The sequence below is a fragment of the Mobula birostris genome, chromosome 2 (genome assembly GCF_030028105.1).
Source record: "Mobula birostris isolate sMobBir1 chromosome 2, sMobBir1.hap1, whole genome shotgun sequence".
Classification (NCBI taxonomy): Eukaryota; Metazoa; Chordata; class Chondrichthyes; order Myliobatiformes; family Myliobatidae; genus Mobula; species Mobula birostris.
The window spans coordinates 131,465,328-131,976,921 of NC_092371.1; the positions used below are offsets into that span (position 1 = coordinate 131,465,328).

At 42.7% G+C, this 511,594-nt stretch overlaps 2 protein-coding genes and 1 non-coding gene across 15 annotated transcripts; 2 read left to right on the forward strand and 1 right to left on the reverse strand.

The window, feature by feature from the left end:
* Nucleotides 1–1,494: 1,494 nt before the first annotated feature.
* Nucleotides 1,495–30,907, forward strand: tlr5b (toll-like receptor 5b). 3 transcript variants are annotated; one of them, XM_072248332.1, is made up of 2 exons: nt 1,495–1,643; nt 26,821–30,907. In XM_072248332.1, exons 1-2 carry the CDS (start codon nt 1,632–1,634, stop codon nt 29,440–29,442), a joined length of 2,634 nt encoding a protein of 877 aa, XP_072104433.1. In that variant the 5' UTR covers nt 1,495–1,631; the 3' UTR covers nt 29,443–30,907. The 3 variants fall into 3 exon arrangements, with proteins under 3 accessions (XP_072104433.1, XP_072104441.1, XP_072104446.1); XM_072248340.1 differs by lacking the exon at nt 1,495–1,643 and adding an exon at nt 11,805–11,984; XM_072248345.1 differs by lacking the exon at nt 1,495–1,643 and adding an exon at nt 11,805–11,977.
* Nucleotides 30,908–58,132: 27,225 nt separating this feature from the next.
* On the reverse strand, nt 58,133–477,258 carry disp1 (dispatched homolog 1 (Drosophila)). Of its 11 annotated transcripts, XM_072248252.1 has the most exons (11): nt 477,060–477,258; nt 431,232–431,462; nt 430,986–431,111; nt 375,713–375,821; nt 169,533–170,100; nt 91,466–91,495; nt 80,820–80,943; nt 76,003–76,130; nt 72,972–73,069; nt 66,040–66,137; nt 58,133–62,955 (listed from the first exon to the last, which is right to left on the reverse strand). In XM_072248252.1, the coding sequence occupies exons 5-11, from the start codon at nt 170,060–170,062 to the stop codon at nt 60,274–60,276; spliced, it is 3,690 nt and encodes a 1,229-aa protein (XP_072104353.1). In that variant the 5' UTR covers nt 170,063–170,100; nt 375,713–375,821; nt 430,986–431,111; nt 431,232–431,462; nt 477,060–477,258; the 3' UTR covers nt 58,133–60,273. The 11 variants fall into 11 exon arrangements, with proteins under 11 accessions (XP_072104353.1, XP_072104357.1, XP_072104365.1 ...); XM_072248256.1 differs by lacking the exons at nt 430,986–431,111; nt 431,232–431,462 and adding an exon at nt 342,776–342,979; XM_072248264.1 differs by lacking the exon at nt 430,986–431,111.
* An 811-nt stretch (nt 477,259–478,069) lies between these two features.
* trnas-gcu (transfer RNA serine (anticodon GCU)) lies at nt 478,070–478,151 on the forward strand. Its single transcript has one exon. It is a non-coding gene; the product is annotated as a tRNA-Ser (tRNA).
* Nucleotides 478,152–511,594: the final 33,443 nt, after the last annotated feature.

Sequence of the window (511,594 nt, forward strand, 5' to 3'; positions counted from 1 at the left end):
GAGAGTACCTGCCTCCACCACTCTCTTAGACTTTTTAGTTTCCAACCATCCTCTGGGTGAAATGATTGTTCAACATTGACAGACAAGGTGCAAATCAGCAACCATTTAATGCATTGTAAAGTCTGGAGGGCCCATTCCTCTCCCAGTGACCCAGGCGCTGGTCATGGAATCACTGGGCTCCCTGTCATCTCTATCTCTTCCAGCTAGGCATGGAGTGGCTGGCTTGGAGGTGAAGCCTCTTTGAGATGAACAGCCAACTAACTCCCTACCCCCAGTTGTGGCCGAAGTGGGGTCACACCTGCACACCAGCCATCCCTGTTGTCCCTGGGGTGGAGGACAGACAAAGATGGTCCCCTCCCTTGAACACACCAGCAGAGGCCCAGCCCAGACATGTAACCTCAGCCACTGACTGAGGGAGGGATGTTGAAAGACTTACTTGGGTGGTGTAAGGACAACGGCCACCAGTTATCTGCAGGAAGTTGATGCAAGTACATTTCCTGCCCTTGTGTTGGTCAAGAGCTGCCTGTGCCGATCCTCAGCTCTCCTGGAAAAATACCCAGGAACAGAGGCATACAAAAGGGAAACAGGCCATTCAGCCCCATATATACATGCTGACCAGTGGGCACCCATCTGTATTAATCCTATGGTCTCGCACTTGACCCACAGCTGTTCATGTCCAGGTGATTCAAATGCTCATCCAGACACCTTTCATTCCAGCAGGGTGCTTGAGGCACCCCACCCATAGGTAGAGAGGTCCACATCAGATCTGCTTGAAATTTCTCACGCCTCACCCTAGATCTACATCCTCACTCCTGAAGTGAGATGGGTTATGTTGGAATTTAGAACATCACTGGAACCCCACTGGGATCCCCAGTCTTGCCAACTCTCGTACCATACTGGTCCAACCCCATCCCTCCAACCACTGTATGGCAAACCCAAGAAAAAGTCCGAGTTCATCACAGGTGCAGCCCTTACAGCATCTTCAGGAGGCACTGCCTCCGTAAGGCAACATTTATCAATAAGGATCCTCACCATCTGGGTCCTGCCCTCTTCTCACTGCTACCGTCAGGCAGGAAATACAGAAACCTGAAGTCCCACACCACCCAAAAGGTTCTGGGGCAGTGACTTTCCTATAACCATCAGATATTTGAACTGCCCTGAACAACACTAACCCTACCTCAGTAATGGAAAACTATAGACCTCTTCTTGCACTAGCAAGGACTGGTCTCCGTATTTCTTTCTTTTGCAATGTTGTTGTTTACAGTCTTTTTTTCTTTATTGTCATATAATTTATATTCCGTGCATTATCTGTGTTCTGTGATGCTGCTGCAAGCAAGTTTTTTATTGTACCTGTACCTCACTGAACTTTTGCAGTTGGCAATAAACCAGACTGGAGTCTCTGTCCCGTTTCTCTCTGTCTGAATCCTCCCCGGAAGCTCTGCTCCTCCCACTGACTCACAGCTCACAGACATTCATTTTTTTTCGACAACTGCACTCTCCAGTTTGCTGGATTACGCCTCCAGCAATGTTGGCAGAGAAGTGAAACTCCAGAGTTGGTTTAATCCTGAACTGATCGCTTGTGATTCTTACTGAGAGTAGCTGCCTTCTGTTCCCTCCGCGTGGGTCCTGAAATGACTGATGTGGTAAGTGTGGACTACAGGTGAGAAGGCAAGTGGCTGACAGGTAGCTTGAGACACAACAGAGGACAGCTGTTGCAATCTGGAGCAAGAAACAAACTGCTGGGGGAAGTCAGTGGTTCATGCAATATCTGTGGAAGGACATTTCCGGCAGAGACTGCCAAGACAGAGTGGAGGGGTGGAGAAAGAGATAAATGGTATAAACCATTGACAGCGAGGGGTGGGGCAGGGGCTGGTAGCTGATATGTGGAATCAGATGAGGAGTGGGCTGATTGGCAGATGGAGCCTGAAAGTGGAGGAGGAAACAGAGACCAGTGTAATGTTGAGTTATTGCCCATTCTCTCTGCTATTTAATTTTGGCCACTCTGTTCTTCTGTCCCAGAGGCTGAGGTCCTCAATACTGCTGCTTTGTGTTCAGCAGTCCCAGGCCAGGAATTGTCACAGGTCGTTGAGGATATGACACTGCTCAAGGAAGCTTTAGAATTACTTCCTTTGTCCTTCTGTAACACATCATCCGAGGGAACTAGTAGCAGTACTCACCTCAGCACTCTCGTGCCTGCCTTGTAATTGAGTTGATCTACTCGAGAAGGAGGAAATGTCCCGGCTTCAGCTTCAAGTTTCAAAGTGTCCTGATCCATTCATGTGACCACCGATGTCTCCACGTCCACAGAAGGCTAAGGAAATTTGGCATGTTTGAGTGTACATACCACCACGTTCAAGGATAGTTTCCATCTCACTGCTATCATGACTCTTGAACTGTTGAATTTTTGATATCTCAGTCTACCTCATGGTGGCCCTAGCACCTTATCATCTACCTGCACTGCACTTTTTCTGCAACACTTTATTCTGCGTTCTGTTATTGCTTTTCACTTGTATCACCTTGGTGTACTTATGTATGGAATGATGGTATGTAAACAAGTTTTTCCACTATATCAAGTCATCACTTTTTATTGTCATTTCGACCATAACTGCTGGTACAGTACACAGTAAAAATGAGACATTTTTCAGGACCATGGTGCTACATGAACAATACAAAAACTACACTGAACTATGTAAAACAACACAAAACTACACTAGACTACAGACCTACGCAGGACTACATAAAGTACACAGAATAGTGCAGGCATTACAATAAATGATAAACAAGACAATAGGCACAGCGCAGGGCAGTAGGGTGGTAGTCCGATGGCTTGAGGGAAAAACTGTTACATAAATAAACAGCTGTACTCCGGCCGAGTATTTCGTTGGAGTCGGATGTAGTCCAATTTAATGTCCATTGGAGAGCAGAATGGACAGTAGATATGACAATAATAATCTAGTTCCAGTCTAATCCTGTCACTGGTTTGAAGAATCTGACAGAAGCAATGTTGGTAATAGTTGATGTTTAGCAGTCCCCTCTGTAAATTTCTCAACGCAGACGGGGTAAGGAACACTGCGCCCTGAGGATCATCAGCTGAGACCCTGATCTTCAGACACTCTTCCCACCAGTCACTGGAAGGTTGTCCTGTGGATGGATGATGTCTGCCCTCAGTGAGAGGAGTCTCCTGGCATAGAAGTGATCCTTGTTGTCCTGATAAAAAGTCTTGGCCTGAAATGTCATATGTTTTCTTCCATTCCCATAGATGCTGCCTGACCTGCTGAGGTCCTCCAGTAGTTTGTGTGTGGCTCCCAATTCACTGTCTGCAGTCTCATGTCTGTTGTCATGGGTCTCAGTGATGGGTAGTGTTGTGCAGGGGGAGGGCAGGTTGATGAATGACCTTTGCCTTCCAGATGTTTAGTGAAGGTCCTTCATCTCACTGCCTTAGCTGGAGGAGTAAGCCGTGGCACTTCCCCCCGTGTGCTAAGCTCAATGACCCACCTTGGTTCCACGGCAGGGTAGGGGCATTTGGTGGTGAAGGTGAAACAACAGTTCAGAATTGAACTCAATGTGAAGCAGTAGTTCTACCAGCTGAGCCACCATGCCTCCCCAAAGTGGCAAGGTGCCAGACAGCAGGAGAGGGTGCTCAGACACAACATCTGGGAAAATCTACAGCACAGAAACAGGCTACTTCAACCCATCTTGTCCTTCTACATTAGTCCTATTTGCCTACAAAGTACCCCTATCGCTCTTCACTTTTCCTATCCAAGTACCTGTTCAAAACCTTTTAAGCATAATTGTATCCATCTCCCCCACTTCCCCACTCAGCTTGTTTCAGATATCCATCATCCTAAGTGTGAAAAATGTGCCTCTCAGATCTTCTTTAAGTTTCTCCCTTCTCACCTTTAACCTGCAACATCAAGTTCGACTCCCCTGCTTAGAAAAAGATTCAGACTATCTATGCAACCTGTTCCCCTTATGATTTATATAAACCTCAATCAGGGAAGGGAACAATTTAAATCACCCATCAGAACTGTTCCTGGTGGTCCGTGCTCACTGGTACAACGGTGACGGAACTGCCCCCTTCCTCTTGATCGAGTGTCATTAATCCCATCTCCACAGCAGCGGCTGACCGACTGAGTCTCTCCTCCATTAGCATCTTCCATTATTTTACTTTCCCTGCTGTATCTGAAGTGAGTTCCAAGGGAAGGTGTGTACAGGTAATGGTGCGGCCCAGAACTTACTACCTGTGTAATAATGAGAGGTGAAACAAGCTGTCCACCTCAATAGGACATGCCACATTCACACCCCTCCCCGATCCTGCTGAGATCTCACATCCCTGTGTAAATCACCGATTAGTTAATGATTAATCATAAATTACCAATTGGCCAATAGTTGGTCAATAATTAATCTCACCACAAACAGTGAAGACTGGTAGTTAACAGTGTAAAAACTGAGAGTAGAGCGACAACTGTTCCCTTATTTTCTCTCTCCAGCCCAGGGAACAAACATTTCAAGCAGCAAACAATCTGGTGGGAGGAACTTGAGGGGTTGAGCAGCGTCTGTGAAAAGAAGTCCCTCTCATGCCAGATTTTGATCTGACACATTGGTAATTCCTTCTCCCCCCCTCCCCTCTCCACCCCACCCCACCCCACATGCTGCTCAACTCATTGAGATTCTCCAGCAGATTATTTATCATTGGCAGATTAGATCTTAAATCACTTCAATATTTCCTTAATTTTCCATTTTGTCATTATTTTCTCTCTTCCATAAGCTAACCTTCTTTCTCTTCCGAATGTTGAGGTTTCCAGCTGTTGAGTTGGAGAGTAGGTTGAGATAGCCTAGACAATCTACAAACACTACCATTCACCCACTCCAAATTTCCCACTGTTCCTGCTCAGTGGCCTCTTCCAAACACCAGACACCTCACAAGGCAGCAGAGAAGACCCTGGGGAAGAGAAGAACGCCTGGAGTTCAGAGAAGGGACCCACTGTGAACAGCTTGCGTGTGGTTGTCGACCTGAGCAAAAAGATCACAGTCATTCTCCCTCTGCTGTTCGTTTCTTTTTCTTCACTATCTCCTGGATAATTTGGGCCAGTTCCTCTGAGGGGGGACACATCCCTCTTTCACCCCTTCCCCACCAGCCATGAAAATTTGCTTTTAGCAGCAGTACGATATATTACAAGACAAAGACAAGCAGGTTAACATATATACTAAAATTAACAAACTTATGCATAATTTACATAAATGCTGAAATAAGAATAACAAGACCGGTGTGAGATTGAGAGAGAAGTAATGTTGTCTGAGGTAGTGTTGGGTGGGCGGCGGGGTGGGGGTGGGGGGTCAGGTTCTTGTATCAACTTGATGGCTGTGGGGAAGAAACTTGCTGAATTTTGTTCCTAGATCTTCTGCTTAATGGCATCATTGAGAGGAGGGTGTAGACTGTATGGTCAGAGACCCTGATCATGGGCATTGCTTCCTTTAGATGTCCGTGATAATGTGAAGAGCTGGACCCAGGATGGTATTGGCTGGTCCCACCGCTCTCTGCAGTCTCATGCGTTTCTGTGCATTGCAGTTCTGTATTAGGTCATGATATGACCGCTTAAAACATTTTCCACCATAGTCTGTACAATACACTCATTGACGCAGAACAAGTGCTGGTAAATGGGATGAGTATAAATGGGTATTACGGTCATCAGACATAGGAGCAGAGTTAGGCTGTTCAGCACCTTGAGTCAACGTGGATACAGTGGGTGAAAGGGCTTGTTCCTGTACTGTGTGACTCTACACAAAACAGTGTGAGGGAGGATGGTTAGGGGGATGTGATCACTTCGTACCCCAGCTCCTGGTGCAGTGACTCCAAAGCCAGGAGAGATGGAAGGGTTCCTGACACAGTCCCCTGCCTCTGAGTGTCTCACTCTCTGCAGCCCCTATACTCTACAGGGATTACTCTATCTGAAAGTGACAGGAAGACGAAATATGTCAACCTGTGCTTGCAGAAGGAACTGTTGTCCAACACCAGCAATGAGACAATCTGTTCCTCTGAATTACTCAACACTCCTGTCTTGAGTTTCCTCTATCTAAATATAAACATTAGCTTTATTTGTCACGTGTACATTGAAATATCAAAGAACAGTGACATGTATCATTTGTGCTGTATCAGCAACCAACACTGAACGAGGAAATGCTGGGGACAGTCGACAAGTGTCGCTACACTTCCAGCACCAACACAGCAGCTCACAACTTAATAACCATGTCTTTGGAATGTGGGAGGAAACCAGAACCCCCGGAAGAAATCCCTACAATCACGGGGAGAATGCACAGTACAAACTCCTTACAGACATGTCAGGAATCAAATTCCGGTTGCTGGTTCTGTAAAGTGTTACACTAGCAACTACTCTGCTATGTCACTGTTCTGTTGGGCTAAGTGACTAGTAGATCATCCCTTCATGGTGTGGTCACCCAGAGACAGTCACCTGCTTGTACTGACTACAGTTTGGTGCTGGTGGAAGAGACTTGACAATTGAGGGGTTATTGACGACATCCATTGTTCCAGCGGCACTAGGAGAGGAGATACAGCCAGTGCTTGCCCTGCAAGTGCTGAATCCTCAATGCTGGCCTCCCACACAATGAGAAAGCAGGTGGAGATAGAGGAGGGCGGGGGGACTGTTGAGAGATGGGAAGGTGTTTGTGTCCAGAGGGGAACATGGAAATTCATCTCCAGCTACAGCTGTAGTTGGGTATTTTACTTGTCTTTGTTGCAAGTGGAATTGAGTGCAGCAGAAAAGTCTGTTGGCTCCAGATACGTACTTCTTTGTAAGCGGTTCCTCGGGATCAAGGATTGTACAGGGTTCTGATGAGACTGTGCCTGGAATAGTGTCAGGATTCCCTATCCAAGGATGGAGATAACTGACCTATAAGTAGACAAGGAGCTGCTGTATCTGCATTAGTGTATAATTGTCAAATGTCCCAAGATAGAGTGAAAAGCTTTAGTCTGCATACCATTCATTCAGATAATTTGATACATTTCAAGGTACTGTAGTTAAGGGAAAACAGAATACAGAAGATCATGTTATAGTTACAGAGAAAGTACAGTGCAAGCAGACAAAAATGTGTGAGACAAAAATGCTGAAGGAACTCAGCAGGCTGGGCAGCATCTATGGAAAAGAGTACAGTCGACATTTTGGGCTGAGACCCTTCATCAGGACTGAGAAAAATAAGAAGTCAGAGCAAGAAGGTGCGGGAAAGAAAAGGAAGAGTTCAAGGGGGGAGGGGTATAGTAAAGAGCTGGGAAGTTAAGGTGAAAGAGATAAAGGGCTGGAGAAGGGAGAATTTGATAGTAGAGGACTGAAGATCACAGAGGAAAGGGAAAGGGGAGGAGCACCAAAGGGAGTCGATGGGCAGGTAAGGAGATATGGCGAGAGAGGGAAATGGGAATGGTGAAGGGGGGCAAATACCAGAAGTTCGAGGAATCAATGTTCATGCCATCAGGCTGGAGGCTACCCAGATGGAATATAAAGTGTTGCTCCTCCAACCTGAGTGTGGGCTCATCTTTACAGTAGAGGAGGCCGTGGATAGACATGTCAGAATGAATGGGTAGTAGAATTGAAATGGGTGGCTGCCAGGAGATCTCGCTTTTTCCGGCAGATGGAGCGTAGCTGCTTGGCAAAGCAGTCTCCCAATCTACATCAGGTCTCACCGATATGCAGAAGGCTAGACTGGGAGCACCAGGAACAGTAGATGACCCCAACAGACTCACAGGTGAAGTGTCGCCTCACCTAGAAGGACTGTTCGGGGCCCTGAGTGGTAGGAAGGGAAGAGGTGTAGGGGCAGATGTGGTACTTATTCCACTTGCAAAGATAAGTACCAGGAGGGAGATCAGTGGGGAGGGATGAATGGACAAGAGAATGACTCCCTGCGGGAAGTGGAAAGTTGGGGGTGGGGTGGGGGACGGAAAGATGTACTTGGTGGGATCCCGTTGGAGATGGCAGAAGTTACAGTGAATTATGTGCTGGATGTAGAGGCTAGTGGGGTGGTAGGTGAGGACAAGAGGAACCCCATACCTGGTGGGAGGATGGGGTGAGGGTAGACGTGCGTGAAATGAAAAAGATGCAGGTGAAGGCTGATGGTGGAGGAAGGAAAGCTCCTTTCTTTGAAGGAAGAGGACATCTCATTAGTTCTGGAATGAAAAGCCTCATCCTAAGAGTAGATGTGGCTGAGACGGAGGAACTGAGAGAAAGTGATGGTACTTTTACAAGTGACTGGGTGGGAAGAGGTACAGTCCAGGTAGCTGTGGGAATCTGATCAATACATGGAGACTATTATATTCTTGCAATTAATTAGAGCTGATTGAGAAAGAACAGGACCGGGAACTCAGCAAGACAAGGCATAAAAGTTTCGGGCGTGATGTGATAGAGGAGGGGGCTTTGGAATATTGAACAAGGAGACCATCACTGCAGCAAAGAAAAAGGTATAAGAAAAATAGGGTTGTGATAGAAAGGAATTCTAATTTCCCCAGTATAGACTGGGATTACTTTACTGTGAGAGCATTACTTGGGGTCGAATGAAAATGTGTCCAAGAGAACTTTTTGTGTCAGAATGGAGATGGGGCACTGCTGGGCCTCTCCTAGGGGAATGGAAGTCTTTTAAATGTGACATAGCGGCGTTCAAGGCCAATATCTTCCCATGAGGATGAAGGCTATGGATAGCAATTCCAAAGATGCTGAATCTCAAGGGATATTGTAGATCTGATGAAGGGAGGAACAGTATATTATACACATGGGCAAAACAGACCAGGCCCATCCCTATCTATATTATGGGAGTACTTAAAAAATTACCAGGGACACAAAATATCACGAGCAAGTAAGAGTAAGGAAAAATCCAAAGAAATTTATATACCCAGTGTCCTAACCCGTTAAGGCAAGTGAGCTGTAAACCTACTTTTCACCCCCGTGGTCACTTTAGTGAACTATGGACTTGTATGCCAAGATCTCCCTGTACCTTGGTGCTTTTGAAGATTCTGCCATTAACTGGTTACTTTCCCTTATATTTGACCTCCCCAAGTGCGACATGTTATACTTGCCCAGATTAAACTGCTCTTCCATTTCTCTACCCACAACTGCAGCAGATTTATATCCTATTGTATCCTTTAACAACCTACGTCACTAATCTTTGAGTCATCTGCAAACCTACCAATCAGTGTATTTGCATGATTATGCAGAATGTTTATATCTTAACAATCACATGTGTGGTTGGGAGAACTATGATTGCCTGTGACATATTAACGTGATAAGACCTTCCTTTGTCTACCCCTCCTCACGCTCTTCTCTCTCCACTTTTCCTCCACTAGTCTATCCCCCCACTATGTCTCTGACTTCTGCTCTCTCCCTCACCTCTCTTCCCACTCTCCCCATCCCTACTCTTCCTCCTTCGTACTCTCTTCCCTTTCCTTTCTCCTTCTCGTCTCCCACCCTTTCCTGCATTGCTCTCTAATTCAGATCCTTTTCCACTTTCTAACCACCATTTTCCGAAGTTACCTTCCCGTAACCCTTCCAAAATCTTCTCTCTCTACTAACTCGCTCTGCTTCCTCTGCCGGAGGCTGAACTCCCTATTTCACGCCCGGAAATCCCTCAACAATTTAATGCAGTATACGATATTCCGCCCCTGTCTCTTGCTTCAAACACACAGCAATCTAAATTATTGGCTTACACATCCTGCAAGCTGAAAAAGTCAACAACTATCTCAGCACCTGGCGTTCTTTCAGTCACCCTCGCGTTTTGCTCCTCCATCTTGCAGCTAATTACAGCTAATAATGGCTGTAACTGGCATTAAAATCTGGCTAATAACGTTAACAATCTTTACAGTACTGTTCCACTTGTTACCTACCCCGTAACTGGGTTGCCAAACCAGCAGAAATGGATCACTCAGTTGGAGTCTGGATTACTAGAACTAAGAAAGTTTCATTAAAGAAACAAGCAACACAGTAAACGAAAAGATTAATGAATGCAACAGTTCAGCAATGATAAACACAAATGTGCACAGAATTAAGATAACAGGATCAATCAAGCTCTATCGTTGTCTAGGGGTAAATGACCAATTTCAAAGTGACGCAAAGTTCAGTCCAATTTAGTTCAGTTCGCAGTAATCGTTGCCATGGCGATGGACAATGTTGGGGGAAGGAGAGAGAGAACGAGAATAAATGATCATTCAAAACGGCTTCCACACACAGACCTGCGATATTGCTCATAAGCAGCTTTTGGGCGAGTCCTTTGTGATGTCACCTGAGGTCACCGACTGTGACCCCTCCTCCAGATGCGGTCGATCCTCTGCAGTGAACCCGGCACCCAAGCGAGGGCGGACACACACCGGGTTCCCGCTGATCGTACCTTTCCTCCCCGTGCGTTTATGGCCCGGCACTTCCCACCGACTTGTGAGAGGCGCACCGCTTCCAGGGTCTCGTTACCTCGGGTGTCGTGTGTGCTGCCTTAGCGAACCTGTCCCTTTTTATCCCCCTGCTAGGGTATCGCCTGTCCATTACTTCAAACCGTTCAGAGTTCAAAGGGGGAGCCGCTCTAGACAGCTCTCTCTCCCGTCCCTTCATTACACATCTCCAGATCGCCTGTCCATCACTTCAAACAGTTCAGGGTTCAAAGGGGGAGCCGATCTTGACAATACCCAGACTGATGGCTCCTTCATTAACACCTCCAAATGCTGCTTCATTGTTCCTTATCTCTCCTTCCCCTGAGGACAGGTAGCAGACCAACTGCTGATCACACAGGACAGCTAACATCTATGTGTATTCTTGTCACACACTTTAGCAACAAAATCAAAACACTAAGACGTGTCACTTTAAAATGAATTTAAATATTTTAAACATTTCAAACAAGAGAAAATCTGCAGATGCTGGAAATCCAAAGCAACACACACACAAAATGCTGAGTTCCTCCAGCATTGTGTGTGCGTGTTTTAAGCATTTAATTATTTGGTTAAACTCTCGTCAATCTCTGGCGCGAGGGCGGTGAACTTTTACGTCAACCTCTCTCTATCCACCAACTATGTTTACCCATAAACTTTGCACTGTCATTCTCTTTGGTTGTGACTCAGTGCTGCAACCAATCCGGATTTAATTATTCCAATCCAGGGATAAAATCCAAACTTTACCTCTGCGCTAGTATTCTGTAGCTTTAGTCCCTGCAATTTCCTTTTCCCTATTTTGAGTCTTTGTGCTTGACTGTGCAAAGCTCGTCCGATCCCCATTGTCACATACTTCTTCATTAGAACCAGTGGTAATTATTTACAGTTTCCCGACGGGGATTTGGTCAATGCAGGATCAAACTGTCATTTCCTGAAGATTTCAAGCGCAGAAGAGGTCACGGGGACCTCTTTCGCAACTGGGAGCTGGAAAGTTATTGAATGATTTATTGTATATAATTAATTTTTGAATAAAGTATATTTTGAAATTTTAAAAAATTTCCAACCCCAAGCTGATCTGTAGCAGGTGGAAACTCTCCTCCGTCGGTCATCCCAATCCTAAACCCCCATTTCTTTTCAAATATATGAAAATATGTCGATGGTGGAGATCAGAAATATATATTTAAAAGACCATTAGGAACACCCAGTGTGTTAGACCGCTTCTATCTACGGTGAGAGAAACAATTAATATTTAAGGTGTGAGACCCTTCGTCAAGACCGTCTCCAGCATGAAAAGCTGACAGTTCCTCTCCACAGAATCTCTCTCTCTCTCCCCCCCACACCCCAGTAATGTGACCTCTTTCATAACCTGCAGTTGTCAAATAACTGCACGTCTGACACATCGTCTCGCCGTCTATGTCCACGAGCGTCGCACCAACTGAAATCGATCACAAATCCCAGACCCTCTCCGAGAGTCAGGGTAGCCTGCCTTAGCGTGGAGCAATATCCGGACAGAACCGGGATACAAGACGTGGATCAGTACCCGGAGTGCAGACAGAACCGTAGTCCGGGGTCAGTGGTAAGGACAGAACGGGCTCCAGTGTGTAGATCAGTGTGGGGAATGTTGGCGGAACCGCGGTCCGGGGCAGGACCGGAATTCAGGGTATGGACAGTACAGTATTGGGGTCTGGAATGTGGAGTGAGGATCGGGTTTGAGGACAGGGTTCCTTTTTCATGAGCTGTCACCTACCTACGAGTTTTCACGCCCGAGAATAGTTATTGGCAGCGGAATTAATAGTATTTGTGTGTCTCGTTATCACTGGAATGTCCATGGAATAACTAGAACAAAGTAAGATCTTACCATAAAATCGACCTTTGTGGTTCCTTTCTTCAGCATCTCATTCTAAATCTATCAGCGCATTGTTGTCCCGCCGGGTTCCTTCTGTTACAGTCCTCTTAGAAGCCGGACTGAACGTACATTTTGTCACAGAAAATAGTATTCAGACACTACTAAATTCGAACTTCTGGCTGGCTAAGTTGCCACAGAACTGTCTGCGGGCAAGTGAACAATGATTAAAGTAATTGGGAACCGCTGGACCTCATCTTCCAACATTTACCTCCAGCTGTTTAGAAAGGGACAGAATCCATTGTGGTTTAATTTAAGAGCCTGGGGTGAATCTGCCCCTTTCAGAGGAATAGTAATATCCAGGGAAATTATTCGACATATTCTGAGATACAAGATTAATGTGCATGAGGATCATGTATAGTCCTACAGAACAATTGACAAATATTAATTTCCTCCTAACAGATTTAACAAACACCTCCAATTTCTTTTCATTTTCTCAGTCTCCCTCTCATTCTGTTTTTTTTCCTCTTTCCATGTCACTCACTCTCTCTCTCTGGTGGAACTCAAAAACCTTATATAATACTTTAAAACTTTCAATGTATTTAAATTGGTTCAGGAAAAAGATGGCTTAGGTTCAAACAGATAAACTGCTTGGATTTCAAGACAGTTAAACTGCAAGGATTGAATAACAGGCCAATTGCAACAGGAGAGTGTTGATGGGAATGTGTTGAATAAAATGGGTGAGGGTGGGGGCGAATAGACAGATTGTCATATACATCTGTCTGTCTGTGTCCTGTTTTGCGGCGGTTGGCACCCAGCTTTATGGTGTATTACCGCCACCTTCTGCTCCTAACCTATACTTTATCCTCCCATCTTTGGCCATCCTAGTACCCTATTCCTGTTTATCCGTCATATCCTATATAAAACCCCTGTACCCCTTAAGAAAGCTAAGAATACCCTAACCTGTGCTCTCTCACCCATGCCCAGCAACCCTTTTAATGTGAATTCCTGCACCCCCAACTCCCTTGGATTAATTCTCATCATCTCTCTCTGTATCCCATACTTCCTGCAACTCAGAACTACATGTTCTACTGACTCCTCTTCCTGACATTCCTCACACAATCCTGTCTGGTGTTTCCCTATCATTTTCAATGTTTTGTTTAATGCACAATGCCCCAGCCTTAACCTGGTCCACACAGTCTCCTCTCTTCTGTATCCACTACCTACCCTAGTACCTGCAACACTTCTATATTTGATATAAATGCCTCCCTTCCCCCTCCCTGTCCCATCTTTCTCGCCACATTTGGTTGATCTTTTCTTTTACACACTTAACCTCTGCTTTACTGATACTAATGTGCATTTCTATGTTTCCTTTCCTAAATGCCCTCTTTGCCAACTCATCCACCCTCTCATTCCCCTTCACTCCTACATGTGCTGGAACCCATAGAAATTTTACCTGACCTCCCTGATTTGCAATTCTTGCAACTAACTGAAGGACTTCATAAAGTACATCTTGCCGACTGTTTGTGTGAAAAGACCCTAAACTCGCTAGAACTGAGGATGAATTTGAGCATATCAACACTTTGATTTGTCTAGCTTTCTCCACCCATCGCAACGCAACCAACACTGCCAGCATCTCCACTGTATACACCCCTAACTTAGATGTTCTTCTGCTGATTCCAATTTCTTTTGCTGGTATAACCACCCCAAACTCTATCACTCCTGTTTCAGGTTCCTTAGCACCATCTGTATAAATCTGAGTCTAATCACGATATTTTTCCATCATATGACAGTTAAATGCATTTACCAAATCAGTCTTATATCTTCCTTTCCTTTTCACCTCTAACAAATGCCAGTCTATGTCAGGCCATACAAGCTTCCATGGAGCTACAACCGGATAAACTACTGAAGGACTTATCTTTAGATCAAACACTCCACATTCTTTAGCAATATCATTCCCTACCCGACTAAAGTTACCCCTCTGAAACCTCCCATTTTCCCAGCACTCCTGCAACACTCCTTTAGCAGGGTGAGAATCATTGTGCCCCTGCAAATTAGCCCAGTAGTTTGCCATCAATTGCATCCTTCTTAGTTTCAAAGGCATTACTCCCATTTCTACCTGTAGGGCTGACACTGGTGATGTTTTAAAAGCCCCACTGCACACTCTCAAGGCCTGAGCCTGAATCACATCCAGTTTCCTTATAAGAGACCTAGCTGCTGATCCATATGCTATATTTCCATAGTCCAACACAGATCTCACTAAAGCCACATACATTCTCTTCAACGCTGAACAACTTGCTCCCCATTCCCTACCAGTCAAACATCTCATCACATTTATTACTTTTTTACATTTCTCCTCAACTTTCCTGATGTGGTCTGCCCATGTTAATCGTGAATCAAATATAACTCCCAGATATTTAAACGATCCAACCCTTTCTAATTCAATCCCATACATCCTTAACTTCTTCCCTACCTCAATTCCTTTCCTGGTAAAAAATACAGTTGAGTTTTTTCTACTGAAAATATACATCCCCAATCTTAACCCTACTCCACCACTGCATCAATTGCTTCTTGTAGTTTCCTGATTATATGGTCCATGTTCTGCCTCTTTTCCACAAGGCCCTATCGTCCACAAACAGTGACCTACCTATATCCACTGGTACCTTTCTGAAGACATTATTGATCATAATGATGGAAAATAACGGGCTAATCACACTACCTTGAGGTTTGCCATTTCCCACTATGTACTGTTTTGATAATTCTGATCCAATCCAAACTTGAATTTTTCTACCAAACAAAAAATCTTTAATCCAATTAAAAACTCTCCCACCAACCCCCATCTTGTGCAGTTTAATTAATAATCCTTCCTTCCACATCACATCATAGGCTTTTTCAACGTCAAAAAACACTGCAACTACCGATTCTTTATTTGCCTGGGCCTTCCTTATTTTAGTCTCTAACCTTAGCAATGAGTCCATGGAATTTCTTCCCTTTCTAAAACCACTCTGATAACTTGCCAACATTCCTCTCTTCTCAAGCTCATAGGACAACCTTTCTGTTATCATCCTTTCCATTATCTTACATATATTTGACGTTAACGCTATTGGTCTGTAGCTAGTGGGTTTTGACGGATTCTTGCCAGGTTTCCTTATTGGAATTACTACTGCTTCTTTCCATGCACTTGGTAATCTTCCCTCCTCCCACACTCTTGTTATAAAAATGCAGCAATTTCAAGAGTGCTCCTTCTCCTAGAATTTGTTTTAGCATCACAGAGCACATCAGACCTTTCCCTGGGGAGGTTGGTCTCCATCTCTTTATTGCTCTCACCATTTCTGCTAACGTAAATGGATCATCAATTATCTCATCTGTTCCTTCCCTCCTGTTTAACACACCTGGGTGTTGACTCATTGTTCTTTCCCTTCTCCTTCTTTCTTCTTCAGACAAATTTTCTGAACTGTGTATCTGTACAAATGACTTGGCCATGATCTCAGCCTTATCCCTGTCATGTACATCAGGGTGCAGTGTCTGTCACGGTCCGGTCCTTAACTACTCATTTCAGTTAATTTCCTTTTCCATGTGTTCCACCGGGCTCCTTGATTCGGGCACCTGATTTTCATCCGAACCGGCAGGATAAAAACCCCGGCTTACAGCTACTCGGGGCTGGTCCGTCACCGTAGCCAGGGCGGGGGTGAATGTTCCGAGCCGCCAAGAATAAAGGGCCGTCTTCATGAGCTTCTCCGTCTCAAGGTTCATATTGTCTGTTGTTGCTTGTTTTTGTTGTCTCATATCCAGCTGAGTGTTGCTGGCTGTTTTACCGCCGCTCCAAACCGGGATACGAGTGGTCTGTCGTTGTTTTGTTTTGAAGGCTTCCAGTCCAGTCAAGTGATTGCCGGCCGTTTGCTGCTTTATGAGCTTCTCCGTGTCAAGATACATATTGTCTATTATTGTTTGGCTTAAGCCTGGTTTATACTTCTGCGTTAACTAGATGCCGTAATCTATGCAAGTGGCCTATGCGCTGTGTGAGCATTTATACTTGTGCGTTGGTATGTCTGTGTCGCTCGGCAATTCGCGCACGTCACGCATGCACACACACCTGCCCGCGCAAGGCTTCATGGTCATGGTAGTCTTTCTCGGGGTAAACAAGACGTAAGCGTTTTTTTTCGTGCGAAATGTGTCCTCCATAATTTCGGAGGTCTGTAAAGCTTTATGGAAAGCATTGCAGCCAGAGTTCCTTCCCTGCCCTTCAGTCGCCCAATGGGAAGCAATTGCAGCGTAGGATGACATGCGATGCTCCCAAGTGGACCAATTACAGTTGTTCGTTCTGCGTGGCCATGACGTGCGGTTATATGTTGGGAGAGGTGAGCATCGCAGCAACGCAGGCTCTCGCATAGGGACCCGCGTCGGCTTTGCATATGGTTTGCGGCGACGCAGACCTTACGGCGTTGTGTTGATGCAGAAGTATAGATCAGCCTTAAAGGTCGTCTCCTTTCCAGCTGAGTAGATCCGGCTGTTTGCCGCTACTCCGAGTTGGGAATTCTGTCTCTTCGTGTCCCGGTCAAGTCCAAGTCCGTCTCCGTGCCTGTGTCCTGCACTTGGGTCCGCTTCCTCCAGCCGCCCCTTGCAGCAATGTCAGCACGGACTGGATGCCTTAAAGGGCCTGTTTCCCTTGCTACATCTCTATGTGACTACAAGTACAAAGGCCTGTTTAGTTACCTATCGTCCACACAGTTACATATTTCAATAACCACACATTATCACAAAAGGTGCTGCTCGACACCCCTGAGTTCCTCTAGCAGGTTGTATCTCTTCCCAGGACAGAGCTGTGGGTGACAGAGCCTATTTGTCCATGGCCTTGGGCTGTGCGGACAGTCTGACTGCATGCTACTGAGGGCTGAAATGGGGACATTATTTCTACATGTGTGTGGGCTCCCAGACCTCAACCTTTATTAAACACCTATGCACAGTACCTTTTAGGAGGCTGGTCTGTGAAATTTGTAGCAAAATCTAGCAGAAGCAACTTTATTCTCCTCTATAGAGGAATCTCACTGCAGTTTTTTTAAAAAAAAGCTGTTGGGGGATATTTTGGGTTGTTGTAGAACCTGGTGCAGCTGGGTTTTGTTCCAGGTCCTGTTCTCCCCTGGTGTGGGGGTAGGCTGTTCTAGGGCCTGGTCTCACTGGCTGTATCAGGAGCTGGGCCAGGCTGTTGTTGACCTATTTTGTGGAGGAAGTTTTAATTTTATATGGGCTGCTGTCTCAGAACAGCCTGAAACCATCTGGTGGAGAAAGCAGTCAGGACTCTCAGAGCAGCTCCCCCAAGAACACTCCAAATGTTGGTCAATATTTTAAAGAACCACCTCAAAAGGTAATATAATACAGTGACATATGTTTCAAATTAGTAAAATTACTCAAGCCACCTACACTCTAGCTCCCAGAATCCTCTGTGATGTATGTATAAAACACACATACAAAACCACACGGACAAGTGGTGACCCTTCCCTGCACTTATATCTCTGAATGTTATTTATCTTTTATCATGAGGTGAACTTACACAGAACTCATCACAGTGACGACTCAAGCTGTTCTGTTTCTCTTTGTAAATTGCCCCCTTCTCTCTGTCCCATTCTACTGTAATCCACATCCCCATTTGTGACCTGCCTAGGTACCCTAGGTAGCACAGGAGTATAGTTCTTATTGACTTATTTAGAGATGCTTCACAATTTCAGGCCCTTCTGGCCCAACAAGCCTGCGTCTCCCAGTTACATGTGACCAATTAAATTACTAACCTGTACATCTTTGGAATGTGGGAGGAACCCAGACTGTCCACACACCAATGATCAGCGATTGGGGGAGGGGGTTTCAATTCCTGCCACTCTGTAGGGAGTTCGTACATTCTACTAATTACTGCATGGCTTTCCTTCCACGTTCCAGAGATTTACCTGTAAAATCTCCTTTGCACACTTTCAACTATAATGGCATCCATTCCGCAGCAGGGTAACCAAAACTGAACACAATATTTCAAATGAGGCCTCACTAACGACCTGTACAACTGCAACATAAAATCTCACCTTCAATACTGAGCACCCTGACTAATAAAACCAATGTGCCCAAACCCTTCTTCATCACCCCGCCTTCCTGCGTCTGTTGGGGTTTGTTCCAGCGGTGGTGTAGCCCAGATCTGGATTGCACTGAGTGTGGATAATTCTTGAGATATGAGATCACTCTCAGTTTTCCATAATCCAGTGAATGAAGTCCCAAACTGTTCAACCTCTCCCCATGAATGGTTGGCCACGGGGATTTGGGGGATGGTGGGGGGGAGGGTGACTTTGTTGCTTGATTGATATTTGGCAATCTTGGGCTCTGCAGTCAGTGTGACCACTGTTTAAATCTCTCAAAGTCACAGTGATAGCAATGTTGTGGTTGTGAACTAGTTTGGAACTTTGGCTCTTTTTGTGAAGGCACAGAAGAGGAAGCACAGCTACCTCCCTTTAACAGCACAGCGCAGTATAGACCCTTCAGCCTATGAAGTTGTCATGTCCTATGTAAACCTTCTCCACCATCAGTCTAACCCCTATGTCTTAAACAGCCCATAATCACCCATTTTTCTTTCATCCATGTGTCTATCTAAGAGTCTCTTTGATATCCCTGGTGTAACACCCCTAACAGTACATTCCAGTCACTCTATGTGTAAAACCTACCTGAAATATCTCCTTTACACTTTCCTCCATTCCCCATAAAAGGGTGCTGCCTCTGGTATGAGCCATGGCCACCCTGGGGAAAAGGCCCTGGCCCTGGCCCTCCACTCTATGCCTCTTATAAGCTAAGTATCAAGTTGCTTCTCATCCTCCTTCACTCCAAAGAAAAAAGTCCTCGCTCATTCTCTAATCACGAGGCGACCAGAAATGAACATAGTGTTTCAGGAATAGTCTAACCACAGTTTTATAGTACTGCAAAATTTCCTTGTAGCTCGTGACTGCTGAAGGCTGACACACCATCACACCAGATGCCTCCTTATCTGTTTCCTGGAGAGCATTCCAACTGGTTGTATCACCCACTGGTACGGGGTGGGGTGGGGTGGGGTGCTACTGCACAGGACCAAAGTAAGCTGCCGAGAGTTGTAACTTAGTCAGCTCCTTCTGGGGCACTAGCCTCCATAATATCCAGGATATATTCAAGGAGCGATGCCTCAAAAAAGGTGGCATTCATCGGTAAGGACCCCCATCACCCAGGACACGCCCTCTTCTCATTGCTACCATCAGGCAGGAGGTACAGGAGCCTGAAGGCACACACTCAGTGTTTCAGGAACAGCTTCTTCCCCTCTGCCATCCGATTTCTGAATGGACATCGAACCCTTGAACACTACCTCACTACTTCCTTATTTTTTGTGTACTACTTAATTTAACTGCTTACTGTAATTCCCAGTTTTTTCTCCATTATTATGTATTGCATTGTACTGCTGCTGCAAAGTTACTAAATTCCACAATATATGCCAGTGATATTAGACTTAATTCTGATTTGGATTCAACCTGGTGACAACTTTCAGGAATGTATGTACTTGGACCTCAAGATCCCTTTGTTTTTCCACACTGCTAAGAATTTGACCTTCCAACTGTATCCGTTCACACTTTTCCAGATTGAACTTCATCTGCCACTTATGCTGACCTCACATTCATCAAGGTCCCTCTTAGAGCTGAACACCAAAGCCAGGTATTCATTAAAGACTTTCCTACCTCGTCTGACTTCAGGAACATATTTCTCCCTTTATTCCTTTGGGGGTGAACGGCTGGTCTGTGATCAGCACAGCATTGTCAGTGAGAATGCCTGTCACCCTGGCCATTTCCTTATCTGTCTTCTGGCAGAAGACAGAGGAGCCTGAAAGCCGGGAGCACCAGACTCATTAACAGCTTCTTCACCATTGCTATCGGTCATAGAGTCTGGCAGCACAGAATCAGCCCCTTCAGCCCTACTGATCCATGTACACCATGATGCCCTATCGAATTTAGTTCCATTTCCCATATGTTCTAAATCTTCCCAATCCATGTGCTGTACTTGTCTAACGGTCTTTTAAAAGTTGTTATTATATCTGTCTCAACCACTTTCCCTGGCAGTTGATTCCACATAGATAATCCTTTGTGTAAAAAAAAGCTGCCCTTTGTTCCTATTGAATCTTTCTCCTCACCTTAAACTTATGCCTTTTAGTTCTTGATTCCCCAACTCAGGGAAAGACACTGTGTGCACTCACATATCTATGCAGCTCATGATTTTATAAAAGATCACCTCTCAGTCTCCTAAACTCCAAGAAATAAAGTTCTAACATGCCTGACTTCTTCCTATAACTCAGTCCCGGCAACATGTTTGCAAATCTCTTCTGTACGCTGGAGAGTTTAATAACACCTTTCCTATAGGAGGGTGACCAGAACTGAACACAAAACTTCAACTCCTGAACTACGTTTTTCGCACCCATTTCCTGCTGGTGCAGTCACACCCTTGAATCCCTAATTCCAGCTTCCCACTGTTGTTACTTCAGCATTTCTTTCCCACAAGTTTAGTTTGCACAGCAATCACTACAGTACCCTGCTGCTGCATTTAGTATCATCATGTTACTGGTTATTCAAGTCAGGTTGAGTTTATTGGCATGTGCTCTAGTATGATGAGATACAGGAACAATGAAGAACTTGATTGCAGCATCGTCACAAGCACGTAGCTACAGGAAACACACAGAACATGTTATACGGACTGGAAGAGAGAGCAAAGATTGCAAATCAAGACATTTGTGCAAAAAACACAGTCAGAGACAAGTTCATGGTAGTGCAAGAGGTAGTCTGTAGTGTCCATTGCAGTGGTAGGATTAAGGTTATGTAGGTTGACTCAGGAACCTGATGGTTGGAGGGAAACAACTGTTCCTGAACTTGGTGGTTTGGGACTTCAGGCTTCTGTACCTCCTGCCTGCAATAACAGTGAGAAAAGGGCATGGATCCTTGATAATAGATGCCATCTTTCTGGGGCAGAGCCTTTTGCAGATGTTGTCAATGTTGGGGAGGGCAGTGCCAATGATGGACTCTGCAGCCTTATGCATTCCTGTGCATTTCCATTGCTGTACTAGGTCACAACGTGACTGGCCAGGATACTTTCTGTGGAGCATTTGTGGAAGCTCCAGTAGTTGGTGGCATGCCAAATCTCATTAAGCTGCTAATCTCTGCAAGTAAGAAATTACACTGCACTCTGGTGTACATGACAAAAAAGAAAATATGACAAAAATTATATTGGATTTGTACAGGACATTGGTGAGGCCACTTTGGGAATATTGTGTTTGGCTTTGGTCATCCAGCTACAGAAAGAGTGCAAAGGAGACTTACAACAATGTTGTGGAGATTTGAGGAACTGCATTACGGACAGAGATTGTGCAGCATAGGAGAATGAAGGGTGATCTGATATATGTTCAGAATCATGTGTCATGGTCCGGTCCGTAAAGTCCGTGGACTCCGAACTCCGGGTCTTCTGGCTGTCCCTTGTTTCATTTGGGCTTAATCATAGGCACCTGATGCTCGTCTTGGGGCTGGGTATATAAGTGGCCCTGGGTTCGAGTGTGGTGGCTGGTTTGTCTTGTCAGTATCCTGTCCTTGCCTCCGTGGGCTAAATCAGGCCTTCTTTGCAGTTACCCTGTGGTTGGATCTGTCCCTTCCTGCCCTTGCCTCCGTTAGGTAAGCCAGGCTGTCTTTGCCGTTACCCTGAGGCTGGACTGTTCCCTTCCCCTTTGTTCTGAAGCCCTGCCTGCAACCTGTGTCTGGAGCCTTGCCCGCAACCTTGTCAAGTTCAATGACCAGAGCGAGACCGGAGCCTTGCTGTGTCAAGATAAGGAACTGTCTATCGTTGAGTTGGAACTGTCTCTGTGTCCATGCCTTCGCTAGGTAGGTCTGGCCATTTGCCGCTACCTAGTGTTGAGAACCATCTCGTCGTGTTCAGCAATCTGTGTATGAGTCCCAGCCCTACGTCCTGTTCCCAAGGAGGGGACCCAGCTCTGTGTTCCATCTTCCTGTCTCTTAAGTCCAAGTCTCCGAGATTCCTGTCTCCCAAGACCACATCATGTCTTCGCCTAGTTCCGGAGTCCGAGCCCAAGTCAAGACCCAGGTTTTGGGTCCTTGTCCAGTCTCTGGCTTGGAGTCCGAACCCAAGCCTCGTCATGTCCTCGCCTCGAAGAACCCAAGCCTCGTCATGTCCTCGCCTCAAAGAACCCAAGCCATGTCCAGTCCTGTAGCCACGTCATGTCCATGTTCTGGGGTCCGAGCCCGAGTCAAGACCCAGGTTCTGGGTCCTTGTCCAGTCTCCGGCTTGGAGTCCAAGCCCAGGATCCTAGTTCCCATTTCCTTGTCCTGGTCCACTTGCCTAGCCAATGAAATGAGGTACGAAGGTAAACTAGCCAAGAATATAAAGGAGGATAGTAAAAGCTTCTTTAGGTATGTGAAAAGGAAAAAAATAGTTAAGACCAAAATTGGGCCCTTGAAGACAGAAGTGGGTGAATTTATTATGGGGAACAAGGAAATGGCAGACGAGTTGAACAGGTACTTTGGATCTGTCTTCACTAGGGAAGACACAAACAATCTGCCAGATGTAATAGTGGCCAAAGGGCCCAGGGTAATGGATGAATTGAAGGAAATTTATATTAGGCAGGAAATGGTGTTGGATAGGCTGTTGGGTCTGAAGGCTGATAAGTCCCCGGGACCTGATGGTCTGCATCCCAGGGTACTAAAGGAGGTGGCCTTAGAAATCGTGGACGCATTGGTAATCATTTTCCAATGTTCTATAGATTCAGGATCAGTTCCTGTGGATTGGAGGGTGGCTAATGTTGTCCCTCTCTTCAAGAAGGGAGGAAGAGAGAAAACAGGGAATTATAGACCAGTTAACCTGACGTCGGTGGTGGGAAAGATGCTGGAATCAATTATAAAAGATGAAATTACGACACATCTGCATAGTAGTAACTGCCCTCCCGAATTTTAGATTTTATTATTGAGCAATTAATATTCCATACTTAAAATTTTGGTTACAAGATTTGGATGTATCTTTAAATCCACATTGGGTAAATCTTGAATGTAATTCATTACAAGGGTCTTCTTTGGGTTCAGTTTTAGGAACTTCGCTTCCTTTTACTTCTATATTGTATAAACAAATGAATAATCCAATAGTTAAGCATACTTTACGTATATGGTTTCAATTTCGAAGATTTTTTGGGTTCAATCAATTTATTTTAGCAAGTCCTATTATATCTAGTTTCCTTTTTCAACCTTCCATTATGGATCAAGTTTACTTTGATTGGAAGACCAAGGGTATAGTACGTTTTCGTGATTTATTTTTGGATAATTGTTTCATGTCTTTTGATCAACTTTCTAATAAATATAATTTACCCAGGTCTCACTTTTTTAGATACCTACAGATTAGAAACTTTTTAATTACTGTTTCTCCTAATTTTCCACACTCATATCCAATGGATACTTTGGAAAAAATTTTAGATCTAAATCTCTCTCAGAAAAATATTGTAGCAATTATTTATAACATAATTATGAATTTATGTCCTAATGTTTCCCATAAAATTAAAACTGATTGGGAAAGAGAACTTAAGATTATTATACCGATTGAAAAATGGGAAAGAATTCTTCAATTGTTTAATTCATCCTCTGTATGTGCTAAACATGTGTTGATACAGTTTAAAGTAGTGCACAGGGCTCATATGTCCAAAGATAAACTATCTCATTATTATTCTTGTATCAATCCTATATGTGATAGATGTCATTCTGAGATAGCCTCTTTAACTCACATGTTTTGGTCATGTCCTTTGTTGGAAAAATATTGGAAAGATATTTTTGATATATATTTCAACGGTTTTGAATACAGACTTACAACCTCACCCAATTACTGCTATTTTTAGATTACCAATGATTGACCCAAATCATTTAACCCCTTCAGCATGCCAGATGATTGCATTTCTTACCTTAATGGCTAGAAGATCCATTTTGCTGAATTGGAAAGAGATTAACCCTCCTACTGTACTTCACTGGTTTTCACAAACTATGTTGTGTTTGAATTTGGAAAAAATTTGAAGTGTGGTTTATGACCCTTCCATTAAATTTGAAAAAACTTGGAGGCCATTTATTCAGCATTTTCATATGATGTAATTTGACCATTTCCAAACTTATTTTATTTCTCTGTACTGTTGGTTGAGAGGAATGGAGTCGTCGACACTAAGGTTTTCTTCTTTTCCATTTTTACGTTGTTAGAATTGCCCAAGTCATTTAGTTTAGTTGACTAATACTGTTTAGTTTAGTTTTTTTGGGGGGTGGGGTTTGTTTTTTTTCTATTTTTTTTCTTTTTCATGATTTTTCTCCAGTTTTTTTTTTGTCCTGTATTATTCATTGTTTGGGAGTTCTGTCAATTTATACTATTTGGTTTTATAATTACTCATTTTAAGTATAACAATGTATTTCCAACAATTTTGTATTATTGCTATGTTATGTTTATATTTTATGAAACTAATAAAAAGATTGAAAAAGAAATAAAGTAGTAACAGGATTGGTCCGAGTCAGCATGGATTTACGAAGGGGAAATCATGCTTGACTAATCTTCTGGAATTTTTTGAGGATGTAACTATGAAAATGGACAAGGGAGAACCAGTGGATGTAGTGTACCTGGACTTTCAGAAAGCCTTTGATAAAGTCCCACATGGGAGATTAGTGGGCAAAATTAGGGCACATGGTATTGGGGGCAGAGTACTGACATGGATTGAAAATTGGCTGGCTGACAGAAAACAAAGAGTAGCGATTAACGGGTCCTTTTCGGAATAGCAGCGGTGACCAGTGCTAGGACCGCAGCTGTTTACAATATATATTAATGATTTAGGTGAGGGAATTAAAAGTAACATTAGCAAATTTGCCAATGACACAAAGCTGGGTGGCAGTGTGAAATGTGAGGAGGATGTTATGAAAATGCAGGGTGACTTGGACAGGCTGGGTGTGTGGGCAGATGCATGGCAGATGCAGTTTAATGTGGATAAATGTGAGGTTATCCATTTTGGTGGTAAGAACGGGAAGGCAGATTATTATCTAAATGGAGTCAAGTTAGGAAAAGGGGAAGCACAATGAGATCTGGTTGTTCTTGTACATCAGTCATTGAAAGCAAGCATGCAAGTACAGCAGGCAGTGAAGAAAGCTAATGGCATGCTGGTCTTCATAACAAGGGGAATTGAGATTAAGAGCAAAGAGGTCCTTCTGCAGCTGTACAGGGCCCTGGTGAGACCACACCTGGAGTACTGTGTGCAGTTTTGGTCTCCAAATTTGAGGAAGGACATTCTTGCTATTGAGGGAGTGCAGCGTAGGTTCACGAGGTTAATTCCCGGGATGGTGGGACTCTCATATGTTGAAAGATTGGTGCGACTGGGCTTATATACTCTGGAATTTAGAAGGCTGAGAGGGGATCTTATTGAAACATATAAGATTATTAAGGGATTGGACACGCTGCAGGCAGGAGGCATGTTCCCGCTGATGGGTGAGTCCAGAACCAGAAGCCACAGTTTAAGAATTAGGGGTAGGCCATTTAGAATGTTGAGGAAAAACTTTTTCACCCAGAGAGTGGTGGATATATGGAATGCTCTGCCCCAGAAGGCTGTGGAGGCCAAGTCTCTTGATGCTTTCAAAAAAGAGATGGATAGAGCTCTTAAAGATAGCGGAATCAAAGGTTATGGGGATAAGGCAGGAACTGTATACTGATAGTGGATAATCAGCCATGATCACAGTGAATGGCAGTGCTGGCTCGAAGGGCTGAATGGCCTACTCCTGTGTCTATTGTCTATTGTCCTAGCCCAAGTTTGTGTTCTTGTCCCAGCTCTCTAGTCAAGTCCTGTTCCTAGTACTTCAGCGTCTGTGTCTTGCATTTGGGTCCGCCATCAGCACCCCCGTTATAACATCATGAGGGTCATAGACAGGGAAATGCCCAGAGCCATTTTTCAAGGTTGAGAAATCAAGGATTAAAGAGAATAGATTTAAGGTGAGAGGAAAAAGATTTAATAATAACCTGAGGGACAGATTCACCCAGACTGTGGTCAGTATTTGGAACCGACAGCCAGAAGAAGTAGTTGAAGCACGTTCAATAACAACACTTAGAAGTTGTTTGGATAGTATATGGTGAGGAATAATTTAGAGCGGTTTGGGCCAAATGCATGCAAATAGAACTAGCTTGGTTGGGCACCTTGGGCAGCACGGACAAGAAGGGCCAAAGGGTCTGTTTCTGTGCTGTATGGATCTATGACTAACAAACTAGGCTGATCTAATCTAAAGGGGGCAATGGCCAAGGGAAAGGGTGCAGGGTCTCAGGGTCTCAGGGACCTTGTTAACACAGGGCTGGCAGGAAATCACCTGCCCTGAGGGTCAGGTGAGGCAGCCTCTGGGGCAGAAGGTGGTGAGGGTGGGGAGGTTGTGTCTGAGTTGCTCTGTTTCTCTGCAGGTTGGGTGGATGCTGGGTGAATCCTGGCTGGTGGAGAGAGAATCCACTAATAATACAGTCCTCTTGCCTTCTGTCCCCCTGCCAGGCTAGGACCATGCTACTCTCCACTTTCTGTCTGCTGGTGACAGCCTTCAGGTGTGCCCAGTCCCTCTGTTCCCGGTATGGAATTTACCTATCCTGCGAGAAACAGAACCTGAGCCGGCCACCAGTGGTGCCAGCAGGTGTGGAGTACCTCAGCCTCAACTGGAACAACATCAGCCACATCGAGAGGAGCTCCTTCTCCTGGACGGACGAGCTTCGCATCCTGGCAATCGGGATACAGGACAGCAGGTGGATGTACGTGGGGCCCAGTGCCTTTGGGAATCTGCCTAATCTGACATCCCTGGATTTAGGGGGCAACATTCAACTGCGGTTGGACCTGGAGGCGTTTGTTGGCCTGGGACAACTGCAGACTTTGCAGCTGGACTATAATGGCCTGACGGACTCGGTCTTACAAAACGGCTATTTCAGACACTTAACTTCATTGCACACTTTGGTTCTGGAAGGCAACCAGTTACAACACATCAGACCAGATCCAACCTTCTCCAACCTCCCGGCACTGCAGAATGTTGACTTCAGTTTCAATCAGATCCAGCAGATTTGCAAGGGAGACCTGGCTAATGTTCAACACAGGTTACTCAGGACGTTTAACATCTCCCGGAATCGCCCTTTGTACGCAAGTAAATCCTTCAGCTGGGAGAGGTGTGGTAACCCCTTCTCCAACATCTTCCTATACACTCTGGACATATCTGGCATTACTCTGAGCATTCAACAGCTGGAGAAGATGTTTCTGGCAATGAGGGGAACCCTCATCATCGAGTTGATGATGGGAAATTTGCCCATCGGGGCATCATTCGGTTACAACAACTTCCCCGATCCCAACAACCAAACATTTGCAGGGCTCGCCGAGAGTTCTGTCATGGTCTTGGATCTCCACCACACATTCCTCTTCTCCTTGCAGTCCCATGTCTTCTCACACTTCCCTATCCTAAAGATCCTCTCCTTAACTCACAACCGCATCAACCCCATACAGAAAAATGCCTTCTTCGGCCTGGAGGAACTACTGAGGCTGAACCTTTCCTACAACTTGTTGAGTGAGATCTACTCATGGACGTTCGAGGGTCTGTGGAATGTTTCCTACATTGACCTACGACACAACCACATTGGGGCCATCCAGTTTGGTTCCTTCAATGGGCTCACTCAGCTGGTCACTTTAGACCTTCGGGAGAACTCTCTTTCCTCTCTCCCTGCCTCCCACCCATTGCCTGGCTTGCAATACCTCCTCTTAGGATATAACCGACTAGAAACGGTATATGGTCTGGGGAATGTGGACAGCAGCACCTTCCTCGATCTTTCCAACAATGCGTTTGTGAACTTGCAGGTGTTTTATGAGATTATGGAGCACCCTACAGTGACTCACCTTCTGCTGAGGAACAACCGCATATCCAGGTGCACCATCGCACCTACCAACACCATCCCCAAAAGCAACCACCTCCGTCACCTGGACCTTTCTGGTAACTTCCTCCAACTAATGTGGGCAGCTGGCGAGTGCTGGAATGTGTTCCACAACCTCTCCAACCTGACTGAGTTACTTCTCCAGGGGAACTATCTTGCCGAGCTGCCCCAGGGTGTGTTCAGTGGCTTAGTCTCCTTGAAGAGGCTTAACCTGTCCCTGAACTCACTGACCCAGCTCAGCCATGACCTCTTCCCGAGCAACCTCGAGATCTTGGACCTGTCCAGCAATCGCCTCATTTCACCCGACCCAGCCACCTTTAGCTTTGTCAGGCATCTGGACCTGAGGAACAACCAGTACATTTGTGATTGCAGCCTCAACCGCTTCATCCTCTGGCTGAAACGGACTGAGGTGGACTTGGTGGAACCCCTGACCCAAATGGTTTGCGCCTTCCCAAGAGGGCTCAAGGACGTTCCCCTTCACTCTCTCTCACCAGGCTGTGGGATGGAGGAGATGCAGTTTGCCCTGGTGGTCACCATGACCACATTGCTGGTGACTTTCGTCACCTCTGTTCTCCTCTACACTCACTGTTGGTCCTCGATCCTCCTGCGCTACAGGGCACTGGCCAGGACTGTCCTGGAAGGAGGCAAGGCAGAGACGGGCAGGTTGGGCTACAGGTTTGATGCCTACCTTTGCTTCAGCAGCCAGGACCTGGAATGGGTGAAAGACAGTCTGCTCGTAAATCTAGAGGAGAACCAGTTACAACTGTGCATCGAGGAGCGGGACTTCACTCCCGGTGAAGATCATATTACCAACATACAGGAGGCCATATGGGGCAGCAGGAAGACAGTGTGTGTGGTCACCAGGCGCTTCTTGAAGGATGGCTGGTGCCTGGAGGCATTCAACATTGCCCAGAGCCGCCTCTACCACGAGTTGAAGGACGTTGTGGTCCTGTTAGTGGTGGGTTCCCTGAGGGACTACCAGCTCCGGAAGTACAAGCCCCTACGGTCCTATCTGCAGAGCAGAGGGTACCTGCGCTGGCCAGCCAAGCCCTGCGACCAATACTGGCTCCTGCAGAGGCTGGCTGACAAGATCTGTCAGGACCCCAAGCAGAGAACGGTCAGAGCCAGGAGGAAAACATTTCTGGGTCTCCTCCCCTGGAGGAAGGAAACGGGAGGGATCAGGTTGCAGAGGGTGGCCACCATCTCTGGCTGACTGGTATGCTAACTTGTGTCCTTGCTGGATCCTGGGGAGCACAGAGACAAAAGTCACTGAGTCAGATTGTGTGATAGAAATGGGGAGGGGAAGGAGGAAGAGGGAGATAACATTGGAGATGAAGAGTAAATGGAAGGTGGGTTACAGAGGGAAAGAGCAGGAAATGGAGACAGGTGGTCAGCCCATTCACTGTCCCACCCAGACTCATTACATCAACACACTGACAAATCACTGACACACTTAGTGAGCAGTTGGACCCCAACACTGATCTCTGGGGTTTCCCAGCAGACACCACCTGCCACCATTTATCCATTTATTCCCATCCACATTTACTTTCTGTGAACCAATTCCCAGTAAATACCAGTTCATCCTGCACAACTCCCTGTTCACCAACCCAGTGCGGACCTTTTTAACAGCCCCAAAGCACCATGTTACTAGTCAGATGCTCAAACCCTCAACAGCGCAGTCACACTCGATATCCCCTTTACAAATTCACACTGACTTTGCTCAATTATTGTTTTCAAGACATTTTAATATTTATATCTGCTTCCAACATTTTCCCAACTACTGATGTCCGGCGAACAGACATGAATTCCCTGTTTTCTCCCTCCCTACAGGAATGTTGGGGTTACATTTCCACCCTCTAATCTACAGGAATATTTCCAGAATGTGTAGAACTTTTGGATGTCGCCTGTGTCCTCAGTATCAACAGCAAGTGCTACTGGGATGTAGAACATCAGGTCCTTAGGGATTTCAGCTAGTGGGCTTTATTTCCTTATTAATATTTCCTCACTTATTCTTTGTCCTGTTTTATCTTCTGTAGACAGATACAAGTCATTGTTTACCTGAGATTGCTAGAGGGTCAGACGGTAGTTATGGAGGGGAGAGGAATTGATGTCAGTTCCTTATCCCCCACAGATGCTGCTTGACCTGCTGAGTTTCTCCAGCAGTTTAATTCCTGCCTACAATAGTTGGAATGGAAATAGTTTGCTTTTGCTAGAAGGAGGAATGGATTCCTGTTGTGGATGGCTACATCTGATTCTGTCAAAAAGGCAGAAAGAGCAGAGGGAACAACCAGTGTGGGATAACAGCAGGGATTGAGTGTGTCGACCTGCAGAGAGCTCAGCGTTTAAGATCAGAGGGATACAAAGGGGCAGGGAGCAGCAGACACTTTAAAGGCAAAATAGGGACAATGTAGACAGCTGCTGGATAAATGTAAAATAAACCTTTTGGATTAGGATTAGGATGTAAAGTTTCAGGTAAAAGTATGAAACCACAGAGAAAGTAAAGTTAGAAGGTAGAGGAGAGAAAGATGCAGAGACCAAAACCTGACCAGTGATTTATCAGAAATTTAAATTATACTATGGCATCATTCCCCTGTGGTTTCTTGTACTGTATTGCTGTTTGCAGTGCTTTATGCTCCTTGTTTTGTTACTTGTTTTTAAATAAACTTTTCAAAGGAAAACCGAGCTGTGTTCACAGCATAACAACGGGCCCTTTGGCTCACTGTTTGCCAACCACTGTGCCTATCTATACTAATCTCACTGACCTGCATTACTTCCATATCCCTCTGTGCTCTCTTCAATCAGGTATCTCTTAAATATTTTTACTGTTTCTGCCTCCACTACCTCCTCTGGAAGCCCTTCCAGAGAACAACAACTCTGTGTGAAAGATTTACACCTCGCAGCCGAGAGATTTTGCAGATGCTGGAAGTCCAGAGTAACACACACAACATGCTGGAGGAACTCTGCAGATCAGGCAGCTTCTACAGAAAGGAATAAAGAGACGACGTTTCAGGCCGAGACTCTTCATCCGGACTGGAAGAGGTCAGAATAAAAAAGTGGGCTAGGGGAAGGAACACAAGCGAGAAGTAATAGGTGAAGCCATGTCTTCTTAAGTCTCTTCCCTCTCACCTTAAAGTTATGCAGGATAGTTTTAAGCATTCTATCGTGGGAAACTAACTCTATCTTCCCTAACTATTTCCTTGATATTTTATCTGCTTTCGGGTTTCTCAGCCTCTCTACTCCCAGCCTTTCAAAACTCTCCAGTCCCAAACACATCCTTTCTGCACCCTCTCTAGCTTAATCACATCTTTGGAGAGCAGAACTACACACAACAGACCAAGTGTCACACATGATTGCTGTGAATATTGGTAGCTTTACTGCTTCAGAATAGACACGCCATAGGATAACAGCTCACACTATCCAGAAATAAACTTGGCTGATCAGCTGCTTTTCTCCTGCTACTGGTAATCTCTAACATGAGTTCTAACTGCTTCATGCTCCATTACAAGCTAACGGGGGAACCCCAAAATCAACACCAAAAGGTGCATCCTGACATTTATCTATGATGAACCAAATCCTCAAGTTCTACTGTATTTATCTATACTTAAGAGTCAGGGCCTCACTGGTAAGTCCAGCGTTTACTGGGGGTAAACTTCCCTCTCAAACCACTGCATTCCCGGTGAAGGTGCTTCCATGGTACTTTTGGGAAGGGAGTTTCTGGATTTGGACCCAGTGATAATGAAGGAATGGTGATTTATTTCCAAGTCAGAATGGTGTGTGACTTGGAGGGGAACCTGTGGGTGGTGGCCTTCCCCTGCATTTCCTGCATGTGTGTTTGGTGGTGGTTTGGGATCTGCCCCCAGAGTGGCTGCTGTGCATCTTGTAGATGGTTCACACTGCAGTCGCTGTGGGCCGGTGGTGAAGGGAGTGAATGTGTAGGGTGACAAATGAGGAAGGTCAATTACAATCACCAGCAGTATCAATGTCCTGGAGAAGGCCCTGAACTCTCTCCTCACCCTTCACAATTCATTGACTCAAGCTGCATATGCAGCTCCCACTGTGCCCTTCCTCAACCAGCTTCCCCTCTCTACTCACCATGCCTCCTAGAGGGTACAGCAGAGCCTCACAGCCTCTAATACTGAGCTGGGGGGGGTCCATCAGCCGGAGCATAGTAAATCTATGGAATCAGAGGACTGTAGAGACCAAATCACTGGGTATATTTAAGGCAGAGAGTGGTAGGTTCTTAATTAGTAAGGAGGGTTATGGGGTTTAAGATGGAAGAATGGGATTGAAAAAAAATCAGACATGACTAAATGGCCTAATTCTGCTTCTATATCTTATGGTCTGTCTCCATCCCAAACTTAAGTCAACATTTAATTTGCTGAGGGTTTGTGAATTCCCCCCGAAACTCACGTGGGTCCCAACTCTACCCTACCACTTGGGATCCCAGAGACTCTGGTTGCTTGCAGAGTCACAGTGTACAGGGAGAACCTTTCAGATGAACCATCAAACACCATTTTATTCTCCCCAACTCTACTCAGATTTTACCCCTCACCAGGTACATTTTACCACAGGCAGTTACCCTACCGACCTGCACGTCTCGGGGGTGGAGGAGGCACCCAGAGAAAACCACGTGGTTACAGAGAGAACCTACACACTCCCAACAGTCAGCAACTGAGGCCAGAATTGAGCTCAGGCCTCTGGATCCGAGACAGCTTCTCTAACCCCTTCACCTCTTGTGCTGGCCAAGCAATAAACAATGCCCCTTTAGCTCAGACACTCGTTTGGTAGGTTAGACAGATTTCTGCTGCCCTCCCACCCCCAATCCCTTTCACTCCCACAGTCAGTGGCAAAGGGCCTTCCCAACACCACAAGCCCTAATTGGACTCAGATTGTACAAGGGTTGGGAGAGGGCAGGGGAAGGAGATTTCTTTAACAGGTCATATCCTCGGTACTGAATATTGCCCCACTGTTGCATACGATGCCTCAGTGGTGGAGCAGCTCCTGGTGCTGTTGGCAGACTGAAGCTCTCAGCTAGCTTGAGGAGATGTGGCATCACACTCTTCTTGAAGCACCAAACCTGGAAGTGCCACCCCCTGCCTTTACCTGGGACCACTGTTCGACTGCAGCAATTGCTCTAGTGAACCTCCTGCAGATACTCTCTAGTGTGGTCCCATCCTTCCTGTAGTGTGGTGAGCAGAACTCTACAGTACTCCACGTATGGCTACCCAAAATCATACCATGTAATGACAGAATGCTACCCGGACTGGAGAGCCTGAGTTGTAGGGTGAGGTCAGACAGATTGGGATTTTATTCCTTATAAAGGTGCTTAAAATTATGAAGGGCAGAGATGGGGTGAATGCACAGTCTTTTTCATCGGGATGGGATATCAAGGACTAGAGAGCATAGGGTTTAAGGTCAGAGGGGAAAGATTTGAAGTGAACGTGAGGGGCAATTTCTTCATCCAGAGGGTGGTCAGTATATGGAACAAGCTGTTAGAGGAAGTGGTAGGGTGTGGGTACAATTACAGGGAAATGGGCCAAATGCTTCATTCTCATGACTGTGAGATGAAGTATGGCGCCAACAACACATTTAAGTTTGCTGATGACACCCGCTGTTGTTGGCTGAATCAGAGGTGGAGATGAATCAGTGTGTAGAAGAAAGATTGAAAATCAGGCTGAATGTTCTCACGGGCGGTGGCAATTCCACATTAAAATCAAGTAAAATCAGGAGACATCAGTGACAACAGGACTTCACTTCCAGATGAGCTCAATGGCTTCTATGCTCATTTTGACCATCAAAACATGGAGGAACTATCACAAATCCCCACAGCCCCTGATGATCCTGTGATTTCAGGCTTTGAGGCCAACGTATGAACAGCCTTCAGGAGGGTGAACCCACGAAAAGCATCTGGTCCAGATGAGGTAGCTATCTAAAGACCTGTGCTGATCAACTGGCTGGAACATTCACTGAGATCTTCAACCTCCCAGTTTGGCAGTCTGAGGTACCCAGCTGATTCAGTTACACTGGTTCCTAAGGAGAACATGGTAACTTGTCTCAATGATTATCATCCAGTAGTACTTACACCCACAGTGATGAAGTCTTTAGAGAGGTTGGTGATGGAACATATCAACTCCTGCCTGAGAAGCCACTTGGATCCACTCCAGTTTGCCCACTGGAGAAACAAGTCCACAGCGGATGCCATCTGATTGGCTCTTCGCTCAATCCTGGAACATCTAGACAGCAAAGGTGCATAAATCAGGATGCTCTTGATAGACTACTGCCTGGCATTCAATACTATCAGCCCCTCAAAGCTAATCAATAAGCTGCAAGACCTTGGGTTCAAATCCTTCCTGTGCAATTAGATCCTTGATTTCTTCACTTGCAGACCCCAGTCAGTTTGGATTGGCAACAAACATCTCCTCCACAATATCCATCAGTACAAGTGCACCACAGGGCTGTCTGCCTAGCCACCTACTCCACTCACTTTACACTTATGACTGTGTGGGTAAGCACTGCTCCAATGTCATATTCAAGTTTGCTGATGAAGCTTACCATCAAAGGTGGTAACTGTTGTGTATTTAATATTTAAAAAATTTTTGAGTGCTCGTGTGTATAGAGAAGACCATAAGATATAGGAGCAGAATCACGCCATTTGGCCCATCGAGTCTGCTCCGCCATTCAATCATGACTGATTGAATCATCCCAGTGGTCACACATTTTAATTCCACGTCCCATTCCCATTCTGACATGTCTATCCACCGCCTCCTCTACTGTAAAGATGAAGCCACGCTCAGGTTGGAGGAACAACACCTTATATTCCGTCTAGGTAGCCTCCAATCTGATGGCATGAACATTGACTTCTCTAACTTCCGGTAATCCCCCTCCTCCCTCTCATACCCCATCGGTTATTTATTTTTATACACACATTCTTTTTCTCTCTCTCCTTTTTCTCCCTCTGTCCCTCTCACTATACCCCTTGTCCATCCTCTGGGCTTCCCCCTTCCCCCTTTTCTTTCTCCCTAGGCCTCCTGTCGCATGATCCTCTCATATCCCTTTTGCCAATCAACTGTCCAGCTCCATCCCTCCCCCTCCTGTCTTCTATCATTTTGGATCTTCCCCTCCCCCTCCCCCTTTCAAATCTTTTACTAGCTCTTCTTTCAGTTAGTCCTGACGAAGCGTCTCGGCCCGAAACGTCGACTGTACCTCTTCCTAGAGATGCTGCCTGGCCTGCTGCGTTCACCAGCAACTTTGATGTGTGTTGCTTGAAATTCCAGCATCTGCAGAATTCCACGTGTTTGCAATCATGACTGATCCTACTATCCTCTCAGCCCCAGTCTCCTGCTTTCTCCCCGTATCCCTTCATGCTCTGACTGATCAAGAATCTATCAATCTCTACCTTAAATGTACATAAAGACTTGGCCTCTACAGCTGCCTGTGCCAAAGAATTCCACAGATTCGCCACTCTCTGGTTAAAGAATTTTTTCCTCATCTCCGTTCTAAAAGGATGTCCCTCTATTCTGAAGCTGTGTCCTCAGGTCTTAGGCTCTCTCACCACAGGAAACATCTTCTCCACATCCAGTCTATCAAGGCCTTTCCCCATTTGATAGGTTTTAATGAGGTCATCCCTCAATCTTGTGAATTCCAGTGAATACAGGCACAGAGCCATCAACCACTCTTCATATGACAAGCCATTCAATCCTGGAATCATTTTCATGAATCTCCTTTGAACACTCTCCAGTTTCAGCACATCCTTTCTAAGATAAGGACCCAAAACTGCTCACTATACTCCAAGTGAGGCCTCACCGGTGCTTTATAAAGTCTCAACATTACATCCTTGCTTTTATATTCTAGTCCTCTTGAAATGAATGCAACAGCGCATTTACCTTGCTTACCATAGACTCAACCTGCAAATTAACCTTCTGGGAATCCTGCACAAGGATTCCCAAGTCCCTTTGTGCCTCAGATTTTTGTATTTTCTCTCCAGTTAGAAAATAGCCCACTCTTTCATTTCTTCTACCAAAGTGCATGACCATACACTTCCCGAGACCATATTCCATCTGATATTTCTTTGCCCATTCTCCTAATCTGTCTAAGCTCTTCCGTAGCCTCTCTACTTCCTGAAAACTCCATGCCCTGCCACCTATATTTATACTATCTGCAAACTTTGCAACAAAGCCATCAATTCCATCATCCAAATCATTGACACATAATGTAAAGAGAATTGGTCCCAATACAGACCCCTGTGGAACACCACTAGTCACTGGCAGCCAACTGGAAAAGGTTCCCTTTATTCTCACTCTTTGCCTCCCACCAATCAGCCCCTGTTATATCCATGCTAGAATCCTTCCTGTAATACCATGGGCTTGTAGCTTGTTAAGAGGCCTCATGTGTGGCACATTGTCAAAGGCCGTTTGAAAAGCCAAGTACACAACCGATTCTCCTTTGTCTATCCTGTTTGTTATTTCTTCAAAGAATTCCAGCAGATTTATCAGGCAAGAATTTCCCTTGAGGAAACCATGCTGACCACAGCCTATTTTATTAAGTGCCTCCAAGTACCCTGAAAACACATCCTTAACAATTGACTCCAACATCGTCCCAATCACTGAGGTTAGACTATCATTTCCTTTTTTCTGCCTCTCTCCCTTCTTGAAGAGTGGAGTGACAGTCTTCCAGAACCATTTCAGAATCTAGCAATTCTTGAAAGATCATTACTAATATCTCCACAATCTCTTCAGTCACCTCTTTCAGAACTCTGGGGTGTACACCATCTGGTCCAGGTGACTTATCTACCTTCAGGTCTTCCAGTTTCCCAAGAACTTTCTCTCTAGTTATGGTAACATCACACACTTCATGACCCCTGACACTGGGAACTTCCATCATACCGGTAGTGTCTTCCATGATGCAAAATACTTATTCAGTTCATCTGCCATTTCCTTGTCCCCCATTACCACCTTTCCAGCATTGTTTTCTAGCAGTCCTACACCACTCTTGCCTCTCTTTTACATTAATGTATCTGAAGAAACTTTAGTATCCTCTTTAATACTATTGACTAGTTTACTTTTGTATTCCATCTTTACCTTCCTAATGATTTTTTTTTGTTGCCTTTTGTTGATATTTGAAAGCTTCCCAATACTCTAACTTCTGACTAATTTTTGCTCTATTATATGCCCTCTCTTTGGCTTTCATGTTGGCTTTGACTACCCTTGTAGCCACAGTTCTGTCATCTTGCCTTTAGAATACTTCTTCCTCTTTGGGATTTATATATCCTACGCCTTCCAAATTGCTTCCAGAAATTGCAGCCATTGCTGCTCTGCCATCATCCCTGCCAGTGTTCTTTTCCAATCAACTCTGGCCTCTGTACTTTACTTCACTGTAACACTGATACATCTGACTTTAGCTTCTCCTCAAATTTCAGGGTGATTTTGACCACTTTATTTTAAGCTCTCTAAATTCAGGTTCATTGCACAACACCGAGTCCAGAATAGCTGATCCCCTAGTGGGCTTAACCATGAGCTGCTCTAAAAAGGCAAAACTTGCAGAAAACGCAACAAAGTTCAATGTAAATTTTGTTTCAGAGTACATATATGTCACCACACACAACCCTGAGATTCAATTTCCTGCGGGCATACTCAGCAGATCTGTAGAATAGTAACCATAAGAGGATCAAAGAAAGATCGATCAGAGTGCAGAAGACAACAAACTGTGTAAATACAAATGTAAATAAATAGCAATAAATAATGAGAACATGAAATAACAAGTAATCCTTAAAGTGAGATCATTGGTTGTGGGAACATTTTGATGAATGGGCAAGTGAGGTCACATACAAAAATCATATCAGGCAGTCAGAAATAAATGGACTGAACAGAGCAGAAAAAATTAAAAAGTTGCAATTTCAAAATGAGCACTTATTTGCATGCTGTTAATGAAAAATCTGATAATAATGCAAGTGACACAGGACTGTGTAGCCTTAAGATTTAAACTGTGAAAATTAACAATTCACAAGCACTATGGCTAACACCAGAAGTGAATGACAAATTAATTAAAATGGAATCGGACACTGGTTTACCTGTTTCAGTCATTTCCTAAAAAAAAGGTTTTAGAGGTATTTTAAAGATACTGGACTGAAGCCTGCAGATATCCAACTAAGAATGTATACTGGAGCAAAGATAACTCCTGACATTCATAACTGTGAAATACAACAATCAACAAGCCACAATGGATATGTATACAGTCATAACATAAGGACTAGTATTGTGGGGCATGACTGGCTACAACTACAACTTGATTGGAGATCCATCCACAATTTGCACGCCACATCCCTACAATGAAACCATTTGAAAGCAAATTAAGAAAGGTACTCAATGATGCCACATCAGTGTTGAAGAATTCAGCATTGGAAAATTCAAACATATCAAGAGCAAAATAGAGTTAAATGAAAATGCTGCACCCAAGTTTTGCAAAGCCTGTGCAGTTCCTTATACCATTTCTGATAAAGTAGCTAGTGAGCTAGATCGCATGGAAGCTGAAGGAATTCTTTCCAAGGTTGAGTGGAGCTGGTGGGGAATGCCAGTGGTCCTAGTAGCCAAGAAGGATGGGTCTGTCAGGATTTGTGGTGAATTTGAGGTCACCATCAACCCAGTACTTAATGTAGATCAATACCCTCTGCGCAGGATAGAGGATATCTTTGCAAACCTTTCCGGAGGAAAACATCAGCGAAGTGGACTTAGCTGAGGTCTACTTACAGATGGAGATGGAAGAAGAGTGTGATGTGTTTCTCAACATAAACACTCACAAAGGGCTTTATCACTATAGTAGCCTTAGTTTGAAGTGTCATCTGCACCTGCACTTTGGCAGAAAGCTATAGACCAGGTGTTGCAAGGCTGCCCAGGCACTCAATGTTATCTGGATAACATCATTGCTACCAGTGAGGATGACTAGAAACATCTCAAAAATCTCAAGATTGTGTCCAAAAGATTAGCAGATTATGGGCTCAGAGCACGATGCAATTAGTGTGAATGCTTTAAAACAAGCATCATTTACTGTGGTCACATAATTGACGCACAATAATTACATAAGTATGCTGAGTGGATGCCCCAAGGCCAAAGGACGTGTCACAGTTGTGGTCTTTTTAGGATTGTCAACTACTATAACAGTAGTTATAACCTGGCTACTGAGCTCCACCCCTTGAACTCATTGCTACAGATCGGGAAGAAATGGCAATGGACAAAGCAGTGTGAGGTGGCTTTCAAAAAGGTAAAGGAAATGGTGACATCAGAGACTGTACTGACACATTATTGCCCACATTGTCCAGTGAAGCTTGCCTGTGATGCCTCAATTTATGGAATAGGTGCAGTCACGTCACATGGAAATGAACACCTCATCGCCTTTGTATCATGTTCCCTTACTGCTGCAGTGAAAAATTATGCATAGATTGATAGAGAAGCTTTGAGTTTGGTTTGGGGTGTAAAACGTTTTAAACAGTACTTGTATGGGAGAGAGTTTACCTTTGCACTGTTCATCATCCACTGGTGCCTATTTTCAATCTACAGAAGGGTGTTCCACCAACAGCAGCAGTATGAATGCGGAGATGGGCTCTGTATCTTGGAGGACACAATTACAAGATTGAATTCAAGAGGATGACTAATCATAGCAATGCTGATGGATTGTCCAGTTCACCTTTGGAAAAGGAAATACTGGGAAAATTTACCAAAAAAGATATTCCTCTTGATGTATTCTCCCTAACACAAATCAAAAGTCTCCCTGTTACATGAGAGGGGATCCAAAGGGAAACCAGAAAAGACTCCACACTGTCTCAGGTCCATGTGACCATCCAAAATGGCTGTAATGTGCAACAGAAGCCCCAGTTTCCCCATTTTTTCCAGCGCTGAGATGAACCTGCCCTTGAGTAAAGTTGCCTTATGTGGGAATTGAGACTTGTTGTACCATCTAAGCTGAGAGCTAAAACGTTAGAGGAGCTTTACACCAGTCATCTAAGCGTAGTTAAAATGAAAACATTGGCTCAAAGTTTTATCTGGTGGTCTGGGAAAGATCAACAGATTGAACTGCTTGCCATGCACTATACGGGATGTTGATATGTCCAGAAGATGCAGCACCTCTTTGTCCCTGGGGACAGCCTGCATTGCCCTGGCAGACGATTTATATAGATTTTGCTGGACCATTTATGGGCACAAATTTCTTGGTAATTGTGGAGCAGCTACAAAGTGGCCAGAAGTGTTCCCAATAGCCTCCACTACAGCCTCACACACTGTGGATGTCCTTGCAAGGACTGGTGTTTCAGAATACTTAGTCAGTGACAATGGGCCAGAGTTTGTGGGAAAAACTGTTTCAATCATTCCTAAAAATGAATTGAATAAGACATATTACATCTGCACCATACCACCCAGCTACAAATGGTTTGACTGAAAGGTTTGCCCAGAGTCTAAAGAATGCACTGTGAGTAATGTCAGCAGAACACATTACACTAACACTGGACCAGTATTTTGCCGATTTTCTCCTTGCATATCGTAATGCAGCACACTCCACAACTAACAATTCACCCACTATACTGCTCCTGGGTCGTCCCTTGTATTCCCACTTGAATCTCCTCAAATCCAATCTCAGGAGAAGGATGCATGATAAAAGCTGAGACAAACTGAAGGCTTCTCAAACAAGGAGGCTCGATGCTTCATTCCTAGACAAGCAGTCCTGGTGAGGTACTACTCAGGAAGATTAAGGATAGAAATGGACCACTCTCTGACACAGTGGAGGTGCATCTGCTATCAGAACCATTTCCTGCTGACCCAGAGTCAACTTCTACAACCACCACAGAGGAGGTCCTAGAACCTGAGATTGTTTCACGTCTACGTCTCAGCTGCTAAGCAGAGTGATCCCCCTTGTCAGGAAAGAAGTTATCCCACAAGAGTAAGAAATCTTCCACAGTGATTAAATCTTTACACTTGAATGGAACAATTTAAAAAATTACTATGTACTGTGTATAGTTAGCTCTATATAGTTGAAATGCATTCTCTATTGAGTTAGAGTTTACAGCTAAGCAGGGGGGAGTGTTGTGTATTTAATACTTTAGTACTATTTGAGTAATCTCGTATACATACATATATTGATTGATTTAGCGATCTTTTAAATAATTAGTCTAAATAATTCAATATGGGTTATATATATAAATAACTGAATTGCACATGTCAAAGTGCCACTGAGCGATACATCCATCCCGCTTACAATAAATAAAATTAGACCTGCCTTTCAGGCTCACGTGTCTTCCTTTGAATTAGTTCACTGTTTTGAAGATGCAAATCTGAAATTGAGATTGAAAATCTGGCTGAGTGGTGCCACAACAACAACCTCTCACTGAACATCAGCAAGACCAAGGTGCTGATCATTAGATCATCAGACGATCAGCAACTTTAAATTCCTTGGTGTTACCATTTTGGAGGACCTGTCCTGGACCCAGCATGTAGGTGGAATTATGAAGACAGCTCAACAGTACCTCTACTTCCTTAGGAGTTTGCGAAGATGCGGCATAACATCTAAAAGTTTGATAAGCCTCCACAGATGTGTGATGGGAGAGTATATTGACTGGCTGCGTCAGAGCTTGGTATGGAAACACGAATGCCCTTAAGTGGAAAATCCTACAGAATGTAGCGGATATGGCCCAGTCATCACAGGTAAAGCCCTCCCCACTATTGAGCACATCTACACTGAATGATGTCACAAGAAAGCAACACCCATCATCAAGTAACCTCACCCACCTAGGTCATGATCTCTTTTCACTGCTGCCATCAGGAAGATGGTACAGGAGCCTCAGGACTTACACCACCAGATTGAGGAACAGTTATGACTCCTCAACCATTAGGCTCTTGAACTGACGGAGATAGTGCTCCTCAACCTCACTTGCCCCACCACAGAAATGTTCCCACAATGTATGGACTCACTTTTAAGGACTCTTCATCTGAGATTCTCAATTTACTGCTTATTTCTTTCTTTCTTTTTGTATTTATGGAGTTTGTCATCTTTTGCACATTGGTTGAATGCCAAATTGGTGTGGTCTTTCATTGATTCTATTATGGTTAATATATTACGGATTTATTGAGTATGCCTGCAAGAAAATGAATTTCAGGGTTGTATATGGTGACCTATATAGTATCTTACAGTTAAAGTCTGTCCCGAGCCTTGTGGCCCATCAGGCCGGTGCTTATGCCAGTCTCTGTGGCGTGAAGCCACTGAGAGTATGAGACTCCCCCCCCGCCCCCCCCCCCCGGATAGGACTCCAGTCTATAGTGAGGTTAACCCCCAGCATTTTGCCGGTACCCATTTTCAGCTGGGTGGACTGGAGCAGTGTGTGGTTAAGTGCCTTGCTCAAAGACACAGCACTTTGCCTTGGCCGAGACTCAAACCCATGACCTTCAGATCGTGAGACCAACGCCCCAACCACTTGGTATGTACTTTGATAATAATTTACTTTGATCTTTGATTTCCTGACCCAGCTAATGAAGACAAGCATCCTGTGTCAATACTCCCAAAATGCTGGAGGAACTCAGTAGGTCGGGCAGCATCCATGGAAATGAATAAACAGTCAATGTTTCAGGCTGAGACCCTTCTTCAGGACTGAAAAGGAAGATGCCAAAATAAAAAAGGTGGGGAAGGGGAAAGAAGACGGGTAGAAGATGATGAGTGAGGCCAGGTGGGCAGGAAACGTAAAGAGCTAAGGAGGAAGGAATCTGATAGGGGATGAGAGTGAACCATAGAAAAGGAAGGAGGAGGAGCACCAGGGGGAGGTGATAGGCAGGTGAGAAGAAGTAAGAGGCCAGAGTGAGGAACGGAAGAAGAGGGAAAATGGAAGGCTTTTTTTAACAGGAAGGAGAAATTGATATCTATACATCAGGTTGGAGGCTACCCAGGCAGAATATGAGGTGTTGCTCTTCCACCCAGAGGGTAACATTGTGGAACAAGAGGAAGCCATGGATCCACATGTCAATGGGAGTCCTTGATTGGAGTATGGTGCAGACACATTAGAAGCATTCCCACACAAGTCCAGTGAAAAGCTTTAAAACCCAGTCTCCATAAAAGAGGGGTACCATCTAGTGGAGCAGTCATTGTGGGAGCGGTCATTGTCAGAGTGGTCTGAGTCAGCGTGGCAAGGCTTTGGCTCAACAGGACTTTGGCGAGAACAATCAAAGGCAAGGTAAGTAGGTAGGTTCATTTCTTATTTCTTATTTAACTCTTGAGAGAATAGGGGGTAAGACTACAGGACCAGTGTTCTGTTCTGGGTGTCAGATGTGGGATTTCCAGGAGTCTCCCAGCCTCCCCAATGGCCATGTCTGCACCAGGTGCATCGAGATGCAGCTCCATAGAGACCCTGTTAAGGAACTGGAGCTGCAGCTTGACAACCCTCGGCTTGTTAGGGAAAGTGAAGCAGTGACAGACAGGAGCTACAGGGAGGTAGTCACCCCAAGGCTACAGCAGGCAAATAAATGGGTGACTGTCAGGCGAAGGAAAGGAGAACATCAGGTAGTGGAGAGCACCCCTGTGGCCACCCCCTCAACAATAAATACTCCATTTTGAGTGCTGCTGGGGGGACGACCTACCTGGGGCAGCAACAGCCACTGTGCCTCGAGTACTGAGTCTGACCCTGTGGCTCAGAAGGATAGGGAACTGAAGGGAATGGCAGCAGTAATAGTGGACTCCATACTCAGGGAGACAAATAGGTGATTCTGTGGATGTGAAAAGGAAACAGGAATGGTAGCTTGCCTCCCAGGTCCCAGGGTCTGTGATGTTTCTGAACGCATCCACAATCTCCTGAAAAGGGAAGGCCAGTATCCAGAAGTTGTGGTACATGTTGGTTATCATTTACTTGGATTTTCAGAAGGCATTTGATAAGGTGCCACACATGAGGCTGCTTAACAAGATAAGATCCTATGCTGCTACAGGAAAAATACTGGCATGGATAGAGGAATGGTTGACAAGCAGGAGGCAGTGAGTGGGAATAAAGGGGGCCTTTTCTTGTTGGCTGCCAGTGAGTAGCGGTGTTCCTCAGGGGTCAGTATTGGGACTGCTACTTTTCACATTGTTCGTCAATGATTTAGATAGTAGAATTGATGGCTTTGTGGCAATGATTGCAAATGGTACAAAGATAGGAGGAGGGGCAGGTAGTGCTGAGGAAGCAATGTGATTGCAGCAGAACAACAAAAATTGTAAGAATGGGCAAAAATGTGGCAGATGGAATGAATACAGTGTTGGGAAATGTATGATAATGCATTCTGGTAAAAGGAATAACAATGTGGACTATTATCTGCATGGGGAGAAAGTTCAAACATCAGAGGTGCAGAGGGAATAGAAGACTTTATGAAAGACTCTCAGAAGTTAATTTACAGGTTGAGTCTGTGGGAAAGAAGGCAAATGCAATGTTGGCATTTATTTCAAGGGGAATAGAATATAAAAGCAAGGAGATAATGTTGAGGCTTTATAAGACACTGGTCAGGCTGCACTTGGAGTATTGTCAACAGTTCTGGGCCCCATTTCTCAAAAAGGATGCGTTGGCATTGAAGAGAGTCCAGAGGAGGTTCATGAGGATGATTCCAGGAACGAAGGGGTTAACATGAAGAGAGTTTGGCAGCTTTGGGCCTATACACACTGGAATTTAGAAGAATGCAGGGGGTTGGGGGGGGTGATCTCATTGAAACCTACTGTCTGTTGAAAGGACTAGAAAAGGTGGATGTGGAGGGGATGTTTCCAATGGTGGGGTTATCTGGAACTAGAGGGCACAGCCTCAAAGTTGAGGGTGACCTTTTAGAACAGAGGTAAGGAGCAATTTCTTTAGCCAGAGAGTAGTGAATGCTCTGCCACAGACTGGGGTGGAGGCCTAGTTCATGGGTATATTAAGAGTAGAAATTGATAGTTTCCTGATTGGTCAGGACATCAAAGGATATGGCGAGAAAGCAGGTGTATGGGGTTGAGTGGGATCTGGGATCTGGGATCTGCCACGATGGAATGGCGGAGAACTTGATGGGCTGAATGGCCTAATTCTGCTCCATAGTCTTATGGTCTTATGTCAGAATGGGAATGTTTGGCCCAATTTTGGCAGATGGAGTGGAGGCGCTTGATGAAGTGGTCCCCCAATTTACAAGGGGTCTCACCAATATCAAGGAGGCTGCATCAGGAGCACTGGACATGATAGATGACCCCAGCAGATTTACAGGTGAAGTGGTGCCTCACCTGGAAGGACTGTTTGGGGCTCTGAATGGAAGAAGGGGGAGTGACTTTGACCGCTTGCAGGAATGAGAGAGGGGGAGGGGGGGAGAGGGAGAGGGATGGATAGATGTATACCTTCTTCACCAGTGCACATGTGCTGCCAACTTCAGGGATCTTTGTATGTACACCCAGTACATCTGTTCCTTACCACGGCCAACATGCATCACGCCACACATCAGTTATAGGATGGTTAGACTAATGACCCTGGAACTGGCATGTCTTGAACAAGCAGCAGTTTGTATATGCAAAGCTGATACAATCCAGCCCCCTTCACTGCTGGCTTTCTCAGGCCAGCATCACAACATCCTGCAGCAAATAGACATTTCCTCCAGTTATTTGGAACACTGGAGTTATTGTCAAAAAGTCCAATGTCCTCCCGCCCTCCAGACAGATTGAAGGAACCAGACCTTGGGGTTGCTGGGTTTCCTCTCCAATCTCAGCTCACTCCAGTCCTGGGTGCTACATCTCCAGCCCAGTTGCTGCTGACGGACATTAATTCTCCACATGCAGGATAGGCAAAGCAGAGTTGGTGGTTGTCATATATTTGGATTTTCAGAAGTCCTTTGACAATGTGCCACACATGAGGCTGCTTAACAGGAGCCCGTGGTATTACAAGAAAGATATTAGCATGGATAGAAGATTGGCTGACTGGCAGGAGGCAAAGAGTGGGAATAAAGGAGGCCTTTTTTGGTTGGCTGCCAGTTACTAGTGGTTGGTGTTGAGACTGGATCTTCTCATGTTATATGTCAATGATTTAGACGATGGAGTTGATGGTTTTGGAGCCATGTTTATGGATGATACAAAAATAGGAGGGAGAGGTAGTGTTGAGGAAGCAGGGGTCTGCAGAAGGACTGAGACAGATTGGGAGAATGAGGAAAGAAGAGGCAGATGGAGTGCAGTGTAGTGAAGTGTATGGTCATGCACATTTTCTAAATAAATGGGGAGAAAATTCAAAGATCAGAGATGCAAAGGGAGTCCTCCAGCAAGATTCCCTAAAGGTTAACTTGCAGGTTGAGTTGGTGATAATGAAGTCAAATGCAATGTTAACACTCATTTCTAAAGGACTAGAATATAAAAGCAAGGATGTAACACTGAGACTTTATAATGCATTGGTCAGACCACATTTTGAGTATTGTGAGCAGTTTTGGGCCCCTTAACTAAGAAGCGATATGCTAGCATTGGAGAGCCCAGAGGAAGTTCATGAGAATGATTCCGGGAGTGCAAGGGTAACACACAAGTAGATAGCTCTGGGTCTGTACTGGCTGCAGTTTAGAAGAATGAGGGGTGATCTCATTGAAACTTACCAAATATTGAAAAGTCTAGATAGAGTGGATGTGGCGAGGATGTTTCCTTTTCTTTTCAAATCTTTTTATTGAATATATAGGAAAAATAACATGAGTACATTGAAGTAACAACACTTACAATGCCTCAAAAAAAAACATCATCTTAAAGATTGAAAACAAAATTTTGTGATAACAAAAAAAACCTACTGAGCAGAAAAGTGAGAAAAAAAAGAGAACCCATTAGGTGTACAACCCTGGAGCCATGCATCATACAGAAAGGTTCTGAAAATAAACATCAAACCGCCAGCAAGAAAAGAAAATATGCTAAAAGAATTTACAATTAGATCGTGGAAAAATTATATCAATTAACTCAAATGATAATAACAAGCAAATGAGCCCATCTTTTCTCAAAATCAAATAAAAGTTCAAAGGTTCGACTTCTAATTTTCTCCAAACTAAGGCATAGCATCACTTGAGAGAACCATTGTGACAAAGTGGGAGCTGATGTATCCTTCCACTTCAACAAAATGGCCCTCCTAGCTATCAATGTAACAAATGCAATAACATGTTGGTCAGACACGGAAATACCATGAATATTTTGAGGAACTATTCCAAAAAGCACAGATGTTTCCTCTCGTGGGCAAGTCTAGGACTAGAGGGCACAGCCTCAGAATAGAGGAACTTGCATTACAAACAGAGATGACAAGGAATTTCTTTCACTAGAACACAGTAAATCTGTGGGATTCACTGCCACAGACAGCTGTGGGGGCGAAGTCACTGGGTATATTTAAAGTGGAGCTTGATGGGTTATTGATGAAGCAGGGAGAAGGCAGGAGAATGGGGTTGAAAGGGATAATGAATCAACCATGATGGAATGGTGGAGTAGTCTCGATGAGCTGAATGGCCTAATTCTGCTCGTATGTCTTATGGTCTTTCCTACCTCTAGGTTCCCCAATTCTGATTCACAGCTCTCCATTCTCAGCTCTTGCTCTCTGTGAAACTTGTACAGACACTGACCTCAGTCTCACTCGTAGTTCCTGCATCTCCTGATTACTCACAAGTCTCCACCGTTTCCTCATGCTCATGTCCATGACCTGAATCCCAACCCAATGATCCTCTGTGCAAAGTGTCTAGCTCCATATCCCTGCTCCTCCACAGAGCAGGCGTGCCTTCTAATCAAGTTTATTGCCACCTGACTATACATACTGCATATACAACCAATTGAAACAACCACAGTGCACCCACAAAACATATCACACACAACACATAAAACAAAATATTACCACAAATAAGTTAATAAAATATAATTCAAAGTGCATGTAGTGCGCAGCACAAGTAAACAGTAAACAACTCGCTGTACTAGTGACAAGATCTTGGTGGTGACAGGATATTCATTAGTCTCACAGCCTGAAGGTAGAAGCTGTTATCCAGTCTTTCGGCTCGATGCTTCTGTCCCTCCTTCCTGATGGCAATAGGTCAAAAAATTGTGGGATGTGTGGTAGGGATCCTCAACAATGCATCGGGCTCTTCATATACAATTCTCCCTTTAAATGTCACAAATAGAGTGGAGGGAAACCAATGTGATCCTCTTGGCGGCTTTTACTCTGTAGGGTCTTGTGGTCAGATGCCTTGCAATTTCTGTAACACACAATGATGTAGCCAGACAGGATACTCTCAATTGTTCTCCTGTAGGAATTTGTTAGACTGGGTGTGGGAAGCCGTACATGCCTCAGTTTCCTCAGAAAGTGGAGTCACTGACCTGTAACTTCTTGACTTGTGCAGTGTTTTGGGTCCAAGTTAGATCATCCCTTATGTGCACACAAAGGAGCTTTGTGCTCTTCACTGTCTCCACAGCAGAGCCATTGATGTGCAAGGGAAAATGGTCAATCTACACCTTCCTGAAGTCCACAATCATCTCTTTTGTCTTGTCCAGGTTGAGACTCAGGTTGTAATTCTCACACCTTTCGTCAATCCTCTCTGCCTTATTCTGTATGCCGACTCATCACTGTTGCTGATCCGGCCAAACACTGTTCTATTATGATCAGAGATTAAGGGAGCTAGGGCTTTACTCTTTGGAGAGAAGGAGGATGAGAGGAGACATGATAGAGGTGTACAAGATAATAAGAGGAATAGATAGAGTGGATAGCCAGCACCTCTTCCCCAGGGCACCACTGCTCAATACAAGAGGACATGGCTTTAAGGTAAGGGGTGGGAAGTTCAAGGGGGATATTAGAGGAAGGTTTTTTACTCAGAGAGTGGTTGGTGCGTGGAATGCACTGCCTGAGTCAGTGGTGGAGGCAGATACACTAGTGAAGTTTAAGAGACTACTAGACAGGTATATGGAGGAATTTAAGGTGGGGGCTTATATGGGAGGCAGGGTTTGAGGGTCGGCACAACATTGTGGGCCAAAGGGCCTGTACTGTGCTGTACTATTCTATGTGTTCTATGTTCTATTAGTAAACTTGATGCGGGTTGAGCCTGATCTGGCAGTGTAGTCGTGAGTTAACTGTGGTCTTTGCAATGAAGGTACTGTAACTCCCATTAGATAGAAGATACAAATGCTTGACTATCACAGTCACATACTCTGTTGTGGAGTTCGGCCATCTTCGCAGGCGGGCAGCTGAACAATGTCAGCAACCATGCTCATAGGTATGCACGTTCCAGCCAATTAGAGCTTCATTGTGGTTGCATTTGTCCCTTCTTTTCGTTTCAGCCTTGACCAAAGCACGGTAACAGCTATGCTCCCTGCTTACCTTAGTCCTCGTTCCAGGAAAGAAGACTTCATCTTAGATTGATGCTGTAAAGGAGTGGAATTAATTGAGTATTAAATTACTGCTTTAGAGGCACAGTGTTGGTATTAGCCTGAGTTTGAGTTTTAGTTAATAGCCCTGCTGACCTAGTGTTTACTATTTTTCCTTATTAAAATTCAATCCACTTTAGTTTCTCTCCTTCTGTGCATGACCATTACCACCCATTCTTGTCTCTTGACAACGTGTACCAACAAGGATAGTTTTTAATCCCACTATTATCAGGCTCTCAAATGAATCTCTTATATACTTTACTTTATACTTTATCGTCGCCAAACAATTGGTACTAGAATGTACAATCATCACAACGATATTTGATTCTGCGTTTCCCGCTCCCTGGATTACAAATATTAAATATTAACAATATTAAAAATAGTTAAAATTAGTAAATATTAACAAATTAAATTATAAATCATAAATAGAAAAATGCGAAGTAAGGTAGTGCAAAAAAACCGAGAGGCAGGTCCGGATATTTGGAGGGTACAGCCCAGATCCAGGTCAGGATCTGTTCAGCAGTCTTATCACAGTTGGAAAGAAGCTGTACCCAAATCTGGCCATACGAGTCTTCAAGCTCCTGAGCCTTCTCCTGGAGGGAAGAGGGATGAAAAGTGTGTTGGCTGGGTGGGTCATGTCCTTGATTATCCTGACAGCACTGCTCTGACAGCGTGCGGTGTAAAGTGGGTCCACGGACAGAAGATTGGTTTGTGTGATGTGCTGCGCCGTGTTCACGATCTTCTGCAGCTTCTTTCGGTCTTGGACAGGACAACTTCCATACCAGGTTGTGATGCACCCTAGAAGAATGCTTTCTACGGTGCATCTATAAAAATTAGTGAGGGTTTTAGGGGACAGGCCAAATTTCTTCAGTTTTCTCAGGAAGTAAAGGTGCTGGTGGGCCTTCTTGGCAGTGAACTCTGCTTGGTTGGACCGAGTCAGGTCATTTGTGATATTGACCCCGAGGAACTTAAAAGCTTTTGACCTGTTCCACTTGCGCACCACCGATAAAAATTGGGTCATGCGGTCCGCTATTCCTTCTGAAGTCAACAATTCCTTCGTCTTGCTGATGTTGAGGGATAGGTTATTGTCTTCGCACCATGCCACCAGGTTCTTAATTTCCTCTCTATACTCAAGCTCATCATTATCCGAGATACGGCCTACAATGGTTGTGTCATCAGCAAACTTATATATTGAGTCTGATGGAAACTTGGCTTACACAATCATGGGTGTACAGCGAATACAGCAGGGGGCTGAGTACACAGCCTTGTGGGGCACCGGTGCTCAGAGTGATTGTAGAGGAGAGCTTGTCCCCTATTTTTTACAGCCTGTGTGAGGAAGTTGAATATCCAGCTGCAGATCTGAGTGCTAAGGCCCAGGTTCCGGAGCTTAGGAATCAGTTTATTTGGAATGATGGTATTAAAGACAGAGCTGTAGTCAATGAAAAGGAGCCTAAAGTATGCGTCTTTATCCTCCAGGTGTTCTAAGGAGGAATGTGATGAACTCTTTGACCTCCCAATAAGACCATGAGATATAGGAGCAGAATTAGGCCATTGTCTTCTCGGCCCCAATCTCCTGCCTTCTCCCTGTATCCTTTCATGCCCTGACCAATCACAAATTTATCAACCTCTGTATTAAATATACATAAAGACTTGGTCTCCATAGCTGCCTGTGCCAAAGAATTCCACAGTCCACCAATCTCTGGCTAAAGAAACTCCTCCTCATCTCTGTTCTAAAAGGATGTCCCTCTATTCTGAGGCTGTGTCCTCAGGTCTTAGACTCGTTCACCATAGGAAACAACCTCTCCGCATCCACTCTATCAAGATCTTTCAACATTCAATAGGTTTCAATGGTCACCCCTCTTTCTTCTGAATTCCAGTGAATACAGGCCCAGAGCCATTAAACGCTCTTCACATGACAAATCATTCAATCCTGGGATCATTTTTGTGAACCTCCTTTGAACCCTCTCCATTTTCAGCATATCCTTTCTAAGATAAGGGACCCCAAAACTGCTCACAATATTCCAAGTGGGCCTCACCAGTGCTTTATAAAGACTTAACATTACATACTTGCTTTTATATTCTAGTCCAATCTATCTCCTGTGGTCCTTGCACTTTCTCTGTAACTGTAACACCATATTCTACACTGTTTCCTTTTTACTACCTTGATGTACTTACGTGTGGAATGATCTGTTTGGATGGACATAAGCAAATGTTTTTCATTTCATTTCAGTACTTGTGACAATAATAAACCAATTATTATTGGTTACTATTCAGATAGACAAATGACTATGAAGTGAGTGTCAGGATATGGATGATACACAGGATATTTAAGATGTTTCCGTCAAAAATGAGCTGTTCAGTACCGTACTGATATATGTTCTATGTTAAATTATCAATAGTGTTCAAGGTGAGACAGATGACAAGACTCCACCAACCCACTGATGGAACACAGCTGGGCACCAAATAGGAGATTAGCATTGGAGAAGAGATGCCACAGGACAGATACCAACCTTGCTCCAGTTCTGCCAGTCTGACTCCTGTCCCTCCTCACTTCAACACCCCTCTTCTGAAGCTCTCAACAACTCCCCCCCCCCCACACCCCCTTGAGGCGATCTCTCAGCTCCTGGCACATGTGAGACAGAAAAATGGAGGGCTGTGTGACAGGGGTAGATTAATCTTCCATTAGGTTTAAAGGTCAGCACAACATTGTGGGCTGAAGTACCGAAACTGTGCTATAATGTTCTATATCCTAACATAAAAGGAAGGAAGCTTAAATTCTATAAATAAATGGAAGTGAATCACTAATTGCAGAACTGTAGGATGTGATTACAAAGCACTTGTTTTCTAAAGTACAGGAGAGAAAATCCATGCTGGATCCCTCATCAAACTCCAGACCTACCAGAACTGCCCTCTGATCAAGCTCCTGGGAGGCATGCAGTTTTGGGGGGGGGGGGGGGTGTCATTAGGGACATGTAATAAATGCTGGTCTTGCTCTCTCATCACTCACATCTTCATTTCCTGGTCAGACTGTTGCCTTTCCTCAGTCCTTCTTGTCCAGATCCCAGTTCCATTTCCCCTTAAGGACTATTATAAATTACCTCCTAATTCCCAGATATTCACATAATCTCGTGGATCTCCTCCAGTGCCCTGCAGCTCCTTTCCATTTTACACAACATTGCTCCAAGTCATTAAAAAAAACAATGGATCTTTAAAATGGGCAGAGTCAAGGATTGCAGACCACCCAGGGAAAGACAGCTGAACGTACAACATAAGTCTTCATTGTCTCAGTTGGGCTGCAGGTGAAACTGAAACACAAGCCCCTAAGGTCCCCAGCCCCCTCTCGGCAATGTAGTCTTTAGAAAATGAAATTGAAAACCTCAGAGCAAGGTTGCAGTACCAAATGAATGCTGGGGACTGCTGTGTACTCTACTTCACAGAGACATACTGTAGCTCATCCCCAGCAGTATGGCCTGTGGTCTTCACCTTCCACCGCAAGGACCAGACACAGGTGTCAGGTAAAGGTAGAGTTGTGCATAAATGTGGCAGTTCTATCTCAATCTTGCTCCCCCGACCTAGAACATCTGACAGTCAAATGTCGTCTGATGTGCCAAGGGAGTTTATCGCCAACATCCATTCCATCCTTGCCAAACATCAAGATGGTATTGGAAAACCTTGAAAACTGCAATCAACAGAAGTGAGACAGTGCACCTCATTGCTTTCCCGATCTTTGCAAGTGACTTAAACAGGGCCAGCTTGAGGTAATCTCTGACAAACTACCACCATCACGTCTCCAATGGAATACGAGGAGCCAACACACTCGATCACTGCTGCACCACAATCAAGAACACCTACTATGCCATCCCATGCCCACCCTATGCCAAGTCTGATCTTCTGGCTGTACCTTCACTCCCAGCAGATAGGCAGAAACTGAGGACTGTAGCAGCTGGGGTGAGGATCGTGCCCAAGAAGGGAAGGGCGAGCTGTCTCATCAACCATCACACAGTAGCACTCACATATGTGATGAGGTGCTTTCAGATTGGTCATAGCTAGAATTAACTCTTACCTAAGCAAGGATATGTATCTGCTGCAACCTGCCTATTATTACAATAGGTCTACAGTGGATGCAATCTGATTGGCACTCCACCTGGTCTTGGGCTACCTGGGCACCAGCAATAACTACCTCAGGATGCTGTTCATCGATTACAACTTGATGTTCTACACCATCATCCCCTCAGTACTAATTAACAAGCTTCCAAACCTGGCCTCTGTACCTGAATCCTTGATTTCCTCATCAGGATACCACTGTCAGGAGGGATCATAAATAACATCTCATTCTCACTGATAGTCAACACACATACATCCCAAGGATGAGTGCGTAGCCTCCTGCTCTGCTCTCTACACCCCTAACCGTGCAGCTAGTCATATCTCAAAAGACACCTATAAATTCATCCATGACACCACTGTCATTGGCAGAATCACAGATGGTGAAGAGACGTTACAGGGGTGAGATGGATCGGCTGATTAAGTGGTGTTGTAACAACCCTGCATTCAACATTGTATATACTTACCATATAGTTACTTCCTCTTACGTTGCTGGTGTTTAAGGCAGCAGACTACTATCCAAATGCATATACTAATATATATGGAACACATATATATACAAATTTTATTTAGTATTGATCCAAAGCGTTTTATTCCTTGGTGACTGAAATGTTTGTCTAGATACCTGTCAGTTTCATATGTGAGTGAGCCTGCCTCCACCAGCCCCTCAGCATTTCCAAATTTCAACAACCCTTGGTGGAGAAATCATTCCTCAAATACCATCTAAGCCTTTTAACCCCTTACCCAAACTTTTGCCTTTTAGTTTTAGTCACTATGCTCTGCTATGGAGGAATGTTTCCTGCTATCTTCCCGATTTATTCCATTTAGATAAGTACATGGAAGGAGACTATGGACTCATTGGATAAATCCATCGATGAGCCAAATGATCTAAGGTCTGACTGGTTGGTGCCAAAGGAGCTGGTATGATCTAAAGCCAGGCACCATCCATAGAGAGGAGTAAACAGTCTAAGTTTGAGGCTGAGAATATTCATCTGATCTTATGAAAAACAAAAATGGATAGAGGGGCTTTAGTTTGTGTGACTTTGAAAGTGGCAGTGTGCAGCAGTTCAACAGCCCAGAACTACTTTTCAATTGGTCTGTATTAAACTCGCAATCTTCATTTCTTTAGCAAGACACAGCTCAAAACATCATAACATCATGGAAACCAGCCTCCCCTCCATGGACTGTCTACACTTCTTGCTGTCTCAGTAAAGCAGCCAGCATAATCAAAGAACCCATTCATTCCAGACTTATTCTCTTCTCCCCTCCACCCCCCCTCCCCACCCGATCAGGCAGATGATATAAAACCTAAAAGCAAGTACCACATGCCTAAGGACAGTTTTTTCTTACTGTTATAAGTGTATTGAATGCTCCCCTAGTAGGTTAACACCCCACAATCTACCTTGCACTTTATTGTCTCCCTCCTCTGCACTTTCTCTGTAGCTGTAACACTGTTTCCGCGTTCTGTTTTCCCTTGTACTACCTCAATACATTGAAGTGTCTGTACTGATGGCATGTAGAAATTTTTCACTGTACCTCGGTACATGTGACAATAATAACAACCCAATTTAATAAGCTGCTCGAAAACAACTTCCATATCGGTCACTCCCATCAACAGAAAATGATAATGAACCTCAGCAGAGAGGAAGCCCTTCCACCAGTGAAATTTGCTTAAACATAAGAACATAATAGCCAGCTGGTGGTGTAGTGGCATCAGCGCCGGATTTCGGAGCGAAGGCTCCCGAGTTCGAATCCAGCCGGCTCCCTTGCATGCTTTCATCCGTGCTGGGTTGAGTGTCGAGCTAGCAACTTGGCCTTGTAAAAATAAGGAAGCCTACTAAAAAAACACCGTCATGATGGCGTCCCGATGACTCCACTCGGAGAAATAGGAGCAGGAGTAGGCCATCCATCCCATCGTGTCTGCCCCACAATTCAATAAGATCATGGCTGATCTGTCCGTAAACTCAGCTCCATCTACCTGCCTTTTCCCCATAACCCTTAATTCCCTTACTATGTAAAAATCTATCTAACTGTTTCTTAAATAGTAAGCCTCAACTGCTTCCCTGGGCAGAGAATTCCACAGATTCACCACTCTCTGGGAAAAACAGTTTCTCCTCATCTCCGTCCTAAATCTTCTCCCCTGAATCTTGAGGCAATGTCCCCTAGTTCTAGTCTCACCTACCAATGGAAACTTTCCTACTATCTTGTCTATCCCTCTCAAAATTTTGTATGTTTCTATAAGATCCCCTCTCATTCTTCTGAACTCCAGAGAGTATAGTCCCAGGCAACTCAATCTCTCCTCATAGGTTAACCCCTTCATCCCTGGAATCCACCTGGTGAACCCCCTCTGCACTGCCTCCAAAGCCAGTATATCCTTCTTCAAGTATGGAGACCAGAACTGCACACAGTACTCCAGGTGCGGCCTCACCAGTACCCTGTATAGTTGCAGCATGACTTCCCTGCTCTTGAACTCAATCCCTCTAGCAATGAAGGCCAACATTCCGTTTGCCTTCTTAATAACCTGTTGTACCTGCAAGCCAACTTTCTGTGATTCATGAACAAGCAGTCCCAAGTCCCTCTGCACAACAACATGCTGCAATCTTTCACCACTTAAATAATAATCTGCTCTTCCATTATTCCTTCCGAAGTGGATGATCTTGCACTTACCAACTTGTATTCCATCTGCCAGACCTTGGCCCACTCACTTAACCTATCTATATCCCTCTGCAGACTCTCCACATCCTCTGTACAATTTGCTTTTCCACTCAGTTTAGTGTCATCAGCAAATTTTGCAACACTACACTCAGTCCCCTCTTCCAAATCATCAATGTAAACAGTAAACAGCTGCAGGCCCAGTATCGACCCCTGCTGCACCCCACTCACCACAGACTGCCAACCAGAGAAACACTCATTTATACCAACTCTCTACCTTCTATCGGTGAACCAATCCACTATCCATGCCAATACACTTCCTCCAACTCCATGCATCCGTATCTTATTTATTGGTCTCTTGTGCGGCACCTTATCGAATGCCTTCTGGAAATCCAAGTATAATGACATCCACCTGTTCCCCTCTATCCACTGCACTCATTACGTCCTCAAAGAACTCCAGTAAGTTTGTCAAACAAGACCTGCCCCTTCTGAATCCATGCTGCGTCTGTCTAATGGAACCACTCCTTTCTAAATATTTCACTGTTTCTTCCTTAATGACAGTTTCAAGCATTTTCCCAACTACGGATGTTAAGCTAAATGGTCTATAGTTGCCTGTCTTTTGCCTACATTCTTTTTTAAAAGGTGGCGTGACATTTGCTGTCATCCAGTCCACCGGGACCTGCCCAGAGTCTAGAGAGTTTTGGTAAATGATTACCAACACGTCTCCTATAACCTCCGCCAATTCCCTCAGCACCCTGGGATGCATCCCATCAGGACCAGGGGACTTATCTACCTTCACACCCTCTAGCTTGCTCATCACTATCTCTTTAGTGACAGTGATTTTATCAAGGACCTTACCTTCTATTTCGTCCATAACATCCATCTTTGGCATCTTAGACGTGTCCTCCACCGTGAAGACCGACACAAAATAGTTGTTCAATGTCTCAGCCACTTCCTTATCACCCAATATCAATTTCCCCTTCTCGTCTTCTAAGGGACCTACGTTGACTTGAGCAGCAGTGTGCCTCAGAACCAAGTCAACCCAGTAGTGCTGGTGCTGGGTTGAAGAGTATGCTTTGAGTCTTACTGATATCGTTCAACATGGAGAAGAGCTTCATCAGCTGAGGGAAGGCTGGAGGCTGATCACAGGGACATGATTGCACAATCGGGCCATTCAGACTTTTAAACTTGCCCTGCATTTCGATCTGATCATGGTTGATCTGCTCAGCCCTCAACTCCTCCTGTGCCAGTCCCCCTCAAGCGATCCAGCCATCACGCTGCTCTGACATACAGAATTCTAGAGATTGATGTCCCGCCCTCAGCCTCCCCTCCGAGAAAACTCTGTCTATAATTCTCACTGCCTCAGGTAAGACAGCCAGCATAATCAAGGACTTTTCCCACACTGGTCATTCTCCATTTTCCCTTCTCCCATTGGGTAGAAGATACAAAATCTGAAAGCACGTACCTCCAGGCTCCAGAACAGCTTCTGTTTTGTTGTTAGAAGACTATTGAGTGGTCTCCAGCTCTGAAATGGTGGACTCTTGACCTCCAGCATAATTCATTTTTACCTTTCACCTTATTGTCAGCCTGCTTTGCACTTCCTTGTTCTGCATTCTTTATTGTTTCCCCTGAACAATCTCAATGCACTGTTGTAAGGAAATGATCTGGACAGACCAGATCCAAGGCAGTTTTGCCACTGTACCACTATACATGTGACAATAATAAATCAATTTATCAAGAGTGAAATCCCAGCAGAATGTGTTTGAATAAATTCATTGCACTTTGCACAATGCATACTTGTCAAATAGGAATATTTTGTTTAATAGCTGTCATAACTTTTTTTTAAATAGCATAAAGCATACATTAAGAATGCAAGTATTAAATTATTCTCCCAATACTCAACTCAGGTCAAGAAGAATAAAATGAAAAGGGGAACAGGATGGCACACTGGTTCAGGGGTTTGATCATCAGGAGTTGATCCCAGTTTGTGTACAAAAGTCTATGTGTAAAAATGTGACACGGTCACAGTTAAATCTGATGCAAGTGACAGATGATGGTAGAGAGAGGGGGGGAAGATAGTGTTGATGCACTGAGAGGTTTGGTAGACTTGAGCTGTTTTATTTTATGGTTGGGGACTGAGAGAATGGTGCCATGATCAAAGACTTGATGTTAGGTAATAATAATCAGTTGGTCAAATGAATAAATTGGACTGAGTAGTGATGTGAGTGCCCAGATGTTGGACAGGATTGATCAATGCTTGAGGACACAGAACAGTTTGTCACGGTCAGCTGCAGAGTTCCTCCAACCCTCAGCTGCTCGACTGCAAGACAGGAGCCACTTGGAGCTCCAGCAGACAGGGTGGGGAGACTCACACTGATACCAGCTTTTACACTGCAAGAAGCCGGAAGAGGTGGAGGGAGGAAAGATGGACAGCGAAACCTTCACCTGCTCTATGAATGTCATTCTATAGACGATACCTCCACAAACAAGGCGTGAAACCTTCCTCTTAGCACCAGACTGCGCCTGGTCAAGGGAAGGCAGTGAATACGGACTGATTATCTGACGGGCAATGATGGATTACCTACGATCCACAGTCTGGTGGTGGAGATAAAGCAAAGGACAGGGAAACTGATAGTGAGAGTTCAGTCCTGTCTCTCACCCAGCCTCTTGCTCAGACTGGGTGGGGTTGGGGGGGGAGAGATGGGTGCAATGATTGAACAAATATAGTAGATGTGACACTTGGATCATCTCCAAGTGCTGGGGAAAACCAAGATGAGAAGCTCAGCTGGAATTCCTACTTCCAAGGTCCCCAAGGGGTTGGGAAGAGATAATCTGGCATTGCAGTGGAGAACCAGCTGTCGAGTGGTGGAGCAACACCATGGACAACCCTTGCTTCTGCCTCTCAGTGACGAAGCTGGTGTGCGGTAAATGACATCAGATCCCAGTCTCCTCACTAACAGAGGTAGGGTGAAAACAGCCTGATGTGGAAAAACTGCTAGTCTGCTGAAGGACACTGGGAGTAATGAATGATGAGGGTGGGGTTGTTGTTTAGAAAATGGGAGAAAATAAGTTGGGAAAAATGCAGAGAGATACCTTTATCATGGCACCATCTCTGACCCACATGTCCTTTAATAGCTGGGTTTTTTTTTTGCCTTGATACCATCCCACCCCACTCCTTGGATGTGCTTCTGCCTCGAGTTCAAGCTCCCCAGCATTGTCCTCTTTGTTCACAGGGAGCTCACGGGTTAGATGGGAATGTCTAACCCAGACAGTGGACATGGGGGCATGGGTTCTGTAAGCCTTTGGAAGAGTGATGTGGACACAATTGCACTTTGATATGGTGACGGAGGGAGGGAGGGACGGGGGAGATTAGTCACTGGGACACCTCCCCGCATCCTGAGGACTGACTGCCATTCGGTGGTGGTCCTCCACAGCCTGCTTCAGCTGGGTGGGCAACTGCAAGGGGCAGTCTGTTCACCAGGGCCCTGCCAACCACTGCAGGGTGAGACGCCTGGGTTTTGGTTCATGCTGTCCTGAGGAGTTGCCTTCACAAGGGGCTGGAAGTGGAGGGTGGAGCCAATAGGAAGTCCAGGAGGAGCTCTGTCAGTCAGCTTTAACATGCATACTTCTCCACGGCCCTGAGAGGGGCACAGAGGCTCCCAGGAATGGAGACAATCTGCAGGACTGCCTACACACTTCTCCACTGGCCACCGGGCTGGGAGAGGCTCCATTGGATCCAGTTACCCCTGGGCCAAGGGAAGGTCCACTGGATCCAGTTGTTCCTGAGTTGGGAGGGTCCACTGGCTCCTGAGGTGCCACTGGTTGGAGAGTGTGCACTGGCCCCAGTTGTCCCTGGGTTGGATCACTGGCCCCCAAGATCCCACTGGTTGTGTCCGTAGTTCCCCTGCAGGTCTTTAATGGGGGTTGATGTGTACCCGGGTGGTTATGCTCTCCGTCCTTCTCCTCCAAGTACCCGGGAGGGCTGCTCTGTCCCAGTGGCAGGAGGAGGGGTGGCAGGCTGGTAGGCAGGTGCCCGGCTTCCATTGAAGAGCCAGGGGTCAGACATTCCGACCCCCTTGGGTCCCCCAGCCAGCGGCTCCAGCTCAAAGCCCTCGGGCCGGGGCCCCCCACTGGGCGTGGTGCGGTGGGGGGTGGAGGGCGGTGGGGTCCGCCGGCGGGGCAGGGGTATCTGCCCGCAGGAGCCCTGTGGCCCCAGGCAGCGGCACAGGCACTGGAAGAAGAAGGTGGCAAAGCCCCAGCTGACACACATGATAAGCATCATGAAGGTGCCTAGCTGGGTGTAGGCCAGCACAGTGGAGGGCATCATCATGGCCCCTGCTACAAAGCTGGTCAGCGCAGCCATGGCGATCGCTGAACCCATACGGCTGAGGGAAAAGACCACCTTGCCCTCACGATCGGCCTCAGGGGCCAGACGGTAGGCCACCCCATAGTGTACGGCAAAGTCAACGGCCAGACCCACAGCCACCGAGATGGTAACTGACTCCAGCACGTTGAGCTCCCACCCCAGCAGCACCAGCGAGCCAACGGTTACGAAGATGGTGCCGGCAATGGAGGCGATGGCGTAGAGGCTGATCACCAGGTTGCGTGTGGTGAGCAGCATGACACCAAAGGCCACAGCCACCGACAGCCCCATGGCTACCAGTGTGCCGTCCGACAGGCTGTCCTGCAGGTCAAAAAACTCCAGGCCGCTGACAAACCAGCCCTGGCTGAGTCCAGCGGGGGCTCCCTTCAGCTCCTCTGACACCCAGGCGTCCACCTCGGCATAGAAGCGGCTCATCTTCTCATAGGCCAGGGTGAAGAGGTAGGTACTCTGGAACTCCAGCACCACAGCCCGGATGGTGTCATTGATGTCGAAGCGGGGGCCAGGGGTCTTGCTGTCCAGGTGGTAGCCCGTGCTGCGCTCAAGCTCCATTATGGCCCGCTTGATGCACAGCTCAAAGACCTCCTGCTTGTAGGGGAAGGTGGACTGGCTGCAGCAGGGGTAGAGGCTGGGCTCCTCACAGTCCTGGTTCTCCATCCACTGCCGGAAGGTCTCCACAAAGCAGCTGGTGAAGTCCTGCTCCTCGCTCTGCCGGTAGAAAGTTTGGTTCCTCAGCCGCTGGCAGAAGTGCAGCAGCCACAGCTGGGAGGCCGGGCTGGCCACGTTGAAGGTGGTGTCCAGCACCAGCCGGCCCTTGTTGTGGGGGTTGAGGGGGTCGCCGGTGTCCACTGGCAAGACGCCCCACACCAGGGTGATAGGCATGTGCAGCTCCTCGCCGTGGTGGACCCGCTCGAAGACGAAGAGGCGGCGGAACTCAGCGTCGTAGCGCTCGAAGGGGTGGGACGACCGGAAGACTTGGAACTCAGAGAGCTCCAGTGAGGGCAGCTTCATCTTGGGGTCAACGCAGACGATGTAGGCGCCGCCCACGGTGAGTGCCAGGAACCAGCAGAGCCAGATGTAGCGGAACTTGATGACGATGCATGGCAGCACCTTCTCAAAGAAGACGTGGGAGGTGTCGGAGGCTGCCTGCAGGAGACCGTGCAGCCGGCGGTGCAGCTGGGTGGGCCAGCCGCGGTGCTGTGCCCGCCGCCCCGGCCTGTCCCCACACTGGAACAGGTGCAGCAAGTAGCGCTCGTGCAGCACCACCACTGCCGGCAGCCAGGTCACCATCAGCACGTAGTTGACCAGGATGGCTGTGCCAGCATACACCCCAAAGCACCGGATGGCAGTGATGTTGCTGACGTAGTTGGCGTAGAAGGCAGCGGCGGTGGTAAAGCTGGTGACAAACATGGAGAGGGCAGCGTGGTTGAGGGTGATGCTCATGGTCTCCACCAGCTCTGCCTGGGGCTTGTCGAACTTAGTGTGGTTCCACACATCGCACAGGACAAAGGCATCGTCGGCCCCGATCCCCACTAGGATGATCAGGGCGGTGAGGTTCATGAAGGGAAAGAACTTGAAGCCAAAGACTATCCGGTAGAGGAAGTAGGAAACAATCAGGGAACTGATGATGGCGAACATGGTCATCAGGGTGATGAACATGGACCTGGTATAGATGCACATGATCAGGAGGACAATCACAATGGCTATGGCAGGATACACAGTATCCATCAGAAGGTAGTCCTGGAACAAGTTGTGCTTGATCCCAAACTCGATGCCCGCAATGGTGGTGACACCATCCGAACAATTCCAGTTCTCAAAGTTGTCCAAGTAAATGTCCATCATGCTCTTCCCCTTTTCGGTGGGGATGAACAGCATGCTGTACTTTAATGCTGGAATCACGTAGTCCAGTGTCTGGGGGCTGAGGAAGTCCTTGTCCACCAGGTAGTGGAGGATTTGGTAGACTGCATTGTACTTGGTGCACTTGCGGGGCACAGATGTGCACTTGAGCTGATCTTTGCGCCGGGTGGTCATGTCCCAGCAGTCGGGCCCCAACGTCCCGTTGTGGTAATACTTGACACAGGAGCGGAGCAGTTTCAGGGTGTGGGCCACATCTCGCTCGGTGATTTTCTGACATGAGGAACGATTGTTGAGGATGGCGATGTAGTTGCCCAGTGTCCAGCTGGGGCAGCAGGAGGCAGCTGATGTTCTCTGGCAGAGGTCCCCAAATTGAAAGTGTGATCGGATCTGCAATGGTATAACACATAGTCAGAGTCAGCTGTATACACTGGTCATAAACTGGGAGATTAACACATCACATTTGTCAATCAACAAATCTCCCAAAGCATTATTTCTATGAAGGCATAGGAAATTTGGCACATCTTTGATTATCTATTTTTTTTTTACAGATCCGCCATAGAAAGGATTATACCTGGATGTATCACAGCTTGGTATGACAACTGCTCAGCCTACAGCCACAAGAAACTGTAGAGAGTTGCAACTCCAAGGAAAACAAACACAGCCTATTCAGTCTCTCCTCATAACCTCAACACATCATGCAAACCAGCCTCCCCTCCGCTAACTCTGCCTATACTACTTCCGCTGCCTCAGGAAAGCAGGCAACATATCAAGGACCCCTCCTAGTCTGATCATTCTCTCTTCTCCCCTCTTCCATCATGCTGATTCACTGGTAGCTTTCAAAAGCGGATCCCTGAAAGCCCTCAGGACTACGGTGAAGGGGTGGGGGGGAGATTGTAGTTTGTGCTAAGTAGAACAACTCTTCCAGATCCTCAGCCTAAGCAGGAGTAGCCAAATGGCAACCTTCTGTGCAATGATACCAGCAGGTCTTGTTGATAGTGAAGAAGGTAATTGTAGGTTACAAAGGGATCTTGATTAGTTAGAGAAATGGGCTAAGGACTGGTAAATGGATTTCAATATAAATAAGTGTGAGGTGATGCATTTTAGAAAGTCAAACCAACATGGAACTTATACAATGAATGGCAGGGCACAAAGGAGTGTAATGAAACAGAAGGACCTAGGAGTATGAACATAGTTTGTTAAAAGAGGAGAAAGTAGTGAAAAAGACATTCAGAATGCTGGCCTTCATCAGTCACGCATTGGTTATTGGGAGAGGCTGGGCAGCTAGATCTTTATTTCTTGAAAGGTATGAAAATGATTAAAATTATGAGTCACATAGATAAGGTAGATGGCAACAGTCTTTTCCCTAGGGTGTGGAGACTAAAGCTAGGGGGCACAGATTTAGACTGAGAGGGAAAAGATTTAAAAGGGGCCTAAGGGACAATTTTATCAATACAAATGGTGGTGATATATGAAATGAGCTGCCAGAAGAGGACTGAGCTTGTACAGTAGCATCATTTAAGAAGAAATATTTTTTTTAAAATTTATTTTAAATCATGTATTGCATTGAACTGCTGCTGCTAAGTTAAAAATTCACCACACATGCCGGTAATAATAAACCTGATTCTGAATTCTGAAGCACTTTGATAGGTACGTGGAAGGGCGGGTCTTAGAGGGATATGGGCTGAAGGCAGTAAATTGGGACCAGCTGGTGGGCACTGTGGTCAGCATGGATTTGTTCGGCTGAAGGGCCTATATCTGTAGATTGATTTATGACTCTCTACCTCTAATAAAATGCAGCTTATCCAAGCAAAATCTTATGATTCTTCCTACAGCCAGGGGTCCATTACTATAGTCATACTTTATTGACCCCGAGGGAAATTGGTTTTCGTTACAGTTGCACCAACCAAGAATAGAGTATAAATATAGCAATATAAAACCATAAATAATTAAATAGTAATGTGTAAATTATGCTAGGAAATAAGTCCAGGACCAGCCTATTGGCTCAGGGTGTCTGACCCTCCAAGGGAGGAGTTGTAAAGTTTGATGGCCACAGGCAGGAATGACTTCCTATGACGCTTAGTGTTGCATCTCGGTGGAATGAGTCTCTGGCTGAATGTACTCCTGTGCCCAACCAGTACATTATGTAGTGGATGGGAGACATTGTCCAAGATGGCATGCAGCTTGGACAGCATCCTCTTTTCACACACCACCATCAGAGAGTCCAGTTCCATCCCCACAACATCACTGGCCTTATGAATGAGTTTGTTGATTCTGTTGGTGTCTGCTACCCTCAGCCTGCTGTCCCAGCACACAACTGCAAACATGATAGCACTGGCCACCACAGACTCGTAGAACATCCTCAGCATTGTCCGACAGATGTTAAAGGACCTCAGTCTCCTCAGGAAATAGAGATGGCTCTGACCCTTCTTGTAGACAGCCTCAGTGTTCTTTGACCAGTCCAGTTTATTGTCAATTCGTATCCCCAGGTATTTGTAATCCTCCACCATGTCCACACTGACCCCCTGGATGAAAACAGGGGTCACCAGTGCCTTAGTCCTCCTCAGGTCCACCACCAGCTCCTTAGTCTTTTTCACATTAAGCTGCAGATAATTCTGCTCACACCATGTGACAAAGTTTTCTACCGTAGTCCTGTACTCAGCCTCATCTCCCTTGCTGATGCATCCAACTATGGCAGAGTCATCAGAAAACTTCTGAAGATGACAAGACTCTGTGCAGTAGTTGAAGTCCAAGATGCAGATGGTGAAGAGAAAGGGAGACAAGACAGTCCCCTGTGGAGCCCCAGTGCTGCTGATCACTCTGTCTGACACACAGTGTTGCAAGCACACGTACTGTGGTCTGCCAGTCAGGTAATCAATAATCCATGACACCAGGAAAGCATCCACCTGCATCGCTATCAGCTTCTACTACATTTTTGACACACGGTGTCACCTTTGTAAGACCCAAACTCCACAGGCTTTACTACGCCCTTACCTACTCAAGATGCTGCTTTTCACAACTTGTGAACCAATCCTGCAGCCCTTACTGTTCACCCCATTACAGGAAGGATACAGGGGAATTGGGAAGGATCACCAGGATGATGTGATCAGCTTAATTCGCTCGGTGCAACATTGTGGTCCAAAGGGCCTGTTCTCGTGCTGTACTGTCTAGGTTCTATGGCTTCAAAGGATCATGATTTGAAAATGGAACTCTAAGCGGCAGGACTCAAACACCACTTGATACAAAAAATGATGTTCCAAGTGAGATCAAGTGTGTTTTTGGAGAACAAGGCAATAAGGCATGTAACAAAGTTCACATCAATCAAAACAAGGCAGAAAATCGTTAGGCTTACTGCCCTTTCCGTTCTCAAGGTAAGTATCTACCCTTGTGCCTTCCTATACCAGGCAATATATACTGTAAGAAGTTCAAAGGAGAAAATCAACACTTGTGATAGCAAGGCTGGCCTGTCCTTACCCTGGTGTTGTCAAGATTGCACATGGATTTTATTGATTGCATTCGCCACATGTTCTCCCCATCAGCCGAGGCAAACACCACCCGGGAATACCGGTCACCTGCAGGAGAGAGAAAGACGATAGCAAGTTAATGACTAGCTTCCGGCAGGAATAGGTTCATAGATGGAAGTGGACTCACACCTCAGAGTCATGATTAAAAACCAGAGGCTAACATTGACATTTGATTTAACTTCTTTGAACTTGGCTCCAAACCAGATTGTGGACAGAAATAACCTTCTGTTTTCTATCAAAGTAACCAGGGAGTTGCCACATTGTTGTATATTTTTAACAGTGCTTTGGGAAGGAAAATGCCTGCCCAGCCTTACAGGGAAATATCTCAGCATTCTCCCATCATCAGCAGGTCTAAATCTTGGAACTACTGAACAAAATCACTTAGCCCACATTCAGCAGCAATTGAAACTGGAGTTATAGGCGACCAGGATGGGCAATGAATGCAGCTCTTGGCTGAGGCATTCATTCACCATGAGTGAACAAAAGGAATGTCTTTATGTTTCAAATGTTTTTATTGTGAAGCAACATCAGCTTAACCACAACCAACAATGTCCTAAAGTACAATACTTATTTTTTCTTTTAAAAGGAATGTCTTTAAACTACTTGAAAAGTCCTCTGGTAGTTTTAGGGACGGTTTCACTGACCGCCTGGACAGCCACGCTTCATCTGGAGAATGATTTTTCAACAGTGCAATTTGCTTAGAAGTGGAACCTTCAAAGTTAATTTATTAACACAGGAGCGCCTACAGGACTGCTTTGAATCGGTGGACTGGACTGTATTCAGGGATTCATCTTTGAATCTGGATGAGTATACTGCAGTTGTTACCGACTTCATTAAAACCTGTGTGGATGAGTGTGTGCCCACATGACTTACTGTACATTCCCAAACAAAAGGCCATGGATAAACCAGGAGGTATGTTGTCTGCTGAAGGCTAGATCTATGGCATTTAAGCCTGGCAGCCCAGGCCTGTACCAGAAAACCAGGTATGATTTGCTGAGGACTATTTCAAGGGTGAAGGGACAATTCCAAACGAGGTTGGAGGCGATATCAGATGCACAGCAACTCTGGCAGGGACTGCAAGACATTACTTCCTACAAAGCAAAACCCAATAGTATGAATTGGGTTTCATACCAGTCATGCTTCACTACCAGATGAACTCAACGCCTTCTACGCACAATTTGAAAGGGAGAACACAACTACAGCTGTGAAGATTCCTGCTGCATCTGATGACCCTGTGATCTCTGTCTCAGAGGCCGATGTTGGACTGTCTTTAAAGAGAGTGAACCCTTGCAAGGCGGAAGGTCTCAATAGAGTATCTGGTAAGGCTCTGAAAATCTGTGCCAACCAACTAGCAGGAGTACTCGAGGACATTTTCAACCTCTCACTGCTACGGGCAGAAGTTCCCACTTGCTTCAAATAGGCAACAATTATATCAGTGCTTAAGAAGAATAATGTGGGCTGCCTTAATGACTATCGCCCGGTAGCACTCACATCGACACTGATGAAATGCTTTGAGAGGTCAGTCATGACTAGACTGAACTCCTGCCTCAGCAAGGACATGGACCCATTGCAATTTGCCTATCGCCACAATAGGTCAACGGCAGACGCAGTCTCAATGGTTCCCCACACGGCTTTAGACCACCTGGACAACACAAGCACCTACGTCAAGATGCTGTTCATCGACTGCAGCTCAGCATTTAATACCAACATTCCCACAATCCTGATTGAGAAGTTACAGAACCTGGGCCTCTGTACCTCCCTCTGAAACTGGATCCTCGACTTCCTACCCGGAAGACCACAGTCTGTGTGGATTGGTGATAACATATCCTCTTCGCTGACAATCGACACTGGTGCACCTCAGGGGTGTGTGCTTAGCCCACTGCTCTACTCTCTGTATACACATGTCTGTGTGGCTAGGCATAGCTCAAATACCATCTACAAATTTTCTGACGATACAACCATTGTTGGTAGAGTCTCAGGTGGTGATGAGATAGCATACAGGAGTGAGATATGCCAGCTAGTGGAGTGGTGTCACAGCAACAACCTGGCACTCAACGTCAGTAAAACAAAAGAACTGATTGTGGACTTCAGGAAGGGTAAGACAAAGAAACACATACCAATCTCTATAGAGGGATCAGAAGTGGAGAGAGTGAGCAGCTTCAAGTTCTGGGATGTCAAGATCTCTGAGGACCTAACCTGGTCCCAACATATTAATGTAGTTATCATGAAGGTAAGTCAGCAGCTATACTTTATAGGAACTTGAAAAGATTTGGCATGTCAACAAATACACACAAAAACTTCTATAGTTGTACCATGGAGAGCATTCTCACAGACTATATCACTGTCTGGTATGGAGGGGCTACTGCACAGGACCAAAAGAAACTGCAGAAGGTTGTAAATCTAGTCAGCTCCATCTTGGGCAAGGTACCCAGTAACTCGTCACCACCTTTGATCCGTCCACAACTGTGGTGTTGTTGACAAACTTAAACATGGCACTGGAGCTGTGTTTAGCCTTACAGTCAGAAGTGTAAACCAAGTAGAGCGGAGAGCGAAGCACACATCCTTGTGGTGCACCTGTGCTGATGTTGATTGTGAAGATGTTTTTCACAAACTGAACTAAATGGGGTCTGCAATTGAGGAAATTGATGATTCAATTGCACAAGGAGGTATTAAAGCCAAAGTGTTGAAACTTACTGATGAATTTTGAGGGGATGAAAGTATTGAATGCCGAGCTGTAGTCGATGAAAAACATCCTTATGTATGCATCTTCACTGTCCAGATGCCCCAGGTTTGAGTGAAGAGCCAATGAGCCCATGTTGTGTGGCTCTGTTGGTAACAGACGGAATTACATCTTTAGAAAGATGTGATATAGGGCCCGAGAATGTCGAATCTTTGTGGGTGGAATTAAGAAACAGCAAGGGTAAAAAAAAAATTATGGAAATCATATATAGGTCTCCAAATAGTAGCCAAGATATGGGGTTGAGAATGCAAAGGGAGCTGGAAAGACCATGTAATAAGGGTAATGTCACAATTGTAATGGGGGACTTCAATATGCAAGGGGAATGGGAAAATTAGGTTGGTGTCGGATTGTGAGAGAAGTAATTTGTTGAATGCCTAAGAGATGGATTTTTAGAGCAGCTTGTGCTTGAGCCTACTCTGGGAAAGGCCATCTAAGATTGGGGGTTGTGAAATAATCCAAATTTTATTAAGGAGTTAAGGTAAAGGAATCCTAAGGAGGTAGTGATCATAATATGATTGAATTCACACTGCAATTTGAGAGGGAGAAGCACAAGTCAGATGTATCAGTATCACAACGGAATAAAGGGAATTACAGAGGCATGAAAGAGGAGCTTGCCCAGGTGGATTGGAGGAGGATACTGGCGGGGATGACGGTAGAGCAGAGGTGGCTGAAGTTTCTGGGAATAGTTCACAAGGCGCAGGATGGATATGTTGCACAGAAGAAGTACTCAAACGGCAGGGCTAGGCCACCATGGCTGACAAAGGAAGTTAAGGACTGCATAAAAGCTAGGGAAAGGGCATATAGTGTAGCAAAAGTCAGTGGGAAGTTAGATAATTGGAAGGTTTTTAAAATACAACAAAAGGCAACTAAAAAAGCCATAAGAACGGAAAAGATTAAATATGAAGGCAAACTAGCCAATAATATAAAGCAGGATACTAAAAATTTTTGCAGTTATACAAAGAGTAAAAAGGTGAGAGTTGATATTGGACCACTGAAAAAGTACTTACTAAGTCCCCCATTACTACCTCACCACTGAAAAATGACGTTGGTGAGGTAGTAATGGGGGACTTAACTTATTAAGTCAGTCGTCACTGTGGAAGACACTAGCAGTGTGCCAGAAGCCTGTGAGTGTCAGGGAGCAGGAGTGAGTGCCATTGTTATTACAAAGGAAAAAATTTGTTAAGCAAACTCGAAGGTCTTAAGGTGGAAAAATCACATGGACCAGACAGACTACATCCCACAGTTCTGAAAGAGGATGCTAAAAAGATAGCAGATGCATTGGTTATGATCTGGCAGGTGTATGGGGTTGAGTGGGATCCTGGATCAGCCATGATGGAAGGGTGGAGCAGACTCAATGGGCTGAATGGCCTAATTCTGCTCCTGTCTTATGGTCTTATGGAAATAGCATCTGCTGTGAACCTGTTGTAACAGTGGGCAAATTGGACCAAATCCAAGTTGCTTCTCAGGAAGGAGTTGATATGTTTCATCACCCATCTCTCAAAACACGTCATCACTGTGGATGTAAGTGCTACTTGATAATTGCCATTGAGTCAGGCTACTATGCTCTTCTTAGGCACTGGTATAATTGAAGCAAGTGGGTACCTCAGACTGCTGAAGCCAGAGGTTTAAGATATCAGCGAACACTCCACCTATTTGATCAGTACTTGACCAGGTACACCATCTGGGTTGGATGCTTTCCATGGGTTCACACTCCTGAAGGATGCTCTCACGTCAGCATTAGAGACTGAAATACAGGATCGCCAGGGGCTGTGGGAGTTTGTGAAGGTTCCTCCATGTTTTGATAGTCAAAGTGAGCACAGAAGGCATTGGCCTCGTCTGGGAGTGAAGCCCTGTTGTCACCTCTGTCGCTTGGTTTCACTTTGTAAGAGGAACTAGCCCTCGAGCCCTGGCACTACAATCAACCATCCCTCAGTCATTCAAGTTTGGTCTAGAATTGGAGTAAGAGTTACCTTGGAGAAAGGTGAGGGGTTAAGAGTTTTAGAGAGAATCTGAGAGAAACTCACAGAACGGTAAGTACCTGGAGAGAGTGGTGGAAGCAGAGTCACAGGCAGCATTTAAGAAATGTTAAACATGAACAATTGAATCACCTAGGTTTAGAAGGTCACGGGCCAGAGCTGAACAATAGGAATAATGTGGGTGGACACCCAGTGGTCAGCGTGGATATGGTGGGTCCATCAGCCGGTTTCCTTGCTGAATGCCTCTATTAGTAGGAAGGTCTTTGTTGAACTGTTGTGACATGAACAAAGTCACCAAAGGGACACTGAAGCTAGTGGATATAGAAGTGTTTTTATTCAGCAAAAATGAGCAACAGGTATCATACTGAGACACTCTTTGAAGAGGAGAACTAGCTGACGCAATATTGCATGACATTTTTATACGCTAAAAATCAAAAGTAACAGCAGGACAATTCTACAGTTACAATGTATCTACAATGCTTCCTTTGAATTACGTAAAGTTTTCAAACACCTCCTTCTTCGCACACACACTCGAGACACCTAAAATGAATGTTAATTCCCAATGACTCTGAGCCACATTCATGTACATCCAGGCTTCTGCAGTCAAATGGAAGCCGATTGTTCAGAGCTGCATTTTAAATTCAATCTACAATCCACGTTCAGGTCTGAAGACTGGCTGCCTTTAAAATTACTACTTGGTATATACCATAACTCCAGAATATGCCTTAACAGACCATAATTCAAATAAATACTTACACAGCAAGAACTGTGTTCTAGCTCCTGCTGAAAAGGCCATATGTGGAGATGCTCTATCAGGCACTGTATGTACTTGTAGCAGTGTGAAACTCCCATAGTAAAGTAACCTGCGATACAGAGCAAGGGTATGCCACTTGTCTTCATGTGATGGAAATGTCACAGTCTAGGATACGCTTCTACATTTATGGTGACTGCACTTCATCAGCTGCAGAGCTCTGTGAGAGATCCTAACGGAAGGCAGTTTATAAATGCACATCCATTCTGTCTTGCCTTTACATGGCTGGTCAAGTGGAATAAAACTGGAAGGATGGAGAAATAGTTCCAGTTCAATACCGTCTACACTTCTTGCTGCCATGGAAAAGCAGACAGCATAATCAAAGACCCTTCCCACCCTGAATTTTCTCTCTTCTCCCTCCCCTCCTAATCAGGCAGAAGTTACAATGCCCTGAAAATATGCATCATCAGCTCAAGGACAGAGTCTACCTCACTGTTCTAAGTCTTTGGATGGACCTTTCGTACGTTAAAGATGAACTCCTGACCTCATAGTCTACCTCATCATGGTCCTTGCAGCTCATCTGTCTGTCTGAACTGTACTTTCTCTGTAAAGTGACACTCTATTTGCTTTTCTCGTCTTAATTCAAAACATTTGTTTTTGAAATTGTCTGTATGGATGGCTTGCAAAACTAAGGTTTTCACTGTACCTGTAACAATAATAAACCAATATTCATTACACACACTTGATAAATTGGTTCATTATTATCACATGTACTATGAACTTGTCTCACATATAGTTTGTTGAGATCAATTCATTACAACAGGCCGTTGAGGGAGTACAGGGTAAAACAGTAACAAATGAAGAATAAAATATTACAGGGAAAGTGGAGTGCAGGCAGACAATAAGATGCAAGTCATAATGAGGAGGATTGTGAGATGAAGAGCCCATTTTAACATATTAGTCTTATAGTAGTCATTTAATAATCCTACAGTAACGAGATAGAATTGTTCTTGAATCTGGCGGTACATGGTTTCATGCTTTTGAATCTTCTTTCCAATGGAAGGTGGAAGGAGGGAGTAAGGAGAATGTCTGGTGTGGGTGGGGTCTTTGACTATACTAGCTGCTTTACTAAGGCAGTGAGAAGTGTAGACAGCAGACTTTCTGCTGTGTATGTGCTTTCATTTCTACCACATAGAAACTTCTGCAATATTTGGCATCTATCTGTCTTCAAGACACAGACTTTCCTCATAGGATGCCTGCAAAGAAATTCTGAAAAGGGATTTGCCAGGTTTTTCACAGCTGCCAACTTTGGTTTCCAGTGACACTCGAGATCTGGACCAGCAATGAGCAATGCCACTGGATATCAACTAGCTACTTAAAGAAAGGCAAACTGAATACATGAAGATTGGACTTACTTGGAACATCGCAGAAGAAACTGTCCTTGTGGAAATTCCACTCTGCCTGTCGTTTGTCCCTCTCATATGCGTCGTCTGACCATCTGTCCTCTCGGTGACTTTTGTGTAATCAGAGAACAAATGTGAAACAACAACATTACAGGTGAGCTAGAGGCTGATGCACCTCTCACTATCCCTTTCACTTTAAAATCATACAAGATCTGTCAAAGCCAGCCAATAACCACTAACATTACAGCATGGTAGGTACCAGATTGCTATTGTTCTAGGTTTAAAAAAAACATGCTAGAAATGCTACGCAAAGAACTTCTTCGCACAACAACATAACTGTTATATTCTGCCTATGGCTTCAGACTGATGAGTAACTCAATGCTCTTTAAGGAAAGTTTACTAACACTTCAAATAGCAATTTCTAGTTTAACATTACATGTGAGAAAAATATTCAATAAGGATGATATCCATGAAAGAAAAGAGGTTTCAGGGCCACAAAATTTATCTCTAACATAGTCAAGATCTTCCATAAAGTTTGCCTTTGCAGATTATCTCTTTCCGAAAATGTTCATCCCTAACTCTTGCTGATATTTGAGGACTTGTTGCTGTAACACTGGAAGTTAATTCCCACAAATGCACTGAAAGAGCCAGGACATACAGAATAAACGATAGGGTGCCAAGGGATGTTTATGTTCAGAGACCTTAGGGTTCAAGACCATAGTTCCCTGAAAGTAGCAACATAGGCAAATAATGTGAAGAAGATGTACAGTATGCTAACCTTCATAGGTTGGGGCATGGAATATAAAAATTTGGATGTTATGAGACAACTTTATAGAATACTTGTAAAACTCCACAGAATATTGTGTGCAATTCTGGTCACCACACTATAGGAAGGATATGATTGCAGAAGATTCATCAGGATGTTGCCTGGACTGGATAATGAGAGATTGAATCAACTGGGCTTGTTTACTCTGGAACCAAAGGAAGATGAGGGGATGACCTGACAGAGGTATCATAAATAAGAGGCAAACACGAGGAATTCTGCAGATGCTGGAAATTCAAGCAACACACATCAAAGTTGCTGGTGAACGCAGCAGGCCAGGCAGCATCTCTAGGAAAAGGTACAGTTGACGTTTCAGGCCGAGATCCTTTGTCAGGACTAACTGAAGGAAGAGTTAGTAAGAGATTTGAGAGGGGGAGGGGGAGATCCAAAATGATAGGAGAAGACAGGAGGGGGAGGGATGGAGCCAAGAGCTGGACAGGTGATTAGCAAAGGGGATATGAGAGGATCATGGGACAGGAGGCCCAGGGAGAAGAAAAAGGGGGAGGGGGGGAAAACCCAGAGGATGGGCAAGGGGTATAGTCAGAGGGACAGAGGGAGAAAAAGGAGAGTGAGAGAAAGAATGTGTGTATAAAAATAAATAACAGATGGGGTACGAGGGGGAGGTGGGGCATTAGCAGAAGTTTGAGAAGTCAATGTTCATGCCATCAGGTTGGAGGCTACAACAGACGGAATATAAGGTGTTGTTCCTCCAACCTGAGTGTGGCTTCATCTTTACAGTAGAGGGGGCCGTGGATAGACATGTCAGAATGAGAATGGGATGTGGAATTAAAATGTGTGGCCACTGGGAGATCCTGCTTTCTCTGGTGGACAGAGCGTAGGTGTTCAGCAAAATGGTCTCCCAGTCTGCGTCGGGTCTCGCCAATGTATAGAAGGCCACATCAGGAGTACCGGACGCAGTATATCACCCCAGCCTACTCACAGGTGAAGTGTCGCCTCACCTGGAAGGACTGTCTGGGGCCCTGAATGGTGGTAAGGGAGGAAGTGTAAGGGCATGTGTAGCACTTGTCCGCTTACACGGATAAGTGCCGGGAGGGAGATCAGTGGGGAGGGATGGGGGGGACAAATGGACAAGGGAGTCGCATAGGGAGCGATCCCTGCGGAAAGTGGGGGGGGGGGGAGGGAAAGATGTGCTTAGTGGTGGGATCCCGTTGGAGGTGGCGGAAGTTACGGAGAATAATATGTTGAACCCGGAGGCTGGTGGGGTGGTAGGTGAGGACCAGGGGAACCCTATTCCTAGTGGGGTGGCGGGAGGATGGAGTGAGAGCAGATGTGCGTGAAATGGGGGAGATGCGTTTGAGAGCAGAGTTGATAGTGGAGGAAGGGAAACCCCTTTCTTTAAAAAATGAAGACATCTCCCTCGTCCTGGAATGAAAAGCCTCATCCTGAGAGCAGATGCGGCGGAGACGGAGGAATTGCGAGAAGGGGATGGCGTTTTTGCAAGAGACAGGGTGAGAAGAGGAATAGTCCAGATAGCTGTGAGAGTCAGTAGGCTTATAGCAGACATCAGTGGATAAGCTGTCTCCAGAGATAGAGAGAGAAAGATCTAGAAAGGGGAGGGAGGTGTCGGAAATGGATCAGGTAAACTTGAGGGCAGGGTGAAAGTTGGAGGCAAAGTTAATAAAGTCAACGAGCTCAGCATGCATGCAGGAAGCAGCGCCAATGCAGTCGTCAAATAAGAGGGCATGGATTTAAGCTAAGAGGACGAGTTTTAAGGGGACTTGAGGGGACGGTATTGTTTTAAACAGAGAATGGTTGATATCTGAGATGTGCTGGCAGAGAAGATGGTGGAATGAGATATAATCATTATTTTTAAGAGACATTTAGTCTGGCATTTGAATAGGCAAGGCATAGAAGGACATAGCCCTAATGTAGGCAAATGGGATTCGCATAAATGAGCAAACTGATTGACATGGATATGTTGGGCTAAAGGACCTGTTTCTCTGCTATATCACTCTATGCTATGTGCTTTGTTAAGAAGCTTCCAATGTTGTCCAGACCTCCATGAAAATTATCAACAAAGCACAAAAAAAAAACCATTTTGGTCAAAAAAAAAAATCAGATGGTTTTCCAGTCTGGGTGCAAAATGTGTGTTTCAGGATAAAACGGTCCATTGTTCCAAACTATACCTGTGATGCCAAAGAACTTTGATCTGAATCATCATTGCTTTACTCACAGTATTTACTGGGTTAGGCAGCTCACCTCTTGGCTTGTTCCTCTGCATATCTGAAAGGATAATTTGCAAGTGTCGCTTGATACCCTGTGTTTTTCACCATGTTATTCCAGGTGACCAACCTCTGGCCGATTGTTGTTCCTCTGGGTTCAAACCCCTGGAAATAATTCACAGCAAAGCATCACCTTACCTACAGGAACATCTCTCCAATTTTTCAGCATCCATGCACCACTGTCACACAGAAGGCAAGGTGTCAACAGGTTTGTTTTCAACTTTCACTCCTTCCCCGTGACTCCCTTAAGCCACTAGACATCGTCTGGAGTTCTGGCTGTTTCCGTAGCCAAGAGGTCAATTTGTGGAGGAGGTGAGTGGATGCCTAGTGGGGAGGTTATTGCTATCTGATCAGTTAGATGGGAGGTGCTCTCTGTTGCAGTATCCCTGAACCTCTGTGTGGAGAGACAGTGCACAAACCACATGTCTTAGTACCCGTATGAACTTCTCATCGAGGCTAATGCAGCTCCTTTCCCATCCCTGTACCCTAGGGTGCTTGAGTCAGACCCTGCTGCTGTGCTACTCAAAGCCAGAATAAACTGACAAGCATTGTCACTCACACTAGATATAGTTGCAGTAGCAGACCTTGTGTGTCTCTTTTCTCTTGCACCTTCACCTGCCTCCTGCAGGTGGTGCTCAATCACATGCACAGCAAAGGATATCTGCTCAGTCACCTCAGGGAAAAGCTGAGCAATGAACCTGAAACCCCTGCTCATTACTGGGAGGAGAAGGGGGCTCAGAGTAATTGTTCAGATGGAAACGTGCAATCACCCAGAGGAGAAATAGTGAGGGCAATAGGCAGAAAAGGAGACAAAGGCACACCAAGGAAATCCAAAGCTATCCTCATGCAAGTAAACTGGATAAAGTCAAAGTTTTAAATATTGGGGATGGGGTGGTCTGCAATGTTTTTGCCATCACTGAAGGATGGGCAAGGTAGCAACTCAATATTTTTGGGGACAGAATTTTCAGGCAAGACAGAGGGGGAAGCAAAAAGGGAGGAGCTATCATACTATTAGTCAAAGGCTGCACTCTGTCTGCACTTCTCACTTGGTCAGTAAAGCAGCCATCATAATCAAACAGGGTTATTGTACTGGGAGATTTCAACTTTCCAAATATTAACTGGGATTGTCTTAGCATTAAAAGCTCAGATGGGGTGGAATTTTTGAGGCATGTCCAGGAGAGCTTTTTGAGTGGAGTGGCTAAGAATAATCAGAGACAGCCAGCATGGCTTTGTCAAAGCAGATTTTGCCTGATCTGTTTGATCAAATTATTTGAAGAAGTAACAAAGTATATTGATGAGGGCAGGGTAGAAAATGTGATTTATGTGGACTGGAGTCTGGTTCAAAAGATTAGAGCCCACGGGATCCAGGGCAAGTTGGCAATATTGACTTGGCATCAGGAGACATAATGGGTGATGGCACTGCCAGAGAGAGTGTTAGAAGTGGAATCACTGACTGCATTTAAGAAGCGTTTAGATGAGCACTTAGATTACCTCATCACCACAGGATATGGGCCAAGTACTGAGAGATGAGATTGATAATATGGATGGGTGATAGCAAAAGGTTGCAGGCAACAGGTGGTGTCCCAGATGGATCAGATCTAGGACCCTTGCTGTTTGTAATCTACCAGAATGACTTGGAGGTCAATGTAGGAGGCACAAACAGCAAGTTCACGGATGACATGAGATTGGAGTTGCTGAAAACACAAAGGTTTACGGCAAAGAGATACCAATGTGTTGGTGAAATGGATTGCGAACTGGCAATTAATAGTTTAATCCAAACAAATCTGGTTGATGCATTTTGGGAGAACTGATGAAGCAAGAACATACACCATGAAAGGTATTGAAGAACACAGGGATCTTGAAAAACAAGTCCACAGATCATTGAAAGCAGCAACACAAGTTGATAACGTGGTTAAGACGACATATGGGATACTGGCCTTCATTAGTAAGAGCACTGAACACAAGAGCAGAGAAGTTATGCTCCAACTTTATAAATCATTGGTCAGATCTCAGCTCAAGTACTACACAGTTCAGGTCTCTGTTCTATAAGGAGGAATGTGATAGTTCTGGAGGGAGTGCAAAGGAGGTTCACCAGGATGTTCCCACCTGTTATGAGAAGAGACTGGAGAGCTGGGTCTGTCCTGTCTGAAGTGGAGAAAGTTAAAGTGGGCATGATTGAAGTATATAAAATTATAGACTGCAGAAAACCTATCTCAGATCAGAAGTATATAGAACTAGATTTAGGGGGAGGGGTGAGATATTTAGAGGGGATCTAAGAGGAACCTTTTTCACCAAGAGAGTGGTGAGTACCCGGAATGCACTGCCAGAGAGAGTGGTGGGAACAGAGTCACCGACCAGGTTGAGTCAGTAGTAAGGAAGGCACAAAGATAGGTAGAGGGGCAAGTGGTGTGGAGGAAGCAGGGAGTCCACAGAAGGACTTAGATTGGGACAATGAACAAAGAAGTGGAGAATGGAATATAATGTAAGGAAGTGGATTTTGAACAGTCTGTGAACCCTACCTCATTATTCCTCTTTCTCTGCACTATTTATGTATTTTTGTAGTTTATAGAAATTTTATGGCTTTGCACTGATTTGCTGTCATAAAACAAATTCCACATCATCAAGTAATTGATAATAAGTAAATCTGATTCTGATTCTGCATTCTGGCGTGTGAGCAGACACTCATGACGGCAGGTATGACCTCAGTATAATATAACAGCAGAGGGCAAGAGCATGAGCTTTGTGCAAAATATCCTTCTCTTGCTGAGAAAGAGTGAGATTTGACACTTATGTGAACAGCAGCAACTGGATTAACAAAACCCAATCCTCACTGTTTATCCAGCTGTGACCTGACAGGCCATTAGTGGCACCAGCTGCCACTAACTACACCATCATTTTACAGTCTAGCCAGTAAGCAGAAGTGACAGCTTTCTAATTATTCTACTTTCCATGCTGAGTGGCAGGTCACCTCACCAACACCCTGGGCACTCACAGCAGCCCCCAAGAATTCACAGCACATCTGCCTATTGTGCCCACCCTTGTTTAGGTTTCCAGTCTACCTCCACTGCACTTTCTCTCAGCACTCCTATGATACTATGAACCCTTTATAAGAAGGACTTTGCTACCATGTTGACTGAGATTGACCATTCAACGGCGAATGAGCTTGGGGAGCCTGCGCAGAATCACAGAGCATTGCCGGCTGTTCAACACACTGCCAATGTGTCAGCTCTTTGAATAAGCTATTTCGGTAATGCCATTCTTCTTCCTCTTTCCCCACAGAGTTAAAATGATTCCCATTCCTGTATTAATCCCATTCCCTTTTGAAAGTAAGAATGCTCCTTTCATTCTTCCAGATCAGAGCAGCTACATAAAACTAAAAAGAGAAAAGGCTATATTCTTTTAAGCACAAAACAATCAAATGATTAATGTAAATTTCATATAGGTACAAGATTTGGCATGTCACCAAATACTCTAACGAGCTTCTAGAGATGCACTGTAGAAAGTGTCCTGACTGATTGGATTATGGCCTGGTACTGCAACTCGAACACACAGGAAGGAGTGGCACACAGTAGTGGGCACAGCCTGGTTCATCACAAGCGTAGTTCTTCCCACTGCTGACAGCATCTATGGGGAGTTGCTTCCACAAGAGCATAGGATCCTTAAGGATCCCCACCATGGGTTATTCCCTCTTTTCACTGGTACCGTTGGGCAGGAGGTCCCATACCAAAAGGTTCAGGAACAACTACTTTCTTAAAGACATCTGGTTCTTGAACTGACCTGCACACCCTAATCCTACCTCAGCAACAGGACACTGCAGACCACCTCCTGCACTACTATTTTTGTACTAATGTCCTGTTTTGGACACCCTTAGTTTTCTTTATCGTCTTGTACAATTTATGTCTTTGTGTTGTCTGAACTACATGCTTGTGACACTAATTGCATGCATGTTTTTCATTGTATCTATACCTCACTATACTTGTGCATATAAGACCATAAGACATACGAGCAGAATTAGGCCATTCAGCCCATTGAGTCTGCTCTGCCATTCCATCATGGCTGATCCCGGATCACACTCAACCCCATAAACCTGTCATATATGACAATAAAGATGACTCAACTTGAATTATAGCAGCACATAAACAGGTTCTCCAGCCCAACTCATCGATGTCGACCAAGATACCAGTCTAAGCTAGTCCCATTTACCAGGCCCATTTGTTCTCATTCCTGATGACCCTGGCTCAGACTTCTCTTAAAACCTGTCCCACATTTCCATATTTTTGTAGCCAAACAGCAAATTAACATTTTTAAAAAATTAGGCAATAGATGCACAGTGAAAGAAGATAATTGAGATGCACGGAATTAGGGACAAGGCTACAAAACAAATTAAAAGAGAGCTGGAGGGTTCAAATAGAGAGTGAATTTTGAAAGAATGAGTTGGGAGTGGACTGTGATGTTCCCCTGGATTCTGGTTTGAGATCGGTTCTGTTCACCATCAGCATCAACACATGCATTTTAGAGTTAGAGAGCTTAGTGTTACATCTGTGGTAGTTTGGAGAAGTGTAGCTTAGAGGTCAAACATATTGGGAGGCACATGGATTTCAATGTTAGTAAATAAGAGGAGGTCAATAACTGAATACTGAATGGGAAGGAGGTATATTTGGAAGAAAAAAGGGATGCTGCAACCATATAATCTCATGGGGTACCTTGTTTTTATTCATTTAGTTTTCATGATGCAGGTGTTGTCATCAAGACCAAGGGCAATTGTCACCCTTCTGAGAAACAGGAAGTACTCACCAGCAATGGATCAGAGAAATCTGGAAGATCTGGCACCAGGATTCCAACCAACGCACATATAACTATCAGCACTGTGCAGAGTCCCAGTACCACCACTGGCCAGTCAGCAATCAGAGCTGCATAGCTACAAGGAGGAAACACCATCAACGTATTACATTACCTAAAACGTGAAGGTTCTGTGACATGCAATAAATCAAATCTAACTCCCCAGGCTGACCCTGAAATCACATGTTGTCACATTGAAATCCATGCACGTATTCATTGTGAGCATTGTATAATGAAAGTAGGAGCACCAGTTCCAAAGGCTGGCCAGCCATCATCTAGAACTCTGGTGAACTTCAACATAGATTCATAGAAAAGTACAGCACATTAACAGGCCCTTCGGCCCATCCAGTCCATGCCGAAATATTTGCACTGCTTACTCCCATCAACCTGCACCCGAACCATAGCCCTCCATACTCCTACCATCTGTATACCTATCCAGTCTTCTCTTAAACATTGAAATCGAGCTTGATTGCATCGCTTGTGCTGGCAACTCATTCCACACTCTCATGGCCCTCTGAATGAAGAAGTTTCCCCTCATGTTCCTCTTAAACTTTTCAAGTTCACCTTTAACCCATGGACTCTAGTTGTAGTCTCACCCAACCTCAGTAGAAAAAGCCTGCTTGCATTTACCCTATCCATGCCCCTCAGAATTTATTATACCTCTATCAAATCTCCCCTCAATCTTCTACATTGCAAGGAATAAAGTCCTAACCTATTCAATCTTTCCCTACAACTCAGGTTCTCGAGTCTCAACAACATTCTTATAACTGTAAGTTTTATCTGTACTTTTTCAACTTTATTTTAATCTTTCTTGCAGGTAGGTGATCAAAACTGCACACAACACTCCAAATTAGGGCTCACCAACATCTTATACAACTTCAACATAACATCCCATCTGCTGTACTCAGTTTCTTTGATTTATGAAGGTTCATGTGCCAAAAGTTTTCTTGAAGACTCTATCTACCTGTGGCTGCCTCTTTCAATGAATTATGGATCTGTATTCCCAGTTCCCTTTGTCCTACTGCACTCTTCAGTGCCCTACTGTTCACTGTGTAAGACCTACCCTGAATGGTCCTACCACAGTGCAACACCTCACACTTCTCAGCATTAAATTCCATCTGCCATTTTCCAGCCGGTCCAGATCCCGCTGCAAGCTTTGATAGTCTTCCATGCTGACCACTACACCCCCAATCTTGGTGTCATCTGCAAATTTGCTGATCCAGTTAACCACATTATTACCCAGATCATTGACTTAGGTGACAAACAACAATGGATCTAGCACTATTCCCTTGGCACTCCAATAGTCACAGGCGTCCAGCCTGAGAGCAACCATTTACTACCACTCTCTGGTTTCTCCCACAAAACCAATGTCTAATCCAATTTACTACCACATCTTGAATGCCAACTGACTGAACCTTCTTGACCAACCTCATAGAGTACCTTGTCAAATGCCTTACTGAAGTCCATGCAGACAACATCCACTGCCTTCCCTTCATTGTCTTTCCTGGTAACTTCCTTGAAAAACCTCAATAGGATTGGTTAGACATGCCCTACCACACACAACACCATGCTGATTATTCCTAACCAGTCCATGTCTATCCAAGTACTCATATATCCAGTCACTTAGAATACCTTCCAATAACTTTCCAACTATTGATGTCAGGCTCACAGGCCTATAAATTCCTGGTTATTTTTAGGGCCATTCTTAAACAGCGGAACAACATTAGCTATCCTCCAATCCTCTGGTACCTCACCTGTCGCTAAGGATGATTTACATATCTTTCCTAGGGCGCCTGCAATTTCGCACTTGCCTCCCACAGGATCCGAGAGAACACCTTGGTAGGCCCTGGGGATTTATCTACCCTAATTTGCCTCCAGACGTTATACCTCCTCCTCTGTAATCTGTATAGGATTCATGACCTCACTGCAGCTTTGCCTCACTTCTATTGACTCTGCGTCTGTCTCCTGAGTAAACACAGATGTAAAAAATCCATTTACAACCTCCCCCATCTCTTTTGACTCCACACATAGATTACCATTCTGATCTTCTAGAGGACCAATTTTGTCCCTTGCAATCCTTTTGTTCTTAACATATCTATTGAATCCTTTAGAATTCTCCTTCACATTGTCTCTCCGGGCAACCTTATGCCTTCTTTTAGCCCTCCTGATTTCTTTCTTAAGTGTTCTCTTGCATTTCTTAAACTCCATAAGCACCTCATTTGTTCCTACCTGCCTATACCTGCTATGTACTTCCTTTTCTTTCTTAACCAGGGCCTCAATATCTCTTGAAAACCAAGACTGCCTACACTTGTTATCTTTATCTTTTTCCCCACCAACAGGCACACATACAAGCTTTGAACTCTCAAAGTTTCACTTTGGTAGGCCTCCCACTTATCAAGCACATCCTTGCCAGAAAACGGCCTGACCCATTCCACACTTGTTAGATCCTTTCTGATACCATCAAAATTGGCCTTTCTCCAATTTAGAATCTGAAGCTGCAGATCAGACCTATCATTTTCCATATTTGCTTTGAAACTAATGGCATTATGATCACTAGACGCAAAGTGCTCCCCTACACAAACTTTTGTGACCTGCCCTGTCTCATTCCTTAATAGCAGATCAAGTGTATTGCACACTCTCTGATGGGACTTCTATGTACTGATTAAGGAAACTTTCCTGAATATATTTGACAAACTCTATCCCATCTAGTCCTTTTATAGTATGGAGTCCCAGTCAATATGTGGAAAGTTAAAATCACCTACTATAATACTCTTATGTTTCTTGCAAGAGACTGCAATCTCTCTGGATGCTTGACAAACTTCTATAGATGTGTAATGGGAAGTGTATTGACTGCTGCAATATGACCTGGTATGGGCACACCAATGCCTTTGAGAAGAAAATCCTACAAAAGGTAGTGGATCCGGCTCAGTACATCACAGATAACGCCCTCCCAACCATTCAGCACATCTACATGAAAGGTTATCGTAGGCAAGCAGCGCTCCTCATCAAAGATCCTCACCATCCAGGCCATGCTCTTTTCTCGGTGCTGCCATCAGCTTGAAGGTACAAGTGCCTCAGGACACACACCACCGGGTTCAAGAACAATTACTACCCCTCAACCATCAGGCTCTCAAAAGAGGACAACTACTCTCATCTAATGAGGCGTTTGCACAACCAGTGATCTCACTTTAAGGATTCTTTATCTTGTTATTTCATGCTCTTGTTATTTATTCATATTTGTATTTATAGTTTGTTGTCTTCTGTGCTTTTGCTCTTTCTTTGATCCTGTTTATAGTTACTATTTCATAGATTTGCTGAGTATGCCTGCAGGAAAAAGAATTACAGGGTTGAATGTGGTGACATGTATGTACTCTGATAATAAATTTTACCTTGAACTTTCCTCTAAATCCTGAAGACTGTTGGGTGGTCTATAATATCACTCCATTAACGTGGTCATACCTTTCTTATTCCTCAATTCCACCCATAAAGTCTCACTAGACAAGTTCTCCCGTCTGTCCTGACAGAACACTGCCGTGACATTTTCCCTGACTAGCGATGCCACCCCTCCCCCTCTAAACCCCCCAGTGTCGGGTCTAAAACAATGGAACCCCAGAATATTGAGTTGCCAGTCCTGTCCCTCCTGCAACCAAGACTCACTAATGGTTACAATATCATAATTCTGAGTGTTGATCCATGCCCTGAGCTCATCTACAATACCAGTCTGAAATGGGAAGAGGACAGGGATAGATAGAAATAAGCTCAAAAGACCCTTTTCACATCTTGCTCTGTTCTGAATTGCAAATTGTATTATTAAAGCTTTAGGTAAAGAGGTTCATAATCGTCTAACTCAAATATCAGTTTATCCTTTGAGCTTCCACTGTACTAAAACAGTGATCAAAGCAAAATGTTAACTGTGCAGCTGCTGATACTGCTCATTAACATTCTGAGCTACAGTGCACAGAGAACTCTCAGCGATGTTGATTCCCACCAACAACACCTACACCAGCCTCCTCAATCCCACTATTCCAGAATGCTGGATGGCAACAAGGATATGGGCAGAAAGTGAGCACACAAAATGAAATGCTTTTAACCTGACATCTAACCAGCACTGCTCTCCTCTACTGCCAGTCTCCCTAAGTTCAAAATTAGCTCCAAAAGTTTCTAGTAGTCCCACCGGTGTTCACCCTTGTGGTGTAAAGCCATGTCAGTTACCACTACCCAAGTGCCAAGTACTTGGTAATAGTGGCTGCTCCCCTATCTCTACCCCTTTCTGGTGCCCCATCAGTGTCCACCACTGACAATGCCAGTTCCTTGTTGGTGCCTGTTTCCCTGGTCTTTGCACCCTTCTGGTTTGCACTCCACATCTTCCTTATGATGTCCAAATCCTGTTATCTTATTGTCTAGCTTCTCTAATTTCTCCATCTGTAAATGCCCATCCCCTCTGTATCCATGCTCTTCACTCTACATCCCAGCCTGTATCCACCCCTCCAGATTCCTTACCTTCTGTTATAACCCATGTTATCCATGTTTCTCCAGTCTCTACCCCAGCCAGTGCCACCTCATTAGGTGTCCTGATCTTCACTCCCAAGGCATATAAGAAGTGTACCAATTGATGGGTTGATTGGCTGCTGTAAATTGTCCCTGCCATGTAGACAAGTGATAGAACCCAGGAGGAGTTGATCAGAAAGTGGGGAGATTAAAAGTGGATTTGTACAGGGTTAGTGTAAAGGGATGCCCAATGGTTGTTGTGGGCTAAAGAGCCTGTTTGCCTGGTTTATGACTCTTAGTGCCTGTGCCTCTTCCTATGAGTTTAAATCTCTGCACTAGATATCCCACTGAAGGCAGACCTTCATGGAGTCTTCAGTAAACCACTTTACCTATCTGCCAAATATCCCCTCTGCATTTGGGGTATTGGGGTACTTCTCCCCAAGTTTCGATGTGTAACCTTAGAAACTGTTTTCAAGGTTTGCATTAAGCCTGTCAGAGTAACAATAAGATCTGGTTCCTACCAAGGCAATAATTCCTTCTCCATGAGTTCTTTGCACCAGTTGGTCAAAACCCACCAATTAAATAATGTGCAACAATCTTTTCATCAGAGCACTTCTCCACTGCTTGAACCTCTGGCAACACATTAGCACTCACAGTAAAAACAAACAAGCATGCTCAATAAAACATGATGCCCTCAAAGGAGAAATGACCATGTAGAACCAGCTGGTTAATCTGTGGAAAGTGTGGGTCTTTAGCAGGGGATGGCAATTCCTTACTGTGTAGTTGAGCTCAATGGGTAAATACTTGATCCTATGAGAGATTGATTGATTAGGTTATGGTGACTTAATTGCGGTTGTTAAGAGTTTTGGGGTTAGCACGTGTAGCAAGTAACCTTAACTGACTTCTGCCACTAGCCTTCAGATTCAAATATGCATTGAAGATTAAATTTAAAATGCAGCTTGGAACAGTAAAATGCAGACTAGGCAGGCCAGGAAACAGGCACTTAACTAATTGCCTAAATATGCACAAACCCAATCAACATCCCATTGCATAGATACAACAATAATTGACACTTATTTTAGGTGTTATGGTGGGAAGATCCAGGCATTTGAAACTTTTACATGTAGTTCAAAGGAAGCATTATAAATATGGATTTGTTTGAATTGTCCTGAATTTTTCTTTGATTTTTATAATACAACATGTCGTGTAGCTTTGGGTGACACAGACCTCTTGCTCTGAATGGGTCTCTCTCTCTCTCTCTCTCTCTCTCTCTCTCGTGATTCCAAAGGCTGTCAGCTTATTTGTGATATTTTGTTGAATAAAGAAACTGCTTCATATCTACCAGGTCATCCAGTAGCCAGGAAAGAAATGCACATCAGAGTCAGTGAGATTTGGCACAGAAGCTGACCTTTTCAGCCGACTGAGTTTAAGCTGACTGTTAACCATCCATTTACACCAATCTTATATTAATCCAATTTTAAAATTTTTCTGCAAACACGAGGAATTCTGCAGATGCTGGAAGTCCAAGCAACCCACATCAAAGTTGCTGGTGAATGCAGCAGAAGGGTCTCGGCCCGAAACATCAACTATACCTCTTCCGAGAGATGCTGCCTGGCCTGCTGCGTTCACCTTTAAAACTTTTCTCTCCACATTCCCATCAGCTCCACCCTAGATTCTACCACTCAGTCACATGCTAGGGGAAATCTACAGTTGTCAAGTAACCTACTGACTGCATGTCTTTGAGATGTCAGATTTGAAACATCCTCCATTGCATTCGGTGGAGGGAGGGGGGAACCTACGTGGTCACAGGGAGAACATACAAACTCCAAACAGAGAGCACTTTGAGGTAGCAGCTCTAGCAGCTGCACCACTGTATCCACTTATGTGAATGTTAGAGCACTGAAATAGCAGATTAATCCCAAGCTATTGGTGAAACTACTGCCCGTCAGATTGTACGTGTGTTCGCCAGTGCACATTGGAGCTGCTACTCATAAGATTTCTGCAAAAAACTCTTGGATGCAACCACAAAGGATAAGGTAACACTATTTCTGGGTGCCTTTTGCATTCTTGCTAAATATGGGAAATACTGTAGATAATGGAGGATATGTGATACCTAAAAGAAGGAGATTGGCCACCTCAAACATATTCCATTGGCATTGTATCCTGAAAGCAAAATAATGCTGAAGGGAACACATTGCCTAGGTGAGTGTTGGAGGCAGGTATTCTCACAGCATTTAAGAGTATGGGCAAGCACTCGAATTGCCAATATATGGAGGGTGATGGAGCAAGTGTTGACAAATGGGATCAGTATTGATAGGTACTTGATAGTTGGGATGTACATGGGGCTTTTGGTTCTATATAGGATAGTGCCAAATGTCAAAGATTTTTGCAGATCCAGGTGACTTCTTCTAGTTTGTCTGTGAAACAGTTTCTTCTTCTTTTCTCATGTCTCCTTTTTCTTTTCAAGGTGGTCCTGTTGCAGTCTGTGATCTACAGCTGCAGCTCAAGCTACGGTTCTCCATGGCTCACTCCTTCTGAACGCTCTGCTCTCCACTCCCTCCGCACTAATCCTAACCTTACTATAAAACCTGCTGATAAGGGGAGGCGCTGTAGGAGTCTGGCGTACTGACCACTACCTTGCTGAGGCACAGCGACAACTCACTGATACTTCCTCTTATTTACCCCTCGATCATGACCCCACTAAGGAGCACTAGGCCATTGTCTCCCACACCATCACCAACCTTATCAGCTCTGAAGATCTCCCATCCACTGCCACCAACCTCATAGTTCCCACACCCTGCACATCCCGTTTCTACCTCCTACCCAAGATCCACAAACCTGCCTGTCCAGGTAGACCTATTGTCTCAGCTTGCTCCTGCCCCACCAAACTCATTTCTGCATAGTTTGACACTGTTTTATCCCCCCCCCCCGTTCAATCCCTTCCCCCCTATGTTCATGACACTTCTCACGCTCTGAATTTTTTCAATGATTTTAAGTTCCCTGGCCCCCACTGCTTTATTTTCACCATGGATGTCCAGTCCCTATATACCTCCATCCCCGACCAGAAAGGTCTCAAAGCTCTACGTTTCTTTTTGGATTCCAGACCTAACCAGTTCCCCTCTACCACCACTCTTCTCCGTCTAGCAGAATTAGTCCTTACTCTTAATAATTTCTCCTTTGGCTCCTCCCACTTCCTCCAAACTAAAGGTGTAGCCATGGGCACCCGTATGGGTCCCAGCTATACCTGCCTTTTTGTTGGCTTTGTGGAACAATCCATGTTCCAAGCCTATACTGGTATATGTCCCCCGCTTTTCCTTCGCTACATCGACAACTGCATTGGCGCTGCTTCCTGCATGCATGCTGAGCTCGTTGACTTCATTAACTTTGCCTCCAACTTTCACCCTGCCCTCAAATTTACCTGGTCCATTTCCGACACCTCCCTCCCCTTTCTAGATCTTTCTGTCTCTATCTCCAGAGACAGCTTATCTACTGATGTCTACTATAAGCCTACTGACTCTCACAGCTGCATGGACTATTCCTCTTCCCACCCTGTCTCTTGCAAAAATGTCATCCCCTTCTCGAAATTCCTCCGTCTCCGCTGCATCTGTTCTCAGGATGAGGCTCTTCATTCCAGGACGAAGGAGATGTCTTCCTTTTTTAAAGAAAGTGGCTTCCCTTCCTCCACCATCAACTGTGCTCTCAAACTCATCTCTCCCATTTCACGCATGTCCGCTTTCACCCCATCCTCCCGTCACCCCACTAGGAATAGGGTTCCCCTGGTCCTCACCTACCACCCCACTAGCCTCCAGGTCCAACATATAACTCTCCGTAACTTCCACCACCTCCAACGGGATCCCACCACCAAGCAGATCTTTCCCTGCCCCCCCCCGCTTTCCGCAGGGATCACTCCCTTGTTCATTCGTCCCCCCCATCCCTTCCCACTGATCTCCCTCCCGGTACTTATCCTTGTAAGCGGAACAAGTGCTACACATGCCCTTACACTTCCTCCCTTACCACCATTCAGGGCCCCAGGCAGTCCATCCAGGTGAGGCGACACTTCACCTGGGAGTCAGCTGGGGTGATATACTGTGTCCGGTGCTCCCGGTGCAGCCTTCTATATATTGGCGAGACCCGACGCAGACTGGGAGACCGTTTCGCTGAACACTTATGCTCTGTCCGCCAGATAAAACAGGATCTCCCAGTGGCCACACATTTTAATTCCACATCCCATTCCCATTCTGATATGTCTATCCATGGCCTCCTCTACTGTCAAGATGAAGCCACACTCAGGTTGGAGGAACAACACCTTATATTCCATCTGGGTAGCCTCCAACCTGATGGCATGAACATTGACTTCAACTTCCATTAATGCCCCTCCCCCGCTTCTTACCCCATCCCTTATTTAGTTATTTATTTATTATTCCCCCACCCTCACCTTTTTCTCTCTCATTTCTCTCTCTCTATCCCTCTCACAATAACTCCCTGCCTTCTCTCCATCTTCCTCTGGTGCTCCCCTCCATCTTTCTTTCTCCCTAGGCCTCCTGTCCCATGATCCTCTCCCTTCTCCAACTCTGTATCCCTTTTGCCAATCAGCTTTCCAGCACTTAGCTCCATCCCTCCCTCTCCTGTCTTCTCCTATCATTTCGGATCTCCCACTCCCCTTCCCACTTTCAAACTCTTATTATCTCTTCTCTCAGTTAGTCCTGACGAAGAGTCTTGGCCCAAAACGTCGACTGTACCTCTTCCTGGAGATGCTGCCTGGCCTGCTGCGTTCCACCAGCATTTTGTGTGTGTTGCTTGAATTTCCAGCATCTGCAGATCTCCTCGTGTTTGCATTCTCCATGGCTGTTGGGTTGTCATTCTTGGACTTGTTATGCGGCCTAGTGTTTTGATATCTACAGGTGTGCCTTCGGGGGTGGGGGGCGCAGCACTGTGGTGTCCCAGTTCCTCACTGATGTCACCGACTGAAATGTTGTGGCCGACTGAAACATCGAGACAGCAGGCAGTATGCGCTGCTATCAGAAGGCCCTTGCACTCAAGTGATCTCTCTCTCTCTCCCTCGATCTTGATGGTGAGTGAGAGTTGTTGGTCCTCAAGTCAGGCAACAAAGTTCAGCAACATCGAAACAGTGAGCTGCTGGTTTCCCATTCTCATTGTTGCAGGAGCAATAGCTCTTTCTCTTTCACTAGTGAGAGAGAGCCTGCCTGAGATGTTGAAGTGTTGGGATGGACAGTAGTTTTTTGATGGACTCTACATGGTCTCGTTGGGGGGCTTACATGGTGGGGGCAAGTGTGGTGAGGGGGAGGAGGGTGGCTTGATGCTTTTTCTGTTGCTTGTGAGTGGGAAGGGGGTGGGTTTGGAGTTCTAACATTTTCTGTTATTCATTCTTTGGGTTTTTCCCTGCTTTGTGGATGTCTGCAAGGAGTTGCATTCAGGTTGTATACTGTATACATTTTCTGATATTAAGTGGAATCACTGAACCACATGACTCTACAGCTCTATATCAAATGCTGAAACAGTAAGGCGGGCAGGGATCAGTGTGGATAGAGGAAGTAAGTTAACTCTTCACCAGAACCAGAAACAATTTATTCCTAGGGTTGGAGAATGAAAAGCTAAAGGTCATAGATTTAAGGTGAGAGGGGAAAGATTTAATGGGAACCTGAGGGACAACTTTTTCCAAACAGAGACTTCACAGAATGATCTGCATGAGGAAATGGCCGAGACGGGTACAATAACAACATTTGGACACGTACATGGATAGGAAAGATTTAGAGGGATATGTCAAATGCTGGGAAAATGCTTCTTTGCTGTGTTACTCTATGACTTCATTATCTTTTAATTCTGCTGTGTGATCCTATGAGCAGAAAGACACGAGGCCACTGACTTCAAATGCTAATGCTGCTTTCTCTGCACAGCTGCTGCTTGACTTTTGGGTGTTTCCAGCATTCTGTGAATTGTGTAGACTGATATACCCCTTGCTACTACTGTCAACTCAGAACATTCCCAGTTCCCATACATATCCAACACTGGCCTGCTCCTGGACCAGGTCCAACCTCCCATTACTTTCAAGCTCTGTAAAAGCATTGATCACGCTCTCAAATAAAGCCACTTACCTTCGAGGAAACCGGAACGGCCTTGGAGGTCTGTAAATAAAACACAAAAAGATATACAGTTAAATTGGTACAGAAAGAGCACTATACATTGTTCTGTTTCCTGGCTCTCTGCAACATTCACCCTGGGGAGGCAAGGCTAGACAATAACTTCCATTCCATCTATCAAAAGATACAGTTAGGGCATGACCACTGATGACTGCAGGGCAACACTCCCACATCCTTGTTCCGTGGTTTCATCCTGTGAGTATTACCATTTGTGACTATTGCTGGTGCTGGAAAACGCGGTGACACATCCAATGCTAATGCAGTACAACCTTGCATTTATTTGCTGTCTTTAACTTCATTAAGCATTACAGAATGAAATAAGGACAGGAAATATTGGAAATTCTCACCAGGTCAGGAATGAGGAAGTTAACGCTTCAAGTTTCAGAACAGTACAACACAGGAATAGGCGCTTTAGCCACTGATGTTATGCCAAACTAATTAAGCTAATGAATATGACTTTGACCTGAAATGTTAACTCTGTTTCTTCCTCCTCAGACGCTGCTTGACCTGCAGAGTGCTTCTAGCATTGTTACTCTTTTTATAACTTTCGAGGGTAGATAGGGTCATCAATTTACTGTCTTGTCTGAAGGACAGCGTCTCTAAGAGTGACTGCTGTAATGGATTGTGTGACTCAAGTTTCTGGGGTGGCACTTGAACATATAATGTTCAAGAGTGATGCTCATCATCACAAATAGGAAAAATGCTCAAAAATACTCCTAGTAAGGAGAGGAAGGAGAGGATATTGCTCCTGTTTCAATTGTCAGGCTTGTCACTGCTTCTCACCACCCCTCCACTGCACCAGTACACAATGAAGATACAGTGGAGGCAGGTTACCAGTGGGAAGTGAAATGGAGATGCTTAGGAAAAATTAAAGAGGCTATAGGGAAAAAGGTGGAGGTGGAAATGAGTGGATTGCTCTGGCAGAGAGCCAGTATGGACATAACGTGCCAAATGGCTTCGCGCTGTGCAGTAAACATACTATATGAGTCAATGAAACTGGCCACCCGAGTGAGCTGTTTCCTGGAGAGGAACATGGTGGAGGCTGGGAAAAAATAACTTTGGTGTTATTTTGGCCTCTTGCCACCTGTCCTGGACATCGTTATATTTGCATTATGGGAATAGTACAATTTACCATCTGCTATTACAAGCTGCAATAATTGTTAAATAAATTTCCCCAAGTCCTCTGGAGCGCAATATAATCCATGGTGTGGCTGAACAGGCCTGATGACAACCTTCATTTCAGCTGTACAAACAGAACAGAGAAAATCAACTGCTGATCAAACATCAGGGACCATGCCTCTCCCTCCCCTCTCAAATACTGCTACATATTTAACTCTCTGCCTCGCGCAGTCAAACCTGAACTGAATTCTATCTGCCTCCTAATAAAGAGGTGTAGGAGTCAAAATCTGTGCTCAGTTTCCACATGATTGCTTTCACCCTGGAGGGTGGAAAACAAGGGCAAGCTTCATTGCAAAGTAAAATGAAAACCACACTCAGTCTCAGTGGCAAGGAGAGCCAAACAGCCATTCCAGGTCTCCACAAGCTACCCCCTTTTTGGAAAGGTGCTGATTTAAGCCGCTTGGTCGCCTGTTCCCAAACATTAAAGTTCATGAGATCTAGTTGACTTGGTTATGGGAGGCAGAAGGTAGTGGCAAAGTTTTGATTTTCTGATTGGAAGTCTGTGATGGTGGTGTACCACAAGAATTGGTATCGGTGCAGAAGGCATTAGTTACAGAGAAGAACAATGGCTGTCAGCAGCATGATGCCAGGCCTGTTTGGGGTTGTTTGACTCTATGACTTTACACATAAGCACATTTTCCGGAAACTCCACCGTTGGTGGTTCCAAGTCCTGCTGCAAAAGGAGGAGGGTTGGGCATGAGGTGAACAACCCCATCCCATAAAAACCCAGAGCTACAGAAATGACAGCAGAAGCTCCAAAGACCTCATCATTGAGAGAGGAAGGATCTTCACCAAGAAGACACACGAAGCTGTGAGGCGGAAGCAGAAGGCACATGGTCGATCAACCTTTGGCAGAGGGCAGAGGACTCTGGCGAGAGGCCCTAACAATGGTGATACGCTTAAGAAGAATCATCAACATTTTCCGGAGGGGCTAACACTGCATTGGTCGGCATTCAACGCACACAAAATGCTGGAGAAACTCAGCAGGCCAGGTAGCATCTATTGAAAAGAGTACAGTCGACGTTTTGGGCTGAGACCCTTCAGCATGAATTCAGCTGTCGGGAAATCATGGTAAACATGAATGATTCTTGCCCTGCACCCATGACTGGAATCCTTGTAGAATCTCAGGTGCTACAGCCAATGGGGTACATTTACCAGGAGAAGAAAATTCAGAATAATTTACTGATGAAATGTCTCGGCTTGAAGCGTTGACTGTTTATTCTTCTCCATTGATACTGCCTGACATGCTGAGTTCCTCCAGCATTTCAGGTGGGTGTTACTCTGGATTACCAGCATCTGCAGAATCTTGAGTCCAAATAATTACTATTGGGTTTGGTTGATATACTTTCCCACTGGCCTTCCTCTACACTTTTCTACCCTGCCTCCTTCTCCCCAACTCTTCCCCCAAACCTACCCTGAGAGGAAGCTCCGCTCAGTTGAGAAATGAGTCTCTAAGCCATTCACTGAGATTGAAGCTGATTCCATCACAATTCTGCCGTGGCTCCATTCCAACTGGATAAAAGATGTCAACTGTGCTCAGGTTTAAGTCCAGGTAGTATCTACTGTCTCTGGGAAAGAGATCTCATCATGCGTATTTGTCTTTATTGCCTATCACATTTCCTGCCCAAGACTTCCCACTAGCTGCAAAACATTCTCCCATCAGTCCCTTAGACAGTTCTCTAAATCTTGACCAGGGAAAGAGATTAACTGCACCTGGAGCAGACTTGACTGGGCAGATGGTCTCTTTCAGTGCTGTATTAATTAATGCATCTGTGAATTCACCCCTTAATTTTCCATGTTGCAGAGTATAAATGGCTGAGCCTCTTATAAGCTAATGCTTGGAGCCTCGGTAAAAATGCTAGGGACAATAAGACACAGCTTTCAGAATTGAAAACAGTATTTTCAATATAGTTTCACTGGAGCTTAGTGTAGATGCAACAAAACCTACATTTTTCTAAATTCTATCCTGCTAGGCATTAAAACTAAAATTCCATTAGACCTTTTGATGAATATTTTGCACACAATGTAGCCTTAAAGCAAAATACTACAGACGTTGGAAACCTGAAATGGAACAGCTAATGCCGGAAATACCCAGGACAGGCAGCATCTGAAGGGAGACAGCCAGTTCAAATTGGCGTTGTTGCATCAGGTCACTGACCTGAAACATTGGTCCTGCTTCTCTCTCAAGAGTCATTGCCTGATATCCAGCATTTTATGTTTTATCGCAGAACATTTTTGTGACCTTTGTGCTTGGATCCCTGAACCCTTTTAAACACAAACTTACATTCGTACAACACCTTTCAGATCCTTTGCACAATGTTTACAGTCAACAGAAACATTTTTAAAGCATTGTTACGATTATAATGCATTAATCATTTTGTGCACAGCTCTCAGTAACAGGAAATAGATTTAATGATGATTGCTACTGCTCCAGAGCAGCAGATTACAGTTCCCAGGAGGGGAAGAGAGGGGTCTCTGAGAAGTAAATCTCTATGTTTTTCCAATCAGGAGGAACCTCCTGTAGCAATTTGTTGTATGAGAACAGCTCACTTAAGTGTCCATTTTAACGTGGGACCCCATACAGAATGTTTATCAGGAGAAAGCATAAGAGATGGCAGGTGCTGGAATCTGGTGTAATACAAAAATGACTTGCTGGAGGAACTTAGCAGGTCAGGCAGAAACTGTGGTGGGAAATGGACAGTTAATGTTTTGGACTGAGACTCTTCATCTGGGCTTCACAACAGAGCCCAAATGAAGGGTCTCAACCTTAAACATTGACTTCCTATTTCCATCCACAGATGCTGCCTGACCTGCTGAGTTCCTCCAACACTGTGAATTTTATCAAGAATGGTAGCGTGTGGATTGGTGGGGGGGAGGTGATATGGAGCATAACAAGTAACAGTAGTCCTCTTGGACATAATGCACTTTCATATTAGGAATTACTCGGTGATTGGGTAGCACAGTAGTTTAGTAATTAGCATGCCACTATTACAGCAATAGTGTCCTGAATTTAGTTCTGCTGCTGTCTGTAAGGAATTTGTACATTATCTCCCTGACTGCATGAGTTTCCTCCGAGACATTCCAAAGACGCACGTGTTGGTAGGTTAATTAGTCACATGGATGTAACTGGGTGGCTTGGGTTTGTTGGACCAAAGGGCCTATTACCGTGCTGCATCTCTAAATTTTAAAAAAATCAATCAGATAACCAATTATTCTCCAGGACAGCAGTGACAGCTCCTTTACCGTAGTGCCACAGACCCTCTTTTCCCACCAGATAGAGTACATGAAGGTTCGGTTTTACATCTTATCAAAAAGACAGCACTTCAATTAGTGCAATGTTCCTTCAATATTCAACTGAATATTGAAGCCTGTACATTTGTTCTCCAGTTTTGGGGGATGTCTTTGCCTCTGTTACCTTTGAGTCATCAGTTCCAATGGGAGTCGGGTACCCTACGCTTCGTCCTGTGGGAAACCAGGTCAAATGAAAGCAGTACTACGGCAGACTGCTCCTTAAAGAGATCCAGAGATACAAGTACATGGCTTCCTGAAAGTGTGATACAAGTATGCAAGGTGATGAAGGAAGAGTACAGCATGCTTGCAAACGGGGCACTGAGTACAAGAATTGGGATGTCATGTCACAGCTGTATAGAATGCTGATGAGGGATTGGAAATTGTGGACAATTTTGGTCTTCACACTATAGGAAGGGTGTAATTTATCTGAAGGTGGTGCAGAAAAGAGTCACAAGGACTTGGTCAGGATCAGAGTGATTCAGTTATAAGGACAAACTGCTTTCCCTGGAACAAAGGAGGCTGAAATATGTTCGTATAGAAATCTATAAGATCATGAGAGACACAGATAAGTGGATGGTCACACTCTTTTAATAAGGTAGGAGTGCCTAAAATTAGAGAGCATCGGTTTAAGATGAGTGGGAAAGATTTAAAGGGAACCAGAGGGTGAAAATCTTATTTAATAAACAAAATGGAAAGAGCTGCCAGATGAAGTAATAGAGGTGGGTGCAATTACAGCTCTAAGAGACATTTTGAAAGATTCATGAACAGGAAAGATGTAGAGAAGCCAAATGCAGGCAAATTACCTCAGGAAGACACTGGCCTACATGGAAGAATTGCACTGAAGACCTGGTTTCTGTGCAGTATAATTTTATGACTTTTCTGTGTCCTTCAACATGAAATTTGCTTTGTCAATAATTAATTGCAAATATTAGAGTCATATCAGTCAGTGCTGATTGAAGCAAGCCTTCCTTCACAGAGAAAGTATAAGAAATCTGAAACTTTCCTTTCCCATGAAACAGGGGCCAGGAATTAGTTGAAATTTCTAAACAGAGAATGACAAATTTTTTTTAAGTAGGGGCAGAAGCAAGGGAGAAAACAAGTTCAGGCAATCAGCTGCAAATTCATGGAACATTAGGACTGGGTTGAGCAGCTGAATGGCCTTCTCTGATACCACTGTTGGGCTGGAGTGAGTACCTTGTATAAAACCTAGGATGGTGCATGTCTTGTCACTAAGTTTTTGGTTACAGCAGTGTAGGTACAGAAGGTCAGATTGTGAATCTCATGAAAGCATAGTGGCTTCGTTACCCCCGGCTGCTTTACAGAACCCACACACACCGGCAGGAAGACCACCTCAGAGCAAGATCTGTAGTTACCATCAGCTATGGAGTTAAGGGCTAACGCAGGGAACCAGAAAAGAAAATACAAACTTCTTCAAAGACAAAGCCTGTACAAATGCAAACCACACAGAAATACAAGCTCCACAGAAGTCCAAGAAATGCTGTAATGGGTAACAGATGGCTCTGTGAATAACTGGGACCTCAGTGGAAAGAGCTCATTGTTCACTCATTAACTTAGCACCAAGATGACTTTTATTCAACTTACTCACATGACCTATAGGATATTGTTGTGTGCAACTTGGCTGCAGTATTTCTTTCACTGGTTTGGGAGGCCTTGGGATTGAGAATGGTTCCAGTTAAATGAAAGACCCTGTTAAGGTATTAAGCGAGGACCTGAGGTGAGTTATGGACAGAGACGATAGTGACAGGCAGCACAAAGCTCACCAGGTTGACCTTGACTTTGAGCTTGAAGATGAACTGCTGGCATAGACAGGGTAGACAATCAGAGTCTTTTTCTCGGGGTAGAAATGTCAAGTATTGGAGGACATGAATCTAGGATGAGAGCAGGAACTTAAGAAAATGTGCAGAATAAGTCTTTTTTTACAGAGCGGTAGGTGCTTGGAATGGGCTGCCAGGGATAGCAGTAAAAGCAGAAACTATAGTGGTGTTAAAAAGGCTGTTAGGCAGAGACATAAATATGCAGGAGATGGAACTATACAGGTCACTAACGGGCAGGAGAGATTTAGTTTATTTCAGAATTGTGTTTGGCACAGACGCTGTAGGCCAAAGGCTCTGTTCCTATGCTCTCAATGTCAACCACATGGCTAGTATTGTGTTCAGATGCATCACAGCTTGGTATGGCAATGCTCTACCCGAGACTACAAGAAATTGAAGAGTGCTGTCAATACAGCTCAGCACCTTACAGAAATCACCTTTCCATCTATCGCTTCCTGACTGTCTACACTTCTTGCTGCCTCACAAAAGCAGCCAGCACAACCAAAGACCCCACACATCCTGCACATTCTCTCTTCTCCCTCCTCTCATTCGGCACAAGACACAAAAGCCTGAAAGTATGTACCACCAGGCTCATAGACAGCTTCTATCCCACTGCTATAATCATGATCCTGCTTTTTGGCCCTGCACCTTGCTGTTTCCCTGCACTGCACTTCCTCTGTAACTATAACAGTTTATTCTGCATTCTGTTAACGCCTCCCCTTGTACTATCTCAATGCACTGTTATAACGAAATGAGCTGTCTGGATGGCATGCAAAACAAAAGGTTTTCACTGTATTTCAATATATGTGACAATAATAAATCAATTTACCAATCTTTGTACCATCTATAAAAGCCTCTACTATGGCTGTAGAGAACACCTATATAGCATATACAACACCAAAAAAGAGGGACTTAGTCCTGAACTCTGTGGAACTTTACTTGTTACAGCCTTCCATTCATAAAAACACCCATTAACTACTTGGGCTAATTTTGGATCTAACTTGCTATTTTCCTTTGGCTTTTACTACCTTGACCAGCTTGTCAGGAGGATGCTCAAAGTCTTGGTAAAAATCCATTCACTACTTTCTTGACACCATCTTGTTCTACCCTCTCGGCACCACTTTGTTATCTCCTCAAATAATTCAGTCAAATTGGTTAGAAAGTTAACAGGCATCATTATCGTAATTGGTCTGGCACAGCATTGTGGACCAAAGGCACAGAAGATTCTGCAGATGCTGGAAATCTTGAGCAACACACACAAAATGCTGGAGGACTGAGCAGGTCAGGCAGCATCTATAGATAGGGGATAAAACATTCACTGTTTATTCCCCTCTATAGATGCTGCTTGACCTTCTGAGTTAATCCAGCATTTTGATTGTGGGCCAAAGATCCTGTTCCTGTCCAGTCAGAAATTACTTTCTCTTAAGAACATGCTGACCGTCCCTAATTAATCCACACCTTTCAGAAAGTTGAAGTTTATAATATCGTTTTGAATGATTAGGCGGCTTGTAAATGTTTGGTTTATTCTTTCCTCTCTTATCAAACAATAATACAGGGTTAGCCTCCCTCCCAGTCTACTAGGCCATTTGGGCAGCCAGCGAGGATTAGGAAACTGGGCTCAGAACCTTCACAGTTTTGTTTTCCTTGTTTGCTTCTTCCCCTGGATGTATTTCATTTGGATCTGACAACAGTTGCAAATACAATGAAATTCTAATAATTATCCCCATCAACATTTCACTTCTGTCTGCCCTAACATTGGAATCATCACCCAGTTGCAAAGTATTAATCAGGAACTTTTCCTACATTTCTTCTCCACACACTGGTTATCACTTCTTGGCCTTTCTCCTTCCTGACTCCCTTTGGCTTAGATTTTGCTGGATTATACTTGCCAATATGTTTTGATACTCTCTATTGGCTTTCCCAATTGCCTTTTTAATCTCACTCCTACACTTTCCAAACCACGACAGAAAGCTTGCAAAAGTGTCCTGTGTTCAACAGGAAGACAGTTACTTTTGAGTGACTAACCCTCTTTGGGGCAGCCATGAGAAAGGAAGATCACTTGACTGTAGCATTTTATATATTTCAGAATCAGAATCAGGTTTAATATCACTGGCATATGTCATAAAATTTGTTAACTTTATGACAGCAGTACAATGAAATATATGAAAAATAAATAAACAGAAAAACAATTACAGTAAATATATATATCTCTTAATAGTTAAGTTAAAATGAATTGTGCAAAAAAAAGTCGTGAGGTAGTGTTCATGGATTCAATGTCCATTTAGGAATGGGATGGCAGAGGGGAAGAAGCTCTTGCTGAGTCGCTGAGTGTGTCCTTTCAGCTTTCTCTACCTCCTACCTGATGGTAACAATGACAAGAGGGCATGGTGAGGATTCTTACTGACGGATGCCACCAAGGCTCTTACCATGATGGAGATGACTAATCCTATAAGTTTCTGCAACTTACTTCACTCTTATGCCCTTCCCCCCAGATGCCCCATACCAGACGGTGATGCAGCCAGTCAGAATACGCTCCATGGTACATTTGCAGGAGTTTTCGAGTGTTGTATTTGACAAACCAAATCTCCTCAAACTCTTAATGTAATATAGCCTTTATAGCTGCATCAGTATGTTGTATCTAGGTTAGGTCCTCAGAGATATTGAGGACCAGGAACTTGAAATTGCTCAAGGTGTTCCAAATTGCTTTATGCCCAAAGTATTTGAGAAATGCATCCAATACAGTGGTGTTAGACACAGTAAGATCTCACTAAGAGTATTGTGAGGTGTAGCATACAACAGCATCAGAATCAAGGTCAGAAAAAGACCATGCCAAGGTAAACTAGTGGATTGCTTTGAAAACCGGGACGAGATGATATTGCTAGGTTTCCTAACCAATGGGACAGAACCAGGGGTGCTATGCTTACCTCAGCAACCTGTCTAAGCCAGGCTAGGTCCTGTCATCTATACTGATCTTTACAGTTACCCAAACATGGAAATTTCAGAAAAGCTTTCTTATCTTTAAAGTCAGAAGTATCCCATGTCCAATGCAATTAGTGGTCTGGAGAGAGAGGTGGGATAGACTATTAAATCTCCACAGACACCATCAACAGAAAACATAACATGAGCACCACAAAATATGGCTGTCACTTCAAAGTGGCTGCTTAATTAATGAAGATATCTGAGCTATGAACAAGTGAATTTCAGTGATTGATTGTTTTTGACAAGTGGGAAAATACCACCCAGTGGAGCAGGAACAGCTGCTACCTCAGTCATACAGCTGCTTCAACAATCATCTCTGAAGTAATGGCACAAGAACTTGATTCTCTTACTAGCTCTTCCTTCAGTTTGTCCTGACAAAGGGTCTCGCCCAAAACGTCGACTGTACCTCTTCCTAGAGATGCTGCCTGGCCTGCTGCGTTCACCAGCAACTTTGATGTGTGTTGCTTGAGATGGTGGGGATTACTTTTGTTTTATACAAGTCCCTTCATAAACAGGTAGTTCATGCAAAATGTTAGCACCCAGTTCATGGCAGGGTGAAAGGAACCAAAAACAGTAAATATTGGAATGAAATACAGTGGATTTTGGTTCATTGGGACACATAGGGACCAGTACATTTTGGCCCAATTAAGTGGCAGCCCCTATTAGCCCAAGTGTTATGGAAATAGTTAAAAGCTATAAAAAGAAAAAACTACTGTTTAACTAAGTAACAAACTACTGTATGTATTTAAATGAAATACAGAATAAATTAGAACACTACCAATACCTCTAAAGTACTATAAAACTGTGTATTAGTTCCTACTAGTTATCGATGGAGCATTTCATCTGCCGTGTTCTTTTAATTAACTATAAATGAACAAAATCTGTGCAGACACCTAGTGCAGATAATGGACTGCCTTCAAACAATGCTTTCTATGATTGCACCCTCCAAATCTTAAGTTTCATTGGAACATTCAAGATGATTGTTAATACCTTCGTAATTCCTAACTTGATGAAGCAATGAAATGGCTTCATTTTCACTCCTGGCTGTTTCTGGCATCTCCAAGTCTGAATGCTTGAAACCACGGTGAGCAAAACGGTTTGGAATTGTCTTGCTGCTTATTTCTCAGCAACTATCAGAGACAGAAATCAATACTTTTTGAACACAAATACATGCAATTGACACTATTTAAAAACTGATTTCTCTAAGAACGGTGTAGTGTCTAACAGTCATGGAAACGCACGTGACTGATGCTAGTTAGAAACTGTTAGGCAACAGTCTCCTTACCCAATTAAGCGGCATATTGTCCCAAATAAAAAAAGGGAATCCTAGCTATTTTCTCTATATAGCTTTTGTTCTTTAGGAGTTGTCCCAAATAAATGGTTGCCCCGATTAACCAGAATCCACTGTATAGACAAAAGGATTCAAGCATTTAATTTTACGTCCTGATGAAGGGTCTCAACACAAAATGTCACTTTCCTGAGTTCCTAAAGCATTTTGTGTGTTGCTTGACATTTATGTCAGAGGTTTTCAGTTTTCAGTGGAGACACAAGAGACTATTAGATGCTGAAGCAGCAGCCAATCTGCTGGAAAGACTTGATGGATCAAGCAGCACCTGTAGGGGGTAAGGATTGTTGATGCTTCAAATTGAAACTTTGAGCCAAAACTTCAACAATTCCTTTCTTCCACACAGGTGCTCTTTGACCCACTGAGTTCTTCCTGTAGATTGTTTGTTCCTCTGGTAACAGACCCTGAATTCAAGATCTTGAATCTTGAATCAAAGGTTTCAAAGGTACATTTAATGCCAGAGAAATGTATACAATATACAACCTGAAATTCTCTTTCAGGATGCATTATCCTGAACCATAATACATTCATGATGACCTCCAGCACATAATGACGTACCTTCACCGGGACTCCTGAAAATAATTACAACAAATTTAAGTGTGAACTCACAAAATAACTCATAGGGTTGAACAGCACAGAAACAGGCCCTTCAGCCCGATTGTCCGTGCCTTCCTATACTAAAACCATTTTCCTGCATATGGCCTATATCCTTCTATTCCTTTACTATCTATGTACGCATCTGTCCAAATCCTTCTTAAACACTGTGATTGTACTATCTGCCTCTACTCTGGCAACTTGTTCCGTATACCCTATTGCCCTCTGTGTTAAAATACCTGCCCCTCAGATCTTCAAGTATTTCCCCTCTCACTGCAAACTTACATCTGGTTTCAGACTCTGCGTTCTTGTAAAAAGACTGACCATCGACTCTATCCACAACCTTCATAATTTTATAAATCTTCAAGATCACCCTTCATGAGACAGGAATGAAAAAGTTTAGGAGTAGAATATCATCTATGAAACAGGGCAATGCTCCATGATTACAATGCAAAAAAAAGACACCGTAGTTAAAGTGAATAATTAACAATTTTGTTCTGTGTGGTCTCTTGGGGGGAAGACCTTAACAGAATTTGTCATTGAGATGAAGAGTAAGCTGGTTGAATCAGCAACCGGGGTGGTGAATTGAAATGAATAAAACCACAAAGGTATAGGATGCAACTTGGCTATAATAGAATGAGGAATTTTACTAAATAGGTTTACTAAATAGATAATATTTAAATAATGTATAGATGAATTATTCCACAAGATGCTGGAAACCTTGAGGAACACACATCAAGTGCTGAATGAACTCAGCAAATCAGGCAGCATCTACAAAGAAGAATAAATAATTGATGTTTTATCCCCCTCCCTCCCCCAACCACCTTATTCTGGTTTCTCCTCCATTCCTCTCCAGTCTTAATGAAGGGACTCGGCCAGAAACCTCGATTTGTTCATTCCTCTCCAAATGCTGCCTGACTTGCTAAGTTCCTCCAGCACTTTGAGTGTGTTCCTGATGAATTATAGCATTATGAATGGTGGCTTACAAAGGAAATTAGATTTAAAAAAAGTAGATAAAGTAACACTTCAAGAACAGCTGCTTCCTTTTAACAATTCAATTCAAACCAACCAACCAGTGTCAGCACTTCAGTTAGACCCCAGAGTCACAATGCAGCAATGAAAACTGGAGCTTTGAGAGTGGTAGAGTGATAGGGAAACTGGAGGTGGAACTGTAAAGGGAAGGATATCAGTGCTTTACACTATTTTAAGTGCCAAGGAGCCTCATTAAATAGGTGAACAAATGCCCGACATGCGCTCCAAATATTTGGAGTGGAAAAGGCATATTCTCAACTTGCCCTTAATTATCCAGGAGCATGGAGGTAATGGTTTGTTATGCCACACTTGAAGTATTTTGTGCGGTTTTGGCCACTGCACTACAGGAAGGAACCTTTAGGTTGTCACAGCCAGGGGGTTAATGGGAATAACTCCCACTACTGATATGCATTGCCTGCTATGGTGGGGTGCACTCTCACATAATTTACGATTCAAAGAATGTATGCAGTATACAACCCTGAGATTTGCCTTCCCACAGACAGCCACGAAACAAAGAAAACCATGGAACCCATTCAAAGAAAAACATGAACCACCAACACACAAAAAACTACAAATCACGCCAACAGCAAAATAAGCAAAAAACACAGAATATAAAACATCCACCCACAAAGTCATCACAAAAATGATCTAGTCAAGCATATGGATCACCAAGCCTTAGAAGACTATGGACCAATTGCTGGCAAATGAAATTAATATAGATTAGGTACATAGCAACACACAAAGCACTAAAGGAACCTATGGAGGGAAACAGACAGTCGACGTTTCAGGTTGAGGCCCTTCTTAGTATAAATGGGTATTTGTCCTGATGCAGGGTTTTGACTTGAAACCCACCTTGCTTTATCTATGTTCTTTTCTCTTTTCCATTCTCTTTCTCTGCCTCCATCTATCATTCACCTGCCACAGTTCCAACTTCATCCTTGCTCACATCCTCTACCTGGCACAACCTGCCTGTCAGCTTATACCTCTCGTCAGTCCATCAAATGCCTCGGAGTCCTGTCCCATCATCCAACCCCCTTCTCCTCTCTATACTGGCCATCTCACCTCTCCACTCTCAGCCCTGATGCAGAGTTTTGACCTCAAACATCGACAATTTCTTTCCTCCCACAGACGCTGCTTATCCTTTGCAGGTCATAGATGGATATCTGATGTTCAGCAAGGCTACAGTGGGCCAAAGGGCCTATTTATGTGATACTCTTTAAAAAATTATCAACAGGATCAAGGTGATTTATTGATTAATCAGAAACTGCTGAAGATCCACGCTGTATACATTGTACAGACAATAAAGGAGTCAATGTAACAGCGGACATTACAATGTGGTGACTCTGCCACTAGATGTCAGCATCAGACAGTAACGAAAGAGCCAGACTGCAGTTTCATAGTCAGTCATAGTCATATACTTATTGATCCAGGGGGAAATTGGTTTTCGTTACAGTTGCACCATAAATAATTAAATAGCAATAAAACCATAAATAATTAAATAGTAATATGTAAATTATGCCAGGAAATAAATCCAGGACCAGCCTATTGGCTCAGGGTGTCTGACCCTCCATGGGAGGAGTTGTAAAGTTGGTCCTACAAACTAATAAAGCTCTGACCTGGTTCCTTAACAGCATCAAGATCTGCTTTTGAAGGGGCCACAGCTTCACCTTAGTAGCTGAAGAAGATATTCTTTACAACTTATTACAGAAACATCTGGGATCTTTGGCATCGCAACAGTGATGAGAACAGTAAGGAAGATATGCTAAAATATTATACTTTTCAGCTGGAGTGCACCACACTTCAAGAAGAAAGTTAAGGCCTTGGGGAAAGCAAGGCATAGATTATTTATTAGATTGGCAGGTCAGGCAGCATCAATGGAGGGGAATAAAGAGCTGACATTTTTGGCTGAGATCCTTCTCTTTGAAGCTGATTGTTTAAGGGGAGATTTAATGTAGGTATTGCAAGTGATCACATCCTGATGAAAGTTGGTGGGCAGAAGCCAAAGGGGAAAATTGAGGAATTTTGTTTCAAGTCAGTTGCTGTTATTGGAAATGCATTGATTGCCTGGAAGATTGGTGGGAGGAGGAGCAGTCATAGAGGCATAGGAGACCGCAAATGCTGGAATTTAGAGCAATAAGCTGCTGGAAGATCTCAGCAGGCTGAGCAGCGTCTGTGGGAAGAAAGAAACTGCCAACGTTTGGGTTGAAATTGTTGCTTGATTGGCTGATTTCTTCCACCAGATTGTTGTTCCAGAAACAGTAAATTGGACAGCGAGGGGAAAAGTGCATGGTTGTGGGGGTGAAGAAGAGCAGAATAACTGAGCAAACGTGAGCACAGGTACAATGTACCAAATGATGTCCTTTCATCTTAGATTATTCTGTATTTTTTATTTATTCATTTATTTTGAGATGCAAGCAATTTTCCCCTTTGGCTTCTGCCCACCAACTTTCATCAGGACGTGATCACTTGCAATACCTAAATTAAATCTCCCCTTAAACAATCAGTCAAAGAGAAGGATCTCAGCCTAAAACATCAGCTCTTTATTCCCCTCCACTGATGCTGCCTGACCTGCTAATCTAATAAATGATCTATGCCTTGCTTTCCCCAAGGCCTTAACTTTCTTTTTGAAGTGTGGTGCACTCCAGCTGAAAAGTATAATATTTTAGCATAACTTCCTTACTGTACTTATCTCCGTTGCAATGCCAAAGATCCCAAAGCTAACAATGAGTCACTTTTGTAAGGCACTGTGGTCCAAGGGAGTTCCAGGTGATGAAAAAGGACCAGAGATATATCTTTAAGTCCAGAGGTTGTGAGACCCTGCAACTGGTGATAATGGTTCCAGGCATCATGGCTGGTCAAACGCTGCCCTGATGTCTGAGCAGTCACTCTCATTTCTGGAATTCAGCTCTTTGATCCAAACTGTATTGAGGTCTAGTGAAACTCAAACTGGGTGGTGGCAAGCAGACTGCTTGGTAATAACAACTTCCCTATAACTTGCACTATGTGATGTGACATTCCACTTTGGTAAGATTATGTCCTGCCGTGAATGTTGGAAAGAACCACTACTGGTGAATTATGAAGTGTACTGAGGTATTGCTCATAATGCACTGAAATCTCCATATGGTTAGTTTCAACCTGACTAGTGATGATTAGGTACAAGCTTCTGACTATGTGCCAACTATACAGCCTGGAACAGCTGGGACTGGGGCTGGGCGTCACAGCTAATTTCACAGATACTAAGCCTCTCCTCAGCATTCCACTGGCCTGAGCTAATGGACATCAGAAGGCTCCTTCATTGGACAAACACCGACCTCCAGCTTGCCTGCTTAATTTTGTCTCAACCTCATTTATCATTTCTCCCGAGGTTTTTGCCTTTTCTGACATCTTATTCTCTGGGCCTCAATCATTTTCATGGCAAAAGTCTGACAAGGCCGATAGATTGATTTCACATCTGGAGCCCGCTCAGAGGTTAGGGTGGCACTGTATTAATGTGGCTGCAACAGAGCTTACACCTGACCTCACTGGATGACAGCTCAAGCTCTGCTGTGAAATAAAGTCTGAGCTTTGATATAAAACCCGAGCTCACCTTTGCTTAAGATGATCAGCAATAATAATAGAACAAATATATCCAATTCAGTGATGCTAAAACATTTCCTAAGTGGGCACAGTTCTACAATTCAGTGGACAGGATCGCAAGAAGCTATAGAGGATTGTAGACACAGTCAGCTCCATCTTTGGTACACCTTTCCCACTATTGAGGACATCTTCAAGAGACAGTACTTCAGGAAGGTGGCATCCGTCAGTAATGGCCTCATCATCTGGGACATGCCCTCCTCTCACTACTGCCATTGGGGTGGGGGTATAGGAGCCTGAAAAGGTTCACGAACCGCTTCCTTCCCTCTGCCATCAAATTTCTCAATGGTCCATGAACCCAACCACATTTTTTTAAAAAATTTTTTTACACTATATATTTATTTTTGTAATTTATAGTAAATGTATGTCTTTGCAGTGTATTGCTGCTGTAAAACATTTTCTCAGGACTGCAAACTCCCCCAATAATATTCACGACCTCAAGTGCTAAACAAAATGGATGAAATGCCATTGTTCTTAAAGCCCAAATGATCCTTTTTAACGCCCATAGTTACTTGTGTGCTGAGAACTTGATTTCTATTTGCAAGAGTCTTCAGTTCAATTCTGACAAGAAGACTGTTAAAAGGTAAATCTTTGTCCAAATTCCAGCATTCCTTCATGGACCATGTTCCTTCCCTTCCACATTCATTTCTTGTCTTCTTCCCCCCTACTTTCCATTTCTGTTTATTCTCTTCTGAATTTCTCAGTTATTTCTGCTTCTGGAACACCTCCCTTCCCTTGCTCCTTCTGCAGTGCTGGATATGGAACCTGGGGAGGCAGCTCACTGCTGCTGAAATAAAGACCAAGCAAGTTGCAGTTGCCAGGAAGCATTTGACCAAGAATCCTGATCTCGAGCTTGTGCCACTTCTTTGCAAATTAACTTGACCACTGGCATCTACGTAGCACCGCTGACCAATAAACACATCCTGAGGCATTTCTCAGAGATGCTGTGTCAACTAATCAGAGGCAAGGCCCAGCAGATACTACAAGGAGTGAGTGACAAGAGGTCACAGTTAAGAAAACATTGTATCCAGTGGAAAAGCTTCTAGTTTGGAGAAGGTTAAAAGAGAGAATGGGTTCGAGGTGGGTGGAAATTGAGTATGAGCATTAATTAATCTTATCTCATCGTATAATGAGAAAATCTTTGTTGGTTGGTGGTGTTGTAGATAGTGTAGAGGATTGTCGAAAATTGAAGACAGACATTGATAGGATGCAGAAGTGGGCTGAGAAGTGGCAGATGGAGTTCAACCCGGAGAAGTGTGAAGTGGTACACTTTGGAAGGACAAACTCCAAGGCAGAGTACAAAGTAAATGGCAGGATACTTGGTAGTGTGGAGAAGCAGAGGGATCTGGGGGTACATGCCCACAGATCCCTGAAAGTTGCCTCACAGGTAGTTAAGAAAGCTTATGGAGTGTTAGCTTTCATAAGTCGAGGGATAGAGTTTAAGAGTCGCAATGTAATGATGCAGCTCTATAAAACTCTGGTTAGGCCACACTTGGAATACTGTGTCCAGTTCTGGTCGCCTCACAATAGGAAGGAAGTGGAAGCATTGGAAAGGGTACAGAGGAGATTTACCAGGTTGCTGCCTGGTTTAGAAAGTATGCATTATGATCAGAGATTAAGGGAGCTAGGGCTTTACTCTTTGGAGAGAAGGAGGATGAGAGGAGACATGATAGAGGTGTACAAGATAATAAGAGGAAAAGATAGAGTGGATAGCCAGCGCCTCTTCCCCGGGGCACCACTGCTCAATACAAGAGGACGTGGCTCTAAGGTAAGGGGTGGGAAGTTCAAGGGGGATATTAGAGGAAGGTTTTTTACTCAGAGAGTGGTTGGTGCGTGGAATGCACTGCCTGAGTCAGTGGTGGAGGCAGATACACAAGTGAAGTTTAAGAAACTACTAGACAGGTATATGGAGGAATTTAAGGTGGAGGGTTATATGGGAGGCAGGATTTGAGGGTCGGCATATCATTGTGGGCCAAAGGGCCAGTACTGTGCTGTACTATTCTGTGTTCTAAATCTGTTTCAGAAGCCGTCTGCAAATCAGTCAATTAATTTCCAATTAGTGTTATGAAGGAAAGTGCAGCAGAATGGACAGTCTACAGCAGGAGTTTGTGTGGCAACAATTCAACACTTAGCTCACAGAAAGACATTGGGGAAGATATACTTCAGATATGACCATCCAAGGGAATCTTCAGAAGGAATTGAACACAAGGATGAGAATTACAAACTGCAGGAAGGCTGATGAACCTGTATCCCAGTGAATAGAGATGCCAACCAAGAAATCCAAAGGTAAGAGGCTAAACAGGACTGGGACAGCAGAGCAGAATCAGGAAGATGTACAGAAGAAAGAAGATAGGAGGCAGACAGGAAAGCATTTTAAGATTCAAGTATGTGGGTGACAAATGTTTATTTGAGGGTTTCAAGTGGCGATTGATGGGAGTCAGATATTACAGAAGGAAAGAAACTATACCCATTCTCATTGTTGCTCCTTCAGTGTACCACTCTCCCTTACTCCTAGATCCAATAACCACTCCCGTCTGATCTGGTCTCACTCCCAGTCCCAATAATCACTTCCCTCTAATCTGCTTTAACTCCAAGTCCCAATGACTACTTCCTTCTGGTACTGTTTCACTCCCAGTACCGATAACCACTCCCATTCCAACTGACGCTTCCCTCCGATCCAGTTCTACTCCCACTCCCCTCTGATGTAGCTTCACTCCCATTACTCTCTTGGCTGGTTTCATTCTCAGTCCCAATAACCATTTCATGATCACGAGGGGCACACAGAAGGTAAGTGATCTTTTTCGCAAGGTTGAGAAATCGAAAACTAGAGGACATAGTTTTAAGGTTTGAGGTAAATGGTTTGGTCAGAACCTGAGGGGCAACTTTTGTTTTGAGGAGTTGGTGACCACCCAAGCCAGTTAAAAGCACCAAGATTCAAAGTCATGGATGTCTTGTTTCCATGCTAGATCTGTGATTTGTATTCTGAAGTTCGTGAAAAGTGTGGCGGGGACCCGTAGAATGACAAGGGGGCAGGTGGCATGTGACATGCTGGGTGATACTTATTTGTACGCTCCTGATGTAGTGAGTTACTCCTATTGTTCTGATGGAGGCTGCTTAATGTCTTCTGCTGCTGCTTCTCATTCTGAATGGGCCAGGAATCTGTATGAGTGACAAGGATGTTACACTTGGAGTTTCAGAACATACTTGGAGTTTTTTTCAGTCCTCCTGCTAATCTTTTGCTATGATTGAGTACTTGTTTCAGACATCTGGGAGCTGGCAAACAGTGTACATGGCCCATAACCTACCCTGATAAGACTATAATCTTAATGCTGGAGATATTGCTGTGAGCGAAGGCACCAGTTCACCCATATCACCAATGGATTTAGATAATATGAAAACAAATGGTGGTGCTTCTCCAGCACGCAAGAGGATCTATCTTACAGTAACCATACAGAAGATAAATGTCCTCTATTAATCAGCCCCTGTGGTTCATCAACAAACCCAATAATCAAATCCACAAGATGACCTTGGAAAACATGCATCACTTTCAATTTCCCTGGACAACAAAGATTTTGCTTCCTGAATACTTTTTGGTGCATCTTATGGAATTTGGGCTGCTGACCATGAAAATCACCATGAAATTTCCCTATCACGTACCATTAAAAATTGTCTATATTTGTTATTTCAATTCATAATTCAAGTTAATTAAAATGTTGCCCACAACATAAGTTGAAAAGTTTTCTTTCATGTCCAGGCAAGACAGATTTTACAAAGGCTATAAAAGCAATATGCATATACCGTTCTACGCGTTACGTTTACATGTATACCAGGTTGTCTTGTCTGATAACTCAATCCGCTCAGAGATTTGGATTTGTCAAAGACAAAAACAGAATTACTGGGTTCAAGACTACAAGGACAGAATATGTTGTCACCAGGCACAAATATTTCCATGGACGTTGATATTTGAGACAGATATTTCCCAGAATAACTGATGCTAAGGTTAAGGAAGGCATTTTTTGTGGTCCATAAATCAAACAGGTCACCAATGACAGGTAATTCAAAGTGGGTTTGAAGAAAATTGCAAGGAAAGTATTGTTGAAAAATTCCTTGACAACTATAGAGCACCAAAATATGTGTAACTGGTTGACCATATGCTTCAAGCATACAAAACCATGAAGTGCAACATGTTGCTAACAATTCATTTTCTGCATTCCCAGTTAGACTTCTTCCCTTCAAATCTTGGCGTTGTCAGTGACGAGCATGGTAAAAAGTTTCGCCAGGACATTGCAGTCTCGGAGGAATGGTTATCAGGGCAATTGGAATCCATCAATGCAGGCTAATTTTTGTTGGACCCTTAAGCGAGAAGTGTCAGACACGGAGTTCAAACGAAAATTATCAACAAAACACCTTCAACTTGGTTGAACTATTGCAAAGTGTCAGCACCATTATGCAATTAAACACATTATCTTCAATAAAAGTTTTTTTTTGTTTCTCCAAATTCCTATGTGATACAAGTAGGCTGAAATTATATTTGTGTTCAGCTTCAAGCAGTCCATCATAACCACAAAACGTTTCTGAGGAAGCAACACTTAAAAAAAAAATTGTTGACCTGTGTTTCCCAGGAGCCTTCTCTCAACAAAGGCAAACCAGTTTTGGCACCACTGCTGCCTTCAAGTTGTGAGAAACTAAAGAAACTTGTTCAAAGACCCAGCACCTGAAATCTGGCACACAGGTCTGTGGGCTATAGAGCAGCAGTGATCCCTACCCTTCTGTTTGCTTCAGAATATAAGCAACCTACAGTAAGTATTTCAAAGCAGAACAATCACCCATGGAGAAAGGGGAATTATCTATAAGTCTTCAGGTTTCAACTCAATGCTATCTTGTACAGAATAAAACTTTTTAACTACTTTAGCTGTATTAATAACTATGCTCATCCCATTGGATCATGGATGATGAAAGTTCAACAAAAGTGCAATGATGATAACGGAACAGATTTATTCTCATCAAAAAGTTTTGCCGATCTCTGTCTCCATCTCCCTCTATCCCTCTTACTGGACATCTGGCATTGCTACACTTGGAAGCACTTTAAAGTTATTTCAAGGCCGAATCAAAGATTTTGTAAACAAGGTTGATGTGGTAGAAGTAGGAAGGCTAGAAGGCCAGAGCATTTTCCTTTTACCTTTTAAAAGGAAATCTGTGGAATGCAGTAATTAGGGGCTGCTATAGGAGTCAGAGGCACAGATAACAAGCCACAGGTTGGAATGTTCCACCACAGGGATGCCGTTGGGAAGGCTGTTAAAGAGCTTTTTGGAAATGGCTAAAGGTGTGAGCACACAAACAGATGTAGGGTAAAGTAAAAAGGAACAGAGCTCAGGGCAAGCTTATTTCAAATACTGTCATTTTGTTTTAGTCCTTGATAGAAACCCTTTTCAAAATGTTACAGCTGATACCATTTAAAACACAATTTTCAGAGAACATATGTTCTGAAATTAATAGAAATATAGATGTTGATGTTTAAAGATCGGAACCAGTGAGATGCCCTATTGCCCAGGGTCATTCAACTGACCCAGTCAATCCTTACAATGCGAATGTATTGGAAGATACTGATATATTCCTAACAAAGTTGATGAACATAGAACAATACAGCACAGGTCAGACCTTTTGGCACACGATGCTGTGTTGAACTTGAAAAGAGATAGTTTCAAAACAGATTGAAAGTGGTGACCCACGTAGACAGGCTGGTGAAGAAGGCAATAACAAGCTTGCTTTTATCGGACAGTGAGCTGAGTACAAGACTTAGGATGTCATCTTACATTTGAACTAAATGTTGGTTAGGCTACAGTTTTGGTCGCCGTGCTACAGGAAAGATTAAACTAGACGGTGCAGAAATGATTCACAAGGATAATATTAAAATTGGAGTGTCTGAGTTATAAAAAGAGATTGGATAGGCTGGGTTTGTTTTCCCTGGAGCAAAGGAGGCTGGGCCATATATATGGTAAATATATATAAAATTATGACAGGCATAGATAGGTAGGCAGTCAGGGTCTGTTTTCCTTGGTAGCAGTGCCTAAAACTAGAGGACATAGGTTTAAGGCGAGAGGGAGGAGATCTATAAGGGATCTGAGGACCATGTTATTTTTAATTAAACACAGGAGTAGTTAGTATCTGAAATAAGCTGCCAGAAGAGATGGTGGAGGCAGCAACAGTAACAACTTATGCTAGGGGTTTTCAAGAGGCTTTTAGATAGCCACAGGAATATGTAGGGAATGGAGGGACATGGATCAGGAGCAGGCAGAAGGGATTAGTTTAATTTAGCATTGTGCTTGGCACAGACATCATGGGGTGAAGGGTCTGTTCCTGTGCTGTACCATGTTGTGTTAACATTTAAGAGACAGATACCTAAATGAGCACATTGAGAGATAAGGAATTCATGCAGGGAAGTGGCATGGTACTGAGAGGAATGTTGGTTGGATAAACACAGATGGCCTAATTATATGCTGTACAACTCTGACTCTAAATTATTTACAATATTTTCTGGAGTTGCAGACCTTACCAGGACTGTCACTGTAGAGGTACAACACTATGCCTGTAGCAAAACAATATTAATTACAATATCCCTGCTTCAGACTGGTGTCCAACTCCTGACAGAATAGATGCACATAGGCAGAACTAGCTGTGGGGGTTGAACAGGGAAATAACCCATTTCCATCCACTGACTGCGCTAATGACAGTATCCTTTTGGAAGATGTATCAGAGGAAGGTTGGTTTTTGGAAGAATACACAACTACCATTGGGGCCTTCAAATATAACATGATGCTGACAAGGACTCTAATGGGTCTACATCAGCATTTACATTCAACATCAGCTGTAGTTCTAACCATAGTCTCATATTCTGAATGACACCTTCCTGCAAATCTTTTTCTACTTCAACAATAATTTGTTCTCTGCTTCAATCAGATTCCATCAGTCTGTGTGAAAAGTTTGCTCCTGCTCACCGCCGTACATTTTCTACATTTAGTTTTACATACATATCCAATTGTTTTAGACTGTCAATTACTGAAGGCCATCTTTCAGTCTATTTTACTCATTTTAATTGCCATCCCCAAATTCTCTGTATTTGTTGTAAAGTTATAAAACAAAATCCAGCAGATAGAATCAAAGAATTAAACAGAATGGAAAAAGGCCTTCATCCCAAATGGTCCATGACAACCAAGATTTCAATCTAAGTTAGTTCCATTTGCCTGCATTTGACCCATATCTCTCTATACCAATCCAACCCATGTATGTCTTTTAAAATAGTGTTATTGTATCTGCCTCTACCACTTCCTTTGGCAGCTTGTTCCATTAATGTACCACCCTCTGTTATAAAAAGTTGCCTCTCAGGTTCCTATTAAATTTTTCCTCTCACACCTTAAACTTATCTCCTCTAGTTTGTAATTGTCCAACCCTGGGAAAAAAGCTACACATTCACCCTATCTATGCCCCTCATGACTTTATACACCTCTGTAAGATCACCCCTCATTCTCCTATGCTCCAAATGAATAAGGTCTTAGTTAATGTTCCCTCCAATTATCTTTTTTCTATACAGCTGCACAGACCAACCATTGGCCTGAGAAGGAAACTTTTACACAGCCTGAAAACTGTGCGGCACTTTAATAAAACATTATTTAAAAGAAAATTCCAGCTGCGTGGTAACAAAGGTTATGTGCGTAGGAACATTTCAATTCCTGCATGGACACACACCTGCACAGCTTAAAGGGAACAGTGGTCTTAGTCTGCCCTGCCTCTTCTTATAAATCAGTCCCTCAATTTCTGGCAACATCCCTGTGAATCTTTTTTCACTCTTTTCATTTTAATGGCATCTTTCCTACAGCAGGGTGACCAAATACTCCAAGTACAGGCCCATTAACCTTAATTTCCCAAGTTATGGTCTCTATCCTCGAAGTGTTTATTACTGGCACTCTGATATAACAACAAAAACTAACAGAAATATTCATTCTTGCAGATGGAAATGAGTTAAATGTTTACTTCAGCTAACCTGCACTGTAGCCTCTAATCATGAAGCCCATAGTTTTTCAATGTGGTCTTATCAAGGTCTTGACTCCCAGATATGATTACATTCTAATCTCTTGCCTTATCTACTTGAGATGGCATTTTTATATCTCATTGAGCCTGAGCCCATAAATCGCTTGGCTTATCCACAACTTCCAACCTCATTCCATTTATACGATTATCGTGAGAGGGGGAATAGTTATAGAGTTATAGAAAATTACAGCAGAGGAACAGGCCCTTCTCTTGAAGTAACCAAATTTGTCCTTTATGTAGTGGAGATGTACGTCACTTGCATCAACAACTTAACGTTTTTGCAACACACAAAATGTTGAAGGAACTCAGCAGGTTAGGCAGCATCTAAAGAGATCTGACCTGCTGAATTCTTCTAGTGTTTTGTATATTGCTGCAAATTCCACCATCTGCACTCCTTTGAATCTGCAGCTTAACTTGCTAGTTTAAAACAAACACACCCCACTATACTGCATTCTATCGGTTGCAATCAGCTTTGTGAAGAGACAAGCCTCAAAATTTATTCCATCCCAAAGATCCTTAAAAGGACATTGAAAATGGCACATTAATAAGCAACATACAGGTTAAAATCAGGACTACTTGCCGAAACCTGGGTGTGCTAACATTCAGATACTTGTCCATTTCTTTTCCTTATTTTTCATTCACCTCAGGGAAAATCAGAAGCAGGGGATATAAATAATGGAAAGTCATTAATAAACCCAGGGAATTCAAGATGAGTGTTTACCAACATGGTGGTGAGAATGTGGAACTTGCTGCTGTAGGAGTGTCCGAAGGAAAGAGCACGTTGAAGGGAAGGGTAGAAAGGAAAAGGATGCTGATGGGATTTGTAGAGGTAGGGTCTCTAGGCAGCACAATCACCAGCAAAGACCAATTTACCCTGCTCTGCATATTCTACCCAAGCATTGAGCACCAGACAAACAGATTGCTTGACACTGTCTGCTTCACTCCACCCAAGAAAATATCTGCATTGACAGGGCAAATTGTTAAATTGGTTTATTATTGTCACGTGTACTGAGAGAGGTGCATGCCGTTCATAGAAATCATTTCATTACATCAGTGCATCAAGGTTGCACTAGGGAAAAGCAGTAAGAGTGGGGTGTTCAGAAATTACTGAAATGTAAAAGTAGATCCAATAAAATACTAGAAACACCCAGTAAACTAGCAAATTTCTAGGATATGTTGGTTTGTTGCCTTCACTTCTGGACAGGAAAGCCTTCCCTACTAACTTATTAACTCTCAATCAACGACAGACAAGTATGGAGAGATAAAGAGGTGCTGAGAAGTCAGAGAATTTGAGTGTCTAGTTGCCAGGTATAAAATGGACCAGCAACAAATGGAGAATTCTGATAATATTAATTCTACTCTGCTCTTCACAGATGCTGCCTGACCTGCTGGGTATTTCTCTCAGAGAGCACCAATTCCAAGAGGAAAAAATGCCAGGCCTTATTTTGACCCTTTGGAGTGGGTATGTTGCAGTTGGATCAGTGCAGGGTGCAGAAACTTGGCTTCTTGTAATTACTGAGAGGTGACCTAATTAATTTGTTTAAGATGATAAGGAGGAATTTTAAGGTTAACTTGAATACTTTAAAAGTAAAATCAGAGATTCAGCATAAAAGTAGTGAAGGAAATCCTGGATTCACCTCACGTAGTGATTTAACCGTGGGAAAATGGAACTGGCTGGATGGAAGGAATATAATTAGATATGATGGCACTGGAGAGAAGTCACGAGATTGATGTTGCCAGGGATGAAATATTTCAGTTATGAGAAGAGACTGGAAAGGCTGTTTTCATTGGAAAGGAACAGGCTAAGGGGTACCCGATAGATGTGCACAAAATAATAAGGGACATAGGGAAGGTGGGTAAGAAACTTTTCCCCATAACAAATACATCTGAAATGAGAGGGCGGGGCTCCAGTGTGAGGAATAATGAGGTTAGAAGATCAGATGAAAGGTTTATTACCCAGAGGGTGGTTGCAATTTGGAACACAACACTGGGAAGATGGTGTAGAAAGGTGTTCTCACAACAGTAAAAAAATATCGGGATTGGCACTTGAAGTACCAAGCCACTGAAGGCTGTGGGCCAAGTGCTGGTAAATGGGATCAAAATGGATGGACACTTGATGGTCAGTATGGAAATGGTGGGCTGGAGGGCTGATGTCTGTACTGTATGACGACAGCTCTAACATCAATAGGAGAGTACTTCTGAAGCAGTGATCTTAATTAAGTTATTATAGTTACTGAAAAATGACAAAGATAAAATTGAAATGAATGTTCAAAACTGTACATGGCTAACTTAACTAGATGATTAGGGATACAGCAGAAGCAGCCTGGAACCAAATACATGAAGCTCTCAGAGAAATGGGCAGGAGTTGATTGGATTCAAGTAGTTCAGCATGAACATGTTCCTACAAAAAATAAAAATGAGACTGCCCACTCTTCAGACCCTCAATAATGAGACAAATAAGGCAGAAAGATCATCAAAAACAACGCAACAGAGGGCCTAGAAGGGAGCAGAGGGAAATTCACAAAGTGAAAAGACAGTAAGAAAGAAAATCCTGATAGACAAATTCATGGGCTATCCAAAGATGCTTAAAGTTACAGACTGAGCAAGGAAGTAAGTTTTGTCCCCTATTAGGTAACCTGTGTTTGATGACAGAGGATGTGGATGGATTTCTAAATAAATGAACAGTAAACGAGTGGAATGATGTCAATGTTACAGTTAAGACAAACAAATGGTAAACATTGGATGGGATCAACATAGCAAAAAAAAAAGGTGGCATTAAGGAGTTTACCTTCTTTGAAAATGGATAAACCAGCAGGTTCAGATGAATTCTTCCCAGATTGTTAAAAGAAGCTCGGAAGACAAAGATAAATGAGGTACTGTAAAGTCTGCTTCTCTCTTCACAGATGCTACCTGACCAATGAGAATTTCAAGTGTTTTCCGCTATTACTTCAGATTTCTAGCATCAGCAGAACTTCGCCATTTAATTATGGATAAGTTAGTCTAACCAACAGAGGGCATGTCATTTCAATCCATTGAAAGGAACAGTATAAACCTTCATTTAGTAAAGTACAGACGAATCAGTGATAGTCAAAACAGATTTATTAAGAGAAAGTTGTATCTAGACAAAGGGTGCAACAAGGAGAACGGATGAGAACCGTGTGTTTGATGTAGTCTACATGGATTTTAGCAAAGGAGTTGACATGACAGGCTGGTGAATGAAGTAAAAGCCCACGGGATCCAAAGGAAGTAAAATTTAATATAATGATTAGTGACAGGAAGCAAAGGTTCAATAGGTGCTGTTGTGACTGTAAAGCAGTTTCCAGTTGGGGTCAATGTTTGGCTTCCTGCTTTTCATAACTTACCTTGTGACATAAAACTAAATGTAGTGGGGTTATAATAAAGTAATCTGCAGATGATACAAGAATTGGCTGTGTGGTTGATAGCAAAAAGGGAAGCTTTAGGCTGTAGTAAAATTGGGCAGAAAATTGCAAAACAGAATCGAATTCAGAGAAGTGTGAATATACAAGGTGAGGGAATATACAATAAATAAATCCACCCTTGAGGGTCATCACCATCTTGGACACACCCTCTTCTTCTTGTATCATCGGGAGGAGGTACATGAGCCTGAAGACCCACACTTAAACAGCTTCTTCCCTTCCACCACTGGACTTCTGAATAGTCCATGAATTAATGAACATTACCACTGTTCCTTTGTTTTTGTACCATTTTATTATTTTTTGCAACTTATCATAATTTTATGTCATTACCCTGTGCTATTGCCACAAAACCGGAAATTTCATGTCAGCTTCGTCAGTGAAAATAAATCTGACTCTGAATATTGAGTAGTTTGGTGGAGTGGAGAGACATTACAGAGTTTGTCCACATACAGTATCTTTGAAGGAAATAGGGTAGGTTAATATGGTGATTATGAAGGCTATGGGATGCTTTATTACAAGGGCAGGGACGTTATGCTGGAACTGTATATGACACTGGTTAGCTGGCAGCTTGAATACTGTTTACAGCTCTGACCACCACATTACAGGAATGATGTAATTGTACTGGAGAGGGTGCTGAATACATACAAAGATATTGCCAAAGTTGTAAAAAATGTAGCTCCAATACAAGATTTTAGTTAGGAGGAAAGATTGGAAAAGCTAGGGTAGCTTCCTTGGGAATAGAAAAAAGCTAAGAAAAGACTTCATTGAATTGTATAGAACCCTGAGGTTTAGAGAGAGAAAACAGGAAGACATATTTCTCCAAGCAAAGGGATCAAAAATCAATTACTGCCGGCAACCATGGTAGAGGCAAAGGCAAAGGCAAAGGCATTGGATGTATACTTGAAGAGCAATGACCTATGGAACTACAGACCTAATGCTAGGAGAGGACGAGCAGATGCAATGGGCCAAATGGCCTCCTCATGCATAGCAAACTTTCTATTATTCCAATGCCAGCTAAGAAGGCTACTTTTTTTTACTGGCCTAATATGTACTCTGCCCAGTCAAGTTCATGTATCATTGGAGGGAACCAGGCATTGCAAACCGGTGACTTGATGTGTGATCAATACAATTTGAAGTTGAATGTTTCTACCTTCCAAGCTGGAACTCTAGGCCACCTTACCTGTCAATTCACTGCCTGAGTGCTGACGGACATGATGAATTAACAAATTTTTGTTCTAATCTCAAGATTATGAGCATTTGAGGGTTTTGCTTTTTTCTTTTGAAATGCAAAATACCAATTCAAAGTGTTCATTTCTTTGAAATGTACATTTAGAGTTATTAACATTTCAGTTAATCTATCACTATCTCTAAATATAATGGCTGGGTAATACTTGCGCTTTGTGTGCGCATTGCTGAGGCTGGATTTTACCTTGTAGGGAACGTGTGAGAGATCAACAAAAGAACAGGTTTCTGATAACAATCATCAACCTAACAGATAATTAATCCCATACATCACCCACCATTGCAGAAACATGTATCATTTCCCACGATTGACAAAGAATATTTGAGGGAAGAGGACCATGACACCAGATTCATACTGCCCATTACACTTGCTTCCTCTGAAAACAGACGGCAAAAATACTTAAGTAGAGAAGCCTTCAATAATTATTCTTTCTTCCCTGTCCACTTTCCTGAAAGACCAAGGGATGACCACAGATATCAGCACACATTTTTTACTGGATTACATTTAATTTGATATGTTAAAGCCCAATCTAGTAAATCAGACCATATCCTCTGAAGACCACTTAGAGTCTTTCTCACAGTTAACCATACTTCTATGTCACCTGAAAGTTCTCATTCAAAAGAATAACTCTTTTTGAGATCAGGAGTTTTTCCAACAATAACTCCAGGGGACACCACTTTTTAATCCTAAACACATACTAATTACAGTTCTCTGTTTCCCATGTTTTAACTTCCTGTCCATCTGTTCACATAAATTGAGTCATACAGCACAGAAACAAGCCCTTTGGCCCAACTGGTCAATGACAACCAAAATTCCCACCTAAGCTACTCCCAAATACTTGTGTTTGGCCTATATTCCTCTGAAACTTTCCTATCCATGGACTTGTCCAAATACTTTCTACATTTCTGTTCAAAACCACATAACTTTCTTAAATTCACACATTCCAAAGTAAAGAACTTGGGATTTATCAACCTTAAAACATCTCATATGAGCCACTGCATTGTCACAATGTTAATCTGGGAAAAACGGCAGCTAATTTAAACAGGGTAAGATGCTACAAGCTACAATGTTATAATGACCAGAAGATTTGCCAAGTGAGGTAATAATGTTGACCAGGACACAGTGGAGAACCCAAATCTTATACATCCACCCGAGAAAGCAAACCTAGAAATTCTGTTATTTTGACAATCTAGACCTAAAGCATTACAACCTTTATCAACTCTCTCAATTTTCTCAAAAGAATTAATATAAAAATGAGGAGACAGAAAAGATCATGTAAATGGTGGAATCTGGAGCAACAAACAATCGCTACTGGAGGAAATCGGCTTCTGATAGTTAACATTTTGGGTTGAGACCATTCACCTGGAAAGCAGAATTCAAGAAATGTGACAACAGGTTTTACCTCATTTGCTATAAAATCATCCAGGCAGATCATGGGAACAGAATGTCAGTTCCAGTCCCCATGGAAGGTCTCAACCCAAAATGTCGACTGTCCATTTCCCTCCTGCCTGTTCTGTTGAGTTCCTCCAACACCTTGTTCTTTGCTTAATATATAAAAAAGTGACTTCAGGTTAGAGTAGTATTACAATCCCCTGAAGCTGGGTCGTCACCAAAGCAGAGGTAACTAACCTAAAGTAAAGTAGCTGACATCTTTCTGGCTTATTAACCAAAAACATCACACTGACAACCCACCTGTGCCTTAACAAACTCTGTAGTCAGTCTCTGCTATTTTCTTTCTTGCTTCTTCCACAATCTAAGATAAATGCCTCAAGGACCTGTGCCTTTCTCAACTTCCACCAGCGCCCTTTTGTTTTACGATAGATCATAACTACTTAATTTACTCCCTACACTTATCTGTGAACGTCAAATCATTGATAAGAGAGAAAAAGAATGGAAGCGAATGTGAAACCCATAGAAACAAACAGGAAAACTCAATATAACATGTCTTAAGGAACATGTTTTGGAATAAACATTAATCTTGTCCTGGGCAAAACTGTAGAATTATGACCCAATGGGGAACATGACGTGGCTTGGGGTGGGGGGTGAGGAGCGGTGGGACCTTGATCAGACCTTTGACTTTTACAGACCCATCTGATGTTAGCTGAGATGGCACTGGGTATATGACGATCTACGTGCCAGAGATGGTAATGAGTTTGAATCACATAGCTGCGTAGCCCTTTGATATTCTCCACATATGGCGGTACTTTTGGGTGTCATGGTTAGTACAGCCACTGCTTCACAGTACAAAAACCTGGGTTCAGTCCTCACCTCACATGCTGTCTCTGTGGAATTTGCACATTTTCCCATGCGGGTATCCCCCAGCTTCTCCCAAAAAAAGGCTGAGGTTGGTGGGTTAATTGGCTGTTGTAAATTGCTTTGGTGTGTAGAATATGGAGGGGGTGGTTAATATATATGTGGGAAGAATAAAAAATAGTACTAATGTAGGATTGGTGTGAAATGGGAGATTGAGTCGGTGCATACTCAATGGGCTGTAACCCCTGCTTCTATGCCACGACTCCGACACTATGACGATGACATGGAGAATTACTGATTTCAGCTTCCCTCCAGCACTTCTTGCTGTCTCAGTAAAGTGGCCAATATAATCAAAGGCTCCTCCCACCTCATACAATCTCTCTTCTTCCCCTTCCCAATAGGCACAATATACAAAAGACTAAAACCATGTACCATCAGGCTGAAGGATAGCTTCTATCCCACTGTTATGAGACTACTGAATCAAAATCAGATTTAATATCACCTGCATATGTCCTGATATTTCTTAACTTTACGATAGCAGTACAATGAAATACATTATAAATAAATATAGAGGAAAAAACTGAGTTACATTAAGTATATATGTCTATTAAATAGTTAAGTTAAAATAAGTAGAGCGAAATAACAGAAATGAAAAACAGTCATGAGGTAGTGTTCATAGGTTCAATGTCCATTTAGAAATTGGACAGCAGAGGGGAGGAAGTTGTTCCTGAATCGCTGAGTACAGCTAGGTGGACTCTAGATCTCACAGTCTATCTCGTCATGACCCTTGCATCTTTACTGCCTGCCTGTACTGCACTTTCTCTGTAACTGTACCATTATATTCTGCTTTAAGTTATTGTTTTTCCCTTGTATTACCTCAATGCACTGATGTGATGAAATGAACTGGAGAAATAGCATACAAAACAAATTTTTCACAGTACCTCAGCACACATTACAATAATAAAGCAATTTACCAATCTTACATGGGAAATGAAGGGGTTCTGTGAATGGGCGGACACCTTCAAACAAACAAGTGATGACAGCTTTCGTCTCATTGCTATATAATACAAATGAGTAGAACAGAACAGAGTGTCAGAACTTGGGAACCCATTTTACTTTGATTTCTGTTTATTCCCCAGCAAAAAAATGAATGTCAAAAATGTCATATCATCTTTGTGAATGAAAACAAAAGGGAAAGTATAGCTGAGGCTGCTGTTTTACTTTTCGTATAAAAACTATTATACGGACAATTTTTTAATATATATGGAACACAGGCATCATAAATTAATATGACTGCAGCAGCGAACACTGCTACTGACAGTACAGATGACGCTACAGCAAGTGCTAACTCGACAAAGCCACACTTTCTGTGATTACTGCAGTAACCTTCTTTGGTGCTGTGTTATTACCCATATAGAACAATTCAGAATTACATGTGTGCTCAGCAAATGGGATGAAGGAAATCTTTTCTCTCCCCAGTGTTAAGAGAAAGTATTCCTAGGAACTGTGTGTAAAGATTAAAAAAAAACAAATGCTGGAAGAGCTCAGCCAGTCAGGCAGCATCTGTGGAAAGAGAAACGAGTAATATTAAGCTCCTTCGACTGCAACTCAATCTGGGGTTGCAAGAAGGTTCCTTTGGGTCAGAGTGCAAAAATAAGTAGCATGTTCCCTGTTCTGCTGCACTCTGAAGCATGGTCTGTTCAAGGGCGACACAGAGATTCAGCGGGTAGAGCCCATACCTCACAGCGTCAGAGACTCAAGTTTCATCCTGACCTTGGATGCTGTCTGTGCAGAGTTTGCATGTTCTTGCTGTGACTATGTGGGTTTCCCTTGGGTGCTCCGTTTCCTCCCTCATCCCAAAGATATGCGGATCAGTAGGTTAAATAGCCACTGTAAATCTACCTAATTATCTATTTATTTATTTATTGAGATATAGTGTGGAACAGGCCCTTCCGGTCTTTTGAGCTGCACCTTCCAGCAACTGCCAATTTAATCCTAGCCTAATCACAGGGCAATTTACAATGACCAATTAATCTACCAACCAGTACATCTTTCGACTATGGGATGAAACCGGAGCACCCAGAGGAGACCCACCCATTCCACGGGGAGGACATACAAACTCCTTACAGAGAATGCTAGGATTGAATCTGAGACTCTGGTACTGTAAAGTGTTGTGCTAACCACTACACTACAATGCCGTCCCTAAGAGTAGGGGGTACTGCTGTAGAAAATTTTTTAAAAAGAGCTTAATGTGGTCAGTATGGACAATGGGGCGAAGGGCCTGATTCTGTACTGCACCTCTCTACGAATGATGGCATTTCCAATTGTCCATCTTTCAGGTTTTAACTTCCTCAGGTGAACTGGGGAAAACATGGTCAGAGCACTGATATACTTGATGGAGAGAACTGCATGCTCAACTCACCTCAATATGGAAAACCAAAAAGGCTGCAGGTGCTAACAATCTAAATGTATGACCCCCTTCCATAAGAGGGAGGGCTGGTGAATGATTATCAACCTGGTTTTGTTCTGATGAAAGGGCATTGACCTGAAACATCAAGTCTGTGCATCTCTCCTCAGATTCTGCCTGACCTGCGGAGTGTTTCCAACAATTTTATTTGGCCTATAAAAGATATGCTTTCCTTTATTAGCTGAGGCAAAGAACATGAAGGCAGGGAGTTAAGTTAAACTGCCATATGTCCAACCTAATTAGGCTTGAGTACTGTGTGCGATTCTCAGACATCCCACCCTGCAAAAACTCATTTCAGGGAGGTAGCACCATCAATTTGCGGGGGACTCCCAGAACTTCTGGGAGAGGTGGGATGTCTGCAATAGAGTAGCTCCTTAGCAGCTAACCAGCTAGTTTAAATAACATTAGCTATGCTAATGAATGAATGACACCTGTTAAACTCACCTCAACATGTCTTTTACATTTTAACCCACCATGGGCAATAGAAAAGTCACTGTTGCAAACAGTGCAGCGAGCAACACTGTCATTATTTTGACCCCTATTTGGCAGGGGTACACTTTAGTGTAGTCTGGAGTGACGTATGTTTTACATTTTCTTTTTTTGGAACACTCTGCCACTCTGACTTTTTTTGGAACTCTCTTGCTCTTGCTCTCGCACTCTCTCACTCGTGGTCGCTCTCACTCATGCTTGCTGTCTTGCTCTTGCTCTCTCGCTCTTTCTTGCGCGCTCTCTCACGCTCGCTCTTAAAAAACTCAATTTCCGGGACATTGTATATAATTTGCGGGCATCAGGGAGCCACTATTAATATGCGGGAGACTCCTGGTACTTCCGGGTGAGGTGGGATGTCTGAGTTCTAGACATCACAGTACAGGAAGATGCAACTGCACTGGAAAGGGTGCACAGGAGATTTACAAGGATATTTCCAGAAAGTTGCAGCTCGATTGTTTGGAAAAAGCAGATAAACTAGTGTTGGAAATCTTGGAAAAAGTAGATAAACCGGGGTTGTTTCCTTTGCAATTCTCTGGGGAGACTTCACTAAGGTCAAATAATTGGGGGGGGGGGTAGATAAATTGTAAATTGGTTTATTGCTGTCATGTGTACCAAGGCACAGTAGAAAAACTTTGTTTCACTAGGATCATTTCATTACATCAGTACATCCAGGTAGTGTAAGGGAAAAGCAAGAACAGAAGCAGAATAAAATGTTAATGAAAATATGCAGTGCAGGTTAAACTATCTGGGTGGGACATGAAGTGCCATTCTTCTAGTTTGAATTTGACCTCACCCTGGCAATGGAGGAGGCCAAGGACAGACAGGTTGGCTGGTTACGGGAACTCCAGATAGTCATGGTGGACAGAATGGAGGTGCTTGATAAAGCTGTTGCCTATTCTGTGCTTGATTTTACTTACGTACACAGGAAGCTGACTGACAGGTGGGATTAGTGCGTAAAGATTTCAAGCAGTCCTTCCCCCTGGGTATTACTGACTGCATTCTCCATTAGGCTATTATCTTACCGGTCATAAACCTGTCTAGCTGAAGCAAGGATGAAAGTCTTTGTGAACAGACTCAGAATGAACAACTTCCTCCAATGAATCCTTCATGAGTCTCATCAGAAGCTAAAAGGCTTGTGCAAATGTGAATTTATATGATAACTTGCATTAAGTTGTTTTTAAATAAATGAATCCTCAAGGAAGTTAGATTTATGAATGAAAATGGCACAGCATATTTTTGGCAATGACTTACTTACAACTATCACTTTGACAGACTGTCAGATTGCCTTATGCCCACTTACTATTTTATGTTCAATTGTTGGTATATTTCCTTTCTGTCCTAAACATTTCACTGCTCCTCTCCTTAAGGGGAGGTTAGGTATGCGTAATACAAGGAAGTTATTTACCAGTTACCAAAATTTCACCCTTAGTCAACATTACTAAAATAGATTGTGTGGCCATGGGTTGAGGAGGAGGAAACGTAAATACAATTGATGCATTGTAACAGAATGCACTGATTTGACGGTACAATGAATGTAGAAAAAGATGTGTATTGATTGACTTTCTTGTACAACCCCTCCCCCCCCAGTAGAGAGCAGATTCCGCTTCTGATCTGAGGCTGATTTTGTCCATAAATCGGAAAGCATTACTGCGGTCATTAGCATACTGCAGTTTGTGAGAACTTATTGTGTGTCACAAACAATCTGCTGGAAGAACTTATTTGTGGGAGAAAAGGAATTGTCAACGTTTCAAGTCAAAACCCGCATCAGGACTGATCAGTTGTTCTGTTTCCTCCATTAAAGAGGTCACAATTCTGTGAAGGTACTTTTCTGAACTATATGGAGTATCACCACATGATACATAAAGCTATTAGGAAAGAGAATCATTCTTTTTCTTTTTATAGCTCTCCCCACCTTACTCAGAACCTTATCCAATCCTTGCAATAATTCCCTTATCCCTAATGCTCAACTTACCTGGGAAGCAAATCAACTTTTAAATGTCAATCAAACATTTCCTGCCCCAACAAGGAATTAAAAACACAATTATTTTCTCATCCGTGTGTGTTTTTTCCCTCCTCTTGACTGCTTGCAGTACCCTGGTGATCAGTATTTATTTCCTGGAGACTCAGGACCAGTTGATTTGACTGTGTAAATACACCAGACCACTGCTCCTCACCAGGTTGATACACTTCATCAATCGGATCACAAATTCAAGTCAATTTATTCTTCAATGGAAACTTACATGAACAATGAGAACTTTTGGACAAATGAAAAAGTTCCCAGCTGTCTAGTACCATCACTCTCCACAACAAATTCAGACGGTCAGGAAATAAGTAGTTTCTGTGTTACTGGGAAGGAGATGTAACAGTTTAGATCCTCCGAACCCCGAAGGGGCTACAGGTCCCACCTGCCAACATTAAATTCTTTTGCTTTGAAATGAAAAAGGCAGCGATTCTGTAGGAAGATGAACACTGAAGTGATAGATCCCTGCTGAGACTGCTCTAATCATGAGCAGCCACTCAGTGATCAGCTGAGAAATATTCGAAGTATGCAGCTTTCATTCCCGTTAACCTGCTGGTCAGTGCCTGGAAATACTGCAGAATGAGCACAAGATAAATTGTGGAGGATTTAAGTATAGAATAATGGACATCAGGGAATGACTTTTAACTAAAATCTAACTGAGGCGATCAGACACAGTTTATGTGCGGTATGATAAACACTGAGCTATACTTTAGTTGGGAAAAATATGGTTGGTTTGCATAAAGAGTAGCTCATAACTGGGAGTAATAACATTGCTAGAGTTTGAAAAACAGCTTCAGATGTTTTCTGGCCATTGGATAACTAACATCATGAAGTACAACCTACTGGAGATTTTGATGTCAAAAAGCCATAGATATGAAGTTCAAGCGTTCTCTGATGTAAAATTTAATACACTTTTCAAAATGCATTTATAGTTATGCGCTTTTCCCTCTACACTTTGTAAACCTTCATGCAAAGAATTCATTATCTGGTATTCAGTTTAATTCCATTGACCAAACTCACTGCGTATCACCGGTTGGCTAACATTAAATGGCCATGTCTTTGTTGTATCCATTCTTTCTTCACTCGTTCAGAGATTGACACACATATCCACATACATCTGGCTGTGGTATGCTCCATCCAAAGGATTCCAGCTCTTTCCCTTCCTCTGCTTGGACAAATTAAACTCATATCTCCTACTAGTCTGGGATACTTCAATGCAGTCTTTGGTTAAAGCCACAGTTCAGGACTACTGGTCTATGGTTTCTGTATCAATCAGATGTACTTTGATTTAATTCAAAAACATAAAACTAATTTAAAGGAAAAAACAGAGAGTCCGAACTGGGAACCTAACAGTTTTTACTTTATGGAAGGCTCATTTATATGACATGGCAGCATGATGATGTATGGAATCCATGTACTCTTACATATACAAAGCATTAGGTGAACAACAAAGAATGATTAATCAAGAAATATATTTATAATATTACTGAAATACTAAATATACAACATACCTTCCTCTTAGTTATAAACTTCAAATCAATATAGAATGCAACTTGAATACTTATGAGGGGCTACGGTCAAGTCACCTGTAGATGTGGGGTGATTGATGAGTTTGTGGCCTAAGGTAGAAGGAGTCAATTTTAGAAAACCTAGCACATTTATTTCGCAGCATAGTCCCCTCCTACATTTACACACTTAGTCCAGCGGTCATGGCCTAAGGTAGAAGGAGATGAATTATTAACTTCAAACTTTCTGCATAATCACTCAAAGAGTTGAACTGCATGTGCATGTAACGAGAGCTGTATAACTCATCTCCTTCTACCTTAGGCCACAAACTTATCAATCACCCCTGCTGACGACCACTTTTGGAGGTCCAAGACGTCGACTTCTGCAGAGAAGGGATCCATATGCTCCACGATTGCTGGACTAGGTGTGTGCAGGAGGGGACTATGTTGAAAAATAAATGTGCTAGGTTTTCTAAAATTGACTCCTTCTACCTTAGGCCACAAACTTATCAATCACCCCTTGTCTACAGTACTATATATACAATATAAAACAACTGGTATACAGACAACCATAACATATTAAATTTTAAATTATCCTAAATCAGGCCTAAAGATTTAATTCCCACGGAGGATTTCTTATTCTTGTGGGATAATGTCTTTCATGACGGGACAAGATGGGGGTGGGGGAGGTGGAGGGTGGTCACTGCTTGGCAGGAGAGACTTGTGGCTGTGAAACAATCTCAGGTTCTGGGGCCTCCTCTGTGGTGGTTGTACGAGTTGACTCTGGGTCTGCAGGAAGTAGTTCTGAGAGTTCTGGACACCTTTGTTTTCTAACAATTGACTCTGTTCTCCACAACTGATCAATGTGTGATCTCCAGATGATATCGGATGCAGTCTCCATTGTATGGGACAGCGGTCTAGTTCTGTCCTTAATCTTTCCGAGTACCCACTTTTGATCACCTCTATAGTCCCTCGCCAGGACTGCTTGTCCAGGAGCAAAACTTCCTTGTTTGAGGAGCCTTCAATTTGTCTCAGCTGTTTGTCCTGCATTCTCCTTCTGAGACTGGGTTTGAGGAGATCCAAGCGTGAATGCAGGGAACGACCCAGGAACAGCATAGCTGGTGAGCTGTTGGCTGTGGAGTGTGCCGCATTGCGATATGCAAGGAGGAAATTGGCGAGCTTCTGATTCAGTGAGAGTGTGGTGTGTTCTGCTGACATTGTTCGTAGTGTATTCTTTAGACTCTAGACAAGCCATTTGTAGCTGGGTGGTACGGTGCAGATGTGATGTGTCTTATTCCATTCATTTTCAGGGATGACAGAAACTGTTCTGCAGCAAACTATGATCCATTGTCACTGACTAAATGCTTTAGAAAACCAGACCTTGAGAAGAGGCTTTTCAACACATCAACAATGTGTGAAGCTGTAGTGAAGGCAATTAGGAACACTTCTGTCCACTTTGTAGCTGCATCCACTACTACCAAGAAATTTGTGCCCGTGAATTGGCATGAATGCTCTGCCAGGGCAATGCAGGGCATTCCTAGGGATGGACAGGCATTGCTCTTGGCATCTTCTGGATGTACTGGCATACCAAACGGTGATTGGCAGGCTGACCAATCTGCTGAAATATCCCAGGACACCACACAAAAATCCAAGCCAATGCTTTCATTTTAACCACACCTAGGTGACTTGACTGTAGCTCCTCTGACACTTTAGCTGTGAGAGTACAACAGCTCTCAATCCCCACATAAGGCAAACCGTTAAAGATAAGTTCATCCCAGCGCTGGTAAAAATGAGGGACCTGGAGTTTCTGCTGCACATTCCAACCATTCTGGGTGCTAACGTGGACCTGAGACAGTGTGGGGCCATTTCTAGTTTCCTTTTGGATTATCTGTGCCATAATAGGGAGACTTTCAATTTGTGTTAGGGTAAATCCAGTTTAATAAGGCGCTACTAAAGGCGAGCAACAGCTTATTAATAGTTCGAAAGGCAAGAAATTCGACTAAAAACATTATCAATAACACCTTTTCTGAAGTAAATTGTGGTAAACCATCACCGCAAACAATGAAGAGGTGAGCAAAGGTGATGTGAATTTGAGGGATGAGCCTTGCTGGTGTGTTGCAAAATCAACACAGATGGAGTTGAAGTGAGCAATTTGGAGAGAAGTCGTCAAGGCAGAGGAATTTCGATGCCTGTTCAACTAACCTAGGTGTAAAGTTGGATCACTCTGAGCATCGAGTTGATCTGGAGAGGTCAAGAAAGGCTTTGAGTGAGGCAACATGGTCTAAGCCCAGAGCGAATCGTTGGGCAGTGTGGTCTACGCTGGGAGTGGTTTGCTATGGCAGGGTCCAGGTCCAGGTCCTAATATAAGACACGATATGGTGTTTGGACATTTTAGATGCCGCCCCAGATAGACTGAAAGGGTAGGATGTCACAAGCGGAGGGAAAGTCAGGCTGATTTCGCTCGCTGTTCTACAAAGTTCACTGCTCTCTCTGTGCTGCTGAGGCTGTGAGACTGCCCTGGCTGCTGTGCTTTGTGTCTGCAAGCTTCACGACAATTTGCCCTGCTAATATGATCACCTGAAAATGAGGTTTGGGTCTACTCTGGGTATTCAGATCTGGGAACTCAATCTGTTTCGGATGCTATTGCTTGCTTCTGTTGTTTTGCACGATTTCTGTTTTTTTTTCTCTTTCTCTCCGCATTTAGTGTTCGTCAATTTTTTAAAAATTGGTTTCTTTTGGGTTTCTTGCTTTGTGGCTACCTGTAAGCAGACAAATCTCAAGGTTGTATAATTTATACATTCGTTGATAATAAATGTACTTTGAATCTTTGAATTGTGAGGCGTGTCCTCTTTTGTAATTTTTTCAGTATTTCCTTTCCAGGGATAAACAGTATAATCCATCAGCATTTCCATGATTAGCCATCCTCTTGAATTCAATCTTGTAATTGTGTCCTCCAAGACACAGAGCCCATCTCTGTATTTGTGCTGTCACTATTAATAGAATACCCTTCTGTGAATTGAAAATGGACACTAGTGGTTGATGATCAGTAACAAGGTAACTCTCTCCCATTCAAGTACTGGTTAAAATATTTTACACCCTAAATCAAACTAAAGGCCACTCTGTCAATCAGTGTGTAACTTTTCTCTGAGGCAATAAGGGAATGTAATGCAAAGGCTATGGGGCATTCACTTCCGTCACTTATAACATCCGACATCACTACACCTGCACCATAATGTGAGGCATCTCAGGCAAGCTTCACTGGATGATGTGGATCATAATGTGTGAGTACAGTGTCTGACATCACCATGTCATTTACCTTCATGAAAGCCACCTCACACTGCTTTGTCCATTGCCATTTTTTCCTGATCTGCAATATTGAGTTCAAGTGGTGGCGCTCAGTAGCCAGGTTTGGCGGGAACCTGTCATAAGTAATTGACAAATCCTAAAAAGGACCACAACTGTGACACGTCCTTTGGCCTTGGGGCATCCACCACCACAAGAATTTTCTCAGCACACTTGCAAAATCCTTGTGCATCAATGGTGTGACCACAGTAAGTGATACTTGGTTTAAAGAATTCACAATGTTGCATCATGCTCTGAGCCCATAATCTTCTAATCTTTTTAACACCATCTTATTTTAGAAATGTTTTAGAAAGATTTTAGAAATGTTTGTTGTTCCTTACTGGTAACAATGATGTCAGCCAGGTAACACCGAGTGCCAGGACAGCCTTGCAGAGCCTGATTCATAGCTTTCTGCCAGAGTGCAGGTGCAGATGCTACTCCAAAAATAAGCCTATTGTAACAATAAAACCTTTTGTGAGTGTTTATGGTAAGAAGCACTTTGGACTCATTCCATTTGCATCTGCAAGTAGGCTTCTGCTCAGTCCACTTTGATGAAGTGTTTTCCCCCAGAAATGTTTGCAAAAATATCCTCTATCCTGGACAGAAGGTATTGATCTATTTTCAGTACTGGGTTGATGATGACTGTAAAATCACCACAGATCCTGAAAGACTCATTCTTCTTGGAAAAAAATCCTTCAGCCTCCATACGATCAAGCTCACTGGCTACTTTGACACGGTGGTATTAAGAACTGAGCAGGCTGTGCAAAACTTGGGTGTGGCATTTTCATTTTGCACTATTTGTTGGTTACTGTATTTTACTGTTACAAATGTTGATAACCCCATGAGTTATCTTTTTTTGTAATTTATTTTTTATTGAATTTCATCATCAAACAAACATTTCCATAAGATGTATTTCAGATACTGTACATATATATCATATAATCATATTTGTCACAAATCTCCACATAATATTTATCTGAGGTATACACTTATAGAAAGGAGAGGAAAGAAAGATCGAAAGAAGAAAACTATGTACAGAGTAGGGAGTGATCTTTTTTCTTACAACATATTAATCGACTTGTGAGAATAAAATCAGGCCAATGAGGTGTTATATAGTTAAGCCATTTTTTACGAGTTATCTTTTCTCCAGAATCAGAATCAAATGTAATATCACTTGCACATGTCGAGAAATTTATTAACTTAGCAGCAGCAGTAAAATGCAATAGTTAAATAAATTACAGTACATATATACATGTATATTCAATAGTTAAATTAAAAATAGTGCAAAAAATTGAAATAATAAAAGTGAAGTAGTGTTCATGGGTTCAATGTTCATTTAGGAATCGGATGGCAGAGGGGAAGAAACTTTTCCTGAATCACTGAGTGTGTGCCTTCAGGCTTCTGTACCTCCTTTCTGATGGTAATAATGAAAAGAAGGCATGTCCTGGGTGATGGGGGTCCTTAATAATGGACGTCACCTTTCTGAGGCTCTGCTCCTTGAAGATGTCTTGGATACAATGGAGGCTAGTAACCAAGATGGAGCTGACTAACTTTACAACTTTCTGTAGCCTCTGTGTAGTAGCCACCAGCCACCCCCACCCCCATACTAGTTGGTGATGCAGCCTGTCAGAATGCTCTCCACAGTACATTTGTATAAGTTTCCCAGTGTCTTAGGTGACAAACCAAATCTCCAGTATAAGTTTTTAGTTGGATATCTGCAGGCTTCAGTCCAATACCTTTGAAATGCCATTCAAACTCATTTTGTGGAATGACTGAAACAGCAGAGCCAGAGTCTAATTCCATTTTAATTAACTTACCATTTATTTCTGGTATAAGCCATACAGCTTGTCTATTGTTAGGTTTCACATTGTAAATCTCAAGGCCACCCAGCCCTCTGCTACTCTCATCATTATCAGATTTTTCATCAACAGCATGAAGATTAGTGATCTTCTTGAAGATTAGTGCAACTTGACTTTTATCTTTTCTCTTTGCTGTGCAGTCCATTTACTTTTGTCTGCCCGACTTGCTGTTTGTATGTGTCCTACTTTGCTGCATTTTCTGCAAGTTTCACCTTTAAACCTGCATTGGTTTGGTGTATGTGTGCCTCTGCCAGAATGGTAACACAATTTTGTTCGGCCAGGCAGGTATATGTTGCAATTTTGTTCATGCTCACTTTCAATTCTGACTGAAACTCAATTGCGTCCCTGTCTGATGTTTTCATTGACATAGATATTTCAACTGCTCTTTTTAATGTAAGTTGTATTTCATTTTGGGGCCATTCTTAAATGGTTTCTTATAACATTTCACAAAGTGAACGATCTCTCAGTGCAACATTAATTCCATCATTGAACTGACAATGCTCAATTTCCTCAATTCAGCTACATAAGCTGAAATGGACTTCCTTTCCTTTTCATTCTGCTTACGAAACCTAAAGCGATCTGCAATTAACAATGTTTTCAGTTCTAAATGTTCCTGCATTATTCTCACGATATTAGCAAAGCTAATTTCAGCTGGTTTGGTTTGAGCAGTCAAACTCCTAAGCAAACTGTTTGCCTTTAAATCCAAAGCACTCAGCAAAACTAGCACTTGGTTTTCATTTGCTTTAAAATACTGCTCAATCCATTCTGTATATTTATTCCAGTTATCTCTTGTGTAGTCAAATGTGTCAATCTTTCTGAAGTTGCCAGCCATTTCTGCTCTATTTTAAAATGATTATTATAAGACCATAAGACATAGGAGCAGAATTAAGCTAATTGGCCCATTGAGTCTGCTCAGCCATTCAATCATGGCTAATCATTTTTTCCCCCTCCTCAGCTCCATTCTTTGGCCTTCCTCCCATACCATTTGATGCCATGGCCAATCAAGAACCTATCAAGAGGACATACAAGAAACTGAATGGGAAATGGCTTAAAAGCCCCAAAACAATCAATTAACATGAGAATGAAACTATCACAATACAAATGGTTAATGAGAACTTATATTGTTTTCAGCGGGAGGAGAAGATGGCGGCGCAATGCAGCTCGCAGCGGCCACTCCGGTGGTGATGTCTGTTATTTGTCAAGTAGGGTGCCGTGCACAATCCTGATTTGATGGAGACAGATGTGAGAGCACGGAGGAACATCTGATGAAACTTCTGAAATGCCTGCTTTGTGGTGCTGCTACTGTGTGGTCCAGAATCTCCGGAGGAGAAGGCCCCGAGTCCTCGGCTTTGCTTGTTGCTCGGTGGCTGAGGCGGGATCGAAGCGCTCGGCAGAGGATGGTGCTCGGAGAGACTGTGTTGGAGGGGCTGGTCGGAGGCTGGAAGTTTTCGGACGGACTCAGAGTCCGCTGCGGTCGGGTGCTTCCAATGGTGCTGCATCAGCAAGTTGGCGGCGCTTGGAGGTTCATGGCGGGGAGAGTTCCTCCCTTCTGCCGCCTGCCTGAGATGATGAGTCGATCGGGACTTTGAGACTTTTTTTTTTTACTGTGCCCATGGTCTGCTCTTTATCAAATTATGGTATTGCTTTGCACTGTTGTAACTATATGTTATAATTATGTGATTTTGTCAGTTTTAGTCTTGGTTTGTCCTCTGTTTTCTTGTGATATCATTCTGGAGGAACATTGTATCATTTTTCAATGCATGCATTTCTAAGTGACAATAAACAAGGACTGCGTGTCCTCATAATCCTAATCCTATCCTATTACCCCGGTCAAACTGAACTGTTGGTCCCCTGACATCCCGGACACTTGTGTTAAATGCTTAGAAGAAAAAGGTACTCTGTTTCACTGTGTATGGGACTGTCCAAAATTTAAAAAATACTGGAGAACAGTTGTTCAGATTATATCTGAGATTGTTGGAGTAAAGGTGCCTCACCAAGCAAAAATGTGTGTACTAGGTATATATCCAAAGAACTTTACTGTTAGTTCAAAACAGTCAGAAGACGCTGGTGGGAGTTGTGTACAGGCCACCTAACAGTAGTAGTGAGGTCGGAGATGGTATTAAACAGGAAATTAGAAATGTGTGCAATAAAGGAACAGCAGTTATAATGGGTGACTTCAATCTACATGTAGATTGGGTGAACCAAATTGGTAAAGGTGCTGAGGAAGAGGATTTCTTGGAATGTATGCAGGATGGTTTTTTGAACCAACAAGTAGAGGAACCAACTAGAGAGCAGGCTATTCTGGACTGGGTTTTGAGCAATGAGGAAGGGTTAATTAGCAATCTTGTCGTGAGAGGCCCCTTGGGTAAGAGTGACCATAATATGGTGGAATTCTTCATTAAGATGGAGAGTGACATAGTTAATTCAGAAACAAAGGTTCTGAACTTAAAGAGGGGTAACTTTGAAGGTATGAGACGTGAATTAGCTAAGATAGACTGGCAAATGACACTTAAAGGATTGACGGTGGATATGCAATGGCAAGCATTTAAAGGTTGCATGGATGAACTACAACAATTGTTCATCCCAGTTTGGCAAAAGAATAAATCAAGGAAGGTAGTGCACCCATGGCTGACAAGAGAAATTAGGGATAGTATCAATTCCAAAGAAGCAGCATACAAATTAGCCAGAGAAAGTGGATCACCTGAGGACTGGGAGAAATTCAGAGTTCAGCAGAGGAGGACAAAGGGCTTAATTAGGAAGGGGAAAAAAGATTATGAGAGAAAACTGGCAGGGAACATAAAAACTGACTGTAAAAGCTTTTATAGGTATGTAAAAAGGAAAAGACTGGTAAAGACAAATGTAGGTCCCCTACAGACAGAAACAGGTGAATTGATTATGGGGAGCAAGGACATGGCAGACCAATTGAATAATTACTTTGGTTCTGTCTTCACTAAGGAGGACATAAATAATCTTCCAGAAATAGTAGGGGACAGAGGGTCCAGTGAGATGGAGGAACTGAGCGAAATACTTGTTAGTAGGGAAGTGGTGTTAGGTAAATTGAAGGGATCGAAGGCAGATAAATCCCCAGGGCCAGATGGTCTGCATCCTAGAGTGCTTAAGGAAGTAGCCCAAGAAATAGTGGATGCATTAGTGATAATTTTTCAAAACTCGTTAGATTCTGGACTAGTTCCTGAGGATTGGAGGGTGGTTAATGTAACCCCACTTTTTAAAAAAGGAGGGAGAGAGAAACCGGGGAGTTATAGACCGGTTAGCCTAACGTAGGTGGTGGGGAAACTGCTGGAGTCAGTTATCAAAGATGTGATAACAGCACATTTGGAAAGCGGTGAAATCATCGGACAAAGTCAGCATGGATTTGTGAAGGGAAAATCATGTCTGACGAATCTCATTGAATTTTTTGAGGATGTAACTAGTAGAGTGGATAGGGGAGAACCAGTAGATGTGGTATATTTGGATTTTCAAAAGGCTTTTGACAAGGTCCCACACAGGAGATTAGTGTGCAAACTTAAAGCACATGGTATTGGAGGTAAGGTATTGATGTGGATGGAGAATTGGTTAGCAGACAGGAAGCAAAGAGTGGGAATAAACGGGACCCTTTCAGAATGGCAGGCGGTGACTAGTGGGGTACCGCAAGGCTCAGTGCTGGGACCCCAGTTGTTTACAATATATATTAATGACTTGAATGAGGGAATTAAATGCAGCATCTCCAAGTTTTCGGATGACACGAAGCTGGGTGGCAGTGTTAGCTGTGAGGAGGATGCTAAGAGGATGCAGAGTGACTTGGATAGGTTGGGTGAGTGGGCAAATTCATGGCAGATGCAATTTAATGTGGATAAATGTGAAGTTATCCACTTTGGTAGCAAAAATAGGAAAACAGATTATTATCTGAATGGTGGCCGATTAGGAAAAGGGGAGGTGCAACGAGACCTGGGTGTCATTATACACCAGTCATTGAAAGTGGGCATGCAGGTACAGCAGGCGGTGAAAAAGGCGAATGGTATGCTGGCATTTATAGCGAGAGGATTTGAGTACAGGAGCAGGGAGGTACTACTCCAGTTGTACAAGGCCTTGGTGAGACCACACCTGGAGTATTGTGTGCTGTTTTGGTCCCCTAATCTGAGGAAAGACATCCTTGCCCTTGAGGGAGTACAAAAAAGGTTCACCAGATTGATTCCTGGGATGGCAGGACTTTCATATGAAGAAAGACTGGATCGACTAGGCTTATACTCGCTGGAATTTAGAAGATTGAGGGGGGATCTTATTGAAGCGTATAAAATTCTAAAGGGATTGGACAGGCTAGATGCAGAAAGATTGTTCCCGATGTTGAGGAAGTCCAGAACGAGGGGTCACAGTTTAAGGATAAAGGTGAAGCCTTTTAGGACCGAGATGAGGAAAAACTTCTTCACACAGAGAGTGGTGAATCTGTGGAATTCTCTGCCACAGGAAACAGTTGAGGCCAGTTCATTGGCTATATTTAAGAGGGAGTTAGATATGGCCCTTGTGGCTACGGGGATCAGGGGGTATGGAGGGAAGGCTGGGGCGGGGTTCTGAGTTGGATGATCAGCCATGATCATAATAAATGGCGGTGCAGGCTCGAAGGGCCGAATGGCCTACTCCTGCACCTATTTTCTATGTTTCTATGTTTCTATGTCAATTTTAATTGACTTTGGACTCCTGCAGGCTAGGAGGATGATAACTTTATCTTGGAGAAGAATGGATATACCTTCAATACATGTATGGGTGAAGGAGACAGTATCTTGTATTGTATTGGAGAGACTGACTTACATAACCAGGGGAAGGGCAGGAGAATTTGAACATGTGTGGAAACCTCTACTGCAGTTTCTTGGATGTCAAGGTACACAGTCATTTTGAAATAGCTGTGTGATGTTGAGTGCTTCTACGGATTGTTTTTGATGTGTTTTTATTTTATTTCTTTGTTAAATATGTTAAGTATGTGAAATGTCATTTTTTTTCCTTTGATGATTGTGAAAAACATGAGGCCATGTTTCACTATTTAGTTTAATTATTATTATTGTTTATTTGTATCTGTGAAATATATGTAAGATTCAATAAAAACATTGTTTAAAAAGAACCTATCAATCTCTGCCTTAAATACACCCAACAACCTGGCCTCCACTGCTGCCTGTGGTAACAAATTCCACAAATTCATCACCCTCTGGCTAAAGAACTTTCTCCACATCTCTGTTTTAAATGGACACCCTTCTATCCTGCAGCTGTCCCCTTTTGTCTTAGACTCCCCCCACCATGGGAAACATCCTTCCCACATCCAATCTGTCTAGGCCTCTCAACATTTGAAAAGTTCATCCTTCTAAATCCCAGCAATTACAGACCCAGAGCCATCAAACGTTCCTCAGAGGATAATCCTTTCATTCCCAGAATCATCCTTGTGAACCTCCTCTGAACCTTCTCCAATGCTAGCACATTTTTTTCTCAGATGAAGAGCCCAAAACTGTTCACAATACTCAAGGCGAGGCCTCATCAGTGCCTTATAAAGCCTTAGCGTCACATCCCTGATCTTGTATTCTAGACCTCTTGAAATGAATGCCAACATTGCATTTGCCTTCCTCACCACCAACTCTACCTGCAAGTTAACTTTTAAGGTGTTCTGCACAAGGACTTTCAAGTCTCTTTGCATCTCAGATTTTTGGATTTTCTCCCCATTTAGAAAATAGTCTGTACATTTATTTCTACTACCAAAATGTATGACCATGCATTTTCCAACGTTGTATTTCATTTGCCACTTTCTTGCCCATTCTCCTAATCTGCCTAAGTCCTTCCGCAGCCTTCCTGTTTCCTCAATACTACCTGCCCCCCACCAATCTTCGTATTATCTGCAAACTTGGCAGCAAAGCCATCTATTTCATCTTCTAAATCATTGAATACAGCACAAAAAGTGGTCCCAACACTTAGCTCTGCAGAACACCACTAGTCACTGGCAGCCAACCAAAGAAGGATCTTCTTATTCCCACTCACTGCCTCCTACCAATCAGCCAATGCTCTAACCATGCCAGTAACTTTCCTATAATACTATGGGCTCTTAACTTGGTAAGCAGCCTCATGTGTGGCACTTTGTCAAAGGCCTTCTTAAAAGTCTAAATATACAACATCCACTACATTCCCTTTATCTACCCTATTTGTAATCTCCTCAAAGAATTCGAACAGGTTCATCAGGCAAGATTTTTCCTTAAGGAAACCATGCTGACTTTGTCCCATCTTATCCTGTGTCACTGAGTACTCCATAACCTCATGCTTACACTGACTCCAACTTCTTTCCAACCACTGAGATCAGGCTAACTGGTCTGTAATTTCCTTTCTGCTGCCTCCCTCCTTTCTTAAAGAGTGGACTGATATTTGCAATTTTCCAGTCTTCCAGAACCATGCTAGGGTCCAATGATTCTTGAAAGATCATTTACTAATGCCTCCTCAATCTCTACCGCTACCTCTTTCAGAACCCTAAGGTGCAGTTCATCTGGTCTGGGTGACTCTTCTTATCGTGTCCACCGACAGTCTATATATGACCCAACCAGAACTGGACACATTTTTGCGCCTTGTTGTTGAATTCGGCAAGATCTGCAACAGTACAGGGTTCCTCTAGCGATGGGCATTGCAGGAGATGTTGCATAGTTTGTGGCTCAGTTCCACATTCACAAGTTGTCGGGCCAAGGTAGAAGCGTTCACACCACAGGCCGGTTTCAACCAGTTCCAGACATCCCACCTTGCAAAAACTCATTTCAGGGAGGTAGCACAATCAATTTGCAGGAGACTCCCGGAACTTCCGGGAGAGGTGGGATGTCTGCATTAGAGTAGCTCCTTAGCAGCCAGCCAGCTAGTTTAAATAATGTTAGCTATGCTAATGAATGAATGACACCTGTTAAACTCACTTCAACATGTCTTTTACAGTCATTTGGGCAATAGAAAAGTCACTGTTGCAAACAGTGCAGCGAGCAACACTGTCATTATTTTTGACCCCTATTAGGCAGGGGTACACTTTAGCGTAGTCTGGGGTGACATACGTTTTATATTTTCTGTTTTTGGAACACTCTGCCATGGCACACTCTCTCTCTCTCTCTCTCTCTCTCTCTCTCTCTCGCGCTCGCTCACTTGCTCGTGGTCACTCTCACGATCGCTCCCTCACTTGCTTTCTCTCTCTCTCTGTCGCTCTCTCTTTCTCTCTCATGGTCTCTCTCTCTCTCACACTCGCTCCTTTGCTCGCTCGCTCTCTCTCTCTTTCTCTCTCTCTCTCTCTTGGTCTCTCTCTCTCTCTCTCCCCCTCGCGATCGCTCCCTCGCTCTCTCTTTCTCGTGGTCGCTCTCACGCATGCTCTCTCTCTCTCTTGCAATCGCTCACTCGTTCTCTCTCTCGTGGTCGCTCTCGCACTCTCTCTCTCGCTCTCTCTCTCTCTCTCTCTCTCGCTTGTTCTCAAAAAAATTGATTTCCGGGATATTGTAAATAATTTGCGGGCATCAGGGAGCCACTATTAATATGCGGGAGACTCCCGGAGCTTCCAGGAGAGGTGGGATGTCTGCAATTCTACCACCACCATGTGCAGCAAGGCTGGGTGACTTATCACCTGCTACTCACTGTTTATGAACCCATAAATCTTCCCGTTTTGTGTCTGTGTTTTTAACGATCATCTTTCCTTTTATGTAGAAAACGTGCTGCTACAAAGAAAAAATGTGCTTTTTATTTTAAAAGCTCGCCTGTATCTCACTATGCTTTTTAAAAATTCAAACAACTCACTGAGCTTCAACAGGTAAGTAGTTGTCTCGGGTTCGGCTAAAATTTCTTCGTCACCATTGTTACGCTTTGTAACTCCAAAACATAAATTGAAGTTGCCAATAAATTGAAAGGAAAAGGTGGAGAGCCTGAAATGCAAGTCTATCTTAATTTTTACTTTAAGTGAGGCATGCGCATATGACATGGTGGAACGATGACGTATGCAATTCATGTACCATTTTATATAACCCGCAATGCACCGTGTAAACAACAAAGAATGTTTAATCAAACAATATTACTCAAATATTATTGAAAAATTAAATGCACAAGTTACTTCCCTGGTAGCTAAATTCATGTGGTTTACTACATCATGGTCATAGGCCAACTATACCATTGAAATTGAAGATGGCAACAATCCAGCAGCTAACAGCAGTGCTCATGAACGTTCAATATCCAAAGGAGTTGGCAACTTTTGCAAGAACTGTCTCCAGAGGTAATCTATTGCTTAAAGTGTCCCTGCAAATGTATACCACCCACAACTCCAACTACACGTAGCATGAATCAGGAAGAAGGAACACCTGGGGAAATTCACACAGTTCATTGTTATTTTTTGCATTAGAAAACATAATATTAATTGGCAAATTCAAATATTTGAGGGCACAGATGGAAGGTGGGTGGTGGTTGGGATCATGGTCAATACTAGCATGGAATCCAGTGTTCAATAGAACATTCCTGCTGAGGAAATGTTAAGAGTGTCCCTTATGGTACACATCAAACACCCAATGACCCTAAATTCTCCTGGTGTGACCTCTTGTATATCGGTGAGACCTGACATTGACTGGGATACCACTTCACCAAGCATCTACGCTCCATCCACCAGAACAAGTGAGATCTCCCAGTGGCCACCCATTTTAATTCCATTTCCCATTCTGATATGTCCATCCATAGCCTCCTCCACTGCCAGGATAAGGCCACACTTAGGCTGGAGGAACAACATGTTATATTCTGTTTGGGTAGCCTTCAATCTGATGGCATGAACGTCAATATCTCAAACTTACAGTAATGCCTCCACCCTCCCCCCTTCACTACTTCCCATCTCCTTGTCCCTCTCTCATGTTATCTCCTTGCCTGCCCATCACCTCCCTCTGGTGTTCCTCCTCCCCCCCTTCTTTCTTCCATGGCCTTCTGCCTCTTTCGGCAATCAACTTACCAGCTCTTTGCCTCATCCCCTCCAAGTTTCACCCAAAGCCCCCCCCCCACCTTTCAAATCTACTCCTCGGCTTTTTTTCTCCAGTACTGCCGAAGGGTTGCAGCCTGAGACATCGACTGTACCTTTCTCCATAGATGCTGCCTGGCCTGCTGAGTTCCTCCATCATTTTGTGTGTGAGCCTAAATTTAATATCATCAAACTGCGAATGCCCTTCAGACACCAAGGTAGCTTCTGTCCCAGATATCAGTAGGTAGTAGGGCAAGGTGAAAGACTCATATCAGTGATATTTTCAGTTGAAAAAAATGGGGAGCACTGATCAAACATGGATGTGCACTATCAATATAGTACTGTGCCCATTTAATATAAAATGTTTTAAATTGTAAGAACAAATTATGGAGCATTTTCAGCAAGCTTCCTGAACACATAATAATTCCTGAATAGATGGGCACTACTTCCCCTTGACCGCAATGTGTAGTTCAGTGGTAGAATTTCATGGGGGGCAGAGCAGATGAGAATACGGAGAGAATACAAAATGGTATTAGTGTAAATGAGTGCTGGATGATTGTGGTAGGCGAGGATGAGGAGGCCAGCTCTGAAGTTCATAGTCTGCTTATATACACGTAAGTATTCTGACATCCTTCACCATGACATCCAGCACTGGCCTTCATCCACTGCTGTCAGGCTACCATTTAATAAGTGTCAGGTGTTTCAATGGGCACATCTGTGCCAGAATTCCAGTTCCATTAATCTCCTTTTCAGATAATCCTGGTTTTCCCTTCCAACATACTGTAATCAGCATTAATACCTTGACAAAAATACTGCACTACTTTAAACTTTGAAATATCAAATGGAAACACCTATCTTCAAAAATGAGAAGCTTCTTGGCATGCCAGATGAATTAAATTATTCCAGAGTTATTCTCTGTTCGGAATGCAGTGCTCAGAACAAAACCATAAAATCTGTAAAACACTCAGGTGAAATGGGGCTGATGGGCAGAACAGGTAAGTTAATGGTTCATAATGGTAGGATCTGAACTCAAAACACGAGCATCTGATCATCTTCTGAAAGACTGCCTCATCTGCTGCGTGTCCCTAAAGCTGGATCTTATTTTAGGATTTTTGAGGTACAGTATTTTCACTTTACCAGTCCAGACTGTTCATTCATTCACAGATGTTTCTACTAACACTCATACAACTCAGCAATAAGTAACGATTTTGTTGGGGAAGGAAGAGCCTTAAACTCATGTATCAAAGACCACAAAAGGAACAGACAAACCCCGGCATGGTGATTGTTTTGTTCAAAAGAAGCTGTTCTATATACGGTCAGTAAAGGGGAAGGACTGAGAGAATGGGGTGGGAGGGGATCAAAAATGAAAAGAGGCTTTAAAGTGGGAAAGGATTGGGGTAAGTGATTAGTAATTTGCAGTGTTAGGTACCATTCATATTAATAATTAATTGAAACTGCAAGGATTAAGGAAGGTAGTGACAGAAAGAATGTAACATTTGAAACCTGTGCACAGCAAATATAAAAGCAGATAATGCTGGAAGTGCTCTGCATCTCTCACTGCAGAAGCTGCTTGAATTGCTGAATATTTCCAGCATTCTCTGGTTTTGTTTCCAGTTTTCAGCATTGCCAGTATTTTGTTTTACAATTACTCTTAGCAGCTTGAATTTTTCAAAGAGGTTATTTCAGACAGTGTTGGCCAATCTCCTCTCTCAAGCTACAGGAATCACTATACTGACTTCAGGGAAGCTGCTTCAGTCTTTTCATGTACCTTTCTGTGGAGAAGGCAGTAACTTCCAGTTGTATGAAACTGAAGAATCTAGTATACAGTACTTGTATAATAACCATGCAGAATTCCTTTTGCATAATAAAACTGCGCAATCACCAGCCATAACCATGATTAAAATTTGTATAGAGATCAACATTTTCTTTAGAAGTAGAAAGTACCTAAGACTAAGTACATATTGACTGGGTTAATTCAACATTAGTGCTTTCAGAAAGTAATCTAAACTATAAGTAATAAAATGAATGAGCACAACTGGTCACTTTTTTCACAAATAAAACAAACTAACTGCAAATAACTATGGTGGTGAATTGCAAACTAAACATAAAAGCATACTAATCAACTCAAATATTTATTTCATTCTCACAGTACACATACTCAAAAATATAATAACTAGCATCAAAAATTAGAACTGGCCATTGATTTCCTTCAAACCACAGTTTGCAACCCCCTTAATGTTTATAATATTTAAATACTATATATATTATATAAATATAGTACTGTGTATTTAGAAGCAGCATTTTCCTAATCTCAGCATACAAAAATGACTTGCAGAAGATACTGAAAAACACTAGAAAATGGAATATGGCTTCTGAAGAAAGTAATTATGGAAAACACAATTCTGCTGGTTTTATCTACACCTACAATAAGTGTCAATTCAAGTAGCTATGAAAGATTAAATCATAAAATTAACCATGTGATTTTACCAATGCATATACAAACACACCATGCATAATTAAGTCACAAATATAAGAGTTTATACTTCTCCACTGGCAAGCGGTTATCAGCATTTTAAACAAATGCTGAAATATAATTTGATTGCTCATGATGTACTTGCACTGCCAGTATCTGAGGAAGGCAAATTACTATGTCACAGTAAACAGAAACAAAATAATCCAAGGTGCATTTCAAAAACAGTCCTCATGCCACCTTCTATGTGATGCCCTTACAGGGCATTCTCCTCAACTTACAGATTCCTGAAGGAATTGTTCCTTCTGTTCACTCTCCCAACTCCACCAATGCTCCCTCTCATTGTATCTTCCCATGGAACTGCAGGCCATGCAATGCCTGCACATTTACCTCTTCTTTCCTAATATTCAGGGATCCAAATACTCCTTATGAGTGAGGCAACGATTCACTTCTAGATCTTCTAAATTTTACAATTATTTCTTGACCCACAATAAATATATGAGGATAAGACAATGTGGACAAACAGAATTTTTATCCCAATGTCAGCAAGACCAAGGAGCTGATTATTGACTTCAGGAGGAGGAAACCAGAGGTCCATGAGCCAGTCCTCATCGGAGGTTCAGCAGATTTAAAGAGCTCAGTGTTATTATTTCAGAGGACTTGTGCTGGGTCCAGCACCTAAGTGCAATTATGAAAAAAAATCACAGCAGCACCTCTAATTCCTTAGAAGTTTGTGAAGTTTTGGCATGTCATCTTAAACTTTGACAAACCTCTATGGATGTACAGTGGAGAGTATATTAACTAGTTGCATCAATGCATGGTATGAAAACACCATTCTGCCCACCCACTTGGCATCACCTATCGCCTTCTAGCTTGTACTCCTTCCCTCCTCCCACCTTCTTATTTTGGCTTCTTCTCCCGTCCCGAAGAAGAGACTCAGCCCGAACATCAACTGTTTATTCATTTTCAAAGATGCTGCCTGACCTACTGAGTTCCTCCAGAATTTTGTGTGTCAGGAGGAAACTGAGCTGTACCATCTCTACAATACTGACAAATACTTTGATATTAGCTGAGTTCAATACAGTATGCAGTTGAGAAAGAAGCAGAGACAGGATTTGAATGCTTTGGGGGGAGAATAGCGCTGAGGGAGAAATTATGGTATGGGGGTCCAAACAGGCAAAGCACATCCCACGGAACTGTGTGAAGAAAATGCACAAGGTTCAGATGGTGTAAACGTGTCAAACACTGTAATTAATTGGTTAATTATTGCCACACTACCAAGATGCAGTGAAAAACTCAAGCTTTCATGCCAATCACAAATAAGTACATTAAGGAAGGACAACAAAAAGAATGCAGAATGCAGTACAACAGCTACAGAGAAAGTGTGGTGTAGGTAGACAACAAGGTTCAAGGCTACGACAAGGTAGATAAGACGTGTAAAAGAGGTTTGTTCAAGAGTTAGTATGGAAACTGACCTTGAATCGGGGGGGGGGGGGTCATGAATAGCAATATTCCAAGTCAGAAATAAAGCTGATAATGAATTTCTCCGATTACAGCTGGACTGAAGGAATTTGACCTAGACGTTACAAGGCTGGTGGTTACATGTGCAGAGAACTGTTGGAAATCAAGTGGTAACTCGCTCGGGTGGAAGGCTGGGACATATTTTTAGTTTCTGTTTCAGGTAAGCAGAACATGCCTCAGGTAGCATAACCATACACAACATTATATAGCAACTAGAAAGAGAGTGCAGCAAGATTCAATACCTTCAGTGCAGGAGAAAACTAGAAAGTTCAAAATTCAAAGTACATTTATAATCAAAGTATGTATACATTATACAATCTTGAGATTCATCTCTTTACAGGCAGCCACAAAACAAAGAAACCCAAAAGAACCCACAAAAAAAAGACCGTCAAATGCTAGTGTAGGGAGAAAAAACAAATTGTGCAAACAATATACATAAACAAACAGATTTCAGAACAAAAGTGAGTCTACTGACACAAAGCCTGGAGCAGGCCACAGCCTGAGTCTCAGTTCAGCACAGCAGTGAGTAAATGTCGCAGAGCCGTCAGGCACGGAGCCTGGAGCAGTGAGAACATGCCGCAGCCTCAGTCCAGCAAGAGTGGAATTAAACAGAAATCCTACTCACTATTAAAGGCAGCAAAGCCTGGGTGCTTGTCTGCTTAAAAAAAAATTCCTATTACTTGGTAATGACAAATCAAAATTTAGTTTCACCTTGTCACACCATACAAGGCAGGGCTGATGATCTCAGAATGGTTCAAACAAAATTTTTTACATATAGCATCATGACAGAGTCATTGTGTCTTCCAACACTACAGCACAGAAATAGGCCCTTCAACCCATCTAATTTGTGCCAAAACATTAATGTACCTAGCCCCAGCGACCTGCACCGGACCATAGCCCTCCATACCCCTTTCATCCATAAACCTATCTAAGTATCTCTTAAGTGTTGAAATTGGCCCTGTATCCACCTCTTCACTGGCAGCTCTTTGCACACTCTCGCCAACCTCTGGGTGAAGAGGTTTCTCCTTAAGTTCCCTTTAAACATTTCACCTTAATCCATGACCTCTCGTTGTAGACTCACCCAACCTCAGTGGGAAAAGCTTGCTTGCATTTACTTTAATTATGATGAAGAATGGTCAAATTTAAACCCTTGATGGCAGTGTGTAATCATTATCTAGATTGCTTATGCGTTCTCAATCCACAAGATTTATTGACTGCCACAATTACCTTTCAATTTTATAGCCTGGGTTTATCACTCTTGGGACAGAGCAAGCAATAATCTTTTTGCCAGCTCTATAGGGATGTGAAACTGTACCACTCAAGAAAGGCTAGCTGTTTCATCAACTGTCAAAACCATACAATTAATGTTACATTCACATAACAAGTGTGAGCAGGTTGTCAGTCTTTATTGCACCTAACCATCTCCTAATCGGAAACCTTGGGCAGCATATAATGATTTACCTATATATAACACCACTGCACCACAACCAAGTGTGCACTGGATCGATCTGAGACTTCATTTCTTTGGGGAAGTGGTTTACCTTGTTTATAGTTATGACAGAATGAACAGTAGTAATGATGATCATTTGATTCACTGTACTCATGCTAGTTGTTTCAGTTATTCAATTATTCCCATTCCACTGCTCTTCTTGAAAAACAAATAATTTTCCCCCTTTCAAGTACACGTCCAGTTTTCTGAAAAAAATCATTTAGCCTTTCAACAACCTTCCAGATGGTGCATTCTAGATGGTAATTTCAGACCCTTCTCAATATGAAATGTCGACTGTTCATTTCCCTCCACAGATGCTAAGTTTCTAAGTTTTGAGTGTTGCCCTTTAGATACTCATCTACTTGTCAATAATAAATTAAGACCAAACTAGGTCCCAAGTCATGCAATGAAATTTAGTTTAAAAAAAATAGGCTGCTGGAGAACTCTCAGCAGGTCAGGCAGGATCTGTGGAGGGAAATGGACAGTCAACATTTCAGGTCAAGACCCTGCATCAGGTCTGCAGTCTGTTGTGTCTCCAAGCAGTAAATTCCATCCAGAGCGGACCCAACCTGTACAAAAACAAGGAGCCTCAGCTTCATTCCCCAAATCCACTGATTTCACATTATTATTGTCTGACTGCTGTGACATTTCATCTTTTCCCAACAGCCTTTTCCAACTCCTGAAAGAGGCTAAATGTCCCTATTTTATCCTTATCACTTCTCATAAACAGTGGGTTTACGTACACTTCAAACTGCAGGAGCCAGTCCAGAATGTGTCATCATTTGGAAGAAAATAACTAGAATAGCCACCAACACTACAGTCACTTCATTCAAAACTAAGAGTAATCAGCTTGAAAGCTGATAAATCCCTAGCAGTATGTTTTTTTTAAACTAATATTTATTTATGTTATTTCCTCATTTGCATTGGACATTTTGCTCTCCATTATTTCTGAGAGTCCTTTATGTATTTTCTTCAATAAAGACAGACAAAATATCTGTTTAATTTTTCTGCTTCACATGAGCAAGGAATTTTATCTCAACTTGCTGCGTATGACAAAATAACTAATCTCAATCTGTCACTTCTTTAATCTCCAATAAAAGTTCTCTGATTTCTGTTAGTAAGTGACTCACATTTTTCTTTGCTTTCTGCTACCTCCACATCCCCAACTTTCTTTATCCACCTACAGAAGATCTTGCAGTCTGATTTTGTCTTGTTGTCTTTCTCTAAGTTTACATACCATATATATACACACACACAAAATGTTGACTCAATATGAAATGTCGACTGTTCATTTCCCTCCACAGATCCTGCCTGACTTGCTAAATTCCTCCAGTATTTTGAGTGTTGCCCTTTAGTTACTCATCTACATGTCAATAATAAATTACAACCTTACTAGGTCCCAGGTCATGCAATGAAACCTAGATTTTCCTTTTATTTGAACATTGTCTTTTTATTAATTCATTGATCACCTGTGGCTGATTTCAAAATTGTTCCTAATCCCCCAGATTCCCAGATTACTGCTTTTACCAGCAATTGTATAAGTCTTCTCTTAGGACGTAATACAATTTTTAATTTCTCCTGAGGTCCATGGAATATTATAACCCAACAGAATAATCTCAGCTGCCATCAGCTAGTAACACAATCCAATAAAAGCTTCAATTAGCACAGGTCACTTTGTTCCCACAGACAAATGCTGGTCTGCAGCTGATAACCAGCCACAGTTTGAATACACTGCTGATGGGGAATCAAGTAGTCTCACCTAAAATTACAGAGAATTCTCAATTTGAGTCGCTGATTTGGCTAAATTATGTGCTGTACTTCGCTGTAGTTTCTGAAATTAATTGCCTGCAAATAACGTACAAATTGCTGGAAGATCTCAACAGGTCAGGCAGATCAGGAGAGGAATAAAGGGTCAATCTTTCAAGGCAAGACACTTCATCAGGACTGGAAAGGAAAGGGAAAGAAACCAGAATAAGAAGATGTGGGAGGGTGAAGTACAAGTTGGCTAAGAGCAGCAGAGAGCACAGAGCGTCTCCCTGAACTCCTGTCGAAGAGAAGATTTAAACTTTTTCAGGGCAAGCATACCTAAAAGAGACTTGGCAGTGGAACAGCAAATCATAAATACAAGTGATTCTGGCAATATCTTCCTCAATGATTTTACAATTTGCTGTGGTTGATCACTCCATCACCTTCTTCACATGAACAAGCTCCTGTTTGCATCAATGGTGTTGATGTCGAAATAGTTCAGGGCTGTAAGTTCCCGGGAGTGAACCTATAGCCTATCCTGGTTCAACTATGTAGATACTAAGGCTAAGAAAGCTGATCCAATGTTTCTACTTCTTCAGAACACTGAAGAAATCTGGCATGTCCTGGTGGGTCATTACCAATTTTTACTGACACACCATAGAAAGCATCCTTTCTGGATGCATCACCAATTGGTATGGCTAAAAAAACTCTTCTCATGAACACAAAACACTATGGAAAGTTCAATACATCAGCGGTCCCCAACCACCGGGCCGTGGACCGGTGCCAGGCCGCAAAGCATTCGCTACCGGGCCGCGAGGAAACGATATGTTTTGGCGATAGAAGTCAGCTGCACCTTTTCTCATTCCCTGTCACCCCCACTGTTGAGCTTGAACGCATGCGAGGTCATTACGCACACGTCATCCATGTCAGCACGGGAAGGAGATCAACTCCTCCAGCTTGCAAATGACGACGGGCAGAAAAGTATGTTTGACGTAACATCTCTGCCGGCATTCTGAATCAAAGTCAAGGCTGAATATCCTGAGATAGCCACGAAAGCACTGAAAATGTTGCTATCTCTGCAATGAATGGAATGAAAACTAAATTGCGGAATAGACTGGACATAAGGAACCCCGTTCGAGTATTGCTGTCTCCCGTCACCCCTCGATAGGACCATCTTGTTGCAGGGAAACAAGCCTAGGGCTCCCACTGATTCAGCGATATTGGTGTGTTGCAATGATTTTATATGTTCATACGGGGAAAATATATGCTGTGTGTTTAATATCCAAACGTTACTGAAAATGTTATGATGCTATTGACTTGTATAACCATATAACAATTACAGCACGGAAACAGGCCATCTCTGCCCTTCTAGTTCGTGCCGAACGCTACTCTCACCTAGTCCCACCGACCTGCACTCAGCCCATAACCCTCCATTCCTTTCCTGTCCATATACCTATCCATTTTTTCTTTAAATGATAATATCGAACCTGCCTCTACCACTTCTATTGGAACTTCGTGCCACACTTATTTCAAGCTCCCCTGATAATTGACTTATCTCTATATTCATGCGAGGAAAATATGCACTATGTTTAATATTAAATTCATTAGATAAACCCTTTTAGAAACGAAATTAAGTACATTAGCCACTTATCACGTGTATTCCGGTCGTGATTAACAACCACCCCCCCCCCCCCGAACAGAATCGCTAAAATCAATCTGTAAGGGGGGAAGGGGAATCGACACGTACACGCATGCGCACACAGGTGCCCGCACAAGGCTTCATGGTCATTGTAGTCTTACTCTGGGTAAACAACGTATTTGACTGCTACTCTCGCTCGTTGGCAACCCTACCACCCCCCACCCCCCCGGTCAGCCAGTCCGCAAGAATATTGTCAATATTAAACCAGTCCACAACTCAAAAAAGTTTGGGGACCCCTGCACTACATCATGGAAACCAGCATCGCCCATCCCCCCATGGATTCTGTCTCTACTTCTTGTTGCCTCAGTAAAGCAGCCAGCAAAATCAAAGAAACCACCCACTCCAGGCATTCTGTTCTCTCCTCTCCCACTGGGCAGAAAATACAAAAGTATGTACCACCAGGTTGAAGGTCAGCTTTCACCCCACTGCTGTAAGACTATTGAATGGTTCCCTAACACAATAAAATGAACTCTTGACTTCACAATCTACCTCATTATCTTCTTGCACCTTATTATTTTATTCAGAGATACAGCATAGAAACAGGCCTTTTGCACCCAATGATCCCTAGTCACCCAATTTTTGGGATATGGAAGAAAACTAGAGAACTCAAAAAAAAAAACCTGCACAGCCATGGGGAGAACATACAAGCTCCTTACAGACATCGTAGAACTGAACCTAGGTCACCGGCGCTGTGATAGCGTTACGTTAACTGCAACAATATTGTGGCACCCATATATGTCTACCTGTAGTACGCTTTCTCTGTAACTGTTATACTTTATTCTTAAATTTGCTACTGCTTTACCTTGTACTCCCTCAATACAGTGTATAATGATTTGATCTGTATGAACAGTATGGAAGACAAGCTTTTCACTATACTTCAGTTCATGTGACAATAAGAAACCAATTTCAATTCTTCCAGTGTCCCTCCACTATCATCCAGTTTTCTGGGGCTGTGGTTTCATTCCTTCTACCTGCAGGTATCTAGGATATCTCCTTCAATGGCTTCCTTGTTCTCCTGTGCCTGTTCTGGGATTTCTGCAAAATCTAACTTTTCATCCCACTAACAGTCTATCCACTGTCATCCTTTGATCTTACACACATCTTCAGGGGCAGCTTTCACATCAACTTCCAGAAACCTTCTCAATCCCCTGACTGCCTTGTCCAATAGCATCCAAACACAGCTACAATTCTCTCAAGTCTAGCTCAGTATTTTAACAGAAAGGGAATGGATTTCTCCCTTGCATTACCTTGATGTTTGGATGGCATACAGAGCAAAGTTTTTCACTGTATCTCGGTACACACAACAATAATAAGCTAATGACCATTATTCACACAGCACTGTTGTATCTAGAAAAAATGTTATTCCAAATTTAGTGAGGGTGCAGGAAGAGCAGACAATGTGAAATGATTTATTTTAGCAGGAAAAATGTGGAGAGGACAAGTAGATTAAATGGCAGAGTTGTACAGCTTGCACAGGAAGAGAGGCATTAGATGGATATGTACTTAAATCTTCTAAATTTCACAACACATTGAGATGTAAGCAAATGGGATTCTGTGATTCATAAATAAAAGAGGACAACCTTTGTTGGTTATATTAAATATTAGGCCACAACTTGAGCATTAACTCCAATTTACATCACCATACTTGAAGACATAAAGGGAGGTTGCAGCCAATATTTAATAACATAATTCCAGGGGCCAGGGATGGATTAGAGAAGCAGGAGTTATTCTCCTTGGATAAAATGGAATTTGACAGAAGATGAACAAGATTATGATGTGCTTAAGTAAAGAACATATTTCCAATGGCAAGTGATTCAAGGACTGGAGGGCCCAAATCTAAAATAATGGGCAAAAAATTAATGGAGATGAACACACAGAGTGCTCGTCATCTTGTCAGTAAGAACTGACAGTGGACAGAGTAAATCAGAGCTTTCAAAAGGAAATTAGCTGAATCTTTGAAAGAAAGTGATCTTTAGGACTAAGAGGAAAGAGCAGTGTAGCAGAATCTCAGTATGGAAACAGGCCTTTCAGTCCGACTCACCCATGCTCACTGGAGGGCACCATTTTGTATTAAACCTTTTGGGGAACAGAACATTGCTCTGTTAAGGTGCCAGAACAGACCTTTATGGACTGAATGGCATTTTTATGTGTAATGAAAATTCCAGGGGAGTTACACATCAAAATTTGACAAAGAAATGGTGAGTGCCCAGTTGGAATTAAAAGCCAGTGCACTTTGATAATGTTTAAACATTCTTTTGATCTCTTTCATCCTGATGTGAGCACAAAATAAATCTTACTTTTCATATCAGGCCTTGCAGCTCAAGACCACAATTTGAGGCTACTTCTAAAGTTTGAATGCGATTGAAATTATAGAAGCAAGAAAATGGAAGCTAACATCAGTTCATTGTGTCTGGGGGTTATGGGGTTAAAGAGCAAATGTGGTGAAATCAATACATTTCTAGGAACTGGATACCTCCTTGCATACGTACAGGATGAGAGTAAACACAAAAAGATTACAATCTGTTCAGATCAACTTAATGCACAGTGAACATGATCTGCCAGCTACTGTTTTAAGAATTGTCAGGGAAAAACCCAAACCCTATCAAAATGTGCTAGTTCTGCCAGTAAAGTGATGCTCAAGGAGCAGCAGCTGAACACCATCTCCCTAAAGACTTTGAGAGTTTTTTTGGCACCTTTAATGGAGCAAAATGTTGCAATGTTATCACAACAGATTTATCAAAAGATTGTTTAAAAAAAGTAGGTTTTTAAAAGTGCACATCAGTAAAGATGCACAGGCAGAAAATAGCAGCATTCAGAAAGATTATTCTAGAGTTGAGGACTTCAGGAGCAGAGGTGAAGCAAATAATTCTGGAGACATCAAAGGTCTAGAAATGGTGGATGTGGACATCTAAGCGAGTGTGAGGTTGCAGAATTCAAGGGACGGTAAGGGTGCAAATGTTAAGAGTGGCTATCTAGGAGCTAACAGGCCAGCAATTGTGGGCAGGTCTATCTAAAAGCCTCAAACTCCACCAAACTGCCTGTTTCCACTACTACCCCAGGTACTCTGGGTAACACATTTCAGACATCAACCACTCTCTGCACACAAAACTTGCCCTCATTTTGCATTGAAACTTCCTGCCTATAATCTTAAAAGTTTTTTACATTCCTACCCTGAGGAAAAGATTCTGACTGCCTACCCTATCTATGCCTTTCATAATTTTAAAAAGCCCTATCTGGTTTCCCCTTTGACACTCTATGAGGAAAAACCCAAGTTGGCCTAATCTTTCCTTTATTTATATGCAGCCATATCTAATATTCTGTGGAGTAATGGGCATCCACCAAGTGAAACACATATACAAAATTTCAACGACAGCACTTTGATCCATTACAGTTATAAACAGTTCCATGTCCAAGATATTTAAATGTCCATTTAAGGTTGAACTATTCAATAAGTCCCCTGTATTATGTGTTTCCCATTAGCAGGAGTCATTAAACCCCATTATGACAAGAAAATAAATAGAGATTTGGGTCTCTCAAAGCATACTTTTCTGGATTACTAATGCAATCCTGAAACATTTTTCCATTCCCTTCTAAATTAGTTCCACTGTATCAGACAACATTCTCGGCTGAGAGGGAAAGCAGCTGTCTTAGGGAAACATACTAATCCTCAGGTTGAGCTTCCATCAGCACAAGTACAGTACTCCCACAGCGCCAACAAAACAGCCAACTGCATACTTCACCACTTCAACCATTCTGCCTCTTTTTTGATGCACTGAGCACAGGTCACCAACAACTGTAAGGTTTAAAAATAAATATATACAAGAGCTGAAATTAGGGGCAGGAGGCTTATGTTCCAGCAATCCTCAGTCTGTCCCTAGCATTTGGAGACATAGGAGTCATATAGTATGAAAATACTTCGGCCAAATTTCTCCGCACCAACTAAGGTTCCATCTAAGCTAATACTATTTGCCCATGTTGGGTCCAGACCCCTCTAAACCAGCCTTTCTAAACTTTTTGCCCTGGGGGAATCCTTGAAATAATTTTCAGGTCTCAGGGAACTCTGGAATAAAAATTATTATATCTAGAGTTCACGGTACGTTAGCGTGATCAGTAAGTTTTAGATATAATAATCCGAAAATAATTGTCAATCCTCTTTTGAGTAGTGAATGAATTTTTAGCCATCCAAAAATAGTTAGGCTTAGCTTACCTTTCTAGCAATTACTCTTTCTCTTTCATAAATTTCAAAACTCATAAGGCAAACATAATAAATTTCTCAATTCTGGGTCAAATTTGAGATAAGCACACACCAATTTCACCTTCAACTGAAATGAGATGATTTCCATCCTTGCTCTTGATACTTATTGAACAAGAAAAAGCTTGCTCACACATGTAAGAAGTTGAAAACTGCATGAAAATGTTCATGTTTTCCTATGAATGGCAGGACACTCTTTCACCGAAATCCAGAACTTGTCCAAGGGCAGGTCAGTAAATCTCATCTTGAGTGCATGATTAGAGTGCAGTTCACAAAGTTCTTCCTCTTCTCTCAAAGTCAAGTTCTCAGGCTGAGCAGAAGATTCAGAGAAAGGGAGTATACTTGTGTTGAAAGGGAGGAAAAACACTGTTCAATTTTGTTCTGCAGTTCTCCCAGGTGGTTTCAATAAGACTTGAGACTTTCTGATATCCCTCCTCACTCTCAAGCCCAAGCAGCAATGGAAACATTTCAAAATTTCCTTTTGTAGCATGATTTTTCCAAAGATTCAGTTTTCTTTTAAATCCAAGAGTCTTGTCAGTTGAAGTCAAAACATTTTCTTCAGGGCCTTACAGAGACTTGTTCAACTAGCTCATATGATGAAAAATGTCTGTTATGTAGGCTACTTTCTGCCGCCATCCTTCATCTTCAAAGCACTTGGCAAAATCTGGCCTACTATCTTCTTTAAAATTACTCCTGTAATTCACCTTTCAGTTCAAACACCCTGTTGAGCACCCTTCCTCTGCTTAGCCACTGGATTTCTGTATGTAGCTGGAGATTGGTGTGCTCTTTGTCCAGGTTTTCACACAGCTTTTAAAACATTCTTGAGTGAACTGTTCTTAAAGCTACAAAATAATTTGCTTCCTGTGTCCTTTTGCTGACTGTAACTTTATTTTCAAAAGCTTTAATCTGTTTGTTTTGAGATTCCAATAGTCGTTTAAAATAATCAGCACTTTTACATGTCACATGGTTGTGACTTGTAGTTCAGTGTCTTTTCAATTTTGCTGGAGCCCTTATTACAATTGTAAGTCGTTTGCCACAACTACACATAAAGGTAGATGGCAACTTGGATCACCAGTCCATGTTAAGCCCATTGATAAGTAGTTTTCACTGTAAGGATATGGTACCAGCTGATTACTTTAGTCCCGCCCACTGCTTTTGTCTCCAGGACCCAGAAGAGGCTGGTGGACGACTTCTGTGGTAACAGGAGGCATTGGGTCGTGACTGCAATACTGAGTCTTCCGATCACAAAGGGCGGTCAGTCATTGGCGTATGCGCACCCTGCTGGCAGCTCCCCGCCTCAGGACTCTGCAGAGATAACTGTATAGCGATCACCTTCTGAGTTGCATGCGCTGGTGATGTACTTTCTCCACTGGGGACACTGCCGGCATGAGGACATGTGGCTTCCAGCGGACAGCATCAACAGCGCCGCTTTGTGGGAACTGCCTTGCTTTTACGGAGAGCTGTTGAGGGTATGGAATGTAGTCTCACCCTGACAGGGTGCTCCTGCACTGATGGAGGACAGTGCTCTAGCTGCAAGGGGGACTCGTCCCCATCTTATCACAGTGGGTGTCAGGGTGCTCAGGGAAGTGGAGGGATTTTGGCTGCAACACCACCTGATGGGCTAGAAGTGCTCATTGGACCCAGGACCCAGGATACCATGCCGGAGAAGGTTCTGCATAACGTGAGTCATCTCGTGGGGATGCCCACCATGCCCTTCCTTGATGCTCCAAAGCATTTCTTGTAGGACTGCTTTTATACATCTTTCATTTCCTCAGATTCATCTGCCGACCAGATTCGCCTTAGCGTTCTGTTACCATCTGGCAGCAGAGGAGGTCTCCAGTGGAGATCTCTTTATGTAGGGGTCCTTCCACTGTACATTGGAAACCTGAGGTGGAAGGTGTTGCATGGGGCAGTACAGTGCAACAGGTCTTTAAGCATCCCGTCCACCTGCCAGTTCTGTGGCCAGAAGGAGTCAGTGTACCATGGATATATGGAATGTGACAGCCCCTGTTTGAGTATCTGACAGGGCTGCTCAGGATCGTGTTGCACTTCAGCCCCATGCTCCTAATATATGGGCACCCAGTATGGAAGGAGGCAGGTTGCGAGGAGGATCTAATGGTGGACTTGCCCCTGGGCCTGGCCGTCTCCGAGGATATGTTTGTGGCAGGCTATCCTTGGAGAGGGAGTGTGCAGTCACAATGGGTACAGTGGGGAATTTCTGGGAGCAGTAGACTCCCCCCCCCCCAAGAAATTGACTGCTTTATAGACAGTAGTAATCATATTTTAATTTGAATTTATTCACTGTCTTGTAAATACTTAATGTTTTGAATTGAATTGAATTTATTACTTACATCTTTCATATACACGAGGAGTAAAAATCTTTGTTACATCTCAATCTAAATGTGCAATGTGCAATAAAAGTAATTTATAATAAATATTATGTACAACAGTATAGTCAATATAACATAGAAATACAGTTGCGTCAGCATGAATTAATCAATTTGATGGCCTGGTGGAAGAAGCTGTCCCGGAGCCTGTTGGTCCTGGCTTTTAGGCTGCGGTACCGTTTCCCGGATGGTAGCAGCTGGAACAGTTCGTGCTTGGGGTGACTCGGGCCTCTAATGATCCTTCAGGCCCTTTTTATAAACCTGTCTTTGTAAATGTCCTGAATAGTGGGAAGTTCACATCTACAGATGTGCTGGGCTGTCTGCACCACTCTCTGCAGAGTCCTACGATTGAAGGAATTACAGTTCAGTAATCACTGCCCATACCAGGTAGTGATGCAGCCAGTCAGGATGCTCTCAATTGTGCCCCTATAGAAAGTTCTTAGGATTTGGGGGTCTATACCAAGCTTCCTCAATTGTTTGAGGTGAAAGAGACGCTGTTATGCCTTTTTCACCACACAGCCGGTATGTACAGACCACGTGAGATCTCTCAGTGATGTGTATGCTGAGGAACTTAAAGCTGTTCACCCTCTCAATCCCAGATCCATTGATGTCAATAGGGGTTAGCCTGTCTCCACTCCTCCTGTAGTCCACAACCAGCTCCTTTGTTTTTGCGACATTGAGGGAGGGGTTGTTTTCTTGACACCACTGTGATGACTCCTACTCTGTAGGCTGTCTCATTATTATTTGAGATTAAAAATGTCTGTAAACACACCTGCCAGTTGTGCCGTGCACTTTCTGAATACCTGCCCTGGGATGCCGTCCGGTCCCACAGCCTTGCGACTGTCCATTCTTTGGAAACACCTGCGTACTTTGGCCTCACAGATGACCAAGCTGCCAGCCACATCATCTGCAGGTCTCCTCAGGGGCTCAGTGTTGGCAACATCGAACTGAGCGTAAAAAAAGATTTAGCTCGTCTGGGAGACAGGCAGCGATGTTGGAAACTCCTCTGCATTTAGCTTTGAAGTCTGCGAGGGCGTACAGATCTTGCCATAAGCTGTGTGTGTTGTTGGGGGAAAGTTGAGTCCAAATCTTGCCTCTGTATTGTTGTTTCACCGCCTTGATGCCTTTGCACAGATTGTAGCTGCATTTCTTGAGCTGCTGCTGATTACTAGCAATCTGTGTCGCGCAGTAAGTGCTGCTCGCGTGGAACTGTTGATCCAGGGTTTCTGATTTGGATAGACCCTGACCGATTTCTGAGTGGACAACACCCTCGATGCTCCTCACAATGAAACTCATGACCCCTTCCATGAACTAAGAGACATTGTCATCATAGAAGACATTCCAGTCGATGTCATCAAAGCAGTCCTGTAGCATAGGGGCCGATTGGTCGGACCAACAGTGGACAGTTTTAACTACTGCCACCTCTTGTTGTGGCTTCTGCCTGCACCACGACAGCAGCAAGATGGAAGAGTGATCTGAATTTCCAAATGCGGGGCGGAGGGGCACTTTGTAAGCGTGCGCAAGGGACAGTAGCTGTAGTCAAGTATGCTATCTCCCTGTGTGCTCACCTGGATGTGTTGACAAAACTTCGGAGAGAAATTTATTCAAGGCCTGGTAAATACTTGATGTTTTTACTTTATGGTATTTGTTATGTAAATAAACTTTTATAATTTTGTAAAGATGTACTTTTGTGTCCATTGTTGCATTAGTATAGTGAAATGACTCAGAAGATTGTAATTCTTCATTAACTTTATCAGAATTGTCCATTGGCCTAGGTCTAGAATCCTCCTCTTCAAAAATCATCACACTGAACCGCCTTTAGAATGAAAGATTTCCTCCAATTTTCTAATACTCTGGTAGAGTTAGTTCGCTCCCATAAGTCAGTCTGTGGCACATAAGGAGAAGTTGGGGGAGGGAGAGGCTGCATCACAGCCCAAGTTGGACAAGTCTATTCAATGCTCAGAAAACTCATTTCATGCTCACCATCAGCCTGCCATCCACCCCTCCGTGCAATACAGCACTCACCAATTATCAACCTACCATCCTCCCCTCCGTGCAACACAGCACTCACCAATTATCAACCTACCATCCTCCCATCCGTGCAATACAGCACTCACCAATTATCAAACTACCATCATCCCCTCCGTGCAATACAGCACTCACCAATTATCAACCTATCATACTCCCCTCCGTGCAACACAGCACTCACCAATTATCAACCTACCATCCTCCCCTCCGTGCAACAGCACTCACCAATTATCAACCTACCATCCTCCCCTCCGTGCAAAACAGCACTCACCAATTATCAGCCTACCATCCTCCCCTCCGTGCAACACAGCACTCACCAATTATCAACCTACCATCCTCCCCTCCGTGCAATACAGCACTCACCAATTATCAACCTACCATCCTCCCCTCCGTGCAATACAGCACTCACCAATTATCAACCTACCATCCTCCCCTCCGTGCAACACAGCACTCACCAATTATCAACCTACCATCCTCCCCTCCGTGCAACACAGCACTCACCAATTATCAACCTACCATCCTCCCCTCCATGCAATACAGCACTCACCAATTATCAACCTACCATCCTCCCCTCCGTGCAACACAGCACTCACCAATTATCAACCTACCATCCTCCCCTCCGTGCAATACAGCACTCACCAATTATCAACCTACCATCCTCCCCCCCGTGCAACACAGCACTCACCAATTATCAACCTACCATCCTCCCCTCCGTGCAACAGCACTCACCAATTATCAACCTACCATCCTCCCCTCCGTGCAAAACAGCACTCACCAATTATCAGCCTACCATCCTCCCCTCCGTGCAACACAGCACTCACCAATTATCAACCTACCATCCTCCCCTCCGTGCAATACAGCACTCACCAATTATCAACCTACCATCCTCCCCTCCGTGCAACACAGCACTCACTAATTATCAACCTACCATCCTCCCCTCCGTGCAACAGCACTCACCAATTATCAACCTACCATCCTCCCCTCCGTGCAAAACAGCACTCACCAATTATCAGCCTACCATCCTCCCCTCCGTGCAACACAGCACTCACCAATTATCAACCTACCATCCTCCCCTCCGTGCAATACAGCACTCACCAATTATCAACCTACCATCCTCCCCTCCGTGCAATACAGCACTCACCAATTATCAACCTACCATCCTCCCCTCCGTGCAACACAGCACTCACCAATTATCAACCTACCATCCTCCCCTCCGTGCAACACAGCACTCACCAATTATCAACCTACCATCCTCCCCTCCGTGCAATACAGCACTCACCAATTATCAACCTACCATCCTCCCCTCCGTGCAACACAGCACTCACCAATTATCAACCTACCATCCTCCCCTCCGTGCAATACAGCACTCACCAATTATCAACCTACCATCCTCCCCCCCGTGCAACACAGCACTCACCAATTATCAACCTACCATCCTCCCCTCCGTGCAACACAGCACTCACCAATTATCAACCTACCATCCTCCCCTCCGTGCAATACAGTGCTCACCAATTATCAACCTTTATCCTCCCCTCCGTGCAATACAGCACTCACCAATTATCAGCCTACCGCCCTCCCCTCCGTGCAACACAGCACTCACCAATTGTCAACCTACCAGCCTCCCCTCCGTGCAATACAGCACTCACCAATTATCAACCTACCATCCTGCCCTCCGTGCAATACAGCACTCACCAATTATCAACCTACCATCCTCCCCTCCGTGCAACACAGCACTCACCAATTATCAACCTACCATCGTCCCCTCTGTGTAACACAGCACTCACCAATTATCAACCTACCATCGTCCCCTCTGTGTAACACAGCACTCAGCAATTATCAACCTACCATCCTCCCCTCCGTGCAACACAGCACTCACCAATTATCAACCTTTATCCTCCCCCCCGTGCAACACAGCACTCACCAATTATCAACCTTTATCCTCCCCTCCGTGCAACACAGCACTCACCAATTATCAACCGACCATCCTCCCCTCCGTGCAACACAGCACTCACTAATTATCAACCTACCATCGTCCCCTCTCTGTAACACAGCACTCAACAATTATCAACCTACCATCGTCCCCTCTGTGTAACACAGCACTCACCAATTATCAACCTACCATCCTCCCCTCTGTGCAACACAGCACTCACCAATTATCAACCTTTATCCTCCCCTCCGTGCAACACAGCACTCACCAATTATCAACCTACCATCCTCCCCTCCGTGCAATACAGCACTCACCAATTATCAACCTACCATCCTCCCCTCCGTGCAACACAGCACTCACCAATTATCAACCTACCATCCTCCCCTCCGTGCAACACAGCACTCACCAATTATCAACCTACCATCGTCCCCTCCGTGCAACACAGCACTCACCAATTATCAACCTACCATCCTCCCCTCCGTGCAATACAGCACTCACCAATTATCAACCTACCATCCTCCCCTCCGTGCAACACAGCACTCACCAATTATCAACCTACCATCGTCACCTCTGTGTAACACAGCACTCACCAATTATCAACCTACCATCCACCCCTCCGTGCAATACAGTGCTCACCAATTATCAACCTTTATCCTCCCCTCCGTGCAACACAGCACTCACCAATTATCAACCTACCATCCTCCCCTCCGTGCAATACAGCACTCACCAATTATCAACCTACCATCCTCCCCTCCGTGCAACACAGCACTCACCAATTATCAACCTACCATCCTCCCCTCCGTGCAACACAGCACTCACCAATTATCAACCTACCATCCTCCCCTCCGTGCAATACAGCACTCACCAATTATCAACCTACCATCGTCCCCTCCGTGCAACACAGCACTCACCAATTATCAACCTACCATCGTCCCCTCTGTGTAACACAGCACTCACCAATTATCAACCTACCATCGTCCCCTCTGTGTAACACAGCACTCACCAATTATCAACCTACCATCCTCCCCTCCGTGCAACACAGCACTCACCAATTATCAACCTTTATCCTCCCCCCCGTGCAACACAGCACTCACCAATTATCAACCTATCATCCTCCCCTCCGTGCAATACAGCACTCACCAATTATCAACCGACCATCCTCCCCTCCGTGCAATACAGCACTCACCAATTATCAACCTACCATCCTCCCCTCCGTGCAATACAGCGCTCACCAATTATCAACCTACCATCCTCCCCTCCGTGCAATACAGCGCTCACCAATTATCAACCTACCATCCTCCCCTCCGTGCAACACAGCACTCACCAATTATCAACCTACCATCCTCCCCTCCGTGCAACACAGCACTCACCAATTATCAACCTACCATCCTCCCCTCCGTGCAACACAGCACTCACCAATTATCAACCTACCATCCTCCCCTCCGTGCAACACAGCGCTCACCAATTATCAACCTACCATCCTCCCCTCCGTGCAATACAGCACTCACCAATTATCAACCTACCATCCTCCCCTCCGTGCAATACAGCGCTCACCAATTATCAACCTACCATCCTCCCCTCCGTGCAATACAGCGCTCACCAATTATCAACCTACCATCCACCCCTCCGTGCAATACAGCACTCACCAATTATCAACCTACCATCCTCCCCTCCGTGCAATACAGCACTCACCAATTATCAACCTACCATCCTCCCCTCCGTGCAATACAGCACTCACCAATTATCAACCTACCATCCTCCCCTCCGTGCAATACAGCACTCACCAATTATCAGCCTACCATCGTCCCCTCCGTGCAATACAGCACTCACCAATTATCAACCTACCATCCTCCCCTCCGTGCAATACAGTGCTCACCAATTATCAACCTACCATCCTCCCCTCCGTGCAATACAGCACTCACCAATTATCAACCTACCACCCTCCCCTCCGTGCAATACAGTGCTCACCATCAGCCTGCCATCCACCCCTCTGTGCAATACAGCACTCACAAATTATCAACCTACCATCCTCCCCTGCGTGCAATACAGCACTCACCAATTATCAACCTACCATCCTCCCCTCCGTGCAATACAGTGCTCACCAATTATCAACCTACCATCCTCCCCTCCGTGCAACATAGCACTCACCAATTATCAACCTACCATCCTCCCCTCCATGCAATACAGCACTCACCAATTATCAGCCTACCGCCCTCCCCTCCGTGCAATACAGCACTCACCAATTATCAACCTACCATCCTCCCCTCCGTGCAACACAGCACTCACCAATTATCAGCCTACCATCGTCCCCTCTGTGTAATACAGCATTCACCAATTATCAATGGCCTTACCAATCTTGCATTAAAAACTGTGAATGGTCTCAAGCAAGTAAACACGGTCCTACTGCACATTGCCAAACTGAGCTGAGAGACCCCTAACGAGATTACGAACGGAGTTGCTCGGTCACTGCCCATCACTGCGATTGCTAGCATATGTGATGCGTGGTTCAAAAAAATGAGGTTTTTTTTAAAAAATCATGATCTTTCACAGAACCCCTAGCGACTGCTCAGTGAACCCCTGTTGAGAAACCCTGCCTTAAACCTTTCTTTTCCAGCAACTGCCTTTTAAATGCTGCCATTAAAACCTGCCTCAACCACTTCCACTAGCATCTCATTCTATATGTGCACCACCCTCTGCGTGAAGAAGATACCCTTCAGATCCCTTTCAACCTTTCCCCTGTGGATTGGTGATAACACCTCCTCCTTGCTGACGATCAACACTGGTGCACCTCAGGAGTATGTGCTTAGCCCATTGCTCTACTCCCTCTATAACCACGACTGTGTGGCTAGGCATAGCTCAAATACCATCTATAAATTTGCTGATAATACAACCATTGCTGGCAGAATCTCAGAAGGAGATGAGAGGGCGTACAGGAGTGAGATGTGCCTGCTAGTTAAGTGGTGTCGCAGCGACAACCTTGCACTCAACATCAATAAGACCAAAGAGCTGATTGTGAACTTCAGCAGAGGGAACACGAACCAATCCTCAAAGAGGGATCAGAAGTGGAGAGGGTGAACAATTTTCTTGGTGTCAAGATCCCTGAGGATCTAATCTGGTCCCAACATATCAATGCAGCTATAAAGAAGGCAAGACAACAGCTATATTTCATTGTAGCTTGAAGAGATTTGGTTTGTCACCTGAAACACTCAAAAAACTTCTATAATATCACCGTAGAGATCATTCTGACAGGCTGCATCACTGTCTGGTATTTGGGGGCTACAGCACAGGATTGAAGGAAGCTACAGGAAGTTGTAAAACTAGTCAGTTCCACCTTGGGTAGAAGCCTCTATAGTATCCAAGACATCTTCAAGGAGCGGTGCCTCAAAAAGGCGACGTCCATTATTAAGGACCCCCATCACCCAGGACATGCCCTCTTCTCACTCTTACCATCAGGAGGGAGGTACAGAAGCCTGAAGGATCACACTCAACAATTCAGAAACAGCTTCTTCCCCTCTGCCATATGATTCCTAAGTGGACGTTGAACCCATGAACACTACCTCACTTTTTAAAATATATGTTATTTCTGTTTTTTGTACTATTTACTCTATCTAATATACATACAGTATATATACTTACTGTAACTGATTTACTTATTTATTTTCTTTCTATATTATCATGTATTGCATTGTACTGCTGCTTGCTAAGTTAACAAACTTTACAACACATGCTGGTGATAATAAACCTGATTCTGATTCATCATAAACCTACAGTATACTCTAGGTTTTCATTCATGTCTCTCAGAAAAAGATGGGATGCATTCACCCCATCCATGACCCCCATCTATATCTTTTGAAAACTTTCCTCATTATCCACAACTCCAAAAATGTTCATCGTGCTGGCAAATGAAAGTAATAAAAACAAAAAAATTGTGGTTGCCATGGATATGATGGAATGAAGGACTGTTTCTGTGCTGTACCATCCCATGTTTCTACTTTGCTACTTTTGAAAAAATAACCTAACGTTAGCGAATTTAATTAATAAATACATATTGGTCAGAATACCAGGGAGACCTTGTTCAAAAATAGTTCCCTGGCTTCTTTACATCCACTTCAGACAGAAGAGGCAGGTTAGGGTAAACACCAAACATAGAAAAGTAAATACTTGGATAGAGTTTTTTCATAGAATGCGCAAACATTTGCAATTTATCTCATAGACCACAGTTCTGGGAGACAATTGCTAACTAAAGGCTTAAGTACCGCCAACTTTTGGACACATTAATTTCCCTTGTTCTTAATCTACATTTCTCTGGGGAAAAATAATTGTTATTTCCAACTTATTGTGAACAGAAAAAGGTTTAGCAGCGGATGGAATTTCCTTTCCAAAGAAAATACTTAATCTTCCAAATTCATTGGCTGCTGGTGACATTAGGTGCTCAATCACAGGTTGCTTTGTGCTACAGGAAGATTCCATCACTATTTGGTTCCTCCAACAAGCCTACATAAAATACCACACACTGTTGTGAACAGCACTGTTCCCTCAGTGAATTTAAATGGGTGCTGTGAGAAACTTCAAAGACATACATTTAGCAATTACATCAAAATTATGAGTTCAACACAAGAACTGGAGATATTTTATGATCCAGTACTGGTGCTGGTGAAAAAGTCAGTTTAATTAACAATGTTTTTATATCATAAAATCATTGTCTCCTGTTGGGATACAATTTACACACATCAACTAGCTTCCAACATACAGTCAGAGTAACCAGGGACTTACAAAGGCATTAAATGCCAAGCCTAGATCATGACAGGATGGGCACCACTGAGCAGATGCAAGTATTTCCTGAAAGTCGCATGGGGAGGAAGAGTAATCTCCAGTCCTCTGGCACCGATGGAGAGAATGGAACAAACTTCTTAGAATCAAAAAAGCACAAGTCAGTCCCTATGACCCAGCTGGTCCATGATGACCAAGATCCCTATCTAAGCTTGTCCCATTTACATGAGTTTTGCCTATAATGTTCTAAATGCATGCACATTTGAAATACTGTTAATGTACCTGCCTCAATCACTTCTTCTGGCAGCTCATTCCATATACGTTCCCCCATGACCCCTTTAAATGTTCCTCTCTTAGCCTTAATATTTAGGGGATAGGTTTATGATGGAGATGAGGAATAGCCGCTTTTCTCTGAGAATAGTGAATCTGTGCAATTCTCTGCCTAGGGAAGCAGTAGAGGGTACCACATTAAATATAGCTAAGACAAAGTTAGATAGATTATTGCATAGCAGGGAAATTAAGACTCATGTGGAAAAGGCAAGTAGGTGGAACTGAGGCCATGGTTTCACTGAATGGCAGAGCTGGCTCCATGGGCCAGATGGCCTATTCCTGCTCCTATTTCTTATCTTCTTACTTTAAACCTATGTCCTCTAGTTATTGATTTCCCAATGCAGGGAAAAATACTGTGTGTGTTGACCCTATTGATGCCCTTCACAAGTTTGTACAGCTCTATAAGATCATTCTTCATTTTCCTACACTCCAAAAATAAGTCCTAACCTGGTCAAACTTTCTCCATAACTCAGTCCACTCAACTTTAAATGCCACCACTGTCAAGAAGGGACACTGAATTACTGAGAACAGTGCTGCTTGTGACAACATATGTGCAGCACTAGGTTCAAGAAAATATATTTCCCCTCAATCATCAGGCTCTTGAACCAGAAGGGGTAACTTCACTTGACTTTACTTCCCCAAACACTGAGTTGATTTCACAACCTATGTAATCAATTTCAAGGACTCTACAACTCATGTTCTTGATATTTATTGCTTATTTATTTATTTATTATTATTTTTTCTTCTCCCTTTTTGTATTTGCACAGTTTGTTGTCTTGGTCATTTTTCATTGTCTCTATTGTGTTTCTTTGTATCTAGTGAGTGCCCACAAATTATGAATCTCAGGGTAACAGATGGTGACATATATGTACTTTGATAACAAAGTTACTTTGAACAGATTTCTTGTACAAGGCTCTTAATTCTCCATGCCAAACTGATGTCACCCCAGAAATTTCATCATCTCTAATTCAGCTTAATGTTACACACTGCAAGTACACTTCATAATGGCAGTATTGGGAGAAAGCCATTATCAAGACCATGCTGGCTCTTCAAAGTGATCAGAATGATTTTCTCTCAGATAACCACCCCAATTTCCTCTTGAAGACTAGGACTGCTATCTTAGTTCCAGATCATAACTGTTGCCAAAGCAATAAAAGATCTTTATCAAAGTATCTAACTATCATTTGTTCACCACAGTAAATCTATGTCCCCCAGTCATTGAACTAACTATGAAAGAACCTCCTTTTAGCCTGCTTAAACTCACCATGTTCTTATACAGCTTCCTTGCTCTAAGCAAAATGACCTTCATTCCTAGAACTATTCTATTTTATTATTTTATAGTAAATCCAGTGAGACTCTAGTAAGGCAAGTACATCAACATTTAAAAGGTACTTGGACAAGCACAAGGATACGGAAGGTTGAGAGGGATGTGGGCCAAACGTGGGCAAATGCGACTATCTTAGATTGGAATCCTGGTCAGTAGAGACCAATTGGGATGAAGGGCCCATTTCTGTGCTGTATGACTATGATTCTTCTGGACATTCTCTAGACTTTCACTCCTCTCCTGAACTGTGGTGATCAGTTTACTTCCAAAGACTGAGCTTGAGTAAAGAATCAGATGGTCATTGTACAAAAAGGAAGAAAATAAGTTTACATCATAGTATAGCGGCAAAATGTACTAGCTACCCATACACAGTTACCTTATGTTCTAACCATGACATCAAACATTATGAGTCACTATCATTAAACAAACTTAACTATTTTTCTTTCCTTGACAATTATGTTTGGAATTAAGTAGTTAAACCATTTACCATTGCATGCATGAAAGCTGCCTTGAAGTAGCATACCTGATGTTAGGGATGTGTTGCTGCTGCAGAGGCTGATGCTGGAAATGGTCGGGCCAGCGATGATGAAGACAAAGCGGAGTGTGATCGATGAGAGGTGAGGTTGGCTGATGGCAGCATCCAGCCAAATGGTTATGGGGATTGTTTTGGCACACAGATGTCGGGTACTCAGAGTGAGGCTGCAGGCAGGAGGGGGTCAATGGAGAGGTGACGGTGGTACTTCCCAAGGAATGGCAATCTGGTTGGTTACCATGACAACACAACGGATGGTGGTATGGACAATGATGGCAACATTGCAGTGCAGGTCTTTGGTTATTTATCGTGCTCTCTGGAAAGAGGGTAGATGGCTTGGCCATACCATATGGCAGCATACTGTTCTGACTCACTTTTGTCCTTGAGGTCTCCTTGGATGACAGGTGTTGGGAGAGGTGGTCTCCATCACAGGCTGCAGGGACGCTGTTACCGTTAGCATTTGATGGGACACTGCCATTGCTCTGAACCATGAAGTCACCATTCCCATTGCTCATAGCCATGCTCTTGTTCCACTGGCTCCTTCACAACTGTCAGGCTTCTGGAAACAGAGGGAGAAGAAGACAACATTTTATAATCTTTGCTATCAAGGAATATTACAATTTGTTCATATGACTTTAACCTGATACAAACATCAATAAGCACCATCTATCTTTCCCTAGGAAACCTTTGGAGCCAATAAATTTTTCTCATCTTATTAAGTAATGCTGTTTATTCCTTATCAATAGATCTGCAGAAATATTTTTACAGAAATTACTGGGGATGAAAAAGGTCATTCCAGGTGACATGTCAAAATACCCTCCTGAAGAATCCAATATAGCAGCCTTTTCAATCTACAGAACTGAATGGTTCTTCTTTCTTTCATTGCTAATTGCAAAACAGCATGGATCACAAGAGACTACAGAGCATTGTAGACTAACCCAGTTCCATCACAGGCACAATCCTCCCTATCACTGAGGACATCTTCAAGAGGCAACACCCCTTCTTCATCCGTGACATACCTCTTCTCATTACTACAGTCAGAGAGATGGTTCAGGAACGTGAAGACTCACCCCCAGCAATTCAGGAACAGCTTCTTCCCCTTTGCCATCAGATTTCTGAACGGCCCAGGAACTCAAGACACTAACTCATTATTCTTTTTTTATACATAATTTATGGTAATTTTATGTCTTTGCACTGTTGTGCTGCTGCAAAACAACACATGTAAAACAACAATGAAAATAAATCTGATTCTGAATACTAACAGCACAAAGCACATAGTGGCCATAGAATCCATACTATATACAAAAGCAGTCCAGCTGGTTACAGAAATTCACTCTCTCCCCAAAGCCCTGTAAATGTAGATTGTGCCCTGCTTCCTGCTGAATGCTACAACTGGTAATTGGTTTATTATTGTCACATGTACCAAAGTACAGTGAAAAACTTTGTTTTGCATGCCATCCGGACAGCTCATTGCACTGAGGTAGTACAAGGAACAACAGTAACAGAATGCAGAACAAAGTGTTAAAATTACAGAGTTAAAGGCAAGGCACGCAGGCAGTAGGGTGGAGAGCTATTATGAGGTAGACTGTGAGGTCAAGAGTTCATTTTCTAAAACTAGGAGACCATTCAAAAGCCTTATAAAAATGGGATAGAAGCCTGGTGGTATGTGCTTCTGCCCAACGGGAGGAGGGTGGCTACAAAGAAAGCGGGCAGGGTCTTTGAATCTGTCCCCAATTCTGCCTGTGCTCCAGTCACTATGCACTCATTGCATTTCATTTTGATCCTTTTGGCCAATCACCTTTATTTTATAAACCCTGATTCTTGACTCCCTGCCAAAGACAAGAGGGTATTTCATCTACCCTGCTAAAGACTTCGTGATTTTATGCAGCCTCTTAATAACCATCTATTCCAAAGAGAACTATAGTTTCTTCAGTCTATCCTGCCCCATCCCCACCACTCCACAATCCCACCTCTTATCCTGTTTTATACAGTTGGTCAGGATCACAGTAACATGAATTTGCTCCGAGAGGTGTAAGGTATTAGGCTAAGCGGTGTAACTGCCATACCTGACTCTGCATACTATTAATGCTTTTCCTTTTACAACCTCAATGCACTTTTATAATGAAATTATCTGTCTGGACAGTGTGCAAAGCAAGCTTTTTATTGCACCTCAGTACACGTGACAATAATAAACCAGTTTACTCATTTATTCAAGGGATTCCAAAATGTAAACTACTCAGCCTTTGCTGTAATTAAATTTTATTACTTTAATGTTTGAGTCAGTATTGTTAACACCTCACTAATTATGTAGAAATGTAGCACATCTGAAAAGATCCGAGATCATCACAAGCAGTCCCTTCTGTGTTTTGAAGAAGCCTTTACTGGCCAATAGATAAACAATCAGCTTTCAGACAAATGATCAAAGGACAACTGGCACCAGCCTGCGGGTTGAATTTAAGATGCACACAAGCTAAGCAAAGCAGTAAGAGGCATGAGGTGGCCTGTATCCCAGTTATACTGCACATATCAAAGGGCAGGAGCACTGGGAATGAGAGATTTAGCTTTCTTTTTGTTAGTTTAATACTGGATGAAGAAGGCTAGCAGCTGCCAGGTGTTAACGAACACACGAAGTTCAGGCACGAGAGCTTTAGATGCTGCTTTTGATTGGGCAGACCAGAGAACTTTGGCTTAACATCTGAAAGAAATGAGATTGTATCCCATTTCCACCTCTTTGAAAATTGTAATAAGGCTTAGTGAACTATTCATTTCAGATTCTATAGAATCTGCAGAGATAAAGCTGAGACAAGTAACTACTCAGATCTACTGTGTAATTCCAACATTTTTGGTTTTATCATTAAGCTTCCAGCTGCAAGTGTTTCTGATTTTATTAATCAGATCTGACATATTCCTTTGCTGACACCTAAGTACAGCAGCTTCAAAGGTTACTCACTCACATTATGGGTTTACTCACTCAGATTCCCATTATGGGAATTATCCATAGGCCTCCAAATAGTCAAGATGTAGGACTGAGATTGCAAAGGGAGCTTGAAAGGGCATGTAATAAGGGCAATGTCACAATTGTAATGGGGAACTTCAGTATGCAAGAGGATTAGGAAAATCACAAGAGAGGGAATTTAAATTGAGTGTTGCGTAATAATCCAAATTTTATTAGTCAGTTTAACGTAAAGGAACCCTAAGGAGGCAGTGATCAGAATTGACTGAATTCATACTGAAATTTGAGAGGGAGGAGCACAAGTCACATGTATCAGTATCTACTACTACTACTGAGTCGACTCAGGCCAAGGGCGTCGGGCATAGGTATCAGTATCACAATGGAATAAAGGGAATTACAGAGGCATGAGGAAGGAGCTTACCCTGGTGGATTGGAGGGGGATATTGGTGGGGATGAAGGCAGCACAGAGATGGCTGAAGTTTCTGGGAATAGTTCACAAGGCGCAGGTTAGATATATCCCACAGAAAAAGTAGTTCTCAAATGGCAGGGGTAGGCAACTGTGGCTGACAAGGAAAGTTAAGGACTGCATAAAAACCAAGGAAAGGGCATATAAGATAGCAAAAGTGAGCGGGAAGTTAGATGATTGGGAAGCTTTTAAAATCCAACAAAAGGCAACTTAAAAAGCTATAAGAAGGGAAAAAATGAAATATGAGGGCAAACTAGCCGATAACATAAAGCAGGAAACTAAGACTTTTTTCAATCATATAAAAGAATAAAAGGGAGGTGAGAGTTGATACTAGACCACTGGATAATGAAGCTTAATAAGTACTTCACTTCCGTCTTTACTGTGGAAGACACTAGTTGAATGCCAGAAGTCCGTGAGTGTCAGGGAGCATGAGTGAGTGCCATTGCTATTGCATAGGAAAAGTGCTACGTAAACTGAAAAGTCTTAAGGTGATAAGTCACCTGGACCAGATGGACAACATCCCAGAGTTCTGAAAGAAGTTGCTGAAGAGATAGCAGATACCTTGGTTATGATCTTTCAAGAATCACTTGATTCTGGCATGGTCCTGGAGGACTGGAAAACCACAAATGTCACTCTGCTCTTTAGGAAGGGAAGAAAACAAAAGAGAGGAAATTATAGGCCAGTTAGCCTAACCTCAGTGGCTGGGAAAGGATTAGAATCCATTATTGAGGACGAGGTTTCGAGGTACTTGGAGACAAATAATAAAATATGTCAAGTCGCCATGGTTTCTGTAAAGGGAAATCTTGCCTGGCAAATCTGTTAGAGTTCTTTGAGGAAGTAACAAGCAGGGTGGAAAAAGGAGAGGTAGTGAATGTCATTTACTTAGATTTTCAGAAGGCATTTGATAAGGTGTCACACATGAGGCTGCTTAACAAGATAAAATCCTATGGTGTTACAGAAAAGAAACTGGCATGGATAGAGGAATAGCTGTCAGGCAAAAGGTAGTGAGTGAGAATAAATGTGGCCTTTTCTAGTTGGCTGCCAGTGACTAGTGGTGTTCCTCAGGGGTCAGTATTGGGACTGCTACTTTTCACATTGTTTGTCAGTGATTTAGATAGTGAAATTGATGGCTTTGTGGCAAAGTTTACAGATGATAAGAAGATAGGTGGAGGGGTAGGTAGTGCTGAGGAAGCAATGAGATTGCTGAAGGATTTAGACAAATTGGAAGAATAGGCAAAAATGTGGCAGATGAAATACAGCGTAGGGAAATATATGACAATGTATTTTGGTAAAAGGAACAATAGTGCAGATTATTATCTAAATGGAGAGAAAATTCAAACAGAGGTGCAGGGGGACTTGGGACTGCTTGTGCAAGACTTCCAGAAGGTTGATTTACAGGTTGAGTCTGTGGTAAAGAAGGCAAATGCAATGTAGGCATTTATTTAAAGGGGAATAGAACATAAAAACAAGGAGATGATGCTGAGTCTTTATAAGACACTAGTCAGGCTGCACTTGGAGTATTGTCAATAGTTTTGGGCCCCTTATCTCAGAAAGGATGTGTTGTCATTGGAGAGAGTCTAGAGGAGGTTCACAGGATGACTTCAGGAATAACATACGAGGAGAGTTTGGCAGCTTTGGGCCTGTACTCACTGGAATTTAGAAGAATGTGTGGGGATCTCATTGAAACCTACCAAAAGTTGAAAGGACTAGATAAGGTGGATGCGGAGAGGATGTTTCTTCTGGTGGGGATATCCAGAACTAGAGGGCACAGCCTCAAAATTGAGGGGTGACCTTTTTAGAACAGAAGTAGGGAGGAATTTTTTTTAGCCAAAGAGTGACGAATCTGTGGAATGCTCTGCCACAGACTGTTGTGGAGGCCAAATCCGTGCATATATTTAAAGTGGAAGTTAATAGATTCCTGATTGGTCGGGGCATCAAGGCATATGGTGAGAGGGCAGGTGTATGAGTTTGAATGAGATCAGGGATCAGCCATGATGAAATGGTGGAGTGGACTCGATGGGCTGAATGGCCTAATTCTGCTCCAATGTCTCATGGTATTACGGCCTGTCAGAATTATCTCCACGGTATATCTGTAGAAATTTCAAGTGTCTTAGGTGATAAACCAAATCTCCTAAACTAATGAAATATAGCTTCTGTCTTACCTTTTTTATAGCTGCATTGATATGTTGGGATCGGGTTTGATCCTCAAAAGATATTGACACCCAAGAACATGAAATTGCTTAATCTCTCCACTTCTGATCCCTCTATGAGGATTGGTTCAAGTTCTCTCATCTTACCCTTCCTGAAGTCTATAATCGGCTCTTTGGTCTTACTGACTCTGAGTACAAGGTTATTGCTGTGACAACACTCAACTAGCTGGTAATAAGCTGAATACGAATTGATTTTCTTATTCTTGTGATATAGCACCTGTTAGCTACATCCAGGCAGGTTGTTCCATATGACTATATTTTGTGAAATTTTCAGTTTGTTACAAAATATAGTGATCATGTTGTTACTGATACTGTATTTTATGCAGAGGAAATATTTTAATCAGCATTAATAAAGAAATATATGCCAGTTCTTATTGTGCAAATCTGCATATTTCAAGAATCACTTGATTCTGGCATGGTCCTGGAGGACTGGAAAATCGCAAATGTCACTCCGCTCTTTAAGAAGGGAAGAAGACAAAAGAGAGGAAATTATAGGCCAGTTAGCCTAACCTCAGTGGTTGGGAAAAGATTAGAATCCATTATTGAGGACGAGATTTCGAGGTACTTGGAGACGAATAACAAAATAAGTCAATGTCAGCACGGTTTCTGTAAAGGGAAATCTTGCCTGACACATCTGTTAGAGTTCTTCAAGAAATAACAAGCAGGGTGGACAAAGGAGAGACAATGGATGTCATTCACTTAGATTTTCAGAAGGCATTTGATATGGTGCCTCAATGAGGCTGCTTAACAAGGTGTTACAGGAAAGATACTGGCATGGATAGAGGCATGGCTGCCAGGCCAGAGGCAGCCAGTGGGAATAAAAGGGGCCTTTTCTGGTTTGCTGCCAGTGACTACTGGTGTTCCTCAAGGGTCAATATTGTTTGTCAATGATTTAGATAATGGAACTAATGGCAAAGTTTGCAGATGATATGAAGATAGGTGGAGAGGTAGGTGGTACTGAAGAAGCAATGCAATTGCAACTGGACTTAGACAAAGTGGAAGAATGGGGAAAAAAGTGGCAGAAGGAATGCAGTGTTGGAAGACACAAGACAATGCATTTTGCTAAGAGGAACAATAGTGCAGATTATTATCTAAATGGAGAGAAAATTCAAACATCAGAAGTGCAAAGGGATTTAGGAGTCCTTGTGCAAGACTCCCAGAAGGTTAATTCACAGCTTGAGTCTGTGGTAAAGAAGGTAAATGCAATGTTGGCACTTATTTCAAGGTGAATAGAACATCAAAACAAGGAGATAATGCTGAAGCTTTATAAGACACTAGTCAGGCCACACTTGGAGTATTGTCAACAGTATGGGCCCCTTATCTCAGAAAGGTGTATTGTCGTTGGAGAGACTCCAGAGGAAGTTCACGAGGATTCCGAGAATGAAGGGGTTAACATATGATGAGCGTTTGGCAGCTTTGGGCCTGTACTCACTGGAATTTAGAAGAATGCATGGGGATTTCATTGAAACCTACCGAATGTTGAAAGGGCTAGATGAGGTGGATGTGGAGAAGATGTTTCCTCTGGTGGGAGTATCCAGAACTAGAGGGCACAGCCTCAAAATTGAAGGGCGACCCTTTTGAACAGAAGTAAGGAGTAAGGAGTGGTGAATCAGTGAAATGCTCTGCCACAGACTACAGTGGAGGCCAAGTCCGAAGGTATATTCAAAGCCGAAGTTGATAGTTTCCTGACTAGTCAGAGCATCAAAGGATATGGTGAGAGGGCAGGTGTATGGAGTTGAATGGGATCTGGGATCAGCCATGATGAAATAGCAGAACAGGCTCAATGGGCTGAATGACCTAATTCTACTCCTATGTCTTATGGTCTTATCATTATCATTATTATTATTGGTTGTTCAGATGAATGGAACTTGGGAGGGTGAACAACAGAAGTAGGATTCACTGGCAAAAGGAAAGCCTCTATTTATACACTACCTCTCACAGCATCACAAAGTGCAGTTACTGTTGCACTGTGAGAAACACAGCAGGTAATTTACATACAAGGCCCCATAAGTATCAATGTCATTATGGCCAAAAATTATGTATTTAGGATATTGATTGAGTTCTAAAGATTAGCCAGAATTACCTTGACCTTATTAGTAATGGAGTTAGACAGCACAGAAACAAGCCCTTCAGCCCAACTGGTCCATGCTAATCAAGATGAGCCATCTAAGCTAGTTCATTTGCCAGCATTTGAGCCATAAATTTCTAAACACTTCCAATCCAAGTACATATCCAACAGTCTTTTAAAAGTTGTTATTGTACCTGCTTGAACCACTCCTTCCGGCAGCTCATTCCACATTGATACTACCCTTTGTGTAAAAAAAAAAGGCTGCCTTCAAGTTTCTATTAAATGTTTCCACTCACCTTAAATCAATGTCCTCTAGTTCTTGATTCCCCAACTCTAGGAAAAAGACTGAATGCATCCATCCTATCTGTGCCCCTCATAATTTTATATACCATTATAAGACTATCTCAGTCTGCTCGGCTCCCAGCCTGTCCAACCTCTCCCTATAACAGTCCCTTGAGTTCTGGCAGCATGTTCGTAAATAATTTCTGCACTCTGTTAAGCTTAATAACATCTTTCCTCAAGGGCGACCAAAACTGAAGAAACTACTCCAACTAAGGCTTTACCTGTCATGGTTCCGCTTGGTTGTTCCCCTTTAAAGCTCCTTTCTCCCTGATTATGCCCTAATTTCAGCTATTAGATTTCCAATTGCTGCTAGTTTACTTAATTACAGTACACCTGGTTTGCATCAAAGACTGTGAAATAAGTACAATGGCCTCACTACATAGGTTGCCAGTTTGTTGGTCTATTCTTGTGTTATACTTTGTTCTCTCATCTGCTTAGAACCGTTAGTTCTAAGTTTAGTTCCAAGTTTTGCTCTAGTTTCAAGATAGTCCCTGTAGATCCTGTCTCCTTGTCAAGATTCCTCTGGCTTGCTGTTCTACGTTCACCTCTATGCCAGCATCCCCAACTCAGTCGATGTGCCGGTGTCCTGCACTTGGGCTCTCCTCAGTCACCCCCAGAACAAACTGGCCAACATGAACCCACTGGACATGAATCTTCTGCAACAAGTCCTTGCCAGCCAAGGCTCCCTACTGGGCTTGCATGATCAGCTGCTCCAGGAAGTCATGGAAAACCTTCGTTCCCTGTCAGTAGATGTAAGAAAGGTCAGTGAACAGGTCGACCGAGTATCCACCCACCTTACCCCGTCGACTCCGGGAACTCCGTCTGACCAGCCCAGACAGCCTGTGGTGGCGACGCCCGAGGCGTCAACAACACGTCCGCTAAGGGAGCCGCACGTCCCTGAACCAGAACCCTACGTCGGAGATCTGGGGAAGTGCTGGGCTTTTCTGCTGCAATGCTCCTTGGTGTTCAAGCAGCAGCCATCCACGTACACCATGGCCAGATCTAAAATAGCTTACATTATGGGGTTGTTACAAGGAAATGCCTTAGCGTGGGCCACCGTGATTTGGGATAATCAACCAGAGACCTGTTCTTCCTTCCCCACCTTCCTCTCAGAAATAAGGAAGATTTTTGACCATCCCGTCTGCGGTAAAGATCCCGCTAAGCGGCTACTCACCCTCCATCAAGGCTCACGCAGTGTTGCCGAATACTCCATGGAGTTCCGGACACTAGCAGCCGACTCGGGCTGGAATGATGAGGCACTCCAGGAGGTATTTTGGCAAGGCCTCTGTGACAAGGTAAAGGACAAATTGGCGGCTAGGGATGACACTAACAGCCTGGATTCATTGATCTCCCTGGCCACCAGGCTGGACAACCGACTCCAAGAAGGACAGAGGGAGAGAACCGGTCGTCCCACTCCTTTGGCCACCCTACGGCACGCTTTACCATCTACTCCCAGCCCTAACCCCTCTCCTCCTCCCACTCCTAGAATAGCACCCGGCCCGGCTGTTCCCACCACCCCGGGAGAGGAACCAATGCAGGTGGGACAGAGCCGTCTTTCTCTCTCAGAGCGACTCTGGAGATTAAGAGCAGGGGATTGTTTCTATTGCGGTCAGTCTGGCCATTTTCATGATACCTGTTCCTTTCGGCCAAAAGGGAGGGCTCACCAGTAGAAAGGGGGACCCTGGTGAGTCAGACCACATTTCCTTCTGTCCCCCAATCCCGGATGCAAATCCAAGCCACTGTAAGCTACAACCAACAGTCCCTATCCTTGTCTGCCTTGATAGACTCTGCTGCTGAGGGGAATCTGTTGGATGAAGTTATAGCTTCCCAGGCCGGAATTCCTCGGGAGCCGTTGAGTACCCCTCTGAAAGCCCGGGCACTGGACGGAAGACTTCTGGCCCGAGTCACTCACTGTACCCCCACCACTGTTTGATTCTCTCTGGGAACCATCGGGAACAGGTACAATTTAACTTAATCTCCTTGCAAGCCCCAATAGTTCTTTGGTACCCCTGGTTAAGCCGCCATAACCCTTACATTGATTGGTCCACTGGGAAGATAGCCAGCTGGAGCCCGTTTTGTCAAGCCACTTGTCTGCAGTCAGCCCTTTCCCCTGTAAAAACCACCTCGACCTCACCTGCCGTTGAACTCCCTGACTTGTCCAGGGTTCCAATGGAGTAGTATGACCTGGGACACGTGTTTAGTAAACAACGTGCCCTTTCCCTGCCTCCACACTGACCATACGATTGTGCTATCGACTTTCTCCCCGGAGCTCCTCTGCCCACCAGTCGGCTGTATAACTTGTCCCGGCCAGAGAGGGAAGCAATGGAAGGTTACATCAGTGAATCTCTCATGGCGGGCATCATCCGACCCTCCACCTCCCCGGTGGGTGCAGGGTCCTTCTTTGTGGGGAAGAAGGATGGTTCACTACGTCCCTGCATCGACTACCGAGGCCTAAATCATATAACCATAAAGAACAAGTACCCACTGCCTCTGATAAGTTCTGCGTTCGAACCACTTCACGGAGCCACCATCTTCTTGAAGCTGGACCTATGAAGTGCCTGCTATCTGGTCCGAATAAGGGAGGGGGACGAGTGGAGGATGGCATTCAATACCCCCATAGGCCACTTCGAGTACTTGGTCATGCCTTTTGGCCTCACCAACGGCCCCGCAGTTTTTCAAGCCTTGATTAACGATGTACTAAGACTTTATTAACTGCTTTGTGTTTGTCTATCTGGATGACATCCTAATCTTTTCCAGCAGTCCCAAGCAACACATTTATCATGTCCGCCAAGTCCTGCAGAGGCTGCGGGAGAATAAATTATTCGTAAAGGTGGAGAAGTGCGAATTCCATATCCCCTCTGTCAATTTCCTAGGTTATATCATCGAGAGCAGACAGGTGAAGGCTGATCCCCAGAAGATCCGGGCTGTGGCGGAGTGGCGCAAACCCACGGACCACAAGCAACTCCAACAGTTCCTGGGGTTTGCGAACTTCTATTGCTGGTTCATCAGAAACTACAGTCAGGTGGCAGCTCCCCGACCCGACTTATCTTACCTGCCCCACCTTTCCTTTGGAATTCCGAGGCGGACTCAGCATTTGCGGAACTAAAGAGGCGCTTCACGTCTGCTCCCATTCTGATTCAACCAGACCCCTCCTGTCAATTCATTGTGGAGGCTAACGCCTCTGACTCCCGGGGGGGGAGCAGTACTGTCCCAACGTTTGGGCCCAGATCAGAAACTACATCCCTGTGCCTTCTTCTCTCGCCGACTGTCTCCCGCTGAACGAAATTACCACGTGGGGAACCGGGAACTACTGGCGGTCAAACTGGCATTAGAAGAATGGAGACACTGGTTGGAGGGGGCGGAACACATGTTCATCGTCTGGACAGACCATAAGAACCTTGAATATATCCAGACCGCCAAAGGCCTGAATTCCCGCCAGGTCCATTGGGCATTATTTTTTTGGCCAGTTCAGGTTTACCCTCACCTATCGTCCGGGGTCCAAGAACGGGAAGACTGATGCTCTCTCCTATCAATACATTTCCAAGGAGGACCTTCCCAACCTGTGTAGTGGCTGCCCTCACCTGGGAGATCGAGTCCAAAGTCAAAGAGGCCCAACGAATTCAACCTGACCCAGGCATCGGACCTCCCAATCACCTCTTTGTACCTGATTCTGTCTGATCGCAGGTTCTCCAGTGGGAGCACACTTCTCGTTTTGCCTGCCACCCCGGAATTGACTGGACTCTGACTCTTCTGAAGAGACATTTCTGGTGGCCCTCCATGGACGCCGACACCCGTTCCTATGTCTCTGCATGTTCCGTCTGCGCCTGTGGAAAAGCTTCCCATCGGCCACCTGTGGGATTGCTTCATCCCCTGCCTGTCCCTGGTCATTCCTGGTCGCACATCACTCTGGTTTTCGTCACCGGGCTACCCCCTCCATGTGGAAACACTACTGTACTAACTGTGGTGGACCATTTCTCCAAGTCGGTGCATTTTGTAGCCCTTTCTAAACTCCCTTCCGTGCAGGAGACCACAGACCTTCTCGTTACCCACATTTTCCGACTTCACAGAATCCCTTCGGATACTGTCTCCGACCGGGGACCTCAATTCATTTCGCAAGTTTGGAGATCTTTTTGTCGAGCCCTTGGTGCCTCAGTTAGCCTATCATCTGGTTTTCACCCATAGACCAACGGGCAAACGAAGCGGGTCAACCAGGATTTGGAGGCCGCGTTACGTTGTATAACAGCCAACAACCCATCTACCTGGAGCAACCATCTCGCATGGGTAGAATACGCCCACAACTCCCTGGTCAGCACCGCAACCGGAAAATCTCCTTTTGAATGCTCTCTTGGTTATCAACCCCCGCTGTTTCCTGCCCAGGAAGAAGAGATTGTGTTGCCGTCAGTCCAGGCCCATATACACAGGAGCCAAAAAATCTGGGAAGACACACGCATGGCCCTGCTTCACTCAGCCAACCGTAACCGGAAAATTGCCGACCACCATCGTAGCCCTGCTCCTGAGTATCGACCTGAGCAGATGATGTGGCTCTCGTCCAGAGACATTCCTCTGAAGAACCAGCCCAAGAAGCTCGCCCCCAGCTTCCTGGGACCTTCCGAGGTTGAGAGCGTTATCAACCTCACGGCAGTCCGGCTCAAACTACCTACGTCTATGCGGATCCATCCTACATTTCACTTCTCCCAGTTAAAACCAGTTTCTGTCAGTCCCTTGTGCCCTCCGACCAATTCCACCCCCCTGGATCATTGACGACCATCTGGCGTACACCATCTGGCGGTTACTGGATGTCCGCCGTCGGGGCAGAGGTCTCCAGTACCTGGTTGACTGGGAGGGGTACGGCCCGGAGGAATGTTCCTGGATTCCCTGCTCCTACATTCTGGACCCTTCTCTCATCCGGGATTTCCATCGGGACCATCCAGACAAGCCTAGGAGATCGTCAGGAGGCTCCCATTGAGGGAGGGGTACTGTCATGGTTCTGTTTAGTTGTTCCCCTTTAACGCCCCTTTCTCCCCGATTATGCCTTAATTTCAGTCATTAGATTTCCAATTGCTGCTAGTTTACTTAATTACAGTACACCTGGTTTGCATCAGAGACTGTGAAATAAGTACGATGGCGTCACTACACAGGTCGCCAGTTTGTTGGTCTAATCTTGTGTGATACTTCGTTCTCTCATCCGCTTAGAACCGTTAGTTCTAAGTTTAGTTCCAAGTTCTGCTCTAGTTTCAAGATAGTCCCTGTAGATCCCATCTCCTTGTCAAGATTCCTCTGGCTTGCTGTTCTATGTTCACGTCTGTGCCAGCATCCCCAACTCAGTCGACGTGCCAGTGTCCTGCACTTGGGTTCTCCTCAGTCAGCCCGTGCAACATTACCAGCTGTACAACCACACCATGACCTTCCAACTTTCATATTCAATAACCTGACTTGGACTAGTGTACCAAAATTTTAAATAATGCAATGAGAACTTTTAAACAATTCCATGACAACTTCACATCTACCTTGGTTTAAAATTTCACTTTGAAGGCCAATGCTCACTCCTTCAGCTACCCACTATTACTGACAATCTGGATTTTGTATTCAAGGCTCTGGAGAAGGGTTTGAACCCATAACTCATTCAGCTGCATTTAAAAGTTGTATATTGATCATGTATTTTTATTTCCATTACCCATTCCTTTGTTATTTAGAATGGATGTATGAATTTATTGCATGTGTTACGTACCCCGTAACTAGGTTGCCAAACCAGCAGAAATGGATCACTCAGTTGGAGTCTGGATTACTAGAACTAAGAAAGTTTTATTAAAGAAACAAGCAACACAGTAATCAAAAGGATAATAAATGCAACAGTTCAGCAATGATAAACACACATGTGCACAGAATTAAGATAACAGCATCAATCAAGCTCTATCGTTGTCTGGGGTAAATGACCAATTTCAAAGTGATGCAAAGTTCAGTCCAATTTAGTTCAGTTCGCAGTAATCGTTGCCATGGTGATGGGGGGAGGGAGAGAGAGAACGAGAATGAATGATCATTCCAAAACAGCTTCCACACATAGACCTGCGATATTGCTCATAAGCAGCTTTCGGGTGAGTCCTTTGTGATGTCACCTGAGGTCACCGACTGTGACCCCTCCTGCAGATGCGGTCGATCCTCTGCAGTGAACCTGGCAACCAAGCAAGGGTGGACACACACCGAGTTCCCGCTGATTGTACCTTTCCACCCTGTGCGTTTAAGGCTGATCCCCCGATCAGCCGTCCAAGAGCTTCCCACCGACTTGTGAGAGGCGCACCGCTTCCAGGGTCTCGTTACCTCGGGTGTCGTGTGTGTGCTGCCTTAGTGAACCTGTCCCTTTTTATCCCCCTGCTGGGGTATCGCCTGTCCATCACTTCAAACAGTTCAGGGTTCAAAGGGGGAGCCGCTCTAGACAGCTCTCTCTCCCGTCCCTTCATTACACATCTCCAGATGCTGCTTCATTGTGTGCCTTATATCTCCCTCCCCTGAGGACAGGTGGCAGACCAACTGCTGATGCCACTGTTGCTAGCCCAGGCCAGCAAACATCTTAATTTATGTGTATTCTCATCACACATGTAAGTACAGCTGCTTTTGGTGGTGGTGGGGGTAACACACTTCTTTTAGATTCTACTCTTTGCTCAGGGAGTTTGTCTCGCCTGAGATTTTTGTACCAAGATAAATGCTAGCTCACAGAACTTCCTGTAATCGTTCAGTGCATTAAGTGCATCCTCCATAATAGATGATGTTTTACAGACCAAGAGTGTTGTATTTAACTAGCTTTTGTTGTAGCTGAAAGCCAGGGCTTGGAAGGACCCCAGACAACCAGAATTCTCATTGCACTAACAATTCTCCAGCTGGACGATGGGATCAGATTTTGTTTCACTGCCTCTCACTAAGCAGCTGAGTAACTCATTAAAGTTTGTCATCAGGACCTGGCTGAGAAAAAGCCAGAGTGACTACCCTATCAGCCACATCAAATTTGGTCTACCTTAACAAGCAAAACCCCTATGAAAGGTGATTAAAGATAAAGAGTATAGAATTGAAATGGCCATCCTTGTCATTTGAAATGCTCATCATGCAATTCTATCTCTTGGCATTTCCTCTCTCCACCTTTAAACACTATCCAATTAATCACCAAGCCACCTCTCCTTATTAACTTCCATGCCTTGTGTACAAGAACATGCAACATGTTGTATATCAGTGATGCAGCTGGTAGTGCTGATGCCTCACAGTGCCAGGGACTCGGGTTAAATCATGACCTTGGGTGCTGTCTGTGTAGAGTTTGGACATTCTCCCCAGAGGTTTCGTACCACATCACAGATATGTACATTGGTGGGTTAATTGGCTCCTGTAAAGTGTCATAGTGTGTAGAATGTAGGGGGAGTTGATGAGAACATGGGAAGAATAAAAATTGAGACTAATTTAGGATTTGTACAATGGGTGAATGATGGTCAGCACAGACACAGTGGGCTGAAGTGCCTGTTTCTCTGCTGTATGATTCTCGACTCAAATTGCCTAGCTATATGTTTTAGAAGGAAATCTCAATTAAACTGGGTAAAAGTTCTCAGCTAAATTATTAAAGTGCAAATATTTTTCTTAACACTCTGTGAAAATGAGTATTAGAGCCCAAGTTATGAGAGTAGATCTCATACTCCAAAGGGGAGACACTAGGCTAATTCCTGGGATGAAAGGATAACCCTGTTGAGAGAGAGTGAACAGTTTAGGTCTGTGTTCTTTGGAGTTTATAAGACTGAGGGTTGATTATTATTGTCACAAAAGCCAGCTTTTGTTTGCATGCCATCCAGACAGATCATTTCATACAGAAGTACATCTAGGTAGTAAAAAGGAAAAACAGAATGCAATATATTGTGTTACTGTTACAGAGAAAGTGCAGTGCAAGAAGACGATAAGGTGCAGGGGCCACAATGAGGTAGATTGGGAGATCAATAATTCATTTTTTAATATGTAAAAACTGTTCAATAGGAGCTGTACTTACATTTAATGGTACATGTTTTCAAGTTTCTGTATCTTTTGCACAATGGGAAGAGGAAGAAGAGAGAATTACCAAGGTGGGAGGGGTCTTTGATTATGTTAGCCGCTTTCCTGTGGTCTCCATTGAGATCTTGGCTCAAACTTAGTTGTTTTTTAAGTTCATAGTGATGGTTTTGGGACAGAGGGAGAAGTTAGGAGTCAGGTTAGGATTTAAGGACAGTGATGTGAGGGAGTTAGAGATTAGAGGGACAAAGATGTTGAGGAGTTAGAGGTCAGGCCTCTGCTCCATATTCAATGGCTAGCATGTGAATAGGTAACAAAAGGCATTCAAAGGCCAGACACCTAGGTGTAGGATGAAGGACATCTGGAGTCTAGACCTTTGCTCTGTGCTCAAAAGGCCAGTGAAGTGGACGGGTGACAAAGGACATCTGTGATTGTTGGGCTGCTCCAGGTCAGTGGGGTCCAGGATCTGATGTTCATGCAAGCAGAAGGCATAAGGGCCGGAGAATTGGCACACCCAGGGTTTGTACCTGAGTTCAGAGTCCTGTCATCTGCTAGTCTGGGGCTCGATACCAAAGATCAAAGCCCGAAGGTTGATCAGTATTCCAGAGGTTGAAGCCCAATGGCCAAAGCCTGGGGACTGGAGGCCCAGAAGCCTGTCCTGGAGTTGGAGGACTGGCTAAGTATGTTTATTTGCTTGTTGTATGGCGTTTTATTGGATTTTGTATCATTGTGTGAGCATTGTGGGTATGCTAAATTGGCGCTGGAATGTGTGGCAATGCTTGCAGGCTACCCCAGCACATCCTTGTGTGTTTTGGTTGTTAGTGCAAATGATGAATTTCACTGGATGTTTTGACATACATGGGAATAATAAATCTGGATCACCAGAAGTATATTTTCCCAAAAATAAAAAGGAAATAAAGCCTTAACACACTGCACAGTATTTTAAATATGCATAGGCATTATTAAGTTTGAGTTTATGGTTGTTAGCTATGTGTATGGAAACTCATATCCTTTGACAAATTAACAGTTCAGTGTACTAGTCTAACTTTCGACATGCCCTCTTATTCACTGCAATACAGTATTTGAATTATTTATAAGGCTTCCATGGCTTGAGCTACACATTGAAACATCTATTAGTTAGCATTTGTTAAATGCATCAAAAAATAATTACAGACCAACTAAAAAATCAAATTAGAGCAATTCTAAAGAGATATCAGACACCAAGAAAAGAATCAAATGTACGTGTATATCTAACACTTGTGCAGAACTCTTAATTCCTCCCTGAGGAATTGGCAGAGGGAAAAGCGGTTGTACATTTGAACTCAATTTGTCTTCTGACCAACATGGTAAAGTTGGTTGGCAAGACTTGCTATTAATGATAAAATATCATACAGAAAATGTTTAAAATAATTAATGGGTCATGCTGTATCTTCTGGACAAGAAAATAGAGCTAATGCTTCTTATCGATGCTCCCTAGACGTTAGTCCTGTTTCTCTTCCCATGGACACAGTCTAACCTGCTGAGTATTTCTGTTTTGGTTTATATCCAGTAACTCTAAGATGATCATGCTAGGCAGGTTTCTCGAACTTCTTCAGTCTATATCAAGGTAAATTCACTATTTTTAAGTAGAATTTTCAATAATTTTGAGATCAGGGATAGTCCAACTGAATAACCTTTTTCTTTCCTTCCTTCCTTTCAGCTACCTGCATAGTGGCACAATTGTTCTGCTGAATAGCGGTTGGTCCCTTGTTGTCCGTTTACTCCCTCAGCCCATGGCACTTGGGCAGGCTGCTATCTTCAAAGTGAGGCTTTGAAGCTTGGAGATCGGTTCCTGGATTGTAGGCAGCACTAGCAGGGCCCACTTCTGACTGACTAAGAAGATGGTGTTGAGCTACTTTATGAACTGCTCCAGTCCGTCTAATGAAGTTTTCTACAGCTCTTTAAGGTAGGCTGTCCAAGGCTGAAATGTTAGAGCAATGAGACAAGAAAATTAGATTTCCAAGTCAAAATGGTGTGCAGATCAGAGAGGATTAGTAGAGGGGTATAGGGTCAAGGAGTTCATAGGTATGCTCCAGAAGCCTTGTATCTTATCTAACTGGTGGTGGTTGCAGGTTTGGAGGAAACTGCCAAAGAAGCCTTGATGAATTGCTGCTGGTGCATATTTGTAATGCCTGGATTTAAACACTATAGCCACTGGGAACTGTAAACATTTGGCTGATGGATGGGTCAGCAATCATTTCAGCTGCTTTGTCCTGGATGATGTTTGAGTTTGAGTACTGTTGGAATTGCACTTTTCCATGCAAGTGGAGAGCATCCCCTAACGCTCCTGACTAGTGCTCAGTAGAACTCAAAGGTTTAGAGAACCAAGGTTAGGTGCTTGCTCTGGAATACGCATCCATGGCTAAATATTTGGTAATTGCACTAAACTAAGAGTAGGCTATACTGCAGTGAAGGTAGCACTGAATATCAAAGAGAAGTGATTAGACTCTTGTGTTAGATATAGCAAGGGGCAAGTATTATTTGACACTTGACAGCTTCTGAATTAACATTGTAAAGCCATCTCACATATGGGTCTGGAAATCAACATGTAAGGAGGTGCAAGTGTTGGAATTGAGTAATCTTTCATTCCAAGTAGTTTTTGAATCCAAGAGAAAAAGCTTGGAGAACCAATGACCACATCACTGATAATGACAAGAAATGGCAATGAAAACAGAAGATTTAAATAGATTGAAGGAAGTTTGCAATAGGAAAGATTACTTATTGTATGTCAGTATAAAGAAACTGCTCCTTTATACTATTCTCAGAAAGCAGTTTTATCTCAAGGGTAGTGTTTAAGCTAGTGCACCGGCAGTCTTTACTGTATCCATGAGAAGATTGAGCTCTTAAAATGAATTCTGAAACTCACTTGAGCATGTCTGAGGAAGTGTGTGAAGAAGACACCTACAACTACTGCTACTAAGCTCCAGATAAGGGTCTTAGCCCGAAAAATCAACAGTCATTTCTCTTCCCAGATGCTCCATGACCTGCTAGGTCCTCCAGTACCTTGTTTGTTGCTATCGATTCCAACATTTGCAGTCTCATGTGTTTCCGTGCTTTTACTAAGTGCTGAATCAAATTCTCTGCTGAACTTAATAAGGATCAAATACAAGGCTGGTTATCTAATCAATGATTCTTCCTTTATCTCCAGCATTCATCCACACTCATTCTTTCTGTCAGTGCTCCAGAATAGATGCTCCACACAGCTTTCTCTTCCCATGCATTACAATGTCAGTCCACCATTTGTGCTAATAATAAACAGTTCAAGGTGACATGACTTGAACTTCTTGTTTAAAAATATGTTGACTAGAGCATCCCACTGTCATTTAGTCTAACCTCAACAATGGACTTAGCCACCAATGACCAGTAAATAGATTTCTTAACATTTCAAAAATAGACTTTAGTTATCATAAAAAAACACTAAACTATTCTTCAATGATTAGAACTAGCATCTCCAATCACCAAGTCTTTGTTTTTTAATTTCCTCACTGCTGAACATCCAGAAATACACTAGCATCCACTTACCATTGATGTCCATTTTTAACTGACCTACAACTTTCTACACTACACTTCTACTTGAACCATTTTAAATAAGGTGAAGGCCTTCGACCTTGTGAGCAGAGACGGCCTGTTCAAAATCCTCACCAGGATTGGTTGTCCCCCGAGGCTCCCAGACATGAAGGGTGTCGTTCAGTTTGACGGCTCTTCTTCGGAGGCCTTCAACATCTGCAGCAGTGTGAAGTAGGGCTGTGTGCTTGCTCCCACCCTGTTCGGCATCTCCTTCGCAGTCATGCTGAAGCACGCCTTTGGAACATCAACTGACGGTGTCTACCTCCGCACCAGATCAGACGGGAGGCTGTTCAGTCTGTTGCGGCTGAGGGTGAAAGCCAAGGTTCGTGAAGTACTCATCAGAGACATGGGTGTTTGCGGACGATGCAGCACTGGCAACACACTCTGAAGAGCAACTGCAATGCCTCATGGACAGCTTCTATAGAGCCTGCCAGGACTTCAGCTTGACCATCAGCCTGAAGAAGACCAATGTGTTGGGCCAAGGCGTTGAGCACTCCCCTGCCATTACCATCAACAACTACGAGCTGGAGGTAGTTCACGAGTTTACTTACCTTGGCTCCACCATCACGGATAGTCTCTCCCTAGACCCCGAGATCAACAGACGGATCAGACGAGCAGCTTCAACGTTCGCCAGGCTGACAAAGAGAGTCTGGGAGAACAGAAGGCTGACGACGCATACCAAGGTTGCAGTCTACAGGACCTGCGTCCTCAGCACACTGCTTTACGGCAGCGAGACCTGGAGCCTCTACTCCAGACAAGAATGACATCTCAACGCCTTCCACCTTCGCAGCCTGAGACGCATCCTGGACATCAAATGGACTGACCGAGTCACCAACAATGAGGTCCTGGCCCATGCCCAGAAACCCAGCCTCTTCACCCTGCTGCAACAACGCCGTCTCCGCTGGCTGGGCCATGTACACCGCATGTCAGATGGGAGGATCCCGAAAGATCTGCTGTACGGGGAACTGGCTTCCAGCAAGGGAGCACCAAGGCAGCCCCATTTCGTTTCAAAGATGTCTGCAAGAGAGACATGAAGTCACTGAACATGAATGTCGAGAGGTGGGAGGATATTGCAAGAGATCGCTCTCACTGGAGGTTGGAACTACGCAGAGGTCTAAAAAGAGAAGAGAATCTGAGGCTTGCTGCTGAAGAAAAGCGCACTTGCTGAAAAAAAAACACAACAACAGCACCAAGACAACACTGGAGGACAGCGCCTTCAAGTGCAGTCACTGCATCAGAAACTCACTCCCGTGTGGGCCTCTACAGCCACAACAGACGCTGCTCTACCAACACTGACTGGAGCAAGATTTTCCAGGCGCAAATCCATGGTCTCACAAGACTAACAGATACCACCACAGTTATTGTACTTAATACTACAAAACCCAAATCAGTAATCAATCATTGTCAATTGTATTGCTAATCATGGAGGCTCCAATGTACAAGATTTGAGAGGATGTAGGGGTTTGTAGACTCACTAGCTCCATCATGGGCACAACCTTCCCCATCATCAAGGAATGTTCCCAGGCAGAGCCTCAAGAAGGTGGCATCCATCAATAAGGATGCTCAGCATCTAGGACATGCCCCTTTATGTTACCACCAGCAGGAAGGAGGTACAGGTTCCTCCCTCCTCCATGAGATCTCTGAATGGTTCATGAACCCATAAATACCACCCCATTACTCCATTTTTGTAGTATTTTTTTTTGTAATTTATTGTAATTTTATGCACTTGCACTGTATTGCTACTGCAAAACAATGAAACTTATAGGTAAGTAATAATGAATCTGATCTTCCAGAACCTTAGTATTTTAATCTTTAGCTGCTTTGTTCTTATGACTTACTTGCTGTTGTTAGTTTCTATTATCTTTGGACTTACTCATGTCATGTTATTTTCCTCCATGTTAGAGAAACAAGGAGATGGAGGTGGGATATGGATTATCCTAATCTAGACAAATGGTGCAACAGGCTTGAGGAAGTGAAACAGCCTGCTCCTATTCCTAAAACTTCCTATACAATCAGACCAACTCTAGAAAAACATTTTTCTCCAGCATGTTTCATATTTTGTGTCAGATTTCAGACACCCTGGTCTTTTTATTAACCGTGGTGCAGTACATATCTGCCTCAAACCATAATCACTAGGGTTCACACTCACAACAGAGAGGAGACACTAGAGTCCCATTAACCTTTACTCCAGGGCCAGAATCCCAACGAGTGACCTCCTCAAAGGCCAGCCTTAGGAACGCTTGTGTGATGTGTTGTAGGGTTTCAGAGACGTTGATTTTCTGCTGAGATTTCCCATAACACTTACATTTACCCACTAATTTTAATCATGAAAAAATAGACACTTGCTTAGGAAATGCTGAGCATTTCTTCATCAGGAAAAAATAAAGCTGTTGGATCCTTTGTTCTAATTAAACTCTGTATTGTAATAATATCAGAACTTGTTTTGGAATTGCCAGCATGTTTATCTCTCTACATCACTATTCCCCTCTAAGCTGTGCTAGTGCGCAGCCGTGTAGTAACTGAAATACTCCCATGCACAGAGCATTTGTTGCCGCACAGCTAAAATTTCTTCTATATAATGTGCTACGCAGTTTGCAGGCCATGTAAAAATTCCTGCTCAAAGCAATGACTGGTCTGTGCAACTGTAAGAAAATTAGAGGGAACATAGCTTCTACATTAAAAAGAATCATAATATGCATTTGCATACTTATAAAAAAACTTTAAAATACATAAACAAGGAAAGTTTATATCAGCTTTTTCTAAAACCATACCACAATTTCCATTACTTAACATCCTCACATTAAGTTGTAAATTTAAAGTAAATATCCATGGGGTTTTAAGCATGTTGTCTACTACATTTGAACAAAGGGAATATGGCTATTACTAACATTCCTGCTGACTACAAACGGAGCATCAGACACAAGACTGCCAAGGAGCATTGATGAGACGGGTAAGCACAGTTTTGTGCTTAAAACTGTCCATTCATTCTATTAGAAATGGAACTTGCAGTAATGACATAGGCTGCACTGAAGACCAATCCCAATGTTGTGGCTGAAATACTGCACCAGGAAGAAGATACAAAAGCCTAAAAGCAGATACCATCAGGTTCAAAGACAGCTTGTATCCTGCTGTTATCAGAATACTAAGTTGTCTCTAGTATGATAAGATGGAACCTTGACCTCACAATCTACCTTGTCATGGCCTTGCATCTTGCTGTCTGTCTGCACTGATCCTGTAGATCTAATACTATACTCTACATCCCATTATTGTTTTCCCCTCTGTACCACCTAGGTGGACTGATGTTATGAAATGATCTGTAAAGATAGTATGCAAAGCAAAATTTTTCACTGTGCCTCAATAGATGTGACAATAATAAACCAATTATCAATTACCAATTAAATAATTCCTATCTCACTTTATGCAATCATACCTCCAATGTTAATGCTAATTTTGTTTCTCAATGCAAAAGGGAAACAGAAGTCAGGATAGTGAGAGCACTTAAAATGATTCTTTCACCATATCCTCACTGCATGTTCTGGTTCCAATCAATTCCCAGCAAGGATCTCCCCACCTAGGAGCAGCTTTGGTTGAGCGTGACCTGTGAAATGTTTGATGTTGCGATGTTCGCCAAGCTTGGCAACTGGCTTGCAAATGTTTCATCACCAGTTGAGGTGATGTCATCAGTGCACAGCTGATGGTGTTTCTATCTGGGTGTGAACCCAGAGAGAAACATCAACAACTGTGTACTGAGGTTGTCACCTTGACCAATGATGAAATGTCTGCAAGCTCAGTGAACATTGCAACATCAAATGCCTCAACCCGAGCTACAAATATTCAATTCCATCCTAAACCTGTTAACTTTATTGTTAATCCTACTTGGATCTGCTAAAACTTCTATACCCTGACCCTGCTGTTTCTTGAAACCAGATGGGAAGGGAACGTGGAACATTACAGTTTAGTACCAGGCCCTTTGGCCCATGACGTCTGTGCTGACCGTGATGCCAAATAAACCTAATCCCATCTACCTGCACATGAGCCATATCTTTCCATTCTTTCATGTTCACGTGCTTGCCTAAATGCCTCTTATATGTCACTGATGTGTCTACTCCTCCACCTAGCTGTTGGAAGAAAAAAGCAAGTTCACATCTTTAATCTGAGTTTAGCTGGAAATTGGATTATTACTTGTGTTTGTGGATTTGAGAGGAAGAGAGGAAAAAGCAGCACTAGTTATTATTCTTAATCTTTATTCAGCAGCTCAAACAGAAGATGTGAATCTGATGCTTCTGCCTAAACTAGGGTCAGGTTCAGTTGTCATGATTCTCACTAATAATTAATGACAGAATTCCTTTCTGACATAAAACTGTAGGTCCAGTTCATTCACCAGACTTGGTGTCTGACTCACGTCTTCCCTGGTAGGTGCTTGTTAAAGTGTTGCCATTAGCTTGCTGTTGGTGCAATGAAAATTTTATGCAGTTAAATCTCATGGCACAAGCATGCTTGAGCATAATCTACTATTCTACAGAATTGCTTCTGCTTGAAGCTCAGTCATAAAAGGGCAATCAGCAAAATTAAATGAAGATATTCTACAGCAGTATACTATAAACATGGACATAAACATCTCTTTATATTACTGGACATGGAGATGAGATCAGCCCTTTCACAAGTCAATGCAACCCTCCTACCTTGATCCCTAGTCGCAAATTTCTGAAACAAAGGCACACTCTGGAATTGGAGTTGAGCAAATGCCTACAGAAGTTAGTCTGCAAGGGATTAGCATGAAAATAATTAATGCAGTGAAATATCCTCATAGGTATTTGAAGTTGGAGAACAGAATGACAGCCTGGATTTGCTGAGGTCTCTGCAGCTATGTGATCAGAGGTAGAAGCCCAATCACATTTACACAATTCTTTATTCTGAACTCAGTCTAAATTGTTTCTTTACAATTCTGTGGGTTCCATCTATCTGCTACTACCCTTTCTATGACTCCCTTAGAATTGTTGGCAGTATGGATATAAAGCTATCCAAGAGGAAGAAAAGAAATAAACAACCTTTGTTAGTGCAATAAGAATACCAAATATTATGTATTAGTGATCTAGACCAGTCCAAACACTGGCAACTTTTTAAAGATTGGAGATGACAAAATCTCAAAATTAAAGCTACCTCCAATAACAAATTTCAGGACAGTGGTAAAATGGATAAAATTTAGATAAGTATACAGTCATCTGTTCTGGGAGTAAGAACGAGGAAGTCACCATGTTGCATTTTCATAGGGATTGTAGGAATTGAAAGCTTCAGTAAGCACGAGTTCTGGAAAGTTATAATATAAGATGAGCAGGCTGTTTAAAAAGCAGAGTACAAAAAAAAAAGAAGATATGCTGATATCCATAAATCACTTCAGCCACTCATTTGGTTCAAAGGGTCAAAGGGTCATTTATTATCAAAGTGTACAACTCTGAAATTCTTATTCTCCAGGTAGCCATGAAACCAAGAAAGAAAAGAACGGCACCATGATCATCAATCCCCAAATTCCCCCTCCCTGTGCAAAAAAACCAAACAAAACGGAACGGGCACATTGATCCACAAGTCCCCCTCCTATGCACAAAAAGATGCGAAAGAACAGGTGAAAAACACAGAATACAAAAATCTGTAAGACTGGAAAAAATTCTATAGTCCAAGTCCATGTCCAAAATGCAGAAAACCTGGGTATTATTCTCTGGGTAGAGCAGCAGGCTCTCTCCTCTCCAGTAGCGGACTGATTAAAAGGCAGGCAACTGGCACTCACCTTCTGCTTTGCCTCTATGTTTCAATCTCCCTTGTCGCTTTAATCGGCAAGATGGAGTCAAACATCAGCTTGCAACCTGCTCGCCATGAGATTTGCTCCTGCTGCTGCTGCCTCTGTCTCCTGGAATCCTGTCAGAGACTGCAGAGTGCTGGAACACCCAAACCATCTCCAAACAGCAAATCACAGGCACCAACAGTTCCAGAATCACATCCAAGATGAAAAACAAACATAAAAGACATAAAAAGTGAAATATAGGGTTTCATGATCTATCCAGAAGGTGTTGTATGCAGTCGCCATCTTGGTCGGAAGCTCCTTCCTAATGTTTAGATACCAACATTAGGAGGGACGGTAAGGTTTAAGAGAAATGGAGAGGACTTTTTTCACCAGAAGAGAGACTGCAGATGCTGGAAATCTGGAGCAGCACACAAAATGCAGGAGGAATTCAGCGGTTCAGGCAGCATCTATGGAGGAGATGGACAGTTGACGTTTCAGATAAAGACCTCCTAAGGTACAGCTTTGAAATGCCGACTGTCTGTTTACCAGAATAGCATCAGGAATTTAGAACAATTATGCGAAAAGATTGGAGAAATCAAGGTTGTTTTCCGAAGAAAGGTACTCAACATCAGAAAATAACAAACCATCCCCATAACGAGACAGCATAGTTTTACAAGGAGAGTAACTTTGGATTTTTCTAAAAAACTAATGACCCGAGAACCCTATGCTTGATAGGAAGGAGGAATTAGCTTCAGCAGTAATGTTTAAAATAGAATTTACCCAGTATTCTAAAGGCAAAATAGGGCTGGGGGGGAAAGAATGGCGAAGTAGACGAACTGGAGAACTGTACCAGAACTGGGCATAGGCACATGGATTCTGTACCTTCTCCACAATGGTAGCAATGCCTCTTGAAAATGTCTGTGACAGTGGGAGGGGTTGTGCCGATGAAGGAGCTGGCTGGCTCTGCACCCTCTGGAGCCACTTGTAATCTTGTGCATTGGATGCTACGTACTGGACTGTGATGCAATCAATTGCAGTGCTAGACAGCATACACCTATAGAAATTTGCAAGTTTTTGGAGACATAGCAGATCTCCTCAAACTCCTAATGAAGTAGAGTCACTGGCATGCCTTCATTGTGACTGCATTAACAAGATAGGCTTTTTTAAATCCTCTGACATGTTGGCATCTTGGAACTTGAAGCTGCTCACCCTTCATGAAGACAGGCGCGTGTTCTCCTGACTTCCTCTTTCTGAAGTCCACAATCAGTACCTTGGTTTTGCTGATGTTGAGTGTGAGGTTGTTGTTGGGACACCATTCAGCCAAACAATCCAGCGCACTCGTGTAAGCCTCCTATTCACAGTCTGAGATTTCACCAACAACAGTGGTGTCATTGGTGAACTTATAGGTGGAGTTTGAGCTGTGTCTAGCCACACAGTCATGTGTATAGAGAAAACAGAGCAGTGGGCTAAGCTCATGCTCTTGAGGTGTGCCTGAGCTGATTATCAATGAGGAGAAGTTGTTTTTACTGATCCACAGTGACTGTGGTCTTCCAATAACGAAGTTGAATGTCCAGTTGTAATTTCTTTATAAAATACACTTTACTAATAATTAAAAATATTTACAAGAATAAACAGTGCAGTCTTTTCACGCTTACATTCATAGACAATGTAATTAGGGTTAAGTGACATTTTTTAAAACCAATTGCACCATTGTTACTCATGTGGGCCCCTCTAGTGGTACGCGACTACAATAATCAAAGGGTTTCCCTCACCCGCCCGTGTCTCCTGCCCAGTAGTGGAAGTACCTTATACTGTGGCCCTTCCCTACCAAGCCCTTGCAGTGGCTGCACCATGCTTCAACATGCACTCCTACAGCGTGGAGCGTGCCAGTCGTCAGCATTTTGCTATGGGCTTCTCGATGCACTGGGCGATGAGCAGCTCTAATTGATTAACAGTAGCCTGCAACAGCTGTCTACACGCTTCAAAGCTGAGTGGAGGGCCAATGAGATTGTGTCTGCTGTTGACCTGTGGTGGAGGAAGGCAAACTGCAGAGAGTACAAGTCTTCGCTTAGGCAAGAGTTAATTCTAACCATAACCAACCTCTTGAAGCACTTTACCTTGGTAGATGTGTGTGCTACTGGGCAATGGACATGGCAGCTTGTCTCAGCTACCATCAGGCAGGAGGGACAGAAGCCTGAAGTCCCATGCCACCAGGCTCAAGAACAGCTCCTTCCCTTCAACCATTTGGTTCCTGAACCAACCAACACAACCTGAGTCACTATAGTTTGGCAACACTTTGATCACTTTGCACAATTGACTTTCTTTTTATTCTAATCATGTCTTCCTTTCTTGTAAAAACAGTGTATAATTTTAGCTTTTCTAGTAAATGGCACTTTGCTATGATGCTATATGCCCGTGATGCCACTGCAGATTTTTCCATTGCACCTCTGCATTAGGCAAGAATTCGACTTTGAAATTACATACTTTTGCATTTCAAACACTCTGGGCTTATTTCTAATTTTAGATTCAATTAGATAACAACTCAGCAAGTTTTTTCAGCAAATTGAAACCACAGCACAAGATATGTAAAGAGAACGGAAAGAGGCAAAGTAAGGAATACGTTCGGGTGAAATCAAATCTGTGTTTTAGCTTGAAAGGAAAATACTGGACAGCATGGGGGAGGGAGGTAGGAAGTGTGCAGCAAGAGGTCAAGCAAGGATATGGGATTGTGGGGGATGGTAGGGAGGACCAGTAGCCAAGGGAAGTGAGGAAGGGCACAGGAGTGTTGTGGTGAGGTAAGATTGGTGGGAAAAGCGAGACTTGGACAAGGGTAATGCGAGTGTTGAGGTGAAAGAGAGTGGGGAAGGACTGCAGAACTTTTCACACCCATTTGACTCAGGAATTTCCACCACTTTCTGCAGGGATTCTGCAGCTGATTACAGCCACCTGGTGGGTTTCACCTAGGGACGTCCATCCAAGATCCAAGTTATTTTAAGATTCTCACCCTTCTTGCCTTGACTTTTTTCTTGAGTCTTATTTCAACATGTTTTCATTTCAATTAGATGAGTATTCTGTGAGATCTGTGGCCACTGCTGCTGTAAAATGTACATCACACTGCTTCATGAAGCACAGACTCTCAGAAAATGCTTGGAGTGTAAGATACACACACACGGGAAGTGTAGAAAGTGTACACAGATACACAGACTGAGATGGGGGGGGGGAGAGGAATGCAGAGCGAGAAGCAGATGAGAGAAAGAATATCCTTAGGAAAAGCAAGAGCAGGAGAGGTTGATACCCAAAGAGGGAGACATTGAGTTGAAAGAGCTGGTGAAGCAAAAGACAGATGCAATAACAGTAAGGAAGGACAAGGCAAAATCGAGGAAAGAGTGCTCAGGTCAAACATAGAGAGACCAAGAAAACACTGGATTCTTTCAAACAGGCTGTAGCCCCCGCAGCTGACCTCCAAGGTTCTCTGCTGCGATCCCGGAACTTAATGGATCCACTCTTACCTGGATAAATTACTCTGAGATATGTTCAAGCAGTAAGGTTTCTTAGGTTATTAAGATCAGTAATGAAATAAACCATTACACCAGAACATACATTTAACAAAGTGGCAAAACCCAGAGAAATACAACCTCTCTTCTGTTAAGTAAATGAGCAATATCACTTTATTAGACAAGGCTTTCTGAAGTGTACTACTTATAGCAAGTTCTGTCAACCTTAAAAAAAAGGTATTAACTCAGCAGTAGATTTGCCTTGGAATAAAGAGAGAACCAAATTCACAACATTTACAATATCTTTCAGTTCACTGTACACAGTCAATGATCTAATACATTAGAAACTGCAAACCATAACACCAGACAACAGAGGCACAGGCTTTACTTCAGCGAGTCATCTAACGACTAGAAAAATGACTGCAGAATATTACTAACAAATGCCTCTTCAAAAACTAAACTCTTTTACAGCTTTTTACTGCCAAGCCTACAGGGCAAGAAATACGATCTACAGCACTGAAATTATCCTCCACACGGCTTGCTGCTGCTACTGATAGCTAGTGTGCACAGTGCATTGTTTATCAAAAGCAAACACTAACAGCAGTTCGTTCCAACTTTCTGTGCGCCACATATGGTGAGCTCTATGACTTACTTTCCTTTCTTTCTCAAAGCAAATTCAGCAAATTAGCCGTCTCACTCCCAGCTCTTCTGAAGGTACAGGCAGCACTGTACAGTACACAGGAAGATAAAAGAGAACTCTAATTACACAGCAACAAAAAATACAAGGGCTGACCTGGCAACACAAGGGAGTTGAAGTCTGAATGACAAGCATGTGCTGATCGCTTTGGGGTTGGACAGGTTATACACAGGGCTGTAACTTCCAGAGCAAGGCAACTCCTCATGTAAATGACAGCTGAGTTCATCTTCAACTCGGTTGCAAATGTTGAGATGAATGTGAACAGCTGGCTGAATAAAGGGCCATGTGGCTGGTGCAAAGTTAACAGCCATAAGTGGGAAAGGGAAAGAGGAGAGGGGAAAAGGGACCCAGAAAAGGCGGAAGGGGTGTATGAGGGAGAAAAGAGAGAAAAAAAGGTAGTAGAGACAGGAGAGAGGCGGAAGAGCATAAAGTGTTAAAAGGAAAGAGTAGATTGCAAGATAGAGAGTGGTAGTTTGTGTTTTCCTTTCACAAAATACTTCAGCAGTCTGCTATTTGTTCTATTTTCCACACCACGGCCTCTCTGGACGCTGATTATTAACAAGTTAGAGGCAGCTTTCTATATAGGGTCATGCCCACAACAAACTATAAGCTTCCATAACACAGTCAATGTCAATTTTCACTCTAACATTGTAAGATTACCTGACATCAGGCAGATGATGCAAAGGCCTGAAAGTACATTCCATCAGGCTCAAGGCTTCCATCCTGCTGCAGTAAAACTACTGAACGGACCTCTTGTACAACAAGCTGGACTCTTAATCTCACAATCTACCTCATCGGCTTTGCATCTTATTGTCTGCCTGCACTGTTCTTTTCTGTAACTTTAATGCTCTATTCTGCATCCTGTTATTGCTTTTCCCATGAAATGATCTGTATGGATGGTATGCAAAACAAAATTGTTCACTGTATTAGAATAAACAACTTGTCAATATATCTCACTCCAATTATGAAACCTAGAACAACGACCATACTACAAAAAAAAAATCTGCCTCGAAAACGTTTTGATATCTGAAGCAGGTAAGTTGCAATGAAAATGCACGTCTCTCCTTCATTATTGTGGATAATGGAGGAATTATTTATCCCAAAGTTGTCTGGACTCAAATCAAGTTCAAGAAGTGAAACATCATATATGCATCTTTCCTCATTTAAAACCACAATTAGCATGGTTACATACAAAATTAATTATTCAAAAATTTCCAAAAATGGTACCGATTCAGCAACCACATCCTACTTTTCTTTACGCAAGAGTCAAAGGGCTGACTGTCTGCATGTGAATGGCTTAAAGACCAGCAACAAGTTTTCAGGTTAAAGTAAATGTGAGGGAGATCTTATTTTCAGTAGATTGCTAAATGTAAGTGGTTTCTAGCAAAACATGTCAGTATGGAGAATCCTTTTTTGCTAGAAGCCATTTACCAATATATCTCACTCCAATTTATGAGACCTATGACAATGACCACACTACGAACACTTTCTTTAGGTCTAAGATAGTTTGGTATCTGAGACAGGGAAGTTGTCCCTTAACCCCTGTATGTAAATTCTTTCCTTTTCAAAAGACTCAACCATATATTCTAAGCTTGACCATTTAGTAAGCTGGGTGATCTTAGTCTAGGTAGATAACCTCATAAAAATAATCTCAGTATATCCTGACTGAGATACAAGGGTCTGAAAATAGCAAGCAATGATTCCTGCCTTAAAATCACATTCTAGTATAGTCCTGACAAAGGGTCTCAGCCCGAAACATCGAATGTACCTCTTCCTGTAGATGCTGCCTGGCCTGCTGCGTTCACCAGCAATTTTTATGTGTGTTGCTTGAAATTCCAACATCTGCAGATTTCCTCGTGTTCTATTATTCACTGTCCAGGTTTTACATACAGCATATCCACTGGGTGAAAATGCAAGCCTAGTTCCTATAAAACTCTGTTATTCAGACACTATCACCTTGAATATTGTTACCTCCTATAAAGTTAAATCAAGCAACATAGGTGACAACAGGGCTTCACTTCCAGGTGAGTTCAATGGCTTCTATGCTCACTTTGACCATCAAAACATGACGGAACCATCACCAACTCCCACAGCCCCCGATAATCCTGTGATTTCAGTCTCTGAGGCCGACGTATGAGCAGCCTTCAGGAGGGTGAACCCACAAAAAGCATCTGGTCCAGATGAGGTACCTGGCCAAGTATTAAAGACCAGTTCCAAAGAATAACGTGGCAACCTGCCTCAATGACTATCTTCCAGTAGCACTTACAGCCACAGGGATGAAGTATTTTGAGAGACTGGGGATAAAACATATCAACTCCTATCTGAGAAGCCAATTTCTCTACTGGAGAAACAGGTCCATAGCAGATGCCACCTCATTGGCTCTTCACTCAACCCTAGAACATCTGGACAGCAAAGATGCATACACCAGGGTGCACCTTATTGACTATAGTTCTGCATTCAATACTATCCTCACCTCAAAACTCATCAATAAGCTCCAAGACCTTAGCTTCAATACCTCCTTGTGCAATTGGATCTTCAATTTCCTCACTTGCAGACCTCAGTTAGTTTGGACTGGCAACATCTTGTCCACAATCTCCATCAGCACAGGTGCACCACAAGGTCGTGTGCATAAACCCCTGCTCCACTCGCTTTAAAATTATGATTGTGTGGCAAAGTACAGCTCCAATGCCATATTCAAGCTTGCTGATGACATCACTGTCACAGGCCAAATCAAAGGTGATGATGAATCAGTGTATAGGAAGGTGAAGGAACATCTGGCTGAGTGGTGCCATAACAACGACCTCAATGTCAGCAAGATCAAGGAGCTGATTATAGACTTCAGGAGAAGGAAACCTGAGGTCCAAGAGCCAGCCCTCATCGGAGGATCAGAGGTAGAAAGGGTCAGCAACCTTAAATTCCTTGGTGTTATCTTTTCAGAGGACCTGTCCTGTGCCCAGCACAAGAGTACAAATATGAGGAAAACACGGCAGTGCCTCTACTTCCCAAGGAGTTTGTGAAGATACGGCATTGGCATAAAACTCTGACAAACTCTTATAGATAAGTAGTGGAGAGTATATTGACTGGCTATATCACAGCCTGGTATGAAAACACCATTGCTTTTGAACAGAAAATGCTACAAAAAGTAATGGATACGGCCCACTCCATCACCGGTGAAGCCATCCCCACCACTGAGCATATCTACATGAAACTCTGTTGCAAGAAAGCAGCATTCACCATCAGGTGCCACCCAGGACATGAACTCTTCTCACTGCTGTCATCAGGAAGAAACTGCAGGAGCCTCAGGACTAACACGACCAGATTCAGGAACAGTTATTAGCCCTCAACCATCAGGCTCTTGAACTGAAGGAGATAACTTCAGCCAACTTGGCTTCATTGAAATGTTCCCACAACCTACGGACTCACTTCCAAGGACTCTTATTTCATGTTCTCAATATTTATTGTTTGTTTACAGTATTTGTTATTCCTTTCTTTTTGTATTTGCACAATTTGTTGTCTTTTGCACTCTGGTTGAACGCCCTAGTTGTTGCAGTTATGGTTATTACTCTAATATGGATGTATTGAGTATGCCCACAAGAAAATTAATCTCAGGATTGTAAATGGTAATGTATATGTACTTTGATAATAAATTTACTTTGAACAACCATTTACATTTTGGCCTACTCTTTCCCCTATTGGCTTAAACCAGCACTTTAAGGAGAAAAATAGCATGCAATAAGTGTAATATAATCATAATATTATTTATTTATTTCAAGCGTGCATACACACACATCATACTGGTGGACTGTCATACACACAGAATAATGTAGGTTACATTGTGACACAATTGATACAGCACTACATTTTTATTTAGTAAACATCTCTCCAGATCATTAAGGTCTTCTATTGAACATATTCCCAGCGTTCCTTCCATATTTCTTGAAAATATGGACTAATACTGGACTGCAACTTCGCGCATTTGCAGTCTCTTGAACCCACTACACACTGTCCCATCAAAATTCCATCTATTGCCTCCACTTTGATTGCAGCAAATGTCAACAGGCTTTGAAACTCTGGGTAACTAAACAGACCAGGAAATGTGTCATTTGCGGCGTAGATGAGCAGCCAGCAATAAGGTTAGAAAATTTGTTCTTTTATTTTCATTCTATGTAACTGAGGCCAATTTCTTTGACTGGCTAAAAGCTACTGTATTTCAGTGTGGCAAGCACTCGCCTTGGCTCTGAACAGGAGATCAGCGCTCATTGCACCAATTCAAAATGGACACAGGTTGAGGCAATGGGTGACTGGCAGCAAGCTATGTGTGCAGGAAAGGAAGGAAAAATTGTACAGGATGGAGAGCAGCATCCTGAATGATGAAACAATTCTAAGTGATGATATTGCTCAATATTAAGTATGCACAGGCAAAGAAATCAAGTTCCCAATGCTCATCAAAGTGATCTTGGCACGTCAGAAGATAATGGCAATTGTAATCTAACACTGGTGTTTCCAAATTCTAGCAGTAAAACATTATTTCTTTCATATTAATCTGCATTAATGCCCTGAAAGGGAGAGCCAGTGAATGTAGTGTACCTGGACTTTCAGAAAGCCTTTGATAAGGTCCCACGTAGGAGATTAGTGGGCAAAATTAGAGCACATGGTATGGGGGTAGGGTACTGACATGGATAGAAAATTGGTTGGCAGACAGGAAGCCAAGAGTCGGGATTAACGGGTCCCTTTCAAAATGGTAGGCAGTGACTAGTGGGGTACCGCAAGGCTCGGTGCTGGGACCGCAGCTATTTACAATATACATTAATGATTTAGATGAAGGGAATAAAAGCAACATTAGCAAATTTGCAGATGACACAAAGCTGGGTGGCAGTGTGAAATGTGTGGAGGATGTTGTGATAATGCAGGATGACTTGGACAGAGTGGGCAGATGCAGTTTAATGTGGATAAATGTGAGGGTATCCACTTTGGTGGCAAGAACAGGAAGGCAGATTACTATTTGAATGGTGTCAAGTTAGGAAAAGGGGAAGTACAACAAGATCTAGGTGTCCTTGTTCATCAGTCACTGAAAGTAAGCATGCAGGTACAGCAGGTAGTGAAGAAAGCTAATGGCATGTTGGCCTTCATACAAGGGGAGTTCAGTATAGGAGCAAAGAGGTCCTTCTGCAGTTGTACAGGGCCCTGGTGAGACCACACCGGGAGTATTGTGTACAGTTTTGGTCTCCAAATTTGAAGAAGAACATTCTTGCTATTGAGGGAGTGCAGCGTAGGTTCACAAGATTAATTTCTGGGATGGTGGGACTGTCATATGTTGAAAGATTGGAGTGACTGGTCTTGTATACACTGGAATTTAGAAGGATGAGAGGGGATCTGATTGAAACATATAAGATTATTAAGGGATTGGACATGCTAGAGGCAGGAAACATGTTCCCGATGTTGGGGGACTCCAGAACTAGAGGCCACAATTTGAGAATAAGGGGTAGGCCATTTAGAATGGAGTTGAGGAAAAACTTCTTCACCCAAAGAGTTGTGGCTCTGTGGAATGCTCTGCCTCAGAAGGCAGTGGAGGCCAGTTCTCTGGATGCTTTCAAGAAAGTTAGATAGAGTTCTTAATGATAGTGGAGTCAAGGGATATGGGGAGAAGGCAGGAAAGGGGTACTGATTGTGGATGATCAGCCATGATCACAATGAATGGCGGTGCTGGCTTGGAGGGCCGAATGGCCTACACCTGCACCTACTATCTATTGTCTATTGAAAGATTAAAGCCGAGTTTATTACCACATGCACAGGTGCAATAAAAAATTTACTTGCAGCGGCATCAAAGGCACATGGTGTGGCAGCCCGCACACGCGGGACTCGACCCGCCATCGGGAACTGCGGGCAGACACACGGTAGCGTGTTTGGAACTACCTGCTCGGGGCGGACCTCCTGGGGACAGTCTGACATTACGTCCACCCCGCGGGTCGCAGGGGCCCATGGGAGGGGAGATTTAAGTGCGCGATTTTGAATCAGTAAAGGTATTCTGAGTTCAGCTGTCTCTGCGTCCGTGTGTTTCTTTAGTAGCACGTTTGCGCGCTACTACATTGGTGCCCCCGACATTCCAGACGGCATCTGGAGCCGGCGACTCAGCGACCAGCCATGAGTTCGAGCAACTCGCATAGCGCAGTCTCTCTGAAGCTCCCGACTTTCTGAGCCACTCAGCCCCACATTTGGTTCGAGCAGGCTGAGGCCCAGTTCAATATCAGAGACATTACAGCCGACACCACGCGGTACTACTATGTGGTCAGCACGCTCAACCAGGAGACGGCAGGCCAGATCATCGACTTCCTACGCCAGCCACCAACGGAGGACAGGTACACTAAGTTTAAGGCACTCCTGATCTGTACCTTTGGACTATCCCGCTGCGAACGGGGAGAGGCGAGACCCGACGCAGGCTGGGAGACTATTTTGCTGAACACCTACGCTCTGTCCGCCAGAGAAAGCAGGATCTCCCAGTGGCCACACATTTTAATTCCGCATCCCATTCTGATAGGTCTATCCACGGCCTCCTCTACTATAAAGATGAAGCCACTCTCAGGTTGGAGGAACAACACCTTATATTCCATCTGGGTAGCCTCCAACCGGATGGCATGAACAGTGACTTCTATAACTTCCGTTAATGCCCCACCTCCCCTTAGTACCCCATCCCTTACTTATTATTATTTTTTCTCTCTTTTTTCTCCCTCTGTTGATCTCTGGGGTCCCCTCCCCCTTTCTTTCTCCCTAGACCTCCAATCGCATGATCCTCTCCCTTCTCCAGCCTCATATCCCTTTTGCCAATCAACTTTCCAGCTCTTAGCTCCATCCCTCCCCCCCTGTCTTCTCCTATCGTTTCTGATCTTCCCCCTCCCCCTCCCACTTTCAAATCTCTTACTATCTTTTCTTTCAGTTAGTCCTGATGAAGAGTCTCGGCCCGAAACGTCGATTGTACCTCTTCCTATAGATGCTGCCTAGCATTCTGCATTCACCAGCATTTTTTATGTGTGTCGCTTGAATTTCCAGCATCTGCAGATTTCCTCATGTTTGTGTTTTTAAAGACTAGAGGGTATAGGTTTAAGGTAAGAAGTGAAAGATTTAAATGCAACTTGAAGGGCAACTTCATGCAGAAGCTGGTGTATATATGGAATAAGCTGCTAGAGAAAGTGGTTGGGTAGGTGCAATAACATTTGGATAAGTATATGGATAACAAAGGTTTAAAAAGATATGGGCCAAATGCAGGCAAATGGGACAGATGCTGAATATCTGACCTGAACATATAATCATTTGAAAAGACTTAAGTAGAGATTAATTGTAAGATAAGAAAGGTCTTTCTACATCATCTTTTGTAACTTTCTACAATAATATGCTATTTAAGTTCTATTGTAAAATAAAAAGTATGGTAGCTAGATTGCACACCCCTTTATTTAATGAACAGTTAATTTGTCTTTAAAATTTTACTTGACTATTGAATATGGCCAAGTAACCACAAAAACATAATTGAAGTCATGTCATCCTATCTTTTACATCTAACTGAGGCCAGGTGGAACCTTGGTTCACTGTACCAGCACTTGTGGCAGTGCATCGCCCCTTTGGTACTGCCCTGGACTGGGAGCCTAAATATTTGTGCTCATGTCAAGAGTGGGAGACACAAGAGACTGCAGATGGTGAAATCCAGAGCAAAAACAAATTGCTAGAGGGACTCAGAGGATCAGGCAACATTGGTGGCAGTTGGGGAGTGGGGAGCAGGGAATATCAACATCAGTTATAGGCTCTGCCTCAGGACCTGCATCAAAAAGTCACCAATTCCTTTTCCCATTCCACAGATATTATTTGACCTGTTGAGCCCCTCCAACAGTTTGCTTCTCATCTAGAATTGGAAAATTGAACTCAAACAAGAGAAAGTCTGCAGATGCTGAAAATCCAATTGAACCCAAATCTTCACAGCAAGTGTGTTGCCATCCGAGCACAGATAAAAACAGAGCATAACTGATAATTGGAAAGTTGAATTGCTGGAACACGCAACAGTTCCAGAAATAAAACAAAAGGTGGATTAACATTTGGATTTGATTTATCTTTATTACTGTCACATAATCCAAGATACAGTGAAAAGCTTGCCTTGCGTACTGTTCACACAGATCAAATCATTACATAGTGCTTTGAGCTAGAATAAGGTAAAACAATAACAATGCAGAATACAGTGCAAAAGCTACCAAAAAAGTGCAGAACAGGTAAACAATAAACTTCCAGGTCATAATGAAGTAGATTGTGAGTCCACCTTATTGCACAAGAGGTCCGTTCCAGGGGTTGGATACACTGTTCTTGAGCCTGGTGGTACATGCGTTCAGACTTTTTATTTTTTGCCTGATGGGAGAGGGGAGGAGAGAGAACATCTAGGTTGGTAGGGTCTTTTATTTTACTGGCTGTTTTACCAAGGCAGTGAGAAGTATAGACAGAGTTCATAGAGGGGAGGCTGTTCCTGTGATGTGCTGAGCTGTGTCCATAACTCAGCAGTTTCCTGTGGTGACGTGCAGAGCAGTTGCCAGACCAAGCCACTCTGCATCCAGACAGAATGCTTTCCGTGGTGCATCAATAAAAATCAGTAAGAGTCAACAGGAAACAGGTCACCACTAATCTCAGTGGCAGGCTGGAGTGACACTAGTCTCCAGTAAACCCTGTTAATTTAACCCATGCAATCCCAGGCATACAGATGCAGAGAATTTCTTTAGTCTCCTGAGGAACTTGAGGCAATGGTGAGCTTTCTTGGCTGTGACATCAAGTGGTTGGACCAAGACAGGGTAGACTAGCATTTACATTCAAGTACAGATCTATTCTGACAACTTCCTTCTGAGATACAACCAGACATAGTCATGTAATTTGCCTTTTTAAATACCTTTGCACAGTGAGGTTGCCACAGATAATTCTGACTTGTAATCAGAGTGAAGTCACTGTAGATAATTCTGATAATAACATTTCTGCTAAATATTGTGGGCATGCTCTGCTGGTGCCAGAATGTGTGGCAACACTCGCGGGCTGCTCTCACCACATCCTTAGGTTTTGTTGGTTGTTATTGCATAAAGGAATTAATTCATCAATCAAACTGCATGGGAATTATGAATTTAGGAAAGATTGCAAATGGAAATCATATTAGCCAATACAGACTGAAATGAAAATATTCTCTTACAGTTTAAAATAAAGGCAAAACCAAATTTAATCCAGTTTTCGAAACTCAGGTGGAAGACCAAGGCCTCTAACTCACAGCATTAAATATGAAAATAATTCAACAAACAAGTAGTATTTACCATGTACAAAATATACTGCAGTAATTGACACACCATCAAATCCATGACTTCTATCACCGAGGACAAGAATGGTAGATTCATAAGATCACCACCACCTGCAGGTTCCCCTTAAGTCACACCATCTAAATTTAGAAATATATTGTGTGTCCTTCATTATTGCTGCCATAAATCAGGAACACCTTCTCAATAGCACTGTAGGATCACCATCACCAAAAGAACTGCAGCAATTGAAGAGGTTGGCTCACTACCTACCACCCAACTGAGGGCATTTAGGGAAGAAGAATAAATAGTGACCTTGCCGGCAACGGGCAGAATCCAAAGATGAATATACAGGTGTCCCCCGCTTTTCCAACGTTCGCTTTACGAAACCTCACTGTTACAAAAGACCTACATTAGTACCCTGTTTTCCCTTTCAGAAAGTGTTTTCACTGTTACGAAGAAAGGCAGCGCACGATAAAAACTCAGCGCGCGCCCCGAGCAGCCACTCTCCCCGGGATTCGGAACGGCGTTGCTTTAACACGTTGCACTGAGCAGCCGTTAGCAAGATGAGTTCTAAGGCGTCGGAAAAGCCTGAAAGAGTAAGGATGTTACACTTAGCGTAAAACTAGACATAATTAAGCGTTTCGATCATAGTGAACGAAGTAAGGATAAAGTGAGTTTGGCTTGTGGAAGTTGACGAAGATGATGTTGAAGAGGTTTTGGCATCCCATGACCAAGAACTGATGGATGAACAGCTGATGCAATTGGAAGAGGAAAGGATAACAATCGAAACCGAATGCGGAAAGTGAAGCAACTGCGTGAGATTTTCACTGCAATGATAAAGTACGACTTTAATTTTGAATGGGTACGTAGGTTTAGGGGATATTTGCAGGATGGTTTGAGTGCTTACAAACAACTGTATGATAGAAAAATGCGTGAGGCTCAGCAGTCAAGCAAGCCTTCCACATCAGCCACAGCAGGTGACGAACCTTGACCTTTGACATCGAGGCGGGCAGTCATAGGAGAAGATGAGCTGCCTTCCCTGATCGACGATGAGATGACACCCCCGTGTCCCACCACCCCAACACCCAGGCCCCGGACAGATACTGTACCGATTTGCGAAGAACGCAGCGGTAGCTGGGAGGCACACAGCACATCTTTAAGAAAAAAACCAAAATAAACATGCTAATTAATTAAGTGCCGACATTTACGTGCTGGGCAGCACCTAATAATTAGCATGTTTATTTCGGCTTTTTTCTTAACGATGTGCTGGGTGCCTCCCGGCTACCGCTGCATTCTTCGCGGCAATCTATCGGGTCGGCGGCCCAGAGGGTGGGGGCCACTGCACCACCCAGCCTGCGACGACTCAGTCTAACACGCCATCATCAGTGTGCTCAGCGCTGTTTTCCCAATTCCGGTAAGTGATTCTACACTGTACATACATTATTTCTACCTTATATAGGCTGTGTATTTTTACGTGTTATTTGGTAGATTTGGCAGCTTCATAGTTTAAAGGTTACTGGAAAGCGCGTTTATGCCAACAGCGCTTGCGTGAGATTTTCTGCCGAGAGCGCTTGCGTGAGATTTTTGCTACGGAGATCTGTGCAGGCAGTCGTTGTAGAGAAGTATTTCTACTTTATATAGGCTGTGTATTTATCATATCATTCCTGCTTTTACTATATGTTACTGTTATTTTAGGTTTTATGTGTTATTTGGCATGATTTGGTAGGTTATTTTTGGGTCTGCGAATGCTCACAAAATTTTCCCATATAAATAAATGGTAATTGCTTCTTCGCTTTACGACATTTTGGCTTACGAACCGTTTCATAGGAACGCTCTACCTTCGGATGGCGGGGGAAACCTGCAATTACAGCATGATAAACAGATGCTCAGTTTAGATTGTTAAAAATTGCCAACATATTTACTTTCTCAGGAGGTAAAGGAGGTTCAGTTTGTCACCAAACACAGTAACAAACTCCTACTCTTGAAAGTAGCTTGACTGGTTGCATCATGTGTCATTTATTTCTACTACCGAAGTGCATGACCATGCATTTTCCAACATTGTATTTCATTTGCCACTTCCTTGCCCATTCTCCTAATCTAAGTTCTTCTGCAGCCTTCCTGTTTCCTCAACACTACCTGCTCCTCCACAAATCTTTGTATCATTTGCAAACCTGGCAACAAAGCCATCTATCCCATCATCTAAATCATTGATACATAGCATAAAAAGAAGTGGGCCCAACACCGACCCAAGCAGAACACCACGAGTCACTGGCAGCCAACCAGAAAAGCATCCTTTTATTCCCACTTGCTGCCTCCTACTAATCAGCCAGTGCTATAACCATGCCAGTAACTTTCCTGTAATACCATGGGCTCTTACCTTGGTAAGCAGCCTCATGTGTGTCACCTTGTCAAAGGCCTTCTGAAAGTCCAAATATACAACATCACTGCATCCCTTTTATCTATCCTACAAACGTTTGTATTTGTAATCTCCTTAAAGAATTCCAACAGGTTCGTCAGGCAAGATTTTGCCTCAAGAAAGCCATTGCTGACTTTGACCCCAAAATCTCATCCTTAACAATTGACTCCAACATCTTCCCAACCAGAGGTCAGGCTAACTTGTCTATAATTTCCATTCTGCTACCTTCTACCTTTCTTAAAGAGTGAAGTGACATTTGCAATTTTCTAGTCCTCTGGCACCATGCCAGAGTCCAGTAATTTTTGAAAGATCATTACTAATGCTTCCACAATCTCTAGGACTACCTCTTTCAGAACCCTAGGGTGCAGTTCATCTGGCTTGGGTGACTTATGTACCCTTAGGTCTTTCAGCTTTTTGTGCACCCCTCTCCCTTGTAAAAATAACTGCACTCACTTCTCTTCCCTCACCCTTCAACATCTGGCACACTGCTAGTGTCTTCTACAGTGAAGACTGATGCAGAATACTCATTTAGTTCAGCTGCCATCCCTTGTGTCCCATTATTACTTCTCCAGTCTCATTTTCAAACAGTCCTCATCTCTCTTAACAACACACATCAAAGTTGCTGGTGAACACAGCAGGCCAGGCAGCATCTGTAGGAAGAGGTACAGTCGACGTTTCAGGCCGAGACCCTTCGTCAGGACTAGCTGAAGGAAGAGTGAGTAAGGGATATGAAAGTTGGAGGGGGAGGGGGAGATCCAAAATGATAGGAGAAGACAGGAGGGGGAGGGATGGAGCCAAGAGCTGGACAGGTGATTGGCAAAAGGGGATACGAGAGGATCATGGGACAGGAGGTCCGGGAAGAAAGACAAGGGGGGGGGGACCCAGAGGATGGGCAAGAGGTATATTCAGAGGGACAGAGGGAGAAAAAGGAGAGTGAGAGAAAGAATGTGTGCATAAAAATAAGTAACAGATGGGGTACGAGGGGGAGGTCTCTTATTTTTTTTAACATACTTGAAAAAGATTTTACTATCCACTTTGATATTGTTTGCTTGCTTGTTTTCATATTTCATATTTTTCCTCCTAATGACTCTCTTAGTTGCTCTCTGTAAGTTTTTAAAAGCTTTCCAATCTTCTGTCTTCCCACTAGTTTTTGTTTTCTTGTATGCTCTCTCTTTTGCTTTTACATTAGCTTTGACTTCCCTTGTCGGCCATGGTTGTACTATTTTGCCATCTGAGTATTTCTTGGTTTTTGGAATACATGTATCCTCCACCTTTCTCATTTTTCTCAGAAACTCATGCCTTTGCTGTTCTGCTATCATCCCTGCCAGCATCTCCTTCCAATTTACTCCTCTCTCATACCACTGTAATTTCCTTTACTCCATTGAAATATTGCTACGTCAGACTTTACTTTCTCCCTATCATATTTCAAGTTGAACTCAATCATATTGTGAAAACTGCCTCCTAAGGGTTCTTCTACCTTAAGCTCCCTAATCACCTCCAGTTCATTACCTAACACCCAATACAGTTTCACTGATCCCCTAGAAGACTCAAATGACAAAATGCTCTAAAAAGCCATCGCATAGGCATTGAACAAACTCACTCTCTTATTTTCCCAATCAATATCCAGATTGAAATCTCCAGTGACTATCATAACATTGCTCTTTTGACACGCCTTTTCTACTTCCCATTGTAATCTTTGGTCCACATCCCAGCTACTGTTCGGAGGCCTGTATATAACTGCCATCGGGGTCCTTTTACACTTGCAGTTCTTAACTCAACCCACAAGGATTCAACGTCTTTTGACCCTGTGTCACATCTTTCTACTGATTTGATGCTATTCTTTACCAGCAGAGCCACACCACCCCCTCTGCCTACCTCCCTATCCCTCTGATACAAAGTGTAACCTTGGACATTCAGCGCCCATCTACAACCATCCTTCTGCCACATTATCATACCTGTCAATTTGTAATAGTACAACAAGATCATCCACCTTATTTCTTATACTTCATACATTGAGATACAACACTATGAGCACGGTATTTGCTACCCTTTGTGATTCTGCATCCCTAATACTGTATTGTTCTACAATTGCCTTCCCTTCCTGACAGTCTGACTGCATGCCATCTTTGCTTTTTTACCATCTGGCCTATCCTGAGTCCCTTCACTCCGGTTCCTCCCCCCCCGCCAAATTAGTTTAAACCCTCCCCAACTGTTCTAACAAACTTGCCCGGGAGAATATTGGTCCCCCTCGGGGTCAGATGCAACGCACCACTTTTGAATAGGTCATACCTCCCCGAGAAGAGATCCCAGTGATCCAAGAACCTGAAGCCCTGCCCCCTGCACCAGCATCTCAGCCACACATTAATCTGCCAAATCATCCTGTTTCTACCCTCTATGGCACTTGGCACAGGAGGCAATCCAGAAACTATGACTCTGAATGTCCTGCTTCTCAGCTTTCTAAGTTCTCTTTTCAGGATCTCTTTGCTTTCCTTCCTATGTGATTGGTACCAATATGTACCAAGACATCTGGATGCTCTCCCTCCCTCTCCAAGATGCTGTGGATGTGATCCGAGACATCCATGACCCTGACACCAGGGAGGCAACATACCATTTGGGTGATCCATTCACATCCACAGAATCTCCTGTCTGATCCCGACTACTGAGTCCCCTATCACTACCACTCCACTCTTCTCCCTCTTTTCTTTCTGCACCACGGACCTATGCCCATTGCCAGTAACACGGTCTCTGTGGCATTTCCCTGGGAGGTCATCCTTCACAACAGTATCCAAAGCGGTATACTTATTATTGCAAGGAATGGCCACACGGGTGCTCTGCACTAACTGCCTATATATCAAATACCTATCTACTTTCAGGATCACATCATCTGCTGAAGGAACTCAAGAGGGTCAATTTGACTTTCAGCAGCTTATATGTTGCTCCACATTCCAGCATCTATAGTTTCTCATGTCTCCACCTATTTATTTTTCATTGATTCCATTTACCTGCACTTGAATTGTAATCTTCTACTCTACAGGTTGGAACTCAGTTATTTGTCTACCTAGATACTTCTTACATCACAAGATCAAAAGTAAGGAAGTTATGTTACAGCTCTATAAAACTCTATTTCTGCTGCATCTGGAGTATTGCATATAGTTCTGGTCACCTCATTATAAGAAGGATGTCGAGGTTTTGAAGAGAGTGCAAAAGAGGTTTACCAGGATGTTGCCTGGATCAGAGAGCATGTGCTATAACAATAGGGTGGACAAACTTTCAAATTAATTTCCAGTTCCATTCAATTCTTTATGAAGTCTGCAAAAAGAAATACAGTGGATCCTGGTTAATTGGGACACAGCAGGACCAGTACATTTTAACCATTAAGCAGCTATCCCAATTAGACAAAGTTTCATGGAAATAGCTTAAAAAAAGACAGACTACTGTTTAACTAAGTAACAAATTATGTATTTAAATGAAATACAGAACAAATTACAAAACTACCAATACTACTAAAGAACAATAAGAATGTGTAATAGTTCCTAATAGTTATTGACAGAGGAACTCATCTATAATAAGCTGCCATGTTCTTTTGATTGACTGTAAATGAACAAAATCAGTGCAGACACCTAGGTTAATTTTTTCGGCTAGTGTCAAATCTTTTTGTGTCATTTTGGCAAGGGTCTGACATTTTTTAAAAGCCAAAATAATAAACAAAATGATCAAAAATCAGTGTTTTGAATCGGCATCTACTGGTACAAATGGAATAATATAAGCACACGCAACTGATATTATTTAAAAACTGTTCACTATAGGCATATTGTAGTGTGTAACAGCCACAGAAGTGCATGCAGCTGATACTAGTTAGGAACTGTTCAATCTCCTGTCCCAATTAAGCATCATAGTATCCCAAATAAAGAAAGGGAATCTTGGCTATTTTCTCAATCAGTTTTTGTTCTTGAAAAGTTGACCCGTTAATGACTGTTCCTATTAACTAATGACCCAATTAACCAGAATCCTCAGTATTTACAAAAAAAAAACATATTAACCTTCAAATGAAGGAAGAATATTCCATAATCAGTGGATAAACAGAAATGAAAATTTTCATGTTCAATAACTATGCCTAAAGCTTATTACAGCGTCACTCAACTATGTAGCCACTGAAATGTTTCAATACATGATCCCATTCTCTTGAGAATGCAGTGAAGGTTCACTAGATTGATTGCTAGGACAGTGGATTGTTATGTGAGTGGCCTTTGCTTTTGAAGCATACAATATTAGTATGGAGTATGACAGGATAGATGCAGGAAGTATACAACCTGGAATCATAATTTCAAAACAAGAGATCAGCTATTTACGATGGAAATGAGTAAATGTTTATTCACCCAGAGAGTGTTAGGAAATCTCTGCCCATGAAGACTGTGAAAGTTGTTGCTGACTGAGACCATACAGTTTTAGTTGCTATGGGAATCAAGCAACATGGCATTAGTATAGGGTTAAAATCTGGGTTAAAAGATCAGCTGTGACCTTCCTGAACAGCAGAGCATGACTGGCTGAATTGCCTCCTACTTCTATTTCCTAGATTATTGCGTTCCTCATAAATTCTCCCCATTGAATATTTACCTAATGCCTTTTTAAAAATTATCAAATGTACTGTATTCGCTTCACACTTTCAAGCGTTTACACCACTTTCAGCTCACCTTTTGGATACTTCCCCATCATCTGGATCAACGTCTGCTTACCAAGCCTCGTGATAATGGGGGGGAGGGGGCAGAATCACCTAATCCAGCACATCAAAACACTAATATTTGAATGCCTCTAAACTTTGTTTGCTTTATGGAGAAACACCTCAATTTCTTCAGTAGCCCCACATGATAGTAATTCCTCTCCCCTCCCAGGTCTCTCACAATATTTCTTACTCCTCCTCTCCAGAGGCTCTATATCATCCATGTACAGTACCAGATCTGCAGATACATTATTCCATAGAGGATCAAACACAGATCCCTTCCCTCACTGCAGTTAAACTTTGGCTAGAATTTGAAAGCATTTTGAAATTCACCTTCCATGCTTTCTCAAATAATTGACACAAGACAGATGAACTACGGGAGGAGGGGGAACATCTTGCTAGCTGGACCAGTGAAATCAGAGTCAAAGTGCTCAGAAATGGGTATTTCAGTTCACCAAAGAAATATCTATCCCACTTACCAGCTAAAGTTCGGTAGCATTCTATGCCTTGACGAATCAAGAAACCTTTCTTGTGAATGCTGAAGAAATTGTGCTGACTTGGAGAGCTTCATCACATGGATATTAATACAGCGCTTAAATTTTATTTAAATGTTCTTGCTCAGCATTAAATGGCTTTATTCATTGGTAATATCACATAAACGTTTCCAGTAATGAATAAACATAGCAAAACTTGCACTTACAGCATCTTTAACATTGTAAAATATTCCAGTGTGACTCTTAGGAGGTTATCAAAAAAATCTGGCATCACACCATGTAAAAAGATATTATGGCAGATAATCCAAAGCTTGGCCCAAGGGATAATTTTTAATTTGTTCTGGGACAATCAAATGAAAAATCAGAGAGCCATGAATAAACTGATGACATAAGAAGCCATTTCCTCAAGCCTCTGCCAGTGAGAAATGGTTCACCAGCTTGACCCCAGCTTCCAGCACAGATCCACAGCCCTGCAAGATATAGTTCCTCAGATACTAGTCAAGTATGGTGAGGGTTTCTTCTTCCACCATCCTCTTGGGTAATAAGTTTCAGACCTCACCAGCCTTTGGTAAAAAAAAAATTTCTCAGCTCCCCTCCAACTTTTCTACCAATTATTTTAGGTCTATTTTCCCATGTTTTTGATCCCTCTGGTAAGGAAAATTGCTGCTTCCTATTTACTGTACTTAATGCTTCACAATTTTAAACACCTCATTTAAATGTCCCTGAGCCCCTTGTGTTCAAAGAAAACAAACCTAGCTTATTCAAAATGCTGCAGATATGCTAGATACATGGAAACTCAGGCAGCATGTGTCGAGAGAGAAACAGTACAGTGACTTTTCATCAGAATCTAGCTTATTCATCAGAATATGGCTAACAAGAGATAGTATACCATAATCAATTAAATTATCAGCAATCTGAGGGAGGGGTCATCAGTGACCAGAAACTTAACTATACCAACCACACAAATACCATGGCTACAATGTCAGTTCAAAATAATTCACTTCTTGGTATCCTATCTCACCATCTGCAAGGCATAAGTCTGGAGTGTGCTGGAATAGTCCCCAGTTTCTCAAGAAGCTGACCCCATGCCTTCTTGACTGGCACCTGATCAGGCATCCTAAACACTTAGACTATAGACCATAATATGTAGGAGCAGCTTTAGGGCATTCAGCCCATTGAAGCTGTTCTACCATCCAAACAATGTTAATCTTTTTTCCAACACCATTCTCCTGCCCCATAATCCTTAACCCTTACATCCATCAGTAACCTTTCAATCTCTGCCTTAAATATACCCAATATTCCTTCTAACAGCAGTGAACAGTGGCTAAAGTATGCACCATCTACAAAATATGTAACAGATTACTCAGACAATGCCTCAACAAATGAGCAGCAGGTGCATAGGACTACCATGTCCTGTGGTTTTCTCACATTAGCCTAATTTGGGTTTTCCTTTTCCCATTCAACTACCCCAACTCTGCTCCATCACTTGGTCTAAACCCTGGAACTCTCCGTGGGAACACCTTCACCACTAGGAAGGCAGCTCATCATCATCTCCAGGTAATTAGAGACTGGCAACAAATGAGCAAAATCTATTTTCATAATAAGCAATTAATTTGGAGATAAAGAGAATTTATTTTCTTGGTATGCTGTATATCTTTGGAAATCTCAACCCGAAGTGCACTGGAGCTGTGCCAAATAATTGAACATATTCGAGATGGAGATACATTTTGGACAACAAGAATGTTAAGGATTATAGGCAATAAAACATTGGCCATGATCTTCTTGAGTGACACAGTAGGCTTGAGTGGATATATGACTTAAACCTGTTATTTCTTGTGTTCAACATCCATCTACTAAATGACAGCCTCCACACAAAAGCACCAAGCCTCCTTGTATTTTTTCTACTGCATATGGCATAGATACACAGATGTTTTTTCTTTTATTTTCAAAAATCTAAAGTGCAAGTTAGAAGAGAGATTTATAAATGCAGGTGGTTCTGAATCAAAAAACTGCATGGCAAGTGCACTCATGTTTCCACCTTTTTTTACTGTAAAACTTGTACCATGAAAATCATAACTACAGTACTCTGAAAAAACTATGACTGTTCTGCAGTGCAAGATCAGTTTACTTAAAATGATTTGCATCCAGTCCCTACCCAGATGAAAGACATAACGCAATACCAAGATGCATGATGTTGAAATGGTAACTACTTACTGGGGTGTATATGCAAGTTATACTGCATTAAAAGTAAGCATATTTTTAAAATTAGGGCCTTTATAACACTTAAGGCTCTCAAATTAACTGCAGAAATTTCTATCTGCCTGTGGCATAAAGTTTTACAAGTTTCAGTTCGCACAGGAATCCTGAATGAAACACTACCACTGTAATAAAACTACTCAAATATTAAAAATAATTTTTACAATAGTATTAACTTTCCAAAAGACTGCAAATGGTTTAGACGCAGCCAGCTCCAACATGGGCACAGCTCCCTCCACCACTGAGAATATCTTCAAGAGATTCACCACACACACCAAATCACTGAACCAGATATCCAACTCACCTGTGCACAGCACATCCCCACAAGTCATGGAAAAGATAGCTGCCACATTTACATTAGTGCTTTATGGCATACTTCAATGATGGAAGCCCTGAGGAGTATTGCCATGGAGAGCATGGTGAATATTTGAAATGAGCTGCCAGAAAGGGCAGGTACTTTCATAACACCTAAAATGCATTTGGGCAGACACTTGGATAAAGGTCTAACATAGGTAAATGAAATTAGCTGCCAGTTTATTCACTACCACCATGGACTTTATCTGCAAATGTGTTAAAGACTGTGGATCAAAGAGGACAATCACGTTGTTACCAAATTGGAAACTATGAATGAACTGGGAGATCCACTCTCTCTTTTGATGTGTACAACTAGCAACAGCTACAGGTGATCCTGATTTTTTTTAAAACAAGAAATCAAGGTATGACCTCCAAAAAGCTATCAGAGATGCGAAGAGACAGGGCCAGTCCAAAACTGCGTAGCAGTCCACCATCAGTTATGGAAGGGCTTTATATAATGGGTCACAAAATTAACTGGGGCAACATTGGCACCAACAGCACAATCCTTTCCAATGAGCTCAATGCACTCTCGCCTGCACTGAAATAAGGAAATGGGTATGTCACAGATGTAAGAACAGTCTTCCAGAGAGTGATCCCATGGAAAGCATTGACTGGATTGTATCCCTGGCCATATTCTTTAGATCCTGTACAGATCAGCTGGGTGGGGTATTTGCAGATGTTAATAACCTCTCCCTGCTTCGTGCTGTGGGTCCCACCTGCCCTCAGAAAACCACTATCATCACAGTACACAAGTTATAGTAGAGGCTTTGGTGATAATTTACCAAAATTCCCTGGACTTTGGGCAGGTCCCGGCGGATTGGAAGTTGGCGAGTGTAACGCCACTGTTCAAAAAAGGATGTAGGCAAAAGGCAGGTAACTATAGGCCAGTTAGTTTAACATCTGAAGCTGTCTTTAAAGAAATAGCGAGGCATCTGGAAAGAAATGGATCCATCAGGCAGACACAGCATGGATTCAGCAAAGTCAGGTCCTGATTGACTAGCTTACTGGAATTCTTTGAGGATATAACGAGTACAGTAGATAGAGGGAAACAGATGGACGTTATTTACTTGGATTTCCAGAAAGCGTTTGATAAGGTACCACAAAAAAGACTTATCCATAAGAAAAGGATGCCTAGAGTTGAGTGTGATATATTAGTTTGGACAGACGATTGGTTAACTAATCAAAAGCAGAGGGTTGGGATAAACGGGTGCTACTCTGGTTGGCAATCAGTGGTGAGCAGTGACCTGCAGAGGTCAGTGCTGGGTCTGTAATTGTTCATGATATATGTTAACGAACTAGAAAGGGGGCCAAGTAGTGCATCTAAGTTTCAGAATCAGGTTTATTATCACCAGCACGTGTCGTGAAATTTGGTAACTAAGCAGCAGAAGTTCAATGCAATACATAATAAAGGAGTAAAAAACAAAATAAAATAATAACAATAATAAATAAGTTACAGTATATGTACATTAAATAGACTAAAAATTGTGCAAAAAAACTGAAATAATATATATTTAAAAAATGAGGTAGTGTTCAAGGGTTCAATGTCCACTTAGGAATTGGATGGCAGAGGGGAAGAAGCTGTTCCTAAATCGCTGAGTGTGTGCCTTCAGGCTTCTGTACCTCCTACCTGATGGTAACAGTGAGAAAAAGGCATGCCCTCGTGCTGGAGGTCCTTAAGAATGGACACTGCCTTTCTGAGACACCGCTCCCCAAATATGTCCTGGGTACTTTGTAGGCTAGTACCCAAGATGGAGCTGACTAAATTTACAACTTTCTGCAGTTTCTTTCGGTCCTGTGCAGTAGCGCCCCCCACCCCCATACCAGACAGTGACGAAGCCGGTCAGAATGGTACCGCGGTACATCTATAAAAATTTTTGAGTGTATTTGTTGACATACCAAATCTCTTCAAACCCCTAATGAAGTATAGTCGCTGTCTTGCCTTCTTTATAACTGCATTGATATGTTGGGACCAGGTTATATCCGCAGAGATCTTAACACCCAGGAACTTGAAACTGCTCACACTCTCCACTTCTGATCCCTCTATGCGGATTGGTATGTGTTCCTTCATCTTACCCTTCCTGAAGTCCACAATCAGCTCTTTCGTCTTACTGATGTTGAGTGCCAGGTTGTTGCTGTGACACCACTCCACTAGTTGGCATATCTTGCTCCTGTACACCCTCTTGTCACCATCTGAGATTCTACCAACAATGGTTGTATCATCAGCAAGTTTATAGATTGTAATTGAGATATGCCTAGCCACACAGTCATGGGTATAGAGAGAGTAAAGCAGTGGGATAAGAACACATCCCTGAGGTGCACCAATGTTGATCGTCAGCGAGGAGGACATGTTATCACCAATCCACACAGATTGTGGTCTTCCGGTTAGGAAGTTGAGGATCCAATTGCAGAGGGAGGTGCAGAGGCCCAGGTTCTGCAACTTCTCAAACAGGATTGTAGGAATGATGGTATTAAATGCTGAGCTATAGTCAAAGAACAGCATCCTGAATAAATGTTTCTTTGTCCAGGTGATCTAAAGCAGTGTGGAGGGATGATACTAAATTGCTGATGAATTCAAATTGAGTGGAAAAGTAAATTGTCCAGAAGATACGGAAAGTCTGCAGAGAGATATAGGTAGGTTAAGTGATCGGGCAAGGGTCTGGCAGATGGAATACAATGATGATAAATGTGAGGTTATCCACTTTGGAAGGGAAAATGGAAGAGCAGACTATTATTTAAATGGCAAAAAATTACAGCATAGTGCTGTGCAGAGGGACTTGGGAGTGCTTGTGCATGAATCACAAAAGGTTGGTTTGCAGGTGCAGCAGGCTGTCAAGAAGGCAAATGGGATGTTGGCCTTCACTGCTGGAGGGACTGCAATAAAGAGCAGGGAGGTTATGCTGCAATTGTACAGGGGACTGGTGAGGCTGTACCTGGAGTACTGCATGCAGTTCTGACCTCCTTACTTGAGGAAGGATGTACTGTCTTTGGAGGTGGTGCAGAGGAGGTTCACCAGGTTGATTCCAGAGATGAGGGGATTAGACTATGAGGAGAACAAAATGAGAACTAAACCTGCTTGGATCTCAACCTCATCAAGCTCCCCTACATTCCCTTGTACTTCTAACAAAGGAGACCATTTGGCCCTCTGATTTTATGCTAGCTCCTGGGAGCAACCACTTTCAGCTCATTCCCCTGCTATCATTGTTTTCTTGCAACGTATTTTTTCTTGCAACATATTTTTTCTTGCACGCACCTACGGGATAAACTATGCAAGTTAATTAGCTCATCAGCAACTCTCTGAGATGTGGGAGGAAACCCACATAATCACAAATAAAGTGTGCAAAGCTCCACACAGAAAGCACCTGAGATCAGGATTGAACCCAGGGGCCCTAGAACTGTAAGGCAATAGCACTAGCTTGCTGATTCTCAGATGGGATCTCTACTCCACAACACTAATGGTGGCCTTGCCTTCAACCATCTAGGTATTTGCTGTGAAATTCCTTTCTTACACATTTCTTGTCCGTCTTTAAGCCTCCCCTTTAAACCCAAGCATTTTGTACACTATTCGACAGTTGCTTTGGCCTTACATGCATTTTAGTTCAATTCTGTGGTGCATCTCTGGATATGCTTCCATCATTAGGCTCTTCACACAAATGCAGGCAATTATTGAACTGTTGGACAACATAAGAGAGGACTAGTCACTGCCCGACACATTTGTGTTGTGTGTATAGCTGAGATCCATTGTTACGTACCCCGTAACTGGGTTGCCAAACCAGCAGAAATGGACCACTTAGTTGGTCTGGTTCACAGAAACCAATAAAGTTTTATTAAAGGAATAAGTAACACAGTACTCTAATCGTACGGATATAAATGCAACAGGTAAGCAATGATAAAACACACATGTACACAGAACTAGGGTAATAGGAATCAATCGGGCTCTATCGCAGTCTAGGGGTAAAATGATCAGTCTCAAGTGACGCAGAGTTCAGTTCAGCTCAGTACAGTTCGTAGTAATCGCTGTTGTGCCGTTAGAGAGAGAGAGATAATATGCAAATCTGATTCAGACAGACCTTTGATGTTCTTCGCAGTTAGCTTTTGGGCGAACCCCTTTAATGTCTTCTGTGGTCACCGACTGTGACCCCTCCGCTCCAGATACGACAGTTCTTCCGCGGTGAACCCAGCACCCAGGTAAGGGCGGACACACACACCAGGTTCCCGCCGATCGTACCCTTTTCACCCTGTGCGTCTATGGTCAGTCCTGCCATCAAACCTCCAAATTCCCACCAACTTGTGGGGGCACACCGCTCTTCCAGGGTCTTGTTATCTTGTGATGTCTGTCGTGCTAAGGCAGTTCTTTTTATCCCCTGGGGTATCGCCTGTCCATCAAACTTCAAATAGTTCAGGTTCAAAGCAACCAGTCTGTCAATACTCGGAACTGTGTCTCTTTTTGTTAATCTCTCTCTTCTCTCTTATTAGCATTTTGAATGTTTCTCTATTGTCTCCCTTATCTCTCTCATCAGCATCAATCTTCTGATAACTTGGTTTGTCGTCACACCATACTGCACACAGACAGAAACAGCACAGCACCAGTTCTTCAGCCACAATTTGTCTTGTACTTCTATAGATGGCAGGTTAAAAAAACCTCCAAAATATTAAATTAAAACACAACATGCTCAACAGATCAGGATCATCTATGGAAAGAGAATTGTGAAATGTATACTGTTACTCTGCCCACAGATGTTGTCTAACCTGCTGAGCATTTCATGCATTTTCTGTTTTCCTCTGCATCCAGCGCATAATTCTCCGTAGCTTCTGCCATCCCCAACAGGATCCCTCCACCAAGCACATCTCTCCCTCCCCACTACTTTCTGCTTTCTGCAGCGATCACTCCCCAGGTGACTCCTTTGTCCATTCATCCATCCCCACTGATCTTTCTTGCAAGCCAAACAAGTGTTAAAGCTGCCCCCTTCACTACCATTCAGGGCCCCAAACAGTCCTTCCAAGTGAGGCGACACTTCATCCGTGAGTCTGTTGGGGTCATCTATTGTATCCGGTCCTCCCGGTGTGGCCACCTGTACATCGGCGAGACCCAACATAGGTTGGAAGACCGTTTCGCCGAGCACCTACGCTCCATCCGCCAGAAAAAATGGGTTCTCCCAGTGGCCACCCAATTTAATTCCACTTCCAATTCCCAATCCAAAATGTAGTCCATGGCCTCCTCTACTGCTGTGATGAGGCCACATTCAGGTTGGAGGAGCAACACCTTATATTCGGTCTGGGTAACCTCCAACCTGATGGCGTGAACACTGACTTCTCAAACTTCCAGTAATTGCCCCTTTCTCCCACGCTCTCCTTCACCATTCCCCATTCGCCTCTCTCACCTTAGCATCTTACCTACCCATCACCTCCCTCTGGTGTTCCTCTCCTTTCCCTTTCTTTCATGGCTTTCTGACTCACCTATCAGATTCCCCCTCCTCAGCCCTTTACCTCTTTCACCAAACAACTTCCCAGCCCTTTACTTCACCCCTCTGGAAAACTTCAACAGATATAATGTTGAGAACATTCTACCTGGCTATATCACTGTCTAGTATGGGGGTGGGGGAAGCTACTGCACAGGACCGAAAGAAGCTACAGAGAGTTGTAAAGTTAGTCAGCTCCATCATGGGTACCAGCCTCCGTAGTATCTTCAGGGAGCAGTGCCTCAGAAAGGCAGTGTCCATTATTAAGGACCCCCACCACCCAGGGCATGCCCTCGTCTTGTTGTTTTTGCACTACTTATTTTAATTTAACAACAATGTATCTGCATATGCTTACTGAAATTCAGTTTTTTTCTTTATTTATCATGTATTGCATTTACTGCTGCCACAAAAGTAACAAATTTCACAACATATGCCAGAGAAATTAAACCTGATTTTCAATCTGATCATGAAGAGGCAATGCTTCAGGAAGGTGGCATCCATCGCTGAGAACCCTCACCATTCAAAACAGATGCTGTTCTCATAACCGCCACTGGGAAGGTGGTACAGGAGCCTGATGACCCACACCCAATGATTCAGAAACAGGCTTTTTCCCTTCAGCGATCAGATTTCTGAACAGTTTGTAGATCCGTGAACACTGCCTAATTATTCTTTTTTTACACTTTTTTAAATAATTCATAGTAATTTTATTTCTTTGCATCATACTGTTGCCGAGAAACAACACATGTTACGTAATGTGTCAGTGCTGATAAATCTGACTGATTTTGATATTTTATTTTCTTTCATTCACCTACAAGAAAGTGTAACTTAAACAGCAGAACAGAGCCTCCAACAAAATTACAGTCATAAAAGTACTTCTACTCACTAGCTTCACATTCAGGGCAAGAAGCCGAAGCTTAAAGTACTGCACTGCTGGCTGACAGAATGAACGCCTGTGCTTTCAACTTGTGTGTGCCTACTCCATTTCCCTCACTATGGACCACTGCCAAGCAGAGGTGGACATTTCCTAATGGGAAAGGAAAGTTGACCTATGACCCAGTCAGCTTTCTTTAATATTTCCATGCCATTTCTTCTTATAGCTTGGTAGACGCTGGGATGTCTGTGCCACTATTACCCTGCCCTCACTGACTGTAAAAAATCAGAACACTGAGGACAGTTTGCAATTGTCACAACCTCAGTGGGTCGTGATCGGAGGCTACTACAAATGGTCTTAATCGATGTAGAAATACCGGGAAAATATGCTTCAGGGCAGCTTCTTAATTTTATATTCTATAACATAACTTAAGGACAGCACATTGTGACTCCCAGCAGATTGAAGAGCTTTCATATACCAGCCCACCCAGCCCCTGTCATCCCTAGTAAATCAAATCACAATACAGAAAGCAGAGGCACCAGGCTCCTGAGCAGCACCACCGTAGGCTTATCCCAGGCAAAATCAAGGAGAAATCCGAGGTCTTTATAATTATTAAAATAAAGCAGGAAAAGCAGGTTTTACATAATCTTCAACCTGGCTTTCTCAAATAAATAAACCCATTCACTAAATTAACTACTTTAGGACATTAGGGATGTATTCAGCAAATAGCGGTCTGGAAAGAGATAGCTAATCCGCACAGACACATACACACACTCACATGGTTTCTTCACACTTACCAAACTTCTTGGAAATTAAGGAAACCACAATGACTGTGGTTTCAATTAGCTACATCAGTGAAGGTTTGGATTTCACTTCCTGCAGATCTATAAGGCGGCATCACCTCTCAATATTTGCTTTTGAGCTCCAGTTTAGTCATTCTCACATTCTGCTAACCATAGGGTATAAAACCTTCAGCCATGAAAACATGTTTCTCTCTGCAGCCTGGGAACAATTCAACATGCAAAGCAACCCAGCAGCAATATTTATTTATGGAGGACAGAATCAATACAGCAGCTTCATTTAGCCTTACACAAATCAGATCAATATATTTTCTGTCCCACCCACCCCCCCAACAAGTTACACCTCCCTCCCATAGTGAAAAATTAATAAAATTGCAACATGGCAACATAATCCTCTATTACTCCCCCCTCACCATGTGAAAATGTTCCATTTAAAACTATATTTATTAATAAAGATGGGAATGGGTCTCAAAATTGATAAGTCAATTAAGCTAAATTAGAGCTCAGCTGGTTACTGGAAAAGTATAACTGCACTCGCTGAAATAACTTCTATCTGAAGAAATGCAGCCCAAATTATTTCCGATCTGTAACATGGAAACAACACACACAAAATCAAACTTCATGGAGAGATACCATTCTGACCATGCAGCCCAGCGGGGGATGAAGCTTTGGAATTCTCTGCCCTGCAGAGTTGTAGATTATATTCAAAATAGATAGGATATGGAACATAGAACATTACAGCACAGGAACAGGCCTTTTGGTTCGCAATGTTGTGCTGAACTAATTAAATTAGTAATCATATGCCCAACTAAACAAATCCCTCCTGCCTATACAGTGTCCATATATTTCAATTTACAGCACATCCTTGTGTCTAACAGCCTTTTTAATGTCCCGACTATATTTGTTTCCACCACCCTGAGTAAAAAAAACTTCCCCTACATATTTCCTTTGAACTTCCCGCAACTCACTTCAAATGGTATTGGTATCGGACATTTCAACCCTGGGAAAAAGATACTGGCTGTCTAAGAGTAGACAGTAGTCAACCTAATGAATCCATTTAACCATTTTATGGGCAAGCAAATTCTAAATCCAAACAGCTCATTCTACTTGGACCCCCATGCATCTTTACCTTCTGAATGAACCTCCCATGAGAGAGTACTGATGTAAGGCTCACTGGTCATAATCTTATAAATATCTATCATGTCAGGTCTCGGCCTGAAATGTCGACTGTACCCCTTCCTAGAGATGCTGCCTGGCCTGCTGCGTTCACCAGCAACTTTGATGTGTGTTCCTTGAATTTCCAGCATCTGCAGAATTCCTGTTGTTCAGGTCTGGCTAACCTCACCTCCCCTCTTTCAGTAAACCTGCTCTGTTGGATCCAGCAATGCTCAATAGCTATCAAATGAAGGACAGCAAAAGAAAAAGGCTTGCATTTCTGTAGCACTATTCTTGTCCATTTTGGGACATCACTAAGCACTTTGTAGTCAATGAAGTACGTTTCCAGTATGCTGATAGTAAACCTGGCAGTGCATTTCCCCGCAGCAACCTCCTTCACTCACAATATGGTTCATTCAGTAACAACAACTGAGGAACAAACATTGGCCGTAACACCAAGTGCAATTCACAGCTCTTCAGAAAAATTACACTGTTTGATCAATTTATCTCCAACTGAGGTGGCAGATAGAACCCAGTCATCCTTCTGAGAATAGTAGTCTGTGCATAACTATTAGTATCTGGAAGAGACTGGAGTGAACCTTGAATCCATAGCTTTCCTACTGCACCTATGACTGCATTCTTCCTGCACTACTTGTTTATTTGATTATATTTTTAAATACAAATACCGTGAATTCCAATTAATTGGTACACATTGGGACCAGTACATTCTGGCCCAAATGGACAGCTGCTCTAATTAGCTGAAGTTTCATGGAAATAGTTAAAAAGGTATATAAAAAAGACAAACTACTGTTTAACTAAGCAACACATAACGTATTTAAATGAAATACAGAACAAATTAGAACAGTTCTAAAATTACTACAGTAGTACAAAATTGTGTATTAATCCCTAATAATTATCGTTAAAGGAATTCATCTAGTGTATGCTGCCGTGTTCTTTTGATTGACTGTCAATGAACAAAATTAACACTCACACCGAGTGTAGATAATGGATTGCTTCATACAATTCTTTTGACGATTGCATTTTCCAAATTTTTATTTTCATTGTAATATTCCAGATGATACTTTCAAATTCTTCATAGTTCCTAACTTGAAGGAGTAAAATCGTTTCATTTCACTCTTGGCCGTTTTTGGCATCTCCAAGCCTGAATGCTTGAAACTGCAGTGTGCAAAACAGTTCTGAATTGTCTTGTGTAGTGTCCAACAGCCATGCAAGTGCACACGACTGATGCTAGATAGAGACATCGCCTGTCCCAATTAAGCAGCACAGTGTACAAATAAATCAAGGAAATCTCGATTAGTTTTTGTTCTTTAATTGTTGTCTCAAATAAGTGTCTGCCCTGATTAACCGATGGCCCAACTAACCAGAATTCACTGTATATTTCTTATTGTAATTTATAGTATTTTTTTAAGGTATTGCATTGCTGCAAAACAGCAAATTTCACAACATATGCCAGTGATATTAAACCTGATTTTGAGCTCAGCTGACCCCTACACCAGATCCCTAGAACTTACCATGTACCAATAAGAGAGACAGGAGAAAGCAGGAATGATTGTATGACCGCTTCACTACAGAGACAAGTATCTGAATGTGTTGCTCTAATTTTGAATTTCTTGCATTTTGTGTGGTGGGAGTCGCTACCTCACAGCTCCAGAGACCCAGGTTCAATCCTTTCTTCCACTGATATCTGTGTAGAGTTGTCCCTGAGACTACAAAGGGTTTTCTTCCACAGCCCATAAGACCAAGGATTGGTAATTTAATTGGCCCTTGTATTAATGGATGATTGAATCTGGATGGAAATGATGGGGATATAGAGAGAATAAATCCAGCTGCTTTATTCATGGTTACTGGCTGCTGTACAGATTGAGTGGGATGAAGGGACGATGGCTGTGCGGTACGACTATGTACATCTGTACTGCATCTGCAATGACATTTAATCATTCAGCCCTTACTTTCAGCCCTCCATGTCAGAATCAGAATAAGAATCAGGTTTATTATCACCGGCATGTGACATGAAATTTGTTAACTTAGCAGCAGCAGTTCAATGCAATACATAATCTAGAAGAGAAAAAAATAAATAAAATAAAAATAACAATAATAAATAAGTAAATCAATTACAGTATATGCATATTGAATAGATTAAAAACGTGCAAAAAACAGAAATACTGTTTATTTAAAAAAGTGAGGTAATGTCCAAGGGTTCAATGTCCATTTAGGAATCGGATGGCAGAGGGGAAGAAGCTGTTCCTGAATCGCTGAGTGTGTGCCTTCAGGCTTCTGTATCTCCTACCTGATAGTAACAGTGAGAAAAGGGTATGCTCTGGGTGCTGGAGGTCCTTAGCAATGGACGCTGCCTTTCTGAGACAACGTTCCTTAAAGATGTCCTGGGCACTTTGTAGGCTAGTACCCAAGATGGAACTGACTGGATTTACAACTTTCTGCAGCTTCTTTCGCTCCTGTGCGGTAGCTTCCCCCCCCCCCACCCCCCACCATACCAGACGGTGATGCAGCCTGTCAGAATGCTGTCCACGGTACAGCTATAGAAGTTTTTGAGTGTATTTGTTGACATGCCAAATCTCTTCAAACTCCTAATAAAGTATAGCCGCTGCCTTGCCTTCTTCATAACTACATCGATATGTTGGGACCAGGTTAGATCCTCAGGGATCATGACACCCAGGAACTTGAAGCTGCTCACTCTCTCCACTTCTGATCCCTCTATGAGGACTGGTATGTGTTCCTTTGTCTTATCCTTCCTGAAGTCCACAATCAGCTCTTTTGTCTTACTGACGTTGAGTGCCAGGTTGTTGCTGCGGCACCACTCCACTAGTTGGCATATCTCGTTCTTGTACACCACCTCGTCACCACCTGAGATTCTACCAACAATGGTTGTATCATCAGCAAATTTACAGATGGTATTTGAGCTATGCCTAGCCACACAGTCATGTGTGTATAGAGAGTAGAGCAGTGGACTAAGCACACACCCCTGAGGTGCACCAGTGTTGATCGTCAGCGAGGAGGACATGTTATCACCAATCCACACAGACTGTGGTCTTCTGGTTAGGAAGTCAAGGATCCAATTGCAGAGGGAGGTACAGAGGCCCAGGTTCTGCAACTTCTCAATCAGGATTATGGGAATGATGGAATTAAATGCTGAGCTATAGTCGATGAACAACATCATGACATAGGTGTTTCTGTTGTCTAGGTGGTCTAAAGCCATGTGGAGAGCCACTGAGATTGCATCTGCCGTTAACCTATTGTTGCGATAGGCAAATTGCAATGGGTCCAGGTCCTTGCTAACGCAGGAGTTCAGTCTAGTCATGACCAACCTCCCAAAGCATTTCATCACTGTCGATGTGAGTACTACCCGGCGATAGTCATTAAGGCAGCTCATATTCTTCTTCTTAGGCACTGGTATAATTGTTGCCTTTTTGAAACAAGTGGGAACCTCCGTCTACAGCAGTGAGAGGTTGAATTGTCCTTGAATACTCTCGCTAGCTGATTGGCACAGGCTTTCAGAGCCTTACCAGGTACTCCATCTGGACCTTCCACCTTGCGAAGGTTCACTCTCTTTAAAGACAGCCTAACATCGGCCTCTGAGACAGAGATCACAGGGTCATCATGTGCAGCAGAGATCTTCACAGCTGTAGTTGTGTTCTCCCTTTCAAAGTGTGCATAGAAGGTATGGAGTTCATCGCTGCCATTCATGCTATTGGTCTAACTCTGCAGCTTCACTTCTCTCTCCACTTTTATGAAACTTAGGTTCATACAGTTGTACAGCACAGAAATAGACCCTTTGGTCCAACTCATCCAAACCACTAAGGTGCCTACCTAAGCTAATCCCATCTGCCTGCTTTTCGCCTACCGTATATCCTACACATGGCCTAATGTTTCTTCTAAGTGTTGAAATTGTACCTTTCTGGCAGCTCATTCTACATATACACTCATCCTCTGAACAGGAAACGTGCCCCTCAGATCCACTTTCAATCTTTCCCCTCTCACCTTAAACCAATGCCTTCAAGTTTTAGCTTCCCTACCTTGAAAAAAGGACTATGATCTTTCACCTTATCAAGGCCCTTTGTAATTTTATAAATGAACCTCTATAAAATATAGCTGGCCGGTGGTGTAGTGACATCAGCACCAGACCTCGAGGCAAGTGGGCCTGGGTTCGAATCTGGCCGGCTCCTTGCACACCCTCCATCCGTGCTGAGTTGAGTGTCGAGCTGGCAAACTCAGCCGCGTAAAAAGAGACAAAATGCTAAAGAAGTGGCGAAGTTGCCGCCGATGCGTCGCAAGGCACGGAGAGGAGTAACAAACCACTGTAAGGTCACCCTTCAGCCTCCTTCACCCCAGGGAAAACAGTCCCAGCTTTCCACTCTTTCTTCTTAAAGTAAAGCCCTCTAAAACTGGTAACATCCTTATGAATATTTTCTGCTTCATTGCTAGCTGTAATCACATCATCCTATAATAAAGTCATTAGAATGGACACTGCCAAACTTGTCCAAACACACCTTCTCCATCAGATGACCAGTCACCTCCGCATCTTGTGCAACAGATGTATGACAATTCCTTCTTGTTTTTTTAAAGATTTATTCCTGTCCAACAATAAAGCCCATCAGAAACTCTTTCACTGAATTTCCAATATAACTGTGACTAATTGCACCCACACATTTCAACACAGAATACCATGATTTGGATGATGGAATTGATGGCTTTGTTGCAGAGTATGCAGACAATATGAAGATAGTGGCGGGCAGGGGCGGCACTAAGGTGGTGCTAGTTGGTGCTATAGCACCACCAGAAATTACAATAGTACCACCACAGCACCACCAAGAAATTAACTGAAATTTGTACACTCTACACTGCTGCTTATTCGTTCGTTGTTAATGTCTTGCCGTTGCTGTCCTCAGATCAGTTAAGCTGATCTAAGATCACTTAAGGTGGTGATGTCACTCACTCTCACTCACGCAAGAGATTGATAGTATACATTGAGGCATAGATCCATAGTCTCGCAAGACTAACAGATGCCACACACACACACATAGAACATAGAATAATATAGTACAGCACAGTACAGGCCCTTCGGCCCACAATGTTGTGCCAACCCTCAAACCCTGCCTCCCATATAACCCCCCACCTTAAATTCCTCCATATACCTGTCTAGTAGTCTCTTAAATTTCACTAGTGTATCTGCCTCCACCACTGACTCAGGCAGTGCATTCCACGCACCAACCACTCTCTGAGTGAAAAAACCTTCCTCTAATATCCCCCTTCAACTTCCCACCCCTTACCTTAAAGCCATGTCCTCTTGTATTGAGCAGTGGTGCCCTGGGAAAGAGGCGCTGGCTATCCACTCTATCTATTCCTGAGCCTGTCTTAATTGAAAGTGACATGCAGAAAGAAGTAAGTGGGGATGAGGACGACAGCAGTTCATCGAAGGAGTGTGAGGGCGAAGTAGAGGAACAAGAAATGGAGCGGGTTTCGGAAGAGAACGTGGATGAAGCTGCTCTTAGTGCTAGTGGGAATACTGTTAGCGATGTTAGCCATCAGCCTGAGGAAGGGCCCGTTAGCCAGCATTGAAAAAGTACCCTTCACAACAGTTTGGCAATCAGCAAAGGAGTTTTATTCGTGCCTGGTTTGACTGGCTGGAATACCTGATCACGAAAGATACTCCGTTCTGCTTCGCATGCAGGCACTTCCTGTGTGGAGGACATGGGTTCCATTCTGAGTCTACCTTCACTGTCACCGGTTACTGCAACTGGGGGAAAACTACAACAGCTTTCAAAACCCACCATGTAAGTGCAGCTCATAAATTTGCTATGGAGGCACGGGCCGAATTCAGATTGGGAAAACAAGACGGTTCAAGATTGGGAAATATGCTTGATAAAGGACATGCAAAGATTGTTCAGGAAAATCGTGAGTGTATGAGAGCAGTGGTTGAGTCTCTACGCTATACTGCGTGCCAAGGCATTGCCCAGCGAGGACACCGGGAGGATGATGGATTTGGCAATAGGGTAAACTTTGTTGAGTTGTTCAGTGTAATTGGACAGTTTGATAAGACTGTAGCTAAAAAAAAAAAGAGGACAATCCTGGAAATGCAAAAAATACCTATCACGATATCCAAAATGAAACTATGGGTATTATGCAGATAAGGTCAGACATCAAATAAGTGGAGAAATTGAGGAGGCTGGACATTTTGCCATCATGGTGGATGAAAGTAAAGACTTGAGTAAAAAGGAGCAAATTTCAGCGCTGGTGCGGTATTTGAATAACGAAACAGTGCTTGAAGAATTCTTGAACTTCATTGGGTTCAAAGGGTTGGACGCAGAGTCGCTTCTTAAGAGCATTGATAAGAATGCGTGTATAGGTCAGTGTTATGATGGGGCGGCAGTGACGTCCGGGTGCAATAACTGGGTATGAGAGAGGTTCAGGAAAGAGATCCTGCAGGCATTATATATACACTGCCATGCTCACAGACTTAACCTTGTTTTAGTGGATGTTGTGAGCAATGTATAATAAGCGGGCCGGTGAGTTTTTTTGAAACTGTGCAGCTGCTTTACAACTTCTTTTCAAACTCTGTTGCCCACGATCTTTTCAGGAAGAAACAGAGAACTGGAATCAACTGCACAGCCCGTGGAGTTGAAGAAATTGTCAGATACACGCTCGGCATGGCAGTATACAGCTTTGTGGGCTATAAGGAAATCACTCCCTGTCATTCTAGCTACACTACAGGATATTATTGGTCAACCAAATGCATGGAGGAAAACAGAGGCCAGAGCTGTAAATGGACTGATTGGTGAGCAGTTTGCTTTACTTCTCACTCTGTTTGAGGATTTATTCCGAGTCACCAAGTTCATGTCAGACCAGCTACAGTCTCCGAGTTTGGAGCTTTCATCCGCTGTGGATTGGCTCACTCAATTATCGATGCACTCTCAGCAAAACACGGAGAGGAATCATGGAATGAAATTCAGGCAAGAGCTAGGGACCTGTGCGTCAAGGCCGGTATACAGAGCAGACCACATGGAAGGAGATAGGCCCAGCCACCCCGCCACCTACATGATTTTGTTGTTGAGGCCCAAACTGAACGCACACCTGTCACATCCTCTGATGACCTTCACAAACACTGTTGCTATCCGGTTGTAGACGGACTTCTGACTGAAATGAAAAGACGGTTCTCAATTGAGACAGGGGGTGCTCTGACTGGAGTCTCAGCATTGAATCCCAAACACAAGTTCTTCCTGGACAAGAATTGTCTTTGGCCGATGGCCCAATACTATGGAGTGACTGAAGTGAACCTGACTGCAGAGCTACATCAGGTTCAGCATCTGCTGGAAACAAAACAAAAGCAAGGACAGACAGTGAATGACACAGTGGAATTTCTAGCTCTCATGAGTCCCTACCGCGATGCATTTATACATTTATACAAACTAATCTGCATATCACTGACTCTACCTGTGACATCTGCCTCAGGCAAACGGAGATTCTCTTGCCTCAGGCACCTCAAAAACTACCTAAGGAACAGCAGCGGCGATGCTCGAAACAGCAACTTAGCCCTGTTGGCCATAAACACCTGGGGGACCAAAGCACTTGACATCCAGAAAATCATTGGTGCTTTCGCCACCAATCACAACAACAGATGGACTGTGCTTCTCTGAAAACATCAATGGTGAGTGCAGTTGCATTTTTTAAAAAATTTGGGCCAAAACAAATGCTGATTATTATTATTTTCATTTTGTGGTGGATACCCCATAGTCCCTATGTTTCCTGCAAATCCTAAAATATTACATTTACTGCTATTAAGCTTGCTTAATTTTTGCTTAGACTTCCAAGCGGTGATTCTGTTGATTTTCGTTTTAAATACAGTAGCCGAATTAATTGAGGTATTGCATGGTCAGTGTATGATTTGTCCAACTCCTGGTAAAACCTTGCATCTGTTGTTTGCCTTATTTGACTTTAATAATGGTGTATCTTTTGGCATTGTCTGTCTATGTAATGCAAATAGCAGTGGACATTGTGGGATAGTGTTGTGTTTTTCAGTTGAAAAGCACGCATTTGACACTGATTGTGGGATTGGTGCGTGATTCACGTTGTGCACTGTGGGTCGGATGCTCTGTTGGTTTGTTTGTTTATGCTCTGTGTAGCCCGGGTTGTCTCGGATGCTGTTGACACTGTCACAGTTCACTTCTATATTAGATCTATCAACTGCTGTTGCTTGTGAATCAACAGAGGCATTTATAGCAGGCACATAATGCTTGAAACTGACTTTTGAACACCACGTACCTGGCCTTGCGAATACATATTACCATATAGTACATCCCTCAGCACCATCACTGAATAATTCAGCCCCACTGCAGCACCAGCAAGAAAAATTCTCTGGCGCCGCCACTGGTGGAGGGGCAGGTAGTTTTGAGGAAGTAGGGAAGCTACAGAAGAGCTTAGACAGATTAGGAGAATGGGCAAAGAAATGGCAGATGGAATACAGTGACAGGAAGTGTATAGTCATGCACTTTGGTAGAAGAAATGAAAGGGTTGACTGTTTTCTAAATGGAGAGAAAATACAAAAACTGAGCCGCAAAGGGAAGGAGTCCTTGTGCAGGATTCCCAAAAGGTTAATTTGCAGGACGAGTCTGTGGTGAGGAAGGCAAATGGAATGCTAGCATTCATTTCAAGAGGGCGAGGATAGAAAACAAAGATGTAATTTTGAGACTTCATAAGGCACTGGTGAGGCCTCACGTGAGCAATTTTGGGCCCCTTATCTTAGAAAGGATGTGCTGAAACTGGAGAGAGTTCAAAGGAGGTTCATGGAAATAATTCCAGGATTGAATGGTTTGTCATATGAAGAGCATTTGATGGTTCTGGGCCTGTATTCACTGGAATGCAGAAGAATGAGGGGTGACCTCACTGAAACCTATCAAATAGTGAAAGGCCTTGACAGAGTGGATGTGGAGAGGATGTTTCCTATGGTGGGAGAGTCTAAAACCAGAGGAAAATTGGATCAGCAATGATGAAATGGTCTTATGACCTTAATGGCAAAAATCTAGAAGAATATGTACATTACATGCAATGCACTCAGAAACACGAAAAAGAAAACAGTTGTGAAACTCATTTTCCCACTGCAAGATTTGTCCTTTGCTTCTTTCATTATTTCAGATCAATAAAATGACTAGGGCTATCTATAGTTTCACAGATTTAGAAAAGGATATTTTAAAATTTGTAATTTGGTATTAAATTGAGCAAAATAGAATCTAGAGGCACAAGAGACTGCAAAGAAAATACTCTTCATAATGTTGATAAAATACAAAACCTGCTATTTAATATACAACAGCTTCAAATACTGTTCTCTTGCCTTCTAAACCTTGAGACTGAGAAAAAGTAGTTACAAAGATGGAGAACATGGAAAGGGGTGAACAAGACTGTAAAAGCAGGAGTAACAAACTGGGGAGGAGGTTGGAGAGTGAGGGAGCGAGAACAAAAATGAAGATACAACAGGCAGAACAAGAAATTAAAAGAAAATGTTTCAAGCTCTGAGATGGACTGAAAAATATCCAAGAGGATACATTAGTCATCATCATACGTCATAGATAGAGCTGTTTACTCCTTTATACCATGCAGTATTGTAGATCTGTTTAAACTCATACAATCCAACTCCCACAGCACCCCATGCCTGTTTTCTATCAGAAGCCCTAAGGGCATCTGGGAGGAAAAGTGACACTGCCAGATTTTCTTTTAAGATTCTCCATTCCTGAATAAAAACTAGACAGTGAAACCTTCACACCCACCAGTCAGAACCTCCTGATTAGCTAAAGGTTCAAGCTTCACACACAGCAAAGTTACTCCCAGCCTGGTCCTCAACACAAACTCCCAGAAATTGGTGTCTAAACTGCTCCAGACAAGTAAAGCAACATTTGGCATAATCATACACAAAATCGTTACTTGCAAGTTACATGGGAGGATAAGCCAGGGTAGGACTTGCACAGTGAGCTGTACAGCAAAGAAGAGAGCAATATAATAGAGGGATCTGGGAATACAGATTCATAATTTCTTGAAAGTGTGTCACAAGTAGGTAGGGTCATAAAGTGAGCTTTCGATACACTAGACTTCACAAATAAAAGTACAGTTGGCCCTCTATCCGCGAGGGATTGGTTCCGGGACCCCTCGCGGATACCAAAAAACGCAGATGCTCAAGACCCTTATTCAACCTGTCCAAATGTGGTGGATCTTAGGACCCAGCGGAACCCCAGACCTTATTTAACTGGTCTCAGTGCGGTGGGCATTAGGATCCGGCGGCGGAGCTCTGAATCCGCAATGTTTCTGTTCACGAAAATAATCACAATCACGATTTAAAAAATAAAGTGGAAATAATAAAGCGATCGGAAAGAGGTGAAACACCATCAGTCACTGGAAAAGCATTAGGCTACAGTCGGTCAACGATCGGAACAATTTTAAAGGATAAAGTGAGAAAGGCCCTGCCCTGATGAAAGCTACAATTATTACTGAGCAACGCAGTGGTTTAATTATCGGGTTTTAGGGTTTTGATCCTCCACATCAACCCGACATGGATGGAGAGCACTCGGGAGCAGTCTGTCACTGGATCGAACTCGGGAATTTCCGTCCTGAGCCCAGCACTGAAACATACGTTTACTAAGTGTTTTATATGCATAGAAAGGTAAAATATATACTACAAACTGTATATACTAAGACAAACGTTTGACTAACTGATGCTAAATAATACCAGATGTACCTGTTCCGATTTACTTAGGAAGAGAACTTCTGGTTTTTTTTTGATCCTGATCCACGATAACCTACGTACATCCCCCCGTGTACTTTAAGTCATCTCTAGATTACTTATAATACCTAATACAATGTAAATGCTATGCAAAATAGCTGTTATACTGCAATGTTTAGGGAATAATGACAAGAAAAAAAAAGTCTGTACATGTTCGAACAACAACTGCTGGAACAGCACTTCCGTGTTTCCTTGATTCGCGGTTGGTTGAATTCGTGCATGCGGAAATCGCGGATAAGGAGGGCCGACTGTATTGAGTACAGGTGTTGAGATGTAATGTTGAAATGTATAACAACTTGGTGAGGCCTAAATTGTGTGCAGTTCTGGTCGTCTTCTATACCGACAGGAAAGATATCATTCAGACTAGAACTAGATGTCATGGATAAAGACAGAAAGGTGAAATATTTAAGGGGAACTTCACTTAGAGAGTGGTGAGAGTGTGGAATGAGCTGCTGGCAGAAGTAGTGGACGAAGTTCGATTTCAACATTTAAGAGAAATTTGGATACCTACATAGATGAATGGCGTTTAGAGGGCTATAGTCTGGGTGCAGGTCGATAGAACTAGGTAGAATGGTATATCGGCATGTACTCGAAGGGGCAAAGAGCCTGTTTCTGTGCTGTAGCATTCTCTAAGTCTATGCCAAATTCCTCCATCGTAATGCTTCGGTATATCCTACCCCACCAAAGGTATACTGGTAGAGGCTTCAAGAAGGCAAAATCTACAGTAGCATCAAAGATCCCCCCCATCCAGGCCATGTCATCTATTGTAACTATCATTGGGCAAAAAGTACAGAAGCCTGAAGTTCCACACCACCAGGTTAAAGAACAAATATTTCCCTTCTACCTAAGGTGCTGGAGGGTCTCAGCTTATGAGGCAGAATCCACAGGTGAGAGTGGAGTGAATGTTTTTTACATCAAGGCAGCATTTAACCGAATGTGGCATCAAGGAACCCTTATACCAAGAGGATAAAGTTCCAGCGCTTGGAGTAATACCTCATACAAAGGAAGATGGTTGTGGTTGTTTGATGGGTAGTCAACTTTCCCAGCCCCAGGATTCACACCAGGAGTTCAGGGCAAAGTTCTAGATGCAATCATCTTCATGGCTGTTTCATCAATGCCTTTCCCAGCATATGGTCAGAAATAGGATGCTTACTGATGAATTCCATTCACAACTTCTCAGAATCAGGTTAAATATCACTAGAATATGTTGCGAAATTTGTTGTTACTCTGCAGTAAATAATAATAAAAACTGTCAATTACAGTATATATGATGATAGCAATGAGAAGTGGGCATTCCCTGGCTGACGGCTGACCTTATTGATGGATGCCACCTTTTCAAGACATCACTCCTCAAAGATGTCCTGAATGTTAAGGCAGCTAGTGCCACGATGGAGCTGGCAGAGTTTACAACTTTCTGCAACTTATTTCAATCCTGTGCAGTGGTCCTCCCCCACCGGACAGCCACACAGCTAGTTAGAATACTCTTCACAGTGCATCTGCAGAAATCTGTGATTCTCTTTGGTGACAAACCAAATCTCCTCAATCTCCTAATGAAATATAGCCACTGTCATGCCTGCTTTGTAATTGCATCGATATGTTGGGCCCAGGATAGATCCTCAGAGATGCAGACACCCAGGAACTTGAAATTGCTCATTCTTTCCACTTTGGTCCCTCTATGAGGATCGGTGTATGTTCCTTCGTTTTACCCTTTCTGAAGTCCACTATGAACTCTTTGGTCTTGTTTATGTTAAGTGCAAGGTTGTTGCTGTGACACCACTCAGCTAGCTGATATATCTTGCTGCTGTACGTTTTCCTGTCAGCATCTGAAATTCTGCCAACAATGGTTGTGTCGTCAGCAAATGTAGAGATGGTATTTGAACTGTGCCTAGCCACACAGTTGTAGGTGTAGAGAGAGTAGAGCAGTGTCTAAGCACTCATCCTTGAGGTGTGCTGGGGCTGATAATCAGCGAGATGGAGATGCAATTTCCAATCAACACAGACTGTGGTCTGCCGGTGAGGAAGTTGTCAAACTCAGCGAACAAACTAAACTAATTCTGTATACAGTGAGATTCAGCATCATACAGGCATGAGCTTATAAATGGCAAGTAATATTCTCACTAAGAAAGCAGCTGGCAAAGAGTTTCTTACGAGAGAGTATAAATATGTACCCTTGACATTCAATGACATTACTGTCTCCAAACATTACAGCACCTTATTGCACCTGATTTTCTAGCTGCTCTGCACTTTTTCTTTAACTGGTATGATGACTGCTCTATCCGAGACTGCAAGAAATTGCAGAAAGCAAGAAATTAGCTCAGTCCAGCATGAAAACCAGCCTCTCCTATATAATTTGAGTACATTTCCCACCACCTCAGAAACAACCATGGATGTGTAGTGCAGAGTATATTAACTGGCTGCACCACCAATGCCCTTGAATGGAAAATACTACAAAAAGTAGTGGTTATGACCCAGTCCATCACAGGTAAAACCTTCCTCACGATTGAGCACATCTACATGAAACACTATTGCAGGAAAGCAGCATCTACCAAGGACATGCTCTCTTTTCACTGCTGCCATCAGGTAGGTACAGAAGCCTCAAGACTCACACCACCATGTTCAGGAACAGTTACTACCTCTCAACCATCAGGCTCTTAAACCAAAGGGGATAACTTCACTCAGCTGCACTTGCCCCATCATTCAAATGTTCCCACAACCAAAGCATTCACTTTCAAGAACTCATTCTCTCATGTTCCTGATATTTATTGCTTATTTATTTATTTTTGCACAGTTTGTTTTCTTTTGCACGCTGGTCGACCACCCAATTTGGTGCGGTCTTTTACTCATTCTATTATGGATTTATTGAGTATGCCCATAAGAAAATGAATCTTAGGGTGGTAACAAATGGTGAAGTGTCTGTACTTTGATAATAAATTTACTTTGAACTTTGAACTAAATACTAACAGAATAGTATAAACATTGTAGAGTAGTCTAAAATAACGTAAGAAAATGTGAAAATAAGTCGAGAAAAAAGAGAGCAAAATAATAGCAAGGTGGTGTTCATGAGTTGGTTCTGAAGTGATAGACTTAAAATAAAACAGAAAATTCTTTTGCTTCTTGATCAAAGGATGAAAACATTGGCTCTTTTCTCAGTAGTCTCATATACAGTTGCAAGAAAAAGTTTGTGAACCCTTTGCAATTACAGGCTTCCTCCGCTATCCGAAGGTAGAGCGTTCCTATGAAATGGTTCGTAAGCCAAAATATCCTAAAGCGAAGAAGCAATTACCATTTATTTATATGGGAAAATTTTGTGGGCGTTCGCAGACCCAAAAATAACCTACCAAATCATGCCAAATAACACATAAAACCTAAAATAACAGTAACATATAGTAAAAGCAGGAATGATATGATAAATACACAGTCTATATAAAGTAGAAATACTTCTCTACAACGATTGCCTGCACAGATCTCCGTAGCGAAAATCTCACGCAAGCGCTGTTGGCATAAACGTGCTCTCCGGTAACTTTTAAACTATGAAGCTGCCAAATCTACCAAATAACACGTAAAAATACACAGCCCATATAAAGTAGAAATAATGTATGTACAGTGTAGTATCACTTACCGGAATTGGGAAAATAGCGCCGAGCACACTGATGATGGTGTGTTAGACCGAGTCATCGCAAGTTGGGTGGTGCAGTGGCCCCCACCCTCCGGGCCACCGACCCGATACATTGCCGCGAAGAACGCAGCGGTAGCCGGGAGGCACCCAGCATATATTTAAGAAAAAAGCCGAAATAAACATTCTAATTAATTAGGTGCTGCCCAGCACGTAAATGTCAGCGCAGATCAGAGGCAATTGCCGATTGCATCGCCTCTGATCTGGGCCGACAATTACGTGCTAGGCGGCACCTAATTAATTAGCATGTTTATTTCGGCTTTTTTCTTAAAGATGAGCTGTGTGCCTCCCGGCTACCACTGCGTTCTTCGTGAATCAGTACAGTATCTGTCCGGGGCCCGGGGGTTGGGGTGGTGGGATACGGGGGTGTCATCTCATCGTCGATCAGGGCAGGCAGCTCATCTTCTCCTATGACTGCCCGCCTCGATGTCGAAGGTCGACGTTCGTCGTCTGCTGTGGCTGATGTGGAAGGCTTGCTTGACTGCTGAGCCTCGCGCATTTTTCTACCATACAGTTGTTTGTAAGCACTCAAACCATCCTGCAAATATCCCCTAAACCTACATACTCTTTCAAAATTAAAGTCGTACTTTATCATTGCAGCGAAAATCTCACGCAGTTGTTTCACTTTCTGCATTCGGTTTCGATCGTTATCCTTTCCTCTTCCAATTGCTTCAGCTCTTCACCTATCAGTTCTTGGTCATGGGATGCCAAAACCTCTTCAACATCATCTTCGTCAACTTCCACAAACCAAACTTACTTTGTCCTTGCTTCGTTCACCACGATCGAAATGCTTAATTATGTCTAGTTTTACACTAAGTGTAACACGCTTACTCTTTCAGGCTTTTCCGACACCTTAGAACTCATCTTGCTAACGGCTGCTCAATGCAACGTGTTTAAGCAATGCCGTTCCGAATCCAGGGGAGAGTGGCTGCTCGGGGCGCGTGCTGATTTTTTCACACGCTGCCTTTCTTCATAACAGTGAAAACACCTTCTGAAAGCAAAAACAGGGTACCTATGTAGGTCTTTCGTGACAATGAGGCTTCGTAAAGCAAATGTTCGAAAAGCGGGGGACACCTGTGCCTGGTTTTCTGCATTAATTATCCATAGAATGTGATCTAATCTTCATCTAAGTCATAATAATAGGCAAACACAATCTATTATAACAACTCATAACACACAAACAGTTGTACTTTTCATGTCTTTATTGAACATATTGTTTAATCATTCACAGTCCAGGCTGGAAAAAGTATGTGAACTTTTTTATTTAATGACTGATAGAACCTCCTTTAGCAGCAATAACCTCCACCAAACATTTCCTGTAGCTGTTGATCAGATGTGCACAGTGGCGAGAAAGTATTTTAGACCATTCCTCCATACAAAACTGTTTCAGTTCATCAATATTTCTGGGATACCTTGCATGAACAGCCTTCTTCAGGTCATGCCACAGAATCTCAATTGGGTTAAGGTCTGAACTCTGACTTGGCCATTCCAAAACACAAATTTTCTTCTTTTTAAACCATTCTGTTGTTGATTAGCTCTTGTGTTTCGGATCATTGTCTTGTTGTATCATCCGATTCTATTAAGCTTCTGGTGACAGACTGCTGTCCTGACATTCTCCTGTAAAATGTCTGATACAATTTTCCCTCAACAACTGCAAACTGTCCAGGACGTGAGGCAGCAAAGCAGCCCCAAACCATGATGTTCCTTCCACCATGCTTCACAGTTGGGATGAGGTCTCTGTGTTGGTGTCCAGTGCTCTTTTACCTCCAAACATAACGGAGTGCATATCTGCCAAAAAGTTCAACTTTTGTCTCATCTGTCCACAGAACATTGACCCAGAAGTGTTTTGGAACATCCAGGTGGTCTTTTGCAAACTTAAGACGTGCAGCAATTTTTTTTTTGGAGAGCAGTGATTTCCTCCATGATGTCCTTCCATGAACACCATTCTTGTTCAGTGTTTTTCTTATAGTGGACGGATGAATAAAGCCTTTAGCAAATTCTAGAGACTTCTGCAGGTCTTTTGCTGTCAACCTTGGGTTCTTTTTTGCCTCCTTCGGCATTCATTGACTGGAACACCTGACTCCAAATAGCTTTTGTAGAAGGCAATACTCTAGAGGTTCACATACTTTTTTGAACCTAGACTGTGATTGTTTAAATGGTGTACTCTGTATTGACGAGAAGAAGCACAATTGCTTGAGTGTTATTAGTTTAGGCAGATTGTGCTTGTGTATCATTGTGACTGAGATGAAGATCAGATCACATTTTATGAGTAACTAATGCAGAAAATCAGCTAATTGCAAAGGGTTCACAAACGTTTTCTTGCAACTGTATGTTCACTACAAAGATCCTGCCCCACTCTAGGGTGAAGTGAGCAATGAGATAAACTTTGGAGAACTGGTGGTGTGTGGTATGGGATTTCCTCTGCTGCAAGTTGTTAGGAATCTGAAGGGCTGAATGGCCTACCTCTGCATTATACTTATGCCTGGGAATGTAAAGTAAGAGAAATCTCAAGATGATCAAAGAAGCATAAATGTTTGAAATGCTTAATAGGTCAGTCAACCCTGTCGAGAGAGGATGGAGCCATTTCAGGCTAATGCCTTCTTATCCCTGTCCAACAATGCTCTTTGCAGTGCTGAATATTTCTGGTATTTCATGTGTTTTTTGTTGCATGTTACTTACGAATTATTATTTAATTTGCTTTCATTTCTCTTTCAAGATGACCCACCTAGAAGTAGTTCTCATCACATGCATAGTAGTGGAGGAGGCTCATTGAATTCAATAACAAGGGAGTCATTGAGCCTTTTTGTGCTCAAGGCAACATTCTTTACCAGTAACCCAATTAATTCCAATTTTTCTGTTCCTTCCCTGTGGTCCCTTTAAAGTACCATTTGTTTTACAAAAATATATAATTCACCTTTCTTACTCCTGTTAGAAATTTATTTTTGAGTCTGCTACCACCACCTATGCAAACATTAGATTCAAACCTAAAAAAGAATACTATTATCGAAATATGTCAAATGATTCCCTCATGCCCTCTGTACCAAAAGAAAACTCAGTCCAAATTAAAAATAATTAAAATAGCCTGCACCATTTGCTAATTAATCCAAGGAATTTATTGCAATATCCTCATGGACTCCCGAGGGAAGGGAAACAGTACAGCGTTGGCAGTCTGGAGCTCCCAATTCCTAACCATTTTACTTCTCCTCCCCATTCCCACACCTACATGTTTGTCCTTGGCATCCTCCACTGCCAGGGTGAGGCCAAACACAAACTAGAGGAAAAGTTCTTCATCATCTGCATGGGTAGTATACAACCCAATGACATGGACTTTGCATTCTCCAACTTCCAGTAAACAACTCCCGTCCTCTTTTGCTCTCTTCTGAACCAGCTACTCATTTCTTTCTACACCCACTCCAGTTCCCATCACCAAGTTTCTTTCCCCTCCTCCCCCACTCCATCTGCCAATCACCACTGGTTCCCTCTGTTCCCATGCGCCCTACTCACTTCCCTCCCTTTATTCCATGCTCCACCTTCCCTTCCTTGCAGAACTCATAATCTTCAGCCACTTTGTCATCTTCACCTAACACCTAGCTTTGTCACTAATTCCACTCTGCCCTCCTCCATTTCCTCATCACACCTCCTCACTTGGATCCTCCTATCACTTGCAAGCGTTTGCTCCACCCTTTCCCTTCACCTTTTTGGATTGGATATATTCCCTCTATCTTTCAGTCCAGATGAGGGGTCTCAACCTGAAATTTCAACTGTCTTTTTCTTTCCAGTTCCTCCACCATCTTGTGTGATGTTCTAAATTCTAGTATTTGCAGTCTATAGAATATTATTGAGGTTTGATTGACTAGAATGAATAAATCATTATAGTACAGAAAGTAAATTCGAACCTGCTGAAATGTTGACCAACTGCAGTTCAACTACTGGGCTGGACACCTATCTCCTGAACTCCCAGCATTTTTTAGGGAAATCACAAATTCCCTTTCAATTTCTCCCATTGCCTCCTTCATTTCTCTGCAGCAGATCCTTTCTGCTTTCAGCTCCTCTACACAAAATACGGAGGCCAAGACTGATTTTGCTCTGTACTCTATAGATTGGAAATACAGATGTTTCTCCAAACAGCTAGCCAAAAGCTTTACTTTTGTTTCAGATCCAGATCAAATTGCAACACCCCAGATATTCACCTGGAGATTTCTGCTCACAATTCATCCTGCATGGTAATATGATTTCCATGTCAGAAACACATTAAATGATATAATTCTCTTTGTGTTGCTCCTCTGGGGGTACTGCCAGTGAGATCAGTGCATGCTTTTCCAAGCAACATCATCACTGATTGCTAATGATGCAACTGAGCTGGGAACCCATTCAGGCAAGTCCTATTAGTTCCCTCCTCCAACTGCCAAAGTCAGCCATTGATCGGCACAGCTTCCAACCGTGATTGCTCTGACTCTCCAACTACTGATCAACCTAGGGATTTGACTCCAAGATCACCTCACTTCCCACATGGTATTTCCAACAGACACTGCTCTCCAGCCAGAATTCACTGCCACATTACCCCAATGTCAACTGGCCCTAGACCACTGACCTTCTCAAACCGTAACCAGCACAACCACCCCTACCTGCGACATGCTATAAAACACTACATAAAACAGAAACAGGCCCTTGAGCCATCTAGTATGTGCCGAATCATTAATATGCCTAGTCCCATCAACCTGCGCCGAACCATACCCCTCCATACCCCTCTTAAGCATGTACTGTACCTATCCAAATTCCTCTTAAATATTGAAATTGACTCTTGCGCGGGCAGCTCCTTTCACACCCTCACCACCCTCTGAGTGAAGAAGTTTCCCTTCGTGATCCCCTTAAACATTTCACCTTTCACACTTAACCCATGACCTCTAGTTCTAGTCTCACCCAATCTCAGTGCAAAAAGCCAGCTTTCATTTACTGCACCTACACCCCTCATAATTTTGCATATCTCTATCAAATTCCCCCCAATCTCTACATTCTAGAGAATAAAGTCCTAACCTATTCACCTTTCCTTGTAACTCAGATCCTCAACTCCCAGCAACATCCTTGTAAATTTTCTTTGTACACTTTCATTTACATTTTTCCTGTAGGTAGGTGACCAAAACAGGACACAATACTCCAAATTAGGCCACAGCAATATCCTATACAATTTCAACACAACATTCCAACTCCATACATTGATTTATGAAAGACAATATTGCAAACGCCTTCTTTACAACACTACCTACCCGTGGCACCACTTTCAACAAATTTTGGATCTGTATTCCTAGATCCCTCTGTTCTACTATACTCCTCAGTGCCCAACTGATCACCATGCAAGTCTTACCCTGGTTGGTCATCCTAAAGTTCAATGCTTCACATTTCACACTTGTCTATATTAAATTCCATCTGCTATTTTTCAGAACATTTTTCCAACTGGTCCAGATCCCACTGCAAGCTTTGATAGTCTTCCTCGCTGTTCACTACACCCCCAATCTTGGTGTCATCTGTAAATCTGCTATTCCAGTTTATCATATCATCCAGATCATTGATGTAGATGACAAGCAACACCAGACCCAGCACCAATCCTTGTGGCACACTACAAGTTTTCAGTCAGAGAGGCAACCATCTTCTACCACTCTCTGGCTTCTCACGCAAAGTCAATGTCTAATAATTACCTCATCTTGAATTGCAAGTGACTGAGCCTTCTTGACCAACCTCCCATGCAGTACCTTGCCACAGGCTTTGCTAATGTCAATGTAGACAACATCCACTGCCTTGCCTTCATTAACTTTCCTGGAAACTTCCTCGAAAAACTCTATAAGATTGGTTAGACATGACTACCACTCACAAAGTCATGTTGACTATCCCTAATTAGTCCCTGTTCATCCATATACTTATATGTGTAGTCCCTCAGAATATCTTCCAGTAACTTACCCACTACTCATGTCAGGCACACCAGCCTATAATTTCCTGACTTATTCTTAGAGCCTTTCTTAAACAAAGGAAAAACATCTAATCTTCCTGCTCTTCACCCCAGCAAAGGATGTTTTAAATATCTCTGCTAGGGCCCTGCAATTTCTGAACTAGCTTCCCACAGGATCCAAAGGAACACCTTGTCAGGCCTTGGGGATTTATCTGGCCTAATTTTCTTCAAGACAGCAAATACCTCCTCCTCTGTAATCTGTATGGGGTCCATGACCTCACTGCTGAATTGCCTCACATCTATAGACTCTCTGTCCATCTCCCGAGTATATACAGATGTAAAAAATCCATTTAAGATCTCCCCCATCTCTTTTGGCTCTACACATAGATTACCACTCTGATCATCCAGAGGACTAATTTTGTTCCTTGCTATCTTTTTGCCCTTAATATATCTGTAGCTCTTAGAATTCTCTTTCACCTTGTCTGTTAGAGCAACCTCACGTCTTATTTTAGCCCTCCTGATTTCCTTAAGTGCACTCTTGCATTTCTTACACTCTTCAAGTACTTCATTTATACTCAAGTACTTCATTTGCTCCTATCTGCCTATAGCTCCTATATTCCTCCTCCTTTTTAAGCAGGACCTCAATATCCCTCAAAAATCAAGGTTCCCTAAACTTGTTATCTTAGCATTTTATTCTGACAGGGGCGTACAAATTCTGTACTCCCAAAATTTCACTTTTGAAGGCTTCCCATTTACCAAGTACACCTTTGCCTGAAACTAACCCATTCCAATCCACGCTTGCCAGATCCTTTCTGGTATCATCAAAATTGACCTTTCTCCAATTCAGAATCTCAACTCGAGGTCCAGACCTATTCTTTTCCAATAATTACCTTGAAACTAATGGCATTATGATCACTAGATTCCCCCAGACATACTTCTGACCCCTGCCCTGTCTCATTCCCTAACAGGAGATCTAGTATTGCATGCTCTCTAGTTGAGAATTTCGTGTACTGATTAAGGAAACTTTCCTAACACACCTGACAACACTTTCCCATCTAGCCCTTTTACAATATGGGAGTTCTGAGTTAATATGTGGAAAGTTAAAATCACATACTCTCACAACCTTATGATTCTTGCAACAGTCTATGATCTCTCTTCAAATTTGTTTCTCTAAATCCCATGGACTGTTGGGTGGTCTATATAACCTCACATACTTTTCTTATTCCTCAGTTCTACCCATAAAGCCTCACTAGACAAGCTCTCCAGTCTGTCCTGACAGAGCACTGCCGTGACATTTTTCACCCCTCTCCCTTTAATCCCTCACACTCCATCACATCAAAAACAATAGAACCCCAGAACGTTAATTTGCCAGTCTTGTCCTCCTGCAACCAAGTCTCACTAATGGCTACAGTCATAATTCCACATGCTAATCCATGGCTCAACTTTCCTACAATACTCCTAGTATTGAAATATACGCAACTCAGAACATTAGCCCCACCATGCTCAACCTTTTGATTCCTGATCTTGAATGTAGGCTTAACGACATCTTTCTCCACAGCCACTCCACTATCTGTTCTGGAACTCGGATTCCTATCCCCCTGCATAATACAATGTCTCCTTGGGAACCGTAGCACACAAAATGTGCAGATTACCCCGCTCTCTCTCCATCTATAAAATCCGATGACCCCTCAGGACTGTGGCGTGCAAAATGTTCCGAATGGCCCCACTCACTTAGACCATAAGACCATAAGGCAAAAGAGCACAAGTCGGCCATTCGGCCCATCGAGTCTGCTCCGCCATTTTATCATCAGCTGATCCATTCTCCTATTTAGTCCCACTCCCCCGCCTTCTCACCATAATCTTTGATGTCCTGGCTACTCAGATACCTATCAATCTCTGCCTTAAATACACCCAATGACTTGGCCTCCACTGCTGCCCGTGGCAACAAATTCCATAGATTCACCACCCTCTGACTAAAAAAATGTCTTCGCATTTCTGTTCTGAATGGGCGCCCTTCGATCCTTAAGTCATGCCCTCTCGTACTAGACTCCCCCATCATGGGAAACAACTTTGCCACAACCACTCTGTCCATGCCTTTCAACATTCGAAATGTTTCTATGAGGTCTCCCCTCATTCTTCTAAACTCCAAGGAATACAGTCCAAGAGCGGACAAACGTTCCTCATATGTTAACCCTCTCATTCCCGGAATCATTCCAGTGAATCTTCTCTGTACCCTCTCCAACGTCAGCACATCCTTTCTTAAATAAGGAGACCAAAACTGCCCACAGTACTCCAAGTGAGGTCTCACCAGCGCCTTATAGAGCCTCAACATCACATCCCTGCTCCTATACTCTATTCCTCTAGAAATGAATGCCAACATTGCATTCGCCTTCTTCACTACTGACTCACCCTGGAGGTTAACTTTAAGGGTATCCTGTACGAGGACTCCCAAGTCCCGTTGCATCTCAGAACTTTGAATTCTTTCTCCATTTAAATAATAGTCTGCCCATTTATTTTTTCTGCCAAAGTGCATAACCATACACTTTCCAACATTGTACTTCATTTGCCACTTCTCTGCCCATTCTTCCAATCTATCCAAGTCTCTCTGCAGACTCTCCATTTCCTCAGCACTACCAGCCCCTCCATCTATCTTCGTATCATCAGCAAACTTAGCCACAAAGCCATCTATTCCATAATCCAAATCATTGATGTACAATGTAAAAAGAAGCGGCCCCAACACTGACCCCTGTGGAACACCACTGGTGACCGGCAGCCAACCAGAATAGGATCCCTTCATTTCCACTCTCTGTTTCCTGCCAATCAACCAACGCTCTATCCACATATGTAACTTTCCTGTAATTCCATGGGCTCTTATCTTGTTAAGTAGCCTCATGTGTGGCACCTTGTCAAAGGCCTTCTGAAAATCCAAATATACAACATCCACTGCATCTCCCTTGTCTAGCCTACTGGTAATTTCCTCAAAAAATTGTAATAGGTTTGTCAGGCAGGATTTTCCTTTAAGGAATCCATACTGAGTTCTGCTTATCTTGTCATATGCCTTTAGGTACTCTGTAACCTCATCCTTGACAATCGACTCCAACAACTTCCCAACCACTGATGTTAAGCTAACAGGTCTATAATTTCCTTTTTGCTTTCTTGCCCCCTTCTTAAATAGCGGAGTGACATTTACAATCTTCCAGTCTTCCGGAACCATGCCAGAATCTATCGACTTTTGAAAGATCATCGCCAATGCCTCCGCAATCTTCACAGCTACTTCCTTCAGGACACGAGGGTGCATTCCATCTGGTCCAGGAGATTTATCTACCCTTAGACTATTCAGCTTCCTGAGTACTTTCTCTGTCGTAATTGTGACTGCGCACACTTCTCTTCCCTGCCACCCTTGAGTGTCCGGTATACTGCTGCTATCTTCCTCAGTGAAGACTGATGCAAAATACTCATTCAGTTCCTCTGCCAAATCCTTATCTCCCTTTACAATTTCTCCAGCATCATTTTCTATCGATCCTATATCTACTCTCACCTGTCTTTTACTCTTTATATACTTGAAAAAGCTTTTAGTATCCTCTTTGATATTATTTGCTAGCTTCCTTTCATAGTTAATCTTTTCTCTCCTAATGACCTTCTTGGTTTCCTTTTGTAAGGTTTTAAAAACTTCCTAATCCTCTGTCTTCCCACTAATTTTTGCTTCCTTGTATGCCCTCTCTTTTGCTTTAACTTTGGCTTTGACTTCTCTTGTCAAGCATGGTTGCATCCTTTTTCCACTCGAAAATTTCTTCTTCTTTGGAATATACCTGTCTTGCACCTTCCTCACTTCTCGCATAAACTCCAGCCACTGCTGCTCTGCTGTCTTTCCCGCCAGTGTCCCTTTCCAGTCAACTTTGGCCAGTTCCTCTCTCACGCCACTGTAATTTCCTTTACTCCACTGAAATACCGACACATCAGATTTCGGCTTCTCTTTTTCTAATTTCACAGTGAACTCAATCATGTTATGATCACTGTCTCCTAAGGGTTCCTTCACCTCAATCTCTCTAATCACCTCCGGTTCATTACACAATACCCAATCCAGTACAGCCGATCCCCTAGTGGGCTCAACAACAAGCTGTTCTAAAAAGCCATCTCGCAGACATTCTACAAATTCTCTCTCTTGAGATCCAGTGCTGACCTGATTTTCCCAATCTATTCGCATGTTAAAATCCCCCACAATTATCATAACACTGCCCTTCTGACAAGCCTTTTCTATTACCAGTTGTAATTTGTAGTCCACATCACTGCAGCTGTTTGGAGGTCTATCAGTCCTTTTACCCCTGCTATTTCTTAGCTCAACCCATAAAGATTCTGCACCTTCCAATCCTATATCACCTCTTTCTAATGATTTAATATAATTTCTTACCAATAAAGCCACGCCGCCCCCTCTGCCTACCTTCCTATCCTTCTGATACACTGTGTATCCTTGGACGTTCAGCTCCCAGAGACATGCATCCTTTAGCCAGGTCTCAGCGATAGCCACAATATCATACCTGCCAATCTGTAGCTGTACAACAAGATCATCCACCTTATTCCTTATGCTGCGTGCATTTAAGTACAACACCTTAAGACCAGTATTTGATACTTTTTGCTTTGATTTCACTGCAACTTTATTGCACTGCAACTCATCCCAATGGCTACAAATTCGCCCCATCACCTGCCTGTCTTTCCTGACATCTTTACTGCTCACTATCTTAGATTTATTTCTGTTTTCCCCTTCCTCCGCTCTATCATTCCGGTTCCCATCCCCCTGTCAAATTAGTTTAAACCCTCACTAACAGCTCTATTAAACTTTCCCACCAGGATATTGGTCCCACTTCTTTCGGACTCTCTCTTCATCTACACAATCCAATGACTGCTAGGGACTGTGGCACACAAAATGTGCTGACTGCCCCCGCTCAATTCTTCTAAACTAACTATATCTCTATATATATATATCTCTATCTCTCTCTCTCTCTCTCTCTCTCTCTCTCTCTCTCTCTCTCCACACACACACACACACACACACACACACACACACACACACACACAATCTGATGATTCCTTGGGGTTGTGGTGCACAAAATGTGTCTCATGGGTTTACATAGAACTTTCTGCTCCTATATCTTATGGTCTAACAGTACAGCACAGGAACAGACCCCTTGGCCCATGATGTTGTTCCTAACTAATTAGTTTCTATAAGCTTAGTGCACTTCGGAGCATAAAAAAATATCAAAGGGCATCCTGACCTATGGGAGTTAGACATCTCTTCCTCAAAGGTTGGATTCCCTGTAGCTGAATGTATTTTGTCAACCAGTGCTGGTTTTGTGCTCGTAGCTGGCAGGCAATGTAATGCAAGAAACAGAATCACATCCTTTGATATTTGCTTGAGCCAGGACTTCTGATTCTCCCCTTCAATCTCAAACCCAAGCTAAACTAACATCAAAATTAAAAAACTGCAGGTGTTGGAAAGCTGAGATAAAATAGAAAGCCCTGGAAACACTCAGCAGGCCAGGCAGCCACAAATGGAAAGAGAAACAAGAGTTAACATTTCAGGTTGAAAACTTTTCATCAACTCTGTTTTTCCGCTCCTCAGACGCTGACTTATTTGCTGATTCACAATCGATTTATTATTGTTTCATGTACAAAGATACAGTGAAAAGCTCATATCCGCATGCCAAAAAGTAGCATGCTTAAGCTTAGAATATTTCTTGCTGGTCCCATGAAGATGATTTAGAAGTATTTAAGAGGTTACTTGATGATCAGTGGACTCTGTTTCTCAGGTATGAACATTTGTGCTCACTGGTCTTTTCCTTTTTACATACCCTCCAGGTTACCTGCCAATTTAATCTCATTTTCCCAACTTCAGGCTTGCTTCTTTTTCTCACAAAGCTATAAGCCTTTTCCTGACATTTCATACTATTCTTAACTTGTCCTGTAATCTATATCTGTGTTGTGCCTAAAGGAATGCACGTCATGTATTATGATCGCTGCCCCCATGTGCTCTCAAATTATAATTGATTTATTATTGTCACATGTACTGAGATACACTGAAAAACCTCTGTTTACATGCCATCTAGACAGAACCTCAACATCAATGCATCAACACCACCTCAACTTGAGGCCACCTTGGAACTGTAGCCCTGATTTTAGTTCCTATCCCACGGGCCAAACAGTATGGAGGGAATCAGTGCAGCAAAAAAAAAAAGGCATGGCTCATCCACCGAGCAAGGCAGAACACCTATAAACTCCAGGTCCAGCATCATCAAGACACGATCTGCAAATTTCCCTGAGCAGGAAAGGGGAGCAATGATGGCTCATTGAGTCAAGAGATGAATCGTGGGTCAATAGATGTCCAGATAGCTGACTTTTATTTCAAATTTTCCCACTCACTAACACAACTTGTGTCATTCTTGGTCAAGGATTTCTCAAATGCCCTCAAATAACTTGCCAGGTTTGTTACCTTTCCTATTCTCACATAATCCAAGGCAACTCACCAATGGGATCAGAAATGACACAGTGAGTTTGCTTAAATGTTGAGTTACTGTGATCTGAAATGCCTGAAAGGTAAGCAGAAGCTGATTTAAAATGCAAATAATGAGGATATGTGGGGAGATGAGGGTGAGTGCAGAGCTAAGGCAATGATGGCTCTTTCAAAGACTAGCACAGTCATGTTGGGCTGAACAGTTGCCATGAAGTAAGTGTTAATTCTATGCTTTTACTTTAGCAATTCAAACATTGATCGAGCTCAGGAAGTATCTCCCCATACTCGACCAATTTATCACTGCCTTTAAAAGATGCTATAAACTTCTTGAACAATTTCCCGTGGTAAAGCATTTGATGGTTCAACAATAAATTACATTTAAAAAGTGCAGCACCAAAATTGAAACCGAGCGACACAGTTGTTATGGAGAAGCTGGGTTGAAAGGCCTTATTCTGTGCTATGTGACTTTGACCTTCCAACTTCCTCAAGTCTTAAACATAGCAATACTGGTTTCTCGTATATTGCCCAGTGCAGACCATAACTGTCCTGCAACATCATATTCACCTCTCAGACTTCCTCTCTCTTTTGGAACAGCCATCATCCACAATTATATCATGAAACCTCCACATTTCCTCCTTTACCTTCTAAACTTGGGAGGTTTTCTGTTGATGCAAACAAAAACAATCCAAGCAACACACACAAAATGCTGGAGGAACTCAGCAGGCCAGGCAGCATCTGTGGAGAAAAGTACAGTTGACATTTTGGGCTGAGACCCTTCGGCAGGATTTCCAGCATCTGCAGATTTTCTCTTGTTAGTGATTTGAAAAACAATCATTGTCTATCTATGTACAACAAAAGCCTCTGCACCAGGAGGTACCAGATAGAAATGACACTTAGAGACGAGGGAGGTGGAAATGTGAATGTGTTTTGGGAATCTTATTATATCAATTCCTATAACACACATTCTGGTCCCAAATCATAAAATGCATTTATATTCTTCCATCAACCAATAGTCTAGAACTCCCAGTTGAAAGAGAAATTCAGGAGAATTTGAAATGTTTAAATGGCTAAATGACCATTGAAAAGAAGTTAATTAGTCATGGAGGGAGGCATAATGAGATCTAAACCACTACATCAGTGTCTCCTGTAACAGAAAAACATCCCTATCTGATTTCATCATAGCTTGTGTAGTGGGCAGATTACTTTCTTCTTCCCTTCATGACTGGATAACTAACTTCTAATCACTGTTAATATTCACCCCTGAGCAATGTCATATTACACAATATAACAGAGCAATCACACACAAAATAAGAATGACAAGAGATAATACTTTAAAATGTTTCAAAAAATATATAGAAATGATCTTTCTTTGCATGATACACTTACTAATAAAGGAACATACTGAATTTGCTGTTAAGGCGTCAAGAGTGTGAGCTGCTTCTTCCATTGCAGGATTGCAGGTATGAGCCATAACATTTCCTTAGCAAATATTCACTGCAAGAACAAATGTCTGCTTTTAGCAACGACTGTATATGGTGCAGCACATGTTGGCAGAGTGTGCAGACTACAAATCAATGCAATGCATAAAATGGCTAAAATATGGCTGCAGTTCGGCACTAGTAGCCTGGACTAAAAAAGAAATGTCAAAAAAGAAACCATTTCTCATATTTCCTCAGAGAAAAAGGCAATGATTTTGTGGAGAATGAAATAAAAAGTCACATTTAAAAATCATACACCCAGCTTCCTTCTAAAGATTCAGAAATAAATCCTTTCTTAACAAGGATATCAGTGAAACTTTTCAACAGAGAAACATGTACTATTCTTTTTACGAACTGTGCACTTGTCTTCCATAGAAGTCCTCATATCTTTGGAATTATTTCAAAACTTCAAAAAAAATTGTAAAGAGAATATCAAAGAAAAAAAATACAAACCAACATGATATGCTCAGAAGTCATTTGATCATCATCATCATCATCATGGCTTGGCTTCACGAATGAAGATTCAGGAAGGGGGCTGCCCACATCTGCTGCAGGCTCGCTGGTGGCTGACGAGGACAATACAGAACAAGACAGTCCGGCCACAGCGGCTGCAAAGGAAATTCTGTTCAGGGTTTGATGCTGCTGTGTCACGGTTCTTCCTCCTTCTCCTTTTGTCCTCAATGCCAGCCCTGTGTGCGTTCTCGAAGGAGGAGACAGACTGATGAACGGTGTGTCGCCAGGCCTCGCAATCGGAGGCTAGATTAGACCACTGGCGATGGTCAATGTGACAGGCACCAAGGGATTTCTTCAGAGAGTCCTTGTACCTCAAGTGGAGTCATTTGAAAGATACTCATAATATACACAGATTTTTGAAATGAAATCAATTTTTATATAAGAAACATGGCAAAACTCAACATGGTCAAAAGGTAGTTTCACCATTATTCATGTTACGTTATACATCTGCTCCACTTACTGTTGTGTCTTGGGGCTGTGCCACCATGAGTTAAACCCTGAGTTTCCTAGGGTATCACTCTCCGATTTCAAATCTTGGCAGAACCCTTTTCATGGCTCTCAACTCTGCACACACCCATGCTCAAATAAAGAGAAATGGTCTGCTCTTTAATGCAGCTTGGAGCTGATATAATGAGAGCTGCAGCACGTTGGCCAAGGCCCATCCACAAGATACTGTAGAGAAGCTCCCAGCTCACAAGATGATGACTGGCTCTCTGCCACTACCCCCATCCCATCTACTTCTATTTACATGCCTGTACTGGGAATTATCAGTCCTCTGGTGAGTTACAGGAAAACGCTTCCAACACTTCTAAATAAATTAGAATTAGATTTACCATTCCCACCTACCAACTGTATGTGTGAGAGCAAGCAATACTTCAATAAAATAACAATGAAGGAAACGCTCAAAACCTCTTCAAAAAAAAAAGAAACAGAGACATTCTTATTCCCACTCACCCCCTTCTCCTCATCTAACGATCACCTCCCTCTGGCGTCCCGCTCTTTCTCTTTCTCACATAGTCCACCGTCCTTTCCTATCAAATTCCTTCTTTACCTTTTATCACCTCCCAGCTTCTTACTTCATCCCTCCTCCCCCAATGACCTACACCCACCTTCCCCAGCAACCTGGACTCACCTATCACCTGCCAGCTTGAATTCTTTGCCTTCCCCTCACTTTCCTATTCAGGCTTCTTCTCCTATCTTTTCCAATCCCACAAAATCATTTAGAGTCTTCCCCAATCAGAAGCCCTAGATGCACCACGAGATCCAACATCTACTGAGAGCCAGGTCAGTGGCATTCAGGTCTGGTTACCAAGAAAGTTATAAGAGGTCCAACTACAATCTCCAGAAAGCCATCTCACTGGCAAAGTGGCAATTCCGGATCAAACTTGAATCAATGGAAGATACTTGACAGTTGAGACAGGGTTTGAATACTATCATCCCTTACAAAGTTAAACCAAGCCACATAGTCAACAACAGGGCTTTGCTTCCAGATGAGTTCAATGGTTTCTGTGCTCACTTTGACTATCAAAACATGGAGGAACCATCACAAACTCCCACTCCACCGATGATCCTATGATTTCACTCTCTGAAGCCAACTTTTGAGCAGTCTTCAGGAGAGTGAACCCACGAAAAGCATCTGGCCCAGATGGTGTGCTTGGCCAAGTATGAAATACCTGTGCTGATCAACTGGCTTTTGTGTGTACTGAGATCTTTAAACTCTTGCTGCAGCAGCCTGAAGTACCTTCCTGCTTCAAGCAGTGCCTTGGAAAGAACATAGCCATCTGCCTCAATGACTATTGCCCATCTACAGTGATCAAGTGTTTTAAGAAGCCGTGATGAAGTGTTTTAAGAGGTTGGTCATATCAACTCCTGCCTGAGAAGCAACTTAGATCCACTCCAATTTGCCCAATGGAACAACAAGTTCACAGCAGATGCCATCTCATTGGCTCTTTACCTCAACCCTGGAACATACGAACAGCAAAAATGCATACAAGAGGATACTCATTATCAACTACAGCTCAGCATTCAATACCATCGTCCACTCAAAACTAATCAATAAGCTTCTAGACCTTGGCTTCACTACCTCTTCGTGCAATTGGATCCTGGATTTCCTCACTTGCAGACCTCAGTCAGTTCAGGTTGGCAGCAACATCTCCTCCATGATCTCCATCAGCACAGATGCACCACAAGGTTGCGTGCTTAGCTCCCGCTCTACTCGTTTTACACTTATGACTGCGTGGCTAAACACAGTTCCAATGCCATATTCAAGCTTGCTGATGACACCACTGATACAGTGGCATGCAAAAGTTTGGTCACCCCGGTCAAAATTTCTGTTACTGTGAATAGCTAAGCGAGTAAAAGATGACCTGATTTCCAAAAGGCATAAAGTTAAAGATGACCCATTTCTTTAATATTTTAAACAAGATTACTTTTTTATTTCCATCTTTTACAGTTTCAAAATAACAAAAAAGGAAAAGAGCCTGAAGCAAAAGTTTGGGCACCCTGCATGGCCAGTACTTAGTAACACCCCCTTTGGCAAGTATCACAGCTTGTAAACGCTTTCTGTAGCCAACTAAGAGTCTTTCAATTCTTGTTTGGGGGATTTTTGCCTATTCTTCCTTGCAAGAGGCTTCTAGTTCTGTGAGACTCCTGGGCCGTCTTGCATGCACTGCTCTTTTGTGGTCTATCCACAGATTTTCGATGATGTTTAGGTCAGGGGACTGTGAGGCCCATGGCAAAACCTTCAGCTTGTGCCTCTTGAGGTAGTCCATTGTGGATTTTGAGGTGTGTTTAGGATCATTATCCCGTTGTAGAAGCCATCCTCTTTTCATCTTCAGCTTTTTTACAGACGGTGTGATGTTTGCTTCCAGAATTTGCTGGTATTTAATTGAATTCATTCTTTCCTCTACCAGTGAAATGTTCCCCGTGCCACTGGCTGCAACACAAGCCCAAAGCATGATCGATCCACCCCCGTGCTTAATAGTTGGAGAGGTGAAATTCTGCACCCTTTTTTTTCTTCAAACATACCTTTGCACATTGAGGCCAAAAAGTTCTAATTTAACATCATCAGTCCACAGGACTTTTTTCCAAAATGCATCAGGCTTGTTAAGATGTCCCTTTGCAAACTTCTGACGCTGAATTTTGCGGTGAGGTCGCAGGAAAGGTTTTCTTCTGATGACTCTTCCGTGAAGGTAATATTTGTGCAGGTATCGCTGCATAGTACAACAGTACACCACCACTCCAGAGTCTGCTAGATCTTCCTCAAGGTCTTTTTTTTTGCCGTGTGTGTGTGTGTGTGTGTGTGTGTGTGTGTGTGTGTGTGTGTGTGTGTGTGTGTGTGTGCGCGCGCACGCGCGCGACGTTGGCGGGACAATGTCTTTTTCATGCCTTTACAAGGTGCAGAGCGAGAGAGAGAGACTGTGTGGCACACCACTCCTCACACAGACATTTCGCAGTATTTTCCCCTTTACTTTACAAGGTCAAATTGCGATCTCAACACTCAACCCAGCACAGATGGAAAGCATACTTGGGAGCGGACCTGACTGGGTTCGAACCCAGGAACCTCCGTTCCAGAGTCTGGCACTGATGTCATTGTGCCACCAGCTGACCCCATTCCTGAAGGTCTTTTGCAGTCAAACGGGGTTTTGATTTGCCTTTCTAGCAATCCTACAAGCAGTTCTCTCGGAAAGTTTTCTTGGTCTTCCAGACCTCAACTTGACCTTCACCGTTCCTGTTAACTGCCATTTCTTAATTACACTATGAACTGAGGAAACAGCTACCTGAAAACACTTTGCTATCTTCTTATAGCCTTCTCCTGCTTTGTGGGCATCATTTATTTTAATTTTCAGGGTGCTAAGCAGCTGCTTAGAGGAGCCCATGGCTGCTGATTGTTGGGACAAGGTTTGAGGAGTCAGGGTATTTATAAAGCTTTGAAATTTGCATCAGCTGGCCTTTCCGAACGATGACTGTGAACAAGCCATAGCCCTAACAAGCTAATTAACATCCGAGACTTTGATAAAAATTATCTGAGAGCTCAAATCTCTTGGGGTGCCCAAACTTTTGCATGGTGCTCCTTTCCTTTTTTCACTCTAAAATTGTACAAGACAAAAATAATACACTAATCTTGCTTAAAAAGTTGAGAAGAAGGTCTCATCTTTAACTTTATGACTTTTGGAGATCATCTTCTACTCACTTAACTATTCACAGTAACAGAAATTTTGACCAGAGGTGCCCAAACTTTTACATGCCACTGTACAGTCTGAATCAAAGGTGGTGATGAATCAGCATATAGGAGGCAGATTGAAAATCTGGCTAGTGGTGTCATAACAACAACCTCGCACTCAATGTCAGCAAGACTGTGATTATAGAGTTCAGGAGGAGGAAACAGAGCTCCATGAGCCCATCCTCATCGGGGGATCAGAAGTGGAAAGAGTTAGCAACTTCAAATTTGTAGGTGTTATGATGTTGGAGGACCTGTCCTGGGTCCAGCATGTGAGTACAAATACTAAAAAGCACGACAGCACCTCGACTTCCTTAGGAGTTTGCAGAGGTTTGGCATGACATTTAAAACTTCAACAAACTTCTTCAGATGTGTAGTGGAGAGTATATTGACTGACTGCATCACAGCGTGGTATAGAAACACCAATGCCTTTGAATGGAAAATTCTACAAAAAGTTGGTGGATGCAGCCCCGTCCCTCATGGGTAAAGCCCAATCAACCACTGAGTATATCTATATGAAATGTTATCACAGGAAAGCAGCATCTGTCATCTGGGTCTCCCACCACCCAGGTCATGCTCTCTTCTCACTGCTGCCATCAAGGAAGAAGGTACAAGAGCCTCTGGACTCGCACCACCAAGTTCAGGAACAGTTACTATCCCTCAACCATCAGGTTCTTGAACTAAAGAGGATAACTTGACTTGCCCCATTATTGAAATGTTCCCACAAACAATGGGCTAAACTTTCAAGGACTCTTCATCTTATATTCTCGCTATTTATTGCTTAGCATCAGAATCAGGTTTATTATCACCGGCATGTGACGTGAAATCTGTTAACTTAGCAGTAGCAGTTCAATGCAATACATAATATAGAAGAGAAAAAAATAATAAATAAATCAATTACAGTATACATGTTTTGAATAGATTTAAAAAATGCAAAAATCAGAAATACTGTATATTAAAAAAAAGTGAGGTAGTGTCCAAGGGTTCAATGTCCATTTAGGAATCGGATGACAGAGGGGAAAAAGCTGTTCCTGAATCACTGAGTGTGTGCCTTCAGGTTTCTGTATCTCCTACCTGATGGTAACAGTGAGAAAAGGGCATGCTCTGGGTGCTGGAGGTCCTTAACAATGGATGCTGCCTTTCTGAGACACCACTCCCTGAAGATGTCCTGGGTACTTTGTAGGCTAGTGTCCAAGATGGAGCTGACCACTATTGTTTCTTCTCTTTGTATTTGCACAGTTTGTTGTCTTCTACACTCTAGTTGAACACCCAAGATGGGTGGTCTTTCACTGATTGTGTTATAGCTACTATTCTATAGATTTGTTGAGCATGCCGACAAAACTTGAATCTCAGGGTTATATATAGTGACACACACACATATATATATAAAAAATAAAATTTACTTTGAACTTTGATGAAGGGTTTCAGCTTAAAATATCAACTGTCTATTCCACTTCATAGATGCTGCCAGACTTGCCGAGTTCCTCCAGCATTTTGCGTGCATTACACAGACAAGGTTTCACATTCAAGATCTTCACATCTTCAGTGAAACAAGCTGGAAAATAAGCTATCACCAGGGTTCTGAAAATCTTAGCATCATTATTCAGCCAGAGACTCATTCCACTGAGATGCAACACAGAGCGTCATAGGAAGTAATTCCTGCCTGTGGCCATCAAACTTTACAACTCCTCCCTTGGAGGGTCAGACACCCTGAGCCAATAGGCTGGTCCTGGACTTATTTCCTGGCATAATTTACATATTACTATTTAATTATTTATGGAGCAACTGTAATGAAAACCAATTTCCCCTGGGATCAATAAAGTATGACTATGACTATGACTATTACTGAGAACAAGGGTATGCAAGAGTCCCTGTGGCTCCCTCTCTCCTTAGTTGAGAATTTGTGCTTGGTAGTGCATTCAATTGCAAAACAAAAATATTGTAACCTTTGACCCAATAAATTACCTAACAATTCACAGCTACTCAAAGCTTTTAAAAAGAGAGTAATTCAAGCCAGCAATTGAAAAGGTCACATCTGAAATATTTGATTGCTACCGTCAGGTGTGTGACTCTAAGATAAACGGTGGGGTGTTTTTTAGAGAGGGGGAGGGTGAAGCGGGAAGAGAGAATGATCCCGCCAAACATTTCATTTCCTGTACCAAAAGCCATTGTCAGATGATTGTGTTAAATATTTACCCTTCCCAGATTACTAAAGTGAGGCTCTTTGTTGTTCCAGCCATTTGCACAAGCCTGTGGCAGCAAACAAAAATTCTCACGATTTCACTGGATGAGGGTCTCCTGCAGCCAGGATTTACAAACAAGAATGCAGTTCTCAGCTTTCTCCCTGCAGAACATATAAATGTTTTTGCTTAACCATTCTGCTCTATAGCCTCTGCTTGATATTATCAACATTGTTCATCGGGAAAGGATAAGAAATCCATGCCAGCATAACTAACGCTGAAATTACACTCAGCTGCATCTGATAGAGTTAGGATGCAGCACCTGCTCTTCTTCATGTGGCTTTAGGATAGTCCCTTTAGCCTTTCACACAAAGCTCTAATACATTGCTTACACAACAGCTGCTGGATGCTGTGATCTGCAATGCAACAATGCTCCCGCTTAGCTGTGGGAATCAAGCTGCAAACGTATCCACAGTTTCAACCCACTCGGAAGTTCCTACACTCAGTGATAGAAATATCTTTACCCATCTCTCCACTGTCAGAACCCACTTCCAACATCCATTTAATGACAAGCATATTTCCACGTTTCATACTTTGCAAATACAATTGCTCTCCAGTACTTCATTGACTGGAAGTGTTCTGGGACATTGTGACAGGGATGTAAAAGATGCCCTATGAATACAAGCCTTTTTCTTTCAGTTTTTTTTTGATTCATGGAAGGGTAGAAATCTTGTGTAGAAATATTGTGTAAAAACTATACAAAAGACAGATTCATCTTTGCAGGTTAGGAAGATATTACTCCATGCATGATTTTGATGAGGATTTCCAGCTGAACTATTGAAGCTTGAGAAGCAGAATTTATCGTTAAGCCAAAGCAAGTGCCAAGTTGTAAGCCTGCTGTAGCTAACAACTTCCCTCAGAAGTGAGGTGGGAAAATGGACCACTCAGGCAGGTCAACATCATGCGCTTAGCAGAGTTTTGCTTGATGCCCACTGTCATCCCTAGCACTTCCCTACTTTACCTAACCATAGAATATATTAAACTAACTCATCAAGATTATTTTAACAGCACTTCCCGCCACTGCAAGAAGCACAATCACTTCATGTGCCAGGCTGACCTTATTACAGAATCCTGTACCTGTCACCATCACAGAGAAACATCACATTGAACAGAATGATGAACAAATGATAAAGGAACAGAAATTTACAGGATGAGATAAAGTTAGCCAGAAACATAAAAAGCAGCTCAAGTTCCTATATTTTAAAAAAGTGAGCATGGGGATTAATAATATGAAATATGATTGAAGCTGAAATGAACAGGCTGTCTTATGAGTACAGGTTGGACAGGCTTGGATCGGTTTGGCTCCAATGGAGTTCAGAACTTGACTGAGAAACAGGATCCTAAAGGACCTTGACAGGGACAACTAGGGAAAGAATGCGTTCTCCTGTGGGAGAATCTAGAACTAGGGGGACACTATTTAAATGGGATCATCAATTCAGGATTCCTCAAAGAAGATTTTTTGACTGTTTATAAGGTAGAGTAATGAACTTTAGACAAGTAACGGGTTGAAAAATTACTGGCAGAAGCTGGGAACTGACAAGTTGAAATAAAATCACATTTTTTTTGAACAATGGAGCAGGCAAGCAATTAAGTGGCCTACTCATGCTATTAATTCCTATTGAAATACATGTTTATTACCAGGTCATCGTCACCTTCCCATAGCAAATATTCTACGAATACTAACCAACACAATTAAAAATTAGTCTACTGATGATCCCTTCCCAAGACTTGAAAATCCCACTAACACTCAGCCATAGGGCTGAGAAATCCAGTAGACATACATGAGAGATTTTCAGCTTGATGTAACAGCTTAATGGTTAATAGGACTCAAATAACTTCAATATTAAATAAATACATTTACAGTGGCAACCTATCAAACTGAACAACACTTAATCAAATGCAATCTGACATCTGAACCTGCTGAACTTGTTAGTGCTTACAGATATAATTACCTCTGCATGCAGAACAAAAAGACATTAAAAACCTATATAACTATTGGGGATTTGTGATTAAGATAAATGACAACGAACGATGAAGAGGGTTGAACTCTGTGGTCCTGCAGAGGGTTCAGTCCTGGTACATCATAATTTTACAGGACTAGTGACCTCAAAATTATATTCAAATACTTTTCTTGACTTACTAGTGGACAAACTTAATCAGAGCAACTGAACTGTGTCTCTGCCCATGTGATTTCCTTTCATTAACTACATCCAGATGACAAAAAGAGTTGTAGCACAAATAGCACAGAAACAGTCCATCAGACTAGCTTGTCCGTGCTGGCCAAGATGTCCTACTTGCCTGTGTTTAGCCTATATCTCTCTAAATCTTCCCTATCCACATAACTGTACAAGTGTCTTACATTGCAATTATACCTGCTCCTACGGCTCCATTTTCCATCTGACACTTGAAGCCACAATTCTACCACCCTCTGTGTGGAAAAAAATAGCCCTCAAGTACCTTTTAAATCTTCTCCCTCTTGCCTTGAATATCTGTCCTCTAGTTGTGGAACTCCATACCCTGGGAAAAAGATTATGACCATCCAACTCATCTATGCCTTTCATGTTTTTATATACCTCAGCCTCCTTTGCTTCAGGGAAATAAGTCCCAGGGTATCCACTCTCTCCTAATAATTCAAGCTTAAATACAAAATTTCTAGTGAAAGCAATGTCTCGAGCAGAAAGTGTCATGGATTAACAACTTTAGAATATATGACATCTCAGTGCAGAATAAGGAGAAGAAGCAAGATATGTCAGCTTGTATAGCAAATGAACATAATTATATTTTTGAAGAGAGATGAACCAATTGACTTTAAAGGCAATACAAGTTCAAAATACGACTATACTTCACTAGGAGTTTGAAGAGATTTAGTACGTCAACTGAAACACTCAAAACGTCTATGGGTGTACCGTGGAGAGCATTTTGACAGGCTGCATCACTGTCTGGAATGGTGGGGCGGGAGGGGCTACTGCACAGGACTGAAAGAAGCTGCAGGGGGTTGTAAATTTAGTCAGCTCCATCTTGGATAGTAGCCTACAAAGTACCTAGACCATCTTCAAGGAGCAGTGTCTCAGAAATGCAGCGTCCCATATTAAGGACCTCCAGCAGTCAAGACATGCCCTTCTCTCATTGTTATCATCAGGTAGCAGGTACAGAAGCCCAAAGACACACACTCAGCAATTCAGGAACAGCTTCTTCCCCTCTGCCATCTGATTCCTAAATGGACGTTGAACCCATGAACACTACCTCACTTTTTAAATATATATTATTTCTGTTTTTGTACAATTTTTAATCTATTTAAAATACATATCCTATAATTAATTAATTCTATTCTATGTATTGCATTGAACTGCTGCTGCTAAGTTAAATTTCACAACACATGCTGGTGATAATAAACCTGATTCTGATTCTGAAAATGAATAAATGGGTCTACCAATGTATAGAGAAAAATATAATGAAAAGAACCAGCCTTCTCTTCATGCTCTCAATCTACATTTCTCAGCTTCAGAAGAGCAGTTCACATAATCAAAGAACCCTTCCACCCCATACGTTCTCTCTTCTTACGCCTCCCATCAGGCAGAAGATATACAAGCCTGAAAGCTCATTCTACTAGCTCCAGGACAGTTTCTATTCACTGTTATAAAACTACTGAAAAAACCCTCGTGTGAGAAGATGAACTCTTGACTACAAAATCCAGCTTGTCATGGCCTTACCTTGACTACTTTACTGTCTGCCTGCACTGTCTCTGTAATTTTAATATCTATATTCTGCATTCTATTATTGATTTTCCCTTGTACTACCTCAATGTACTCATGTAACGTAATGATCTCTGCATGCAGCTCAATACTTGTCGCAATGTATCTCATTAAACCAATCAACAATAAACCAATCAACCAAATTTACCAATTCAGAGAAGGGACTAAGCCCAAACTTACTATGGTGTGAGGGTACCTTCCACATGTCTGCCACTCAGGGAGTAGATAAGCTCCCACAAACCCGCCTGGTTCATTGATATCCCTCAGAGATACTTCATTGGGTTCATCTCTTCTGCATATGGGACAGAGAGAATGTAGTACTTTCCTTGCCTAGCTTGGTCTATACTGACTTCAGACCAGCTCTCTTGGTTGACAGTTAACTGTCCCCTGAAATGCCACACACTGACTTTGGGGGCAACTAGGAAAACAGTAAATGCCAGTTTTTCTGGTATCTTCTATCCATACCCCAGCGGTGAATTTTAAAAATGACTTTGAAGTATCAGAATCAGGTTTATCACTGACATACAGATGTAAAATTTGTTGTTTCATGGTAGCAGTACCATGCAAAAAAAGGAATAAGGAAGAAGTATTCATGAGTTCATGGACTGTTCAAAAATCTGACGGCAGAGGGCGAGAAGCTGTTCCTAAGTTGTCGAGTGTGAGCTTTCAAACTCCTATACCTCCTCCCTGATTGTCGTAATGAGAAATGGGCATGTCCCAGATGGTCAGGGTCCTTAGTGATGAATGCAGCATCTTGAGGCATCACCTCCTGAAGGCATCCTTGATAATGAGGAGGGCTCTACCCATGATGGAGCTGGCCGCGTCTACAACCCTCAGTAGCTTCTTGTGATCCTCTGCATTAGAGACTTCGTACCCGGCTCTGATGCAATCAATCCCAATGTCTCCACCATATATGTGCAGAAATTTGCAAAACAGTTCACTCCAAGATCCAGATCAACATTTCTTCATTAAGCGATATCACTAAAATTGTTTTGAATGTATTAATCTCTGTTCTTTGTAGGACCCTACAGTAAAAGAGCATACTATTTTCCATACTAGTTTGCAAAATTTTCTTTTGCATATTTATGATATGGCAGTGAAGAATTTGTATAGAAGTTGTCTGCCAGTTTTTCCTATATTAATATATAGGCCATGATTCTTTTACTCCTAGAGATGTCCAAATATTGTGAAATCCACCAAACAAAAACTTTTTCATTCATACTTTTTTAAAACTATTATGGATTGTGTTGGAGTGCCAGATCAAAGAAAACACAGCTGCTCATGGGAAAGTATTTTATGACAGGAAGCAAACAGGTGAAACAAACATTTTGCTGGAGGGACTCAACAGATTGACAGCATCTGTGGGGAGAAAGGAATTGTCAATATCTTTGGTCAAAACCATGCATCACGTTTGAGAGTGGATAGGAACAGTAGTGTTCTTTACTTTTCTTAATTGCTCAGAAATGTCTCAAACTTCCATAGAGAGCACCAGTGATTGTGTTGCCTTTACTCCCATAATGAGATGATGGGTCAATTGGTCTATTTTGTTTTTTTAAAAAATAGGGAAGAAAGATGGGATCATCTTTTGTGTAGACATGCTTCCAGTATAGATAGATTAATAAGGTGAGTTCAAGTGGGATTCTCCATCTTATTGATGTCCTTACCACCTGTCAAGGGTCCAGAGTGGGAATGGTGTATTTTCACACTCAGCTGAGCCAATAGGTAAAGTGCCAACACAGAATACATTGCTGTCCTTGTTACCACCAGTGTTTTTTCAATGTTACAAGTTAAGTTACCATGTATGTTCCTGGGGTGGATCAATCACATGCAGCTAATCAATATGACAGGAGACACACACACACACACACACACACACACAGGTTTAGGCTAGGATTAAATTGAAAAGTTGCTGAGTGGTGCAGCTCAAAGGATGTATTCTGCACTGTACCTCTAAATAAATAAAAATGTACAATTGGTGTAATTGAATGACAGATGGTCAACATAGACTCGATGGGCTGAAGGACCTGTTTTCATATTATATCACTCTATGATGTTATGATGGTGTGCCTAGGAAAAAAAAATCATGGAAATCCAATAAAGTCAGCATGTGTTTTTCATTTTTTGCAAAACGTAGGAGTTTAATCAGCCCATTGTCTATATTAGTCTCTGAGCATGCCCATCAGTACTAATCCCTCACTGATCTCCTCTGTGATCTGTTCTCTCACACAACATCAACACATCCGATTCACCCACACTGGGCACAATTTACTGTCCTTAACCACCAGCATGTCGTAGGGATGTAGAAGTCATCTTCAGCAAACAGTGTCAACAGGAAAATGTATATACTCTACACCAAGAACTCCACCACTGTGCTACCTCACAAAAGAGATGGATAAAGAAGAAACATTGACTGTGTATGTAAGTGTAAGATGGAGGACAGAAAAATATTTAATTTTATACACTTTATTGGTGTACTTGATTTCCTTTTCAAAAGGGAAATCATGTTTAAAGGACAACACCTGTGGTACACAAAGGGGAACCATTGGATGTATTATTCTTCAAGTTGCAGAATGCAACTGATAAACCGCTGTGACAAAGGTTATTGCAGTAAAATGAAGGCTCATGGTGTCGGTGGAAGATTAGTTGGCTAACAGGAAAGCAAAGTATAAATAATCTTTTTCTAGTTGGCAAGATGACAGGAATTGTATACCACAGGATTCGTGCAATTCATATCTTTTACTATTTATGTAAATGACTGATGAAAACACTGTAGGTGTGATGGCTATATTAGGTAGGTTGATAATTTGTAAGAAGTACATAAGCAGTTTACAGTGGTATACTGAAAGGTTTAGTAATTGCACAAAACTGTCAAAACAAAGGAAAATGTGAAATTTTGTTTTGACAGGAAAGAGCATAGCATTTTAATTATGAACTGCTGTGAGATGATCTGGACCTGCATTGTTTGCAAGATGTTCAGTGCACAGGTCTGTTAATAAGGAACAGTCACTGAACATCATGGCTTATTGTGAGGGGAATTGAATGCCAAAGTGAGGAGGCTACTCTTCAGTTATATGTATGAGCTAATGGCGGTCCTAAACCTGGAGCACTGTGCAAGATATTGGTCTCAACTTAAGGATGTTAATGCACTGGAGGCAGCAAATAGAAAGTTTAACTTTTTCCTTTTTCTTTTCAAATCTTTTTATTATTATTATCCAAAATTTACAAGAGTACATCGAAGTAAGCAACACTTACAATGGCTCAAGAAAAAGAACATTATTAAGATTGAAAAATTTTTGGTGATGAGAAAAAAAGAGGGAAAAAACCCTACTGAGCAAGAAAAAGTGAGGAAAAAAGACCCCATTAGGTGTTCAACCCCAGAGCCATGCGTCATACAAAAGCGTCCAAAGATAAACATCAAACCGCCAGCAAAAAAATGTACAAAAAATTTACAATTAGATCGTGGAGGAAATCTATCAATTAACTCAAATGATAATAACGAACAAATGAACCCCATTTTTTCTCAAAATCAAACATAGGTTCAAAGGTTCGACTTCTAATTTTCTCCAAACTAAGACATAGCATCACTTGAGAGAACCATTGTGACAAAGTGGGAGCTGATGTATCCTTCCACCTCAACAATATGGCCCACCTAGCTATCAATGTAACAAATGCAATAACATGTTGGTCAGAAAGTTTACTAAACTGATACCTGGAATGGGCCGGTTGTCATATGCACAAAGTTTGGACAGGCCAGGCTTGTATCTACTGAAGGTAAGAAAAGTTTGAGAGGATTCAATGGCAACATAAAGGATCCTCACAGTTTTTGACTCAATGGATATGGGATGTAAGGAGGATGTTTCTTCAGAGGGAAAAACTAGAACTGTTTAAAAATAAGGGGTCATCCCAGTTAAGCGAGGGGTGAGGTGACAAAGTTGACTGGAAAGGGACACTGGCGGGAAAGGCGGCAGAGCAGCAGTGGCTGGAGTTTATGCAAGAAGTGAGGAAGGTGCAAGACAGGTATATTCCAAAACAGAAGAAATTTTCGAGTGGAAAAAGGATGCAACTGTGGTTGACAAGAGAAGTCAAAACCAAAGTTAAAGCAAAGGAGAGGGCATACAAGGAAACAAAAATTAGTGGGAAGACAGAGGATTGGGAAGTTTTTAAAAGCTTACAAAAGGAAACTAAGAAGGTCATTAAGAGGGAAAAGATTAACTATGAAAGGAAGCTAGCAAATAATATCAAAGAGGATACTAAAAGCTTTTTCAAGTACATAAAGAGTAAAAGACAGGTGAGAGTAGATATAGGATCGATAGAAAATGATGCTGGAGAAATTGTAATGGGAGATAAGGAGATGGCGGAGGAAATGAATGAGTATTTTGCATCAGTTTTCACTGAGGAAGACATCAGCAGTATACCAGATACTCAAGGGTGGCAGGGAAGAGAAGTGTGCGCAGTCACAATTACGACAGAGAAAGTACTCACAATAGTCTAAAGGTAGATAAATCTCCCGGACCAGATGGAATGCACCCTCGTGTTCTGAAGGAAGTAGCTGTGGAGATTGCGGAGGCATTAGCGATGATCTTTCCAAAAGTCGATAGATTCTGGCATGGTTCCGGAAGACTGGAAGATTGCAAATGTCACTCCACTATTTAAGAAGGGGGCAAGGATGCAAAAAGGAAATTATAGACCTATTAGCTTGACATCGGTGGTTGGGAAGTTGTTGGAGTCGATTGTCAAGGATGAGGTTACAGAGTACCTGGAGGCAGATGACAAGACAGGCAGAACTCAGCATGGATTCCTTAAAGGAAAATCCTGCCTGACAAACCTATTACAATTTTTTGAGGAAATTACCAGTAGGCTAGACAAGGGAGATGCAGTGGATGTTTATATTTGGATTTTCAGAAGGCCTTTGACAAGGTGCCACACATGAGGCTACTTAACAAGATAAGAGCCCATGGAATTACAGGAAAGTTACATACGTGGATAGAGCGTTGGCTGATTGGCAGGAAACAGAGAGTGGGAATAAAGGGATCCTATTCTGGTTGGCTGCCAGTTACCAGTGGTGTTCCACAGGGGTCCGTGTTGGGGCCGCTTCTTTTTACATTGTACATCAACGATTTGGATTATGGAATAGATGGCTTTGTGGCTAAGTTTGCTGACAATACGAAGATAGGTGGAGGGGCCAGTAGTGCTGAGGAAACTGGAAGTCTGCAGAGAGACTTGGATAGATTGGAAGAATGGGCAGAGAAGTGGCAAATGAAATACAATGTTGGAAAGTGTATGGTTATGCACTTTGGCAGAAGAAATAAATGGGCAGACTATTATTTAAATGGGGAAAGAATTCAAAGTTCTGAGATGCAACGGGACTTGGGAGTCCTCATACAGGATACCCCTAAGGTTAACTTCCAGGTTGAGTCAGTGGTGAAGAAGGCAAATGCAATGTTGGCATTCATTTCTAGAGCAGGGACGTGATGTTGAGGCTATATAAGGCGCTGGTGAGACCTCACTTGGAGTACTGTGGGCAGCCTTATTTAAGAGAGGATGTGCTGACGTTGGAGAGGGTACAGAGAAGATTCACTGGAATGATTCCGGGAATGAGAGGGTTAACATATGTCCGCTCTTGGACTGTATTCCTTGGAGTTTAGAAAAACGAGGGGAGACCTCATAGAAAGATTTTGAATGTTGAAAGGCATGGACAGAGTGGATGTGCAAAGTTGTTTCCCATGATGGGGGAGTCTAGTACGAGATGGCATGACTTAAGGATTGAAGGGCGCCCATTCAGAACAGAAATGAGAAAAATTTTTTTTAGTCAGAGGGTAGTGAATCTATGGAATTTGTTGCCACGGGCAGCAGTGGAGGCCAAGTCATTGGGTGTATTTAAGGCAGAGATTGATAGGTATCTGAGTAGCCAGGGCATCAAAGGTTATGGTGAGAAGGCGGGGGAGTGGGACTAAATGGGAGGATGGATCAGCTGATGATAAAATGGCAGAGCAGACTAGATGGGCCGAATGGTCGACTTCTGCTCCTTTGCCTTATGGTCTTATGGACATTTTTTTTCTTTCAAAGGGTCATGAGTGTTTAACCCACATTTCCTCAAAGAAGCAAAAGTCTCCAAATATCTTTGAGGCAGAGTTTGATAGGTTCTTAATAAGTAAGGAGGTGTAAGGTTCCTATGAATAGTAGTGAAAGCAGTTATCATCTTATTTTATGGCACAGCGAGTCTAAGGACTGAAGTGACCCACTCCTACTGCTAAATTATATGTTCAAAATACAGATGATTTATAAATTATTTTGCAATTCATTTCATATTCTTTTACAAAGAAAAATATACACAACATATGCTGAATATCTCAGATAGCAATGAGCTAGTGTACAGGGATGAGATTGATCAGCTAGTTCAATGATGTTGCAATCACAGCCTCATACTCAATATCAGCAAGACCAAGGAATTAATTGTGGATTTCAGGAAGGATAGGTCAGGAGAATTCACACTAGAACTCAGTGAAGGGTCAGTGGTGAAAAGAGTGAGTAGTTTCATGTTCCTGAGCATCAACATCTTGAAGAAACTATCCTAAACCCAACGCATTGGCGCAATCATAAGGCAGGCCAGCAGCTCCACTTCATTTGGAAATTTGAGGAGGTTGACTATCACCAAAGGCTCTTGTAAATTTCTATAGACATATGGTGGAAGGCATCCTGAGGGTTGTGGACGTAGCCACCTCCATCATGGGCACAACCATCCCCACCGTTGAGGATATCTTCAAGAGGTGGTGTCTCAAGAAGCAGCACCCATCACTGAGGACCCTCACTCGTCATCCTTGGTATGCCATCTTCTTATTACAAACATTAGGAAAGAGGAACAAGAGCCTGAAGAACCAAACTCAATATTTTATGAATAGCTTCTTCCCCTCTACAATCAGAATTCAGAACAGTCCATGAACCCCAACTCGCTGTCCTTTACACTATTTATATATTTTAGTAACTTGAGTAATTTTTTATGTTTTATACTATCCTGCTGGAAAGCAACAAATTTCACTACATTCGTCAGTGGTAAGAAACACAATTCTGATTGAATAATTCAGGAACAGATTCTTCCCATCTGCCATCAGATTTCTGAACAGTCCATGTTATTTCCTTTCTTTTCGCACTATTCATTTATTTTGTAATTTGTAGCATTTCTTTGTGTCTTCGCACTGTACTGTTGCCGCAAGACGACAAATTTCACATCATACAAGCCTGATTCTAATTCATCCCATAGTATCCTCTGCCAGTGTGTGCTGCTCAATGTCTAATCGCTTGGGACAAACTAACAGGCTCTTTATGTCCTGATTCAGCAATTGTGGGCAGAAGATCTGTATCAGCAATTCCCAGATCTATGTTTCAGGACAATTACCAAAGCTCAAAAAGATAGGATATTTTATTTAGGCACTCAGCTGAGATAAATGCATCAATATTTGCAAACCGTGGGCCAAGATCACATGATTAAACATTACATTACCCAACAATCTGGAATATGTCCAGTGTGCAACCTCACATTCATTTTATGAATGTTCCTGCGCCAAAGCATAAAACTTGACTTCCCCCGAGTTCAGTGGGTTCACAGGATAACAGACCCAAACCACACCAGACTCCACCTGCAATTCAGGATGGAGCAGGTAAAGCAAAGAAATGGGAGCTCTTTTCATTCAGCTGGAGAAGAAGGAGAGATCCAACAAACATGTCTACAATTATGAAGGGCAAAAATAAGTTAATGGTTAACAAGTAGAAGACACAAATCTAAGATCAGCAGCAAATGGCAGGAAAGACTGTTTTTAAAATTACAACTATGGAATTTCGAATGAAGTGAGGAATTCGAATAAACTCATTTACGTAACACCTCGATGAACTGGCAAAACACAATGGGCTGAAACTCTACTTTGTAATGCTTGACGCAGTATTTCTTTATGCAAACTTGGTAATCAAAAATAGTGTCAGTAACATAACTGGGAGCTGATAGTCCTGTCAGCATAGCCAACAACGGTGGCATAAAACGTCTGCTACTCACATGCATGCAGTCTACCAGGGTTCTCAAATCCAATCATCAGGTAGAATATCTACGTACAGAAACAATAGTGAAATGTAACCTATGTTACAATACCCCTCAGTAATCAAACATGTTATAGACAAAAAGCACAGTTCAAGTACAAATTTATTGTTGTCATTGGCATACATATGCACACAGGGTATAACCGCCATGAAAATGAGCTTTCTGCATTACAAACGTAAGCTAATGTATAGGATAAGAACTTCAGTAGTGAGAGAGATGGACATACTGTGAAGGAAGGAATAAGAGATACTGCTGAGGAACAGAATACCTGTCAGATCGCCGGCAGGTGGTAAAAGTGGGCTCTCTCACCTCTGACCCTCAACATAGGAGCCCCTCAGGGCTGTGCCTTAAGCCTTCTCCTTTACTCTCTGTATACCCGTGACTGTGTCGCCACCCACAGCTCCAATCTGCTAATTAAATTTGCTGACAATACTACACAGATTGGCTGAATCTCAAACAATAATGAGGCAGGCAGCCTGCAGAGAAGAAGTCAACACCCTGACACAGTGGTGTCAAGAAAATAACCTCTCCCTCAATGTTGCAAAAATAAAGGAGCTGGTTGTGGACTACAGGAGGATGGAGACAGGCTAGCTCCTATTGACATCAATAGATCTATGGTTAAGAGGGTGAACAGCTTTAAGTTCCTCAGTATACACATCACAGAGGATCTCAGGCGGACTGTACATACTGGCTGTGTGGTGCAAAAGGCACAACAGTACCTCTTTCACCTCAAACAATTGAGGAAGTTTGGTATGGGGCCCCAAATTCTAAGAACTTTCTACAGGGGCACAAATGAGAGCGGATGAGCTGGCTGCATCACTGCCTGGTATGGGAACTGTACTTCCCTCAATCGCAGGACTCTGCAGAGAGTGGTGCGGACAGCCCAGTGCATCTATAGATGTGAACTTCCTACTATTCAGGACATTTACAAAGATAGGTATGTAAAAAGGGCCCGAAAGATCACTGGAGACCCGAGTCACCCCAACCACAAACTGTTCCAGCTGTTACCATCCGGGAAACGGTACCGCAGCATAAAAGCCAGGACCAACAGGCTCAGGGACAGCTTCTTCCACCAGGCCATCAAACTGATTAATTCATACTGACGCAACTGTATTTCTATATTGACTATCCTGTCGTACATAATATTTATTATAAATTACTATAACCACATATTGCACATTTAGACAGAGACGTAAAGATTTTTACTCCTCGTGTATATGAACGATGTAAGAAATAAAGTCAATTCAATTCAATTCAGGCTACAAAGTGAAAGAAACTGGAGAAGATGCTCAAAAGTATTAATAGGTTCCAATAAATTAACAAATATGACATGCATGATACTTGAGATTAGAAAAGCAGACCATATATTGCATTTATCCTCCAATCTGTTCTCAGATGGTCCAGTCTTTATTTTGTTGTACTAAATTACGAAGACATTCCTATAATAGTGCACATATATTCCATCTAAGAAAGCTCACTGCCTCCTTTAGTTGACTAGTTGTTGTACATTAGGCAATTGTCTTATACATGAAACTGCAGCATTGTTATGTATAGACAGGATGATGGATACTTGGGAAGAGGGATACAAGAAAGCAATTCAAATACAGAAAGAGTGATGATGTTATGAATCATGATAGGCGGTGGGGTGAAGATATGTCTCTACCAAAGGAGGTGTAAGGCGCTCCTTCCCTCTGCTAACCCACAGGTCACTCTTGGGCAAGGTGTAAAAACTGCTTAACCCCGCTACCCAGATCAGGGTCACGTGAAGCTATGGGAGCAGATGGTGGATGGTTGTACGAGCAGCTGGCATATGTCACAAGTCACGGTCATGCAACCACTGACACCAGGCAGGTAAACTCTGAAGAGAATTGATAATGGCTGCAGTCACCCGTCTTGTAAAGAGACTGCCCAGAAGAAGACAATAGCAAACCACTTCTGTAGAAAAATTTGCCAAGAACAATCATGGTTATGGAAAGACCATGATTACCCGCATCACATGACACGGCACCTAACGAACGAATAATGAATCATGAAACACAGGTTGTCCGTAATGAATATTTGCAAGACTTGCCACAGAATAACCTCCTGCAACACCAGTGTCATGTTGAGTTGTTGGTTTTGCCCCAGATTCTGGAAGCTCAGGGTTCAGGGTTCATGGTTCAAGACAGAATCAGATTTCCTATCACTGACTTGAATGATGACAAGTTTGTTGTTTTGCAGCAGGAGTATAGTGCAGACATAAAATTACTATGAATTACATAAGTAAACAAATACTGCAGAACAAAAGGAACAATGAGGTATTGTCACATGGAGATACCTGGTATCCCTATCCCAGTCACTTCCACAACTCTGGGATTCTCTCTCCACCGTCTGTCATGGACCTGTTTGCTACTTTATCCTCTGCTGAATCCAGGCTTTCAATCACCAGTTCTTTGACTCTCTCACATTCTGCAAGGATCACCCATCTACAGACCACAGAACCTGCTGTCTCCAACACCAGCAGGCCCAGACGTCTCCAGACCGCAATCCCGGATACCAACCTCAATGGCTCTAATAATCCAGAGCAGATTCAAAGCCTTCAACGCAGGTTCCAACAACCTCAGACACCGGTCTTCATGTGCTGCTGCTGGAACCCCCATCCCCTTTCCCCACCACAACTCTGCAATCCCATCTCTCTCAGATCCCACCACCAGCTCTTGGGTCCTCGGAGACTCCATCTTCCTCTCACCCCACTAACTCTAAAAACCCCAAACCTCCTTTCTCCTTAGACACTGCCAACCTTCTTCCGCCTTCTGATCCCAGCTCTCATCCATGCTGAGTCTCCACTATTCCCTCTGACCTCCCCTTCTCTAAGGCAGAACATTCTGCCCTCAGTAAGGGCCTCAGCCTTGTCGCCCTGCACCCACACCTCAGTGAGTTCTGCGGCCACCATGACGCTGAGCTTTTCTTCTGCTACCTCTGTCTCCGAGCCTACTACTTTGGCAAGGACTCTCTACCCCACACTGATGACCCCTTTCCTGTCTTCAACCCTCCTCCTCTTCCTGGACACCCCACCCTGGTCTTCTGCCTACTGTGGACTTTTTCTTAGCCAACTACCAATGGGACATCTGCTGTCTCAACTTTAACGCTCCTCTCTCTGTTTCCAACCTCACTTCTTCCAAATGATCTGCTCTGCAGTCCCTCTGCACAAGTCCTAACCTCACCATCAAACCCGCAGATCAAGGAGGTGCTGTAGTAGTCTGGTGTACATACAACTCTCAGACACCGCCTCTTACTTACTCCTCGAACAGGACCCCAATAAGGAGCACCAGGCCATTGTCTCCCATACCATCACTGACATTATAAGCTCTGGGAATCTTCCATCCACTGCCACCAACCTCATAGTTCCCACATCTCTCATTTCTACCTCCTAACCAAGATGCACAAATCTGCCTGTCCAGGTAGACCCACTGTTTCAGCTTGTTCCTACCCCACTGAACTTATATCTCCATGCCTCGACTCTGTTTTATCCCCCCTAGTTCAGTCCCTTCCTACCTACATCCGTGACACTTCACACGTTCTGGATCTTTTCAACCATTTCAAGTTCCCTAGCCCTGAGCATCTTATTTTCACTATGGATGTCCAGTTCCTACACACCTCCATTCCCCCACCAGGAAGGCCTCAAAACTCTGTTTCTTCGACACCAAACCCAATCAGCTCTCCTCCACCACCACTCTCCTCCGTCTAGTGGAACTTCTCCACACTCTTAATAATTTCTCCTTTGGCTCCTCCCACTTCCTTCAAACAAAAGGTGTAGCCATGGGCATTTGCATGGGTCCCAGCTATGCCTGCCATTTTGTTGGCTACGTGGAACAGTCTATGTTCCAAGCCTACAATGGTGACTGTCCCCCATTTTGCCTACGCTACATCGACAACTGCCTTAGTGTTGCATCGTGCACCCATGCTGGAGCTCATTGACTTCATCCATTTTGCCTCCAACTTCCACCCTGCCCTCAAATTTACCTGGTCCGTTCCCGACACCTCCTTCCCCTTTCTCGATCTCTCTGTCTCTGGAAACAGCTTATCTATTGATGTCTATTATAAACCCACAAACCCTCACAGCTACCTGGACTATACCTCTTCCCACACTGTTACTTGTAAAAACGCCATTCCCTTCTCTCAATTCTTCCGTTTCCACCACATCTGCTCTCAGGATGAGGCTTTTCATTCCAGAAAGAAGCAGATGTCCTCCTTCTTCAAAGAAAGGGGCTTTCCTTCCTTCACCATCAACACTGCCCTCAACCACATCTCTTCCATTTCATGCACGTCTGCTCTCACCCCATCCTCCCACCTTCCTACAGGGATAGGGTTCCTCTTGTCCTTACCTACTATCTCCAATGGGATCCCACCACCAAGCACATCTTTCCCTCCCCCCTACTTTGCTTTCTGCAGGGGTCGCTCTCTACACGACTCCCTTGTCCATTCGTCCCTCCCTACTGATCTCCCTCCTGGCACTTATCCTTGCAAGTGGAACAAGTGTACATCTGCACCTACACCTCCTCCCTCACTACCATTCAGGGCTACAAACAGTCCTCCCAGATGAGGCAACACTTTACCTGTGAGTCTGTTGGGGTTATATACTATGTCCAGTGCTCCTGGTGTGGCCTCCTGTATATCGTTGCGACCCAACGTAGATTGGGAAACTGCTTTGCCAAGCACCTATGCTCAGTCCAGCAGAAAAAGTATGCTCTCCCAGTTGCCACCCATTTTAATTCCATTTCCCATTTCCATTCCAACATGCCTATCCATGGCCTCCTCTACTGTCGTGATGAGGCCACACTCAGGTTGGAGGAACAACACCTTATATTCCATCTGGGTAGCCTCCAACCTGATGGCATAAACATTGATTTCTTGAACTTCTGTTAATGCTGCCACCCCCCACCCCCAACTTTCACCATTTCCCATCCCCTTTTCCCTCTCTCACCTCATCTCCTTGCCTGCCTACATCTCCCTCTGGTGCTCCTCCCCTCCTTTTCTTTCTTCTACGACCTTCTGTCCTCTCCTATTAAGATGCCCCCTTCTCCAGACCAGCATCTCTCACCAATCACTTCCCAGCTCTTTACTTCACCCCTCCCCCTCCTAGTTTCACCTATCACCTTGTGCTTCTCCCTCCTCTCCCCCTACCTTTTAACTCTACTCAGCTTGTTTCTCCAGTCCTGCTGAAGTATCTCCGCCCGAAACATCGAGTGTACTCTTTTCCATAGATGCTGCCTGGCTTGCTGAGTTCCTTAGCGTTCTGTGTGTCAAGCTAGGAGGGTGCAGAGGGTGCTTGGAGGATTGGGGCCAAACACAGACAACTTGGACTAGCAAGGAGGATGTTGTGGTCAGCATAGATCTGCTGGGCTGAAGGGCCTGTTTGTGTGTTGTATTACTATAAATAAAGGCAGCAAAAATTCAAATGACTCCATGAAACATTCAAGTTTCCCAGAAACACAGCTACATTTACATCAGTGAAACAAACTGCACACATCATAGCTTAAGAATTTCAACACAGCTTACAAAAGAAAACATCAGCCATGACTTCACACACTGTACTCACTTCCAACTTGTGACTGAACCAACAGATGAACAACATTTAAAAAAAGCCAGGACATACCATAAGGAACATTCATTTGTCACACAGCTTAACTGGTCAGACACTGTAGTCCATTCCCATCGTTCAACAACAGGCAATTTCTTTTCTCAGAGAAGCTGCCTTCGGAGCATAACAAATGAAACTGGAACTCAAATCCTCTTTTTGATGACCACAACTGTCCAACAACAATGAAAGTGGCACCATCTAAGCTGTTTTTTCCTCCAGTAGATGGTATTGTTTTGTTTACATTTACGTAGATGAACAACTGAAAGAGATAAAGTGTATGAGGTAAAATTCTACAGCAAATTGCCTTCCAAAATACAAAAATAAAACCAGCAATTCAGCATTTTCTTAAAATCAGCTCAAATAAAGATTTCTAGGACAGATGCAAAATTTTGGCTTATATAACACTTACTACTTCAAAAAAAATCAGAAAGAACCATTATAGACAAGCATGTAAAGTGAAATAAATTTCACCTAGCTCCCACAAGCAAACAGAACATACTGGAAATACTCAACAGATCAGGCCAAATCTGTTGGAGGAGAGACAGTTAGAGACTCAATAGTCAGATATGAAAAGCAGACAGCAGAAACTAGTAAAGCTGCAGGGAGTGCAGAGGAGTGAGATTTCTCTGAAAGGGTAAAACTGGGGATAAAGCTGTGAACAAGGTTATCTGGTCATTGGGAGCAGTTAGAGTGAGAATAGAAACGATTGAACATAGAGAAAAGAAAAATGATTACGGGGTCCCAGTAAAATGGCGGCACACTCGGAAGTCAACCTAATGTGTTTTTGTCCTTTTTTATATGTCTTTTTTAAACATCATTTTTACAATGCTGGAAATTAAGTACTTCGGGTCCTGTAGATCTACCCGATCAGTGAGCTGCTCGTTGGCGGAGGAGCTGGACTTGGGGCAAACCATGTTACTGCCTGCTACAGGAAGGCATCAGAGTTGATACGCGAAGGCGGTGTGCAATCAAACTTTGTGTGATTGTCTGGGATGTTTCTCTTGCGATCACAAGACCCTGTGGACATTGGTGCTGTAAAATGCTGCAAGCCTGTTTCCCTTGTTTATTGGTAAGGTAGACGACAGGGAGAGCTGCATGGCCTCGCACATCCAGAGGACTAGGCCTTGAGCTGCGGCTTGCCTGTTGCAGCAGTCCAGAGATGGTGTAGTGCAGCATCCATGATGAGTTGCGGATGACCCCTCCCATCAGTGCTGCCCTCCAGTGTTCACTAGTGGTAAGACAAGATGGATTGCATGCCGACATTCATTTGTGGACTGCTGAGAATTGCTTGTTCTTGCCAATTACACCCACGCACCATCAACTTACAGGACATGTCACTCAGGGCCTTGGCCTATATCTTTTTAAGTTTGTCTATATGTTTTACTGCTGTCTTATATATGCTATATGTGCCTTGCACTGTGTATGATCGTTGGTACTGTGTTTTGCACCTTGGCCCCAGAAGAACACTGTTTCATTTGGCTGTATTCAAGTATGGTTGAACGATAGTTAAACTTGAACTTGATGATGCACAGCAGAAAGACGTGTTGCAGGTCAGGCTCAGATAGCTTTATTAAGCTGTATTATGTGCAGTTGTAGTATTATCATGCAGGAAAGATGTGGAAGTAATAGAAAGAGTGCAGTGGAAATTCACCAGAATGTTCTCTGGAATGGAGGGCAGCAGTCAGCAGAGATAACTGAGTTTATTCTTAAATTATGAAGGGCTTAGATTGGGTAGACAAGAGTCTTTTTCCCAACGAAGAAGAAACTTAAGAGGAGAGGGAAGCTATTTAAAGAGGTCTGTGAGGTAAGATTTTGCACACAGAGGTTACTGGCTATCTGGAACAAGCAGCCAGAGGAAATAAGAGAGATAGCTACCATTACAAACTCACCTTTCATTCCATCAAAATGACACAAAATGTTAACTCTCCATTTCCCTCCATAGAGGCTGCCTGACCTTGTTGAGTTATGCCAGCTATTTGTGTGTCTACAGTCTCTCAAGTTTAAGATTACAATGTTTAAAAGGCATTTGGACAGGAAAGGTGCAGAGGGATACATGTTTCATACAGGCAAATGGGATTAGCATAGACAGGTATCACAGTCAGCATAAATAAAGTGGGCTGAAAGGGATTCTGGGTGTCCTAATTTTATTTTAATATTGAAAACTTCTTTCCTGTCATCTGTGAGGTTTTAAGTTCCAAAGTTCAGCTTCATCTATTCAGTGCACATTTATATCTTTTGTTTTGTCACCTCTTCCTAATATTGAATGATAGTCCTCAACTTTTTAATCAAAATTCAACATTGGTAAATGCTCATGATGAAAAATTTTGAAGTGAGATCTTTGATCACAGCTGAGCTGTCAAATGCAAAGAAAAAGCATAGAAGAAAAGGCCATTTGACCCTTTGAGCCTATTCCATCACTGAATAACATGGTACACCACCTGACCTTGGCATCAGCCTCAATTTGCTGTCTGTTTCCACCTATCTCAAAACATTCAATGAATCAGTCTTCACAGATACCTGGTTTCTAAACATTCACAAACTTCAAATCCCAGAGAGCTAGATCACAGTTTGAAAAATTTGCAAATTTAAGACAGATGAGGCAAATTTCCTTTTCTCAGGAGTCCTTGAGTCACTGGAATTCTCTTCCTCAACGGGTGGTGAGTCATTAAAGGAGATGGTGGAGGAACTCAAAGGGCCAGGCAGCATCTATTAGTAAGTTTGCCAACAATGCAAAGATTGGCAGCATTGTGGCCAGTATAGAAGACTGCCAAAGGATACAGTGTGTGCCATAGATGCACCCTATTATTTGTTAATTTACTAGTGGTAATTTTAGTTTGTGTTGTATGTGTGACTTGTATGTACTGCGTTGTGTACTTTGGTCCAGAGGAACATTGTTTCGTTCGGTAGTATGCATGTGCATGGTTGAATGACATCGAACTGAACTTGAACCTGAGATCAGCTGCACATGTGTGTGGAAAAATGGCAGATGGAGCTTAATCCAGCCAAGTGCGAAGTGATTCACTTTGGGAGATCAAATGTAAAGGAAGAGCACCCAGTTAGTGGCAGTACCCTTAACAGTGCTCAGGTACACAGGCGCCTTGAAGCTCATGACTATTGCTCCCTAAAATTGGCTACAAAGGTTGATAGAATGGTAACAAATGCATATGGCATGCTTCCCTTTATTAGTCGAGACTTTAAGTTCGAGAGTCAGGTAGTTATGCTGCAGCTTTTAAAATCTGGTTTTAGCACTGGACACATCTGGAGTATTGCATTCATTTCTGGCCACCACATTATGGTAAGAGTGTAGGGCTCTGTAGGGTGTACAAAGAGGTTTACCAGGATACTACCTGGATTAGAGGGCATTTGCTACAGAGAAGACTTGGGACAAACTTGGGTTGTTTTCTCTGGAGTGACAGAGACCTGATATAAGTTTATAAAATTCAGAGTTCTAAGTACAGTTACTTTGAACAACCTTGAAATTTGTCTTCTTACAGGCAGCCACAGAAACAACGAAACCCAACAGAACCCATTAAAGACTGTCAAACACCCGAAGTGATTAAAAAAAAGAACATATGCTGCAAACAATAAAAAGTAAATGAATAACATTCAGAACTAAAGTTCACAAAAGTGAGTTCACAGCCACGAAACCAGTTTATCACTGCAGCTGGTCCAGGAGCCTGTTAGTTGCAGGCCACATCCTCAGAGATGAGTAAACCTCAGACAGCAACAAGCTGAACACCAGCCCATCCCTCACCTCTGGCCCAGACACCCAAACTTATCAATCTGGCCCTGCGCTTATGGTCATCAGCTTGTTCCTCACTCTTGGGCCCAGGCCATCCCAAGTCTGCCCCAGCAATCGTTAAATACTGGCTCTTCCTTGTTCTTGGGCTTGGGCTGAGTATTAAAAACAGTCAAAGCCATTGGTAAAATATACCACCCCAAAAGGGATCTACTCTCTGGGGAGTGGTTGTGAACTGTGACTAGGTATGACCGGCAGGATCAAAGGCGGGGGAGGACAAATGGGAGTGAAAGAGTCCATGGGAATGAGGAAAGGCAGGTTTCCAGTACAGCTCTGTCAGGAGCTGACACAGGAACATTTCACTTAATGATCCTATAAATGTTGGTGCCGATGCTACATGTGGATTCAGAAACAGAAAGAAAAGTGGAGACTGGAAACTTCAAAAAGAGATTATCCTGATGGTTAGGCATAGTAAACTGGGACTGTGGCAACGTTCCACAGCACTGGAATTTTGGCAGCTCAGCCTGGTGGGAGATATCACCAAGGCTCAGAGCCACAGAAATCCAGAATGACACCTGTGAGGAAAAGAGGGGGACGTCCACATGAAAAGGAACAGAAAATCAGTGAGGACAACATCCTTCAGACCAATGATGAGTGCCAATGCCTTTCTGCTGACTGCAGTATCTGGGGTAATGTCTCATGATGAAAGCAGCACTCAGATTAAACAGCATTTACCAAAACTTACACAATTTAAAATTTGCTCTAAAGCTTTTCATTATTAAATAAACATTTTTTGAATATATGTCAGGCAAAGAATGCAGCAGTCCATTTGCTTACATCTTTGGCATAAATCACAAGTAAATCCATCTTGGATTTTTTGGAAGAATGTTAAACATTAACCAGCACACAGGACTAACCCTGCTATTCTTAAAGTAGTGCTGAGAGCCCATATGGTCACATCACTCTACATTTTCCTCAATCCAGACAGAACAGCAAATATGTCATAACTTCCTTCCTTAGTCAATAACACACCTATACTAATTCCACTTGTCCACATTAGGTTCCTATCCTCCTTTAATATGCCTATTTTACTGCCTGTCTAAGACTGCATTTGATTCCATCACCTTTCATTTACATTTCAGATCCCCTTCAAAATTCCTTCCTCTCACCTTAAAACTACCCACTCTTTTTGATATGAGAAAAAGATTCTATCAGCCCTATTTATGCTTCTTATAATTTTTATATACTTTTATCAGGCCACCCTTCTGTCTCTTTTGTTCCAGGGAAACAAGCCTAGTCTATCCCATCTCTGTCCATGTCAATCTCTGTATACCTCATGTTTTTTCTCTTACATTCCTGTATGAAATGTATCAGTGGTTCTAATGGAGAATTGAAACTATCCTTAAGGGGTTAGAAAACTGCCCAAAGTGCACATACTTTGTGACACAGAACAACAGTTGAACTTCATTTATTTGCATTGCTGAAGGTGTTTCACATATCCTCATGGCTGAATCAAACCAACAAATTCAGCAACATTCTTTCACTCCCAAGAACAAAGAACTGCTGTATCCAATTTCAAGAACTAAGTTGATAAATTGATTTATTATTGTCATGTGTGAAGTACAGTTAAAAAATCCTTGTTTTGCATACCATCCATACAGATCAATCCAAGAGGTAGTACAAGGGAGAAGAAGAACAGTGCAGAACCAGAAGTTACAGAGAAAGTGCAGTGCTGGCAGACATTATTTGAATTCCAAAACCACAAGGGATTCTGCAGATGCTGGAAATCTGGAGCAATACACACAAAATGCTGGAGGGACTCAGCAGCACCTGATGAAGAGTCTTGGCCCGAAATGTTAACTCTCCATTGACGCTATCAAACCTCTTGAGTTCCTCCAGCATTTTACATTTAAATTTCAATAAATATTCATCTGTCTTTGGATCACTCAGATTTAATCTGCTATTTTTGGAGGCTATCATCAATTTTTAATTAAAACTGAATTCCAAATGCAGGAAAAAAAATGTACTGTTGATTTCAGAGTCTCAGCATCCAGAATTACTTTCAAAATGTATCTCTGTTAAGCACAGAGGTCCACAACATCCAAATCTCTTGTACAAGTACACGTTGGAATTCTACTTAGCTCTAGGTCACAGCTGATCAGCGAGAGGTACAAAGGCAGAAGCATCTAGGTTTCCCTGAAAATACAGGGGTGTTCAGGGTTGAGCAAATAATGAGATAAATGAAGATTCTATTGATGGGGAGTGGGGGCAGTGGCATTGCAGGAACAAAAGAGCACTGTTCATCTATTACCTCAGCTCCAAAAATAACATTTTATCATTGATCAGGGAAGTTTACCATTGATTTGAAAATTTTATCAGGGATTGAATTTCAGGCTTTAAACAATTTACTTCTCTATTTAATTGGGTGATCAATGGGAAGACTGATTAGCGACCAAGACTTTAATTACTCTGGCAATACATCAAGGCAGGCACATCAGCTAAGTGAGCAGTAACACCACATTTAGGCTGTTTAAGCACAGTCATCTCTTAAAATCCCAATGCTTATGCAAGCAACAAAGACCCCTGCCAAACTATCTATGACCATAAAATGGCCATATTCACCATATCCTTGATGGGGATTTGCCACGTAGCATGTGTACACTTGGAATCCATTGTATGTCACAATGTTCTGGACAAAAGCACATGTTAACTACATATATTTGAAAGGCCAATCTGCGTCTTGCACGGCATGAAAATGCCCGACGCAGGCCCCTCATGGTCTGAGTCGATGTTCCCTTCCTCCCTCCTCCTTTGAAAGGCTCTTGTGACAGAAGATTTGGGGCCCAATCTTTGTGCATGACTACAATTTGCAGACAATACCAAGGCAGGTGAAATAACAAGTAATGTTGCAGAATGACCCAGACAGATTGGGAGAGTAGGCGAAGTGGTAGATGGGATACAATGTAGGTAAGTGCAGCCTTCTGCACTTTGGAAGGAAGAATAAATGTGTGGACTATTTTCTAAAATGGGAACAGAATTCAGAAATTAGAGGGGCTAAAGGACTTGGGAGTCACAGTTCAGGATTCCTTTAAAGTTAACTTGCAGGTTGAGTTGGTAGTAAGGAAGGAATATCCGATGTTAATATTCATTTCAAGAGAAGTAAATCATAAAGCAAAAAGGTACTGCTGAGGTTTTAAAGGCATTGGTCAGACCATAAGCAAGAGAAAACCTGCAGATGCTGAAAATCCAATCAGCAACACACATAAAATGTTGGAGGAATTCAGCAGGCCAGGCAGCATCTATGGAAAAAAGTACAGTCGTTTTGGGCCAAAACCCTTCATTAGGACTCCTAATGAAAGGTCTTGGCCCGAATCATCAACTGTACACTTTTCCATAGATGCTACATGGCCTGTTGCGTTCCTCCAGCATTCTATGTGTGTTGATCAGACCACATCTAGAGTACTGTGAATAATTTTGGGCCCCATATGTAAGAAGACATGCTACCCCTCGGGTGGGTCCAGAGAAGGTTCCTGAGAATGATCCCGGGAATGTAAAGTTTAACATATGAATAGCATTCAATATCTCAGGGCCTGTATTCGATGGAACTCATGATGATGAAGGGGGATCTTTTCCTGACACCAACTGTAATGTAGCATCAGCTTTGCTCATTGATATAGCTTGACCTGCTTAGTGCTTCCAGCATTTTGTGTTTTGTCTCATACAATTTGTGCCCGGGCTTTTGCAGTGACGCATTAGAATTGGCCACTGGGAGTGTATACATTTGTTAATGCTGAGATTTTGTTTTTTGTTTTTAAAAAGAAAAGACATCCATCATGACATGCCACCACATATCCACACCAATATCCTTGAAAATGTATGTGGTTGTTAGTTTATATAATGTCTGCTTGCTCCTTCATTCCAGATACATCAGGAACTGAGAACCGACTCAGTCTTTTCCAAACAGCAGACATTCATGTGTTCCAAAACAGCAAAGTTCACAGCATAAATTCTCAACACAATATTATTGAGTTGGCTTATAGAAGCTATATAAGAATATTTCACATAAAATGAGCCTAGTACTAATTTATATGGTTGATGGGATAATGTATCTAGATCCTTGGCAGTATTCATTGTCATTTGCTCTTATACCAATCAGTATCCATGTCCCAGGATTAACAAATCTGGATGTAAGGGAGCTTTATTATGATGACCCCAGTGTTCTTTTGTGCTTCAACAGTAGAAGCCTATTACTCACTGTTCCTTGGTTTCATCAGTGAGATTCAATCAGATACAGCTATACTTAAAAAGATTCCTACAGCTCAGACCTCAACACATAGTAAAAGCTACACCAAACCAGACTGACATCTCACCTCCAAGACATTCCTGAGACCCAGTGATCAAGACTTGGGGATCTTAAAGGCAACACTCAATTGGATTGCCCAAAGATATAATAAAAGTAGTCACCTTACAGGTAAACAACTCGCCAATTACTTATAATGTTTAGAAGGAACTGAGGCAACTGATGTGGAGCCATTTAAGAGGAAGTTAAATGTCTAAGAAAAAGGAGTGAAAAGGTTGTTGACAAGGTTACATAACAGGTGCTGGAGCATAAGTATTAGTAAGACTAAACAGACTAAATGAGCTGCTTCTATGTATACCAATTTTTGGCATACAAGCATTAATGTAGGAAGAAAAGGCAATGGTGTGAAGAAAAACCTACTACCTCATCCAATTGTTCTCAGTGGATGATATTTGTGGCTGCTTATAATACTAATAAGGAATTGACTGCAGACTTCAGAAATGGGAAGTCGAGGGAACACACATCATCGAGGGGTTATAAGTGGAAATGGTGAGCAGTTAAGTTCCTAGGTGTCAACATCTCTGAAGATCTACTTTGAGCCCAACATATTGATGCAAGTACAAAGAAGGCACGTCAGTGGCTATATTTCATCAGGAGTTTGAGGAGATTAGGCATGTCACCAAAGACTCACACAAATTTCAACAGAGATACTGTGAAAAGCATTCTAACTGGTTGCATTACCATCTGGTATAGAGGGGTCACTGCACAGGATCAAAAAAAAAGGCACAGAGTTGCTAACTCAGACAGCTCCATCACGGGCACTAGCCTCTCCAGCATCAAGGACATGTTCAAAAGGTGATGTCTCAAAAAGGTGGAATCCATCATTTAAGATCCCCATCACCTAGGATATACTCTCTTCTTATTACTACCAGAGAGGTAGTACAGGAGCCTGAAGACATACATTCAATATTTTAGGAACAGCTTCTTCCCCTCCGCCATCAGATTACTGTACTGCTGCCACAAAACAACAAATTTCACACGAGATATTAAACTTGATTATGATTCTGAGTTGCTCACAGAGGAGGTTCATACAATTTGACATTTTTGAATTGCAAAATGTGTTTCTTCAAGGTTAGTGTAAAATTACTGAGGCTACAGATACCACCAACAGGCATGCACATTCTGATACCAGAGTCATCAGTATGCTATGCCAGATTTCCATTAAAGGTCATTGTACAGGAACAACTCAATGTCATATCACCTATGAAAGAACCTCTCGAGCTTAAATTCAAATGAAACAACCACCACTTATCAATTAGCCCAATTAGACGTATACACAGAAAGATACCAGAAAAAGGCCAGCAATATCATGAAGTATCCCACCCACCCTGCTCATGGACTGTTTACCCCATTGCCTTCAGGGAGGAGGCTACACAGCATTCACTCCAGGACCACCAGACTCAAAAACAGTTACTTTCCCCAAGCACCAAGGCTGACCAACACCTCCACCCAAACCCCCAACATCACTACTTTATAATTTCCTGTTGGAGCCACCTTATGTACAAACACTCCTGTACCTAGCGTCACTTTATGTACGTACAATCAATGTCCGTAAGCTATCTTACGTATTTATATTTGTGCTACGTCGAATCCAGAGTAACATTTATTTTGTTCTCCTTTACACTAGAAATGACATTAAGCAATCTCAAGCAAAGTAACACTGAGAGGTTGTCCAGTGAAGTGCTTCAATACCAATTGACTTTACTTTCAACCACTAGCACAAATAAAGTCTGAAAAGGCTCATACCTGGACAAAATGTAGACGGTTGGTGTCTATGAATGTAACTGATAAAACATTGGTGATTACTATTGCTCAAATCATAAAGAAGTTCTACACCACTGCACGCTGGGTAAGGGAGTAAAATGTAATATTCCCAAGTTGCAGATGCTACAAAGCTGAGGGCGACAAGAGCTGCGAGCGGCATAAAGAGGCTACAATATGATGCAGTTAAATTGGGCAGGTCAGAGAAGGGAGAAGAGGTGGGTTGGGAGACAGAGGCAGGTGAATGACAGATGGAGGCAAATAAAGAGAAAAGAAAAAATTGAGGCAGATGGAGCAAATCAGGGGAGAGGGGTGGGTGGGAGGAGGGGTGAGAGAAAGTTGGAAACAGCTGCTGGATAGAGATAAGCAGGAACACAAAGGCCTACTAGTGATCTGACAAAGGGTAAGAATGGGAACCATTCAGGAAGATATGTGGCAGTTGGAACCAGGAATAAGTTGTGGGTGGGTGGGGGAACCTATGGATGTACTGTGCATGCAGTAGATGGATAACACCCAGGAGCTGGAGGGAGGAAACTCAATGATGGGTGATTGGGGGCTTGGGTGGTGGTTGAGCAAAGGAGACTAAATTAGGGGAACCAGATGATCTGAGAGAGAGAAAGGAATGAACGGGAGGAGAAGGGAGAAAACAACCTATTATTATCCATAAATGGAAAACTTGTGTTCTTGCCACTGGGTTGTAGACATCAGAGGCAGGTGGAAGTGTTTCAGGTTGAAGATACTATGTCAGAGACCCCTCAAAAAGGTTTTAGACATTAACATTGTTTCTCTTCCTAATGGCTTACCTTGTTGAATATTTTCAGCATTTTCTGTTTTAGCTTTCAATTTCCAACATATTTCACCAGATTTAAAAGAGCCCTGAAAGATCATTTCACACAGGATAATGACTACCTGGAATGAACTGCCAAATTAGGTGAAGCAAGTACATTTACAATACTTAAGAGGAATTTGGACATGTAGATGGAGCAGAGGAGCTTAGAGGGTTATGGGTCAAATGAAGGCAACTAGGACCAACTAGCAAGGAGGATGTTCTAGTTGGCATGGACCAGTTGGGCCAACTGATAGAGGTACATAAGATCATGAGGGGCATAGACAAGGTGAGTGCACATAATCTTTTCCCAGGAAGGGAGTTCTAAAAACAAGACAGCATAGGCTTACTAAGATCAGAGGTGAGAGATTTAAAAGGGATATGAGGGGCAGCTTCATTTTGTCAAGGGTGCCGTGGTTTTGGAGTGAACTGCCATAAATAATTGTTGAGGTGGATGCATTGGCAATATTTAAAAGCCATCTAGATAAATAGATGAAGGGGTATACGCCAAACACAGGCAGTTAGGACTAGTTTACTGGGCATCACAACTGGCATGAAGAAGTTGGGCTCTATGACTCTGACTCATTCCTGGATGGTAGTTCTAACATACAAGGGAAAACTGGTTCGCTAGTCCTGCATTCACTAGAGTTAAGAGGGAGAAGAGGGGACCTAACTGAAACCTATGTATTTCTCATTGGGCTAGACAGAATGTGTGTGGGAAGGATGTCTTTCTTGGCCAGGAGAGTTCCAGAATTAGGGGTCAAAATCTTAGAACATAGGGCAAGAGATTTAACCCTAAAACCAGGAGAAATGACATTACTAGAGGTTAGCAAATTTGTGAAATTTACGACAAAAGATGGCACTCGTAGGCAGGTCACTGGATATAGTTTAATTACATTCTTAGACAGTAAGAAATTAAATACTGTACTTCAAAAGAGTACTTAATGGTAATGAAATAGATAATCAGTCATGATTGCACTGAATGGTATAGCAGGCTTGTAGGACCAAATGCCTTCTATTTTTCAATACTTTGTCCTTCAGTTCAAAGACTTTTGGAAAGAATTTTCAGGTTTCATCTCCTTCCTCCCATAACTCACTTCAGAATTCTATCTGCTCTGGAAAGGCAATTTTTGAGTACCCTAGAAAGTTGGAACATTTTTCATTTTTCATTTGCTGGTTATATTAAGGGAAATGTTTTATAGACTGGGGAAGGGGAGATAAATTATGTGACATCTGGAGTTGGACCTGCACACTGTCACAAGTAGCAAGTACAAAATTCTGCAGGATTCACTATCAAACCTCTGCAGAAATTTTTTCTTGTGCAACAGAGAAAATATAACTAAACATTTAAACTCCCCAGTTGAAAAACTACAGACAAGTTAGAATCAATGCACATGGTCTGGAAATCCATTTTCGGACTAAACCAGTGATCACTGGTTACAGTAAATGCAATCAAACACCATTTCTAAAATTAGATCAATCTATATTCCTCAAGAGTCTTCATCAATATTCTATCATCTGTACTGCAGATCACCACAATGATCAATGATGCAGGAACAATTCCTTTATTTAGCGTTACAATGGAGAAAAAGATACACTGTCTCAGCAAAGTAACTCAGCTTCTGAAACACAAACTTACAAAAGTAGAGAACACCACTCCCTCTCCAAAATTTTACAAAACACTGTTAATGAGGTGTATTGGTTAACTGAAAATATTTCCGTCTTCACAAATGCAAGGTACTCATTCAGCCTTTCAGGAACCAACTGCTAAATGAGTTCCAGAACTGAAGCGGACATCCTCAGCCAGGTGCCCAAGGCAAAAGCAGATGTTTTATTAGGCAGCAATAAACATACATATCATATTCGCTTGCCACAGCAGGAATCTGAAGCAGAATACATTTCAATGCCCTGGCGTCACTATTAACATCACTCCACTAATAATTAATTCTGCCATAGTTCCAAATTCCATACAATTTGTCTGTTACAAATGTCATCACCATTTCCAAAATACACTGACTCATCTCTTCTACCAGTCTTCCACCAATTCTTGTCCAAGCAGCTATCATCTGTGCAAGAACCTCAACTAACTGTTCAACTAACAGAGACACAAGAGAAACAGCAGATGCTGGAAATCCGAAGCAACACACAAAGTGCTGAAGAAACTCAGATGGCCTTTTATCAAAACCCTTCATCATGGTCCTAATGAAGGGTGTCGACCAAGATGTCGATTACACATTTCCCTCCAAAGGCACTGACTCCCCTGCTGTGTCCTCAGCATTTTGTGCGTTGCTTTATACAACTAATAGTTGCTTAAAACATCACTGAATATCCACAGAGGAGAGGATCCAGGTGCTTGCATTTTATTTGTCTACCTGCAATGTACTTTCTCTGTAACTATAACACAATAGTCTGCATTCCACGTTTATTTTCCCTTCTATACTGCTTCAATGTATAGGACCATCTACATAGATGGAAAGTTTTTACCACCCTATATCAGTACATGTGACACCAATAAATCAATTACCAATTAATAGGTAGCAACTGGCTGATCTTTCCTTCCTTGGCTCAGAAAAAAACAAGGAAGATAAGATAAAATAAGATAAAATAAAACTTTATTTATCCCTAAGTAAGCTATTGTTGCAAAGTTGTTCAGTCAGAAATATATACTTTAAAATACAAAAAGTATTGAGGTACAAAAAAAATACAAAATGTGCATTAAAAGTAATAGTGCAAAGTACAAATGTGCAATGAAACCATATACTTGTATACTTAAGGAGGAGGAGTTGTAGAGTTTTGTAGCCACAGGGAGAAAGAATCCCCTGTGGGGTTCAGTGGTGCACTTCAGTCTGTCCAGTATGTTATAAACGTCCATAATGCTGTGTAGCTTCTGCAGCATCCTCCTCTCAGACACAACCATCAGGGAATCCTGTTCCACCCCTAGAATGAGAACCCTGCTAAGCTTGTCTTCCTGACAAGCTTATCGAACTTCTTGGCATCAGCTGCTCTCAGCAGACGACAGCGCAGAATAGAATTTTGGCCACCACTGAGTCGTGGAACATCTGGAGTGTAGTACTGCAGATGTTGAATGACAGGAGCCTCTTCAGGAAGTACAGTCAGCTCTGACTGTGGAGAACACAGCAGGAATGTTCAGCAGGTCAGGCAACATTGGTTGGGGGAGAAAGACAGTTAACTTGAGGCTTATTATGCTTACTTACTGTCGATATAGCTGAGATCAGCTAAACTAACTCAAGAGTTGTGATTGTAACTGGGACTATCTTGCTTGTATGGTTCAATAACATTATTGTCCAATAGAAGCACTTTTTACAAATGTTGGTACTATTCAGCTTTTTTAATCTTCTGGCAAAGATAAACAGTTACAGATTAAATATCCTGCTCCTTGAAATTAACCTAAATCATATTTGAGATATTAGTCAGACAGATGTTCAAACAATGACTATGTATTTTGTACAGAACCACCTTGATAGGAACAGGACCAATATAACATGCAGTATTAGTCACAAAGTGGTCAGTTCATGCCACTCATGTAGCCATATAGTGGGGTTATTAATGTGAGAAGTGAAGGTGGTGGAGGACATGGTTATGCAAGATCAATTTTGCCGAAGATTTGCTAATATTGCAGACAAGGTCGCACCCCCCAAAGACAAAGTTCATGTTAAATAACCTTGTTAAGTGAAAACTAATTATGCCTTCCTGAGTCTTAAGCACAAGAAACACCACTGAAAGTTTAACTTGCTGTCCCTGAGAAATCAGGATCTATATATTGCCAGAACCTCCTATGTAAATACTGTGCACCTATACTTCATAGTACAACATTGCAAGACTTACAAGATATCGCACATGTACAGTACATCCTCAGAGGCCACTTTATTCTGTGTACTGACCGATTGTCAGTCTTTGCTTGTGTGTAGTTATCCATGGATTCTATTCCTGACTGTGAATGCCTACAGCCCAGCAAGAAAATGAATCTCAGGGCTGAGATTCTACGGAGTGTCTGACAACATACGCTCAGTAGCCACTTTATTAGGTCCACCTGTACATTAATACAATTACCTAACCAGCCAATCATGTGGCAGTAACTCAATGCATAAAAGCATACAAACATGGTCAAGAGGTTCAGTTGTTGGTCAACCCAAACACCAGAATGGAGAACAAATGTGAAATAAGCAACTTTGAAAGCTTGTTGGTGCCAAACAGGAAATATGAGTAACTCACAAACTGCTGAACTCCTGAGATTTTCACAAACAACAATCTCAAGAGTTTACACTGTAAAGAATTGGTTTAAAAACATCTAGTGAGTGACGGTTCTGTGGATGAAAATCCCTAGCAATGTGAAATGTCAGAGGAGAATGGCCAGACCAGTTCAAATAGAAAGAAAGGTGATATTAACTCAGATAACCAGGTGTCGCAGAAGAGCATCTCTGAATGAACAACACGTTAAACCTTGAAGTGGATAAGTCCATACTGGGATCCATTTCTGCAACTAATCAGCTGGCCATTGAGTGTACATACAGTGTGTATGGGGAGGGGGTCACTGAGTGTGCACACAGTGTGTATGAGGGGTCACTGAGTGCACATACAGTGTGTATGGGGGGGTCACTGAGTGTACATACAGTGTGTATGGGGGGGTCACTGAGTGTACATACAGTGTGTATGGGGGGTCACTGAGTGTGCATGCAGTGTGTATGAGGGGGTATCACTGAGTGTACATACAGTGTGTATGGGAGGTCACTGAGTGTACATACAGTGTGTATGGGGGGGTCACTGAGTACATACAGTGTGTATGGGGGGTCACTGAGTGTGCATGCAGTGTGTATGAGGGGGTATCACTGAGTGTACATACAGTGTGTATGGGCGGTCACTGAGTGTACATACAGTGTGTATGAGGGGGGTCACTGAGTGTACATACAGTGTGTATGGGGGGTCACTGAGTATACATACAGTGTGTATGAGGGGGGTCACTGAGCATACATACAGTGTGTATGAGGGGGTCACTGAGCGTACAAACAGTGTGTATGGGGAGGTCACTGTGTGTACATACAGTGTGCATGGGGGGGTCACTGCGTGTACATACAGTTTGCATGGGGGGGTCACTGCGTGTACATACAGTGTATGAGGGAGGGTCACTGAGTGTACATACAGTGTGTATGGGGGGGGTCACTGAGTGTACATACAGTGTGTATGAGGGAAACACTGAGTGTACATACAGTGTGTATGGGAGGGTCACTGAGCGTACATACAGTGTGTATGAGGGGGGTCACTGAGTGTACATACAGTGTGTATGAGGGGGGTCACTGAGTGTACATACAGTGTGTATGGGAGGGTCACTGAGCGTACATACAGTGTGTATGAGGGGGGTCACTGAGCGTACATACAGTGTGTATGAGGGGGGTCACTGAGCGTACATACAGGGTGTAGGAGGGGTCACTGAGCGTACATACAGTGTGTGAGGGGATCACTGAGTGTACATACAGTGTGTATGGGGGGATCACTGAGTACATACAGTGTGTATGAGGGGTCACTGAGTGTACAGTGTGTATGAGGGGTCACTGAGTGTACATACAGTGTGTATGAGGGGTCACTGAGTGTACATAGTGTGTATGTGGGAGGGTCACTGAGTGTACATACAGTGTGTATGGGGGGATCACTGAGTACATACAGTGTGTATGAGGGCTCACTGAGTGTACAGTGTGTATGAGGGGTCACTGAGTGTACATACAGTGTGTATGAGGGGTCACTGAGTGTACATAGTGTGTATGAGGAGGGGTCACTGAGTGTACATACAGTGTGTATGGGGGGGTCACTGAGTGTACATACAGTGTGTATGGGGGGGTCACTGAGTGTACATACAGTGTGTATGAGGGGATCACTGAGTGTACATAGTGTGTATGAGGGGGTCACTGAGTGTACATACAGTGTGTATGGGGGGGTTACTGAGCGTACATACAGTGTGTATGGGTGTGTCACTGAGTGTACATACAGTGTGTATGGGTGTGTTACTGAGTGTACATACAGTGTGTATGAGGGGGGGGATCATTTCCCCACACTGTCTGGACACAGGACCTTGTCATGAAATGGCGACAGTTCCTTACCAGCTCACAAATCAAAGTTCAAAGTAAAAAATACGTATACAGGTGTCCCCCGCTTTTCGAACGTTCGCTTTACGAAACCTCACTGTTACGAAAGACCTACATTAGTACCCTGTTTTCACTTTCAGAAGGTGTTTTCACTGTTACAAAGAAAGGCAGCACGTGATAAAAGGCAAAGCGCTCCCCGAACAGCCACTCTCCCCCGGATTCGAAACTGCATTGCTTAAATATGTTGCATTGAGCAGCCGTTAGCAAGATGAGTTCTAAGGTGTCGGAAAAGCCTGAAAGAGTAAGCGCGTTACACTTAGCGTAAAACTAGACATAATTAAGCGTTTCGATCGTGGTGAACGAAGCAAGGACAAAGTGAGTTTGGCTTGTGGAAGCTGACGAACATGATGTTGAAGAGGTTTTGGCATCCCATGACCAAGAACTGATAGATGAAGAGCTGATGCAATTTGAAGAGAAAAGGAAAACAATCGAAACCGAATGCAGTAGCGAAATGAACGTGAAGCAACTGCGTGAGATTTTCACTGCAATGATAAAGTACGACTTTAATTTTGAAAGGGTACATAGGTTTAGGGGATATTTGCAGGATGGTTTGAGTCCTTAAAAACAACTGTATGATAGAAAATTGCTCGAGGCTCAGCAGTCAAGCAAGCGTTCCACAACAGCCACAACAGACGACGAACCTCGACCTGCGACATCGAGGCGGGCAGTCATAGGAGAAGATGAGCTGCCTGCCCTGATCAACAATGAGATGACACCCCCGTGTCCCACCACCTCAACCCCCGGGCCCCGGACAGATACTGTACCGATCCATGGAGAATGCAGCAGTAGCTGGGAGGCACACAGCACATCTTTAAGAAAAAAGCCAAAATAAACATGCTAATTAATTAGGTGCAGCCGACACGTAATTAATTAGCATGTTTATTTTGGCTTTTTTCTTAAAGAAATGCTGTGTGCCTCCCGGGTACTGCTGCGTTCTTCGCGGCAATGTATCGGGTAGGCGGCCCAGAGGGTGGAGGCCACTGTACCATCCAGCCTGCGACGACTCAGTCTAACACACCATCATCAGTGTGCTCAGCACTGTTTTCCCAATTCCGGTAAGTGATACTACACTGTACATACATTATTTCTACTTTATATAGGCTGTGTATTTTTACATGTTATTTGGTAGATTTGGCAGCCTCATAGTTTAAAAGTTACCGGAGAGCACGTTTATGCCAACAGCGCTTGCGTGAGATTTTCGCTACGGAGATCTGCGCAGGCAATCGTTGTAGATAAGTATTTCTACTTTATATAGGCTGTGTATTTATCATATCATTCCTGCTTTTACTATATGTTACCGTTATTTTAGGTTTTATGCGTTATTTGTCATGATTTGGTAGGTTATATTTGGGTCTGCGAACGGTCACAAAATTTTCCCATACAAATAAATGGTAATTGCTTCTTCGCTTTACGACATTTCGGCTTACGAACCGTTTCATAGGAACGCTCTACCTTCGGATGGCGGGGGAAACCTGTATGCCACCAAATACAACCCCAAGATTCAATTCTTGTGGGCATTCACAGTAAGTACAAGAAACACAACAGAATCAATGAAAAACTGCCCCCAACAGGGCAGACTAGCAATCAATACTCTAAGCAACAAAGTGTGCAAATCCAAATAGCAATAACAATAAATAAATAAGCAAGCAATAAATATTGAGAACATGAGATGAAGAGTTCCTGAAAGTGGGTGCATAGGTTGTTGGAGCAGTTCATGATGGGGCAAGTGAAGTTATACATTCTGGTTGTAGGACCTGATGGTTGAGGGGTAATAAAGCAACAGTGGGTTGAGTAAATGTCTCTCAACGGAGAGTTCCTTCAGCAGTTAATTTGTTGCTCCAGTTTCCAGCACCTTTAGTCTCTTGTGTCTATAGCCACTGCTTTACAGCATCAATGATTATGACAATAGAGTTCAAAAAGATAATTGAGTGGAGGTTTGTGTCAAACACAAACATCAGCAGAGTAGCTGGGAAAAATAGCTTCTTCTGATCTATCATACTTAGAGTCAGAGTCATAGAACACTAAAACACTGAAAATGGTCTTTGGCCCAACTTGTCCATGCCCACCTATTATTCCGCCTAATCCCATCAAACTGCACCTGGACCATAGCCCTCCATACTCCCCACCCCTGTCCATGTACTTATCCATACTTCTCTTAAATGTTGAACTCAAATCTCCATCCACTACATCTTCTGGCATTTTGTTTCACACTCTCACTACTCTCTGAGTGAAGTTCCCATTATGTTCCCTTTAAATATTATACTTTTCACCCTTAGCCTATGACTTTCAGTTCTAGTCTCACGTAATCTCACCAGAAAACATCTGCTTGCAATTACCCTCATCTATATCACTCAGAATTTTGCATACCACTGTCAAATCTCCCTTCATTCTCCTGTGCTCCAAGGAATAAAGTCCTAACTTATTCAATCTTTCCTTTTAACTCAGGTTCTCCAGACTTAGCAACATCCTTGTAATTTTTTCTGAACTCTTTAAATCTTATTGATATCATTCCTGTAGGTAGGTGACAAGAACTGCACACGTTACTCCAGATTAGGCCTCACCAATGTCTTGTACAATTTCAACATGACATCCCATCTCCTGTACTCAATACTTTGATTTATGAAGACTCTCTTTACGACCCTATCTACCTGTGACGCCACTTATAAGGAATTATGAATATGTATTCCATGATCCCTCTGTTCCACCTCACTCCTCAGTGCCCCACTATTCACTGTGTAAGACCTACCCTGTTTTCCTCCCAAAGAGCGATAGCTCAAACTTGTCTGTATTAAATGCCTTCTGCCACTTTTATCCCATTTTTCCAGCTGGTTCAGATCCCGCTGCAAGCTTTAATAGTTTTCCTCACTGCCCCTTGTGCCCCCAGTCTTGGTGTAGTTTGCAAATTTGCTGATCCAGTGTATCCAGATAGTTGACAGAGAAGACAAAAGTCTCAGATCCAGCCCTGATCTCTGTGGCACACCATTAGTTAGAGTCTCCAATCAGAGAAGCAACCATCTACTACCACTCCCTGGCTTTTCCCACAAAGCCAATGTCACATCTAATTTACTACCTCATTCTAAATGGCAAGCAGCGGAACCTTCTTGACCAACCTTCCATGCAGAACCTCGTCAAAGGCCTTGCTAAAGTCAAGGCCATGTAGAAAATACCCACCGCCATTAGGCACTACATCGTGCTTAGAGCAAACAGCTTTTAAATAGTGTCAGTTACGCACTTTTGTGTTCAAAAAGCAGTGATTTTTCTCACTGATAGTAGGTGAGAAATAAGCAAGACAATTCAGAACTATTTTGCTCACTGCAGGTTCAAATATTCAGGCTGGAGGGGCCAGAAACAGCTAGAAATTATGAAGAATTCTGAGGTATCAACAATCATCATGAATGTTACAATTAAAATGAAGACTTGGAGGATACAATCATCGAAAGCACGATTGAAAGACAGTCCACTATCTGCACTTGGGGTCTGCACTGATTTTGTTCTTTTTTATACCTTTTTAACTATTTCCATGAAACTTCAGCTAATTGGGCAACCATATAATTGGGCCAAAATGTACCAGTCTCAATGTGTCCCATATAATACCTTCATAACTTACCCACTACTGATGCCAGGATCACTGGACTATAAATTCCCAGCATATTCTTTGAGATTTTCCTGAACAATGGAACAACACTAGTTATCCTCCAATCAACCGACACTACACCCATGGCATAGGATGTTCTAAGCACCTCTGCTAGGGCTCCAGCAGTTTCTGCACTAGCTTCCTACAAAGTCTGTGGGAACACCTTGTCAGGCCCTGGAGATTTATCCATCCTAATTTGCCTCAAAACAACAGGCACTTCCTCTTCTGTGATCTGTATACAGCCCATGACCTGTATACTGTTGTTTTGCCTCAGTTCTAGAGAATCTGTGATCATCTCCTGAGTAAATACAGATGCAAAAAATCTGTTAAGGTCTCCCCCGCCTCTTTCGACTCCATGCACCTCCCTCCTTCTTACAGGCGTTCACTGCCATCTCTCTGCTTGGGAAATCATTCCAGGCTTTCAATTAACACATAGATTTTTATTTCAGATCATCATTTGTTCCAAAATTCAAATCCCTTGTTTTGTGGTTTGAATTGATTTAAATTTCTCCATTGTTAACATATGAACAATCTGGGCCATGCCATCTTTTCACACCTATCATCAGGCAGGAGTTACAGATGTCTGAAGATCTACACGACAGGTTCAAGAACAGTTACTTCCCTTCAACTGTTCAGTTCTTGAATTAAACAGTAAAAACCCTAACTGACAACACCATGACCAATTCGATCACAATGCATTAAAATTGACAGCAATTTTTTGTTCTAATTGTGTTCTTTCTTGTAAAATTTGTGCATAAATTATATTTGGTTTTCTTGCAAATGCTGCTAATATGATGCTGTTGCAGCAAGTAAGACTTGCACTGTGCAAAGAGGTATTTGTGCAAATGACAATTAACGCGACTTTGACATCATCATCAGCTCAGTAAGCCCATCTGATTATTTTTTTTTACAAGGGTTAGAAGATTTCACGAACAGTACAGCAGAGCAATCATGTAATGTGTGCCAGACATGTGGTTACTTGCAGTTTGTGCTGACACTTTCAATCCATGTTTTGGTGAAAAGTAATTCCTTGTCAGATTGGCCTTGATTTGGTTAAAATAACAGCTGTTGCCGGCCTTTTGCAACTGGCCAATTTGATGAGATGGATGTCTCTAGCTTTTTCAGCTAGACCTGGTTGTGTCTTTTGCATGTCTTTACCTTCCACTGGCAAGTTTCAACATCTGTCTTCACCGAGAGGTGGCTCCTGACACATGGGAAGTGGCCAAAGTTTCTCAGTTCTTACAGTGAATATGCAAGACCAAAATATGGATTGAAAGTGTCAGAACAAACTGCAACTAACCACATGTCTGGCACACGTTTGGTGTTTACTCTGCCATAGTGTTTGTGAAATTTTTGAACCTTTGCAGGAAAAAAAACCTTTAAGAAGAGGGAGATACATGGAGGCAAAAGAAATGGGGGAAATCTTAAATAAAAGAGAACAGTGACATACAACAGAGGTACAGAAGCTATGTCTTTAGTTTGTACCCCCTCCCCTCCCCACCTCCCTTTCTAGCCTGTTTCTGTGCTGTTCCCCAGTGATTCTGTAGATTAGCTCCCCTCAGAAACGAATTTGCCAGACAAAGTGCAACGTTGCAGCTAGAAAGACTGAAGAGGTCCTGCACAGTGAGCAAAGGGAGTTAGGAAATAGGTTGAAAAGCAGGACCTTGAAGGAAGTAATCTCTGGATTACACCTGTTGCAATATGCTGGTCAGGACAAGAACACAAACAGATGCATGAGTTGCTGAGGAACATGCAGGAGACCATTTTTCCAGATACTTGAATCACTGGTAACCTGGACAGAGGCCGAATTCAATATCCTGGCAGGATGGTTTGCTAGTGGTTCTCCGGAGGGCTTATTATCTATTCATATCTTTTAAAAACTAACTTACTCTCATAACTACAAAAGGCCACTCATTTCAATCCAACTTCCCATTCCTATTCCAACATGCTGGTCCATGACCTCCTCTACTGCCACGATGAGGCCACTCTCAGGTTGGAGCAACAACACCACACATTCCACCCGAGTAGCCTGCAATCTGCTGGGATGAACATCGATTTCTTCGACTTCCTGTAATTTCCTCCCCCTCCCACTTCACACTCTTTCCATTCCCCATGCTGGTTCCCCATTCAAGCCTTCTCCTTACCCGTCCATCACCTCTTTCTGGTGCCCCCCCCCTTCCTTTTCTTCCATGGCCAACTGTCCTCTCCCATCAGATTCTTCCTTCAGCCCTTCACCTCTTTCACCTATCATCAGCCAGTTTCTTACTACTTTCTCTCTCACCTGGTTTCATTATCATCTGCCAACTTGTACTCCTTCCTCTCCCCCGTCTTCCTATTCTGGCTTCTTCCCCCTGCCCCCACCCCCAGCCTTTCCAGTCCTGACGAAGGGCCTTGGCCCAAACGTCAACTGTTTATTCCCCTCCACAGATGCTGCATGACCTGCCAAGTTCCAGCAGCACTTTGTGTGTATTGTTGAAATGTGTGTGTTGGAACATTATGGCAAGGGTGATTAAGTTTAGAGTATGGAGGGATACCTGTAACTATAATGTTCTGGACATAATCAAGACTTAGTTGAGAGAGGGATTATACAACCAACCACCCCCTCCTCCCCTAATAGCCACTGAAGGGACAAATAGGCAGGCAGATGAAGGAGAGGAAACAACATTGTTGTTGCAGTGGGTAACTATAACTTCCCTAATATTGACTGAAACCTCATTAGTCCAAGAGGTATAGCTGGGATAGAGTTCATTGGGTGCATCCAGGAAGGTTTCCTAAATTAATATGTAAATAGTGTAACAAGAGAAGGGGTCATTCTGGAAATGGTGTTGGGTGTTGAGCCTGGTCAGGTAACTGTCCAGTTTCATTAGCGAAAGAACAGATGGGAAACAATGATCACAACTCCTTAAGTTTTAAGGCCAAGTATAAGTATGGATGTTGCAGCAGATATTAAACTGAGTAGTGCAAATTACAAATGTATGAAACAGGTACAGTACCAGAAAGAGAGTTCATTGGCAACAACCGTATTTGAGCAAGTTCAGATAGGGTGGAGGATGTACTGAATGGAGTACAGGACAGGTATGTTCCAGTAAGTTCAGGTTTAATTATCACTCAACCATACATGAATACCTATGAATACAGCTAGAAGGTTAGCAATTCAAATCCATTCAGAGTAATCATGTATAAAATCTAATTGATGTTTTTGTTGCAGGACCTTCAACACAGATATAACCTTTCTGATAAACTGTTCTCTCAAGTGACTCAAAGAAGGACACAAAGCACGGTAAAACTCACAATGTGCCCGATCAAGTTTTAAAATAGTTAACAGAGCAAAACTAGGCCAAACAGATACAGATTGTTTCACCCCTCACTCTGAATTCCAAAGAGCACTCTCCAGCACTGTCCAATTTGGGATTTCAACCAGTTGAATTGGACTCTTCCATCACTGACTTCAAAGAGCTGGAAAATACAGATCTTCTATCCTTCTTTGTGCCACATCTTCTGCTTCCATTTGCCGGATCTCCCTGAATCATTCCATTACTATTAACCACAGCAGCGGTTCAGTGGCAGCACTTTCACAGGGTATTCCCTGAGGTCCTTGCCAGGTTTCATCCTTCAACCAATATTACTGAAATAGGCCAACTGGTCACTGATAAAAGTTGCTGGTGAACGCAGCAGGCCAGGCAGCATCTCTAGGAAGAGGTGCAGTCGACATTTCAGGCCGAGACCCTTCGTCAGGACTAACTGAAGGAAGAGTGAGTAAGGGATTTGAAAGTTGGAGGGGGAGGGGGAGATCCAAAATGATAGGAGAAGACAGGAGGGGGAGGGATGGAGCCAAGAGCTGGACAGGTGATTGGCAAAAGGGATACGAGAGGATCATGGGACAGGAGGTCCGGGAAGAAAGACGGGGGGGGGGGGGGGGAACCCAGAGGATGGGCAAGGGGTATATTCAGAGGGACAGAGGGAGAAAAAGGAGAGTGAGAGAAAGAATGTGTGTATAAAAATAAATAACAGATGGGGTACGAGGGGGAGGTGGGGCATTAGCATAAGTTAGAGAAGTCAATGTTCATGCCATCAGGTTGAAGGCTACCCAGACGGAATATAAAGTGTTGTTCCTCCAACCTGAGTGTGGCTTCATCTTTACAGTAGAGGAGGCCGTGGATAGACATGTCAGAATGGGAATGGGATGTGGAATTAAAATGTGTGGCCACTGGGAGATCCTGCTTTCTCTGGCGGACAGAGCGTAGATGTTCAGCAAAGTGGTCTCCCAGTCTGCGTCGGGTCTCGCCAATATATAAAAGGCCACATCGGGAGCACCGGACGCAGTATATCACCCCAGCTGACTCACAGGTGAAGTGTTGCCTCACCTGGAAGGACTGTTTGGGGCCCTGAATGGTGGTAAGGGAGGAAGTGTAAGGGCATGTGTAGCACTTGTTCCGCTTACACGGATAAGTGCCAGGAGGGAGGTCAGTGGGGAGGGATGGGGGGGATGAATGGACAAGGGAGTTGTGTAGGGAGCGATCCCTGCGGAATGCAGAGAGAGGGGGGGAGGGAAAGATGTGCTTAGTGGTGGGATCCCGTTGGAGGTGGCAGAAGTTACAGAGAATAATATGTTGGACCCGGAGGCTGGTGGGGTGGTAGATGAGGACCAGGGGAACCCTGTTCCTAGTGGAGTGGCGGGAGGATGGAGTGAGAGCAGATGTACGTGAAATGGGGGAGATGCGTTTAAGAGCAGAGTTGATAGTGGAGGAAGGGAAGCCCCTTTCTTTAAAAAAGGAAGACATCTCCCTCGTCCTAGAATGAAAAGCCTCATCCTGAGAGCAGATGCGGCGGAGACGGAGGAATTGCGAGAAAGGGATGGCATTTTTGCAAGAGACAGGGTGGGAAGAGGAATAGTCCAGATAGCTGTGAGAGTCAGTAGGCTTATAGTGGACATCAGTAGATAAGCTGTCTCCAGAGATAGAGACAGAAAGATCTAGAAAGGGGATGGAGGTGTCGGAAATGGACCAGGTAAACTTGAGGGCAGGGTGAAAGTTGGAAGCAAAGTTAATGAAGTCAGCGAGCTCAGCATGCGTGCAGGAAGCAGCGCCAATGCAGTCGATGTAGCAAAGGAAAAGTTGGGGACAGATACCAGAATAGGTTTGGAACATAGATTGTTCCACAAAGCCAACAAAAAGGCAGGCATAGCTAGGACCCATACGGGTGCCCATAGCTACACCTTTAGTCTGGAGGAAGTGGGAGGAGCCAAAGGAGAAATTATTAAGAGTAAGGACTAATTCCGCTAGACGGAGCAGAGTGGTGGTAGAGGGGAACTGATTAGGTCTGGAATCCAAAAAGAAGCAGAGAGCTTTGAGACCTTCCTGATGGGGGATGAAAGTATATAAGGACTGGACATCCATGGTGAAAATAAAGCGGTGGGGGCCAGGGAACTTAAAATCATCGAAAAGTTTAAGAGCGTGAGAAGTGTCATGAACATAGGTCGGAAGGGATTGAACAAGGGGGGATAAAACCGTGTCGAGGTATGCAGAAATGAGTTCGGTGGGGCAGGAGCAAGCTGAGACAATAGGTCTGCCAGGACAGACAGGTTTGTGGATCTTGGGTAGGAGGTAGAAACGGGAAGTGCGAGGTGTGGGAACTATAAGGTTGGTAGCAGTGGATGGGAGATCCACTGAGCGGATAAAGTCGGTGATGATGTGGGAGACAATGGCCTGGTGCTCCTTAGTGGGGTCACAATCGAGGGGTAAATAAGAGGAGGTATCCGCGAGTTGTCGCTGTGCCTTGGCAAGGTAGAGGTCAGTACGCCAGACTACAACAGCACCCCCCTTATCGGCGGGTTTAATAATAAGGTTAGGATTAGTGAGGTCACTGCCACATTACTGTCTGCAGAGGCTTGCTGCTTGAATAGGCTAGGTTTCCTACAATATAATTGTACCTGGAGAAGAAAAATTCTCATTTTAAACCTCTGCTGCCTAGCCCATCCATGGGAAAGGCTTCGGGATTAAACCCTGAGGAAGAAGTCCGGAGCCTGATGTTGTTTAATGTTGATGTTGTTTGATGCACCCTGTGCATCAACACTGGTGCCAAGCTGTATCAGCACTTGCCCTTCCCTTGGACTACATCAGTGATGTGGAGAGGGAGAACCCGCAGCATGGGCAACAGCCGGTTCTTCAAATCTTCCCGCCCAGGCTTGTGCCCTGGAGAGGACACAGTCCACCAGAGGCGCAAACCCAAGATCCCCTGGGATCGATGGCTGCCTACTAATTATTATACCTACAGTGTCTGTGGTGCTGCTAAAGGTAAGTTTTTTCATTGTACCTGTCGGTATTAACGGAAGTTAGAGAAGTCAATGTTGATGCCATCAGGGTGGCCACACATTTTAATGCCAGAGAAAGCAGGATCTCCCAGTGGCCACACATTTTAATTCCACGTCCCATTCCCATTCTGATATGTCTACCCACGGCCTCCTCTACTGTCAAGATGAAGCCACACTCAGGTTGGAGGAACAGCACCTTATATTCCATCTGGGTAGCCTCCAACCTGATGGCATGAACATTGACTTCTCTAACAACTTCAGTTAATGCCCCACCTCCCCTTCATACCCCATGCGTTATTTATTTATTATTATTATTAATTTCTCTCTCTCTCTCCCCCTCCCTCCCTCCTTTTTCTCCCTCTGTCCCTCTCAGTATACTCCTTGCCCATCCTCTGGGTTTCCACCCCCCCCTTTCTTTCTCCCTAGGCCTCCTGTCCCATGATCCTCTCATATCCCCTATGCCAATCAACTTTCCAGCTCTTAGCTCCATCCCTCCCCCTCCTGTCTTCTCCTATCATTTCGGATCTCCCCCTCCCCCTTTCAAATCTCTTACTATCTCTTCTTTCAGTTAGTCCTGATGAAGGGTCTCAGCCCAAAACGTCAACTGTACCTCCTCCTATAGATGCTGCCTGGTCTGCTGCATTCACCAGCAGCTTTTCAGTGTCTCTCAAGTCTGTACTCTCATCAAGTGCAATTGAAAAAAAATGCAATTCATTGCAGGCATCCCTTAAACAACTTTAACATCTGCTGACATTTCTTCAACTCGCCCTGCGATTGTTCTTGCTGACAGGCTGATAGATGCAAACAAAGATTTCTTTTCAGGACAAATAATATCCACCACTGCCAGTAAACATTCTTTGACAAACTCTCCATTTGCAAAAGCCTCATCTTTTCTGTAATACATTTTGAGACTTAGTAGCTAGCACGGGTATTTCCTTCATTTTCACTGCTTTTTAGGCATTCAGCGTCTACCTCCCTGCGTTTTGCATTCATTGCCATTGGAATTTTTTTCTTTGATTTTATTTCGAAACGCGAGATATTCAACAAGTATGATAGCACATGTAAATATCTGGATATTTAGCGTGGATTTCTTGTTTAAACACAGTGATGCTGTTTCTGTTTACAAATTTGAACGATCCCATCTGAAAACCTGCACGTGCACAGACAGTATCAAATACTTATTAATAAGGTAGTCTGCCTTCCCATCATTCGTATATACCAGTGTTTGGTTTGGAACAAAACAGAACCTGGGGCCAGTGTAACAAGACGCCATGCATGTCCATCAGTGTGGTCGCGTGAAACACTCAGAATAAGGAAAAATCACTGGCGGGCTGGATAAGCATAGTATCCCAATATTTGCTCGCAGGCCGGTCAAAATACCTTCGGGGGCTGGATCTGGCCCGCAGGCTGTAGGTTGCCTACCTACCCCTGGTATATGGCAATAAACTCAACTTTGATATCAAATGAAAAGTGCCTTGAAACATTCCAAAGTTATCAGCACTCCTGTTACTGCAATCATATTGCTCCCAAGCCAACAAGAGTATAACTGAAAATCACCCAATCTGTACTCCATCTCTGCCAATCCAAGCACCTACCCCAGATCAGCCTAGAAAATGAGATACAATGGAAAATGCTGAAATTCTTAACAAGTCATGCACCATCTGCAGTGTGAGGAGCAGAATCAAGTTTTAGGACAATGAACCTTTAGATTTCCTGCATCTGCAGCATTTTAGTTTAAGACTGGGAACTGAATGGAGGAGGAAAAAAATGAAAGTGTACTCACGTCCCATAAATTCACCCTTGTGACAATACACATCCTGCATCTGGAATTAATATATCATTCATGTCACAGTGCTTTATCAAACCCACTGGAACTGTTTAAATTACAATATGCCTTGTAAGGAAGCTCATTTCCCTCTCACTCTATAACCCAAATTGATACCATATTTTGCCTTTATTGTTTTTACAGTGACTGCAGGCTCATCCTGTAATTTAAGTAAAACAGAATTATTGAAGTCTATGCTAAATTTTATGCTCCTGCTTTATTTGGATAAAAGGGGAGAAGTTTGAAATTCTCAATGGTTAGTCAAGAAATAAACCTTAGCACTTAGAACATCAGGTATCACCTGTTAAGGAGGAAGTTTGAGAGAATCACGACAGCTGCAGAGACAGAAATCATTATGTTAATGCCTTTAGCACATAGAGGCCTCTACATTCCAAACAGCAATTCTTCACAATCAGGGAGAAGCAAAGAAGTCCTACTTTCCATGGTCCCTTCCCTATTGTACATCCGTTATTTTAATGAGTTGTATCTCCCACAATCCCCCCCGCCACCCTGTCAAGTCAAAGTAAATTTATTATCAAAGTTGCATGTGTTACCAGACCTAATCAGTTCCCCTCTACCGCCACTCTGCTCCGTCTAGCGGAATTAGTCCTCACTCTTAATAATTTCTCCTTTGGCTCCTCCCACTTCCTCCAAACTAAAGGTGTAGCTATGGGCACCCGTATGGGTCCTAGACTTTTTGTTGGCTTTGTGGAACAATCTATGTTCCGTGCCTATTCTGGTATCTGTCGAGGGAGTGGGAGGGGTCGGTGGGTGGGGAGTATACCCCTCAACAATGAGATGCTAAGCTGAACTACTGGAGTGCCACGTGGGTGGCTATAAACACGGGTATTTTACTGAGTATAATGGAAACGTATGTAAAGGATGAAAAGTTATTGAATGGTTTATTGTATATATTTATTTTTGAATAAAGTATATTTTGAAATTAAAAAAAAAAAAAAAAAATCTGTCGAGGAACTAGAGAGGGAGTACACAGGTTGGAGAACCTTGAAAGCCTTCTTTGATTCCCCGGTTCACTGGTGGGAAGCCACCAAGGAGAACATTAAGAGGTTCTTCATCCGCAAGGGTATTCAGAAGGCAAGGCAGGAGCAGAGGGAACTGCGTAAACTCCAGACAGAGTTGCAGCAACTTCTCCTTCTGCAGTCGAAGGGGGTGGATGTCAGGGAGGAACTGCGAGAGGTGAAGGGCCGGCAAGCCCAGCACCTCGCCGCGGAATCCTCCAAGATCATCTTCCGATCAAGGGTCCAAACCGTGGAGCAGGACGAGACGTGCTCACGCTTCTTCTTCCAAAAGGTGCACAGGGGGAGCTCTGTGATCCACAACCTTAAGGAAGAGGACGGCTCAGTCGCGTCCTCGCAGACCGACATACTGAGGATCTGCAAGTCCTTCTATGCCGGTCTGTACGAGGAAAAGGCCACAGAATCCACAGCCTCCCGCAACTTCCTGTCGTCTATCACGCAGGTCTTAGACGACGGCAAGCGGGAGAGTCTGGATCAGCCACTGACCCTGGACGAGCTGACAGGCTCCATCCGTTCCTTTGGGTCGGGTAAGACTCCCGGAAGCGACAGCTTACCGGCTGAGTTGTACTCGGCTCTGTGGAACTGGATGGGCCCAGACCTGCTGGAAGTGTACAACGCCATGCTTCTGGCCGGCAGTATGTCTGAGTCCATGAGGAAGGGCATCATCACCCTCATCTACAAGCAGAAGGGGGAAAGGGAGGACATTAGGAATTGGAGACCCATCTCTCTCCTGAATGTGGACTACAAGATCCTGTCCAAGGCTATCGCCAACAGGGTCAAGTCTGCTCTGGGACAGGTGATCCACCCGGACCAAACCTGTGCTGTACCGGGCAGGAAGATCTCAGACAGCCTCGCGCTGCTGAGGGACACCATCGCCTACGTGCAGGACAGGGGGGTGGACGCCTGCCTGGTCAGCTTGGACCAGGAGAAAGCCTTCGACAGGATATCGCACACGTACATGGCGGACGTGCTCTCCAAAATGGGATTTGGGGAGGGAATCCGGAATTGGATCAGACTGCTCTACACAGACATCCGTAGTGCAGTCCAGGTCAACGGGTGGGAAACAGACAGCTTCCCCATCAGGTCTGGAGTCAGGCAGGGCTGCCCCCTCTCCCCTGTCTTGTTTGTCTGCTGCATAGAACCCTTTGTGGAAGCCATCAGGAGGGATGAGGGCATAAGAGGGGTGACGCTGCCAGGCAGTGGAGGGACCCAAGTGAAAACCTCCCTGTACATGGACGACGTCACCGTCTTCTGCTCTGATCCGAGGTCAGTTCGCAGGTTGATTGGCACCTGCGAACAGTTCGAGCTAGCGTCGGGGGCCAGGGTCAACCGCACAAAGAGCGAAGCCATGCTCTTTGGCAACTGGCCCGACCGATCCAGCGTCCCCTTCACCATCAGGTCTGACCACGTGAAGGTGTTGGGGATCTGGTTCGGAGGGGCTGAGGCGTGCAACAAGAACTGGCAGGAGCGGACTGCCAAGGTGAAACAGAAACTGGGACTGTGGGGAGGGCGCTCCCTGTCGATAACGGGCAAGAACCTGGTCATCAGGTGTGAGGTGCTCTCAGGGCTGCTGTACTTGGCGCAGGTCTGGCCCGTCCCCCGCTCCTACAGCTCGGAAATCACCCGAGCTGTCTTCAGATTCGTCTGGGGATCCAAGATGGAGCGGGTGAGACGGACCGCCATGCACAAGTCCCTGGACAACGGGGGCAAGAACATCCCCAATGTCGCCCTCACCCTGATGGCCAGCTTCGTATGTGGCTGCATCAGGTTGTGTGTAGAGCCCAGGTATGTGGGCACCAAGTACCGCTATGTGCCCAGGTTCTACTTGTCGCCCTGGCTGCGAAGGATGGGTCTGGCCCCACTCCCGCGCAACGCCCCAGTCAGCTGGTCGTTGCCGGCATACCTATCCCACGTAGCAAAGTTCTTCCAGGAGAACGCCTTTGACCACAAGGCCATCAGGCAGTGGTCGGCACGAAGTGTCCTGCAGGCACTGCAGGAGAAGGACGTGATGGACACAGTGGGGTGGTTCCCTGAGCAGACTGTCCAGTTCATCTGGCAAAATGCCTCATCGCCAGATCTCACCAACAGGCACCAAGACCTCGCCTGGCTGGCGGTGAGAGGGGCCCTCCCAGTCAGAGCCCTCCTGTACGCCCGGAACGTCATCTCCGCACCCCACTGCCCACGGGAGGACTGCAGTGAGGAGGAGTCTGTGACCCACCTCTTTGCACACTGCCAGTTCGCAAAGAGGGTGTGGAGGAGGATGGACGGGCTAGTGTCACGTTTCATCCCCAGCAGCTGCGTGACAGAGGACTCTCTGATCTACGGGCTGTTCCCGGGGACGCACACGGAGACCAACATCCGGTGCTGCTGGCAGATCATCAACTCGGTGAAAGACGCTCTTTGGTCAGCCCGAAACTTGATGATCTACCAGCACATGGAGATGTCCGTGGGAGAATGCTGCCAACTGGCACACTCTCGGCTGCAGGAGTACGTGCTGAGGGACGCACTGAAACTTGGTGCAGCCACCGCAAGGGCCCGGTGGGGAAGGACCACAGTATAGGTTTCTCCACCCGTGGGAGTGGGAGGGGTCGGTGGGCGAGGAGTATACCCCTCAACAATGAGATGCTAAGCTGAACTACTGGAGTGCCACGTGGGTGGCTATAAACACGGGTATTTTACTGAGTATAATGGAAACGTATGTAAAGGATGAAAAGTTATTGAATGGTTTACTGTATATATTTATTTTTGAATAAAGTATATTTTGAAATAAAAAAAAAAAAAAAATCTGTCCCCACCTCTTTGCACACTGCCAGTTCGCAAAGAGAGTGTGGAGGAGGATGGACGGGCTAATGTCACGTTTTATCCCCAGCAGCTGCGTAACAGAGGACTCCCTGATCTATGGGCTGTTCCCGGGGACGCACACGGAGACCAAGATCTGGCGCTGCTGGCAGATCATCAACTCGGTGAAAGACGCTCTTTGGTCAGCCCGAAACTTGATGATCTACCAGCACATGGAGATGTCCGTGGGAGAATGCTGCCGACTGGCACATTCTCGGCTGCAGGAGTACGTGCTGAGGGACACACTGAAACTTGGTGCAGCCACCGCAAGGGCCCGGTGGGGAAGGACCACAGTATAGGTTTCTCCACCCGTGGGAATGGGAGGGGTCGGTGGGCGGGGAGTATACCCCTCAACAATGATATGCTAAGCTGAACTACTGGAGTGCCACGTGGGTGGCTATTAATACGGATACTTACTGAGTATAATGGAAACGTATGTAAAGGATGAAAAGTTATTGAATGGTTTATTGTATATATTTACTTTTGAATAAAGTATATTTTGAAATAAAAAAAAATCTGTCCCCCACTTTTCCTTCGCTACATCGACGACTGCATTGGCGCTGCTTCCTGCACGCATGCAAAGCTCGTTGACTTTATTAACTTTGCCTCCAACTTTCACCCTGCCCTCAAGTTTACCTGGTCCATTTCCGACACTTCCCTCCCCTTTCTAGATTTTTCTGTCTCTGTCTCTGGAGACAGCTTATCCACAGATGTCTACTATAAGCCTACTGACTCTCATAGCTATCTGGACTATTCCTCTTCTCATCCTGTCTCTTGCAAATACGCCATCCCCTTCTTGCAATTTCTCCGTCTCCGCTGCATCTGCTCTCAGGATGAGGCTTTTCATTCTAGGACGAGGGAGATGTCTTCCTTTTTTAAAGAAAGGGGCTTCCCTTCCTCCACTATCAACTCTGCTCTTAAACGCATCTCCCCCATTTCACGTACATCTGCTCTCATTCCATCCTCCCGCCACCCCACTAGGAACAGGGTTCCCCTGGTCCTCATCTACCACCCCACCAGCCTCCGGGTCCAACATATTATTCTCCGTAACTTCCGCCACCTCCAACGGGATCCCACCACTAAGCACATCTTTCCCTCCCCCCCCTCTGCATTCCACAGGGATCGCTCCCTACGCGACTCCCTTGTCTATTCGTCCCCCCCATCCCTCCCCACTGATCTCCCTCCTGGCACTTATCTGTGTAAGCGGAACAAGTGCTACACATGCCCTTACACTTCCTCCCTTACCACCATTCAGGGCCCCAAACAGTCCTTCCAGGTGAGGCAAAACTTCACCTGTGAGTCGGCTGGGGTGATATACTGCATCCGGGGCTCCCGATGTGGCCTTTTATATATTGGCGAGACCCGACGCAGACTGGGAGACCGCTTTGCTGAACACCTACGCTCTGTCCGCCAGAGAAAGCAGGATCTCCCAGTGGCCACACATTTTAATTCCACATCCCATTCCCATTCTGACATGTCTATCCACGGCCTCCTCTACTGTAAAGATGAAGCCACACTCAGGTTGGAGGAACAACACCTTATATTCCGTCTGGGTAGCCTCCAACCTGATGGCATGAACATCGACTTCTCTAACTTCCGCTAATACTCCACCTCCCCCTCGTACCCCATCTGTTACTTATTTTTATACACACATTCTTTCTCACACTCTCCTTTTTCTCCCTCTGTCCCTCTGGATATACCCCTTGCCCATCCTCTGGGTTCCCCCCCCTTGTCTTTCTTCCTGGACCTCCTGTCCCATGATCCTCTCGTATCCCCTTTGCCAATCACCTGTCCAGCTCTTGGCTCCATCCCTCCCCCTCCTGTCTTCTCCTATCATTTTGCATCTCCCCCTCCCCGTCCAACTTTCAAATCCCTTACTAACTCTTCCTTCAGTTAGTCCTGACGAAGGGTCTCGGCCTGAAACGTCGACTGCACCTCTTCCTAGAGATGCTACCTGGCCTGCTGCGTTCACCAGCAACTTTTATGTGTGTTGCTTGTGTTACCATTTGCTACCTTGAGAATCATTTTCCTGCAGGTATTTACAAGAAACACTGCAGAATTTATGAAGAATTATACATAAACAAATGCTGTCAAGCAGCCAATATGCAAAATAAGCACACTAAACAAAACAAACTACTAAATACTTTATTAATAGGGATCAACATTAATAACGGAGAAATGAGTAGTGGCGGAGGCGCAGGCAAGAAATAGTCTAAGAAAGCAGAGGAGGTTGGTGGCGGAGGAGGAGGCACTAGGGAGGCATGGTTGAAGCAAGCGAAGGCAGAGTCGTGGTGTCCCTGATAGTCAGGGAAGTCCCAATTTCTGATCGATTTAAGCACAGGGCTGAACTGGAAAAGTCAGGTATGGGCTGAATTGGCGAGGTTCAGGCCCCAGAGTGGTCTAAGAGCAAGGAATATCCTGATGTTTGGAAGATTTAAGTGCCGGGCCAGATTGAAAACATCAATGTTGTTTGTGCCGGCTCTAATTGCTGTTTCACAATGTTTACTCAGCTGAACTGAGGCTGTGGTCTGCTCGGGTTGCAGCGATGAATGCCATCGCATATTTGGTCTCATAATGTTTACTCGGCTTTGTGTTGAACTGAGACTGTGGTCTGCTCGGGTTGGAGTGAAAGCCAGCTTTACGTAATTTGTAAAACTTCAGTTCCGAAGCAATTTGCTTACTTTTATCGTTTGCACAATTCGCTTTTCTCTCTCTGTGCATTGGCCATCTGACTGTCTTTTTTTAAAATGGGATCTTGTTAAGTTTCATAGTCTTGTGGCTGCCTGTAAGATGAAGAATCTCAAGTGTGTATAATGTAAACATACTTTGATAATTATACTTGGAACTGTACTTTGAGTTGAGGAATCCTTGAAAGTGAGTCTGTAGATTGTGGAGTCCGTTCAGAGTTGCGGTTTGATATTACCTCTGGGTCTGGCACCCAGATAACACATCTGCCCCCACCAACTGCGGGTATCACAGCTGCTTCAGCACTCGAGTACATCACACTGCTTGTTACTGTAAGGGAGTTGATTTTCTCACCGATACTGGCACTTAACTACACTGCAGTGACCATACCAGCCAGCATTTAGAAACACACAATATACCATACCACCGGATATCTCCCAGCTACTGAGGTCTGCCATTTCATTCACCAGTGCTGCAGGAGTGATTTCCAAGGGTCAGGGGAAATGCTGCCAGGTTTACTGACAAGGAGCTCAGGAAGCTATAAAGGATGACTCACAGGTAGGATGTGCGGTGTACAACAGGACATGCAGACTCTCCAAAGCTAACTGTAATATTACTCTTATTCAGATTAATTTATTTATCACATATACAATGAAACATACAGCCAAAGGTGCTTATCTTAATTTCATATCCTGTTCCCTCCCAAAACCCTTCTGTTGCCTTTAGTGCATATCCCTTCACCAGCTGGCCTCTGCAGCTCTCTGTGGTAGCCAACTGGACAGATTGCTCTGGAATTAACCTGATTTCAGTTCTGAATCTCTTCTTTTGCAACCTGAAACTGTGACCTTGTTTCGACACTCCAGCCAGGGGAACATCCTCCTCACACCCAGTCCATTTTGCCCCATCAGAATTCTGTCAATTCTAGATTTCCTCTCATTTTCCTAATATCTAGCAAATACAGTACAAATCCATTGACCGAACCTCCCCTCACTGAGCTAACCCACAATGCCCAGAATAAGTCTGAGAAACATTTGTTACACTTCCACTATAGAAAATATAGTCAGCTTTCCTTTATCCAGTATTTATGAGTCAGAATTCTCATGCAACCAGTAAAAATTTCTACAAATATTAACAAACACACTCAAAATGCTGGAGGAACTCAGCAGGTCAGAGGCAACATCAATGGAGGGAGGATAAGCAGAGGGGGAGGCGAGACCCACAAGCTTCCATTCATAGCAATTCGTAGATCTACTCACATTGTACTGCTGAATTTAATAATATTACAGAAGATATTCGTGTGTGCAGTTGTCTGCAAGTCTGGCAATGTAACATGGAGACAGCCTGTATAGTATTTATAAACTGAGTTTATCCATATTGCTGGAAAAACAGAAAGATAGTTTTATTTATGTAAAAATTAATTAATTTGATTTAAAAAGGCACCTGGGTGATCTTTGACACCATTTGTAGCAAGAGCTTTTGAGCATAAAGCAAACATACAGAGCCTTGGTGAGACTGCACCTTGAGTACAGTATGCAGTTTTGGACTCTTTTCTATGAGGGAATGTAGTAAGGTTTACCAGAGTGATACCTAGGAAGGCAGGATTGTCACATGAGGGGATACTGGGTTGTCTAAGTCATATTCATATAAATTTAAAATCAAATTTAGAACAGAAAGGTACCTCACTGAATCACAAATTTAACAGCTCTATACAGATCGGATATGGGCAAGATGTTTTCTCTGGATGGGGAGTTTAAAACAAGGAGGCAGTCTCGGGATACAGGGTAAAACATTCAGGACTAGAATAAGCAGGAGTTTCTTCTACTACACAAGTGGGTGGAAGCCAAATCATCGAATATATTTAAAGGAGTTAGGTTAAAATGGAGCAGCCATTCTGTGAGTAGGACAGTGTTGGATTGGGGAGTTGAGGCTTAATTACTCACATTGTACTGCTGAATTTAATAATATTACAGAAGGTATTCGTGTGTGTAGTTGTCTGCAAGTCTGGCAATGTAACATGGAGACAGCCTGTATAGTATTTATGAAGTGAGTTTATCCATATTGCTGGAAATACAGAAAGATAGCTTTATTTATGTAAAAATTAATAGATTTGATTTAAAGAGGCACCTAGGTGTTCTCGGACACCATTCGTATGTTTATCAAGACTTAGGAGAGGAGTGGCGTAAAATATAGGTAGATTTTTTTCCCATTATTTATTCCTTTCTTATTGCATATTTAGAGTAGTGGGGATGCCAGAAAGGATACTGGAATGCTCCTCTTGTGAGATATGGGAAGGCAGGGAGACCTAGAGTGTCCCTAATGACTACACCTGCAAGAAGTGCATCCAGCTGCAGCTTCTCACAGACAGTGCTAAGGAGTTGGAACTGGAATTTAATGAACTCCAGATCACTCGAGAGGCTGGAGTGTTGATAAACAGGAGATACAGGGAGGTAGTTACACCACAGGTGCAGGACATAGGTAACTGGGCGACCGTCAGGATGGGGAAAGGGGATAAGTTGCCACTGCAGAGTACCTTTGTGGCTGCTGCCCTCAACTAAAGTTATATCACTTTGAATACAGTTGGGGGTAGGGGTGGTGTAGGAATGACCCAGCAGAGGAAAGCCACAACAGTCAGGACTCTGGCACTGAGTCTGGCTCTGTAGCTCAGAAGGGAAGGGGAAGAAGAGGCGAGCTGTACAGGGATTCGCTGGTTAGGGGCTCAGAAAGGAGGTTCTGTGGACAAGAACAAGATTCCCAAATGGTTTGTTGCCTCCCAGCTGTCAGGGTCAGGGACATCTCAGATCGGGTCCACAGGATTCTTAAGTGGAAGGGTGAGCAGCCAGAAGTCATCAGTACTAATGATACAGGTAGGATGGGTGATGAAGTTCTGCAAAGTAAATTCAAGGAGTTAGGTGTTAAGTTAAAAGGCAGGACCTCCAGGGTTGTGATCTCAGGATTGCTACCTGAGCCATGTGCTTATGAGGCCAGATCACACAGTTTAACATGTGGTTAAGGAGTTGGATCACTGGGCTCTCTTCCAGAGAAGGTGGGACATGTACAGAAGGAATGGTTTGCATCTGAACTGGAGAGGGACTAATATCCTAGCAAGAAGGTTTGCTAGTGCTGCATGGCAAGGTGGAGGGGGGACTTGCATGGGAATGGAAACCTGACCACCAAAACAAATAGTGGACTGGTTGTGGAGAAAGATGTTGTTAAGCCTACATACAAGGAGTGTTGTAGGAAAGGCGGAAGAGCTTAGTGCATGGATCAGCATGTGGAATTCCACCATTGCAGCCATTAGTGAGACTTGATTGCAGGAGAGGCCAGACTGGCAGCTTAATGATCTGGAGTTCTGTTGTTTTAGATGTGATAGAGCAGGAGGGATTAAAGGGGGGGGGGGGTGGCATTACTAGTCAGGGAAAATGTCACGGCAGTATTTCAACAGGGCAGTCTGGAGAGATCAGCTAATGAGGTTTTATGGGTAGAGCTAAGGAACAGGAAAGGTCTGACCACCGACACATCTCTTAACTCAGATACAGCAGCACTCAGAAGGGAAAGGATATTTGAAAATCAGCTGGGTAAAAAAAAAAGCTGTGCAGAAACAGTACATCCGAAGTCTGCATTTACTCTCAAAAATAGATAGAAAAGTTAAATAAAGAAAAACATAACAAAACCAAAAGGCAGCTCAGTGTTGTGAAAAAAGCACAATAATCCAAGAATAAAAATGCATACAATGCTAAGAAAGTGGAGTAAAGGACTTCAAAAGGGAATTCTGCAGCACAGAAAGCTAAATTTTCTGCATTGAGTACTTCACAAGAGAACTCCCTGGAAACTATTCTTGCTGAAACAGAAAATCTTGAAAAACAACTCAATAACTGGGACCCTACAGCTAAGCTACTTGAAGATGACGAGGGAAATCAATATGATGGCACCCAACAGCATATATTATCTTACATTAAGGCCTGTGGGTTTAACGAAGACTTGGACAGAGCTCATCAGTGTGACATGTTCAATCACTGTATCCTTACTCGCAGGAAATTTTTAAACGTTAAGACTTACAGTACTTTAATATACCTGTGGGCTAAAAAGGTATATAAATTTATAATTACTGTGTGCACACCACAACATTTACACTGAAATATTGTTCTGGACTTCCTTTATACACATTTTTTTATTAACTTCAAATTATTGAAAATAGTGCTCCATTAATTAGTTTTCCATGAAATTAGAATAATTTTACAAGAATATAGCTGACAGCAAAAAAGTTTAATCAGAATCAGGCTCCTTATCAGGCATGTGACGTGAAATTTGTTAACTTAGCAACAGCAGTTCAATGCAATACATAATGTAGAAGAATAAATAAATAAACAAACAAGTAAATCAATTACATATATTGACTAGATTTTTAAAAAACATGCAAAGATTCAATGTTCATTTAGGAATCGGATGGCAGAGGGGAATTCCTGAATCGTTGAGTGTGTGCCTTCAGGCTTCTGTACCTCCTACCTGATGGTAACAGTGAGAAAAGGGCATGCCCTGGGTGCTGGAGGTCCTTAATAATGGACGTTCCTTTTCTGAGGCACCACTCGTTAAAGATGTCTTTGGTACTTTGTAGGCTCGTACCCAAGATGGAGCTGACTAGATTTACAATCTTCTGCAGCTTCTTAGGTCCTGTGCAGTAGCCCCTCCATACCAGACAGTGATACAGCCTGCTAGAATGTTCTCCATGGTACAACTATTGAAGTTTTTGAATGAATTTGTTGACATGCCAAATCTTTTCAAACTCCTTATAAGTATCCTCAGAGATCTTGACATCCCAGAACTTGAAGCTGCTCACTCTCTCCACTTCTGATCTCTCTGTGAGGATTGGTATGTGTTCCTTTGTCTTACCCTTCCTGAAGTCCACAATCAGCTGTTTCGTCTTACTGACATTGAGTGCTAGATTGTCGTTACAGCACCACTCCACTGCTTGGCATATCTCACTCCTGTACGCCCTCTCGTCACCACCTGAGATTCTACCAACAATGCTTGTATTGTTAGCAAATTTATAGATGGTATTTGAGCTATGCCTATCCACACAGTCATGGGTATAGAGAGAGTAGAGCAGTGGGCTAAGCACACACCCCTGGGGTGCACCAGTGCTGATTGACAGCGAGGAGGACACGTTATCACCAATCTGTACACATTGTGGTCTTCCAGTTAGGAAGTCGAGGATCCAATTGCAGAGTGAGGTACAGAGGCTCAGGTCCTGCAACTTCTCAATCAGGATTGTGGGAATGATGGTATTAAATGCTGAACATAGTCGATGAACAGCATTCTGACGTAGCTGTTTCTGTTGTCTAGGTGGTCTAAAGCCGTGTGGAGAGCCATTGAGATTGCACCTGCCATTAACCTATTGTGGTGAAAGGCAAACTGCAATGGGTCCAGGTACTTGCTAAGGCAGGAGTTCAGTCTAGTCATGACCAACCTCCCAAAGCATTTCATCACTGTGAATGTGAGATTTTATTTGTAATTTAAATTTAGTATCTATAGCCTAAGTCTTAGTGGTTACAGTGAAAGTATCCTAAGACTGCATCTGGCAGAGGCTATATATTGGTATTTTTCTCCATTTTCCATTAACTTAAGACTATTAACATAGGAGCAGAATTAGGTCATTTGGACCATCAAGTCTGTTCCACCATTCAAACACAGCTGATTTATTATCCCTCTCAACCCGATTCTTCTACCTATGTGCTTAAGTAGAAAAGAACTTTCCCAACTTGTTCGAATGAATTCAAATGGTCTCTCTCTCCCCCTGTAAATAGATCCTGCCGGAGCTTGGAGTATTGGACAAGGTTTAATCAAATCGGTTTGTGGATTGGACTCTGTAGTTCATGTTATGATGTGTATCGGGTTGCTCTTTTTTTTTGATGCTATTTTATGCATTTTTGATCAGGGCAGATAGCTCTGCAGCCCAAAATTAATGAACGGCACAGAGCTACATTGAACTGAACTGAAGATGCCTAGACTGGTTCAATGATTTGTGGTTTGGTGTTCTGTATTCTGTGCTTTTTGATCTTTTTTTCTTTTACCATTTGTTCTTTGTTTCTTTTTGGCACAATGGGGGTTTGATGTTTTTCTTTGAACACGTTCCATAGTTTTCTTTCTTTATTTCGTGGCTGTCTACGGAAAGCAGAATCTCAGGTTGTATACTGTATACATAATTTGAAAATAAAAGTACTTTTGAATCTTTGAACTAGTTATTCTTAATTGTTTCCTTGCAAGAAAAGGGAGAGAGTTCGTCTAAGGACACAGTTAAGAATAATGAGTCTGGGAGGTTCTTTTCTAAATAAGCACACAGAAAGAGTAGTATTCTATGGCTTGAAGCTTTTCTCCTTTTCAACAAGTTTGTACCTTAACCTTTCTTACATGCTGCATCGTCAGCTTTGTAATAAAAGTAATATTGCTATGCTAATTTTGTGATTTCTGCACAGGATTTAATGTGTTTTTTTAAATTCTTACCAATTCCATATTCTTCCACTTTTCTAATCGTAGGAATTTAAGGAATAGGAGCAGAAGTAGGATGTGATTAATTTGCAAGATGAGTCTGTGGTGAAGAAGGTAAATGCAACATTATCATTAATTTTACGAGGACTAGAGTATAAAAGCAAGGATGTAATATTGGGCTTTATAAAGCACGGGTGAGGCCTCGCTTGCAGTTTTTTTGAATAGTTTTGTGCCTCATATCTGAGAAAGGATGTGCTGACATTGGAGAGGGTTCAAAGGAAAGTCACAAAAATAACTCTGGGACTGAAAGGCTTGTCATATAAAGAACATTTGATGGCTCTGGGCCTGTACTCAATGTAATTCAGAAGAATGTGGGGTGATCTCATTGAAACCTGTCAAATGTTGAAAAGCCTCTATAAAGTGGACATGAAGACAATGTTTCCTATGATGGGGGAGCCTAAGATGAGAGGACATAGCGTCAGAATAGAAGGGCATCCTTTTAGAATGGAGATGAGGATGAATTTCCTTAGCCTGAGAATGGTGAATCTGTGGAATTCGTTGCCACAGATGGCTGTGGAGGCCAAATCTTTGAGTATACTTGGAGGCAGAGGTTGATAGATTCTTGATTAGGTAGAGCATGAAGAGATACAGGGAGAAGGCAGGCGATTGGGTTGAGGGGGATACTGGATCAGCCATGATGAAATGGCAAAGGTGACTCAACAGGCCAAATGGCCTGATTCTACATCAATAACTTATAGTCTTAATGGGATGAGATTACAGACGATCCAACAGTCTGTGGGATTTAGAGAAGCAAATTTGTAGAGAGACCACAGACTGTTGCAACAAACGTAAGGCTGTGATGGTGCATGATTTTAACTTTCCACATATTGACATGGACTCCCATACTCTAAAGGGGCTGGATAGGAAAGGGATTGTTAAATGTGTTCAGGAAAGTTTCCTTAATAGGAGTCCCAACTAGAGTGTGCAATACTTGATCTTCTATTAGGCAATGAGACAGTAGGTAACAGAATTTGTGTAACAAAACTCTTTGCATTTAGTGATCACAATGCCATTTGTTTCAAGGCAGTTATGGAAAAGGATAGGTCTAGTCCATGCATTGAGATTCTAGATTGGAGAAAGGTCAATTTTGATGATATCAAAAAGAATCTGGCAAGTGTGTTTTGGAGCAGGTTGTTTCCTGGCAAAGATGTACTTGGTAAGTCAGAAGCCTTCAAAAATTGAGAGAATAGAGCATGTTCCTGTCAGAATAAAAAGCAAGGATAACAGGTTTAGGGAACCCTGGTTTTCAAGAGATATTGAGGCTCTGGTTGAGAAAAAGAAGGAGATGCATAGCAAGTATAGGTAGACAGGAACAAATGAAATACTTGAGTACAAGAAATGCTAGCGTACACTTAAGGAGGAAATCACAAGAACTGAAAGACAACATGAGGTTGCTCTTACAGACAAGACGAAGGAGAATCCCAAGGGCTATATTAAGATAGCAAGGGACAAAATTAGTCCTCTGGAAAATCAAAGTGGTAGTCTATGCGAGGAGCAGAAAGAGATGGGGGACTTCTTAAATTGATTTCCTTGGGAGACGGATGACAAGTCTATACATGTGAGGTAATGTAGCAGCAAAGTCACGGACACTATAAAGATTATAGAGGAAGAGGTGTTCACTGTCTTGAGGCAAATTCAGGTGGATAAGGTGCCTAATAAGGTATGCCCTTGCACTCTCTGGGAGGCGAGTGCAAAAACTGCAGGAACAGAGATATTTAAAACATCCTTAGACAGAGGACTGGAAGATAACTAATGTTGTTCCATTGTTTAAGAAAGGCTCTAAGAATAAGCCAGGGAATTATAGACCAGTGAGCCTGACATCAGTTGTGGGAGAGTTATTAGAAGGTATCTTAAGTGACCACAAGTATTTGGATAGACAGGGATTGATTAGAGATAATCAAAATTACTTTGTGTGTGGCAAGTTATGTCTAACCAATCTTACAGAGTTGTTCATAGAAGTTACCAGGAAAGTTAATGATGGCAAGACAGTGGATGTTGTCTACTTTGACTTTAGCAAGGCATTTGACAAGGTCCCATATGTGAGGTTGGTCAAGAAAGTTCAGTCACTTGGCATCTAAGATGAGGAACTAAATATTGGCTTTGCAGAAGAAGCCAGAAAGTAGTAGTAGATCATTGCCTCTCCGACTTGAGGCCTGTAACTAGTGGACTAGTGGTCAGCCACAAGGATAGGTGCTGGGTACATTGTTGTTTCTCATCTATATCAACGATCTGGATGATAATGTGACACCTAGATTTGTGGGGGGGGGGGGGGTGAGGTAAATAGGGTTGTAAAGAAAGCTTTTGGCACATTGGCGTTCATAAATCAATGTATTGAGTACAAGAAATGAGATGTTATGTTGAAGTTGTACAAGATATTGATGAGGCCTAATTTGGAGCATTGTGTGCAGCTTTGGTCACCTACCAACAGGAAATGTGTAAATAAGATTGAAAAAGTGCAGAGAAAATTTACAAAGATGTTGCTGGACTTGAGGACCTGAAGAAAAAGCTGAAGAGGTTAGGGCTTTATTCCGTAAAACGTAGAAGACTGAGTGGAGACTTGATAGAGGTATACCAAATTATGAAGGGTATAGATGAGGTAAATGCAAGCTGTCTTTTTGAACTGATATTGAGTGAGACTATGACTAGAGGTCATGGGTCAAGGGTGAAAGGTAAAATGTTTATGACTGCTACACTGAAGAGGTGATGAGAGCTGCCACTGCAATAAAGAACATTTGGATCAGTACATGGATGGGAGGGCTATGGAATGCTATAGTCCAGGGGTCCCCAACCTTTTTTGCACCGCGGACCAGTTTAATATTGACAATATTCTTGCGGGCCGGCCAACCGGTTGGGGGGGGGGGGCGCGGTTATAGGTTTAAACCCACCTCAACTTGTCTTTTACAGTTAAGGTTGCCAGCTTTCTCACTCCCAAATGAGGGACAAAAGTAGCAGTCAAATCCTGGGACACTTTACCCCGGGAAAGACTACCATGACCATGAAGCCTTGAGCGGGCACCTGTGTGCGCATGCGTGACGTACACGTATGTGACCTGCGCATGCGGGTACATGCCAATTTCGGTTTTGCCTTCATTTTCCCAACTATACTGTAAATACATTATTTCTACTTTATTTAGGCTGTGTATTTATCATATCATTACTGATTTTACTATTTGTTAGTGTTATTTTCGGTTTGATGTGTTATTTGGTATGATACATCAGGTTATTTTTTGGGTCTGAGAACACTCAAAAATTTTTCCCATATAAATTAATGGTAATTGCTTCTTCGCTTTACGCCATTTTGCCACAAAAAGTTTCATAGGAACGCTCTACCTTAGCGGGGGAAATAGGGGACAAGGGCCTTATGGGACAAACCAATTTAGCCCAATATATGGGATGTCTTGGCAAATACAGGACAGTTGGTAACCCTGTGTTCAAGTTCAACAGTGCGTGACAGGGTATTTGGAAAGGTGTAGCTGACTCATATTGTTTCCTCGTGGCCCGGTAGCACATGCTCTGTGGCCCAGTACCGGTCCGCGGCCCGGTGGCTGGGGACCGCTGCTATAGTCCAGGTGGAGGTTGATGGGACTTGGCTGGTTCAGCACAGACTACGTGGACAAAGGGCCTGTTTCTAGTCTACGACTCTAAGGGGATGAATGTTTTTCTAGACAAACAGGGAAATGGGGAAAGAAGGAGTGTGTTACTTATGTACAGAGTCAGCCATGATCATAGTGGTCAAGCAGACTCGAAAGTGCTGAAGGCCCACTCCTAATGTATCTACATTTCTACATTTAGATAAATGAACACCCCAAGAGTCACAAATTTATGAACTATAGCATCCAACTATCAATATTCCTTTACAATTCAGTATGTCATCTGGAGGAGGGTCACCTTCCTGGGTCTTGTATATCCACCAAGGAGTATGCACATGTATATCTACTGTATGTTTATCATAAGCACCAGCACCACACAGAGTCATTACTTCAGCTCAAAGGAAGATTCATCTAGTCAGCAGTGCTATATCAGAGGAATGCACCCCACTAGTGCAAGGTGTTTAGGAGAAGGCACTTGCATAGGTTATAAAAGGCTTCGAACAATGTTCATCTTCTCAGACTGATTCCATGAGATAACTGGGAGCAGAGTCCATATTCTCTGGGGAGCTAGTGCAGAGTAGGTGGACCTCTGTTCCACCTTGTTGATGGCAATGACAAGGAACCAGGGCAATCAAGGAAGTATTTTTCTATCTCCATTGAGGTGCAGGACAATGTCCAGAGAGAGTTGCTTGTTATTCAACAGGACATCAAAGATCTTTTTGTCAGCTGGAGGACAGTCATGCAATCCAAGCAATGTTAGATATGCACCAGGGGCCTTACAGAGAAACATAGAAAACCTACAGCACAATACAAGACCTTCGGCCCACAAAGTTGTGCCAAACATGTCCCTAGCTTAGAAATTACTAGGGTTACATATAGCCCTCTATTTTTTTAAGCTCCATGTACCTATCCAAAAGTCTCTTAAAAGACCTGATCGTATCCGCCTCCACCACCGTTACCGGCAGCCCATTCCACACACTCACCACTCTCTGCGTAAAAAAACGTACCCCTGACATCGCCTCTGTACCTACTCCCAAGCACCTTAAACCTGTGCCCTCTTGTGGCAACCATTTCAGCCCTGGGAAAAAGCCTCTGACTATCCACACGACCAATGCCTCTCATCATCTTATACACATCGAAGAGAGCCTTGATCTCTCTCTGGTATTTAATACTACTTGTTGATTGGTTTTGATCATTTCAATCCCATTCAATACACTAAGTATTTAAAAAAGAAACGTCTGCCTCCTGTACATTCACTATTTTTCATGTTTCAACTTCTCAGTGTCAAACATTACAAGGCAGATAGTCTGATGGACATCCTGAAGCAAACAAACCTGCATCATAAAGCAATAAGCACAAAAGATTCTGCAGATGTTAGAAATCCAGAGAAACACACAGAAAATGCTCGAGGAGCTCAGCAGGTCAGGTAAACAGTCAACGTTTCAGGCCAAGACCATCAGAACCAGAAATGAAGAGGGAAGAAGCCAGAATAAGGTGGTGGGGATGGGAAGTAGCAAAAGCTACAAGGTAATAAATGAAACTATGTGGGTGGTGGTGGGGGGGAGGGGTTGAAGAAAGAAACTAAGAGATGATGGGTGGAAAAGGCAAAGGCTGGAAAAGAAGGGATCTGATAGGAAAGGAGAATAGACCATGGGAGAATGGAAAGGAGGAGAGGCACCAGGGAGAGGTAATAGGCAGTGAGGAGAAGACAAGAGATAAGCATTGGAGAAATCAACGTTTATGCCATCGTGTTGGAGGCTCCCAGAGTATCAAGTGTTCCTCCTCTGACCTGAGTAGAGCTTCATTAGAGCAATAGCAGAGACCATGGACCAACATGTCGGAATGGCAGTGGGAATTGGAATTAAAATAGTTGGCCACTGGGAAATCCTGCTTTTTGAGGTTAGAGAGAAGGTGCTCAACAAAACGGTCCCCCAATCTTCAAGTCTCACTGTGTTGTTCTGTATCTAGAAGGTAGAGCAGTATATGTAGTGTATGTGGATTTCATCAAGGCATTTGATAAGGTACCCCATGCAAGGCTTATTGAGAAAGTAAGGAGGCATGGGATCCAAGGGGACCTTGCTTTGTGGATCCAAAATTAGCTTGCTCACAGAAGGCAAAGAGTGGCTGTAGACGAGTCATATTCTGCATGGAGGTCGGTGACCAGTGGTGTGCCTCAGGGATCCGTTCTGGGACCCCTTCTCTTTGTGATTTTTATAAATAACCTAGATGAGGAAGTGGAGGGGTGAGTTAGTAAATTTGTTGATGACACAAAGGTTGGGGGTGTTGTGGATAGTGTGAAGGGCTGTCAGAGCTTACAGTGGGACATCAATAGGATGCAAAACTGGGCTGAGAAGTGGCAGATGGAGTTCAACCCAGATAAGTGTGAGATGGTTCATTCTGGTAGGTCAAATATGATGGCAGAATATAGCGTTAATGGTAAGACTCTTGGCAGTGTGGAAGATCAGCAGGATCTTGGGGTCCGAATCCATAGGACACTCAAAGCTGCTGCGCAGGTTGACTCTGTGGTTAAGACGACATACTGTGCATTGGCCTTTATCAATCATGGGATTGAGTTTAAGAGCCAAGAGGTAATGTTACAGCTGTATAGAACCCTGGTCAGACTCCACTTGGAGTACTGTGCTCAGTTCTGGTCATCTCACTACAGGAAGGATGTGAAAACTATAGAAAAGGTGCAGAGGAGATTTACAAGGATGTTCTCTGGATTGGGGAGCATGCCTTAGGAGAATAGGTTGAGTGAACTCGGCCTTTTCTCCTTGAAGTGGCGGAGGATGAGAGGTGACCCGACAGAGATGTATAAAGTGATGAGAAGTATTGATCATGTGGATAGACAGAGGCTTTTTCCCAGGGCTGAAATGGCTAACACGAGAGGGGACAGTTTTAAGGTGCTTGGAAGTAGGTACAGAGATGTCAGGGGCAAGTTTTTTTTTATATAAACGCAGAGAGTGGTGAGTGCATGGAATGGGTTGCCAGAAATGGTGGTGGAGGCAGATATGATAGGGTCTTTTAAGAGACTTCTGGATAGGTACATGGAGCTTAGAAAAATAGAGGGCTATGGGTAACCTTAGGAAATTTTTTTTTGGCGTGTGCCTGCGTGCATGCGAGTCTGTGCGTGTGCGTCTGAGTGTCCATGCGTGTTTCCGTGATGATGTCTTTTTCATGGCTTTTTACAAGGCGTGGAGCGAGAGACAGAGAGAGACAGTGTGACGTGCCACTGCTCACACAGACATTTTCGCAGTATTTTCCCTTTATTTTACGAGGTCAAGTTGCGATCTCGACACTCAACCTGGCACAGATGGAAAGCGTACTTGGGGGCGGACTCGACTAGTTTCGAACCCAGGAACCTCCGCTCCCGGGTCTGGCGCCGATGTCGTTGCACCACCAGCTGGCCCACCTTAGGTAATTTCTAAAGTAAGCACATGTTCGGCACATCTTTGTGGGCCAAAGGGCATGTATTGTGCTGTAGGTTTTCTATGAAGTGCTTCTGACTGATGAGTAACCGGCAGATTTTGTTCTGTTCACTCATAGATGTGGCTATTGCTAACCTAGTATTTAATGGCATCACTATTCTTCCTGAGAAAGTGGGGGTGATCTACCTTCTTGCTGAATGTATCTGTAGAGATTAAAGATTAGCTTTATCTGTCACATGCACATCGAAATATAGGAACATACAATGAAATGAATCATTTGTATTGATGACTAACACAGTCAAAAGATGTGCTGAGGGCAGCCTGCAAGTGCCGTATGCTTCCAGCGTCAATATAGCACGGCCACAACTTACTAGCCTGCACACCTTCGGAATGTGGGAAAACACCAGTGCACCACGGTCACGAAAAGAACATACAAACTCTTTACAGTCAGCAGCAGGAATTGAATGCTGATCATTGATAGCTGGCACTGAAATATGGTGTTATGGTAACCACTATGCTCGTGTGCCACCCTAGTATAGTAAGGATCGGTATTTTTACCCAAACAAGAAAGTCTGCATTTGCTGGAAATCCAAAGCGACACACACAAAATGCTGGAGGAGCTCAGAAGGTCAGGCAGTATCCATGGAAATGAATAATCAGTCAATATTTCAAGCCAAGGCCCTTCCATCAGGACTGGAAAAGAAAAGGGCAGACACCAGGACAGATATGGAGGAAGGGGAAGGAGGATAGGTAGAAGGTGATAGGTAAAGCCAAGTGGGTGAGAAAGGTGAAGAGCTGGAGAGGAAGGAATCTGAGAGGAGAGGAGAGGACCCAGGAGAGGAGATAGGCAGGTGAGAAGAGACAAGAGGCCGGAAGGGAGGGAGAATTTTTTTTAAACCAGCAGGAGAAATCAATATTCTTGCCATCAGGTTGGAGGCTACTGAAACAGAATATAAGGTGTTGCTCCTCCACCCTGAGGATGGCCTCACCCTCGGGATTTTTACCCAGTAGGGATGGAGGAACAGCAATGCATTTTCAAATGAGAACAAAGCGTGGTTTGCAGGAGAACGTGAAAGTGTTCAAACAGCCTAATGGCCAACTCCTGCTTCGGTTTGTTACGTTTTCTGATCTTCTTGTCTCGTTAGGTGACAGGGTTTACCGACTTGGGAGATAATGTTGAAATAGCCTTGCTGAGTTCCTGAAGTGTTCCTTATTTTGACAGTACGATGCACTTGAGGGAGTGGATTTTCACAATGGTGGATGGAGTGCTAATCGAATGGACATTCAATTGCACATTCGAATGGGGTTGTCAGACAACATTCCATTCCACACCCGAGTTCTGTCTTGAAGATGATGTAAATAATTTGGGGAGAAGACAAATCACTTGCCACAGAATATCCAACCTCTGTCTGCTTTTGAAGCTCACAGTACTTCTGGGAACAATCTAATTCAACGTCTAGTTGATCAAACTGACACCAAATTCCACCTCAAGAATAATAAGTAGTGGAGATATGGTTAGGTGTTCTCATATTGGAAAAGGTTAGCACTAGTGATTGCTAATGTTATTTGCCATTTATACCTTTTGGCTTAGTGCTGTCCGGGGGTCTTCCTACATGCAAGATCTGAGGAGACAGGAGCTTGGTAAAATTTCAAGTTAAAAATTGAATCAGTTTTGAAACCAGCAAAAAATATTTAAAGCCAGAAATAATTTACACCAAAATAAAAGGATATCTAAAAAAGTTCCTCTATTGAGAACAATATCTTCAAGATTAGTTAAATTCTCTGTTTGAAACTAATCTCGGATATAGAGTGGGAATATTCGAAAGAAGTTTGTTTTAAATCAAAGCATTGGGACATCTGTTTCTGATTTCAATCACACCTATAACATGACAATGCAAAGTGAAAAGGACCATTTGGAAGTGATGTCTAAATGTTAGCCTATCTCCTTTCAGTCCAATGTGCTCTGAAAGCAGTAGGGGGAGGGAGGCTGGATCGTCCATAATTACGAGAAACCTGATTCTACTGCAATTATTGCCTGGTTCCAAGATTTAAAAAACACAATCTTTGATTAAAACCAGGCTTGAAATAAATCAACAGCAAACCTTTTAAGATAAAGTCTAATTACAAAAGTTTATGGGGGTGGGGGTGGTTGGTGTGAGGGGAGAATGAATGGAATCCATCTACAATGAGCTTTGTCCTATTTGTCACAAATACAGCAGCTGGATCCCTTCAGTACAGAATTCCAAATACCAGTGTTATCCCACCTGCTGAGTAAAATCTTATGAAGAAGTGCTGTTCATCCAGCTGTAAAAGAGAACGAGAAACCTTTGACTCTTTTTATTCAAAATCCTACTAGATTTTCACTGTAACACAAAGGTCTTCACCTTAACTGATAGCATAATTAAGTGCACGGTAGCCTAGACTTTTTGTTTAGTGTCATTGTGAAATGCATTACCGGCAGGAATAAAAATAAAGACAATATAGGACCAGCAATATCTAAGCGGTATGTTACCTCTGAGTCACCAGTCCACCTGGAAAGACCTTGTTTGCCTTTTCTTCATCACCCCAATGGTCAACACACTGGATTGTCAATGTTAATCCACTACCAAGCTGTTCAAGGTAAGAGTCCCCATTACTGCACCAAAACAGCACAGCTAGTAAAGCCACTGCCTCACAGCATAGACCCAAGTTTGATCCTAACTTCGAGTACTATCGATGTGGAGTTTGTACATCTACTCTGAAACATCAAGGGTTTTTGTAGGTGCTCCAGTTTTCTCCCGTATCTCAAAGACATGCAAGTTGGTAGGTTAATCCATCGTTGTAAATTGCCCTTAGTGTGTGGTAGAATCTACAGAGTGTTGATAGGAATGTGGGGAGAATTTAAAAATTGGATTAAAAGGTGTTGCTGCTATAAGAATATAGACACATTAGAATTTACTGGAGATTGCACTGTAGATCCGTGCATTTGTATTTCAATAAGTACAAAAGAATTTTAATAATCCAACACACTCAGGAGTTTGGGGATCCTGGATTAGCAAATTGTCCAGACCATCAGATGTTACTCCTGTTGAAATGAGTGTTTGGATATCTAATGTTTTTTATTAATACACACACACACACACACACACACACCCTACACAGTAGTACAAGTTTTTTCCCCAAAAGAATCCTACGCACCCTTTAATAGATAAACAAAACTGAACAAACAAGCAGTCCAGGCCCTTGCTCTGTTAACAAACCCAACCACAATCCTGACCCCCTGCATTCCTGACAATGGCTCTATTTCTACTCCAGATCCCAGCCTCACACGCCGCACGAAAAGGAAAACCAGATTCTCAACCACTAAGATTTCTAAACAATGGAATACTTGTTTAATCAGAATTTTACTGTATGTACACATGTAAGTCTATGCATTGCTTATGAAGAAGTTTGTATAAGTCTACAGTATATATCCTATATGTAGCTGCAAGGTCAATACCCCTTAAAGGAAGGTCTTAATATTGCATCCAGTTAGTTTAGCATCTTCAAAGCCCAAAAGCCCTTATTACAAACATCAAATCTACAGATCAGACAGAAATAGTTTTAAATCAAAACTCCTCCAAATCATTCAACATTGTTCACCATATTCGTGAAGAATGGCAGTCACTTAGCTTTCCCTCATATTCATTTACCTGAGTTTCTTCTGCCAATTTATTCCATTATTCATATTGTATACACAACAGTTACACGTTGGAATCTTTCAGCACCACTGCTTTGGGATGTGAGGATGGTAAGCATATTCTCTGAAGATTTCTTAGTGCTCTGGTGATCAAAGCAGTTTTGTTCCTTCTCCCCTGGATATCCAGGCTGTGCTGAAGTCTAGCACATGCTTCTGTTCCCTTTCCTGCTGTTGAATTTGCTCCCATGTTCACTTTCTTCATTCCCTAGTTCACTCTCCTTTTCTCTGGTAGGTTGTCAAAAACATTTTAAAGTAAAAATCTGTCCATTTTAAAAGGCAGAACATTACAGCTTGTACATATATAGTAGGGTCACTGCTCTCGCAGGATAAATTTGTAAAGTATCATTCTCAAAACATCAGAACATCATTTTCTTTTCTTCACTTTTCTCTAATCCCCAAGCATTCCTTCAAAATCAATCTACATAATACCTTGGTGCACAGCAACTTAACCAATGTCAAGCAAATTTAATTAACCAACCAATGTAACTGTTAAGTTGAAAGAAATTCTAGGGCTGGCTGGTGGCGCAATGACATCATGCCGGACCTGGGAGCGGAGGTTCCGAGGTTCGAAAGCAGTCGGGTCTGCTCCCGAGTACGCTTTCCATCCGTGCCGGGTTGAGTGTCGAGATTGCAACTTGATCTCGTAAAATAAGGGAAAATACAGCAAAAATGTCTGTATGAGGCGCCACACAGTCTCTCTCTCCGCGCCTTATAAAAAGTCATGAAAAAGGCATCATCACGGACCATGCACGGACACGCAGATGCACACGCACGGACATGCATGCACGTACATGCAGGCGCACACGCACAGACTCACACACACGCAGCACATGCCAAAAAAATTAAGAAATTCTAAAACTAACATTTTTAAACATTATAAACTGATTTTAAATATATTTGAATGGTATTTTAATTTATTCATGTTTTCCTTATGCTTTAAAGAATACTTGACAAAACTAATGAATAGATACATTAAACCCGACAAGTTGCAGTATACAGATGGAAGATGGCTGAATGGTTTGATTGGAAGATGTTATTACGGCCTTATTGCAAAAGAATAAAAGGTGCTTAAACCAATTATAGAAAGACATTTGGCAAAGTCACACATAAAAATCCCTTTCTGAGGTTCTCAGAGCGTTCAGGAGCATCCTTACTATTAACAGATTACTTCTGTAGTGTGGGCTCTCTGCCTCTGTAGGAAATCAAGTCAGCAAGTGTTTCTTTTGACTGAAGTGAACCTTTTCTATCAGTGGTCTGTCACTTGATTTGGGTAGACAATGCTTTGGTTAGTACTCCTGTGATAATGCACTGCAGTATCATTTTTGGGTCATGTCGACATCCTGAAGGGAACTGACACACAAAATGTGTTGATTCAGTGGAACATACATGCCCTGAAGTGTTTGAGGACTCTGTGCCTAGAAACCTCTGTATTACCAGTGCTGTTCATGGCCCTTTATTCCCCTTTGGGTAGCCATGGAAGAGGATATTCATGTCAGAGTCATGGTAACAGGCCCTTCACTCTAACTTGTCCATGACAATGTGTATGCCAGTGAGCTAGTCCCTTTTGGCCCAAAAATCTCCCCTATGGACATACCTAGTTGGCTTTTAAATTTTTCTAAATGTGCCTGCCTCAAAAACAATTTCCAACAGCTCGTTCCAAATATGCACCATCTTTTGCATAAAGAAACTACCTCTGATGTCCACCTTAAATCTCTCACCTCTGACATCTTTCCAACATATGCACAACCAGAAATTTGAAACAGCAGAAAAACAGGATATCAGAGGGAGTCAAATTCCATGGTCTGTATCTTTAGAATACATTCCATTTTCCCCCTCAGAATCTGCTCCTGTAAATCGTTAAAGGCTACCTCAGACCACTATAAAAACTTGCCTGCAACAGGCCCACAAGCAGAAAATATTGACCAGATTAAATCACCATTGTAAAACAATAATTCTTACACCTTAAATGAGTGTAGCCAAGAACGTCTCTCCTTAGTCAAAGTCAGTTCAAAGGGCACACAACAGCTGCTTTTAGTTTTTTTAAACTTCAATTTCAGCAATATTTTTATTTTCCTCCAAGTTTCTGAGCAGCAGGGTGCTATTGCAGTTAATTATCCACACATTAAGGAGTCTGACAGTCTTCACTAATGAGCAGTGAGCATTCCTTGGTTCAGCACACAGCTGCCAAGTTTCATAAACATCAATTTTACAGAGCAATAATTTCCCTCCCTTGTCACCCCTGGCCCATCAGTCCAAGTTACCACCTAACCTCAGGGTTTGAATCTCAAAACAAACATTAAAAAACATTTTGATTGTTGGATCTGTGGAAGTGTTTCCAACACCTGTCTGGTCACAGCCTAAGATAGAGGACATTCACCAGTTTACTTTTTTTAAATTGGATGAGGAGAATGGTGGAAGATCTGTTATTTTTCAAGTTAAACAAATTATCTCTCAAAGGGTCCTGTCGAAAGGTTTCAGTCCGAAGATTTGATAATACTCTTTTCCATAGATGTTGCCTGGCCTGCTGAGCTCTTCCAGCATTTTGTGTGTGTTGCTTGGATTTCCAGCATCTGCAGATTTTCTCTTGTTTGTGATTGCATCACTTAAAGTCCAAATTCCACACTTGCTTTAAGGAATGTTGGAATGCAAATAGATTGACGGGGTAGGAGGGAGACAGAGATACAGTAAACAATCCTTTCCCCAATAATTGTGCCAGGTGAATTTGAATTCATTTAAATCTTACATCCGTCCCACAACGTGAGGGAGTAAAAATCTTTGCGTTATAACTCTGTCGCAAGCTACAGACATGTGAACTTACAGGTCTAATGGCTTGTGGAAAGAAGCTGTCCCATAGCCTGTTGGTCCTGGCTCTAATGGTGTGGTACCGCTTGCCAGATGGAAGTAGATGGAACAGCTTATGGTTGGGATGACTGGTGTCCCCGATGACCTCTCAGGCCTTCTTTATGCACCTATTACTGTAAAAGTCCTCAATAGAGGGAAGTTCACATGCACAGATGTGCTGGACATTAGGTTGTTATCCTGGCATCACTGTCTGAGGGTGTTAACCTCTCTTCCATAGGCTGTCTTGTCACTGCTATAAACAAGGTCGATCAACATCATGTCATCTGCAAATTTGATCAGCAGATTGGAGCTATGTGTTTAGCACCGTCATGAGTGTAAAGGGAGTACAGAAGGGGACTCAGGACACAACCATAGGGGGGCACCTGTGTTGAGGGTCAGAGGGGCAGAAGTAAGGGAACCCATCTTTACCACCTTTATCAGCGATCGGATAGAAGTCTAGGATCCAGCTGTACAAGGTGGGGTGCAGGCCGAGGTCTCTGAGCTTGCTGTCAAGTCTGCAGGAAATTATGGAGTTGAATGCTGAACTGTAGTCCAAGAACAGCATTCTAATATACATATCTCTCTCTCCTCCAGGTCAGTGAGTTGTGCTACATGAATGTTAGTGTACAGCAGGATCAGATAGTAAATCATCCTTTATACATACTTAGGTTCCTTCAGGTATCAAAAATCTTTTTGAAGAGGTTCCTTGGAGCTGATCCATGAAGCCAGAGAGCTACACAACACTGAACCAGCAGGAGGAGAAAGTACAGGGTACTGCCTCCTCTACACATTGAAGAACTAGGCCTTATTTAATGTCCCCTCAAATGCTTCATGGATGCATTGATTAAGGAGATCATACCCCAGAAACTGGTGGGGAAATTGTCATCACTGGGTCTCCACAGCACCCTCTGCAATTGGATACTGGACTTCCTAACAGCAAAGCCACAGTCAGTCCGTATGGGCATCAATGTCTCTAGACCCATTACACTGATAACTGGCACCCATCAAAGCTGTGTGTTTAGTCCTCTGCTGACATGACACTGTGTTGCAGGATCCAGCTCAAACCGTATCATCAAGTTTGCGGATGACAACCGTGGTTGGCCTCATCAAGAACGATGATGAGATGGAGTGTAGAGAGGAAGTGGAGCGGCTGGTTGATTGATGAGCGAAGAACAACCCAAGCCTGAACGTGGAGAAGACAAAGGACTTCAAGAAGGTGCAGACAAACCACCCCCTCTGTGAATACGTGGCTCCTCCAGATCCTTCACTTTCTCTGCCAGTGATCTGGACTTGATGTGGATCATATTGCTGCCTATGTTAAAGAAGTGTTGGGGGAGTCAGTACACAAAGGAGGTGTGCAGTCTAACAGCGTATGATCGTCTTCGTCACTTTCTTTGTGATTGCAAGACCTTATTAATATGGAATGCTGCAAGTCTGATTCACTAATTGATTGGGAAACGGTGGGGGAACTGCGTGGCTTCGGTCGTAAGGTGGTGCTTAAGCGGCGGTGTCACCTGTTTACAGCTGCCAAGGAGAGAGGTGTTGGAATCAGTGCGCTCCACCAGAGGCAGTGTAGCATGGCATTGAAGCTGGAATCAGTGCTGCCCACAGCGTTCGCTTGGCAGAAGACAAGTTGCATTGTGGTTGACTGCAACATTCGTGGACTCAGTCTTGGATTATATTTCTTGTGAGGACTGTATTTCCTTTGTGCGACTATATTTTACGTGTGCTTGCTATCTTATATGTGCTATATGTGCCTTGTGCTGTGTGAGACTGTTGGAACTGTGATTTGAACCTTTGCCCCAGAGTAATGGTGTTCTGTTTGACTGCATTCATGTGCAGTTAAATGACAATTAAATCTGAACGAAAAAAAAATGCTATGGATTTGCACCGGGATCCCTCTGTATATCAGTGCTCCTAAGGGTCCTGCCATTACTGTACACTTTCCCTTTACATTTGACCTTCCGAAGTGTAAAACCTTAGACTTGCACGGATTCTATCTACGAACTCTCTACCCACATTTTCAACTAATCTATATCCATCCGCAAACTTGCTGATCAGTCCAGCTACACTTTTTATCTACGACAAAGTCATCAAAAATAACACAGGTCCCAGCACTGATCCCTACAGCACACCACTGGTTACAAGCATCCAGAGAAATATCTTCCCTGGCCAAGCCAATTTGGAATGTAATCTTCCAAGTCTCCATGGATTCATGCATCTTAATCTACTGCATCAGCCAACTACGAAGGATCTTGCAGACATCTACTGCCCTTTCCTCATCAATCCTCTTTATCATCTCCTTTAAAACTCAATTAAGTTTGCAAGACATGACTTTTCCCACACAAAACTGTGCTATTTATAATAAGACAATGCTTTCCCAAATGTGAGTAAATTTTATCCCTATGAATTCTCTCCGACAGCTTCACTAACACTGATGAAAGCCCCACGGGCCTATTATTTATTGGATTATCCCTAACGCCCCTTTTAAATGGGGAAACATTGGCTATTCCCTTGTCCTCTGAGATCCCAGCACCCCGTTTTTGCTTCTCTCAATAACCTTGGACTGAGCCCATGAAGACTTAATATTCTTTGAGAGACCAAATATCTCCTCCTTCTTGATAACAATATTCCCTAGAATAACATCTTATCCCACACATACTCATTAAATACTTCACATTTCTTCATACTACAGGAATGAATTCCAACTTTCCTTCTTGAGCAATCCTACCCTCTCCCCAGCTACTTTCTTGTTTTTAATATAAAGGATACCTTTCTTCAAAAAAAATGGGGGGGGGGGGTCCTGCAGGAGCAAATGCACCCGAAGAAATGTGCATCTGAGAAACTGATGGCAGCAAGACAGGATGAGAAGTTGGCCAATAAGCTATATACTGTTCTGAGCTTTAGCAAAAGATTATGAAAGGGAGTGAAATTATGATGGGCCATTATAAAGCACGAGTTCAACCATAACCAGAGTATTAGCGCACTCTGTTCAATTCTACTCACCTTATTATAGGAAGGATGTGAAGCCATTAGAAAGAGCCACATAAAAGAAGCCAGACGTTTAAATATTGCACTTTAGAGAAAGACAGGAACCATGGATATAGAAACATAGAAAACCTACAGCATAATACAGGCCCTTTGGCCCAAAAAGCTGTGCTGAACATGTCCTTACCTTAGAAATTTCCTAGGGTTACCCATAGCCCTCTGTTCTTCTAAGCTCCATGTACGATCCAGGAGTCTCTTAAAAGACCCTATTGTATTCGCCTCCACCACCGTCGCCGGCAGCCCATTCCATGCACTCACCACTCTCTGCATAAAAAGCTTACCCCTGACATCTCCTCTGTACCTACTTCCAAGACTTCCAAGCACTTTATAACTGTGCCCTCCCATGCTAGCCATTCCAGCCCTGGGAAAAAGCCTCTGACTATCCACACAATCAATGCCTCTCATTATCTTATACACCTCTACATCATGTCACCTCTCATCCTCCTTTGTTCCAAGGAGATAAAGTCGGGTTCACACAACCTATTCTCATAAGGCATACTCCCCAATCCAGGCAACATCCTTGTAAATCTCCTCTGCACCCTTTCTATGGTTTCCACATCTTTTCTGTAGTGAGGCGACCAGGACTGAGCACAGTACTCCAGGTGGGATCTGACCAGGGTCCGATACAGCTGCAACATTACCCCTCGGCTCCTAAGCGCAATCCCACGATTGATAAAGGCCAATGCACCATATATTTTCTTAACCACAGAGTCAACCTGCGCAACAGCTTTGAGTGTCCTATGGCCTCGGCCCCCAAGATCCCTCTGATCCTCCACACTGCCAAGAGTCTTAACATTAACACTATATTCTGCCATCATATTTGACCTACTAAAATGAACCACCTCACACTTATCTGGGTTGAACTCCATCTGCCACTTCTCAGCCCAGTTTTGCATCCTATCGATGTCCCGCTGTAACTTCTGAGAGCCCTCCACACTGTCCACAACACCCCCAACCTTTGTGTCATCAGCAAACGTACTAACCCATCCCTCCACTTCCTCATTCAGGTCATTTATAAAAATCACAAAGAGTAGCAGTCCCAGAACAGATCCCTGAGGCACACCACTGGTCACCGACCTCCATGCAGAATATGACCCGTCTACAACCACTCTTTGCCTTCTGTGGGCAAACCAGTTCTGGATCCACAAAGCAATGTCCCTTGGATCCCATGCTTCCTTACTTTCTCAATAAGCCTTGCATGGGGTACCTTATCAAATGCCTTGCTGAAATCCATATACACTACATCTACTGCTCTACCTTCATGAATGCGTTTAGTCACATTCTCAAAAAATTCAATCAGGCTCGTAAAGTACGACCTGCCTTTGACAAAGCTATGCTGACTATTCCTAATCATAATATGCCTCTCCAAATGTTCATAAATCCTGCCTCTCAGGATCTTCTCCACCAACTTACCAACAACTGAAGTAAGACTCACTGGTCTATAATTTCCTGGGCTATTTCTACTCCCTTTCTTGAATAAGGGAACAACATCTGCAACCCTCCAATCCTCCAGAACCTCTCCCGTCCCCATTGATGATGCAAAAATCATCGCCAGAGATTCAGCAATCTCCTCCCTTGCCTCCCACAGTAGCCTGGGGTACATCTCATCCGGTCCCAGTGACTTATCCAACTTGATGCTTTCCAAAAGGTTCAGCACATCCTCTTCCTTTATATCTAGATGCTCAAGCTTTTCAGTCCACTGCAAGTCATCCCTACAATCACCAAGATCCTGTTCCGTATTGAATACTGAAGCAAAGTAGTCATTAAGTACCTCTGCTATCTGCTCCAGTTCCATACACACTTTTCCACTGTCACACTTGAATGGTCCTATTCTCTCATGCCTTATCCTCTTGCTCTTCACATACTTGTAGAATGCCTTGGTGTTTTCCTTAATACTGTCCGCCAAGGCCTTCTCATGGCCTCTTCTGGCTCTCCTAATTTCATTCTTAAGCTCCTTCCTGCTAGCCTTATAATCTTCCAGATCTCTACCATTACCTAGTTTTTTGAACCTTTCATAAGCTCTTCTTTTCTTCTTGACTAGATTTACAATAGCTTTTGTACACCATGGTTCCTATACCCTACCATCCTTTCCCTGCTTCATTGGAACGTATCTATGCAGAACTTCATGCAAATATCCCCTGAACAGTTGCCACATTTCTTCCGTACGTTTCTCTGAGAACATCTGTTTCCAATTTATGCTTCCAAGTTCCTGCCTGATAGCCTCATATTTCCCTTTACTCCAATTAAACGTATTCCTAACTTGTCTGTTCCTATCTCTCTCCAAAGCTATGGTAAAGGAGATAAATTGTGATCACTATCTCCAAAATGCTCTCCCACTGAGAGATCTGACACCTGACTAGGTTCATTTCCCAATACCAGATCACGTACAGCCTCTCCTCTTGTAGGCTTATCTACATATTGTGTCAAGAAACCTTCCTGAACACACCTAACAAACTCCACCCCATCTAAACCCTTCACTCTGGGGACATACCAATCAATATTTGGGAAATTAAAATCTCCCACCACAACAACCCTGTTATTATTACACCTTTCCAGAATCTGTCTCTCTATCTGCTCCTCAATATCCCTGTTACTATTGGGTGGTCTATAAAACACACCCAGTAGAGTTATTGACCCCTTCCTGTTCGTAACTTCCACCCACAGAGACTCCATAGACAATCCCTCCATGTCTTCCTCCTTTTCTGCAGCCATGACACTATCTCTCATCAACAGTGCCAAGCCCTCCCCTTCTGCCTCCCTCCCTGTCCTTTCTGAAACATCTAAAGCCTGGCACTCGAAGTAACCATTCCTGCCCCTAAGCCATCCAAGTCTCTGTAATGGGCACAACATCATAGCTCCAAGTACTGAATCACACTCTAAGCTCATCTGCTTTGTTCATAATACTCCTTGCATTAAAATAGACACATCTCAAACCATCGGTCTCAGTGCACCCCTTCTTTATCACCTCCCTATTCTCCCTCTTGCACTGTCTTCAAGCTTTCTCTATTTGTGAGCCAACCACCCCTTCTTCTGTCTCTTCAGTTCAGTTCCCATCCTCCAGCAATTCTAGTTTAAACTCTCTCCAATTGCCTTTGCAAACCTCCCCACCAGGATATTGGTCCCCCGGGATTCAAGTGCAACTCGTCCTTTTTGTACAGGTCACACCTGTCCCGAGGTCCCAATGATCCAGAAATCTGAATCCCTGCCCCCTGCTCCAATCCCTCAGCCACGCATTTATCCTCCACCTCATTCTACTCCTATAGTCATTGTCATGTGGGGCACAGGCAGTAATCCCGAGATTACTCCCTTTGTGGTCCTGCTTCTCAACTTCCTTCCTAACTCCCTGTAGTCTGCTTTCAGGACCTCCTCCCTTTTCCTACCTATGCCGATGGTACCAATATGTACCACGACCTCTGTTTGTTCTCCTTTCCACTTCAGGATATCGTGGACACGATCAGGAACATCCCGGATCCTGGCACATGGGAGGCAAACTACCATCTGTGTTTCTTTCCTACATCCACAGAATCTCCTGTCTGACCCCCTAACTATAGAGTCCTCTATCACTGCTGCCATCCTCTTCCTTTCCCTAGCCTTCTGAGCCACAGGGCCAGACTCTGTGCCAGAGGCACGGCCACTGTTGCTTCCCCCAGTAGGTCATTCTCCACCCCTCCCCAACAGTAGTCAAGCAGGAGTACTTATTGTCAAGGGGTACAGTGACAGGGGCACTCTCTAGCCTCTGATTCCTGCCCTTTCCTCTCCTGACTGTTACCCACTTATTTGTCTCCCCGGGCCCCAGTGTGACTACCTGCCTAAAGCTCCTCTCTATCACCTCCTCACTCTCCCTAACCAGACAAAGGTCATCAAGCCGTATCTCCAGTTCTCTAACACAGTCCCTAAGGGGCTGCAGCTCGATGCACCTGGCGTAGATGTGGCCATCCGGGAGACTGGGAGTCTCCAGGACTTCCCACATCTGACATCGAGCATAGAACACCGGCCTCACACACATACTTCCTGTCTGTATTCTGCACAGGCAACCTACCTCATCTCGACCCGTTATCACCGAAGCCCCGTTGAGCCAAGGCCTCCCTACTCTGTCTCCCTCTACTCCATTGCCCACTCTATAAAGCTGTCTCCTTTTAAACTCTTCTCGCTGTTCTACCTGGCTGACATCCACGCACTTGCACAATTGTGCCCCGATCAAACCGCTTGAATATCCTTCGCTTGAATGTTGTAGCTTGGCTGAATTCAAGTTTACTGAAGGTGGAAGATGGAAAGGCAAGAAGAATAAATGTTTTATTATCAAACAAGTCACAACAGCATAGACTAGGTGTGGGAAAGATAACTGAAGTCTAGGACCAGGGGTTACAATTTAAGGATACTCAGATCAAGATATATTTCTCGGCACAGACAGTGGTGAACCTGTGGAATTCCCTACACAGAAAGCAGTTGAATATGCTAGGGAGTTAGGTATAGTACTTTGGGCTAAATGGATCAAGGAATATAGGGCAAAACAGGAGCAAAACACATGCTGAATGATGGAGCAGGCTCAAAGAGATGAATGGACTACTCTCAATTCTGATGTATTTGAATGTTCTTTCTCGCTAACTCATAAAAACCACTGACCTGATTATAGACAGGTACATATCGAATCCAAGAACAAATATCATCCCAAGATAGATAGATTCACCCATCTATCTATCCTGTCAAGAGTCTCCTGTCCCACTTGTGAACTAGATCTCACAAGGCTTATCTGTCACCATAGAATCCACAGCATCTTTGTGCCCAGTGTCCTCTTCCCAAGTGGAACCAAATGAAGATCGTCCTATACTAGACAAAAAAAAGGAAAGACATGAACCAAAGACTACATGGAGAATGCTGGGGTGGTGCAACACTGTCTGAAAATTAGCTTTGATCAAATCTACCTCAGTAGTATGGCAAGAGCAGGAACCTGTCTGGACTGATGTAAGGGAATGGGAGGAATCATCTTAGGAGACAAGTTCAAGACAAAAAGGGAGGAGGTTCCAATATGGCTGTTAATTTACTAGAATAGAGGGATTAAGGACTTTTTTTTATTAATTGGGGTTAATTAACAGTACATTCTTCTTGGTTTTCCGACCAAGTATTTGAGTTTGCATTATTTGTGGAATCTTGCTCCATAATTTAAAGTGATCCAGTGGTCAGAAGCATTTATGTAAACTGTAATTTCCAAAGAACGTGCAATAAAAATATGAATGACTTGGCCTTAGTTTAATTAATGACATGCATTTGTATGGTGGTATTAACTTGGAGCAGCTAAGAGACATCAAAATTCATATGTACCACCATATTTATGACAATGTGTCTTAGTCACTATAACAAGAGACTCTTAATTCATAGCACACACTGGAATGGATTGGTTGCAATGATAAATATTGCCTACTGTGCATTCTGGGCCACACTGGGAAATAGTTTATCATAATTTAAAGTAACTAAACATTATTTTCCTCTGCAGTTAATGGCATAGTAGCAATAGCCAGTAGTGAGCACTGTAGTGTAGTCTTAGAGTATGGAATTACACAAAGCCACCAAGGGGTGGTGAAGAAATTTCACAACAGCAAAGATGTGTTCCAGCAAATGGCACAGAATGTTAAAATCACTTCTAAAAACAACTCAAATGTCATTTTGTCATTGATAACCAAGAAATTGTCTTTTTTTTGTTAATTTATTTTTTATTGAAGTTCATCAAACAAACATTTCCAAAGATGTATTTCAGATATTGTACATATATATCATATAATCATATTTGCCACAAATCCCCACATATTTATCTGAGGTATACACCAAAAGAAAAGAGAGGAAAGAAAGAACAAGCAAAAGGAGAAAACTATGTACAAATGCTTGTACAAGTAGGGAATGATCTTTTTTTTTTAAACAACATATTCATTGATTTGTGAGAATAAAATCAGGCCTACGAGGTGTTATGTAGTTGAATCATTTTTCTCCAGTATGAATCAAATTGTTCCAACTTATGATTAATAGATGCTGTTATCTTGTCCATTTTTAAACGTCCATTGTAATTTCTATCCATGCGTTTAAAGTTGGGCTCTCCTGTGATAACCATTTCCTGGTAAGAGTCTTTTTACCAGCCAACAGCAGTCTATTCATTAAATATTTATCTCTTTTCAACCATTCTTGAGGTACATACCCAAAATATATGGTCTTACTTTCTAAGGATATTTCACATTTGAAAATGTCTCATAGGGCATTGTGTATCCCACTCCAATAGTCTCTGATAATGGGGCAATCCCAGAAAATATGATAATGGTTTGCATTTTCATTTCCACAATTTCTCCAGCAAACAGGGAGGTTACTATCATAATGTGATTTCTGAGAGGGTGTAATAAAATATCTTATCAAGTTTTTCCATCCAAACTCCCTCCATTTCTGTGAACTGGTACACTTACATTGATACCTCCATATTATTGTCCATTCTTCCTCAGATATAATTATCCCACCTTCCTTCTCCTATTTTGTTTTAATGTATGAAGTCGAATGTGTTTTAAAATTTGACAAACCCTTATACACGCTTGAAATGATTCTACTACCGTTATCTGAATTATATGCTTTTCTAAATAGCTCTATCAGACATGTACTTGCCTTGGTTATATTTTTAACTCTCCTATTAACATACTGTCGCAACTGTAGATACTGATAAAAGTCTTGTTTTTCTAATAAGTGTTTCTCTTTGAGCATTTCAAAACTGAACAGTGTTCCTTCTTTCATTATATTGCAAAGAACTGTTATTCCTTTAGCTGTTCAGTCCTTAAGTCTAGCATCCAGTTTATTTGGCGTAAAATCCGAGTCATAGGCACACCATTTAAGAATTGCAATGTTTCTCTCTAGTTTATATATATTTTTATAATAGTTTTCCATATTTTAGGAGTCCATTTCACCCATGGATTATCAATAGTATTTATGTACCTTTGTAGGTTGTTATCAGCCAAAATTGCCTGCATGGGGATGGGAAGAATCCCCTCCTCAATGTTTTTCCATTGAGTGTCATATGAAGGGTTGCACCAACATATCACAGCTCTCAACTGTGCTGTAAAATAATAATCTCTAAGAGAAGGTAGGCCCCATCCCCCCATTCCTTGGCTAATTGCAAAGTTTTGAGACGGACTCTAGGCCTTTTACCTTGCCATATATACCTTCATAACATTTTGTTCCATTCATTGAATTGATTCTGATTAATCTCTATTGGTAGGGTCTGAAAGAGATACAATAGTCTGGGCAATCTATTAATGTTAATAGATTCAATCCTTGAACTGAGACTAAAAAAGGGAATTAGGTTCCATCTTGTTATATCTTCCTTAATTTTTTATATATAGGCTGATAATTGCATTCTGATAATTTTGACAAATCTTTTGGCATAATGATACCCAAATATTTGAAAGACTCTGCTTGCCATGCCCGGGGATATCTACTTTCAAATTCTCTTGGTGTGCTATAGTTATATGAACGTAATTGGGTTTTATCTATGTTGATTTCATATCCTGATAATTGACCATATTGTTCAAAGGATTGCATCAATTTAGGTAAAGAGTATGTTGGTTGCCCTAGGTAGATCAAAATATCATCCATGTAACAGGCCAGTTTATGCTCTGTCCCTTTAATAGTAATTCCCCTGATATCTTCATTTTGTCTGATGTATTGAGCTAATGGTTCCAGATACAATGCGAAGAGTAGAGGTGACCATGCACAACCCTGTCTTGTGTCCCTTTCTAGGGTAAAGCTATTTGATAAATACCCATTGATTTTAATCCTAGCAGTAGGGTTGTCATATAGTTTTGACAACCTAGCAGTAGGGTTGTCGTATAGTTTTAAAAATTGAAAATGGTGTCATGGAAACCAAATCTATGTAAAACTCTGTAAAGAAAATTCCAATTAACCGAATCAAATGCCTTTTCAGCATCCACGCTTATCACTATTACTTCGATTTTATTTTTTTGTATATGATCCATAATGTAAAGTGTCCTTCGTATATTGTCGTGTTTGGTGTTGTTGTATAAAACTTGTCTGATCATTATGTATCAATATGGGTAGAAATTCTTCTAATCGTTTGGCCATGATGGAGGTAAATAATCTATAATCTACATTAAGAGCAGATATTGGCCTAAATGACCCACAATCCATTTTATCCTCGCCTTCTTTCGGTTTCGCTGAGATTATCGCTTCCTTCCAGCTGGGTGGCTTTTGTGCCTTTTTTAAAGTGTGTGGAGTAAGACAGGAAATTTTAATTTCTTTGTACCACTCTGCCGTATACCCATCTGAACCTGGTGACTTGCTTAATTTGAGCCTACTAATTGCAGTTTTTAGTTCAGCTTCAGTTATGTCAGCAGTCATCATTCTATTTTGTTCTTTGCTTAAAGTGGTAACTCTAGAGAATTCAGGAAAGTGTCAATTTGGGTTAGAAATTGTCTTTTCTTGGGATGGGGAGCTTATTTTAGATTATTTAACCCTGTTTTAGCAAATGCTTTGGGTTATTCATTTCCCAAGATTCTTCATTGTACAGAAATGCTGGAAGATGTTGTGGAACCTGGCAACCCAGCAAGGTACTGTTGACATTTTAACACAAAAGTTTATTTTCCCCTCCTCCTGAAAAGTAGCAAATTTCCAAAATGCTCACACTGAACACCCCATGGCTCTCAAGCTTCCTTTCTCAAATAATGAGAGTGGAGACACAAGAAACTACTGATGCTGGAATGCAGAGCAAGAAACAAACTGCTGGAGGAACTCACCAGATCAGGCAGCATCTAAAGTGGGGAAATACAAACTCCCTGTTACAGTTGAAGGATCTCAACCCAAAACATCAACACCTATTTTCTTCTACAGAGGCTACCCGAGTAGATTGTTCTTTGCTGTGATAAGAGCTCCCATTCTCAGCAGCTTGCCTGTTGAAAGATACTGAATGAAGGCAAGGCAGTCTCCGGCAGGAATGGTGAAGCTAAGCAGGGATCCTTGACCATGCAGTGAGAGTTGGGAGTTATCATATTGTAAGAACAATCAATGGTAACTTTACTCGTCACCTAGTGAGATTTGGCAGGGATAGTCTCCTCGAACAGATCTCTAGCTATGGACTCATTGCATCCTGTATTAAGGAATTTCATGGAAAGGATTCAGGTGGGAGTGATACCAGAGAGAAAGTGGAGCAGATGTGGCACTGCCCACCTAAGCCTAGTTCTCCCTCATGTTTTGTCCCTTCGATATTTGAATATCTCAACTGCCTCACTGTGGCTTCTACCAAGACCCTTACACCAGGTGCTACTTAATCTCACTAGCTTTCCCTACAACAAACACATTCTTTCACATTCTCCTTTGAAACCTTAAATGCTGAAAATATTTTAAATCCTCCTGAGATTTGCTCGAAAGACTTGACAACCCCCCCCCAACAAACTACCTGCTAAGTGAGAAAGGGAAAGACGTGAATAATGAGGAGAAACTACTTCAGAAATGGGCTGTGTACATTCCTCATTCTCAACCACTCAATTACCAGAGGAGCCTTTAGCCAGAGGTGTCCTATAGTCTAAAATTGCCCACTCAAAATCATTATCTCTTTGACCAAGCCACTAGTTGTCTTGCAACCTCTGACCCCTGCTCAGTTTTTATTTTCATATGTCTGTGCAAAATGAGACAGGAAGGTTTGCCAAGGGTGAATAAAGAGGGAAAAAGAAATACTGTACCTGATAAGGAAGTCATGTAGATAGACAGGAGGATGCCTGCACTAACTGAAGGTCAAATTGGGGTAAAAGCATGTGAACTCTATTAGAGACAGAGGGATGACTGATGAAGTATGTTTTTTAATTGTAAAATAAAGGCAGAAAATGTCTGAAGTCTGCAGCTGAATGGGCAGCGTTTGAGAAAAGGGGAAGCAAAGTTAACGCTGCAGGATTTTCATCAGAACTGAGAAAAGTAAGGAATCGTAAGTTTCTTTTTCTACAGATGACATCTGAGGAGTTGAGTATCCAAGTGGTCTCTTTTTAGGATTTCCAAAATCTGCAATTTTCTCATTTAAAGTTTCTTGCCTGCACGGTACACGTTCCACAGGTCCTTTTGTCTATGCAATGAGAATGTGCTGCAGGAGCTTTCCACAGAACTGTAAACAGGGAGATCACGTACGAGGCACCACTGGTTTTCCAGTAAAATCATGTATTATCAGCACATGTATGGAGCAGTGAGAAACTGCGATCTGCATACCATCCATACCATCACATCAGTGTACTTTAGGACAGGGGTCCCCAACCTTTTTTGCACTGTGGACCAGTTTAATATTGACAATATTCTTGCGGACCAGCCGACCCAGTGGGGTAGGGCTGCCAACGGCCAAGATAGCAGTCAAATACGTTGTGTTTACCCAGAGAAAGACTACAATGACCATGAAGCCTTGCGCGGGCACCACTGCGCATGTGTGTACCTGCCGATTTTTTTTCCTGCAAATCGTTTTTGGCAATTCTGGGGGGGGGGGGTGTTAATCACGACCGGAATATAGGTAATAAGTGGCTAACACACTCAATTTCATTTCTAAAAGGGTTTATCTAATGAATTTAATATTAAACACACAGCGCATATTTTCCTCGCATGAATATAGTGATAAGTCAATTATCAGGGGAGGACGGGGAGCTTGAAGTGTTGAACAAACTTCCAGTAGAAGTGGTAGAGGCAGGTTCGATATCTTCATTTAAAGAAAAATTGGATAGGTATATGGACAGGAAAGGAATGGAGGGTTGTGGGCTTGAGTGCAGGTCGGTGGGACTAGGTGAGAGTAGCGTTCAACACGGACTAGAAGGGCAGAGATGGCCTGTTTCCGTGCTGTAATTGTTATATGGTTATATAAGTCAATAGCATCATAAGATTTTAAGTAATGTTTAGATATTAAACACACAGCACATATTTTCCCTGTATGAACGTATAAAATCATTGCAACACACCAACATCGCTGAATCAGTGGGAGCCCTGGGCTTGTTTCCCTGCAACAAGACGGTCCTATCAAGGGGTGATGGGAGAAAGCGATACTCGAACGGGGTTCCTTATGTCCAGTCTATTCCGCAATTTAGTTTTCGTTGCATTCATTGCAGAGATATGTTGGAAATGGAAGCAACGTTTTCAGTGCTTTCTTGACTATCTCAGGATATTTAGCCTTGACTTTGATCCAGAATGCTGGCAGAGATGTTATGTCGAACATACTTTTCAGCCTGTCGTCATTTGCAAACTCGAGGAGTTGATCTCCTTCCCGCGCTGACACAGATGACGCGCGGGTAATGACCTCGCATGCGTAATGGCTCAACAGAGCGTGACAGGGAATGAGAAAAGGTGCAGCTGACTCTTATCGCCAAATCATATTGTTTCCTCGCGGCCCAGTAGCACATGCTTTGCGGCCTGGTACCGGTTCACGGCCCGGTGGTTGGGAACCACTGCTTTAGGAAAGAGAAAAACAACAACAGAATGCAGAATCAAGTATTAGAGTAATAGAGAAAGTGAAGTGTAGGCAAACAATAAAGTGCAAGGCCATCATAAAATAAATTATAATGTTAGGAGTTTATCTTATTCAATTAGGGGACTGTTCAGTAGCTTATAAAAGCCAGATGGAAGCTGTCCTTGAGCTTGGCAGGATGGAGAGAAGAGGTGGGGTGGGGCAGAGAGAAGAGAGAAAAAGTGAAAGAATGCAAAATATGGCTAGTTGTGACAATTATTTAGCTTCCTACTTTATAAATAATTGTCAGTTTCACATATAATGAAATACAATGTAGTGACTCGGGCAATTACCACCACAATTTTCCACACTCTAGGATACAAGTTGCAGCAGAGATCTGAATGCCAGTTGGTTGAGAGTAGTACATTAACCTGGACACCAAGAGAAATCATTACTCTTGTCTGAATTGTACTGCAGGATACTTTACATCCACTTAAAGGAGACAAGTTTATTGTCTTAGCTAAAAAGATACACCCCTGAAAATGAAGTGTCTCTCAATCCAGTGACAGACTGATAATCAGCTTGTCCTGAGGTCTGTCAATGTCTTTCTGATTATAATCAAAATATTCTCAATATTCCCTCAGTCAAAAGCCCTCATGAATAACCACTTAGTAGCTATGAATGCTTGACACTGTAGGAGTATTTTCAAACACTTTATGGGCAGTAAGGCAATTCTAGCTCAGAACCAACAAGCTTTTACTCGAGTTCCTTCCCAACTTTGCATGCAAGGAGAAATTAGTAAGTCAGATCCAGAAAGAGGATATTCCACTCGTCTTACAGCAGAGGAACACCAGCAGTCCAAACCCTCCTCTCATCATTTTTTTTCAACCCTTTCATTAACAGAATCAATGAAAGACCACATCAACTTGGTCATTCAACCAGTGTGCGATAGACTGCAGACAGGCAACAGATATCAAGAACATGAGATGAAGAGTCCTTGAAAGTGAGTCCATAGGTTGTGGGAACATTTCAATGGTGGGGCAAGTTATCCCCTATTGTTCAAGAGCCTGATGGCTGAGTGGTAATAACTGTTCCTGAAGCTGGTGATGTGGATCCTGAGGCTCCTGTACCTCCGTCTTGATGGTAGCAGCAAGAAGACAGCATGACCTCGGTGATGGAGGTCCCTGATGATGGATGCTGCTTTCCTGCGATAACATTTCGAGTAGATGTGCTCAATGGTGGGAGGGCTTTCTCCGTGATGAACTGGGTCATATCCACTACTTTTTGTAGGATTTTCCGTTCTAAGGTTCAATGCTACTACTGCACCACTGCTCATTTATGTATCCACTAGAACTCAGGGAAATCAGAACAAACGTGGTAAGAGGTGTTTCACATACAAATCTGCCAGCGTGCTTCCTGCAGTCAAATTCGCAGTTCTAATGATTCACATCTTTGAAAGAGAAACACACATGCAAGAGGGTATACATGACAGATGAATCAATGCACATCCTTGCATGAATCACATTTCAAAAAAGGGGCATACCGAATGAGCTATGGTGCCAAGTGATTAATGTGAAGGTGTGAAACAAACGGTTCTCTGCTACATATCTACTCATTGGTCAGGAGCTTAGGAGAGTCAATCATTCCCAAGCTGGGTTTTTTTTTTATAACTGTTATAAAATGGGTAATTGATGAAATCCACCTGAACAATTACAAGAAAACAGTCCCTATAACTACTTCCCAGACAATCAGGTCAATACAAACAAAATCTGCCATTTGTCTCTGGACACCAAGAATCCCGTGTGAACAGAGAAAAAGGAGACACACGTTCTCATTCATATTCCTTCCAAGTGTTGTTTTTTCTCCCCACCTCCTCAAATTTCCAGAAAACAAGAAATGTCTATGGTCATAAGCAAGTGTTTCTAACCTTCCATTTTCCTTATGTACTGTATACTTAAACTGTATATGCATATCAAAAGATATTACTCATCAGTAGTATCAAGAAGGCAACATCATCACAGATCCTCACAGCCATCATTAGTCAGGAAGTACAGAAGATAAAAAGTCCCACTACCAGCTTCAAGAACAGCTACTTCCTTTCAGACATTTGGTTCCTAAACCAACCAAGGAAACCCTCATCACCATAGTTTAATAATACTATGGTCAGTTAGCACTAAATGGACTTGGTATGGCTGTTTTGTGGTCTAATTGGGCTCTATCCTGTAAACATTGCATATAATTTGTGTTTTTGTGAGTGTTGCTTATATAATACCATAAAGTGCAAGAGCAGAATTAGGCCATTCAGCCATTGACTCTACTCCAACATTCGATCATGGATATTTTCCCTCTCAAACCTCATTCTCCTGTCTTCTTCCCATAACCTTTAATGCCTTTACTAATCAAGAACCTATTAACCTCCACTTTAAATATACCCAATGACTTGGTCTCCACAGCAATGATTTCCACAGATTCACCATCCTCTGGCTTAAAAAGAAAACACCCTCCTCATCTCTGTTCTGAAGGGATATCTTTCTAATCTGAGAGTCTGCCTGGTGGTCCTACACACTCCCACTGTTTGAAACATCGTCTCCATGTCCAACTCTATCTAGGTCTTTCAATATTCAGTAGCCTTCAATAAAATCCCCCTCATTCTTCCAAACAGTGAGTACAGGCCCGAAACCAAATACTCATCATACATTAACCCTTTCATTCCTCGAATCATTCTCAAAAACCTCCTCTGGACTCTATAATGTCAATATGTTTTCTAGAATATGCAACACAAAAGCAAACACAGTACTCCAAACTTGGTCTAACTGATGCCTTATAAAAGTCTCAGCGTTACATCCATAACTTTTATATTCTACACCTCTTGAAATGAATGCCAACATTGCACTTGTCTTCCTTACTACCAACTTAACTTGTAAATTAGCCCTTCAGGAATCTTTCATTTGGTCGCTTTCAGTTTCTGAATTCAATCCCCATCCAGAAAATAGTCTGCACCTTTACTCTTTCCACCAAAATGCATGACCATACACTTTACTACAGTGTATTTCATCTGCCTCCTCTTTCAGCATTCTAATCTGTCCGAGTTCTTCTGCAAAACTCAGTTTCCTCAATACTATCTGCCCTTCCACCTATCTTCATGTCATCCACAAATCTTGCCATAAAGCCATCAATATCATGCAGATCAGACATATAAATGCAAAAAAAAAATAGAAGAAACCAACACCAACCCATACAGAACACCACTTGTCATCAGCAGCCAACCAGAAAAGGTGAAATTTATTCTTTGCCTTTTGCCAGTCGGCCAATCTTTTGTCCACAGTAGTACCTTTTCTGTAATACCATGGGCTCTTGTTTAGCAGCCTCGTGTGTGGCAACTTGTCAGAGGCCTTCTGAAAATCACAATAATCATCATCCACTGACTCTCCTTTGTCTATCCTGCCTGCTATTCCTCGAAGAATTCCAACTGATTTGTCAGGCAACATTTGCCCTTGAGAAAACCACGCTGACTTCGGCTATTTTATCAAGTGCCCCCAAGTACCCCAAAACCTCATCCTTAATAATAGACTCAAACATCTTCCCACCCACTGAAGTCAGGTTAACTGACCTATAATTTCCTGTGTTTTACCTTCCTTCTTTCTTAAATAGTAAAATAGTAGCATAGCAGTTAATGTAACGCTATTACAGCATCAGTGACTCAGGTTCAATTCTGCCATTATCCAGAAGGAGTTTGTACGTTCTCCCCATGAGTTTCCTCCGGGTTGTCTTGCTTCCCCCCCTTCCCCACCACCACATTTCAAAGAGAAAATTTTAAAGTTAACAAGTTTTGGGCATGCTATGTTAGCGCTGAAAGCAGGGCAACTCTTGAAGCTGCCCCCAGCACATCCTGAAGACTGCGTTGGTTGTTGATCAAATGCTGCACTTCACTATATGTTTTGATGTACATGTTACAAATCCTCTGGTCCTCCAGAACCATTCCAGAACCTAGTGATTCTTGAAAGACCTCTACTAATGCCTCCACAGTCTCTTCAACTTCTTTCAGAACACCAGGTGTCATCCATCTGGTCCAATTGACTCATCTACCTTTAGACCTTTCCTTAGTAATAGCTACTACACTCGCTTCTGCCCCTGACCATCTCAAATTTCTGGCATGCTGCTGGTGTCTTCCACAGTGAATACTGATACAAAATACTTATTCAGTTCATCCCACAAATAAGAGAAAATCTGCAGATGCTAGAAATCCGAGCAACACACAAAATGCTGGAGGAACTCAGCAGACCAGGCAGCACCTGTATATTAAAAAAAATACAATCGACATTTCAGGCCGAAACCTTTCAGCAGGACTGGAGAAAAAAAGCTGAGCAGTAAATTTAAAAGATGCAGGGAGGGAGAGAGAAACACTGGGTGACAGGTGAAACCTGCAGAGGTAGGGATGAATTAAAGAGCTGGGAAGTTGTTTGGTGAGATGAGGTGAGAGAGAGAGAAGGGGATGGGAGAGAGAGAAGGGGATGGGAAATAGAGAAGTGGGGAGTGTATTACCAGAGATTTGAGAAAGCAATGTTCATGCCATCAGGTTGGAGGCTACCCGAACAGATTACAAGGTGTTGTTCCTCCAACCTAAATGTGGCCTCATCATGACTGAGGAGGCGGCCATGGATGGACATATCAGAATAGGAATGGGAAATGGAATTAAAATTGGTGGCCACTGGGAGATCCCGTTTCTTCTGGCGGACAGAGCGTAGATGCTCGGTGAAGCAGTCTCCCAATCTCCGTCAGGTCTCACCAATGTACAGGAGGCCACACAGGGAGCACCGATCACAGTAAATGACCCCAACAGACCCACAGGTGAAGTATCACCTAATCTGGAAGGACTTTTTGGGGCCCTGGATGGTAGTGAGGGAGATGGTGTAGGGGCAGGTGTAGTACTTGTTCTGCTTGCAAGGATAAGTGCAGTGGGGAGGCAAGAATGGACAAGAGAGTCGCATAGGGAGCAATCCCTGCGGAAAGCAGAAAGTGGGGGGGAGGGAGAGAAAGATGTACTTGATGGTGGGAACCCATTGAAGGTGGCGGAAGTTGTGGAGAATTATGTACTGGATGCGGAGGCTGTTGGGTGGTAGATGAGGACAAGAGGAACCCTATTGCTGGTAGGGTGATGGGAGGATAGGGTAAGAGCAAATGTGTGTGAAATGGAAGAGATGCGGTTGAGGCAGCATTAATGGTGAAGGAAGAGAAGCCCCTTCCTTTGAAAAAGGAGGACATCCCCTTCATTCTAGAATGACTTATTGACAATCGCCCGGTAGCACTCACGTGGACAGTGATGAAATGCCTTGAGAGGTTGGTCATGACTAGACTGAACTCCTGCCTCAGCAAAGACCGGGACCCATTGCAATTTGCCTATCACCACAATAGGTCAATGGCAGATGCAATCTCAATGGCTCTCCACACGGCTTTAGACCACCTAGACAACACAAGCACCTACGTCAGGATGTTGTTCACCGACTATGGCCCAGCATTTAATACCATCATTCGCACAATCCTGATTGAGAAGTTGCAGAACCTGGGCCTCTGTACCTCCCTCTACAATTGGATTCTCAACTTCCTAACCAGAAGACCACAGTCTATGTGGATTGGTGATAACATATCCTCCTCGCTGACGATCAACACTGGTGCACCTCAGGGATGTGTGCTTAGCACACTGCTCTACTCTGTATGCACATGACTGTGTGGCTAAGCACAGCATAATATCATCTGCAAATTTGCTGATGATACAACCATTGTTGGTGGAATCTCAGGTGGTGACGAGAGGGCATACAGATGTGATATATTCCAACTAGTGGAATAGTGCCGCAGCAACAACCTGGCACTCAACGTCAGTAAAATGAAAGAGCTGATTGGGGACTTCAGGACGGTAAGACAAAGGAACACATACCAATCCTCAGAGGGATCAGAAGTGGAGAGAGTGAGCAGCTTCAAGTTCCTGGGTGTCAAGATCTCTGAGGATCTAACCTGGTCCCAACATATCGATGTAGTCATAAAGAAGGCAAGACAGTGGCTATATCTTATTAGGAGTTTGAAGAGATTTGGCATGTGAACCAATACACTCAAAAACTTCTATAGTTGTACCGTGAAGAGCATTCTGACAGGCTGTATCACTGTCTGGTATGGAGGGGCTACTGCACAGGACCGATAGAAGCTGCAGAAGGTTGTAAATCTGGTCAGCTCTATCTTGGGCACCAGTCTACAAAATACCCAGGACATCTTTAGGGAGAGGTGTCTCAGAAAGACAGTGTCCGTTATTAAGGACCTCCAGCAGCTAGGGCATGCCCTTTTCTCACTGTTAACATCAGGTAGGAGGTACAAAAGCCTCCTCAGTGATTCAGGAACAGCTTCTTCCCCTCTGCCATCCGATTTCTAAATGGACATTGAAGCTTTGGACACTACCTCACTTTTTTTTAAATATATATTTCTGTTTTTGCACATTTTTAAAAATCTATTCAATATACGTAATTGATTTACTTGTTTATTTATTATTATATTTTATTTATTATTATTTTTTCCTCTCTCTGCTAGATTATGTATTGCATTGAACTGCTGTTGTTAAGTTAACAAATTCCATGTCACTTGCCGGTGATAATAAACCTGATTCTGATTCTGAAAAGCCTCATCCTCAGAGGAGATGCGGCGGAGATGAAGGACTGGAGAGAAGGGGGTAGCGTTTTTATAAATAGTAGGGTGGGGCGAGGCGTAGTCTAGGTAGCTGTGAGAGTCCGTGGGTTTGTATTAGATGTCAGTGGATAAACCTTCTCCGGAGACAGAAACAGAGAGATTGAGAAAGGGAAGGGAGGTGTCAGAAATGAACCAGGTGAATTTGAGGGCAGGGTGGAAGTTGGAGGCAAAGTGGATGAAGTTGACAAGTTCAGCATGGGTGCAGGAAGCAACACCAATGCAGTCGTTGATGCAACATAGGAAAAGTGCAGGATGGTCACTTGTGTAGGTTTGGAAGATGGAGTACTGTATTCCACACAGCCGACAAGCAGGCAGGTACTGCTGGGACACATGCGAGTGCCCATGGCTACCCCTTTTGTTTGAAAGAAGTGGGAGGAGCCAAAGGAGAAATTATTGAGAGGGAGGACAAGTTCCGCTAGACGGAGGAGAATGGTGTTGGAGGGGAACTGGTTCGGTCAGGTGTCCAGGAGGAAACAGAGAACTTTGAGGCCTTCCTGGTGGGGAATGGAAGTGTATTGGGACAGGACATCCATACTAAAAATGAGATAATGGGGACCAGGGAACTTGAAATCCTTGAAAAGATCAAGAACATGTGAGGTGTCACAGGTGCAGGTAGGAAGGGACTGAACTAAGGGGAATAAAACAGAGTTGAGGTATGCAGATACGAGTTCAGTGGGGCAGGAACAAGCTGAAACAATGGGTCTACCTGGACAAGCGGGTTTGTGGATCTTCGGTAGGAGGTAGAAACGGGAGGTGCGGCATGTGGGAACTATGAGGTTGGTGGTGGTGGATGGGAGATCTCCAGAGTTAAAAAGGTTAGTGATGGTGTGAGAGGCGATGACCTGGTATTCTTTAGTGGGGTCCTGTTCAAGGGGTAAGAGGAGGTGTCTTGAGAGTTGGCGCTGGGCCTCCACAAGGTAGGGGCCTGTACGCCAGACTACTACAGCACTTCCCTTATCTGCAGGTTTGATGGTGAGCTTTTAAATCTATTCCTCGGCTTTTTCTTCCTCCAGTCCTGCCGAAGGTTTTCAGCCTGAAACATCAAGTGTACTTTTTTCCCCTTATATGCTGCTTGGCCTGCTGAGTTCCTCCAGCATTTTGTGTGTGTTGTTCAGTTCATCCACCATTTCTTTATTCCCTATGACTATCCGTCCAGTGATATTTTCCAGCAGTCCAATCTCCATTCTTGCTTTTCTTTTACTAATATAGCTGCAAAACCTTTCAGTATCCTTGAATATTGGTTAGTTACTTTTACATTTCTTCTCTCCCATCGCTTTTTTTAGTGGCCTTCATTTGGTGTTTAAAGCTTCCCACTAATTTTTGCTGTACTGTATATCCTGTCTTTTGTTTTTATGTTTTGCCTTCCCTCATCAGTCATGGTTACCTATTCCTCCTTTAGAATGCTGTTTCTTCTTTGGGATGAACTCATCCTGTGCATTCTGAATTACTCCCAAAAATCCATCCATTGCTCCTCTTCCAATCAACTCTGGCCAGCTCCTCTCGTATGCCTCTGTAGTTCCCTTTACTCAACTGTAATACCCATACATCTGATTTTAGCTTATGCATTTCAGACCACACAATGAATTCTATCATTATGAACAGTGTCTCCTAAGGGTTCCTTTACCTTAAGTTCCCAAATCAAATCTGGTTTATTACACATCATCCAATCCAAAAATGCATTTTCCCTAATGGACTTGACCACAAGCTGCTTTAAAAAGCCATTTAGTAGGCATTCTACAAATTCCTTCTTCTGCGACCCAATACCAACCTAATTTCCCAATAACTATAGTAACATTGCCCTTTTTACATGCTTTTTCTATCTCCCATTTTAATTTGTAACATATCCTGGCTACAGTTCGGAGGCCGTATGTAACTCTCATAACAGCCTTTTAATCCTTGATGTTTCTCATCTTTACCCACAAGGATTCTACATCTTACATGACTTGAATGAAGAAGTAGAAGAGTAGGGTAGCAAGTCTGCAGATGGCATGAAGGTCAGTGGAGTTGTGTATAACATGGAAGATTGTTAAAGGTTGCAACAAGACATTGACAAGATGCAGAGCTGGGCTAAGAAATGGCAGATGCAGTTTAACTCAGAAAAGTGACAAGCGTTTCATATTGGAGGATCGAATTTGAAAGTAGAACACCAAGTTAAAAGCAGGACTCTTGGCAGTATGGAGGAACAAATGGATCTTTGGGTTCACATCCATAGATCCATCAAAGTTGGCACACAAATTGACTGAAAACAAGACATAGGAGCAGAACTAGGTCACTTGGCCCATTGAGCCTGTTCCACCATTTAATCATGGCTGATCCTTTTTTTCCTCTCTCCATCCTCTGTCCCACCCCCAGGCCTTCTTCCTGTAGTCTTTGATGTCATATCCAATCAAGAACCTATCAAGCTCTGCCTTAAATATACCAAGCATCCTGGCCTCCACAGCTCCTGTGGTAATATATTCCATAAATTCACCACCCTCTGGCTGAAGAAATTTCTCCACATCTGTTTTAAATGGATGCCCCTCTATCTTGAGGCTGTACCCTCTTGTCCTAGACTCCCCCACCATGGAAAACATCTTTTCCACATCCACTCTGTCTAGGCCTTTCAACATTCAAAAGGTTTCAATGAGATTTTGCCTTATCCTTCTAAATTCCAGCGCGTACAGACCCAGAGCTATCAAACGTTCCTCATATGATAACCCTTTCATTCCCAGAATCATCCTTGTGAACATACTCTGAACCCTCTCCAATGATGGCACACCTTTTTTGAGATGAGTCCAAAACTGTTCACAGTACTCAAGGTGAGGCCTCACCAGTGGCTTATAAAGCCTTAGCATCATATCCCTGATCTTGTATTCCAGACTTCTTGAAATGAATACTAACATTGCATTTGCCTTCCTCACTGATAATGTATGTAAAGGGTTAACACAGACAGTTAAACAATAGCAGCCTATTTTTCTGTAAGAAACCACTGATGATCAACAGATGTGCTAAGCCATGCTGAGCCATATTTCTTCTTGGAGTTAGACAGTGTTTCAAGGTGTTTCAAGTCATGCACACAGATAAGACCACTCCAACCTGTTCTGCATATGTGAGCCATTATATCTATTCTGTAATTTGTCTCTGTACTGTCATGCACATTGATAAGGCTGGGGATATAAGAACAACTATATCTATTCTGTAAGAGGACCTGCCAGTTAGTTGGTGGACCAAGCAGGAACAGTCACAAGACTGTTCCTGTTTGAACCACTAACTGAAGTGCCCCGGAGGCTTTGAATAAAGGGTTTATACTTATACGGTCTCTGAGTGAGTTTATCTGGATTCGACTTCCACATCACCACCGACTCAATCTGCAAGTTAACCTTTAGGGTGTTCTGCACAAGGACTCTCAAGTCCTTCTGCATCTCAGATTTTTGTATCTTCTCCCCACTTAGAAAAAAGTCTGCACGTTTATTTCTACACCAAAGCGCATGACCATGCATTTTCCAACATGGTATTTCAGTAGCTATTTTCTTACCAATTCTCCTAATCTGTCCAAGTCCTTCTGCAGCCTTCCTTTCTCCTCAACACTACCTGCCCCATCCACCAATCTTCCTATCATCTGCGAACTTGGCAACAGAGCCATCTATTCCATCATCTAAATCATTGATATACAGCATTAAAAGAAGTGGTTCCAACACCATCCGCAGTGGAACACCACTAGCCACTGGCAGCCAACCAGAAAAGGATCCTTTTATTCCCACTCACTGCCTCCTACCAATCAGCCAATGCTCTGAGCATGCCAGTAACTTTCCTGTAATACCATGGATTCTTAACTTGGTAAGCAACCTCATGCGTGGCACCTTGTCAAAGGCCTTCTGAAAGTCCAAATATACATCTACTGCATGCCCTTTATCTATCCTACATGTAATCTCTTCAATGGTTTCCACCAGGGTCATCAGGCAAGATTCTCCCTCAAGAAAACCATGTTGACTTTGCCCTACGTTGTCCCGTGTCACCAAACAATAATCTCATCCTTTACAACTAACTCCAACACCTTCCCAACCGCTGAGGTCAGGTTAACTGGTCAATAATTTCTCTTCTGCTGCCTTCCTCTTTTCTTAAAGAGTAGAGCGACATCTACAATTTTCCAGTCCTCTGGCACTATGCCAGAGTCCAATGACTTTTTATTTCCTCCACAGTCTCTACTGCTACCTCTTTCAGAACGCTAGGGTGCCATTCACCTGGTCCAGGTTGCTTTTATACACATGGGTCTTTCAGATTTTAGAGCACCTTCTCCCTTGTAATAGCAACTGCACTCACTTCTCTTCCCTCACACCCTTCAACATGTGGCACACTGCAAGTGTCTTCCATAGTGAAGACTGATGGAAATTACTCATTTAGTACATCTGCTGTTTCCTTGGCCCCTATTATTATTTTTCTGGTCTCATTTTCTAGCAGTCCTATATCTACTCTCATCTCTCTTTTACTTTTTACATACTTGAAAAAGCTTTTTATATTCAACTTTGATATTGTTTGCTAGCTTGCTTTCATATTTCATCTTTTCCCTCCTAATGTTTCTTCTAGTTGTTCTCTGTAAGGTTTTAAAAGCTTCCCAATTCCCTGTCTTTCCACTAATTTTTTCTTTGTTGTACATCCTCCCTTTTGCTTTCATATTAGGTTTCACCTCCCTTGTCAGCCATGGTTGTACTATTTTGCCATTTGAGTATTTTGTCCCCCCCCAGAAACTCACGCTATTGCTGCTCTACTGTCATCTCCTTTTAATTTACTCTGGCCAACTCCTCTCTCATTCCACTGTAATTTCCTTTACTCCACTGAAATACTGCTACATCAGACTTTACCTTTTCCCTATCTAATTTCAAGTTGAACTCAATCATATTGTGATCACTGCCTCCTAAAAGGGTTCTTTTACCTCAAGCTCCCTAATTGCCTCTGGTCATTATATAACACCAAATCCAGTATAGCTGATCCCCTAGTAGGCTCAATGACAAACTGCTCTAAAAAGCCATCTCATAGGCATTCAACAAACTCACTCTCTTGAGATCCATTACAAGCCTTATTTTCCCAATTGACCTGCATGTTGAAATCTCCCATGACCATCATAACATTGCCCTTTTAACACGCCTTTTCTATTTCCCATCGTAATCTGTGCTCTACATCCTAACTATTGTTGGGAGGCCTGTTTATAACTGCCATCAGGGTCCTTTTACCCTTGCAGTTTTTTAATTCAACCCACAAGGATTCAACATCTTCCAATCCTGTCATATCTTTCTACTGATTTGACGCCATCCTTACCAGCAGTCATGCCACCCCCTCTGCCTACATTACTATCCCTTCAATACAACGTGTGATCTTGGACATATAGCTCCCAACTACAACCATCCTTCAGCCATGATTCAGTGATGGCCACATCATACCTGACAACCTGTAATAGTGCAACAAGATCATCCACCTTATTTTTTTTATATACTCCGTGCAGAGATATAACACTGAGTACCGTATTTGCTACCCTTTTTGATTCTGGGTGGTTAAGGAGGTGTATGGCCTTCATTAGTCGGGGAACTGAGTTCAAGAGCCACAAGGTAATATTGCAGCTTTGTAAAACATTGGTTTAATCACACATGGAATATTGTGTTCAGTTTTGCTCTTTCCATTACGGGAAGGATGTGAAAGCTTTGGTGAAGGTGCAGAAGAGATTTACCAGGATGCTGCCTGGACTAGAGGGGACATCTAAGGAAGATAATGTTGAACAAACTAGGGCTTTTCTCTTTGAAGCAAAGGACCATGAGAGGTGAGATGATTGAGGTGCACAAGATCGAATGAACAGCCAGAGACACTTTCCGAGGGTGGAAATGGCTATTACAACGAGGCATAATTTTAAGGGTGATTTGAGGAAAGTACAAGGGAGATGTCAGACGCAAGTTCTTCACACAGGGAGTGCTAGGTGTATGAAACAGCTTGCCAAGGGTGGTGAAGAGAGGTAGATACATTAGGGGCACTTAAGAAATTCTTAGTTAGGCACACGGATGATAGTCAAATGGAGGGCTATGTAGGAGGGTAGGATTAGATTGAACTTGGAGTATGTTAAAAGGTCAGCAGAGTATCGTGGGCTGAACGGCCTGTACTGTCCTGTAATAATCTATGTACATATTTTAACTTCTGATTCATCATCACTTCTTATATGCTACTGCTGCTGCAAGTAAGCTTTCCATTGTACCCATGCATACATGTACGTGTGTACATAATAAATTCAGCTTTCCTGAAGGATCGCCTGCAAAGTGTAGATAATAGCTCAACAACTGTGCAAGACAGGAAGATCACAGCTAGAAAGGTACAAGGGTACGATCATTTTTTGGGAGGAAACTGACTTTTTGATGTCCTTTTCACAGTGAAATTAAAACAAATTTTGGGGGGAGGGGGTTTACTGGCAAGCTGTAAGAAAACATTTTATCAGAGCATTCCAATTTCTATGAATAGGATCACAAACATTGTTGAATTTGTCCTGACTGAATTATGACTCTTGCAATTTGGTCACTGATTTCGACTAAGAAAGGATATTCTAGGACAAGTTATTTTCTCCAGGAGAGCACAAGCAGTGTTAACCAGCCCATCAATTCACTTTCTTGGCGCTTGTGTTAATTGCGACAAACCTTGGTTGCATCATCCAACATTTATAGTGTGCTCTGCAATTCTAAGTGCTCACATTTGGCAGGAGAGTAATGCTCATACAGCTTTCTCACCCATTACAATAGAGCAGACATGCCAGAGAATCCAACCCAACTGGACACGTTCACAGACCACACTAGCTTGCTGCTGCAATTCAAAACAAACAAATGTAGCAGAGCCCTTTTGCCAAATGATATAGCTCATTCATTACCAAGCAGTTCCTTCAAAGTGCATCGGAGACATCTAGGGTCACTTCACAGCTACTGCAACAGCGTCGAGTCCTGCACTGTCCCGTTATTTTAACATTGTATAAACCAAGTCTCTGCCAATTTTATTTTGCAAAAGGAGATAGAATTAGGATGAGGAATTATTCAATTCAACTCAAAGTGCTCAGAGAGCCACACTGCTTGTCATGACTTGCCAATAGGGGAGTGAAGCCAGACAAGAGACTGCAAATGTTGGAATCTGGAGCAACCAACAAACCGCCGGAGGAACTCAATGAATTGAACAACATCTGGGGGGGGGAGGGGGGGGGGGGAAGGAGGAGAGGAAAGTCAACATTTTGGATCAAAAAACACACACTAGAACCCCGCATTAGGGACAGGAAGCTGATTGAATAGCTTCACAGAGCAGTCCGAACGGACTGATTGTGATTTATATCATTCCACTGTTTTCCCCCAATTCAATCTTCTTCAAAATCAGAATCAAGTTTAATATCACTGGCATATGTCTTGAAATCTGTTGTTTTGTGGTAGCAGTACAGTGCCATAAATAATAATTTTCAAGACTGTTTAAACCCACAAATTATAATACGCAGCTCAGGTGGCAGGCAACCTGCACTCCAAGTCCTGCCTTTGTACGTGTTTGGCCAACTTGAGAAGGGGAACCCCTCCAGTCACTATAGCACAGCTCATCACTAGAGCACTGCACAATGATTCCATCATGACAAGCACTGAAACTTCAAAAGTGCTGCAACCTTGGCACAAACTTAAAGGGTTAGCCCCAATATAGACAGACTATAAGGAAATCAGCACCATATGACATTCTCCTTCATGTTGTAGTCATACAGCACAGAAACAGGTCCTTCAGCCCAACTCGCCCAACGCCAACTACCCAAGTTAGTCCCATTTGTCTGTATGTGACTCACATCACTCTAAAGCTTTGCTTTCCTTGCATCCAAATGCCTTCTCCAAGCAGTTAATTCCACAAACCCACCAACATCTGTGCAAAGTTTGCTCTTCAGATCGTTTTTAAAAAGATCTTTCCCCTCCCTCACCTTAAAACAATGTCTTGTAGTGTTAAATTCCTAACCCTACAAAAAGACCATGCACCATATCTACACCCTCCTCATCTTATATTTATTTGTTGACATACAGTGTGGACTAGGCCCTTCTGGCCCTTTGAGTTGTACTGCCCAGCAATCCTAGCCTAATTGAGGGACAATTTACAATGACCAATTAACCTACCAACCGGTATGTCTTTGGATTCTGGGAGGAAATTGGAGCACCCAGAGGAAACCCACACAGTCGCTGACAGAATGTACAAACTCCTTACAGCAGCAACAGGAATTGAACTCAGGCTGCTAATACTGTAAAACACTGTGTTAACCACTACGTTACCATTTAGAAACCTCTAAGATTATCCCTGCTCCAGGGAATAAAGTCCCAGACTCTTTTTATAACTCACTAGTTCTAGAAATGTCCTCGTGAATCTTTACAGCACACTCTCCAGCCAGAGTTACTGTTAGGTTACAGCTAAACATTTCTTATAGTGGCTTTGTGGAGAAAAAATACATGTTCTCCATAAGTTATTTAAAGGCATGAAGCTGCAAGAAGCAATAATACACATTTGAAAAGAAATAATACACAGAAATATGCCGAACACTGCACAGGATATTCAATCAAAATACAACTGGAAGGAGGGAGGAAGTGGAAAGAATTAAGCTGAAGGGTACTGTGCAGTAACATTAAGTACAACTGCACTTCTTCCTGTCTAGTAGACAGTGCATTACTTGACCTTCTCTACAAAATGCAGGTTAAGTGAGCACTTTGCAGAGTACTTCTATTCAGTCCGAAAGGGTGATCATGACCTTTTTTCCACCCCATTCCACATCTCCAGCTTTCGTCCCCTACATCTCAGGTAATCAGCCACTTCTAATACAGGAGTCACATTAAGATTTAGGGACAAGGGTGTGAGAGAGTTAGAGGTTATGCTGGAGACTAGCCCTCTGCTCCGCACTCCACATTGGAAGGCCAATGAAATGAACATGTGGACAGACATCTGGCTGGCAAGCATGGTGCACGAAGATCAGCAGAATGAGGCTGGTGGCCTCCAGGCCAGCGAGTCCCACAAAGTGAGCATGTCCCTAGATCGGAGGTATATACAGTATAGGTAGGAGATATGAGGGCCAGTGAATCCCTAGGCTGGTGAGTCAGCAAGTCTGGAGCTCAAGGCCTTGATTTGAGGGTCCTGCCATCAGCGAGTCCCAAGTTCAAGACCTGGAGTTCAGGGTCCCTTCGTAAGTGAGCCTTAGGGTCAAATGTCAAAGACTGGAAAGTCCTGGTCAAAACACAATGTCTGAAGACTAGAGCCTGCAAGTCCACTGGGAAAGACAAAAGGTCTTGATGTCTGCGAGTCCTCTTGTTTGGTATTCCCAGTGGCTACTGAAGTTCTACATCTCACAGTTCTAGCATGGTGTTTGTTTTCTTCAACTGCCCTCATTCATTTGTTAATTACAACAATGAAAGCACAACATCACCTGGCTGCCTCTGAAAACAGCCATTCCCTCTCCCCCTAACTTCTCTACAAGGCTTGTTTCACTTTCAACTTTGCTCCCCATATATCAAATCTATTCAATTAATTTGACCTGCAGGATGATGAATGTGGGGTTGAATTCCAGAGAAGAAATTCTTGTGACTGGTTAAAGCAAAATGTAGCTTCCCATGTGCTACTCCAATGCTGGGGAACCTGTAACAAATAACAGGCCAACCCCGAAGTAACCGTGTAAACTTATTTCAGGGTTCTGTCATTGCCAGTGAAAGAGGCACAAATACATCAGCATGATACTTAGCAAAAGAAAGGAAGGAAAACTGCTTGAACATTAGATTCAGAGGTGTAGATTTAATAATTCTTGCAAGATTTGTGTAAGATTCTGAGAAAAGCCTCTCATTCCATTACAAACCAAAAGCATGCTATGTTGTGTCAGCCTTACACAAAAATAGGCACTGTTGCTCTGGCCACAGTGTTACTTTGAAAAGAATTCCTGGCAACTCTGCTACCATATTTTCAAAACTATCAGTAAATGAAAAACTGATGGTTCCTTATTTTCAATATAGTTACTGAAGAAATGTCACTTAATTGACCTTTAAGAGTACAGTATAAAAAATAAGAACAATGTAGATTTACAAGATCCATTTGATGAAGCATCAGATGATGACAAGGAGAGGTATGGCAGTGACATAGCTTGGCTGGATAAGTGGTGTCACCACAACAATCTTTCAATTAGCATCAGCAAGACCAAAGAATTGATTGAATTAGAATCAGGTTTAATATCACTGGTATACATCATGAAATTTGTTGTTTTGTGGCAGAAGTACATTGCAATAATCATAAAAAGTTATAAATTACAGTAAGTGTATTTCAGAAAAATCAAATTACATGTGTGGTACAAAAAGAGAGGAAAAAAATAGTGAGGAAGTCTTCATGGGTTTACTGTCCACTCAGAAATCTGATGGCAGAGGGGAAGAAGCTGTTCCTGAAGGATGGAGTGTGCGTCTTCAGACTCCTGTACCTCCTGCCTGATGGCAGCAATGAGAAGAGGACATGTTGTGGGTGATGGATGTCACCATTCGAAGGTGCCCTCGTTGCTGTTGAGATCAGGGCCTACTTTTTTTGGGGGTTGATAGTTTTCATTTAAAAATTTTACTAAGTCATGGAAGTGACTTTAATTTAATTCACAATATTGTCTCTCATTATTTACAATCTATAGGGCTTTTGGGGGTAATTTAGTTTTCATTTGATAAACAACTAGTAGGGCTTTTATGTCTCTACACCACACTCCAGTTCAGTTGGTGGCAGTAATGCACCTTTAAGTTGGACTGCTAACCGCCATTAAAAGAAGAAGAGCTTACAACTTCCTGCAGTTTTTCCTGATCTCATGCAGTGGCTGTCTATACCAGAGCAGTTAGAATGTTCCCCACGGTACATTTGTAGAAATTTGCGAGAGTCAATGATGACATAACAGTTCTCCTTAAGCTCCTAATGAAGTGTAGCTGCTGTCATGGCTTCTTTGTATTTGCATCGATATGTTGGGCCAAGGATAGAACTTCAGAGATGAAAACACACAGGAAGTTGAAACTGCTCATCCTTTCCAGTGCTGATCCCTCAATGATGATGATGTGTGTTCCCTCGACTTCCCCTTCCTGAAGACCACAATCAATTCCTTGGTCATGATGACATTAAGTACAAGGTTATTGTTGCTGCACCACTCAACCGGCTGATCAATCTCATTCCTGTATGCCTCCTCATCACCATCTGAAATTCTGCCAATAGTTGTTTTGTCGGCAAATTTGTAGATGACATTTGAGCTGTACCTACAGTGGCATGCAAAAATTTGGGCACCCCTGGTCAAAATTTCTGTTACTGTGAATAGCTAAGTGAGTAAAAGATGAACTGATTTCCAAAAGGCATAAAGTTAAAGATAACACATTTCTTTAATATTTTAAGCAAGAAAACTTTTTTATTTCCATCTCTTACAGTTTCAAAATGACAGGAAAGGAAAAGGGTTGGAAGCAAAAGTTTGGGCACCCTGCATGGCAGTACTTAGTAACACGCGCTTTGGCAAGTATCACTACTTGTAAATGCTTTTTGTAGCCAGCTAAGAGTCTTTCCATTTTTGTTTGGGGGATTTTTGCCCATTCTTCCTTGCAAAAGGCTTCTAATTCTGAGAGATTCTTGGGCCATCTTGCATGCACTGCTATTTTGATGTTTAGGTCAGGGGACTGTGAGGGTTTGTGTCTCTTGAGGTAGCCCATTGTGGATTTTGAGGTGTGTTTAGGTTCATTATCCCATTATAGAAGCCATCCTCTTTTCACCTTTGGCTTTTTTTTTTTACAGATAGCGTGATGTTTGCTTCCAGAATTTGCTGGTATTGAATTGAATTCATTCTTCCTTCTACCAGTAAATGTTCCCCGTGCCACAGGCTACAACACAACCCCAGAGCATGACCGATCCACCCCCCGTGCTTAACAGTTGGAGAGAGTTCTTTTCATGAAATTCTGCGTCCTTTTTTTCTCCAAACATACTTTTGCTCATTGCGGCCAAAATGTTCTATTTTAACTTCATCAGTTCACAGGACTTGTTTCCAAAATGCATCAGGCTTGTTTAGATGTTTTGAATAGAACCTTTTGGCCGCAATGAGCAAAGGTATGTTTAGAGAAAAAAAGGTGCAGAATTTCATGGAAAGAACCCCTCTCTAACTGTTAAGCACAGGAGTGGATCAATCATGCTTTGGGCTTGTGTTGCAGCCAGTGGCACGGGGAACATTTACTGGTAGAGGGAAGAATGAATTCAATTAAATACCAGCAAATTCTGGAAGCAAACATCACACCGTCTGCAAAAAAAAAAGCCAAAGATGAAAAGAGGATGGCTTCTACAAGGGGATAATGAACCTAAACACACCTCAAAATCCACAATGGACTACCTCAAGAGGCGCAAGCTGAAGGTTTTGCCATGGCCCTCATAGTCCCCTGACCTAAACATCATAAAAAATCTGTGGACAGACCTCAAAAGAGCAGTGCATGCAAGACAGCCCAAGAATCTCTCAGAACTGGAAGCCTTTTGCAAAGAAGAATGGGCAAAAATCCTGCAAACAAGAATTGGAAGACTCTTAGCTGGCTACAAAAAGCATTTACAAGCTGTGATACTTGCCAAAGCGGGTGTTACTAAGTACTGCCATGCAGGGTGCCCAAACTTTTGCTTCCAGCCCTTTTCCTTTTTTGTTATTTTGAAACTGTAAGAGATGGAAATAAATAAGTTTTCTTGCTTAAAATATTAAAGAAATGTGTCATCTTTAACTTTGTCTTTTGGAAATCAATTCATCTTTTACTCACTTAGCTATTCACAGTAACAGAAATTTTGACCAGGGGTGCCCAAACTTTTGCATACCACTGTCACCACACATTTGTGGGTGGAGAGAGAGTAGAGCAGTGGACTACGCACGCATCCTTGTAGTGCGCCAGTGTTGATTGTCAGCAAAGAGGAGATGCTATTTGTGATGTGCACAGACTCGCAGTGAGGAAGTCAAGGATCCAGGGATCCAGTTGCAGAGGGTACAGAAGCCCAAATATTAAAGCTTCTTGATTAGAACTGAAGGTGTGATTGTGTTGAACACTGAGCTGTAATCAATAAACAGCAGCCAGACATCAGTATTACTATTGTTCAGGTGATCCAAGGCCGAGTGGAGAGCCAGTGAGAATGCATCCACTGCAGACTATGTGGCGATAGGCAAAATGCAGTGGGTCCAGGTCCCTACTTAGGCAGGATTTAATTCTAGCCACGGCCAACCTCTTAAAGTACTTCATCACAGTTAATGTGAGTGCCATGGCCAATAGTCATCAAGGCAGGTCACCCTGCTTTTCTTGTGCATTATGCATCTTGTGCATCTTATGATTGTCACCATTTTGAAGCAGGAGGGAAACTTTGACTGAAGACATGCTTGAACACTTCAATCTTTTCAATCAAATTCAATCATCATTTTGGATCTCCCCCTCCCCCTCTCAAATCTCTTACTAGCTCTTCCTTCAGTTAATCCTGACGAAGGTTCTCAGCCTGAAACGTCGACTGTACCTCTTCCTAGCGATGCTGCCTGGCCTGCTGTGTTCACCAACAAATTTGATGTGTGTTGCTTGAACACTTCTGCTAGTTGGCTGGCACAGGTTTTCAGAGCCTCAACAGATACACTATCAGGGCTTGACGCCTTGAAAGGGTTCACCTTCTTGAAAGACGTTCTGACGTCAGTTTCCAAGACCAAAGACACAGGGTCATCAGATGCCGCAAGGATTTGCACAGGTGTAGCTTTATTCTCCCTTTCAAAGTGTGCATAAAAGGCGCTGAGCTCATCTGGGAATGAAACATCACAGCCATTCATGATTTTAGGTTTTGCACTGTAGGAAGTAATGGCCTGCAAACCTCATCAGAGCTGACATGCATCTGATTCCGTCTCTAACCTCAATCAAAAATGGTTTTTTTGCTCTTAAAATAGCCTTTCATATGTCATACCTGGACTCGTATAGTTCTGGATCACTGTTCTTGAATGTCACAGATCTGCCCTCAGTAAACTATGAATAGCTTGATTCATCCATGACATTAAATTTAGGTATATCCAGTATGATCTCGAAGGCACATACTCATCCACAATCTTGATGAAGTCAGTGACAACTGTGGTATATGCATTCAGATTCAAAGATGCATCCCTGAATATTGTCCAGTCCACCAACTCAAAGTAGCCCTGTAAGCACTACTCCACTTCCCTTGAGCATAGTCTCTTTTTCCTCATCACTGGTGCTGCGGTCTTTTGCCTCTGCCTATATGCCAGAAGTACAGCCAGGTGATCTGATTTTCCAAAATATGGGTGAAGGATGGCATAGTAAGCATTCTTGATTGTGGTATAACAATGGTCAAGTGTGTTGGCTCCTTTGGTTCGATAGGTGATACGTTGGTGGTAGTCATTCAGAGATTTCTTCAAGCTGGATAGTTGAAATCCCCCACAATGATAAAGGCATCAGAGTTTGCTGTTTTGTGTCTGGTGATCACAGAGATTCATTCGTCCAGTGCCTACCTGACATTGTCCTAAGGTAGAATGTACACAGCTACCAGGATGATGGCGGAAAACTCCCTCGGCAGATAAAAAGGATGACATTTGACCGCTAGATATTCCAGGTCGGGTAAGCAGTACTGAGACAGAACAACTACATCTGTGCACCAGGATGAGTTAATCATAAAGCATACTCCACCTCTTCTACCTTTAAAAGACTCAGTCGTCCTGTCTGCAGAGAACGGGGAAGTCATTGAGCTGCACCATCAGGCTAGTCAGGAGTGGGGGGGGGGGGGGAGGGAGGGAGGGAGGGTCTAAAGCCTCTGCATTTCAATCATACTCACAGACTGGCGCGGTATCTGTGCCTCCGTTTTCTTAAAAGGGAATTGCACTCGTGACTAAAGTCTGCTGCCCAGGATTTGTCAATTTTGAGGATTGATAGACTCTTTAAACAACTTAAAATGATGTTGCTTACTGAAATACCCATGGCTGTCATTGTGGATTTCAGCTGTAGTAGTCCTGAACAGAAATATTTGATGATTCCCATCAGAACTACACACAAAAGAATCGCCCTTTATCAGCGCACCTTGATGATCAACGTGGACTTCAGGAGGGAGAAGTTGGAAGAACACACACCAGTCTTCATTAAGTGGTGGAAAGGGAGAACAGCTCCAAGTTACTGGACATCATCATCTTGAGTCCAATACATTGATGCCATCAAGAAGGTGGCACTCTAGTGATTCTACTTCATTAGGAGTCTGAGGAGATTTGATATGTCACTAAAGACTCTTGCAAATATTTGTAGATGTACATTGGAGAGCATTCTGACTGACTGCATAGTCACCTGGTATGGAGACTTCAATAAACAGAATCAAAAGGGGCAAAAAAGGTTTGTAGATTCAGCCAGCTGCATCACGGGCATAAGCCTCTCCACCATCCAGGTCATCTTCAAGAGGCAGTGCCTATCATTAGGAACCCTCACCATCCAAGACATTCCCTCTTCTCATTACTACCATCAAGGTAATGGGAGGTGGGGGCTACAGGAGCCTAAAAACCCACACTCCGTTTTAAGAGAAGTTTCTTCCCCTCTGCCATCAGATGTCTGAATGGTCTATGAACCCATGAACATTACCTCTTCATTCCTCTTTTGCACTCTTCATTTTTTGTAAATTGCTGTACTTTTTATGTCTTGCACTCTACTGCAAGCCAACAGTTTTCATGACATTCTGATTAAAGCAAGATCACAAGTATTAGCCAGAAATGGAAGATTATTTCATTGCCACTTGCCACCTTCACACATTTAAAATAAAGCTGATTACCGTCCGGAGCTATATGTGTCTGAGTGTCAATAATTTAACTTCATCAATATTCTGATAGATGAACCAGAGTCTTAACCACAGAAACATGTGACCTTGGCCCATTAGCTCTTTGAAATAGCTATACAATTGAATAAAAATACTTGCTTAACTGTTATTTCCCAAGGAACATTTTATGTGGAAACACATAACCTCATGATGTGAATATTAAGTAGATCAGACTAGAATATACAGTAAAAGCTATCAGAATTCCTTACCACAATTGACTGTGGAGGCTAAGTCATTGGGTATATTTAAAGTGCAGATTGCTAGGTTCCTGATTAGTAAGGGGATCAAAGGTTACGGTGAGTGGGAAGGAGAACGGGATTGAGAGGGATAATAAATCAGCCATGATAGAATGGCAGAGCAGATTTGATGGGCCAAATGGCCTAAATCTGCTCCTAGGTTTATGGGCATCTCTAATAGCATGAAGATAGGGGGAAGGGCAAGTTGTACTTAAAGATATTGTGAGAAAATCCTTATCATTGTATGAGATTGGAATTGGAATAGATTCAGGGAAAACTTGGCAAATGGAGTTTAATGTGGGAAAGTGCAAGGTCTTGCCCTAAATGGGCACAAAAATGAGTGAACTTGAGAGGAACCATGAATCATAAGTGCAGTAACAGTTAAGAGGGTAAATGATATGTTGGCCTTTATTCAAATACGACTTTTAAAACAGGAAAGTTTCATTATAATTGTACTGGGTATTGGTGAGGCAAAACCTAGGATGGGGCACACAGTTTGTTCTCCTTACACAAAAAAGGATAAATTAACCTGAATCGATATTTAATGTTATCCATAACTAAGGAACAGAAACTTCTTCTCAGAGGTAGTGAATAACTGGAATTCTCTGCCCCTGAAAGTTGTGGAGGCCAACATAATAGAAGTATTTTAAATGGGAGTGGGGAGGGAGGGGTGTGGGTAAGAGAAGATAATTTTTTGAAAAATCAGAAGAATTAAGGCAATGCGGATCTGGCAGGGGAGGATCTGAGGCCTTGGTTAGACTGGCCATGATGATATTGAATGGCAGAGAAGATTTAAGGAGCAGGTGACTACTCCTTCCCCTATTTTCTTGTGTTCTCCCAGTTCCGCAACTATTAATGCCACAGGGGCTTAAAGTCCAAGTCTGTCTTTAGTTACATTTGATTGAGTAATGAACTGGCAATTGGCCTCAACACCTTGGTACCAAAGACAACCAGTGAATGTCCCTGCACCTATTCACTAGCCAATGGCCAAAGATGAATAAAAAAACTGCATGTAGGATGGGCGGATCAAGAATTTTAGAGAGGTCTAACATTAGAGGATGTGCATTTAAGTTGATGTGGGGGGGAGGGAGAAGACTTCAAAGGAAATGGCCAGGGCAAGTTCTTTCCCTGCACAGACAGCAGCGAGTGCCTAGAAGATTGTACTGGAGGCAGATATGATAGAGACATTCAAGAGGCTCTTGGACTGGAACATGCATATGCAGTTAATGCATGGATATGGAACATGCTCAGGCAGAAGGGATCAATTTAGTCAGATGTCATTAGCTTAATTAGTTCAGTACAATACTGTGGGTCAAAGGGTCTGTTACTGTGCTGTTCTGTTCTTTGTTCAAATTGTTAACTTAATTTTGTACCAATAAGAAAGATTGATTTATGGGCAATGCATCCTGGATGCTATGGATAATGATCCAGTCCTGGAAGGATTAAAACAAGTTCAGAATCAAGTTTATTATAAAACAGTGATATGACATGAAATTTGTCTTGCAGCAGCAGTACAGTGCAGAGACATAAAATTACTATAAGTTACAAAGTGAATAGTACAGTTCATTCAGAATTTTGATAGTGGAAGGGGAGAAGCCATTTCTGAATCGCTTAATGCTTTGGGACAAAGATAAATCCTATTTTGATGACTTAGATTAGTATACATGAGGAATAGCAAGTTTGCAGATGACACTTAAATAGGTAGTAATGCAAACAGTGGAGTATCAAGATTTATAACAGGGTTTTGATCATCTGGATAGGCAGACCCAGGAATGGCAAATGGAATTTAATTCAGAATTAGTATATTAAATGGTACTGTAATAGAGCAGAGGAATCTCAGAGTACAGATACATAGGACGGCAGCAATTCAAGAAGGTAACTCACCAGCAGGAACGTGTGGGTAATAAAAAAAAGTTTCCTCAATGCCCTTCATTGGACATCCCAAGAATCTAGCAAGTGAATATAATCACACTGATTCTGAGACAAGTAAGTGTCCACTATGTTAGGAGACAATGAATTAATTATTCTATTGTGGACTTTGTCTCACAGATTTAATGTCTAGAGGGAATATTTCAGTAAAGTTTATTGTAGTGTTCAAAGTTCAAGTTAAGTAAAGTTTCTGTACATCTTGATGACATAATTCACCTTGACAAATGCACTATTTTTCTTTCTACTAGAAAAGGTTGAGTGAACTCGGCCTTCTCTCCTTGGAGCGACAGAGAATGAGAGGTTACCTGATAGAGGTATATAAGTCAGAGGCTTTTTCCCAGGGCTGAAATGGTTGCCACAAGAGGACACAGGTTTAAGGTGCTGGGGAGTAGGTACAAAGGAGATGTCAGGGGTAAGTTTTTACTCAGAGAGTGGTGAGTGCGTGGAATGGGCTGAGCAATGGTGGTGGAGGCGGATACGATAGGGTCTTTTAAGAGACTTTTAGATAGGTACATGGAGCTTTGTAAAATAGGGCTATAGATAAGCCTAGTAATTTCTAAGGTAGGGACATGTTCGGCACAACTTTGTGGGTCGAAGGGCCTGTATTGTACCATAGGTTTTCTATGTTCCTACTATTTATTTTGTAGAACACCACAACTCCTATTCTGTCTACTATAATCCTTACAAGTCACAATTTTATCCACAAGATTTATCAAAGAGCAACAGTGTTAGAGATTGTGGTGTCAAAAGATTCCTTTACTAAGATATATGCCTGATTGAAGCAAATAATTTGTGGCCTATGTGTGTTTGATTAGCCCTTGTGGCTAGTAATTGGATACTTGTATCCTAAACATTTTCCACTACAAAGCCAAAATTAATTGCCATGAGCACCAGAAAAAAAGCACTACAAGTCTTGTTTCTACCATAATTCTAGCCAGAATTATTGCTTTCTGGACTTTTTCTTCTCTCTTTGTATGCATCATTTAGCATTAAATACACTGGTTCACTCAACACAGACAGAATAGGTCAAATGACCTCCTTCATGTTACTGAATGCAATGATCCACAGACATCGTTAATACCAGAGATGCCATTTGCACATGCCAAAACTACTGCTAATTATTTTCCACTTTGCCTTCAGTATTACATCAGTCACATGATAACTTGCTTTTCAAGAATGAACTCTGCTGCTATGGCCAACATGCCAGAGGCAATGGTGAATATAATGGGGTCAGAATCTTAAAAAAAAATTCAGGCACACATTTATACCATAGAGAAGCTCCTTGGAATTAATCTTCATGTGTTCTGTCATGCAATATATAGCCATTCTCTATCCTGCCACATTACACAGCACAGTCAAAAACACCTAAAAGAAACTTACAGTTGTTCCAGGACAACTTTTATTTTGGTTCAAGCATCAAGTGATCCAGCAAGCAGATATTCTTTTGTTTTTCCATTTGTTTCAAAGATATCAGTACACGTATGGCAGCCTGAAAGGAGACAAAGTATCCATCATTTCAACATCACATCAAAGTAACACAATAGAACAAATAAATGCTGGAAACTGATATTAGGTCATGAAGCATTTACTTTTGCCCTAGCTGTGAGTGACCATAAGAACAAAAAGCTAACATATCAGAAATTGAACAGGCACATATGCAAGGTTACTGTTCCTCACAATGTGAAACACCAATCCATCACAATTTTCTTACCTGGCATTCCAGGCAAAAAGCACATTTGTACCAGAAATTTCCAGACTCAAGGCTATCATTGCTGCCAAAGGTACATCTACTAAATACTGACTTGAAGGGGGTAAAAAATTTTTATGCACTCAATTATTTTGTGTTTTATATTTGTAATTAATTTAGATTACATTGTAGAGATCTGTTTTCACTTTGACATGAAAGAGTATTTTTCTGTTGATCAGAGTCAAAAAAGCCAAATTAAATCCACTGTGATTCAATATTGTATAACAGTAAAACATGAAAACTTCCGGCGGGGGGGTGGGGGGAGCAGAATTCTTCTTTTATGTAGGAACTGTATACACATTTATACACATACATACATATACACATGGATCTACGTTAATAAATGGGTAAATTCAGAAGTCATAATGAGAATCAGAATCAGGGTTAATATCACTAGCATACATCATGGAATGTGTTGTTTTGTGGCAGTACATTGCAATACATAATAAAAAAACTACAAATTACCATAAGAAATATATATTTAAAATTAATTTAAATAAGTAGCGCTAAACGAGAGCAAACAAAAATAGTCAGGCAGTGTACATGGGTTCATTGTCCATTCAGAAATCTGGTGGCAGAAGGAAAGTTGTTCTCAAAACGTTGAGTGGTTGTCTTCAGGTTCCTGAACCTCCTTCTAGATGGTAACAACGAGAAGAGCACATACCATGGGTAACGGGGTCCTTAACGATGCCGCCCTTTTGAGGCATCACCTTTTGAAGGTGTCCTGGATGCTGGGGAGGTAAGTACCCATGATGGAGCCGACTGAGTTTGCAACTTTCTGCAGCTCTTTCCAACCCTGTGCAGTGGCCCCTCCATACCAGATGATGATGATGCAACCAGTTAGAATCCTCTCCAACATACATCTGTAGAAATTTGCTAGTGTCTTTGGTGACATACCAATTCTCCTCAAACTCCTTGGAGTCAGGATAGATCTTCAGAGATGTTGACACTTAAGAACTTGAAACTGCTCACCCTTTTCACTGCTGATCCCTCGATGAGGACTGGTATGCGTCCCCTCAACTTTCCCTTCCTGAAGTCCACAATCAATTCCTTGGTCCAGTTTATTGACCACTGTGATCAAACGGATGATATATGAAAAGGGTAAAGAATTCTCACTGTAGTTAAAATCCAGCCAGGAAATAAACTCTCCTTACCCTAGGCTTGGTATATTTGGCTTTACAGGGAATACAGCAAAGGATTGTGTGAAGTCCACAATGAAAAGATCTGTCCTGTGAGGAAAGATTAGAGTTTAAATAGTGAGTCATCTATTTAAACTTTAGTGAAATACGGAGTGCTGCTTGTTACAACTCTGGAGTCATCAACTTGGGGCAGTAGCTTCAAAATATTTAGGACTAAATTGAGTAATTCCATTACTCAGAGTATCATAAATCTATGAAATGACTAAGAGTATCAAGACCAGGAGAATGAATTAAAGATCCTTAAGGAACCAAGGGTATAGATAGAGTGGGAATAGGAAGTGGAGGAAAGTAACTCATTTAATTGATGAGCTGCTTTGAGGTGCTGAATGGTCTGACCCTGCCTCACATGTAGTGGACAAAAACTAGGAGGACCAGGACCTCCACTGGTTAAGGTCAATTATGGATGCTGTGTCCAAGCTATCTATATTGTATATGCAGGTCAGGAAAGTACGATATGGACAGTAAGCTACTGCCCATGCAGCATGCTCTCCCTCTCCATGCAGCTAACAAATCCAAGTGAACGATAGAGAACAACAGAGTTTGGCACCAATGGCATTGCAGGAGTTGCCAATCAGCATTAAAACTCAACATAGGACTGCCTTAGTGACTCTAGCTCTGAATATTTCCTCTGGGTTTACTGCCAAAGCCTTCCCCATGAATGGGCATAGCTGCAAGGTAGCAGAGGTTCGAGATCAGAGTTTTCTTCCCCTTGATGAGCTGCCAACCATGGTTGACAAGCTCCATCTTTCTGAAGAGATTGGTTCTTAGGCACCAATAACCCACCTTTGCACCTTCTCCTGTTAGTAGAAACAGTTCTGCCGGCCTTACTAGCTAAGCCACATGTGAAGGCTAGGAGCTCAACTTGTTTATAGAGGCTATTTGAGACGCAAGCCACTGGGGGCATTTAATAGATAGTGGGAGCTCACCTCCACTATTGCCCTTTACCCACGACCATGACAACCTTAAGGAGCTGGCAAAAGCTAGACAAATACATGAAGAACAAGCTCAGGAGAAGGGCAAACAAACAAGGCTACTGAATACTCACACACTTCTTCAAAACTTCCTAATGAAGTTTTACCATTACCAGCTTTTCCGATACAGTTTAATATATTTAAAATGAGAAACCAGGGCGTGCGCTTGTGATGGGGAGAGGAAGAAGGTGAAGTAAAAACAATCACTCCAATTATCCAACACAGTGTACACATGATAGAGGATAATCTCTGCACAATGCTAGCACACTAGTCAAATGGGGAAAAATAAGCATAATTTCACACACTGTGGACAGCAGACACACAGAAAACTCAGCATCATTCTGCAACATCCCAAATTACAATCTAATAATCCATCGTATGTACTGACTCTGCCAAAAATACAATGTATTTATGCATCATTTGTGCCAAAAAGTGCAGTCAGCAGACAGGATGTTGAAAAATTGGCACCCTGATGGTTCAGTAGACAGTTGCACCACTCCAGTTTTGGAAATAATCCAATTAAACCTGGTGGGTGCTCACTTGTCCATCTCAGCTTTTGCAGAAATTGGTGACTCTTCAGTCACTTGACTAAGATATACATAAATATAAGGAGTCTCAAAGAGATAGAGATGGAGAAAATATTTCCTCTTGAACTAGAAGACAGGAATATCTTGAACTAGAAGACAGGAAATGATTTGTTTTTCCCCAGAGATTTGTAAGTCTTTGGCATTTTCCTTCTCAAAGGGGAAGTGGAAGCATGGGACAACTGGACTCCAGGTTCCAGGAGGCAGAGGCAGCAAGTAAACATCGTGGCAAGAAGGCTGCGGGACGAGGCGCGAGCCAACGTTCGACTCCATTTCACCAATTAAAGCTTCCGTTGTTCACTGATTAAAGCAATGCGGGAGATTGAAACATTGAGGCGAAAACAGAGGGTGAGCACCGGCTGCCTGCCTTTTGATCGCTGGTGAGATCACTCTCCTACCAGAGAGGGGAGAATGCCTTTTGAATGCTGGTGGAATCACACTGTTACTGGAGAGGGGAGAATGCCTTTTGATTACCGGTGGATTCACTCTATTGCCAGAGGGGGAGACCTGTGTGGCCTGCTGCTGTGCCCGGTGAATGTTACTCATGTTTTGAGTTTTGGATATGGATATGGACTCGGACAATGGACTTTTCTCATATTCTGTTTTTCACCCGATCTTTCTCATTTTTTTGTGTACGAGGGCGGGGGGGGGGGATGTGTCTGTTCCGTCTTTGGTTTTTTTTTGCACGGGGAGGAGGATTTGGAGGTTGATGATCATGCTGCTGTTCCTTTCCTTCTTGGTTTCATTGCTATCTGGAGAAGATGATGTTCAGAGTTGTATACTTTGATAATAAATGAACCTTTGAGATTCCTTGCCATTTAATTTCCCTTCGCAGTCACACATGGGCCAGTCTTATCCTCAGCCTCCTCCACTGCCAGGGAGAAGCCAAATACAAACAAGAACAACACCTCATATTCCACCTTGGTAGTCTACAACCCAACAACGAGCATGGTATTCCTCAATTTCAGCTAACCTGCACTTCCTATACCCCTTCTCCTGATCGACATCCTTCTTTCCAAAATCCATTCCCCCATCCTCTAAACACTCAATTTCTTTAATCACCCCTACCTATACCATTTTTCCATCACTCATACATTCTTCCCAATGAGTCCCATATCACCTCTTCCTCCAAATGCACACCATCCCCCACCATTTGGTTCATTCTTCACCTTTCTTATCAGATTCCATAATCTGCAACTGTGTTGACTCCACATCACCGCCAGCCTCTGTTAATATCTCCACACTTCGCTCCAAATGAAGGGTGTTGACCGTCCATTCTCCTTCATTGCTGCCATCCACTGCCTTCCTCCAGCAGCTTGTTTCTAACTTCAGGGCTTCTGTCAGTGAAGGACAGACACTTGATGAGGAGTAAAAGATTATCACAGATACACAGGAAGGTGATTAAACACATCAACTCCTGCCTGAAGAGCAACTTGGATTCACTCCAATTTGCCAACCATCAAAAAAAGGTCAACACCAGATGCCATTTCATTGGCTCTTCACTCAACCCTGGAAAATTGGGACAGCAAAGGTGCATACATCAGGATGTTCTTCACTGATTGCAGCTATCATCCCCTCAAAACTAATCAATAGACCAACACCTTAGCCTCAATAGTTCATTGTACAACTGGTTCCTCAATCGCAGACCCCAGTCAGTCTGGATTGGCAACATCTCAAAAGTTCAAGGTACATTTATTATACAGTACAAGTATGTATACTATGTACAACCTCGAGATTTGTTTCCTAACAGGCAGCCACAAACCAAAGAAACCCAACAGAACCCAAAAGACTGTCAAACACCCAATGTGCAGAAAAAAATTGTGCAAATAAAAGTAAGCAAATAGCATTCAGAACTTAAGTTCAAGAAAGTGAGTCCACAGTCAGAAAGCCTGTCATAACTATAGCTAATTTAGGAGCCCAATAGTTACAAGCCATAACCTCAGTTCACCACAGAGGCAAGTAAACCTTTCAGAGCAGCGAGCTGAATCAGTCCATTCCTCACCACTGACACCTTGACCTTTTCAATCTGGCCTGGCATTTAATCGTCCAACCCTCGCCCGGGACTTACTACCTCAATTCGACCAGGTGTTTAAGCAATCAAATCTCAGATCTTTTCCTGTTTTCAGGCCTGGGTCTGGTCCCGCCACCTTAAGTAGGCATCGCCTCACCTTACTTCTGCTACAAGTCAACTCCAGCAGTGGTCAAACACTGACTTAATCCCCACTCTTGGGCACGGGCCCCATTGCCCTTATTCAGCCCGTACACTTCACACTGCGACCACCCTGACTTTTCAGACTTCAGTTTACACCACAAAAATGCCAAGTCATACAGGCGGTTCAACAGCTCAACTCCGAAAGGCAAGTTACAAGCTTCTTCACAATGTCCTTCAGCATAGTTGCACTACAAGCTCTGATATTTGTTGTTTATTTATTTATTATTATTTCTTTTTTAATTTCTTTTGTATTTGCACAGGTTATTGTCTTTTGCACATTGGTTGTTGTCTGTCCTGTTGGGTGCAGTCTTACATTGATTCTATTATGTTTCTTGTATTTACTGTGAATGTCAGCAAGAACATGAATCTCAGGGTTGATTATTGAGACATACATGTACTTTGTTAATTAAGTGAACTTTGAAATTTGTGAACAGACTGTGCAAGCCATTAGCTTTTCATCACTGCAAGAATACATTACCATACCCTCATCAGGTTAACAGTGTTTGATACCTGACTTTCTGTGACAAGAAGATAATACCCACAGATATGTGCTAGCAAATCAAGGATGCCAAATTCTTCAAGAATACTTGGGTACAGAAAAGAGCAGTTTGAAAGAAATACAAATTGAACTATATTTCTCACAGATGTAGGGAAAACGTTTTCTTATTACAGCATAGAAAAAAGCTCTTCTGTCCATCTAATCCATTAAAACTATCATCAACTTGCACCTGGACCATAGCCCTCTACATCCATCCCTTCCATGTACTGAACCAAACTTGTCTTAAATGTTGAAATCAAACCCACATCCCTGACTTCCACTTGTAGCTGGTTCCACACTCTCGCCATCCTCTAAGTGAAGTTGCCCCTAAGGTTCCCCTTAAGCATTCCACTTTTCACCCTTAACCCACAACCTCTAATTCCAGTCTCAATGAACTTCAGTGAAGAAAGCCTGCTTGCGTTTACCCCATCTATACCCCTCAATTTTGTACACCTCTATCAAATCTCCCTTCATTTCCTACACTCTAGGGAATAAAGTACTCACCTATTCAACCTTTCCCTATAACTTGGAGACTCAAGTCCCAGCAACAGCCTGGTTAAATATTTTCTGTACTCTTTCAATCTTATTGGTATCTTTCCTGTGGGTAGGTGACCAGAACTGCCCACAATACTCCAAATTTGGCCTCACTAATGTCTTATACAATTTCAATATAACATCACAATTTCTGATTTATAAAGGCCAATGGGCCAAAAGCTCGCTTTATGACCCTATCTACATATGATGCCACTTTTACTCCACACTCCTCATGCCCTACCGCACACTGCGCAAGACCTACCCTGGTTTGTCCTCCCAAAGTGCAACACCTCACACTTGTCTGCATTAAATTCCAGCTGCCATTTTTCATCCTAGTTTTCCAACTGGTTCAGATCCTGCTGCAAGCTTTGATTGCCTTCCTCGCTATCCTCTCCGTCCCCACTCTTGGTGTCATACACAAGTTTGATGATCCAGTTTATCACGTTGTCATCCAGATCATCGCTATAGATAACACACCATGCAATGATCCCTGATCATTCTGAATGTCAAGCAACTGAACCTTCTTGACCAGCCTCCCATGCAAGACCTTATCAAAGACTTTGCAAAAGTCCATATAGACAGTATCCACTGCTATCAATTTTCCTGGTAACCATCTCAAAAAAACTCTGAGACTAGTTAGACACCATCTACCACACACAAAGCTATGTTGATTATCCCTAATAAACCCTTGTACATCCAAATACTTACACAGCATATATCCAGTCCCTTAGAATACCTTCCAGAAACTTATCCACTACTGACATCAGGTTCACGGGCCCATAATTTCCCTTCTTCACCAGAGCCTCACTATCTCTTGGTTTCCAAGGCTGCCTAAACCTGTTAGACTTGCCTTTTATTCTATCAGGAATGTATAAAAACTCTGTAGTCCCAAAGTTGCACTTTGAAGACCTCCCACTTACCATACGCACCTTTGCCAGAAAACAATGTATCCCAAACCATATTTGCCAAATTCTTTCTGATACCGTCAAAATTAGCCTTTCTCCTGTAACCCTCAGGCTCGCCCAGCTCGTGTTCGTCTAGGGAAAGCAGCCATTGGCCCAGCCAAACTGGGTAATCACTTTTGTGTGGATGCTGTGTAATGCAACCCCAGTTACAAACCTACAACGCAAAGTATCAGACAGTACACCATATGCAATTAAATAATTGAACTTTATGAATCTTAATTTGAATATAGGGTTAGTAATGAAAATAAACCAAAAAAAAAGGGCCCAAGGTCACATTGGAGCTCACTCAGTAGTTATTCTTGCACCATCGCCAACCTTCGGACCCTCAGATACCAGTCCACTCCATCCGGTGATCTACCAGCTCTCTCCACACACATCTTCCTTCTTCATCTCTCCTTGACAAAAGACCCCGAAAAAACATCTTTCCAGACTCACAAGACACAGCAACAATCTTTTATTGGCTAACATGCCTCCTGTTATCTCCAGCCATAACCCAAACATTGCTGCCACAGAGAAACCATTACCTCAGCAGTGAACATTACAAAGAAGCCATTACATTAGCAGTGAAACCTTACAGCGCGTTACGCTCCTATTTAGAATCTCAACTCATGTGGGCAGACCTATCCTTCTCCATAATTATCTTGAAACTAATGGAATTATATCACTAGCTCCAAAGTGTGCCCCTACACACACACTTCTGTCACCTGCCCCGCTTCATTCCCTAACAGCAGATTCAGTATCGTACCCTCTCAAGTTGGGACCTCTATATACTGATGGAAAATTTCCTGAACACATTTGACAAACTCTATCCCATCCAGCCCTTTGACTTAATTTATTTGTAATGTGTCTGTCCATCTCTCTATCTGTTTATTTATTTAGTAATACAGCGCACAGTACGCCCTTCCAGCTCTTTGAGCCATGCAGCTCCAACAACCCCCGATTAACTCTACCTAAACACAGGAAAGCTTACAATAACAAATTTACCTACCTAGTACGTCTTTGAACTGTGGGAGGAAACTGAAGCACCCGGCGTAACCCCATGCATTCCACGGAGAGGACATATAGAGTCCTTACTGTATGGAAGCCCTAGTCAATATATAGAAAGTTAAAAATCGCCTACTATCATCCTGTGTTTTTTTGCAACTGTTTGCAGCGTCTCTACAAATTTGCTCCTCTAAATCCTGCTGACTATAGGACAGTTTTTTTTGGCATGTACGTGCATGTGCACGATGATGTTTTTTTTTTCCAAGCCTTTACAAGGTGCGGAGCGAGAGAGAGACTGTGTGGCACGCCACTCCTCAGAGACATTTTTCGCAGTATTTTTCTCTTTTGTATTTTACAAGGTCGAGTTGTGATCTCAACGCTCAACCCAGCATGGATGAAAAGCATACTCGGGAGCAGCCCCAACTGGATTCGAACTCGGGAACCTCTGTTCCGGGATCAAGTGCTGATGTCATTGCACCATCAGCCGGCCCACTATAGGACAGTCTAAAACATCATCCAATTAACATGGTCATCCCCATCTTATTCCTTAGGTATTATTATTTGAAGTTGGAATAAAAAGAATAACAACTATTACTGTATTTCACTTCACTGTGTGAAAAAGCAGGTTAACAGTTTGCATTCATGCTCACACTGCCAAACAAGCTAATAAAATATTAATGCCATCAATTGCTATGGATTGTGGATAGAGTTATCGTTTACTTCATGGATCAGATAGAATGATCCATAGGTTTTACCTAAATTATTGAGAAGTTTTCATTTCCTTTTGCACCAATCTCTGTGGCATCTCACTGAAAATAGACTTCTCAATCTGAAAATAAACCATTCCCTCTTGGCCTTAGTTTTTTTTTAAATCTGTTAATCAATCCACACCAGTATTGACCCCCAACACACTATGTTCTAATTTTGATAATAACCTCTCAAAGGCTTTCAGAAAGTTCAAACTTCCCTTATCTATTTTGCAAACCACAATTTCAAAAAATTCAGATTTATCAAGCTTGAATTTCCTTTCATATACCCATGACAACTCAGTCCAATCTTAATATTTTTCACAATTCTTTCAGTGAAGCTAAAAGCAAGATTTTCATTTGCGTTGCACCTACCAGAACCACTGAACTTGCCCAAGTGCTTCACAGCCAAAGAAGCTCTTTTGAATGTAGTCAATGTTGTAATATAGGAAATACATGCAGCTCATTCAGGCACTTCGAGAACCCACAAATAACAATGGAAAAATTACCATCGTGCTGGTTAAGAGGTATACAATTGCAAGAAAAAGTTTGTGAACCCTTTACAGTTACATGGTTTTCTGAATTAATTGCTCATAAAATGTGGAGTGATCTTCATCTAAGTCAAATAATAGACGAACACAATCTGCCTAAAACTAATAACACACAAATAATTGTACTTCTTACCATCAATACTGAGTACACCATTTAAACAATCACAGTCTAGGTTCAAAAAACATATGTGAACCTCTGGGGTAATGGCTTCTACAAAAGCTATTAGGATTCAAGTGTTCCAACCAATGAGATGAAATTAGAGGTGTGAGTTGCAGAGGTGCCCTACCCTATAAAAAAAGACACACAAAATCAGGTTACTTTCAGAGCCTGCTCTGCTCAAAAAAGGTCTGTTTATGTGCTCCATGCCTCGATCAAAACAACTTTCAGATGACCTTGGAAGAAGAATTGTAGAGATGCATGAAGCTGGTAAAGGCTACAAAAGCATTTCTGTGTGTTCATCAGTCCACAGTAAGAGAAACTGCCTACAAATAGAGGAAATTCAGAATGGTTCCTACTCTCCTCAAGAGTGGACATCCTGCAAAGATCACACCGAACACAACGTGCAATGCCGAAGGTGAAAAGGAACCCAAGAAAAACCATAAGAAAAACACAACAAGAATCATGTTTCCTCACGGAGGAAACCATTGCTCTCCAAAAAAAAAAAAAATTGCTGCACGTCTCAAGTTTGCAAAAGACCAGCTGGGTGTTTCACAACGCATCTGGGACCAAGTTCTGTGGACAGATGAGACAAAAGTTGAACTTCTTGGCAGAAATGCACACCACCATGTTTAGAGGAAAAAGGGCACTACACACCAACACCAAAACCTCATCCTAACTGTGAAGCAACTGGACAGCTTGCAATAGTTGAGGGAACGATGAATTCAAATTTTTATCAAGACCAGGAACCCAGTGAAAATTCCTGTTGTCATTGTTTTATGGCATACTGTTCACCAGAGAGCATTGGGCACTTTGAAACCTCATATGAAATGTTATCGGTGTTTATCAAAAACTACTGGAAATGTTTAATCTTTATTTTACTGTGGCCAGCAAATTTTCAAGTGGAATTGGTCTTACTGCCAGTTAAGGTTTTTTTGTTACAAATTTACCCAGGGATATACAGTGTAGGGAGTTGATGAGCACATTTAATGAGATCAGGATTTCAGATCAACAATCTTGTCAAGGATATAACAGAGGTTTCCTAATCTATTTTGAGAGTTCGTTAACATCTCTTTTGAAAAGCATGGTGCTGGAGGCCTTATCTCACCGCACTGGAAATGGGTACAGATTTAGTTCCAAGGCAGGTTTTCTTTCCTTACTTTTTGCATAGAGGTTGTGAGACAAGATAAACCTTCTCATACTGCCTTTTTGATCTTTCGAAGCATGCAGAAAAGGCATAGAGTTCAACTGGGAGAGCAGCATCTCAGTCAATCATGATATTAGGTTTGACTTTGTAGGAAATAATGGCGTGCAAACCGTCAAGAGCTGATGTGCATTCACTTCTGTCCCTAACCTCAATCATAATTGTTTTTTGCTCTTGAAATAGCCTTCATGAGGTCGTACCGAGACTTCTTGTAGAGTTCTGGACCACCAGTCTTGAATGCCATAGATCTAGCCTTCAACAGACTACGAACCACCTGGTTCATGCATGGCATTCAGTTTTGGTGTGGCTGGTATGCTCTCAAATGCACATGCTTATCCACACAGCTCTTGGTGAAGTTGGTGACATCCATGACGTATTGTTCAGATTCAAAGATGAAAGCCTGAATATTGTCCAGTCCATTAACTTTAAGCAATCCCTGTAAGTAGTCCTCTGCCTCCCTTGACCATACCTTCTTGGTCATCATCACTGGTGCTGCGAGCTTTAGTCTCTACCTGTACACTGGGAATAGAAGTACAGCCAGGTGATCAGACTATCTAAAGTGTGGCAGTTGGATGGTACAGTAAGCATTCTTGATGGTGGTATAACAGTGTTCAAGTGTGTTGACCCTTCTGTTTCAGAGATTTCTTCAAGCTGGACTGGTTGAAATCCCCCACAGTGATAACAGAAGAAAAATCAACCAAGAAAAGCAGAATGTTCACAAAATATTAGCAAAGAACCCAAACTAAAATGGACAACGCTGATCCCACAAGAATAAAATCTCCACTATAGGGGATCTAGTCTAAACTTCTGACATGGGCGGAAAGAATTAATGAAGGGAAGATGCTTCTCCTGCCAGAGGAATTGAGATCAAGGAATCAACGTCCCTGGTTACAGTGTATGAGATCTGGGAGTGAAATGAGAAATTTCAACACTCAAAGACTGCTGAACCTGTAGAATTTGGACCACAGAAGGTGGTGGAAGCCAAGCCATGGAATAGATTTAAGAAAGGGATAGTTAAACTTCTAAACAAGAAAGGCATCAAGGGAGTATTGGAAGAGAGCAGAAATGTATTGTTGAGAGGGGATTCAGGCATGACCTTACTGAAAAATGCAATAGATAAGAAGCAGAGTGCAGTGGTAATTATTGAATGCAATGCAATGCAAATATAAGGGTCGCACAACCACATCAAGGGCTCCCTGCCCAAAAAGACGCCATATCCTTCATTTTAAACCTACCCAGGGTGCAGAATTTAACATAAAAACAAAATGCAAGGAAGGAAAACCTCTAAAATTTGGGTAAACGGGTTTACTATCGTCACATGTACCAAGATACAGTGAAAGGCACGTCTGGCATGCCGTCCATACAGGTCTCTTTATTACAACAGTGCATTGAGGTAGTAGAAGGGAAAACAATAATAGAGTGCAGAATAAAGTGTTACAACTACAGAGAAAGTACAGTGTCACTTACTGGGGAAGAGGAAGGACTCAAAGTTGTTCCTCTCTTTTTTTAAATGATATAACATTCTCATTATGCAAGATACTGGAGATCTTAAAACAAATTTCTTCTATATTCCTTGCTTGCATCAAACTGTGTATAAAAAAATTAACTCCCAAATTATTAATAACTCCCAAACCCATTCTAAAAATGTTAAAGAAGCTAATTTGCTTGAGCTTGGCTTTTAATCTGCACGGAACTGTAAAAATATTGTATAAAGATGAAATACTTGGAATTATTAAATGCAATAGAAAGATTACAATAGAGCCATAGAGAACAGATAATGGATTCAGGACATTAACTGTGTACGTTACTAAATGATGACTTGTACCAATAAGTTTTTGTTTTCATTTGCAGAACATACTCAAAGATTTATTTTAAATTAAAACATTGTATTCTAAATATTTTAAGTACCAACTTTCAGAGCATGAACAAACCAGCAGGACTTGCTTCAAAAACTAATTGCTTTCAGCAAACCAAACAACTTAGACAGAATTTGAACAGGCATTCAGCAGAAATGGCAACTTCTGAAGACGTTAAATAAGAGCACACTGGGATACACGCATGAAAAGATGGAGGAGCCGTACTTGCTGCAAGAATTTCAGTTAAGTGGAACAAGGAATACAGAGAGCATAATGCAATTATACTTGTGATCATCTGGATATAGATGAATGGAAGAGCATTTGAGCAGGATAAATGAGGGTCACAGAGAGAGTCCATGCTGCCCATCAACCATAGAACATAGAATAGTACAGTACAGGCCCTTTGGCCCACAATGTTGTGCCGACCCTCAAACCCTGCCTCCCATATAAGCCCCCACCTTAGATTCCTCCATATACCTGTCTAGTAGTCTCTTAAACTTCACTAGTGTATCTGCCTCCACCACTGACTCAGGCAGTGCATTCCATGCACCAACCACACTCTGAGTAAAAAACCTTCCTCTAATATCCCCCTTGAACTTCCCACCCCTTACCTCTTGTCCTCTTGTATTGAGCAGTGGTGCCCTGGGGAAGAGGCGCTGGCTATCCACTCTATCTATTCCTCTTATTATCTTGTACACCTCTATCATGTCTCCTCTCATCCTCCTTCTCTCCAAAGAGTAAAGCTCTAGCTCCCTTAATCTCTGATCATAATGCATACTTTCTAAACCAGGCAGCATCCTGGTAAATCTCCTCTGTACCCTTTCCAATGCTTCCACATCCTTCCTATAGTGAGGTGACCAGAACTGGACACAATACTCCAAGTGTGGCCTAACCAGAGTTTTATAGAACTGCATCATTATATCGCGAATCTTAAACTCTATCCCTCGACTTCTGAAAGCTAACACCCCATAAGCTTTCTTAACTACCCTATCCACTTGTGAGGAAACTTTCAGGGATCTGTGGACATGTACCCCGAGATCCCTCTGCTCCTCCACACTACCAAGTATCCTCCATTTACTTTGTACTCTGCCTTGGAGTTTGTCCTTCCAAAGTGTACCACCTCACACTTCTCCAGGTTGAACTCCATCTGCCACTTCTCAGCCCACTTCTGCATCCTATCAATGACTCTCTGCAATCTTTGACAATCCTCTACACTATCTACAACACCACCAACCTTTGTGTCCTCTGCAAACTTGCCAACCCACCCTTCTACCCCCACATCCACATCATTAATAAAAATCACAAAAAGTAGAGGTCCCAGAACAGATCCTTGTGGGACACCACTAGTCACAATCCTCCAATCTGAATGTACTCCCTCCACCACCACCCTCTGCCTTCTGCAGGCAAGCCAATTCTGAATCCACCTGGCCAAACTTCCCTGGATCCCATGCCTTTTAACTTTCTGAATAAGCCTACCGTGTGGAACCTTGTCAAATGCCTTACTAAAATCCATATAGATCACATCCACTGCACTACCCTCATCTATATGCCTGGTCACCTCCTCAAAGAACTCTATCAGGCTTGTTAGACACGATCTGCCCTTCACAAAGCCATGCTGACTGTCCCTGATCAGACCATGATTCTCTAAATGCCTATAGATCCTATCTCTAAGAATCTTTTCCAACAGCTTTCCCACCACAGACGTAAGACTCACTGGTCTATAATTACCCGGACTATCCCTACTACCTTTTTTGAACAAGGGAACAACATTTGCCTCCCTCCAATCCTCCGGTACCATTCCCGTGGATAACGAGGACATAAAGATCCTAGCCAGAGGCTCAGCAATCTCTTCTCTCGCCTCGTGCAGCAGCCTGGGGAATATTCGTCGGGCCCCGGGGACTTATCTGTCCTAACGTATTTTAACAACTCCAACACCTCCTCTCCCTTAATATCAGCATGCTCCAGAACATCAACCTCACTCATATTGTCCTCACCATCATCAAGTTCCCTCTCATTGGTGAATACCGAAGAGAAGTATTCATTGAGGACCTCGCTCACTTCCACAGCCTTCAGGCACATCTTCCCACCTTTATCTCTAATCGGTCCTACCTTCACTCCTGATATCCTTTTTTCTTCACATAATTGAAGAATGCCTTGGGGTTTTCCTTTACCCTACTCGCCAAGGCCTTCTCATGCCCCCTCCTTGCTCTTCTCAGCCCCTTCTTAAGCTCCTTTCTTGGTTCCCTATATTCCTCAATAGACCCAGCTGATCCTCGCTTCCTAAACCTCATGTATGCTGCCTTCTTCCTCCTGACTAGATTTTCCACCTCACTTGTCACCCATGGTTCCTTCACCCTACCATTCTTTATCTTCCTCACAGGGACAAATTTATCCATTACATCCCGCAAGAGAACTCTAAACATCGACCACATGTCCATAGTACATTTCCCTGCAAAAACATCATCCCAATTCACACCCGCAAGTTCTAGCCTTATAGCCTCATAATTTGTCTTTCCCTAACTAAAAATTTTCCTGTCCTCTTTGATTCTATCCTTTTCCATGATAATTATAAAGGCCAGGGAGCGGTGGTTACTGTCCCCCAGATGATCACCCACTGAGAGATCTGTGAACTGACCCGGTTCATTACCTAGTACTAGATCTAGTATGGCATTCCCCCTGGTCGGCCTATCCACATACTGTGACAGGAATCCATCCTGGACACACTTAACAAATTCTGCCCCATCTAAACCCTTGGAACTAATCAGGTGCCAATCAATATTAGGGAAGTTAAAGTCACCCATGATAACAACCCTGTTATTTTTGCACCTTTCCAAAATCTGCCTCCCAATCTGCTCCTCTGTATCTCTGCTGCTACCAGGGGGCCTATAGAATACCCCCAGTAGAGTAACTGCTCCCTTCCTGTTCCTGACTTCCACCCATATTGACTCAAAAGAGGATCCTGCTACATTACCCACCCTTTCTGTAGCTGTAATAGTATCCCTGACCAGTAATGCCACCCCTCCTCCCCATTTTCCGCCCTCTCTATCCCTTTTAAAGCACTGAAATCCAGGAATATTGAGAATCCATTCCTGCCCTGGTGCCAGCCAAGTCTCTGTAATGGCCACTACATCATAATTCCACGTATGTATCCAAGCTCTCAGTTCATCACCTTTGTTCCTGATGCTTCTTGCATTGAGGTACACACATTTCAGCCCTTCTACCTTACTGTCTTTACACCGTTTATTCTGCTTCTCTTTCCTCAAAGCCTCTCTGTATGTTAGATCTGGCTTTACTCCATGCACTTCTTTCACTGCTCTATCGCTCTGGGTCCCATCCCCCTTGCAAATTAGTTTAGACCCTCCCGAACCATGCTAGCAAACCTACCTGCAAGGATATTGCTCCCCCTCAAGTTCAGGTGCAACTCATTCAATCTGCACAGGTCCCACCTTCCCCAGAAGAGATCCCAATGATCTAAAAATCTAAGACCCTGCTCCCTGCACCAACTCCTCAGCCACGCATTCAACTGCCATCTCCTCCAATTCTCACCATCTCTGTCACGTAGCACTGGCAGCAATCCTGAGAACGTCACCCTTGAGGTCCTGTTCTTCAGCCTTCTGCCTAATTCCCGGAACTCACACTTCAGAACCTCATCCCTCTTCCTGCCTACGTCGTTGGTCCCAACATGTATCACGACTTCTGGTTGCTTTCCCTCTCGTTCCAGGATGTCGTGCACCCGGTCAGAGACATCCCGGACCCTGGCACCCGGGAGGCAACAAACCATGCGGGTGTCCTTCTCACGTCCACAAAATCTCCTGTCTGCTCCCCTGACTATACAGTCTCCAATGACGACAGCTCCCCTTTTCTCCGTCCCACCCTTCTGCACCACAGGGTCAGAATCAGTGCCGGAGGCCCTGCCACCGTGGCTCACACCTGGTCGGTCGTCCCCGCCAACAGTATCCAGGACGGTAAACGTATTATTCAGGGGAATGGCTACAGGAGTGCTCTGCACTACCTGTCTGCTCACCTTCGCTTTCCCCCCTCTGACTGTCCCTCAACGACCTGCTTCCGACAGCTTAGGTGTGACCATCCATTTATACTCATCGTATTTTAATTCATGCTCTCCACATTTTTAATATGTTGGATTGTTGGATCATAGCTAACCAGCAGCAACATGTCCATTTTGAAATAAAGACTTTGAAGCCTGAGGTTCTACACCACCCAGGATCAAGAACAGCTACTTCCCTTCAACCATTCAGCTCCTGAACTAACCGGCAAAACTCTAATCACTATAGTTTAGCAACATTATGATTCCTTTGCAGTAAGGTGATTGTACTTTTGTTCCATTTGTGTTCTTTTCTTATAAAAATTACATCTGCACATATATGTGTATATAACAATAAACTCAACTGACTACCATTTTCAATTAACACAACATCATTATTTGGAAATACAGTGCATTCCAGTTAATTGGGGCAGCCATTTATTTGGGACAGCTCTTACTTAAAGAATAAAAGCTAATTGAAAAAAATAGCTGGGATTCCCTCCATTTATTTGGGACACTATGCCACTTAATTGGGGCAGGAAACTGCTGCCGGACAGTTTTTGACTAGTGTCAGTTGCATGCACTTGCATGGTCATTAGACATGGAGACATTAGTGCTTGGAGCAAACAGTTTTTAAATAGGATCAGATGTGTGTGTGCTTATGTTCAAAAAGCAGCGATTTTTCTCACTGATAAGAAGCGCAAAATAAACAGCAAAACAATTCAGAACTGTTTTGCTCACTGTGGTTTCATGCATTCAGGCTTGGAAATGCCAGAAATGGCCAGGAGTGAAAATGAAACAATTTTACTACCTCAACAAGTTAGGAACTACAAAAAAATTCAAAGGTATTGACAATCATCTTGAATGTTACAATGAAAGTGAAGATTTGGAGGATGCAATCATCAAAAACATTGTTTGAAGGCAGTCCATTATCTATCCTAGATGTCTGCACTGAATTTCTTCATTTATAGTCAAAAGAATGCAATGTGGATGAATTCCTATGTCGATAAGTATTAGAATCTAATACAGTTTTATAGAACCACAGTAGCATTGGTAGTGTTCTAATTTGCTCTGTATTTCACTCAAACTGATTAACAAATTGTGTATTTGTCTTTTTTATACCCTTTCAACTATTTCCATGAAACTTCGTCTCATTGGGGCAGCCGTTTAATTGGACCTAAACGTACTAGTCCCGATGTGCCCTAATTAACCAGAATCTACTGCATAATCACTAGTTCTTCACGATCATTCGGTCTAAGTTCTGGAACTCTTTTCCAAACAGTGCCTGAAAGACAGCAGTAGTTGAAGGTGGCAGCTCACCAATAGATGCTCAATGGCAATTCAGTATGGCCAGATAAATAAATACAATGCCAGTCCACCAAGTGACTCCAAAGTACCAACAAAAAGAGAAATAATGCTGTGAGTATGTTCAGTTCTTCACCCACAAGTCTTTACATTTGAGCAGAATATCATCTGCTACACCAGACTCCTCATTTGGCTTATGGCTTTTTCAACCTCTTGTCAGTCTGCAGTAGCAGAAAGATTGTACTAAGTTGTGTGATTTGAGGTGTAGCCAGGGACAGAATTTTGATTGAGGAATATTTGAAAGCACACCTTCCACAAGTGTGACTGTCTCTCTGTCCCTGAAAAACCCTCCTGCATTTTTGGTTCTCAGGTTAACCATCTCATTGTAAAATCTGCTCCTGTTGTGGTTATTGGTGAGTTGTTTGATCTGATCTTTTCACCTTCCATCTGTTTTTTTTTAGGTCATGAGATTGTTTTTCATGTGCCTGATGAGCTACTTTTCTTCCTTTCAAATAAGATGGAGATTTCAAACCTTCAGTTCATAATTAATTAGCTCCTGGATCTCCCAGTCGTTCTCAAACTAGACTAAGTGTTTTTGAATAAAGAAACCAACAGTACCTTCACAACTGTTAGTTTTGGTGACCAGGACAGTTCAAGCACCAGATATTCCATGCCTACTGTTTGTTGCAAGTCATCATCTTGCTTACAAGTACAAAATTAAAGAGTTCTGTATGCAGGGTCCTCAAAAGCCTCAATCTTCATAAGGGTCATAGAATTGTACAATATGGATACAGGCCATTCAGCCCAATTTGCTAACCCGACCGGGGGTACAATTCCATATTAACTGCATCTCCCTGCACTTGGCCCATTGCCATCTATACCCAAGCAATTCAAGTGGTCATCTAGACACTTAGTAAATCGTATCAATCGCCCAGCTCAATCGCTTCTCAAGCAGTGCATTCCAGGGACTTGCCACTCTCTGGGTGAAGAAGATTCATTCATTATCTCCTCTAGATCTCTTCCCCTTTATCTTAAATTTATGTTCTCCAGTTTTATCTTTGATTTAAGGAAGTTTCCCCACTTAACCTCCTCCATTCCAGGGAGAACAGACCTGGTTTCTCCAGTCTCCTTTCATAACTGAATTTCTCCATCCTACGCAATTCCTCTGTATCTTCTCTAATGCTCTCACATTCTTCCTTTAGCATGGTGACCATAACTGCACACTAAAGCCCCAAGCAAGGTTTATAAACTTTGAGCATAACTCCCCCTCCCCCATTTCTGTATTCCACAAGCTTTCTTAACCATATTTTCTACCTGTGTTTCCACCTTCGTGAACTGATGGACCTGTACTCCAAGGTTTCTCAAGTCATCACTGATCTCTAAGCCAAGAATTCATGACCTTTGTTCATTCCATGGAATAATACCATTAACTAAGGATTCCATGGACCCCAGATTGGGAACTCCTGCCCAAGACCCTACCATTAATGGTGTACATTTTGGCATCAGTAGTACAGACCACCCACAGGTGACAAATGGGTTTGATTTTTACCAACGTCCATTGATTAATTTTGTTTGTGAGTCAGAAATTACACAAAAATCACTATTAGGTGAACATATCTCTACACATGTAATTAAAACCATCAAAAGCACATAGGACTGATAAGGAAGAACAAACAATAACATTGGGGGGGGGGGTAATATGTTCATTGAACCGATAAATAAAGTAATGGGAGCTCAATCATATGTGGGAGTTTCCAGAAGTTTGATATTCGTAACACAGCAAGGGCCTGTACTTCAAAAATGTATCTCACATTTACCTGGATTAAACCCATATGCCATTTTCCGCCTGTTTTACCAACAGATTATCACTCTGCAGCCTACGACTATTTGCAGCCTACGACTATTTCCTGCACTATCAACAACTCTCCAATCCTTATGTCATCTGCAAACCTACTCATCATGCCTCCCTCTCATGAACCCTTACGAATTTAACCATACTGTTTTGGGTCTGGTGTCATAAGACTAGACTGGGTAAGACTGAATGCACATTAGAAACGAGGCAACGTTTTACAACAATCCTGTAGCTTGATGGTCTCCATTCCTGACATGTGTACTTTATTCCATATTTTTTGATTATTGCTTTTAAATTCCCCAATGACCCAGGGGAGTCCAAATTCTTCTGTCTGGATGACAATGACCCACAACCAATAAAGCACAGGATGCCAAAAAAGTTAAGAGTCTATCTACGCTGTTCCATAAGAACTAATAATTGAGAACAGTGACATTTTCATTTGTAAAATCAGCAAAAACATATAATGAAGACAGACACTTGTCCCCTTTTTACGAATGTGTTTTACAGTCTGTATTCATTGCTATGGTGCTAGACAGTGCCAAGTAGAGCAAATAGAAATCAGGTCATTTTGGCTCAACTTCAATCAGCAGTCAATGGATGTTATTCAGGAGGATCAGACTTTATTACAGTAAACGCAGAAAAACATCAAATCCTGCCAAGCTTGGAAAGATTTGAACTGAACTACATAAAAAGGCTCCTATCCCTAAAAATGAAAAAAAAAGTACATCAAAAATCTCAATCTGGAGAAGACTGAGTATTGCATATTTGTCCATCAAACCCAGCAATGAGACATTATCTATATTTACTATTTAAACAAGTTTCAATATCATGTATAAAGCAATGAAATAAAGCTGTATTTCAATGTACCGCAGCTCTAAGGACTATCAGTCGAATTTACAAATGATAATTGAACCAGGCTCCACAATAAATAGGCTGCAGTAACAATGATGACTGAACAGATCTCTGCCACAGCGATATAAAACTGTTCAAAGCTCCATCGTTTACAAGTCTGAATTACGTCTGAAGAAATTGCAATTTGGTAAGCACAGCACATGGAAAAAGATTTATAACATTCCAAATAGCCTCTGTTGAACTTAAATATGCCAAAATCTTATCCTGCTGCATTTATTTCATTTTAATTAAGCTTAATCACGTTGTTGAAGGGGAAAAAATGATTGTCTATCTCTTCACAGAATTACTGACACAATTCGCTCCACTGCTTCTAGGGCAGTCTGCTCCACATTACGTATGAAATGGTTAAGTCTAAACCACCTTGTCCACCCTTTCTTCTCCTGCATTCCTAATCACAGAGTCTGCACCAACTTAAAACTAATTATTATGATTCATTGTGTAGAACATTAGAAATAAAATTCTAGTTTCCTTCATGGTTCACCTATTACATAGCTCAAGTACATTACACTGACTTGACACTGCACCAGTTTACAGTCTAGGTACACGCACATACACACAAAGTAAATTAGGAAACAATAACGAAAGGTCAACAATTAAATACCAAATAGTTAACAAATGATATATTACACTTTGTACATTAAACTGTTCATATGGAAAGCACTGAAGCTCAGCCCTCATTAAAGCCAGACCTCTTGCTCCACAGTTTATTCCATAAAGAGGTGGAAAGGTTCCAAAGGACCACCTTCTCCACAGTTTTAACATTGCACATACCCACAGACTGCTTTGTCATCCTGTCGCACACACTGTGAGAGATTATCAAAGTACTAAAAACAACATGATTCTCAGGGATGGTGCTCTGAATGCAACACCCCAACAGAGTAGAACGGTTTACACAGGCATCAGAAGGGTTATAGGGAAGAGGCTCTATCCTCATTCAGGGAAGTGGTAAGGGAATAGTGTAAACAAGATAGCTTAAGCTGTTTTAAAAATATATTCCTCGGTTTTAGAATGTTTGAAATCTAAACAGTATGTTGAATAGTTAAAAGGATAATTTGAGGTTTTGGGAAACTACTAAACATTTTTATATCAGGTTTTAAGGTTGCAGGAAACCACAGGAGGTAAATGGAGAGCAGCAGTTGGTATCCGCAATAATTTCCAGTTTTAGAGTTTCTTTAACTTTGTAAACTTGTCCCAAACCACTCCACATGCAAAACAATATGTAGTAACTGAATTCAGTGTCAAAACCAATAGATTATACCAAAGTCAGCAGCATAGTGAGATATTTAAGAAATGAGTTCCAAAGAAAACAATTCAAGGTAACTATCCTGTAACCAGATGACAGATGCCCAAAGGTCAAAAATGCACGTGGCCAGGGTCGGAGAAACAGGGAATGAATTGGCATGTTCTCTATGAGAAGCATATAGCATTACTGGGGGCATTTTGACAGCAATGATATGATGGAGTCAAATGCAAAAGTTTAAACATGAATTAATGAACGCACAGGAGTCTCCAAAGGCAGGATTTGGAAAATCAAGGCAGAAGGCTGAGGAAGCGTGGATATCAGGTCGATGAGGTGGGGGCAGAGAGGATAGAGATACACAGAATTCTGGAAATAATAGTACAAGAACAAAATTATGGTAAAATAAAATATATGGGTGAAAGCTGAGAAGCCAGTGAAGTGATTTGCAAAGGCCTCACTCTTTTTAGAGGTACATGTAAAAGAGTGTGCCATCTTCTAAGAAAGTGAAAGGCCACTGATGACACATTTATGTTTTTACTTGTGATCTATGAACACCAAAAGCAGATGGAAAGAAATATTAGGGGCACAAGAGGCAGAGAGAAAATGTGGAGCAACCAGGAACAATTAAACAGGTTCTAAACAGGTTAACAATCAGGATCTCATGGAAAAATGTACCTCATGTACAGATACTACAGTGTCTACTGTCACTTATATAAGCTATCTTATGTACTTATATTTGTTGTGTTTATTATTATTATATTTTATCTTTTGTGGGGGGTTTTTTGTCCTGCATTAGATCCAGAGTAATAATTATTTCATTCTCTTTTACACGTGCACAGGAAATTACACTAAACAATCTTTAATCGTGATCTTGGAATTACCTTCCGTGCAACATGCTTATGGGGATGGAAATAATTATTGTGATCACATGTGGTATCTGCATGAGAATAGGTTGCATCTAATTGAAATATCCTTGCTGGGAGGTTTGCTCACACCACTCCACTCAGGAGGGCTTAAATTAATCTGCCACGAGGGTGACAAACATAGAAGCAGGGCAACAGGTAGGAGAAAAGTTTAGAAGGTAAATCAAGCAAGTCCAAAGAGCAGAGCAGAGCAGATAGAGGCAAATTAAATTAAGGAACATTTAGGTTTATTACTGGCACTGACATATGCCATGAAATTTTCTGTTTTGTAGCAGTAGTACAGTGCAAGATAAAGAATTACTATAAGTTACAATAAAAAAACAAATAGTGCAAAGTAGTACAGGGAAGTAGGGTTCATGGAGCACTCAGAAATCTCACGGCAGAGGGGAAGCTGTTCCTAAAACAATGAGTATAGGTCCTCAGGCTTCTGTAAGTCCTCCCTGACATAGTAATAAGAAGAGGACACATCCTTGAAGTTGGATACTACCTTCTTGAGATTTTATCTTTTAAAGAAGTCCTCGATGGTGGGGAGGCTGAGTCTACAACCCTTTACAGCTTTTTGCCCCCATCCTGTGCATTGGAACCTCCATAACAGACAGTGATGCAAATGGTCAGCATGGTCAAACAGGTATGTTCCCAAAGTGTTATTCCCTAAATAGAAAACGTCTGCGCGCGACTGTTTAACATGGGGAGGCTGATGCGTGGACAGCCTTCATACGGTCCTTGACAGATCAGGGTCAGGTTCCATGGCACGGAATGGCATGCACATCTGTAGATATTTGCAAGTCTTTGATGAGATACCCAATCTCCTCAAACTCCAAATGAAATATAGCCATTGGCCTGCCTTCTTCATAATTACATCATTTGTGAGCTCAGAAAAGATCTTCTGAGATGTTTCATTCCAACTTGAAGCTGCTCACCCTTTTCCACTGCTGTGGAAAAGGGTGAGCAGTCCACACTATCTTCGTGTGGACTGCTGTGTGTTCTCCCAATTTCCTTTATGAAGTCCAAACTTCATAATTCCTTGGTCAATCAATTCCTTGGTCTTACTGATATTGAATGTAAGATTGTTGCCGTGACACCACACAAACAGCTGATCTATCTCACTCCTGTACACCACCTTGTCACCATCTGAGATTCAGCCAACAATAGTGTCAACAGCAAATTTATAGATGGCATTTGAGCAGTGCCTAGCCACAGTTATGAGTGTAGAAAGTGGAGAAGCAGGCTTAAAAATTGATCTTTGAGGCACATGTGTATTAACTGACAGTAAGGAGAAAACATTATTTCCAATGTACATTGTTGTCTTCAGATGAGGAATGGAATAACAGAACTAATGTGTGTAAATGGGATTAGTGTGGGTGGCATAAACATCTGCACTGAGATAGTGGACAGCAGGACCCCTTTTTCTACTTCCGGGGCACCTAGGGGTGACTCATGTAGCAGCAGAACACTCAATGGATAGAGTTAAATATCCTTGTTACAGCCTGATACAGCTAAAAAAGCACAACCGCTTCCAAGGTCAGTACAAAGATGTCTTAATGCAATTAAACAAAGTATCATTGCCGATTGGGGACAGGGAATATGGTTGCAGTCAGGGATACAGTACATTTAGGGAAAGGGGCTTTTAAACTCCCAATACCAACCATCTTGCTGGCAAATGTGCAGTCTCTGGTGAATAAAATCGATGATCTCAGAGCTAAGGTGTTGAATTAGAGGGATATTAGGACCACTTGTGTCCTTTGTTTCACGGAATCCTGATTAAACCCTTCCACACTGGATGTAGCAATTCTGCGATTCAGATTGATGGGTTTACTATACACCGTCAGGATAGATCTATTGTCTCTCAAAAGCACAGGTATACCTCAGGGTCAACTCTTCTTGGTGCACAAATATATCAGTGCTATCCCAATACTGCTCACCAGACCTGGAATATTTAACAGTTAAGTGCCATTCTTTTTGCCTATCGTGGGAGATTTCTGGGGTCATTTTGGTAGTAGTATACATTCCACCTCAGGCCAATGTCAATCAGGCTTTAGATGATCTGAGCAATGGGATCAACATGCACAAAACAGCGCACCCTAACGCCTTCACCATTGTTTTGGGGGATTTTAACCAGGCCAATCTGAAAAAAAAATCCACTAAGCAATTACCATCAACAGACCACTTGCAATACCAGAGGAAACAACACACTGGACCATTGCTACACCCTCAAGAATGCCTACTGTGCTATTCCATGCCCTCACTTTGGGAAGTCTGATCACCTGGCTGTACTTCTATTCCGAGTATAGGCAGAGACTGAAGACTGCAGCACCAGTAGTGAGGACCAAGAAGGTTTGGACAAGGGAAGTACAGGAGAGCCTACAGGCCTGCTTTGAATCAGTGGACTGGACTGTATTCAGGGATTCATCTTCGAACCTAGATGGGTATACTACAGTTGTTACCAACTTCATTAAAACCTGTGTGGATGAGTGTATGCCTACAAAGACTTACTGTACATTCCCAACCCAAAAGCCATGGATGAACCAGAAGGTACATCTAATTCCAGCACACTCAGCACTTGTGGTAGTAGACTAACAGATTATCCAGGCTATCTAGTGTTATTTCACTAGTATTCCAACATAATTTTGACACAAATACAACGGAGAAGTACAATACAAATGAAAGTCCTCGACCAGAAATGTCGACTGTCCATTATTCTCTCCAAAGATTCAGTATTATCAGCTTTTTCTCAATCTTCTTGTTTGAATCAGAATCAGGTTTAATATTACTGGCATACAGTATGTCGTGAAATTTGTTGTTTTGCTGCAGCAGTACATTGCAATGTGTGTATGGCCTCCATCAGTCGTGGTCGACCATGGGTACTGCGCCTCTGGTAGTAGGCTGGAGTGGCCTCTCCAGGGCGCAAGCCAGGGCAGAGCTGATATGGAGATCCCTCTGCTGTCCATGCATTGCGACTCCCCCTCTCCATACTGATGACAGGTCCAAAGGAACGACAAGAATCGACACAGTTTGGTGCCAGCAGCATCGCAGGAGTTGCCGTACCGGTGCTGGGTACAGCAATCAGCCTCTTTCCGGACTCCAACTCCGTCTTTTTCTTCGGGCTTTACTCCCAAAGCCTTTCCCGTGAGCAGGTATAGCCCCAAGGCAGCGGAGGTTTGAAATCGGAGTTTTCCCTCTCCTAGATGAGCTACCATCCATGGATAACGAGCTCCATCTGCCCGGAGCAACTGGTTTTAAGGCACCAGTGGCCCGCCTTTGCCCCTCCTCCTGTCAGTGAGATCAGCTCCCCCCGGCATAAGAACTATGCCACATGTGAAGGCCAGGAGTTGGATTTGGTTGTCAGAGGCTGTTTGAGATGCACGTCATGAAGAGCATTTGTTTAGCAGTGGGAGCTCGTCCCCACCACCAACCTCGGCTATGACTACCTTTGCAATACACAATAATAAAAACTATAAATTACAATAAGAATTGGAAAAAGAAATTTAAATTAAATAATGCAAAAAAGGGAAAAAAACTGAGGTAATGTTCACGGGTTCATTGTCTATTCAGAAATCTGATGAAGAAGCTGCTCCCGAAACATTGAGCATCTGCATTCAGGCTCCTGTACCACATCCTTGAAGCTAGCAGTGAGAAGAGGGCATGTTCTGAGTGATGAAGTAATGCCTTTGAAGGTGTCCTGGATGCTGGAGAGGCTGTCTGAGTTTGCAGCCCTGCAGCTTTTTCCAATCCTGTGCAGTGGCCCCTCCATACCAGTTGGTGATGCAGCCAGTTAGAATGCTCTCCAGGGTACATCTATAGAAATTTGCAAGTGTCTATGGTGGCATACCAATTCTCCTCAAACTCCTAATGAAATATAGCTGCTGTTGTGCCTTCTTTGTAATTACATTAATTGTTGAGTCCAGGATAGCTTCTCAGAGATGATGACATACAGGAACTTGAAACTACTCATCCTTTCAACTCCTGATCCTTCGATGAGGACTGGTGCTCCCTCAACTTCCCCTTCCTGACGTTCACAATCAAATTCCTTGGTCTTAATGACATTGAGTGCAAGGCTATTGCTGAGAAACCACACAGCCAGCTAATCTATGTTATGCCTGTACGGCTCCTCATCACCATCTCAGTTCTACCGACAATAGTTGAGTCATTGGTAAATTTATAGATGATGTTTGAGCTGTGCCCAGCCACACAATCATGGGTGTAGAAAGAGAGCAGAGCAGTGGGCTAAGCACACATCCTTTAGGTGCGTCAGTGTTGATTGTCAGTGAAGAGGAGATGTTATTTCCAATCCGTACAAACTGTGATCTCCTGGTGAGGAAGAGGGAGGTACGGAGGCCCAGGTTTTGGAGTTTGTTGATTAGAACTGAGAGTATGATTGTGTTGAATACTAGGCTGTAATCAATAAGCAGCAGCATGATACAGGTATTACAATTGTCCAGGTGATCCAAGTGAGATTGCATTTGCTGTCAATCTGTTCTGGCGATAGGCGAAGTATAGCAAGCCACGTCCTTATTTTGGCAGAAGTTGATTCTAGCCATGACCAACCTCTCAAAACACTTCATCATAATAGATGTGAGTAGCACTGGACAATAGTCATTGCGGCAGCTCACCCTGCTCTCGAACACTCGAGCATTGTCACTGTGGGGTACTGTAAGGGGCGGAAACATACATAATTCATAACCACCGACATTGAGTTGGAGTTCACTTTAACAGGCTCATCTGACATAATGAAGTAATTATGTAAAGTACTTTTACCACACTTTGTGTTCAGTATTTGGTGTTCAATAAATTAGTTATTACAGGTTTCCTTAAACACAACGCCTCATGTCATTCTATTTGCAAAAACCTACATTGGTGACCCTGTGATGCCCTAGGATGATTCCAGTATTACTAAACATGTCGGCCAATGCAGTCACTTTGAAACTGCTGGAGTTTTGGGAGCAAAATGCAGCTTAGTTTGTACAAGCTGAGGCCCAACTCTGCTGCTAGAAATCTCTGTCCACAACATCAAATTCTAGTCTGTATTACTATCGCTCAGCAACTCCACAGCTGCGAGAGTGGTGAGTTTACTAGAACACCCGCCTAAACATGATCAATACCGATCACTGAAAACTCACCTTTTACAGACTTTTGGACCATCAGAGTCTGAGCGTACCAAATAGCAGCTCTCTTCACCCAGTCTCGGTGATGTTAGGCCTTCGGAGCTAATAAACCACATGAAATCACCATCTTTCTTTTATTCTTTTAAAAAAATCTTCATGCAGCAAATGCATGATTAAGTTTGCATAGCCCTCGCTAATACACCCATGAAAAGCTATAGGGAACTTGCTAACATGGCTAATAGTCTATGTAACTCTCGCTTCGGCTAGCAGCTTAATATAGGAGGTGATAGCCCTTGGCCTGGCCAAACTTAAGAAATCTCGTTTGGGTGGATGCTGCATGATGTGTCCCCTGTCACAAATCAGTACCCCGAAATAACAAACAGCACACAATATGCGATTAATCGATTGAGCTTTATAATTCTTATTTCAACTGTATGGTTATTGGTGGCATCTGTTAGTCTCACGAGACCATGGATCTGCGCCTGGAAATTCTTGCTTCAGACTGTGTTAGAGCAGTGTCTGTTGAGGCTGTAGAGTCCCACACGGGAGTGCTTGAAGGCGCTATCCTCCAGTGTTGTCTTGGTGCTCTTTTTCCGACGAGTGCGTTTTTCTCGTCAGTTAGTACAGAAAACAAAAAAAAAATGAAAAAGGGCCCATTCTCATGGAGGAGTCTATTGCGCAATGTTGGAGCTCACTGATAAGCCGGTCGTCCACCATTAACCTCCTCCAATCATCGCTGACCTTCGGACCCTCACTCCATTCAGCGGTCTACCAACTCTCTCCATTCGCATCTTCTCTCATCCTCTCTTCCCGGCAAAAAAAAAATCGCAAAAACCTCTCTTCCAGACTCACAAGAACAATATTTCTCTCATTGGATAGCCCCGCATTCCAAAACCCCATTATCTTCAGTTGTAATCCATACTTTACTGCTAAAGAGAAACCATTACCTTAGCAGTGAAACATTACAGAAAGGCCATTACCTTAGCAGTGAAACCTTACAGCACATTACATCTACACTCGGCCAGGCAGTGGTGCATCATTCCTCCTCCTTTCCCTAACTCAATAAGCCCAGTCAGCAAGGTCCCCAACATAAGGATACCAGTGCCTACCAAACAGATGACGCAGGGTCTGTGTTCTCGCCATGCTCACTTTGGCACAAATGCTGGGAAGTGTCGACCGTTTTCCAGCTTTGACAGTGCCAGTGCATCAGGACAGAGGTCTGTGAACACCATGGGTTCCAGCTGTTCGGGTCGTCTACTGTTCATTATGGACACCTTTTCAGGGTGACACTTCCTGTGTGACACAGTTACCTCAAGTGAGGGAAACAGACAGAGGAATAAAACTTCACCAGAGGCCACCAATGGAAACAGGATCCAGACTTGTGGGACACAACGGAAGACACTCTGCTTCAGTGGCAACTTTACATATTGGACTTTGTCCTGGCTAAAGTGGCTAGACCTCTGCTTGGTGCAGATTTCCTGTGTCCCCAAGACTATTGGTTGATCTCTCAAACTACTGGCTTGCGGATGTCAAGGACTTTGGGTTGTTACCCTGCTCCCCCAGTAAGTTCCCCACAACGATTCTGTCAGGTGCATGCACCACCGCCTGTGAGTTTACTCAACTGCTGGGCAAATTCCCAAACCTCATCAAGCCCAGATTCTCCACTAGAGTCAAAAAACATGGGGTTGAGCACCACATTCCCACAAATGGCACGCCAGTCCATGCCTGGAGGGTTTGCCAACATGGAAAGACTGCATTGTATGCCAGTCAAGTAGCCCCTGGGCTTCACCCCTCCATATGGTCCCCAAGTTGGATGGTATTGCCGCCCATGTAGTGATCACTGATACTGTAATGAGGTCACCACCCCCAATCATCACCCACTCCCACATATCCAATGCTTTTCCGCACATTTGGCTGGGAAGTTAACTCCCTGAGAAAAGGTTTGACTATGTCTAGGTGGACCTTGAAACCCTCCTGTGGTTTCACACACTTCCTTACCATAGTGGACCATACCACAAGGTGGCCAGATGTTGTTCCTCTAGCATTGACGACAACAGTAGACATCGCTTGGACGTTCATCAGCACCTGGGTTGCTCAGTTTGGCACCTCAGCTGATATTTCCTCTGACCACGGTGCCCAATTCATATCAAACCTCTGGGCTGCAATGGCCAAGACCTTAGGCGTTAGGCTACATCACACCACAGTGTATCACCCGCAGTCCAATGGCCGATGTGAGCGGTTTTACCACTCCTTAAAGGCTGCTCTGAAGGCTTCCCTGACTGATGAGTGTTGGTATCATTATCTCCCATGTGTCCTGCTGGGGCTTGGAACAGCTCCAAAAGAGTCATCTGTAGCTGAGTTGGTATACGGGCAGCCATTATGAGGGCCAGATGATTTTATACCTCCACAATTACCCAGCTGGCCTCTCAACAGCATTCCACCCTCCTCAGTAAATTCCTTTTCACCTATTCTTACTCCCATCCTGACGTACAGCATTCTTGGGTTTCTGTTGACCTACATTCCACCTTGTTTGTTTTCGTCCACTATGATGCACACCAACTCCCCTTGGGCCGCCTTACAATAGCCCGTTCCATGTTTTGGAACAGAGAGAAAAGACTTATCATAGATAAGAAGGGTAAACCTGAATGTATTTTGGTAGATTGCCTTAAACCAGCCCACCATTGTAGGATTCTGCTACCATACTCCTGCCGCCACAACATGACCATGAGCGTGACAACAAAACTTTGGACAAGCCAGAGGCCTTTACTGTTCCTCCAACCATGGAACATAGGACCTGAGATGGGTGGTTCATCTGAGATAGGCTCACAATGTCGGTTTTAGTGAATTCTGGGGGAGGGGGGCCTGTTTAGGGTAATGTAATTGGCAGAAATGTACATAATTCACGGCTACTGACATTGAGTTGGGGTTCACTTTAAGAGGCTGGTCTGACATGCTTATGTAATTACGTAAGTGCTTTGCGTTCACCGTTTGGAGTTCGATAAATGGGTTGTTACAGTTTTTCTTAAACGTAATATCTCATGCTGTTTTATTTGCAAAAACCTACATGGCTACATATTTTAGCAGCTGCGGTCTTTTCCTCCACAATTTTAATTTTTTAAAAAAATATAAACATGTGTTATGCAGTAACATTCCAATGAGCCCAGCAACTTTCAGATCATGGGAACCAGTGCCCTGGCAAGTGGATCAAGCGTACAAGAAACAGGGCCACGGATACAAAAATACCAGGATTTCTACATGGTTAAATACTTATATATTACTAGAGTCACAGGCTGTCTGTTCTTTCCTACTACAGTAGTAGTATCCTCCAGTTTATTGTGTATTTCCTTGCCTGGCAACTCGGACTCAAATACATTACCTCACTCCACCATGGATTGAATTCCATCTGCCAAGTTTCTGCCTGGCTGACCAAATCAACTATTTTTGTGCTGTATAAAGTCTTCTGCCACAGTGTAACCTACATGGTTACTTTTTTGCTCAAATATAATTCCTGTTCACCAATTTGAAATGTCGAGTAGTTTTTCTCTCCACAGAGCCTGTCCTAGCCCTGTTCCTTGTATATATGCATTCATGCATGTACATTTGAGTACTGAGTTTTGTGGAATTTGCAAGAATGCCCATCAACTATTATAGACAATAGACAATAGATGCAGAAGTATTGTTCTGTCCTTCTTGCCACAGATCATTGTTTAGATCCAATATGCCACCCTCCCATGGCCTTGCAATGTAGGAACCTTACTAAAATCCACATCAATTATGCCATACGAACTCCCTCATTGACCCTCCTTAATATCTCCTTTAAGAATTGATTCCAATCATTTGCTCACAAGCCAAAAAAAAAAAAAAACTGGCTTCAGTTGGTTCACATCTTCCTTCTGTTTTTAAAAAAATTCATTTTTAGCTCCTATAACCAGGGAGGGCTATTTAAAAAAAAACCAGAGCCTCTGCAACTTTCTCCTTTATTTATTTTAAGAACCAAGGAGTATTTAGTCTAAATGTGGTGATTTATCTGCACCCAAAAATTCTACCCCCTTTTACAGTCCCTCTTGTATTACCTTCTTCTAGACGATCAAAAAATTTGCACACTTTCCACATAAGTACATAAACAGCATCATTTCCCTCTTCTGGGAAAACCACCACAAAATATTCATTTACCTGTTAACTTTGCTCTCTAACAGGTCCTATACATTTCTTGCTCTTTACAAAGAAAACAGGGTTTTATAGTTGTTTGAGCAACACACATCAAAGTTGCTGGTGAACGCAGCAGGCCAGGCAGCATCTGTAGGAAGAGGTGTAGTCGACGTTTCAGGCCGAGACACTTCGTTTTTTATAGTTGTTTAGACTGTTATTTCTTGTTTAGCATAATACATTTTCCTGTCAAACACTTCATTAAAAATATCTCCCATCATTATTCCACACTATTGCTGGCCAATATTGCCATCTATTTTATCTTCCCAAATTTTATCTTCAGCTTCTCAGAACCACATTTTCTTTAACGTGTTAACATAGTATCACTATACTTTCATACTTCTCCAATATCGCCCTGATATATACTGTATTTAATGTTTATTATTGTTCCCCTACTTTTACTCATCAACTGTTCTACTTCACTTCCCATTTTGAGATTCAAAGGCGAATCCTCCCTTACTAGGTTACTTAAATAATAGTTTAAGTTAAGAATCCCTTATACAATATGGGGATAGTCTGAATTGCTGCAATTCGTTATTTTAGAGCCATGGAATTGAATAGCATAGACACGGGCCCTTTGACTACTTTCTTCATGCCAACCATGAGCCCATCTATGCCAAGCCCATTTGCCACAATAGGTTCATATCCGTCTGATCCTTCCCTATTTTTCAAGTGTTATAAAAGGGAAGAGCAAAGTACAAATACAATGGCAAAAAGCTACAGGATGATTTTATACATAAGTATAGTGGGGTACTTTGTTTACCAAGATTGTAATAGTACTAGGGGCAAAAAGGAAGAAATGTTTCTAAAATCTAGGATGACTTTCAAGAGCAGAATATTTCTATTTCACAAAGGAGTTATTGCTAGATCTGGTTTTACAGGTCACTCAAATACACCAGATTTCAGAAGATCAACATTCGGGAGGGGGTGTTCAAGGCATTACAAGACTCAGTTTAATTTTAGGAAAGGAGGAGCAAACTAAATTAAACTAAATTAATTAGTTGCAGAGGTTCAATTTCAATGGGCTTAAAGTGGATCTGTCCCAAGAAAATTAGAGTCAAAAGTTAACAGGCAAAACTGCAAGAAATTCAGATTTATTTATTACATGTACATCAAAATATACAGTGAAATGTGTCATTTACATTAACAACCTACACACCTATCGACATGCTGGGGGCAGCCTGAAATATCGCTACATATTCCGACACAAATATAGATGACCACAACGCCCAAAAGAACAACAAAGAACTCAACAAAACACGTCCTTTCCTCTCTCTCACCCACGTAGACAGACAGAAATTCAACTCCAGGACAGGCCTCTGGGCCTCTAAACTTCAGTCACTGGGCTACGACTTTCAGACTGCCAATCAACCTTTGGGTTCAATCTTCAGTACTGACCACCAAACTAGCTGATGACGAGGACCAGTGGCTTGAACTCCGAGCACACCAAATGGCCGGTCCTCGTACCTCCTGCTCACACAGACATGCACCAACTTCGAGCAGGCTGATCACTACATGTCCTTCATTCCCACACACACATTGCTGGTCTTGGAGTGTGGAGTGCGGACCTCTAGCTCAACATTCCTGCCCCTGAACCCTAACTCCCCTCTGTCCCCAAAACCATTCCTACGAATTTGAAAGAAACAAATCTAAGCCACAATCTGAATGGAGGCCACAACTTGACGCCATCTTGAAATCCTGACATGTGTTAGTCTATACACTCTGCAGTAGCTATCAACATGCATGGAATCTACTTGCCACGCATACTTCACACTTCCAAACCCAGGGACGCATATCCCAACATTCACCAGCCTGTTTCCTTAAACCGGGGGGCGGGGGGGGGGGATTATCACTGCAGTTGGATAAAATGGATTTATTCTCAACAAGTTATAGGAGGTTGAAAAGCGACTTTATAATAAAATTATGCGGGGTATAGACCAGAAAGATTATCAGAATCTTTTTCCCAGATCATGGAAGCCTGGAAATAGATGGGACATGCTTAGTGATAGGGGAGAAATTTAAAGATTTGAGAGATAAATTCAGCCCCCCAACACCCCATCCAGGGGGGTGTGTTTAGATGGAATAAGCCACCAGAGGATATGGTAAAGGCAGATGAAGTTACAATGTTTAAAAGGCATTTGGATAAATACTTGGAAAGGAAACATGTAAGCCTAACACAGACAAATGGGATTAGTGTACATTGGTGTCAGTCAGCATGGATGATGTCTGCAGGTCTTGCCAGAATGGAATTGTAATTCAATTCTATGAAGAACAAGGGGTTATCTTTAAAGAAAAGGTGGTCCAGATACAGATGGAGGCACATTCCCAGGAGGAGGAAAAGAAAAAGTAAATCCAAAGCACCCCCCTCTACTTTCCTTCCTCCTTCCCTTTCTTCCATGGTCCACTGTCTTCTCCTGTCAGTTTCCTTCTTCAGCCCCTCTACCTCTTCCAACTATCCCCTCCCAACTTCTTACCTGATCCCCCCCCCCGCCTCCCCACTTCCTCACACACCCAGGTTCACACTCACCGGGTCTCCAATCACCTGCCAGCTTGTACTCCTTCCCTTCCTGCCACCTTCTTATTCTGGATTCTGCCCCCTTCCTTTCCAGTCCTGATGAAGGGTCTCGGACAGAAATGTTGACTCTATCTCCCTCCAGAGATACAGAGGAAAATAAAGGGAAAAAACACCTTTGACAAGTATTGGGTTGCATCCCAGTAGAAGCAGATTGATTATAAAAGAATCAAAAGTGAAGTGAAAACTAAAATGAGAGGCAAAGAAAGCATTCGAGATTTTATAGTTGTCAAAGGCATATAATTATAGAAGGGAGTAATTGAAAGAGTAGGGCCTATTAAGGACAAAAAAGGGAACACGTTGAAGATACTGCTGAAATACAAAGTGAGTAATCAAACAAAAAAAAAATTGCTAGAAACATTGAGCCGATTAGTCAGCATCAGTGGAAACAGAGTTGATGTTTCTGGGTCAAAACCTCTATCATAAGTTGGGTACTAAATGAGTACTCAATGTTCCTAAGAAAGACGGGAGACAGAGCAAATAGTTGAGACATTAAATATTTTTAAAATTGGCAGCACGGTATCAGAAAGGTTGGTTAAACCACAGCAGGTATATTACCAGGAAAAGAAAAAAAAGAGAGGCACTGTCAGATATTGAGGAAAGATATCAAGGGTATTAACCATAATCTTTCATTGCTCTTGGGATATGGAAGTGGTAGTAGGGTAAAGTGGTGAATGTAACTCCTTTGTTCATAACAAGGAGTGAGGGTCCCTAAAATCACAGGCCAGTCAGTTAACCTCAGTAGAGGAAAATTTATTGGAAATATTGGATGCAAGACTGGATTAGTAGTTATCTGGGGGAACATGAATCAATTGAGGCAATTTGTGAAGGGAAAATCATGTTTAACCAATCTGATACATCAATGAGGTAATGGATAGAGTTGATGAGGGTAATGCAGTTGAAGTCATGCATGTGGACTTCCGGAGGCTTTTGAAAAGGTGCTGCACAACAGACTTACAAGCAAATCATAAAAGAACATGCAAAATAGGGATATTGTTAGCATGGACATGAAACTGGCTATGGCGGAAAAACAATAGGCTATTGCGATTGTTCTTTTTGGACAGGAGTAAGATTAATAGGAGTGTTTTCCAAAAAGTGATGCTGTGACCATTAAATTTTAAAAAAGATACGGATGATCTAGACTTGGAAATAAAAGCCACAATTTCTAAATATGTGGAAAGTCAAATGGTGGTATTGTGAACTGTAAAGAAGACTAATAAATTGCAGCAGTATGTAAACAGGATAAAGTTTAATGCAGAGAAAACAGTGATAAATTCTGAAAAGACATTGAGACAATATGAACAAAAAACAATACAGCACAGGACCAAACCCTTTAGTCCACAAAGTCTGCTTTTAAAAGAAAATTCTCTTGCAAATCTCCTTTGAACATTCTACCGTCAAGAATCTGAAATTTCCATCTTGGGAGAAAAGACTGACTACCTACTCTATCTATGCCTCTCATAATTTGACATATTTCTATCAGATCTCTCCTCAGCCTACAATTCTCTATTTCACATGGCATTGTGGAGAACCTCTTCTGCATCCTCTTCCCACAATGCAGCAACCAGAAATGCACACAATATACCAAATATGACCCAAAATTTTAAGCAGCTGAAATATGACTTTTATACTCAATATCCTGACCAAAGGCAAGCATGCCATACAACACTGTTCGTAGACCTCCAGACACTGCCTTCTGTCACCAAGTCAATACTGAATCCAATCTAAGGCTCTATTAATCCCTTAACCTTCCAGATCAGTATACCATAAGGGACATGGTCAAAAATGCCTTAAAGTCCACGTATACAACATCCACTTCCCTAACCTCAATAAATTCTGTCACCTCCTTAGAAAATTCAATCAAGTTCATACGACATTCCCACACAGAGCCACGCTGATTATCCCCAATAAGCCCATGTTTTTCCAAATGTGAATCAATCCTTACCAAAAGCTTCCTTACCACTGATAAAAGGTTCATCAGCTGCTCTCCAGTACCCCTGAGACCCATGGCTAGAGAGGATGAGAAGATCACTGTCAATGGCCTGACCTGCCTCTCTCAAATACCTGGGACAGACCTCATCAGGCCCCAAGAACTTAACTGCCTTCATATTCTTGAGACCCAACACCTCTTCCTTCTTGATAAAAAAAAGGTCAGAATATTAGTATATCCAACACTGATCTTGGTATTCAAGTCCTCCTCCTTTGTGAATACCAATGCAAATTACTCATTTAGTATTTCACCTACTTCCTCTGACTCCAGAGTTAAATTCCATCCTTGTCCTTGAGTGAGTCAGAATTAGAGTACTACAGTATGGGAACAGGACCTTCCTCTTCCTAGCTAAGTTATTGAAAGTAGCAAGGCTGACTGAAAAGCTAATTAATAAAGTATACGCAATTCTGTGCTTTATCAAAAGATTATGGCTTTGGTCAGGAAAAAAAAGGAAGTGCAAATTGCTCTTAGTCAGCTGGGTACAAATGAATCCCTCGACAAGCATAAGATTAAGGGCAAAAAGACGGTATGAGATGGATTTGACGGACGAGGTTAAAGATAATCCCAAGTGGCTTTTCTGTTATATTAACAATAAAAAGGGTGATTAGGTCCTTAAGGACAATCAGGGTCATCAAATGTGTGGAGCCATGGGTGATGTCCAAGATTTTTAATGTCCATTTCTCCTTGGTGTTTAGCAAAGAGAATTTCATGAATACCAAATAAGTTAGGATAATAAGTAGTTAGGTCTTGAATTATATGCACATGACAAGGAAGGAGGAATTTGCAGCCTTGAAGCACATTAAGGTGGGCAAATCCCCAGACCCTGACCAAGTGCATCCTCAGACCTTATGGAAGGTCAGGAAAGAAATCAGAGGCCCTTTGTGGATAGTCACTGGCAAAGTTGCAGAGGACTGGAAGGGGGCGGGAGGCTAATATTGTTCCATTGTCAAGAAGGGCAACAGGGATAGGCCAGAGAATTAAAGGTCAGTGAGCCTGACTACAGTTGTAGGGAGATTGCTGTGGGGGGGGGGGGGGGGCAGGGTTTCTGAGGGACAAGATCTACCGTCATTTGGATAGTCAAGGATTGATCAGGAATGGTCAGTAAAGTTTTGTACATGGAAGGTCATGTCTGACAAATCTTTCAAAGTTTCTTTTGAAGAGGTAACTAGGGAGATTTATGAAGGTGGAGCAGTGAATATAGACTTCTGCAAGGCCTTCAACAAGGTCCTGCATGGTAGGTTGATGTGGAAGGTTGGGACGCATGGGACTCAGGGGCAGCTAGTGAGGTACGTTCAGAATTGGCTCGATGATAGGAAGTAGACAGTGATGAATGAAGGTCAATTCTCCTCATGGAGGACTGATTAATGAGACTCTCCATGGTTCAATGTTGGGACCCCTGTTATTCATTTATGCAAATGATTTGGATGTGCATATACATGGCATGATTAGTAAGTTTGCTAATGATACTAAACTAGGTCGTCTTGTTGATAAAGAATTAGGTTACAATGGATTACAAAGAAATTTTGACCTGCTTGGAAGACAAGCTGAGAAATGGTGGCAAATGTTTTTCAACTTAGATATGTGTGCAGTGATGCATTTTGGACATTTAAATCAGGGTAGGATATATACAGTGAACAGCAGGCTACTAACAAGTTTTGTGGAACAGAGGGACCTGGAAGGACAAGTGTAAAATTCACAGAAAGTGGCTGCGGAAGTAGACAGGGTGTTCAAGAAGGCATTTAACATGCTGACTTCCATCAGACAGAGCACTGAGTTTAGAAATAGGGACATCATGCTGCAGATATACAAGTCATTGACGAAGCCACATTTTGATATCATTTACAGTTTCAGAATCCGTTTTAATATCACCAGCATATACTGTGAAATTTGTTGTCTTTGCAGCAGCAGTACAATGCAATACATGAGAGAAAAGATGAATTACAGCAAATATATATTACATAAAGTAGTGCAAAAATAGAAACAAAAAATAGTGAGCTAGTGTTCATGGATGCAATGACTATTCAGAAATTTGATGGCAGAGGAGAAGAAGCTGTTCCTGAATCGATGAGTATGTGCCTTCAGGCTTCTGTACCTCCTTCGTGTAACAAGAACAAGGCATAACTTGGGTGATTGACGTTACCGTTTTGAGCCATCGCTCCTTGAATTGTCTTGGATATTAGAAGCTACTTAGTGCCCGTGATGGAGTTGACCAAGTTTACAACACTCTGAAGCTTATTTCGATCCTGTGCAGTAACCCACCACCTTACCAGACAGTGATGCAGCCAGTTAGAATGCTCTCCACAGTAAAACTGTAGAAATTTGTGAGTACCTTTGGTGACATACCAAATCTCCTCAAACTCCTAATGAAATATAGCCACTGTCAAGATTTCTTTATAGCTGCATTGATATGTTAGGTCCAGGTAAGATCTGCAGAGATATTGACACCCAGGAACTTGAAATTGCTCACTCTTTACATTTTCTGATCCCTCTATGAGGATTAATGTGTGTTCCCTCTTCTTATCCTTTCTGAAGTCCAGTTTTTTGGCTTAATGACATTGACTGCAAGGTTGTTGCTGCGACACCACTCAAGCAGCTGATAGATCCTGTTCCTGTACATCCTCGTCACCTTGAACTTCTGCCAACAATAGTTGTATCATCGGCAAATTTATAGATGTCATCTGAGCTGTGCCTAGACACACAGTCATGGGTATAGAGAGAGCAAAGCACTGGGCTAAACACACATCCCCAAGGTGAGCCAGTGTTGATTGTCAGTGAGGTGGAGATGTTATTTCCAATCCACACAGATTGTGGTCTTCCAGTGAGGAAGTCAAGGATCCAGCTGCAGAGGAAGGTACGGAGGCCCATGCCTAGAGCTTTTCGATCAGAACTGTTTGATTCAAACAGTTTGGGTACCTGTTATAGACAATACATTGTCAAGCTGGAGAGGGTGCAGAAGAGATTTATAAGGATGCTGCATAGACAGGAGGGGGTTGAGATATACAGGGACAGGCTGGTCTTTATTCCTTGAAGCACAGGAAAACTCACTCAATCCTAGAACGTCTGGACTGCAAAGATGCATACATCAAGATGCTCTTCATTGACTACAGCTCGGCATTCAATACTAACATCCTCTCAAAACTAATCAATGTGCTTCCACACTTTGGCCTCAATAACTCCTTGTGCAATTAAATCCTTAATTCGAGACCCCAGTTAGTTCAGTTTGGCAAGCACATCTCCATAATCTCCATCAGCACAGGTGCACCACAAGGCCATGTGCTTAGCCCCCTGCTCTACTTGCTTTACACTAATGACTGTGAGGCTAAACACAGCTGCAACACCATATTTAAGTTTGCCAACAACACCCTGTCATTGGCCAAATCGTGGGTGGTGACGAATCAGCATATGGGAGGGAGATTGAGTAAGAGGTGGTTGTTGTGGCTCCACTAGCCAGATTTTCAATGTCAACAAGAAAAAAGAGCTGATTATTGACTTCAGGAGGAGAAAACCAGAGGTTCCTGAGCCAGTCCTCATTGGAGGCTCAGGAGCGAAGAAGATCAGCAACTTTAAATTCCTTGGTGTTATCACTTCAGAGGATTTGTCCTAAGTCCAGCAAGCAAGTGCCATTTTCAAGAAAGCACAGCAGCAGTTTGAGAGGTTTGAGAAAATTTTGCATGTCACCTAAAACTTTGCCAACCTCTATAATATACTGACAGGTTGCATCATGGCTTGGTATGGAAAAACCAGGAAAATCCTACGTAATAGTGGATATAGCCCAGTCCATCATGGGTAAAGCCCTTCCCACCACTGAGCACATCTACAAGGAGTACTGTTGCAGGGAACCAACATTCATCATCAAAGATCCCATCATCCAGGCCATGCTCTCTTCTCGCTGCTACCATCAGGAAAAAGGTACAGGCGCCTCAAAGACCACACCAACAGGTACAGAAGTAGCTTTTATCCCTCAGTCATCAGGCTCTTGGAACAAGGGACAACTTCACTCGCCGCTGAACTGGACTCACTTTGAAGGATTCTTCAGCTCATGTTCTTGACACTTATTGCTTTAGAGTCAGAGTCACAGAAGAGTACAGCACAGAAACAGGCCCTTCAGCCCATTTAGTATGTGCCAAACCATTTAAACTGCCTATTCCCTTAGACCATAGCCCTCATTACCCCAAACATCCATGTGCCTATCCAAACTTCTCTTAAATGTAAAAATCAAACGCATACACCACTTGCACTGGTAGCTCATTCCACACCCACTCCTATCTACCTGTGCCACCACTTTCAATGAATTATGGGTCTGAATTCCCAGATCCCTTTGTTCTACTGCACTCCTCATTGTCCTACCATTCACCATGCCCAAGACCTACCCTGGTTTGTCCTCACAAAAAGCAACACCTCACACTTGTCTGCATTAAATTCCATCTGCCATTTTTCAGCACATTTTTCCAGTTGGTCCAGATCCCACTGCAAGTTCTGATGGTGCTCTTCACTGTCTACTGCAGCCCCAAATTTGGTTTAAATAAATAAACATAAAACAAAGTTAAATAGATTTTTACATAGTAGGATAATAAAGGGTTAAAGAAAAAGGGAGGTTGGTGGAGCCGAGTCCACATCTAGATCAACAATGACAAGCCAGATGGCCTACTGCTGCTCCTCTCTATGTTCTTATTAATAGCATTAATAATAGTAGGAAGTAAAGAAAAATATTTTAAATTAAAAGAAACAAAGCATGTGGTTGGTACCTAGAATTAATTGTCTTTAACTCTCTATTAAATGGCCTTCAAGAGGGAATTGAATAAACATATGCCAAGAAAAAAAATCTGCAAGGCCACAGAGACTGGGGAACTAAAACTCATGATTTGCTCTGGGTGAGTACCAGTACAGACACAATGGGCTTAAAAGGCCTTACTCTGTGTCGTAACTATTCAGTGATTTCATACTACTTTCAAATATACTGAACCCATTCCTATTAATCAAACAGAAAAAATGCAGATACGTACTAGAACCCAGAAATAAAAACTGAAAAAGTTCCATTCTGCAGGTTATACGGCATCTATGGAAAGATAACAGCATCAACTTTACAGGTGAATGATGCTTAGTCTGATAAAGATGGTTCTGACCAAGGGTTGACAATCCAAGATGTTAATGCCATCTCTCCCTTCACAGATGCTACCTAACCTGCTAAGTGTTCTTGCTATTAGTGAAGAAGTCAAGAACCAGAGACACAGATTTGAGAAATGCAGAGACCGTCTGGAATGGGGAGCAGGGGATGGAGGGGGGGGCAATAGTTATAAAGAGAGATTGGATAAATTGGGTTCATTTTCACTGGAATGTAGGAGGCTGATGGATGATGTTAAAATGTTTAGAAAGTTATGAGATACAGGTTTTTTTTAAACCCAGAGTAGGAGAGATTAGATCTAGCAGGCACAGGTTTGAGATGAGGGGAGAAATGTTATAGAGATCTGAGGGATATGTGTCGGCCCTATACAGAGGGTGGTGTTTATCTGGAATGAACTGCCAGAAGATGTTGTAAATGCCATTTAAATGTTATAATTTCTATAAGTATTTGAATTGGAAAGGTGTTGAGCAATATGGGCCTAATTTAGCAAATAGTATTGGTGCAGCTAGGCATCACAGTCAATGTTGACACAGTGGGTCTAAAGCACCAATTTCCGTCTTGCATTATTTTATCATTTACAGAGAAGAAAAATATTTTGCAGGGCTACAAGGAAAAAGCAGGGAAATGGACATGACTGGGTTGGTCTAATAACAGCAAAGACTAAATGAGTCAAATGATCCCTTTTGTCGTATAAAAGTCCTGGGGATGCAAAAACCATAGAACTTTAGGACCTAGATCTTGGAATAACAAAGAATCTGCAAAAGGGAATGCAGACAGATTAGATGAATGGACAAAAGATCCCCTGGATGACAGATAAAGTAAGAAAGTATCACAAATCCATTTCAGTAGATTAGAAAAAAATACAACTATTTAGGTGCCTTGAAGTTATTAAATCTCGCTGCTAATTGAATTCTAGATGCGTTATATAAAACAACATTAGTATGGGGGTACAGCAAATAATAATTGAAGCAAATGGAACAGCACATGCTCCAACTATACAAGGTGTTGGTGAAATATACCCATAAATTAGGGGACCAAAGTCGTACGCGGATCTAAGTAAGGTTGAGTTTGCCTTGAAGGGAGTGCAGCAGAGATTTACTTCACTGTGTGTGTGACATGACAGGTCTGTCTTTAAAAAGGCCGATACTCTCTGCAGTTTCAAAGAACGAGGGGCAAACTCATCGCAACAGTCTAGGAAGCTTAGAATTTCATTTTAAGACTGAAACCTAGGAAGGTTGTAAACCTTTGAAAATTTCTGCTGCAGAGTCCTAGGAATCCTAAGCCAGTAGGCATATTCATTGCAGAGTTAAGTAAGGGCAGCAAATGAGTTGAGGCTGAAGATTTTAATTAACAGCAGTGCAGCTTTGAGAGATTATGTTCTAATTAATAAGAAAGTAAATTTCCAAAAGCACAAGTTAAATTTTTCACAGGTATGACAGCAAGGTGGCAGAAGATAGATGGTGTCCATCACGAATCAAGGCTTGAACCATTAAGTTACACAAATAGTGTAAATAGCACAGACACTCATTAAATCCGCTGACTATATTGGAACAATATAGGACAACAAGGCTAAGGCTACTAAAATGTTACATCTGTTCAATCTTGCTGTATGCTTCTGAAACATGGACTATAACACCAGAACTCCAAAGAAACTTAGAAGCAACAGAAATGTGGTTTCTTAGAAGAATGTTGAAAATATGATACAGAGATAGGGTAACTAATAAGACAGTACTCCAACATGCTTATACAAAAAGATCTTTAATGAGAACATTAAATGAGAGGAAACTTAAATTCCTGGGCCATGTCATCAGAAAGGATTCCTTACATTACAAGGCCATATGCCTGGGAAACGCAGAAGAGGAAGGCAAAGGAGAAAATATATGGACACTGTGAAAGAACTAACAGATCTAAGTGTGCGAGATATCATTGGCGCTGCATGGGATCGTTCGATGTGGAAAGCAGTGATCGCCCAAGCGTGTAACGTGCAAAGCACATGAAGATGATGATGATGATATTGGAACCAAGAGGAGTGACAGAATACAGAATGCAGAAATAAATCCAAAGAGATTTGCTGCTTAGATACTCAATTAGGCAGAAAATGCCTTATGGCAAAGAATGCAAACGAAAAAGAAAAGCAGGCTAGAAGTATACAGAGGTTATGTTAAGGATTAATAATAAATTGTTCAAGCCACATATGGTGTCCATGGTCATTGGAACAAATCCATACATTCTTTGATGGGAAAGCAAGAAGGATATTATGTAATCCAAACAGCTATATTTCTGTACAAACATTCCATCCCTTTTTCCATTAAGCATAGGTGCAACTATTTAACAAAGTTCAGAGGGCATGTGAAAAAGAACAACAACACTTGTTGGAAAATACACTTAGTCTAATACACAAGAAAAATTAAAGAATATTAAGCTACATTTTCAAAGCAGCTTGGCATATTTCAGCCATGTAGTTTGGTGGCAAAACAACAATATATATGTGTGTCAGCTTTAAGGAGGTTTAAACTAGTGATTGTTAGCTGAAGAACTTAGGTAGAGAATCCTAAGGCATTGGAAGTTGTGGCAATCATTGGTGGAGAGAAATGTGGAATGCACAAAAGAAAGGAGATGGAAAACAGAGGAATCTCAGGCATTTGCTAGAATGGAGATCATGAAGATAGAGTGGGGTTGAATGGGTCAACCCAATGAAAGAATCTGAACTCAGCACGCCAGAAAACAAAGCAATTCAGTGAGCACAGTACTTGCTATAAAGAAGGCAATTGAAAACGTGGGCAGAGATTTGAGGAATCGAACTTGAGAAAGATGGGTGATTTGCATGGAAGGCACAAAAACACAGATGAGGATTCAATATTAAATTTAGACAAAAAAAGAAAAGCTGCAAGAATACACATGTAATGCTGAAGGAACTCAGCAGGTCGCACAGCATCTATGGAGAGAAATAAAAAGTCGATGTTTCAAGATAAGACTCTTCACCATGATTGGAAAGGAAGACGGAGAAGCCAGAATAAGAAGCTGAGAAAGGAATACGAGTGGGCAGCTGATAGGTGGGTGGATGGAGAGGGTGGGGGGGCCCAACCAATCTTTCCCCTCACCTGGTTTCACCTATCACCTGCCTGCTTGTACTCTTTCCCCTTACCTTCTTATTCTGGCATTCTTCCCCTTCCTTTCCAATCCTAGTGAAGAGTCTTGGCCCGTAACACCGACTGTTTATTCCTCTCTATAGATGCTGCCTGACCTGCTGAGATCCTGCTGCATTTTTGTGTGTGTTGCTCTTGAGTACCAGCATCTGCAGAATGTCTACTACTACAGAAAACCAGATGAGGACTCGTTCACAAATCACCATCAAAACCATCTATTAATGGAAATGGACACAATAATGGCATGACATTTTTTCCACCAATTCTACTATAATACACAAAGAATTTCTCAAGAGCACCAGTCACTACCCTTAATCATTTTCAACCTCTTTTCAATCCATCTCTTAAGCAGGGAGCACTACAGTCTCCTCCAGGCTCCCACACAGCCAAACTAGACTTAAATCTGGGTAATTCCCAGCAAAATCATGACCATATCTAAATGCATAAAACAAACTGCATAATATTTTGAAATGCATTTAACCAAAATATAATATTAATATTTCTTTAAGACCTTCTAGGGGGGCTGGTTGGTGGCGCAACGACATCAGCACCAGACCCGGGAGCGGAGGTTCCCGGGTTCGAAACCAGATGGGTCCGCTCCCAAGTAAGCTTTCCATCCGTGCCGGGTTGAGTGTCGAGATCACAACTCGACCTCGTAAAATAAAGGGAAAAATACTGCAAAAATGTCTGTGTGAGGAGTGACGCACCACACAGTCTCTCTCTCACTCCACACCTTGTAAAAGCCATTAAAAAGACATCATCACGGACACACGCATGGACGCACAGACACACACACACGTAGGCAGGCACACGCCAAAAAAAAACCTTCTAGGGAAGGCCAAACTTCAGCTGGAAGGAAAGATATTAGAGGGAAGATCATAATAGACTGAATGGGCAATGTTTGAAAAGGAAATTAGAAACATACTGGATTCCAGTTAATTGGGGCACATTGGGACTAGTACATTTTGGCCCTACTGAACAGTTGCCCCAATTAGCCGAAGTTTCATGGAAATGGTTAAAAAGGTATAAAAGAGACAAACTGCTGTTTGAGAAGGCAGAGCTACGATGGCACTTAACTACAACTCCTTCAAGCTCATCGGCAGAAATAGCTTAATTTCTACCTTTGATGTCTCCCCTTTCCCTTTTCAGGGTGGATGGGGTTCTGTTGGAGACCTTAACCTGGAGTTACACTGAGACTTCAGAGCCTGTGGTACAACAAATTGTTGGGTGAACAATTAGTTTTTGTCATACTGCAGATCATGGTCTCTCTAGGGGCTTTGCTTTTGCTTGCTTGGAGTGTGGAGGGTGTTGATGTTTTTTTGTGGAAGTGGGGAAAGGTCATTGCTTTGCTGCTGTTTGTGTGGGGTGCTAACATTTTTACTGTCACTCATTCTTTGAGGCACTCTTCTGTTTTCGTGGATTTTGCGAAGAACAAGAATTTCAGGATGTATATTACATACATTTGATCTTAAATGGAACTATTGAACTATTAACTGAATAAGAAATTATGTATTTAAATGAAATACAGAACAAATCAGGACACTATCAATTGGACTACAGTACTATAAAGCTGTGTATTAGTTCCTAATAGTTAGCGACAGAGGAATTCAGCGTATGCTGCCACGTTCTTAGATAGAATGAAAATCAGCACAGATAATGGACTGCCTTCATACAATACTATCGATGATTGCATCTTCCAAATATTAATTTTCATTGTTACATTCAAGATGATTGTTGATATCTTCAGATTCTTCTTAGCTCTTAACTTGTAGTAAAATAGTTTCATTTTCAGCCATTTCTGACATGTGCAAGCCTGAATGCTTGAAACCACAGACAGCAAAACAGTTCTGAATTGTCTTACTGCTTATTTCTCACCAACTATCAGTGACAAAAATCATTGCTTTTTGAACACAAGCACACACAACAGATACTATTTAAAAACTGTTCTAAGCAAGGTACGGCGTCCGTCCGCCACAGTAGGTCACACTAGCTAGAAACTGTTTCGCAATGGTCTCCTGTCCCAATTAAGCGGCATGGTATTCAAAACAAACTAAGAGAATCCTGACAAATTTTTCCAATTAGTTTTTGTTCTTCAACAGCTGTCCCAAATAAGCAGCTATTCCAATTAACCAATGGCCCAATCAACCGGAATCCACTGAATTTGGAACCCATAATAGAATGAGCGTGAATGCATGAAGCTTCATAACCCTAAAAGTGAAAGGCAACTTTGTGCTCCTTGTTGGATCCATCAGAGCTACCTACAAACTGAGATTCTTGTAATGTGAGATTCAGGATTAAATATTTAGAAATATATGTGCATTTTCCCTGTGATACAGATTCACACTATGAGCAACCCTGTCCATGTTGAATCAATTTCTTCCCAGCAGCAATGACATCTCACACCTAATGCCACACAAACTGCACAGCACAGCTTGGATTTCATACAAAAATATACTTAAAGTTTATTTCTGTGTTTCTTTTCAATCCTGGTTGCTTTTGCTCCAGAAAATATATAATGGTCAATCTAACAAATTGTTCACTAGGCAAATGTATTCTATACAATGAATCACATTTAAAAAAATAACCAGGAAATATAAAACTTCTCTACCAGAAAATATTGGTTTGAGAAGTATTAACTATGGAAAGAACACAAGTACAAACAACAGGAGCAGAAGACTATTCAGCCTCCTGTATCTGTTCTGCCATTTAATAAGACCATGGCTAATTGTTTACCTCAGCAACATTCTTAAAACAACATGAATGAGAACTCAACAATCCTGCATGATTGATTTTTACTACAATGGAACTTATCAGTGTAAAATAATAAAACACACTTTCCAAGCAAGACTTTGAGGATAATTTTAAAAATTAAAACGACAACAGATAAGCCCTAGAGATATGTTAAATAGATGATATGCTGCAATTGATACCAAAAAGAAAAAGTTCAAATTAGAATTTCAGGCTATCCCTGCTATTTAAAAACATAAATAAAAGATAGTGATAATACTACTGCAGAATGAGGAAAACCAAAGCCTTGGGCACATCCTCTGAGCTATTAAGTGCATGCTAAGGATAGAGCAGGCAATTCTGACTGAAAGGACACCCACGCATTCAGAGAATCTATACTTCATTAGTGAGACGCTCTTTCAAAAAAAAGAAAGGATCAGCAAACACTTAGGAAATGCAATACAGAAATTTTGGCAGGTTTCAAAGATTAACACAGCAAAATGTTGAAAGCAGCAAACCAGTCAGAATGCCCAGGTTATAACTACAATGCAGGATTGATGTTAGCATCAAATCAATTATTGGCAATGTACCCCAGGACCCATTTCTTCAGTTCCTTGCGAGAATACAGCACTGGAAGAAGTGCACTTAATTCTGATGATCAACAGCACTATTTATTTTCATTTTTTGCCTTGTGTGCCATTCTTGTCCAAAGACCATTAGTATATTCTTTTAACTAGGCATAAGATCTAATTTTAAAAGATCTTACGCCATTTATCCCATTATTTCCTTTATTCATCAGATACCCTCCAGTACCTTACTGAAATTATCATTACTCAGATACAAAGGAAAATTATAGTATCTACCTTTATTATGGAGATTTGATAACTACAAGTCAAGCTCAAATGTACACATCTTCAACCCTCAGAAAATATTTTCAGTAGTCCATGCCACAGGGCAATCAAAACACAATTATTTCCCATAAGTCAGAACAGAAAATCTGGAAATACTCAGCAGGTAAGGGAACATCCAAGGAAAGAGAAAGAGTTAACAGTTCAAGTTGAAGACCCTTCAGTAGAACAGAAATGTTAACTGTTTCTCCTTGACCTTCCAAGTTCTTCCAAAATTTTGTTTTTATTTCAGCTTTCCAGCACCTACAGATTTTTTTGATTTATAGTCATTCACTATGAAAACAGGCCCTTCAGCCCAAATGGTCCATGCCAATTACACTGCCCAGTGAGCTAGTTGCATCTGCCCACATTTGGCCCATAGCCCTTTGAACCTCTCCTATCCATGCACTTACCTCAACAGATTTCAAATGCAGCTCTTGTGGCTGCCTCAACCACCATTTTTGGGGACTCATTCCAAATACATACCCCTTCCCCACACCCCCCCCCCCGTATGAAGCTGCCCTTTTAAATCTCTCCTATTTGATTTTAAACCTATTCTCTCTTGTTTTCAGTATGCTCTTCCTGGGTAAAAGACTAATGCTTTCATTCTATGCCCCTCGTGATCTTGTATACCTCAATCAGGTTACTCCTGCATCTCCTATGTTCCAATTATTTCCCAAACTAATTCCGAAGCTAATTCTGAAGCCAATTCATATACTGAGGTCAACTAAGTAGTATAACTTAGTGTTGTGGCCCCTGCCCATCCACATGTCATCTGTTGTCGGCCCCCAACCAACACATATTCCACTCTCCCCTCCTACCCCTCCTCACAGTCCCCCACCCTGCTCTCATGACTATACCCCTTCCCCACATGAAACCACCACAGTGGGCTTCACAGCTGAACAGGTGAGAAGACAGCTGAAACGTCTCAACCCAAGCATGGTTGCAGGACCGGATGGTGTCAGTACCAGGGTGCTCAAAGCCTGTGCCCCTCAGCTATGTGGAGTACTTTGCCATGTATTCAACCTGAGCCTGAGGCTCCGGAGGGTTCCTGTGCTATGGAAGATGTCCTGCCTCGTCCCTGTGCCAAAGACGCCGCGCCCCAGCGGCCTCAATGACTACAGGCCGGTGGCATTGACCTCCCACATCATGAAGACCCTGGAGAGACTTGTTCTGGAGCTGCTCCGGCCTATGGTCAGGCCACACTTAGATCCCCTCCAGTTCGCCTACCAGCCCCAACTAGGAATTAAGGATGCCATCGTCTACCTGCTGAACCATGTCTACGCCCACCTGGACAAGCCTGCGAGCACTGTGAGGGTCATGTTTTTTGACTTCTCCAGTGCATTCAACACCATCCGCCCTGCTCTGCTGGGGGAGAAGCTGACAACGATGCAGGTGGATGCTTCCCTGGTGTCATAGATTCGTGTATGTGTGCTTACAACAGTGTGTGTCCGACAGAGTGATCAGCAACACTGGGGCTCCACAGGGGACTGTCTTGTCTCCCTTTCTCTTCACCATTTACACCTCGGACTTCAACTACCGCACAGAGTCTTGTCATCTTCAGAAGTTTTCGGATGACTCTGCCATAGTTGGATGCATCAGCAAGGGAGATGAGGCTGAGTACAGGGCTACGGTAGGAAACTTTGTCACATGGTGTGAGCAGAATTATCTGCAGCTTAATGTGAAAAAGACTAAGGAGCTGGTGGTAGACCTGAGGAGAGCTAAGGTATCGATGACCCCTGTTTCCATCCAGGGGGTCAGTGTGGACATGGTGGAGGATTACAAATACCTGAGGATACGAATTGACAATAAACTGGACTGGTCAAAGAACACTGAGGCTGTCTACAAGAAGGGTCAGAGCCGTCTCTATTTCCTGAGGAGACTGAGGTCCTTTAACATCTGCTGGACGATGCTGAGGATGTTCTACGAGTCAGTGGTAGCCAGTGCTATCATGTTTGCTGTTGCGTGCTGGGGCAGCAGGCTGAGGGTAGCAGACATCAACAGAATCAACAAACTCATTCGTAAGGCCAGTGATGTTGTGGGGATGGAACTGGTCTCTCTGACGGTGGTGTCTGAAAAGAGGATGCTGTCCAAGTTGCATGCCATCTTGGACAATGTCTCCCATTCACTACATAATGTACTGGGTGGGCACAGGAGTACATTCAGCCAGAGACTCATTCCACCAAGATGCAACACAGAGCGTCATAGGAAGTCATTCTTGCCTGTGGCCATCAAACTTTACAACTCCTCCCTTGAAGGGTCAGACACCCTGAGTCAATAGGCTGGTCCTGGACTTATGTCCTGACATAATTTAATATTACTATTTAACTATTTATGGCTTTATTACTATTTACTATTTATGGTGCAACTGTAACGAAAACCAATTTCCCCCGGGATCAATAAAGTATGACTATGACTAACCATGAATGTCCTTATATCAAACAACCTAGCACAAATTTGGAATAAGCACAGTGGTACAGCTACTGCCTGACCTTTGGCACTATTTGTACAGATGCATTTTCCCTCTCTATTATTTGTGGGTTTCTTTCAGGTGCTTCATTTTTTTCCTATAACCCAAGAACATGCTAGTTGATAGATTAATTGGCTCCTGTAAATTACCTCAAGTGTGTAGGGGAGGAGTAGAATCTGGGGAGGAGGAGAGAGAGTTGATAAGAATGTTGGGGAACAAAATAGGTTTAGTGTAAACAAGCATTTGATGGTCAGCATTGATTCAATGGACCAAACGGCATGGTTCCATGTTGTATGATTAACCAAGGGCTTCCCTGATCTACACAGTTTATTAACTGTCTGAATAAATTTGATAAACTTTGAAGGCAATGGTGCAAAATGCATAATTTACCAGTTTGCTTTTATTGAATATTTGCCTGCAGAGAGACAAGGGATGATACAGATGCAAGAAAAGCTATTTCTAATATTTATGACTAACATTAGCATCAAGCTTTCAAACAAGTTTTGTATTTCCCCAGTTTGTGAGCATGTGCCAAAATTTTAATTTTGCAGTGCAGACACAAACTCCACAGTTCTGCCATGATTTCTATGAACCGATAAAGGGGGCAAGAGAAGCAGTAGGTAGTGATATGTATTAGATGCTTTGCTCTCAGAATCTGGATTTAAATCCAATCCCTCCATGCGAAGGAGAAATTGCCTATATTTTTTTCTGACTTTAAGATACTAACACAAATTAAAATTAGCTTCAATTTATTCTAATAAGTCCATGGACTGTGGCTATTGCACAGTGAAAGCAACCCCACAGTACGTGAGAATGCAGATGCTGAGCATGGATGAAGAAAGCATGAGAGATGTAAGCTTGTTTAACAGCTAAATTGTTCCAGATTCCAGAATACAGAGTACTGAACTTCTTGAATTTCTTTGAGCTGAACAGCGAGGCCACATGATTTGTAAGGAGCAAGTTATGCCTGACAAACCTGACCATATTCTTTTGGAAACAGTTAGTATACAAAGAAATACTTTTGGATGGAGTTTGCACAGATTTCTCCTTAGAAATTGATAGGTTAAATTATAACTTACAGAATTAAAGGCAAACAATACTGACCCAGGAAATGGCTAAATGACAGGAGACAGGACTGAAGGGCAGGTTGTCACACTGACATATTACTAGTGGAGCCTCACACCTTATGATTGAAAAATAATGAGTAGAACACCAGATATCTAAATTTAGCAATAACTGAAAAATAGATGGCACAATGAACAATGCTGATGAATAAATTAAATAGCAAAGAGAATAAATAAATAAAGCTGTGGCAAATTACTTTCAAAAGAAGAAAATGAAGTCATCCACTTTAAACCCAAAGGATTTAAAAAAGTACTAGATAAACATTGAGTAACTGGAAGCCACAGAGGTCCAGAATTGCAGCTTGGAAGGAGGCCCTCAAGTTCAGACTGGCTCTACACCAGTCCCTTTACCCCACCTACTCCCCAAAGTCCTGAAAAGCCTTTCCTTTCAGTTTCTTATCCAGCTCATTTACAAGTTGAGTCTTCCTCCACTGCATTCTAGATCTAGGCACTAGATGTATGTAGTGAAATGATTTTTTGCCTGTGTCACTTCAGCTGTTTTGCCAATAGAAATACTCTGTACCATAGTTCATGATTGGTCTACCAATAAGAACAACTTTGCTTTTCACCATTTACGATCATAAATACCTTTATCAGATCCCCTCAAAACCTCCCCTCTCCCAAGGAGTTTCCAAGATGGATTTAGGAACAGCTTTCCCACTCTGCCATCAGATTTCTGAACTGTCTATGAACACCATTTGTTTCACACTTTATTTTTTGTAATTTATAGTAATTTTTGTCTTTGCACTGTACTGCGGCAGCAAAACAACAGATTTCATGTCATACAGGTTAGTGATAATAAACCAGATTCTGAGAGCAATTCAAGCCTCTCCAGTCTCTATCATGATGTATCCTTCATCTCCAACAGCACTTTTCAGAAGGCAATAATCAGAAAATGCTGAACATGTCCACCAAGGAAATAAAATCTGAAATAATTACTCTATTGTTCTGTCCATAGATCCTGCTTAATCCAACATCTTTTATTTCAGGTTTCAGGCGTCTATAGATGTTGGTCCAGTAAGGCAAATGATGGGTGGTGAGGGGATGGCGAGGCAGTAAAAACATTACAAGCAGCAAAACTTGAAGACTAACTGAACTTGAGATTATTATCCACAGAGTAACATCAGATAATACACAAAGTTATCTCCATAGTGCTACTGCTTGCTTTCCCTCTCTTTGCACTTTTGCTTTCCCAATCCATACCTTACTTCATTTAATGGGCAGATTGTTGAGCAGGTTAGAAAAAAAAAGAAACTCTTCTGTTAGATCTCTGTTGAATTCACTAAATTGACTGAGGACAATTTTCTCTGCCTTTTTTAATTATTTGTTATCTCTATCTGCTCATGTTGACGATCAAGTACAAATTCTTTTCACACCAGAAGCCCTGCCCTAACACACCCCTTCCCACACAATAAGACCTCTCAAAGCTAAAAAGCAAGGCATCCACAGTTTCTAACTGCAAGGCAGTAGCTGGGGTGGCAGAAGTGGGGAAAAAAAAACAAATAAAAAACACTGCATACCAGAAAAGATTGCCAACACAACTGTTTAAAACTAGGAATGTTGTTTTAAATTATGCTTTAAATACTAAATAATACAACACATAAGCTGACTACCTCAGTGTACTAATTACATAGGTAGAAGCCCTTGATCTTTCTTAAAAGATATATCAATTGTAGAAAGATTAAAAAAAAGCAGCCATGCAAAAACAGGGTGAACTGTTGGCACCCACTGGTAATGATAAGCACACAGTTTAGAACAACATTAGCAAATCACAGTCTTTATAGGTAGTTCCATTCAAAATGTCAAGTGTCATATTATTTATAATTATTGTTATGACTACATTTGATATATTGTAATTTCCTCTTTTCCTCCCACTTCAGAGAAAATGTAATGCAAATGTTAATGTCAGGACAGCAGTATGCAAGCAGATACAGTGGACAACGGCAATCCCAAATCAGGAAAGATGATTTCTATTAAAGCAGAGTCTTTAACAAGAGTTCCAAGGCACTTCCTCATGTGGGGATACTAGGATGAGTTACCTAAAGTTATTGTTTTATCTATTTATTTACTTATTGAAGGAATACAGAGTCAACACCAGAACTTGTCAACCACTTCAAACTGCTTAAGGTACAGTACTTCCGAGCCACTATAGTCATAGTGCTACTGAGCAGTATTTGGACTCAATGTTGATAAGAAAATGCAAATATAATTTCAAGTCAGACTGATGCGTGAACACAGGAGAATGCAGATGCTGAAAAGGAGCAAAAAAAGGAAAAGCTGGGGAGATGCAGAGTCAGGAGTGAAACTGAGTTAATATTTCAGGTCAAGGCTCTTCATCTGGATTGAAATGGTAGGACAATAGCTAGAACAAAGGGGCAAAGGGAAGCAATGGCACAGCTAAAAGATAGATGAATCCAGGGGAGAGAGGAGAGGTTGATTGTCAGATGGATCAAGTGGAAAGGGAAGGATTGAGATAGTGACAAAGGCTGGGAAATGATAGGCAGAAACAAGTAAATACTGTAGTTAATAGAATCTGATGAGAAGAAGAAGAGTGGAAACAGACAAGGGAGTTCCTTGACTAATGGAATAGGTGACAGAGAGGAAAGAAACCAGGAGAAAGAGAGCTAGGGGCTGGAGATTTGGAAGGGTATGTGTGAAAGGATTTGGACTGATCAAGAGAGAGAAAGAGACAGATGGAGAACAGATTACCTGAAATTAGAGGATTTGACACATGCCATTGGGTTGTAGACTACCCGGAATGATGTGCAAATTGGGAGAAACTTACTGGTGGTGGTGCTCCTAAGCCCTTGCTATCTTTGCCCACTTTGGTGGTCAAGATCAAAGGTTTGGAAGATGTTGTCAAAGAACGTACCACAATGGATTAGATGACATAACTGCAGTCACACTGAACCTATAGTGAAGGAAGTGAATGATAAAAGGTTCAATTACACAGGCTGCATTATCCTGGATGGTGCCAAGCTCATCAAGTTTCTTTCATCCAAGCAAGCAGCAAGTGTATAGTCATACTTACATTATACACTATATATGGCAGAAAGACTTTCAGAAGTCAGAATTCATTAAACTGTTGAAGTACAAAAAGACTGACAGGTCCATTCCTTTGTTTTCCCCATGGCTCTTCAAATTGTTCTTTCAACTGCCAATCTAATTCACTTTTGACACCATTAATAATTGCTTCCAGTTTCCTTGAAGGTTGTGAACTTTTCCTTGAAAATTTGGCCCAAATGTTTTAAGTATGTTAAAACTGAAAGAGAAAAAGATGTCCATTAAAAAATGTCAACAGAAACCCTACATCCTTTACACGATCATAATGTTCTCCTTTTTAGAGCACTATCATTTCTCTTTCATACTTCCTGTGTTCAGTATATTTTACTTATGTTCAGTTCATCAGTTTTATTTTCTGCATCTGGCATTGGTTTTGTGTCTCAAATATTAAATTAGGCTGATAATCAGTTTACAGACGATTTCAAAACGAACACGTTCATTTTGAGATAACAAACATTAGCTGCGGCATGTTTATCCCTTGACTAATCCAGCCAATCTCCCGAACCTGGTCAATTGCACATTGCTGCTCCTTTGGGCCAAAGCATGAGATTTCACTCAGTTGTTCCACTCACCACGTTCTTTCATTAGTGAACCAGGCTTTGATGGATATTCAGTCTACCAGTAATAGCTTTGCCCTTGGTCTCTGCCTGGCTATACTTTCCGCAATTCACCCAGATGTAGATCATAGTTTATTGTCACATACACCACGTTACAATGAAATTCCTTACTCACATGAAGCTTACAGAGTAATAAATGTGTCAATAAATTATCAATTACAATGCATAAGTCACAGACATCATGGGCCAAAGGGCTTGTTTCTGTGCTGTACTGTTCTAACAGAATGGTTTAAAGACTGTAGTGCAATCTGAAGGAAAGCAAAAAGGAATGGTAACATAACAATAATGGAATGACTGCGAGAGGTAGAATTAAGACACTGAGAACATAGCATGACCACCAGGAAAAGGGGACAGCATGGAGAAGAGGTGATTAGCTCACAAGTCTGATAGCAGTGGGGAAGTAGCTGTTCTCAAGTATGGTTGTCCCACGCAATCACAGCAGTGGTATGTTACGAAAAAAAAAACCAGGATCTGGATCTTCCCTTATATAGTATACTGAGATGAAGCAGGTGATGGACCTCTTCTTCAAAATCCACCCCTATTCTCACCTCAGTTCCAAACACCTTCATTGGCACAAATGTTACTTTTATTTATTGATAGCTGGTCTTTTCATTGCACATAAAGGACAATTTTCTGAGGACCTGCAAATGGATCTGAAAATTGCATAATTATTGGCAACTATTCCTAAATCTGACCCAATGATGGATGTAAGGCCAGTGATGAAGCAGCTGTTGACAGCAGAAGATACACTGCTCCAAGGAACCCCTAAAGTTACATCTAAGGTTGGGATGACTGACCGACAAACAGAACCATTTTTGTGCAAATTACTTGACACAATGAAGTATCCCCCCATCTTCCAACAGCCTGTATCACCAGTACTTCTTAGTACTTCACTTGGTTAGATGCTGGGATCATCACTCACTTCATCCTAGAGTTTAACATCTTGGCTCTTGCTCTCATTTGGACCAGGGACGTAATGGAATTTACAGCCAAGTGGTCTCTAACAAAGCCCACATTAAACGTCAGTAAATTAGTTATTGTGAGTAAATGTCACATGGTAGCATGGTCATCAACGGCTTAATTGTTCTCCCCTTTGAGCACAGGAACACAGCTAGGAAATTTGCCATAGTGCTGAGTGGATGCCAGTGTTGTAACTACACCGGAGCAGGACTAGAGACAGGCAAGTTCTGAGGTGCACTAAAATCAGAATACTACTTGGTCCAATTGCCTTTGTCATTACCAAAGCTCACCGCCACTTCTGTTTAAATAGAAACTACAATCTGGTAGAGCCATTCTACCCTTCAAGCATACGCTGCTCAACTTGATTTTGGTTGATCTTCTATCTCAGTACTTCTTCTATGCCTCCCTCTATTGATGCCAATTTGGCAGCACAGTAGTGCAGCAGTTGACATAACACTATTACAGTGGCAGCAATCCAGGTTCAGTACCACTCCTGTTTGTTAGGAGTTTGTACATTCTATCCGTGACCTCGTGGGTTTCTTCCAGGTGCTCTGGTTTCTTCCCATATTCCAAAGACATACAGGTTATTAGGTTAATTAGTCACAAGGGTACAGTTGGGTAGCATGAGCTCGTTGGGCTGGGAGGCCTATTACTGTGCTGTACCTCTAAATACCCATTTCCTTCTTTAATAAATTCTGCAACCCTGCTTTTAAAACACTTTGGTGGCAAATTCCACAGGTTTGCTGCCCTACAGAACTCAGATTCTCCTCTGTATCTCTATCTGAAGCCTCTTGTCTTGACTCCTCAATCTAGAAAGCCAGCCAGCAGAACATCCCTCCCAAGTCTTGTCAGAATTTTGTACATTTTAATTAAATCTCTTCTCATTCTTCTAAACTCTAGAATTGTTGGGGGGTGGGAACTAAACTGAAGAGACGGTTGGCTCACAAATAGAGAAAGCTTGTAGGCAGTGTGAGAGGGAGGATAAGCAGGTGATAGAGAAGGGATGCACCTGGACTGATGGTTTGAGATATGCCTATTTTAATGCAAGGAGTATTATGAACAAAGCAGATGAGCTTAGAGCATGGATCAGTACTTGGAGCTATGATGTTGTGGCCATTACAGAGACTTGGATGGCTCAGGGGCAGGAATGGCTACTCAGACTGGCAGGCTTTAGATGTTTCAGAAAGGACAGGGAGGGAGGCAAAAGAGGTGGGGGTGTGGCACTGCTGATCAGAGATAGTGTCACAGCTGCAGAAAAGGAAGAAGTCATGGAGGGATTGTCTACTGAGTCTCTGTGGGTGGAAGTTAGATGCAGGAAGGGGTCAGTAACTCTACTGGGTGTTTTTTTTATATATATATATAGACCACCCAATAGTAACAGGGACATTGAGGAGCAGATATGGAGACAGATTCTGGAATGGTGTAATATAACAGGGTGTCAAAATGGGCGATTTTAATTTCCCGAATATTGATTGGCATCTCGCCAGAGCAAGGGGTTTAGATGGGGTGGAGTTCGTTAGGTGTGTTCAGGAAGGTTTCAGGGCACAATATGTAGGTAAGCCTACAAGGGAAGCTGTACTTGATCTGGTATTGGGAAATGAACCTGGTCAGGTGTCAGGTCTCTCAGTGGGAGAGCATTTTGGAGATAGTGATCACAATTCTATCTCCTTTACCATAGCATTGGAGAGGGATAGGAGCAGACAAGTTAGGAAAACGTTTAATTGGAGTAAGGGGAAATATAAAGCTATCAGGTAGGAACTTCGAAGCATAACTTGGTAGCAGGTGTTCTCAGGGAAATGTACAGCAGAAATGTGGCAAATGTTCAGGGGATATTTGTGTGGCATTCTGCATAGGTATGTTCCAATGAGACAGGGAAAGAATGGGAGGGTACAGGAACCTTGGTGTGCAAAGGCTGTTGTACGAAAGTTTCAAAAAAAAAAAAAAAAAAAAAAAAAACTAGGTAACGATAGAGATCTAGAAAATTAAAAGGCTAGCAGGAATGAACTTAAGAATGAAATTAGGAGAGCCAAAAGGAGCCATGAAAAGGCCTTGGTGGACAGGATTAAGGAAACCCCCAAGGCGTTCTACAAGTATGTGAAGAGCAAGAGAATAAGACGTGAGAGAATAGGACCAATCCAGCGTGACAGTGGAAAAGTGTGTATGGAACTGGAGGGAGCAGAGGTACTTAATGAATAGTTTGCTTCAGTATTCACTATGGAAAAGAACCTTGGTGATTGTAGGGATGAATACAGTGGACTGAAAAGCCTGAGCATATAGACATTAAGAAAGAGGATGTGCTGGACCTTTTGGAAAGCATGAAGTTGGATAAGTCACCAGGATCGGACGAGATATACCCCAGGCTACTGTGGGAGGCAAGAGAGGAGACTGCTGAGCCTCCGGCAACGATCCTTGCATCATCGATGGGGACAAGAGAGGTTCCGGAGGATTGAAGGGTTGCAGATGTTGTTCTCTTATTCAAGAAAGGGAGTAGAGATAGCCCAGGAAATTGTAGACCAGTGATTCTTACTTCAGTGGTTGGTAAGTTGATGGAGAAGATCCTGAGAGGCAGGATTTATGAACATTTGGAGAGGCATAATATGATTAGGAATAGTCATTCAATTGAATTTTTTGAGGATGTGACTGAATACGTTGATGAAGGAAAAACAGTAGATGTAGTGTGTATGGATTTCAGCAAGGCATTTGATAAGGTACCCCATGCAAGGTTTGTTGAGAAAGTAAGGAGGCATGGAATCCAAGGGGACCTTGCTTTGTGGATCCAGAATTGGCTGGCCCACAGAAGGCAAAGAGTGGTTGTAGACAGGTCATATTCTGCATGGAGGTCGGTCACCAGTGGTGTGCCTTGGGGATCTGTTCTGGGACCCCTACTCTTCATGATTTTTATAGATGACCTAGATGAGGAAGTGGAGGGATGGGTTAGTAAAATTGATGACACAAAGGTTGGTGATGCTGTGGATAGTGTGGAGGGCTATCAGAGATTTGAGCGGCACATCAATAGGATGCAAAGCTGGGCTGAGAAGTGGCAGATGGAAGTTCAACCCAAATAAGTGTGAAGTGGTTCATTTTGGTAGGTCAAATATGATGGCAGAATATAGTATTAATGGTAAGACTCTTGACAGCGTGGAGGATCAGAGGGATCTTGGGGTCTGAGTCCATAGGACTCTCAAAGCTGCTACACAGGTTGACTCTGTGGTTAAGGCAGCATATGGTGTATTGGCCTTCATCAACCATGGGATTGAGTTCAAGAGCCAAGAGGTAATGTTACAGCAAAATAGGACCCTGGTCAGGCCCCACTTGGAGTACTGTGCACTGTTCTGGTCACCTCACTACAGGAAGGATGTACAAACTGTAGAAAGGGTGCAGAGGAGATTTACAGAGATGTTGCCCGGATTGGGGAGCTTGCCTTATGAGAACAGGTTGAGTAAACTTGGCCTTTTCTCTTTGGGGCAACGGAGGATGAGAGGTGACCTGATAGGGGTGTATAAAATGATGAGAGGCATTGATCATATGGATAGTCAGAGGCTTTTTCCCCAGGGCTGAAATGCTTATCACGAGAGGGCACAGTTTTAAAGAGCTTGGAAGCAGGTACAGAGGAGATGTTAGGGTTTTTTTTTTAAAAAAAACAGAGTGGTGACTGTGTGGAATGGGTTGCCTGCAATGGTGGTGGAGGCAGATACAACAGGGTCTTTTAAGAGACTCTTGGAAAGGTACGTGGAGCTTAGAAAAATAGAGGGCTATGGGTAACCCTAGGTCATTTCTAAAGTACGTAAATGTTCAACACAGCATTGTGGGCCAAAGGGCCTGTATTGTGCTATAGGTTTTCTATGTTTCTAACTGCAGTGAATCCAAACCAAGTTGACGATCTCTCCTCATAGGGAACTCTGCCATCCCAGAAACTAATCGTCAACTTTTATTGCACTCCATCTATGGCAAGTCTATATTACAAAAGACAAGGAAACCAACACTCCCAAGTGTGGTCTCACAACAGCCCTATTTAATTGTAGCAAGACATCACTGGTGTTACGCTCAAATCCCCTTGTTATGAAGGTCAGTATACCATTTGTCAGCTTAACTATTTCCTGCACGTTTGCTTTCACTGAATTATGTGCAAGCACAAACAAGTCTATCTGTACATCAATGCTTCCCACCTAATATTTAAATATTCTGCTGCCTTTGTTTTTTCAACTGACATGCACAACACATTTATCCACATTCTACTTCACCTGCCATGTTTATGTCCAATCACTCAACCTCAGTTGCTTTGAAGTCTCCTTGCACCCTCTTCAAAATCTCACCCACTTTAGGGTTGGTAGCAAATTTCAAAACATTATCAGTTATCTACATCATTGAAATATATGAATGCCGAGTCTCCAACACCGATTCTCCACTAATTTTTGTCCACTACTCTGAAAAGAATTCATTTATTCCTATTTTATCTTCTGTCAGGGAACTAATTTGCAATGCATGGTACTAACATTATCACCAATACCAGCTGCTTAAATTCACAAGGGACTTTACCAATGACTTTCTGAAAATCCCAAGTTTCAAAATTCATATGGACTAGGTTGAATTAGATGAAATTTGGTTTCTACGATGGTCACCTCAACTCTGTTTATACAACCAATGCCATTTGGCCACTTTCAACTCTTGTTCTCAGTATCCATTATTATGTTCTCAGTAACTCTACTCATCTTACACTTACCATTGTGTGGTTAAGTACAGCTCTAAAGCCATATTTAAGTTTGCTGACAACACCACTGTCATCGGCTGAATCAAAGGTGGTGACAAATCAGCATATAGAAGGCAGGTTGAAAATCTGGCTGAGTGGTGTCAACAACAACCTCTTACTCAATGTCAGCAAGATCAAGGAGCTGATTATTGACTTCAGAAGAAGGAAACCAGAAATTGCAAGAGCCAGTCCTCATCAGGAGATCAGAGGTGGAGAGGGTAAGCATCTTTAAATTCCTTGGTGTTATCATTTCAGAGGACCTGTCCTGGGCCTAGCACACAAGTACAATTACAAAGAAAGCACTGCAGCACTTCTACTTCCTTAGAAGTTTGTGAAGATTGGGTATGACACCAAAAACTTTGACAAACATCTATAGATGTGTGGTGGAGAGTATGGAAACACTAATGCCCTTAAATGGAAAATCCTGCAAAAAGTCACAGGAAAGCAGCATCCATCATCAAGGAACCCCACCACCCAGGCCATGCTCTCTTCTTGTTGCTGCATAAGGAACTACAGGAGCCTCAGGACTCACACCAACAGGTTCAGGAGCAGTTATTACCCCTCAACCATCAGCCTCTTAAACTTCACTTGCCCCATCACTGAACTGTTCCTACAACCTAGGAACTCACTTTCAAGGACTCTTCATCTCAGATTCTCAATATTTATCGCTTATTTGTTTATTTATTTACCTATCATTCTTTTCTTTTTCTTTTTATATTTACACATTTTGTCATTTGCAAACTAATGTCTGCAATTTAATGAATCTCAGGTATTGTATATGGTGACATATATGTACTATGATAATATAATTACTTTAAACTTCAACTTTCAGACCTGAAAAGGAAGTTGAGATCATCCACTCATCAAACCTGGCTGAACAGAACAAATGTTTCATCCTTTCCTTTGGGTCTCAGGTGCTGGACCTATTACTAAGAACACGGATTTCATTGAGATTTCCCTTCAAACATCCTACTCTCCATTAGGATCATCACACTCATTCTGACCAGTGTTCTATATGTGGATATGACTGTATCTCTACAAGAAATGTCCTCCCCCCCCCCCCCATCCTTCATTCCTACCATCCAGTTTGGGCAGATATATCCATATAGAGAAAGAAGATGGGGAAGTGAAATTAAGCACGTTGATTGTTAATTTTCTCACTACCTTCTACAGAACAAGTCTGGTAAATATTTCCTCAGGCAAGATCACTCAAAAATAATCTTACTGAGCCCTCTCGTGTTCCTCATTCATACTACTCAGTGCTTCAACTTGGATGCTGGTCTATTAATCAGCTGAGGAAGGACATTAAATAATAATCAGGAAAATCTCTTTTTGTCCAGGTCTGAACTCATGCCATGGGAAATTCCAAAGGGTTTAAAGTGAGCACTGCAGAGTCCCAGGGTGACTTCTAGAGACTATAAAGAAGTCTGGAATGTTGTTGAAAGTAATAATTCTGTGTGTCAAGCTTTAACTTGCTAAGTCTGCAGATGGGCCAGAAAAACCATAACAGGCCAAATAATGATGAATCAGAGTATAGTAAGGATAAAGAGTGACATAGAATCACGACACCAACCTTTCCTTCAAAGTCATCAAAACAAAAGATCTGGTCATTGACTTCAGAAAGTAGGGGCAGTGGGGGGGGGGGGTGAGGGCAGTTCACATTTTCCTGTTTATGTCAACAGTGTTGACATTGTGAGGATAGAGAGCTTGAAGTTCCCAGGAGTGGCCCATATCCACCTACTTATTCAAGTGTCTATTAAATGTTATAATACCAACCTCAACCACTTCCTCTGGCAGATTGTTCCATAAATACACCACCCTGAGTGTAAAGCTGCCCCTCAGATCCCTTTTAAATCTTTCCCCTCTCACATTAAACTATGCTCTCTTCCATGGGAAAAAGATTGTTTATCCAATCTGCATCCCTCATTAGTCTACACAAATCTATGAAGTCATTCTTCTATCTCCTGCATTTTGAAGGAATAAAGCCGTAGCCTGCCCAACAGCTCCCTATAACACCAGCCCTTGAGTCCTGGCAACATCACCACAAATCTCTGCACTCTTTCCAGTTTAATTATACCTTTCCAATAACAGGGCAACAGGGCTACACAATACTCCATGCAGTTCAACCAAGATCTTATACAACTACAACACAATCCCCAACTGACAAAGGCCAGCTTGCCAAGCACCACCTTCATCACTCTGTCTACCCATGAAGCTATTATCTGCAAACTATATACCCTTCTGCTCCAAAACAGTAGATGATACCGAAAGGCTTCTCGCCCTTTGAGGCCACATCTCATTATAGACACAGACCAAGGGATATTGCAGATCATGCGAGAACTGCAAATCACTGAAGTACGATGAGAATGGAGTAAACCCTGCACTGATCACAGTTGGCCTCATATGTATGCTAACTTCAATTATCATAAGCTATGCTCAACAAAAGGTTACTAGTGACATACCATGGTCACTGTGCTGTGCTGTCAGGGTCAAGCAATTAAAGTTATTAACAATGAACCATATTTGCAATGGATCTACGTCAGGATGCTGTTCATTGACTAGAGCTCAGCATTTAATACCATCATTCCCACAATCCTGATTGAGAAGTTGCAGAACCTGGGCCTCTGTACCTCCCTCTGCAATTGGATCCTTGACTTCCTAACCGGAAGACCACAATCCGTGCGGATTGCTGATAAGATATCCTCTTTGTTGACGATCAATCCTGGTGCACCTCAGGGTGTGTGCTTAGCCCACTGCTCTATTATATATATATATATATATATATATATATATATATAATGACTGTGTGACTAGGCATAGCTCAAATAGCATCTCTAAGTTTGCTGACGATACAACCATTGTCTCAGAGGATATGTGAAATCCACATTGAACACATGTTGCTAGATTTATGCATCATCTCTACCAGTAGGTCACTGTGCTTTTCCAATGAAACACTCCCATCAGCCATCTCCCACCGTTTTGCTCCAAAACCCATTAGATTCCTTTACTCAGCTCTCCAACATTTTTCTCCATTACTCATTATTCTGTGCAACACTGCTCTCTTACATATACATGGTGGGAGGCTGCAACAAACTGTTGCCAGTGATTCAAGCCAATTCAAACCTCAAAATGTACAGTGTTACCATTATTACAGTGGCCTGAATTCAAGTTCAGTTTATTGTCATTCAACCATACACATGTATATCACCAAAAAAAAAATCCCTCCAAAACAAGGTGCACAACACAACACATTAGGTAATATTACCACAAATAAATTAATAATAAGGTGCATTTACAGCAAGTTATAAAGTAAGCAGTATTAATGCTACTGACACTTCATACATGATGAGACCTGGGTGGTGGTGGTGGCAGGGAGCTCTGTCTTGTGGGCAGTGGGAAGAAGCGGTTTCCTATACCAACAGTTCTTGTCTTAATGCTACAGTGCCACCTGCCAGATGGTGGTGGGGGGTAAAAAATCAAAGAGATTGTTGGATGAATGGGAGGGATCATTGATAATGCTAAAGGCCCTACATACGGAGTACTCCTGAAAACATCCCTGATGGGTGGAAGAGAGACCCTGATGATCCTCTCAATCCTTTGGAAAGACTTGGGACTTGCAGTCAGATGCCTTGCAATTCCCAAACCAGAGAGTGAAACAGCTGGTCAGGATACACTCAGTGGTATCCCTGTAAACATTCGTTTGATTGTGTGGAGGGTGCAAATGAAGAGCCTCATTCACTTCCATCTCCTCAGGAAGTGGAAGTGGAGATGCTGCTATGTTTTCTTGGACCAAAGAGTTGAGATCATCCATTATGTGCACTTCTAGAAACAAGATGCTCCTAACGCTCTTGATAGAGGAGCCATTTATATGCAATGAGGAATAGTCAGCCACAATCACCTCTTTAGTCTTGTCCATGTTGAGACTCAAGTTGTTGTTCTCACACCATTCTATCAGCTGCCTACTTCCTCCTTGTATGCCATCTCATCATTGTCGTTGATGAGGCCAACCACAGTTGTGTCATCAGCGAACTTGACGATTCGGTTTGAACTAGATGTAACAGTGAAGTCACGCATCAGCAACGTGAACAGCAACAGAATGAGCACACAGACCTGGGGGGGGGGGGGGGCGGGGGAGGGGTGGTGGGCACTGTTTCTCAACACAAGGGAACTAGAGATGTTTCTGCTAAGATCAACCTTCTGTGTGGCCTTTCTGTCAAGTCCAAGAAGATCCAGTTACAGACAGACATGTTGAGACCCAACGAGAACAGTTTACCCACCAGCTTCTGAGGGATGTTCATATTAAGCACTAAGCTAAAGTTCATAAACAGCATCCTCGCACCACTTTCCAGGTGAGTCAGGGCAGAGTGATAGCGGCCACCTTGAAGCCTGTGGGGACTGTGGACCGTTCCAGAGAGAGGTTGAGGATATCTGTTAGAACTCCTGTTAGCTGGGCTGCACAGTCTCTCAGCAGCCAAACAGATATGTTATCAGGCCCCACAGCTTTATGTGGGTTGACCTTGGCTAGGGTCTTCCTCATATCAGCTTCATGCAGCTCTTCTAAGGGAAATGAATTTTAGGAAATTCCCTTCCTATAGCATTCCTTTTTCCCCTGAAGCAGATGAAGTTGAGGGGTAACTTTATTTACTTAGATACTGAGAGGAATAGGCCCCTCTTGTCCTTCGAGCCATGCCAACAGCAATCCCCTAAATTAATCCTAACCTATTTAACATAACCCCAACAATCAGTACATCTTTGGAATGAGGGAGGAAACCAGAACACCTGGAGGAAATCCAGGCAGTCATGGGGAGAACGTATAAGCTCCTTACAGGCAGTGACAGGAATTGAATCCAGGTCACCTGTACCGTAAAACATCGTGCTAACCACTATGTTATCATACCGCCCTAAAGCCAGGGCTTGGCCAGTCATGGTAGTTTATAAAATTGTAAGAGGAGCCGATAAGATGGATAGTCACAGCCTCTTTCCCAAGGTAGGGGAGTACAAAACTAAGTTCATAGGTGTAAGGTGAGAGGCAAAATATTTAAAAAGGGATCCAATGGGCAACCTTTTGCACATTAAGGGTGGTGGGTACATGGAATGAGCTCCCAGAGGAATCTGTGGAGGTGGCAGCATCCTTTAAAAGACATTTATATGACTACATGGATAGAAAAGAGCATGAGTTTATGAGCCTAACACTGGCAAATGGGACAAGCTCAGACAGACATTTTGGCAGGCATGGATGTTGGACCAAAGAGCTCATCCATATTGCATAACTCTATGACTATGCTGAATTATTTCAAAATGAGCTAAGGGCTAGGTGGGGACAAACTTCACCATGGCTTTCATGACATCCTAGCTTGTAGGAATGGTAAAGCACACTTACTGTCGATCACTGCCATCAACAATAAGTATTTCACATGGGTACTGAGGATGAAATATCATTGGTCAGGAGTTACATCCTAATGCAATGAGTGTGCTCTGGCCAAAGTAAGAAATGTCATGTTTAACACATTATATCAGTGAGTCTCGATGTAGACTGGGAGTCCGCTTTACCAAGCACCTTCACTCTGTCCACCAGAAGAAGTAGGATCTCCCAGAGGCCACCTCCTATTTCAAGTCTACCATCCATTCCCATTCCGACATGTCAGTCCATGGCCTCTCTACTGCTACAATGACGCCACACTCAGGTCAGAGAAGCAACATCTTATTTTCTGTCTGGGTAGCCCCCAACCTGCTGGCATGAACATTGATTTCTCGAACTTCCAGTAATTGCCACCCCCCCACCTTCACTATTCCCCCATTCCTGTTTCCCTCTCTCACGTTATCTCCTTGACTGCCCATCACCTCTCTCTGGTGTTCCTCCCCCTTCCCCTTCTTCTGTGATCTTCTACCCTATCAGATTCTTCCTCTAGCTCCAGTCCTTTATCTCTTTGACCAATCAACTTCCCAGCTCTTTACTTCAACCCCTCCCCTGGTTTCACCTATCACCTGCCACCTTGCAGTTCCTCCTCTCCTCCCCACCTTCTTACTCTAACTTCTCCTCTCTCCTTCCAGTCCCGATGAAGGCTTACACATCAACGGATTACTCTTTTCCACAGATGCTGCTTGACCTGCTGAGTTCCTCCAGCACTTTGTGTGTGTAGTGGTCTTGTTAAGATTTCTACTGCTATGCTGTGAGGTAGATTATATTAGCAGTTTTCAGTAAAAGCAGTGTGCCATGCTGGAAAGTGTTTCTGTTTTGGCTTCGGCTAAGATAAGGACCCATGTTGTTCAACTCAGGAATGTGAGCCAGCCAATCAGGATTATGGGATGTGAGAGCAGGTTCTAGAGAGCTGTGGGGAAGAGTGTTCTGAAGGACAGTAGTCTGATTTGAGGTTTTTTGGCAGAAGCTGCAGAGCAGGACAGAAGGAAAGATGCCACAGAATGTCGTTGGAAGGAGAGTCCCCATAGCTGTAAGTGCTTTGTGCAGATGAATGGCTCCAAACAGAAAGGGCAATATGAGAGACAGAGAGACAGAGAGACAGATGGTTTGTTGAAGATGGACTTCAAGGAAAGTTCAGAATGTGGCGGCTGCATTCACGCAGACCATGGGTCCAGCACGTGAGTAAAGAGATACACCCCTGAATACTCCAATATGAGCTCCAACAGTCATGTGCACATTTACGCTGGCTTAACTGTAATGGGCCCTTTTATTTTCTTTTCCCTATGAACTGTTTGATAAAACTGAAATTGGCAAATACACTTTATAATTTTATGTAGCGTACGATCTGTTATTTCTTGCCGATGCTAATCATGTATGGACAGTATTTACACAGCATTTGCTCAAATCAAAGTTCGGATGTTCTGATTAACGGAACTTTCCTGTTTGGTTGAATCCCAAATCATACTGACCCTAGATGTACATTGTTTTTAAAGATGGCCTTCACCACTGAGTCCCATGGCTGTTAGCCGAGTAAGCTATCAAGCCAAGTTTGCATATCAGCCCAGCAAGAGGGTTACTTGTGTGTTGCATTGGATTTCCAACATCTGCAGATTACCTCGTTCTTAAAATACTACCTCAGTTTGAAGTTTAAAAATACCAATGCTGGAATTCCAAAATAAAAACAAAGGAGAAATAGAAACACTCAAGTCATGCTGCATCTATGGTAAAAGAAAGTTTTGACAGAATAATTAACTCTCTATTTCACTTTCCACAGCTGCTGTCAGACTGCTGAGTGCTTCAAGCATTTGCTCATATTTCAGAAAGCCTGTGTTAAGTACCACTCCAGAATGTGAGTACATACTCCAGGCTAACACTTACTGAGGGAATGTCATTCTTCAGATATAATATTAAGGACTCAACTGCATGCTTAGGTGGATACCCAATATCTCATAGCTCATCTGAAGAACCAAGCTTTCTCAGTGACTCACCCTTCATTCACTTCTCCATCAATGGCATTAAAAGTAACTGGTCCAAGCTATATTTAACTGAAAATAAGCAACCACACTTTCCAAATACTTTTTCAATTTGGGTTCCTTAAGATTGTCATGGCCAGCGGAGCTATTGGGAATAAGCTCCCACTACCTCCTAATGGTGTGTATCTCAAATAGGCTCTGACAACCAAGTTCAGCTCCTGGCCTTCACATGTGGCTTAGCTACTAAGCCCAGCAAATATGTTTCTACTAACAGGAGAAGGGCAAAGTCAGGCTACTGGTGTCTTCAAAACCAGTCACCTCGGCAGATGGGGCTCATCAGCCATTGTTGGCAGCTCATCTAAGAGAAGGAAAATTGATTTCAAACCTCAACTGCCTTGCAGCTATACCCACTCATGGGAGTAAACCCATCGAAAGTAAACCCACAGCTGGAATCCCCAAGGCCAGTCTAATGTTGAGTTCAATGATGAATGGCACGTCTTGAGACACCAGTGGTGCCAAACTGTATTGGTCTTTGCCACTCCTTTGGATTCATCAGCTCCATGGATAGGGAGAGCTTGCTGCATGATAATAGCTTGCTCTCTGTATTGTACTGCCCGCTCTGGCCTGCGCATCACAAAGAAAGCTAGGATGCAATACGTCCCCGACAATAGAGGGCCTCATTCAATTTAGGAAATGCACAAAAATATTTCTCCAAGAGAACCACAACCTTATCATGATTTGGAGGCTTGCATGCCTCAATGACCTGGAGAGCTGTGTTGGCTGGATTCATGGCCTTGTGCTTGGCTCTTGGTAGGGTCATCCATGCCAAACAGGTTAAAGGGTAGACTATATAGAGTAAGAGTGATCCACTGGTCCTCCAGGTTTGGAGTGTGGCTCAAGTCTAATGACCCTGACTGGGAAAACAAAATTGTTACGAAAACAGCAATGAAGAATTCTTCTATACCTGAGTGCAATGGTATTCCTGAGTCTCCACCCAGGACTTGCATGACTGACAGTAGTGAAAACCGAGAAAGCTGCTGACATGATGAAGGAAGCCCTGAACACCAGCAGAGATGGAAGATCTTCACTGCTGCCCTAAGTGTCAGGGGCATTCAGGCAGTAAGTACAATAAACATTGCTCGTTTTAAAGTTCCTATTTTCAACTGCTTCTCATCGAGCTTTGTATCAGCATCCCTTTTTCACCTCAAAATAGAATTTTCCATAATAAAGGATTTTTAAGTGCAAACTACTGTTAACTTCCACTGTTCCTTTAACATCTTTAATCTTTAGATCAGTATCAGAATCAGGTTTATTATCACCGGCATTTCCTGAAATCTGTTAATTTAGCAGCAGCAGTTCAATGCAATAAGTAATATAGAATAAAAAATACAATAATAAATAAATCAATTACAGTATATGTATATTGAATAGATTAAAAATTGTATAAAAAACAGAAATAATATACAAATAATATACAAAGTGAGGTAATGTTCAAGGGTTCAATGTCCACTTAGGAATTGGATGGCAGAGGGGAAGAAGCTGTTCCTGAATCGCTGAGTGTGTGCTTTCAGGCTTCTGTACCTCCTACCTGATGGCAACAGTGAGAAAAGGGCATGCTCTGGGTGCTGGAGGTCCTTAATACTGGACGCTGCCTTTCTGAGACACCGCTCCCTAAAGATGTTCTGAGTACTTTGTAGGCTAGTACCCAAGATGGAGCTGACTAAATTTACAACCCTCTGCAGCTTGTTTCGGTCCTCTGCAGTAGCCCCTCTTATCACCATCTGAGATTCCACCAACAATGGTTGTATCATCAACAAATTTATAGATGGTATTTGAGCTATGCCTAGCCACAGTCATGGGTATAGAGAAAGTAGAGCAGTGGGCTAAGCACACACTCCTGAGGGTGAGGAGAAGGAGATGTTATCACCAATCTGCACAGATTGTGGTCTTCCAGATAAGAGGTTGAGGATCCAATTGCAGAGGGAGGTACAGAGGCCCAGGTTCTGCAACTTCTCAATCAGGATTGTGGGAATGACGGTATTAAATGCTGAGCTATAGTCGATGAACAGCATCCGACATAGGTGCTTGTGTTGTCCAGATGGTCTGAAGCCATGTGGAGAGCCACTAAGATTGCATCTACCGTTGATCTATTGTGCCAATAGACAAATTGCAATGGGTCCAGGTCCTTGCTGAGGCAGGAATTCAGTCTAGTCATGACCAACCTCTCAAAGCATTTCATCACTGTAGATGTGAGTGCTACCAGGCAATAGTCATTAAGGCAGCTTACATTATTCTTCTTAGGCACTGGTATAATTGTTGCCTTTTTGAAGCAAGTGGGAACTTCCACCCGTAGCAGTGAGAGATTGAAAATGTCCTTGAATACTCCTGCCAGTTGGTTGGCACAGGTTTTCAGAGCCTTACCAGGTACTCCATCGGGACCTCCGGCTTTGCATGGGTTCATCCTCTTTAAAGACAGTCTAACATCAACCTCTGAGAGGGTCATCAGGTGCGGCATGGATCGTCGTAGTTCTAGTTATATTCTCCCTTTCAAAGCAGGCATAGAAGTCATTGAGTCTATGTGGTAGTGAAGCATCGCTGCCATTCATGCTATTGGGTTTTGCTCTGTAGGAAGTAATGTCTTGCAAACCCTGCCAGAGTTGTCGTACTTCCAATGTCGCCTCCAACCTTGTTCAAAATTGTCTTTTCGCCCTTGAAATAGCCCTCCGCAAATTATACCTGGTTTTATGGTACAGGCACACACGCCGCCAGACTTGATGCTACAGATCTAGCCCTCAGCAGACGACATACCTCCTGGATCATCCATAGCTTTTGGTTTGAGAATGTACAGCAAGTCTTTGTCGGCACACACTCATCCACACAGGTTTTAATGAAGTCAGTAACAACTGCAGTCTCTGGTGAATAAAATCGATGATCTCAGAGCTAGGGTGCTGAATCAGAGGGACATTAGGATCACGTGTGGCCCTTTGTTTCACTTCAGGTTTGAAGACGAATTCCTGAATATAGTCCAGTCCACCGATTCAAAGCAGTACTGTAAGCACTCCTGTACTTCCCTTGTCCATACCTTCTTTTTCCTCACTACTGGTGCTGTAGTCTTCAGTCTCTGCCTATACTCAGAAAGTAGAATTACAGACAGGTGATCAGACTTCACAAAGTGAGGGCATGGAATAGCACTGTAGGCATTCTTAATGGTGGTGTAGCAATGGTCCAGTGTATTGTTTCCTCTGGTATTGCAAGTGATCTGTTGATGGTAATTGCTTAGTGATTTTTTTCAGACTGGCCTGGTTTAAATCCCCTAAAACGATGATGAAGGCGTTAGGGTGCGCTGTTTTGTGCATGTTGATCCCATTGCTCAGATCATCTGAAGCCTGAGGTGGAATGTATAACTGCTACCAAAATGATCCCAGATATCTCCTGCAGTAGGTAAAAAGGACAGTACTTAACTGCTAGATATTCCAGGTCTGGTGAGCAGAATTAGGACAGCACTGATAAATTTCTGCACCAAGAAGTGTTGATCATGAGGCATATTCCTCCACCCCTGCTTTTGAGAGACTCCGTAGATCTATCCTGACAGTATATAGTAAACCCGATCTGAATCGCTGCATCCAGTACGGAAGGGGTTAACTAGGATTCCATGAAACAAAGGACACACGTAGTCCTAAAGTCCCTCTGATTCAGCACCCTAGCTCCGAGATCATCGATTTTATTCACCAGAGACTGCATGTTTGCCAGCAAGAGAGTCAGTACTGGGAGTTTAAAACCCCGTTTCTTTAAACGCACGCATCTCTGATCTGCAGCTACGCTTCCTGCGTGAAATCCTACGAGGACAAATCTGTCCACAATCAGCATTGTTTCCGTTAGTTTTAAGCAGCGATAGTTTGTTTAAGCACATTAAGACATCTTTGTTGACTGTACTGACCTTGAAAGCAGTTGTGCTTTTTAGCTGTATCAGGCTGAAACGAAAATATTTAATTGTATCCATTGAGAGTTCTGCTGCTACACGAGTTGCCCCTAGGTGCCCTGGAAGTATTAATAAAACTTTATAATTTTAAATAATAATATTAAAATTTTTTTTAAGTAAAACTTCTTCACTGTAATGATAATGCCAATATTCACTCACTATTCTTCAAACTCCAAGGCTCAAATAATTTAAAGCATATACTTTATTCTAGTTATTAAAATGATTTCAGTCACTACTTAATACACAAGACACATTATCCCCAAAAGCATCCAGATCTGTGGAAACAGCGTTAAATAATACATTGCCAAATATCACACGTATGTCCAAGTTTTCACAAGCCAGTCTTCTGACATCGTTCAAGATTTAGCCAAATCAAATTTATTGCTACAAGGAGACATCCTGCTCCTTCTGAAAGTTCTTTCTTGACAGTTCAGCTAGAAAATGTACAGCTAACTACCCCCCTCAAACCATGAAGCTCATCTCTCTCCACCAAAGTTTGTTACTCTAAATCCTGTGTTGACACAACTTGCTAAGTTTTCTTCTTTCTCTGCAAAGATATCAGCCCACACTGAAATGTAATTTGTCTTATCTGAGGAAAGGGATATATTTGACACCATGTGGCCCATTCAATACTCTTCGAAAGCTATTCACCAACTGAGCCCAATCAGATCTTATTAGAATCAGGGAAAGTATATATAGTATTCAGCCAGGATGTGCCCGTGCCAACTCAATGCAAGAACAATCCAGATACCGGTAATCTCACTCTATCCCTTCTTCCAAATAGCTGCTGCAATGTTTCCTCCTCAGTTATTTACCCACGCCATACTCAACACAATTAATCTCTTCCCTATGACAATACAGAATTGATTCTAACCACTTACTGTGTACAGTAATACTACAGGCACTTTTGCCTCTTCTGCCATTTGCCTTTATTCTATAACCTTTATTCAACACCCTCTCGATTTATTTGTCTGGACTTCATGAGTTTAAGTTTCTTTGTCAGATCCCCTCAAACTTTTTTCCCCCCCAACAAGAGCCACCACAGCATCCCCAGTTTATCCTGAATCCCCTCATCCCTGGAATAATAGTAATGAATCACTTCTGAAACCTCTGAAAGGACTTGATTTTTTTCTTTTGAAGGAAAGGACACTTCCACAGCATTCTCCTTGTTAAGATTCATCACGACTTCCTCACTCTTGTACTTTTTGCCTCCATTTATAAAGTCCTGAATCCTGAGACACTTTTTTAAAATCACTCTTCCAATATGCCCTGCCACTTTCAATACAGGTTTTCCCCGCCATCTGAAGGTAGAGAGTTCCTATGAAACCGTTCGTAAGCCGGAATATCGTAAAGCAAAGAAGCAATTACCATTTATTTATATGGGAAAAATTTGTGAGTGTTCGCAGACTCAAAAATAACCTACCAAATCATGCCAAATAACACATGAAACCTAAAATAACAGTAACATATAGTAGAAGCAGGAATGATATAAATACAGCCTATGTAAATTAGAAATACTTCTCTACAACAATTGCCTGCACTGTTCTCCGTAACGAAAATCTTCACCAGCGCTCTCGGCAAAAACACGGCACAAGCACTGTCGGCAGAAAATCTCATGCAAGCGCCGTCGGCAAAAACACTCTCCAGTAACCTAAGCTATGAAGCTGCTAAATCAGACCAAATAACACATAAAAATACACAGCCAATATAAAGTAGAAATAATGTATGTACAGTGTAGTATCACTTACTGGAATCGGGACAGCGCAGAGCACATTGATGATGGTGTGTTAGGCTGAGTCGTCGGAAGTTGGGGTGGTGCAGTGGCCCCCACCCTCCGGGCAGTGAACTGATACCGATCCGCGAAGCATGCAGGTGTCCAGCAGTAGCCGGGACGCACCCAGCACATCTTTAAGAAAAAAGCCAAAATAAGCAAGCTAATTAAATAGGTGCCGCCCGGCACGTAAATGTCGGCCCAGATCAGAGGCGACACAATCAGCAATCGCCTCTGATCTGGTCCGACATTTACGTGCTGGGTGGCACCTAATTAATTAGCTTATTTATTTCGGCTTTTTTCTTAGAGATGTGCTGAGTGCGTCCCGGCTACCACTGCATTCTCCGCAAATCGGTATCTGTCCCTGGCCCAGGGGTTGCGACCACTGGGGTGGTGGGACACGGGGGTGTCATCTCATCGTCAATGAGGGCAGGCAGGTCAGCTTCTTCTATGTCTGTCTGCCTCGATGTCGAAGGTCGAGGTTCGTCGTCTGCTGTGGCTAATGTGGAAGGCTTGCTTGACTGCTAAGCCTCGCGCATTTTTCTATCATACAGTTATTTGTAAGCACTCAAACTATTTTGCAAATATGCCCTAAACCGACGTACCCTTTCAAAATTAAAGTCGTACTTTATCATTGCAGCGAAAATCTCACGCAGTTGCTTCATGTTCAGTTCCTGAACGACTTCACTTCCGCTACTGCATTCGGTTTTGATTGTTATCCTTTCCTCTTCCAATTGCATCAGCTCTTCATCTATCAGTTCTTGGTCATGGGATGCCAAAACCTCTTCAACATCATCTTCGTCAACTTCCACAAGCCAAACTCACTTTGTCCTTACTTCGTTCACCATGATCGAAACGCTTAATTATGTCTAGTTTTATGCTAAGTGCAACACCCTTACGAGTCCTTTTAGGCTTTTCCGATACCTTAGAACTCATCTTGCAAACGGCTGCTCACAGGCACGTGTTTAAGCAATGCCAGCGAGAATGCCGTTCCAAATTCAGGGGAGTGTGGCTGCTCAGGGTGCGCGGCACGCTGCTTTTTTCGCGCGCTACTTTTTCGTAACGGTGAAAACACCTGCTGTTAGTGAAAACAGGTAACTAATGTAGGTCTTTCATAACAGCAAGGTTTCGTAAAGCGAACGTTCGAAAAGCGGGGGACACCTGTAATTAATAGCCATACACACCCCAGATCTCTCTTTACTGATATCCTTACAGAATTCTGCCACTATTTTTTCTCTTCATTCACCCCACCAAAACTTCACTTTTTACATTAAATTTCATTTGCCATTTCATAAATTGATTTATTATTGTCACATGTATCGAAGTACAGTGAAAAACATGTTTTACTTGCTATCCACATAGATCATTTCATCACATGAATACATTGAGGTAGTAGAAGGGATAAACAATAAGAGAATACAGAATAAAGTTAGTTACAGAGGAACTGCAGTGCAGGCAGACAATGAACTGCAAGGTCCTGGTGAGGTAGATTGTGAGATCAAGAGTCCACCTCATCCTACATGGGGACTGTTCAATAGTCTCATAACACAGGATAACATCTGTCTGTGAGCCCGGTGGTACATACTTCCAAACTTTATCTTCTGCCTAATGCAAGGGCAGAAGAGAGAATGTCCAGAGTGTGTGGAGTCTTTAATTATGTTAGCTGTTTTTCTAAGGCAACAATAAGTGTAGTCAAAGACCATGAAAGAGAGGCTCTCTGCAGTTTTTTCTAAGCGGGCTGGAGCACAGCAATTACCATTCCAACCTGTGATGCATCATGAAAGGATTTTTTTCCTATGGCTATTTCTCTAACCTGCCTTCAATTCCTTTAAACTCTGGTTTCTATTTTCAAACTTCACCACTCTTCCAAATTTTACATGGACTACAGATTCTTGAAATGTGCCTCGTACACTCAAACCCAAGACTTTAATAAATATATTTACAAATACAGTGACCCCAACACTCATGAAATACCACCTTATATTTCACCCAATCCAAAGAACATTCACTTCCATTCTGTTCCTTGTCGCTAATCAAATTTTCTATCCACACTACTACGATTGCCTTTCATACTCCAAGGGCTTCAAACTTTATGAGAAGCTGACCCCTTCTGTTCAAACTGCTCTACTCTGGGGAAAAGGAGGGCCATAGACAAGGTGTAACCAGATTATTTTATAAACCTCAAAAGGTATAAACCTCCAGCTCCTGGGCTTTAATGAGGAAAGACCTACCATATCCAGCCTCTCCCTATTACCCAAACCCTTCAGTTCTGGTATCATGCCTGGTATAGAACTGGTATAGATTTTTTTTTAAATGCACCCTCTCCAGCATAATGGCATCCTTCCCACAGCAGGGCACCCAGAAATGTAAACTTGCCAACATCTTGCACAGCTGTAACATGACTGATAAGGCAAGTGTGCCAAACTCCTCCTTCACCACCATCTACCTGCTTTGTCATTTTTAAAGAACTATGTACTTATACTCCAAGTTCTCTGTTCCATAAACACTCTTATGGAGTCCAACCATTCACTGTATAAATCCTGCCTTGGTTTGTCTTACCAAAATGCAACACCTCACATTCACTTCAAACTCTATCTGCCTTTCTTCAGGTCATTGGCATTAATTGATCAAGATCCTGTTCTAAATGTTAGATAACCATCTTCACTGTCCATTACAGCACCAATTTTAGTTTCATCATAAACTTAATCATGCTGTTTATATTTTCATCCAAATTATTAATATAAATGTCAAACAGGGGTCACAACACCAATCCCTGTGGCACACTGCTGGTTAAAGGTCTCCACTAACCTACCACCAAGACAATTTTGCATCTCATTGGCTAGCTTGCCCTGGATCACGTGATCTAAATTTTCCTGACCAGCCTACCATGCAGTATATTGTCAAAGGCCTTACTAAAACCCACTTTCCTCATCAATCACCTCTTCCAAAAAAAAATCACCTAAATTTGAGGTGAACAATTTACCACAAACAAAGACATGCTAACCATTCCTAATCAGTTCTTGCCTTTCCAAACACATGTAGGTCCTATCACTCAGAATCCCTCCAATACCAACCGCTGATACTGGGCTCACAGTTCAAAGGCTTTTCCTTGTAGCCTTTCCCAAATAAAGATACTATACTAGCTAACCTTCAGTCTTCTGATACCTCACCCATAGCTACTGATGATACAAATATCACCACAATTTCTTTTCTGGCTTCCCACCATGTCCTAGGATATATCTGATCTCTAGTATCCATGCCACAAGTGACTGTCCTGTCTCAGTTTCTGTTCACACTGTACGCCTCAGACTTTCAGTACAAATCTGAGTCTTGTCACTTGCAGAAGTTCTCTGATGACTCTGGGGTGGTTGCGTGTAACAGAGATGGGCAGGAGTCAGAGTACAGAGGACTGGTGGACAAGTTTGTGGAGTGGTATGGGAGGAATCACCTACTCCTGAATGTGGCCAAAACCAGGGAGAAGGTGATTGATATTAGGAGGAAGAGGACTGTGACGAGTCCTGTATACATTCTGTGAAAAGAAGTTGCGGTGGTGGAGGAGTACAAGTACTTGGGTGTTCACCTCTTTCCAGACTTGACTGGAAAACTAACACCAAGGCTGTTTACAAGAAGGGAATAAGCAGACTATTTTCTAAGGAAGCTGAGATCTTTCAATGTGTGCAGCAAGATATTGGAGATCTTTTACCAGTCTGTTGTAGCTAGTGCGGTCTTCTTTGCAGTTTTATTTTGGGGGAGCAGCATTGGTGCTGGTGATGCAAAAAGACTAAATAAACTCAAAAAGGCTGGATTTGTGCTTGGCTACAACCCAGACACTTTTGAGTTAGTGGTGGGGAAGAGGTCAATAAACAAACTGTAATCCATTATGGACAATCTGACACATCCTCTGCATAACCTATTGAATAAGCAGCAGAGCACCTTTTTGAAAATACTCATTCAGCTCTGCTGTCACAAGGATTATTACAGAAAATATTTCCTACCACATGCAATAAGCATATACAACAGTTCATCTCTGTGTGACAGGAGAGCACACATCATAGTACAATAGTCTGTTTTATTATTTCATACATTATTGCAAATGATTGCACATTGGTAAATTATTGTGTATATTATTTTGTACTTTATTATTAGTTAAGTCTGCAAACTGCTAAATGTTTTTTTAAATGTTGCTGTAACGAAAGAAATTCCCACTCAGGATCATTAAAGTATTTTTTATTATTGTGTCTTTCTCCATGCTAAAATAATAGATAAGATAATGATACAAACAATAGAAAATCTGCAAATGCTGGAAATCCGAGTAATACACAAAATGCTGGAGGAACTCAGCAGGCCAGGCAGCATCTATGGAAAAAGTATAGTCAATGTTTCAGGCTGAAACCCTTCAGCAGAACTGGAGAAGAAAAGCTGAGGAGTAGATTTTTAAAAGGGGGAGGGGAGAGAGAACCACCAGGAGACAGGTGAAACCTGGAGGGGGAAGGATGACGTAAAGAGCTGGGAATTGGTGAAAGGGACAGAAGGCCATGGAAGAAAGAAAAAGGGGGAAGGAGCACCAGAGGGAGGTGATGGGCAGGCAAGGACATGAGATGAGAGAGGGAAAAGGGGATGGGAAATGGAGGAGGCGGCAGTTTGGGGAAGCATTATCGACAGTTTGAGAAATCAATATTCATGCCATCAGGTTGGAGGCTGCCCAAATGGAATATAAGGTGTTGTTCCTCCAACCTAAGTGTGGCCTCATCACAACAGTGGAGGAGGCCATGGATGGACATATCAGAATGGGAATGGGAAGTGGAATTAAAATGGGTGGCCACTGGGAGATCCTGCTTGTTCTCGCAGACGGAGCGTAGATGCCTGGTGAAGCAGTCTCCCAATCTATGTCGGGTCTCACTGATGTACAGGAGGCCGCACCAGGCACACTGAACACATTAAATAACCCCAACAGACTCACAGGTGGAGTGTTGCCTCACCTGAAAGGACTGTTTAGGGCCTTGGATGGTAGTTTGGGAGGTGGTGTAGGGACAGATGTAATATTTGTTCCACTTGCAAGAATAAGTGCCAGGAGGGAGATCAGTGGGGAGGGATGAATGGACAAGGGAGTTGGGGAGGTTCATAGGGAGTGATCCCTGAGGAAAGCAGAAAGTTGGGGGGGGGGGGGAGAGGGAGGAGATGTGCTTGGTGGTGGGATCCCGTTGGAGGTGATGGAAGTTTCGGAGAATTATGTGACAGACTCGGAGGCTGGTGGGGCGATACAGTAGAAGGTACAATGGCACCTTTATCATGACTCCAAACAGACAGACACCGTCCTTGATCTTTTCAAGATATCTTCTTTCTCCAGGACTGCAATTGACCTGTTTATTGGGACACATCAAGTCCAGTACGTTTTGGCCCAATTAACGGCTACCCCAATTAGCCAAAGTTTCATAGAAATAGTTAAAATGGTATTTAAAAAAAGACAAACTGAGTAACAAATTACGCATTTAAATGAAATACAGAACAAATTTGAACACCATCAATACCACGGCAGTACTATAATACTGTCTATTAGTTTCCAATTCTTGTCAGCAGAGGAATTCATCCACATCACATTTTTTTTTACTGTTAATAAACAAAATCAGTGCAGATTACAGACTGTCTTCATAAAATTACATCCTCTAAATCTTCATGTTCATTGTAACATTCAAGATAACTGTTGATGCCTTCAAATTATCCATAGTTTCTAACTTGAAGTAGTGGATTTGTTCCATTTTTAATTTTGGCTGTTTCTGGCATTTCCAAATCTGAATGCAGGTAATGAACCACAGTGAACAAAACAGTCCTGAATTGTCTTAGTGCTTATTCCTTGCCAACTATCAGTAACAAAAATTGCTGCATTTTGAATACAAACATATGCAACTGATGCTATTTAAAAACTGTCCATTTGAAGCACAGTGTTGTGTCTAATGGCTACGCAAGTGCACACAACTGATGCTAGTTAGAACATGTTCAGCAACAGTCTCCTGCCCCAATTAAGTGGCATAGTGTCCCAAATAAAGAAGGGAAATCCCAACTATTTTCTCGATTAGTCTTCGTTCATCAAGAGCTGTTCCAAGTAAGCAGCTGCCTCGATTAACTGATGGCCCGATTAACCGGAATTCACTGAATTCTCCTTAATCATTATATTCACCACCCCACACTCGCTCACTTTCTTCCTTCCCTATCCCCTTGCATCAACGTGATCTTGAAACAGTTAGTAAACAATCTTGTCCTGCTTTACTCTTGTTTTCCATAAATGTCACAACAGAATCCCATGTAACTAATTATATCTGCAACTCTCCAATCTCCTTCACAAGTGCTATGCATTTGTGTACATCTTACAACCAGAACAAGGAGTTCCTACTAAAACTACATTTCTCACTGAAATGCTATTAATCCCTCACAAAGCTTTGGAATGTTTTGTCCCCCCCCCCCCCATGTGTAACAGTCTGGGTACACCACTCACCTCAAATTAATTTACCTTCCCCTCCACAGTGTCATTAAATTTATTCACAGGGACATTGTTTCACAAACATTTAAGCTTTACAGGTGTACCTGTTCCAGAACTGGCCCCAACACCCTATAATCGAATCTTCTGTCTTGCACCAACCTTCCAACAAGTATTCATCAACCATCTTCAGATTTCTATATCCACCCACATGTAGCAGTAAGAGTCATCCAGAGATGACCAACTTTGGAGTCCTATTTCTTAACACCCTTTCCTAATTCCTTAACATCTACCTACAGAGTTTAATGCTGTTTTCTACTTCTGTTACAGTAGTGCCATGTACCACAGCTCAGATATGCATAATCCCACTCTCATTCCCTACAATACTCTGCAACATTTTAAAGATCTATTTTATCCTGGCACCAAGAAGACATCACAAACAAGAATGTAACAGAAGGGTTACCTAGCACCCACCAATATACAGGATCTTCTATGTTTTCTGCATTTCTATGTTTGGTGGTTCTGCTGTACAACCCACTCAACCATAAAATTGTGTTCTGGATGGTACTCTTTCAAAACATGACATCCACCAGCCATTCATGTTGAGTATCTGTTTGGAAGTTGCACCCACATTTAGGCTTCTTGCTCGTTCTGCCCTTTCAGGAGCCTCAGAATCATAGGGTCAGAGTAAAGTATAATCAAGTCAATCGCAAACCACTTCACACTTTCTATCGCAAACACTGTCTAGCTGCAGAGTGGCTACCTCCTGAAATTCATAATCCAGGAAGCTCCTACCCTCCCTAACCTCACCAGATGTCCTCCAAGTTTAGAAATCCTGAGCATGTTAGATCAGAGGTATTACTACATAGAGGTATTGCTGAACAGTTTCCAAGGGGCAAGTGAAGTTTCTACATGACACAAGAAATGCTGGCCTATTGCTGTCAAATCCATAATCTGAAAAACTTTGTTCCACTTCTCTGTACCCAACTTGAATGAATCAAATATTTCCTCAATTACCTTAGCTTCACAGTTTAGATTCAAGATTGTTTAATGTCATTTCCAGTACACAAGTGTAAAGAAGAATGAAATAAGTGAGACTCCGGATCCAATGTAGCACAAAAATAACCACAATAAGATAAAGGACACAATAATAAAAAAAACACAATAAATATAAATGCATAAGATAGCATATAATATATAGATAAAATACATAAGGTATCTACACATAGATTGATTATTTGTCCATAAAGTGACGCTAGGCACAGGATTGTCTGTGCACAAGGTGACTGACAGGAAATGATTAAATAGTGGTGGTACAGAGAAGTGGGTTAGTGGGAGGAGGTGATGATCAGCCTTACTGCTCGGGGAAAGCAACTGTTTTTGAGTCTGGTGGGCCTGCTACAAGTTTAAGTTATTGATTAAACAATAATTTAGCTGTGCATTTTATTTTAAGTAACAAGCAACATCGCTCTCCCTACTTTGGCTAATTTCAGTGCTCAGCAAATTCCTCCATACTGCACTCTATGCTACACAGTCATCAGCCTTGGGGAAGGAGGGAGGGAGGGAGGGAAAGAGCAGTGAGTAACTTGATAACAATGATATAGCAATACACAGCAGCTATGGACCATTTAAATTATCCATTCATACCATTCTAGCACCACCTTTCTTCAGCAGATCATTCCCTTCCTTTCTTCCTCATGTATACATTCAGTTCTGCCTTAAATCCATCAATGCTAATTGCAAGAGTCCCATTCTCACCACTCTAAGAAAATGTCTCAGATTGATTTCTTGACTGACAACACCTACAAATCTGAGTTCACTCTTCCCAACAAGTACCCTTGCCATTTCTGCCATTAATATTTTCATAATCTTAAACAACTCTATTGTGTTACTTCTCAGGTTAAAGTTTAGCCAACTGACAGGACATAACTACATGCACTAGCTCAGCTGTACAATGCTAGTCTGACTCAGTACTACCCAGGTCAAACTGACTCACTTAGTATTACAAGTCCTGTGTTCTTTGTCAATAGCAAAGTATACAGTATATAGCATATTTTTCTATTTTATTGAAATACATTCAAGAGGGGTATAGATATAACAAGTTCTGCGATTCGGATTGGTCAATTTTTTATTTCATACCCACTGCAGATCCATCGTGCTTCACGTTGCCAACATAGATAATACAAAGGAATAGTCAGGAGAAAAATCACGGAGCCAAACAGATCTGCCCTGAATACCACCCAGTGAACACTGACACTCGGCAAGGAGGTAGCTGAATACAATCTCACAAAATGTGCAGCTTTTTCCTTCTCATCTCAATGACTTATTAATTGATGCATCCATTTTTTAAAAAATGTACTGCATCTTCTCAGGCCAGGAAATGCACAATTATGAAAATATCAGAATCAGGTTTAATATCACTGGTATGTGCCTGGAAAATTCGTCGTTTTGTGACAGCAGTACTGCACATTGCAATGTAAAATAATAAAAGAAACCTATAAATTACAATAAGTATATGTCAAAAATATTAAATTTTTGCAGAAAGAGGGAAAAAAGTGAGGCAGTGCTCAATGATACATTGTATATTCAGAAACCTGATGGTGGAGGGGAAGAAGCTATTTCTGAAATGTCAAATGTGTGTCTGAAGGCTCCTGTACATCCTCCTTCACACAAGAGCAGAGGGCAGGTACTGAGTGATGAGGGTCCTTCATGATGGATGCCCCCTTTGAGGCACCGCCTTTTGAGGGTGTTCTCGATGCTGGGGAGGATAGTGCCCGTAATGATGTTGTGTATTTAATAATTCAGTAATATTTGTGTAATATTTAAATATGTTATTAAGCATTCTTTGTTTATGCAATTTATTATGGATTATATGTAAAATTATGTGAATTGCATATGTTATAACGCTACCACATAATGCGTGCGCGCCTCAAAGTAAAACTAAGTTAGACTCACATTTCAGACCCACGTCTTTTTCTTTTACTTAGGTTAATGTTTTGGAGTTACAAAACATAACAGCTGAGATTACAACTTTCTACATCTTTTTCCGACCATCTGCAGTGGCCCCTCCATACCAGACAGGGATACAACCACTTAGAATACTCTCCATGGTACAATTTGGTGTCTCATTATGAGTCTCTTTGGTGGCATATCAGGTCTCCTCAAATTCCAAATGAAATATAGCTGCTATTGTGCCTTTTTTCTAATTGTATCAATATATTTGGGCCCAGGATAGACCCTCAGAGGTGTTGACACCCTGGAACTTGAAACTGCTAACCTATTCCATTGCTGATCCCTCGATAAGGACTGATGTGTGTTCCCTCGACTTCTCCTTCCTGAAGTCCACAATTGATTCTTGATCTTACTGCTGTTAAGTGCAAGATCGCTGCTGCCACTCAACCAGCTGGTCTATCTCACTCCTGAATGACTCCTTGTCACCATCTGTAATTCTGCCAATTGTTGTGTCATCAGCAAATTTATAGACGGCATTTGAGTTAATTTGGCATTTGGGTAATGTTGAGTTTGAGTACAGAGAGGAAATTAAGAACCTGGTGGCATGCTGCGAAGACAATAACCTATCCCTCAACGTCAGCAAGACGAGGGAATTGGATGTTCACTTCAGAAGGAGTAGCAGACCGCACGACCCAATCTACATCGGTGGTGCGCAAGTGGAACAGGTCAAAAGCTTTAAGTTCCTCAGGGTCAATATCACAAATGACCTGACTTGGACCAACCAAGCAGAGTCCACTGCCAAGAAGGCCCACCAGCACCTTTGCTTCCTGAGAAAACTAAGGAAATTTGGCCTGTCCCCAAAAACCCTCACTAATTTTTATAGATGCACCGTAGAAAGCATTCTTCTAGGGTGCATCACAACCTGGTATGGAAGTTGTCCTGTCCAAGACTGAAAGAAGCTACAGAAGATCGTGAACACAGCCCAGCACATCACACAAACCAATCTTCCGTCCTTGGACTCACTTTACACCGCACGCTGTCGGAGCAGTGCTGCCAGGATAATCAAGGACACGACCCACCCAGCCAACACACTTTTCGTCCCTCTTCCCTCCGGGAGAAGGTTCACAAGCTTGAAGACTCGTACGACCAGTTTTGGGAACAGCTTCTTTCCAACTGTGATAAGACTGCTGAACAGATCCTGATCCGGATCTGGGCCGTACCCTCCAAATATCTGGACCTGCCTCTCGGTTTTTTTGCACCACCTTACTTTCCATTTTCTAGTTATGATTTATAATTTAAATTTTTAATATTTACTATTTTGTACTCCAGGGAGCGGAAGCGCAGAATCAAATATCGCTGTGATGATTGTACGTTCTAGTATCAACTGTTTGGCGACAATAAAGTATAAAGTAAAGTTGTATCTAGCCACACAGTCATGGGTGTAGAGAGAGTAGAGCAGTGGGATAAGCTCACATCCTCTCTTTTCAAATCTTTTTGTTAATTATTATCCAAAATTAACACAAGTACATTCAAGTAAGCAACACTTCCAATGTCTCAAGAAAAAAAACATTAAAGATTGAAAAATTTTTGGTGATAATTTAAAAACCCTACCTGCATGGCATGAACATTGACTTCTCTAAGTTCCGCTAATGCCCCACCTCCCCCTCGTACCCCATCTGTTATTTATTTTTATACACACATTCTTTCTCTCACTCTCCTTTTTCTCCCTCTGTCCCTCTGAATATACCCCTTGCCCATCCTCTGGGTTTCCCGCCCCCCCTTGTCTTTCTTCCCGGACCTCCTGTCCCATGATCCTCTCGTATCCCTTTTGCCAATCACCTGTCCAGCTCTTGGCTCCATCCCTCCCCCTCCTGTCTTCTCCTATCATTTTGGTTCTCCCCCTCCCCCTCCAACTTTCAAATCTCTTACTCACTCTTCCTTCAGCTAGTCCTGACGAAGGGTCTCGGCCTGAAACGTCGACTGTACCTCTTCCTAGAGATGCTGCCTGGCCTGCTGCGTTCACCAGCAACTTTGATGTGTGTTACATGTTGGTCAGACACAGAGATACCACAGATATTTTGAGGAATTATTCCAAAAAGCACAGTTAATTTGTTAGGTTGTAAATTAATTTTGTGCTTTAGAAATTGTCGAAAAAACTGATTTCCAGAACTGTTCCAGTATAGAACAAGACCAAAACATGTGTGACAGTGTAGCTGTCTCAGTTTTACATCTATCACAATAACTATCAACATTAGGAAATATTTTAGACAGTCTCTCCTTCGTCAAATGGTAACGATGTACAATTTAAAATTGAATCAGTGAATGACTAGCACAGATCGAAGAAGAGTTAACCAGCTTCAGAATCCACGTCCAATGCTCCATCATAAAAGTCAAATTGAGTTCCTTTTCCCAATCTTGTTTAATCTTAAATAAAGGACGCTTATCCCATTGTAATAATAAATTATAAATTTTTCCAACAGAAATACTCTTAATAGTATCTAACAGGTCAGCATCCAATATGTAAGGAAAATTACTTAAATATTTTTGTAAAAAATATCTAACTTGAAGGTATTGTAAAAAGTGTGAGTATGAAAGAGAATACTTATCAACTAATTGTTCAAAAGACATCAATCTATCTCCTTTAAATAAATCCAAAAAAGAATTAATACCTTTATTTTTCCAAAGTAAAAAAAATTGGATCACTCAAGGATTAAAAAAGAAATTTCGATAAATTAAACTACAAAGTTTAAATTTTTTAAGATTAAAAGAATTGTGGAACTGGAGCCAAACTTGTAAAGAATGCAAGCTCACATCCTTGAGGTACACCAGTGGCAATTGTCAACAATACGATCATAAAGCTATCCTTGCTCTGTCCCACAAGTGTGGTGCTTTCCAAAGGAAATTTGTGACAACTTATGGGAAAGTGTCACATTGCATCATGCAACAAAATGCACAAAATAACAGAGAATGCAATTTTGACATATTACAACTACAATTGCTCATATTCAGATCAGGTTTGGTATCACTGACATATGTTGTGAAATCTATTAACTTTATGGCAGCAGTACAATGAAATACACAATAACAAAACGTAGGCCCAGAGCAATGCGCCACGTTGGGGCCCAGGTCCTAATGTGAGCTGTGATCTGCAGTTTGGACAATTTAAACACCAGCCCAGAAAGACTCTGAGCTCCTCTCTCCACAACGCCAAGTCTGTGAGACTGTCCTCAGCTGCTGTGCTTCATGTCTGCGACTTTGCGGCAATCTGCCCCATTAATATGATAAACTGAATACCGAGGCTTTGGGCCTATTCCGGGGATTTGGATCTAAGGACTCCGTTTGGTTCAGATTGCTGTTGTTATTGGTGCTTGCTTCTATTGTGTGCATGACTTGTTTTTCTCTCTTTCTCAGTGCACATTGGGGGCTGCTCTTTATTTTTTTTAAAGTTGTTTTTTTTTCGGGTTCCTTGCTTTGTAACTATCTGGAAGCAAACAAATTTCAAGGTTGTATAATTTATACATTCTTTGATGATGTACATACTTTGAATAACTAAAATACAGAAAAACTTAAAGTGTCTATTAAATAGTTAATTTTAAATAAACAGAGCAAAAAAAAAACAAATAAGGTCATGAGGTAGTGTTGAAGCTTTCAATGTTCATTTAGAAATTGGATGGCAGAGGGGCAGAAGCTGTTCCTGAATTGCCGAGTGTGTGTTTTCAGGCTTCTGTACCTCCTTCGACAGTAACAATGAGAAGAGGGCATGTCCTGGGTGGCGGGGTCCTTAATCATGGAGCTGTCTAATTTTACAAGTTTCTGCAACTTCAGGCAGTTTCAAATAAGATTAGAAGTTTTGAAGTTGGTTTGTGGAAGAGTCAGGCCAACCTTTAACGAATCTCCAAGTCTGCTAAAGAGGCAATGACAGCCACACAATATCTCAGAATCAGCTTAAACAGATGATGAATAAGCTTGCACACACACTGGGAACAATGACATTTCCACAATGACAGAAAGAGAGGATCATGGGGCCACACAAATAGTGACCAGACCTGACATATAGGCCCTCTCTCTCTCATAACTATATCCATGAAAGAGTTTAATTAATCAGACAGATTGCAACTACAACACACTCCACTACAAATGATAACAATAAATTACTGTATTACTGCATAGCTGTAATCTAGCTGGGAGTTCAAGCAGACATCCAGTTAGCAGAAATGCAACCATAAAATAGCTTTTTTCTAAGATTTATAACTAGCAACACCAAGGATGAAACTAGAATAGACTAGCTAATACACAAGTGCCCATAAGCTAAACATTTTTCTGATAACTTGGTAAATTTGGGAATTAGTTGCAGCTAAAAGTCAAACTTTTTATCTGTCACAGTAGGCTATATTCTATAGGGGTGTCTATGAATTTTAGATTAAACAAAACTGTTTAATCAAAATGCCCATTTTGTATTCTACAAGACTTGTAAAGACCAGGGGTGTCCATTCCACCCATTCCACAGCAACCACTTTGTCCAATTCATTCTGTCCCACCACAAGACCATTCCTCCCCCATACACCACTGAATTCTAAATTTCAGCTGAGTACTCGTTAGGATGTGAAACTAGAGAATAGCAGTGAAACAATTCAAATTCTATTTAATTTACATACTATCCAGAGAACTCGGTACGGCAATTGCCCTGCCTGCGAATGCAAGAAACTGCAGAGAATCGTGGACACAGCTCAGCAGCACACCACAGGAACCAGCCTCCCCTCCGCGGACTGTCTACACTTTCAACTTAACCAAACCTCCACTCACCCCAAACATTCTCTCTTCTCCCCCCCCTCCCAATCGGGCAAAAGATACTAAAGCCTGGAACCAGCCTCCCCTCCATGGACTGTCTACACTTTCAACTTAACCAAACCTCCACTCACCCCAAACATTCTCTCTTCTCTCCCCTCTATTGGGCAAAAGGTACAAAAGCCTGGAAGCATGCAACACCAGGCTCAAGGACAGCTTCGATTTCACTGTTTCATTAGTATTGGTTACCACATGTACCAAGATAGTGAAAAGCTTGTCTTGCATACTATTCATACAGATCAAATCATTACACAGTGCATGAGCTAGTATAAGGAAAAACAATACCAATGCAGAATAAAGTGTAAAAGTTACCAAAAAAGTGCAGTGACGATCTTAACAAGGTAGATTGTGAGATCAAGAGCCCACCTTATTATACAAGAGAACCATTCAAAGAGTCTGGTAACAGGTGGGTTAGAAGTCATCCCAGAGATGATAGTGCATGGCTTCTGGCTTTTGGATCTTCTATTTCAATGGGAAAGGGAAGAAAAGAGAATGTCCAGGATGGATGCAGTCTTCGCTTTCATGAGGCAGCAAGAAGTATAGACCATAGAAACAAGGCTGGTTCGTGTGATGTACTGAGCTGTGTCCACAACTCCCTGGAGTTTCTTGCAGTCAAGTGCAGAGCAGTTGCCTTACCAATACATACTGCATTCATACAGAATGCTTTCTATGGTGTAATGATAAAAATTGGTAAGACTCGACAAGACTCTAAACCCTCTTGAGGGATGTGGGAAGGCAGGGAGACCTCCAGTGTCTCTGACAACTACAACTGCAAGAAGTACATCCAGTTGCACGTTCTAACAATCGGTGTTAAGGAGTTGGAACTGAAACTGGATGGACTTGGATCATTCAGGAGGCTGAGGGGGTGGTAGATAGGACGCAGAGAGAGGTAGTTACACCCAAGGTGCAGGACACAAGTAAACTAGGTGACAGTCAGGAAGGGGAAAGAGTTTAAGGAGCCAATGCAGTGTATCCCTGTGGCCAGCCCTGTCAACAACTCACTTCAACAAACTCACTTTGGATACTTTTTTTTGGGGGGGGAGGGGGAGTTTGATCTATCAGAGGAAAGTCACAGTGGTCAGGTCTCAGGCACTAAAGGGAGGGAGAAGAATGTGCCCCAGGTGCCAGGGTCCAGAATATCTCTGATTCCTCAGCATTCTTAAGTGGGAGGATGAGCAGCCAGAAGTTGTGGTCCATGTAGGTACCAATGACATGAGTAGGATAAGTGACAAGGTTCTACAGAGGGGGCTCAAGTGCAAGCTAAAAAGCAAGACCTCCAGGGTTGTGATCTCAGGATTGCCACCCATGCTAGTGAGGCCACAACTAGGAAGATTATACAGCTTAATACATGGCTAAGGAGTTGGTGTAGGAGGGAGGGCATAAGATTTTTGGATCATTGTGCTCTCTTCCAGGGAATGAAGACTTGTACAAAAGGGACAGTTTGCACCCTAACTGGAGGGGGACTAGTATCCTAGTGGAAAGTTATGTTAACACTGCACGATGGGGTTTAAACTAGAGTTGCAGGGGAATGGGAACCAGAGTGCCAGAACAGTTAGTGGGGAGGTCGTGGAGGCAGATGTTGGTAAGGCCTCAGATAAAGTTAGGAATCAAAAGGTTGAGCATGGTGGGACTAGTGTCCTGAGCTGCGTATACTTCAATGTAGGAAGTATCGTAGGAAAGCTGGATGATCGTGCTGATGAGGTAGCATCAGAGGCAATGTGTAGTGAGGAGAGGCTGTTTATAAGGAAAAACTGTAGTCTACAGGATGAGTTGCAACATAAAAAGGCAGACAAAATCGAAAAAGGTGAATACAGGACTGAAGGTGTTATACTTGAATGTACGTATACTTGAATAAGGTAGATGAACTTGAAGCACAGTTGCAGAATGACATGTATGATATTGTGGACATCACTGAGTCATGCCTGAAAAAAGATTATAGCTAGGAGCTTAATGTCCAAGGATACGCATTGCATTGAAAGGACAGGCAAGAAAGCAGAGGGGGTGGTGTTGCTGTGTTGGTAAAAAATGAAATCATATCATTAGAAAGAAGTGACATAGGATTGGAAGGTGTTGAAACATTGTGGATAGAGCCAAGGAACTGCAAGGGTAAAATGACCATTGATGGGAGTTATATACAAACCCCTGAACAGCAGTAAGGATGTGGTGTACAAATTACAATGGGACACTGAAAACGCTTGCCAAAAGGGCAATGTTATAATAGTCATGGTGGATTTTAATATGCAGGTAGATTGGGATAATCAGGTTGGTGCTAGACTCCAGGAGGGGGGATCTCTAGAATGCCTACAAGATGGCTTTTTAAGAGTAGCTTGTCATTGAGCCCACCAGGGGCTCAACTACTCTAAATTGGGTGTTGTGCAATGAACCAGAATTGGTTAGAGAGCCCAAGGTAAAAGAACCCTTAAGGGCAAGTGATCATAATATGATCAAATTCATCCTGAAATTTGAGAAGATGAAGCTAAAGTCAGGTGTATTAGTATTACAGTGGAGTAAAGGGAATTAGAGGCAGGAGAGAGGAGTTGGCCAGAATTGACTGAAAAAGAACACTGGCAGGGTTGAGGCAGAGCAGCAGTGCATGGAATCTCTGGAAGCAACTTGGAAGGCACAGGATATATACATCCCAAAGAGGAAGAAGTATTCTGAAGGAAAGATGACACAACCATGGCTAAGAGAGAAGTCAAAGCCAACATAAAAGCCAAAGAGAGGACATATAATAGAGCAAAAATAACTGGGAAGTTAGATTGGGAAGCTTTTAAATATCAACAGAAGGCGACTAAACAGACATTAAGAAGGTAAAGACGGAATAGGTAAGCTAGCCAATAATATTAAAGAGGATACCACAAGTTTCTTCACATAAATGAAGTGTAAAAGAGAAGCAAGAGTGGATATCAGGCTGCTGGAAAATGATGCTGGAGAGGTAGAAATGGCAGACAAACTGAATAAGCATCTTGCATCAGTCTTCACCGTGGAAGACACTAGCAGTATAGTGGAAGCTCCAGGTGTCAAGGGGGATGAAGTATGTGAAGTTACCATTACTAGGTTCTGGGAAAACTGAAAAGTTTGAAGGTAGTTAAGTCACCTGGACTAGATGGTGTACACCCCAGGGTTCTGAAAGGGGTAGCCGAAGAGATTGTGGAGACATTAGTAATGATCTTTCAAGAATCATTAGATTCTAGAATGGTTCCAGAAGACTGGAAAATTACAAACGTCACTCCACTCTTCAAGAAGGGAGAGTAGCAGACAAAAGGAAACTATAGGCCAGTTAGTCTGACCCCAGTGGTTGGGAAGATGGTGGAGTTGATTATTAAGGATGAGGTGTCAGGGTACTTGGAGGCACATGGTAAAATACCCTTCCTTGCCTGACAAACCTAGTGGAATCCTTTGAAGAAATAACATGGAGGATGGACAAAGGAGAATTGGTTGATGTTGTGGACTTGGATTTTCGAAAGGCCTTTGATAAGGTACCACACGAGGCTACTTAACAAGCTATGAGCCCAATGTATTACAGGAAAGACTCTAGCATGGATGAAGTAATGGCTGATCAGCAGGAAGCAGAGAGTAGGAATAAAGGGAGCCTTTTCTGGTTGGCTGCTGGTTTCTACTGGTGTTTCACAATAGTCTGTGTTGGCACGGATTCTTTTTACGTTATATGTCAATGATTTGGTTGATGGAATTCATGGCTTTGTTGCAGTTTGTTCTGAAAACCTGTGCACAGTCTCTGAAAACCTGTGCCAACCAACCAGCAGGAGTATTCAAGGATATTTTCAACCTCTCACTGCCATGGGCAGAGGTTCCCACTTACTTCAAAAGGCAACATTTATACCAGTGCCTAAGAAGAATAATGTAGGCTGCCTTAACGACTATTACCCAGTAGCACTGACATCAACATTGATGAAATGCTTTGAAAGGTTGGTCACGACTAGACTGAACTCCTGCCTCAGCAAAGACCTGGACCCACTGCAATTCGCCTATCGCCACAACAGGTCAACGACAGACGCAGTCCCAATGGCTCTCCACATGGCTTTAGACCACCTGGACAACACAAACAACTATATCAAGATGCTGTTCATCGACTATAGCTCAGCATTTAATACTATCATTCCCACAATCCTGATTGAGAAGTTACAGAATCTGGACCTCTGTACCTCCCTCTGCAAATGGATCATCGACTTCCTAACCAGAAGACCACAATCTGTGTGGACTGATGATAATATATCCTCTTTACTGATGATCAGCACTGGCACACACCTCAGGGGTGTGTACTTAGCCCACTGTTCTACTCTCTATACACACCTGACCGTGTGGCTAGGCATAGCTCAAATACCATCTATAAATTGGCTGACAATACAACCATTGTTGGCAGCTCAGGTGGCAACTAGAGGGCGTACAGCAGTGAGATATGCCAACTAGTAGAGTGGTGCCACAGCAACAACCTGGCACTCAACGTCAGTAAAAAGAGCTGACTGTGGACTTCAGGATGGGTAAGACAAAGGAACACATACCAATCCTCACAGAGGGATCAGAAGTGGAGAGAGTGAGCAGCTTCAAGTTCCTGGGTGTCAAGATCTCTGAGGATCTAACCTGGTCCCAACATATCGATGCAGTTATAAAGAAGGCAAGTCAGTGGCTATACTTTATTAGGAGTTTGAAGAGATCTGGCATGTCAACAAATACACTCAAAAACTTCTATAGTTGTAACTTGGACAGCATTTTGACAGGCTGCATCACCGTCTGGTATGGAGGAACGACTGCACAGGACGGAAAAAAGCTGCAGGGATCAGTGTCTCAGAAAGGCAGCGTCCATTATTAAGGACCTCCAGCACCCAGGGCATGCCATTTTCTCACTGTTACCATCAGGTAGAAAGCACAGAAGCCCGAAGGCACACACTCAGTGATTCAGGAACGGCTTCTTCCCCTCTGCCATCCAATTCCTAAATGGACATCGAATCTTTGGACACTACCTCACTTTTTTTTAAATATACAGTATTTCTGTTTTTGTACTTTTTTTAATCTATTCAATATACACACAATTGATTTACGTGTTTATTTATTAGTATATTTTTAAAATTTTATTTTTTTGTTCTCTGCTATATTATGTATTGCATTGAACTGTTGCTGCTAAGTTAACAAATTTCACGTCACATGCTGGTGATAATAAACTTGATTCTTATATGAAGATAGGTGGAGGGGTGGGTAGTTTTGAGGAAGTAGAGGCTACACAAGGACTTGGGACAAATTAGGAGAATGGGCAAAGAAATAGCAGATCATGAACTTCCTTTGAATCCTCTCCAGTTTCAGCATATTCTTTCTAAGATAAAGAGCCCAAAGTTGCTCACAATACTCCAAGCGAGGCCTCAACAGTGCTTTATAAAGTCCTTGCTTGTTGGGAAGTGTGTATGGTCATGCACTTTAGTAGAAGAAATGAAAGAGTGGCTATTTTCTAAATGGAGAGAATACACAAAAAACTGAGGCGCAAAGGAACTTGGGAGTCCTTGTGCAAGATTCCCTAAAGATTAATCTGCAGGTTGAGTCTGTGGTGAGGAAGGCAAATGCAATGCTAACAATCATTTCAAGGGGACTAGAATACAAATGCAAGAATGTAATGGTGAGACTTTATAAAGCACCAGTGAGGCCTTGCTTGGAGTATTGTGAGCAGTTCTGAACCCTTTAACTTAGAAAGATGCACTGAAACTGGAGAGGGTTCAAAGGAGGTTCACAAAGATGATTCAAGGATTGAAAGGCTTGTCATATGAAGAGCTCTTGATGGTCCTGGGCCTGTTTCACTGTAATGTAGAAGAATGAGGGGTGACCTCATTGAAATCAATTGAATGGTAAAAGGCCTTGATCGAGTGGATGTGCAGAAGATGCTTCATTCGTTGGGAGAGACCAGAACAAATATCTTTAGCCACAGTGGTGAATCCATGGAATTCCTTGCCACAGGCAGTTGTGGAGGCCAAGTTTTTATGTATATTTAAGGCAGAGGTTGATAGATCCTTGATTGGCCAGGACATGAAGGGATATGAGGAGAAGCCAAGAAATTGGGGCTGAGAGGAAAATTGGATCAGCATGATAAAAAGGCAGAGGAGACTCATTGGGCTGAATGGCCTGATTCTGCTCCTATATCTATGCTTTTGTGTGACAATAATAAACCAATTTATATAGTGTCTTTAGTGAGAATTACATCCAGTGTAAAAGGGTATATTTTTACTTTATTTAAACTACACTTCATATTTCAAAGTACACTATTGTGTCGTACCAAAGAACACAGGAGGCAATTTGCACAGAGCTTGCATGAACTGCAACATAATAAATGATACAATGATCTATTTTTGTGAGATTGACGAAGGGATAAATATGGGCCAGCATAGGAGAAGGCCATTCTGCATAGCTGGTCCACCACAACTTTTATACTAGACACAGCCACTCTAAAAGAATAAAATCAAAGAAGTGCAGATGCAAGAAATTTCACTTCATGCAAGTCAGTGATAATAAATCTTATTTTGATGCCGGAAAGCTGATATGGAGTCAAATTATTGCTAACATTCAGTGGTCATTTTAGGTCAAAGACCTTTCAGAGTGAAATGCAGAGAAAACAAGTTCACTTTAAATTACAAGAGGATGGGGGGAAATCAATAGTTTCAAGGGAATGATGCAGGGTCTTAACCCCAAATGTATGCAGATTAGGTGAGATGAAATCAGCTGATTGCAGTCAAAGTCCAGAAACAGGCCTTTCAGCCCACCTCATCCATGCATATTATTAATTTCTTGAGCTACTTCAGTTTTTTTGTATTTAGCCCACACCAATCTAAACCAGTAGTTCACAGAGTGGGCAATATCGCCCCATGGGGACTGTGGGAGTTTTAAGAGGGTGATAAAGGTAAAAGGGGTGGTGGGGGGGTCAATACTTGGTAACAAGGGGGCAGCTGAGGGATGACAGGCTTAATTTAAGAAGTGAATTATTTATTACAAGTATTTTATCCTTAGTGCCTCATAATTGATTACAATGATCACGTAATCACCCCATCTGTTGATAACTCATGGTTCTCTTAGACTTTGCTCGAGGTGTGTTATAGTTATGAAAAGCAATGTGACATTTCTAAATTTGGTATATCACGAGGAAGTGTTATTTTCAGGCCCAGCCCACATATTACTGCCATTCATTACTGTAGTACTGTTGGCTAGTACGATTCCAATACTGTAATCATGCATTAACACAATTCCTATGAATTAGAGTATGACATTCAATGGGTTAAAGCTCAGAATTTGCCCTTTCCAATAGACTTCACCACATTTAGCTCGTCTACGACCCAATTAAAATATCGCTGCTCCACTTTACATACCTTCAGGCAGAGTCAGGTTTTGCCTGAGCTGTGATGAAGTCATAACTTTCCCCTAAACCTTTCCTCTCCATTGGGGCAGTAGCGGAAGTTAGAGAAGTCAATGTTCATGCCATCAGGTTGGAGGCTACCCAGACGGAATATAAGGTGTTGTTCCTCCAACCTGAGTGTGGCTTCCTCCCTTACACGTCCTCCCTTACCACCATTCAAGGCCCCAGACAGTCCTTCCAGGTGAGGCAACACTTCACCTGTGAGTCGGCTGGGGTAATATACTGCATCCGGTGCTCCCGATGTGGCCTTCTATATATTGGCAAGACCCAACGCAGACTGGGAGACCGTTTTGCTGAACACCTACGCTCTGTCCGCCAGAGAAAGCAGGATCTCCCAGTGGCCACACATTTTAATTCCACATCCCATTCCCATTCTGACATGTCTATCCACGGCCTCCTCTACTGTAAAGATGAAGCCACACTCAGGTTGCAGGAACAACACCTTATATTCCGTCTGGGTAGCCTCCAACCTGATGGCATGAATATTGACTTCTCTAACTTCCGCTAATGCCCCACCTCCCCCTCGTACCCTATCCGTTATTTATTTTTATACACACATTCTTTCTCTCACTCTCCTTTTTCTCCCTCTGTCCCTCTGACTATACTCCTTGTCCATCCTCTGGGTTCCCCTCCCTTGCCTTTCTCCCTGGGCCTCCTGTCCCATGATCCTCTCATATCTCCTTTGCCAATCACCTGTCCAGCTCTTGGCTCCATCCCTCCCCCTCCTGTCTTCTCCTATCATTTTGGATCCCCCTCCCCCTCCCACTTTCAAATCTCTTATTAACTTTTCCTTCAGTTAGTCCTGACAAAGGGTCTCGGCCTGAAACGTCGACTGTACCTCTTCCAAGAGATGCTGTCTGGCCTGCTGCGTTCACCAGCAACTTTGATGTGCGTCCTCATAGGTCTACCTCTCCACTCCCAGTAACACCCTCATGAATCTTTTCACCCTTATGACATCCTTTCTACAGCCAAGCAACCAAAACTACACAGAATATTCTAGCAGTACAGCTATACATGATATTCCAACTCCTGTATACAAATACCCTGGCCAATGAGGGCAAGTATGCCAAAAGCCCTCTTCACCAACCTGTTTGCCTGTGTCTCCAGTTTTAGAAAACTATGTATCTGTACCCCAGTCTCTCTGTTCTACATAGACTGAGCATTTAATGCACAGTTGAACAGCTTGCTTCTGTGCTGTAAATTATCAAATTATAGAAATGACCAGACCATTCAACCCATCACTTCCACCCTCCTCCACAAAGCCCTCATTTCTGCAACTAAGTCCCACAATACATTTTGAAATGTGACAAAGGCTGGATTTTCCCTCCATTCTTTCAGGAAGCAGGTTGTTTTGTGTTGAAGAAACCGTAAGTTAAATTCATGAATAAAAGCAACATGAGGAACAGAAGTAACTAAAGACTAATTAAACAAATTCAGTCAGGTTCAATCAATGGCTACGCTTGGCTTCTCCATGCAAGCTAATACATGCACGTTACAGGAACAGAGAGAAAGTGAGAACTGTTTGAGGCTCCGGATTCACTAGGAGAACCACAATACATAATCACTGCCAAAATGGCCCTGTGGAAAAGCACTTATAGCTTCCTGAAGCTTCTGTGCTGGCACCAGGATACTGACAACCCCCTCTTGCCTTCAATTGCAGTGACCACCAGAAATGTTTATGGGTCAAGATGTTATGCACTCTCATGCCCTAGGGTGAATAGGGCAAAGGATGCTGTTCCAGTGTCAGCTTAACCAAACCCAGAGCAGGCACCTCCAGCCTGCTGCCTCTCCCACAAGAGGTGGAGGGGTGGGGGACAAAGGGAACAGGATTGGCATTTCCCTTTCCAAACCCTTGAAGCATAGGTTGCAAGTAAAACAACCTCAAGCCTATCCTCTCAGCTCCATCCCAGTTCCAACACCACAAACCTTGAGCCACTCCCCTTCCCTACACTTGCACCTCTTCCAATTACAGCCTCAATATTTCCCCTACTCTACCTGAGCCAGATGCTCAGAAGGCTCGGAGCTGATTTTGTTGCTATATTTTAAATTAGACTTCCTTTCAATTTCAAATAGAAAAATCACCCCAAACCTATCCAATCTTTTTTCATAGCTAAAATTCTGCAGCTCCAGCAACATTCTTCCCAACCTTTTACAAGCTGTTTAGTATTATCACATCCTTCCCATAATGTGGTGACAAGACTGTGTGTAGTGTCCTGTAATGATCTAACAGGTGTTTCCTACAGTTTCAGTATCATTTACCTGCTCTTAGGTACTATGCAATGGCTAGTGGATGCAAGTACCTCACAATACATAAATTTGTACCTGAAGTTCCGAGGAACTTCAGACAGATTACAGAAAAGCAAGTGCAGAGCCAGACAAAAGTTAGGAGGGGTAATAATACTTGGATTAAAAATATTGGGCCTAAATTGATTACGAATGCCAAATAACTGGAATTATGACAGCAAAACTCAATCATGGAGGTGTTTCTCTACAAGCAAACAAGATTTCATCTGCAGCTTCTGTTTTAATTTAATTAAGGTTTTCAAAAAATATCACTGGAACATAAAGGATCACTTGATCATCAAGCTAATAAAAATGGCAAGGAATCATTCCAGTTTAAAAGTATGTAAAAAGAATTAATTATGGAAGCAATTCAGTTTCTACATCAGCCCTACCTGAATTACATGTAACTGAACATAGAAAATTTGGCAGGGATTAACGGAGGGAAGCACCAGGCTCCTACTGCAGTCATATGCATCAGCCTACTTTTTTCCTCTGCTGGCTCCAGTCAGCCTGGCAAAACAATAACAGAGCTCTTGGGGTGGGAATTCCCACCCTCTCTAGCTTGCTTATTTAAAGTAAATAAACAGTAAGATAATATTTCCTACCCACTGAATGGCCAGAAAAAAATCACATCAAATCTCTTCAAAAACAAAACTGACACCATTAATTAAAACATCACTTTTCCCACCTCTCTCTCCATCACACATAAATCACACTGTTGTTTGTTACGTAGACTGCACAAGATTATTTCTATAATTCACTTTCAGACCACTTTCTTTATACTGTTTAGAGATCAGATCATTTATCAGATAGCAAATCTTAGAAACCTAAACACATGCTTTCCATTCAAATCATATAATTTAACTATCAACCTAAGGAGACTTATATAGACTAAGTACCTAATAATAGAATTCTTTCTAGACTTCCTTCTTTTCTGAGTAGTTTGAACTATTTCCTGACTGCTTCCTGCTGCAGGACAAATGGAAAGCTAAGCCCCTAACTAATTATAGTGATACACACCAAAATGCTGGAGGAGCTCAGCAGGCCAGGCAGCTTATGTGAAAATGAATAAACAGTCGATGTTTCGGGCTGAGATCCTTCATCAGGACTGGAAAGGAAGGGGGAAGACTTTTTCCAGTCCTAATGAAGGGATCTCAGCCTGAAATGTTGACAGTTTATTCATTTTCATAGATGCTGCCTGACTCGCAGAGTTCCTCTAGCATTTTGTGTGCGTTGCTCTGGATTTCCAGCATCTGCAGAATCTCTTATATTTATAACTATAGTGATGTTAACAGTCATTCAAAAATGATCAAAATCGCAAAGCATTTTTCCAAGCTAGGTTGATTTTAGCTAGGCTGATCAGGAATTTAAAAACCCCATTAGAATTAAAATTATTTCGAAGGGTCTTTTAAACTACAACTGAAGAAACCAGCAGTAACAGTAAACCTCGCACCTCCTTCAAGATGGTTATAAATATAGTTCAATACGATGGGTTACCTTTATTTCCTACAAATTCTCTGACCATTATACAAAACGGAGCAGAAAGCATGCTGAAACTGTGGGGATCAGTGGTAGAAACTTTACACTACATCTAATCGTACAGGGTTCTTTAACGCTCAATTCCAAAAATGGTATATTATTCCATTTTTCAGCATCAACATTTGAGCTAGTGTAGCTATGCGTTGCTTTTGCTCCAAGGTTTTCACTAAAATACACAAGGTAAAATAACTAAAAATCTGGAGGCAAATGTCTTACTTTATAGCATACTACACAACTCGTCATAAAATCTTCATTATCTTTCTCTCTACATTTATCGACACTTTCGAGTTTCAATATTCATAAAATTAGCAACAATATCAAGCCTTGAATGCAGTGAAATTGGTATACTTTAATTGCACTGGATAGACCTAAAATATATTTGTGTTACCGTTAATTCCTTACAATTTTAGATTAAATCTGCATGTTGGCAATACATAGATGTGCGTTTCGCATTGCCAGGATTAAAGCACGTCCAGCATTTCGGAATGTTCTCACTGCCATAAAGCCACGCTTTATAGAGCAACATGTGTATCTCATGTTATTTCCAAAAACATAAAGATAGATATATCTATAGTGCGAGCATTCCCCTAGAGCTCATGAACAGATCATCTTGCAAGATACATCACTAGTTTGGCATGATCTCCAGTTGATTGTGGGACAAATTATTAATAAATAAATAACTCAACCCGCTTCATTTGTGTTCTGCACAAACAATAAACTGCGACTTTATTTTTTTTAAATCACCAAAGAAGTTTTGGAGAACCTTTCGCCGCCGGCCGAGTGGAAAAGTTAGGACAGCCAGTGAATTAAGTCGGCGTGTGCTGAGGGACCTACCTGAGCGGAGATGGCCCACACGATTTCAGCCTCGTTCCCTCCGCGTTTCCTCACTCAATTAAACCCAACCTGAGAGGCGCGGTCACCCAGGGACACACCAAGCCGACACCACCGCCGCCGCCGCCAACCAACCAACACAAGGAAGAGACGCACGACGACGACCAAAACGACAACGTACCACAGCCGCCGCTCGCCACCCCCGTGTTGACGTTTCGCAAAGTGCCCTCTCCCTGGCGCCAATCGCAGAGGGAGGCGGGCGACCGACGGCATTCGATAACCAGTCACAGAGGCAGCTGCGTCCGGTTCCGCGTGATGATTGGTGTATAATCTGAAGGACCGGCTCGATCCCGCCTACTATCGAGTTCCCATTGGCTGACTCTAACTACCTTGATCTTAAGCGTCCCGGCCCCTTTTTCTATGATTGACAGACATCCAAACCAATGACTAACGGGATTCGCCGGAGCGCGCGGCTCTTGACTGAACCGTACTTGCCCAATCACAGACTGAGTTAAGAAAAATCCTCATTCAACCAACCTTGATTTCTTACGTATACTGGTGCATCTAACCCGATGAGAGGATAGGAAGGGAATGACGGCACAATTAACCATCGGGAAGAGAAGGCTGAAGAGAATATTAGCCAATAGAGAGCTCAAGGTGGCAGAAAGATCCGCCCCTCTCCTTCCAGTCTGACCTGACAGTTGACAGTGGGAGTCAGGGGTGTCGAGCGAAGTGGTGTTCATAAACTCCAGGATGGTGTCGGCATCTAGTATGGGACTTTCCGAACAACTTTTCATTCAGCGTCAGAGCGAACTGATACTGCTGCTGCGAAAAGAGGTGACTCCACAGCGCGAGTTAACCGAGGCTCATATAAGGGTGTAGAGGGGAAGGAGGGAAGGAAGGGGCTGGCATCGGTTGACTTGAGATAAAGAAGATAAAAGTATTTGTGTGGAAGTGTCTGAACGGGAGAATTAGTTGGTTGGCTACTGTAGGTTCACAGGAGGCGCCAACAGGACGAGGTGGCCGAGTGGTTAAGGCGATGGACTGCTAATCCATTGTGCTCTGCACGCGTGGGTTCGAATCCCATCCTCGTCGAATTTTTTTCTGCTCTTTCTCATTTGTACCGATGCATTGTATTCTGTGCGTTTTCACTACATTCATGAATTTCCTTTGCAAATAAGTAGAATCGTCAATAGGATGTTATTCTCAACCCACCTCCAGGAGGAGGCTCCCCAGTCACATTCCGGCTTTAGGTGCCAGGTCCTCAGGTCACTTCTCCTCAAGTACATTATCCAGGTAGCTTTCGAAATGTGCTGAGGGTTCGGCCCCTTACAGACATTCAGTTCCAGGTTCCTTGCACCCTCTGGGTGAACAATCTATGCTCCTCTTTCCCATGTTTTTCTATCAATTGCTTTAAATACACGTCCATTGGTTTTGAAAGCTCGCATAAGGGAAATAGATTCAAATTATTTTATTCGCATACACAGGAGTTCAATGATTTTTTTTTGCTTGCCTGAAGCTCTCAAATAAATGCAAATGATGTACGGGTGCAAAGCAACAAAATGATGCAAAGTTGTAGTGCAAACCTGAAGCAACACACAAATTATGGAGGAGCTCGGCAGGTCGGGCAACATCTGTGGAGGGAAATGAACAGTCGGTATTTCAGATTCATATTCGGATTTATCAAATGTACATCGAAACAGAGTGAAATGCGTCGTTTGGAGACCCTGCACCAGGACATCAGTGCGAATCTGAAGTGGTTGTTAAAAATGCAAAAGAGATAAAAATAGAATAACCGAGAGAAATAGAAAGAGATGATGGGCTGAGAAGTCAGAAAGCAATGGAGAAAGAGCTATTCTTGTGTCTGGACGTCCAGGCTTTCAGCTCCTACGTCTTGTCCCATAAGGTAGAAGAAAGGAAAGGAAATGGTCAGGAGAGTAGACATTTTTAACCATACAGCTAGCCTTCTTGATGCAACACCTTGAGAAGGAATGGAGTGAAGGAAATGACCAGTCTTTGATTAACTGGACTGTGTTTACCACTCTGTGGGTTCATTACGTCCAGAGCAGAGCATTGTCACACCAAGCTGGGATGCCTCCAGTTAAGGATACTGTCCATAAAACCTCCGTAGAATTTCAAGAGAATCCTGGTGTACATGCCAAATCCTCTCAGATGCCTAAGCAAGTTAATATGCTGATGCATTTTTTAATCTCCGTGATAGTGTGAAGGTGAGGTTGCTGATGATGTGGATATCAAGGAACCTGAACCTGTCAACCATCTCTGCAGTGTTTCCACTGATGAGGACAGGATTGTATTCACTCTCTTCCTTTTTTAGGTCAACAGCCAACACCTTCATCTTGCTGACATTTACTACAATTGAGCCCCTCATGAGTTGATGCACCTCAAATACATATCTCCTTAAATTAAAAGCCTCCTCCTGTTCCAAAGCTACAGCTTCCAGTTCCAGAACTATCCCTGTAAATCCTCCCTGGCTTTCTCTAGTGACATCGTAACCTTCCTATAATGTAGAACTGTACCAATGTTTTCACCATAGTTGTTATCCCATGCATTTCCAATGCTTTGTCATTTCAATACAATCATTTCCATTGCTCTGAATTTTCATTCAGTTGTTTCTGGATAATGATCCCTAACTGAAAAGAAAATTTTATATTTGGCTTTTGTTTAATTAAAAAGGAGCAACAGCAGAAGGCCAGGATTTAAAAATAGTAGTAACAGAGGCTGTGAAATTCTAAAAGCAGCTGCAACAGTAGTTCAGAGTTTACAAGATGCAGCAATAGAGGCTCAGAGACTTTAAAAGGTCCTTTGATTATGTGGAAGAATGTTGATAGTAAAATAAAGCCTGGTGGTAATTAGTAAATTCTAATTTAATTTAAAGTAATTAGTAATGACAGAAAAGCCCACACCCTTCTGCATTGTGAAAGCACAGACACTTCTATATGAACCTATCAAAGGCAAACAGTGCCACTCTATATCTTCCACTGTCACTGGTGACCACATGTGCATTGAGTGTGGGTCTTCAGGCTCCCATAGCTAATCCTGATGCTAGTAACAAGGAGAGGGCATCATGGATGGTGAGGATCCTGGATGATGGCTGCTGTCTTTTTGAGGCACCATCCCGAGAAGATGTCCTCGATAGTGGGGAGGGTTGTGCCCATAATGTGTCTACAAGCCTCTGCAGCCTCTTGCAATCCTAAGTATGCATTGGAGCCTTCATATCACACAGTGATGCAACCAGTCAGAATGCTCTCCACGGTAATCTATAGAAACTTACATGAGTCTTTGGTGACATACCAAATCTCCTCAAACTCCTAATGAAGAAAAGCGGCTGGCATGCATAATTGCATCAATATGTTGGGCCCAGAATAGATCCTTCAAGAGGTTGACACCCAGGAAATTAAGGCTATACTACCTTTCTGTGAGACAATACAGAAACCGAAAGCCTGGACAACCAGGTTCAAATACGGTTCTTCCCCACTCCTATGAAGCTTCTGAACCAAGCACCTATTTCACATTCCCCTTCCTGCTGGTGCTGCCAAGTTCTCAGTTTCTTAATTCTACCCCTCTTTGTTATTCTGTATTCAACACTTCAGTATTTCTTTTTGCACTACCTTAGATTGCGCTCTTTGTAGATTTTAAAGACAAATCTTTGTAATGTAACTATTTTTTCAGGAGTGCTTTTGACAGGATCGGTGCTGCAACCAGTGTCACTTTTGATATAATTTAATAACCTAGATACAGTTGTACAGAGTAACAACTCAGAATGTGCAGGTGCCTCAAAGCTGGAAGTGTGGTGGGCACTGAGAAGAATGATGATAGAACAAGAAGATATAGACTAGGTGTTGGAGTGGGCAGATCCATGGAAGATTTAGTTTAGGGATGCATTTTATTAGGAAGACAAAGAGAGACAATATGACTAAATTATTTAGAATTCCCAAATGAAGTGCAGGTAGAGAGAGGTAAAGGTAGCAGAACTTGTCAAAGTCAAAGCTGAAGTTATCGTCATATGCATAAGTACATGTATGCACAAGAACAATGAAAAACTGACTTGCTAGCAGCATCACTGACACGTAGCATTGTATTAGTAGTATTCACAAGAAAAATATAAATTAAACAATTTTTGCAAGACGGGACACCACTGAAACAGAAACAATGAAGTCCATGTTGGTGCAAAGTAGTCATAGTGCTGCGAAACCGAGTTGGTCCAAAAACCAAATAGTTGAAGGGAAGTAGTTGTTTGCCAAAGTATATGAGATTTATAAAGTGAAAAGCAACATGAGTATATTGAGTGAGTATAAAACATTGCCTGGGACATAACCTTAGTATTACATCTATTTCTGATCACTCCATTTAGCGGAAGATGAAAGGGTCCCAGTGAGGTTGCAGAAAAGATTTGCCAGTATGCTTTCAGGTTTGAGGGGATTGCAGTTATAAAAGATTATAGATCCTGCAGCTGTTTGGCCTGTAACATGAAAGACTGAGAAAACATCTTCCTATGAAACCATAGCAGTGATGCACAAGACATCAGTTTTCATTACCGTTGCAATGGCTGAAATTGTTGATAAGACCAATGTGGAAGCTGTGGAGTCTTCCAGGAAGTGCCTGGCTGGTGGGAGTCTGTGAGGTGGTGCTTTCCTTCCACATTTATACAGAACTCTGAATAGTATCAAAGTTCTCAGTACCGTCCTGAATACTCCATCTCCGTTTTGAGCTTGGTGGGATGATGATTCCCAGAAGTAAGAGAGAATGCTGATTTCTTCAAGGAGACCTTCAGCACATCCTTGAATCTGTATTTTTTTCCAACTGCTGATTTCTTCCCATGACAGAGTTTGGAATACGTTATCTGTTTCAGGAGTCTGGTGTCAGGCAGATGAACAATGGGGCTTGCCTGTTGGAGCTGACTAAGTGTAACTGGCTCCTCAAGGTGGGGTATATTAGCCTGGGAAAGTGAATTTGGAGGATTTTGTTGAGATAGTCATAGTCATACTTTATTGATCCCGGGGGAAATTGGTTTTTGTTACAATTGCACCATAAATAATTAAATAGTAATAAAACCATAAATAGTTAAATAGTAATATGTAAATTATGCCAGGAAATAAGTCCAGGACCAGCCTATTGGCTCAGGGTGTTTGACCCTCCAAGGGAGGAGTTGTAAAGTTTGATGGCCACAGGCAGGAATGACTTCCTATGACGCTCAGTGTTGCATCTCGGTGGAATGAGTCTCTGACTGAATGTACTCCCGTGCCCAACCAACACATTACGTAGTGGATGGGAGACATTGTCCAAGATGGCATGCAACTTGTACAGCATCATCTTTTCAGACACCACCGTCAGAGAGTCCAGTTCCATCCCCACAACATCACTGGCCTTATATATGAGTTTGTTGATTCTGTTGGTGTCTGCTACCCTCAGCCTGCTGCCCCAGCACACAACAGCAAACATGATAGAGAAGAACATAGAAGAGTACAGCACAGGAACAGGCCTTTGGGCCCACAATGTTGTGCCAAACCAGCTAAAAAGCAAATTAAAAAGATCCAAATACGTACTAATCCCAACTACCTATACCATGCCCATATTCCTCTACCTTCTGTGTATCCACATGTCTATCCAAACACCTCTAAAAAGTTTCTAATATATTTGCCTCTACCACCAGACCAAACATTCCAGGCATCCACAACTCTCTGAGTAAAAAGTTGCCCCTCACATCCCATTGAACCTACCCCCTCTCACCTTCAATGCATGCCTTCTGGTATTAGACATTTCAATTCTGGGAACCAGGATACTCCCTGCCTACTCTATTTGTGCCTCTCAGATCTCCCCTGAGCCTCTGGTGCTCCAGAGAAAAGAAACCAAGTTTATCCAGCCTCTCATGATAGCACATGTCCTCAAAACCAGGCAGCATCCTAGTAAACCTCTTTTGCACCTTCTCCAATGCCTCAACGTCATTCCGATAGTGGAGTGACCAGAACTGCACACAACTCTCCCGATGTGCTCTAACCAGAATTTTATAAAGTTGAAACATAACCTCCTGACTTTTGAACTCAATGCCTCAACTAATAAAAGCAAGCATTCCATAAGCCTTCTTAACCACCTTATTGGCCGTTGTAGCCACTTTCAAGGATCTACAGTACGAACCTGGATCCCAAGATCTCTGCTCAGCAACACTGTTAACAATGTTGCCCTTAACAGTGTACTGTCTCCTTGCATTTGCCCTACTAAAGTTCAACACCGGACATTTATGGGTTAATCACCATCTGCCATTTCTCAGCCCATATCTGCAACTGATCTATATATTGCTGTATTTTTTGCCAGTCTTCTACACTATCCACAACTCCAACCATCTTCGTATCATCCACAAATGTACTAACTCACCCATCTACAGTTTCATCCAGATCGTCTGTTTGCATCACAAACAGCAGAGTCCCAGCTCAGATCCCTGAGGAACTCCACTAATTACAGACCTCCAGCTCAAATAAGTCCCTTCAACCACTACCCTCCATCTTCTATGTACAAGCCAGTTTTGAAACCAAACAGTCAATTTGCCCCGGACCCCATTCATCTTTATCTTCTGGAATAGCCTCCCGTGAGGGACTTTGTCAAACACCTTGCTGAAGCCCATGTGGATAACATCCACTGCCCTACCCTCATCAGTCTGTCTCACCACCTTGTCAAAAAACTCAAATCAAGTTGGCAAGGCATGATCTGCTACATACAAAGCCATGCCAGCTCTCCCTAATTAGACCATGGATGTCGAAATGTTCATGTATCCCATTCCTAAGAATTTTCCCCAGCAATTTCTCTATAACTGATGTGAGACTCAACGATCTATAGTTCCCAGGATTTTCCCTTGTTCTCTTCTTAAATAGAGGTACAACATTCACTCATCGCCAATCCTCCCGGACCTTGCCTATGGCTAGACAGGACACAAAGATTCTGGTCAAGGCCCCAGCAATCTCATCTCTTGCCTCCTTCAATAACCTGGGGTAAATCCCATCAGGTCATGGGGACTTATCCACCTTAATACTCATAAACAGGTTCAACACTTCCTCCTCCTTGATCTCGAAATGCCCTAATGTACTTATATGCTTAGCACAGGTCCTCTGGTCTTCCATATCATTTTTCTTGGTAAATACTGAAGCAAAGTACTCATTAAGTACCTCATTCACATTCTCTGCATCCAAGTAAATGTTCCCCCCTTTATCCTTGACTGGTCCCAGCCTCTCCCTAGTTATCCTCTTGCTCTTGATATAAGTATAGAATGCCTTGGGATTCACCTTAATCCTATTTGCCAAGGCCCCTCCTGGCTTTCCTAATCTAATTCCATTCTTTAGTTCTTTTCTGGCTTCTTCATACTTCCCATGTGCTTTGTTTGATTCTAACTTTCAAAGCTTTACATCACCTCTTGACTAAATTCACCGCCTGTCTGGACATCCAAGATTTTCTTATCTTTCCATCCCCGTCCTTCCTTCTTACAGGAACAAACCTTTCCTGTACTCTGTGCAATTGGTCTTTACACACTCTCCTCGTGTCTGAAGTGCACTTGCCAGAGAAAAAAGATGTTCCCAATTAACGTTTCTTAGTTCCTGCCTAATGCTCTTGTAATCTGTCCTACTCCAATGTAAAACTCTCCTACAAGGACCATATATATGCTAATCTATAGCTATTCTTGAAAGTTAAGGATTTGTGGTCACTGTTCACCCACTGAAAGGTCAGTCACCTGGCCAGGCTCTTTACCCAACACCAAGTCCAGTACAGTCCCTCCTCCTGTTGGACTGTCCACATATTGATTTAAGAAATCTTAACAAATTCTGCCACATCTAAACCCCTTACACTAAGAAGGTTCCAGTTTATATTAGGGAAGTTGAAATCCTCCCATGACAAAAACCCTATTATTTTTCCACATTTCCTTAATCTGATTACATATCTGTTCCTCAATGTCCTGGTGGATATTGGGGAAGTGGGTGGTCTGTAGTACAGTGTGATTGCACCTTTCCTTTTCCTGAGTTCCACCCAAATGGACACAGTGTCTGATCCCTTCATTATGAGTGCAGCTGTGACACTGTCCATGATCGGTAGTGCAACTCCTGCTCCCCTACTTTTACCTCATTCTCCATCTTTTCTAAAACTTCAAAAACCTGGTACATTAATCACCCATTCCTGCCCCTCTCTCAATCAAGTTTCAGTAATGACTAAACAATCCTAGTTCCATGCTCTAAGTTCATTACCCTTAGCCTATGATACTCCAAGCATTAAAATATACATTCTTCAAACTAGCTGACCCATCACACCTGTTGTTTTGATTTTGCCTTTCAATATGTTTCATAACATCTCCTTTCTGGTCCAATCCTTTCCTTACTGACCTGGAGTTCCAGTTCCCAGCCCCCTGCAAAAGTAGTTTAAACTCTCCCAAGTAGCATCAGCAAAACTCCCGGCCAGGATATTGGTTCCCCTCCAGTTCCAGTGCAACATGTCCCTCTTGTACAGGTCACCCCTTCCCCAGAAAAGGTTTTAATGATCCAAAAACTTGAAAGCCTGTCCCCTGCACCATCTCCACAGACACTCATTCATCCGTGCTATTATCCCTTCCCATGGCACAGGGAGTAATCCGGAGATTGAAACCTTGGAGGTTCTTCACCAACCTCATGCCTAACTCTACATACTCACTGCTTAGGACCTCTTCCCCTTTTCTGCCCATGTCATTGGTGCCAATGTGCACCACGACCTCTGGCTGTTCACCCTCCCCCTTGAGAATATCATGCAGCCGCTCTGATACATCATGGACCCTCGCACCTGGGAGGCAACACACCATCCTGGGGTCTCTTTTGCAGCCACAGAATCTTCTTTCTGTCCCCCTAGCGACTGATTTCTCCTATAGCTACTGCATTGTTTAAATTTACCCTTGCCTGTTAAGCCTCAAGCCGACCACAGTGCCACAAGCCCAGCTGCTACTACCGTGATCTGATGGCTCATCCCCCCAGTAGTATCCAAAGAGGAATACTTGTTGCTGAGGGGAATGCCCACTGGGGAACGCTGCACTGACTTCTTAATACCCTTACCTCTGCCGGTGGTCACCCAGCTACTATTCGAAGGCTGTACTCTGGGTGTGACCACCTCTTCAAAAGTCTCACCTGTAATATCTTCAGCCTACTGAATGATCCTGAGTACATCCAACTCCAGCTCCTACTCCTTGACCTGGTCAGTCAGGCGCTGAAGTTGGGTGCATGTCCCACAGATGTAGTCATTAGGGAAACCAACAGGTATCCCGAATTCCCACATCTGACTGGAGGAGCCTTCTGTCCTGACTACTCTAAAAAAGAAAAAGGCTTACCTCTTCTTAACAGGGCCTTCGCCTGTTCATGCTGAAGCCTGCTAAGCCAAAGCCTTCACTCTCTATCAAGTGCCTTGATGTGCCTGAAGTAGATAGTCCTGGTCTCAGGATTTACGAGGACAGGAATACATCCTATCATCATTGAAACAAAAGTTGTCCTGGCACTTTGAAGGCATTTGTGAATTTCATCACTGAGCAATGACTTCCCTGATAGGTACCACCCAGATTTGAGAGGTGGACTACATTTTCACTATGAACCTTAGCAACTAGAGAGCAATGGTCATGTACTAATTTTATCAATCTTACAGTCTTGCCAATTTTAAGCCCATCTCTCATATGTTTCAGTGAACCAGTCAACAATGGTTTGGAGGTCAGCCTCCATATCTGCACACATGCAAGTATCATCTGCATGCTGCAGTTTGACCATTGAGTTTGGGATGTCCTTGGTTCTGGAGTAGAGCCACTTGTAGGTAGAACTATCAGTTCTGAAAAGCTGCTGCACTCCCATGTAAAAGAATTGGTCCTTCAACCCACGATGTTTTGACAAACCAATTAAATTATTAATCTATTGTCCAACAAAACTAAGTTCTTCTGCAGACACAATGCCCATACCCTTCCATTTCTTGTACCTAAGAGTCTCTGTTTACCTAAGAGTCTCTTGAACACCTCTATCATTTCTTCCTCCACCACCACCCCTAGATGTGCGATCCAGGTACCCACTACTCCCCGTGTTTTAAAAAAAAAATCACCCCTCAGATCGCCTTTGAAATTACTTCCTAGCTCTCTAGATGTGTTAGACATTTAAATGCTGGGAAAATACTGGCTGTCTAGCTGTCTACTCAATATATGTCTCACATAATCCTAGAAATCTCTATCAGATCTCCTCTCAGCCTCTGTCACTCCTGAGAAAGCAAGTCAAAGTTGTTCAACATCTCCTTTTAGCACACGTCCTCTAATTCAGACAGCATACTGGTAAACTTCTTCTACATCCTCTTCAAAGCCTCAACATCCTTCCTACAATGGTACGACCAGAATTGAGTGTAATACTCTAGATGCAGTCTAGCTAAAGTTTAATAAGGCTTCAACAGAACTTCCTGACTCTTGAGCTCAATTCCTTGAGCAATTAAGGCAATTATGCCATATGTCTTCTTTACCACCCTATCAACCTGTGTGGCCAACTTTCATGGAGCTATGGACTTGGACCCCAAGATCCAAGATGGCAAGAGATGGAATTACATCTGGGTGATGGGTGGAGTTAAGAAAATACAAGGGTAATCACATATTACGGGAATCACATACAGGCCTCTGAATGTTAGCCAAGATGTGGGGTTGAGATTGCAAAGGGAGCTGGAAGGGTCTTGTAATAAGGGTAAATGTCACAATTGTAATGGGGGACTTACAATATACAATGGGATTGGGAAAATCAAGTTGGTGTTGGATTGCAAGAGAGGGAACATTGAAGATGGCTTTTTAGAATAGCTTGTGCTTGAGCCTACTTGGGAAAAGGCTATCTTAGATTAGGTGTTGTGTAATAATCCAGATTTTATTGGAGAGCTTAAGGTAAAGGAACCTTTAGGAGCCAGTGATCATAATATGATTGAATTCCTACTGCAGTTTGAGAGGGAAAAGCATAAGTCAGATGTATCAGAATAAAGGAAATTACAGAAGCATGAGAGAAGAGCTTGTCCAGGTGGATTGAAGAGGGACACTGGCAGGAATGATGGCAGAGCAGAGATGGCTGAAGTTTCTGGAAATAGTTCACAAGGCACGGGATAGATATGTCTCACAGAAGTTCTCAAGTGGCAGGGATAGACAACTGTGGCTGACAAGGGAAGTTAAGGACTGCATAATAGCCAAGGAAAGGGCATATAAGGTAGCAAAAGTGGGTGGGAAGTTGGATGATTGGAATGTTTTTAAAATTCAACAAAAGGGAACTAAAAAAGCCATAAGAAGGGAAAAGATGAAATATGAGGGCAAACTAGCTAATAATATAAAGCAGGATATTAAAAGTCTTTTCATAGAAACATAGAAAATAGGTGCAGGAGTAGGCCATTTGGCCCTTCGAGCCTGCACTGCCATTTATTATGATCATGGCTGATCATCCAACTCAGAACACCGCCCCAGCCTTCCCTCCATACCCCCTGACCCCCGTAGCCACAAGGGCCATATCTAACTCCCTCTTAAATATAGCCAATGAACTGGCCTCAACTGTTTCCTGTGGCAGAGAATTCCACAGATTCACCACTCTCTGTGTGAAGAAGTTTTTCCTAATCTCGGTCCTAAAAGGCTTCCCCTCTATCCTCAAACTGTGACCCCTCGTTCTGGACTTCCCCAACATCGGGAACAATCTTCCTGCATCTAGCCTGTCCAATCCCTTTAGGATCTTATACGTTTCAATCAGATCCCCCCTCAATCTTCTAAATTCCAACGAGTACAAGCCCAGTTCATCCAGTCTTTCTTCATATGAAAGTCCTGCCATCCCAGGAATCAATCTGGTGAACCTTCTTTGTACTCCCTCTATGGCAAGGATGTCTTTCCTCAGATTAGGGGACCCAAAACTGCACACAATACTCCAGGTGTGGTCTCACCAAGGCCTTGTACAACTGCAGTAGTACCTCCCTGCTCCTGTACTCGAATCCTCTCACTATAAATGCCAGCATACCATTCGCCTTTTTCACCGCCTGCTGTACCTGCATGCCCACTTTCAATGACTGGTGTATAATGACACCCAGGTCTCGTTGCACCTCCCCTTTTCCTAATCGGCCACCATTCAGATAATAATCTGTTTTCCTATTTTTGCCACCAAAGTGGATAACTTCACATTTATCCACATTAAATTGCATCTGCCATGAATTTGCCCACTCACCCAACCTATCCAAGTCACCCTGCATCCTCTTAGCATCCTCCTCACAGCTAACACTGCTGCCCAGCTTCGTGTCATCCGCAAACTTGGAGATGCTGCATTTAATTCCCTCATCCAAGTCATTAATATATATTGTAAACAACTGGGGTCCCAGCACTGAGCCTTGCGGTACCCCACTAGTCACCGCCTGCCATTCTGAAAGGGTCCCGTTTATTCCCACTCTTTGCTTCCTGTCTGCTAACCAACTCTCCACCCACACCAATACCTTACCCCCAATACCATGTGCTTTAAGTTTGCACACTAATCTCCTGTGTGGGACCTTGTCAAAAGCCTTCTGAAAATCCAAATATACCACATCCACTGGTTCTCCCCTATCCACTCTACTAGTTACATCCTCAAAAAATTCTATGAGATTCGTCAGACATGATTTTCCTTTCACAAATCCATGCTGACTTTGTCCGATCATTTCACCGCTTTCCAAATGTGCTGTTATCACATCCTTGATAACTGACTCCAGCAGTTTCCCCACCACCGACGTTAGGCTAACCGGTCTATAATTCCCCGGTTTCTCTCTCCCTCCTTTTTTAAAAAGTGGAGTTACATTAGCCACCCTCCAATCCTCAGGAACTAGTCCAGAACCTAACGAGTTTTGAAAAATTATCACTAATGCATCCACTATTTCTTGGGCTACTTCCTTAAGCACCCTGGGATGCAAACCATCTGGCCCTGGGGATTTATCTGCCTTCAATCCCTTCAATTTACCTAACACCACTTCCCTACTAACATGTATTTCGCTCAGTTCCTCCATCTCACTGGACCCTCTGTCCCCTACTATTTCTGGAAGATTATTTATGTCCTCCTTAGTGAAGACAGAACCAAAGTAATTATTCAATTGGTCTGCCATGTCCTTGCTCCCCATAATCAATTCACCTGTTTCTGTCTGCAGGGGACCTACATTTGTCTTTACCAGTCTTTTCCTTTTTACATATCTATAAAAGCTTTTACAGTCTGTTTTTATGTTTCCTGCCAGTTTTCTCTCATAATCTTTTTTCCCCTTCCTAATTAAGCCCTTTGTCCTCCTCTGCTGAACTCTGAATTTCTCCCAGTCCTCAGGTGAGCCACTTTCTCTGGCTAATTTGTATGCTTCTTCTTTGGAATTGATACTATCCCTAATTTCTCTTGTCAGCCACGGGTGCACTACCTTCCTTGATTTATTCTTTTGCCAAACTGGGATGAACATTTGTTGCAGTTCATCCATGCAACCTTTAAATGCTTGCCATTGCATATCCACCGTCAATCCTTTAAGTGTCATTTGCCAGTCTATCTTAGCTAATTCACGTCTCATACCTTCAAGGTTACCCCTCTTTAAGTTCAGAACCTTTGTTTCTGAATTAACTATGTCACTCTCCATCTTAATGAAGAATTCCACCATATTATTGTCACTCTTACCCAAGGGGACTCTCACGACAAGATCGCTAATTAACCCTTCCTCATTGCTCAAAACCCAGTCCAGAATAGCCTGCTCTCTAGTTGGTTCCTCGACATGTTGGTTCAAAAAACCATCCCACATACATTCCAAGAAATCCTCTTCCTCAGCACCTTTACCAATTTGGTTCACCCAATCTACATGTAGATTGAAGTCACCCATTATAACTGCTGTTCCTTTATTGCACACATTTCTAATTTCCTGTTTAATACCATCTCCGACCTCACTACTACTGTTAGGTGGCCTGTACACAACTCCCACCAGCGTCTTCTGCCCCTTAGTGTTACGCAGCTCTACCCATATCAATTCCACATCTTCCCGGTTTTTTCAGTTATATAAAGAGTAAAAGGGAGGTGAGAGTTGATATTGAACCTCTGGAAAATGTTGCTGGTGAGGTAGTAATGGGGGACAAAGAAATGGCAGACGAACCTAATAAGCACTTCGCATCAGTTGTCACTGTGGGAGACACTAGCAGTGTGCCAGAGGTCCGAGAGTGTCAGGGAGCAGGAGTGAGTGCCATTGCTATTACAAAGGAAACAGGGCTATGCAAACTGAAAAGTCTTAAGGTGGTAAGTCACCTGGACCAGATGGATTACATCCCAGAGTCCTGAAAGAAGTTGCTGAAGAGATAGCAGATGCATTGGTTATGATCTTTAAAGAATCACTTGATTCTGGCATGGTTCTGGAGGACTGGATAATTGCAAATGTCACTCCACTCCTTAAGAAGGGAGGAAGGCAAAGTAAAGGAAATTATAGGCCAGTTAACCTAACCTCAGTGACTGGAAAAGTGTTGGAGTCTATTATTAGGATGAGGATTAGGTTTTGGGGTACTTGGAGATGAATGATAAAATAAGTCTAAGTTAGCATGGTTTCTGTAAAGGGAAATCTTGCCTGACAAGTCTTGTTAGGGTTCTTCAAGGAAGTAACAGTGGACAAAGGAGAGGCAGTGGATGTCATTTACTTGGATTTTCAGAAGATATTTGATAAGGCGCCACATGTGAGGCTGCTTAACAAGATAAAATCCTATGGCGTTACAGGAAAGATACTGGCATAGACAGAGGAATGGCTGACAGGCAGGAAGCAGTGAGTGGAAATAAAAAGGGCCTCTTCTTGTTGGCTGCCAGTGACTAGTGGTCCTCCTCAGGGGTCAATATTGGGACCGCTACTTTTCACATTGTTTGTCAATGATTTAGATAATGGAGTTGATGGCTTTGTGGCAAAGTTTACAGATGATACGAAGATAGGTGGAGGGGTAGAAAGTTCTGAGGAACCAATGCGATTGCAGCAGGACTTACACAAATTGGAAGAATGAGCAAAAAAGTGGCAGATGGAATACAGTGTTGGGAAATGTATAATAATGCATTTTGGTAAAAAGAACAAAAGTGCAGACTATCATTTAAATGGGGAGAAAATTCAAACATCAGAGGTGCTAAGGGACTTAGGAGTCCTCATGCAAGACTCCCAGATTAATTTACAGGTTGAGTCTGTGGTAAAGAAGGCAAATGCAATGTTGGCTTTCATTTCAAGGGGAATAGAATTAAAAAAAAACAAAAGATAATGCTGAGGCTTTATAAGACACTAGTCAGGCTGCATTTGGAGTATTGTCAAGAGTTTTGGGCACCATAATCTCAGAAAGGATGTGTTGTTATTGGAGAGAATCCAGAGGAGGTTCAAAAGGATGATTCCAGGAATGAAGGGGTTAACATATGAGGAGCATTTGGCAGCTTTGGGTCTGTACTCACTGGAATTTAGAAGAATGCAGTGGGATCTCATTGAAACCTACCAAATGTTGAAAGGACCAGATAAGCTGGATGGGGAGAGGAGGTTTCCTATTTTAGGGTATCCAGAATGAGAGGCCACCGCCTCAAAATTGAGGGGTGACCCTTTAGAACAGAGGTAAGGAGGAATTTTGTTTAGCCAGAGAGTAGTAAATCCTTGGAATGCTCTGCCACAGACAGCTGTGGAGGCCAAGACCGTGGGTATGTTTAAAGTGAAAATCGATAGTTTCCTGATTGGTCAAGGCATCAAAGGATATGGCGAGAAGGCAGGTGGATAGGGTTGAGTGGGATCTGGGATCAGCCATGATGGAATGGCGAAGCAAATTCGATGGGCTGAATAGCCTAATTCTGCTTATACATTTTATGGTCTTATCCCTCTGCACATCAACACTGTTAAGAGTTTAGCCATTTACAATTGGTGTCCCAAAGTGCAATGCTTCACATTTGTCATTCCATCTGGAACTGATCTATATCCCTCTGGATCCTTTGCCCAGCTTTTATGACACCACAAATCTTCATATTGTCTGAAATTTACCAACCCACTAATCTACATTTTAATCTAGCTCATTTATATGTAAACGGCAGAGGTCTCGGCGTGGATCCCTGTGGAACAATATTTGTCACGGACCTCGAGCCAGAATAAGGCCCATCAATCACTACCCTCTTGCTTCTATGAACAATCCAAATGGCCAATTCAATATGGATCCCATGCATCTTAATATTCTGGATGAGCCTTCCATGAGGGACCTTGTCAAGCATCTTACTAGAATCCATGAAGATAACATTCACAACTCTACTTTCTTCAACCACCTTTGTCACCTCTTCAAAACTTCCATCAAGTCAGTAAGACATGTCTTGTCCTGGACAAAACCATGCTGACTGCTGGAGCAATGGCATAACATTGCTACAAAAGCGGCTAGGCAAAGTGTCAGGACATCAGCAACCAGCCAACAATTTGCAGATAAGATGGAGGACTACCATCAGACTGACTTGTAGGCAGTTATAGAATCATGTCGGACAGAATTAGGCCCTTTATTCCATTGAGTCTGTACCTACTGTCAACCACACATTTAGACTAATCCCAATTTATTCTCCCCACGTGGTCAACTTCCCCACTCACCACTCCCCCAAATTCTATCACTCACAGGCAATTTATAGTAGCCAATTAGCTCACCAATTCAAATGTAATTGGGGTGGAACAGCCAGAGGAATCCCACACAGGAAGAAAGGCAGACTCCACACAAACAGTGTGGGGATCAGAATGGAGCCTAGGTCGCTGGAGCTGTGATGTAGCAGCGCTAGTAACTCCTGTGTGGTTTGAAATTTTGGTGATCTGAAGCCAGGCCAAGGGTGAACCTGAAATGTCAGGGGAGCTCTAGATCTTCCAGGAGCCAGTGATATTACCATTGTATGTTTGAAAGAAGATAAACAGCTCCAAGTCTGCATATGTTAGAAATGAGTAATTATCTTCTTTCTATCCTTGTGTAAAGTAATTGTCACAGGGCTGCCACAAAACTTGAAATTAAGTTATGGAGACTGCACTTTAATATGACACAACAAATTACTCTGCTTGAGCTATCTGAAATACTCTGTTAGTTAATAGGTTTTAAATGGCACCTTTGTAATCTTCCCAAAATGGCACCTGTCCAGGATACACATGGATGGTTCAGACGATGAAGACTGTACATATTGACTGAGTCACTAATGTGGCTGAAATCTTCGCATGATTCAGCAAAGATAGACACCACAGGAACCTAAACATCCACCTGAATCATCAGAACTTTGGTTTAATGACCCATCCCAGGGAGAACACATCCTACAATGTGGCCCCTTTCAGTAACCGACTGCTGTGTCAGCCTGGATCATGTGCTCTCACAAACAACTTGAAGGTTCACTGGCCACAGTGGAACCAACCAAGTCAAACCAGAAAAAAAAACTTAACCAGCCTACTTTTATGTCTCATTTTTCCATGTCTCCTCAGACCAGACCAGATCAGATCCAGTGAGGGAAATTGTGACTCCTGCAGCAGTACCTGACTAAATGTGTCATGTGAAGGATCCTTTAGTTAACTGCTGTAACATCGTAAGTGTAGACCTACAAAATGATGATGGAAATCTATACAGTATGAAAACATCACATTTCCTGTCATACCTCCTTCCATGATTATACAACACACATTTCAGCCTACCACGTCCATGCTGGTTTTTACCCCCATTTACACAGGTTCCTCTAGTGGGTTTGTCATATGAACAGGATTATCAACAGGGCTTGTGGTTACTCTCTGCTGCAGCGCTGTGACGGTTAAGTAATCAAATTCCTTCAAAATAGAGAGCAATATTAAGGGAATTGTATTAAGGGTATGGATATAGTGCAGAAAACATCATTGATGAATGGTGAAGCATACTCTTGTATGTTATGTTTTTTCAATTGTTAGTTAACTTCAAATTGTGACCTGGATTAACATTTCCTCTTTCAGTGAGTGAACTTGTGACAAAAATATACAGAAGATACATTTTTAGAGATATGGATTCAGCTTTTAACATGTATTTGATACTGCTTGAAACATTGCAATTAGATGCTATTATATCCAACCAACTTTGTAAATGCTTTAACCAACAAACGAAAAAAAGCTACTGCTGTTTTTTGTAACAAAGTCAGAATTATTTTCAACTGGTAAGTATGTCAGTAATCACAGGTAATTGGCCAAAAAAAATCAGGGGAGTGATAAATATATTAATGCACCATTGCTACTGTCTGAAAATTGCTTCAGGAAAGGCTGATGGAAGCCTATGCAATCGAGGCTTCATGAAGGGAATTGAATAGATACTTTAAAGGGGGACCTTGACAAAGCTTAGAAAGAGCTGATACATACATAACAAACCAATAGCTGCCTCCTGTGGTGTATGATTCACTATATTCTTCATAGGCGAGCCCAGACAAGAGAAAAAAACAAGATGCAGGCGAAGCGAAATAAGTAATGGTTAAAGAACATAGGGAGAGTACACTTACTCCTAAGTACAGAATGGACACAGTAATAGAGTCATACAGCACAGAAACATCCCTTTGGCCCATCACATCTCATGCCAACTGTTTACCTACCAATCTACACTAATCCCATTTTTCAGCATTAGGATTTTTGACTTACTTATTAAGTGTCCCTAAATATCTCTTAAAGAATGAATTTGTGCTTACATAGTGGCTTTCAGGATGTGCCAAGATATTTCACAGCCAATTAAGTATTTTTTAAGTCCAGTTATTATTGCAGTGTACAGAACCCAACCTTTCAAAGGGCAATGAGATAGATAGGTTAAATGTTTTAGTGAAGCCAAGACATCTTGGTACTGCATGGAAGAGTCAGTTCAGACAAGGTACAGCAGCAGGTTTGTACCACGTCCTCTGACACAAATGAGAGCAAGGCTGGTGAATTCAGTAGCATTGCTGTGATTAGTACTAAAACTGAGTAAACAGTAGCACATTTGATCTGAGTGTTATCATTACAGGAGTCCAAACACAGGTGAGAATGCTACCCTGAGGTTGTCTGAGTCAGAACTACAGCAATGCTGCTATGATTTTGTATTACATCTGTACTTCAGAATTTAAATTCTTTATGATTAAATTGTCATTTTGCTGCGTCATTTACATTTTATAATTGAAATTATTACCAACAGACACATTTCTATAACAACAAGGCTTAGGCTACTAAAATGTTGCATCTGGTCAATCTTGCTGTATGCTTCCGAACCATGGACTATAACTCCAGAACCCCAGAGAAACTTAGAAGCAACAGAAATGTGGTTTCTTAGAAGAATGATGAAAATATCATTTAGGGATAGGGTAGCTAATGAGACAGTACTCCAACGTGCCCATACTAAAAGATCTTTAATGAGAACATTAAATGAGAGGAAACTTCAATTCCTGGGCCATGTCATCAGAAAGGGAGAAATAGAATGTCTTACATTACAAGGCCATATGCCTGGGAAACGTGGAAGAGGAAGGCAAAGAAGAAAATATATGGACACTGTTAAAGAACTAACAGATCTAAGTGTGCGAGATATCATTGATGCCGCATGGGGATCGTTCGATGTGGAAAGCCATGATCGCCCAAGTGTGTAACACGTAAGGCACATTGAAGAAGAAGAAGAGTTGAAATTACTAGGAGAATTTGTCATTCAGCACAAGAACATCTTTTGATTTATCATAAGTAATCTATTCAAGGTTAGAGGTGCAAATTGTGGGTGATTTTACCCCTTTTCTGGATGTGGGATGCTATTCTGAGGGAGAAATCAGTGCTGTCACCAACACTGCATGTTTGCTCTCTGGTGCATGGGAAAACAGAAACACAAATACAAAGGCATTCAGATGAAGAAAAGAAGGGAAAACTGTACATCATCATTTGTTAGCACTATCACTTTGGAGCTAGATGATTTTGTTTCATATCCATTCCAGGATTTGACTGAGTAATCTAGACTGATGGTATTTGAGGAAGGGTGAGAGGAGCTGCAACTGGAGTAGAAGGTCAGGATGGGTGGTTGATAATGGGTAATTAATAGTTGGCACAGACTTGGTGGATCAAAGGGCCTGTTTCCATTCTGTATCATTCTATAACTCTGACTCAAATTGAAACTAAAGCCAGCAAAAAAACAGAATCATAAGGAATTCTGTGTACAATTTTCATTAGCAATTTCCTTTATTCTCTTTATTCTGATATGAAAATTCCAACAAATTTGTACTAATATAACTAATGAAATTGTGCAGCAATGTGCCCATGCAAAGTTGCAACAAAATCAAGGCTATGAGAATATACCACATGTCCAGGATTGGTGCCATTGAGGAAGATTTAGCACAGCTCTCTGGCTCCCCCAGCTGTAAGACAGTGGTAATGTCACCATTATACATTTCTGTTATTACATCCATAATCAGAATCAGGTTTAATATCATGGCATATGTCATGAAATTTGTTGTTTGTGGCAGCGGTTCATTGCAATACATAATAATAAAAATTATAAATTACAATAAGAGATATATAAAAATTAAATTAAATAAGTGGTGTAAAAAGAACCAAAAAAAGAAAAAAATAGGTAGTGTTCATGAGTTCATTGTCTATACAGAAATCTGATGGCGGAGAGGAAGAAGCTGTTGCTGAAATGTTGAGTGTGTGTCTTTAGGCTCCTGTATCTCCTGCTTGATGGTAGCAATGAGAAGAGGGCATGTCCTGGGTGATGGGAGTCCTTAACGATGGATGCTGCCTTTCTGAGGCATCGCCTTTTGTAGGCTTCCTTGATGTTGGGGAAGCTAATGCACATGAAGGAGGCAGAGCTTAGGAGGACAATGGTGCCTAACGGTGACTCCTTTCATTGCACCTTCGGAAACAGTTCTATTTCTATCTTTGGTAACTCTTCTTTCCCCTTTCAAGGTTCTTCTGAAGACGCTGACTTCGGTTCTTTGCACAAATGTGACCCGCTCTCGGGGCCTCATGGCCAGCCGCCTTTCAGTATGCCAAGGATGTGGGTTGGAAGACTAGCGCACCTTCAGGGTGCCAGATTTTCTTGGCTCTGGATGGGGGCAGATTTGAAGCCGGTACCACTACTTGATGTGTCGTGGGAGACGGAAGATCATAAGCAGCAAGCTGGCTGCTGGCTGTGTGCCCAGAGACCAGAGCTCTTTGAGCACAGAGCTCGGAAAAAGCAACACAACAGACTTTTAACACCATAAATCAGCAGGATGCTTTGTTATGTCTTCCCTTCCCGTGTGAAATGCTGACAGCTTATTAGAGAGAGAGAGAGCCTGTGGTATGTCAAATTACCATGAACAAGTAGTCCTTGGGGTACTGCAAGTCTGTGTCTTTATTGATGCTTTGCTGCATGCTTGAGTGCACGGGCGGGGGGGTGCCAATGCATTTTTACTGGTGGGAGAGGTGGAGGGGCTGTTGCTTTGCTGCTGCTTACGTGTGGGATGGGGGAGCTGGGGGGGCTTTGGGGTTCTAACATTTAACTGTTGTTCATTCTTTGGGGCACTCCTCTGTTTTTGTGGATGTTTGCAAAGAAAAAGAATTTCAGGATGTATATTGTATACATTTCTCTGACATTTAATATACCTATTGATGAAGCTGGCTGAGTTTACAACTTTCTGCAGCTTTTTCTAATCACGTGCAGTGGCCCCTCCATACTATATGGTGATACAACCAGTTAGTATGCTTTCCACGGTACATCGGTAGAAATTTGCGAGAGTCTTTGGTGACATACTGAGTCTCCTCAAACTCTTAATGTCATGCCTTCCTTGTAATCATATCAATATGTTGGGCCCAGGATAGATCTTCAGAGACCCAGGAACTTGAAACTGCTTGCCCTTTCCACAGCTGATCCCTCGATGAGGACTGGTGGGTGTTCCCGGATTCCCCCTTTCTGAACTCCAGTCAATTCATTGGTCTTACTGACATTGCGTGCGAGGTTGTTGCAGCAACACCACTCAACCAGCTGATCTATCTCACTCCTGTACGCCTCGTCACCATCTGAAATTCTGCCTGCAATAGCTGTGTCATTGGCAAATTTATAGATGGTGTTTGAGCAGTGCCTAGCCGTACAATCACGGGTGTAGAGAGAGTAGAGCAGTGAGCTAAGCATGCATCCTTGGAGTGCGCCAGTGTTAATTGTCAGTGAGGAGATCTTATTTCTGATCCCCACGAACTACAGTCTCCTGAAGTCAAGGATCCATTTGCTGAGAGAGGTACAGAGGCCCAGGTTTTGGAGCTTGGTGATTAGAACAGAGGGTATGATTGTGTTGAATGCTGCTGCAATCAATAAATAGCAGCCTGACATAGGTATTGTTATTGTCCAGGTGATCCAAGGCAGAGTGGATAGCCTGTGAAATTGCATCCACTGTAGTCTTAGAAAGGCAAATTGCAGTGAGTCCACATCCTTGCTTTGGCAGGAGTTGATTCTGGCCATGACCAACCTCTCAAAGCACTTCATCACAGTAGATGTAAATGCAACTGGGCGATGTCATTGAGGCAGCTCACCCTACTCTCCTTTGGCACTGGTATGATTGTCACCCTTTTGAAGCAGGTATGAATCGTCAGCTTCAGCAGTGGGAGATAGAAGATGTCAAGACTGAAAGCAGTTCTTTAATTGTTTCTCTGACCCCCTGACCATACCTGCTTGGTCCTCACCACCGGTGCTGCGATCTTCACTCTCTGCCTATTCATCGAGAGTAGAAGTACAGCCAGGCAATCAGACTTTCCAAAATGTGGACAGGGGATGGCACAGTAAGTATTCTTGATGGTAATATAACAGTGGTCTAATGTGTTGGCTCTTCTGGTTCCACAGGTGATATGTTGGTGGTATTTGTACAGAAACTCCCTCAAGCTGGACTGATTGAAATCCCCCACGATGATAGGGAAGGCATCAGGGTACAGTGTTTCATGACTGCTAAGTGTGGTGCTCGGCACCTCCAGTGCCTGCCCATTATTGGCCAGAGATGGAACGTACACCCCTACCAGGAAAACTTCCTCAGCAGATAAAATGGATGTCACTTGACTGCTAAATGTTCCAGGCTGGGTGAGCAGGTTTGAAACAGAACAGCCATGTCTGTGCACCCCAATGAATAAATCATAAGGCATACTCCATGTCCTCTTCCTTTAAGACTCAGTTGTCCTGTCTTTGCGGAGAATGGTGCTACGTACAAAATGGCAGGTGTGACCCAGGTTTCCGTGAAGTAGAGTACACAGCAGTCCCTATTGTCCCTCTAGTACTGCAATCTTGCTCTGAGGTCTGCAGTTTTAACTTCCAGAGACTCTACATTCGCCAGCAGGATAATTGGGTTTAAGGCCTGTGCGTTTCAATGGTACCTGCACCTTCCATGCTTCCTTTTTATTTAAAGGGGAACTGCATTCATGACCTGAGTCTGCAGCCCAGCATCTGCTGATTTGGGGTATCAATAGATTTTTTAAAGACATCTTAAGATGGTTTAAGCTACTGAAGAAGAATGGCGCCAGCGAACAACCTGACCAAGGGTGACATCCTCCAGAAGGTTGATGAAGCTACTTTTTTCACTTCCTTTACATCTTCTTTTTCTTTCAAGTGTAATTTTGCTTCTTCTGGAGCCCATGATCTACATTTTGGTGGTGTGTTATCGGGTCAATTGAGTGATCTGGCATTTTGTTCTTCTCCCTGATGTATTCCAGGAGCCTTTGAACAAAGAGTGCGGCCTCGAGGCTGAGAAGCCTGGAGAGGGGGTGCAAATAAATGATCAGCTCCATTTCTCACTAATGTTGCTGATTAAAGCATTGAGGAAGATTGAAATCATCGAGCCGAGTGCAGGAGTCTAGAATTTAGCGGTATCTGGCAGCCTCTCACTCGCTGCTGTTAGAAGTTATCTATGTGAGACGGTCTCTCCCTCCATCCTGCTCGCTACTCCTGAAGGAAGGTCCCTGTGTTTGAATGCTATTTCTCTCCCTCGATGCTGGCAGAGGATGGTGCTGGAGTTCTTCGGTAAAGTTTAATCAACGCAGTATGTGGATTGGACTCTGTAGTTCATGTTATGATGTGTTTCTGGTTTCTGGTTGCTCCTTTTTTGTTGCTATTTTGGGCAACTTTGAATCAGGGTGACCTGCAGATAGTGAACACTGATCTGAAATGAGAATGCCTGGACCTGGACTCTTTCAATTTCCCGTTTTATATTTTGTGTTTCTTACTCTTTTTTTTCTGCTGCTGGTTGTGCAATTTGTTTTCTTTTGTATGTGGGGGGGGTGAATGGTTTTCTTTGTTTCATGGCTGCCTGTGGGAAGATGAATCTCAGGGTTATTTCTTGCATACATTCTTTGAAAATAAATGTACTTTGAATCTTTGAACCTTTGAAGTACCATGGCTGTGGCAGTGGATTTCAGCTGTCGTATTCCTAAATAGGAATACAGGTTTCCCCCGCTATCCGAAGGTAGAGTGTTCCTATGAAACAGTTCGTAAGCCGGAATGTCGTAAAGTGATTACCATCTATTAATATGGGAAAAATTTCTGAGCATTCCCAGACCCAAAAAATAACCTACAAAATCATGCCAAATAACACATAAAATCTAAAATAACAGTAACATTTAGTAAATGCAGGAATAATATGATAAATACACAGCCTATATAAAGTAGAAATACTTTTCTGCAGCACTGTCTAGCGCAGCGAAAATCTCGCGGAAGTGCTCTCGGCAGAAACACTCTCTCCAGTAACCTTTAAGCTATGAAGCTGCCAAATCATACCAAATAACACATAAAAATACACAGCCTATATAAAATAGAAATAACGTATTGACAGTATAGTTTCACTTACCAGAATCGGGAAGACTCCAGTAAATTGCAGTTTCGTCACAGTTAAACACTTGCTTATATGAATAACCACCTGACGCAATCGGCAATCGCCTCTGATCTGGGCCAACATTTATGTGCCGGGCAGCACCTAATTAATTAGCTTGTTTATTTTGGCTTTTTCCTTAAAGATGTGCTGGGTGCGTTCTGACTACAGCTGCACTGCTGCATTCTGCGCGGAAATGTATCGGTCCGCGGCCCAGAGGTTGGGGACCACTGCTTAAACTATGAAGCTGCCCTCACCTCAGAAACTGATCAAACCACCCATGACTACCTTTAAATTCCACTTTCGCAATACTTTCATCACCATCGTCCAGTGCTTTCTGTTTCATCTTATCAAAAAGACTGACTGATTTCTCCTTAGGTATAAGAAAACAACGGAACACCACACTTTGTACACTACACTCAATCCACTCAAGCAATAGACTTTCCATTTTATCCATTACTGGATGCCGACTAAGAGAGACCACTTTGCTACGAGCAGAACCAACAGTAACATCGGCAGCTTTCAGAATTCTTTCTCTCTGTGTATAAATAGTGCCAATGGTGAACGCAGGCAAGTTCAACGCGCGGACAATGACCTTACTTTGTTCACCACGATTGAAACGCTTAATTATGTCTAGTTTTACACTAAGTGTAACACCCTTACGAGCTCTTTTAGGCTTTTCCGATACCTTAGAACTCATCTTGCTAACGGATGCACAAAATAAATCGAGATAAAGCACGTGTTTAAGCAATGGTGGCTGGAATGCAGTTCCGGGGGAGGAGCTTGGCTGTTCAGGCGCGCGCTGCCTTTTTTCGTCACAGTGAAAACACCTTCTGTTAGCGAAAACAAGTAACTAATGTAGGTCTTTCATAACAGCAAGGTGTCGTAAAGCGAACGTTCGGAAAAAGGGGGCCACCTGTACTTGATTACTCCCATTGGAGCAGCACACAAAGAGTTGCCACCTATCAGCGCCATCTTGGGAAGATCCTAAAGATATATTTGTCTAGATTCACTGGTCTTTAGCAAGTTTCTAGTCAGTGATTTGATTGGGAAATATGCACAGTCCTAGCAGGTCGGACACTTAGGACTGAAATGAAATATATCTTGGTATTTAACCGTTACCAATTTCAAATACCTCTTGGTGAAGACACTGCCTTCAAAGTTCAAAGTACATTTATGATCAAAGCACATATATGTATGTCACCATATACTACCCTGAGGTTCTTATGGGTATTCACAGTAGATACAAATAAACAAAATAGAATCAATGAAAAACCTCACACGACAAAGACGGACAAATGTGCAAAAGACAATAAACTGCAAATACAAAATTTAAAATTGTGCATCGTTATCATTTGATGAAGGAGAGACTTTCTAAAATCTTTTCTAATGTTGATAGTCATTGTGATAGATGTAAAACTGAGATAGCTACACTGACACATATGTTTTGGTCTTGTTCTATATTGGAACAGTTCTGGAAGTCCGTTTTTTCAACAATTTCTAAAGCACTTAAAATTAATCTACAACCTAATAAATTAACTGTGCTTTTTGGAATAATTCCTCAAAATGTTCATGGTATTTCTCTGTCTGACCAACATGTTATTGCATTTGTTACATTGATAGCTAGGAGGGCCATTTTGTTGAAGTGGAAGGATACATCAGCTCCCACTTTGTCACAATGGTTCTTTCAAGTGATGCTATGTCTTAGTTTGGAGAAAATTAGAAGTCGAACCTTTGAACCTTTATTTGATTTTGAGAAAAGATGGGCTCATTTGCTCGTTATTATCATTTGAGCTAATTGATAGATTTTTTCCACAATCTAATTGTAAAATTTTTGGTATATTTTCTTATCTTGCTGGCGGTTTGATGTTTTTAGAAGCTTTGTGTATGACACATGGCTCCGGGGTTGTACACCTAATGGGTTTTTTTTCTCACTTTTTCTGCTTAGTAGGTTTTTTTTGTTATTACAAATTTGTTTTCAATCTTTAAGATAATGTCTTTGTAATTGTTGTTACTTCAATGTACTCGTGTTATTTCTTTTGTATAATATAACAATAAAAAGATTTGAAAAGGAAGAAGCAGAGGAGAAAGAACACCATCACCATAAAGCACCTCCTTCCCCATCTGTGGCAGAGGCTACAGTTCCTGCACCAGCCTCATTAGTCACATCAGAACCTAGAGAACTAGACTGAAAACAATTCATCCTCAAGGGAAGAGAACTCAGCATGATAAAGAGAAGAAGTGACTGACCTTTTCTGCTCATTGGAAGGGGTAGATCAAACCCTGCATAATATTGAAGCCTGGACTTCTAAATAACATTTGCACTATTCAAGTGCCAAGAAATGAGGACCTCATGGGAGCACCTAACCACCTGGTGTTAGCATTCAATGCATTGCCATTGACTGTGTCTGAGCGAACACCATTGACCAGGATCTCATGACTACTGCGGCTGGAGGAGTTTGTAAGAACCTGGGTATGCAGTTACAGGTTTCTTACTTTCTTCCACCATGCAGTCAGGGTTTACAGAATGCTTTTCACTTGTATAGATGAGCGTGAGTCCAATACAAGCTCCATATCACTCAGGACAAAACAGCCCATTTGATTGGCATCCCATCCACCCTCCTTTACCGCTCCACTGTGGTCCTTCACCCGGGTGCTCAGACAGCTTTCCACCAACCCCTGAACTCCACTGACAATAGAGGCCAGTATTGCTCATAGAAAAGCCATGAGCTGTGGGCTCCCAACCAACTCATATCACTTTGCATTGGAAATACATGACAATCATTTATCATGACCAAATATAAATCCTGGAAGGACACCATGGGACCACTCTCACTGGAAGCATTTCAGTAGCTCAAGAGGTGGCTCCCCATGACCTCCTCAAGAGTGGTTTGGAAGAAGCAAATATCAGCCTTGTGAATAATGTCCAGATCGTGTAAATACTTTACAAACATATATAGCTAATTGCAAATCCATGCACTTTTGTGACCAATTGTACTTTTGATTAAGAAATAAAATAAAAATAGTTGTTGGGCTTGTTAATACTAACTTCATCGTGGAATACCCTCAAGTCTGCTCTTAACTTACAAACGTTAGTATTTTGGGAATCTAGCTATCACTGGAAAGCTGGTATTTATAACATAATCCTGATTGCACTAGTGATGGTATGGGGGTGGGGGTGGAGGTGAATGTGGTGATGAACTCCTTTATTGAGTGCTGCAGTCCACCTGATGAAGGTGTTCCCACAGTGGTAGGGTGTTCTAGGGTTTCGATCCAGTGGCAGTAAAGGAATGGAGGTATATTTCTAAGTCAGGAATGGTATGCAACTTGGCATGAAACCTGCAGGTGGTAGTGGTGGTGCTATTTGCCTGCTGATCTTGTTTATAAATACTTAAAATCTTGAATTGAAGCACTTTGAAGAAGTCTTTTAAAAAAAATAAGGAGTGTAACAAGTAGCAATTTTGCCTCTTCAGTTTGTTCCACCATTTAATAAGGTTATGACTGGCCTGATGTTAATTCACTCACTGACCTGTTCCCCAGAACTCTCAGCTCCCTTATAATCCAAAAATCTGTCCACCTTGGTCTTGAGTTATTTAATAACTCCACCTTCAGAGCTCTCTACTGCAGAGAATTTCAAAGTGTTAGGAGAAGAAATCCCTATTTAATTCTGGCATAAATGGCCCCTTAGTCTAAACTTATGCCCCATAGGTGTAGATTCCCCACGAGGGGAAGCATCCTCTCAGTATCCACTTTGTCAAAGCCTCAGAATGTTATGTATTTCAATAAGATCACTTCTCATTCTTCTAAACTCCAATACAAGTCTGACCTACCCAACCCTCCAAATCTTTCTTCCTAGGTCAATGCCTACATTCCCAGGAATGGTGAGATTTGTAGACAGTGCACACTGCAGTCAAAGTGTGCCAGTGATGCGGGAATGAATGTTCGGGCTGGTGGATGGAGTGACAATCAAACAGGGCACTTTACCCTGCTTGGTGTTCAGGTTCATGACGGTTGTTGGAGCTACGTTCATGCAGGCAGTGGAGAGTCTTCCATCACATTCTTGATTTGTCCCTGTATGTGGTGAAAAGGCTTTGAGGCATTATGAGGTGAGTCCCTCACCACCAGACACCAAATCTTGTGTGGAAAAGGCTGTTGCATTTGTTTTCAAAGCCAATCAAAGAACTACTATAGGACAGTAGAAGGCCGATCTAAAGGGAGATGCTCCAAAAGAGGAAATCATGACAGTGGCTGGAGCAGGAAAGGGTCTGGTAGGATACAGTTTCAGAGTCAATCATTGTGATGAAGTCATGGTCATCTATAATCGGCTGTAGTTTCCAGGACCATTTCTGGCTAAATGGAGATTTGTCCCAGACAGATCCATTAATAATATCAGGAGGAAATCCACTAGCCTCCTCAGTTTGTTTCACCATTCAGCATGAGCATGTCTGATCTTTGCTGGACTCAGCTCTTCTTCTGTGCCAATTGCACATAGTTCTCAATTTGTCAATCTTCCAAATAATAATCTACCTTTACTTTTAATACATCTAATGATCTGGCCTCCACTGCACTCTAGGGTAGAGAATTCCAGAGGTTCCTTATACCCTGAGAGAATAAATTTCTCTGCACCTTAGTATGAGACCAGCTCCTTATTTTATAAACTATCTGCCCTTGTTAGTGACTTTTCCACTAGAGAAAGAATCCCATATCGAGCCCCTTTAGGATTTTCTGTGTTTGAACATGGTTACCCCTCATTTTTCTAAACTTCAAGGAATACAGAGCCAGAGTATTTAGCCTATCTCGATAGGATGATCTAATTTTAGAAACCTCCATTGGATTGCCTTCAATGTTACTAAGTTAGGGGACCAAAACAGTATGCAGTATTTCAGTTATAACCTCAGCAACACTATGTACAAAAGAAACAAAATCTTCCTATATTTAATCTCTAGCTTCTTCGAAGTTCAAAGTAAAAGATCAAAGCATATAAATGTCACCACATATAACCCTGAGATTCATTTTCTTGCAGGCATACTCAATAAATCTATGCAGCCCTCAGAACATCACCATGGTTCACCAGCACCATCTTGCCTCAGCTTTGCTTCGCACTGAAGGCCAAAATGCTGTCTGCTTTTTTAACTACTTGTTGGACCTATAGGACCTGATAACATTTTGTGATTTGTACACTAAAATACTGAGGTCCCCAGGTCTCCAATATCTCCTGCTGACTATTCATCAATGGAACTAGGTTAGGAATCTCACTACACAACTCTTAATTAATCAAAACTCGCACTTTATAGTTTCTGCAGAAATAATTAACTGTGTTGACCTGGGCCAACCACTTAAAATATGAATTCTACTGTTCCTTTTGTACCAATACTCACTCAGACCACTTCTCCAATTTATAACAGCAAAACGAGGGATCTCCAGTTAACCAGACAATCGATCTTTTCTTCTCCCAGTCCCTGGCGTGGGGGTTCTTCCTTGTGACAGTCTGAAAACCTCTGCTTTTATATTCATTCCTTACCAGTTCAAATGTTGCCTTTCAGTGTTATTGGCTATGGGTCATTTGACTGACCATTAACTCCTTACTGGCCCTGATCCAGAAGTGACAACTGGTAATTTATGGCTCTTTGTTTCTCTTCAACTCTAACATTTAAACTGTCAAAACAAGTGACCCAGACGGTGGGTCTAGAGATTACTCTGCAAACCTGCCATTGTATACAATACACACCTTATCTGAGAATGATCTCAGGTTTAGCAGGTCAATACCAGAAGCTCCCATTAGAGTCTCCCAGAGCAAAAATCAGTATATAGGAGGGAGATTGAAGATCTGGTTGAGAGGTGCCGTAACAACAATCTCTTACTCAATGTCAGCAAGATCAAGAAACTGATTACTGACTTCAGAAGAAAGAAACCAGAGGTCCATGAGCCAGACCTCATCAGAGGTTCGGAGGTGAGGAGGGTCAGCAACTTTAAATTCCTCGGTGTTATTATTTTTGAGGTCCTGTCCTGGGCCCAGCACATACGTGCAATTACAAAGAAAGCACAGCAGTGCCTCTACTTCCTTAAGAGTTTGGGAACATTCCACATGTCATCTAAAACTTTGACAAACTTCTATAGATGTATAGTGGAGAGTATATTGACTGGCTGCATCACAGCCTGGTATGGAAACACCAATACCCTTGAATGGAAAATCCTACAAAAAGTAGTGGATATGGCCCCGTCCATCACAGGTAAACCCCCCATCACCACCACCATGAAGCGTATCTACACAAAACGTCACAGAAAAGCAACACCATCATCAGGGACTCCCACCACCCAGGCCATGCTCTCTTTTCACTGCTACCAACAGGAAGAAGGTACAGGAGCCTCAGGACTCACACCACAAAGCTGGACGGCAGTGTTAGCTGTGAGGAGGATGCAGAGTGACTTGGATAGATAGGTGAGTGGGCAAATTCATGGCAGATGCAATTTATTGTGGATAAATGTGAGGTTATCCACTTTGGTGGCAAGAGCAGGAAAACAAATTATTATCTGAATGGTGGCCGATTAGGAAAAGGGGAGGTACAACGAGACCTGGGTATCATTGTACACCAGTCATTGAAAGTGGGCATGCAGGTACAGCAGGCGGTGAAAAAGGCGAATGGTATGCTGGCATTCATAGCAAGAGGATTCGAGTACAGGAGCAGGGAGGTACTACTGCAGTTGTACAAGGCCTTGGTGAGACCACACCTGGAGTATTGTGTGCAGTTTTGGTCCCCTAATCTGAGGAGAGACATTCTTGCCCTTGAGGGAGTACAAAAAAGGTTCACCAGATTGATTCCTGGGATGGCAGGACTTTCATATGAAGAAAGACTGGATCGACTAGGCTTATACTCGCTGGAATTTAGAAGATTGAGGGGGGATCTTATTGAAGCGTATAAAATTCTAAAGGGATTGGACAGGCTAGATGCAGAAAGATTGTTCCCGATGTTGAGGAAGTCCAGAACGAGGGGTCACAGTTTAAGGATAAAGGTGAAGCCTTTTAGGACCGAGATGAGGAAAAACTTCTTCACACAGAGAGTGGTGAATCTGTGGAATTCTCTGCCACAGGAAACAGTTGAGGCCAGTTCATTGGCTATATTTAAGAGGGAGTTAGATATGGCCCTTGTGGCTAAAGGGATCAGAGGGTATGGAGAGAAAGCAGGTACAGGGTTCTGAGTTGGATGATTAGCCATGATCATACTGAATGGCAGTGCAGGCTCGAAGGGCCAAATGGCCTACTCCTGCACTTATTTTCTATGCTTCTATGTTTCTACCACCAGGTTCAGGAACATGTATTACCCCTCAAACATTAGACTCTTGAACCAAAGGGGATAACTGTTGTATCTGTGTAACTACATATTAAGTAAATAAAAGCACGCATGCAGGAGATGGCTTTAACTGGTGTATTTACATTGCAGCGAGAGAGAGCGATCAATATCCATGCATTGACAACAGATCCATGTACATGTATAGACAACAGATCAATGCACATTCACAGACAACAGATCAATACGTAGTGCTAAGGCAAATTGTACTCCAAAAGAAATAGATCCATACTTTACAATAACTTCACTCAATTTCTCTAGCCCCATCTTTGAAAGTTGCCACAACACATGGACTTACTTTCAAGGACTTCACCTCATGTGCTAGCTAGGGCAAGGATAGTAGGATCAGGCTGAGAATGCGTGGCTGAGAGACTGGTGCAGGGGGCAGGGCTTCAGATTCTTGGATAATTGGGATCTCTTCTGGGGGAAGTATGACCTGTTCAAAAAGGACAGGTTACACCTGAACCTGAAGGGGATCAATATCCTGGCGGGAAAGTTTAATAGAGCTGTTAGGGAGGGTTTAAACTAATTTGGCAGGAGGATGGGAACTGGAATGACAGAGCAGAGGAGGGGAAAAACAGAAATAAATCTAAGATAGTGAGCAGTAAAGATGTCAGGAAAGACAGGCAGGTGATGGGGCAAATTTGTAGCCATTGGGATGAGTTGCAGTGCAATAAAGTTGCAGTGAAATCAAAGCGATAAGTACCAAATACTGGTCTTAAGGTGTTGTACTTAAATGCACGCAGCATAAGGAATAATGTGGATGAACTTGTCGTACAGCTACAGATTGGCAGGTATGATATTGTGGCCATCACTGAGACGTGCCTAAAGGATGCATGTCTGTGGGAGCTGAACGTCCAAGGATACACGGTGCATCGGAAGGATAGGAAGGTAGGCAGAGGGGGAGGCGTGGTTTTATTGGTAAGAAATGATATTAAATCATTAGAAAGAGGTGATATAGGATCGGAAGGTGCAGAATCTTTATGGGTTGAGCTAAGAAATCGCAGGGGTAAAAGGACCCTGATGGCAGTTATTTATAGGCCTCCAAACAGCTGCAGTGATGTGGACTACAAATTACAACAGGAAATAGAAAAGGCTTGTCAGAAGGGTAGTGTTATGATAATTGTGGAGGATTTTAACATGCGAGTGGATTGGGAAAATTAGGTCGGCATTAGACCTCAAGAGACAGAATTTGTAGAGTGTCTGCGAGATGGCTTTTTAGAACAGCTTGTTGTTGAGCCCACTAGGGGATTGGCTGTACTGGATTGGGTATTGTGTAATGAACCAGAGGTGATTAGAGAGATTGAGGTGAAGGAACCCTTAAGAGACAGTTATCATAACATGATTGAATTCACTGTGAAATTTGAAAAAGAGAAGCCGAAATCTGATGTGTCAGTATTTCATGGAGTAAAGGAAATTACAGTAGCATGAGAGAGGAACTGGCCAAAGTTGACCAGAAAGGGACACTGGCGGAAAGACGGCAGAGCAGCAGTGGCTGGAGTTTATGCGAGAAGTGAGGAAGGTGCAAGACAGGTATATTCCAGAAAAGAAGAAGTTTTCGAATGGAAAAAGGATGCAACCGTGGTTGACAAGAGAAGTCAAAGCCAAAGTTAAAGCAAAGGAGAGGGCATACAAGGAAGTAAAAATTAGTGGGAAGACAGAGGATTGGGAAGTTTTTAAAACCTTACAGAAGGAAACTAAGAAGGTCATTAAGAGCGAAAAGATTAACTATGAAAGGAAGCTAGCAAATAATATCAAAGAGGATACTAAAAGCTTTTTCAAGTATATAAAGAGTGAAAGACAGGTGAGAGTAGATATAGAACTGATAGAAAATGATGCTGGAGAAATTGTAATGGGAGATAAGGAGATGGCAGAGGAACTGAACAAGTATTTTGCATCAGTCTTCACTGAGGAAGACATCAGCAGTATACCGGACACTCAAGAGTGGCAGGGAAGAGAAATGTGTGCAGTCACAATTACGACAGAGAAAGTACTCAGGAAGCTGAATAGTCTAAAGGTAGATAAATCTCCTGGACCAGATGGAATGCACCCTCGTGTTCTGAAGGAAGTAGCTGTGGAGATTGCGGAGGCATTAGCGATGATCTTTCAAAAGTCGATAGATTCTGGCATGGTTCCGGAGGAATGGAAGATTGCAAATGTCACTCCGCTATTTAAGAAGGGGGAAAGGAAGCAAAAACGAAATTATAGACCTGTTAGCTTGACATCGGTGGTTGGGAAGTTGTTAGAGTCTATTGTCAAGGATGAGGTTACAGAGTACCTGGAGGCATATGACAAGATAGGCAGAACTCAGCATGGATTCCTTAAAGGAAAATCCTGCCTGACAAACCTATTACAATTTTTTGAGGAAATTACCAGTAGGCTAGACAAG

Coding starts and splice junctions, on each gene's coding strand:
- disp1 (XM_072248242.1), bottom strand. CDS start 170,062: ATGGCTATGAGCAATGGGAATGGTGACTTCATGGTTCAGAGCAATGGC. Junction 91,496..169,532: donor CAACACATCCCTAACATCAG/GTATGCTACTTC, acceptor TTTTATTTACAG/ACCTCCAAGGCCGTTCCGGT. Junction 80,944..91,465: donor CCGTTCCGGTTTCCTCGAAG/GTAAGTGGCTTT, acceptor TCCTCCTTGTAG/CTATGCAGCTCTGATTGCTG.